The sequence below is a fragment of the Maylandia zebra genome, linkage group LG11, assembly GCF_041146795.1.
Source record: "Maylandia zebra isolate NMK-2024a linkage group LG11, Mzebra_GT3a, whole genome shotgun sequence".
In the NCBI taxonomy this organism is placed as follows: domain Eukaryota; kingdom Metazoa; phylum Chordata; class Actinopteri; order Cichliformes; family Cichlidae; genus Maylandia; species Maylandia zebra.
The window spans coordinates 3,473,930-4,050,645 of NC_135177.1; the positions used below are offsets into that span (position 1 = coordinate 3,473,930).

A 576,716-nucleotide genomic window follows, 5' to 3' on the forward strand; every position below is an offset into this window, starting at 1 on the left:
GTATGTGTATTGGACACTGATATTATTGCACATTAATTATTATTATTGCACCTTGTTTTAAATATAAATACTATTATTGTTATTGTTGTTACCCCCCCTAAAAAAGTCCAGGGAGGAAGCCAGTCAGGTCAACTGTTTGCTAAGGGCTATTGCCCTGTTGTAAAAGCTGTCCTTGAGTCTGTTTGTCCGTACAGTCCATCAGAAGAAAGTTGAAAAGGAGAAGCAAAGGAGCTAAAACAGGTCATTCTCCAATAAATGGAATATGAAATGAAAAAGGAAAAAAAGACACAAGGAAATTATGTCCCACTTTTGTTAAGAAGAAGACTACCAGCAGGACAGCACTGAATCACACTTCACTTTACTCACATACAAGGCTGACAGATGTCAAATGACCAGGTAAAGACAGTAAAATTAATTCCTAAACAAATACAAATAAATTGTTGAGCTGTTTTTATGTTTAAGTTTAACAGTAAAATATATGTTAGCTGGAAGTAATACGCTGGTCCATTTTCATTCTTACATTACATTACAGTCTGAAACAGTATTTGGACAGGCTGTGGCATTCAGACAATAATATTCCCCACACATTCTCACCCACAACCGACACAAAAGCAACACTGAACTATTAATAAGGCAAAAAACAAAGCAAAAAAACCCTGAACCATATGCAAGTTTCAGCAGAAATAGTTGTTCAACACAGCAGGCTGCATTGTTTTCACACTTAAGCGGTCCAGTTTTAGTGAGCCCTAACAAAAGCTGATCTGCTTTATATGATCTTCATGATTTCAATGTTCCAATTAAGTCCAGAGGTTTTTGGACAGTGACATGTTTTGAATTTTGCCTCTGCACACAAACTGTGTAACAGTTTTGAAATTACAGCCAGTTTTATTCAGTTTTATTTTAGTCCCTCATTTTCAGAGACTCAGAAGTCAACATAATTTTATATGTAAGGACTGTTTTGAATACGTTGATGAAAATCCTGTGCAGTCATTTTTAAATCTGTGTATCTGTTTATTATGTAAAGTCGTATTTTATCACATTGTGATTAGATGCAAACTGTATTTCGTTACCCTGTATTTATGCGTAATAATCCTAGTCCTTTTGTCTTTAACACCTCCCTCTTTCTTGGCTGAATGCCTAGGCTTTAGGTAATTTTGTTCATCTCATTGACTATCCCACTTTTCCTTTCTAACATTTTTCATTTAGTACTTTCCTGTGCCTCCTCATCAGACATACTAAGACTTTCCTTTGTCTGGAGGATACACCAGACTTCTTGTTGGCAGTTTTTTTTGCCACTTCAGCTGTCATTTGCCAACACCACCCTACCACCCAGAGCCCATCTCAACTCCTCCCTGAACTCAGCAGAACCTTGTTTCTTTAACTTCCACCAGTTAATCCTTGCCTCATCATTTACTCGTTTCCTCTTCTTGATGTCTATAGACATCCAACAGACTAATATCTGATGCTGCGTAGCGACATTCTCACCTGACACCACTTTGTAGTTTTCTATTTCTTTTCTTCCTGCAGCCTTATATATCACACTGTTCCTCCCTCTTTTTGAAATATGTGTTCTCCACAGCCATCTCCACCCTTTTCCCAAAATCTATTACCATCTGTCCTTTCTTTTCTTAACAGAGTACCTAGCCAGCATGTCCCTTTTCTCTCTATTCCTTTAATCTACATGCCCGTTTAAGTCTGCCCAGTCTATTTGTCTCAATCACCACACTTTCCCCCTGTGGACCGTCTCCACCGCTTTCATGCAACTTGCTCCAGAGTTCTTCTTGCTCTTCTGATAACCAAACTGTTGGACATACGCACTGACAACATTCAACATCACACCTTCAAACTTATGATCCTGTCTGACATTCTCTTCTTCTCCACAACACGATTTACGTAGTCTTTCTTCAAGATTACCCCTACTCTATTTCCCTTTTATCAACACGATGGTAGAACAGCTTAAATTCACCTTGCTTCCTCCTGGTCTCCTACATACACATTATGTCTAGTAAATACGCTCACGTCTACAATCCTCCCCCCAAAATATATTGGTTTAAGATGGAACCATGAGAGTTGCAGCATGTTGCAGCAGCTCTGGTAGTTTTTATGATTTCCTTTTACAGTTGTGGATAAATCTTGTGTCTTTAATGCCCTTTATCTGTCTGTATCGGTCTAGCTAAGATATATAAGACTAGTGCTCTCCAAAACGCCACTGTTGCCCATAGCCACATAATTTGAGACATCACAAATGTCGAGCCTCAGCGAAAGCCAAGGCAAGGAAAATATATACACTCTCCATTCCCTCAGTCATTGTTGGGATTATGAAATCTCTGGTTAATAAGATGGACAGCCTGTGGCTGCCGACAAGACATCAGAAGGGTTACCAGGAGTGCAACATGTTATGCTTCACTGAGAAGTGAGTGCACCAAGGCCAGAATTCCACATTACCCTATCTATGTATGCTGAACTTCCACAACCACAACTTTACTGACATTTGTATGCACATACAGAGATGAGAAGGAAAAAGAATGTGTTGAAGAATCTAACTTGGTAAGCAAATAACTCCACGGCATAAGGTGAACTCGGGTTAAGGCACACAAAAAATTAACTGGCTGAGTAGTTCAATTACTCATTTACTGAAGATGCTGAAATGCTGTTCCACTTCCCAGGTATTACTACTGAAAGAATAACTAAGGAGAATAAATAAAGAAACTAAGAAACTGCACAGCACCTTGAACATTGTCATTTCTCCCACAGCCACAGAGCTAGATAAACATTTTAATCAACCAGAGCTTTAATAGTTTGTGAGTTGTGTCCCATGACACAAAGCCATGTGTTCTATAGAATTTTAAGACTACCACAAACCTTTATTTTATGTGGTGCTCATATTATGCCTGGCTGATTTTTCAAATGAAATTCTTTGAGCCAGGAAGCTCTGAAAACGGCTTGAATAGGCAATAAAAGACAGGGCAGAATAAACCCTATAGGACTGTGTTGTAGTCTAAGCCACAGAATATGCATGCTAGTGCATGACTGCAAGACTGTCCTTAAACATAAGATTTCGAAGCTAGAGATGAGTTTGTCACTTATCAGATTGTAGAGGATTCACAGGAGAAATGTTCTTAAATGAATAAAGAACCTTTTGCAGACAGAAGTGTTGAGCAACATAGGCCTGACAACACGAGTTTCAGATTACTGACTGTAAGTAGTGCTGCAATTAGTAATGAAAATTTAAAATCCAATGTTCAAGAAAATTTTCATACTTGGTGTCTTTGAATCATGTTAGTAGTTTAGCTCTAGGAGTGGCAGTGTAAGCTTCGTGGCCACACTGAAAAAATACTACTTGGTCACTTAAATGCTACATGTTGTTTTCATATTACATAATGTTCAACAAAGTCTAGAGTCTGGTTAACATATGAACTGAATGGATTTACAACGACTTCCACTCTATCCATCCTCCTATCTTTATGCGGGTTGCAGGGGGGTAGAGCCATAACCCAGAAGCGATAGGGTAAGAGCCAGGGCACACCCTGGACAGCTTGCCAGTCTACCACATAGAGACAAACAACCACTAACATTCACACTTATGAGTAATTTAGAATCACCAATTAAATTAACTCTAATAACTGCATAACTTCGAACTGTGGGAGGGAACCAGAATACCCAGAGAGAACCCAGTACAAACTAGCGATTGTGACCTTCTTCCTGTGAGGTAACAGCACTAACCACTACGCCACCAAGCTGTCAATCCAGGCTTAACAAAAGTAGGAAAGCTATGATTACAAGGCTTGATGCAGAACTTTCTGGACGTTTTTTGCTTGACAAATTAATCCACAATAAATAGTGATAGCATACATGTGGTGTGTGTGTAGTTGTCTGCCTCGTGTGATCTTGTGATTTTAATGAGCGCAGGCAACTAACCATTCTTACTAGATTGTATCATGTCTCAACAAAAACAAATTAAGTTGTTGAATTTCATACATATCCTACATGATTTGATTATGTTCACCATAGAAACATGAAATTATTTTGTTCAAATGACAAGTTTTGAGTGGACAATTGGACCACTGTGAGCAACAGCAGACGTGTGCACTGTGGTCACGCCAGCATCGAATCCATCCAAGTTACATGGTTTAACTTCATGTAAAATAATCAAAATAATAATAATCAAATAATAAATAATAAATAATCAAATTACAGCATTTACATTTCTGTTAGACTACTTTTAATTAACTGCTTTAGCCCACTTACAATGAAAATTTAAAAAAAAAATCTTGTTCATGACCTGTGTAGTACGTTAACACTATTGGAAGTAAAAATAACTTGAACTCCAATTTTTATTTTATTTTTTATTTTTTTATAAAGCTCTGACTTGTATTATGAGTCTGTGGTCTGGGAGAGAGTCTGTAACTCTCTGTCTGCTAAATACAGTAAATAATGACAATTGGGCAATTAATTATATAGTTACTTCTCCAAAAAAGTAACTGAGTTATGCAAACAACAAAGTTTTTTGCAGCTGTTTACCTAAAAATGCAGCCAAGGCGTTTTTTTAACAAACATTTCAAACTATTTACATAACAATCAGCTGTTCTGCATCAAATCTGATGCCACACAAATTATTTGTTCCACTCCAAAAAAATAATTTCTGTCCACTATGAGATGAAGGAGAACAACAGCCTGATACCTGCAGGCCTGACAGCAGCAGATGTATCACTGCTGTAACACCTGTAACACTCAGCAGTCGCCTCGTTGTTCTGACACACACAACAAAACTATTGACTACACTACACACTAACTACACAAGCTTTGTGCTAAACATCGCAAATCTCTCACATCTCAAAACACCGCCGTCACTCCTAAAACTTCCCCCTTCCTAAACAACAACAGCCATGTTGCCATATCATTTTTTGATCGGTCCACATGGTACATTTTTCCACCAATAGGAAAGGGAAACACAATTTAAAAACTGGTATAAAGTCCACACTTTTTCTGTCAATTGTTCCGTCTGTCCTGCTCACATCTCCAATGGTTGTACACATTGTCATTAACGTGGCTTCACTCCACATCAGCCGCTTTGCTGGCTAAACACCAGTGTCGGCACATAAGGACGCTGTCATATCCTGTCGACGTTGGTTAGCTGCGTATACGAATGTGAATCGCATCATTGGCTGGACTATGGGATAAGGTGGCATCGTTCTGATCCCATACGGGAGCAGCCAGTCACTCACTGACTAACACTGCAAAACAGAATTGTTAAAGTATTCATTTTAATTTCAATTCAGGTGAGAGGTTTTTTTGTGCACAACGCAGATTGTCCGTGCCAACAGTGCGCAATTGCGTACGCGTGCAGCTAAGAGGGAACATTGGTGTAGGATGATTTGCTCTAACTTACTTACTTAAAATGTTTGAGGCAACACTTTTACACTGAAAAAATTTGAGTAGATTGGAAACCAGTCAAATCTGTTCAATATACTTGATCAATTGAATATCTAAAGCTTAAACATATTAAGTTGAAACGAATAATTGTAGCTGTTACACAAACATGAAAAAAATGAGTAATTAACACTGAAATGCTAGGTCAATGTAACTGAAATATAGATGGTCAGTTAATCCAAAATTTTGTACCATTAACTTAATATTGTAAACTGAATGCAATCAAAATTGTACTTAATGTTAAATATGGTAAATGGCCTGTATTTGTAAAGCGCTTTACTTTGTCCTTACGGACCCCAAAGCGCTTTACACATTCAGTCATCCTGAATGTGTGTGTGAATCATTCAGTCATCCACACATTCACACACATGAAAAAGGCCATGGTCATCAGTGTGCAGAACTTTATTTCCAAAAAAGAGAGGAATATACATAAACTCTAGATATAGTCAATTCAAGGAGACATGGATTGTTAGTAGGATTTCAGCTGGATGTAAAATTGTATCAGCTAAGCCATCAGTTTAATTTTCCTTGTGTAAATGGATGCCATGGTTGATTAATTAAAACAAGGAAAAAGTGAAAAAAAAGAGGACGAGAAAGAAGTCAAGCAGGAGTGGTACTTTGCTATTCTGGTTCTTCAGAACTGAACAGACCCTGCCTTAAGATAAGCCAGAAAAGCACGATGATGAATCAGCTTCAACATCAATAGCATGGGCAAAAAGGTGGAGAGTTACCATCCTTTAAAGGACGGTAATGGTCCAAACTGCTGACTGTTCGGATCCTTTTTAGTGCATGCCAGGTTAACAAGGTTCACTTGTGGATGCTTACCAAAGAATGTGTTTGACGTAGGTTAATGCCTTGACTCATGAAGGCAACCTCTATCAAGGCTGAGGAGGTTTCAATCTGACGGTTTGTGAAGATGGAGCATCCATCATTTCAAAGTGGATGTATTTGATAACAGCCAGTTACTGGCCTCCTGTTTTGGTAATCCAACACATGGCTGTCATCCAAACCAAAATGGTCGGTGCATCATCCTCATCACTGTCTACTTTGTACTCTGTAATGGAGAAGAATGAAGTCCATAAAAAAGAAATATTATAGATTATGCATTTGGAATCATTTTTGCTATGTTGGCTTGTTGTTTGCAGAATCTAAATTGACTTAGCAAAAAAAATCAATGGCCAAGCTTAAAAAAATAGCACATTCCCCCTGAGATCTGAGTTCAGAATCTAATTTGGCAAAGGCAAATTCATTTAGTAACGCTGCACTTCATACTCTGAAGTCCCTGTGAGGGAGTGGAGCCCTCCTTCTCCTAAACTCCAATTCTTCAGGCCTCCAGCGCACGGTGAGCGCTTCACCCGTAGCTATCCACTGATCGAACACAAACTTGTGTGTAATTGTATAGAGCTCCTCTCCCGACCTTCTCTGTCAAGAGAGAAATAGGGGCCATCATTCATCCTCGCCATTACCAGCCTGCCTGCCGTGAATAATGCAATTTGTATCCTCTATGGAGTGCATCCAGAACAACGGGCACTCCAATAAACAAACAGCAGATCGCAGTAGAAATCCACTTACAGGGGCAGCCTGGCAAACGCCACGGCCATTAGAAGCTCGCTCAGCTCCCATCATCTCAGTCCGATAGATCCCTACCTTATCTGTTTTAGAGAGGACCTATGATAATGAGCCTGCCAGCTTCGTTCTGCTGAAGTGCTGGATCACACACAAAGAAAAACCGAGGAACACAGACAGGAACAGAAACGCACAGAGTCATGGAGCTGTTCAGAGAAGATTTGTGGTAGCTGGAAGTGGAGGTAAAGGTCAGCTGCTGACCTTTTGTGGGAACTAACAACAGCTAGTCAGGACTTCAATGAATTGATCCAGTATGCATGCATGTATGTGTGTATGTGTGTGTGTGTGTGTGTGTGTGTGTGTGTGTGTGTAGCAGCTTATAATGGGAGCAGATGAGATGTTACTGCAGACACTAATGTCACACAGTGTGTGATTTAGTTTGTAATTAACTTCTTTAAATGTACACGAACTGACATGCTCTTCAGTTATTGATTTCCCTACCTTTTCATCTCGTGTTTCATTTCATTCAAAAAGGAAAAAACTTACACACACGCTCACACACACTCACAATTGGGAATTGTGGCTAATGTCTTTCTTTAATGCCAGTGATTACAACTTGAATTGCAAAGCGACTCCATGGTGTAGGGGTACAGGGGAAAGGTTCCTGGTGTGAGCCTGAGAAGACACAGATCCCTGCAAATAAGCAAGTAACCAGATAAAGATTAAAGGCAGTTTTCAAATGTTTATTCTCTTTGTGGTATTTTACTTTTGATTGATTGATTGATTGAATCTTTATTTTGAACATGTTGAAAAAGTATAAAAAAAAAAATAGAATTAAAAGAGACAAATGAACAAAGCAAACACTACTTAAATACTTAATTAAAATAATCATGCTTCATAAATATTGAAACTCTGGGCAGAGCTTTGAACACAAAGTATCCATTAAAGCCCTCGAAAACATCAAGACTGAATAATTATTTCATAATAACATCAAGTATTCATGGTGTAACACTGTGAATTAAATATCATTATTTAAGACTTAGTATTTTTACCATTTTCCCATATAATGTTTAATAACATCATACCAGTACCATACTGTTTTTTATATCAGTCCAACTTGGAGAAAGTATCTTACCCAAGGATATTTGGCAGCCCAGGATCAAACCACCAAACCTTCTGAGTAGAAGCTGACCTGTCCAGCCCGTTCTCACTCCCGAGACGCAACATGGCGACGTTTTGTCACGTCCCGCAGCATTCCTGAGGAATGCGAAAGGTGACTGTCCGCGTTCTTATGGTACACCCTGGGTTATGGATGAAATCCAGTGGAATGACGGTCCCCGTGGTAATATTCCAGGCCTGTATTCCAGCCCTACACCTAACCTTATCCCTAACCCTAACCCTAACCATATTCCTAAGGTTAAGCAGCACTTTAATGACATGAAATAGTGTTTTCCCAAGCGATTTTAAGAGAAAGAGCAAACATGTGTAGATTGAGTCCAAACGGTTCTCATATTTCCTCATTTTTCCGATGTCGTCATTTAGGAACGTGTTGGGTGCCCGAAAACGTAATATGTTGACGATTTGTCATCTAGCGTAAAATGTTACGCTTTGGGAGTGAGAACGTGTTGCACTACCTGAGCTACAGCCATAATTAATGCAGTGTGAAAAACGCTTCTTTTCAAGGCTTGATGCCATTACCCGTGAGCAAGACCAATTTAAATATGTGGTGGGAGGTTTGTGTAGTCTAGAGCTGTTGCTCTGCTGGCAACAAAGGTGTTGCTCAATGATACATTAGCCAGTACTGGTATATCCCACTGTGACCAAAATAAACTTTGGTTACCAAACTGAAATTGCTGAAAACTGGTGATTCATTACTGATTTATTTTAAAACATGCAGACAATCTAAATAAACCGTCCTGCCAATTGAAATGATCAGTCAAGGTGTAATCAAAACAATATGGCCATGATCTCCTGTTCAAGATGATCTTCATGGGCATGCCTAGACAGCTTCCAGAATGGCTGCTATTTTTTTGATCGATCCCTGTTCGGTGTCATTTTCTGATCACTTCTGTTTGTGCAGACCTTCCCAACGTGTGGGGCCTGCCCCCTAGGGGAGGTGCAGAGCCATTGCAGGGGGGGAGGGGGGGTGCGGTATGAAAAGGGGGAAAAAAAACAAAGCGCTTGGACACTGCTAGCACGGGGCGCCACAGAAACGCAAAGCAGGAGATGAAGCATCGCTGAATATGTTTCCAAACCAACTTCATTCTAAGCCAAAGACTAGAAAATATGGTGAAGCAAATCTTCCCTTTGGCTTCACCTGCACAGGTGCTGAGGTAGGTCTCCCTGCAGGATTGGTTTCCCCTGCGTCGGGAGCAGCGCTGGGCTCTTCAAATCACGGACAAACAGGATCCCACATTCTTGATTTTTAGTTCACAAACACTTGTTGTAATGACTAACTGCTCCTGACATTTTGGAGATGTTTGCTCTTTATACAGTAAAGTTACAGCAGGATGCAAATAATATCAGGCTGATCCTGCTACGATTTGTTCCCTCGGTTCAAATCACGGACAAACAGGATCCCACAGCTGTTTATGTTTTTAAACCCATTTTGCACAGAGAGGATTTTTTTGCAAAATGTATTGATAGCAATGTTGAATATTATTACACAGAAAAAACAACTACACGTAAAATAATCCCACCGTGACGCCTCTGCCTTTGTAAACAGAGGGACAGTAACTGCGTGTAAACCTGCAGACAGTCAGATTAACAGTATTTTGTCTCTATCTGCCATTCTGCAGTTCATCCCATGTAAACAATAACGTGGCCACAGCGTGACGTGAAAAAAGGCACATACCTCTGACGGTGTGTGATGAACTCTGTATTCCTCGTCCACACGTAAACGCAAAAAAGGAGTTTTAAAAAATCTCAGTTTTCGGTGATTGGAAACGCCGTTTAGGTGGATGAAACAGCTGCGTGTTCAAAAATACCCGTGTAGGTGCGGACGCAGCGTAACAGAGTTAGTAGTTTATTTTATTACTACCTGTAATTTATTGCAGATTATTGTATTTGCTTAATTGTTTACTAAATGTTTGAGGTGTGAAATAAACCGCAGTGGAGCAAAATATGGGCGTGTGTGGTTGGAGGATGTGTTAGTGGAGGTGGGGGGGTGTTTAGGTGGTGGGGGGGCGTGAACATTTTTCTTGTAAAACAAAGGGGGCCCAGCAAAAAAAGTTTGGGAACCACTGTGTTTCTGCGTCTGTAATTTTCTCAGGGGCCTTAAACTTGAACAAAAAGCAAACATCAACCTGACTTTTGTGAGGAGGATGATCGCAGACAACAGCTCAGTTTCTATTTTTGACAAAATAAGAGTGAAGAAGTAAATGCTTCAAGATGATAAAGGAGCAGCGGAAACACACCAAACATTGGTGGATGCTGTCACAGCTTAATAAAATCATTTTGTATTATGCTCGCTTAAACCTTTACACAGATGTTCCTCTAAAACTTGGTCTTATAATCACAGTGTCACTGTCCCATGAGCTCAGATCATCACCTGAGGACCTGTTTATCAGTCTGGCATTTAAACCAGCAGTGGCTTTTATTGCAGCTGTGTGTGTTTTTGAACAGTATATATTGGCTTGGTTGATTGTTGGCACATGCCTGTTTCTTTGTTTGCACGCACAATTTCCAACAGTCTCTCAATGTTCTGCCTGTTTCAACAAGATAATCCTGCCTCCCATAACATGACAGCATCTGTCATTTAGAATAATCAGGAGGGCTGGCATGTTCAACTGGAGGAAATGGGGTATCGGGTTAGGGTGTCGAGCCTCATTCCCAACGTGATAACCAATTAGAGTGGGTATTCTTTCCTCATGTGAAGTGGTTTTTCACCCCCCTGACTGTCCTCCAGACTTGGAAGGGCTGCAAGACTGGGAAAGAGACAGACAGTGCTATGTGACACTTGCCAGGACAGGAAGTGGAAGTAAAGGCATTATTTCTCCTTCATTGGGCACAACATGATAGCCCTTGAAGCGAGCCAAAGCTTAGCCCCGGAGGACAGAAATCCTTGGCATGGCCTCATTGCCTCACAGTACTTTAAATTCACATCAACACTTCATAGTTTAGAGCGCAATGGAATTTCTTCAACCCTTATCTGATTGATTTTGCACATAGTAGACTCAAATAAATCACCATGCAGTGTGTGGGCGCTTCTGTGTGTGTGTATACAGCTCTACCTTGTGCCCCTGGATGTTGTTTGGCTGCTGGCTTATTTCTCTGTGTCCATTCCATCAGTGACTGTGGAGTTGATTGCAGAAAATGCTTTGGAGATCAAAAGTTGCTGAATGTCAATCATAATGAAAAAAAAGAACAACAACAACAACAACACAGGCTTTCTAAGGCCACGAAAGCCTGTTTTTCATGAGTTATTACATAAACACACTACCTGTCAAGATTTTGGACATGGCATTTGTGCTTACCCATCACCAAAGTTAACTGGGTGGGAATCTGATAAAGTTTAAAAACAGTTAATTTTTCAAGGTGGAAATAAAAGTTGTAGAGACTGAACTGCAGCGTACAAGACCAAGTTTCACTCAGAAATACTGTCAATTATGTGTCAGTGCAGGACTGGCAGAAATGTTAGTCAATTTCACAGTTGACAGGAGGCAGCAAATGACTTAACCAAGCAAGCCTTAAGCAAAGACAGGTAGTGGCACAGTGATGTCTGAAATAGCAAGATGGTAGATTAACTCACCTAGTACTGTTCTGAATATCACAGTCTGTCTCTAAGGCCTTCGTCGACATCTGGATAAAGAAATATTCAGTTCTTTCCAGTGTAGCCGGATAGCTACTATCTTGGTTCAGTCAGAAAAATTTTAATGAGTTAAACGCAATTAACACTATATATATAAAGAACTAGTGGTTCTTAGTAACATGTTGATGTTGGAGTCAGCCAAGGATCTCCTGCTCGTCTTCAGCTCGTTCAAAATGCTGCTGCCTGCCTCTTGACTGGTACCCACAGGCATGAACATGTAACACCTATCCTGTCGTCTCTTCACTGGCTTCCTGCTCATGACAGAATTAATTTAAAAGTCCTAACGCTGGTTTATAAATGCCTTAATGGTCTTGTTCCCCCATACCTTTCCGAATTACTTCAGCCTTACTTCGTGGACCCTTAGATCAGCTGCTGTTGATTGTCCCAAAATCTCGGCTAAAACGTAGAGGACAATGAGCCTTTTCAATTATGGCTCCCAAACTTTGGAATATGCAGCCTTTAAATATTAGTCAGGCATCTTCGTTTCCTGTTTTTAAGTCGCTTTTGAAAACTCAACTTCTTTTTTGATAGCGTTCAGACTGGTGTGAGTTGATATGGTTATTATGTGTATTACTATGTTTTTAGGTGAGTGTCAGTGGTTTTATATTGTGTTTTATCCTTTTGTTTCTGTACAGCACTTCAGGCAAACTTTCTGTTTTTAAATGTGCTATATAAATAAGTTGGATTTGGATTTTAGGATGTAAAATTAGACACATGTCTGTGGCCTTCAGAATTTAAGCTATGAAGTTTGGCTGTTATTTCATCCAAAAATGACCAATAAATAAATAAATGAATGAAAAACAGTAAGCCTTTCTCTGTTATGGACTGTTTGGTGGGTGAAAAGGAAAAAAAAACATGCATCAAGGAAAATTATTAATGTTTGAATTGCAAATTTCCATTGACCTCAAACAAGCTGGTCAGGGACAACCAGTGGGCTATAGGTGACCTGTAGGTAGCAGGTCTGTTCAGCATCGATCAAGATCAATATCGTTTAAGATGCTGAAACCTAACATGCTAGCTTTTTTTTTTTTAATAATTCGCTGAGACTAAAAGGCTAGCTGATAATGCCTTATGCCACGGAGCTTTGCAAAAAGATTTTTTGCAGCTTTGCAGCAGAATACAGTGTGGCAAAGAGAAAGAACAGTGTTGCATTTGTATATTAGCAAAGCTATTAATGCAGATTGTGGAAACCTTCTCTGTAATACTAATATTTTTAATATACCAAAGAACTTTTTTAATAATAATTGAGTTCTGCCAAGCATGTCAAACGCAGGTTCTTCAGTCAGTCCGCAAGACACGCTTCGCTACTAAATGACATTTTTCAGCACACAGGACCCTCTTTCTTTGCTATTTCATTTCTCATACAGACCGTCCCATCCCCATATATAACACTTTCACCACTTTGAGTTTCCTTATACTTTGGGCCACTGCTCAGCCTTAGTCCCCTTTGACTTTCTCTATTCTAAAACCTTCACCCCAGACCTTCTTCTGCCCTTACACAGGTCAGCTCAAAAGTACAGCATGGCTCCTCTTATCACACATCACACATGCATCACTCTGCCTCCCTGCTTCTCCCTCACCATTTCTTTCAATTTTCAGTTTTTCTTTTCCTCCATTCTGCCTCCAAGAACCTGTCCTGTGTGTGTGTGTGTGTGTGTGTACAGATAGCAATGAGATGGGTTTCTGGACTTCACTACTATCTCTACAAAACAGGCACAGGCAAACCTTCAAGTTCTGAAAAATCCTCTCCTAACGTCACCTTGTAGTCCATAATGTACAGAGTGAAAGCCACACACGCTTCCATTGGATTTCTAATTAAAAATAGCAGTCAGATGGATGTGTGGGGCATTAGTGGCCGTGTGACTGATTCCATAGGAAGGCTAATTGTGTCAGGACTCTACTCTGCTGATATACTGATCAGTTATGTAATTGTGTTAGCAGAATTAGAAAAGAAAGTTCCTTCCGAAGAAATTCAAAGCACTTCAAAATGAGAGACTTCTGCTCTATATGTATCTGTCTCTGCCACTACATCTCTCACTGTCTTAAAGTTTTTTGTCAAATCTGTTAGAATCAGAAAGTGCAAGGATATACGGGAATTAGGTGTTCCTTTCCCCTTTTAAAAGGTGGTGAAATATCTGCAAGTTTCCCAACATCTTTTTGTCCTCTGAAAAACAATCACTGATTTCGGTGGAACTAATGTTGTTCTATCACTAAGATGAGGAAAGTATTCCCAAATCCATGTTTATGAACCTTTGTCTGGCAAATAGCCCATTCAGTAGTGCAGTAACTGTATCTCTGTAGTGTATCTGTATCACTATGATGATATTGTTCTTGTTTTTTGATCGTACTAATGTTGCTTCAGGACCATCATTGCCATTTAAAAATGTTACCATTATAACGCATCGCAGCAACCCAGAGAAAAATACTCAAGCACTGCTGGATCCTGTAGCGTGGCTCTGTGAGTGCAGATGAGCCCAACACAATCTCCTAATTCAAACTCAGTGTTTTAGACAAAAGCAAAAAGTAGTTATTGGGGAAAAAAGTAAATACTGTTTGGCACACTCTGTTCCCAGTTTGCTGATATAGCCAGTAAGGCCATGCTGTTTGTCTAGTTTCTCCCCCTCTCTGTGTTGTGCTGGAGTGCACCTGTCAGTTAATTACTGGGTGGTTCTCATCTGTTACAATAGTACATCCCATCTGGGGATGTACTATTCAGTGCTAGCTACTGCCAAGTCTAATATCACTTTTATGCACGTTTAAATGGAAATAGACATATATATTTTTGTAAATGTCCTTGTACATAAATACCTGAAGAAGTCTTTAGTTGTTTAAAGGAAGATTCTGATTTAATTTATTTACTAAAACAGCATGTTTTTGTTTGTTGCCTCTGGGTAACATTATACAGTTAGGTCACTTTTCTTTGGGCAATAATTATAAATTAGTGGTTTGAAATTCTGGTCCATGGGAGGACTGCTTCTTTTAGGTTTTTAAACATTTCCCCACTCCAAAACACCTGATTCAAATGATCAGGCAGTTGCAGTCCAGTTGGTCATTTGAATCAGGAGTGTTGGAGCAAGGATTGGGATCACCTTTTGAGAGCATTAGGTGATGGGAAGTGTAAACAATCAAATCATGCATTAATGTACAAAGCTGCAGTAAATGAGCACAAGAGCATTTTATGGGAGGAAAGAATTTGATTGGACAGGTAGGGTCATAAGGTCACTCCCTTCGGGAGGACAGTGAACTGGATGAGAGTGACAGCAAATAAGAGAGGATCCCAGAATCAGGTCTGAGGAACAGTTAGGAGATCAGGGGTCGGTTAAAAGCTAAACATATATGATGTATGTTGGTAAGCAATAGTGTGTGATTGTAAATTATGATGTGTATGAGGGTGGGTGTCGGTAGCTTGGAGTGGACTTTATGAAAGGAGATGTAAGGTACCAGGATGTAATTGTAATCCAAAAGTCAAATAACAGAAATGTGATGTCCATTCATAAAATTCCACACAGAGTAATTAAACACATTCAGATACACAGAGTTACACAATTGCAAATAATGTACAGACCCATACTACATGTATGGTATTGCACATAAACCAGGGGGGCAGCTTGGCGCTAGAAAACCCAGTATCTGAACTGGCTAGCAGAATGTAGAACGATTCTTATGAGAAAGGATGCAAACGTACAACACCATCAAAATGCCAGCCAATTATTGCCTCTCCAAAACATAGAAACTCCTCTCAGCCATCTCAGCAACCAAGTTGAGTAAGCACATAAGTCAAAACTCCAGCACAGCTCAGAAGGGTATTGAACCTAACACCAGGGGATCAAAGTACCAGCTACTGTTTGACAGAGAAGTACACCAGGACCCTAACACCAGACAGACCAACCTGAGCACTGACTGGACTCACTACAAGAAAGTCTACAAGTCAATGTTCCCCTAACCCCTAAGCAGATGGTCGACCCTCCCTAAGTCTGGTTCTGCTGGAGCTTTCTTCCTCTTGAAAGGGAGATTTTCCTTCCCACTTTCACCAAAAGCAGTTGTCCATAGGGGGTCACATGATTGTTGCAGATTTCTCTATTTTCTTTGTATTATCGTCTTTACTTTACAATATAAAATGCCTTGAGGCTACTGTTGTTGAGATTTCCCAGTATATAAATAAAACAGAATTGAATTGAATTGAATGGACTGCTTGGCACAAGGCTAACCACTTAGACCTTCATCAGGATCTTAATGGGACTATGGAAGACAACTCTGCCAAGTCGATCGCACAAGTGACCATCAAGGGCAGACCAGATCAAGGTGATGCACTGTCCCTGGTGGTGCTCTGCAGAGGCCTCAACCTGCTAAGTTGATCACTTGTGTTTATATACTCTCTGCCATACAATAGATTTGTGAAGGCTATTTGTATCTTTTTCTGCCTTTGATAAACTTTATTTATTACAAGCATTCCAGGTTGCTTTTTAGCACCTGGAATCGTAGGCTGTGCTGCCAATATTTCAGCTAACTGTGATTTTGTGATTGTGTTTTTTCTTCCTTGTTGCTGTTTTTTTTTTATTCCTTGTTGCTTGATAGGCCTATCCTCTTCCTGTTGGTAATTGACTTCATCATGCGACGATCAGTTGACCACGCTGGCATCGGTGTGCCCTGGCACGAAGCGCGTAATCTCACTGACTTGGACTTCGCAGATTCAATTCAATTCAATTCAATTTTATTTATATAGCGCCAAATCACAACATAAGTCGCCTCAAGGCGCTTCATAGATACAGAGAAAAAACCCCAACAATCATATGACCCCCTATGAGCAGCACTTTGGCAACAGTGGGAAGGAAAAACTCCCTTTTAACAGGAAGAAACCTCCAACAGAACCAGGCTCAGGGAGGGGCGGGGCCATCTGCTGTGACCGGTTGGGGTGAGAGAAGGAAGACAGGATAAAGACATGCTGTGGAAGAGAGACAGAGGTTAATAACAGATATGATTCAATGCAGAGAGGTCTGTTAACACATAGTGAGTGAGAAAGGTGACTGGAAAGGAAAAACTCAATGCATCATGGGAATCCCCCGGCAGCCTATGTCTATTGCAACATAACTAAGGGAGGATTCAGGGTCACCTGGTCCAGCCCTAACTATATGCTTTAGCAAAAAGGAACGTTTTAAGCCTAATCTTAAAAGTAGAGATAGTGTCTGTCTCCTGAATCCAAACTGGAAGCTGGTTCCACAGAAGAGGGGCCTGAAAACTGAAGGCTCTCCCTCCCATTCTACTTTTAAATACTCTAGGAACAACAAGTAGGCCTGCAGAGCAAGAGCGAAGTGCTCTAATAGGGTGATATGGTACTACAAGGTCATTGAGATAAGATGGGGCCTGATTATTTAAGACCTTGTATGTGAGGAGCAGGATTTTGAATTCAATTCTGGATTTAACAGGAAGCCAATGAAGGGAAGCCAAAACAGGAGAAATATGCTCTCTCTTTCTAGTCCCTGTCAGGACTCTTGCTGCAGCATTTTGGATTAGCTGAAGGCTTTTCAGTGAGTTTTTTGGACATCCTGATAATAATGAATTACAGTAGTCCAGCCTGGAAGTAATAAATGCACGAACTAGTTTTTCAGCGTCACTCTGAGACAGGATATTTCTAATTTTAGAGATGTTGCGCAAATGGAAGAACGCAGTCTTACATATTTGTTTAATATGTGCATTGAAGGACATGTCCTGGTCAAAAATGACTCCAAGGTTCCTCACAGTGTTACTGGAGGCCAAGGTAATGCCATCCAGAGTAAAAATCTGGTTAGATACCATATTTCTAGGCTTTTCAGGGCCGAGTACAATAACCTCAGTTTGATCTGAATTAAGAAGCAGAAAGTTAGCGGCCATCCAGGTCTTTATGTCTTTAAGACATTCCTGCAGTTTAACTAATTGGTGTGTGTTATCTGGCTTCATGGACAGATAGAGCTGGGTGTCATCAGCATAGCAGTGTAAATGTATGCTATGTCTTCTAATGATGCTGCCTAAGGGAAGCATGTATAATGTAAACAGAATTGGTCCTAGCACTGAACCCTGTGGAACTCCATAATTAACCTCAGTGTGTGAAGAGGACTCTCCATTTACATGAACAAACTGGAGTCTATTAGATAGATATGATACAAACCACTGCAGTGCAGTACCTGTAATACCTACAGCATGTTCTAATCGCTCTAATAGGATATTATGGTCGACAGTATCGAATGCTGCACCAAGGTCTAGCAGGACAAGCACAGAGATGAGTCCACTGTCAGAGGCCATAAGAAGATCATTTGTAACCTTCACTAAAGCTGTTTCTGTGCTGTGATGAGCTCTGAAACCTGACTGAAACTCTTCAAATAAACCATTCCTCTGCAGATGATCTGTTAGCTGTTTGACATCTACTCTTTCAAGGATTTTTGATATGAAAGGAAGGTTGGAGATTGGCCTATAATTAGCTAAGACTGCTGGGTCTAGAGATGCTTTTTGAGTAAAGGTTTAACTACAGCTAGCTTGAAGGCCTGTGGTACATAGCCGATCATTAGAGATAGGTTGATCATATTTAAGATCGAAGCATTAATTAATGGCAGGACTTCTTTGAGCAGTTTTGTAGGAATGGGGTCTAAAAGACGCATTGATGTCTTGGAGGAAGTAATTATTGAAGTTAACTCAGAAAGATCAATTGGAGAAAAAGAGTCTAACTTAACATCAATGGTACTAAGAGTAGCTGTAGATAATATTACATCTGTGGGATGATTACTGGTAATTTTTTCTCTAATGATAAAAATTTTATTTGTGAAGAAGTTCATGAAGTCATTACTAGTTAACGTTAAAGGGATTGTTGGCTCAAAAGAGCTCTGACTTTTTGTCAGCCTGGCTACAGTGCTGAAGAGAAACCTGGGGTTGTTCTTATTTTCTTCAATCAGTGATGAATAGTAAGATGTTCTGGCTTTGCGGAGGGCTTTCTTATAAAGCAGCAAACTATTTCTCCAGGCTAAATGATGATCCTCTAAATTTGTGACACGCCATTTCCTCTCCAGATTACGAGTCATCTGCTTTAGGGTACGTGTTTGAGAATTATACCACAGAGTCAGGTACTTCTGATTAGAGACCTTAGTTTTCACTGGAGCTACAGTATCCAGAGTCGTACGTAGTGAGGAGGTGAAATTATTAACAAGATAATCGACTTCTGTTGGGGTAGCGTTCAGATAGCTGCTCTGCTCTATGTTGGTACAGGGCACTGAAGATGATAACAGTGGGTGGATTATATTCTTAAACTTAGTTACAGCGCTTTCAGAAAGACATCTACTGTGATAAAGTCTACTCTCCACCGCTGTGTAATCAATTATTGTAAATGTAAATGTTATCAGAAAATGATCAGACAGGAGAGGGTTTTCAGGAAACACTGTTAAATGTTCAGTTTCTATGCCATATGTTAAAACAAGATCTAGAGTGTGATTAAAGTGGTGGGTGGGTTCTTTTACATTTTGAGAGAAACCAATTGAGTCTAATAACAGATTAAATGCCATGTTGAGGCTGTCATTTTTAGCATCTACATGGATGTTAAAATCACCCACAATAATTATTTTATCTGAGCTCAGAACTAAATCAGATAAAAAGTCTGAGAAATCAGACAGAAACTCTGTGTAAGGCCCAGGTGGACGATAGATGATAACAAGTAAGACTGGTTTCTGAGTTTTACAGCTGGGGTGGACGAGGCTAAGCATCAGGCTTTCAAATGAATTAAAAGTCTGTCGTGGTCTTTCATTAATTAATAGGCTGGTGTGAAAACTTGCTGCCACACCGCCCCCCCGGCCTGTGCTTCGAGATTTCTGGTAGTTAGAATGACTTGGGGGTGTTGATTCATTTAAACTAACATAATCATCCTGCTGCAACCAGGTTTCTGTAAGGCAGAGTAAATCGATTTGTTGATCAATTATTAAGTCATGTACTAACAGAGACTTGGAGGAGAGAGACCTAATATTTAATAATCCACATTTCACTGTTTTACTCTTTGGTTCAGATGTGGATACTGTATTGTTCTTTCTTTGTAATTGTTTATGTTTAAGTTGTTTGTTGTTGGTTTTTAGTTTGTTTTTTGTCTGTTTGGGAGCTGACACAGTCTCTATGGAGATGGGTTTTTGGGGGGGTAGCAGGAGGAGAGAAGCTGCAGAGAGGCGTGTAAGACTGCAACTCTGCTTCCTGGTCCCAACTCTGGATAGTCATATTTTGGGGGGTTTAATAAATTTGTCCATATTTCTAGAAATGAGAGCTGCTCCATCCAAAGTGGGATGGATGCCGTCTCTCCTAACAAGACCAGGTTTCCTCCAGAAGGTTTGCCAATTATCTATGAAGCCCACATCGTTTCTGGGACACCACTCAGACAGCCAGCAATTTAAGGAGAACATGCGGCTAAACATGTCACTCCTGGTCTGATTGGGGTGATGACAGCAGATGACATCACCCTGCTGGGCTCGACTCAGGAAGAACTCCAAAAGTTGACCGCGGCCCTGCAGAGGGAGGCGACGAAAGTTGGATTAAGAATCAGCGCCAAAAAAAACGAGATACTCCGAGTTGGCTATGCACGTGCCCGCATTCCTGTCATGATCAACCAACAATGTGCTGAAGAGGGGGAGAATTTTACATATCTTGGCAGCATCATCTCGAATGATGGGGTCTCTGATCGGGATGTCGACGCCAGATTAGGGAAGGCAGCTGGTGTCCTGTGATGTCTCCAACCTATTTGGAACTCGACCTCCCTGAATGTTAGGGTCAAGATCAGACTATTGAACTCTATCGTCTTCCCTACTGCACTTTACGCTAGTGAAACCTGGCACTCAACAAGTGCAATTATTCAACACCTGAATGTGCTTCAACAACGTGGCCTGCGAAAAACAAATGAGAAGGTCCTACGAAGAGCAGGCACCCGCCCGTTAGCCGGTGTTGTTGCAGAAAGGCCCAGCTAAGATTGCCATGACATGGCGTCCACACACTGGCAAGCGAAAGCAAGGCTGACCAAAGACCACATGGCGTCGAACATTCATGGACGATCTGAGAACTGTTGACATTGCCTGGGACGAAGCTGAAGCAGTCGCTGCTGACCGACATCGATGGAGATCACTAGCTGCCCGATGCGCCGCCCGGCGTAGGAGGAACTAAGTAAGTAAGTGCTTGATAGGAATAAAGGTGGACGACCAGTAACAGTCACCAGAGCAGTAACCCGTGTCATCACAACCCCCACCTTGCAGCACCTTGGATGTTAAGTTTGGTGTGTAGTTTACGTGTGCATTTTGTCTGTCCTTATTCTACGGCCCCTGCCACAGAGTTAAGACTTATACCCTTTTAGGTTCTTAGTGCTATTAGTTCTAAGGGCTGTGTTTAGGCTTATACTTAATAATAATAATAATAATAATGGATACTTTATTGATCCCCATGGGGAAATTACTTGTTTTTCTCTGCATTTGACCCATTCACTCAGTGAAGCAGTGGGCAGCCCACTAAGCAGGCGCCCGGGGAGCAGTGTGTAGGGACGGTACCTTGCTCAGGGGTACCTCAGGGTAGCCGTTAAGTGGATTCGAACCGCCGACCTTCCGATCATGGGGTGACCACTTTACCTACTGAGCTATCCCTGCCCATGTGTGTTAATGTGTGTTGCAGTAACTTACTTTGTTCAAGGTTTTTATTTAAATTGTTTTTCTTTATTTAATATGGAGAATTTGTAATAAAGTTGTATCTTCTTTGAAACCATGTATTGTTAAACCTGCAAAACAAGATAATTATTCTAGTGTTTAAACTCTTGGATTTTATGGAGGTGAAATTATCCCAAGGCAATTTATTTACTCCAGATTGTACTGCCACCCCGAGACATGGGAGAATAATAAAAACAAAAAAACAAACCATACATTTATTAGTCTGCTAGCATAAGGATCATGTAGGGCTCATCACTGGCGACCTGGCAACACCAACGAAGGATGTGGACCAACACCTGACATGAAATCCTGAGGATGTGTTGGATGAGAGGATCAAACACTTGATGTTGCTGGATTTACATCACAGTTTTATTTCAAAACTAACAGTTTCGATCTGCTCAGACATTTTAGCCTGAACTGATCAACAGGCCATTCGTGAACCTGTGATCTTAAGTTATACAAAATGAGGAAATTTACGTTGGCATTGCTGGAGTTGTTATTTGTTTGTACATGTGTATATTCTGACCTTTCCATTGCATGCCTCATCCAACTCTCTACCCCTCTGGGGATTTTGTGAGAAAGAAAGACCTTTTCCCAGTGCTTTTGGCATGCTGGGATCGTTTCCAGCCCACAGCATCACTAAATGTAACAGCTGGGACATGAAGTTGAGTCGGTGGAAGAATAAAATATTCTGGACACAGTAAGTGCACTTTTTGGAAACACTGTGTCTGGTCCATTACTGTGAATGCCATCGAGTTAGACTTACATTCACTTAGGATTCTTTGTTGGTTTGCTGACAGTCATGTCGGTAACAGCTGGCATTGTTTCTTTCCATCTCCTCCATTCAATTGGACTAAATTACCGCTATGTTCAGCGGACTGCTGGAGTTTTACAAAAAAGCCTTGTCAGTTTCCATCAGAACATTGCCACTTACCTGATTGTACAATTATATCACAACACTCACCTGTAATCTGACCCGGTTTCAGGGCAGCTGCTTCTGCTGAAGACCCAACCTACACTGGTAGATTTCTATAGATTCAGTTATAGTTTGATGTTGCACTTCTTTGTTTATTTACGCTGAGTGCCTTGGTCCTGTCGGTCTGTGAACAGTTTAAAAAACTGAGCCTAGAGCAAGAGAGGGTGAAGATGGTTGGATGGAAGGTAAACTCAGCGATGTGGTGCTAAGTGAAAGGGAGGTGAGGTATAAGATCCAGATGATAATGATCATAAGTGCAAAGACATTTTAACAATGAACAAACATCAGATGGTTATTTCACAGTGAGAGCCTGGGCATTCATAGACTTGAATTATGTGCTGCATTTATCACTATTTGAAAAGGAAAGAGGAAATAAATATTGTGAAATAACAGGTATAATGTAGTTGTATAGCTCTCTCTTACATAGATATGCTGATGTGCTGTTTCGTGGATATTTTTGTAGTGGGTTTCTCTTTTAGAATAATGATTATAGATTTGAAAGAGCATTTTACAAGGCATTATTTACACCAACAAAGAAATGCAATGTACACAGTGAAAGGAAGAGAACAGCTAAAATACACCATGTGATTTTTAAGAAGTTTTTTCTTTTAAAAAACATTGCAACTCTCACTCTTTCAAAATTTCAAAAACAGCTAAAAAAAACAAAGGGAGGGTAGAAATGAGAAACACCTGTTAGCCAGTGCTGATCAGTGCATGATCTCCAATTGTAGGAGTAAATTATTGGCACGAGATGAGCTAAGCCTGTGGAAAGAAGTGCTGGTAGGTAAAAGCTGGTCAGGAAGGGCTCTGGGAGCGAGCCAAGTGAAGCTCACTCAGTCCCACACTGACTGAGCTGGCACACAACAGGATGATTTAAGAATTTAGGGATATTCCATAATGTGCCATAAATAAAAAACATGGTCGTTTTTTTGTTGTTTGTTTTTTATCTGTCAATAATCTGCTGCTACAAAACCCATCAATATATGTCTACCAGTTCTTCAAAATCACACCAAACAGGACTAAACAGAGGAAGTGATAGTCTCATATGATCCACTGAAATGAAGTCTGAAGTGGTCGATGGAAAAAATAACTGTTTAGTAAACTTTTCTTCCCTGGAAAGAGTTCCTTTATTTTTTATTGCGTTTTAATTGGATTGGCGACCTCCCCTGTCCATCACAAAGAAAAACAGAGGGAGAAACTGTGAGGAGAAAGTAAGCAGTGTGTCACGTTGTCACTAATGGACCATTAGCTTAAATAATTCTCATTTAATAGTTGATTAATCAAGCTCGGCGCATCCTGTGTTGTGTTTGGGGAAAAGCTGTTTTTAAATTGAGCGAAGGAGAGTGCAAGCAACAAGCTGGGGACTCTTTTTTTTTGTGTTTTCCACAGATAATAGATTTAAGCCATTACAATCCCTCACTTATTGATTTAATGTTGGCTAACATTAGTGCAGACTGCAACGAGAAGAAAGGTACTGAGGACAAACCCTATCTACTATACACGCAGGCATACTTTATGACTGACTCCAGGAGATTCAGATCTCTAAAGCCGATCATCAATAATTATTAACCATAGACCCAGCAAGCAAATTAGTTTGTTTAGTCTAGGGCTCTTCTAACTCTGTTTTTTTGTTTCCACCATCTCCTACGAACCACTAATGTCTATTTGCTGTTTAGTCCTGGGCAAACTGAACAGGTTATTGAGAGTGTTTGAGACCTTAATTAAAGGTATTAGAGCATCGAACTTGTTTCCTCTTTTCGAAGGCATTTAAAACTGCTATTCATCTTGTGAGATCACTACCAGACAGCCCTGTTTTGAAATTAATTTTGCTGATTTGACTCTTGTGTTGTTCTGTTAGAAACTATCAGTCTCGTCATGAATTCTCACTAAGAAAGTGTTTCTTTGTCTAAAATAACAATCTGAGTTTAGAAGCTTCATATCATATCATTGAGCACACACTTTTACTTATGTAGCCCTGGCTGAAAGTATTTAGATCTGAGTAGATTTAAAAAAGAAAATCAAATGTTTAGTTTAACAAGGTTCTTTATTTAAAGGTTCAATAATTGAAAGGATTTCATGATTTTTGTGTTCATTTATTGTTCAGGAGAAGAAAGTTAGGCTGATTGGCAGAGGAGCAATATGTTGGTGTGTGTAACCTAATTTGTTTAGCAATCTAACTTCAGTCATATTGCCTTTGGTTGTCAGACTGATGAGCAAATCCAAATTACTCAAGTGTTAAAGCTTCCTGTTCACAGGCATTGTGTTGTGGATTGCATCTAAGTTTTATTATTGAGGGCGACTACCCGTGGTCCTGATGTTGTATTATTTATTTTACTTATTTAAAAAAGTAAAAGCCATTCCACTTTAAAGGTATAAGGTGTTTTTTGTTTTTTAGATAGAAATACTTTTTAAAATCTTTATTGATATACCATGCAGTAATTGTTAAAGTGGTTTATTTTATTTTGATTAATTTCATGAGAAAGTAACTGTCTTTCATTTTATTTTATGTTTTCTTTCCCAAATAAATATCTGATGAAGGACACTTGTAAGGTACAGCTGTGGTGGTCCTTATTAATTTAATTAAAGGGTATTGGTATACATATAGTAGTACAACAAACCCGGCCACAACCTCATTATACTATACAATCTAACCTTCACCATAGCTACGTGGGACTTGGGTTGCACTTAGTTTTCATATCATCTTTCTCTCTGTTATAATACTACTTAGTCAGCAACGCTCATCTGGAAACTTGAGCCATGTTTCTAGGGGCTGTGGTTTGATTTGCATAAATAGCCTTCTAATGAGTGGATTAAATCCACCTGCATGTACGAGGTGGGTGTATAAAGGTCACATTTCCGTGAGTTGTAGTAATCCTTTGAAGCACTGCTGAGATGACAAAGGAGTTCAAATAATCAATGCCATTAATCAATCTGATTGATTTGTTCCTTTCACATGTCTTGTATTTTTAAATCAGAGGTGGTTGGTGACTCCCAAAGAAAAAGCAGCTGACAGCTTCATCCTTATTTTACATTATTTGGCTATTTTCACTTTCTTATGAATATTACGATCAATAACCACAACCTTCTAAACCATTTAAAAGCGACTGACTGCATAACATTTCCAACACACCAACTACAAAACAGAAAGCATAACATTGCATACAATAGAACAATGGCAATATGTACAAAGAAACATTGCAGTTAGTCCAAACATTGCACACTATTTTTAAAGTGACATGCCTCAGGTATTCAGAGCTATGGCTGTCCGAAAAGCCAACCACTTTTAAACCTCTTAACATCTGCCAGGTCGCAGGAATACTGCTTACTGTAGTGGTTGGGTATATGCAGCAGACTCCCAGGATCACAGCGCCACGCTTCCTACAAGTCACCCAACATTATGAAAATGCAATTTGATATTAGCAATTCCATGTCAGTATAATCTGTCCAGTGTTGAAGCTCTGTGCACTGTAAAAAACAATATTCCGTAGAAAAACGGAAAATGTCCTGGTAATTTTCTGCCAGTACATTTTCTGTTTTTTTACGGAAGTTTGACGGACTTTTCTGTAAATGATAAAATGGAAAATTCTGTAGATTTACAGTATACTCTCTGTACTATTTATGGACATTTCCTTCAGCTATAAAACGGAAAATTCCATTTATTCACAGTATATTTTCTGTATCATTAACTGATATTTTCCCTTAATAGAAAAATTGAAATTTCTGTTTATACTACTATCGTATTTCCAAGCACTTCTTTTCACTGCAACTCATTAAATATAGTTCTTTCTATCCTTAAACGTCTATCTATCTATCTATCTATCTATCTATCTATCTATCTATCTATCTATCTATCTATCTATCTATCTATCTATCTATCTATCTATCGCAGCAAGTTTGTCATCTGAGGCTGACAAGTTGGGCCCTCCTTGTCCTCTACCTGCTATCTTAGTATTCTTTTTTTTTTTTTTTTTTAAACTTGAGCTACAGTGAGTGTATCAGAGCAAACAATTTTCAGAATTTGCCTGGAGGTAAATGTGTTTGGTTATATAGAGAAGTGGGGGAGTAGCAGTATGCAGATAATATGCAGATTGCCCAACCCTTTGGTTCCGAATGATTCTGATTTACTGATGCAAACACAGTGTTAAGACCAAAATAAGCTGGTACACATAAATACACCAGTAATTTTTTCTTTTTTTTTGAACAAAGCAAGAACTTTTCCACACACATATTAGTAACTAAGGGCCATTAAACTTACACACAGAGGTAGACACATTCACTCACTGCACTCTCCATTAAAACCCTCACCTGCCTCCATAATTAAAGAGGCTGGTCAGCACCGTTGTCTGTGAGGTCTGCTGGGAGTGTGGGACAGGATAATGAAAGATTGGAAGTGACAGTAACATTTTCTGCAGAGCATTTAAACACAGCACCTCATTAAAAATACATCTCATTGTGTACCAGCAGTGTTAGCTTTACAAAGCTTTTCATCAGGCCATTTATTGGATACCATGGGACATTACACAGACACATAGCAGGGCGTTGTTCATTTAATTTAACAGTCTCTTAGAAACGCATACTTCTTTCAAGCGCACAACAGAGTTTACATGAAAACACCGCCACTATGTTGTACTAGGACACTGGGTCAAGCTATTCAGTGTATGCTTAAACAAGTGAATAAATGAATTAAATGTTTAATTCATTTAGTCAATTTTCAAGAGGTGCACTGTCAACATATGCTATGTAGTTTATTTCAACTCATATCCACAAAGAACATCTTGCTGTCCCAAATATTCATTGGAGCACCAAATGTGGATTAGTCTGCCCCTGAAAAGAGTTTGCAGTAGAAGAGACTGTGCCCAGTCCTTACTTACATAAATACACATTTGAAATGAAATTACATTTTTTTAAACAATTTTTAAGCATCCTCCAACCCATGACCCACAAGCTACTTATGGGCTGCCATCAATGAGGATGTTCTAGTCATTTGAACACTTCTTATTTCTCAGATGAGATGAAAAGAAACAAGACTTTAAAAAGAAAAAACAAGAGTGCATCGCTGTGGAAATCTCTCTAAGGGAATCAGGGAATTCTGAATATGTTTTGGGACTGTAGAAAGAGCAGGCTGCTGTGGAGATAAGATTGCTGCAATATTAATAGTACTGCATTACTGCAGTAATGCATTGGGCAACTGGGACAAGGATGACAAATCACTAATTGTAGCTGGACCAGTAATTCTGTTTTTCTTTAAACAAGGTATGTGGACTATACACTTTTATCAAATGTCAAATACTTGTCTACAATTTCTATTTTTATTCGTATGATGGATTTTTAGGTTTAATGTTTTTTTTGTTGTTGACCCTTGTACTTTTGTCAGGTTTCTCTATTTAGGGAAAACGTGAATGGGTAGTTGATTGTTCTTTTTTTTGGAATATTTATGAGAAATAATTCAACTTTAGAACTTTTTTTAAAAAACATTTTCTCCTGCAATATTTGCTCTAAATATTTAATAAAAAATGGATGCATGTTTGATACTAATTACCCTTGTCCCACGAAAGATTTTTTTTGTATGGGACATTAATTATCTCCAAGTCTTCCATCCATCCATCCATCCATCCATCCATCCATCCATCCATCCATCCATCCATCCATCCATCTATCTTCTTCTGCTTATCCAGGGCCGGGTTTCGGGGACAGCAGCCTAAGCAGAGAAGCCCAGACCTCCCTCTCCCCGGCCGCCTCCTCCAGCTTGTCAAGGCATTCCCAGGCCAGCTGAGAGATTGGCCTGGGAACTGACGCAGAAGAGTGTAACCTCTCCAGTGTGTTCTGGGTCTGCCCTGGGGCCTCCTCCCGATGGGACATGCCTGGAACACCTCACCCAGGAGGTGTCCAGGAGGCATCCTTATCATATGCCTGAACCATCTCAACTTCCTCAGCGACCGCTTCACTGCAGCCACAGCACCAATCCGTCTGTCGATCTCCCGCTCCCTTCTTCTGTCACTTGTGAACAAGACCCTGAGACATTTGAACTCCTCCACTCAAGTCTTCTACTTATTTATTTCTATTTAGCCGAGTATATTAGCCGAGTCAGGGGAAATAAGAATCCCATTTTATAGTTACACATAGACAAAGTCTATGTGTAACTATATCTATATTATATAGATATAATATCTGACCTAAACAAGATGTATTTTACTATACCTGGTACCCCACAGCATAGTGTGGGTCATGTAATAAGAGCATTTCCAGCTGTTTTTATTACTTCCTCCTCTCTGTGATCTTTCCATCAAAAGCAGGTATTATTGTGAGTAACAGTATATAGCACTGGTAATGTATATAATGATAAACTAATAGATGATGATGTATGATAATAGGGCACAGCTGAACAGATTACCAACGTAACACAGAGCAACACACAAAGCCACAAACATACACTGCGATGTCCAAACCTACAGCCAATTTAGAAACCGTCTGAGATCTGACCAATCATCAGTGACAAGTTTTTTTGGTTTTTTTTTTTTGAAAAAATGTGAATTATTTTTCATGGATATCGGTCAGAATTTTTTTTTTAAATTTCTGTGATAACCAAAACTTGGTACTCGAGGTGGGGACTGAGCACTCTGTTAGGGTTGACTATCTGGAAAAGACTGGATGACCTTACAAATATTTTCTTGTCCTGATAAGATTCCTGTGGAAAACATCGTTTGTAACTGTGTTGAAATGTTAAGCACAGAAACTGTGCATATAAGCAGTATTTTCATTAGCCATTAATTTATATATTTTATATGATGAAGCTCAAAGTGATAAGGTTTCCCCTGTAGTCATTTCACAGGATGCCTGGGGTGTAACTTGACATCTGGTTGTCAAATCTTGTTTGTTTTTTTTTTAAATTTGATTGCTTTGCATGTGCAGTCAAACAGCTGCTTTTCCTTAAGCTGTACAGCTGCTGATTAATCTGCTCCGTGGTTGCAGGTCTAACCCATCCCCTCTTTGACTGTCATGCAGTTTTGTGGTATTTGTGGTATTTGAAACGATCCATCAACACCTTTAACACTGGTAAAAACAAACAAATGAGAAGGTAAGAGGGAAAAAAACTATTAAGAAAATTAGGATTTCAAAATAGTATTCCACCAGATGGTGATGTAGTGGTGCGATTCCTCTTTAAATTCCACAGTAGTTACTTAAGAGTGTCTGGTGTAAGGGAAGGGATGTTTGAATCCTCGCTCACACTGTGCTGTGAGTCATCCTTTAAGCTCTGTAAAACACTTGTTTACAAGGACACTTCTTCACCTTGTAGATGTTTATCCTTTAAATGGACTCACAATGCACGTTTTGTATCAGTGTACTTTAAGCAAGGAATTTGTGATTCATGCTTTCCTGTATTTTTGTTATCAAACAGAGTCATGGTTATGACGGTGCTGACTATTAAATCTATGACTTACAACTCCAGAAGAGGATCAATTACCTATTACACCTAATCCCCAACTTAAAACAAAATGTCACATTAGTCCTCATAAATAAAAATCATATTAAATGATTATTACACAGTCAGAGTGATGGCCCTGGTCTGCTGACCTCCCCCTCCCCCTGAAGAGGAGGTATTGTGTGACCAGATCAGAACCAATCACAGACAGAAAGCATACGTGCACACAAAAACCTCAAAAAAATGAAGTTGCAGTTTCTTGAATAGCCCCTTGAGGCTGGCTCCAAAAGGGACTTAACCCCCATTGTTCTCTGATATTAAAATTCGTTAGACCATTAAAAAGCTTGTTTATAGTACAAAAAATGGTTTTGGTTAAAATGGATATTAACTCCATTGTCATGAGTTATTTTATAACTCACTCATTTGGACTTTTAAAGGCTTAAAGTTTGAGGTGTGTCTATCATGTCACAGATAAATATGTTTTAACTCGCCCAAGTCACTCTCTAGGTAAACTCAATAAGCCTGAAAGTAGCTAAGCAAAACTCTGAGAATTGCCTTCTCCTGCAGCCTCAACCTTTTGAGCAGCATATTGCTTTCTTTGAGGTAGTTCATCATTTTCACTTAATATTCATAACTTGTGACTTTGTGGGGCCTCAACATTTTTCCAGCTGCAAAAGGCAGGAAAAGCAGTGAGATGTTAACCTGCAGTTGACACATGATGACAGTCTTTCCTGCTTCTTAACAGCCCATCTGATAAAAGTCAGGCTTTAGATAATCTTCTGTCCTGCAGTGTAGGCGTTTGAATATTAGAGAGAACTGTAATGTGGGATGATTGATATTTGGAAAAAATATCAATAAATCCACTTAAAATAAGAAAGTTGGTCAAAGTGTTTGGGCCCCACAATGAGAATTATATCTAATGCAGTGACAGCACTACATTTATTGAGTATAATAATAATAATAATAATAATAATAATAATAATAATAATAATAATAATAATAATAATTTTAAAAAAGCATAAAATGCAGAATCTCCAGAGTTTCAGCTGATTTTGTTCTGTTTTGGACAAACTGAAGAAGGTTTTGGCATTCTAAACAACTATATACAACTACACAACTATATAACTATGTAAAATAATATGCATATACACTATAGTGTCAAATTTATTCACACACCCATCCAAATCATTGGATTCAATGCAAATGTATTAAAGGACTAGTTTTATTGCAATGGCTGGATGTGACTGACTGACGCTGTTCTTTGTGGAGCCCAGACGTTGTGAATGATGAGACCAGAGTCATAAAAGTTCTTAAGGAAAACCAAAAATGTATCAAATAAATTGGCAAAAAAGGGAACAAAATAAATACACAAGATAATTAAATCTACCACAATTAATTTCACTGCTTGGATTCTCTGTTCAAAAGTCTCTAAAATCCCTGAGTTGAGAGTTCTGTTTGAAGTTCTTTTAAAGATCAATTTTCAGGAGTTTCTCTTTAGGTTCCAGTTTCATGGGGGGGGGGGGGGGGGGGGGGGGGGGGTATGTCTGTAATCCAAAAACAGGCAGAAGGGGAAAAGAGAAGAAGGAATGGTTAGGGCTGCTCAATTAATCGAATTTTAATCACGATTACGATCTGGGCTTTCAACGATCATTAAAAATGACTGAGCCGATTATTAGCCCCTCCCTCGTGCTTTACTCTCGCGCTGCTCCGTGTGGCAAATCGAGCGCACCTCTCTGCATTTCCAACACGTGTCACAACAATTAAGAAGACCCAAGGGAAGCTCGGAAAGCTAAGCAGAAGTTATTTGGGGAGGAGAGTGACTGCCGTTGGTTGAAAAGAGAGGTAAAAAAAAAAAAAAACTTCAGTGGTGTGGAAACATTATGGGTTCTACTTGACGTGGATCAAGTAGACATAGTGTGTACACTTTGCTACAGTGTCGTAACTGAAACACAGAGCAACACTGCAAAGTTCACTAATCATAGATGTTTACATTTTTCATTTATTTTTTATATTGCAAACATGTGCACTGTTATCAGTATTTGCACACTATTTTATATTATTTTTTAAAGTCATTATTCAATACATTGTTATTGTTAACCCTTTAAATCCCTGTAGAACCAGAACCGCGTAAGCTAGTGCAATAATTTGTTTTGCATATGAAACCAGAGGAGTTGTACTGTGTTGTACATCTTATGCCATCAGCTTGTCCTCGGTCATGGTTTCCTTCCATATATAGCTTTGCAAAAATTGCATAAAAAGCGCTTGCAGGAACAAAAACAAAATATTCCAGAAACACGCTTTGCCAATCCGATCAGCTGTTCGTAACACTTCCCACAATGAAAAAGATGTCAACGCGAACTATCGCATGTCCGCCATTTCCTGTCCAAAACCGACGTCATTTTCACAGAAAATGTCGTTTTTTACTTGTAGGCGTTAAAAGCCTATACTGGTGTTTTTATAAGTCATGTTTGACTTTTCTGAATAGTTTCTGTGATGCTTAGAACTCGAATTGCACTGCTGGAAATAGTTTATTTTGATGCACCTGCTGTTTTCTTTTCAAATTTGCATCATAGGATTTTTTTTGTTTTTCCTGCAGTATATAAAAATTTCTGTATCTCCAAAATAAAACTATGAAGACACTCAAAATAAATTTACTGTGGTGGGAAACTATTTTTTGCAACTTTTTTGTATTTAAAGTTTTGAGGGATAAACCTCTTAAATTTCCCCAAGTAGAAATATATGTAAAAAAACAAACAAAACGATTTTAAATTTTTTTGTAGTTTATTGCACTTTTTTGTAATTAATGTAATTACTATGGACTTAATGCATACATATTCTTAAAATATGGGCTATAACAGTTGTATTGATGTATAGCAACTTGAAATGCTCCCAAAATGGCACTACAACATGTAAAAAAAAATAATATAAGCTCTGGCAGACTTGGTTCTATGGTAGGTCTTAAAGGGTTAAATAAATATCGTCAAATAATCGAGATCTCAATTTCAGTGAAAATAATCGTGATTATCATTTTTGCCATAATCGAGCAGCCCTAGGAATGGTCCTACCAGCTCGCCACCTGTAGGGCCAGAAGAAGTCCAGTAGTATTTCAATTTAAAATCAGTTTATTGGTAAACAGATCAATGATTCCACATTTCCATACAATAGTGTGAATCAGATCATTGCATTATCACATTTCACAAAAGTACAATAGTTCATTAATTGTTTTAGCTACGTAGCTTTATCTGCTACAAAATACAAACAAATACGGAAACGGCATGAAAGAAGGCAGTGTCTAACACACAGCATAGCCAAATTTAAGGCAACATGTAACAATAATCAATAAATTGCACACTGTTTTAAAAAAGAGCACGTTTAAGTATTTAAATAAACTAAAGTGTACAAAAACAGTAATTTCCAAAGTTCCAGAGTTCTGCTTGTGGTAAAATGCCGCTGAATAAAGCAATTTTTGACGAACGACCAGCTGCTAATAGCTAAAGTGTTGCTTTTGCCAAAGGTTAAAGACACTTAGTGCTGAGTTAAGGTTGAATGGAGGGACATTTCCCATGCCGTTTTTGACGCTATTCAAGACTCACAGCCGAGTCTCATCTATGCCGTTCCGTGGATGCAGCGAATCAAGAGAGGGACGTCACATGGGTTACACAATTACTTCCATGACCACAGGTGTGTAAAATCAAGCACCTAGCCATGAAGACTGCTTCTGCTAACGTAAAAGAATGAGTTACTCAGCATTGTACATGCTACCTGTGCAACAAGCCTAGTCGTAAAATTTCCTCACTGCTAATTATTCCACTCTCAAATGTTAGAGTTATTATATTAAAGTGGAAGCGTTTTGGAATGATTGCATCTCAGCCACAAAGAGGTAGGCCGTGTGAAAAATCCCAGAGCAGAGTGAGTGGATGGTGAGACATGTGGAGCACCAAGGTAACCAACTTTCAATTAAATTCCATTTTAATTCAATTTTATTTATATAGCGCCAAATTACATCGACAGTTGCCTCGAGATGCTTAATATCAAGGTCAAGACTCTTCAGTAACAGAGAGAAAACACCAACAATCAAACTAACCTCTTTGTGCAAGCACTTGGTGACAGTGGGAAGGAAAAACTCCCTTTAAACAGAAAGAAACCTCTGGCAAAACCAAGCTCAGGGGTCAGTCAGCTGCATCTGTACCAAAGCCTTACATCAACAAGCGCAATGCAAAGTGTCGGATGTAGTGGAGTGGAGATGCATTCTCTTGAGTGACGAATTACTCTTTTTGGTCTGGCAATCTGATTGATGAGTCTGGTCGTTGCCAAGAGAATGGTACTTGTCTGACTGCACTGTGCAGTGTAACGTTTGGTGCAGGGGGAATTATGGTGTGGGTTTGGTTTTTAGGAGTTGGGCTTGGCCCCTTAGTTCCAATGAACTCTCATGCTCCCAACTTAGAAACAGTTAGAAACAGTTTCCCACAGCATCCTGTTCCAACACAACTGCCCTCCAGTGCACAAAGCAAGGTACATAAAAACATGGATGAGTAAGTTGTGTGTGGAAGAACTTGACTGGCCTGCAGAGTCTTGATCTCATAGAACACCTTTGGGATGAAGTAGAGTGCAGAATGCAAGCTAAGCCATCTCGTCCAACATCAGTGTCAGACCTAACAAATATGCTTCTAGATAAATGGTTGAAAATCCCCACAAACACACTTGTACACCTTGTAGAAAGCTTTCCAGGAGGGTTGACGATGTTACAGCTATAAAAAAGGAGGGCCAACATCATATTAAAAAGTATGGGTTAAGAATAGGGTGTCACTCAAGTTGTGAAAGCAGACATGCGAATACCTTTGGCAACATAGTATGCATACATACACACATACACATACACACATACACAATATGTATGCATGTAGATTAACATATATAGCTCAGTTTGTTGGAAGACACTGGCTTGACATAACACTCGCGTGGGTGTTTGCAGTGCTCTCATCTACCTTTATATATTGCTGGGTCAGTGCAACATTGCCTCTTTTTTCTGAACAGAATGAGCCTCCAGGTTGCCAGCTGAAGCCCTTTTGTATCAGACTTCTCCCTTTGCAATCTCTCAATTTAATTTGCTGCCACAACCAATGGACCAAAACGAATAAAAATAACAAAAAAGTGAATTGTATTGATCCACTTGTCCATGGTTTTGAACTAGAGATATAGGAAAATGCACAAAATGTAAGGTGAAAAGAAATAATGATTTGTACTATCAGAGAATAGAAAAACAGGAATGTCCTGTTCAGAAAATATCACCATTTTATTATCTTTGCCTGGAGTTCAACAACAGTAGTTTAGGTCATAACAGGGAGTTATAGCTTTATGTCACAGTTTGATTTGTGCCGCTGACATTTCTTTTAATAAGTGGGGGTTGAGGAAGCATCATTAAGGAATGAAAGTATAAACAGTCTTCACTAGTTAGCCTGTATGTTCTACCCTTTAAATTACAACATTAGTCAACTTGTGTTAGTAGTTATATAAAAGCCATACCTTTACATTTGCTGTCATCTTTATACTGCACTGCAGAGTGGATTTGTCTCAGCCTGACCTTAACCTGATTATGGCTTTGTTTTTAATGAGTAGAACACAATTTCATGAGACCACAGTTTCAAGTCTTTCCAAAGGTTGAACAAACTTGTTCTGATCTTTTTGCAAATAGACTACAATAAATACAGTTAACTATCTCATAGCTAACTCAAATTATGTAACACTCTAAGCTCATAGAAATACATGAAATTGTAATACTGCATTAGATGTTGACACACAGTAGGTTACAATGACATATACGTCACTTGCCCTTCCTTGGTGACCGGGGTGGCATGTCCCAACCCAGGTGTTGTCTGGGATTTTATATGGAGTTATTACATCAACATTTTAAATTAACCAACAGTGTTATTTTGCTGTGACGTTGGTGCCCTTCATCAGAATGTGATTTTCAGTATGCACTGAGATCAGTTATACCTATGTGTGAAACAGACAGCATGGTGGAAAGTTAGTACCTCCAACTCAAGCTCTGTGGTTCTTTGCCAAAAAAACTGAAGACTGCCCCAGCAAAAGAGATCAAATAGGATCAAATAGGGTCTCTTGCTCAGTAAAATAGATGGATTAGTGTTGTAACTGCAATAATGCTAACATTGTGCCAATTCTGGTGAACAGAGAGCTGAGCTGAAAGCAAATCTTTCAGTTTAACAGTCATGTTTCATTGCAGCACTCATGGAAATGACCTGTTGTTCAAACAATAACCATTTTTTCTAAACAACAGTATTGTTACGGCCGAGAGGGCCAGGCTGTGGGTGTGGACTCAAATGCAGACACAGAGGGAGGCAAAAACGGGCGTGAACACAGTGCTTTATTTACAGTGCCTAGTGAACTTACAAAACAGGAAACTATGAATGCTATGAACTGTGAACTGTGAGGCCAAACTGTAGTGATGGCCTGCTTGAAGCTGACGCTCCGGAGCGTGTGTCGAAAAAAACTGGTTCAGAAAAAAACACTGGTTCAGAAGCATTGTGTCGAGGCTTGCTTCGTTTGGCAAAAGTCACGTGACCAGTGACGTCCGAAGCTTCATTACGCACGTAACTGCTTCGGTACCTGATTCAAACGGATATAAGGAAGTGAATCATCCACGGGATTCGTGGAGTGTGTTGATGGTGACAGATAGCGACGAGGTGATCATTCCACTGACAGATATGGAGCCAGCGAGGAAGAGAGGACGTTCTGGCGTGTGGGAATATTTTGAGTTGATTTTGCTCAATTCATTTTATCTGCCGAAGTGAAAAACTTGAAATGTCCAAAATCATGTTTTCATAATGTAAATATCATTACAGCATATGACTTTAGGAACACTTCCATGTGAATTAAAGCTAATGAAGACTACAAAAATGTATTTGACACTATACGTACATTACATTGCTACAGTTTAGAAAATCATTTTGTTTATTGTTTTTAGGTGATAGTCTGCAGGACCCAGGAATACCTGCATATCTACCAGCTTGCAGTGTGGTTCCTGCACTCCACAGCCTCTTCTGTTCCATGCAAGTGGATTTTCTCCAGGGCAGGAGAAACTATTTCTAAGAAAAGAAACAGACTCAGCCAGCGCACAGTAACACTAATCCTCTTTTTAAATGTAAATAACAAAAGGGCTACCTTACATAGATCATGTTTTTACTTTGCAAGTTCTTTAATCATTAGGGGTGGGTTTTGATTATCGCTTTTCTGATTACAATCCATGCTAAATTGAATAAAGTGATATTGATTCATTAAAATCCCGTGTCGATTTGTAAATTAACGTTATTATGCCAGAAACGCCAGCATCTCAGGTTAAACCTCACAACATGTCGTCAAACACCATGCAGCTAAAACAGTAACTGGGAGCAGGTTTACGGATTCTGCATACAAACGAAAACACAGAGAGCGGACCCGACGCGTCAGAATCAGATTTTGGTGTGTCGTTGGGTCCGCGCTGTGTTTGCCTCTGTTTTTTTTCGCTGGCTTCTGCAGCTGCAGGTTTCATAACTCTCTGTTTACATCTCTAATTAAGTCTCACATGTGTCAGCTTTCTTTTAATAGATACGAAATTATGGATATATACTGTTAAATGATCAGAATTGTAATATTTCTGACTGAGGCAAAACTTTCCAGGTTCCAATCAAATTGAATCGGATCCTGTATCGAATCAAAAGGATTCTACAAATCAGTGACGATGCAGCCGTACTCAGCCCCCTAAGCATTTTCCCTTTCCAGTTCACAATCAATCCCACCCCTAGGTCAAAAATATGTATAGGAATTGGCCTCATCTAATATTTTGTATGAACCTGTCCAGCTGTCCAGTGATTAAACGACAAGTAGATGGAGGCAGGACTTCACAGCAGGGGCATACTCCATAATGTGCTGTGCATTCTCATATGTATATTATATATATTGCTCACTTATTGTATTTACCAACATCAAGGAGCAAAGAAAGGCCACACCATAGTGCATGTTTAAATAGGGAAAGTTTATTGATCAAAATGTATTACGCAGATACGCATTACATTTTTTTCAGCCCCCCAATCGAGAAAACAAAACCAATTACATGTTCAAAGCAACGGAACGGTGGCCCAATATCAGAGAGAACTCCACTCTTGAGTGAGCAGTGATAATTGAGCAGTCCGTTTTATTTTGCAGATTCAAGCTGCTCTTCAAAATTTTCACCACCAGATGTCACCGGAGAGGACTGTGTTGAAAAGCTTCGAGTAATGAACCGTTTTTCAATACAAGCTTCAGTGCTTCGGAAAGCTTCATTTGGCCATCACTACCAAACTGTGAACATGAAACTCTGAGTGCTATGGCTAGGTGCTAGATTTCACGGATGGATCTGGGGAATGGAAAAAAGGGGCAGCGGCTTTGATGGAGGTACGCAGTCACTATAATGAGAGGAGACAAGCAGTCAGTGGCAGTCTAGTGAATCACAGCTGCAGGATTAGGCTATGGAGGTTAGGGCTTACGCGTTGCAGGTTTAAAGTGTCATGCGAGGAGGGGGTGTCCAGGGGGTTCCGGGTGAGGAGTGTCCAGAGAGGATCCAGAATATGCTCGGAGTGAGGGACTTGGCAAGGAGGCAGGCAGGTGTAGTCCGATGATGGAAAGGGAGAAACCAGATGACAGAACCAGCGTCCAGGCGGAGACGGGAGTAGTTTGGGAAACGTGACTGCCAGGTGGGTCCTATGACAAAGAAAACACGGTGGGGAGAAAAGCAGTAGTTGAGCGTTCTCACAAGGGCTTGGCGGCCTTGCACTAACATGAGTTAGCAGAAGATCTGGCAGAGGTCTGTTGTGAATGCTGGTCTTATATGCTGGTGACTTGATTGGAACCAGGTGTGGAAGCTGATTGGAGTCTCTGCCTGAAGGTGGAGCCCAGCGGAGTGGAAAAACCCCGTACTCACCCGGACCATGACAAGTATGTTGCCTAAACCAACTCAAACACCCACTGAAAACAAAAAAAGAAAAACATGAATGAATAATAACTTACTTCTGAAAAAACATTTGCTACACACTGCAAAAAAGTTGATGTCCTTCGTTTTCCCCTTTTGTTTCTATTACTCACCTAAACCCAGGAACCCACTATGAAAAGCCCATTCGACTTGGTTTTGCAGTGCCAACTGTACAGAGGATGATCATTTCATTGGTGTTTGTGAGCTCAAGAAGACTGAAGGGAGAAACCAGTTCCTCACAAGGTGGTCAGTGGTGGGGCCTCCTCTGAAAAAGGTTTTTTATACAAACTTTCATCTTAAACATTACTGTAATGTGAAAACTGAATTGAAGTATGTAAAGATAAAAAGTTAGAAAATGTACCTTAATAGTTATGGTGACAGTTGAAACTAGCTACACTGCCCTTGATGACCATGAAGAAATTTCTAATACTGACAAAATGTAGGTCACATACACAGCAGTTTGAATCATTTTACCACATATCTGGTAGTGCTGTGCGATATTGCAAATTTTAGTATCGATCTGATACCAAGTAGGGGGCCAGTATTGCCGATACCAAAACTCATACCGATACTTTTAACTTAAAAAGACAGGTTGAGAGTAGTGTGTAATGATCTATGGGTTGAATCATCATGAATCTGGAAATTCTGATTTTAATTACCACTAAATCACTGTGTGTTTTAATGTAGACAACAATTAGTTAATGTTGCGCTCTAAAAGTAGTTATAAAACTTACATTTTTCTGAATCGTTGCAAAAATCTTTAAAGACTATTCTTATTTAATTGTGTTTTATTTTTGGACACATTTCTAGTTAGTTTTTGTAATTCACTAGCTCCAGGAGGTCAGAGTTCAGATGAGTGATGTCATCAGTAAGTGCAGAAAAGAGAAAAAAACAGTGTCTGAGACGTGAGAGCAATGTTTGCTGATGATATGCTATGCTGCCTGTAAACTCCAAACCTGAACTGAGGAGAATAAAGTTGTCAAAAGGAGAATGGAGTCATGTCTCTCTGAGCGTGCAACATTAACACAACATAACACACCCTTCAGCTTTTCATGTAATTTGAAACTGGGGGGTTCAAATTACTTATAGATTTCTATAGTAAAAAAGAGGTTGTTGTCATTGTGTTCATTGAGTTTTTTTTCCCTCAATGTGTTTTCTGCTGTGAATATGTGAATATGTCACCAACTGTGTGGATTTCTTTGAGTTTTATTTCACTTAGAGGAAAGTGCTACTAAAATTAAAAGTGGTGAGGTCTCCTGACATGTTGGACATTTATGCTAATCCCTCTACACTGCAGGTGAATTTAATGTCAGTCCAAACCACCACTGAAATCCCTTGTGTTTCTACCATCCATGCACCTGATAAGCTGCACTCCTCTGAATTTACCCACAGACTTGAATGGATGGCATTATACAAAGAAGCTTCCTCAATGCCTGTTAAGGTACGCCGAACAAAGGCTGTTAATTGGATTCAAAGTTTCCTCCAAGATTGAACTGTCTCTCTGAGAACACTGTAGCTTCTACATCTTCTCTTGTCACAGTCTCACCATTTTAAAACATTCATTTGCTGGGTACACCACAAATGCAAGTGTATAAAAATAATTACAACAACCGAGCAGCAGCAGTAAAGAAGTGCAGTCCCTCACAGAGGACTTTTCCAATTAATTGACTTTAATGCAGCATAATGTGGAGTTGTCCTTTTCCCACTTTTCATAATGGCTGCCACCTGACTGCCTTACAGTCAATTAAAACATAATATAAATTGACTTAAGCAGTGAGTGATTAGGTTCCCACAAGACAATTGAATTTTGGGAAGCAGAGAATTGTAATCCATAATCATTTTTTTCTTCATTTCCCACTGTTACATTAATTTTGTTATATTTAATGGCATGCCTCTTATTACAGTGAGTGGCTTATGGATGTTCATAATTATCTAGGTGTCTTGATTGTTTTGCATATATGCACCAGAGTAGCTATTTTGCCTGTAGTGCAAATGCGAACTGTCTGAGGATGTGTAGCACCAAAACTGATGGGTGTAATAGCACCTGCTCATATGCACATTTTCCACACAAACACCTCTGCTGGAGTTTTGTCTGTATTATCTGTTTGGCAGTGATTGAGTGTGGCAGTAAAAAGGCAGTGAGAAAGACACAAGGATGTGGGATGATGGCTGTGCAAAGAGCTGAGGTAATTTCCCTCGCCGCCAACTCAACTCCGTCGTTTGTCAGCCACCGCTTGCGCCGCTGGCAGCTATTGTGCCAACCGCAGTCAATCATGCAGCTTATGAATCTGAACCGCAGTCAATTGCCCTGCTGATGAATCCGAACAGCAGTCAATCGCTCAGTGTAGGAATCCATTGACACATCTGGCAGTTCCAGCCAGTCACATGGATAGCTAGCGGCAGGACATCCTGGAGGCAGGCTGAGATTAACTGTAGCAAATACCTCACAGGAAAAAGATGGCTCAGTTGGTCAAAATATTCACTATAATCAGTTCTTGGAAATATGTGTGCAAACATTGAAACACACTGTTATATTACCACTATATAAATATTGTTTTTTAAATATTTCCAGTTTTTGATAGGGGGTGATGTAGTTTATTATTGTTCCAATACAATACTGATATGCCGCAAGAAAAACAAAATCATTGCTGATGTCCAACACTTGTCCTCAGCTGGGCATTTTCATCAGCAATATTTAAATAAAATTTATCTTTCATCATCATAAAACTACAACATGGTTATTACAATCCTAATACAAAAGGTACAATAAACACACGTTACCTGGGGAGAATTTCAGAAATACAATAAAATAGATATAACATAATACATTAATAAACAGAATACATTAATAGACTTAATAGACTGAGGTAATGGATATGGTTAGCATTAGGGCTGCCACAAACGATTATTTTGATAGTCGACTAGCCACCGATTATTTTTGCGATTAGTCGTCTAATCAGATCATGCATCCATTGGACGTAAAACGTACAGATTATTGCAACAGCATGCTTATATAACTATCATTAGCTTACAGCTTTAAGTGGTATGTGCTAACTAAAAATAAAGAGCAGATGATGAATTTTGCAGATTGTATCGGTGGAAACTCAGCTGTTGAAATTGATTTACTCAGGACCCAGAAAGAGTAATAAGAGTAATGTTAAAACTAAGTAGCTGCTACCATTGTTGGAAACTGGAATTGGCTGAGCCGCGCTATTAATTCTGGGATAGTTTGGGCCACGAAGGATACATCCGACCCATCCTTCAAATCTGATGAAAAGGAGGACGCAAGGTTCCATCTTGGGACCCCTTCTGTTTAACATCTACATGCTCCCACTGGCACAGATTATAAACAACAACAAAATAAACTATCACAGCTATGCAGATGACACACAAATATATATCACAATGTCACCAGGAGACCGAGGCCCTGTGCAGGCTCTTGGTAAATGCATTGAGGAAATCAATGACTGGTTGTGCCACAATTTTCTCCAGCTAAACAAAAACAAAACTGAGGTAATAGTCTTTGGCGCCAAAGAAAAACGATTACAGGTCACCAGAGAACTTCAATCTATACATCTAAAAACCACAAACCAGGCGAGAAATTTGGGTGTAGTGATGGATGCAGACCTAAACTTAGAAAAACACATTAAGACAATAACAAAGTCAGCTTACTATCACCTCAAGAATATTTCAAGGATAAAAGATCTGATGTCTCAACAGGACCTGGAAAAACTAGTCCATGCATTCATCTTTAGTAGGCTTGATTACTGTAACAGCATCTTTACAGGTCTACCTAAAAAATCAGTCAGACATCTACAGCTCATTCAGAACTCTGCTGCTCGAGTCCTCACTAAGACCAAAAAAGTGGACCACATCAGTCCAGCTCTGAGGTCTTTACACTGGCTGCCTGTCCGTCAGAGGATAGACTTTAAAGTTCTGATGCTGGTCTATAAAGCTCTGAATGGTTTAGGACCAAAATACATCAGTGACCTCCTGACCCAGTATGAACCTTCCAGATCCCTCAGGTCATCTGGATCCGGTCTTTTATCAGTTCCCAGAGTCAGAACCAGACACGGAGAAGCTGCATTCAGCTTTTATGCTCCTTATATCTGGAACAAACTCCCAGAAAGCCTCAGATCAGCTGAAACACTCAGTTTATTTAAATCCAGGTTGAAGACTCACCTGTTCTCAGCTGCATTTGAATAAAGCACCAAATCCACACTTTTAAGCTTAAATTTCAAAACTTACATTTAACTACTGATTTTATCTACTGTTCTGATTTTATCTGTTTTGATTTTATATACTGTTTTGTTTGTTTGTTTGTTTGTTAATTAGTTAGTTCGTTTATTTGCTTGTTTTAATCAATTTTAAATCATGCTTTTTATTTGTTCTTGTTTCTAATGTCTCTGTAAAGCACTTTGAATCACCTTGTTGTTGAATTGTGCTATACAAATAAACTTGCCTTGCCTTGCCTTGCATTTGTTGGCGGCATTTGGAGAAGTCTTCGAATTTGGACAGCCATCGTTGCGTCGCTATAACGTAATCGGCCTACAAATGCAGCCTCCGATGGAATTTGGACACAGCTACGATACCAAAGACTGCTTCTTCTTCTTCTGGGTTTAACGGCAGTTGGCATCCTTGCAGATGATTTGCTGCCATCTTCTGTTTCAGTCCATTATTACACTCTTAAATCCTACTACTTACTCCTTGATCTTTCAGGATCTTACAGAAGCTTCAACTGATGCGTTGACTATTAAATTAGTCGTTGACAATTTTGATAGTCGACTTAATTATGACTAGTCGACTAATCGTGGCAGCCTTAGCATTCATATCAAACCCTTCATGGAGAATTGACAGCTATTTTCAGCATACCAGATAGGAAATTAAACAGAACTATAAAGCAACACATGTAGAGGTGATCTGAAAGGTGCCATGACTATGAGGCGTCTGAAGCTATACTTGTTTGGCATATGACCCCACCCGTGATTTAGGAGAACAATTTAATTTTCAAAAAGTGCATAACCTGGCAATAGTGACCTTTGCTTTGTGTAATGGTAGAAGCATTAGTAATGCATTCCATGAGTGTAATGCATTCCAAAGTAACATGCTACTCTAATCACATTATGTTTATAATGTTTTTCGGTAGTGTAGTAATCTAATTCAGTATTACTACGTCTATCACTAAGGCAGTCTTCTTCTGCTTGCCTACCACTACTATGTCCGATTGGTTAGCCATGACCATTTTGTCCATCTTTATCTGGAAGTCCCACAGGATCTTGCCTCAGTCATTCTCAACCACACTAGAGGGCGTCTCCCATTTTGGCCTCTGGACTTCCAGGCCATATGCGATAGATGTTTCTGTATACTATGCCGGCCACTTGGTTATGGTGTTCCATGTATGCCCTGTGCTCCAGACCATAGATTCAACCAATTGTTAAAAGTAATCTGCTTACGGTTGCTCAAATTCAGTACAATGTCATATGAGATGCAGTAAACAAGGAAAATAGCTAAACTAATGAAGTGCATAGAGGCACTTGACCTGTTTGAAAAACTGTCATCCTATTATGAGCCATTGTTATATATAGAGCACACCTATAAAAACAACTAATATGCTGAATCCTGTATAAAACAGCTGAAAACTACATGATGGAGAAGCTGAATTGAATATGAAAGTCTTTGTCATTGTGCAAGTCTTTGCCACTGTGCGCGGCAAAGCACACAACCACTGTGTGAGGTTGCGTTGCGGTCTCTTCTGAGCTAATGAGCAAGCTACACGTTATCAGATCAGGAGCTGGCTGAGAACTCATCAGAGAAGAGGGAAACAGAACTATGATAACTCGAGTATGCAGCTATCCGTGAGTTCAGCTTCTTCCTCACAACTCAGATGCGCAGCAGTTTTCCTGCATCTTGACTCATGTGTGTAGAGTGTTCATAGCATCAGTATCATGTTTTTGCTTATTTGTTTTGTTGGGTTGAAAAATAATTAAATAAACTTGTGATCATACGTATGGATCACCATTGCACATATCATTTGCCATATGATTTATTTATGCAGATGAAAAAAGTGAGTGTGAATGTGCCTGACGTTGCAGTGTGTGTGTGCGCTGTGTAAAAGTGTCTCCAATTGTGAGAGCGGTGATTCTGCAGGTCACCAGCTATTGTAAAGAAAAAAACGAATAAATAATAAACAAAATTTACATTTTAGATGACAAATAATAATAGGAAAAAGGTTTTGTGTTTCTCAGCGAAGAATAACTACAATCTCATTTTCTTCCTTTAAGAAAGGAGAGCGGCTGAGATCAGGCGAAGGAACGGCGCACGTCCGGTCCTCTCCCTCATGAGAACTTTACCTACTTGTGTCTTGCTTTTTACTGTTGTATTAAAATGCTCTCGTTCCAGCGGCGGATTTGTGCTAGACAGACCCATCATCCGCCACTTCCTCTATCTGGTACATACCGTGCAGGAGCCTGTCCTTCCATGATGGTTCCTCCTCTTTCTTGGGCTTGTGCTGCCTGAGGTATTCACTGAGCACGTGGCCGGTTTATACCATCTTCCTGATGTATTCGTGTTCGAGTTTCATTGCCTCAACCACGACTGTAGTGCTGATACTCACTAGCATTTACAAAGCATTTAAAACCCTCCATGCATGGTCAATAGCTTCCTGGTCTTGATGACAGTGGCTTCTATCTCCTCCTTTGGTAAGCTTATTATCTCAGCAGGGTACCTGATCATGGGCAGGGTGTAGGTGCTGATAGCCCGGATCTTGTTCTTACCGTTCAGCTAACTCCTCAGGACTTGCCTGACCCTCTGCAGGTACTGGAAGTTGCAGCTTTCCTAGCAGCCTCTTCGTGGTTCCCATTTCTCTTTGAGATTCCCAGGTACTACTAGGTAGTTGTCCTCAATGTCTGCAATGTTGCCTTCTGGTTGTGCGATCAGTTCTGACTACCTCTCGTCTCTTTGTTATCAGCCGACTACACTTCTCCAGTCCAGAGGCACCGAGTCATAGGCCTTCTTGTAATCAGTCCAAGCAGTGCACAGGTTGGTCAACCTAGTCTTGCAGGACTTAGCCTCTTTAGCAGAAAGCTGCTAAAGAGGCTAAGTCCTCCTACATATCCAACCTGGTCAGCAGTAATGTCCATAAACCTCAGACTCTGTTTCGTGTTTTAAACTCCATTGTTGATCCTCATACGTCCACCTGCCTCACACCTTCTGCCACCCTCTGCAATGACTTTTTATATTTCTTTGTTAATAAGATTTCCTCCCTGCAGTCTGTCATTCCACCTCCACCTTTCAATCCCTGTGTTTCTCCCTCGTGCCAATCTGCCTTTAACCAGTTTGAGCTAATCTCTCTTTCTCAGCTGCATGAAACAGTCTGCAAGGTCAAGTCTACCAACTGTTCCACTGACGCTATCTCCTCTCGTCTTCTGAAGCAGGTCCTGGACTCAGTTGGACCTGTCCTTCTGGTCCTGATCAATGCCTGTCTCAGCTAAGGTGGTTTCCCAACACTTTTTAAGCATGCTGTTGTTCAACCTCTCCTCAAAAAGCCTAACCTGGACCCATCTATACTCTCTAATTATAGGCCCATCTCCAATCTGCCCTTTCTGTCCAAAGTACTGGAACGAGCTGTCCACAGGCAGCTCCAGTCATTTTTAGACAACAACAGTCTCTATGAGAAGTTTCAGTCTGGTTTTAGAGCTCGTCACAGCACTGAAACCGCCTTACTGAGAGTTTTTAATGATTTGCTTTTAACTGTAGACTCTGGTTGTGCTGCTGTCCTAGTAACCTTAGACCTGACAGCAGCCTTCGACACTGTTGATCACAACATACTGTTATCCCGCCTAGAAAACTGTGTTGGTTTGAAAGGTACTGTCTTAAAGTTTTTCCAGTCCTACCTGGATAACAGGAGTTTTTTATTCACCTCGGTGAACTGTCATCTCCCAGAGCTCCTTTAACTTGTGGTGTACCTCAGGGGTCCATTCTAGGCTCCCTGCTGTTTACTCTGTATTTGCTCCCTCTGGGAGATGTGCTGCGCAAACATAATGTGTCCTTCCACACCTTTGCTAATGACATTCAGATCTACCTCCCTGTGAGGTTAGACTGTGAGGACTCTCTGCAGCTGTTATTCTCCTGTCTGTCTGACATTAAGACTTGGATGGCTCTTAACTTCCTACATCTAAATGAAACTAAAACTGAAGTCATTGTGTTTGGGCTTCCTAAAGACCCCAACCTTTCCTTTGATTTTATGGGACCCCTAACTTTCAAATGTACTTCCTCCATTAAGAGCCTCGGTGTTACTTTTGATAGTGCTTTTAAATTCGATAAACAAATCAGCTCCGTAGTCAAGGGATCTTTTTATCATCTACGGATTTTAGCTAAAGTCAAGTCCTACCTGTGCAGGACCGATGTAGAAAGGGTGGTCCATTCTTTTATTACATCACGGCTGGACTACTGTAACTCCCTTTATGCTGGTTTAGATCGTTCCTGTCTGCATCGCCTCCAACTGGTGCAGAACGCTGCTGCTCGCATGCTGACCGGTTCCAAAAAGAGAGACCACATCACTCCGGTCCTCTGCTCTCTCCACTGGCTCCCAGTTGCTTTTAGGATTGATTTTAAAATTTTACTGTTGGTTTTTAAGGTTCTTAACGGTACTGCACCTCCTTACCTGGCAGAGCTTCTTAGCATTTACCGCCCCAGGAGATCTTTGAGGTCAGCAGACCTGATGCTTTTAGATGTTCCCATGGTACAGATTAAAGACTAGGGGAGAGAGGGCTTTTGCTGTGGCTGCACCCAGACTGCGGAACAGTTTACCTCCTCACATCAGATTCTCCACAAGCCTTGGAACTTTTAAAACTGCTCTTAAAACTCACCTCTTCTCATTGGCTTTTAGCAAGGTTTAACTTACTGTTTTAACTTATTGTTTTATCAGTGAGGTGTTTTATGTACTTGCGTTTTATTGTATTTTATATTTGTATTTTATTGTACAGCACTTTGGTCAGCCTCGGTTGTTTTTAAATGTGCTTTATAAATAAACTTGACTTGACTTGACTTGAAAGTCAACAGAGTTCTGACGTTTTGTCAGCCTGGCTATAATGCTAAAAAGAAACCTGAGGATGTTCCTATTTTCCTCAATCAGTTATGAATAGTAAGATATTCTAGCTTTATAAAGTGTTTTTATTTTATAGACCGGGGCAACCCTGGACAAGCGTGCCACATCTGGCATGCCAAGGGTTAACTAATGGCACGACCATAGCTGGACTAGCCATCCCAATGGTGATTTTTTCGTCTTTATGGGCCGATGGGGGGGTTTTCTGTAACGGTATAAACATTGAAAGATGGTGGATTGGCCAGATGCTGCCAGATGTGTAAAAATAACTCAGTTATTTGGTGGTGGCTATGGTGGAGCTTCCACAGAGGCCAGCAGGTGGATGAGGGACGGGGAGGCAGGAGAAGCAGAGACCTGAGGCGGACGCCGGTCCGAGTGTCAGGTGAACTGAACTTCAGGTAAGAAGTTATGACCTGCAGTCTATCTGGTCAGATATAAACCAAGTTTAGGTGGAGTTTATTTTCGCTGTGCTGACTTTTTACAGTCAGTTACAAAAACTCAATCATGAAATTGATCAATGATCAGCTGATCAGTATTTCTCTTGCAAGTCCTGTCTGTCTTGTTTGTTTAACACCCACTTTGCACCAGAAAAAGGAAACCAACGGATGCCGCGCTAAACAACAAGCAGCACATTTAAGCTTGATCAGCTGTTGTTAGAATTTATGTAATAATAATTTCTAGTTTCAACTGATGTTTGCTGGAGCCACAGCTGTAAAAGTTTGGTTATCTGGTGAGAGGGAAACATGAGGATGAAACCAGGAGATGTCCTTACTGAATCATCAGAGCTGAACAGTTGATGGAGAAACAGGTTTACCTTGTAGGTGACATGAATGAGCTGAAGGGAAGTTATGAACTGTTTCTGAGAGACTAATAACACCAGGATCCTTTTCTATGTAGCTGACAGCTGGTAACTGTGCAGGGGCGGGTCTAGCAAAGTGTTGCCAGGGGGCCAGGGAAAGGGGGGCACAAGGAAATACTTTTCTTCCTTATTCTAATTTAAAATCTCTCGCTTTTAATAAATAATTATCTGAATCTTACAACCAAAGTTTTTATCTTTAAAATGTGTAAAATGTATAGAAATCATACATATACCAACAAGACAGTGTACATCACTGTCACCACAGCGTTTTCATTCAAAGGCTTTATGGCTTTAATACCTGGTGGACCGGTCTCTAGTCAAAATGCCCGGGCCCTGGGCACAACACACAGTGAATTAATCTTAGAGGGTGCATTAAAAAATAAATGGCCGGGTCAGCGGTGCACATCACAAATCAGCTCGCATAGACACATTAGTTGTGCCGCTTCTTAATGACGGTAACCTGGGTCTGGGTGCAGTTCCCCCTCCTGGGGCAAGGGTACCTAGACCCGGGGCTTAGTGTACGCTTGGGGAGTGTGATTGTGTGTACAGTGTCTCTTCATGTCTGTCTCCACGTTGGGTGAGTGTTTAGTAATCGCATATGAGAGCATGAGGGTGGGAATGGATGTTTGTGTCTGTATGTCTGTGTCTATATGTCAGGTTGGGTATCAGACGCCACCTCTCTGGGGACATCTCAGGCCCTCCAAGGTTTGGAGGCCTATCTCCCCCACCACTTCCCCTGCCAGTGGCAGACACCCTCAGACATCGGTGAATCTTTGTGTCCGGGGATGGGCTCACTCCTTGGTGGCTGCTTATCGGGCCTGGAGCCTGGGGCTCGCTCGGGCCACTTCGGAGGTGGGGTGCCCCCAGCCTCTCGGCCTGGGGCTCGGTCACTCAGGCACAGCTGGCTGCCGGCGGAGCTCACGGGCGCGTCACTGCAACCCCCCCTGGCTTCTGCTCCGCGGCTGCTGAGTGAGCCCTCATCTGGGACTCTCCTCAGCTCTTTCTGGGACAGTGGCGCGGCTGCCCCTCTGTTGGTCTTCCTTGGTCTGTTGTGTTCTGGGGGCCTCTGGATGTCTGGAGTTTTGATCTGTGCTCCCCCACACCCTCTAGCAGATCATTACATGTAGGAACCTTTTAAAAACAAGCGCGTTCATGCTCACAGGTGTACACACGGGTGCTCACACACACAAACTACACCCTTTTTGGCTCCTACCTAGATCATCATGATGTTGTTTATTCTATTGCTCTAGTCTTCTTCTGCTTGTTTTCTTTTTTCTTTCCCAACAGGTGATCCAGGAAAAGAAAAAGAGAGAAAACAAAACAAAAAACCCCCCCAAAAAACCAGACAAAGACGATGAAACAGATTTCCATTGTCTTTTCTCCTTTTTCTTTCCCTCTCCTTCTGTTAACTTTCTTCTGAACTTTTCTTCTTGTTTTTCTTTCCCGTCCCCGAGTCCAGTCTGGCCTGATTACAATAACTTAGAATAAAAATAACTAATAAAGATCAAATAAATGTTAGGTATAGCTGTGTGCAGGCAGGAATAGGACCCAAGGTGCAGACTCTGGAGACAGACGTGAACTCAAAAAGGCTTTAATTTAAGACTCAAAATATAACATGACTGAAAAAACTCAAAACAAACTTAAACTAGAAAAATGACAAAACACACAGCAAAGTAAACGGTAGATCGCGACACGGACACAGAGAAACACAGGGCTTAAATACACAGAGGGAGCAATCAGGGACTGAGTAACAGGAGGGAAACACAGCTGGGACAAATCAGAACTGACGAGACCAAAGAAGCGTAAACTGAACACACTGAGAAAAGACAGAGACCTTCAAAGTAAAACAGGAAACACATAACACAGACTGAACAAAGACACAGCCTCACATGCAGGCACTACAGAGGGAACAGAGACGTGGGACCAGGGCAGACACAAACACTGACTGAACACGGGGATATAGGAACTAAGGATACATAGAGACGCGAACTAGACAAGGGGATGCAGGTGATAGGGGAGACAGAGCAACTAAAGAAGACAGAGACATAAGCCATAAGACGGAACTCAAAGAAACCAAAAACTAGAAATTATAAATAATAACATAAACTCAAAAACCCTGGGTCGACGACCCAGGCATCCTAACAATAAACTATGACAATCAAGTGGACCAGTATAGCAAAAGGCCCACTTGGGAAAGTAAATCTGTTGGGCATTTGTCTTGGCCTTCAGACAATAATTCTGATTGCTACAGTGCCAGACAGGACACACACACAAAAAAAAAAAAAAAAGACGGTATCTTAGCTAACAACCCCAACTACCAGATTCAACTTGTAATTGGCTAAAAATCACTTAGCCTAGCGGTGAGAGGGACGTTGCTATCTGGCAGTTTTTTCAAGCGATCTTGAAATTTCCACGTTCCAACACTTCAAATGCTTCAGCAGCTGTTGGCTCAGCGCAGCATCAGCACCACGGAAATGAACAGATACATTCGAAGACTCAAGACAGAATTCACAATGTGTTTTCAGGACTTTCAGGTGTATGAACCAATGTTTCTTTTCTGATCAAACCAGAAAAGCTTTAATGAGCAGCTGGATTTGTCTCGCATTAACTGGCTCGACACAGAGGACATCGAAATGCAAGTGATTGAACTGAACAGCTCGACTCTGTGGGGTCAAAGTTTGCAGAACTACGAGCGCAGCTGGAATCCACAGCTGTGCGTGTTCATGGAGCTGCATTTTCACCTGCTGGACATCACTACCTGACAGGTTTAACTGTCTTCAGAACATTGCAGAGGCCTTATTGACAGTGTTTGGCTCTACATGTCTGTGTGAGCAGGTTTTCTCTCACATGAGTCCTCAGGTAGCCTCTGAATGCTTGACACTCGGAGACCTGTGTCTCTGAGTGGGAGACCAGAGATCACATTAACACGTGTGTCTCTGTATTAACAAACATGTCATATTGGCCCAGTTTATTTTTCTTATCATTGTTGTGAGGAGACCATAAATACCATTTGTATTTTCTGTTGTGCAGTTCATTTGCTGTTATGGACAAAAAGTCTTTTTTTGTTTCAGAATAGCTGATAACTATTCGCTGACAGCTGCCAACATCTGTGCACAAATATAATTCTATGAAGTGGTTCTATATAGTGTGTAACTGTTAATATAGAGCGTTATTAAATGTATTGCTAATGCAATCATATGGCACACTAACTTCTGAGGAAATTTTAGACGGCACTCAACATCAGAAAGGTTTCCGACCCCTGTTATAGGCTAACAAACTAATTTTTCAGGCCAAATGAAGATCTTCTAAAGCGCAACACCATTTCCTCTCCAGGATGTGTTATCTGCTTTTAGGTGTGTGTTTGTGACTTAAAGCAGGAAGTCAAGCAACTCTGATGTGTTGCCTTCTTTTTCAGAGAAGCCACAGTATTCAGGGTCACACTCAGTGATGATGTAACAGTATTAACAACCTCTATGGGAGTACAGTTTAGGCAGCCATTCTGCTTTGTTTTGGCACATGGCATTGATGACTATAACAATAAAGGAATCTCTTCCTTAAGCTTAGTTACAGCAAAGGTCAGAAAGACGAAAGCTATGTGCTCCACTTCCTAAAGAAGGTGAACTCCTTTACTGTGTGCAGCACAATGCTCGAGATTTTCTATTAATCTGCTGTGTCGAGTGCAGTTTACTTTGCTTCGGTCTGCTGGAGGAGCGGCATCAGAGCTAATGACATCAACAAACTGAATAAACTATCAGAAAAGCTGACTGTGGACCCATTTAAAGCTATGGTAGAGAGGAGGTCACTGATCAAACATCCATCAGAGCTAATCCTGATGATCCTCTGCATCACTTAATGTACAGACACCTTTACTAATAGGCTGATTCAGCTCTGCTATCACATCATCATTAGTATCATTATTATTAATTCTCTAACAAAAGAATCAAGTATCTGGAACAAATAAAGTTTTTTGTTAGTTGTGGGAGTTCAGTTAGGTATACTGTGCAAGCCGTACTTTAACTATAGCTCTATGTCGGCCATATTGGAGCTGTCACTGACTCTAGTCACACTGAAAAAACTAGATTGTTGTTTATTTTTAGGCTCATTCAGTCAGAAAATGTTCATTCCAAGGGTAAACTTCTTCCTCACTTTACTGTAATAACACAAGCTTGTTCAATGAACCACAAAACATGAAAAAAAGTAGAGAAATGGTGATAAACATGGATGGGAGTGACTCATCCACAGTTCTAAGAGTTAATTTGTCCTTTGGATTTTGTAATTTGGACACTTTGTACATGGACACTGCTGACATGTACAAATATGTCATGGCAGAGTGATTAGAGCTTTCCCAACAAATCAAACCCTTAAAAATGAGCCTGCATAAAAATAAAAAGTAAATAAAAATGGAAGTCCAGTTAACAACCAGTTACAGAGTCATTAAATTTCCACTCATAAGCTGTACAACCTCCCAGTATGCAGAATGCCTCCCTTTGGGCCTCTAGGTGCCTTGCTCTTGTTTAGTGAGGTTAATGATGTAGAAATTGAGGTGATTACTTGGAGTGTGGTATGTTCCCTGGCCTGGGAAAACTCAGCTCCACCACCTGTTACCTTGGTCATGGCCTCCTCTCCCACAGCTGGTCTGTGGAGGATAACACCAGCATAACTGGCTTCCCACTGCAGCAGTTGGAGGTTAAATGGATTCCATCCCGCCGCTCTCTTATCATAACTGTCTGCCATTCTGTCAGAGTAGACCACAAATGCAATTCCCTTACCCTGGGGTAGACCAAGCAAGGCATCTGTTACACTTAATAAAGTGCTGACCTAAATTTAACTCTGCTCTCTGCCATTTTTGTGGTCCACACAGGCTGAAGAACCAGAGACAGGGGCTTCCTTTGTTTAGGTGTGTTGTCTGAAGTGCTGGTAAATTCATTTAAGTAGAGAAAGCAGAAATAAAATTTACTTTTTGAGCACTTTCTGCTGAATTATAAGCAAATAAGCCAATTTACCATCAATCCTACAAAGATGAAAAATTAATCATTGCAAAAGGAAGTTTTAAAATTCCTCCCTTTTCACTTGACACGCCCTCAAAGGAGACCAACCTCCTATTAGAGCATGTCCATCCAAACCCACTGGCCTTTGATGTTAATGACTGAAGAGGACTGATAGACTGTAGAAATCATTCTTCTTCAAGTCATTTAGTCTCATTTTCATCTTTAAACCTAGAAAAGAGAGGGAAAAAAGGCTTGACACTTCAATGCTGTTATTTCACTTGTTGAGTCACTACCATCAAACAAAACAGAATAATTCAGGTTTGCTTTGAAAAAAAAGTTTTAGAATTTAAAGAAGATTTAATGTGTGAACAAATGCGCAGCAGTTGTCTACTTTGATTCAGATGCCATTGCAAAAACTGGATGGATTGCCGTGTTATTTGGTTAGATGTTCCTCATAGGTTGAACTGCAGACTCCTTTGCTTGTCCCTTGAATTCTTCATATGACCTGCACTCAATCTACAGCAGGCGGTGCTGGACCAAGGCCAGGAAGATCGTGAAGGACCTCAGCCATCCCAACAACAGACTGTTCTCTCTGTTGAGGTCAGGAAAGCGATTCCGCTCCCTGAAGACCAACACAGAGAGACTGAGGAGGAGCTTCTTCCCGCAGGTGATACGGTCTCTCAATCACACCACCACACAGTACTGACCCACACATATGGTTCTTACACACACACTGGACTTTCGGGACATTGTTTTCACTTCATTACTTAAATCACGCTGCTGTTATTGTTTATATGCTGCTGTTATTGTGTATATATTTATTTATATTTCTTCATACATTCTTATATAGTTCTATATTGTGTATTTTGTTGTACAGTTATTTTATTTTCAACTTTAATTTATATATTTTATCTTATTCTCCCAGTTAAATTTACCCTTCATTCTAATTTGTGTTCTACAGTTATTTCATTTTTAACCTTAATTTATATTTTATTCCTTCCTAGTTAAATTTACCCTTTTTAATTTTTCATATTTATTTCCTATCTTATTCATAGCCTTTTCCTTTTTTGTTTTCTTTAGGTCACGAGCAGTTGTCCAAGCATTTCACTGCATATCGTACTGTGTATGACTGTGTACGTGACAAATAAAATTTGAATTTGATTTGAATTTGATATTGGAACCAATGGCTTAAATCTTTTAATTGTCCTGTGAAATACTTTGACATTTATGGATTGTACTGGAACAGTGTTGGGAAGGTTACTTTTAAAATGTATTCCACTACAGATTACAGATTACATGCTCCAAAATGTATTTTGTAACGTATTCTGTTACGTTTCTCAACGAGAGTAATGTATTCTGAATACTTTGGATTACTTAACATATTATCATGCTTTTTACAACTACATGAATGTACTATTGCTGTGTGATTTATTACTGAAGGTTACTCTCCATACCAACACCAACTAGATGTTTAAATCTTAATATAAATGAGTAACAGCAGGTGGACATTAGGTAAGGCTGCACTTTTTGCAGCGATCTCGTATAGAAACTATTCTGCGCGTATATAAAACAGGTCCGCGGCTCCGAACCGTAGTAAAGGGACCTCTGGCTGATACGTCGGGTTCATGTCGGGCTCGTAGCTGAAAACTAGCTTTACTTTGTTGTCTAGGTCAACTTTGCTAGCGAGAGACAGAGAGAGGCGTTGAAAGGCTGCTCCAACGGAACTTATTGTTTCAGAGGAAAACATGAACACAGTGTACAGCCGAGTCTTAACAGCTTACTTACAGCTGGGCTCGTCAGGCTCTCTGTTTGGCTGCAGTGGTTATTATTATTTTTACATGCTTCCAGCTCCATGTAATCCATTTATTTCAGCAAAGTAACTGTATTCTGAATACCACCTTTTTAAACGGTAACTGTAATGGAATACAGTTACTCATATATTGTATTTTAAATACGTAATGCCAGAACATGTATTCCATTACTCGCCAATGATGGAACAAAAAATAAGGCATATTATGCCTTTCACTGGTATAATACAATAAAAAAAAACTGTCTAAAAGTACATAAAGCTTGACCCTTTGGCTCAAAGGGATTACTTGTCAATATCCTGACTTGATTGTACATGAGGTACCGTTGCCCCTCTGAAGTCAAACTCCCCATCAATAACAGCCTCTGGCAATCAATGAAGAAAGAAAGTCAAAAAAATTCAATTTGCCCTGCAAAGGGTTAGAGTTATAGGTTATGACCTATGATAATGTAGATGTCAGGGGTCACAACAACAACAGCAACAACATAATGTTAGGGTTAAGGATTGGTTTAATATTACTTTGGCCACTTTTTATGAGATTTTCATCTGTCTGGAGTAGCTGAAATGTTAAATGCTTGTAACAGAAACCGTAAAGCCTAATTGCAGGATTTCATTCAAAGTGTGGCTCAAATATCTATTTGGGACTTCTCTAAGCCTAATGATTGCTCTGGGTATAAGTAGGGTTTTTTATGATCAACATCTATTAAATACCCATTTATTATACACACTATACTGTTTGACAAATCTGTGTGACTGATGTGCAGTATTAGTATTGCTCAGTGGTACTGATACTGAGTGGTACTTTTCTGGGTATGCAACTACTAAGAGCGGCTCCTCATTTTTAACAGTTACCTAAAAGCCTGATCCTGGCATTTACCCTTCATCCCTTCATGTATTCTTGACTGCAAAGAGAGGAGAAAGTGAGAGAAACCTGCAAAGGACAAAGATCAGGGCCAAAGAGCTTCTGCTCTCCTGTGTAGATTTACTGATCTGTCACGACTTTATGTGGTTGAAATGGAAAAGAGAATTGGGCTATGTTTACAGCACCATAAACCTTTCTTTTAAAACCAAGGACTTGGCCACCCTGAAACTGTAGCGTAACATCCATAAAACTGAGGCTAACACTGTCTTTTAAATCTGATGAAACATTTATCGATTCTTTTTAGATCTTGTTTTATTTGCTCTTCTTTTCCCACCTCTGGGTTAATAGAAGCAAATCACAGGACAGCAGAGATACTGAGGCTCGTGAAGGTTTGAACACACGCACGCAGACACACACACACACACACACACACACACACACACACACACACACACACACACACACGAAGGGGAGCTATTATCAGAAAATCAACTTCATTTTGATGGCTTCACTTCATTTAACCAAAGAGCATCCACGAGAACCATTGGGAACTGATTTAGGGTTAGGGGTGGGCTTTTGGTTAAGATGACATCCACCCCCTTTTTTCTACGAGACCCCATACACACCCATGTTAAATGTTCACGTTTACAGCATAAAAACTGTTAGCAGTCTGGAAAAAATAAACCATATTTATTTTTATATGGATATTTTCCTCTTAAAAACAGTTGTACAATTATTAAAGGCTCTTCCCATACATATGTTTCCCACAAGCTTCAGTGTCTCATTTTTGTGACACATCTTTTTCCAGTGGTGGTCTCTCAGAAACTTCCCTCCACCTTTTTTGCATGCATTGCATGCTGCCTTTAATTCTTTCTTGGTCCATTCTGTCTGAATAACCAAGGAGACACAATAGAACTGTCTGGGGAGGTTTGTTATGAGAAAGAGAGATGCAGGATCGGGCTGTTAATTTCAAGAATTTTAGAACGAGCTTTACTGCTTGAGATAATTTACATCCCTGGGTCTTCCTGCCCTCACTCTCATTTTATTGTTGCATCTTCATAGACATATATTTCATGATGCTGACACTAATAGCACAGCTATGGCTGGAGTTCCTGCAGCGAGCTGATGGACCACTGTTGTTTTCTTCTATTAGACGGCCTTTTTTATTTGAAAAAGCTGGCTGGTTTTATGGATGATTGTTCTATGTGGAATTAATATTGGCAATGTGACATAAAGAAGTAAATACAGATAATGGACAAATACAAATTCTTCACTTAAAAGTATACGATTATTTACTTTAGCATGCTCTGCATTACAGGGAATAAAAGGAGGCGCTCTCTTCCCTCCTTCACCTTTTGTTAAGCCTTTCACTCTTCACTTCCATCCAACAATGAATACATTCAGTTCCTCAATAGACCAACGGTTCCTTTCATTAAGTATGAGTCATGTAATTTAGATTAGTACTCAAGCACATCAGTGGGCAGTGCTTGCTTCCTTATTTGCTCAAAAGAAAGGAAATTAGGAAGCCATTGCAGTCCATCTGTCCATTTATCTGTTGCACTATTTCACATGCTCTTTACAGGATTTGGACAAACTTCAGGGAATTATCTGTATCATTGTTTCATTCCAGCAACTGCTAAACAATAAACCATGAGGGGTGTGGTGACATTTGTGTAATTATCTGAGTCATATAGCTGCTCTGATGCCCACTGTACACTAAAATACTTACAAAAGAAGTGTGACACCGTCTCTCACCTAAAGACAAGCTATAAGATTTTGCAAGTCTAATTATTTTCAGACCACAGATTATTTCCATCATGCTCCAGCTGAAAAAAAAAAAATAGATGAAGACAGAACAGAAACAGAAAAGAATGTAGTGATTGAACAACAAAATTTACCTCCATACCTCCACTGATTGCATTACTGGAGAGCTGCAGATACAAAGCTCAGGAACCAAGCTGAGTATTTTTCCCCTGTCTGGGTGATAGACATCATCCATGCTGTCACCTACTGAACAGCGTCGGCTGATATTGCCGTTTGTGGTTTTGCTTCAGGTAGGGGCCAAGGTACTGATAGTGATACAGTGATAGCACCAATGGCACCAGACTTTTCTAGTAAGGCTTTATTATATTCTCTTTGTTTGGTCCCTTATGTGAATGAAACATGAAGTGCTCTCCAAAAGTAAGTTTTCATTCTTCTGTGGGCAGGCCTTTCAACTTGAGATCAAAACACAACAATGAGCCAAAAGTCTATACGGCCTTTTCCTTTGCTTCAGACGATTCATATACACATCTATTTTGTTACCATATTAGTCTTGAGGCCCCTTTTATTGATTTATTAATGTGAGTCAACAGATGGACGTCAAACAGAATTGCAGATAGTGTTGCAATAAGGTCTGAAAAGTGATTACTATTTTAAATGCAAAGTAGATGTGGATGAACAACTATATGTCAGAGTCAGTACATAAAGAAAAGTCTGAAAGCTACTTATTTGTTTAAACAAAATATTTAATTTACTGTCTCTGCCAGCCTTAAAAGTAGTGACTCACTCAACACAGAGAGCCAAAAAATAAAAAATAAAAAATCAGTCTAATGCCACTTTATTTTGTGGAAAAAAAAAACTTGTTAGAGGAAGTTTTCAAGAATATGAGTCTTCCTTATTCAGAAAAAACACTGGAAGCCTGGGGATTGTCTACAGGAACATCAGGATACACAAGAAGACAAGACTCTTGTTTATGACAAGCCTTTTCTGTTTTCTGTCTTTAGAAATTCCTGGATAGGAGACTCTTATTTACCATCATAAACAGATATATCTCTATCAGTCGAGACAACCCTGGACATCTCGATTCTTTAGCAAGGGCAGTGATATTCTCAGAAGCAAATTCTCAGCACAATTCATCCCTAAAGGCCATGCTGGAGTAGATCTGTAATGTAAATCATTTAGTTTTAGTGGTGGGCCTGATATATTAATTTTTTATCCACAGTATCCAAAGTATGAAAAAGAAACCGTTGTTTCATATGTGCCTTAAGTTAAACATGGTACATTTTCACAGTTTATCAAAGAGTTAAAGGTAAGCAGCTCACAAAGGACATAAGTAAACACTGCCATGGAGTATATTGCTGTATACAGACTATGACTAACATATCATAAAATAATAGCCCTGGGTGACAATACAGAGCTTTTGTTTATAATTATCTTCATTAGTACTTTTGTGAGCAGGTATTTTTCACTGTAATCAGTATGCAAATGTGACAGCAGTTCAAAATGAAGTAATATAATTTGTTCCAGAAAGGTTGATTAGGACATTAATTATTGTGTGTTGTACTAAATAAAGGAGTCTAAATTGGGATGTAATTATGAGCAGTCCCATAATAAAGTGTTTTAATGACAGTGGATATATTTTGGCAATAGTTTTTGAATGTACGACATAATTATACTATGCAAATATTAAAGAGACGACTCGTTTGCACCGAACACAAACTCAGGATAACTTTTTTTTTTGCATAAACATGGTCAGTCTGGTTTAACCATCCCAGGCCAAGCCATTTACACAGCTCACAGCAGTTTATGCTGATATGATCCTGAAAGGCAACAGGGCTCAGCAAGATTTTCCTAGAGACGACATAAGAGAGCAACATGAGACTCAAACGAGACTTCCACGAGGGCTGAGATGTTTGGCCGATACTGCCTGTTTGGGCCCATTCACAACTCGTGGACAAAATTAAGTCAAAGTTTAGTCGTGGATATTTTCCTGGTTATCATTTTGAACTATTTGAATATGGTTTATACTTGCCTGCTATGCTACACCCCCCATCCCACACCAGCGTGTTTTCCAGCACGAGGCCAGTCTGCGAGGACCGAAGGACGAGGACGTCCGGGTCGGTACTCTGCTCCACAGCCATGGCGGCGTAGTCCACACCAACATAAACTGGGGAGACCAGTGCGCGGGACAGACAGTCAGCGACCAGGTAGGAATTACCAGCCACGTGCTGAATGTCCATAGTAAACTCCAATATGGCCGCCAACTGAAGCTACTGGTGCGTGCTCCAAGGATCGGGAACCTTGGACATAGCAAAGGTCAGAGGCTTATGATCAGCGTATGCGGTAAAACTGCGACCCTCAAGGAAAACTCTAAAATGTTGCGTCGTGATGGGCACTATTCCAACACGGCGCCCACTGCTACATCTGATGCGTCGGTGGTCAATGCGATCTCCGCTGACGGGAATGGGTGGGCCAGCAGATCAGCGTTGGCCAGCGCTGACTTCGCCGCAGAAAACGCACGGAAGCAGTCTGGGGACCATTCAACAGTCGGCGGCCCGGGTAAAACAGGGCAGCGAAAAGGACGACAGAACGTCAATCAAACGTCTGTGAGCAACATCGACTAACAGCCCGTGAGCACAAAGAAAATCGGTGCCTAAGATAGGTACCGAGCTGGCAGCAACAACAAAGTTTCACTGGAATTCCTGGCCGTGGAAACTAACAGTCAATAACCTTTCCCCATAAGTTGCAATGGGATAACCGTTAGCCGCAGTCAACTGTGGTCCGTGGCCTGCCACTAAACTGTCTGCAGCGGTGGGTGGGATGAGGCTCTTCTGGGAGCCAGAGTTCACCAGAAAACAGCGCCCAGAGCGTGAGTCTTCAATGAAGAGCAGACTTTCCATATCGTCAGTGACCGCAGCCACTACGGCGCGGTGACAGTCCCGTTTCCCTGAGCTGAAAAAAGAGCAGGGTGGCAGGCAGCGACAGGACAACATGTTCTCCATGAGCTCAAGAGCCGTGCCTCCGCCCAGGCGCTTCTTAGCGCGCTCCACACTGGAGAGGGTGTATCGCCACAGGAGTAGGTCCTTAAGGGCAACATATTTCCCGTGCGCAGGCGGATCCCGGAGGAGAGCCATTGCACGGCGGGTGGCTAGCGGGTCGAGCGATGCCACTAAATGATGAAATTTCGTGTCGTCAGCTGAGATGCCGTGGAGAGCAAACTGAGCCTCCACGTGGACAAACCATGACGAGGGGTCGTGGAGCCAGAAGTCTGGCAAGTGGAGCGCCTTGGCAAACGTAGCCACAGCCGGAGGCAAAGGGCCGGCAGTTGCTGGTGTGTCCAGGGCAATCTCCATGGTTCGCCGTGTGTTCAAAGTAGGGTCACCAATATGGAGGCATGGAACACACGACACAAGAGCTCTAGTTTTCCACTCCAACTTTATTCACCTCCATACATGAACTGAGCATATCGCACCCAAACACAACAGAACCCCTCCTCCAAGCTTGCGTGTGAGTGGAGCCCTCTAGTGGGTTGCCACAATACATACATTTTTGCCATAGGAGAAAAATAACAACTGCTAAACTCCTGCAAAGAGCATTCAACATTGAAGAGCTATGCTGTCATTATTTGATTCCAGTGAATATGTCAGTAGGCAAATTTTGAATATTTTAAATTCATAAATTGCACAGATTTATTATTGGAGTTAGTCACTTTCCTCTTAACAGAGTTCTTTACCCTCACATGGGCAGGATGTGGAGCATTGTCATGAATCCATTTTCAGTTGTCTCCAGAGATATTCTATTGGGATGGGGTCTGAAATCTGAGTGTACTTAACATCACTGTAAACATCTAATCCAGATCCTGATCCCTCTCAAAAACATACAACCCCCCTAAAAAAGTCCAAAACTTTACGCTCCTTACTTACTTTTCAACATACATCTATCCCTTACTTATTTCTGTCATTTTAACATTGAAAATAGTTCTGTTTTTGTTTTATCAGATGTTTTTCTGTGAGGTTCTCCAGTGTCCCTAAAGGAACTCTCATTCACAGCGACAGCTGACAAAGGTCCCACCTGCACCAGCCTGGATCTCTTCTCAGTCTTATGCTTTGCTTTTATTTATTTCTGTCTTCTCTCAAACTTGAGGTTTGGTTTTCACTCTAGTATCCAACATCAATTGAGATAGCTCATTACAAAGGGTGTCAATGACCACAGACATTAGGTGCACCAGATATTAATTGAAAGTCTTATAACAAAGGGCCTGAATACTAATATAAAGCTATATAAATGGCTATTCCATCTTTTATCTTCTTTTTTAATGCATCAACAAAATATTCCAAAACTGCTTTTGCTTGGTCACTGTTTAAAGTTGGTGAAAAAGAATGAACTAAATACATTTTACGATCAATCATAAACAAAACATAATGTAAATTTTTGGTGCATTACTAAGATTACTTGTTTTTTCTTCTTGTGCAGGTGCCAAAAAAGGGGGCCCACTTCTGCCTGTTCTCTCTGGATTTTCATCACATTCAGGCAGAATTTGGAAATGGCGAATGGACTAGTAGTTATATCGTGCTTTTCAACTATTATTGTATACTGGTTAACAAACAACAACACATGCGTCAGGGCAGTTTGTTCTTCTCTGTCTTGTCCTAGAATGCCTCAGCATTGCTACTGAATGAGTCAGGGTTCAACCACCCGTGTTAGAATGAGCTGACACTCTAATCTACCTCCTAAGCCTTAGCTACTCATAGAGATAAGTTGGATTTTTATATCCAGTTTAACTTGTTCTGTTTTCTGTATTGCTGACATGCTTTCTGAAATGTGTTTCTGATTCGCCTCATTTCAATAAGGAGAGGTCATTAAAGGGAACTGAGCATTAATATAGAGAATTCATTTATGCTATTTAGCGATTAGACTCTGATAGCCCATCATGGCACAATAAAATCCCAGCGGTGATAGCTGGGATATATGGTAAAGTGATATATGAATAGACTAGCAGTCAACTACAGATCTTCCTTATGGAACTTTAGCAATGTTATTGTTATGTTTATCCATCTTTGCAAGGTGTTGATTTGTATGATGATGTTTTGCTCTTTTTTTGTATTTTTAAAGTAAGATTATATTAGGTTAAGATGACATTAACCCCCTTTTTTCTCCAAGCTGAGTCAATATGAGACCCCATACACACCCATATTAAATGTTCGAGTTTACATCAACTGGTCCCTAAATGCAATTGACACCCTTTCTCAACGAGAAGTTTGGGCTTGGTGAGCCTGAGTGCTGAAGATATCTACCTATTCGGAACCATGGTAACAGGGTTCTGGCTGATTGGAGCTGGCTTGGTCCTGACTTATCGAAGAATGAAGAAAGCGGAACCGGCTGTTCAAACCCCCACAAGGCTGCCCGCTGGGATCGGAACGATGGGAGAGGCGTGAGTTTCTCAAAAGGGGCTGATTGAGTGCAGCACGGATAAGATCTTGGAGAGGCTACGGCTGCTGTGAATACTCAGAATAAGAACTCTGACTGCAGACTGGATACATCTTGGAAGGGCTAGCCCGGAATAACATCTCTGGGAGCAAAATTCGATGACATCTCGGGGAGGCACACTACCGTGAGCTCTCAGAATCGGCTCCTTGAGCACAAGAAATGACGACATCACAGAACGCAAGTATGGCGAAGCTCGCAGTTCTCCAAAGGGAGATTGAGAGACCAGTGTTGGACTGTAGAACTGCTTTGAAATTCATATGAGTTGTTCACACTAAAGTAAAAAATACCATCACTTATATGGATACCCCTTTGGCACCAGCTGCGGTCTCAAGGCTGGAGCTGAACAACAACACCCTGATAACGACTGTGTTTAGCCTGTTCCTTCCCATTCCATGCAAGGCCACCTGGGTTGGCTGGAAGACTGTTTACTTAGCCTGGCAGGGCGAAGGACACTGTCTCAGCTGAACTATGGACACGCACACACAGACATATACTGATACTGATAAGCACTCACCGACGCATCACCCTCCCTACCCCGGATCCAACGCCACCTCCAACGCTCAACTCTAACCAGCCAACAAAAACATGTGTTCATAATACAAAACAAGTTTACTTTGTGAAATGTTAAAAGGTACAAAAAATAAAACAATAAAATAAAACAATATGTTTTCAAGACTTTTTCACAAGTTCCTATAACTCACTGAAATGTTGCTCTGTAGCTGATTTCTCGTATTTTAAGTGTGATTAGAAATTTTGACTAGAAACAAGATAAATATACTTGATAAGATTTTGAGTTTTTGCAGTGTACCTCCCCACTGAGATCCTGCACTGCATAAACAGTTATACTTAAAACAAGCCAAATATTCTTAAATCTGACAAGTTTCTTGTTTTGAGAAGAAAAACAATCTGACATTGGGGTGAGCAAAAGTTGCTTGACTAGAACTGTTAAAACTAGAAATTAATCGATGCCTTTTAACTAGACAAAACTGTCTAAAATTTATGCTTAAATGAAGAAAATTTGACTTATTACAAGGAAAGAGACTGAATTGTTTCTTTCTTGATTGAGTTAAATATAAGAACAATAATTAGAAAAAATTGCTGAGAATAAGACACCATCTGTTCAAAAAGCTACAAAAAATATGGGACTTTATCTTAAAGGAAGACACCAGAAGCACTCCTATTTTTTGCACATTTATTGAAAGAGCAACGGGTCAGTAACTCAACTTTAACAGTACTGAGGTCTAATTCCAGGAGACTCATGTCTAACATTACTTACCTTTGAGCAGGGTACTGTGTAACATGGCCACTGTAAGAAGTGCATATTCCAGATACTCTTAACAGGAATAATAACAGTATAAAATACTCATGACTGTCTGTATCAAACATACTTTTGGCTCTTACGTCACATTTTAATATTTTTAATGATAACATTATTAGGTTTTTAATGTCCCTTACTGCAGAATAAAGATTTCTTATGAAAGGTTTTGTTTTGGTTTTATCTTTGGCTCCATTCTAAGAAAATGACCAGCTTCAAGTGTCCTCATTGTAGGACACATACAGGATGTCATGCTGAAATGTAAAGCACTTACAATAGAAGCCACTAGAAACACATTATTCCAGCCTAATAGATGACATTTATGGCATTTGTTTTCTGTGCTGACTGATGTGCTGCTCAGTGCTTTGCTGCCTGCTTTTAAATCAGATGTCACTCTGAACATAAACACAAGCTACATGTGATGTCTCTGATGTGTATCTGTTTCTACCCGTGCTGATGCTACCGTGACTAAAGCTAGCCAAGCAGCAGTAAATATGTGAAGCAAGGCAGAAGGATATACTCCTCAAATAAACAGGATCATAAGAATATAAGACCACGAGCACTACAAATGTAACAGAAATATGTTGACATAAAATGGCATGTTACCGGTATTTGAAATCTACATGAAACAATGACACAACTACTTTTTTTCAATTTTTCTAATTTATTTATTTATTTTTACCAATTGTCCAAATTAGTCTGTGATTGGCCTTAGTGTGACAGAAATCATATTTATTTACAACTAAATATGACTCAGCAAACATGTTTTAAATGGATGATTCCTCACTTGATGACGAATGATCCATTTCCATATTTGCTGAGTCTTAAATTTGATGTCAGTGAACTTTTCAGTGGTTGGTGTTAAAAAAAAAGCCCCCAAATCCCCTATGAGCAAGCACTTGGCGACCGTGGAGAGGAAAAACTCCCTCTTAATGGGGAGAAACCTCTGACAGAACCGGGCTCAGGAAGGGGTGGCCTTCTGTCTCGACCGAGAGGGGTTCAAATGTTCACTGACAATTTAGTTGTATATAAATATGATTTTTAGGACTTGATGTTGAGACCAATTAGGTGAAATTGGGGACGCGCACAGTTCCGCTTCTTCTTGTTCTTCTTCTTACTTGGCGGAATCTCTGGCAGGCTCTTAACTTCAGCCTCGAGTTCAGCCACCTTGACATTGAGCATTTTCTGTTTGTCTTGTAGACTTTGCAAAGATTCCTGTACAGAGAATGCAGCTGACTCTTTTTTTTTTCTGTCTTCTGTTGTTCTGTGGTGTCTTTTTCTTTCTGAGGCTCCTGCAGAGACATTGCAGTGGATGGCAGTGAGTCCTCTTTTTCCATCTTCTCCTGTTCTCCAGTCTAGTTTTCTTTCAGAGGCTCACGTTTGTGCATTTCATTTGCAGCAGTGGAATTTTGTTCTTTGTGCTGCTGTGGGATTTTAAGTGAGGAAGCTTTGGCCTCTTTCAGCTCTCGCTCAAGAGACTCTACCTTCAAATCATGAAGGGCCTTGTTGGGGCAGAGCTGGGATTTCAGGTCACTGATTTCCAGTGTTGGGACTAACGCGTTATTAAGTAACGCGTTACAGTAACTACGTTATTATTGTGGTAACGAGCACGGTAACTAGTTATTATGCCAAAATCAAAATCAAATCAAATCAAATCAAATCAAATCACTTTTATTGTCACATCACATGTGCAGGCACACTGGCACAGCACATGCGAGTGAAATTCTTGTGTGCAAGCCCCACAAGCAAAAGAGATGTGCAAACACAACAACACAAACGAGCAAAATACAAGAATGGCCAACCTGAAACTAATAAATATATGTACAATATATAATAGTGTATGCATTTCTGGATGTGTATACTAAATATTTTCCTACGTGTGTGTGTGTGTGTGTGTGTGTGTGTGTGTGTGTATACACATTTTTACAAATTAAATAGTTAAAAAAAAAAATAAAAAATAATAATAATAATAATAAAATATATAAAATATACAGAGTTGAATATGTGCAAAACAAGTGGCATTTATATACAGTGTGGAGTGCATAATGTTGAAGTTCCAGTAGTGAAGCTGAGGTGTCTATGACGTGTTCAGCAGTCTGATGGCCTGATGGAAAAAGCTGTCTCTCAGTCTGCTGGTACGGGACCGGATGCTGCAGAACCTCCTTCCTGATGGAAGCAGTCTGAACAGTTTATGGCTGGGGTGACTGGAGTCCTTGATGATCCTCCCCGCTTTCCTCAGGCAGCGCTTCCTGTAGATGTCTTGGAGGGAGGGAAGCTCACCTCCAATTATCCGTTCAGAGCACCGCACTACTCGCTGGAGAGCTTTGCAGTTGTAGGCGGTGCTGTTGCCATACCAGGTGGTGATGCATCCAGTGAGGATGCTCTCAATGGCACAGTGATAGAAGGTCCTGAGGATGCGGGGGCTCATGCCGAATCTTTTCAGTCTCCTGAGAAAGAAGAGGCGCTGCTGCGCCTTCTTCACTGTTTTGTTTGTGTGTACTGACCACGTAAGATCCTCAGCCAGATGTACTCCAAGGAACCGGAAGCTGCTCACTCTCTCCACAGCAGCGCCGTTGATGGTGATGGAGAGAGTGAGCAGGAACGCGTTAGTCGTTACTGGGATTTAGATAGGCTCGTTACTCGTTACTTCGTGTGGTGGCTATCGTGGAGCTTCCACAGATTCAGTAACATTAGCAAGTGGTGGAGGCCAGCAGGTGGATGAAGGAAAAGGGACGCAGAAGGAAAAGAGACCCGAGGCGGCCGCCGGTCCAAGTGTGAACTGAACTTCAGGTAAGAAGTTATGACCTGCAGTCTATCTGGGTCAGATATAAACCAAGTTTAGGTGGAGTTTATTTTCGTTATTCTGACTTTATGAAGTTAATGATGTTGAACTTTATTTTGTTCATAAGTTATTAGAGTTGCCAACCGTCCCGTCTGGTATTCAGAGAAAATATTACGCGTTTCTTATTGAGGTGAAAAGGAACAGTTTGTCCCGTAATTCAGCTACAATGAAAAAGGCACAAAGCTGGAGTTATTCTGTCTTTATGCTGCACAGCTGCCTCTTCTTCTCTCATTCTTCCCCCTCCCTCTCCCGTTTCTACTTCAATCATGAAAACTGATCAATGATCAGCTGATCGGCTCTCTTGTTTGTTTATCGCCCACTTTGCGCCGAAAGAGGAAACCAGCCGATGTCGCGCTAAACAACAGCAGCACGTTTAAGCTTGATCAGCTGTTGTTAGAATTTATTTAATATTAATTTCTAGTATCAGCTGATGTTTGCTGGAGCCACAGCTGTAAACCTGCTGGTCATGATATGGTTTGGTTATCTGGTGAGAGGGAAACATGAAGATGAAACCAGGAGATGTCCTTACTGGATCATCAGAGTTGAACAAGTGATGGAGAAACAGGTTTACCCTTTAGGTGACATGAATGAGTTGAAGGGAAGTTATGAACTGTTTCTGAGAGACAAATAACACCAGGATCCTTTTTTAGGTAGCAGACAGCTGGTAACTGTGCAGGTGTGGATCTAGCAAAGTGTTGCCAGGGGTCCATGTAGGGCATTAACAGGGAATGGGGGGCACAAAGAAATACTTTTCTTTCTTATTCTCATTTAAAATGCCTAGCTTTTAAAAATAATTATCTGAATCTTTCAACAAACGATTGATAGATTGATGCATATATACCATCAAAACAGTGTACATCACTGTCACAACAGTGTTTATTTTCATTCAAAGGCTTTATGATTTTTCCTATAATGGTGGGCCAGTCTCTAGTCAAAATGCCCGGGCCAATTTTCTGTCCCAGTCCAGCCCTGTATGCAGCTTATCTGCAGTCTGGTGTTACCTACATCTTCCTATTCAGAAGGCAGAATTTCTGAGTTCTGAGTACAATCGAAAGCATCACGACTGCAGTTTTTGTGTTGGATGTAAAAGGTGCACATGACTCTGTGACGTAGGCTAGAATCATGGCAGCAGTCAATGACGGTCCAGGCGTGGGATTTCTCTCGTGGAAATATGCACATTATCTTTTCCTTTCTATTGGTAGGTGGCACAGTGTACTTGTGGCAAGTAAGCAAGCTAGAAGACTGGCAAAGTTATGGAAGAAACACATTAACAAGAGAATTCTGAGTAAAACCGAAGTTACTTTCCCTAGTAACTAGTTACTTTGAAAGTAACGAGTAACTTGAAGTAACTGAGTTACTTTTGAGAGAAGTAACTAGTAATGTAACTAAGTTACTATTTTAAAGTAACTTACCCAACACTGCTGATTTCCAGGTTGAGTGTCTCCTGCTCCTGCCTATGTTTAACGGCCTGCTCTTCAAGCTGATTTTGAGCTGCTAGGAGCTGTTTCTGGAGCATCTCAATCTGCTCTTGCTGAATCCTACATTTGAGCTCAAATTCAGCCTCCTTAGAGGACATCAGTCCTACAGAGTAAGTGTGTGAAGCCTCTGTGGTTGGAGTGGCAGACTCCACACACTGCTCTGTGGTAGGGTGGCTGATTTGGTCCTGCAGGGTAACCATCACCTCATCCAATATGACCATAGCTTCAATGTCATTTGCAAGAGTGTCAGTCTCACTGATGTCATTTGGCTTATTACTAGAAGCCTCTTCCAGCTGCTCTAAGAGGTCTTTAATCATTTCCTCATGATTTCGCTTGTTCTCGTGAATTTGTTCATGAAGTTTGTTCACCTGAAACTGGTGATAAGAGGCCCTCTTGTTTGCACCTACCATTTTCCAGTAAAGGTTGTTCTGATGGTACTGGGAGGCTTCCAGTTGGTGTCTGAGAGCAGCAATCTCATGCCAGGGATTAAACGGGGGTCTAAATGTGGGAATGGGTTGATATTGCCACGTCCCTCCATTAGGCCCAGGGTTTGGTCTGCTGGGGTTCTTCCCATTTCCCTCTCTCTCCATGTCCTCCTTTGCATTTGAAATGGGGAGGGATTCAGCCTTTTCTCTTTCAGAAGTGGCTTCAGTGTTTTTTTGCATTTCTTCATTTTTCGGGTTTGCTCCATCACCCGTGCTGTTTTGAGCTTCAAGAAGAGCCCGGGCATATGCCCGAGTAATTGGTCTTCTTGGTTCTTCAGCCACTCTTTTCTGTTTTTGCTTTTTTTGTTTCTTTGGTTTCACAACCATTTCCTTTGGTGGTTGTGCCACAGGAGACTTTTCAGTATTTGGTTGTGTGGCTTTATCAACCTCAGGCTTTGGTGTGATGACCATTTCTATTTTTGCTTCTGCCATTGTAGATGCGTCAGCGTTTGCGTCTGCATTTCTCTGCGTCTGCCTTGTGTTTGTTTTAACAACCAGGTTGCTTCGTGTTTCTGCCATCCGAGATCCACTAAAGTTGGTTGAATGTCTCCCCTATTTAAGGGTTTTTCTAGTAGAATGTGCACCGTGACGTCACAGGCTGTTCCTTTGATGTGCTGTTCCTTTGAAGTGCCATGATTGGAACAATTCAAAATAAAATGCCCACAAACCTACTGTAAAGGAAAGGCTTTTATTTTGTAGCACATACTGAATTAACACTATAAAAGCTACTCTACAGGAATTGCAGTAAAAAATAAAACAAAAGCAAAATATGTTTTTTAAATGGTTGTTAAAAAAACTAACCAAAGTAGAAGACAACTGTTTAGTGGAAAGTATTCGACACTCTAGAGATTCTCAGGCATAATAACTTCTTTCATAATTTAAACAAGGACAGGTAGAAAACGTTCATATTTAGTGAAAGATATTTATTAACATTATCCAATGAGAGTTACTGAATGTCTGTAGGCAGTAAGATCTTGGTGGTTGCCGAGGCGACAGAATGTCATCTATGTTTTGTTTTAAATTCAATTTCATTGCTGAATCTAAGAAACAACAGACTGCAGAGGGAGACTTTATTAATAGAGCTTTACTAACTCTTACTATCATATCCATTGTGGAAAAATCTGTCTTTATTTAGCATAATATATTTGTTATAAGCACTAAATATGTTTTATGATTAACTGATGAACACTAACGTACCAAGCTGAAAATTCTGCTCACCAGCAGTGTTGGTCAAGTTACTTGAAAAAAGTAATCAGTAACTAACTACTGATTACTTCCCCCAAAAGTAATCCTGTTTCTTTACTGATTACTTATTTTAAAGTAATTAATTGCTTAGTTACTTAGTTCCTTAGTTACTTTTTAAAAACACGATTTACAACCTGAAGAGGTGATAAAGCGATAGATCTTTCAGCCCAATTCTACTTTTTCTACATAATCCATCATACAAAATGTAATCAAATGAAAAAGTCTCTTTTTTAACTTGTTTTATTAGTTTTAATCTTTTAACTTTATGCATCAAGCAAAAATTTAATTATATGCAACATTCTCTGACTGGAGGAAATTTGTTTAACATTTAAACCTATTTTCTGCACATTCCAGCACATAAAATAAAATATTTTTTGTGTTTACACTCAGTCTTTCAAATAGATGCAAGTAAAACACAGCAGAACATAAATAAAGTCAAAGACTCAGCGGTCCTGTTGCTCTATTTTCACCTGTAAAGCAGGAGTGGGGTAGGCGGAGGTTTACCCTGGTGCAAGTGTGCCGCAGCGGTCAGTTGAAGAATCCGCGAATTTCTCAGTGAATTTCCAATTTCCAATTTCCAATCCACTTGGTGCTTGCTTGGAAGTTTAGGGGTTTTTTTCGCTGTAAAAAGAAGTTTTCTTCCCACGCACAGCGGACACTAATGTTTTTGTCAGTTTTTATGGAATCAAACTCAAAGTAAGGTCAGTACTTCCACGCTTTAAACGCTGCACGCTCATACTCTCTCCCACAATCGATATGTGATCCATTGTTGATCTGCACACAGCTGTTGTCACGAACATCGCACTCGCTTACGTCACTGTCGTGAGACATTCTCGCAAAAAAATCACGGTTTTAGTAACGCAGTAACGCAGCGTTCCTACGGGAAAGTAACGGTAATCTAATTACCGTTTTTGCAATAGCAAGTCAGCAGCTTATATTCACAAAAAACTGATAAATCTGCGATCCATGCAACTCTAACCAGCCAACAAAAACATGTGTTCATAATACAAAACAAGTTTACTTTGTGAAATGTTAAAAGGTACAATAAAATAAAACAATATGTTTTCAAAACTTTTTCACAAGTTCCTATATCTCACTGAAATGTTGCTCTGTAGCTGATTTCTCGTATTTTAAGTGTGATTAGAAATTTTGACTAGAAACAAGACAAATAGACTTGATAAGATTTTGAGTTTTTGCAGTGTACCTCCCCTCTGATGTGGACATCGGGTTGGCTGGAGGCGCAGTCGAAGATTGCAGCAGTCCCAGATCAGATGTACACACTGGGACTCTTTCCCATGTTGCTGTCTGTGTTTATTGTGCTATGGTGTGTTGATATCTGTGCATTCCTGTATTATCCTTTTGTGTTACACATTTCAATGTTTTTTTCCTCGCTACCTAACCTGACCTGTCTCCCCAATGTGATGTTTGTATTGTATGTACGGTCGGCAAGGTCTGTCATCTCGGTTGTGGGCAAAAGACCTGCAACTGACAAATAAAGGTTATCTCATCTCATCTCTCATCTCATAAAAGCTGTTAGCAGTCTGGAAAAAAATAAACTATATTTATTTTTATATGGATATTTTCCTCTTAAAAACAGTTGTACAATTATTAAAGACTCTTCCCATACATATGTTTCCCACAAGCTTCAGTGTCTCATTTTTGTGACACATCTTTGTGACACAAAGCCAAGATTTCCGCTTTCTTTTGCTCTAATATTTGTCAGCAAAAATGAAAACCATAGTTTCATTTTTTCTAACCAATCAAACACGTGAGGGAAGAAACAGATCTAATGTTTTACCTTTACATTTATGTCACTTTCTTACACCTTAAAGTAACAATTTATGACTAGAATCAACATTTGAATAATATATTGTTGCATATAATTGAACTGAATTCCATAAGGAAATGAATGTGGATAGCATTTTTCCGCGACAGAAGCAGTTGTACAAAAAAACCTGGGAATGAGAGGAAAGTGTTGAAATCCCAGCATTTCTGCTGTAGGTCTGCGCCATAATGGAATATGGCAAATGATTTATCTCTGGCATTTATTATGCTGCAGGAGGTAATTTACTAGACTGCAAATGCACATACGTCCCTCTTTGTAATTGAATCATGCTAAAATAATGAATATTCTACTTTGTTTAGTCTAGCTGTTTGTCTTTGTTCACCATTATTTTGTTTGTTCCTAGAAATTAATTATGCCATAAATTATGCAACTGTCTTTGATTAAACCTGAGAGATAATTCTGTAAGATATTTCACAAAGCATTACAGGTTTTGTTGAACTTCCCAGCTCAGATCTGAGTTCATTTCTCGATGCTTTCTATTTTCAGTTTGTCCATTTTTTATGAGTTTTGGAAGGTGTTCCCATCAGCATCAGGCTGTGGGGCACAAACCCCATCAATACCCTTTATGAGGCATATCCCAAACCCATCAATAACAATTACAAAGAATAGTAAAAGGATGAATAAATCAGAATAAAGCTTCCGCCTTGACCTTGCAAACATGTTTATGATGAAAAAATTCTAAATTTCAGTGTTCAATAACACATTTTTCTCAAAGTTTTATATCATACAGTATAGCCTCGATCAGCAAACCTGAGCAATATCCACTTTTCTGTCATTAAAAATAATCAAAAAGGAGAAAATGGCAATAAACAAAGAGTGAGTTCAGAATAACATGTTGTATAGGCCATTTTAGCTGTTTCAAATCTGAAATGAGACTACATTAAAAAAATACTGTCAGATCAGTCAACATAAAACAAGCAGAACTGTTGTTATGTGCACTGTTACAAAAAACATCTTAAAAAAAACGGTAACATTCCGGCAGCTGGGGCGCCAAAATACTACCGTAAAATAACAGAAAATAACTTTCTCATGAAAATACAGTCATTTTCAGTAATGAAAATAGAGTTTGTTGCGCTAATTTCACATGGGATTCTGCCTTTTCCAAGTGCGTTTAGACATTAAATTAGGAACATTTTAACGTGATCAAACAATAAAATTACCTATAAACAAGGTCAATGAATGTGGCAATATGAATCATAATACGTAAATGTACAGAAATATACAGTTAATAGTTGGTTTAAATAATAACGGATTGCATGCCTGGTACAGACTGACAGAGGTAAGGCTGCCATATCGCACCATCGGCCCCTCTGGCCATCACCAGTAGGCGAAGAGTCTTGACCACGGACACAATACCGAGAGCGTTCGAGCCGGGGCTCGAACCGGCAACCTTCTGATCATAAGGTGAACTGCCAACTCTTGAGCCACGATCACCCTAAATAGCAATGATAATAATACTTATGTGATATAACACAAGCTTATAGGAATCATGTTATATACTTTTCCATAGCATTACATTTGAATTCATCAGTTCGATCTTTCAAATAACGGACAGATATTTGTGAAACCATGATACATTTGTGAATGTATTTTAACAATCTAAATATGCATATGTACAGACAGATACATTTAATATACATGAAAATTATGTTTTATTACATTACAGTGATTTAACGTTAATTTACATTTGAAATGTGAAATCACAGTCTATTTACGTAACTTTAATGATATTCTAGAAGAACAGAACAAAACTGTAAAATGCAGTAAAATACTTTTATATTAGGATGTTTTCCTACAGTGCTGCCATACCCGCGACCTTGTAGTTGTTAGTTCACATTCATTGGCCGATGCTTAGCGTCACGTTATTATGTGTCCCAACATCCAATGGCATGTCACATTGTTTTCATGGCCACACCCTCACCCCAGGTGCAGAGGCCTATTTCTGTTCAGGAATGTTGTGAATACTTTGAGATTTATATTAATTGCAATTCCTACCTCTACATTTATTTTTTAAAATATATAATTAGCACAGCGTGGTCGTGCAATGTTTTATATGTTTTTTTTTTAGTTTTTATTCCTATTAATTATATTTTCCCTTGTTACCTCTGAATTATTGAATCAGACCTAGATGACATGAAATTTTCAGCACAATTATAATTCAAATACTGTTTAATTATTGATTATTCTCATTAATTTTTGATCATTTTATATATTTTTCCATAGTACTACATTTGGATTTAACAGATCATTCTCTCACATAACAGACAAACATTTGTGAAATTATGATACATTTCTGAATGTATTTTTACAATCTAAATATGCATATGTACAAAAAAATATATTTAGAAAACAAGTAAATTGTGTTTTACTATATGTACAGTGATGTTATGTTATTTTACCTTTGACATGTAAAATCACAGTCTACTTATGTAAATGTCATGATATTCTAGAAAGACAGTACAAAACTGTAAAATATACAGTAAGATACTTTGACATTACTATTTTTTGGAACAGTGTGTTAAACAATCTGTGGTATATAATTATAGCCCAAGTTAATAGAAAATCCAGTGTTACCTTTTTCAGTCCCATGCCTCCAAAATTAATCTGGATTATAGACTAGCTTGATTTAACATAGCTCAGGTTGCCATGTCTGCCACATTTGCATTTGCAGTCAGAATGATCCTAGAGGGATTCTGAAGCTCTTTATTACGCAGAATCAGTGACCACAGTCCTCAAGATGGCACAAACACACTAGTAAATATGAATTTAATGCCGCTAGTACAAAAAGATGACCTCAGTAACGAATCAAGATTCCAGATTTTTATTTGCCAGTCGTGCACAGGACTAACAGTCCACGCACATTGGAATTCTTGTGCAGAACTCTCCAGGTCAAGTCACACTTTCTACAAGATAAAGAAGAAGCAACTAAAAAAGGAAAATAGAAATAAAGTAAGGAATGGAGCAATCATATTATTTACTATATACAAAAACACTGTACAGAGAGGGTTGCAATACACCTCCTTGTATTGCACGCATAATATTGCTCATTTTCACAGATCTATTACACAACGCTATTGTGAGTATTGTGATTTTAACCGATCGCACATTAAAAATGAGATAAAGTAGTGTTGTGTTAGTTTAAGTGTTCAAGTTACAAGTTACAAGTTAGTGCATTTTGGAAAAGGTTTATCTATGTTCACAATAAAATTTAAACAGCCTATCATCCAATCAGTGACAGCAGTACAATAAAATTCCATTTCTGTTCCTACATATTCAATCTACAGAAATGCAGAAAATTGAACCTCAAGGTAACTATACCTATCTTTATCAGGGCGAAAAATGTACAGAGATGTTCTCAAGATACAAATGTTACATATATTGTTGCAACCGTTTTAAAAATGTAACTTTTTTTACATTTTGCGTTTAGCTACATAATTGCAAGCAGGAGTTTGAGACTTGTCTGAGGGCTGAGAAATGGTATAAACCAGTGCAGATTAGAGTTTGCTTCTATGTTATCGAATAGTATGGGTTTCACAAAGCTTCCCATTGTTAGTTCTACAGAAGGCTTATTTAAAAGACCCTTCACAGCTGCAAATGTAACTAATGGGAATTGCACTTTTGAATCGATAAATGTGAGACTTAGCTTAAAGTCAGAATAATAAAATGTTGACAGCAGTTCTGCTGCATGGCTAGGGATCTTTGTGGGGAAATTAAAACATGATTACTCAGTGAAATTCTCTTGCTAACCTTGTGAAGAAAACCAGGATTTTGTGTTTGTAGGCTGCTAGGTTTATTAGACCCAAAGAACAAAATCTGTCACATGGGATGAAGAAGAAGTAATGTTATCACTATCTTGACAGTAATCACAACATAAAAGGACAAGTATTGATTAAATCCACTAGGATACCTGGATATGCCCTGAAAACATGTGGCAATATCACTATTAATAGATAAATTGCAAATCTGACATTTTCCTCATCTGCTCAGTCCTTAGAGATTTTATGACAATCACCTATATTGATTTACATAAATATTATGTTGCACTTTTTTGGTGTGATGTGCATTAAAGGTAAAGTAAAGGTAACATTTTTAAAGGTTAAACTGAGGGCTTTTGAGGGCCCTATGCAGTATCTTTGGTTCTTAGGACTGCACTCTTCTCGACAGAAATCTTGGACGTTGTTCCTGGGATCTGTTGGATCCCAGCTTGCCTTGAGTGCTCCTATGGTCACAGGGACCATTGATACCTTCACCCTCCACATTTTCTTGAGCTCCTGCCTTAGCCCTTGCCCCCTCCCCCCGCGCTCTGGGGATTTTAAATACGTATAATTAAATTTACATAACACTTTTCTAGTCTTACTGACCACTTAAGAAATTTTACACAAGGATTGAATATGTTGTCACGGACAATTCAAAATAGAAATCAGTGGAGCTTTTAAGCAGATCCCACTCTAACTCCTGAGAAACAACCACCCTTTGTTGTACTCTCTGCTTGAGATCCCTTGCTTTACTCATTCAGTTTATCTGTGGCCAATTATCGGTGTATCTTTTCTCCACAAAACATCTAATTCCCATTCTGTTTTAACTTTTAAAAATCCATTAAAACACTATCTCATCGTAAATATGTGGATATGTATAACATATTACATCAGCACACTGAGCACCAGCAAAAAAAGCCGCTCTGTAACCAATTTACTAGAATTGGATTAGACAGAGTAAACTCCTTTGTGGATAGCTTAGAGATGCTATCAGCATTCAGCTGCTGTACAACATCACTCTGTGAGCTCTTCTGTGATTACTTTAATGCTATCAAAGCCCGGCTCCATTTTAAACACAGTCTTAATTAGTACAACTTTAATTAAAGCCTGATTCATCCAGCACTGAGTGACTGTTCAGTACAGGGTTGTCCGCTACATTTCTAACAAAGGATGGCCGTAGTTAAAGGCACACGCAAAGGATGTACTGACTCCCTGTTGGGAATGATTATATCGACTGTTGATTGACAACGTATCTAACAGGTTTAACTTTATTTTGGTCAGGTGACTTATGACTGCAGGATTGGTTGTCATGATTCCAAAAGGCTTGTGGTGAAGATGATGTCTCTGCTAGATACTGCAAGGAGGAAAAACAAAATCTCATTAAAATTTACATATTGGTTATTCAAGCAGTTTCAGTATATAGTCTGATAACAAATCTGTAACCCATCGTTTGCCCAGCAGGATGAAGAAGCTCTGTGTTCTGTGCATGTATTGCTGCTTTTCTGTGGTGTTGCCAGTGTTCATTTTGGCACGTCATTCAGAATTTGTAACTTAATCGCAGAGATGTAGTCAGTAATGTGGTTGCCAATAAAATGTTTGTTTAAATTTGGTCATGCATTAAAAAATTGTGTGCGGTTACCATGCTTACATTTGGCAGAGACAGAGGGTCCCTGAGACTGAGTTAAAAGTTAATCCAGTTATCATTTCTAAATGCTTGTAAAAAGCTTCCACATTTTCTCTCTGTGTACTGCTCCTCACCTGGCTGCTGTTATATGCAATGCAGAGCAGTGACTTTTTCAGTGATGTACTATGGAAATATTTTATTATTCAGTTGAATCAAACAAAGCAGCATCATAAGAGTCATTTCAAGTAATCTCTCCAATATTATAAAAAACCTTATAGGCAAGCACTTTTTGATGGTGGGGAAGAAGAATGTCCTTTTAACACAAAGAGACAGACAAAACAAAGAATTAGTTTAATTCAGCACTGGAGGCTTTTCAAGCATGCATTAAACAACCTGTTTAAGGTCATATCAAAGCATTTCAATTGGGTCTAAGTTCTCAATGGTTTGCTTTTGATCACTGTCCTGCAGCATAACCTTGAGTTGCCTCACTAAATACATATGTATGCATGTACAGAACTCACAACCCACTCTGGGAACAGACTCTGTTGCAATGATCTGGATAGCAAGTTACACAATTTGTAACATGATGCCAGTTTGAGTGTGAATCCAGGGATTCTAGTCATACATATAATGATGACTTTAAGACAAATGAACACCAAAGCACAGTGATCTTGGCTGTAGCAAAGTTAAAGTGTCACCAAGTTAAAGTTGCTACATATTTGAAAAGTATCAAGGTTAATACACTGCTAAAAAAATTGTAACTTTGTTTTTCGGAGTGAATTCTTTTCCAGCCTAAAAAGGAATGATTAGGTTTCCACTGACTGTCATTTTGTTCTCAAGAAATTACACATTTTTTTTTTATCAATTTTAAGATCTGATATGTGATTTCAGTGCTCAGCATTGCATTTCTTTTAGCTGTATAGACAATGGCGTGTCCAGCGGGGTGGCCTGGGGGGGCACAGGCCATCCCCCCAACCAGACTGGCCACCCCAGGTGCCACCCCAAAGGCAAAACAATAAAATTCAATCAAATATCAAATGTCCGATTATGTTTTCACGGTGACGCTCAGATATCCGAGTGTAAGTGAATGCAGCATCGGCTTCTGCGCTATGTGCATCACGTTAGCAAAGGTAGGAGAGCCAAGCACGAAAGACGTCACTGCAGGAAACAATTTTTCGGTGAAAGAAAATGAGGACAGAATAAATGTCCCGGTAAGTAATATTAAGTTTGTTGAGTTTAGTAAACTTCGGCGAAATTAGAATACCAAGGAAAAAATAACACTTAAAGAATTATTGCAGCCGTGGAATATTTCAGACAGTATGCTACTGAGGGCAGCTAACATAAGAGTTATGAGTTATAAGATGTAATCTAAGTCGTAACATTGCTGTATGGAGCTGCAGATTTGGTTGCAGGTTAACATAGCTGGACTGGCCATCGGGCTTATTTGACTTATTTTTTATTTTTTTTGTAACGGCATGAACAATGACAGGTGGTGGATTGGCCAGATGCAGGTCGATGTGTAGAAATAACTCCGTTGTTTGGTGGTGGCTATGGCGGGGCTTCCACAGAGGCAGCAGGTGGATGAGGGAAGGGGAGGCAGGAGGAGAGCCCCGAGGCAGCCGCCAGTCCGAGTGTCAGGTGAACTGAACTTCAGGTAAGAAGTTATGACCTGCAGTCTATCTGGGTCAGATATAAACCAAGTTTAGGTGGAGTTTATTTTCGTTGTGCTGACTTTTTACTGTCAGTTGCAATAACTCATACTGCGTTCTAGCCAGCTTGGAGTTTTTATACAGCTGTTCGGTTGCTATGATGTTACTGATAGTGAACTTTATTTTATTCATAAGGTTAGTTAGTAGAGTTGCCAACGGCTCCTTAAAAAAATGCAATGGTCCCTCAATCAGAGAAAATATTACACGTTTCGTATTGAGCTGAGAAGAGACGTTTGTCCCGAACTTCAGCTAGAATGGAAAAAGACACAAAGCTGGATTTATTCTGTCTTTACGCTGCACAGCTGCCTCTTCTCTCATCCTGCCTCTCCTGTTGCTACTTCAATCATGAAACTGATCGATGATCAGCTGATCGACTTTTCTCTCTTGTTTGTTTATCGTCCACTTTGCGCCAGAAAGACGAAACCAGCAGATGTCGCGCTAAACAACAGCAGCACGTTTAAGCTTGATCGGCTGTTGTTAGAATTTATTTAATATTAATTTCTAGTATCAGCTGATGTTTGCTGGAGCCACAGCTGTAAAGCTGCTGGTCATGATGTCGGTTTGGATATCTGGTGAGAGGGAAACGTGAAGACCACCCACCAGGATCCTTTTTTATGTAGCTGACAGCTGGTAACTGTGCAGGGGCGGGTCTAGCAAAGTTTTGCCAGGGGGCCAGGTAGGGCATTAACAGGGAAAGGGGGCACAAAGAAATACTTTTCTTTCTTATTCTCATTTAAAATATCTAGCTTTTATTAAATAATTATCTAAATCTTACAACCAAAGTTTTTATCTGACGTAAAATGTATAGAAATCATACATATACCAAAAAGACTGTACATCACTGTCACAACAGGGTTTGTTTTCATTCAAAGGCTTTATGGCTTTAATACCTGGTGGGTCGGTCTGTAGTCAAAATGCCCGATTTTCTGTCCCAGTCCAGCCCTGCAGGTTATACTGGCAGTGTCACCATGCCAGCTGAATGTATTTCATCATCAGCCAGTGTTGTTCTTTATCAATATTACCAAAGTTTACCATAAGGCAGCATAGAAAGTATTTACTTGCTTTCAGGTTTTATTCAAATATTAGTCTTTTCAGTTGTTTCTCCACTTTTTTCCTGTTTCAAAATCAAACACCAGTTTGTGAGAAGATTATCTTCTTTTTTTAACAGGCAGAGAAAGTTTTACATTGGAACTGGCTAATTTGTCAATTGTTTGCTACAAATGTTCGTATTTTAATATTCAAAAATGTTTTTGCCCAAAACATATGTGCAGTATATGTCAGTAAAAATACTATGCAAATATTGCTGTCCTTGAATGCTGAGTAAACACTGACAAAGCACTGATTGTATCTCTTGTACTTTATCAACGCAGTATCTAAAAACTTTGCACCGTAGTGGTTAAAATCTCATTCTAATAAGAGTTAAAAGTGCATTTGGTTATTAGGTTTATAGGATTATTGAATTATGGTTAAGGGTTGGTAGAATTTTTTTTTAAAACATTATCTGCCAATTAAATCTGCCACCCTTCTCCAAATCTGTGCCCCTACCTGGCCCCCCCAACAAAAATTTTCTAGACACGCCACTGTGTATAGATTCAATTCATTATAATAGAAAATTTAGCAAATGTTATGGAATGAAATTCTTGCTGTTTCAAGGATCATCTGATGTTTACCTGTCTGCAGGTGTTCTCGTGGACAGGTTTAAAGAATTTTACATTAATGCTTATTTTGTTTTCAAGGTATCCAAGGTTGAGTTTGCTCAGTGCCCCCTTTAGCCTTTATTGTTTTTAAATTATTTAAAGAGAATATAAAAAGAAAAAAGAAATTACTTTGCTTTTTAGTTGTTTCAGTGACAACTATGATATTTAAATATACATTTAAGGAGTTTAGATTAGGTATTACAAGACAAGCAGTGGACAAAAAGTCATGTAAACATTGAATATGCTTTTATGCTATTTTGTTTTAGTTTTGTAAGTACACATTAAAATTTTAGTTGTTCTTTTTTCTAAAACGTTGTTTTATTTTTTGCTGATTCAGACTTGCGTTTAGGGCGGCACAGTGGCATGGTAGTTAATATTGTTGCCTTACAGCGAGAAAGTCCTGAGTTCAATGTACGAATGGTTGTCAGTCTCCATGTGTTGGGGACAGGAAGGTGATGTGGAAAACCAACCTGGTGAACAAGGGGATGCAAGATTTCCATATTCATGCACATATGTGAACCTGCTAAAAGAAACTGAGCTGAACACATGAATGAAGATGTTGTTTCTTTTATGCAGTTGTGCATTTTCACTGTGTGACTGTATTTAAACTAAAGACGTTATGTCTGCTGGCATTGGGTATTTCTTGACCCAAAGGACATTTTAGTTTAATATGTTGTCCTTTGAATTAGAACAGAATATTTTCAACATTGATTTTTGATCTTCCCTGGATTGAAGTGTAACATGTTTCCTGTAATAACATCCTACTGGTACCACCAAACATTTTTTATCAGCAAGAATAACAGCTAGTTACCAGCGATGCCAATGTTATTTAGTTAGCTTTTTTAGGCACTGACAATTCATGTGTTGCATTTGTTGCTTTATTAAAGTCACCTGTGGTTTAAATTCACTACAGAAGAACTCAGTATGCGATGTTGCTAAAATGTTCATAAATTCCAGTGGATAGTGCAACAAATATAGCCAAACCCTGAAAATGTTGTTTGTAGCAAGTGCATAACTTGCAGTCTTCAATGTGAGACATTAAGTATGTACAGTATGCAGAGTACATATTGTACTATGTGGGAAGTATACTAATGGAAATATCAAAACTCAGACACACTGAAAATTTAACCTGCAGGAGAATCTGAGGGCTCCTGTAATGAGTTTTTCTGCCACAGAGGAAATAATGAAATCATGTCATCTTACATCTAATGAATTCATGTCAAGATTATTTCATCAGTTGACAGACATCAGCCCAGTGATTTTTTTTCTTTTCATTTGCGAAGCTGAACTATAGTAATAACACAGGGCAGGCTTTAAACTGGGTAGACATATTTAGTGTGCAACACAGTGCTGCAGTGGTAAGGGCTGATGCCTAGTAACAAAGGAGTTCTGGATCTAAACGTGCTTGTCAGATGGGATGTGACTAGTCACGTGTTCTTCTTCCACAGACAAAAAACATGCACATTAGATGAAATGTTGATTAAAAATTTGTCATCAATCAGGCGTGTTAGCGCTGTGATGGACCATTACAGGGAAAGGCAGGAGGGACAGGCAATCAGTCCCCTGAAATCCTAGTTGGATAAGCAGCTATGAAAATAGATGGATAGTTTTCTATATTTATTTATCGTATGGGAAATGCAAAACAAAGGATAAGTCTAATTTACTCCCTTCACACTGGCCTCATGAAATGCCTTTCAAAAAACAGAACCACATAAACTTCTTACCACTAGGTGATAGAGCTATATGCCAGCTCTAAGCCTAGAAGTATTAAACATTTTCAATTCCCCGCTGTCAGAATGTGCTTGATATGCACCTGACTTTTCTGCTTCATTTCATGATGTACTCCTCTCCTTAGCAGGCCCTTTCCCTATCATCTACCCCAGCCTGCCAGTGGGGACATCTTTATTAAAATGGATTGAAGTGTTTGCTGAGGTCTGGGGTGGGACTGTCTATTTTGGACCTGAATTGTTATTCCCAGCTGCTGTTGACTTATAGCTGGCTGCCTGGTAATTAGCCAGGTAATAGCCTACTGTGAGCAACCAGGGTGCAATAACAGCCATAAGCTGTGGTATGTCACAACATACAGGTGTCGAATGCAATGGCTCTTAGAGAACAGGGACACAGCAGGTTATGACAGGCAATCCTTCAGGAAAACACTACAGGGGGTACAGGGTCTCTGTTTATGGGAGCTTATGATTGAAAGATGAACAGGTAGAATGACTTCATTTGTCACTTGGCCATTTTGTTTTAACCGTGTGAATCTGGTGAGCCCAGCCATGTTGTAAATTACCTTCAGAAAAGCAGAGAAAATGATGTGAGATATAAACAGTCATTTTTGTCTGTCGTGAAATATAAAATCTCTGTGATGTAGCGAGCTTGACTTAATTAGTTGGGCTGATTGAGAGACGAGAGAGGTACCAAATTATCCAAAATGTAGACACAAGTGCTATGATTCCTTTAGGGGGAATCATGTGCATTATAATTTTGATTAACTATTTTCTGTTGAGTACCAAAATCCATTAACAACTTGGCAAGTCTGCCAAGTCCAACAAAGCTTGTTTGGTGCTTCTTTCCATAAATCAAAAACACTCTTGGCAACCAAAATGGTCTTAGCCTGCTATTATTTGTGAATGGTTCCATAATTGTGAGGCATTTGTCTCCATCAAGCTTACAACAAGACCAGCTGCATGGTTTATTTTTTAATCTTGCTGAAAACCTTTTTTTTCCCTTTTTTTCTACTAATCAATAGCTTTAAATATGACTTGTTCTATGCCTCAAAATTCCATTATTCAACATTCCCCACAAAACACTTTTTCTTGCACTTGTATGTTTTTTTTTAAGTTAATGCCTGGAAATGCTCAAAGAATAGGAACATGATTAACTGCCTGAACCCAAGCAGTTTCTTTGCAGTTTTTCAATAAAATATAGTCCAGAATAATTAAGCCTAGAAGCAGAAGGAACTCAAAGAATGTCTTGTGAAGTACCTGTGTGCAGATACCTTCTTGAAGCCTCCGTTGCGGCTGGTAGGTGTTTATTTGGTGCACGTGTACATTATTCCGCTCGTTGGTAAACTAATGCTATAGGTTGTAGCTGTCGGAGCCTCCTACGAGCCCCCTCGTTAGTAAGTTGAGTGCCGCCATTGATCGGTATGTAACTTTGATTTGTCACAATCCCTGCCTTTTGTTGTTTTTCTTTTAGTAAATATTCATGTTATGACACCTTGCAGGGCCGTTGGCCTGATAGGGTGGCTGCTACTGCTTTTCCCCAGCTACGCTGACAGAGGTGCTGCTGCTTTGCCTTTCCCCTTTTGTTTCCGTTTGCGAGGTTTCTCTTTCTCTGCTGCTGCCAGCCTCTTAGGAGTGGACGTCTTTGTGGAAAGCGGCCACGGGAGCCGGCTGGCGTGCATGTTAACGGACTTAATTATTCAATTCAATTCTAGAGTAGTCGGCGGACGACAATTTTGGGGTAACACAGTGACTCCATCTGCTCCAGACTTAAGGTTTAATTTAGTTTGTTGTATGCCTGGCTCTCTGTTGTCTTGATTTGTAATTTCGTTTTTGTTACACCGCTGGTAGGAGGCCCTTTTCTAGCTGCGGATCACCAGTATGTTCCTGCAGTTGGGCTAACCCCAGCGTGTGCATATTATTTATAACTTTCTTTGTTTCTTTTACTCAGATGCAGAGGACCTGACTTGGCAACCCGTTCTCACTCCCAAAGCGTAACATTTTACGCTAGGTGACAAATCGTCACCATATTACGTTTTTGGCTACCCACCACGTTCCTAAATGACGACCTCGGAAAACAGAGGAAATATGAGAACCCTCTGGACTGAATCTACACATGTTCGCTCTTTTTCTTCAAATCGCTTAGAAACACGCTATTTAACATCATTAAAGTCCTGGTTAAGGTCAGGAATAAGGTTATGGTCAGGGCTAGGGATAAGGTTAGGTTTAGGGCTGGAATACAGGGCTGGAACGTCTATTACCGTGGGAGCGTCATTGCACTGGATTCCAGCCATAACCCGCCGCGTACCCTAAGAACGCCGAAGGTCTCCTTTCGCGTTCCTCAGGAACGCCGCGGGACGAGACAAAACGTCGACATGTTACGCCTCGGGAGTGAGAACGCTCTGGACTTGGAGGAGACTGGGGTGCCTTGGTGGTAGGATCCTTTGAGTATTACACACCTGCGTTTTCAGTCGTATTAGTGTGAGTGTGTAACAGTGTGCTGCACTTGTGTATTGGTGTCACGGTTCTGGGTCCGTTGGACCCAGTATTTTGAGTTTATTATGTTTTGGTTTATTTTTGCATTATGGATTGTTTTCTGATGTTCTGGTGCTTTGTTTATTATCATTATAGATCTGTTTCTGTTATTCTTGGTGAGGGATCAGTTCTTAGGTTTTGGGTTCTCATGTGTGTTGCAGTTTCTGTTCAGTGTCTAGTCTGTCTCTCAGTGTCATGTCTGCATCTGGTTTAGTAATTCTTGTTTCCTGTCTTATTGTGAAAGTCTTTGTCTTATGTTAGTGTGTGCAGCTTAGCTCCCCCGTCTCGTTAGCCCTGATCTCCCCCAGCTGTGTCTCCCTTCTGTTGCCCATTCACTCATTACTACCCTGTGTATTTAAGCCCTGTGTTTTCCCATGCTTGATGTTGTGTCGTACCCTCAGATTATGCCTGTGTGTTCCTGTTCTCTGGTTTCAGTGGTCACTTCATGTTTTGTTTTCGTACCAGCAATAAAGCTGAGGTTTTTGAGTTTCAAGTTAGTGTCTGAGTCCTGCGTTTGGATCCTCCTCTCTGCCTGCCCGCACACAGAGCCCTGACAATTGGTGAGTTTTCCTGTTTTTGAATTGTTTCTGTGTGTGACTTCCATGCCTCCCCCCACTGGTGAGCATCCGCTCTGAACTTTTTAGAATACTTGTCTGTTGTGCTTTTATATGCTGTTTGACAATTTATTATCAACTATTTAAATCTGCTTTATCATTGAACCACATCTCTGTATTGAGTATAACGGATCTGAGTTTCTTCCTGGTAATTACCATTACTTTGATACAGTATTCTCTGTGTAGCTTATCTGTGTAGCCCATTTAATTAAACACGTTAAGAGCAACATCTTACTTTATAGTGTAATGTTAACGCACTTTACCCAAATCACACTCACCTGCTAGTCATCTTCACAATATTCCTTTATTGTGTCTTACGGATTTGCTACCTTAGCTTAGCTCGTACCTGACTTGCTAGCAGCATGGCTACTTCATATGTCCCTCCTGTGCAATTTGTTTAGCTACTCCTCAGACTCCTTCAGTAATAACAATATTGTAATAAATGTAGCCGGTTTACAGCTCTAGAGACTAGAATCCCTGAATTGGAGACCGGCCCATGAGGTCACCAAAATGAATATTAAAACACTGTTTAACTTTGCCAAAACAATGTCAGATATTGTAGTTTTGTCTGGTCACCTCTCCAATTTGACCAGCAGTGATATGTTTAGCCATATGTGCTCTTTAAATTGCTAGCTGTTTGAGTGGTGTTCAAAAAATGATGTGGGCTTTATAGGTACTTTTGAATCTTTTCTGAGGAAAACCTGGTCTTGTTAGGATAGACGGTATCCATCTCACCTTGGATGGAGCAGATCTCATTTCTGGCCAAACTTATTAAGCCCCCCAAAACTTGACTATCCAGAGTTGGGACCAGGAAGCAGAGTTGCAGTCGGGGCTACTGAAGTAAACAGGGGACTGACGGTCTACACAACAGGGGACAACTCCAAGCTGGATCCTGTCCAGAATCACTGTACTACAGTGGGGCAAAAAAGTATTTAGTCAGCCACCGATTGTGCAAGTTCCCCCACTTAAAATGATGACAGAGGTCAGTAATTTGCACCAGTAATTTGCACCAATCCTACCATGAATTCACATGGTAGGATTTGTAAAGAATTTATTCGTAAATTAGGGTGGAAAATAAGTATTTGGTCACCTCAAACATGGAAAATCTCTGGCTCTCACAGACCTGTAACGTCTTCTGTAAGAAGCTTTTCTGTCCCCCACTCGTTACCTGTATGAATGGCACCTGTTTGAACTCATCATCTGTATAAAACACACCTGTCCACAGCCTCAAACAGTCAGACTCCAAACTCCGCCATGGCCAAGACCAAAGAGCTTTTGAAGGACACCAGGAAAAGTATTGTAGACCTGCACCAGACTGGGAAGAGTGAATCTACAATAGGCAAGCAGCTTGGTGTGAAAAAATCAACTGTGGGAGCAATCATCAGAAAATGGAAGACATACAAGACCACTGATAATCTCCCACGATCTGGGGCTCCACGCAAGATCTCATCCCGTGGGGTCAAAATGATCATGAGAACGGTGAGCAAAGATCCCAGAACCACACGGGGGGACCTGGTGAATGACCTGCAGAGAGCTGGGACCAAAGTAACAAAGGTCACCATCAGTAACACACTACAACGGCAGGGAATCAAATCCCGCAGTGCCAGACGTGTTCCGCTGCTGAAGCCAGTGCATGTCCAGGCCCGTCTGAAGTTTGCCAGAGAGCACATGGATGATACAGCAGAGGATTGGGAGAATGTCATGTGGTCAGATGAAACCAAAGTAGAACTTTTTGGTATAAACTCAACTCGTCGTGTTTGGAGGACGAAGAATACTGAGTTGCATCCCAAGACCACCATACCTACTGTGAAGCATGGGGGTGGAAACATCATGCTATGGGGCTGTTTTTCTGCCAAGGGGACAGGACGACTGATCCGTGTTAAGGACAGAATGAATGGGGCCATGTATCGTGAGATTTTGAGCCAAAACCTCCTTCCATCAGTGAGAACTTTGAAGATGAAACGAGGCTGGGTCTTCCAACATGACAATGATCCAAAACACACCGCCCGGGCAACAAAGGAGTGGCTCCGTAAGAAGCATTTGAAAGTCCTGGAGTGGCCTAGCCAGTCTCCAGACCTCAACCCCATAGAAAATCTGTGGCGGGAGTTGAAAGTCCGTGTTGCTCGGCGACAGCCCCAAAACATCACTGCTCTCGAGAAGATCTGCATGGAGGAATGGGCCAAAATACCAGCTACTGTGTGTGCAAACCTGGTAAAGACCTATAGTAAACGTTTGACATCTGTTATTGCCAACAAACGTTATGTTACAAAGTATTGAGTTGTATTTTTGTTATTGGCCTAATACTTATTTTCCACCCTAATTTACGAATAAATTCTTTACAAATCCTACCATGTGAATTCATGGATTTTTTTTTTTCACATTTTGTCTCTCACAGTTGAAGTGTACCTCTGGTGCAAATTACTGACCTCTGTCATCATTTTAGGTGGGGGAACTTGCACAATCGGTGGCTGACTAAATACTTTTTTGCCCCACTGTATCTGAGTAGACTCACTACAGATGAACAGTGGCGAGAGTTTTTGAGGTAACTCTGGGGTAAAATACTGCAAAATATGTAACTGACTGTATCGTTTGTGATTTATTAGTTACTGTCGATATTATTCAAATGTTAAAATATACTGTGTACAAAATGTGTTTTTTACACAAAAAGTAGTAGAGATATGTCAGCCAGCCAGAGCTGTTATACGTTACAGTCTAAATTGTATGTTTTGTTTTTTTTTTCCTTGTCTGCCAAAAACGTGTTTGCCCTATAAAAGCCACTATAGCTCGGATTATGCTCCTGAGGATAATGAAACAGAACTCAGTTGACTGCAATCTGAAATCTACTGACATCTAGAAAATTTTACATTTACTGCAGCATTCATCTTTTGACCTGTTTACAACAGTGTTGCATTTACTGTTGTGTAGGTGGCATGGGGATCCTTTTGTTTCAAAGAAAAGTCAAATGATCTACCCCGGATCCAACGCCACCTCCAACGCTTACCTCCCCTCTGATGTGGACATCGGGTCAGTTGGAGGCGCAGTCGAAAGATTGCAGCGGTCCAAGATCAGGTGTACACACTGGAACACTTTCCCATGTTGCTTGTCTGTGTTTATTGTGCTATGGTGTGTTGATATCTGTGCATTCCTGTATTATCCTTCTGTGTTACACATTTCGATTTTTTTTCCTCGCTACCTAACCTGACCTGTCTCCCCAATGTGATGTTTGTATTGTATGTACGGTCGGCAAGGTCTGTCATCTCGGTTGTGGGCAAAAGACCTGCAACTAGCAAATAAAGGCTCTCATCTCATCATCATCTCATCAAACATCCCAGCAACACTCCTTTCATTTGAACTCACAGGGAAAACCGTGGGTTAATTTATTGAGTTGATGATCACTTTTGTGTGTGAATGCTTATCCAGAATGTGTTTGGGTAACTGAATCCAGACAATGGAAAGATGGGTATATTGAACGAGCTTTGTAGTATTGCTCCTGAGCCTGATATTGCTAAAAACCCAGGTCTTAAGACTTTTGTTCCCTGATAAGCTAGTTGTGGTGTCTGTGATTTTGACTTTTACAGGATGTGTTCAATGGAAACCTTAATTTTGGCAGTTTTTTTTTTTTTTTGTTCTTTAAAAATGAGATGTTGAACATCCATCCATCCATCCATCCATTCGCTTCCGCTTATCCTTTTCAGGGTCGCGGGGGGCGCTGGAGCCTATCCCAGCTGTCATAGGGCGAGAGCAATTTGATTTAAATGAACTATTATATTTTAAGCTTAAATTTGCCAGATTTCTTGGAACCATACATTAAGCATAGTTACATCAAAGCAAGTTGAAAACTTAAGGATTTTGTCTGTTTGTACAGCTTCTAGCTATAATAAACTGCTTAACTTTGCCTGTTACTTTGGAATTTGTCATTCTTTTTTACAATTTGCTTATTTACCATGTCTTTGTGAATACTGACACCATCAGTTTTAAGAAAGAAAATGAGGAAAAAAAAAAAAAACATACTTTTACACTTTTTATTCCACTTTTTATTGTTGATGTTATAAAGGGTTGAGTGCCCACTCTGGGTCGGGGATGAGTTCCTGCCCCAAGTTGAGGAGTTCAAGTATCTCAGGGTCGTGTTCACTATAGGGATGGGAGAAGGTAGCTGGAGATCGACAGACGAATTGGTGCTGCGGACGCTGCACCGGTCCGTCGTGGTGAAGCGAGTCAATTTACCAGTCGATCTACGTCCCTACCCTCACCTATGCCCACGAGCTGTGGGTAGTGACCAAAAGAACGAGATCGCGGATACAAGCGGCGGAAATGAGCTTCCTCTGAAGGGTGGCTGGCCTCTCCCTTAGAGATGGGGTGAGAGGTTCAGCCATCCGGGAGGGGCTCAGAGTAGAGCCGCTGCTCCTCCATGTCGAAAGGAGCCAGCTGAGGTGGTTCGGGCATCTGACAAGGATGCCTCCTGGGCGCCTCCAGGGTGAGGTGCTCCGGGCATGTCCCACCGAGAGGAGGCCCCGGGGCAGACCCAGAACACGCTGGAGAGATTATATCTCTCGGCTGGTCTGGGAACGCCTTGGTGTTCCCCCGGGTAAGCTAGAGGAGGTGGCTGGGGAGAGGGAGGTCTGGGCTTCTCTGTTTAGGCTGCTGCCCCCGCGACCCGGCCCCGGATAAAGTGGAAGAAGATGGATGGATGTTATAATTACTGTTTGTGCAAAGCAGTGCTCACGCTGAGTAATTATGCCATATAAAATGTTGACAACTTCACTTTACCTCCATCCATCCATCCATTCGCTTCCGCTTATCCTTTTCAGGGTTGCGGGGGGTGCTGGAGCCTATCCCAGCTGTCATAGGGCGAGAGGCGGGGTACACCCTGGCCAGGTCGCCAGTCTGTCACAGGGCTAACACACAGGGACAGACAACCATTCACACTCACATTCACTCCTAGTGGCAATTTGGATTATCCAATTAACCTATCCCCACAAGCTGCATGTCTTTGGTCTTTGCACTTTACCTCTTTTGGTGAAAATGTTTTTGGTGTTTTTGCTTTTTTTTTTTTTTTTTTCTAAAGTGGTGTCCTGTGTTGGTGGTACTTGTAAGGCACTTAGGAAAATGGAAAATGGTCCAGCCTTTTGAGCCAATTGTAATATCCTGGACAATAAATAGACAAATACCACAGAAATTGTTGGATAGACTGTCATGTCCATTGTTCCTGATGTGTTCATGAGAAGTGACCATATTTAGCAGAAAACCCCCCAAAATAAAACTAAAGAACCGATCCCTCAGACAGGCCATGCCACAAAGCAGACTGTATAGTTCCATTAAAACTGACCAAAAGGCAACAACAGCACGAACATGGCTGAAGTTCCAGTTTATTTACAGCAATTATTAGAGTGCTTGCCTTGCAGACTCCTTCCTATTGTGTATCTGTCAGTCAAAGCAGTCCTAAGTTTAAACCTCATCGGTAACTATCACATTCAGTAACAAATACATTATTTACAAAAACGTCTTGATGCATGCTCAATCATCCAGGTAAGTAAATCTCCAAAAGTTGATTCTGTTCATCTGGACGTAGCGTTTTGTGGGAGAAACCGTTTTGTCACTCATCCAAGTGACTTCTTCAGTCTCAGCTGACTGCAGGTTTCCCCAATCTTATAAACAGTACATTTGCATGAGAAAATTTTGTCACTGCTCAGTGATGAAAATACTTATGAGTCCCTGAAACGAGACCCAGGAAGTAGTTACAGGAAGAGGGTGATAGGCTGTCTGAAGCAGTTAGAACAAGACAATGCTATAGACTGGACCTCATACCACAGGCTATACCCAGGGAAATCTACACAAAGTCTGTATGGTTTACCGAAGACACATAAACAGGGTGCACCTTTAAGAATGATTGTCTATATGATCAGCTCGGTCACCTATAACATCTTCAAGTTTCTGGCTTCAATCCTCAACCCGCTGGTAGGCAGCTCTGAACACCACATCCAGAACACCTTGGATTTTGTTGAGAAAGTGAGAGATGTCATTATGGAGGCAGATGAAACCATGGTCTCGTATGATGTTACATCTCTCTTCACTTGCATCCCAGTCGCGGAAGCGTTGGAGATTACAGGATGACCCCAACCTTAGCAACAGGACCACTCTCAGCATCGACCAAGTGTGTTTGCTTTTGGAACTGTGTCTTCATTCCACTAATTTCACATACAAGGGTCAGTTCACAATGTGCTTACACATGGCCCACATATCGCAAAGAATGACGGCCCTTTGGAGGCCCAGATCTGGTTTGCCAGATGTGGCCCACACATGGGCCAGCACAAGGCCAGTTGCAGACACACTGGTGGTCCTGTTTGTGTAGATTTGCATAATCATGATGAAGGAACTGACCTCCCAGCCCATTGTTCATTCAGTGGTGCTAGTTTCAGTCATTATGCAAATGTACTGTTTATAAGATTGGTGAAACCTGCAGCCAGCTGAGACTGAAGAAGTCACTTGGATTGCTTTTGGAACTGTGTCTTCATTCCACCTACTTCACATAAAAGGGTGAGTTCTACAGGCAGAAACATGGGTGTGCCATGGGCTCTCGGTTTCACCCATCATGGTCAATTTGTACATGGAAGAAGTGGAAAAGAGGGCTTTGCTATCCTACCCTGGAACACCACCAAGCCATTGGTTCAGATATGTGGATGACACCTGGGTGAAAATCAAATCCCAGGACGTACCACAATTCACGTATCACATTAACTCGGTGGACCAACACATCAAATTCACCAGGGAGGATATGAAAAGTGGCAAGTTAGCCTTCTTAGACTGTGAGATTTCCATCAGTAATGGGGGACATCTAAAAGCTGACGTGTACCGTAAACCTACACATAGGGATCAGTATTTAAGGTTAGACTCTCATCATCCACTGGAGCACAAACTGGGTGTTATTAGGACGCTACAACACAGAGCGAACACCATCCCCACAGACACAGCGGCCAGGGAGGCAGAAGAACATCAAGAAGGTCCTGAGTAAATGTGGTTATCCCAACTGGACTTTTGTCAAAGATGGCAAGGCGCCAAAAGAAAGTTCGAGCCAATTGAGGAGAGAAGGACAACCACTGCCTAAGTGAAAACCTGTAGTAATCCCATACGTGTCAGGAGTATCGGAGCAGTTGAGACACATTTTTTCTAAACACTGTGTCTCTGTGGCTTTTAAACCCCAAAACACGCTGCACCAAAAATTGGTTCACCCCAAGGATCGGGTCCCCCGACACAAACAGAGTAACATAGTGTACGCTGTTAAGTGCCAGGCAGGATTTATACATCGGGAAAACCAAACAACCTCTGGCGAAGCGGATGGCACAACACAGAAGAGCCACCTCGTCAGATCAGGACTCTGCAGTCTGTTTACACCTACAGGCCAGTGGACACTCTTTCAATGATGAGGATGTTCACATCCTGGACAGGGAGGAATGCTGGTTTGAGCGCGGAGTCAGGGAGGACATTTACGTGAAAAGGGAAAGACCATCTCTGAATCAAGGAGGGGGCCTAAGGGTCCATCTGTCACCATCTTACAATGCTGTGATTGCAGCCATTCCCCAACTCTCTGTGAATGGTACTCATGGCTGTTGATCAGTGGTTATTGATCAATGGTCATGAGAATTTGCATAACTATGATTAAGGAGCTGACCTCCCAGCCCATTGTTCCTCAGTGGGCTGGTTTCAGTCATTATGCAAATGTACTGTTTATAAGATTGAAACCTGCAGTCAGCTGAGACTGAAGAAGTCACTTGGATGATGATGAAACGTTTCTCCCACTGAATCAACTTTTGGATATTTACAAAAACAAATCGATACAGTTGTTTTGAAAGAGGGAATGTTCCAAAGCGCACTATACCTGTAAACACGCTTATTTATAATGCTTTTTATCTGAGCGACAAGGGAGTCTATAGTGAAAGAGTCTCAAGTGGACTCTCCAGTATTTTTGCACTTCAATGTCACTTTTGTTACTTTGTGACAACATAGGTGGTCTCAATGATCTTTATGTCTTTTTTTAGAATACATCGTTGCTTCAAAATTTTGTTTTTTTCAACATAACCAGACTTAAGGGATGAAGAGGGATAGGAAAAAGGAAAAATGAAGAAAAGACCATGAATAACAAAAAGGACAAAACAGAAGAGAAGACAAAAGTTAATGATGTCCATTAGTGGCATGTAAATGCAACATTTGTGAAAACAGGGAAGGTGAGAAGAAACTCATTGCATTCTGGGAAATAATGATATTATTATACTATAGTATACCATACAGCACAATGAAGGGATGGTTCAGGGTTATCTAATCTTACAACTAGATATCTTTCTGTCTCCTAAACCCAAGTTTCTCCTAAGGAGTTGAGGACGGAACTCAATCCATCTAACAATGTATATCCCTGTTAACATCAACCAACTTGTAGCACAAATTTAATCAGTAATAGTCATTCTCTGGGAAGTTAGTGTTCACGTAAAATTGGTCAGTCATTAGCTACATCCCAACAGAGAAACATTAACATGGATTACAAGGTTGAAAGTAGAAGACCACAGGTGCCTAATCACCTGTTTAAGGTGGGTAAAGACAGCAAAACCTAGAACTTTTTCCATTAAATATGTTATTAGTTCTAACAATCCAATATTAAATCAGCACTGTATAACTGGTTCTATGGCACTACTCAGCTTCTGAATGTATGTACACAACCTCTCTTTTGTGGTTAAATGCAGCCCTCACAAGCAGCCTGGTACTAATATGTAATTGGTTTACTGTGCATTTTAGGTCACAATAATTGACCCCACACCAAGTCTCTCACACAAAGCTGGGACTTCTGGCTTCATTAGCTTCCCCTTTGAAGCACAGAGAGGACAACTTTCCTGACCCCGAGAGAATTGGCTGTTTGATTCATACAAATTGATGTTTGGCTCGCTGTCTGTTTCATGGCCCTCCCTAGCTCACGGCACTTTGATCATTTTTCAAAGGAATAGGCTGCACACAGACATGAGTCGAAGCTTTTACACAGCCTCTGGGATTCAGTAAAGCATGGAACTCTCAGAAGAGGCAGCAGTCATTTAAAGCCGATGACTCCACCTGTTCAATGCTGTTGCATTGTACTTATGAGAGAGCAGATGCTTGTTCTACACTGAGACAGAGTTTCACTAACATCTTCTGACTGAGCCTGAACCCACACATAGAGACACACAGATTGCAGCATTGTCATTGATACTGTGTTTTTTGGTTGATTAACAAAACCCAGAGGGTTATGATCTGTGTATATCATGATCCGATGGTGGGAGGAGACAAAGTAAACTTCAAAGTGCTTCATTGCCAAAATCAATGTAATAGCCTGTTTTTATATGGTGGAGTGGAGGAAGACAAAGCAATGTTTCGACTCAGTTTTCCTGCTGACGCCCTGTGTCACATATCCTTCTTTCTTTATGATTTCTTCCACCTTGACAAGATTCCCAGACACACTGAAGCATCCCCACAGCATAAAACTCCACCATGTTTCACTGTGGGAAAGGTATGTCTCTCCCTTCTTTCTCCAAACATAAGCACTGTCTCTATGACCAAATAGCTCTATCTTAGTCTCATTTGACCAAAATCCAGTATGCATAAAAGAAGTTTTTTTCGGTTTGCAACTGGCTGCAATCAGCCAGGAGATGAAGAGAAAGAGAAGACAGAAAAGATGAACACAGAGAGACCAAAAACAATAAATAGGACAAAGCACAAATTACAGGAGAGAGAAAGTTAATTCAATTAAATTTTATTTATACAGCTCCAAATCACAACAACAGTCACCTCAAGGCACTTTATATGGTTCAGTTCAATAATGACAGTATAATAATAGAAAGTAAATACATCAAGAGTGGTGGAAATGTGCTCAGTGCCTCATGGAAATTCTACCAGCAGCCTGAGAATATAGCAGCTCAACTAAGAGTGGTTCAGGATCACCTGACTGAGTCTGAATTATAAGCTTTACTAAAGAGCACTAAACCTAATTTGAAAAAATTTCCGTGGTCTCCTAAAATCTTACATGGCAGTAAAATCTAAATCTACCTCTCCTTGTACTTTTAGAAAGTCTAGGAACACCAAGTAACCCTGCACTCTGAGAGTGAAGTTATTTCAGTAACTTGGTACTATATGGTCCTCAAGATATGATATGGCCTGATTATTCAGGATTGAAGAAGGCAACACTAGATATTTATATGATCTCTGCATTAAAAGAAACATTCTGGTCAAAAATAACTTCAAGGTTCCTCGCAGTATTGCTGGAAGTCAACTGTCATCCAGAGGAAGAACCTGGTTATACACTATTCTTCTGAGATTTTACAGGCCAAACACAATAGCCCAATTTTTGTTTTATTTTAGAAGAAGAAAATAACAGACCATCCAGGTCTTTGTATATTTGGGGCTTGTGTAGAGTTTAGCTAATGTTAAATGTTAAAAAGACGATTCCTTTATTTTTTCCCCTTCTCCACTAATCAAAGGGAGCACTTAGAGCCCTATGGTATGTTATAAAGGCACCCCATCCACAGGGACTTCAACTCCATGTACGATAGCTAAAGTTTATTCAATGCGATTGCAGTCTGTTATAACAAAAACCATCTGGTACCACCATCTTGTCTTTTGCCAGCTGATTTTCTGTAATTATAAGCAGATGTCTGTTTAGATGCCATTTGCAATGAAGCCACGGCTAAAATCTGACATAAAGTCAGTGTTTAAAAAAAACACTCCACAAACAAAAATGTCATGGTCTAGCAGTCCTCACCGGTCGACCTGTCCATGTGCCTGTTTATTATGTTTTGTTGTCATGTGTATTGTCCTGGCTCCTCTCCTGGTCCCCCGTTTCCCCGTTTATGTATATATGTGTTTGGGTGTATGTGTGCGTGTGTGTCTGGAGTACCGGTTTATAAGTGTCAGAAGGTTTCCTGTGCTGAAGCCAGCCACAACTGCCGTGCATCAAGCCTCACTAGCTGCCACTGATCGTCATTGTTAGTGGCTGACCTTCAGTCTACCTGGACCATTGAGCTGCCTAGTCAGTACAGCCCCGGCTCTAAGGTGAAGACTTTGCTTGTGTTTTGTTGCTTGCCAGAATAATCGCTACATCTTGTGTTATCAAGATCTGGCAAAGGCGAGATTTTGTGTTGGAGTTTTCACGATTCACACCACAGATACAAGCATTGTGTGGGATTTGGGAGGATCACCACAGTGCAAAGATTATCACTTTGTTGTTCACCATTTTTGCACTGTAAATAAACTCACTGTCTCTTTTTGGAAAGTCCAGCATTTGGGTCCAGTGACAAAAAAAGTTTAAGCTGAAAACTTACTTCCTGCTATCCAGTGCCAACATTATTGGTTCGGTTTTCAGCAAATATCACTGTCAACGGTTTGTTGATGCACCTCAGAGGTTCATGGATGTAGTAAAGCAGGACATGCACAAGTTTAGTGTGACAGTAGTGGATGCTAGGAACAGGGTGAGGTAAATGTTCTGCTGCAGTGAATGCAGCAGCCAAAGGATAAAGTAGAAGAAATAGAGATGACTGATGGCTTCATATTATATTTATATTCTACAGGTTTTACCTGAACAAAGAGAGTCACCGGCCTCCTGTAGTATTGCTACAATGTGGCTCCAGCACAAAAACCTTAAAATGATTTACGGTGTACATTTTTTGTTAGTTGAAATGATTTCAACAAATAGAAGTGAATTTGTTCATAAGCTCCTGATCAAAAGTTTAAGAACACTTGAAAAATGGCAAAGAAAATAATATTTTACATGATTGGACAAGGTTAACAAGGTTCCAAGTAGAGCTTCAACAGGCAACAAGAAGAAATGGGAGTGAGACAGAACATTTTTTGAGCATATAATTTACTGAAAACAACGCTAAAACTGAAACAGCCATACCTCAAAAAAAAAAAAACCCGTAAAGCCCCCCAAAACAGAAGCCAAAGTTCCAGACATGAACTCAGTAATGAGTAGCTTCACTGTTATTATTGATCACTTCAAACATTCATTGTGGCATGCTTTTGATGCATGGTTTCCATAAGTTGAATGGGAACATTTCTCCAAGTGGTGAAGACGGCCGCACAAAGGGCATCTACTGTCTGGAACTGTTGTCCATTTTTCTAAACTTCTAAAATATAATTCTTCAATAAAACAAAATGATATGGAATAGTGATTTCAAACCAAATAAATAAAATCTTGTCAAAAAAGACAAATCTTTATCTTCTTTGGAAATAGCAAGGGATTGTGCTGCTGTAAGGTCTTCCATGAAGAATTGAATTTTAAAAGTCAAATTTTACTTTTTAAGACTGAAAAATGTTGAAACTATGCATTAGGTTTCTGACACTGAGAAAGACGCTCAAAGTATTAGCTGGATATTTTATTACAGTATTTTTTGCTTTTCTTACATTAGAAGTCATTCTCTGGGAAGTTACACATTAAAAGAAGGAATTTGAAGTCCTCACTTTGATATACAGCAAATAATTTACTTTTTACTGATTTGGTGTTAAAATCTTGGATGAGAACCTCCTGTCCTCCTGGCCAAGGACACTGAAGATGGGTTTATTTCTACTATATGTGCTAAGTGTTATGACATATTATATCAGACCTGCCACTGTATGGCCAACCAATGGGCCGTCAGCTCTTGTAAGGTCAATGGGAAACTAGGATTCAAAGTAGAAATCATACAGCTTGTCCCCAATTTGAGATTTTGTGGGAGATTATAATGCAATTTCTCTAAATGCGTTGGAATCAATGTTTATGAGAGATGTGTTTGCTTACCCCAAAAGATGTTAGCTCACATAAAAAAAACAAAGCAAAGAAAGATTGATGAACAATGCAGAGTTTTAAACAAGACTTGGACTTGTATTTACTATTTAAAATAGCCAAAGCTGCTCCTTTTGTGTTGGTATAAAAATGGACATAGTTAGCTTGATGTCACTTATTGATTAGCAAAGTCCCATTCTGAAGCCTCAAGCTGAGTGCTTTTCTTTAAAAAGATTTGACAAGCAATGCTTGATCTCAGTGTGAAACAGATGCGTGTGTTTAGCTATTTCCTGCATAGTCCTACTTTTGGATACTTAGACTGACCAAAATTTACCAAATGGCATTAATATTTTATTTAATATGACCCAGAAAGGACCGGAAGTCTCTTTGCAACCCCCGGTACCCAATAAAACAAATGCATCTTTAAGGCAGACCTTTTCAGACCTAGAAGCTGGTTTTCTTTGCAAAGATCTGCTGTAATTTCACTGATATTCAAGCTCACTGAACCCATTTTTCAGTAGAATTTTGCTAGACATCATTTTGACTTTTGATTCGCAATGGAAATTAGAGTGGGGAGGAACTTTAAGTGACCTAGCATAACTACAAAAAACCCCCCAGTCTATTCAGAGAGAAAATAGGAGCTATCATAAAATCAGTGTTTGCTTTATCTCCTCAGGGTTTTTAAAAGTGTGAAAATGTTGATGACAAATCCTGTTTCTTTGTGCAGAGGTAAGAAAGGCTTGCTCTCTGCAACTGCAGTTCTGCAGTTAGTGGGGGCAAAGAGGTGGGGAGGGGCAGCCAGGGAAGAGGTGCTAGCCAAAGGATTTACATTTCAGAAAAGGCAGGCTGCTTCAAAAGCAAAGCATTGCCATTGTCAGAGAGTAATTTCATTTCATGAATAAGCGCTTGACTGCTTACAGTGACAGCCTCGCCCTCATCCTGTCTGCCCTGGCATCGCTCTCCTTCACCAGCCAATAACAGAACACCATTTGTGCTTCCCAAATGCACAGACCAGGAGGACGAGGCTTATGTGCAACAACCAAAATCTGTGCCACCCTCACGGATGTGAAAAATAAATCTGAAAAGGAGAGTACTGTTTGGAGTCAACTTAGCATTCTCTCAGCGGGAGCCATTGTGACACTTGTTCAGGATGGGAGCAAATTTATTGAAGTTTCTCGGTTAAATATAATCACTGTCAGGTAGCAAAAAACAGCAGGCAGAGAAAAAAGCACATCAACCAGATCCTGCAACAGCTCCGTTCACATCATGCCAGCTTACTACTGCATTTTTATCATTTATGTACTGTTTGCCAACAATTTTTTTTATAACAGGAGTTACTTTATACCCAAAAATTACATGCACAATGTGCTATCACATCCACTAATGATGATAAAGATGAATCAGTAAATAGTAAATCTGATAAAAAACAAACAATACCCTGTTTCTTTTTGCTTCTGTCACAGGCTGGGTCTCTGACCCAGCATTTTGTGTTTTATTTTGTAATTTTTGAAGTTTTCATGTTAGTTTGGTTATAAGTTTGTGCTGTTCTTATTTAGGGGTTAGTGGAGGTTTAGGTTAGTGATTATTTATCATCTGTCTCGTTGGTTTCTGTGTTTGGCTCCTTGTCTAGTCTGTCATGTGTGTTAGGCCTGTTAAGCTTGTGTTGTCATGTCTAAGTCTGCATGTTTCCTGTTTTATTTTGAAAAGGGTCTTGTGTTCTGTGTTCATGTGGTTAGTTTTATTCTTTCCTGTACATCGCTATGTTTATCCTAATCAGCTGTTTCCTCATGTGTCTCCACTTCCCCTGATCGCCTCATGTGTGTATTTAAGTCCTCTGTTTGCTGAATGTCTTTGTCAGGTCATCTGTTATCCCCACCATTGTCATAGTCTCAGTCATAGAGCTTCATAGTGTTTGTTTCTTAGTGTTTTTTAGTTTGCTTAGGGTTACATGTTCAACTCCTGCCATCATCCAAATAAAGGATCGCTTTTGTTTAAACCTGCAACTCTTCGTACACATCTGCTTTTGGGTCCTGTTTCAAAAAAACACACTGGCGCACCCCGCCGTGACAGAACGACCTGACCATTATGGACCCAGCGGATATTTGTGAGGACTTTTGAGAGTTCAGCACTCGGGTGACCATTCTCCAAGGACAGTGGATCATCTACTCCGTATGCGGGCCGGAGAGGGAGAAGGAGTCAGTTAGAGTTCAGCTGAATCGCACAGCTTCTGCTTCTGTGTCAGCCTTGCCTGGTCCTGCCAAGCCACGTCCACACAGTCACTGGCCATTTTCTGGGCCATTAGCTGGACTTCTTTGCCGTCCGCACGGTCGGCCGCCTGAGCTGCCTCCACGTCGCCGCCGTTGCCGTCCACATGGTCGGCCACCAGACCTGATCTGTTATGTGCTTTGGTGCCATCACCCCCCAGGTCGATCCCCTGAACTACTGAATTGTGGGCTTTTGTGCCGTCACCCTCCGGGTCGACCTCCTGAGTAGTGCTTTTGGACTTTTGCTCACCTGGGCTCAGGAATGGCTCCTGAAATGTTTATGAACTGTTCTTGGGGCTTTTGTTTCAGACTGTTTGAGCTTCAGGTTTGTTGTGAATCTTGTTTGCTTGGTCAGTTTCTTCTAGGTTAGACTGGTTCGAAATCTTTATTTGCTGCCAGGTCAAGTCTCATAATGGAAGACCTTTAAATTAATATAGCTACAGGAAATGTTAATTAATATATTAGAAACGATCTTATATGCTATTGTGGATTTGCAGATACAACTTCAAGTTCAACCAAACAGGGAAGTTTTACTTGCCTTTCTTATGGTCAGACTTAATAAGGATCTGTAAACTGACATAGACACATCAAAAAATGTCTTAACCTTTTGTCTTAACTGCTTTGTGACAATAGGTCTCAAAAAGCTAGATAATCCAGGTCTCACATTTTAACTAGTTAATACTCAGACCTTTTTTGATGTATCATTCTCAAATTACTGATGCTGTTTCTCATTTCTGATAAGAAAATTCAGTGAAAATGTCAGGCTTTTATCTTTAATAGATTTTAAGATATTTTGTTCAAAATTGATGGCAGATTTCAAAGTGGTGAGTTTTGCCTGGATCTATAATGGTTTATAATGACCGAGACAAAATCCTGTGGGACTTGCTGATACAGATGAACAAATCATCACCAGGGCCAACCAACCAGACATAGTACTAGTGGACAAGCAGAGGAAGAAGGCCATAGTGTTAGATGTAGCTATACCAGGAATGTGGATGGGGCTTGTGATACCTACAAGAAAATAGGGCCATAATCTTCCACTCCTTTCCACTTTTCTAACTCTATAGGCCAGACCAGAGGTAGGAGGTGGTTACCATGGTGATGGGAGTGTTGCCTGCAAAAGTGTCATCTCTACATAAAGAGATGTCCAGACAGGTGCAGAAGAAGAAACGTGAGCCAATATCAGATCTAAGGCCGACCTCAACTGTTTCGACCAATCATGTTAATATTCCGTTTCTCTGACCCACAATAAAAGTGTTTAGTGCCTGGGGGTGGTGGTCTTTTGTTCGTTTGGGTCTCCTGAGTGAGGAAAGAGACACTGCAGCCATTTTTAACTTGAACCTTTAACTGCTTAAAAAAGTAAATGCACTTTGACATACCGGTACTTGTCTTCTTTCCCAAAAACTGAACCAACAGGTCCTGTGCAGGTCCCTGCAGCCAGCCGAGTCTGTGTGACCTACACAGCCTCAGGCTCCAGAGTCTCCAGTTTGCCCTGTGCAGCCCAAGCCTCCAGAATGTCCTGTATGCCCTGCAGAACCGCAACCTCCAGAGTCTGCAGTGAGTCTTGTGCAGCCTGAACATGAGCTGACAGATCCAGTGGGTCCCAAGTCATTTAAGCCTTCGGGGGGGACTCCTCTGTCAACACTGGCCATTGGCCAAACCTCTTAGTTTTAGATAGTTGGGACTTATTGTATTCATATTAACTTCTCTCTTTAATTATGTTTTTCTATTTTTTATAATTTGTTGCACATACCCTTCTAGAAATGTTTGTAGCAGTCTGTACACACAATGTTATGGCCCGTTTAGGCGTGGCCAGACTATAACATAACGGTGATCCAGACCCGTCCGACCTCAAGCAGCACATCACAACTAATCCAGTTTTATAGTAGTTTATTTACAAAGAACGAATGTAAAATAAAGGAAGGGAGCAAATTATAACTTCGGTGTGGACGAAAGGCCAAAATAACAAACAAAGGGAGCCTATCTCAAAGATAAATCGAACTTTCCTATTCAAAAGAATTAAACCAATTGACAACGACTTACCTCCCTAACTAACAAAAACAGGAGAAAACTGTAATCAAACAAAAAGGCAGCGCACCCCTACATGCTCCAGTAGCAATAAACATTAGGGAACACACACAGTCTGCCGGTTGGGATGGGCCGAGGATGAATGACTGGCCTTCCATGGTGGTGTCTTCTTATATGCTGCCTCCTGGTCATTAGCCAATCGGTACGATCCATCCCCCTGGATGCACCAATCATAGAGAGGCACCTGCACAGTCAGATTTACATATTAAATAAAATTACGACAACAGTTGTGACACACAAAGTGTGTGATTTTATACACCTGTTAGACTGAAGTACTTGGAACACCAATGATTTGGATGTATGAGTGAATACTTTTGGCAATATAGTGTATTTCTCAGCATTTAGGTGCATTTGTGGACCTTTTTTATATTCTCTCACCCAAATCTTTGCTTTGTCTCTGCTCAACCATTTTGCCTGACAACTTGTTTGGTGACAGCTACATGAGCACACATGATGTGTGGATTCTGTGTGATCTGTCTACTCATTCCTGCATGCTACAATATTGCCTGTTAAGTTGACTGTTCACATAAGACCCTCATAGCCTTGAGTCTACAGGGAATATCGTGGTGTTCCCCACATACTATTACTTTAGCCATTCTACACTTAACTCTTAACTGTCACCATCATAGCTGTACTGGCCATCGGGCCGATGGTAATTTTTCGTTTTAAATGGGCCGATGTTTTGATGTTGTTGTCTTTTTTTCCGTAACCGTGTAAACAGTGAAAGGTGGCGGTTTGGACAGATGCTGGTAGACGTGTAAAAATAACTCAATTGTTTGGTAGTGGTTATGGTGGAGCTTTCACAGATTCAGGAAAAATAAGCAAGTGGTGGAGGCCAGCAGGTGGATGGGGGAGCTTCAGGTAAGAAGTTATGACCTGCAGTCTATCTGGGTCAGATATAAACCAAGTTTAAGTGGAGTTTATTTTCGTTGTGCTAACTTTTTACAGTCAGTTACAATAACTCATACTGTGTACTAGCTAGCATGACGGAGTTTCTATACAGTTGGGTGGGTGCTATGAGGTTACTGGTGAACTTTATTTTATTCTTAATGGTTAGTTAGTAGAGTTGCCTACCGTCCCGTAAAAAACGGAATCCTCTGGTATTCAGAGTTACGCGTTTCGTATTGAGCTGAAAATAAACGCGATTTGTCCCGTACTTCAGCTACAATAAAAAAAAAAAGACAAAAAGCTGGAGTTATTCTGTCTTTACGCTGTCAGCTGCCTCTTCTTCTCTCATTCTCCCCCTCCTTCTCCTGCTGCTACTTCAATCATGAAACTGATCAATGATCAGCTGATCGGCTTTTCTGCCATGCTGGTTATTGATGTGGTAAATAAATAGTTTATGAAAATATCACTAAATCTGTCATTTATTATTTTTAATATTCAGTAATGGTCATGTCTCACCTCTAGTCTTCTCTGTCTTAATTTCAGGTTTCCACCATATGTTGTAGAAAGTTCAGGAAGTTAACTCAACCAAGCAGTCTTTGGGTTTCGGCTAAGTACTGTTTAGAATACCAGAATAGGGAGGATGGTGTAGGTTTAAGTTTATTAGATTGATACATATGTACCAACAAGACAGTGTACATCACTGTCACAACGACGTTTGTTTTCATTCAAAGGCTTTATGGTTTTTCCTATAATACCTGGTGGGCCGGTCTCTAGTCAAAATGCCCGGGCTGATTTTTTGTCCCAGTCCAGCCCTGGTCACCATCATCACACTGGTGTGCATATATCATAAGCAGATTGAGTTCTACGGTTAGCCCTTCCATTGTGTGCTGTTACCCTAACCTAATAACACAGTTTTCCTCCCAAACTGTCCTGAGCAGAAGCCAAGTAGTATGGTCCCTTGATGAAAAATGATGTGTTAATGTGAGGTATGCAGTGGACAGGTTTGAGGAGGACACAGTGTTTCTATCAAGGCCATGTCTAACTGCAAGTGACAGCTCCCCATTTCAAAGAGGTGGGAGGATTGATGTATTATGCATGAGTGACCTGTGCTCCAAGAGTCATGCTGCTTCACTTTGCACTGTATAGCGTTATTCCTTCTCTAGCTCACACTGCTACTGACACACATATCCCCTTAGTCCCTCTTCTGTGCTGCAGGGATGCTAATATGTGGTGTTACACTGATATATACAACTTTACTTTTAAATAACAAACTTGGTATATATATATATATCTCACAGGTCACAAGTGTACATATGCTCATCATGGTAATGTGAAATTTAACTATTTCTGTTCTTTTTCCAGGCTGATTGGACAGAATATAGTACATCTTTAATGACATTAGAAAACAAGGATTGGAGGACAAATTAAATTTGAATTTTTCTGTTTTTTTTTCTAATCGACATGGGATCAAAAGTATACGTATACTTAAATCTTTTAATAAGTTGTGCTAAAGTTTCTACAGTGTTTTTTAAATCAACAAGGCCAAGGCCTATTTACTTGTTGTTAGTGACCACGGTTTCCTGCAACTGGTAGTTTCTCTCTGCCACCAAAAATGGATTTCTTTAACATCACTCACTGGACTGACCAATACTCAGAAGAACAGAAAGTCTAAGGAACTCTGTGAAGATCTAAGAAGGAGAATTGTAAGTTTGGAAGGTGTCTTGGAGACATTTTTACACTACTGATGATTACACGATCATCAGTACATTGTGTGTAACTACAGGTTATGTAAATGCATCATCACTTTGCTAAGGTTCTGAAGAAGAACCAAATTCTCACCCTAATATGGGAAGAAATTGGTTAGATTGTTCAGAATTAACCAAGCCTGTCGTGAACTGGGAAATGCTTAAAAACCAGGATCGTTGACCACAGTGAAGCAAGTTTTACATTACTTTGGACTGAAGGGGTACAAGAAAGAAGCGCCTGCTCCAAACTCAGCTGCAAATTTCAGTCAAGCTTAAATGTGCTGTTCAGAAGGACAAGCAAAATGCCTCCTGGCAGCTGGACTTTGGGTGAAACCCTCCATGCATGGTAAGGAGCTTCCTTGTCTAGATGTCAGTGGCTTCTATCTCCTCCTTTGGCCAGCTTATTATTAGGGATGGACGATCCGATATACAGTATCGGTATCGGTCCGGTCCTCACCTACAGTGGGGCAAAAAAGTATTTAGTCAGCCACCGATTGTGCAAGTTCCCCCACTTAAAATGATGACAGAGGTCAGTAATTTGCACCAGAGGTACACTTCAACTGTGAGAGACAGAATGTGAAAAAAAAATCCATGAATCCACATGGTAGGATTTGTAAAGAATTTATTCGTAAATTAGGGTGGAAAATAAGTATTTGGTCACCTCAAACAAGGAAAATCTCTGGCTCTCACAGACCTGTAACGTCTTCTGTAAGAAGCTTTTCTGTCCCCCACTCGTTACCTGTATGAATGGCACCTGTTTGAACTCATCATCTGTATAAAAGACACCTGTCCACAGCCTCAAACAGTCAGACTCCAAACGCCGCCATGGCCAAGACCAAAGAGCTTTCGAAGGACACCAGGAAAAGTATTGTAGACCTGCACCAGACTGGGAAGAGTGAATCTACAATAGGCAAGCAGCTTGGTGTGAAAAAATCAACTGTGGGAGCAATCATCAGAAAATGGAAGACATACAAGACCACTGATAATCTCCCTCGATCTGGGGCTCCACGCAAGATCTCATCCCGTGGGGTCAAAATGATCATGAGAACGGTGAGCAAAGATCCCAGAACCACACGGGGGGACCTGGTGAATGACCTGCAGAGAGCTGGGACCAAAGTAACAAAGGTCACCATCAGTAACACACTTCAACGGCAGGGAATCAAATCCCGCAGTGCCAGACGTGTTCCGCTGCTGAAGCCAGTGCATGTCCAGGCCCGTCTGAAGTTTGCCAGAGAGCACATGGATGATACAGCAGAGGATTGGGAGAATGTCATGTGGTCAGATGAAACCAAAGTAGAACTTTTTGGTATAAACTCAACTCGTCGTGTTTGGAGGAAGAAGAATACTGAGTTGCATCCCAAGAACACCATACCTACTGTGAAGCATGGGGGTGGAAACATCATGCTATGGGGCTGTTTTTCTGCCAAGGGGACAGGACGACTGATCCGTGTTAAGGACAGAATGAATGTGGCCATGTATCGTGAGATTTTGAGCCAAAACCTCCTTCCATCAGTGAGAACTTTGAAGATGAAACGAGGCTGGGTCTTCCAACATGACAATGATCCAAAACACACCGCCCGGGCAACAAAGGAGTGGCTCCGTAAGAAGCATTTGAAAGTCCTGGAGTGGCCTAGCCAGTCTCCAGACCTCAACCCCATAGAAAATCTGTGGCGGGAGTTGAAAGTCCGTGTTGCTCGGCGACAGCCCCAAAACATCACTGCTCTCGAGAAGATCTGCATGGAGGAATGGGCCAAAATACCAGCTACTGTGTGTGCAAACCTGGTAAAGACCTATAGTAAACGTTTGACCTCTGTTATTGCCAACAAAGGTTATGTTACAAAGTATTGAGTTGTATTTTTGTTATTGACCAAATACTTATTTTCCACCCTGATTTACAAATAAATTCTTTACAAATCCTACCATGTGGATTCATGGATTTTTTTTTTCACATTCTGTCTCTCACAGTTGAAGTGTACCTCTGGTGCAAATTACTGACCTCTGTCATCATTTTAGGTGGGGGAACTTGCACAATCGGTGGCTGACTAAATACTTTTTTGCCCCACTGTAAATTAATGGATCAGATATCGGGGAGAAAAAAAAGTAATTCAATCCATTAAATATCGAAACATTTTCATGGTTCGAAAAAAAACTATGAAAAACACTTTTTTTCATACTTGTGTAAAATTTTGTATAGAAATTACACAAAATTCCGTCTCAGGTTAAATGTAATAGAAACAGCTTACACTGACATCCATCCTGATAAAAGGTGAGTGTCGTGAAGCCATGTTTGCATTTTTTTGCACTGCTTTTCTCTCTGGATGTCTATTTATGTTAAGCTTTAAGTATAAAAGGGTCCATTCTACAACTTGTTTTATTTTTTAAGTTGTTGAATGTAAAGATTATTTTGTGCTGATATTGCATAGGCCTTCTTGTAATCAATCCAGGCAGTGCACAGGTTGGTCATCCCAGTCTTGCAGTCTTGGCTGACTGCTCGATCTACCACCTGCTGGTGTTTTGTGCCTCTGGAATTCTTGCCAGTCCCTTTCTGTGCCCTGCTCATGTATTGACCCATGTGCCTGTTCATCTTAGCCGCTATGATGCCTGACAGGAGCTTCCATGTGGCACTGAGGCAGACTATTGGCCAGTAGTTGGATGGGACCTGTCCCTGGGACCAGTCAGTGGGGGTCCTTAAGATTCAGGACTGTCCAGCCATTCTGGGTGTCTCTCGTCAACTAGCAGCTGGTTCATTTGTGCTGCCAGATGCTCATGGAGTGCAGTCAGCTTCTTCAGCCAGCAGGCGTGAACCATGTCAGGGCCTGGTGCTGTCCAACTCTTCATACTGGAGACCCTTTCTTGGATGTCTGTCGCTGTGATGGTTACTGTCCTCTGTTCAGGGAGGTTGCTGTGGTCTGCTCTTAGATCCACTAGCCACTGAGCATTGCCGTTGTGGGTTGCATACTTCTCCCATATGCTCTACCAATATTGCTCCCTAGGTGGTGCTGTTCTCATATTGTTCCCCTGCCACTGAGAGTACACCTTGGCTGGTTCTGTGGAGAACAGCTGATTTATTCTCCTGCCTTCTATTTCTCTGGCATACCTCTTCAAGCAGCTGGCCAAGGCTGTGAGTCTTTGCTTGGCAGTTTCCAAGGCCTCAGGTATGGACAGCTTGCTGTACTTCTTAGGCACCTTCTTTGTCACAACTTTATGTAGCTCAGATAGTTGGCTAACCTCCCTCCGTGCTACCTTGATCTTGGCCTCTAGTCTCCTTCTCCATGGAGGGTACTGCTCCTTGTAGCTGTTCAACTTGTAACCAAGCATCTCACTGAACACTGCTGCCACGGTGTAGATCAGCTTGTTAGTCTCAGTAATGGTGGCTATAGGTATCGTCCATAGTCCTGCATTCACATCATCTAGTAGCTCTTCTTAGGGTACTTTTGCGGCGCACACTGTTGCAGCGGCTTACGGCTCTCCGTCTCAGTACTCCTTTCTTTTGTTTAGTTTGTTTAGTTTGTATGTCCTTCTTATTTTCTTCTGCACTGTCGGCTCTGCTTTCAAAGTTTGCTACACCCGCCAGAGCCTCATAGACATCGGTGACCAGCATCAAACATCTGTTTCACTGGACTTTCTTTGCATGCACAACATCCCAGATCACATAGCGAGACCACCGGGCTGCCCGTGGATTGTTATTGGGACTAGGCGGCGGCGCAGATGGAGAGAGAGGAAGCAAAAGCGGGGCCGTAGTATTTACGTGCATGAAAGCTGGTGCAACAACGGGACAATTATAAACAGTCACTGCTCCCTGAACCTCGAGTACATGTCAGTAAGATGTCGGCCTTTTTTTCTACCAAGAGAGCTAACAGTAGTGATCATCACGGCTGTGTACATGCCAACGTAAACACGGCACTCTCTATCCTGCTGAACACCATTAACGAACAGCAGCGCGCCCATCCGGACGGTGTTCACATAATTGCAGGTGACTTTAATAAGGCCAACATAAAGACTGTACTCCCAAAGTTCTATTAGCATGTCAAATGTCCCACCAGAGGAGAAAACACTCTAGATCATGTTTACTCCAACATCAAGCATGCATATAGAGCCATACCCCTCCCCCACCTCGGTCAGTCCGACCACCTTGCCCTCCTACTCTCCCCAGCCTACACCCCCCTCAGGCGCAGTGTCAGGCCCACCACAAAGACTGTTAACACCTGGCCGGAAAATGCTCTCTCCAAACTACAGGACTGCTTCACAGAGACAGACTGGGACATATTTGAACACCAGGAACTAGAAACTTTCACAGGATCAGTTCTGGACTACATCAAGTTCTGTACTGTGACTGTGGACAAAAGCATTCGGGCTTTCCCAAACCAAAAACCTTGGATGACCAGCGAGGTCCACTCACTCCTCAAAGCCCGCGATGCCGCCTTCAGGTCAGGTGACAGAGCTCTGTACAGGGCTGCTCGAGCTGACCTGAAAAGGGGGATTAAAAAAGCCGAGCCAGACCTCAAAAGAAACATTGAGTCCCACCTGTCCAGCAACAACACACGGGAGGTGTGGCAGGGAATGCAAGACATCATCAACCACAGAGGCAGCACTGCGAAAACAGAAAACCTGAGTGTGCAGCTGGCAGAGGAAATAAACAGCTTCTTCGCCCGCTTTGAAACACCACAACAGCAGCACTCATCTGCCTCAGCCCTGCTCCCATCCTCATCCTCACCCTCACCTGGTTCCTGCACCGCTCCACTCACTGTAACGGAGCACAATGTCAGACTTGTGCTCCTAGCAGTGAACCCCAGGAAGGCGGCCGGTCCAGACGGAGTACCTGGCAAGGTACTAAGAGCATGCGCACACCAGCTCACCCTCATCTTCACCAGACTCTTCAACCTCTCACTGGATCAGGCAGCCACCCCTAAAATCAGCCACAATCATCCCAGTGCCGAAGAAGTCTCCCATCTCCAGCCCTGTGGCCCTCACACCGGTAATCATGAAATGCTTTGAGAGACTAGTTCTTCAGCACATCAAGGATTACCTCCCCCCAGAATTCGACCCCCACCAGTTTGCATACCGTGCAAACAGATCCACAGAAGACGCCATCGCAACAGCCCTCCACGCTGTGCTGAGTCACCTAGAGCAGCGGCAGAGCTACATCCGAATGCTCTTCGTGGACTACAGCTCAGCCTTTAATACAATCATCTCGGACATCCTCATCACCAAACTGGTCACTCTTGGCCTCCGTCCCCCCACATGTGCCTGGATAAAGGACTTTCTCACAAACCGGCCCCAGACTGTAAGACTCGGCCCTCATCTCTCCTCCACTCGCACACTGAGCACCGGCTCCCCACAGGGCTGTGTGCTGAGCCCCCTCCTGTATTCTCTCTACACCCACGACTGCAGTCTCAACAACAATCTCATCAAGTTTGCTGATGACACCACGGTAGTCGGACTCATCTCAAAGGGAGACGAGGCAGACTACAGAGAGGAAGTCCTGAAGTTGGCAGCATGGTGTTCAGAAAACAACCTGGCACTGAACACTAAGAAAACCAAAGAGCTCATTGTTGACTTCAGGAGACACAGCACTGACTTGGCCCCCCTTTACATCAACGGGGAGTGTGTGGAGAGGGTCCACACCTTCCGGTTCCTTGGTGTCCTCATCTCTGCTGACATCTCCTGGACAGACAACATCTCAGCGGTCGTCAAGAGGGCCCAACAGCGGCTGCACTTCCTGAGAGTCCTCAGGAAGTACAAGCTGGGGTGCCCTGGTTCCTCAACACCTGACGCAGACCTTGTTGATGCGGGTGATGTCCAAGCCGGCATGACTTCATATTTATCTCTCTCGCTCATGTCTGCGTTAGGCTCGCTTAGCATGGGGGTAAAATGCATGTTACTCTTTAAGCGTTGCTCAACATGACATTTTCCTTCTAACCTTCACCAAGTGGTTGCTCATAGGGCATCTGATTATTGTTCTTTCTTTCTTTCTTTCTTTCTTTCTTTCTTTCTTTCTTTCTTTCTTTCTTTCTTTCTTTCTTTCTTTTTCTTTCTTTCTTTCTTTCTTTCTGTTTAGTATTGTATCAGCTGTAGCTTATAACATTAAATACCTTGCGGTGACAGTATTTATGAATTGGCAGTATATAAATTACACTGATTCTAACTGAAGTGAGTGAGACATTATGTAGCATTAAAAAAGTACCAGAATGTGGCCACTTTAGAGAGAAAAATGCATCCAACTTAGAACTTAGAATGAAATGAGCAAAACAACAACAAAAAAATGCTGATGACCTCAAGTGGACAAATCCCAGGATAAATATTTCTCAACTTTGAGACAAGCAATTTAAGTGATTGCTAATGAGAGTGCTGGCTACTGTCATATGACTAATTAGTAAATTCATTAGACGTTATCTAGAACAGCGGTCCTCAACCCCCGGGCCTCGGACCGGTAACGGTCCGTGAGTCGTTTGGTACCGGGCTGCGAGAGTTGAGGCTCAGGTGTGAAATGTATAGTTTTCAGGGTTTTTATCGGTTTTCAGCGTTATTTTGTTATCGTTTTTATCGTTATCTCAGTTTTCCTGGGTCTTTTCACGTGTGTTATAAATAAATCTTCTGTTTTTTTGGTACCGGTACTAGTTTTATTTTATTGTATTTATCCGCGACACCTTAAAGGCCGGTCCATGAAAATATTGTCGGGCGTAAACCGGTCCGTGGCGCAAAAAAGGTTGGGGACTGCTGATCTAGGCAATCAACGTTTGGAAAGTCTTCTAATGTCTGTCAATTTCAACGAGAATGGAAAAACAGCATATCCTCTACAGTATTTCTTTCTGACACAAAATGTATTTAATATTTAATATTCAATATTATTATATCCAAAATGAGGGGCTAAGCAAATGAAGTCATCAGGAAAGCATTTAGTGAAGTCCAAATGTGTTTAAACCACAGAAATTGCCCCCTGGTTGCCATTAAAAAGAATGAAGAAGAAAGGTTGCAATTCAAAAGTTATTATTATAAATGTTGTTTTTTGTCAGATACGAGCCCAAATACAGACTAGAAGCAAGCTGAATGAATAGAAACCTCACCTTTATTTAGACTGAAATAAAGTCCAAAAATACAGCAGTCCACAGAAAGAAGGAAACAGAATTCAAACAGGCAGGGAGCAATAAATGGATGCTCAGACTGAGCCTAGAGGAAAAATCACATCATGTATACACAGACACAGAGGCAATCAAGGGATATCACAGGCAGAGGGTAACAAGAGACAGCTGAAAATAATCAAAACAATAACTGGGGTAGCAAAATTTAAAATAGGACACAAGAGACAAAAGATTCACAAAATAAAATAGGAATACCAAATGAGGAACGAAACACACAACCGCTAAACAACAGATACAAACACTTAACAAGATGCATTGAGTTACTGGGGAAGGGACTTTCCACACGGAAATACCCCAGCTTGAATGCAGGGCCTTTTTTGCTGTCAGGTGACAATGCTAATCACCACCATAGGACCATGTGAGTATAGAAATTGACAGACCACGTGACTTTCGTGCATTGCATGCCGGGAACTCGTGGCAAAACAATCCAAGTACCGCATCAAATGCAAGCATTTGCAGCACCGCAAAACGTTCATTCTCTGGTTCCAATACCTTCTTGGTTTTTCTTTGCCCCCCAAAAAGGTATGTACAAAACGAAGGAGAACAATGCCGGTCCGTACAAAGACAGACTTGATGAAAAGGCAAAGAAAAGATACGAGGAAAAAATCAAAGGAGTAAAAGGGTCAGACCCTTACGAGCACACAGAGTGGACAAAAGACGTTAGCGTGCTGCCCAACTTCGCCACGCTCATATTTATAATTATACGGTTCTTGGAGTGAGTGCATACACTCATGAAGTTTTTAGTAACTTCAGGTCACTGCAACAAGCCCAGGTACAGTTTACCGACGGATGGGTGCAGGACCTTGAAATGCACCGTGTAGAACGAAAGACCATCGTACATATCATAAGTTTACCAGTCTCACAAATCGTCGTCATAAATACACATTCGTTAACCGTTTATTAATAGGACCTTTGAGCTCAACGGTAATTAATTAGTAGTGGAAATAATTTCTGGTAGCATCACAGAAATGTAGCAGTGACAATAATACTGTATGCTGTAATCCTACTGTGCAATTAGTGATACAAAACAACTGTTTTATCCTGTGAATAAAAGTATATGTCTTTGTCAATGTACCATGGTAATAACAGAAGTGAAACGCAATATTGTGTCAGGACAATTCACTATTTATGCACAATAAACAAAGGAGCATAGCGCGAGCAGTTGAATTTTATGGGTTCCAGTGCTCAGCAGAGGATGTGACTGAATCAGACCTGGGTGGATGATGGATGAGAGATATAGAGAAGTGGAGCTATAGATGGTGTAATAAGCTGTTCAATCAGACTATTGTACTTTACAATAATAAATGTTCTATAATCTAGGATGTATCAACTGTGAGGTCAATTTTAAAATATAATCAACAACACATTTTTTTGTCTGCAAGCAAATAATTGCAACCATCTGTAGAACTAATAAAATCTTAACACTTAATCTTAATAACCTATTTTGCCAAATCTTCAAGGTTAAAATAGATTCACATTGAAACGGCTGAAAACGCTTATGTTCCAGTATTGCGCATGCGTGAACCGCAAGACAATTCAACCTGCCTCATTTCTGTCTGCCGTTTATTTACTTTCCGGCTCTTTGAAACGTCGCGGCAAAATGTTGAGGAACAGCACCGAGTTTTTTAAATGGACTAACAAGGGAGGTGGAGTTGTAGCTGCGAGTAACACAAAAGGACAAAGTTGCAAAAAGCGAGTGAGAATTAAAGCTATCTATAGCTTTTCTATGTGCAAACTGATATTAATCTTTAACAGGGCTGTCAAAATTGAGAGCAAACAAAACAACTGCTGTATAATACCCTCCGCTATCTTAATTTAATTGGTCACATGACTGCATAACATGACTAAAATGTGTCATTGTTTTCGAAAAGGGTCTGGGTTTGATGTCCACACTGCGACACGAAAACGGTGTCTTCAAATGTGTCTGCTTTGGAGAGCGTTTTCAAAACGCTGCGTTTTCCTTGACCGAAAACGCCGTCGCAGTGTGGACGGAAGGTCAAAACGGAGAGAAAAAATGTGGACATGGCCTCAGTATCAGTGGCTGGTCACAACACCAGCTTCTGCCTGCTTCAGTAGAGACCAGCTGAATTTTGATTTGTATGACTCAAGACTTGACTCTTCAGTGACTTAAAACTTTTAAGAATACATTGTCTTTACAAGACTTATATGACTTGGAACAGCCACCCAGGCAGCACCCCTAACTGTAAAAAAGTCATTGACTCGGGTCCTAGATTGACTGTCTAAATAATTTAGTTTACTAAGGAAAACTGTGTATTCTAAACAACCAACAGAAGTGACACATTCCAGTGTTTTCCTATCAGGGGAGGAGCTTGACAGTTACTGTCTCCTGCTGGCCCTCCTTTCCTTTTTCTGTCTCTGTAGTTGTTTTTCTCCCTGGGTGTGTGAGAGTGTGTGTGTAGGTATGGTTGTGCATCCCACCCTCAGTGTGGCTTCTTTTGTCTCTCCACCATCCTCTTTGCACGCAGCTGCTGGCAATCAGCTGTGATTACTCACCTGCGGCTCACTGGTTATCAGGCTCACTACTTAAGGCTGAAGCAAACACTCAGTCATCGCCAGATGATTGCGTCAGCTAAGGTACGGTGTCGGCCTCCCTCTTGTTTGGAATCGCCATGATTTTATGCTTTAGATCAGCGGTCCCCAACCTTTTTTATCGCCACGGACCGGTTTATGCCCGACAATATTTTCACGGACCGGCCTTTAAGGTGTCGCGGATAAATACAACAAAATAAAACTAGTACCGGTACCGAAAAAAGAAGATTTATTCATAACACACGTGAAAAGACCCATGAAAACCGAGATAACGATAAAAACGATAACAAAATAACGCTGAAAACCATACATTTCACACCTGAGCCTCAACTCTCGCAGCCCGGTACCAAACGACTCACGGACTGGTAGCAGGCCAACCCCCGAGGCCTGGGGGTTGGGGACCGCTGCTTTAGATAACCAACCTTTCTGTGCAGACCTTGCCATGAAGCCTGACTCCTGTGCCCTCTTTTCGTGTGTGGGCCTTGGGAAGCCTGCCAAAACTGCCCCTGCTGCTAGAACTCAAACACCCACCACCAACCTTGATCACTGCCTTTTATTGCAATATCTTGTCAATAAACGTGTTGAACTTTTACAGTGTCTTGCGCCTGGGTGATCATTCTGTTAGTTTATTACAGTTAAAGTATATTTGGGTCACATTTGAATCTACTTTAAAATTGATAAGTTATCTAACATGGAAAAATTTTGTTTCCAAGTTGTCAAACATATCAGGCCAAGTCTTGGTTCACTGACACATAAGTTAATGAGACAATCTTAAAGTTGGAGAAAAAAATAATCTGGACCTGAATGAAAGTGTCATTATTAAAGATGATTAAAGGTTTAGATTCAAATCAAACCAGTTAAATTTTGTAATTCAGTGTCTTGCATTATTATTATTATTACACACTCACAAACGTGCTTGTTTTATAGGGTTTGGATGTTTTTGCCCCACCTCCTTTATGCAAATTTATTGAAAAAGGGAGTGGCAGTGGCTTCGGCACTAGGGCCACCACCAGAGGAGACTACATAAGCAAGAGAAATAAATACTGGAATATCTAACCCTTTTACAGACTGGCGACCTGTCCAGGGTGTACCCCGCCTCTCGCGCTATGGTAGCTGGGATAGGCTCCTCCAGCCCCCCGTGTCCCTAACAAGGATAAACAGAAGAGAATGGATGGATGGATGGATATCTTACCAGTTTTAATGTTAAAACTCTAGATAACCCACTGTCAAAAACATCTCAAACAATAGCAAACCTGATTGCTGATCATTTTAATTTGGTACGATGTATTATTTGTATTTACCTTTGTCTCCAATTTGTAAAGTTTTATGTGATCTACATTTTCTTCATGTTGTAAATTGTGGTCGATAACACAAAAGCTGATAACACAAGATTTGTTCCTAAGATCAAAGTCAGAGCTTCCTTTCATACAAATAAGAGATCCAAGGATTTTATCCTGATACCTAGTGGCAGCCAGGGTACTGTTGCCCAACCTCTAGAGGTCTGTACATCCCTCCATGGTCATGCCTCTCCAGGCCACCACTTACTACCAAACCAGTGATGCTCAAGGTTGTTACAGGCAGCATAATGGTCTCTATGGCTGCTCCAGACCCTTTCATTGCTGTCACATGTGCTCAGGGTACACCTGCTCTCATCTGTGAAAAGCACAGGGTGCCAGTGGTGGACCGTACTCCATCATGCCGGGCAATGGTTGCAGGGGTCACTATAGGTTGTCAAATCCTCAGAAACTCTATTTCTGAACTTTTGGTCAGACATTCACATCCTGCTAGGGGTAATTTTTTTAAGCTCCAGCAGTGCTCATCCTGTTACTCCATGCACAAAAGAGCAGATACTGGGTCCATCTATGGCCCTGTTCAGCTTTCCTAGAGTAACTGGCTGTCTCCTGGGATCTTGAAAACGTCTATCGTTTCATTTTACGCTATCGTTTGTTTCGTAGTGTTGCAAAATAAAACGTTTATGGTAATAATTTTTCATCGTTTTGATGGTCACTGTAGTGGCTATATTAATTTCTAGAAGTTTTCTCTTTCTCTTATATTTAATAAAACCACACTACGGACGGACAAGCGCCTGTTTGTATGCGTTGTCGTTAGCAACAACGACGGTAAAACCATTGCATATCTGCTCGTTTATTTTCAAATTCAAATTTTATTTGTCACATACACAGTCATACACAGTATGATATGCAGTGAAAATGCTAACCTAAAGAAAAAAAAAGGCTATGAATAAGATAGGAAATAAATATGAAAATTAAAAATGGTCAATTTAACTAGGAAGGAATAAAATAAAATATATAAATTAAAGTTAAAAAATAAAATAACTGTACAACAAAATACACAAATACACAGTATAGAAATATATAAGAATGTATGAAGAAATATAAATATATATATATATATACTAATACTAATATATTTCCACATAAACCTTTCACAATAAAGCTCAAGATCCTGTTGAGACTTTTCAAAATAAACTGAATCACGTGAAAGAGGATGGAGTATTTACGGATGAGAAGCAAAAAAGAGCCGTCAGGTGCTAAAAAATAAACCTTAGACTCAAACGTTAGAACAGCCTTTTCCCTGCAGCACGCCGTGTAATAAATACTCACAAAGAAAACGGCGGCCGTTACAACTTAAGTCTAAAAATGTATCGTTTCATGCATCGGTTAAAACACTCGACTCTAGCTACACGACGCGCAGCTGGAAACACTTCACGTAAGTCGAGCTGCCCGAGATTCACAGAATTTACAGATAATGTTAAATGTTTGTGACTTATATCGTTATCGGGACGATAGATGTCTTATATCGGGATATGATAGATTTTGGTCATATCGCACAGCCCTACTGTACAGCCTCTGTAGGTCGAAATCTAGTGGAAAAACTGTCCAAAAAAATAAGGAGGAAAATAAATGTCAGTGCCCTCCATCTGTAAAACCATTCCTGTTTTGGGGGTTGCCTCATTGTTTGCACCTGTTGTTAACTTCATTAACACCAAAGCAGATTAACCTGATTAACACGCCCCTCTGGTACTGGACTGACCACATAAATATTCCAGAAGTCTAAATGACCCGATGATGTACTCTGATTAAAAAGTGCTCCTTTAATTATTATGAGCACGGTAGGAAGCAAAATGGAATAGAGGTAAACCTGAAGGGAGGTTTGTGAATACTGTTATGGAAGAAAAGAGTGTGTCAGAAATTTGAAGGTGGAAATCAAAGGGGTGTTGCTGAATATTGTCAGTGTGTATGCCCCACAGGTTGGATGTCAGAAGAGAAACAGAAATTACACAGTAAGCTGGATGGTGGCAGATGGAGTCCCTGGGGGGAGAGAGTGGTGATTGGCGCAGACTACAATGGACATGTAGGGGAGGGGAACAGAGTCTTTGAGGAGGTGTTGGTTCGAGTCACCAGATAGTCAAAAAGCACAGCTGTAGTGCTGAGGCAAACTGCCAAGAAAGTGAGCACTATTCCTATTTATTTTATTATGGCTATTATTGAGTGGAATGTGTTCCTTGTGCACAATCCTGTGCACTTCGCAGTAACCTACAGTTTTGTTTTGTTTTTTTAACCATGATTTATATTAACATCTGACTCATTTCTATGGTAGAGACTGCTCATTGAGCTCTTTACAGACGTCACAAATTTAAATTTACATCAAGAGAAAAAACAAAATATTTCTGGTAACTAATGATCCTTTCCACTAATTAATTGAGGCACAGCTTTTTTTTCCTAGCTTTTCTCTTCAGGACAGCAATTTAAAGCTATTCAAGTGTGAAGCCCTTTCGTTCTTCACATTGTCCTCCTGCTGTTTCTTAACAACATCTCATTTGCACCAGTATTCTTATTTAGTAACCAAGGAGACACAACCCAGAAGCACTCTGCAGACGTCATACAATCAATGGACGAAGAGACAACATGACATAGTGCTGGAGCTCCAAAATTGTCTATACCAAGCTAGATAATGTGTGATTTTGTGCATGAACATCAATCTTGTGCATCATTAAATTGCTAGATCATGATGTCTGCAGTTGGTAACTGAGGAAAGGTGGTGAAGTTGAGATAAAGAATTTGACAAGAGGCCAAAATGGGACATTTCAGTATCAAATAAGAGTGAGTACTGATAAAGCACTTCTTACAACGCAAGCACTATATATAGTTTAATGGAAGTAGACAGAAAAAAACAGAAAAAAATTGCATAAAAGTTTTAAATTGATTTACATGTCATTGTGTGAAATAAGTATTTGAAATGTCCATTACTGAATTCTGGGGGTGTGGGTGCGTTGGGGCTTATTAAGAGCTGGAGGAAGCAGTTCGGGGAGAGAAATGGTCTGTAATTGAAAACTGTTCAGGAAGTTGATCAAGAGGTAAAGCAGAGTAGGACTGGGCAAAGTAGGCTCATGCTTCTTACAGAGTTCCTAGGGCAAGCTAGTTCATCCACAGGAAGCATTGTCCTGACATAAGGCTTGAAAGATCCTTTCTTTAGTATATCTTCAGTTCATCCATCTACTGTTTGCTGAAGTCTGCTCAGATGTGCTCTCAACGTAAGAATGGCTGTTGGTGATCCTGTTAAAGTCAATGGAATTATAAATGCAGAATAGAGGTACCATCGGATTTGGATCCACCATGCAGTACCATCTGGAAAGGATCTGGATTTGAAGATGACAATGATCCCAGGCACATTGTGAAAACAGAAGTGTCCCTGGATTGAAAAACTAACAGTGGAACAGTCATGGACTGAACTTCCCAGAGCCCAGACCTCAACACTGAGGCTGTGTAGGATTATGTTAACAGGGGAAAACAAGAAAAAAGAACTTTGGAATTAAGAGAGTTCAGATTGTGTCAAAGAATAAAGGAAATCATACCAAATGTTCAATTTAAAACTTTGAATTTTATACTTCTTAGCCTTTATATAGTATCTATGTTTGCACATTCTTCTAGTAAAAATGATTTATACAGAGCTGTATGTATGTATTTCTGCCCCAAAAGATCCTATTTATGTGCCAGTTTTTCATAAGATCCCTTAAAGAAAGGCAAGAAAGACTTATTTTGAAAAAGAAACTATGCATTTAGATTAGATTAGATTAGATAGAACTTTATTAATCCCTCGGGTGGGTTCCTCTGGGAAATTCGATTTCCAAAAAAGCACAGCACCGACAGAAGTTACAGAGTTATACACACACACATATATATAAATACAGAGACAAATATAAATAAAGTATACAAAGGGGATAAATAGAATAAATAGGAATAAAAATAAAAATACAAGTGAATTGCACATTTCAAGTATTGAGTCTATTGCACTGTTGACTATTTACAAAAAGTATTGCACAAGGTATTGTACAGTGAGGTGAAGAGGCACTACAGCTTAGTTGTTCCCCCCTCCTTTGTCCTCCTGTTTCCCCTCCCTCTCCCCTCCAGAGAGGAGTTAAACAGTCTGATGGCGTGTGGGACAAAGGAGTTTTTAAGTCTGTTAGTTCTTGTCTTTGGGAGAAGCAACCTGTCACTGAACAGACTCTTCTGGTTGTTAATGGCCGTGTGCAGAGGATGCCTGGCATTGTCCATAATGTCCATCAGTTTCTTTAATGTCCTTTTCTCTGCCACTGTCACCAGAGTGTCCAGCTTCATGCCGACCACAGAGCTAGCCCTCCTGATCAGTTTCTCCAGCCTGGATGAGTCCTTCCTTTGTTGTTGAGTACAGAATCATTTTGTCTGTGCTCCCCGACTGCCAAGACTTGGTAGAGTAATTAAATACAAACAAAACATACAGCATTAGAGTTAGTGTTAAGGCTAGATTATGGTTTCATCAGCAATGATAAATCAGACCTCAGAGAATTAATCTACTAAGAACTGAATTTCCAGTAACATTCCAAGAGTTAAAAATGGTACATACTCAGTATCAGACTCAGGAATATTAATGTTCATGCACTTAGGATGCAATAAATAACCATTACCTGAAACATTCTTGTTAACAACCAACTTCCTTGATAGGAGAGGGCTTCATTGGCTATAGCCAGTGACAGTTCATAAATCAGCATTTGTCTCTGTGGATGTGTGACATTTCAATGCTCTTTAGGAGGCAATGGGCTGGTTAAGAAGCTCAGAGGAATACAGCCTGGTCTAGGAGCTTTAATAGGCATTTATCTGAATATTGCCTATAAAAGCCATATTGTCAGTGCAACTTAGACATCCTGCACCAGTTCATGTGCACACTAATATTCCTTTCCACAGTGTAGGAACACTTAAAATAGATGATCAATGCATTCAGCACTTAGAGTTTGATCAATAATAGGTTGGCCCCTCTGTGTTCAGATGAGAGTTGCCGTGTCAGGTGTTTGATTAGCCTGAATACACCACTAAGTTGTGCAAGATGCAGCACTCCTGGAGCAAAAACGTTCTGTAAATAACAGCTGCTTTAATATTTGTTACAAAATGACCTCCACTGTCTAAAAATCTCCACTTACCCAACTTACCAGGCTGGTGGCCTGTCAGTGTCTACAGCTGCTTTCTTTCTGTGCTTTACTAACTTATAATGACAAACAAATTCAATGACTGGTCAAAAAGAGTGTATACAAAAGTAGAGTGTATTTATTTATTTATTTATTTGCCAATGAGTACGTTTGCTAATGTTGTTGGCTGAAGCTAAGAGATGCAGTCAGCGCTGTTTTAACAGCACCCTCTTTCAGCTGCGCCCAAATGCAGCAATTTGTTTACTGAAACTCATAACAGAAAGAAAGGCAGCAGCCTATGCTCAGAAAAAAAAACATTTTATCTAAATTAAAAAAAAAAAAACCCACAAGTTAAAAATCAAAATGTGTCTTCCAGTGAACATTAAAAAAAATCTCTGACGTAATGTTGTCTTTTGTGCGATTTAGCGCATCTGAATAAATGAATAAATAAATGAAAAATCTAAAAAGTAGCTATATTAATACTGAAACAAACAAGAAAAGAAGGTAAAATATTCCCTCCAAACACAACTTATAAATTCTAAACACGCAAATCAGTCCATGCATGATTACATTACGTCCATCAAAAAGTCACCTGCGTGAATATATCGCCTATCGTCTGTTATTGGACTGATGCATGTTGGTTGGAAAATCTTTACATATTGCCCAACTTTACTGTCTGAGGACTCTTCAGTATTCCCGTGGGCATCACTGACATATGTGGAAAGGGGTGAATGGAAAAAACTTACTGGACCTTCACAAGAAAGATAGAAAAATCCGAAAAAGTAGAAAAAAAGTAGAAAGAAAGAAAGAAAGAAAGAAAGAAAGAAAGAAAGAAAGAAAGAAAGAAAGAAAGAAAGAAAGAAAAGAATTGGTAAAGTAATGAAACATTATAAAGAATATTTGTGATCACTGGAAACAAAGAAGGAAACAAAGAAAACAGACTTGTATTTTCTGTTTTTAAGAAAAAAGGTTCCCATACATTAAATACTACCATTGTTATTATAAAACCCACATTTTGGTCAAATTCATTTCATCGTGACATTTCTGCTGGTTTTGTTTGTAACATTATGTACACATAGTTGTATTACCCAATATATTTATAAATAATCTGCAATGTATAGATATAATCCAATAGTAGTGTAAAATTATTTTATGTTTTAGAATATCACCTTTTACTTTTACTATAATTTCAGGCTTAGTGAAAAAAGAAAACCCCACAGAAGCCACACTAAGATGACAGTCATGCCTTACAAGTATGTCAACCAGAGCTGTCCAATCGGGGCAAGTGTATGTGCCTGACAGCCACACTATCATCAGCTTCACTGGGAGATGACAGTAGCATTACAGAGTTCACTGGAGCCAGGTTTTCATGAGGCTACAATCTACCACATCCTGCTGCTTAACATGTAAAGCATCACATCCTGGTTTCAGAAACCAGTGGTGGAAGAAATGTTCATATCCGTTCTGACAGATGGGCTCTCTAAGACAGGTTTAACGGCAGAATTTTAAATAGATTAGGCATTTTGTAAACATAACCTAAGCTAAACTGGGCCTTAAAACGAAAAACAATAAGAATGCTTTTATATTAGAACCCTGTTAGTCATTACAATGGCCCATATTAGACAGTTCTGTGGTTTAATTTGAGGGGGAGATGTGTACTTAATGTCATTTAAAGTGGCTTTCTTTGCCATTAATTGCTGGCAGTAAGCAAATGTTAGAACACAGGTGTTCTGCATTTTTAATATCAGGTGTTTACTTGACTATATTTTGGATGGTGCTTGTAATGTCTCTGCTCTTGGGTTTCAGAGCACAATTTTTTATCTAAACATATATACATATACACATACATATCCAGTAAGGGTCCTAAGGCTAGACCCCCTATGCTAAGCAAGCCTACCGCATACATGAGCGAGACAGATAAATATGGAGGCATGCCGGCTCGGACGTCGCCCGGATCAACAAGGTCCGCGTCAGGTGTTGAGGAACCAAGGCACCCTGACGAGAAGTGGGCTACTGGAACAAGAAGGCATCGGTGGGCAAGAGTCCAGCACCCTGAGGCTGTACGCTAAGCGGAAGGAAGGGGGCCGGGGACTGGTGAGTGTCAGCACCACAGTCCAGGATGAGACAACGAACATCCAAGAATACATTGGGAAGATGGCCCCAACTGACCGAGTGCTCAGTGAATTCCTCAGGCAGCAGAAACCCAAGAAAGAGGAGGGAGACGAGGAACCATCATGGAAGGACAGGCCCCTGCACGGTATGTACCACCGGCAGATAGAGGAGGTGGCTGATATCCAGAAATCCTACCAGTGGCTGGACAAAGCTGGACTGAAAGACAGCACAGAGGCACTAATCATGGCAGCACAAGAACAAGCTCTGAGCACAAGATCCATAGAGGCTGGGGTCTATCACACCAGGCAAGACCCCAGGTGCAGGCTGTGTAAAGATGCCCCAGAGACAATCCAGCACATAAAAGCAGGGTGCAAGATGCTAGCAGGCAAGGCATACATGGAACGCCATAACCAAGTGGCCGGCATAGTGTACAGGAACATCTGTGCCGAGTATAACCTGGAAGTTCTGAGGTCAAAATGGGAGACGCCAGCAAGGGTGGTGGAGAATGACCGAGCTAAGATCCTGTGGGAATTCCAGATACAGACGGACAAAATGGTGGTGGCTAACCAACCGGACATAGTGGTGGTAGACAAACAGAAGAAGACGGCCGTAGTGATCGATGTAGCGCAGTCCTGGGAACAGCTAAGATACTGCGCAGGACCCTCAAGCTCCCAGGTCCGAGCTTGAAGGATAAACTGCCCGCAGGGGCGAGCTGAGTGTTAAGTTTATATATATATATATATATATATATATATATATATATGGCACAAACCACAGAAGGGAACACAGAGTACTCTAACTAACGAGACGAGGAAACGCAATAGAACATGCTGCACATAAGACAAGTGACTTTCAAAGTAAAACAGGAATTATGCAAAACACACACTGAGAAGCAGACTGCAGGGATTAATACAGGCAACAGATGGAGCAAGGTAAACACAGAGACACGACTGGGGAATAGGGGAATAAATATAGAGACAAGACTATATGTGGGCATGGAACAGCAGGGAGGCAAAACAACAGAAACCTAAAGATGACTTAGTCCTGAATACCAGGAAAAAAAATGTTGTCCAATCAAAAAAATTTTTAAATCCCCCAATGTTTGTAAGGTAATTAGAAGACTGAAAAAATTTTTGGGGAAAAAAAAGTTTACATTTTTTAGATATCACATGTCCACTGCAGAGGACATTGGAAGGCCATGTAAAACATGTAAAAATGAACTTTGATGGCAAATATTTGCTTCAACTGTTCACCAAGGAGAAGTTTGAACTCAAGGAACTGTAGTGGGTTCTTCCACCCAAAACTGCAAGTCATTGCTATACTGAAGCCACGAGTTGGTGATTGCCAGATCAAAAAGTAGAGAACTGCACATACTGTCAATTTCTGAGTGCGAGAGACCATCCTGTAGAAACTCAACATTCTGCAACAAGGTCCACGTCACCTATATTGGTAGTGTACTCAGCAATTGCCAGTGGCCTTGGCACATGGATAAACCTTTTGTTTTTCTTAGACCATCTTGTGCGTCTGTCCTGAGGTTGATTGCCATAGGCAGAGGATGCCATGACAACTGGCTTGTTGTCCAACCACTTAATGACAGCAAGTTCAGGTCTGAGTACCATCCCTGATGCTCCTCCTTCTTTCTTCTTCAAGAGCTTATTCCCTATGATCTTCTTCATCAGACAACTCAAGATCTGGGTTTCCCTCATCAAACTGCAATAAGTTTCTTTCTGCGTCTAAAAAGGACTCCTTTTCTGGTCATTTAAAAAAACAGAACAAAATGGAGGAAATGACTACAAATGTCCACTACGGAGGACATTTTTTAAACACTTCAATACTATACTAAAGTGAAGTTAGAATTAAGCATATTATGTTTTAATGTGTTATTAAGAGACTTATTTAAAATATGTTAACAACATTTATTTAAAAATTGCTTAATAAGAAGTTTTATGCACTTACTTTTCTTCTTCCCATAAAATGTGCTTGCAGCGATGGCTGCCATGTTCCTTAATGAAAAAACTAAAGTTCCCAAAGCTCCACCCTTTCACATTTGGTATTATTGGAAAGCCCTAAATGTCCTCTGTAGATACCAAAAGGAAGCACTTCTGTAGTATGCAGTGCATGGGAGATATTCAGGTTTAGAAAGGTCCTCTACAGAGGACAAATTTGCATTGCTGGTAGTCAGGAGGTTAGGAACATCAACAGAGGGATAAAAACTATTATGACCAACACAAAGGACAAAATCAGAAACTCTGAATATTACAGAATCCCCAAAGTCCAAGTACAAAATGCTGAGTGTAAACCCAGGATCATGACAGTGATGGCAAATATATTTAGCACAGTGCTTCATAATGGGACTTTATAAGCCAATGTGTGACAACCCAGAAACCAGTGGGGGCTACATCCATTTTTTTTTATTTGAAGCATGCCATACTCAATACAGGCATTCATCTCAAGCTGTACTGCTTCATATGTCCTCATATCATTCACACACAATCCCCAATTTATTTATCTCAGAGAATATCTCACAGTCCCTCTGACATGTCAGTCCTACTGCTGACCCGTAACATATTTGTGGGGAGTGAGCCTGGACACCAAACCCTTAACACGTTACAGTATATGATATTCAAACAACCTTCTACTGCTGTAATAAATAATTTCAAACATGAGTTGTCTGACTATAATAATGTTTAACATTGCTTTAGGGATCATCCTGGAAGGCAGAATTAATGCCTGTACCAAATTACTTTTCTGTTCATCCAATAACTGGAAAAGGGTTGTATTCAAAACGATTTATGCCAGCTTGAACTTCGATGCTCACTGCAAAAGTAAAAGGATCATAAAAAACATTGTGTTCATAAATGTTTATACATATTTTTTGCCAGTCCTGCCACCCTCTGAAATATTTCACAGTGTTTGAGAAGATTTTGAATTGCTGGTGGCACCAGAAAAAGGAAACAATCTAAATGTGCTTTAAGGGATCTTTTATAAACTACCTGCTCCGCTATTGCTGAGAGGGGGGGGGGATTAAATAGAGACTTCAAAGGTCAAGCTAAGAGCCAATGCAGTGCTTCCACAATAGACAAACACGACAATATATACAGGCCACAATGTATCATTATGATAGTTTGCCACATACATTTTCAAGGGCAGGTAGCATTTGTGTACAAAGTGCTTTACGAGTTTGATGACTACAACTACTGTAGTTTGTAAAACTATAAGACACTGTGTATAATTGTAAATTGTCCTGGAACCAAGTGACTGGCATGGTACACAAAAAAAGCAGCAACTCTGACGTGAAACAGTTCATCATGTGATTTTAAACAACAACGTGAATGGACCCATACATACAAAATATCATACATTTGATATTTTTATTTTCCAGAAGTCTCAATGTCACCATTGCAAATGTTGTAGATTGTATCTCTGATCACTATTGCATAGTTTTCTCATTTGTTAGAACAAATAGCAACTAGGTTTGTCATGAGCCAAGTGAATGTCTGGGGATTTTCCATCTGGAGCATTGGATTAGGCGGGGGGGAGGGTCATAGTGGGGGTCATAGTCTCAGTCTCCTCTGACTGCAGGTTTCCCAACCTTTTAAACAGTACATTTGCACAATTACTGAAACTAGTCTGAAACTTTTAGTGCTGAACCAGGTGCGGACATGGCAGAGTTAAATTGACACAAAACTTCATTTGATACAAGAAAACACAGAGCTATACTTCACAAGGGATTCATGGTAAGGTAACCTAGCATGGTGGCCTAAGAATGTGGAGCTCAGGGTGTCGCTGGTGGCGTGGTAATCTAGAGGTCACACTGAGGAGAGAGGAAAAGGGGATTAGTGGGTTCATGGATTTGTCCAGGGAAAATAGCTGTAATGAGGTTTCTGCGTGGCTTGCTTTGCAGGTGGAGAATTAGGCTTGGAGGGGGAGGCAAAGGTCCGAGTGGCGAGTGGGGTGCAGAGTAGATGAGCGGACCTAAATATTAGGGCTCCCTGTGAACTATGGTGGCAGGAGGGGATGTTGGTGAGCGTGGTGAGGATTTCCTTCCTGGAGATTGGAGCGTGAATCCAGTGAGAGCTGTGACCAGTATCCGAAAGGCGAGTTCAGTTATAGTGTGGAACAGTGGTGTGATGAGGAAGCTGCGGCACATAGAAATCAAGGTGAGTACACACAAGACTGGGATACAGAGCGAGAAGAGTGAGCTTGTAACCAACATGGGTGAGTGGACGAACTGGTCAGAAATGCCTTCTGATGATTTCCACCGATTAGTTTCAGGTGAGTTGCACAGGGGCAATGTGTGATGCACACTGTAAGTTCACTTGTATATTCACAGTTCCTGCACATAAAATGAAGTATAATAAAAATCAACTTTTAAACTTTCAAATTTTATAAGACAGTAGATGTTTTGATTTTTGTCACACTAGATTTTCTTTGTTTGTTTGTTTGTTTGTTTGTTTGTTTGTTTGTTTGTTTTTGGGGGTTTTTTTTGCCTGTCCCGTTTGGATCTTTAGCCGTCAGAATTGTTTTCTGAAAGCCAAGAAAGATGCCAATATGCTTTACTTTACCAATGGGATCATCATGGCCTTGCCATATTGGTCCATTTGATTGACCTTTATTATAATTATGTATTTATTTGATTTGATTTTTGGTTGTTACACATGGGACAGACATGACTGGGGGATAGGACAGGGAGAAAGAATGAAGGAAAGAGAGGGAGAGAAAGAAAAATAAAGGGGAGCAGAGATGGTGAGAAAGGGGGGAAGAAAAAAAAAGGAAAAACAAACAAAACACCTGGATCACCTGTATGGAGATAAGAAAAAACAGAAGAGAAAACAAACAAAAATTGTGCAGTACGCAAGATCAACAGCGCACAATGTGCTTTGAGGCAGCAGCCAGGAAAGGTGTAGTTTGTGTCTGTGAACACCCATGTGTACACCTGTGTGCACACCTGTGTGGATCAGCACGCTTGTATTCAAAAGGTTTCTCCATGTAACGATCTGCTAGGGAGTGTGGGGAGCCATATCCCCGTCCCCCAGGGCATGAAGCAGGTATGAAGGAGATCCAGGCCCCAGACATCCAGAAGCCCCCAAGGAGGACCACCAAAGGGGCAACCGTACCACCCTCCTGGGAAGAGCTGAGGAGAGCCCCAAAGCAGCCATTGAGCAGGGGCCAGAGGGGGTTGCAGTGACGTGCCCACGGGCTCTGCTGGCAGCCAGCTGTGCCAGAGAGGACCGGCACAGCCAGAGAGGCCCGCCAATTGGCCACCAGGAGTGAGCCGGTACATGCATGAGCGCCTAGCCCCAGACACCAAGAACCACCAACACACCAATGTCTGAGGGCATCAGCCACTGGCAGGGAGTGTGGTGAGGGGAGATAGGCCTCCATACCTCGGAGAGGTAGAGTCTAAGATCCAAGCTGACATGTAGACACAGACGTACAGGCACACACAGACACAAAAGTACATTCCCCCTTAATGCACATATATACAAATACTCAGCACTCACCCAATGTGAAGACAGACACAAATAGACAATATACACACAATCACACTCCCCAAATATACTTTACAACCCAGGTCCAGGTACCCTCGCCCCAGAGGGGGAAACTGCACCTAGACCCAGGAGATGTTACCCTTTCCCCCGGCAGCAGCAGGGAGGCTCCGCATCCCAAACACCAATTGGACGGCTAAGACCTCCGCCCAGCCCCTCCACCCTGATGGCTAACAGAGAACGGGGGGTGATGACTCTCGCTCATATGTAGTGTTGCTGCGTGTTGTTCTAAAGTGCTTTTACAGTTTTTTCTGATTGCTTAAGCACATTTGTTGTAACTATTGGCTAATTTTGCAAAACTCTACACACAAATAAGAAAACCTGTCACCCAATAATCAAAACATTGTAGTTCTCTTGCAAAAGCAAACACAGCTAGATTAACTCTTCACACCTTCGTAAAAATGGTGTTTCCGTATCAAACAGTACACACAAGCCATCATCTACTAAGCACACAATGCGCCAACTGCACACTGATGGTATGAATACAAAACACATCTGGCTTTTGCTTTCTCTGTGCACAAGGTAGGCTATGTCTGTTTGAGCTCATACTTCTGTCATAGATCCATAAGCATAGAGGGATCCAAACTTCAAGTACTGGTGTTTATTCACACACATCAAAACAAACACAAGTGTTTATTTCCAAGTATAGGATTATTTGCAATCGCCATAATGACTATATGGGTTACTTGGTCTGCAGTGAACATGCTTCCTCTGCCCCAGCATCTGGTCATCTAGCAATTCTGTAAAGTAACAATTTCAGTATTTTTACATCAATGGTATTGGTGTGTTTCTCATTGGCATATGGCAGTGCTACAAATCTTTGTGCGAGGTGACTGTACTAACCGATTCTCATTTCAAGATGTCCTTATGGTGCTTGCTACAGTGTAGCGGCTCGAGTTAGGCTGGACCCGTTGGCCAGCTACCCTCAGGGTCATTCCACGGTTGATTACATGGTCCACTATTGTAGCTCTGATGTCATCAGCAATTCTATTTCTTACTCTTCCTACCCTTCCTCTCCCAACTCCTCGTCTTCCTCTTGCTCCTCCTTGTCCTTGTCGTCCTCTTCATCCTACTTCTTCACCTCCACGTCCTCTTCCTCGGCCTCCTCTACTTCTCACTCTTCCTGCTCCCTCCATTGTACTCCGCACACACAGCTTACCTGTATTATAGTGCTTAGGCTGATTGCAAAGTGAACTAATTATCTAAAAAAGTTTTCACATGTGAAAGTGTGCCAGACAGTTGGAAAATTAGTGTTAATGATAGCCATACATGTGTATACTTTTGCTAGGAGTGTGTTGGAAATTTGGTAATTGAGTGTTGTGCAGTGAATTGTGCCTACAGTTTTGCAAAGTGTGTGTTACAAAATTGCAAACTGAGTGCAAAGCAGTTTTTGTGCTTTTAGTTTTGCAAACTCAGTGAGTGGTTTTGCTAGAAGTCTGAATAGTTTTAGAGATTGTGCTACAGGAATCACAGTTAGGGTTTAAGCATTCAGAAAAAACTGTAAAACACAGGAGGGCATGGTGCTGCTGCCAGAGAGCAGCAGGTGTTAGCACGGCCCCTCCCGAGAAGCTTCTTACAGTTTTTTCTGATGGCTTTAACCCTAACTGTGATTCTTATAGCACAATTCCTAAAACTATTAATACTTATAGCAAAACCACTCATTGAGTTTGCAAAACTAAAAGCACAAACACTGCTTTGCACTCAGTTTGCAATTTTGTATCACACACTTTGCAAAACTGTAGGCACAATTCACTGCACAACACTTTTTTTGCAGAACTTTAAACACAACTCACTGCACAACACTCAATTACCAAATTTCCAACACACTCCTAGCAAAATTATACACATGTATGGCTATCATTAACACTATTTTGCCAACTGTCTGGCACACTTTCACATGTGAAAACTGTTTTAGATAATTAGTCCACTTTGCAATCAGCCTAAGCACTATAAACAGGCCACAGGTAAGCTGTCTATGTGGAGTACAATGGAAGGAGCAGTAAGAGTGAGAAGAGTGAGAATCAGAGGAGGCCGAGGGAGAGGACGTGGAGGTGAAGAAGTTGGAGGAAGAGGACATGGAGGTGAAGAAGCAAGAGGGTTAGAGGAAGTTAGAGGAAGAGGACAAGGAGGAGCAAGAAGAGGATGAGGAGGGGAAAGAGGAAGGGTAAGAAGAGTAAGAAACAGAATAACTGATGACATCAGAGCTACAATAGTGGACCATGTCATCAACCATGGGATGACCCTGAGGGAAGCTGGCCAACGGGTTCAGCCTAAACTGAGCCGCTACACTGTGGCAAGTATCATTAGGACATTTCGAAATGAGAATCGGTAAGTACTTTGTAGCACTGCCATACTCTAATGAGAAACACAACAGTACCATACATGCAAAAATACTGAAATTGTTACTTTACAGAATTGCTAGATGACCAGATGTTGGGGGCAGAGGCAGAATGTTCACTCCAGAGCAAGAGACCCATATAGTGAACATGGTGATTGCCAATAATGCAATAAGACTGCGCGAAATACAGCAGCGCATAATTGATAATGACACCATCTTTCAAAATGTACACAGTGCAAGCATTTCTGCACTAAGTCATGTACTTGCGCGCCACAGAATAAGAATGAAGCAAATTTACAGAGTTCCTTTCGAGAGAAACACAGAACGTGTAAAGCAACTGCGATATGACTATGTGCAGGTAAGCTAGTGTCATTGGTTCTGAATTTGGAAGTGCATACTGTAGTACTGTGCATGGGCCTGATGTGTTGCATTTGTTTTGTCTTCTCCAGAGAGTGATGGAACTAGAAGCAGATGCAATGGGACATGAGCTACTTTTTGTAGATGAGGCCGGTTTTAACCTCAGTAAAACCAGGAGACGTGGCAGGAACATTATTGGACACCGTGCCATCATCAATGTCCCAGGACAATGTGGTGGTAACATAACCATGTGTACAGCTATAAGCCAAAATGGTGTTGTTCATCATCATGCAACCATAGGCCCATACAACACTCCACACATTATTGCATTCCTGGACACCTTGCATGACATGCTTACTGTTCAGAGACCAGAGCAGACCCGATATGTCATCATATGGGACAATGTTAGTTTCCATAGGGCTGCTTTGGTCCGCAACTGGTTTACAGACCACCCATCCTTCATGGCACTCAACCTCCCTCCATACTCTCCATTCTTACAATTTTTCTGATTGCTTAAGCACATTTTTTGTAACTATTGGCTAATTTTGCAAAACTCTTCACACAAATAAGAAAACCTGTCACCCAATAATCAAAACATTGTAGTTCTCTTGCAAAAGCAAACACAGCTAGATTAACTCTTCACACCTTCGTAAAAATGGTGTTTCCGTATCAAACAGTACACACAAGCCATCATCTACTAAGCACACAATGCGCCAACTGCACACTGATGGTATGAATACAAAACACATCTGGCTTTTGCTTTCTCTGTGCACAAGGTAGGCTATGTCTGTTTGAGCTCATACTTCTGTCATAGATCCATAAGCATAGAGGGATCCAAACTTCAAGTACTGGTGTTTATTCACACACATCAAAACAAACACAAGTGTTTATTTCCAAGTATAGGATTATTTGCAATCGCCATAATGACTATATGGGTTACTTGGTCTGCAGTGAACATGCTTCCTCTGCCCCAGCATCTGGTCATCTAGCAATTCTGTAAAGTAACAATTTCAGTATTTTTACATCAATGGTATTGGTGTGTTTCTCATTGGCATATGGCAGTGCTACAAATCTTTGTGCGAAGTGACTGTACTAACCAATTCTCATTTCAAGATGTCCCTATGGTACTTGCTACAGTGTAGCGGCTCGAGTTAGGCTGGACCCGTTGGCCAGCTACCCTCAGGGTCATTCCACGGTTGATTACATGGTCCACTATTGTAGCTCTGATGTCATCAGCAATTCTATTTCTTACTCTTCCTACCCTTCCTCTCCCCCCTCCTCATCTTCCTCTCCCCCCTCCTCGTCTTCCTCTTGCTCCTCCTTGTCCTTGTTGTCCTCTTCATCCTACTTCTTCACCTCCACGTCCTCTTCGTCGGCCTCCTCTACTTCTCACTCTTTCTGCTCCCTCCATTGTACTCCGCACACACAGCTTACCTGTATTATAGTGCTTAGGCTGATTGCAAAGTGAACTAATTATCTAAAAAAGTTTTCACATGTGACAGTGTGCCAGACAGTTGGCAGATTAGTGTTAATGATAGCCATACATGTGTATACTTTTGCTAGGAGTGTGTTGGAAATTTGGTAATTGAGTGTTGTGCAGTGAATTGTGCCTACAGTTTTGCAAAGTGTGTGTTACAAAATTGCAAACTGAGTGCAAAGCAGTTTTTGTGCTTTTAGTTTTGCAAACTCAGTGAGTGGTTTTGCTATAAGTCTGAATAGTTTTAGAGATTGTGCTACAGGAATCACAGTTAGGGTTTAAGCATTCAGAAAAAACTGTAAATCCCATCGAGGAGTTCTTCTCTGCCTGGCGCTGGAAAGTGTACGACCGTCATCCTCATCAACAGGTAGCCCTTTTACAGGCAATGGAGGAGGCATGTGGAGATATTGACCAGGCATCATGTCAGGCCTGGATACGGCATTCAAGGAGATATTTTCCCCGGTGCCTTGGACTGGAGGATATCGCATGCGATGTGGACGAAATTTTGTGGCCGGACCCAGAAAGACGACATGATGTAGGCTGATTGTCTTTGTTTTTCCTTTTTTTTGTGAAATTCCCATTTTGTGTTCTGACTTTGTCTTGGTTTTGATGAGTGTGAATAAACACCAATACTTGAAGTTTGGATCCTTGTATGACACTATGACGAAAGTGTGACCTCAAATTAACATCTGTACACAGAGAAAGCAAAAGCCAGATGTGTTTTGTATTCATACCATCAGTGTGCAGTTGGCGCATTGTGTGCTTAGTACACAGCAAATCCAGCATGTCCAAATTAACACTGTCGGATTTGATTTCAACACTATTAAATGTGTATATGGGTCCACACCAGAGAGTGTTAATTTAACTCTTTTTGGAGAGTTGGTACGTTAACTCTGATTTAGTGTTAAACACCAAATCTGTCTGGAGTTGATAATTTAACACTTGGTGTTAAGAGTTCATATATTAACTCTCAAAGAGTATTTTAGTTTAACTACGTAAGAGTTATCTTCTAATTCATTCTAAAAAGCGGGAATTTTACTGTTCTGAACTTTTACTAAAAAGATGCAATGGTTTTTGAAAAACATTTATTCTGAACTGTGCACCACAATTTCAAAACATTTTCTGAAAGATGTAACAGTGTACATGTTCTCACTTTCATTAGAATTGTGTTTATCAAAAGGTCTGACATAGGTGAGCTGGTAAATGCAAATAACAGCATTCTCATCACTTATTTCTTCAATACAATATGCATGTCCTTCATTCATCCCTTTGTGGAACTTCAACGCACTTCTGCTCTCCCCCATATTCCATCTTCACAAGCATATCCTGTGCGGAGATTGAATAAAAATTAGTTGACACTAATTAACGGCACAAATAATCCAGTAAACAATTGCAGCACAGTAAAAAAAAAAGGAATCCTTTTTGAGCCATTACTTGTGTAAAGTATTTTCCCAAAAGACAAGGACACAGGCAACAGGTAATACTGAACTAAATGTAAAACCTCAACCTTTTTCATTTTTACCTAAACCGTGTGCACAAAACTCTGGAGGGATCTATGCTAACGTAGAACCCAGTCAGGTGTATTTGACCAAAAGTTTGACTGAAAATTCACATGCAAGCTTTTTTTCCCCAAGGCTGTGGTATTTGCCCGCAAACAATACCTTTCAGCTAGCTAAAACAGAATATTATGCTATCACCGAGCAACATGGCTAATGCCTTTCACACAGCTTTGTCTCAACTCCAAAGAGCCACAGAAGTAAAAGCTAATAATAATAATTGAAACTATCTTTGAAAAAATGACTTACCAAGCATGGCAAACAACTCAAATATGTAGAGCAAAATGTTCTGAAACGGCTTCACTTCAGCTTCGATTGGAGCCGTGCTGGGGGCGGAGTCTGTGAATTTACTCTATTGGTGTCATAGCCCCTGTAGGAGTTTAGAGTTAAGAGGTCAAGAGTTAATGTTTCCATTGTAACACCTCCAGATTTGACATAGAAACACTCATTTTTAACACTCGATTTTAACTACTATCATTTTACACCTCAGAGTTACATTAAAAGAATGTGACTCTACTTAGAGTAAAATTAACTCTACTTTTGCAAGAAGACTATTAACACCAAAACATTTAACACTTTTGAATTTGCTGTGTAGATGATGGCTTGTGTGTACTGTTTGATACAAAAACACCATTTTTACGAAGGTGTGAAGAGTTAATCTAGCTGTGTTCGCTTTTGCAAGAGAACTACAATGTTTTGATTATTGGGTGACAGGTTTTCTTATTTGTGTGTAGAGTTTTGCAAAAATAGCCAATAGTTACAAAAAATGTGCTTAAGCAATCAGAAAAAAATGTAATTTAAGAGTTGACAATCTGGTGAAGACTGTGTGTTGAAGCTGGCCCTAATACTGCAACTGATGATGCTGACGTGGAACTGATCTGCAGGCTGAAGAGTGAGCACAAGGAACCCATTCCACTAGGTGGAGCCAAGAAGACCAAGCCCCTCCTTTTTGGAAAGTAAAATCCCCAGTTACAGTAACAAATAGAGCTGACCAGTGTAGGAATATCAAACAAATTTGACAAATAATATATGGTGTGCCTCAGTGCAATCACTGACTGGCTCAGACAGTGATGAATAGGATCAAACTTTTACATTAAAAAGTTTACAACAGCTGCGCTGTGATGAGGCTCAGACTCAAGTTGAAGACGTTTGCTGGGAAATGATTAAGCTATAAAAAAAAACTGATTGTGTGTGATAGTGTAGCTGTCTGGGATGCTCCTGAGTGATTCTTTTGTGAGTAAGCAATACTTATGTAGGTTGCTATTAAGGTTGCTGCTTTGTGCCATAGGCATACATAACTCTCTAAATTGACGTTGCAACCCTCAGCATCTTACAAATTCAAACTATACTTGAAGCTTTATACCTGTAGGAGAGTTATACTGTTTTACTGTCTGGAGATTATACCAGGTCTAGTCAAGACCATGATGAAGGCAAGACCAAGGTAAAGACTCACTTCTGGTACTCACTTTTGTTGCCAGCGGTTTAGACATTAATGGCTGTATGTTGACTTATTTTTAGGTTACAGCAAATTTACACTGACTACTTTATGTTGTATCAAAGTGTCATATCTTCAGTGTTGTCCCATGAAAAGATATAACAAAATATTTACAAAAATGTCCTCACTTTTGTGAGATAGCGTATTTAGCTAGTTATGCTGCAATAGGTGTAGGCTGCTGGGGGATTCCCATGATGCATTAAGTACTCCTTCTTCAGTCACCTTTCTTCCTCACAATCTGTTAATGGCTCTCTTCCACAGCATGTCTTTTGTCCTGTCTTCCTCCTCTTACCCCAACCAGTCGTAGTAGCTAGTTGCTCCTCCCCGAGCCTGGTTCTCCTGGAGGTTTCTTCCTGTTAAAAGGGAGTTTTTCCTTCCCTTTGTCAGGGCTGCGCTGGCAGACTGTGGGGATGCGAGGAAATAGGAACAAAATGTTGGACTTTGTGCGATGAAAGCAATGCGTTTATTTAAAGTGAAGCAAATTATACACTACAATAATAAATCCCCAGTGTGTTCCCGACTCCCGTGCCGTGCCTTCTTCCCACTGTTAGGCTACGTCTGCACTAGCCCGGATAAATTTGAAAATGGCGTTTTCATCTGAAAACGCTCCGCGTCCATGCTATCATTTTCAGTCGTTTTCACAGAGTTGTGCATCCACATTGAAACGGCTGAAAACGCTTACGTTCCAGTACTGCGCATGCGTGAAACGCAAGACAATTCGACCTGCCTCATTTCTGTCTGCCGTTTATTTACTTTCCGGCTCGTTGAAATGTTGCGGCAAAATGTTGAGGAAAAGCTTTTTTAAAGTTTTTTAAATGGACTAGCAATGAGGTGGAATTGTTGCTGCGAGTAACACAAAAGGACAAAATTGCAAAAGTGAAAATTAAAGAATTTGAAGAAAAGCTATGTGGAGCATGTCCAAACTGATATTAATCTTTAACAGGGCTGTCAAAATTGAAAGCAAACAAAACAACTGCTGTATAATGCCCTCCGCTATCTTAATTTAATTGGTCACATGACTGCATCACATGACTAAAATGTGTCCTCGTTTTTGAAAGGCCTCCGGGTTCTCTGTCCACACTGCGATGCGAAAACAGCGTTTTCAAATGTATCTGCTTTGGAGAGCATTTTCAAAACGCTGCACTTCCCTTGACCAAAAACGGCGTCTCAGTGTGGACGGAAGGCATTTTCAAATGAAAACGTATTAGTGTGGATGTGGCCTTAGTGTCCCGTGTCTCTGCTCCTCAGTGTCACAGCATGCCGTGCTTTCTGCCTTCTTGTTCCTGCAATCCTTCTAGGAAAACACAGAGGCAACCGTCAGAAACACCACAATTGCGGCAGACTAACCTTCACTAACTTGTAAGGAGACTAACCTGAAGTCACACAACAGTCCAGCATGGAGGAACGCTCAGCCACACTGCTCTGTAGCTCCCCCCATGATCCTGATCAGCTGCAGGATCCTTGGGTGTGGCCAGCCTCCCAACGGGAACAACCCTCCAGGCCTAGTGTGCCAGGAAAATCAGGACAACACCACACACACACACACACACACACACACACACACACACACACACACACACACACACACACACACACACACAGGGAAACAAGGAACAGCAGCACCATACTCACACACCCCATCAGACATAAACAAGTCCATAGACTGCTCATGAACCCTGGGTCCCTCAGACCCAGGTCCTTGACACCCTTGTTTGCTACCTTAGCGTCTACCTTACAATATAAAATGCACATATCAACTAATGATAACTCTTAAAAGGTGACACACAAATTGTGTCTTAGTACTATTAACCAGAGAGTAAATCAAATTCTTCATTAAATGAAGTACCTTAAAAATATTAGACCAAATTCAACATTTAAATAAGCTAAAAGGACATAACATTACCACATCTCTAGTAATACATATATTATGCTTTAATTGTTGATCCAGTTTAAAGGAGTAATTTATTTTTTAAAAAAAATACAATTACAATTACAGTTTTTTGGGGAATTATGTATGGAGACCAAAATATTTCTGCTGTAAATCGACCAACCCTTATATGGTTACTGGAGGAAGTGCAGTTGTTTCAAAAACCCAAAGGTTGTTTCTTTAGTGTAAAGAACTATTGTTTATTTATTTTTTGGTGTGGAATGTGGGGCCTCCCTGCTGCTGCGGAGTCGGGGCGGTCTGCCTCTCCCCACCGCAGGGAAAAGGGTAACACCACCTGGGTCTGGGTGCAGTTCCCCCCTCCAGGGGGGAGGGGGGAACTGGGGGGTTCGTAGAGTACGCTTGGGGAGTGTGATCGTGTGTACAGCGTCTCTTTATGTCTGTCTCCACGTTGGTTGAGTGTGGAGTAAGTGCATATGAGAGCATGAGGGTGGGAATGGATGTTTGTGTCTGTGTGTGCCTGTATGTCTGTGTCTATATGTCAGGTTGGGTATCAGACGCCACCTCTCTGGGGACATCTCAGGCCCTCCAAGGTTTGGAGGCCTATCTCCCCCCACCACCACTTCCCCTGCCAGTGGCGGACTCCCTCAGACATCGGTGCGTTGGTGGTTCTTTGTGTCTGGGGATGGGCGTCCAGGTACACACCGGCTCACTCCTTGGCGGCCACTTATCGGGGCCTGGAGCCTGGGGCTCGCTCGGGCCACTTCGGAGGTTGGGTGCCCCCGGCCTCTCGGCCTGGGGCTCGGTCACTCAGGCACGGCTGGCTGCCGGCGGAGCTCACGGGCGCGTCACTGCAACTCCCCCTGGCTTCTGCTCCGCGGCTGCTGAGTGAGCCCTCATCTGGGACTCTCCTCAGCTCTTACTGGAACAGTGGCGCGGCTGCCCCTCTGTTGGTCTTCCTTGGTCTGTTGTGTTCTGGGGGCCTCTGGATGTCTGGAGTTTTGATCTCCTCCATACCTGCTTCATGCCCTGGAGGACGGGGCTGTGCCCCCCCCCCCCACCCTCTAGCAGATCATTACATGAAGGAACCTTTTAAAAAACAAAAAACAAGCGCGTCCATGCTCACAGGTGTACACACGGGTGATCACACCCACAAACTACACCCTTTTTGGCTCCTACCTCAAAGCACACTATGTTCTGTTGTGCTGCACAATAATGTTTAATATTTAGTATTTACTGTCATATTCCCATATATCATTGTGATGTTGTTTATTCTATTACTCTTGTTCTCTTCTTCTTGTTTTCTTTTTTCTTTCTCAGCAGGTGATCCAGGTGATCGATATATGCATTTTCTTTTTCTTTTCTTTTTTTCTGCCCATTCTGTTGGTCTTTGTCTTTTGCCCTTCTCCCCCGTCCCTCTTCTCAGCTGTTTCTCTTTCCCTCTTTCTTTCTCCCCTTCTTTCCCCCAGTCAAGTCTGTCCCGTATTCAACAAGTGAAAATAAAATAAACAATAAAAGGTGAATCAAACAGACCAATACAGCGAGGCTGGGATGGTCAATTTGGTAAAGTAAATCCGTTGGGCATCTTTCTTTGCCTTTAGACAATAATTCTGATGGCAAAAGAGCCAAACGGGACAGGCAAAAAAAAAAAAAAATTATTATTTTTTGGTGTTTAAGATAATAAAATAAAGTTTCTGTCTACTGTCAATGATACAACCACACTTGATCACTGTGACATAAAGCCATTTTTGCTTTACCCAGCACTGCACAACAATGAATATAAACAGTGAATGTGTGTGTGCTGTTTGAACATTTATGGATTATTTATTTGTGTTCTTAGGTTTGGTTCAAGACACGCACATCCAGTCAGTATCAGACACAGCAGTGGGGGAGCACCTTGTTACCATCAGTCACACTGATGATCAGTGATAGAAACCCTGCGAAACAAGAAGGTAGATGAAAAGAATTCCAAATGAATAACAGACGTAGGGTAATTTCTGACCCTTACAGAAAGTGGAGACCTGTAAGTAGGACATGAAACTGCTACGCTCTGTCTTTGATGTTGTGAGTAACAGTGATATCTTTGTTTGGAGCCAATTCTATTTCCTTTAAAAGTCTGACCCTGGTGCTTGGTAGCTGGGCGCCCCATCGTAATGATGTAGCTTTGTGCAGAGAAAACTGGTGGAAGAAAAGACCTGAAAAGCCCATTAATGCTGACTGCTGAACCACAGAGACCTTTAATGTGCTGTCACCAATCGTCTGCACAGCTTTGTCCTGCCAGCAGTTTCTCTAGTCAGATGTAACTGTCATTTAGAAAGCAGATCGATGTGCAATGATGTGACCGATTTAAGTGGCGATCCATCATTTATTTTCGCTTGTAGACAGGTCTCTAACAGCTGTCATTTCTGTGAGGTGTATTTTGCCTCCATAATCACTTCTGTAATGCTGTGTTAGTGTCAATGAAGTTTTTGTTAGCAGTACCTCATTTGCTCACATTTCACACATGATGGATTATTAGAATTTTTTAAATAATTGTTTAAAGTGGGGTTTTCCTTAGTTTCTGACGTATACACATTGTTACAAAGATAGATGCTAAAGTTTCAAATTTTAAAGTCTGCATATGAAAAAGTGTGACCTAAAAGGCCTTTCTTTTTTTCTAAACTTGTCTGTGTATCATAGATACATACTGCACTTGTAAATGTCATAGTTAGAGACACAGGTCTGTGAATTCCAGTCTCTTCTCCTTAGTGCTGTGCTCCATGATTAAGCGACTGATCTGCAGCTCACATTTCAGTCTTTATATCCTGTAAAATCATCTGACAGTGGAGTAGTCCTCTCAGTTTGTACATTTCAGTCAGTTTTTACAGCAGTGCATCAAACAAAGCAGTTGCAGAGTTGTAATATTTCTTTTGTATATATTATTATTATTTGGAGTAAACTAAAATCCTGCATCATAAATACGGTTCGAGCATTTCTGTCAAACCAAACTGCTCACAAACACTTTCATTATATACAGACTTCTTTGTGACGCCGCTGGATCCCCCTTAAGAATATGGTAGTAAACAGTATCGACCACTATGACATCCTTATGGCTCTGTAACAAGTCAAGTGAGAGAGTGTGGGGAGCCAATCACAAAAAGTTAGTTTGAAGTTTGTTTTTTATTTGTTCTGTTTTTTAAATTAGGAATCATACAGAGTTAACCTACCAGAGTCCAAGAATGAAAAATATGGAGCTAGAAATAGACAGAATAGGTCCACTATAAATTGTGTTTCAATTCTTTCTGTTTGGTGTGTCTTTTAGCGATTCTTTATTGCTGCAGGTGTTGAGCCATGGTGACTGGTGTTTGGAGTAATGTAGAGGTAATGGAAAGTATATCTCTGTGCTGTTTACAGCCTTGCAAACTGGAACAAATATATATTGTTCAGCTACGGAAATGTTGCCAAACAGTGCCTCGATTTTTGCGGTAGAATTGGGAAAATGAAGACACTATGAGTTGGAATGGCTTTTAATCCTTGATTTTTTTTTTTTTAAAGTACTCTGAGCCACAATTACAGTCAAACAACAGTTAAATGCACTCAGTTGCATTCATATGCAGTTCATCTGAAAAAGTAGATCATAGAACGAGACCAAGAGATGAAAATGAAACCAACAGGACTGCAAGGACACTAAGGAGATAAAATAGGGAAACTCATCACCAACACTAATCATAACCAAAATCCAAAGTCATCCTGTGAAAGTGGTTGTAACTGAGTTACTGCTACACACTAGACATTGTATGTAGAGGGAAAATTCATGTTTGACCACATTTATTAGGAAACAAAAGAACAAATCCTGGTGAATTCAAATACTTCATTTTGTCCTACAACTGACAGAAATAATAGAAAGACTCTCTTCATAAAGAATGACCAAGTATCAGTCTATTGTTCGTCAATATTCATTCAAATAGCACACAAAAAAGATAGAGGTTTTAACTGTCAGCTCCTTGAAAATAGTCATGTTTTCTAACAGTCTTGAAGAACTTGTTGGCTGTTGCTCAGGGCGCGCAGGGTGAGTGCTCTACTCACTTGAGGAAGAGCATGAACTCCAAATTGCCCCGGTGTTTTATTCGGAATCTAATTTATTTTGTGATAAATATATGGGGAAAATGCTGTGTGAATAGGTGATTGTGGCTTGTAGTAAAATTTCTTTGAGTGTTCAGTAAGAGTAAGTGCAGACTCCTTGAGAAGTTGGGTTTAGGTTGGTGCACTCCATCACTTTGCCAAAAGCATACATCTCCAGGCCTGGAGCCCACCAAATTTCGAGCAACAAGAACAAGATGAAGGCAATGGATCAATGGATCATGTGATTTGATTGGGTTTGCAGCTTACGTTACAGTTTTATTCTAACGAGCAACAGATGACGAGGTTATAGATTAAAGCAGTTTTAAAAAAAGGGGGCATAAAATGGGGTTTAATCTGAGCCCAATAAGTCTTTCATTGTTTTATACACAGTGGTCCCTCGTTTATTGCACAATTTAACCCACGATAGGTGAAATCAGCGAAGTAGCCAACTTAATTTTTTTACATTTATTATAGATGCCGACCATCATAAGATGGCGCCGGTGAGGTCGGCTGCCGTCACGACTGCTCCGACCACTTTTTCTTTGTCTTTGTTTTTTAAGTTAGTTTTCAGCGTTTCTAAATCGGCAAAATCATCACCATTGGGTACATTAGGTATGACAGTGACACTCTTGTTTCTATTGGTATACAATGTACTCACAATTCGAAGTTTTTAACTCCGGATCCGAGCTGGCCGAGTGAGATCTCGAGGGAGAACAAAGGGAAGCGGCGGCGGCCTAGAGGGAAGCGAGCCGGCGTCAGGAACAGGCTGAGAGCTCGTGCACACCGCACACCTCTGCCTAGCATCCTGCTCGCCAACGTCCAGTCACTGGAGAACAAGCTTGATGACCTCAGGGCCAGGATAAAGTTCCAGAGAGACATTCGGGACTGCAATCTCCTCTGCTTCACCGAGACATGGCTGAACCCAGCGGTGCCGGACCACGCCATCCAGCCGGCCGAGTTCTTCTCGGTTCACCGCATGGACAGGACACGGGACTCGGGGAAGTCAAGGGGAGGCGGCGTGTGTTTAATGGTGAACAACAACTGGTGCAACAGTGCGAACGTTGTTCCTCTCACACGCTCCTGCACACCAAATCTGGAACTACTGTCCATCATGTGTTGTCCTTTTTATCTACCTCGGGAATTTACATCGGTCATTGTAAGTGCCGTTTATATTCCACCACAAGCGGACACGGTCACCGCCTTATGCGAGCTGCATGAGGCACTCACACAGCACCAGACACAACACCGAGACGCTGCGCTTATTGTGACGGGGGACTTTAATAGCGCCAACCTCAAACGCGCAGCGCCGAACTTTTATCAACACATCACCTGCCCCACCAGGGGTGAAAGGACACTGGACCACTGCTACACTACGGTCAAGGACGGCTACAAGGCACAATCCCGCCCCCCGTTTGGCAAATCTGATCACGCCGCCATCTTCCTCATGCCAAAATACAAACAAAGGCTAAAACAGGAAGTTCCGGTTCAGAGGAAGGTCGCGCGCTGGACGGATCAATCGGTGGCCGCGTTACAGGACGCACTCGATGACGCAGACTGGGGCATGTTCAGAAACAGCTCCGACGATGACGTCAACGTGTTTACGGAAGCGGTTGTGGGATTCATCGGGAAACTAGCGGATGATACCGTGGAGACAAAGACTATCACAACGTTTCCCAACCAGAAGCCGTGGGTGGATAAAACCATCCGCAACGCTCTGAGATCCCGCACCGCTGCCTACAACACGGGACTCATGACGGGGGACATGGACCCGTACAAAGCCGCGTCATATAACGTGCGGAGGGCGGTGAAAGAGGCGAAGCAGCGCTACGGGAGGAAACTAGAGTCACAACTCCAACAGAGTGACTCTAGGAGCCTGTGGCGGGGACTAAGGACAATAACGGACTATAAAGCACCAACAACCGGTATGACGAACGCGGCCGTGACTCTGGCAGACGAGCTGAACACTTTCTATGCTCGCTTCGAGGCTGCAGCTAAGGTCTCCAACAATGCTAGTGTTAGCGGCGCTAACGGCTGCAGACAGGAAGATACTGCCAGCACCGGAAACGTGCTCGTCATCTCCGAGCATGAAGTAAGGAGAGCCTTCAAGAGAGTGAACACCAGGAAAGCAGCAGGACCAGACGGCATCCCAGGTCGTATCCTAAGAGACTGCACATACCAGCTAGCTCCTGTGTTCACTGAGATATTCAACATCTCTTTATCTCAGTCGGTGATCCCCACATGCTTCAAAGAGTCCATCATTGTTCCTGTCCCGAAGAAACCCCACCCTGCTTCTCTCAATGACTATCGCCCTGTAGCCCTCACCTCAGTAGTGATGAAGTGCTTTGAACGCCTGGTCAGAGACTTCATCATTTCTTCACTACCAGACACACTGGACCCACTACAGTTTGCTTACCGTCCAAATCGTTCCACAGACGATGCCATCTCTCATCTCCTCCACACATCACTCACTCACTTGGACACTAGAAGGGGGAATTATGTTAAAATGCTCTTCATAGACTACAGCTCTGCATTTAACACCATAATTCCCTCCACACTCACCACCAAGCTGGAGCATCTGGGACTCAGCTCATCTATGTGTCTGTGGATCTCCAACTTCCTAACTGGCAGACCACAGGCAGTAAGGATGGGCGGACATGTCTCAGCCTCCACCACTCTCAGCACTGGAGCCCCCCAGGGGTGTGTTCTGAGCCCCCTGCTGTACTCTTTGTACACATATGACTGTGTGGCCACTACCAGCTCCACCACCATCATCAAGTTTGCTGACGACACCGTCGTGGTGGGCCTGATCTCTGATAACAACGAGACGGCCTACCTGAAGGAGATTAGGAATCTGGAGAACTGGTGCCAGAGGAACAACCTCCTTCTAAACGTCAGTAAGACAAAGGAGCTGATAGTGGACTTCAGCACTAAGCAGGAGAGGAACTACCAGACCCCCGTCATCAACGAGTGCCCAGTGGAGAGAGTGGACAGCTTCAAATACCTCGGAGTTCACATCACGCAGGACCTGTCATGGTCCTGTCACATCAACACCGTGGTGAAAAAGGCCCGACAGCGTCTACCACCTCAGACGCTTGAGAGACTTCCAACTGCCCTCCAAGGTGCTCAGGAACTTTTACTCGTGCACCATAGAGAGCATCCTGGCGGGAAACATCTTAACCTGGTTCGGGAACAGCACCATGCAGGACAGACGAGCTCTACAGAGGGTTGTGCGGTCAGCTGAGCGCACCATCCGCTCCGAGCTCCCTGACCTGCACTCAATCTACAGCAGGCGGTGCTGGACCAAGGCCAGGAAGATCGTGAAGGACCTCAGCCATCCCAACAACAGACTGTTCTCTCTGTTGAGGTCAGGAAAGCGATTCCGCTCCCTGAAGACCAACACAGAGAGACTGAGGAGGAGCTTCTTCCCGCAGGCGATACGGTCTCTCAATCACACCACCACACAGTACTGACCCACACATATGGTTCTTACACACACACTGGACTTTCTGGACTTTGGTTTTGCACAACACTGGTCACTATATTCTTCATTTCCGGTTAATACTTGTACAGCTGCTGTTATTGTGTATATATTTATTTATATTTAGATTTCTTCATACATTCTTATATAGTTCTATATTGTGTATTGTGTATTTTGTTGTACAGTTATTTTATTTTCAACTTTAATTTATATATTTATCTTTATCTTATTCTTCCCAGTTAAATTTACCCTTCATTCTAATTTGTGTTGTACAATTATTTCATTTTTAACCTTAATTTATATTTTATTCCTTCCTAGTTAAATTTACCCTTTTTAATTTTTCATATTTATTTCCTTTCTTATTCATAGCCTTTTCCTTTTTTGTTTTCTTTAGGTCACGAGCAGTTGTCCAAGCATTTCACTACATATCGTACTGTGTATGACTGTGTACGTGACAAATAAAAAAATTTGAATTTGAATTTGAATTTGAATTGAGATGCTTTAAGACTGTAAAACCCCTCACTACACACTTTATACACTTTTCTCAGACAGGTATGAACATTTTCACACTTTTCTCTCTTGTTTAAACACTCCCAAAGTTGAAACCTTTCTAGAAAAATAAGTCCAGTATTACAGAATGAAACCAAAGATCAAACCCTGTTTTCAGGTCCAGAACATGGGAATAGAGCAGCTGCCAGAGAATTCAACATTAATGAATCAATGGTACGGAAGTGGAGGAAGCAAGAAGAATAAGTTGAGTAAAGTTTGACTTATCTGACTGTTTTGTTTCGCTTAATGCGCCCCATAATCCGGTGCGCCTTATGGTCCAAAAGATACGGTAACTTCTACCTTCCTTTAGCATGTCCAGATGTCCAACTTTTTGTGCTATGGTTAGCATCTTCCTCTGCTTTTTGGGTGCTACCGCAGGTGCCTTTGATGGTGCAAAACGTTTTGTTGACATCGTTGTGTTTGTCTGGGAGAAAACTTACAAATACAGTACAGCACTTCAGAGTCACACTGCTAGCGATCGAAGATTTATCAAAATTTGACAAGCTGGACGCATCCTGCTGTACTGTACAGGAGACACAGCACAAGATCGACTGACAATGGTCTACAGCCATTTAGGCTGCAGAACACAATGCGCTGTAAAAACAAAAAGCAAAAAAAGCATGCAAAATTGCACACTAAAATCCGCGAAACAGCGAGGCAACGAAAGTTGAACCGCGTTATAGCGAGGGAACACTGTGATGTGCCACTGAAGTTAAAAACAGCCTCCAAACTGACCAGATAGTGGATTTAATACTGAGTAAAACCCCAAAAGATTAAAATGTTGAAACGCCCAACCTGAGCACTGAAATGAAAATGATTACAACCTGTCTCAAAAATGGTTTTGTTCTATGTAGCTGTTTCCACCCTTCATTACAACCTTATGGGGATAATATTTTGTAGACTTCATCACTTTGAATTCTATTAAAGTTCCAGTTGGGGGCATGACTGCTTTGACAGGCAGGTTAATTTATTTTTTATATCCTAAAACTATCATATGAATGCAAAAGTCTTCACTCAGTAACTGAGTGATTTAATACAGACATTTGTTTTTCCAGCATTTGGAGGCATTTGTATTTTTTAATCGTGTTTGAAACATCATTTTTGTAACGTCCTGTAAATTTTCACAAGGAGGTGCTTATTTTATTCATCTTACTACCCCCTAAATTTAGTGCTTCTTGGCAAAGCCTCGACAATGCTTTTCATTTGATATTTAATATCCGGTTGTTCAGTCTGACGTCACTAGCCGTATCTGGACCTAAACTCCGCTGCAGGTCCATATATCAAACGATCACTGTGGCATTACTGAGAGTTGAAAAACTGTCTAAAGTCTTTCATCTTTAATAAAATGATCAGCGTTCTGCTCTACCAGGTGTAACAATTGAGTTTAACATCCAGGCATCCACGAAAACGGAATTTATGACATTTAGAGTTAGAAGTTAGCAGGAAGTTAGCTCGCTAGCTTCTATCTAAATACAATATAGCATGTCCTGACTGCAGGGTTTTGGAAACAAATTAAAACGTACAGCTCTGTTATCACTTCCAACATAAATGAAGACAGAAAACTAAACAGCAGTGACGTTTGTAGGGTTACTGAAGTTTGGCTAGCTGGTATATAATGATGTGCTACGTGACCGCTAGCGACACAGCTATGTTAGCATAGTATAAACAAGCTAACTTTTTTTCCACTCGATAAAAGTTAACGTGAGTGTTCTCGGTGGTCAGGAACAAATGTAATTGCGGTTAGTCATTCATATACTGCTGCATGGGCTGGGCTGTAGTTACATCCTAAGGTTTTAAAAACTGAGCTTAAATAAATGACTAGCGGTAATAAAAGCCGAGGGAGGTCAACAGTGATCACTGACTGTTTTAGGAGCTTTTTGAGATTAAATAGAAGAAAATACATAACATTAAACATGTTAACAACACAGAAGCCATATTAAACGCAGACTACTTTAGGTCCGGAAGTAGGATTCATCGTGTCATCACTGAACAACCGGATTGATTCTGCTGTTTGTATGAGCAGATGGAAAGTTCACTCTGGGTTTAGTTGACAAACCCTTTGCACACATTCACGTGTGTCTGGTGGAATTAAACTTTGTCTTGAGTTCTTATGGTTGGCCCTGGCACCCAGTGTATTCCCAGGCTTATAAACTTGTTCTCATGTAAACTCATTCACTCTTCACTTGACCACGGTGTGGGTTGATATGACTCATCAATCTCAGTACAAAACCATACTTCAAGTGGTCATGGTGTTTGACACAATAACTACAAATGTTTTCTAATTTTATAGAGAATAACAAGATATTGAGTCAAAGAGAGGAGTCCTCTGACTCCCCACACCATCTTAATGTGAGAAAGAAAAGAGCTGGTGATGCAGCAGAGAATTTCAGCAAGATAGCAAGGTACAGGAACCTCGTCGAGCTGACAGTAAAGGATTCAGTCAGAATGATAGAGAAAGGCCTGGTGATAAGCTGATGGTTTGAAACTAAATGTGTAATACTGCTTCTGTGCAAGGTGAGTAACCATGCACAGAAGCAGTATTACACATATTGAACACTGAGCGTGTTAAAACCAAGGACTAGATAGGATTGCAAAGAGAAATGTAAAGTTACACACAAGTTGTGTATGTATTTTTAGACAACTTCGAGGACGCGTCTCCTCATCTTGATCCCATCGGTGTAGGAGGTTTGTTGCACGTTAGCTTCTTTGAGAGGAAGTTTTGGCCAGTAGGTCTTATAAGCACATACTCACACCAGGATCCAGGAGATTTTTTTTCTCCCCCCCCTTTCTCACTGTCCCTCTCCCCTTCTGTTTTTCTTTTCCTTCCTCTTTCTTTCTCCCTTTCCTATCCCTCACTCATGTCTGTCCCGTCTATAACAACTGAAAATAAAATAAAATAAATAATAAAAACAAAGGTCGATCAAATGGACCAATACGGCAATGCCACGATGATCCATTTGGCAAAATAAATCCATTGGGTCTCCTTGTTGGTCTTCAGACAACAATTCTGATGGCTAAAGAACCAAATGGGACAGGCAAAAAAAAAAGAAAAAGAAAAAAAAAGGCACATGCTCACACACATTACAGATCTCTCTGAAAGTAGCAGCTAAACCACCTGTGTTTGTTTTCTTGCAGTTGGCCATTAAGCACATCTCCTCGGAGGATACAAGGTTTAAAAACTGGTGAGTATTTTTCTATTTTGCTAAGGCAGTCTTTGAAATTTAAAAGTGCTCACATCTGAACCCTCATGAAAAGTCACTTGCGAAGCAGCTCGTATATCCCCTGGTTTCTATGTTTTACCATCAGAAGGTGCACCTTGTAATCTATGAACCTCAATGCTGAAGTTTGGAGATCTACAAGGAGAAGTTGGACTGTCTACTCAGGGTACTTTCTGGACAGTGAGTTGCGAGTCGTGGAAAGACCAGTTTTTAGTATGGATCTCCAGAAGTACTGTCACACTATAGGAGGGTTCTGAGAAGAAAGTGAAGCCAATGTAGGAAACTCCCTTGTTCCATAGACTCCTGTATCTCTTTCTCAGATCATCCTGAGGGTAGGTCTTGGCTGTAGCCAAGTTATGCACAGGGACTTCAGCTGCCTCACATGTCCTCATGAAATTTCAATTAAGTGGCCCAAGAGTCCAACTTATTGGCTTTGGCTGTGGCAGTTTTCGCCAGAAAGGAAACATTCAGCACTTTCTCTGCAAAAATATCTGTTCTTCATTCATCATCCAGTCTCTAAATAAATAGTGTAACTAAATAAAACTACAAAAAGCTTTTTGTCATTTTTTCTCTGATACCTTGGACTTCCTTCATAACAACTTTCAGTTTAACCCTGCTTTGTCCACAGGTAGGAAACACATAGATTTGAACATAAAGTGGTAGAGGGTAGATCTTTTACTTCCACTTTCACTTTTCAAAATACATATAATTGCTAAATGTGTCTGATCAGAGACCCAATGGAGCATGACACTGCAGGATCTTCAGCTCTGCCCCATGCCATGCTTCCACCTAGCTTCTAGAGCAGCCCAGTTTTTCCCAGTAAGGAAAGCAGCACAGATCTCCCACATAATGCTGGAAAGTGTGTAAAGTAACTCTGTATGTAGTATAGTATAGTTGTGCATTATAGTTCACCTGGTCTGTTTCAGAAGGAGACAGGGTAAAGTCATCTGAAACCCACACACACAACAAATGAGAGGAAGAGAGGGAGGAATGGTGCCTTAAGTAACAAAAAGATTTCAACTGTCCAGAGAGAGTCAGTACTGCTGATTTCAGTTGTACTGAGAAATACGGCAAATGTTGTCTTAATGTGCTGAATCACACTGTGAAGCACATTACCATGAAAATATTTCAAAGATTGAATTCTGCCTCTTTAAAAAGTGGATGGAGCACTTTATCTTTTTGTGATGAACTTTTAAAATTACTAACAGGATTAGAAGCCTTTCACAGCAGCTGAGGGGTCATTAATTGACAGTTGGTTCACCTGCTGCTGCAGCTGTCTGGAGCCTCTCTTTGAAGAATTAAGTCTACATTAGTCTGTGGTGGGATAGCTGTAGAGAAGGTCATCTGCTAACTGGAGGGTTGGTGGTTCGAACTTTGGCTCCTGTAGTCTGCATGCCAAATATCCTTGGTCAAGATACTGACCCCAAGTTGTGGTGGTGTGAATGCAACATCTAGATAGAAAGTACTTAAAGTGCTTGTGTGAACAGATGGAGGCATATTGTATAAAGACCTTTGAGTGCTCAGGTAGTGTAGAAAAGCTCTATATTATTTGTGCTATGTTTACGTTTTCATTTGAGTGTACAGTACATGCAACCTTTTAAGTTTCTCATTTGTTTCACTTTGTCAAAAAGCAGGATTGCTTCAAACAAAATAAGACCTCTAGCTATTCTTTATAACCTAACACATTTCAGCATCTGCCTCTTAAAAATAGACTGTTGTCCACTATACTATAGCTTATTGAGACCAAATGGTGAGTCTGAGGGTGTTACAGTGGTCACACAGGGCTTTTATTTGTCCATATGAGAATATACAAGGAAGTCATCATGCTCCCAGATACAGTAATACATTTCAGCTGTGCGGCCCATTAAGAAGCCTTTAATTTCTCGCTGCAGAGCTCAGTCTGATCCTCAGTGCCCCTAGGAGCTATAAAATGTTGATTTATCTCCCTCTCCTACAGCTCTGCACGCTGAGCCTAGAAAGGAACTAATGATGTACTACTGCAGCTATTTAAACCGCTGTTTGAACACTAGTTTAAATATGGAAAGGGAAGTAAGAAATTAGCAGCAGTTTTGCCACTGTGATTCCAGCCTGCCAACCTCGCACCAGATAGCCCAACTTCTACTTTTCTTCTGCTTTCTTTAAAAAGAGCAGCGGAAAGTGGAAGTTAACAAAGAGAAAAGTTTGGCTCAGAAGGAACATTTAATTAATTAGAAATACCAACTTCATCAACAGAACATGTGTAAATTATATCTTATGCTTTTAATGTTTATCAGTTTGAGTAAAACTGTTTTAGCTTCACTCAAAAGAGCACTCATTTGAAAGCAAATAGTAAGTTGCTGTTCTTATGAATTAATATTATTTTTTCAAGACAGTTAATGAAATTTCTCTCTTATAAGCTACGCAGTTTTAACACACCTCTTCCAGGATATTTTGTTTCTCTCCTACATTGGAAGATTACTCTTCCAGTGTTTATTAGTGCAGTGCTATCACAATATAATGACGTGGGAATGGAAATTATTTTCATCCAAGGTGTCAACCTCAACTCCCTCAGTCTAACATATTAGCTCTCAGTCAAAATGAGGTGATTTGAAAAAGGGAGCAGGGAAATGTCTCAGAAGTATTAACCTGAAGATGAACCTCTTGGTCTATGCCGTTCAGGAAACCCAGAGATGTTTTTTTTTTTGGTCACATTTACAGTGTTGAGTGCCCAATGCTAACTACATCCAAAAACTGAGATTACCAAAACTGAGCGTACAGAAGCTCCACTCACCTGTTGTTGAAACCTTCTATTTGGAGAGGCAGCTAGTCAGAACAATCATGGATTAAAAGGCAGGTGAAGGAAGCCAAAAGAGATTATGCAGAAGTTTTAAAGAAAAAACAAACAAACAAAAACAAGTATGTTGTAGTAAAACCCAGTATGTACTGTTTTGCTGTTTTTATTATTTAATAACAGAATCTAGTGTTACTTCTCTCTTTTCCCCCAAATGGCCACGGCAGATGGCCACCGCTGCCTGAGCCTGGTTCTGATGGAGGATTGTTCCTGTTAAAAGGGAGTTTTTCCTTCCCACTCTCACCAAAGTGCTTGCTCATAGGGGGTCATATGATTGTTGGGTTTTTCTCTGTATTTATTATTGTAGGATCTACTGTACAATATAAAGCACCTTGAGGCAACTGTTGTTGTGATTTGGCGCTGTATAAATAAATTGATTTGAATTTAATCAATCACATCCAGACACAACTGAATCTTCTCATCACTTAACAATGGGAATTATTAAGAAAAACACACACACAAAAACAAGTATATGTAGTGGCAAAACCTAGTTATGTACAGCTTTGCTGTTTTTATTAAATAAGGGAATCTAGTTTTAGTTTGCTCTTTTTAATATGAGCCTACATCACAGAAACACTGCAGTTATTTCAGACAGACACAGACAGGATAAAAGACCAGAGTGTCGCCTTCAGCCAGGAAGACCCAGAAGTCATTCAGGCAGGTTTTGGATGATTAAGATTCATGAAGTATAAAACAGGAAGAGTAAATTAGTACAGCCATTCTTCCTTGGCTTAAAACGAGTACTTCAGTTAGAGTTGTGAGTATAAAAGATGTTTCACTCAGGATGACCTCTACACAAAAACAGTACAGTATGAAAGGATCACTATCTATTTTAGAACACTTTTGTTGGGCTTTTCATGGGACTTTTTTTAACAATAAGAAAACCACAGACCAATAGTCCTCTAAATGTCCTTTGGTTTAAACAGCACAGTGCACAATGGTGAGCATGCTTGAAAAACACATTTTTATTCCAAGTTCATCACATACTGGTATTCTGTTGTATTCCGTGGTGTTGCAGTTATGGTAAATGGTAAATGGCCTGCATTTGTATAGCGCTTTTCTAGTCCCTAAGGACCCCAAAGCGCTTCACACTACATTCAGTCATTCACCCATTCACACACACATTCACACACTGGCGATGGCAAGCTACATTGTAGCCACAGCTGCCCTGGGGCGCACTGACAGAGGCGAGGCTGCCAGACACTGGCGCCACCGGGCCCTCTGACCACCACCAGTAGGCAAACACGGGGTTAGTATCTTGCCCAAGGATATTTGGCATGCAGCCAGGAGGCAGCCTGGGATCGAACCACCAACCTTCTGATTAGTGGCTGACCTGCTCTGCCACCTAAGCTACAGCCACCCCACCCAGTTAATCTCGAGTCATGTGGAGGGGAGTGCTATAGGTATAAAACCAAGTGGCTAACTGTGGAATTGAAAAAAATGAAGTAATTCCTGTAATGGCTGGCTCCAATTGCAAATCCATCCCTGCTGTTTCATTGTTAAAATGCTCAGCCCACTGGGCCAGGGACTGAAAAACAAAAAAAGAGAAGTTTTAACAGCAAGAGTTATAGATCTGAGATGTCTATATTAGAGGAGAAAAAGGGGACTGCTTGCACATATGCTGAACTCCTTATTTGAAATTTTTTGCCATGTTCATCGCTTGCCAAAATTTCCCTATTTCTATACTAAATTTACATTAACTGAAGAAATCAACAACAATCCCAGGTTTTTCTTCATCATTGTAGCCAGACTGCCTAGTATTCCTTATACTTTAACTAGTAGTGTACCTTTTTTCACAAATAATTATTCCGGAAAAAATATTTTACTACAGAGATTAGAGTATGCTACACGTATTAAAGGAAACATATCTATCTAACAGACTCCAGTTTGTTCATGTGGAGTCTTCTTCATGCAAGGCTAATTATGGAGCTCCACATGGTTCCATACTAGGACCAATTCTGTTCATAATTTAGATGCTTCGCTCAGGCTCTCTCTTTCAGAGACTAGAAAGAGAGAGGATATGTCTTCCATGGTCTTCTTCTCTTTTCTGTTTGTCTTCATTGGCTAACTGTTAAAACTAGAATCAAATTCAAAATCCTTCACCTCACATACAAGATCATGAATAATCAGGACCCATCTTACCTTCAGAGGACTTCAATATTAGACTTCTGTGTTGCGTGTGATTACTAGAATTTTCAAAAGTAGAATGCGTGGTAGCACCTTCAGCTTTCAGGTGATCAGGTCATCTGAGTCTTAGGTTTTCTTTGTATTATTTTGGGGTCTTCAGCTTACAATATAAAGCACCTTTGGATATTTCACAGCCTATAGATAAAACTGACTTGAGCATCCACCATTGGAACAGAAAATAGGCCATTAAGGGGTACAGTAAGTTCATCGACTATCAGTGATATCCTGTAGGGTTGCATGAGTGTTAATTCATGTTGTACTCACAAATAGTTATTACAAAACCACTTGTATGGGCTTTTAATATTGTTTTGCCAAACACAGAAAAATGTTTATCACAATTAGCGTCCACTGTCTCCTAACACTGGAAATACATAAAAAGGATTGAAAAATAACTTGAATTAATTGAAGATCTTTCTAGCATACGGCTTTACTTGCATTAAACCTCTTTTGATAACAACATAGTCTAGTAATTGGAAGAACCTGGCCTCTTCTGTACGAACACATTCTTGCTTCGGGTTTTAACCTCAAATAAACCTTCGTTAACATTCCAGACATTGGCCAGGAGTGATAACTGCTCCACCTTGGATTGAAATTCCCCTCAGCCTGCATTACCTGGGAGATTTATCCCCCTTGTTCATGCTGTATTTACAGAGGCAGCAGGCTATCAGACAGTAAACCGCTGTGAGCGAAACCGGGTTAAGTTTGTCCAACAGCCTGCACAGAATTAAATCTAGATAGAGAGCCTCCAGGTAAGGAAAAACCTGACTTTTGTTGCTTTTTCAAATGTTTGAAAAGGTTCTGGAAATGCTCTTTCCTTGTTATTATTGCTACATATTCAGTAAGTAGAAAAATGCTGCAGAATGTAACCTTTTAAAGAAACTTTCCTCTGGCCTTTCTCAACAACAACAGACAAAAAGAAAATGAATTTCATGTTACATTATGCCTGAGACAAAACAACAATGACAAGCTTCCCCCCTGCATGTTTCTTCTCTTTGTTTCTTCTCTTTGTTGAAAACTCTATTAAAAATGAAAAGCTTCCTTATTGGTGAGTCAGTGTAGTTTGACGAAATTATTACTGATTGAAGTGTGTTGGGAAATTCAAAGCCAGATAATCCAAAGAGAGAGAGAGAGAGAGAGAGAGATCAATGATGACGGACAAATCCAAAAGAAAAGCTTTTTACAGCAAAGGGGTTAAGTAAAAGATGACAAACTGTGGAAGACCTGACCCTGCAGGGCAACCTGACATCTTGCTTATCTCTAGAAAACCTTAGGAGACAACACGGGGCTGGGAGAAACTAACACACAGCATAATCACTTCTCTTACAGATCAAATTAAGCCTATTACTGTCTTAAATCTTAAACATCTTGCTAGGAATGTAGGCCCATGAAGACAAGAGGGAAACTGCCTGACTGCTGATGATTACCTCTTGCTGGAAACCAAACACTTGTGAGTTACTCTACTCCTGTTCCTGCCACTGTTTGGATGATAATTTGGTTTAAGGTTGAATTTCACGATGAATTTGTTTATCAAATAATTTACCACAGAAACAGGTGTGTATGATATAAGCAAAAATAATTATAGTATATTGTCATAAAGTTCATTAAAGTTAAAAATGCTCTTTACAATAGTAATCTAAGTAATTACAAAATGACAAGTTGGGAGTGACAGATCCAGCTCACTTATGCCTCAACACTGGGCACCAAAGGACACCTTGTTTTTAAACCAGCTGCATCAGTGACTCTGTCAAAAATGCATCAATAGATGCCCTGTTAATGAAAAACACATGAAAGTACTATTTTGTAACAGCAGCTCCTAGGAGATAATTTAATCACATTTTATTTTTAAAGCACCCAATCACAACAAAAGTCACCTCGAGGTGACTTTTTCTATGAGTCTGTTGTGGCCAGTGCGATCCTCTATGCTGTTGCATGCTGGGGGAGCAGGCTGAGGGTCGCAGATGCCAACAGACTTAATAAACTGATCCGTAAGGCCAGCAATGTTGTGGAGATGGAGCTGAACTCCCTCAAGGTGGTGTCGGAGAGGCGGATGCTGTCCAAGATAAAGACAATGTTGGATAACACCTCCCACCCACTCCATGACATGTTGGTCAGTCACAGGAGCTCGTTCAGTGAGAGACTGAGATTACCGAAAAGCACCACTGAACGACACAGGAAATCATTCCTGCCTGTGGCCATCTCCCTGTACAACGCATCCACTTAACACACTGTTTGCTGCTACAGCTACACATGTTTCTTTTCCAACTATTTATTTATAAGTGACTTATGTATGTATGTATGTATATATATGTATATATTGTACTATTCTTAGTTAGCGTATTGTCTGTCTTGTCTTAATGTTGGTTTAAAATGGAGCACTGTAACAAAAATAATTTCCCCCAGGGATCAATAAAGTATTCTGATTCTGATTCTGATTTATATTGTAAGTTAAAGACCCTAGAAGAAAGTATAGACACATTTCAAAGAAATAGAGAGTGTTTTTAAATCAATTACAGTAACTGATACAGGCTGTACAGGGACCTCCTCACCCCTCTATGTGGATAAATGAAAAATCGGAGCAGCAAAACAGCACAGGGCAGCATCACAGTATGACAATGGATATGCCAATGATGGGGTCAGATGCTGGAGGAGAGGTGGGTTGCAAAGCAGCTAAAGAAGTTTAAAATGCGAACTCTGTATTTTCTGTAGGTGTGGGGGCAAAATTTATTTCTAGGTGGGCAGCGTCCATCCCTGCCAACTTTAGACCATCTTAAAGTCATGATAAAAATGACATGGGAATTAAAACAAACATTTCACTGACTAAAACATAAATATAACGATGCATAAATAAGCAAGATTCATCTCATAACATGTCGCTTGCTGCTGAACTTAGACTTTTATTTTGGAAGGTATATATATTCAAACAGTATTTACCAATATCAACAAACACTGTAATATAATAGTGATTATTAATGATAATAATTACACTGCAAGCTAATAAATACGAAGTTCATTTCAGTAAAAATGCGAGGAAGGAAGCATACAATATACAGCAGCTGAAGACAGTGTCACTCTGAAGCTTCTCCTTCATCTGATTTAGTGTTTGTGGCTGAAGGTTTGCAAAACAGAGCATTACCCGTTACATTTAATACAGGAAACGCCCAGCTTGTGCCTCTGATGCGATCACTAAATTTGCATTTGGGACTTAACTTTCAGATTACAGCAAACAGCTGCTGCATTTAAAAAAAAGAAGAAAAAAAAGGAAACACTAGTGAGAACAGTGATGATTTCATAAGAGGCGCAGACTGGAGGTATGCTGAGAAAGGCCTCCATCCTCAGACTGACACACATGTAAACAGAGCCAGAGATGATGGAGTAGAGATATTGTTGCAGGGCTGCTCCCTCCTACTGGGAATCAGCTGCTCAGGTCAAGGATCAGACTGGGCAGGAGCAGTGCAGTGACACTGTGATGACAACAGCTACCTGCAGAACACAAACAGAGCAGATAACGGTCATCAATCACCCAGCAGTCACCACCAGCTCAAGTAATCCTTCTTGTTCAGCAACAGTGCTGTCAGCCTTTTTCAAAACTCAGGATACAAACTCTTACAGTACCCCTGCCTCAGGTTTTCATTCCATTTCATTTGTGAATTATTAATTGGCAAGAAACCAATGAGTCCTTTTTATTTTGAAAGTGTCACAGGTTGTGGAAAGTAATTTATGATTGTGGTCAATGGCTGAGTTTTAATTAAGTCCCGGCCAGAGTTCATAGTGCTGGAGATGGAAGTGGTTCGTTAATCACCAACTAGCAGACTAGCCGTGTACACCAAAGGCCAGAGTACGTCACTTTTATCTGAATTAAAGTTAATAGTTGTCCAGAAGGACACATGTAAGTGAATTAATGCTTGAAGGCACAGGGGAATCTGAAGATCGTTTTGGCATTTGGTCATTGCACCCTCGTTGAATCCGATCACAATAAGCATTCAGAAACAATCTGTGAATTCATGTTATTAATAAACATCTGAGCTCTCATTGACTCATGTGTGCTTGGAAATTACAGGCTCTCTTTGAAACTTTAAGCAGGAAGACTTGTGTTACTTGTTGATGGCAATGCTGGCCAGATTTCAACCAGGAAGGCTGCGGCCCCAGCACCACCACCATACAAAAACACATACACAAACACACAACGCACATACACACAGGCATTCTTTATCCATAATTTATGGCACAGACCAACAGTCTCCTTTAGAGTCCTTCAGAAGCTATAAAGTGTCTGTCAGTCTATCGTCATCCTCGTTGCAGAAAGTCTGAGTGATTGAAACCCACCCACTGATATCTACTGGGCACGTCCCCGTTTGGACAGACAGAGATCAATAGCTAAAAACATTATTTTGTGTGGCTCTTCATTATTTCTGTAAGCAATTCATCTGGTCATACTGGTGGAATACATTTAAGCTAACTTATAAGCGATGCACTCTGTTGGCGCTGTATGTGAACAACGAGGTAGGCAAGTAGTAGGTAGGTAATAGTCATGAGCAAAGATATTACGTCTGAGAGCTTTTCATATCAACACAAAAGAAATAACATTTTTGTCAACTTTATTTTAGCCAGATTTACATTTAAGCACAAATCTATTTACACAAACAGAGTCAAAACTTTACATTTATTTCACAGAAAGCTACATTTACCCTACATTTATATGAGGACAAAAACTGTGATGAAATCTGCTGAAACTTTTGTCAGTGAATAAAAACAAAAAGAAAATATCCTGGAGTGACAAGAGCCAATAAGAACTAATTACATTGTGTAGAAAGGCCAGGCGAGTTTTGAAGCAGTCCAATCAGAAGTAATCTGCATGCAGTAATGTTAGAGGTGCACAACTGAGGTGCTTTTTGGAAATGGTACCACTATCTCCCATCCTCCCGGTTTCTCATGAAAATGAGACAAAATGTCAGCACATAGGAAGACAAGAGTGAACATATGGACACATTTTCCATTTGATGTCAAGGAAAATGAGACACTTTGTAAACCATGTAGAGCAACTCTCACTGGTAAAAACGCAGCAAATTTTTTACACTCTATATTTTCGTCAGCTGGATAAACTGCTGCTTAAAATCTTATGATGACTAAAGCTAAAAGAATTTAGAAGTCTAAATTTTAAGTAAAACGACTAAATAAAAATTTGCTGCAAAATTAACAGCAGTCACTCTTTAACTGTATTTTTAGGTTTGATGGTTAGAGAGCCCAGTTTTGACAACATTCCATATTTTCTCTTTATGATCTTATTAATGATTCTGTGTTTACTCCTTTGTTGTTGTTGCTTTTGTATTGCTGTTTCTGTTAGTTGTTAGACTTATATTTTGGTATTCTTGTTTTGGTTATTCTGAATCTCTCCAAGCTCCCTCTTGCTGCCGAGTTTCCTTTGTCACATGATTCCCCACATCGCTACTTCCTGTTTTATTTTGGTACTTCTATGTCTTGTCTTGTTATCCTAACTTTTTCTTTAGGTGTGTTTAGTTCCCCAGCCTTCAATGTGTCTGCGTGTAAGGCAAGGCAAGGCAAGGCAAGTTTATTTGTATAGTACAATTCAACAACAAGGTGATTCAAAGTGCTTTACAGAGGCATTAGAAACTAAAACAAATAAAAAGCATGATTTAAAATTGATTAAAACAAACAAACAAACAAACTAATTAACAAACAAACAAACAAAACAGTATATAAAATCAAAACAGATCAAATCAGAACAGTAGATAAAATCAGAACAGTAGATAAAATCAGTAGTTAAAATGTAAGTTTTGAAATTTAAGCTTAAAAGTGTAGATTTGGTGCTTTATTCAAATGCAGCTGAGAACAGGTGAGTCTTCAACCTGGATTTAAATAAACTGAGTGTTTCAGCTGATTTGAGGCTTTCTGGGAGTTTGTTCCAGATATAAGGAGCATAAAAGCTGAATGCAGCTTCTCCGTGTCTGGTTCTGACTCTGGGAACTGATAAAAGACCGGATCCAGATGACCTGAGGGATCTGGAAGGTTCATACTGGGTCAGGAGGTCACTGATGTATTTTGGTCCTAAACCATTCAGAGCTTTATAGACCAGCATCAGAACTTTAAAGTCTATCCTCTGACGGACAGGCAGCCAGTGTAAAGACCTCAGAGCTGGACTGATGTGGTCCACTTTTTTGGTCTTAGTGAGGACTCGAGCAGCAGAGTTCTGAATGAGCTGTAGTTGTCTGACTGATTTTTTAGGTAGACCTGTAAAGATGCTGTTACAGTAATCAAGCCTGCTAAAGATGAATGCATGGACTAGTTTTTCCAGGTCCTGTTGAGACATCAGATCTTTTATCCTTGAAATATTCTTGAGGTGATAGTAAGCTGAGTTTGTTATTGTCTTAATGTGTTTTTCTAAGTTTAGGTCTGCATCCATCACTACACCCAAATTTCTCGCCTGGTTTGTGGTTTTTAGATGTATAGATTGAAGTTCTCTGGTGACCTGTAATCGTTTTTCTTTGGCACCAAAGACTATTACCTCAGTTTTGTTTTTGTTTAGCTGGAGAAAATTGTGGCACAACCAGTCATTAATTTCCTAAATGCATTTACCAAGAGCCTGTACAGGGCCTCGGTCTCCTGGTGACATTGTGATATATATTTGTGTGTCATCTGCATAGCTGTGGTAGTTTATTTTGTTGTTCTTTATAATCTGTGCCAGTGGGAGCATGTAAATGTTAAACAGAGTGGACATACTGGAGTTGCAAAGTTTTCAGCCCAGAGACTTGTATAACAAAGCAGGATTTTGGCTTCGCCAACTAAGGTAAACCTAGGCTTCCTGGACTACAAGGGTTATTCGCACCACACGCCTGATTATCCTTTGTCAACATACCTATAGCTTTAGCCCAGCGCCTCAGAGTTCAGCCCATGACAGTCACAACACATAAACAACTGCTCCTCATATGAAAGTAAAACCTTTATCACAGATATTTATAAATTATAGGGTTCATATGGATTTCATGCTGCATATGCACACATTTTATTTCTTCTTATTCAGCCACTAGCTTCTTTAAATGTATGTGTTATTTGTTCACTGGCAAAAAGAATAACAACTCTGGATACTGTTCCAATATAAAAGGCAAAGATACTCCTCTTATGGGATAGAGCCTCTGAAAGAACACATCTTTTAGGCTTATTTAGATCTTTTCAGCTTGTTACATGAAACGGAGGCTCTATCTTGGTTCATAAAAGGCTATTGTTTACTCTGAACACTACACTAATAGATTCAAAATGTCGATATGCTGTAATTCCGGCTGACACTTTAGATAATCTTTTTACAATCGTCAATCTATACGTTTCTAGTAATGATTATCCTTTTTTTTCTCCTTTAATATTGTCTTACACCCTTTAATAGAACGCCCCAATAAATCAGTAAATGTAAGGCATTTGCCAATATCCCAAAATAATAAAGCAGTATATGCATGATTTCACTGTTGGAATTGAATGATACTTTTAAAAATTCAACAATTTCCCTGTAAATAAATGAAATAAGTTGAAGTTAAAGATACAGATCTCTTAAACACACCTAAACTAATGAGTTATACCGCATTAAACCAGATGCCTAATGGCAAGGCACCATTTCTTCAGAACGCAGCTGCAACAAAATTATCACTAACCAGTTAAAGACCCTGTTTTGCCATCTAGTTACGCGCCTCTGTCATCAATTAACAACAACATTAAAGTTGCGGCATTTGCATCTAGGTTAGAAGAAGTATTTCTCTCAACAATTCATAATGAGCAAACTGGATTTCTCTGCCTAAATACTAGGCTACTCAATCTCATTATCCTGTCACAGTGCTGCAAAACAAAAGGAGTAGTAATGTCAACTAGATGCAGAAAAAGTTTTTGACAAAGGTAACTGGTTCTTCCTTTTCATGATTTTTCTCAGATTTGGTTGTGGAAGGTTATATATTCATTGGACAAGGCCACAGTCACTACTAACTCCTCTCTGGAGGGGAGAGGGAGGGGAAACAGGAGGACAAAGGAGGGGGGAACAACTAAGCTGTAGTGCCTCTTCACCTCACTGTACAATACCTTGTGCAATACTTTTTGTAAATAGTCAACAGTGCAATAGACTCAATACTTGAAATGTGCAATTCACTTGTATTTTTATTTTTTATTCCTATTTATTCTATTTATCCCCTTTGTATATTTTATTTATATTTGTCTCTGTATTTATATATGTGTGTGTGTGTGTGTGTGTGTGTGTGTGTGTATATATATATATATATATAACAATTCTGTAACTGTAACTTCGGTCGTTGCTGTGCTTTTTGGAAGTCGAATTTCCCAGAGGAACCCACCCGAGGGATTAATAAAGTTCTATCTTATCTTATCTTATCTTATCTCTTATCTTAATGGGTTGATATTGCAATATTTTACCCTTCAGAGTGAGACCATACAAGAATGTCCACTTTCACACTTATAATTTGCAATTTTCATCAAACCACGAGCCACCGGAGTATGCCAAAATTTCAAAATCTAAAGGTGTCAATCCTCTGTATTAGAACACAAAAGTAATTTCTACACTGATGATATCCATCCATCCATTCATCCATTAATCCATTCGCTTCCACTTATCCTTTTCAGGGTCGCGGGGGGCGCTGGAGCCTATCCCAGCGGCATAGGGCGAAAGGCGAGGTACATACAAATACATGTAAATATATGTATATACAAATACATATATATATATATATATATATGTATGTACATATGTAAATATATATACAGACAGACACTTACCTTTATGTATATCAGACATACACATATTATACACATGTATATCTCTCATAGAGTTTGGACAGGTTTTAATCAGGTTGGCACAGTTGTTGTTGGGTTATTTCTGTGTTGCACTGTGGCATGTGACAATAATTAAAAGCTACACTTTAGTTATTAGCAGTGGCTTGACAATAAAAGTAGCCATTCATTCATTCATGTCCCTATATCTATTTTTTAACCATTTAAATTTCCCCTTCCTTTTCTCTTCATCACCATTGCACAGGAGGCCTGCTTACTATTTGTTGCTGGTACTACTGTTCACAGTGCAGCAGCCCCAACAGCTAACATGTCAGTTGAATGGACACATTTTGCTGCATCCATTTGTAGTTTATTTTCATTCTTTTCTCTCATCTTTTCAGCTCGTCTTTAACTTCTTCCACACTAAGCTTTCTCTACAAGTCATGTTACCTAAGCATAATATAGCATGTTATATGTATATATATATATATATATATATATATATATATATATATATATATATATATTGCATAGAGTTAGGTTTGCATCAAGATTATTTTCTACAATCTTTACTTTGTTTGCATATTCAATAGGCTAACAGGACAAGTGTAAGAATATTTAGAATGCAAAACAGCTGATTTCAGGGCTATATTCTTCCAGTGTCTGAAACTATGATTGTTTAGCATTTGGTTAAACTGCTAGCTAACCTTGCTTCTGTATGTAAACTCGAGGTTAAGCATTATCTGAGTTTTTGGAAGCTAAAGCTTGTTGTTTCATATTCCGATTTCTTTTTAATATACTCCAGCCACATTATACAGACTTATTCTGGAAGCCTTGTTTCTGACAACTCCAACAGGAAGCTTCATGCTACAGGCCACGGAGTATAATTTTTTTTTCTATTGATAAAAGACACACCAAACAGCTATAAAAATGTACCATAGATTTAACCTTAAACTGCAGCCTGTTACTTCCAATCAGACACTCCCACATAATCACTGAATGACCCGCCTGCAGCAGCGACTCATCTTTTATTACTTTCAATCACTGCAGCTGAGGGCTGCAAGTGAGAGTTTCCCCCCTGTATCACACACACACACACACACACACACACACACACAGTTCATTTAGAGAGAATTAAATAGACAGCGAGAGAAAGAGAGGCGTGCCAGACACACACAGTTACTTTCATATCTTTTTGTATATTATATTTTTATGTAGCCGTTATTTTCATTTTTATTGAATTTTGTTTAGATACTCTGGCAAGACTTGCAAAGAAGATTAAATTAAATAGAACCAAGCAAGAAGGAAAATGAATTTGTGTTTCCTAAAGATTTTTGATGGACTCGAGGGCTTCCAAACCCTGACTGATAAATAAAAGATCAAACTTTATTAGGTGAGCAGAACCAGAGTTCCCATTTAACATATTTAGGCCACCCTAAAAGCAAACAAAAATTAAAATATCAAGCAAAACAGGCATTGGTAAAGATCCTGGAGACATATGCTAATAATGCTTCAAAGGACAGCCAGATCAGATCAAAAATCCTTTCAAATGTCATATATCTGCTTTGTATTCATTTCATCAACAGGGATCACCAATAGGAGCATTTGAAGAATTTTTAAAAATCAAAAGCTATCATCGAAGTGAAAGAGGATCACGAAAATTGACACAGTAAAGGTGAGCATGAGGAGGGGCACAATGAACAGGAAGGAGAGAATAGAGAGTGCTGTAGGGAGAGGAAGAGTGATGAGAGGACTATGAAGTTTGACAGGAGAATGAACATCACTACACTGCAGAGCCCGTCCACGAAAAGACCTGAGGCGTCCGTCAGATTGGTGATTTTGTGCCCATCTGCACAATGTTCCCATCCTGACCAGCTGGAAGGACGCCAGTTTAGGAGGAGAGGGATAGGGCAGATTTCTGTCAAGGTATGTGTGTGTGTGTGTCTGTGAGCGCACATGGTTGAGGACTGTAGATACATATATATAGATAGATAGATAGATAGATGTAAGGACAGTTCTTTGTAGAGATCAGAGGCCATGGGGTGACTGCGTCTGTTTGGCTCAAACAGTCAGAGAGTGTTGCCAGTCACGGCCACATCAAAGCTCTGACCTCCTGCCACGACAGAGAGCACCCTTCTCTGCTTCCGGAAGATGCACACACAAACACACAAACACACTTAGGACTATATTCAGTCTTCAATCTGAATTACTGCCATCAGCATTCACCAGTTTCTTTTTCTTTTCTTAACCTTCAGCTTTGGATAGTAAGTCTTGGTCATTACAGTAAAATAAAATTATTGTTTATAACAAAAATAAAATCACCAACTGCAATAAAGTCAGGTAATTAGATAAAATATAACAAAATATTACATGAGCCAGGTGATATAATGCTTTATATAATATTTGTGTCATGATCCTGGGTCCTTTTGACCCAGCGTTTTGTGTTTTCTCTTCGTGATTGTGGTTCTGTTCTTTCTCTGGTTAGTGTTTACTCTGTTCTGCCCGTGTGTTCCTGTATCTAGTCCGCGTTTCTTAGTTGTGTCCTTTCATGTGCAAGTTCCTGTTTTATTGTGTAGGTCTGCGTCTTATGTGAGTATTTTCAGTTTGCCTCCCTAGTCTCGTCATGTTAATCACTCCCGGCTGTGTTTCCCACCTGTGTGTAATCTCCCTGTGTTTTCTGAGTGTATTTAAGTTGTGTTTTCTGTCTTAGTAGTCGCTGGTTCGCCTGTGTTGTTTCCCCTCGGTCTCCCTGCGTCTCTCCGTATGTATTTCCCCGGACCTCTCTGCATCCTCGTTTCTGGTTTGTGTTATTAGCTTACCCAGTTTAGGTTTCCGGTTTCTTGTTTTTCCACCAGTGCTGTTTTGTACCCACAGTGGTAAATAAATATTCACCTGCACCAGAGCTGCCGCCTTTTGGGTCCTTTTCTACAACTCCACACGGCTTGCCCCCGGCAGACCGTGACAATTTGATTTGGAAACGAGACTCTTCATTGACCCAAACAATCTGGCGCTATTTTCATAGCTTGTACTTTCTTTAACCTCTTGGCATATTCACCAAAGTTCAGCAGACTCTGCCACTTACGTTGGTATAGATTAACAACACTTCACACATTGAAATTCATAATATCAATGAACTATAATGGAGTTTTGGGTTGCTCTTGATGTAAAAGTAAAACCATATGTAGCACTGTCTTCTGCTTGCTGCTGGGATTTCTTATATTTTTTTAGACACCACTGTGAAATTGTGCAGAAGGTACAGTGGGGCTGAAATTTGTTGTTCTTTAACTTCAGCCAAGCAGATTATTGAAGTTTAACTAGTTGCACTAAAGTTTAATTGGTTGTTCTAAAAAAGACAGTTAAAAAAGTGGTCACTGTTGGAAGTGGAGTGGAAACTCCTGATTGGCTACATTTTAAAACTGACCTCACAAATGGCTATAAAAACATAATAAACACATTTTAATATTGTAAAAATAGGAAAGTCAGAGTTTATCATTTCATCACTAGATCTACAGCCTTCCCACTCTGCTCCGCCTCAGATTAAAGCTTCACCTCAGCTTTACTGCTCAGGCTTAAAACTGTCTAGTTTGGCTATTCTGCTCTGAATTTCACTCTGATTTGTTCTCCACACTCCGGACTCTCTGGCCTGCCCTGCCTCAGAATCCCATTCATGGCCCTGTAGTAATTACTCATCTTTTATCTAAGTAAGATACACTACCTGTCAAAAGTTTGGACATACCCTGCAAACCCTCGGTCTCCTGTCAATGAGCTTCATGATGCAGTCACCTGAAATGGTTTTCACTTCACAGGTGTGCCTGTCAGGGTTCATTTGTGCAATGTCTTGCCTTCTTGATGAGTTTGGGACTATCAGTTGTGATGTGCAGAACTCAGGCTGGTACACAGCTGACAGCCCTATTTGACAACTGTTAGAATTCATATTATGGCAAGAACCAATCAGCTAAGAGAAGCAACAGTCCAGCATTACTTTAAGAACTGAAGGTCAGTCAGTCCGGAAAATTGCTAAAACTTTGAATATGTCCCCAAGTGCAGTCACAAAAACTGTCAAGTGCTACGATGAAACGGTCTCAAATGAGGACCAGGAAACGAAGACCAAGAGTCGCCTCTGCTGCTGAGGATAAATTCATCCGAGTCACCAGCCTCAGAAACTGCAAGTTAACAGCAGCTCAGATTAGAGCCCAGATAGATGCCACACAGAGCTCCACTAGCAGACACATCTCTACATCAGCTGTTCAGAGGAGACTGTGTGAATCAGGCCTTCATGGTCAATCAGATGCTAAGAAACCACAACTAAGGAAAAGCAACAAGCAGAAGAGATTTGTTTGGGCCAAGAAACAGAAGGATGGACATTAGACCTGTGGAAATCTGTGCTTTGGTCTGAGTCCAAATTTGAGATCTTTGGTTCCTCTCACTGTGTCTTTGTGCGACACAGACAAGGTGAACGATGGTCTCTACATGCATGGCTCCCACTGTGAAGCATGGAGGAGGAGGTGTGATGGTGTGGGGGTGCTCTGCTGGTGACACTGATGGGGATTTATTGAAAATTGGAGGCACACTGAAGCAGCTACCACAGCATCCCATCCAGTTTGCGTTTAGTTGGACCCTCATTTATTTTACAACAGGTAAAAGGACCCCAAATACACCTCCAGGCTGTGTAAGGGCTATTTGATCAAGAAGGAGAGTGATGGAGTGCTGCACCATGGCCTGGCCTCCAGAGTCACGTGACCTAAACAGAATGGAGATGGTTCGGGATGAGATGGAGCGCAGAGTAATCAAAATAGCAGTAATCAAAGCAAAGGGCGGCTATTTGGAAGAATCTAAATTGTTAAACATGATTTTTGTTTGCTACATAATTTACATAATTCCATATTCATTCATAGGTTTGATAACTTCAGTGAAAATCTACAATGTAAATAGTCATGAAAATAAAGAAAAGCCATTAAATGAGAAGGTGTGTCCAAAATACCCTCTTTGGCAGTTCTCGTTTTAAGGTCGAATAATTATAGGGGGGGGTTGTTTGTTTGTTTTTAACCATCTAATGGGGAAAAAAATATTAAGAAATATTCAAACTTGGATACTAAAGGACATTGTGGTCTATAATTCAGTGAGACAGTTTTTCTGGTTTGTCCAGTGTGTTGGAAGATTTAGAAGTTTCAGTCTAATCTAGATCAGGGCAGGCTCACTGGGTAGGATTGCCCATCTTCAGCTCCATTTCCAGAGCAGAGCATCCAGGTACAGGAAGATAATAGTTCATATAAATCACAGCCAAAACTGGTTCTATGGCACCACCATTGATAGTCAGTCAACAGCAAGATGAATGGCATCTCTTGGATATGTGGAGACCAAGCCAATAGTGTCTCTATAGTAGAGAAAGGAAACGTTCAAGGTCCTCTTAAAACTCAAAGCTTATTGATAGTTGTGTTGGCTAAGTTGTATATTACTCAAAAATGAATACAGGAGGAATGAACCACAAAAGAAAAATACCACGTGCCTATTTGATTTTCCCAGTTAACTTTATTTATATGTTCAACTGATATTAAACTTAGTTTATACAACTTTTTCATGTATTGAACATTTTTTATTGTTCATTTTTATTTAACAAGCATTAGCGACAGACCACTCTCACGTTGCCACTGTCAGTCTGTTGGATGAGTGAGAAAATTCCATGCTTTAGCTTGCCTCAAAACAGCTCCCAAGAAAATCCATTCAACATTAGCTTAGTAACAGAGACCACAAATAACAAATGCCAACAAATGACTGACTGACAGCACAACAGTTTCCAAAACAAAATCAACAAAAAAGAAAAGAAGTCAGAAACAGATGAACAAGTTAAAATAATCAATACGAGTTAGCTAACTATTAGTTGTAACTTAACTAAACAAAACATGTGCATATATTTGTACAAATACTCAGTTATATACACTGGTTTGTACACACAAAGATAAACTTGAGAATTTGTATATTTTATTTATTTTGTCTCAAGATGTTTCCACATGGACTTCAAGCACTAGCTGTGTGCAAATACATCTAAAACATCTATTGCACTTCACTCAGCTGCCACAATTTTACTGGTGACTGCTTTCTGGAAACCAGGGATGCAGAGGTCATACGTTAAAAATATGACCTTTTCAAGCTTGTCCTATGTCTAGTTTTTCAGTCAATCTCTTTTCTCCTCCAGTTTTCAGTCTATTACCAAGACAAATCTTTAAAGACAGAAATGTTACGAGTGATTTCACCAGCTCTTAATAGATTATCTTTCTACTCTTCCTTAAAGATTTGAGAAGACATTTGTTGTCATATTACAGCCAGTACCTCTTTTTGTCACTTCAAAAACACATACCCGCACTTACAGATTGAAGGACTAAAATGTAATCACTGACTGTCATAATTTTCACCACCCACTACCCACATGGCCCATCACAGCTATTTTACTGTGATGTTTACTGTTTCTTTCCTGCTTCCTTGTTTAAAACGCCTCGACTCATTTTGTATTCTTTTGTCTTTGTCACTCGTCTTGTTATCCATCTGTGAACTGCTTTGATGTTTGAATAAAAGGAGTGTCAGTTAAAGGAAAAAAGGAGCCAGGCTTATAGCATGATTAATTCTTAGTTATTCTGTTTAACATAAACATTTGAAATTGATATGAAAGAAATTATACTGTGAAAACAGAGTAGTGTAGTAAGTATAAAAACATTTCTAGTGCAAGGTCAGAAGAAAACAAAAACCATCTTTCAGCTACAGTTCATTTTGGTGAGCGAGAGCCCAAAGTAGAAACAGGTTAATTGTATGTAGAATTTATGGCTTTAAGCTTTAGTTATTTATTATTTTGCAGGATTTGCAATTGAAATCTGTCATGTATTATATGAGGGCAAATTCTATTATTAAAATAGATCATTGATTCCTTGCAGTTAGGAAAAATTGATGGATTAACAGGGATTGCACCATCTAACTCTGGGTGACCACTTTAGATTTCAATCACAGGTGATTCCACATGCAGCCCACAGTCTGACTACAATCCCAGGCATATTGGCAAAGATTTACAAATAATTGCAGCCTAATTTAGAACATATTGCAAAAGCACTGCAATTACTGTGAGTCTTACGTGTCTGCCTCGGATAAATTCTTTTTTTTTAAATCTCTCCCTCAGTGACAATAATAAAATCATTCAGTACTTGTGATCCTGACAGAGTTAACACTGCAAGAGGAGAGGGGGGCATGATCTAGAATTCTGCTCCAATTGATTATGGCACCATTTCAGAGTGAAAACCACTATTAGCTAAAAAAAGCACTAAAAGCATCAGTGAAAAAAAATCCTACAAACGTTCCTACTCAATGTTAAATGCATGCATATAACAGAAGAGCTCAGATAGGAAGGTTCTTACTTCAAGTCGTTGAATTGCATTTATGAACCAGCACTAATGTCTGTGATGTCCCACAGTTAAAAAGCTCTGGTGGCCTGACCAATATTGACCCCACTCTTTATCAATAATGATAAACATCCTGATCCATTCCTGATTCAGAGTGACCTTTTATTGTGGGCAGTCTAAGGCACACCTATGCAATATTTATGCTGTCTATTCAGCATCTTGACATGCCACACCTGTGAGGTGGGATGGATTATCTCGGCAAAAAAGTTCTCACTAACAAAGATTTAGACAGATTTGTGAACAATATTTGGTCGTAATGGGTCCTTTGTGTATGTAGAAAATATTTCAGATCTTTAAGTTCAACTAATGAAAAATGGGAGCAAAAACAAAAGTGTTGCATTTATATTTTTGTTCAGTGTAAGAATTCAACAAAAAATGACATAACAAGAATACACTAATGGTCAAAATTTTTAGAACACCCCAATTTTTCCAGTTTTTTATTGCAGTTCAAGTCATTCAAGTCCAATGAATAGCCTGAAATGGAACAAAGGTAAGTGGTGAACTGCCAGAGGTTAAAAAAAAGGTAAAGTTACCCAAAACTAAAAAAAAGAAAGTACTTAATCAGAATTGAAAAGTTCAAAATGGGTTAACAATTTAAAGCTGTTCTGCAGCAATGAAGGTTGATCAAGCCTTGAAAGCTATTCTTTTCTAGATCAATTACAACCCCCTCTGTCTGCGTAAAAGCAGTGTTGAAACACACAGGTACCATACCCTCGTGAGCATCAGTTGAACAGTATTGTACTGCAGAAAGTAGTGTGTTACTACAAAAATGGTGAGAAAAAGGCAATTAACAATGGAAGAGAGACAGACCATCATAACACTTTAAAATGTAGATCTTTCCTACAAAAAACTGCAAAGAAAGTCAAGGTGTACAGTTTGCTTCACCATCACGAGGCCCTCAGAAACTGGGGCAAACTCTGACAGGAAGAGGTCTGGAAGACCCAAAGCCAAAACTGAGGCTACGTCCACACTAATGCGCTTTTGTTTGAAAACGCATCGTTTTCTCTCCGTTTTGGCCTCCCGTCCACACTGAGATGGCGTTTTCGCTCATGGACAATGCAACGTTTTCAAAACGCTCTCGAAAACATACATTTGAAAATGGTGCTTTCGCGTTGCAGTGTGGACAGCGAAAACGGAGAGACTTTCTAAAACACATGTTATTCATATGATGCAGTCATGTGACCAATTAAACTAAGATTTAATTGCATTATACAGCAGTTGTTTTGTTTCCTTGCTCTGAATTTTGACAACCCTATTAAAGATTAATATCAATTTGTACATGCTCCAGATAGCTTTTCTTCAAATTCTTTAATACTCACTCGCTTTTGCAAGTTTGTACTTTTGTGTTACTCGCAGCAACAATTCCACCTCATTGTTAGTTAGTGGTGTGCGGATCGATATTGAAATATCGATTCTTCCAATACCAGTAATTTATGTTCTAGAATCGATTCTCATATTAAAATATCAATATTTTAGTACTTTGGGGTAAATTTGTAGTTTTTCATTAACAGGAACACAGTGGAAAGAAACTATATCATTCAGATCTACTAAATTGGAAGGAACTACTTCTTCTTACGCCTTTCATAGTCATATGCAAAATACGGCTGTATAAATGTGTCGCAGCCCTTGGCGTGCACACTCACAATAATTGCTGAGCGTAACTGGAGTCATGTGTGGACGTATTTTACCTCCACAAACAGCCAAGATGCGGTTTGTGATACATGTGGCAAGACCACTAACCTCGTCAAACACCTCAGAGTAAATCAGATCACAGAATATGATGAGCTTATGTTGACGCAACCAGAAGAGAAGGAGACGAGAGGGACAGGCGCTGCTAGGGCGAGACAGACATCTCTCGCAGAGTCCTTAGTGCTGCAGACAGGCAACATGCTCAAATAGCGCTCAACTTCAGGTTTTTTATTTCCATATGATAATTCTGCATTATTAAGCAATAAGAACAAGTAGTCTGATGTCCTGTAATCATTGTGAAGCTAATTATTATTATATTATTATTTCAGTTACATAATACAATTATATATTGTATTATGAAATACAATGAAACATTAAGTTTTTGTACAGAATATCTGTATCGGATCAGTATTGTCGATATCACCCTGAATTTTACTTGGTATCGGATCGGAAAGGAAATCAGTGGTACTGCACATCACTATTGTTAGTCCATTAAAAAACCTCGGTGCTTTTCCTCAACATTTTGCCGCAACGTTTCAAAGAGCCGGAAAGTAAATAAGCGGCAGACAGAAATGAGGAAGGTCAAATCGTCTTGTGTTTCACGCATGCGCAGTACTGGAACGTAAGCCATTTGGGCACGCAACTCTGTGAAAACAACTGAAAACGATAGTGTGGACGCAGAGCATTTTCAGACGAAAACCCCGTTTTCAAATCTATCCGGGCTAGTGTGGACGTAGCCTGAATGAGAGTTAACAGCTTGCGTTAGCTGTTGTCCTGTTCAGTGTCTCACAGGACAACAGCTACAAGCTGTGAGGTCAGTTCCTTGATCATTATTATGCAAATTCTCATGACCATTGATCAACGACCACTGATCAAAGCCAACTGATCATGAGTACCATTTACAGAGAGTTCGGGAATGGCTGCAATCACAGCACTGTAAGATGACAAAAGATGTACCCTTAGGCCCCCTCCTTGATTTCGAGATGGTCAGTGACTTGAAGAAAGTATTATGGACTGACCATGGACCTCCCAATTGTCCTTCAGTGGTGCTAGTTTCCGTAATTTATAAGATTGGGGAAACCTGCAGTCAGCTGAGACTGAAGAAGTCACTTGGATGAGTGACGAAACGTTTCTCCCACTGAAAACGTCCAGATGAACAGAATCAACTTTTGGGGACTACCACACTTTATTTGTATATTGGCCTGTAAGTCTGCGGTAGTTTTTTTTCATGTGCTGCATACTGTTGACTGCTGCTGTGATTTATAACTCAGTATATTATAAGTAAAAATCCTCTTCAAACTCTTTCAAAGACCTGAATATCTCCAGTGTGTCACTCTGAGCAGTCCCATTCCCATGGTTGCTCTCGCATGATCCAGCATTAATCTCCTAACTGGAAGACGGCACTCATTTCACCTGTTAAGGTAATTGGCCAGCTTTAGGTAATCTCAGATTCCGTGGAAAGCTGTTATTGGTCCATGCTTGGAGCTCAGCAGTGGAATATTTGGTTGTGTTTTGCAGCTGAGGGAAGGGTGGCATTTTCATTTGATTGGGGGATTAAAGGTCATGAAAAAGTATTTAAAGGCTCCTGCTCAACTTTTGGCTAATCATTCCTTCACAGCTGTGAGTTGGAGGAGTCGGCAGGGCCCTCAGATCACTGTTGTCACAGTGTGTTGTCTCCCACTCTGCGGTGACAGAGCCTTACCCACCCAGGCAGTAATCCCCTCCAGCAAAGTTTGGAGTAAGCTGACGGCATGGAAAAGAGATAAATAAGGATTTTCATTTTTTACCCTGTAATGAAAAATTCCATGCTACTTTCCCTCCTTGTTGCATTCACTTTCTGATATCTCTTTGCTGTGCACAAAAACTTTCCACCTTAGTGTCCAAACAATTGAAGCTTACTCCAAATAATTATTCCTAAAGTAGTAACATCTGAAAAGCCTCCCAACTACTCCACCGGAGTAAGTAACACATCTGCACACACAAGAAAGTTCTCCCACTTAGAGTAGAGAGATTGAGGACGTCAGTGACAAATGTCTTGCATTAACTTTGTTGTTTATTTTTCCCCCGGAAGATGTGAAATAACCCTATTAAATCAAGTAGTCACTTGGCCATTAATCTCAATGCAGCTGACTAGTCCCTCAAAGCTAATGGGGTTTAGAATTTGCATGAGGCGAGTTTACCCACAAAGCTTTGCCTAAGAGGATTGCTGTTCAGACAGAGAGCTTATTGTCACACTTGTTCATAGACATGGATTAACGATACTAGGCCCACAGAACTCCACTAACTGTGGCAGTGACTCACAAGTTCCCCTTCACTGGCTCAAATCTGCTTCAGAGGGACTGAGATTCAGACGTTCCACAGAACATACCTCATGTTTGTTTAATATATACAAACACGTGTCCAGCGGCACTTAGTGAGGCATTCATCAAAATCACGTCCACAAGCAATAAGCTTGTTTCAGCTTAAGAGGAAGCTAAATAAAATAATTGTTTTTGCACCCTTGTGTGAAATAATTGCTGGAAACCTGGTTCCTGAATATATATCTTTTTCAATATTTATTTTTTGTCATATCATCACAGCACTCTTCAGTTCCAGCTCTGTGTTGTCAACTTAGCTTTTCACATAATTTAAATAAGCCTCTTTGAGTGTGAGCGTGTCTGCTGTGTTTCATAGTGACTAAAGCAGCTTTGGAGGCTAAATATAACATGCATCCACTACATTAATTCTTTAATATTTATCAGTGGGGAAAAGGTGCTCAAAATGTGGCTTATGTTAATGTTTAAAATTCAGCAGGAAAATAGCAAAAACAGAAAAAAAGTTCTGCTAAAGTTCTAACATGGTTTGATTAGCACAACACACAGAGGCTGCCTTTATAGAACAGCATGATATATAAATTGCTTTGAGTGCTTAAGTAGAGTAGAAAAGCACCATGTAAGAACCCAGGTATTTACCATTACTTGTTTTGGCTTTACTGGCTTTAATATTACCACAAACAGTGATGACATGTTCCCAAATGCATTTTAGATGCTTTATTTCTGTGTCAGCCTTTCATTAAACGGTTGATTGTTGGCTAAATAGTTTCTCTTAGTATACTACAGAGAGAGCTGACTTGCATACTATCAATTAGTACATTGCTTTACCACACTATGTGATAATGATACGGAAGGTAATGTTAGTTGGACAGAATAGGTACCTCACTAATTAGCTGTTGAGTAATATTATATATTACCAAGGATTTCCTTTCCTTCTTCACAAGTGCTGTAAATTAGTCAGAGAACAAAAAAGTCCTTCATTTCCAACTATTCCTCTTGGAAAAATGTTTAATTCCTGTTTGAATAGTTACACAGGGTCCGCTGATAAACAGAATTACAGTAATTGCAAACGCTTCATGTAATTACTACTTCTAGTAGCAGCAGCAAAAGTTATAGTTTTGTTTTGAAGCTTCTGCTAAAATGCCTCAGTGGTTAATTTTATTTTGATTAATGACAGCAATTTTCAGACCTCTGAATCACTGGCCAGTTGGTTTAGCCCAAACATACACTATGTAATAACAGGCTTTTACAATTCCCCTTTGCCCCCGTCATATCTGTAATAGCTGAGGTTAGGACTGTGATGACTCAGGATGGGCAAAACAACACAAAATTTCTAGTTTGCAAGTAACCATTACTGTGTTAATGAATGTAGCTTAGTTTAAATGTGCTTATCATAAACTATATCCCCTCCATATAGAGAGAATCACACTGCTCCAATGTCTCTGGAAACAGGCTGTGAGAGCAATAGAGGAATAAGGTGTAGTCTTTGCATTATTTAGAGTGCCATAAACAGCCTGTCTATTGATTTGAAAGCAGAAGCAGCTCCCCACTTACTTCTGTCATCGTCACCTTCATTAAACTGATGTATGGTACTTGTTACGCTTCTTTGTCCCCCATCTTGTACTGATAATCACTCTTTCACTCATGTTCTTTTAAACAGACAACAAGCTTGGATTGTTGGTGTCCCCATGTTTTCACAAAGCATGGAGCACAAGCTAACAGCTAGGTCATGGAATTTCAGCTGTGTCCAAATTCTGGGATATGGTGGGTCACGAAGGATACAGCCGACCCATCCTTCAAATCTGAGAAAAAGGAGGACGCATTTGTTGGCCACATTTGTAGGAGTCTACGAATTTGGACAGCCTTCGTAGCGTTGCTGTGACGTAATCAGCCTTCAAATGCGGCCTCAGGAGGATGCAGCCAATGAATTTGAACACCTCCTTCATTACTTCCAAGAATGGACGCTCCCCCGGAAGGCTCTGGATCCTCTGCTCATTTCAGCCATGGTTCCCCCACTGCTCTGCACGGCAAACAGCACTGTTCTGTCATCTGCTCTGTCTCAGTAAGTGCAGCCTGGCAGCCAACACTGCCATAATTAGTCATCATCATCTTGCCATAATAGTAGCATATCTGTAGTATATCTGTTCCCTAAATCCTCCTGCATACTGTATTTTTTGGACTGTAAGGCGCACTTAAAATCCTTTAATTTTCTCAAAAATCGATAGTGCACCTTATAATCTGGTGCGCCATAAGTTTGAATTCTTGTTGTGTTTACTGTCCTCGAATTGAATTTTATGTGGTACATGGCACTTAAAAATCCGACTTTGGTAAGCTACGAAGCCTTGATGGATTGTCAGAGTATTACGGCTACCGTAGTGAGGAGCCTTGCAGAGTAATCTGGGTCCAAAACTCTGTCTACTTCAGGTCCCAAAGTCAAACGAACACTGCACCATCACCGAGAGTTAAAAACTGTCTAAATTCTTTCATCTTTAATAAAATGATCAGCGTTGCTGCTTTACTAGGTGTAACAATTAAATTGAACATCCAGGCATCCATGAAAACAGAATCTATTGAATTTAACGGAGTTAGAAGTTAGCAAGAAGTTAGCTCGCTAGTTTCCACCTAAACATGATATAGCATGTTCTGACTGAGAGATTTCTGAAAAAATTAAAACGTACAGCTCAGCTATCACTTCCAACATAAATGAAGACAGGAAGCAAAACAGCAGTGACCTTTGTTGGGTTACTGAAGTTTCGTCTTGATGCATTCTCAATCATCCAGGTAAGTGAATCTCCAAAAGTTGATTCTGTTCACTGTTCACTGTACACTATGTTACTCTGTTTGTGTCGGGGGACCCGATCCTTGGGGTGGACCAGTTTTTGGCGCAGTGTGTTTTGGGGTTTAAAAGCCACAGAGACCCGGTGTTTAGAAAAAATGCATCTCAATTGCTCCGATACTCCTGACACGTACGGGATCACTACAGGTTCCTTCAGTGGGCTGGTTTCAGTCATTATGCAAATGTCCTGTTTATAAGATTGGGGAAACCTACAGTCAGCTGAGACTGAAGCAGTCACTTGGATTAGTGACGAAACGTTTCTCCCACAAAACGCTACGTCCAGATGAACAGAATCAACTTTTGGAGGGTTACTGAAGTTGGACTAGCACATCATTACTACTATAATGATGTGCTATGTGATCGCTAGCGACACAGCTATGTTAGCATAACATAAACACAGTGAAGCTGGAGGATGAATGCTAACTTTTTTCCACTTGACAAAAGTTAATGTGAGGGTTCCCGATTGTTAGGGACAAATGCAATCACATGGCAGGAAACTGTAAACAATTCGACATTAATGAATCAATGGTACAGAAGTGGAGGAAGCAAGAAGAATGAGTTGGGTAAAGCCTTATAATCCGGTGCGTCTTATGGTCCGAAAAATATGGTAAATTAATTTGGATGAAACTTACCATTTGAATTTTTAGGGTACCAGGATTATCAACATCTAAATGGCTTTTGGGAATTCTTTTTATAGCACTGAAATCAATAATGTTGCTAGGCAACCTGTATGGGCTCAAATTGTGGTCATAAATATTTTGTACTTGTAAATCGGGATTTGTATGTGTATAAAGAATTTGTGTGTGCGTAAAAAAGATTTGTGTGTGGACTCAGCCAAAAAATACGCGTGAAACTCTGCACTCAAGTTTCAAGTCAAAAGCACGAATTTTGACCCCGTTTTTCTTCCTTTCATCTGATTGGCCAATGTCATGTCAATCACAAATTTAACTATCCAATTAGAGAACAGGTGGGTTTGGCTAATGGAGGGGTGTTTTATGGAATAATGGTGGCTGTAGCTCAGGAGGTAGAGCAGGTCACCTACTGATCGGAAGGTTGGAGGTTCGATCCCTGGCTCCTCCAGTTTGCATGCCAAGTGTCCTTGGGCAAGATACTAACCCCAAGTTGCTCTCCGATGCATCCATCGGAGTATGAATGTGTATGAGTGTAGTTAGAAAGCACTTAGTATAGAGGTAGTTCTTGTGAGAATCGGTGTGACTGGGTGAATGTGGCGTGTTGTATAGAGCGCTTTGAGTACTCCGGGAGAGCAGAAAAGCGCTATATAAGAATCAGTCCATTTACCAATAAATGCCCTTTCACATGCCAGCCCAGCATTTTCCTTCATCACCACGAAGGAAAACAGTCTGTGGTGGTCTCAGTTTGGTGATTTTTGTGTCACAGGTTTACGTGCTTAATACAGGGACCTCTTTTCAACAGCGCTGCGGACCTAGGGGGGGCAGTATTGTGGAAATGACAGTCTTCACTAGTGGGGATAGTTACAAAGCTTTCTCCGTTATGAATTAACAAATGTTTTTATTGAATATTTGAAGAACCAGCAAAAAAACCCAGAAACTCTTGTAGAGGACATAAAGTTAGAGATAGAAAAGACAAGGAGCAGGTGCATCTAGTACAGGTAGAGCTGCTGCAAAAACCCACAGAGCTCAGCAGCCAGCGCAACAAATTCTGGATCCTTGGCTTTTAGTTAGCAGTAGCATTAGCATTAGCAGCACATGCTGCATCAGATGTGAAAGGACCTTTATGCTGCGCACTGTGACTCACAGCCATGGTCCCGGGTCAGCCCTGACTTTGTGTTAAACTAATTCTAAAGTAATAATGGTATTTCTAACCACTGATATAGCACAACTTTATCCTTTCAACAGCTACTGAAAGTTAGGGGACCTAACTGCTATCGGATATTTACATAGAGATCCTCCAGCTTCAAACTGTATTACCCTTCAAGGACCTGCAGTTCAAAAAAGCACCCCTCCAACAGCCAAACCCATCTGTTCTCTGATTGGATAGTTAAATTTGTGATTGACATGACATAGGCCAATCAGATGAAAGGAAGAAAAACAGGGTCAAAATTCATACTTGTAACTTGAAACTTGAGTGCAGAGTTTCACACGTATTTTTTGGCTGAGTCCACACACAAATCTTTTTTACACACACACAAATTCTTTTTACACATACAAATCTGGTTTACACACACACACAAATTCTTTTTACACTTACAAATGCTGATTTACAAGTGACAAAATATTTATGACCACAATTTGAGCCCATAAACTTGCCCTGGCTGTACATTCATTTCTATTCAGTCTAACCCAGTATTGCAGCAAAGCGTGTAATAGCCACACCAATCCACTGGGTTCATTTGCAAGCACAAGTTGCAGTAAGTTCCAGTACCAGCAGATATTTTATTTCAAGCCAACATAATAATAAGCCAACAACAAAAATATATATATATTCCTGGGAAAGTGTTTAAGAGACATTACTAACACATTTACATGTAAATACATATTAACTTAATCTTTTCTGGCACAGAAGGACTCTGAAATGTACTTCACACCTTCCTTGAAAGGAACTTGGCTTTAAATATATTATCTCCCCCTGCTGGTATTGCAACATCTGCATGTGTGTCCCGCACACCCCAAAATTCACTATGAGATGATGGTTTATTTTTACCAGTTACATGATTTGCTAAGGGGTAAAAATGATCTGTTGATAAAGCATACCGTGTTTTATAGAAAACAACAGAATTCTTTTAAAGGGCACTTTACTATTTCTTTCTCCAGCTGGTAGTTACAATACGCTACAAACATTTGTGTTGCCAACAAATGATTTGTGAGCTACTTAGAAAACGAAACAAAGGCTACAACAGCAGACTAATTTTTAAAACTCTATACCATATGGACATAGCCTGTTTCTAAAACGTGTCAGCATACAGTGAAATTGCAGAAGAAAAGAATTTCCTCAGAACCTCAGCAGTCTAATATAATAATCTTTTACTTTGCACTAAGTAAGAGTAAAACAAAGGTTCTGTCTCCTGGTGGCCTGACTGATCAATGATGCACTATATCCACCTTAGCAACTAATATTAGCCAAAAAGCATTTTATTAAATAAAACGAATCTACTCATCACTAATGCCGATTGTTCTTTACCATAGCAAGGTCAGCTAATGCACCAAATCTGCTTGAGCTGATCTTGGTAAAGACACACCATCTAGACACAACTCTGCGGTCATTACACAACTTCTTAGGTATGCAATATATATGATGTAGAAAACACATGAAAACAATGAATGTGACATGACATACTATTTAGTATATTATTGATAGGTGAATATATTCAGCTTTGGTATCAAGATCTCCATAGTATAGTCATTTTACATGTTTAAATAAAAGAGGAGGCACAAATCCCCTATGTTGTTGTGTCAAGAAAAGCTTCTGACGTAGAAGTCTGCCAAATCAAACACACAGAGCTACCTGCTATGATGACCCCTTTTGCATGTGACCACAATACAGCAGCATAATGAGTTTAGCCTCTCAGCGCTTTAAAATATTATTTGTTGAATGTTGAAACCTTATATCTTAGTCAGCTCCTTTGAATTTTGATAATAATCTTTACAAATAAATGAACTTGGCTCATATGTGTTATTTTGATACAAATTGTTTAAAAAGCCTATTACATTTTTTTGCATAACTTGATGGAATAGATTTCACAAGATTACCAAAATATTTTTAAATTCTTTCTTATCTGCTTGTTACTCTTAAACTGATAATGAGTTTCATGTCTTTCATTTGAATCCCAGTCAAGGTCTGATCCCTTATCCTTCAGATGTGTATAAAGGCTCTGCTTGTCCTCACTGTAAAAACCCCTCGGTCTCAGTCCTCATCAGTCATGACCCTAACCAAGTGGCTTCATAATATGGCTTTTTTTTGTCTTGGCTGTTAGGGCACCAATAGAAAATTCTGGCTGGTATCCATCAAAAACTATTTACATTGTTTCTTCCAAAAATTGTTTTTGCTTGTGTCTAAAAAACAGAATTAAGATGTGGGCCACGGGTCGTCACTGATGACACTGATGTTAAAGTTCCTGCTTTCACTTGTTTTTATTAACAACATTTTTATACTGATGTCCTTTTCATAACTGTTCACGTTTGCCTTCCCTGATCTACTTTATCTTTTCATTGATTCATTGCAATTTTCCTTAACTTTGTTTTTGTTCTTCTTGGTCAGAATTGCTGCTCAAACTACAAACTTCTTTTTTGGGATTTTGAGCCTAATTGCTGCAATCTACCATTGACATGGACACACAGGCTCATACGAGCACGAGACAGGACACGAGAGAGCTCACTGAGCAATGAAGTGGTCAATCACTCATTTTAACAGAGTTTCTATCTGGATTATAGTTATAATGAAGATATCAGTCACCTTCACAATAAATGGAGGAGAGAATCTGAAGAAATGTTCGTCAAAAAAAGGAACTCAAATGCAGGAGTTTCAGAGTACTGCATATTCCAAAATAATTAATTTGTGGTGAGTTTATTTTATAAAATCAGCATTTTTTTTTAATCTGTTACATCATTCATTTTAAATGGTTGAAAGAAACTACTTAGTTTAAAAGGTCAAAAATATTGTCGTTAACATCAAAGAATTAAAGCCAATGGGCTTACACTTACTTACCAATAATGTTGTTAAGCTTGGTGTTTAGACTCATTCCATCCATTTTTAAGTCAAATATTAAAGAAAATCATCTCCAACAAACAAACCTTGGCCAATAAAAACTAAACAAATTAATAAAGCTTGTGTTGATTTAAACCTTAAATTAAGTTGCAGAACAGCCTGGCTTCTCAGATTGCTGTATATAAATAAAGTTGGGGCTCACAGCATATCGTGATAACACAAATATTATGTCTTAATTAATTTTTTTGTTAAGGACAATAAGTGCTTCTTTATTATCAAGAATAATTATTAATAAGATACAGAAATTAATAGCAAACAGAAAAGCCTCGTGGCAGTCTGTCTTGTTGGTTGACACATGGGAAGCAACACCTGCTAGTATTCATTTAGTTTTTAATGAGACATGAGTGGGAGAGGGGTTAGGCAGATGGGTTAGATGACCAGTTAGTGGGTGTAATAGAGGCTTGTCACATGTCTGCATGAACAGCACAGTCTCGTGGCAGTGTGTGATGTAACTGCTAAATTTTATCTGCTGATTTCTCTCCATAGAAATTAATTTTAAATTTTTTGGTGTGTATAATAAAGAACATCTGGGCCAAAACTTGGTGACAGTATAATTACATGTCAGTGCAACATAAAATTAAAAACACATGATTTGTTTTAAATCTGGTTATGAAGATGCCGAGAGAATCAATGTTGTGAATGTGGGAGAGAGTTCTAAAGACAAGAGGACACTCAGTAAAAGCTCTAAAGTCAGCTGTTTTACTACTAATATTTTTAATTTTACTAATAATTTCTTTAAGGTGCATGCCACTAAAGGTTCAGAATAAGTTTTGTTTAAACTTACTTTATATGAACTTTTTTTTTTTTTTGTGTCCCGTTTGAATCTTTAGCCGTCAGAATTGTTGTCTGAAGGCCAAGAAAGATGCCAAGTGGATTTACTTTACCAAGTGGATCATCATGGCCTTGCCATATTGGTCCATTTGATTGACCTTTATTATAATTATGTATTTATTTTATTTTCGTTTTTTAAAGATGGGACAGACATGACTGGGGGATAGGACAGGGAGAAAGAATGAAAGAAAGAGAGGGAGAGAAAGAAAAATAGAGGGGAGAAGAGATGATGAGAAAGGGGGGAAGAAAGAAGAAAAAAAAAGAAAAACAAACAAAACACCTGGATCACCACGATCACCAAAGAGCAACATAATAAAAACAACACCACTAGCTAATAGTAGATAACAGTAGATACTTTTTTAATTTCACCTGTTGAGAATGAAAAAAAGAAAACAAGCAGAAGAAAACGAGAGCAACATAATAAACAACATCACGATGATATATGGGAATATAACCGTAAATACTAAATATTAAACATTATTGTGCAGCACGTAAGATCGACAGAACACAGTGTGCTTTGAGGTAGGAGCCAAAAAGGGTGTAGTTTGTGTGTGTGAGCACCCGTGTGTACACCTGTGAGCATGGACGCGCTTGTTTTTAAAGGTTCCTACATGTAATGATCTGCTAGAGGGTGTGTGTGTGTGTGTGGGGGCACAGCCCCGTCCTCCAGGGCATGAAGCAGGTATGGAGGAAATAAAAACTCCAGACATCCAGAGGCCCCCAGAACACAAGAGACCAAAGAAGACCAACAGAGGGGCAGCCGCGCCACTGTCCCAGTAAGAGCTGAGGAGAGTCCCAGATGAGGGCTCACTCAGCAGCCGCGGAGCAGAAGCCAGGGGGAGTTGCAGTGACGTGCCCGTGACTTTATATGAACTTCTGCCACAAAGCAAACTTTCAACTGAAATACATTCGTTTCATAATTTCACTGACTGTCACAACAGGACAAGGACAGTTACTGTCCATTTGCAAGAACAAATGCTATTTTTTGATTTTGATTTTACCAACTAACATGATTCCCACCACCCCAGTGATGGCCACCTTCACTTGTATCAGTATCTCTATAGACCTAATCTTGAAAGTTATAACAACACTTGGAATCAACTACCGATCATTTATATGCCTAATTTTTTATAACCACGGATTATATGGACATTACATTGATTATCTCTGACTCTGATTACTAAGGAACTAAAGCTTTAGCAAATTCTTAGAAAGAAAAAAAAAAGAATCTACCCGACACAGAACTCCCTGCAAAACCACAATTTGTACGTTTGTAAGTTTCAGACTTTGGAGACAGACATTCTCGCTACGTTCCTGTATAGGCTAAAGACCTGCTACCTCTGGTTTCATATCATCAGTACCTGTTTGAGCTTAGTATCAATCCTCTCATCTAACCCTCTCCATGTGTACTGTATGTCACTAACTATCCCTTTTACTTCCCAAGTTCGAATTTATCATTAGTGATGATGTCAACCCCAACTCTAACACTTGGCAATCAGAATATGTCACTGACGTTTCCATGAAATCTGTCTCTCATGACTTGGTCTTTTCAGTCTTCTAAACCTCCATTATTTTACCACTTTGATAGATCCTGTTTTATTTTAAAACTAATTAACTGATAATTCACTTAATTCTTCTGGTGCTAAAATCACTTGTACTGTGATGTTATTGAAGTGTTCTGCAGATACCACTGCGTTTGACGGAGCTGGAGCCAGGTGACCATTTCAAACTTTAGAAAAGGAACTTCTTGACTTTGCTGGTATTGTGACTGCCATGCTATTTCAATAAACCCAGTCACTTGGGCTAAACTCAGAGTTCAGAGAATTCAGAGTTATTATGTTATTATTTCCCTCCAGTGGAAACAAGGATACTTATTCTTCTCCCTTGCTCACACGCTGACACACACACACACACAAAGTAAGTAATCCTGCCTCATCTGCTAAAACAAAGATTTTTGGTGTATTTCCATAAACATGAAGAGCCACTAATCTGAGAGCTGAATAAATAAAGCAGAAGGAGATTTCAGCTGGAAATGCATTTGATTGTCAGAAAGCAATAGCAGAAATACGAGTATTGTAAACCTTTAAATTTGATTGTTTTGTTTTTACTGGAGTGAAAATAAAATATGGGGATCAAAACAACATTTGAACAGGTTATAACACAAAGAAAAAACAGTGGTTTGAAAAACAGATTAGAAAATTAAGGTAGCAAAAAGAATAGACATCTATAGCCATGCTGAGGCCTGTGGGGTTGACCTGCTGTTGACATTAGATTAAAAGCAATCTTCAAAGTTGATTTGAAGGAAAATGTTTTGCTGAAATTCTATCCAGTGTAACACCAGGAGAAAAATCAATAACCCTTTTATTTTATTAACCTTTTTAAAGCTATGCAAAGGCTGTGGTTTGGTTTAGGCACCTAGGACTGTTTTCAGTGTGATTATATAATCGTTTGCATTTTGCTTCTGTATTGGGTGATGGATCTCCTCCTGTGCATGAAAACGATGATCCATTGAATTATTTTGATTTTCAGGAAGTGGACAAAGTCACCGAGAGGTAAATAACAAGGATGAGGCATTTTCTTTGGGTGACAACTGAAAACTCTGAAACCTGACTCACAAAATCCTTTTGTGAATTCACTCAGTAGTTGATTTTTGTCCTCTTACAACTTTTCTATGGCAAAGTTTTGATTTTCATCAACCTCTTTGTAGAACTTTTTGATCATTTCTCATTCACGGTTACAGTAATGAACATGGTTAAAGTTATGGAACAGTCATGTGTAGAAGAAACAAAGCTAACAGAATACTGCAATGATCTTTCCACCCCTCCATCCACCCTGACCTGCTCCCTATGCTAAATTTGTGGCTCTATAACAAATTAACAAGCTCCCCCTTTAGTTATAATTAACTCCTGAATGTTGTAGGTTTACTTTGTTAGCTGCTCTTAGCTCACTTAACTCACTGAAGTACAAACTTTATTTAAAAGCAAGTACTACTAAGCTGCTGAGCTATAGATAAAGCCAGTACGGCATACTGTTGGCAATATAAACAAAACACTAATGTCAGCAGCTGTGCTGTGAGATCAACTTATTTCAAACACAGAGAAGGTTAGAAGCAACAAAGGTTACCGTATACTACAAAGCACCTGTTAGCGCATCTAAATGAGTTGCAAAGGTGTGTTTATTCTCAGAAAAGTCAGCAAAATACCTGAAGAACAGGCACTGAAACTATGAGACAGAATGACAGGGCTGTGATCTCTGCCCGTCGCCACAGGTGTTAGAATTCATCTTACACTAGAGTGTTTGTACATTGCACTTCATCACAAAATGGCACATTGAAAGATTCAGGATTTCATTTTAAAAATTTCTAAGAGTAAAATTCAGTTTGCAAAATATCAGCATGATTCCATCTGTATTTTTAAGTCAAGTTTTTATCTATTCTAGCTGTAATAAAACTGAAATTCAGATTATTTTGGACAACACAATCACATGTCTGGAGTTAGTTGGCCATCTGGACAATGGCTTTATTAATATTCACCTGTTTCCCAAGTCAGTGCCACAGTTCAGATGGCCTAAAAACTCCAGACATGTGATTGTGTGATTGTTTTGTCCAAAATAATCTGAATCAGCACAGGCTAGTCAACACCACAGCATCGATGCAGCCTGCTGTTTTATGAATAGAACACTTTGCTCTACTCGATTTCCACCACCACCCATCCCTGGAAGAAAATAAATAAATAAAACAAAGTTTGTCAAGAAGCTATTCCAGCCATGAGGCTGTATTAGGTTTATGCATATTATATTAGGTTTTGCATTAATGACATGTGGCAGCATTATTAATCATGCAGGAATACAAACCCTTCTGATATGAACAAAGTTAAACTTTCTACAGTTTTTCTATTAAAACTATTTAACTCATTCACTGCCATTGACGTCTATAGCCGTCAATTGCAGTGTATGAGTCAATGGGTTTAACTCATTCACTGCCAATGGCTGGCAGTGAATGAGTTAATAATGGTAGGATAAACACAAAACATCTTCAGCAACTCCAAAGTTAATCTTCTCTTATCTCGTCTTATCTCTAATTCTAATTGAATATTGAATATCTAATTGGTGATTTGGAGTGGCTGTGTCTGACTAACAGAATCTATATACTTTATGTTTTACCACCTGCCTATTATATATAGCCAACCTATATATACAGTGGGGCAAAAAAGTATTTAGTCAGCCACCGATTGTGCAAGTTCCCCCACTTAAAATGATGACAGAGGTCAGTAATTTGCACCAGAGGTACACTTCAACTGTGAGAGACAGAATGTGAAAGAAAAATCCATGAATTCACATGGTAGGATTTGTAAAGAATTTATTCGTAAATCAGGGTGGAAAATAAGTATTTGGTCACCTCAAACAAGGAAAATCTCTGGCTCTCACAGACCTGTAACGTCTTCTGTAAGAAGCTTTTCTGTCCCCCACTCGTTACCTGTATGAATGGCACCTGTTTGAACTCATCATCTGTATAAAACACACCTGTCCACAGCCTCAAACAGTCAGACTCCAAACTCCGCCATGGCCAAGACCAAAGAGCTTTCGAAGGACACCAGGAAAAGTATTGTAGACCTGCACCAGACTGGGAAGAGTGAATCTACAATAGGCAAGCAGCTTGGTGTGAAAAAATCAACTGTGGGAGCAATCATCAGAAAATGGAAGACATACAAGACCACTGATAATCTCCCTCGATCTGGGGCTCCACGCAAGATCTCATCCCGTGGGGTCAAAATGATGATGAGAACGGTGAGCAAAGATCCCAGAACCACACGGGGGGACCTGGTGAATGACCTGCAGAGAGCTGGGACCAAAGTAACAAAGGTCACCATCAGTAACACACTACAACGGCAGGGAATCAAATCCCGCAGTGCCAGACGTGTTCCGCTGCTGAAGCCAGTGCATGTCCAGGCCCGTCTGAAGTTTGCCAGAGAGCACATGGATGATACAGCAGAGGATTGGGAGAATGTCATGTGGTCAGATGAAACCAAAGTAGAACTTTTTGGTATAAACTCAACTCGTCGTGTTTGGAAGAAGAAGAATACTGAGTTGCATCCCAAGAACACCATACCTACTGTGAAGCATGGGGGTGGAAACATCATGCTATGGGGCTGTTTTTCTGCCAAGGGGACAGGACGACTGATCCGTGTTAAGGACAGAATGAATGGGGCCATGTATCGTGAGATTTTGAGCCAAAACCTCCTTCCATCAGTGAGAAGTTTGAAGATGAAACGAGGCTGGGTCTTCCAACATGACAATGATCCAAAACACACCGCCCGGGCAACAAAGGAGTGGCTCCGTAAGAAGCATTTGAAAGTCCTGGAGTGGCCTAGCCAGTCTCCAGACCTCAACCCCATAGAAAATCTGTGGCGGGAGTTGAAAGTCCATGTTGCTCGGCGAAAGCCCCAAAACATCACTGCTCTCGAGAAGATCTGCATGGAGGAATGGGCCAAAATACCAGCTACTGTGTGTGCAAACCTGGTAAAGACCTATAGTAAACGTTTGACCTCTGTTATTGCCAACAAAGGTTATGTTACAAAGTATTCAGTTGTATTTTTGTTATTGACCAAATACTTATTTTCCACCCTAATTTACGAATAAATTCTTTACAAATCCTACCATGTGAATTCATGGATTTTTTTTCACATTCTGTCTCTCACAGTTGAAGTGTACCTCTGGTGCAAATTACTGACCTCTGTCATCATTTTAGGTGGGGGAACTTGCACAATCGGTGGCTGACTAAATACTTTTTTGCCCCACTGTATATAAAAATTCGAAAGGATGAATATTAAAATATAGGATATATTAAAGGTTGGCCTAATAGCTAAATGTTGTTTTCTGCCAGCCAAACTTGGCAAATAACATCAAAAGATTGTTTCCCCATCTGTATTAAATTATATTTGGTGGTGGCATGGCTCTGTTCTAGGAGACAGAACAGAGCAGGTACAGTGACAGCAGAAGTGACAACAGATAAGGCATTGATTACATCAGAAATAGCATCAATAGTATGAAATGGAGAAGCTGTGGTTGAAGTGTGTTACAAAGTGGCTTGCAGAGAGTCTCTGTAAGCAGGCAGATGCAGCGTACAGGAGAATGGTATCAGCTGCACTGTCATGGTCTGGTTGGGCACCTGCAGGTCTCAGACAGCGGCTCCTCCTCCTTTAGGCGGAGTCCGGTTGCTCCTCCCTGGCTGACCACCTGTGAGCAATCGTGCCAGCGGTATATCAGACCTGCGCTCTCAACCATTCATCGCCTGAGTATCTGCTATCCCCATAGATAGCACCCGGAGTGGAGATCTCGTTCCCCTCGCTCCCGTCCTCCTGGACCTGGGCCACCTGCTGCTTACACAACGTGGCCTGCCGGCCCACCGCTCACCTGCCTGCCTCCCCACGCCTCGACCGCTTCCGGGCCTTCCGCTCCACCTGTCCCCTCCATCTGAAACCAATGCCCCCGGTCCCTACCTAGTCCTGTTTCTACCTCCCCGCTGCCCCCGCTGTTCAGCCGTCCCCTAGAGGTGTCTAGGTCGCCCTCATTATTCACCGACGAATCCTACGCGCCACTAGTGTGGTGGCGTCGCTTTGTTTTTTACCTTTGTTTACCTGTGGGCGGAAATAAATCATTTGTTCTCTGTCACCTCGCTTCCGGGTTGGTTTCTGCACCTGTGTCCATCCCTGTTCCCTCGTGCCGCTGGGCCGTGACATGCACCACCAAATGGAATTAGCTGATCCCCTCAAACTGCTGGCTGAACTTACCCTGGGGTCAGTCTCCCTACCTGAAGCACAATGTTGATGATTCTTTATCATCCAGCCAAAGGAATCAACACATATTGGGAGAAATCTTTAACAAAGTCTGTCTGGTCTAAACTTGCTGGTCTCTGTGGCATATGATAGTGTTCTTAATCGTAACTTTCTTTTATACCTTTGTCTTTTCATTTAATTATAAACCATGTGAGACTCATGTACAAAAACGATGATTGTGGACAGAACGAGGTCAAACAGATCTAATTTCTTTTTTTAAGATTTCAAAAATGCAATCTGTAGTAAAAGTGTTCACAAAAAATGAAAAGTAAGTCTTCTTAGGATATCTGCAGGGAGGCAAACTGCGCTCAAGCAAGTTTCTGCAAAACACTGTGTTTGGCTGAAAAAGCATGCCATCCTGGAGTCTTTAAAACTATGTATTCATGTTGGATCTGCTATGTAGTGTTTATTTAGAGTCCTATTTTGGAGAGCTGACTCATGAGCCAGCTGACTTCTTGTTTGCTGGCAGACTTTGCATTTAATATGATAATCCTGACAAGAATCTCTTTTTTGAGTCAAATAGTTTCTAGAGAACAGTTGTTACATTTTTATTATTTTAAATAAGCAAGTGATGAGCATAACTTGATGAGCCACCATTAAACATAACATATATATTCCCCACTTGCACGTGCAGGCGATTAATCCTTCATGTTCGGGTCTGTCTGAATCTGTTCGCACAGGGTCTTAGCTAACCATTTTCAACCACCCTTGGGGGCGGGTTCCATTTTGACCTCAGGACTTCCAGGCCATACTGAGGTAAGCAACTGATCAGTTGTGGCGATCTTCCTGAGTTACTCATGGATCTTTGTTGTTTTATTCTGACAATCACTAGCCCTCAGCCACCTTCCTAGAGGAAGGAGCCATCCCCAAACTGTTCCCACCAAGTCGGGGGCATAAAATTGTCCTAAATTGATTTATTCTCATTCTTTTCAATTCTTATTCTATTTCTATTCAAGTACAATATTGTTGTGTTTTTTCTTAGTTTATCATATTTCTGTAAAGTTGTATACATGTACATGTATATTTCATTTTTTTCATTTTTATTTTTACAAGTTTGCACCTTTGATCCAGGAGGACAATATTTCGTCCCACTGTATACTTGAGTGTATTTTGTTGGGTTGACAATAAAACTCGACTTAACAGTTATTTATAAATCTCAGATTTGTGTAAGTAGTTTTATGACCTGAACATTTTTATAAAATAGAAAGTAAACTTGAATCTGAAATAACAAAAATCATGAAAGTATTACTTTAATTACTTTTATTAACCAGGAACATGATACCAGCGAACTCCAAAATTTATATACATATGTCCTTGGTGAAGAAGCCAGTCCATTTTAAAAACTTACCCCCATATATCTCCTCCTATATCTCAAACCAGTTTCTGCTGGCAATGAGGCAGAAGGACACTTCAGGGGGAAACACTTGCCTGTTCTGCCTCTTAGTGTACATTGGGTTTCTGCAGGTATCAGCATGGTTAGAGAATGCCATGGGCAAGTGGTCACTCTGCATTTTGGGTGGAGGCACAGAAACTGTGACACACCACAACTGCGCCTCCAGCTCCTACACAAAGGTGTGGTGTGTTCAGGTTCCTACTTTGTAATTTTCACATGCAAATAACTGAGAGAAAGTAAATTTAACAGCAGTTACTCATTAGTCGGGTCAGATAGCACATATTACTTATAAGAAAGCCTTGTTTTCAGCATTTATCTTGGTAAAGCAGCCCGGATGTTTTGGCTTATTAAAATCACTGTCCCATTTTCCCATTTTCTGTACATTGATTAAAAGATCCAGGATGAACTGATTCATCCCTTATTGACTAATCCTGGTAAGTCTGGGGTTTTTTTTCGTTGTGTGTGTGTGTGTGTGTGTGTGTGTGTGTGTGTGTGTGTGTGTGTGTGTGTGTGTGTGTGTGTGTGTGTGTGTGTGTGTGTGTGTTTTCAGTTCTTAAGACACACAAAACAGTAAGACTAGCCAACCCTCATTCAATCATCAGAAATTGTCATGTCCTCATAAACATATCAATATAGGAAACCACGATCAGGAGGTCCATGCTTTGGAGGAAGGACGAATGGGAGGTGTAAAGTTTGAAACTGTCAGCTATCATTGGAGGGTAATGTAATGTAATATACTAATATTGGAGAGTAACCCCTACATGCAGCTCACTGGCAAAATGAAGCAGTGGTGCTTTTATTTTAGGTTATTCCTTTATTTCATCCATAAGTAAGTGCTGGCTGTAAAAAGAAATCCCAGATTTTTCTCCTGATATGACTCCTAAAAAATATTTTTTATTCCAACATCTCTCTGAAAAACCAAAAAGTGTAAAAGCAAATATTCACAAAAAAAGCCATCCATCCATCCATCCATTCGCTACCGCTTATCTTTTTCAGGGTCGCGGGGGGTGCTGGAGCCTATCCCAGCTGTCATAGGGCAAGAGGCGGGGTACACCCTGGACAGGCCGCCAGTCTGTCGCAGGGCCAAAAAAAGCCAACAAATAGAAAATGAAAAAAGAAAGAAAAAACCCCAAACATATTTTGCCATAAGGAGAATGGAAAGAAAACAGATTACACTTCCTCTTAAATCCACTTACATCAGTGGAACAAATGATTCTTCACTCCTAAGAAGCAATATTTGAGTAAATGCATCTGAAATATATAAATGAAAGGTTTATTTAAGGAAACCATGCTGAATGCATTCAAATCAAGTACATTTAATTTCACCAGACTCCGTTAAATATAAAATTTTGTGTTATTCTTTTGGAAGACAATCAATGGAAAACGTATAGGTAATGAAATTAGTTAAAGTCAACATTTAAACTGCAGCTGACTTGGTGTTTCCCTGTTTGACCGTTATTAAGTAGATACATTTATTTTTGAGGGCATAGCCAAGGCATTGGTATTAAATGAATATTGTCATAGTTATTATTCATATTCAGAATTCTTTACATAGTTTTTCTGTCCCTAACCCAACCATAACATCTGTGTACATCGTGGCTATTCAACATGTATTTAAACAGATGCTGTTTATCTCCTATATATTAAAGACATTATTTATTCATTCACAGTTGTTTAATTAGGCTGTACCTACTGTGATTTTGCGCCTGTGGGTATGACTTTCTGTCTTTGCAGCTGATATCACTCTGTAATTAGGGCTAAGAGTTTCTGAGGTCAGGGAGAGGAGAGGTTCAGTGTACCTTTGCTCTGTGAGCTCTGTGTGTGCTTGTGGCAAATTACACCTGAGGACAGGAGTGTGCTTTGCCTAACCTTTTGGCTTATGGTTTTTGTGTCCTACATGTAGGTTTTGTTATCTTTACTTTTCTGTTTTAGATTAATTATTAACCATTATTTTATTCCCAGTTTTGCCACCTTGTATCCATTTTCAACCCAGACATTTTTTCTGTTACATCCCCACGTCCACTGGGCTTTCTGGAGAACATAACAGAAATCATTTGACACAATTTATGAGAATGATTTTATCTTCTATTTATTTTTATTATAACTTTTTTCCACGAACTTTACAAAGTTAATGTTCTAATAATGATCATTTCAAATGATTAAATGACATTTTGTTTTAAATTGAAATTTTTTTTTCCATGAACCATTTTATTTAAATCTAAATGATACACCACAGTACACCACACAAAGGCACAGTTTGAAGTTTGAGCTCTATTCACTGTTACGACCCGGCTCAAAAGCCGCAACATAAAAAAAAGGGAGATGAATAACAGAGTGTGGGTGAGAAGAGGTTTCATCCTAAAATGGAAAACCAGGTTGGCTAAAATGGCTGGTGCCACCAAGGCAAAGACTAGTGCACTGCCGGAAAGCTTGCCTCAGGTATGCTTTTATCCACACCTGACTAGGTGTGGCCAATTAGCACCAGCTGAAAACACTGAGACGATTAAAAGCTGCAGAGGGACGTAACATTCACATCAATTTACACAAACTGGAATGACTTAGTTTACCCTGGCCAGTATTCACGGATAAATCATATTATCCCTTGACATTTAATCAGCAAACAGCTTATTTTAAACTTAATGCGTCAAACCAATGACTAGTGCTTGTTGTTCATAATGCAGCTTTAATGTTAAGCACACATTGGGAAAAGGTCGCCACCCACACATAAGTGCAGATATCACAAGTGAAAGGAATCTATCACTTCAAAAAAAGAAAGATATCAGTTCTATACATCGCCTAACTACAATAGAAGCCATTATTGAAAATACCCACCCAGCACTTCAATCACACTCTAGATCTTGTTTTAACATATGGCATAGAAACAGAACATTTAAGGGTGTTTCCTGAAAACCCTCTCCTGTCTGATCATTTCCTAATTACTTTTAAATTTACAATAATTGATTACATAGCAGTGGGGAGTAGACTTCATCACAGTAGATGTCTTTCTGAAAGACATCTGCTATAACTAAGTTTAAAAATATAATTAGCATCTTCAATGCCCTGTAACAACACAGAGCAGAGCAGCTACCTGAACGCTACTCCAACAGAGGTCGATTATCTTGTTAATAATTTTACCTCCTCACTACGTACGACTCTGGATACTGTAGCTCCGGTGAAAACTAAGGTCTCAAATCAGAAGTACCTGACTCCGTGGTATAATTCTCAAACACGTAGCCTAAAGCAGATAACTCGTAATCTGGAGAGGAAATGGCGTGTCACAAATTTAAAGGATCATCATTTAGCCTGGAGAAATAGTTTGCTGCTTTATAAGAAAGCCCTCCGCAAAGCCAGAACATCTTACTATCTCCAACCTTCCTTTCATATCAAACATCCTTGAAAGAGTAGTTGTCAAACAGCTAACAGATCATCTGCAGAGGAATGGCTTATTGAAGAGTTTCAGTCAGGTTTCAGAGCTCATCACAGCACAGAAACAGCTTTAGTGAAGGTTACAAATGATCTTCTTATGGCCTCTGACAGTGGACTCATCTCTGTACTCTTCAATACTGTCGACCATAATATCCTATTAGAGCGATTAGAACATGCTGTAGGTATTACAGGTACTGCACTGCATATCTATCTAACAGACTCCAATTTGTACATGCAAATGGAGAGTCCTCTTCTCCCAAGGTTAATTATGGAGTTCGATATCGTTAGGGCTAGATCAGGTGACCCTGAATCCTCCCTTAGTTTTGCTGCAATAGGTTTACGCTGCTGGGGGATTCCCATGATGCAGTGAGTGTGTCTTCTTCAGTCACCTTTCTCACTCACTATGTGTTAAAAGACCTCTAGAATAGAATAGAATACTTTTTATTTGTCAATTTCTTCAAATGTACTTGCCATACAAAGGAATTGAAATTACGTTTCACACTGTCCCATGCGTAGACCTCTCTGCATTGAGTCATTAATTGTTATTAATCTCTGGCTCTCTTCTACAGCAGGTCTTTTATCCTGTCTTCCCTCTGTCGCCTCAAACAGTCGCAGCACATGGACGCCCCTCCCTGAGCCTGGTCCTGCCGGAGATCTTCCTGTTAAAAGGGAGTTTTTCCTTCCCACTGTCACCAAAGTGCTTGCTCAAAGGGGATCATGTGATCTGTATGTATTATTGTAGGGTCTACCTTACAATATAAAATGCCTTGAGGCGACTGTTGTTGTGATTTCTGACATCTGGCAATGCCATGTACCTGACTGCAGTGTAATGTTGTGGATGATGGCTCTTACCACAGTGGTCAACCTCATTTTCTTGCTGAAACAGCTATGATAATGATGAGGATGGTGAGGATGATGGCACCAACCAATAGGAGGTAACACTTCCTCTTCCTCAGCTGTCTCTGTGGGGAGAAAGGGTAATTTAGTGGGCGGAGTTATGTTACTGTTACATTTATAATAAAAAAAAAGTTATTTAGTTAGATTATCTTTTGCTGGATAAATATGTTGAGACATGTTTTGGCAGTAAAGTATGGTGGCGGTTAGCACTGTTGCCTCACAGCAAGAAGTTCCTGAGTTCAAGTCCACCATCAAGTCTTTATGTGTGGAGTTTGCATGTTCTCCTGTGTTTGCTTTGGTTCTCTATGGGTACTCCGTAAAATGCAATTAGTGGGGTTTGGTTAATTGGTCATTCTAAGTTGCTAAATTGCAAAGGGTTGTCTGTTCCTACGTGTTAGCCCTGCAACAGACTGGCGACCAAGTCTGCCAGGGTGTACCCTGCCTGTCGCCCTAAGACAGCTGGGATAGGCTCCGAACTGACCACGTAGAACATCTGAGAATGTAAACACTATAAAATACAATGACTTTGGAAATTTACAGTATTTTATCAAGTGACACATTGTAGTCCACTGGTGTTGACAATAACAAACCTGTGGTTTCTCCCATCTCCACTCAATAACTGTACTGTTAGCTGTAGTGGCATTTCCATTGTCTTTGCAAAGTTAAACAAGAAAGCACGAAATCACAGTTGACATTCGTGTCCAACCATGAAACTTTTGTCAGTTACTGAACTCAGTATATTAACTAAAGATAACTAAAGATAATAACTAAACAGGCAAAACAGTAAGAAATCATAAGATCTAGCTCACGCTCCAATTATTTTCTTTTTACTTTTTTAAAATCAAGACTCCACTGACATCTTGATCAGTAGAGTCAGTCAGAAGAGACTTCTAAAAATCTGCAAACTTTTTGAATTACAAGCTTTTGACTGTAACTGAATAAATGTCTGAACAGTCTGTTTGTGTAGAAGTTCATCACCAAATCATACAAACATTAAACTAATCATTGTGACTTTTTATAAATAAACAATGCCAAGTTGACAGACCAAATCTTGAAATGTCACATGTCACTGTCACACTGGCCTTCGACTGATGCCTCCACTGTTGTAAATTACATTTTTAGTCAGATGTTTTAGAATGGAGAAAAAGAAAATATGCATACTCCTGTACTTTGAACTGTGTTTTTATTTTTATTTTTATTATATGTATTGTGTATATGTGACTGTTTTAGGAGAATGTGCCAGTTTTTATTGATCTCTATGGATTTCTGAGGCATTTGTATAACATGAGTAGCATTTGATTTTCATAAATACAACTAATAGTTAATAAGTTGCAGGAAGTTCCACATTAGTACGGAGTACCTCTGTCTTAAAATATTAAGTATTCAATAAATTTTTTTTGTTAAACTTGTGTAAACTACAATAAAAATACTTTGTTAGTACAACACATTTTTTTGTATTCCATTTTACTTCTTTCTTGTGGGTAGCAGTGGGCATGATTTTTCTTAGTAAGGTTAACTAATTAGAAATTACAGTGTACATGAAGACTGTGCTATTCTCATTAAATATTCATATTTGTTATTGTGCCAGCTTTTGTTTTTCTAAGACAGCTTTGATTCAACCGAACATTTGTTATTTCATAAGAGTGACAACATTCATATCTACATGATTTTAATAATTTTTCCACACAAACAGCGTTCGCCAATGTCCATGTGGTGCACTGACTGATGTAAAGGCCAAGCTCCATTTTAATAACTACATAGCCACAACGCGTGCTTTTCCGTCCCCAGCTAATTTAAAGCAACCCCATAGCACACAGCTGATGCACTTAGAATATGAATGAATAAAAACAACAGCTGACATTTTGAAAATACACATGGCGAAACAAAGGAAGTGGCATTTCAGCCAAATGAGATCAACACAGCTTCAGAGGAAGAAGATGATTCTGGGTCACACAAACAAATACTGATAAAATGCATTAATAGAAATGGTCCTGTTGCATTGCTCTTCCCCTGAACGTATTCAGCGTCTCAGGCTGATCTATTAATTATCTCGTTTACCACTCATATCATTTCTTAACTTTAAAATCAAGAGAACAACACAAAGAAAAAAATATGCTAGAATGATTTCTGCAGGTTTATCTCTTTACTCCAAAGCAGCTAAAAAGGTAATCATTAAATTAGCACCTGTTAAAAAAAAGGAACTTGATTTGCACAAAGATGTTACAGTGCTTAATAGCTTCAGTCATAAGAGGCTTTTAGCACACAACGCTAAAAACAGAGAATGTTTGACTTGTTGAAGAATGCACTTTTCTTTCTTTTTTACTTATTTGCAAGATTTTATAATTATATTTCCAGTGTCAGGGTTTATACATAGCATTAAAGCTGAACACTGTTTAAGGCAATATGATATAATTACATGATTCTGTAATTACCGGTGATGTATAACGAGGTGTAGCTTGATTGCTTCTCCTTAATGGGACGTGACCCACTATGTTCAATTTTACTATCTCTAAAATTTTATTATGTTGTCTGTTGTTTAACAGTTTTTACTTTGTGTTACACATTCAGAATTTGATTGACTGTCATATTATTAAAAACAATGGTTCTTTTTTTTTCATATAAACCAGAAACTAGTAACTCTGCAATGGCAATGAAATTAATACCCATTATGTCAGTTGTACATACAAGTATAAATAGTACCTGTAAAGTTAGTCAGGATTAGAATTTTTCTGTAAATTATACGTTTGTTTTAATGTACGGTTAGTATGCTGTCTGTTTTGGTTTGTGTTTGTTTTATTTACTGACTGTAGAGTCTGATGGTTCAGAGGGAACATTTTTTCTCTTCTGTTATTCTTCAAAATAAATATGGGCACTCTTCTTCTTTTAAAAGTCTTATTAAATGTTTTTATTTAGTAGTCATTAGATAGCAAAGTACTGTAGCAGTCTGTGTAGAGTGGAAATAAATATTTAAAGTTGCACAAGAAAAGGCGTGACATATATTATAGTGAATCCCTTTTAAGTGTTTAGCTAACAGTTTAACTAATTGTGCATTAATACTGTTTTCAATTTATTTTTTCTGTTACTTGTGGTACAATTTACATTTCAAACAGAGCAAGGATTCATTCCAAAGAGTACATAAACTTTAAACGCCCGTGTCAACAACTATTTGCCATATCTGGTTGGCGGGTGTGTGTGTGTGTGTGTGGGGGGGGGGGGGGTGCTGAGGCAGTATTGCTTGTGTTAAGCAAAAATATTCAGCAAAATGGAGGGAAGAGCAGTGGTTAGGGAATATGTATATATATATATATATATATATATATATATATATATATATATATATATATATATATGTTTGCTTCTTGTCTCCTCAGGCGGGGACGATGTGTTGGAGCAGAGAATCTATGTTGTCTCGAAATGCTTTTTCTCCCATTTTTTTCCAGCCTGTTTTCTGCTACAAAGGCAGCGGGAGCAGTGGCGTTAGACCAGAGCCGAGGCTGGAGTCTTTAAATCCTGACGCGCTTCAAAGCACGGAGAGAGCAATTCATCTTCTTATCTGAGACTCAAAACAGGCTTTCTGTGTGGAAGAGAGAGGGAGAGGGAAGAGGAAGAGAAAAAATGCTGTCGAGTAATTTTCCGTTTAAACGTTCCACTCCACAACAATTTGCATAAGCAGCCCTGCGTCTGTGATAAGAAGATTGGTAATTTTCAAAGGCTCTGTGGGGATTGAGAATTAAAAGCCTTTCTCCGCTATCTCCCCTCTTGCAGCTGGCCACCACAGATTCCCCGGCTTCTCTCACGCATTTCCTCCTAAACTACGCCTTGTAAACTTTCTCTGCCATCCTCTCCTTCTCCCTGCTCGCTCTGACGGTGCAGCAGCTTCCTCTCACCCTAAACTATATACTCTGCCTCTCTCTTCCATACACTCCTTTCCTTTTTTCCTCCAGCTCGCGTAGACCAGTCCTGCTGTTATTTGAGGAGAACAACAACATAAATAAGGTAGAGGGGGAACAAAAACGGGCTTAGTATAACAAAGGAAGCCTTGCAGTATTTTTAAAACCAGAATTTTCCAGATTGCAAAGCAAGCAGAGAGGCAGGACAGGGAGACTCACAGGGGCAGAGACAATTGAGGAGAGAGGGGGGATGCTCTTATCACAAGTAAGTTAATCTGCCAAAGAAAGTGTCCTTGGTGCCAGGACTTCAGGGCTTATGGGTGGTGCATACCCTCAGTAAAAAGATAGTGTGTAAGTCACACCTTTTTTTTTTAAATTCACTTTTACTGTCTAATATAAGGGAGTTCATATTGAATCTGTTTTTACACTCAATATGGCTTTACAAGAACTGATATCCATACTTAGCAGCAAAGTCAGTATCTTCAGTCGTGCTGTTGATGGTGAAAAAGTCATTTGGTAACATTTTTGCTAACGGTGGAACTACTTAGTAAATGCATTTTAAAATTTAAACATAAAAACACAGTTCTGAACTAGAAACTTGAAAAGAATTAATGCTAAAAGATGTCCTTCATATTACAATAGAAGTCAATTAGGAAAAAAAATCATAATGAACATAACACATTTTTAAGTTCAGACATCTCACATTTGAAATGATCTTGGAGTTCATTTCAAATGTGCACCAGAATAATTAATTTGTCCAACAAGGAAACCATTTTTGTTGTTCTGACTCAGTACACCACCGCAGTGAATTTCAAATTATACAATCATTATATAACTGAAGGCCACACTGAAGGCCTGCACTTCAATCCCATCTGAAATAAGTGTTTCATTTTTGAAACAAATGCAGGAATCACGATCCACAAACTTGTTCTTTGCAGGAGGAACACGAGGCCCAACTGTTATATTCATAGTCACATGGACCTCTCTCAAGATAAAAACTGTCCACTTTTTGCTGGTTATGGTTATGTGTGTCTAAGTTATTATTATAAATAAAAATGTGCAAACAAAGAATCAGTGTTCTCACAGGAGCAAAAGACATATAAAATAAATGTAATTAGTTGTTTATATTCACTGAAACAAAATGTAATGCCTTAAGTAAATGTCTAACCCTCTATTTATTTCTTCAAAAGAAATAAATTGGTGCTTTTTTTATGTTGTTAGGCTGTTCGTTCAGTGCAGGCCTTACATAAAAGTACACAAGAATAATAAAAATTCAACACAGGACTAAGGCCAAAACTAATACATGTACACTCTCAGTGCCCTAGAGCCAATCAGGAAAAATTCAAAACAGCAAAAAAAAAAAAAAACCCAGACTGATTTAACAGAAGATTATTTTTTCCAAACGAAAACCAGAGAAAAACATGTCAGGTTAGATCTGCCAAGGGAGAGAGAGGGACTGCATAATGACACATCCTACAACATAAAAGCTACAACAACAGGTAAAGTGGAACTACATGGAATTTAGCCTGTAGCAGAGAATAAAGAACAACCACATAACCTGCTCTAACTCTTGTAGGTGAGTCATTATGTTGCTCATGTTGAGTGTTTGACTTTTCTAAATTTATATATTTTACAGGCCACGTGTAAGTGTGCGTGACTTGGTGTAGCATTCAGAAATGTGCACATTTTTGAATGCTACAACAAACATGCTTCCTACTTCTGTGTTAAAGGTACAGTGAGTTGTTTATTGTTATTTAATTGAAAAAAAGAATCTTTTACTCATCAATACACATTAATTAATTTGTAATTATATCTTTGAAAAATCAAAATACATAAGAGCAAGTGCTAGTTTGTGGAAGCCGTCATGTTGGACCCGGAATCTTGAACACAGTGCCTGTAATGGACATTGCTGTCCTACCTAATCACGTTTTATATGTATTCAGCTAGAGACTTGCCACATACATAGTATGCCAAAGGCAGAGGACGGAGAGCTTCTAGGTGTTGGAATGCCACAGACGCAAAATCATGTGAGAAGGAGTTCCCTTCACCAAAGAGACAACGTGACCGGTATCTGGGTAAAATGTCATTCTCTTCTTCTTCACATCAAGCCTCATCTCCTAAACTGAAGTCAGGGCTCTAACGCACAAAAACATGATTAATTGCAATTACTCATTGTCAAGAATTGGACATGCGACCCTCCCGTCACCTTCTAGACAGTTGAGAGCAAGCTGGCTAAATAACAACACTATCTGGTTAAACGCTAACATTATCCCAGATAATTTTAATGCTGTGCTCATTACAAGCTAATACTCAATGTCCAGTAATGTTAGCTCAACTTTAAAGAAAGCACACAGTGGCAAAAACAGCCGTGCTTACTGAAAGAAAAGTTCAGGATATCCTCAACAACTCACCTCGTAGTGGGACAGATAGTGTCAGACCAGTTTGGTATCGCTGTCATCGGACAGACGTGAGAGTCACTGAATTACTAACTGTTACTGGACACCATTTTACAGCCTTCTCAAGATTACATAGGTGTGGACATTTATTGACAGCTAACTCTATAAAATTTACTATTTTGTTTGTTTTATTTCCCACCGTCTATTTACAAGAGGTTCCAAATCTTGGAAAACTTTCTAATTTACGTCTCCCCTTTACTGTTCAGACTGTGGTGTAATTTTGTCTCCTTCAGCTTAGGATGAGCTCTGATATAATACCCTTTCTTTCATTCACAGATTTAAAAATGACCATTCACTCATTCATCATCATGTTCAGACTTAATTACTGTAAAGAACTTTACTTAGCGTAAAGGAGAGATTTCAGTTAGTTTAAAATTCTACTGCTTGGTTCTAACTCTCTAGCAGACCACTAGCAATTTGATTATTTTATTGGTTGTTTTTAAAACATTTCACAGGTAACTGCTAATGTTTATCAGTAATTTTTTAATCTTTCTTTTTTTTATAGAACCTTGATCGCTATTTGCGCTTGCCAGGATCTGACGGCGCCCTGACCGGTGGACCTGCCAGTGTGTATATCTGTGTGCGTGTGTATGTGTCTCTCCTATCGCCCTGTCTTCCCCTCCGGCTCCGCTGTCATGTGTTAGGAGGTAACCTAGCAACAGGCTACCTCCGACCCGGAAGTGCTGTCGCCCAGGAGCTGCCGCACCTGCAATCAATCCACCGGCTGCTGCCAATCTACTACCACCTTCGGCAGGGCTACTTAATGGTGTGGCTGAGCGACAGACAGCACTGGAGTATTGCACTAAGCCTGGTAGTGTTTTCGAGCCGCTAGCGTGATTGAAGTATTGTCTGAGCTACGTACTCATTTTGCTGTCGTGTGTGTGTTCACCCAGGGATTGACGGAGGATTCACGGACACAAAGGAAGCACTTGGAGGAGAGACGGGCACTCACTACCATGCATGGGCTTACACGGAAGGAAGGACACACTATCACCATTGTTGCACATTTGAACTGTTGTCATGTTGCTGCACTCTAAATAAACGCACTGTCTTTATTTCTGAGCTCCGCGCCTGAGTCTACTCTTTAACAACCGTGACAGCGCTCCTCTAGGAACAAAATTCAGACTCTGCTTAAATCTTGCTTCGAGATTAGAGCTGTCCCAAATAGCCCGTAGCAGCCTCAGCAGATTAAATGGTGCTGTTTTTTGGTTTTTATTATCACCTTTTATCGTGACTTCTGAGCCACATGGACACCAGAACAAGTGGTGTTTGTGTCAACCAATGTCAAAGATTCCGAAATTACAAGCATTATACAAAAACTGAGCTTCATCATCAGGAAATTCTGGAGGCACTGGGCTTCCTCGGGTTGCTACGGAACCAGGCCTCCAGACCTTGGTGTCGCCTGATGCCGGTGGCAGAGGAATGGGTAGCTGAAAGCAGTGTGCGAGGAAGCGGAAGCACGGCTAACATGATGGGGTCCGTGTAAGGCTAAGAGCAAATCCAAGCCAGCTGCCCCGCCCATCAATCCTGCTCTCAAACGTTTGCTCCCTGGGCAATAAGCTGGACTGCATCCGATTCCAGTGGACCACACAGTGTGAATTTAGGGGCTGCTGCATCTTTGTTTTCACAGAAACACGGGTCAGTGACAGAGTTCCAAACGCTGTCATTCAGCTACACAGGCTCACCTCATTTTTGTGATGACAGAACTGCAGCTCTGTGCAGTAAGACTTGCGGTGGTGGCTTGTGTGTCTACAGCAACATGGAATGGTCCAAGAACTCTGTGCTAGTTTCTAATTACTGCTTATCGCTGGTTTGTATTGGTTTGTAACTTTTTATTACCTCAGGAATTCACTACTGTGCTCATTACAGGAGTGTACTTTCCACCCAGGGCTAGTGCTAAAGAGGCGCTCTGCGAGCTGCAGAACTCACACCCCGATGGACTGTTTATTCTCGTCAAGTCAGTGCTCCTGAAATTACATCAACATGTGGACTTTGCGACCAGGGGGAAATGTGCTGGATCTTGTATACACAAACACTCCCAGAGTGTATTGAGCGAAGCCCCGCCCCCACCTCAGATATTCAGATCACATGTCTGTTATGCTAATTCTGGCATACAGGCCACTCGTCGGACGCTGCAAACCAGTTCCGAGACAGGTGAGAACCTGGTGTGCAGGAGCCATCTCTGACTGTATTGAGCACACTGACTGGGACATGTTCAGGGAGGCTGCAACAAATGGCGACTGTACCAACTTAGAGGAGTACACATCATCTGTGACCAGCTACATCAGCAAGTGCATCAATGATGTCACTGTCTCCAAGATTATCATAACACGCTCCAACCAGAAACTGCGGATGACTGCAGAGGTGCATGAACTTATAAAGACTTGAGACTCTGCCTTCGGAGCAGGTGACAAGGCGGCCCTGAGAACATCGAGGATCAAACCATCTCGAGCCATCAGAGCAGAAAAGTGCTCGTACGGCCAGAGAATCCACTCATCATGAGGCACATTAAGACCCTGCTGGCACCTGCACTGGACCCACTACAGTTTGTCTATCTCCCCAACCAGTCAACAGATGATGCCATCGCCACCACTCTACATCTGGCTCTCATCCACCTGGACGCCAAGGACATGTATATACAAATGCTGTTCATAGATTTCAGTTCAGCATTCATCACAATAATTCCTCAGCACCTTAATTGAAAACTGAGCCAGCTGGGCTTGAAAACCTTCCTCTGCACCTGGATCCTGGACTTTATGACGGACAGACCTCAGTCAGTCCAGCTTGGTAACTATATCTCCAACACTATACACTGAGCACTGTGCTCAGCCCACTGCTGTTCACTCTGCTCACTCACAACTGTGCAGCAATACACAGTTTGAACCACATCATCAAGTTTGCTGATGACACGACTGTGGTGGGTCTCATTAGCAAGAACGACAAGTCAGCATACAGAAAGGAGGTGCAACAGCTAACGGACTGGTGTAGAGTCAAGAACCTGTCTCTGAACAAAACAAAAGAGATGATTGTCGACTTCAGGAGAGCATCAATGTGGAGGTCATCAAGGGCCCCGAATTCCTTTGTGTTCACCTGGCGAAGAACCTCTCCTGGTCCCTCAAAACTAGCCCCATATCTAAGAAAGCCCAACAGCATCTGTACTTCCTACAAAAGCTGAGAAAAGATCACCTTCACGACCCATTCTCACGACCTTCCACAGAGGGACTATTAAGAGCATCCTGAGCAGCATCACTGTCTGGTATAAAAAATGCAGCATGTTGGACTGCAAGACCCTACAGCAGATAATAAGAACAGCAAGAAGATCATTGGAGCCTCTTTTCCCTCCATTACAGACACTTATCGCAGCCACAAAGCCACCAGCATTGCAGAGGACCCCACACACCCCTCACACACACTCTTTCTTCCCCTAAGCCGTCAGACTCCTGAACACTCAGCAACTGGACTGACACACACTCACACACCATTATACATTCCATACCTCAAGTACTTTTTGCACAATGCTCAGTCTCCACTGTCATTGTCGCACTTTTCTATTGCACTGTCTTGTGTCAGTATTGTTCTGTTCTGTCTGGTGTTGCACTGTTTTTTGCAATTTTTGCACACTTGCACCGTATGTGTTGATTTTTTGTTATATGTAGTACCATGGTCTTGGAGGAACGCTGTCTCGGTTCACTGTGTACTGTACCACTGTATATGGTGGACAATAAAGCCACTTGATTGGGCCTTTACTGATTCTTTGAGGAAGACGTCAGTTAAAATCAATTGAATTCAGTCAGTATTAATATAGCGCCAAATCACACTAGCAGTCGCCTTAAGGCATTTTATACTGTAAGGTAAAGACCCTACAATGATACAGAGAAAACAAAACTGAAGCAGACCACCTTCCTACTGATCGGAAGGTTGGTGGTTTGATCCCTGGCTCCTCCAGTCTGCATGTCAAGTATCCTTGAGCAAGATACTAACCTCAACTCTCCGATGCATGCAGTAATAATGTGTGCAGATAAAGTGCTTGTGAGAATGGGTGTGATTGGGTGAATGTGGCATGTTGTATAGAGCGCTCTGAGTACTCTGGGAGAGTAGAAAAGCACTAAGAATCAGTCCATTTACCAACAATCAGAAGACTTTCTATGAGCAAGCGCTTGGGAAGTGAAAACTCCTTGTAACTGAAAGAATCCTCTAGCAGAACCAGGCTCATGGAGGGGCAGCCATCTGCCACGACTGGTTGTGGATGAGGGGAGGAAGACAGGACAACAAACACACCATGAAAGAGAGCCAGAGATTAATAATAACTAATGATTAAATGCAGAGTGGTGTATAAACATAGAGCAAGTGAAAAAAAACACTTAATCATGGGAAGACCCCAACAGCCTAGGCCTATTGTAGCATAACAAGTTCACCTGATCCAGCCCTAACTAAGGTCTAAGTACTAATGTCTGCCTCCTGAATCCAAACAGGGGGCTGGTTCTTCAGAAGAGGGAACCAGCTCCCTGCCTCGCATACTACTTTTAAATATCCTAAGACCTACAAGTAAACCAGAGTCAGAGATTGAAGTGTTCTGTTGGGGTGATGCAATACTATGAGGGCTTCAACGCCTTTAAGAGACCCATCTATATAAGTTTTGCTACTGCTCTTTTACATCCAGGTTGCAGTGGGAGCAAATGAAACAGGCGCACACCACAGCTCATCATTGGAAATACTGAGGCGTTCTCAGACCAAAAATGGTTATTCATGAGTAGCTTTGGAAACCTTTAAGAACTTATCTCTGTATATATATATAATTGAAATGATTTAGCTGTGACCTTGTCAGGGCAGGGCAGGGTCACTTTTGATTAGGCTCAGTTGCATCTGACAAGCAAACAAAACAGTTGATGCATCAGCTTTCCTTTTTCCACACTACGCAACAGTTCCCTTACATCTCATAGGGAACAATTAATCTTTTTCTGACAGAGAACACTGGTCTAAGGCTTGGAGGTGCTAACTCTCATCCTGACCATTTCACACTTGGCTGGAAACTGACGTAAACCACAATAGAGGTCACATGCTGACAAAGCCAGCAGAACCACATTATTGGCATAAAAGCAGAGATGCAAGTCTGAAGTTATCAAAGCAGGTCCTCACATCTTGTGCTTGTACCTCAAATTTCTGTACATTAAAATCACAAATACAAGAGGTGACAAAGATCAAACTTAGCGGAATTCAACATCCACTAAGAAAGAGCTACAAAGAATACCATGTTTACAACTGCAGCACCATATAATCAAAGCACCCTCCAGATAAGACCTTTGAAGATATGGTCATAGGATTTCTTCAAAAACACCTGCAGTACGTGTGTAAAAGTAAAGTGCAAATCCAGGGTTTACTCTTGCACCTTGGGCAAGGTGCTTCCACTGAGCTTTTTAACTACATCAGTGACCTGTGTCAGGAAGACGAGAAATGATTCCCCTGAGTCCTCTATCACTGTCTTGTACAGCCTGTCACGTACAACACATTTCATGAGTGCTTTCTTGCTCCGTTTGAACTCTAACTTGCACTTTTTCTCTTAGGCATTTTCATCTCTGAGCATCAATATTTTAAAATGACACTGAACAACTAGTTCTGGCATTGTTGACTGGACTGAAAGTAGGTGCCGTTTTGAATATTGAGGAAATCAATGTGATGAAATCTTTAAAGGTCATAGTAAAACTTACTAAAGCCTATTTAGTCTCATAAATTGATGCTGTGTAGTAATAATATATATATATACATATATATATATATATATATATATATATATATAAAAAACACCCAGCACGCCCCTGCGGGCGGTTTATCCTTCAAGCTCGGGTCCTCTACCAGAGGCCTGGGAGCTTGAGGGTCCTGCGCAGTATCTTAGCTGTTCCCAGGACTGCGCTCTTCTGGACAGAGATCTCCGATGTTGTTCCCGGGATCTGCTGGAGCCACTCGCCTAGCTTGGGAGTCACCGCACCTAGTGCTCCGATTACCACGGGGACCACCGTTACCTTCACCCTCCACATCCTCTCGAGCTCTTCTCTGAGGAGTATATATATATATATATATATATATATATATATATATATATATATATATATATATATATAAACATATAATAAAAAAAATCCTCCTTGTTATTTAAAACCACAAGTTTTAAGTTATTTCGTCAGATATTACTTCTCATCCTTGAGGAAACAGTATGAAAACACACTCTATTTACCCTAATAGGGAATATTGTTACATTCTCTAGTTCAACAGCCTTCAAGACTTGTCGTTATTTTGCATGTGTTGCAGCCCAGTCATTTGCTATCCCCGTATGAGAAATCCCACTTGTCTGTATGAAGGTCAGCAGTGCTGGTCAAGGTGAAGGAGGAGATATTAGTTTTAGAGGAGAGAAATAAGAATGGCTTATTCACCTTTCCAATATTTCTGTAGCCCCATGACACTTTCTACAACCATAAAACATTTCTAGAACGGCCCTTTGTTCCAGGGAGAATATAGAAAAAACACATCAGAACTATTAAAGCTGATAGCACTGCCATACAAATCAACAATCTGTCTTATCTCTGCCTCTCTCACATGGAAGACAAATTTCCAGTGTCTCTGGGAGAAAAACTACTTACCTTGTGTGACATGAGAAATATCCTCATAATACAACAATAATGCAATGCAGTGATAATGGCCATAATAGTATTCTCACTTTATCGCATCTGGTCGGGAAAATTGGAAGTCCATAAAATAAATAATGTTTACAGCGGAACTGCCTCACTTGTAATCGGCTTATATGTCATTTACATAAAACTCAGAGTCCCATGCAGTCACCCTGATTATGATGTTTAAGAGGAGCAGCAAATAAAAACAGATTTCATGGCCAATCCTGGCACCCTGGGAGGAGGCAGCCATTGTCAATAGTGAAACAAAAAGCCTGAAAAACATCAGCATATTTGGCCTTTTATTGATTGGCCATGTGTTTTTGTTTTTTAAAAAGACTGTTATTTTGTCTACCTATGGTAGACAAATGGTTGAGGCTTCTCTCTAACCTCAGCAACGCAAGAAAATGGGAAAGTTCAAACAGAACAGTTTGCTGGATACTGCAGATTTTACCACAGTATTAAAGTAGACAGCATTTATAATTCAATGAAACAATATATTATTGTTAAAAGTAACATTAAAGGTGCAACATATGGACCATCTAGATATTATATCTAGATTACATCTACTTGCTATTTGGCCATGCAAACCCCTGCATACATTGTTTTTGCTGATGTTAATGTAAGCAAAGATAAGTCTGACCAGTTACTCCTGAGGACTATCTCATCACTGGTTATGACTCACCTGTTTCTGTGTCACTTTTATTATTCACAGTGGCAAGCAGTGGCCATTGCTTCTGCTACACTTTCCTGGGACAATATGTAATGGGAAGCCTTCTATGTATATTCAACCACTGATTTAACTGATATTGGTACAGGACTTAAACTAGCTTAATGGGGTTGAAGCTTTAGTTTTAGTTTCTCAAATTAGACATCCCTATGCAAACACTGCTCCTCTCACATTTTGCATGCACACTTTGTTTCCCTGTGTTTTGTTTTCTTGCCATCACGTGACTCAATGGTGCTAAGCACACATATGTTCACAGCAGAGCATGATGGTAGAGTCCAAGAGGAGTGTCCCGCAGAGAGATTTTACAGTTGTAAATGAAAACATTGCAAGCTTTGTGTGTGTGAAGGCTATTTGAAATACCACTAGTTTATTCAAACACATGAAAAATCATGAAAAAGATCTAAGCAGCGGAAGAAGCAAATAGGAGAGGAAGCCCTCAGACACACCCAAACCTCAGAAAGATGTCACCGGCAGAGTGCTTTCAAAGAGTCAAAGAATATCCATTTGGCTTCCACAGTGGTCAAAAAAAGTGTTTTTGGACATGATAGGTGTTAATTTAGCAGACTGATTACCAATAGGGGCAGCACGGTGGCACGGTGGTTAGCACTGTTGCCGCACAGCAAGAAGGTCCTGAGTTCAATTCCAACATCAGGCCTATTCTCCCTGTGTTTGTGTGGGTTCCCTCCGGGTACTCTGGCTTCCTCCCACCGTCCAAAGACATGCAGCTTGTGGGGATAGGTTAACTAGATAATCCAAATTGCCACTAGGTGTGAATGTGCGAATGAATGTGAGTGCGAATGGTTGTCTGTCCCTGTGTGTTAGCCCTGCGACAGACTGGCGACCTGTCCAGGGTGTACCCCGCCTCTCGCCCTATGACAGCTGGGATAGGCTCCAGCGCCCCCCGCGACCCTGAAAAGGATAAGCGGGAGCAAATGGATGGATGATTACCAATAGGACTGTCACTGTGGGAGCATTTCTGTGGAATTTACATGTCCTCTCCACGTTTGCATGCGTTCTTTCCAGGTACCCCAGTTCATCCCACAGTCCAAAGACTTGCATTTGATTAGGATAATCTGTGATTCTAAATTGGTGTGAATAGTTGTCTGTGTCAGGTTGTGTTATGGAAACCTGATCTGCAGTGACCATCTGCTCTGACAGCAGCTGGGAGCGACTGGTGCGTGAGGACTGTGAACGCTTTGGCACTGGCAAGGTGCCCATGGCAGAACCCGCTGCTTGTTGAGAGCGATATATGCTTTCACATCAAAAAGTCTGTCATTAAGTCTCCAATAACACCAGCAAAAGTCGCCAGATTTGTTGCTAGTTGCTTTTCAGAAAAAAAAGTTGCTCTGAAAACTCGCTAAATATAGCGATAAAGTCGGCAAGTTGGCAACACTGTGTATGACATGACAGCAAGCAGTGAATGACAAAGGACTAAAATACACAGCAGAGTAATTGGGGAACGCGAGACAGGAGGCAAACAGCTGAGAAAAATTAAGCAGTACAAGACAAGGGAGGTAAAACTAGACACAATAACAAAGCACACATGATGATCAAAGTAAAACAGGAAATATGACAAGTGCACACGGACACAGACTAAGAGACACAACATTACAGACATGGCAACAGAGGGAACATAGAGACGTGGGACCAGGACAGAGACAGAGGCACAGACACTGAGAAGCACAGAATCAAAACCTAAGAACTAAACTCTTAACAACAATTAAACCGAAACACCAGTTAATAACAACAACAATAACAAATAGAGAATCAGAACATAAACCATAATACAGAATTATAACAAAACACAAGAAACTGACCAAGAACCATCCAGGAGGAATGGCTTGTTACTGGATGGCCAAGTCATATCCATACTTTGAATCCGGTGAAAGGTTGAGGTGGGATTTGAGAGGGAAAAAATATTGCATTGAAGAGCAAGCCAAACTCAGACTAGTCTCATCTAGAAGAACATATTTCTTTTATTTCTTATATTTTTGTTGAATAATGCATGAAAAAGCTCATTTTCCTCCTGGAGTTTTTAAACATGTCAACATTAACTTTAGACACTGTTTAAAAGGGGACCAAATGTATGCTTACTTAGATTTATATCTTTATCTCCTCTATGGACTCATGCATACTGATCACAACTATTTACAGCAACGTAGCATATTGCTGCTCATTTTTCATAAATATTGTCATGTACTTGTACACTCTTTATTCTTTGCAACAACACACCAGAAGCATTATTCAAAATATTAACAGTTTTTGAATAAAAGGACTCCAAATTTCCTTGACAGGACCAATACTGGTTTCACAACCGTAGATCTGTTAAGAAAGAAATGTCAAGACAATCTCTATATGTTGATAAGTTGGGCAGTATGTGTGACAAAGATTTCAGGTATAGATGCTGATCACACCTTTGTCTACTCTTAGCAATCAGTACCAAACAAAATATCATGTGAGATAGCACATGACCATGGAGGTGGGAAGCTGCTGGTAGATGCCGTGTTTTTCTCAATTATAAAAATAAAATTGGATCAAGCTATGTCTACATGTTAATAGACAGATTGCACACACCTGGGGTGTGTGCAATCTGGGGTTCAGTATTTCCTGATCTAGTTGATTTGTGGGCCTAGACATGGTCATGTACTGGTCAGTGTTGGGGAGTGATGGGATACATGTACTGGCATTACGCATTTAAAACACAAAATATGAGTAACTGTATTCCGTAAAAGTTACCATTTAAATAGGTGATAATTACAATACAGCTACTTTGTTGATATAAATGGATTACACTGCAATCTTTTTCTGTTTTATATGTTAGGCTATCCCCTATTTAATTTTGGTAATTCCACGCATTCCAAGAAACCCAAACAAACACGCAATAAGAGGCTCTAATGTAAGCGTCCTGTTAATGTTGGTGGTGTCAGTTACGCAATGGACCTGGAGCCAGCACAACAGAGCCAGGAGTGCACAAGCAGGAATGCATTTCTTACTTGGAAATTCCAACACCACTTTACATTTAAAGAAGAAAGGGATGGGCGAAATCTGTCAGTGTTGTGCCAAAAACTGATCGTTTGTATTTAAACTGCTATAAATAACTTGTTGGTCTATAATATGTGAAACATATGTCAAATGTATCCCTCATGAGTCATCTTGAGCAACAAACAACATTCCTGTAACAAGGTAGAAGCTGCAATCAATTTGTGGCAGTGAATTTTATGTATTCTTTATTTATGCAGTTAAAAAAAATTCTTGTTGACTTTAAAAATGTCTCTTTTAATAGTAATCTGGCCAAGAGGACAGCTAAAATTGCAACAAATGCAAAAATAGTTCTGTAAACATATTTTAAGTGGACAAAAAGGAGCTGATTGTAACACAGTTACAAAGATACTTGAGAAACAGGTAATTTTTTAATTTTATATATAACCCCTTTGTAATACCTGTTCACCAAAGTCTATTTAGCAACATACGTAACGATATTACACACACACACACACACACACACACACAAAAACAACAACACACAGCTACACTGGAAATCAGTTTTTGGCAGACAATCACTTTTTGGCACAACACCAGCAACCAACCTGCTCTCAGCATCAAAAGACTCCAACCTAAAGAAACATCTGGAAGTAAGTTCTTTAAAAAAAAAAACTAACCTTAGCCTACTGCAACTAGCTTGTTTTAGTTGTGGTAGCTACCAGGGTTATGTGCCACATCACTATCTTCGATGTACTATTGCTGTGTGATTTATGACTATTACTGAAGGCTACTCACAACCGAGCTAACATTGTTAGCTGGTGTTAGCTGAGGTTAGTGCATAGAGAGCTAGACTTGATGGATAGAATTAACAACCTGCTAGCTGCAAATAATCATGTTCGGTTCAGCAATAGTAATAAATCACACAGCAATTGTACATTCATGTAGTTGTGAAAAGCATGACCAATATATTAAGTAATCCAACGTATTCAGAGTATGTTACTCATGTAACTTAACAGAATACGTTACAAACTACATTTTGGGGCATGTATTCTGTAATCTGTAGTGGAATACATCTTAAAAGCAACCTTCCCAACACTGGTACTGGTTACTGGTAATTTCCTGCCTGTTGCCTTAGAGAAACCAGTCTGAGTAGCTGCTTCAGCTGTCTTTGTTTAAACAGATAACAGATACGATTTATAGTGACACAGCTCATTCGACTAAGCTGTTAGAGAATATAATAAAGCTAGTCTAAAGCTTTTCTTGACTTACAATGAAGCCTTCATCACTGCTATTGAGGGTTAACCTTAAGCAAGCAAGGTGAACTAATCTCACAGTGATGTGCAGTGTGTACAGTTATGCTGGATTCAATAGGGGGAAACCTTGCTTTATAAGGCTTTTCACATCATGAGTGTGTAGGAGTCAAACAGAGTCAAGCACCAGCAGTCTCTGTGCTGCTGCTGTCATTGAGAGTCACTGTACTGTGGCTTTCAACCCAGCTGACATTTGCTTCCTAGAGCTGTAGAAACCAAAGTCACAGTCGAGGTAGAAATGAGTTTCTGGAAGCAAGACAGAATTTCAATGTCATACTACATCTTGACGAGTAGACACACATGCAAAAGAAACAGTGTACAAACCTACAGTAACATACAAATAGTGATGTAAGGCATGTTTACGTCTCACAGGACAGCAATGCAACCTTTTCACACAAATTGGTAATCTATAACTCTTCTCTGTCTTCTAGTCTGTTGTCTGAAATGTTACTGCTAAGCAATCAATCGCTGCTGTCTGTGTTCTTTTCAGTTTGTCCTCATACTTTGTGGCTCAGACCTGATTTCTGCTCTAGTGCAGTGTTTTCCAAAGATCACATGTCAGTCAAACAGCATGACTGCCTCTGAGAGAGTCTTATTTTTTTCTTAGGTTCTTTGACTGGGGATTTTCTATTAATCAAAGTTCTGTAGGCAGCAGTTTGTTGCCAGAGTATCTGTAAATATGAATTGTTCCTTTACTTTCAATTCTAAACTTGAAAAGAAAAGAAAGAAAATCCACCCCATGCCTGCATAGCATTTTGTCTGCCATAGAACAAGAGTGCAGAAGCTGCTTTCACTGAGTCAGAGGACGATGAGTCACAACAACCTCTATACATTTAATATAATCCATAATGTAGTGGTTAACACATTCAGCTACCATGTAAAAGGTCTCTGGTTTGTGACAGAGAGAGGCACCATTTCTGGGAGGATGGGTGTCAGAAATAAAAATCAATTCAAATGCATGAATCTGCCTGATCTAGTGACCGGAGGAAAGCATTTTTGAGCAAACTTCTCCCTTAGTTCTTACATGCTCACAAGTTACTAATTTAGCTTCCAAGATTCAAAATTCAGTTGACACATTGCCACACCCAACACACTGCACTCACACACCAAGAGCCAAGAGCAATGAGAAGGGAAACGTCCGTATCAAATTTCAACAAAAGATACATCATAACATTTAATTTTGACAGACAAATCCGACCAGTCAATCATCTTTGTGTACGCAGTCTCATTGCTGGGGTTTGCAGCCTCAGTGTTGATTGAATTGCCTCTCTTTGTGTAGAACCATAACCTTACATCAAGACTGCCATTAGACATTTTTTGTGTCTGTAAAAGGCGATGATGAACTTTGCTTATGCCAAAACCTTTAACCCGACCAAGTTGCGAGCAGTCTGGTGGATGATAAGTCATTTAAGCTATACTGTACTCCACATTCACTGGTTACGTTCCATATATTTTTAGATCCAATAAAAAATTTGTATTCACAAACATTTCCGAAATGCATCCATGTTTTATTTGCAGTTAGGCTTTCGCTCTCTTTTTTAAATGCTCAGCCCAGCTGTGGCTGATTGGGGCAGAGCCAGAGGAGTGTCACTGGCATCAACCTGGTTAACTTCAAACACTGTTATTTCCACTCCATATCCTTCAAAGTGACATAAAGAGTCCAGAGGGACTGAAAGGAAGAGTGAGCAAAAAGCCAGTTTTCCTGGCAGCATTGGCACATCCTTTCAGTCCAAGTGCAGTGATCGCTGAGATTTGGAATGCTGTGATTCGTTTTTCTTTACTTTACTTGTGAAAACCACTTTAGATGTGTATACATATAGATAGGTCCATTCATTTACCAAGCATCATCCCTTTGTATGTCTTCTTCTTCCCTCTTCTATTGGTCCTCCTATGATCACGATAGCCAGCATTGTATACTGTTCTCAGTTTAGCCAGAGGAAAACTGTGCATTGATTTTCTGAGAGTCAGAGAAAGTAGGTGCTCACTGGGAGATCAATTTTCAAATCTGAAGACAGATGGAGTTATAAGTCTTAACAATGACATCATCATTGGCGTGAACATCCCCTTTCCAGTCAATAATGGTTCAGTCATTGTGTGAGTCTTTCCACTTTTTAAACGGCTTTAGCTTTTTCTCACTGAATTGCAATAACACATGTTTTATTAGTAATTATAAACCTTCTTGTACAACCGTCAACAATCAGAGTTCATCGTGCTCCGCTGAACACAGATGAGGTGATAAAACATCACAGCAACTAGAGACACTTGCAGAGGGGAGAGTAATCTGCCTCTACATAATGGATATAGATTCAATTTATTTTCAATGTAAAGCGAGTTGACAAGGCGGGACACCAGAAGAAAATGACAACCGCTCTTAATTGACCATTGCTGGTGTTGTGCACTGGTGCATCAAGGAGTTCAGCAACAATCAGGCTTGGCTTTAAGTGCCCACTTGCATCTCCCACTTCTTCCTCTGTGTCCTGCTCAATCTTTTTATGATAACAATATTGGTGTTGGCATGCATCTTCTAAGTTTCTAACTTTTACTTAAAAAATTCAACATACTACCTTTTGAAATAGTGAGTGATGGTGAAGATCTAACACCCACTAACGGATAACTAGCTGCTGTACCTGACTCAGATCATGGTGCTATATATTAGTTTCATGCAGTTCCTGGTATTCTGATGTATGTACTTTTACAGGATCAGAAAAAAAGTCTGTCTCTATTTTTGTTGTGTTTAGCTGGTGACACAGTGGGGACCTATCTGAACCTATCATGGGAAAGGATGTGGTGTAGTAAAATGTCTGTGATTTCAACAGTGGGCAGACCCCCTAACTCCTCAAATATGAATTGTTTAACTGAAGCACAGAATCCAACAACAAAATGCACTCTGTTCACAACCATAAATGTATTTTCTTCTGTTGAAGTAGACATAGAGAACAATGGCCTTCATTTACTAATATGTACATGGACTCTTGCCCTGGGCAAAAAAGAAGAAAGTTTATGCACTATTAGAGCTGTGCACTCGTGTGCATGTTAGTAAATCAGAATCATTTGGATGCAACAGACTTGTCCAGTTTGCATATAATCTGCGTAGCATCTGCATGCTACCACAGTCTCATTTCTACTGCAGGGAAGTACTGCACTGTGATGACTGCTAGGTTGAGCAAACGGCCTAAAATTTGAGTTCAGCAGGGTGCTGCTCTCTGCTTGTACGTGATTTCTGTGATCACTCAATGACTTTATGTGAACAATATGTGCCCACTCCCTCTTATTCTTGTATTCTAAATGTTTTAATTAACTGCGCTCTCGCACTGCAGGCTTACTTGTTGTTCCTAGAGTATTTAAAAGTAGAATGGGAGGCAGAGCCTTCAGTTTTCAGGCCCCTCTTCTGTGGAACCAGCTTCTAAACACTATCTCTACTTGAGATTAGGCTTCAAACTTTCCTTTTTGCTAAAGCATATAGTTAGGGCTGGACCAGGTGACCCTGAATCCTCTCTTAGTTTTGCTGCAATAGGTGTAGGCTGCTGGGGGATTCCCATGATGCATTGAGTGTTTCTTCTACAGTTACCTTTCCTACTCACTATGTGTTAACAGACCACTCTGCACTTAATCATCACTTGTTATTAATCTGTGTCTCTATTCCACAGCATATCTTTATCCTGTCTTCCTTCTGTCACCCCAATCAGTCACGGCACTTGCCCGCCCCTCCCTGAGCCTGGTCCTGCCAGAGATTTCTTCCTGTTAAAAGGGAGTTTTTCCTTCCCACTGTCACCACAGTGCTTGCTTTCATATGATTGTTGGGTTTTCTCTGTATATATGGTCTACCTTACAGTATAAAAATGTGTAAAATGCCCCCAGCCGACTGGTGTTGTGATTTGGCGCTATCTAAATAAAATTGAATTAAATTGAAATTGAATTACAAAAAGTTAAAGTCTACACCTTTACATTTAGTATATTTAGTTTTCTTTAATTTACATTTTTTATTCCCTCTATTGATCGTCAAGTCTCAATTCCTACTGCGAAATCTTGATAGTAAGGTCAAAATTTGAAATTAAACCACAGCATGGAATCATTTGACTAGAGCTATTCAACAATGTCAACACTTCAGACTGGTGTGAAATGGTGTGGACAGTATTTTCTTTCATGATTTCTTTCATAACCCTTATTACCAAATGAGCATGATCTAAATAAATTAAATAGGAGATTAACATCTTTATTCACTCCCATTCCCCATGGGATGGATGTAGAGACCTAAAATTCATTCCAGATACACAATATAACCATCCCTCCCAAACAGTGGTCACAAATCAGTCCAAATGTGTGGTAGTGGGCACATCTGCTATATTGAGATAATCCATCCCACCTCACAGGTGTGCCACATCAGGATGCTGATCTGACATCATGAGTAGTGCACAGGTGTACCTCAGACTGCCCACAACAAAAGGCCACCCTGGAATGTGCAGTTTTTTGCGCTATTGGGGGTCTGGGGACCCAGAACCGGTCAGTATCTGGTGTGACCACCATTTGCCTCATGCAGTGCAACACATCGTCGCATGGAGTCTATCAGATTGTCAATTGTGGCCTGTGGAATGTTGGTCCACTTCAATGGCTGTGCGAGGTTGTTGGATATTCGTGGGAACTGGTACACGCTGTCGTATACGCCGGTCAAGCACATCCCGAACATGCTCAATGGGTGACATGTCCGGTGAGTATGCTGGCCATGCAAGAACTGGGACATTCTCAGCTGCCATCTGCCCTGAACAATGTGAACCATGATTCATCCGTGAAGCGCACACCTCTCCAACGTGCCAGACGCCATCGAATGTGAGCATTTGCCCACACAAGTCTGTTACGGCGACGAGCTGGAGTCAGGTCAAGACCCCGATGAGGACGACGGGCATGCAGTTGAGTGTCCCTGAGACGGTTTCTGACAGTTTGTGCAGAAATTGTTTGGTTGTGCAAACCAATTGTTCCAGCAGCTGTCTGGGTGGCTGGTCTCAGACGATCTTGGAGGTGAACCTGCTGGATGTGGAGGTCCTGGGCTGGTGTGGTTACACGAGGTCTGCGGTTGTGAGGCCGGTTGGATGTGCTGCCATATTCTCTGAAACGCCTGTGGAGACGGCTTATGGTTGAGAAATGAACATTCAATGCACGGGCGACAGATCTGGTTGACATTCCTGCTGTCAGCATGCCAATTGCACGCTCCCTCATTGCTTGTGGCATCTGTGGCATTTTGCTGTGAGACAAAACTGCACATTCCAGGGTGGCCTTTTGTTGTGGGCAGTCTGAGGTACACCTGTGCACTACTCATGATGTCAGATCAGCATCCTGATGTGGCACACCTGTGAGGTGGGATGGATTATCTCAATATAGCAGATGTGCCCACTACCACACATTTGGACTGATTTGTGACCACTGTTTGGGAGGGATGGTTATATTGTGTATCTGGAATGAATTTTAGGTCTCTACGTCCATCCCATGGGGAATGGGAGCAAAAACAAAAGTGTTGCGTTTATATTTTTGTTCAGTATAGTTACCAGTCTGACATTGTCAGTTCCCTGTTTGTTTTTTCCTCACTGGTTTAGGTCTACAGGCTGAGCGGCGCAATCAGCTGACAGAGCAGTACTATTTTAAGCAATAGAATATGTCTCGTGTGCATTACTTTTCCCTCGAACAGTCTCTCACTGTCGTTCTCTAAAACCTAAAAGAGAATTATGGATTTGATCAACTGGTCTCTGAATGCTATTGACACCCTTTTCTCAACGAGAAGTCTGGGCTCAGGAGAGCCCGAGTGCCCTGGAGGGACTTTCCCTGCCGGATACACGATGGATGGGTGGCAGGAATGGAGGATCTTGTGCCTGGCGGGACTGTCGATCAAGGACGCTGAAGATATCTACCTATTCGGAACCATGATAACAGGGTTCTTGCTGATCGGAGCTGGCTTGGCCCTGACTTATCGGAGAAATAAGAGAGCGGAACCAGCTGTTCAAACCCCCCCCCCCAAGGCTGACTGCTGGAATTGAAGCGATGGAACGAGGCGCGACCTCTCACACCGAACGCAGCATGGTTAACACCTTGGAGACGCTTACAGCTGCCGTGAAGACTCAAACTAACACCATTGAGCGTATGATGGGATACATCAGAGAGGGGCCCGCTCAAAATGACACCCTTGAGCGAAAGTTGGATCACATCGCAGAACGGATCACTGCAGTTGTGGGGTCTCAGAATCAAAAGAATGACAACACCACGGAACAGAAGTTTGATACCATCATGGGGAGGCTCGCGGCTCTCCAACGGGAGATCGAGAGACCAGTGTCAGAGTGCTAAATTCGAGCTGCTCGCATAAAGGAGAAATCAACAATATTCAACATATAGACACCACGGCGTCAGCTGCTCAGGCCCAAGGCTAGAGCCGACCAAAACAACTCCCTGATAACGACTGTGTGATGACTATTCTTCCCATCCCATGCAAGGCCACCTGGGTTGGCTGGCAGACTGTTTACTTAGCCTGATAGGGCGAAGGACACTGTCTCAGCTGGACTCTGGACACGCACACACATACACTTACATTGATAAGCCCGCACTCATCCCCCTCCCTTTCCAAACGCCTTCGATGCTTGTTTCCTGTGGGGGAAGACGGCGGGTCTGCGTGCCGCGCTGAAATGGTAGCGCTGTGTAGGACGACTGTTGTGTTCCTTCGGATTACCCCCCCCCCCCCCCCCATCCAACCCCTGTGGCTTGTCACGTGCTCTAATGTTGTGATGTGGACATTAATGTGCTCTCTTTGCAGAGGAGTTTTTTTTTTGTTTCCTGTTCTCATGCTGTCCTCCCATAGGTGCCCAGCGTGAGAAGAGGTCTCTTTTTTTCCTGTTGTACTTTTCCCATTGTTGTGTACTTTTTCAGTGTTTTCTCTGTAATGCTGCCGATCTCCGACTGTATTCCCATGTGATGTCTTTGTTGCGTGTGTAAGTCTTTGTTGCGTGTGTAAATCTATTCCTCTGCGGGGCAACCTGCATATGGCCAATAAAGCATTCATTCAATTCTCTTTTCCCATGCACAAACCATGGAAACCTCATGTCCTTGTTTTTCATTGAGTAGAACTTCATACTTGAGGAAATACCAAAATGTAAGTGCGGGGTTGGTGTAGCTCAGGAGGTAGAGCAGGTCAGTTGCTGGTTGGGACGGTTGGTGGTTCAATTCCTGGCTTCCACAATCTGCATGCCAAATATCCTTGGGCATAATACTAACCCTAAGTTGCTTTCTGGTGCATCCATTGGAGTGTGAAAGTTAGAAAGCACTTGTGATTGTCAGGATACATGTAGTATTTCATGTCCATTTTAAGGTGGATTGATCCACTTTTGCAGCAAGCCTCAAGTGGCCATTCAAGGAACTGGTGTTTAGTTTGAATTTTCACCTTCAGAGATTAGTGCTTGGTTGAAGCATAAGAATACAGAAGTAAATTTTGTGAGATGACATTTGGAAAGGGTCTGTCAAAGACAAATGCACTGAAAGCTGGTGAAAACTAAAAGCAGACAAACCATCAGATGAAGTGGAAGCACAGACAGACTGTGTGTGCGCACTGTTAGTGTGTCACTTGGTAGGTTAACAGCGACAGCAGTAAATAAAAGTGAAATCAGTGAAGTCAGTAAAATCTTGCAATGAGCAGATAATGCATACAGTACAAACTGTTACACATATACAGACACTGGATGTGTTTCAACCACATACAGAGATTGCACCATTGACAGTGCACGAATGATGCAAGACTATAGATATTTATGCATTTGATGAAAATGCTGCTGTCATTAACAGTACTTTGATATATGACTTCTCGGTGATAGCTCTGTTTGCCAGTGTTCTCCACAGATGAGAGTTGCCATGGGACAGCGATGAGAGCGTCTGCTTGTCTGTCTCTCTCTCCGTCGTCTTCCTTTATTGTTTTGCTTCCTTTTAGCTGCTCTGCCTCTGCTAAGACAGAGGCTGTCAGGATTGGCTGAGAGCTAAATTGCTCAGCGCGAGCTCGGTCACAGCTCAGCTCTCCTTGAGATAATGAAATGACAATTAATGAGAAAGCTGTTGCCATTCGCTCATTTGTTCACTTGCAAGTCGAACGGCAGTATGTAGAGACAGACAGAAAGCACTGCAGTCGTGGCAGGCATTGGAAAGTGCCCAGCGGTTGTTTTCATATTAAAGCTGCTGTTAAAAATTCATGTGACTATCACAAAACGAAAGTTTAGCCCAGTGGTCAAACCATGATTCAAAGGAAATATCATTTCAATACCAGACTGAAAACAATTTCCAGATAGATTTCTACCTAAATCTAAATGTCAACAATCAGAATACATGTGCTTGTCTGTCGAATTATGTGGGTAGAGACTTTGGATGCACCTCTAGAGAGATATGTCGCACGTGTGGAAAAGGTATATCCTTTATTAACCCAGAGACACTTCAGTCGATACATTATTTACCATAGCCTGGGCCCTACACAGCAAAGAGCCAAACAGAGCTCTGGCCTACTGAGATAGTCCCTGACAAAATGGCAGAATACACACATATTTCCTCAAAAAGAAAGAGTGAAAGCAGGCCCTTGGGCATCTCATAAAACCTCTCTCCAATATGTGCTGTGAAGTCAAAATTGTAGCCCAAAAACCACAGAGAGTAAAAAAATAAATTCTATTTAATTTCTGTCTGCTGTTGTTGTCCGTTAATGCATTTTCCTCCCAAAGTCAATACACTTGTAGAATAAAACATAAAATTATCTTAGTAGAAGTAACATGCTCACAGAATAGGAATTGCATACTGTATATGGATTTGTGCTTTTAAAAGACTCCGGGCAGGCATTTTATGTTTCTGCCTGTAAATACAATTATTTTAACTGAAGGCAAAAGCTAGTAAAGTATGACATGAAATTGCATCATTTCTGTTATTATGCTAGTGGGGGATGTGATAAAGCTGTGTAATCTAGTTAGCAAAGTCCCTGTTTGCATGGCTGATCAAGCTAAGCTTCGTGTGAGTGCATTACAATAAAAAGGCTCAGTCAAGTACACAAAATGAAAATGGAACAAAATGACTCCAAGGTGTGGAGCACACTGCAGCATGGGACGATTCAGTGCTTACCTGGTATTGGTTGGCCTTGGCGAGTTCTTGATTGGCTGACTCCACATTAGAAGAAGCTGTCTGGATGTAATCTTCAATACTATCTGAGGAAACAAAGAACAGATTGGATTCCTTTTAATATAACAACATACAACAATACTCATTCATTCACTGACTTGCTCACTACTGGTTTGTAGAGCCTCACAAGTACTACAGTTGCAGGAATTTCACCTCATCAGAAATCACTGCACATCTATAACATTGTACATATTGAACAAAAATGATACACAATATCTGTAATAGTAGTATAGAAGTAAAAACACCCCTGTCAAAACAATGCACTACATATTTGCCATACATCATGCCTCAGAAACCAGTGTTGCAAATATATACTTTAAAGGCCTTCAAAATATGAAACAATCTTTCTGCCATCATCATGCTGAAGATTTGATTGCCAGCAATCTTAGTTGCCCATCTCAGCGTTGTGGACGTGTACAGGTCTTGTAGGGAATTGCAGCCAATCATCTTCTCATTGAAATGGACGACACACTGCAGTCTGGCTTTGTCCTTGGCAGTGGCAGCAGCGAACTAGATGGTGATGGAGGAGGTGAGGAAAGACTCAATGATGGAGGAGCTAAAATTGTACCATCACGGACTTAGACAGGTTATATTTCTTCAGCTGGTGCAGGAAGTGGCTTCTTGTTGAAGTAGCTGATCTTTAGGTCCCACTTTAGGTGCTGGGAGATTGTTCCCAGGAAGTGGAAGGACTTGATTGTCTCCACTGGACAGGCATGCTGGAATATGGGAACTGGTGGAGCTGGAAGTCCAGTATCATCTCTACTGTTTTGATAGCATTGAGCTCCATGTTGCTCCAGACTCAACCCCACCTGAGGTGAGCCCTGAGAGCATAAACATGCTTGGTGGATTGTTATGTAAACTCTCTGTGGACTAGTTCACATGGCCATAAGAAACAGGAAGACACACTGATGCACTCTCACACTTACTGTCTGATGATGAAATTTATCTCATTGGGACCCAAGCAGACCGTAGTGAACATAGTCACTTTGGCTTCAAAAGGCCAACATGGCAGCAGCCAAAGCTCCAAGTTTCAGAGATGGGTGACATCTCTATTGTTCATCGTTTGTATAGTTTAGAGGTAAAGCCTACTCTTTGTTTTTTTTTTTAGCAAACTGTGTGAGATTCTTTTCGATTTAAACATTTCATGTGAATATCACGATGGCTGAAGCCTGTTAATATGCAGCTGCTATCAACCTGCATGTGCTAAGCAGGACTTGAAACAATTACTCGTGCTGAAGTTAGCAGGTAGTCAGTATACCCTGCAGGAGCTGCTTTCTTAGACTACAGCATCAATTAATGTTCAATGGGAAGACATGTTACAGTAATCTGTCAAAATAAAGTTCACAAAGTCAGCAGTTCGTAAGCTTTTGACGTTGGCCTCGAGGTGTGGCCTCATTTAACCTCCTATAATCTCATATAACTTGCCTTAGTAGCCTAATGGGTACTACTGTTGTACCTTTCTGTGTGTGGAGACAGAAATATTGAGAAAGTCAAGATGGTGCAAAGGACAGAAGCAGGAAAAAAGACAGAAACAAGACCAGGACACAGTTCATAGGTAGCTGAGGCCTTATGTACTGTTTTTAACCACTGCAACCCTACACTGCTTATCTAACTGAAAAATTATCAAAAGAAATGTTTCAAATCTTGTGGTGATTCAGATATATTCATAAGTAACACATTAATGATGCTCTTCTTGGCCTTTCATTGCAAGATTTTTAAGTAAATTTGTGCCCGTCCGCATCCGACCCCCCTTCTGATTTACAGTATTAAATCTTTCTATTAAGAATCCGACTTTAAAAGAAAGTTCATTTTCTGTTATTTTAACTATGATTAATTCTCGTACAGTACATTAACAGAGGCTTCAAGGTATTACCACTGAAAGGAATTGTGATCATAGCACTTGAAATATGTGCCCTGAAATTAACAAAAAAAGAATATGAGCAAATATATAATATTAACAAAGATTTAGTAGTTACTTCCCTTTGTCATCACTGGCATACGCAGATGATGTTACATTTAAAAAAAATCATCCAAATAAATGACAGAAAGAACACTAAATACAACCTTGCTGATTCATCTGTAATAACACTTTGCACCGGAGAAATAGTCTATATTTGATCCATGAATATACATTTACATTTATAAACATAAAAAAAGAAAGTTAGAATTTTAATGCTTCTGCGTAATATGAAAAGACCAATGGCTGGAATACTTTGCCACCTGTGGGAGCAGTGTTAAAGAAGTGACTCTTCATTGTTACTCTTGACACATAATCAAGCGGTACCAGGAGCTACTGGTCTAACAGTTAACACTGCGACAGCAGCAAGACCTCCTCTTTTAAACTTGTCAATACACGGACATTAATGGGATGAGACCGATGCGTTTAATGAAGTGGGTGGTTCAAAATCTTTGGTATCACCACACATAGTTACCCACATATATTTACAGCTGGCCAATAACAGTGAGAGTACTATTGATTGTTTTGGTGTAGTGAGAGTAAAAAGGTTGCAGCCAGCTCAAAGATGTGTCTTATGTTTAAGGCTTCAGTGGCCCCTGATAATTACTGCACCAGTTGAGCTTGTAGAGAATTAACTTTTGAACTTAACAAGAGGAGGTGGTTGGGTGAACGAATTGTGCTGATTGACTAAAAGCATTTACTCTGTAATGGTGAGTTAAAGAAGATGGGGAATACATGCTTAGATTCACCAGCTCAAGAAGTAAGCCTGATTAATGGACTCATTAATTAATTCTGTTTTTTTTCTGCCCTTCTGCTCAGAGGATGTTCTTTGCCATGATTAGGAAATATTTGGCTTTAAAGAGGTAACTTAAACTAAACCCAGTAGTTAAAGATAATAAGTAAGATTCTGTGGGTACCAGAGTTTAAATGTGTTTAAATAGGTTTTCAGGTGATCCACCATTTCACCAAAAGGGTATAGAAGGCAACTGCCTTGAAGACAAGGGACCACTGATGATCACTGTATGTCTATAGGCAATTTTAATCATTAAAAAAAAATTATTATTCCAGGACATAATGCAATGGCACAAAGCAGTTTGTGATATCCTCCTGAGAACCGAAGAAAAAAATATTCTGATTGAACATTTTTTGTGATTTCCTTTCTTTGGAGCTAAAAGAGGCCACCCAAACACATGAGATATCAATGGAAAGCCCAGGATGTCCTCTATTCAGTACATCAGGACTTAGTAGGGTATCTCAAATAACAAATAGTGTCTATTACAGAGGATATAGGCTGGTTCTCAGGAAGAGGATATAGTCATTCATGTTGGTTTGTTTTTATCCAGTTTGGTTCTTTTTGAGTAATTAGTATATTATTGTACTGTATCTAATGTTATCATTACAGTTTGAGTTTAGTTCTGTTTATCTGACCTCCTTTTAGAGCCTAAAACTATCATTTGACTTTTTATTCGTATATTTCTTTGCATTTTTCAGGGTAAAATGAACCTCACTTTTCCAAAAACTACTATGTCCTTATTCCTGCTCAGCTCAGCTTGTCACATATGCTCACAAAGGGAAGACTCTTTTAGTATATTTGAGAGAGTTCCAGAACCTTCCCACTGGACAAACTGCAGGAATAGCTGGGGCTCTGGATGGTTGTGTTATCTTCACTCTAATGGACCATTTTGTTCTTTTTCTTTTATTTATAGCAATGGCGGTTCATGGAGCGTCTCAACAGTTCCTGGATGTTAGCAACATACACTAGCTGAGTCACAGAGATATAGCACAATAAAAGTTTGAGACACACTTGTAAAGGCTAAAATGTTGTTTCTTAAAAACAAGACTGTATATTATCCAAATCACACGAATCAAATTACCTTGTGTATTAAAACATGTTAGCAGGTTATCCAGCAATTGGGCAGATTAGGCAAGCAAACACAATGTGTATTATGATCAAACAAAAAAAGTTCTTCAGAACAGAACTTCTTGCTGGCTAAATATAACTTTATGACATGTAGTTGTCTAATCTGTTTAATTATGAGTATGAGCTATTATGATAAAAAAGATACTTGCATAACAATCAGGGGAACAACTATCTATTTTGTAATATGGCTATAGATAAAGAGTTGGAGCATATTTGAGAAGACTCATAAATACAGCTTCTACCCATATAGCCAGGGGGTCTGGCCCGGATCTGGTATCAAGCCGGCACTGCTGGCTGACTTCTGGCATGATAAGACGTATGTCATCCAGATATGGGCCAGGCCTGGCATAGATGGCACGGTCTATGTGATGGCATACCATATCTGGCTCGATTGTGGTTTGGGTTATGTGGCCCAGGCCCATAGAAAACAGGTCTTCCCTGGATCAGGCATCAACCTGGCACCTCTGACTGACTGGTGTCATGGCAGGGTGTATGTCAACTAGATGTGGGCCAGGTCTGGCAATGATGGCACTATTTATCTTTCTATTTTCCTATTTTAGTTAGAAGACCCAAATGCCATGTTGCAATACTATACTGCTATGGTAGCCAACATTTCAAATGCAGGTTTGACAGGTTTGTGAGTGTACACTTTATCCAAACCTAGTGACGGTTTACTCATCTTTGCCAGTGGGTGGCTGTAGCTCAGGAGGTAGAGCGGGTCACCTACTGATCGGAAGGTTAGTGTGTGATTGGGTGAATGTGGCATGTTGTATAGAGCACTTCGAGTAATCCTGGAAACTAACAAAGCGCTATATAAGAGTCAGTCCATTCATTGCCTGAACAGTGTTTCTGTCACGGTCTGCAGAGACAGGCCGTGCGGTGGTGTGTGTAATGGACCCAGGTGCGTACACACGAGAGTAGACTGGAGTAAACTTAACTGAAAGCGAGCCTTTATTATGGCTGAAGACAAAGTGTACAAACAAAGCAGGGATAGCGTGACTAGACTATAACTAAACTGGGAAAACTAATACTGTGACAAACTAAGAAAACTCAGAGACTATGATGATCACTGCAAAGACTGACCGTGAAAACATGGAGGTGAGAACACAGACGACGCAACACAGACTACATGAAACACAGAGACTAAATACACATGAGGGATGATCAGGGGAAGTGGCCACACATGGGAGCACAGCTGACACACATGAACCTAGCGACAGGACAGGAGAAGTGAAACTGAATACGCTGACAATGAATACAGACTTTCAAAGTAAAACGGGAAACATGGAGATTAGACATGACAAGAACTAAATATAACCATGCAGACATGACGCATGAACCAGGGAGACTTAGTACAGGGGGAGATGACATAAACAACTAAGGAACAAAACTAAACTGCAATCTAGAAATTAACTAGGTGAACTAAGCTAGGTGCAAATGAATACAAAAGATACATGAAATTCAAATACTGGGTCGCTTGACCCGGGACCATGACAGTTTCACCACATTACTTTTGCACTGTTTTTCATGTTCCGACACATGTTGTCATTATATGGCTTGATTAAGGTACACATTAGGCTGACATCTGGGGCAAGAGCTGAAACTGTTCTGGGCCAGCACAGGGCCAGCAGTGTGTCTACAACTGGCCCGTGGCTGCACACAACTTACTTCCACACATGGGCCAGCACAGGACCACCACTGGCAAACCAGATCTGGGCCACCAAAGGGCCGTCATTCTTTGCGGTATGTGGGCCATGTCTAAGCACATTGTGCGGACCAGATCCGGGCCATACCAATTTTGCTATGTGGGTAGGCTCTGCGTTCCTGTTGAACATTACTGTTTGTATTCTTTTGCAGCTCAACTGCTGGGAAAAGCAGAGAAGATGGAAGACTCAAATGAGACTGAATACATAGGATAAGTTTAAAATATGCCACCAGTGCTGAAATTATATAAATATATAAAGAAATTATATATAATATCTAATTATACATAACACCAACATATCTAAGAAGACAGATAAGGCTTACTAAGACTTTCAGACTAATATATATATATATATATATATATATATATATATATATATATATATATATATATATATATATATATCCATCCATCCATCCATCCATCCATCCATCCATCCATCCATCTTCTTGTCTGTGAAGGTTCTCAGTCATCCAAGTCATCGTTGTCTAAGGAGCTTGGAAAGAAAAGCGTCTGGACTTCTTTGAGTTCTTTAAGTTTTGAGATCCCTTCCCAGACGCATTAATGCACACTCACACCCTGGGCCATCTGACCTCAGGAAATCACATGATAGGGTGGGGCCAGGTTTCACAATGAGCTCACCCAAAACCCTGGCTGATTGTGACCCACACCCATTTTCACACCTTGGCTCATGTGATTAGGTAGAGGATCATCAGGGGGTCCTTTTGTCCTCTATTTGGGGGATACTCCCACTGGGTTTAAATCTGGGACTCTCCACCGTTTGACCCTTAGAACTAAAGAAGCTTCTCTTATGAGAGGTGAAATGTCTTTAAGCAGCTTAAAGAAGTCCAGACTCTTTTCTTTCCAAGCTCCTTAGACCATCCATCTTCTTCTGCTTTATCTTTATTCTTTATTCTTCCGCCGGGTCGCAGGGGCAGCAGCCTAAGCAGAGAAGCCCAGACCTCCCACCTCCTCTAGCTTATCCGGAGGAACACCAATGCATTCCCAGGCAAGCCGAGAGATATCATCTCTCCAGCGTGTCCTGGGTCTGCCCCCGAAACCTTACCCAGGAGGCGCCCAGGAGACATCCTTGTCAGATGCCTGAACCACCTGACCTGGCTCTTTTCGATGTGGAGGAGCGGCGGCTCTACTCTGAGCCCCTCCCGGATGGCTGCACTTCTCACCCTATCTCTAAGGACTCTAAGGAAGAGGCCAGCCACCCTTCTGAAGAAGCTCATTTCTGCCGCTTGTATCCGCGATCTCGTTCTTTCAGTCACTGCCCACAGCTCGTGGCCATAGGTGAGGGTAGGGACGTAGATTGACCGGTAAATTGAGAGCTTCAGTTTTTGCACTCAGCTCTCTCTTCACCACGACGGACCGGTGCAGTGTCCGCATCACTGCAGTCGCAGCACCAATCCGTCTGTCGATCTCCGGCTCCCTTCTCCCTTCAATCGCGAACAAGACCCCGAGATACTTGAACTCCTCCACTTGGGGCAGGAACTCATCCCCGACCCGGAGTGGGCACTCCACCCTTTTCCTACTGAGAACCATAGCCTCAGATTTGGAGGTGCTGATCCTCATTCCCGCTGCTCACACTTGGCCATCACCCGATGAAGCCAAAAGAACCACATCATCCGCGAAAGGCAGAGATGAGATTCTGAGGCCACGGAAGTGAAAGCCCTCCGCCACTTGGCTGCGCCTAGAAATCCTGTCCATAAAAATTATGAACAGAATCGGTGACAAAGGACTGGCCTGGCGGAGCCCATCATCCACCGTGAACGAGTCCGACTTATCGCCGGCAATGCGTACCAAGCTCTTGCAACGGTTGTATAGGGATCGGATGGCCCGTAGCAATGGGCCAGACACCCCATACTCCCGTAGCACCTCCCACAGGACACCCCGAGGGACACGGTTGAATGCCTTTTCCAAGTCCACAAAACACATGTAGACTGGTTGGGTAAACTCCCGTGTGCCCTCAAGTCGAAGTCAGCAGTGCTCCGCCAGCACTATACACAGTGCAGGTAGAGCACCGCTTTCCCCTCCTGAGATGAGATATGGTTTGCCAGAATCTCTTCATGGCTGTCCGAAAGTCTTTTTCCATAGCCTCTCCGAACTCCTCCCACACCCGAGTTTTTGCTTCAGCCACTGCCCGAGCCACATTCCGCTTGGCCTGTCGGTACCTTTCAGCTGCCTCCAAAGCCCACAGGCTAACCAAGCCCGATAGAACTCCTCCTCAACCTGGTGGCCCCCTTCACCTCTGGTGTCCACCATTTGGTTCAGGGGTTACCACCACGACAGGCACCAACCACCTTGCGGCCGCAGCTCAATGCAGCAGCTTCAGCAATGGAGATGCTGAACATGGTCCATTCGGACTCAATGTCCCCAGCCTCCCTCAGAATGCTGTTGAAGCTCTGCCGGAGGTGTGTGTTGAAGATCTCACGGACTAAGGCCTCTGCTAGGCATTCCCAGCACACCCTCACTATGCGTTTAGGTGCACCAGGTCTGTCCAGCGTCCTCCCCCGCCAGCTGATCCAACTCACCACCAGGTGGTGATCAGTTGACAGCTCAGCCCCTCTCTTTACGCGAGTGTCCAGAACATATGGTCGCAGGTCTGGTGATACGATTACAAAATCGATCATCGACCTGCAGCCTAGAGCGTCCTGGTGCCACATGCACTTATGGACACTCTTATGTTTGAGGTGGTCGTTATGGCCAAACTGTGAGTTACACAGAAGTCCAATAACAAAACACTGCTCGGGTTCAGATCAGGGAGGCCGTTCCTCCCAATCACGCCCCTCCAGGTCTCGCTGTCGTTACCCAAGTTAGCATTGAAGTCTCCCAGTAGGACAACATAGTCTCCAGGTGGAGCACCCTCCAGCACTCCACCCAGGGACTCTAAGAAGGCTGGGTACTCTGAACTGCTACTCGGCACATAAGCGCAGATGACAGTCAGGACCCATTCCCCGACCCTAAGGTGCAGGGAACAAACCCTCTCATCCACCGGGAAGAACCCCAACGTACAGGCACCAAGCCGAGGGGATATTAGAATACCCACCCCATACCGCCCCGCCGCCTCTCCAGTAGAGTCCAGCCCCTCTCCAGGAGACTGGTTCCAGAGCCCGAGCCATGCGTAGAGGTGAGCCCGACTATATCTAGCCGGTACCTCTCAACCTCACACACTAACTCAGGCTCCTTCCCCACCAGAGAGGTGACATTCCATGTCCCAATTCCCAGTCTTGGTAGCTGGGGATCAGTCCGCCAGGGCCTCCGCTCCTGGCCGCTGCCTGGTACACAATGCACCCAACCCCTACCGCGCCTCCTGCAGGTGGTGGGCCTGCGGGAGGTCTATATATGTGTGTGTATAAATATATATATATATATATATACACACACATTAGGGGTGCAACGATACAGAAAATTCACGGTTCGGTTCGATACTTTGGTGTCACGGTTCGATATTTTTTTGATACAAAAAAAATGTTCATGCCTTTTTAATTTGTCATTTATTAAATTTTCACGGCACACTCCGCACCACATCTCTGTGCATTCATCATTTGTTTGAAGCCAGCTCACCTCCTGCAACTACTTTTCCGAGAATACGTGCTTCTTTTGTGGTTCGGACTCCTTCTGACATTTCTTTGGAGGTGGAGGAACATCACAGTAATTGCTTAAAGGAGCTTGCTTCTTCGACATCTTTAAGAGTTCTAAACAAATGTCTGTCCTCCTCCTGAAAATCTTATGTACGCAAGCACGCCTTGCAACTTCTTATCTTGTGCGCGTTTTTTATTTTGACAGCGGATGCGCACCTGCGGACCACTTATGTGCACCCCTGGTTATTTAGTTCGTCATATTGCAGCCACAGAAATTATTTTGTCCATGATAAAGCTGCACTTTCTTTTTGCCTTATAGTCTGATTCGTCATAACTTTTCCGTTTTGTGGTAAGCTTTTCTTTGGCTGTCACTTCTTCACCCTGACCTATCTTATTTGGCCCAGCAGAACTAAAATATATATTCTGCTACTTTTACACACGCACCCACATAACGCTCAGCGATTCTCTGCGAGATCAGCCTCTCACATGTTTAAGCTTGCTGCAGGAGATTTCACTTGTCATGCTTGCATAGTAAGCTAACGATTGATAAGACGATGTCAGAGGAATTGGTGTGCAAATTATCATCACTCACAGATCAGTGCTGTCGCTCTCTATACACAGTTAGCACGATTGCAAAGTGAAAGCAAAAAACAAGCGCAAATTCAAACGCGATTTCAATATGTCACATATTGACAGTGGCTCACCGATGCCAATGACATAATTACCCAGCTACATTTCCGAAAGAATGCAAAAGCATTGACATATATTTTTCCTTCCTACGGTAGGCCGACGGGCAGGGCAGAGATAGATTTTGGTAGCCCGACTGGAAAAATCGTTAGACCCGGGGCGTCGGGCTAGCAATTTTGCGAGCCCTGTATCTGATTGAGGAATCACTCATCTTTGGAAAAGAGAGTTTATTACAGTGAAAAGGCTCTTTCCAAAATAAAAGCTATACTATACGCTTCTTCTGGGCTATATTCTCAGCAGCATATTAAACATATCAGGTCCCCATAAGGAGAATCACGTGCTAATGGCTGTCTAAATGACTCGGGTAAAGTTTGTAGCATGCGTGCTTGTTGTTTTTGTCTGCTTCCACTTGTCTTTGCACTAGGATGATGTCGGCGTAAATGTTCAGTCATATTCGTTGTGTTCCCACTAGTGCTGTCAGCGTTAATCTGAAATGACGTTAATGCCACAACACGGCAAATCTCCGTTAACGAGCTACAGTGGATCGCCCCGTGCATGGGGCTGGACAGCCAACACGTTAACGAGCTAACTGCGCTAACACACTAGCTCCCACCCATGTAATTGAGCATTGCATGGCACATCCAACATACTGTTTTACTTTAGTCCATGACGCGCTTACCTTCAGAGTCATACGTCACATGAAAACCAAAATAGTTCCAAACGCCAGATCTGAACGAGGGTGGGGGAGGTTCAATTTGCCATGTTGCAAGGAGAGCTTAACTTCTGTCTCGCTAGCTTGCCCTGCGTTCAGTGAATCTGCGTTCGACTACTCCGCCTAGGCTGCACTGTCGAGTGCAAATCCACTGAGCGCTCAACACAGACAGCATCGTCAGAAGGAAAGTTGATAAAATAAATTAAAAATTTTGTATTGTTCGATACATATGCGTACCGAACCGAAAGCACCGTATCGAACGGTTCAATATCGATACGAGTATCGTTTCACCCCTAATATATATATATATATATATATATACATACAAAGATGTAAATTCATACACTTTGCTGTGCTATAAAAATCCAAATCAATGCACTTATTGACTTCTAATTATTGAAAAACTTAATTCTTTCTGTCTATAGTCACATCTTCTAATTGCTCATTAAGCAGTTCTGGGAACTGTGAATGTGAATCCATATGATAACTACACGTTCTGAATCCCCGCTGATGCCACTCTTACCATACAAAGGCTCTGGAAATACCAAACAAACACAGATCTTGTATATAAAAAGAAAGTACTGTTTTCATGTGTATAAACTGAAGCTCTTTTGAGTAGTGTGCCAGAGTAGCCCGCATGAATAGGCCGTGAAAGTGCTAATCCTTCCTTTTTTTAGCCAATTCTTTTCTTTGTGCTACCTGCTTTTTCCACAAATGCCTTTACAACACAATCAAATATTATTTCTATTTGCCACTACACCAAGAAAAAAAACAGGTCAGGGCAATTTCAGTGCATCTCTTTTAATGGGGACAGGTCCATTATTGCCTGGCTCTGTGGTGATCAGATAGGATGTCTGCTTTGGTATAATGCCTGTGAACTCTGCAGTCTTCCACAGTATTCTCTTCTATTTCTTCCTTCACTCATTTAGGTAGAATCACACTGTGTTCCTCTACCATGTCCAAAATACTACATCCACAGTCTTTCACATGCAAATGCGGTACCTCATTCATAAGCAGAGCAAGCATGAGATGTGGCAGAATTTGCAAACAGATAAAAGTATTAGACGTGACAGAAGGAAGTGTTCAGTTTATTCTTTATCTGAGTGAGGGCTGACGTACAGTTAACATTTGAAAGAGGAGAATGTGACTGATGGTACTTTTACAGCTGTCCTCTATACACTAGTTATGTTGGACTTCTTCTAGGACAACAAAGTGACGCCAATGTACAGCGTGAAAAGATGCAGTACTTCCACATTAAAACGGCAAATTTTACAGCATAATTAAACATGTTTACAGGGTTATGTATGTATCTACTGGTATGTATCTAGCTTATTTACCTGTTTGAGGATGTTGTTTGCCTAGGGCAGGGGTGTCAAACTCCAGGCCTCCAGTGCCGGTGTCCTGCAGGTTTTAGATCTCACCCTGGGTGAACACACCTGAATCAAATGATTAGTTCATTACCAGGCCTCTGGCAAACTTCGGGTCCAAATTCATGGGCTGCATCCTCCTGAGGCCACATTTGTAGACCGATTACGTCCCAGCGACGCGCCGAAGGTTGTCCAAATTCGTAGACTCCTCCGAATGCAGCCAACAAATGCGTCCTCCTTTTCCCCGAATTTGAAGGATGGGTCGGGTGTGTCCTTCGTGGCCCACCATATCCCAGAATTCATAGCCCAGCCAAACTCCAGTTTCCAACAATGGCGGCCGCTAATAAGTTTTAAAATTACTCATACTAATCTTTCTGGGTCACAAAATAAACTTTTAACATATTTCCAGGCGAGAAAGTAGCTGTGTAAACATCAAATATCTGCTCGGTTTATCAAGATATCGCATATTTGCAAAAGTGCTTCGACGTTTTCGGAGGCGTCTGCTACCCACCAGCTTGATAGCTCGTCGGGAGCTCGAGGGTTACTGATGCGGCCGAGAACGGCACAACTCCTGGCACATCATTTTCAGATCACCGTGGACTTTCGCTGCTCGGGTTAAACGTAATATATAAGTCACTTAGACAACCTAAAAATGTTATTGTTGGGCTTTTTTCAGTGTTTTGTTTGTTCGTGAGTAAATCGATTTGGCTGAGATTAAAGTTATTAGATTAGATAAATAAAATAAAACTTTATTAATCCCCCGGGTGGGTTCCTCCTTGGTTTTTACACAGCTGACTAAACGTCAAACAGAAAACTGATTAAACAGAAGTATGAGACAGTCGAGAATTTACGCCAGTGTCCCGTTATATTTTAGATAGCAAGGAGCAGACGGCTGAGTTTATTAAACTCTACCGAGACAGCGGTGACGCTAATCAGAAGGCTAGACCGTCCAATTTCACGGCCGTTTACTTCCGGCCTACCAGACGTTCTGAGGACCCGGCCCACGTAGACCGCGAAGGCCGGGTCCTCAGGAGGATGCAGCCCATGAATTTGGACACGACCATGTTGAGGAGGTAACTTAGCCATTTAAATCAGCTGTGTTCAATCAAGGACACATCTAAAACCTGCAGGACACCGGCCCTCGAGGCCTGGAGTTCGACATACCTGGTCTAGGGTCTCTGTCAGCCGGGTTATGGTCGTCTTAACAGCTTGAAAAAAAGGCAACTGGACTTCTGCACATTTTGCACCTCATTCATTCAGTCGCAGACCAACTGTTGGAGGGTCCTATGTATTAAAATGCCTAGTGGAGGTTGTTCTCTTGTTTCCTGGAGGTGAGCCTATGAACTGGTTCACTCTAAGGACAAAACACCCAAACACAAGCAAAACAACACAGTGTATGCGGTGCAGTGCAGCGAGAAGTGATTAGATCTCTACATAAGACAAACAGCTCTCCTCTCTACAAACAGGAAACAACACAGCTTTACACCTGCATTTTAAGATTATGACACTCCTTCCAGGATGCCAGTGTTTATATTTTGGGCAGAGAAGACACATGATTTAAGATACAAGTGAAGGGCGCCATCGACGTCTACTGTAGCTGCTATCACCCACCAACAGTGCAGTCCTGCGATCCATTTCAGGCGTTTCAACTCCCATTCACATTTGGCCTCAGGTGACCATAATAACTCACATCATGGTGGGGTGGGCCATTGTCTCACAGAGGTTTCACCTGTGGGCCCAGTGATGGGAATGACCCACGTTTTCTCTCCTCGTCATGTCTCATGTGACAACGTGATCAACACTGTGCTGACGACCCTTAGGGCCAGCTCCAAGATGACACCCGCCACTAGCGGTTTATTACCTCCAACTGTTTTGGACTCCACCAGTTGAACCAAAGAAGCTTCTTGGATGAGAAAACCCATACAATCACACCCAGATAAATAAAGTCCTAAAGTACCTTCATTAGTCTGGTCTTACAAAAAGATACTCCAAGGTGTTTTTCCCTGCTTTTTTTAGCTAGACAAAAATTATCACCCTGTGCCTCTGTTAGTACCATGCTAACATAGTTAGTTGAACAGTGCTAATATTAGCATTTTTTTCTTTTTGTGTATACAGTTTGTAATTGTGGCTATTACAATACTTATACTCACTGTTTTGAGTGCATAATTGCATGACAAATAGCCACAGGAACAGCTGGACAAGTACCAGGATGCTTTACAATGAAATATCAAAAAATTGAGTGTGTAACACTAAACCTCTCACAGGTGTTTTCACATCTGTGGTGTTTAGTCCATTTAAATCAAATTATGGTTCATTTTCCTGATGGTGGGGTTCATTTGTATAATAATGTAACATACTAAATCATGAATTGATAAATATTTTCTACTCAGGACCTTGCATTTTGGCTCAGCATTTTTTAATAAGTTGCTTGAAGCTTTACCACTATGTACCCACATCAATAATTTTCATCTACCCTGGTCTCCCTGTCAAATGGAGCGCCAGTGAATACTCCAGAGAAGCTGGTTGAGTCATTTGTTTACTTTGGGTTACACATCACTAGCTGCTAGTATATCCACCTTACATTCCTGCTGTATGAAATGGCAGTTTAATCCTCAAGTGGTGAAGTTTGTTGTTTCCACCTTTAGTGGGATCAGCTTTCTTGCTTATTTTGCAAAGTTCACAGATAATAAAATAATGACAGAACAGAGAAAAATTACCCTTAAAAAACAGTTTTGAATTTGGCGCATCATTTATATCTCTACATTTTAGCAAGCCTACTTAAGACTAGTACATTGGAGAATAGGGCAAACAACGAAGAAAACAAAAACAAAAACATTTTATTATCCATTCTTGCAGTTAGGATAAGCCAGTTTTAGTCATCCTGACTCTAAAGGGTATTTAAAGGGTATCTACATTAGCCTGATTGAAGGTAGCAAACAAAAGGGCACTCTGTAACAAAAAGGTAGCAATTAGCACAAGTTATTGCTTCCCATTCTTCCTAGGAAACTTCATCACACACCCACAACCCCATTACGTACCCACACCTTTTACTCCATAAAGCAATGCAACTAATCCTGAGTATTTTGAGACACTGAAGTATCATCCTGTGTTTGTGTGTGTGTGTGTTTAAATAAAGCTAGCAATAGTTATGGTCAGCACTGTTGTGTTTTTCCTGAGATCAGGAATGTTTATCTTTTTGACAAAATCTTCAGTGGGTTTGTGGTGACGTTTAACAAGTCCATAATAAACAGGTCTTGGGTTGAAATGGTTCTTCATATCTTTGAGTTATGAATATGAATCCTTCTCCACCTCATCCTCATCCACCTTGAGATGTCTTCACAGTGTTTTACTGTGGGTTTGATACATTGTTGTGTGGTTTCTCTCTTCAGTCAGTCTCCTTGCAAACAACCTTCCATTACTACCACGAACCACAAAATAGGATTCATCAGTAAATAAAACTTTTTCCATTACAAAGTATGTCTTTATAGACGCTATGCATCCTCTGACACTATGACCTTGTTTAGACAGAGAAATTTTAGAAATTCTTTAGACAAAATTGCTTGTCCATCACTAGTGCAAGACTTGATGGTGTGCTAATTTTTGTCTGTCAAATCCTGCTTTGATTCAACTGATCCAGTTGTCACCAAGTGTTTTTGAGGTCTGTCCTCTTAGAAGCCTTCAGTCTAGCCATTAAACAGTGTTGGGAAGGTTACTTTTAAAAATGTATTCCACTACAGATTACAGATTACATGCCCCAAAATGTATTTTGTAACGTATTCCGTTACGTTACTCAATGAGAGTAACGTATTCTGAATACTCAGGATTACTTAATATATTATCAAACTTTTTACAACTACATGAATCTACTATTGCTGTGTGATTTATTACTTTTACTGAAGGTTACTGGCCATACAACTAGATTTTTAAATCTTAATATAAAACGAGTAACAGTAGAGTGGACATAGAAAACGCGTATATAAAACAGGTCCGCGGCTCTGAACCGTAGTAAAGGGACCTCTGGCTAATACGTCGGGTTCATGTCGGGCTCGTAGCTGAAAACTAGCTTTACTTTGTTGTCTGGCTCAACTTTTCTAGGGAGAGACAGAGAGAGGAGTTGAAAGGCTGCTGCAACAGAACTTATTGTTTCGGAGGAAAACACGAACACGGTGTACAGTCGAGTCTTAATAGCTTACTTACATCTGGACTACACTGCCCATGAGGCTACATTCTTTAGGGCTATTCCTGTACTGGCAATTTTTTGAACAATAATTTTAAACAATAGTTCTTCCCGTCATTATGCGGGTTGAAATTAGAGGTTAATGCTGTCGGGCCTTCACTGAACCACCAGCAAAAGAAGATGAAACTACACGTCATGGTTGAAAAACACAGAAATAAATTCCCTCTTACTTTGGCTGTTTGGCTTCCACCACGATTAAAATCGCACTTTCTGCACAGCTCCCTCTCTCTGTCTCAGTGAAACCGGTTAACCATCAAAAATCTCTGTTTTCTACATTATTTGCTTGCTTATTACTCAGCAGTCAGCTGCTGCGTTTTTGTTTTTACAAAATGACCTCTGACAAGAAAGCCTAACTTCTTCTGTTTAATACAGAAGAAATTAACATTTTTGTAAATGATGCCAAATTTCAAAACTCTTAGCTGTGTCTCTAATAAAACTTCTTTAAGTTTACTCTGTAACTTTTTGCTTTTCTTTCAGCAGCATCAGGTAATGTTCATGAGTTGATTCATGGTTTTCTTCAGTTTTTGATCTGCTGCAGAATATTTTTAAGCCTATCCACTATAAAAAGCCAGACCAGAAAAATCTCCTTCATGTTTTTTTGTGTTTTATCCTCAGTTACTTTGACACAAAGGCATCTGCTGTGATGCTTAAACCTCTGATGAAGTCTCACAAGCTTTGTTTTTATACACAAATATAAAAATATGGATATGTACTGATAAATTGTCAATTAATATTTATTTAAAATAATATTTCTGACTGAGTCCAAATTCAATCAAATCAAATCAAATCCAGACCTAGTGAATCAGAATTAAACCAGCTATAGAAATCAGTGACGATACCCAGCCCTATGCTACACCGACCACGGCTCAACACAGTAACCTTAACTTGGAAAGTCATCTGCCTTTCACTTCAAGTTAGATTTGATCTAAAGCCAAAATCACACCTACATTTTTCAGGTATGCCCCTTTTTCCCATATGGCTGACACCAAGTAAAAGCTAATTCCCCAGTGAATGCTCATGACGGAGCCAGACATAGCTGATGGCACATTTGTGACCCAGCAGAAAAGCCTTTATATCTGTCCTATATCTGTGTGCTAAGTTTCATTCTTTTTGCCAAGTCTACATCACTGCAGGGAGTGGAGAGCCGTTTATAGATATCAGGGTGTCTAAATGGATTTTCTCAAACACTCTGCACTGTTGTGGTTTTTAAACCCACATCTTTTTGCTTCTCATCAGAAAATTTGTCAGTGTGGCAGGGAGGTGGAGGTTAAAAAGTTTGTTTTGCCCAGCAGAACGTTCAAGCTTAGGGCATTAGTCAAGCACATCATATTAAAATGAGCCCACAAAAGGTTATCTGTAATAAATTAGAGTCGGCAGTGTAAAAATTCAAGGCATACACAACAAGATGGGGCAGCATCTTACCTATTGCATCTCCTTGTTCATGAACCATGCTGGCCAGATCCTTCATGATTTGACTGACATCCAGCATGTCTCTCTATGGAGAAATCACAGTGAATGCTCATGTTAGTCCTCCGTACATATCAGTCCATGAGAGACAATGTGCACATAGGACAAAGATTATAGCTTGAAAAGTAAGGTTATTAGTATTCATTTATTAATAATATTATTGTCCATATTTACACTGTTTGGTCTTATTAGATGTTATCATCTTTATTACTTAAACTAAATGCAAAGTATTATCAATATTGAATAATGCACAAAGTCATCTTGCATATGTGAGCAGGCAGTCAGGCTTAATTACAGAAACAGAATATGTAACAGAATAACATAACATTATTTCATTTCACTACATTTTTTTTATTTTTTATTTTTATCTAATAAAAAAGACTCTAAAGTGCAAAGGTGGGATTTGCATATTCTTTATCACCCTGATCAATCCTGATCGATCAAAGAAGTAGTAGAAAGGATGGTTCATGGTTTCAGATGGACAGAGATCAATTGAAGCCAGTTTTGACTGATATTATGTCAACAAAAAAATTGTAGGAAACTGTAGTGGCTTTTTGTCATCCTTAAATGTTTTGCTCATAGTTGTGCAGCTATGAAGGATTTCTATAGAAAATGCAATTCTAATTCAATTTCCCTGTCCCTTTAATTGACAGTGGATTTGTGTCTAATCCTAAATGTTTTGTGCTTGGCTTGTCCAAAAGTAAAAAAAAAAAAAATGCAGTTCAAAGTTTTTGTTCAATTATTCCACTGTCAAGGCACAGAGCGAACTGGTGCAGCTATGGCTGACCGCAGCTAATTCTCCACAGTCTCAGAGCTTTGAATCTGCTCTCAATGTTTCAGCTCAAAGCAATATGAAAGCTTATAAAACCTCTGTCTATCTCATGCTCGCAGGTCCCCCCCTTTTCCTCCATTATAGCACCGTGCAATCACAGCTGCGTTTGTGTAGCCTAACCCACTGGGCCATCCATCACAGGTGGCGGAGTTTGCTGTGGAAACTGGCAGCCATCCTGCCACTTGGCAAAAACCATTTGAATGGAGCAAAAATGGCCCCTGGCAAAGCTTGTGATGCTAAAGACTTTTTGCATTTATCTTGAGGCAACCCTGTCCATCACCCTGTAATAGAATAATAAATTTATTTTACCTGGCAAAGCATTGGGCAATCAGGGCTCATTTTATCATAATGACAGAACAGTGTGTAACCAATTTAGCAAACACTGTGTTGCGAATAGACATAGACAGACGGGGGGGACACACACACATGTACACACCCAGGTGGGTTGGGGCGACCGTGGGTGGGTGGGTGCAGTGGACCCCTGCCTGAGGGCTGAGTGGGTGGCCAGGCTTGGAGCCAGCACTGTGCCCTTTTCCATATTTCATGTGCTTCAAATTCTTCTCATGAGCAATCCAGAAGCCACTGGATACTGGCATCAGGCTAGGAACCAGCCAACATGGATGTTCATTAGGATGATTTGTTTGTTGCCTTTTTTCCAAGACTTGCAACAACAAAAAGGACATTCTGATAGCCAGCTCTGATACTCCCCCACATTGAAAGGAGCCAGCTGAGGTGGTTCAGGCTTCCAAGTTTAGATGGTTAAAATGAAGTTACTTAAGCATCCAAACGTCCACCTCATTCAGTTATAACAAAGCTCTTCATTTAAATGCACATCATCGTGCTTTCTTGCTTTTCAGTGGTTATGGAGATATTTTTTTCCACTAAGTGCAACTACGAGGACACTGCATTCCATCATATATAAGGGCTTTCTACAGAGCCCTCCATTTCTGACTGACCAAGACCTAAGACAACCATATAGACTACTGTATGTTTTCTCCTTTGTGTGGGCACCTTAAAGGGCATTTTATCCTGTTTGCTCTTCTATAATGACATCCTAGAGAGCCCTAGTGCATTAGCATTTGTGCCAGTTCAGCTGAATTTTCTTTCTATGACACATTTTCCGTCTGTACACAATGTTATTCATCAAAGTCAAGGAAAACTGAAAGGACACCAGTTTTTGAGTAATTCACTCTAAATTTGCACCAGCTCCATGGGGCAGTGCTCTACAGCTCACCCTGACCTTACCTCCCACTGTGGCGCACATGCAAAAACCGAGCTTGCTGTATAGGGATCAATAAAATGTCAGTGAACTTTTGCTACATGCCACAATTCTTTATGATGATAGCCAAAGAATCAGACTAATCCTCACTTCCAGAGCTCACCTCTGCTGGTCCTCTGACACTGTCTGTCAATCCTGCTGCTCTTGTTATTGTGTATGACTGATAAAAAGAACATACTTGAATAAACGAAAGGCTCTGAGGGTCTGTATATTTTCATGCAACTAAAATGTCAGACCACAATTCAGACATCAGTTTCATCTGACACTGGGGCCTCTGCCGAGGCAGCAAAAACACAATTAAACTTGAGGCCAAGATAAAATAGTCACAACAACCCTGCCGGCAGCATCTGATTGACACCTCAGTCATTAGAACTGCATGCCTTGCATTTCTCCAGTCATAAAGATGTTTCTGATAGCAGCTGATATGAACACTTGTGAGAGAGATTGCAGCTCAATCCACAGCTTTGCAACTTGCAGATCATCTGATAGAGGATGGAAAAAGGGACTCTTCTTTTTCGATACTTTCATGCTTGTGTTACCAAGGTATTGTTCTATTTATCCACACAGAAATCAGCATCAGAGTTGGTCTCTTGTGTGATTATTCTAGTCTGTTTCTGTTTTGTATTTAATTGCTCTTCACAGTTTGATTCTTTCAAGGTATTATCAAGATGAAGGTAATTTATAGTCCAATATATGACAGCAAAGTAGCTAGATAAGGTTTGATTCTCCCAGGATGACTGCAGTTTGCAGCGGCTAGCAGTGTACACACAAACATGTCTTTCCATCTTTCACTGCAGGGCAGTTATGAGAGGTTTCCTCTAGTGCCTGCAGAGGGAAGTATGGCACAGCAGAGTTCTCATGTCAGCCTTTTAAAGGCGAACCAGCATCAGTAATAAGAACCGATTAGGCATGCAAGTCAGCTATGAGGAGGGGGTGTGCCGATAGATGACACGACCCCTGAAGAGGCGTCTGGGAGATTTAAGGCGTTTTCACACCTTTTTTGCTCAGGGAAGTTACTTGGAACTCTGAAGTGCTCTCTCCCACTTAGTTTGCTTCTTTTGGCCAAATGTGAGTGTAGCAATCAGAGCGAGACCTCGCTGAGAAAGGAGTCTCTCAGTACATTCCCAAGCTAAAGTGGCGCCTCCACTAGAATCTGAACGTGATCTGAATGCAATCGAACTACTGTGAGGACACGTTGTCATATGTTGTCTACTTATGTGACTACATTCAAGTTATAACATGGTTATTGAAAGGTCTCAGGTTGGCCCAACTATTAGGAATTATTTGTGACATTTTCTGTCAGTGTAAATTACAACACCTAACACTGTGTTAAGGATCAGTACTCTTTGTGACAGATAAGTTCATTTGTAATGTTTTTGGAGAGGTTAAGAGCAGTTGATTATAGTTCTGTACGTGATTATAAGTGTTCTATACTATACTTAGTATTTTACAACAAATTAATATTCTTCAAGGAAGAACAAAATTTGACTTTTAGTGGGAGAACTGACTGACCAATTTTACACCTCTGTCCAGTCTGTGAAAATAACCCTAAAGCCTTTGCTTGCATTATGCAAAATGCATTGTTCTGGATCCTGGATAAAATGTGATGCAAGGCTTTAAAATCCAACACTTTCAAATGCAGCGCTGTCAAAGTGGTGCTAAATATGAAGAGAACAAATGAACACCTATAACTTGAGTATAGAACTTGGTTGTATATTCAAATAAACCAGCTTGGATTTCACTGAGAAGCTATACCTGCCCCCTAAATAATGTTTAATTCCAACCTCACAGCCAACCAGGCAAATGTGTTTTGAAGAAATGTTTACATTGCATATATTCCTTTTTTCTGTCAGGGTAACAAGGAAAAAGAGATCAACATTCTGTGACTTTAACTTTGCTGAATATTTACGGGACATAATCTCACTCTTATGAATGTTAATGAGCCATTATGGACCTTTTCTCAATTACTGTTTAACCAGAGGACCACTGGATGTTTCATACATTATCAACAGGCAAAACATTTTATCAACACCAACAATGTCAGTCTGACTGTACTGGGATTCTTGTTTCTTTCTGTTGTTGAAAAAGAAATGAATGGACAGAAAAGAAGGTGTTGCTTTTTCATTTCTATCATTTTCTTTTTTTAACTATTATGTCACCCCTCTGATTTTACCCTGTTACTAGTATTTGATTGTAGTATTTCATGAGTTTTTACTTAACACCAACCCAAAATTATGAATAAAGAAGTCTACTATGTCGTGCCATAAACTGCCGTTCCTCTCATGGCCACCCCCCAAAAAAAGAGTCATTCTCCAAAGACTCCTGTGTTAAAATGCCCACTGTCCCATTACAATTTAAGAGTCTGGCACAGAAGCAGCAGGTGCCTGTGTAACCCAACTTACGAAAGAATGACCGAACTCCTACTAGCCAGTATCAGAAAATCTAGGATCGACAGGAGCCCAAGGTATAAACACCAATAAGGAGAGACCACACCACAATAGACTGTTCACAAATTTGTTATATTAGACACACGGCAGCTGCAACAAATGTAATGAAAGCAATAAATTAAAATACAAAATATTTCACCCCAAAATAACAAACTAAATAAAAGTGCGTGCATACAGCTTTCTCTGAGTCAAATGTATGAGTGAATAATGTCTGGTAACTGATGGATCATTGGGGCCCGTTCAGTTTGTTTAACGTTACCACACTCCGATGAAGGAAGAAAGTTCGTAGTCCTGCAGGTATCTGAAGCTTCAATGGGAACTAAACTTTGGCTTCAATAAAACCTCAGCAAATCCTGTTAACTTTTGGGTTGGCTCGCCATCCAGTTAACTGGAACTGTGGAATCGCTGCTCCTCAATGAGGGCTTGCTTCAGACTGGGTCGGTCTGTCGAGTCATCCTTTTATCAGATAACAAAAAAAACCTGATCGATGACAGGGTGAAACTCTGACCGACCAAAAAAAACTGCAGCAGATTCGCTTGCAACTCCTAGCAATTCGACTTCGGGAACATTAGTTTCTCTGGCACATGGCATTGTATGAACAGGAACGAAATGGCAACTACAGAAAGTCATGCGATCAAGGCCAATCAGCAAGGGTCACTGGGAGCTCATTGCTGATTGGCCAAGTTAAACGACAACAGATAATCTTATTTGTCCACATCTTCCTTTAAATAAAAAAAAGAAAGAAATGACTAAATTGTTTACATCATACACCACAAAAACTACTTTCCACTGCTCTTTTTTCCTAGCTGGGCTACACCTGCGTTTGCGCATTGCAGCTATACAATTCTTGGACATAGACTGTGACTTAAACTTGATAACACCATTTTGTTACGGTCAAGTCTTACGTCTAAAAAAAACATCATGGCAGTAACCAAAATGCTAATGTTGAGGCCTTAAAATGTCCTGTCCAAAGACAATGATCGGCTACATCTAGCTTTTATATGTTGTCTAACGCGGTCAAAAGCACCATTTTAATTTATTCTTCCAAAACATGTAACCATGAGAATTTATTCTTATTAAAAGCTTCAATAACTTCTGTTATTTCTTATTCAAACTAATGTTGTAAGATGGCCACATTTTCATGGCTGCACTACGAGCCAACCAGACCAGTGTTACATTATTATGTTTTAGAGTGTCAGTTGCATTTTGTCAGGTGTAGTCTGGTTTACGGAGCACATCAGCAGACTCTGTCATGTCAGTTGTGATTTGGCAGCATTTGATGACGTATCTACTCTCCGCAGGCACATTAGTCATTGTTCTCTGTCAACGCTTGTCATTTCTGATTCCTTTTGTTCTCGCTGACCAACTCACAATTCACAAGCTGAGCAGTTTGGTGTGACTTCACGCTCCCAATCAGCCCTGTAGATAGATAAGTCTGAGACCTTAAATGAACTCAGATAAAGCAACAAAGCATTTTAATGTAAAAATCCAGACATCTTATCAGATTAAGTCTCAAAGAGAACAACAACAGAGGTAAGTGTTCCAACAACATTAATTTAGATGCTGTAGATACATACAGTGAGAGGGAGGAGTACTTGCATTCAGATGGTTACTGACGAGTTATCCTATCAACACAGAGAGAAGATGGTTCAAAACAAGTCTTGTTTTCGTAACATCAGCAAATGAGCGTTCCATGCTGAGAAAGATGGACCTCTTTACCTCCACCCTCACTACATCAGGAGAGGTCGTGTGGCCCTGAGAAGTGCCCTGATTCCAAATGTAGCTTTTATGATTTTTGGGTTTTACATATCTAATGTGAAACCTGTAGACTTCTCCAGTATATTACCTCAATTCACCTGAATTGTGTCTTTATCGTCTTCTACACAGTGATTGTGTGCTTCGGTGTGGCGGCTTAGAAGAAGCATCACTTCTTATTATTTGAAACTTTAGCTATGTTAGATGTGAGGGTTCACAACAGTAACAATAACAGTTTGTTTACTATACAAATTCAGAGACACTTTATTAGGTACATCTTGCTTTTTTTCTGGCCTCATATACATGAGGCAAATCATCACCACTTCACGAAGTTGCTCCCCTGGAGTGTTTGATTACAATGAACTCATTGTCATATTCGAGAAATCAGTTTAGATGAGCCTTGTGACATATTTTAGGTTTTGTGTGCTATGCTTGGCACAATCCTGTCACCAGTACTCAAGAACCCCAAAACATAGATTTAAAAAGATATATTTTTAATAAATTCTTGAAAAATAAGTCCTCATATTGAATACTCATTCAATTTCAGTTAAGAGTTAACATGTTAATTTACGCAACTTTAAATATCTACAATACCTTAACGCTTCAATAGTCAGATGCTATTTAGTCATTTCGGTATATATTTTCAAGTCTTTGCTCAAATACACTGTTCTTAAACCATTCACAAAGGCAACAGATTAGACGCTTGTGAGCAATTATTTAGATTTATGATTATCCATCCATCCATCCATTCGCTTCCGCTTATCCTTTTCAGGGTCGCGGGGGGCGCTGGAGCCTATCCCAGCTGTCATAAGGCAAGAGGCGGGGTACACCCTGGACAGGTCGCCAGTCTGTCGCAGGGCCAACACACAGGGACAGACAACCATTCGCACTCACATTCACTCGCACATTCACACCTAATGGCAATTTGGATTTTCCAATTAACCTATCCCCACTAACTGCATGTTTTTGGACGGTGGGAGGAAGCCGGAGTACCCGGAGGGAACCCACGCAAACACGGGGAGAACATGCAAACTCCACACAGAAAGACCCCGGCCTGATGGTGGAATTGAACTCAGGATCTTCTTGCTGTGCGGCAACAGTGCTAACCACCGTGCCACCGTGCTGCCTAGATTTATGATTATTTAATCAAAAATGGTATGGTAACATGGTTAAAATTAGAGTAGTGGTATTTGATTATGTCACATCCTTGTCATGTAACTCACTTTTGTCTGTTCCTATTCCAGACTAAATGTGTTTCAGTGTTGCAAATATGTCGTCCCATATGGAAAAGATATATAAATCTTATAAAGTTTGTATCTGTCTTGTGTGGAACTTGTATGAAAAGCATACAAGAGTGAAAACAGATATAAGATCCCTTGAAAAATTATATAAATGAAACTTGTATGTTTTGGATACTTACTAAAACAATATATGAAAGTGGCCACTTTCATGAGTCAATCATATAAGCCTTCTATGATTCACTATATGAAGTAGGCCACATCTTATGCAAGTCTTTTATAAGTTTTTACTATTTCTTTTCCATATGGGGTGGGACATAATTAACTGTCGATAATTACTGTTCTTTGTGTTTATGTTGAATAAATATTTTTAACAATTATGATAGGCATGTAGCAACCAAAGCAAAACAAAAAATCTTATGTTACAAATTTTTATATTTGAGATGTTATATCTGACATGTAATGTGGGAGGTTCACAGGAGCTATTCTGTATTTTGGAGTATTTATATCAATTAGCAGTTTAACATGTGCATCTAAAAAAAAAATCTGCTAAATGTAGGACAGTAAAGACTTCATCAGTGCTGTGTGTAATGTTGGTCCTCTGCTTAGAATCCTGAAAGAACAAATACAGATATATAAGAGGAAATATTCCTGGAATGACTGGGGGACAATGCAGGCACTTTTAAAGCATACTAGATTAGCATTACTACAACACGGATAATATGATTCCACAATCTAAATTACCTCAGTTTAGTAATAATTTCAGATATTTGTATTAAATATCAACAATCCACATGTGCACTGTTCCATTGCATGTAAAATTTTAAAGAAATTGCAACACTTTGGTGCCAGATTGGATGAATTTAAAAGAGAAAGCTGCCTGTGTTTACTCTGGGGTTATAGTCCCCCCCAGATTTTTATAGCTAGTTTTATCAAGTGTGTTTGCATTTATTTGAGGAATTATACATTTGTACAACTGCATCTGCAAGGCATGCGTAACAAACACAAGCTTGGTAGCATTAGCTTGCTAATACATGTGTTAGCTAATGATTAAAGTCGATTTTTCAGAGGAATACCAGTCAGTCTAAATGTGTGTGGTGCAGATACTAACCCAGTTACATTTTGGATCCTATCATTTCTGGATCTGTTTTGGATCTGTTCATTACCCAGTTCATCCAGTGCAGATGCATTTTTGCTGATAATGGCTTGTTTTGACTGTATAAGATCTGTATTGATCAAAATGGCTGGCTCGCTGTAAACCAGCCTGTTTCAGTTTAGGCATTGTTTTCAATAAATTGCACGCTCAAAAAATGTTTTGTCTCACTCCCATTTCTTCTTGTTGCATGTTGAAGCTGAACTTGGAACCTTGTTAAGGTCCAACCATGCAAAATATGATTTTTTTTTTTTTTTGCCTTTTTTCAAGTGGTTTTAAACTGTTGATCAGGCTAAAATTTTGTAGCTGACCAGTATATATGGAGCTGGAGAAAAATGTCCATTTCGATGAGAGAAAATTTCAGTATTTTTATGGGATGTTAATTTTAGTAGGAGTTAAAGTTTTTATGAATTCATTTAAAACACTGTCAAAACTAATACGTTTATGTGTCTCTGCTAAAAGACCAACATTATTTGGATGACTTTATTTGGTTATGGATCTTGAGGAAAAACTATATGTTGTTTACTTGTCAAAAAATAAACTAAAGGGATCCACTCGTCTTTAAATGGAGTCTCAAATTTCACTCCAATTCTTATGTTTTGAACAAGACTAAAGGAATTTTGGCCCAATGAGTTTGTTTCTCCAGTCAGCTAAAGCTGACTTCTGAGTAAAAAGAGTTACGCCAATAAGACATAATCATCAGGTGGATTGTAAGAAGCACTGTTATGTAAAGATATTGAAGATACAAGTAGCTTAGATGAAGGACAAATAGTGGATCTGGTATTTTCTGTGACACTAAAACATCCTTGCCTATCCCACTCTCACTGTCTTTGATACGTGTGCTTAATGCTGATATGAAACTCTCTCCACATCTACCACCCGAGTCTAAAGGCATTGGGCAACAGGACACAGTGTCATTGCCGCAGCAGAAAAACTGTTAAGCAGATTTACGTGCACGCCTGCTGGTGAGAAAAGGGGGGAGGAAGAGGGGAAAAAAATGACCTTTTTACAACATTTAGTCCATGAGAGACATCTCTATTTTTTTCGCTGTGACTAAATAAACTGTTTATAAATGTAAAATCATGTCTTGCCTTTGGCAGTAGCCCAAGGACTAGACATCCCTGAACAATGTGAATGCCAGCAGCAGGACCTGAAGGTCAACAAGGAGACCAAGCTGAAATATTAAAGACAGACGTTGGAGTCTGCTTAGGCTCAATCTGCTTCCCCTTGTGTGATTTTTTTTTTTCAGAACAAAAGGATGAAGGCAACAAATGATTTTCACTCCTGTCACTGTTCAAGAGCTTCTCTACACAAGCAATGGGCCTAGAATCAGCAGATCTGTCCATCTGTTCACCCAGCATTTTGGCTCACACCAACACTTAACATTATGGTAACTGCTGGCCAGATTGCTGTGGAAATAACTGTGGGTATGCTCAGCACCCAGAACAGTTAAAGTTACCCATCCCAAAAAGTTTCTAATGCATGACCAGCACTTATCAGTACCCCGTGTCTACACTTGATCAAATCAGCTTAAACAGAGAACAGATGATGGTAGAACTTAATACTTGTGGGCACAGAGGTTAACTTCATCATTCAGCATTCATTCATCTGACTGACTTTGGTGGAAGTGTGAGATTCCTTGAAGGTATGTAGAGTAGAATTTTGTACTTAACTGAAAGATAAGCAAATTCAATTTCTAGTATATATATATACAAAAAAATCTTTAAAGAAATCCTCTTTTTGTGTATGGTGGGCCCATTGAAAGACACCACAAAGATTGATGTGGAATTTTCTGTCGCCTTCTGACTTTGCGGACATACATCATGAATCTGATTTCTAATGTATTTTCTTTTTTAGTGCCATGTCATTTCAACTATTTCAAGGTTTTTTGAGTTGCCAATCCTTACAACAGTCTTAACTGTATAGTCTTATTTTAAATATGTAATTGTTCAGTTGTGGTGAATGTAGTTATGACAGTTAATTAAAAAAAAGAGAAAATAATTGGAATTGTTAGATTTTTTTAATGTAATGACCTACTTATTATAATTTAATTAAAATTTAATGAAATATCATATCATATTTTCTATATTATCTATCTGTATATTATTTAAAGGGCTTTTCTCATCAGTAGTTGAATCAATTTCAGCAACATGTCAGAACCAGTTGAAATATTTTAATGTGTTTTGTTGTTGTATGGCATTTTCACTGTATATCAGGAATAATACCACGGTTTATCTGCTGCGACAGTTATCGTGTTATTCTGATTCCCAATTTTACAGTAATGGAAAAATGTTAAAAGGAATTAAATGTGTGCAGTGAGACGCAAACAGATTTCATAGAGAGCAATCTTCTTTTTATCTGTTGACCCACACTAGATGATCTGCCATCATGCTAGAAACATCAGTGTATAAAGACAGGAAAATCAATGCACTTTTGATGGTGGAGGTTAATAACAGCTGTTTTTGCTAATAAACCAAATTCTCTCAGACACTTTCTGCGCCAACCATTAAAGTCTTGTTTGCCCGCTGAACTGATTTATCTGATTTATCTGAGGGTCTTTCCACTGTATCTGAAGTGTAACTATGTGGATGGATTGTCCTGAGGATGCATCAATAAGACAGAAACACTTTGCTGTGGACCTTTTTTTCCACTGCTTCTTCAGGTGTGGTATTCAGATTGCACTTAATTAATCAGCAGAGACAGATTCTAACCTGCAATTAAGCATAGGCTCCAGAAACTCGTAATAAAACAACTAGCACAGTACATGTGTTTTTTGCTTGACAGGTGAGGTTGTAAATCAGTAACCAATTCCAAATAAGTCCAGTTCCAAACTTTCAATAAGTTAAACTACATCTCAAAATTAAGAAATAGTCCAAGAAGAAGGAGATGTGGTATATCTGCCTGCCCAATTTATATGACTTTGATGGACGCACACACGTGCATAAGATGTATAGTTGTTTATCGATCATATTACATTGAGCTGAAATGAATTAAATTGACCTGATTGATATATGTAATGAGCCTGACTTGGATAAGTGGAAGAAAATGAATGGATGAATGGATATTTGTGTGTGGTCTTTATGTATTGTTCCATGATTCTGTTATTAACTACATTTATATTTTTTATATTATTATACAATTATATTGTGATGCTTTGTTTGAACTGGACTCACCTGTGCCTTTTGCATCTCATCCCTGCCTTCGGTGTTGTCTGGTGTTCGCAGCATTTTTCTAAACACAAGGTCTTCGTTGTCAGATAAAGTAAAGATGATTTTTTGAAATCCTTGTTTTCTTTATTTTTATGTGTCATATGTTATGTGAATGAACATCATCTCCTGCTTGTCCTGGTTATTAATGATCCAGCTAACTAAGATTTTACTGTTATAGTTTTCGACACACTTTTTAAGGCTGCCATCCAGTTAAGGCTGATTTTCTATGAACATTTTAGGAAACCTGATGATGTTATCTTTCAGACCTTTTCAAATGACAGTTTTGCAGATTTGGATATTCCAAATCCTAGCTCTAACTTTATCTGCCATTGACCTGGTTGATATTAAGGAATTAAAAGTACGGGAGCCATTAATGGACTTGGAGAGCAAAGCTGACAGGAAGACTTCTGTAGCTTCTAGTCAGTGCATCAGGATCACAGCTGCAGCCAGGAGGCCTCAGCAGAGCGCGCATATATGGCACATTGAGTCTCTGAGGAGTACAAAATTAACCTCAGAACCACAAACCTTTCCCAGAGAGAGAGAGAAAGAGAGAGGCTGATAACGATGACAGACATGGCTCCTCTGGGAGTAAAGCCATTTAAAAAAAAGTGGCATGTTGGGACTCACAGCAAACACTACTGATTTAGTGGTATGGAAGGATGTTCGGGTAGAATGTTTGGACTGAAAGGATAGAGGCGAGAAGGGTGGTGTGGAGGTGAAAAAACACATTGTCAGATGCTATCGCTTCTCCCAAAGAAACAGCGTCAAGCCCCTCAGCACCTGCCTAAGTGCTGACGATGACATTTATCCATGCTGCTATAACTAAAGCGAGGACCAGACGACCCTGTCTGAACACCAATCATCTGCCTGGCCCATCTCTGCTGCAGTGCTGAAATGAAGCTGTCATTCGTGCGGCAGCTCTTTCGCTGTGTGTCACTCTGCAGAGAGAGATTGATGCGCTTGCTTTTTTTTGTTCCTATTCAGGCTTCAGCTCCTGCGGTTGGATTAGCTGATTTGAAACATTGATGAAGTTCAAACAGCTCTGACTGGGCACAGAGATACATCTTCATTATACCGCAAAGTGCTCCTAAAACATTATCATTATTCTTCAAACTGCTGGACGGCAAGCTGCCATCTGATGCTGGACTGTCACATAAAGGCTTGTGAATTTAAAAGCTGACTGCTGCGACATGTGCCGGGCTTCTATCTTCTATCATTCAGCCATATGCTTCTGAGATGGCTCGTGAAGTTTTACAATATGTCTTCAAAAGTTTCAACAGCAGATTGTGTACAACCAGAGAGGACTGTTCAGTAAGCCCCTCACATCAGGATTCTTGTCGAAAAATACAAATCACGACTGGTGTAGTCAGTGTTTAGTATTACTTAGTGCATTGTTTTCTTCTGCAATAATTCTCTAGTGTGGGAAGCGTATGTAATGTGATTCATGGAAATCATGCAGAGGTGGCTGGGTGGATGGCGGTAGCACAACATTCAGGATGGAAATTGACAAGAATTTAGCGATTCCGATTCTGTTATTGATATTACGTATTAATTCTCATTGGGTTCTCACTGGCTCTGCTTCAAGAATCACCACCATTGCTTAAGCATGCTGTAGGTATCCCCTCCCCCCCCCTTTTAATAATAATAACAACAACAATGGATTGCATTTATATAGCGCTTTTCGGGCCCTCAAAGCGCTGTACAATTCCACTATTCATTCACTCTCACATTCACACACTGGTGGAGGCAGCTACAGTTGTAGCCACAGCTGCCCTGGGGCAGACTGACTGAAGAGAGGCTGCCATATCGCGCCATCGGCCCCTCACCAGTAGGCACTAGGTGACGTGTCTTGCCCAAGGACACAACGACCGAGACTGTCCGAGCCGGGGCTCGAGCCGGCAACCTTCCGGTTACAAGACGAACTGCCAACTCTTTGAGCCACGATCGCCCCATCCATTCAAGCTATGATCAGTGTTGTACTCATTACACAAAGAAATAGAGTATTACACATATTACAAAGAAAAGGTTACTTAAAAGTAATGCCATACGTTACTTACTTACTTGCCAGGGAAAGCAATTCTTTACGCTACTCGTTACGTTACATACGAAACATATTGTCTCATAACTACCACTCCCAGACACCAACAGAAAACCCTATCCTAATGACAACACACATGTGATCTTTCTCTTAGTATTTCAGTACGAACACAAAGCTGACAGCACAAGGCAAAGATGAAAACCAAAACAGAGACTTCAAAGCGATCATCACAGTGGTTCTACTTTAGAAATGAAGGCTGCAGCATGACTGCTGAGAGCCTGACTGTTCATCGCTGCCTTTTTTACCTGTTGATGATCAGACTGGGTCAGCATTGACTCAGCTTTACCATCTCACTCTTGTAAAAATCCAAAAAGTTAAAGTACTGTCCATATCCCTAGTGCAGACCATATCACTGTTTTACTCTTCTGACACATGACCTGAAACCAGCTGATGGTAATGCAAGTTCAAGTGGAGCCAATAAGGCATGGCGACTAACAATTCCAGGGCATCAAACTGCTGGGAACCGGTTCTCAACAAGAACCAGTCCTTGATTCCCATTCCTATTCAGGACCAGAAAGCAACATCATAAGTCTTAGTGTGGTTAAGTTAAGACGAACATTGAACTGTGGTTGCTAAATATCACCACCTATCAAATTTAGGATTAGGATTTAGGTTTGGTTGCTATCCATCCCTTTTTTTAGGCTCTCACCTGTTTGGAATATCTAAATAGAAAAGCTTTTAAGAAAAGAACAAAGAAAAAAATTCTGAATTCACAAGAGTTTATTTGAAATGTATAATCTAGTTCAGGGGTGCCCAATCCCGGTCCTCGACAGCTACCGTCCTGCAGCTTTTAGATGCATCCTTGTTCCCACACACCCGAATCAAATGAATGGCTTGTTATCAGGCCTTTGCCAAACACGATGGCATGCTGAAGAGGTAATCAAACCATTTGATTCAGCTGTGTTGGAGTAGGGATGCATCTAAAAGCTGCAGGATAGTAGCTCTCGAGGACTGGGATTGGGCAGCCCTGATCTAGTTTCTGAGAATCTGAATATTTAACTAAAATAATACCCAACACTTGTCTCAGCTGTATATTGATTAGGCCAGTGGTTCCCAAACTTTTTTCTGTGTAATAATATTTGTTATGCCTCCAGAAATGTGTTCTTATATGTTCTTTTTATCTCGTTATCGCAGCTTAGAGCGACTTGTGTATTTTCGTAACCATGACAACATGAGAGCAGTGCACGCTGGGAGTCAGGAAGTAAATTTACCGTGTGGCTCTGGATATTGGTGTGTGGGCTCACGCAGTCGCCAGCTCCACCGTTACAGGTTTAATCCTTTTCCCTCCGCTAAGGCATAGTCTGTGAGTATAATTCATTTTGTACAATTAAGCGGTGAAGCGTTTTGAACTGTTGTCTGTTATTCGGTTGGCTTTATTGTGTCTCATATAAGCTGTGCGGCTAGGCTGTCAAGCTGTAATAACTAGCCAGATGCTTTGAGCTTATTGCATCTATAATACATTTCATATATTTCATTGTATTGTGTTTACAGTTTCACAAAAGTGCCCAGTAAAAACTCCTGGAGTTCAACCGTCTGCGTCCTGGAGATTTTTGTGGGAGTGTTTAAGCTGAATGGAAACTTAGCCCATTACAGTGAAAAGACTGCAACACAGCTAACAGGGCATACGAGGATCGCCACCATACGGAGCTACTCATTACCAAGAGATAAGCGGCTTCCACTACAGCTTTTGGAGAACTTCGCCGCAGCCTTCCTCTCCCGATACTGGAGACCCAACGACACGCAATGTCACAACGTAGCAATGCTGACAAAGGAAATGGAGACAACCAGTCAGAGTGTGTGCGCTCAAGGAGCAGTCGCTCATCTGGTACATTGTCTGGCTCAAAAATCAGCATAGCCATCGCCATGGCAAAAGCAAAGGCTGAAGCCACGCAAGCTAGAGCGGCACATTCAAAAAGAGAAATCGAGCTTAAAGTGGAGCAAGCACGTATTCAAGCCAGCCTCGACGCATTAATCGACGAAAAGGAAACGGATGCCGCCGTTGCAGAGGCGAACTCCCTAGTAGCTGGTCTACAAGATATGGGTCTCGAAGTACGCAGCAAAGTTAACAGCCCGGTCTCCCAGTCTATCAAAGACCAGCGCGTGGCTGTCTTTATCTCTGAGCAGGCCAGCCTATGCAACAAGGGTCTATCGGCTACAGAAGATAACCTTCCACCTTCTCGACCAGCCACCCACCCGCATAACGCGGGTCAGACCCAAGCTGCTGCTTCTGCTGCTATTACGCCACACCAAGCTCTCCAGGGCCCTTGGAAAAGCGATGCACCGTTACGACAGAGCTCTAAGCCGCCCTTCTACCCCCCTCCAACTCCCCAATTTAGCAGAACACTTCCGCAGCAGAACCCCAAACAGGATTTTACATCTCCCACGCACCAGCCCGTTCATGGGACGCCTTACAGAGGTGACCACGACCATTCTACAACCAACGGCCTCATCAAAAATCTTGCTCGCAACCACTTGGTGACTTCAGGTCTCACCACATATGACGACCAGCCAATAAATTACTGGGCCTGGAAAACATCGTTCCAGAACGCCATTGCCAATCTAGACCTGTCTGCCGCAGAAGAACTCGACCTCCTAACCAAACACCTGGGAAAAGAGTCAGCAGAACAGGTAAGAAGAATAAAAGCGGTCAACATCAGGAATCCAACTACTGGACTGTGCTCGGCATGGGGGCGCCTCGACGAAGTATATGGCTCGCCAGAAGCCGTCGAACAAGCTCTGTTCAGCAAACTAGAAAGCTTTCCAAAGCTCACAACAAAGGGTCCACGGAGGCTCCGGGATCTAGCCGACCTGTTGTCAGAGCTACAAGCCGCCAAGGAAGATGGCTACCTCGCAGGCATGTCGTACTTGGATACCTCCAGAGGAATTAAGCCCATCATCGAGAAACTTCCATACAGCATACAAGAAAAGTGGCTATACCACGGGACGAGATACAAACAAGAACATTTTGTCAGCTTCCCACCTCCGTGTTGGTGAACTTCATCCGCACCGAGGCGAAAGCACGTACGGACCCAAGTTTCAACCTCTTCATGCCAAGCCCTCCAGCCGAGAGAAGGAATAAATGGGAGAGGCCCACGAAGACGTCTGTTCACGCCCACAAGACACAGGTCTCAGGCACTGCCAAGTCTGAGTTTAAAGAAAGCAGGGAACGCATCGACCCGAATAAACATTGCCCCCTGCACAAAAAGCCCCATCCTCTGAGGAAATGCAGAGGTTTCCGTGAGAAGAGCTTAGACGATCGCAAACAGCTTCTGAAAGAACACTACGTCTGCTTTCGCTGTTGCTCGTCAACAGAACATCTTGCAAAGAACTGCACAGCCGAGATAACATGTACTGAGTGTGGGAGCGCTGCTCACGTAACAGCTCTCCACCCCCAACCACCTACCTGGAAACCCAAGTCGTTCCCCTCCACCTCAGAGGATAGCGGGGAGGAGGACAAAGCGGATAACCAGGAGGTCAAGTCAACGTGCACACAGGTATGTGGGGAAGGTCTGAGTGCCAGAGCGTGTGCTAAGATCTGTCTCGTCAGGGTGTTCCCAAACGGACGCAGAGGGGAAGCCAAGAGAATGTACGCTATATTGGATGAGCAGAGTAATCGCTCTCTCGCGCGGTCAGAGTTCTTCGAAGCCTTCAAGATCTCTGGGCGCTCGTACTCATACACACTAAAGACCTGCGCGGGACGTACGGAGACATCGGGGAGGAGAGATTGAGTATTTCTCTGCCTACACTCCTCGAGTGCAACCAAATCCCTAATGTCCGTGCGGAGATTCCCACCCCCGGTGCAGCCTACCATCATGCCCACCTAAAATGCATCGCTGACAAGATACCACCTCTGGACCCAGACGCCAGCATTCTTCTCTTACTGGGCAGAGATATCTTACGGGTCCACAAGGTCCGAGAGCAGATAAGTGGCCCAGGAGATGCTCCCTTCACCCAAAGGCTTGACCTGGGGTGGGTCATTGTCGGGGATGTGTGCCTCGGAGGTGCTCACAGACCACTGGAGGTGAGAAGTTACAAAACAGCCGTTCTAGGAAATGGTCGTACAAGTCATCTCCAGCCATGTAACAACCAGATCAAAGTGACAGAGGTGTTTGGACAAGCACGTGACTATCAACATCATCCAGCGCTAACCTCGACGATGCTAATTGGAGACAATTTGGGGCAAACTGTCTTCGCTCGCACTCCCAACGACCACAAACTTGCTCCATCCATGGAAGATCTAGAGTTTCTGAGAATAATGGAAGCCGAGTGTTGCCAGGACAGCTCCAACAGTTGGGTCGCACCTCTGCCGTTTAGGTCACCGAGACGGCGACTCCCCAACAACAGGAAACAGGCTCTCGAACGCCTCGTCTCACTTCGGCGCTCACTGGAAAAACGACCACGGATGAAAGCTGACTTCCTAGAGTTTATGGAGAAGATGCTCAAGAAGGCGCACGGAGAAGCCGCCCCTCCCATGCAACCTGGTCAGGAGCGTTGGTACTTGCCCCTGTTCGGTGTGTATCACCCTCGGAAGCCGGACAAGATCCGCGTGGTCTTCGACAGCAGTGCATCCTATGAGGGAGTATCGCTCAATGACGTTTTACTCACTGGTCCCGATCTTAATAACAGCCTACTAGGTGTTCTTATGAGGTTTAGGAAGGAGCAGGTTGAAATCACTGCTGACATCGAGCACATGTTCCACTGCTTCATCGTGAAAGAGGACCACCGGGATTTTCTCCATTTCCTGTGGTATAGAGACAACGACCCTACCTCTGACATCGTGGATTACAGGATGCGGGTCCATCTTTTTGGTAACAGCCCCTCGCCAGCCGTCGCAGTGTATTGCTTGCGGCGGGCGGCTAAGGCAGCAGAGGCCGACTAAGGCAGCAGAGGCTGACTACGGCAGCGATGCCTTGAGATTCATCGACCGCGATTTCTATGTCGACGATGCCTTAAAGTCCTTCAGCACAGAGGAAGAAGGCATCGCAGTTCTCCAACAAGCGCAGAAGATGCTTGCGGCTTCCAACCTCAGGCTGCACAAAGTTGCATCAAATCGCTCTGCGGTCATCAGAGCATTCCCCCCCAAGGATCACTCTCAGGATTTCAATGGCCTAGATCTCTTCATTGATGATCTGCCTATCCAGCGTAGCCTGGGACTGTTCTGGAACATGCGCATGGACACCTTCACGTTCCAGATCGAGATCGATCAGAAGCCGTTCACCCGCAGAGGGGTACTCTCGACCGTGAACAGCCTATACAACCCCCTAGGGTTTCTCGCACCCATCACAGTTGACGGAAGACGGATACTCAGAGAACTCACCTTGCAAGCGGAGGATTGGGACGCACCCCTTCCCAAAGACATGGAGATCGAGTGGACTAGATGGAAACAGTCTCTCCAAGACCTGGAGGGGCTCCAAATACCACGCCCTTATACGTCCCTCTCCACCACAGGTGCCCTAAGGAGAGAACTCTGTGTCTTCGCCGACGCATCGGTCAAAGCAATAGCAGCCGTAGCCTACATCAGGGTAACTAGCAAGCAGGGACAGACCGAGATTGGCTTTGTCTTTGGGAAGGCAAAGTTGGCTCCCCAACCTGGCTTAACTATCCCTAGACTTGAACTTTGCGCTGCCGTGCTTGCTGTCGAGATCGCTGAGATGATAGTTGCAGAGATGGACACAACGTTTGACAACATCACCTACTACACAGATAGCAAAGTCGTACTGGGATACATCTACAACCAGTCAAGGAGATTTTATGTCTACGTACACAACAGGGTCCAACGAATCCTTCAGTCACCTTGTCAGTAGAAGTACGTCCCAACGCATCTCAACCCAGCTGACGTAGAACTGTAGCATCAGCCCTGCTCAGCAGCACACCATGGCTCAAAGGACCAGCCTTTCTCTGCGACGCATCAGGGCATCCATCCGAGCTTCAAGAGACGTACAATCTTGTCGACCCCGACATCGATGCCGAAGTGCGTCCACAGGTGACGACGAAACTCACCCACGTTGCCAAAGGTGTGGTACGCCCTCATCGCTTTGAACGCTTTTCCAAGTTCAGCACACTCCGTGCAGCCATTGCACATTTGATCCGCGTAGCTAGCTCTTTCGCTTGCTCAACGCAGAGCGAATGTCGAGGCTGGCACATTTGTCGTCCTACAGAAGAGGAGCTGCTGAGAGCCGAAGTGTGCCTTGTAAAGAGTGTCCAGGGTGAGTGCTACGCAGAAGAGCTCAAGTGCATCAACTCGGGAATCAACATACCATCTTCTAGCAGCTTGTGGAGATTGCACACCATTATGGACCAGGATCGACTACTTAGGGTAGGAGGTCGGATCGAGCAGTCAGGCTTAGGCATGAACGAGACTCATCCCATCATCATTCCTGGCCGGCATCACCTCGCCACTCTGCTTGTGTCCCACTATCACGAAGCAGTAAAACACCAAGGGAGACATCTTACTGAGGGTGCCATTCGGGCTGCAGGGTTTTGGCTCGTGGGAGCCAAACGCTGTATCAGCAGTCTGCTTTACAGATGCATCACTTGTAGGAAACTGAGAGGGAAGGCCGAACATCAACAGATGGCAGCCCTGCCGGCAGAACGGCTACAAGTAGCACCTCCCTTCACCTACGTAGGTGTCGATGTCTTTGGACCATGGGACGTCGTTTCACGCCGCACAAGAGGAGGAGTCTCGAACTCCAAGCGATGGGCGGTGATGTTCTCGTGTATGTGTTCCAGGGCGGTGCACATTGAGGTGATCGAAGCCATGAGTGCTAGCAGCTTTATTAACGCCTTGAGGAGATTATTTGCGGTCAGGGGCCCCGCGAAGCAGATACGCTCGGACTGCGGAACTAACTTCGTCGGCGCTTCCTGTGAGCTGGGGATGGACAAGGAAAACCCAGGGTTTGACAGGGTGGAGAAGTACCTCAGCAAACAGAGCTGCACCTGGGTGTTTAACCCACCCCATGCATCTCATATGGGTGGCGCATGGGAGAAGATGATCGGCATCGCCCGCCGTATCTTGGACTGCATGCTGCTTGAACAGAGAAAGTCTCGCCCGACACACGAGGTTCTGACCACGCTTAAAGCGCTATATAAATACAGGCCATTTACAGGCCATTTATGGCCGAGGTAGCTGTAATTATGAACGCAAGGCCGATCATCCCTGTGTCATCCGACCCGGAGTCGCCCTGCATCCTCACACCGGCAATGCTCCTGACTCTCAAAACAGGTTCCACGCCTCCTTTGCCGTCAAGCAAGTTCGAGGAAGCAGATCTTTTCAGAGAGGAGTGGAAACAAGTTCAGAGCTTAGCAGACATGTTTTGGAACAGATGGAGGCGTGAATACCTCAAAACACTGCAACTTCGGCACAAGTGGCAAGGGAAACAGCCGAATCTTCAAGAAGGGGACGTAGTTCTCTTAAAGGATAATCAGGCAGAGAGAAATGAGTGGCCCATGGGCATCATCACGAAAACCTTTCCAGGGAAGGACGGATTGGTCCGGAGAGTCGAAGTGGAGGTCGTCAAGGATGGAAATAGAAAAGGATTCTCTCGTCCTTTTACAGAAGTAGTTCTGCTTCTTTCTCCAAAGTCCGATTCCGCCAATTGATGTGGGCTCTTTAAAGATCCCAAGCGGGGAGTGTTATGCCTCCAGAAATGTGTTCTTATGTGTTCTTTTTATCTCGTTATCGCAGCTTAGAGCGACTTGTGTATTTTCGTAACCATGACAACATGAGAGCAGTGCACGCTGGGAGTCAGGAAGTAAATTTACCGTGTGGCTCTGGATATTGGTGTGTGGGCTCACGCAGTCGCCAGCTCCACCGTTACAGGTTTAATCCTTTTCCCTCCGCTAAGGCATAGTCTGTGAGTATAATTCATTTTGTACAATTAAGCGGTGAAGCGTTTTGAACTGTTGTCTGTTATTCGGTTGGCTTTATTGTGTCTCATATAAGCTGTGCGGCTAGGCTGTCAAGCTGTAATAACTAGCCAGATGCTTTGAGCTTATTGCATCTATAATACATTTCATATATTTCATTGTATTGTGTTTACAGTTTCACAAAAGTGCCCAGTAAAAACTCCTGGAGTTCAACCGTCTGCGTCCTGGAGATTTTTTTGGGAGTGTTTAAGCTGAATGGAAACTTAGCCCATTACAATATTCAACATTGCTATCAATACATTTTTCAAAAAATGCCTCTCTGTGCAAAATGGGTTTAAAAACATAAACAGCTGTAGGATCCTGTTTGTCTGTGATTTGAACCGGGGGAACAAATCGTGGCAGGATCAGCCTGATATTATTTGTATCCTGCTGTAACTTTACTGTATAAAGAGCAAACATCTCCAAAATGTCAGGAGCAGTTAGTCATTACAATAAGTGTTTGTGAACTAAAAATCAAGAATGTGGGATCCTGTTTGTCCGTGATTTGAAGAGCCCAGCGCTGCTCCTGACGCAGAGAAAACCAATCCTGCAGGGAGACCTACCTCGGCACTTGTGCAGGTGAAGCCAAAGGGAAGATTTGCTTCACCAGATTTTCTCGTCTTTAGCTTAGAATGAAGTTGGTTTGGAAACATATTCAGCGACGCTTCATCTCCTGCTTTGGGTTTCTGTGGGCGCCCCGTGCTAGCAGTGTCCAAGCGTTTTGTTTTCTTCTTTTTCATACCGCGCCCCCCCTGCCATGGCTCTGTGCCCACTCTTTGTGTGTGTGTGTGGGGGGGGCACACATTGGGAAGGTCTGGATTAGGCATGGATTTGTCTCCCAAAACATCTGGTCGATGTTAAGTGGTTACAGTGATGGTAATGGTAAATGGCCTGCATTTGTATAGCGCTTTTCTAGTCCCTAAGGACCCCAAAGCGCTTCACACTACATTCAGTCATTCACCCATTCACACACAGGCGATGGCAAGCTACATTGTAGCCACAGCTGCCCTGGGGCGCACTGACAGAGGCGAGGCTGCCGGACACTGGCGCCACCGGGCCCTCTGACCACCACCAGTAGGCAAACATGGGGTTAGTATCTTGCCCAAGGATATTTGGCATGCAGCCAGGAGGCAGCCTGGGATCGAACCACCGACCTTCTGATTAGTGGCTGACCTGCTCTGCCACCTGAGCTACAGCCACCCCCTGGTCGATGTTAAGTGGTTACAGTGGTCAATCATCCAAATAGTGAGGCTTTGTATATATTAACACAGTGTAGCAGTTGAACAGATGGCGGCGCACACAGTTGCAGCAGCTTGATGTACCACTGGTCGGTGCGGTGTTTTGTTACCTTTGTACGTTTGATGTTCTGTTTTGTGCGCGATCAGTCAAGCGAATAACATCTTCAGCAGACATGATCTTCTTAAGATCGGAGTGAGTTACCGTGTGAGCGTGACCATGGCATTTATCCACTCACACAAAATACCAGAGGAAGTAGCGAGGAGACCGGGCGCTCCTTGGATTACTATTCCGGCGGGAGGGAGACGCAGACGGCGACGAGAGAGAAGGAGGAAGCGAGGCTGCCGGGCTGGCGTGCTAACCAGGCTAAGGAGGAAGCCTTTTAGACCACCGCTCCCGAGTTTATATCTCTCGAATGTCAGATCCTTGGCGAACAAGATGGACGAACTAAGGTTACAAATAACAACGGACAATCACATCAAAAACTCATGTATTCTTCTGATCACTGAGTCCTGGCTGCATCAGTCCATCCCGGACTCTGCCATTGAGCTATTAGGCTACACTGCACAGCGCCAGGATAGAACAAACAATTCCGGTAAGAGAAAAGGAGGGGGAATCTGCATATACGTGAATAACAGCTGGTGTACTAATACAGTGATCATAGACCGTCACTGTTCTCCGGACATAGAATATCTGACTGTCAAATGCAGGCCCATCTATCTTCCACGGGAGTTCACTGTTGTGGTAATAACAACTGTTTACATACCGCCAGATGCAAATACTAACATGGCACTAGCGCTTTTGCACACGAACATCAACAATAAACTCAATAAATACCCTGACGCAGTGCACATTATAGCGGGTGATTTTAATCAGGTGGATTTAAAAACAGCTATCCCAAATTTCCACCAGCATGTGAAGTGTACCACGAGAGGGGCTAACACCTTAGATAAAGTCTAATCCAACATCAAGAAGGGCTACAGGGCAAGACCCTTACCACATCTGGGCCAATCTGACCATTTATCCTTGCTCCTAATTTCTGCATATGCCCCAATCAGGAAAACTGCGTCGACCATCACTAAAACTGTAACAACATGGCCAGAGGGCGCTTCTCAACAGCTACAGGACTGCTTTGACAGAACCAACTGGAATATTTTCCAACATCAAGACCTGGAAATGTTCACAAACAGTGTCCTCTGTTACATCAAACACTGTATAGACACTGTCACAGTAGACAAGCAGATCCGGGTTTACACCAACCAAAAGCCATGGATGACCCGGGAAGTCCAGCAGCTGTTAAAAGAGAAGAACAGCGCCTTCAGGTCCGGAAGCAGGGAGAGCTACAGCAGGGCTAGAGCCAACCTGAAAAAAGGCATTAAGAAGGCCAAGGCGGACTATAGGAAGAAGATCGAGAACCACCTGGAGAGTAAGAACAGCCGGCTGGTGTGGCAGGGTGTCCAGCAGCTGACAAACTACAAGTCCAAATCAGGTATGGCTGAAGGTGATCCAGCACTGGCGGAGGAGCTGAACATCTTCTTCACACGCTTTGAGGTCACTGCACCCTATGCCTCAGAGGAACAGCTACACCATACAGCCCCCAGCAGCAGTACCATCATCACTCTGGAGGAGCATGAAGTGAGGCGCACCCTGCGGGCTGTTAACCCGAGGAAGGCAGCCGGCCCAGATGGTGTACCAGGACGTGTGCTGAGAGACTGCGCAGACCAGCTTGCCTATATTTTCACCAGGATTTTTAACCAATCCCTTGAACAGTCAAGCTTCCCACCCTGCCTCAAGACCTCCACCATAATACCCTTGCCCAAGAAACCTCACATCTCTAGCCTAAATGACTATAGACCAGTGGCACTAACCCCGGTGGTGATGAAGTGCTTTGAGAAACTTGTGCATTACCACATCACAGCAGCGCTACCCAGCAGCCTTGACCCACACCAGTTTGCCTATAGAGCAAACCGATCGACAGAGGACGCCATAGCAACAGCACTCAATGTAGCACTAACACATCTGGAGAGGCAAGGAAGCTATGTGCGTATGCTCTTTGTGGATTATAGCTCGGCATTTAACACCATTCTTCCATACAAACTGGACGCCAAGCTAAAAGACCTAGGGCTTCCTCACAGCACCTGTAAGTGGATCAACAGTTTCCTCACCGACCGCAGACAGAGAGTGAGAGTGGGATGTTACACATCTCCAGCCCTAAATCTAAGCACTGGGTCGCCACAGGGCTGCGTGCTTAGTCCACTGCTTTACTCGCTTTATACACCCGACTGCGCCCCCGCCCACCAGAGCAACACCATAGTAAAGTTCCCAGATGACACTACTGTGGTGGGGCTCATATCTGGGGGAGATGAGTCTGCCTACAGAGATGAGGTGGAGCGGCTGTCTTCATGGTGCAAGGATAACAACCTTCTCCTAAACACGAAAAAGACCAAAGAACTCATAATTGACTACAGAAGACACAAGACAGAAATCCAACCACTAATCATCAGCGACAACTATGTGGAGAGGGTGGCAGACTTCCGCTTCCTGGGAGTCAGCATAGAGGGAAACCTATCCTGGAGTGTGAATACCTCTGAGCTACTGAAAAAGACACAACAGAGACTGTACTTTCTGAGAGTGCTTAGGAAGAACAACATCACACAGAGACTGCTGGTGTCTTTTTACAGAGCCTCCATCGAAAGCATACTAACGTACTGCATAGGCATATGGTACGCTAGCTGCACAGTGGCTCAGAGGAAAGCACTCCAGGGAGTAATCAATGCTGCCCAAAGGACAATCGGCTGCCCTCTCCTCAAACTGAAAGACCTACACAGTTCCCGCTGCCTCAAAAGAGCCCATAACATCATAAAGGACACCTCACACCCTGGTCACTCCATGTTCGAACTGCTGCCTTCAGGTAAACGGTACAGAACAACATACACAAGGACTAACAGACTCAAACACAGTTTCTACCCAATTGCAATATCATGTCTTAATGCTACTAAAAGTAGATGACTCTCATTGCCCCTGTTGTCATTTGTGCCCCTGATGTTGGAATGCTTTTAGACATGTTTTGTTGGATGCGCTAACAAATTGACTGAGTGATTGATTGTTTGAGTGATATATCAACTAGGTCGTATGTTGAGTGTCTGTATGGGGCCTTAGGCCTGGATTGCGTGGGTGTATTTACCGTATGAGAATACTGTATTTTATATGTATTTCTATCTTTTATATCCTATCTATTATAGTTTTTAAGTATTTATCTTTCGTGATGTTGCACTGACCGGAGACATCTTTCAATTTCATTGTACTTGTGACAATGACAATAAAGAATATTCATATTCATATTCAACATACTATTAGGCTAGCGACTAGAATACAGTAAAAATACCAAGAATACCTGTTCAATCAAAATTAACTTCACTTTGATGTGCTGAAAAACTGCAGTGATTTCCCTGTCTCCTGTATTAGGCTTTGGGATGGTAACCCTTTAATGTTTAAAGAATCTGCTTCCTCTACAGACGACATGTCAGTGGGATTGAAGAGGTCCTCAAAGAATTCCTTGTAACGCTTGACTATATCCTCAGTTGAAATCAGCAGCATTCCTCCTGCACTATATATGTTGTACGTGGCCTGCAGGTACCCCTCAGCTGCCTCCCACAGTCTATCGAGTGGCACTCAGCTGTTTCACGGGCAGCATTAGGGGAGGAGTCAGAGAGAAACTCAGAGTTTGTTGAAGAAAACCTGCCAGTGAGCAGGTTTAGTTCACAGTCTGTTACCATGGTAACTGACTCAGAGTGGAAGTTCACTTGCGTTTTTGAACAGAAAACCAGATTTGTGAGGTGCTTCCTGGATTAGGGCCATTATCTGTTGCTATCATTTTCAATCTCTTTGTTAATTTTCAAGTCTTTTTTAACGATAGTCTTAGCCTGATTGCTTTAACCTGGGTTCCACCAAGAAGGCGCCTAAAACCACAGTGGGCACCACCCTGTATAACCTGCTTATCGACATAGTTTGAGATGCCAAACATAGCAGTGGCATTTGGCAGCTAACAAGGATGATATTTGCCCTAATTTTGAAGAGCATGTTCTGAGTCCCTATACCTTTTTGAAAATGCACTGAACACTCAACCTGAGGCTTTTACCATGACGTGAGTTCAACATAGCCAGTGTGTCATTTCTGTTATCTAGTTTCACTTAACCTAATACTGGCAATCAGGATAAGCACCCAAATGAAAGGGCATCTTCCCAATTATTGATAAGGGTGTTGGCAACAGAGTGGCTGACTTTTTTTAGCTGAGAAGCATTATGATTCCATACACATTTTACCTAGGTAAGGGAACAAACAAGGCTATAAGCACCTTAGTAATTGGGCAGCATTCAATATCCTGCAGCAGCATGGGGGTACTGTGACAAAATACTAATAAGCTTTTGGAGGTGGGAGACGAAGACGAAGCCTGTTTGAGTTTCTAGTTACTAACTTGGCATGTGTTGGCCTCCTGGGAGGCAGTATTTGAAGAAAACAAATGCCTAATTTGTTTTTCTTCATCGTTTTTTTTTAGAGTGTTTTCTTCAGCTGTGGTATTTCAGGTATGTGGTTGTTTTAAAAGTAAATGGCCAGCATATTTTATTTTTACTGCATATAACTTCAGCACACGGAAATGAGTTGTCATTGCGGTGCAAGAAGTTTAGTAATCCTAGGAGTATAAGTAAAGAGGCTTACTATTAGTTTCATACGTTCCTGGACACTTTTTACCTCTGATTTAAAATCCACTCTGGTAGTGTGCAAACAGCTAAGATATGATTGATGTGATTGCAGACTTTCAGCTTTAATTCAGTGGGTTTAACAAAACTTTTCAATTACAGTCATTTCAATACACTGTACCCCATTTTCAGAGGCTCAAACTGTATGTATAAACAATTTTATATACATGGATTATTTTTAATAGCAGCGTGAAAATTATTTGAAGATAAAAAAACATGGAATACTTAAATTCTGTGTTTACTCCCTTCAGTTGCTGCGTGTTTGTGGTTCTCTCTGCCTTCAGTTTGTTCTTCAATTGAGAAGGTAAAATTAATGTTTTGGAATTGGATCAAGTTTTGTTCAGATACCTGTTTCCATTTCATCACGGACGTGGGTAGTCTGGCATTTGGTGGATAATCTTGACCACGGAAAGTGAAAGGACTATTACTGGACACTACAGTGACTCATTATTGCTTCTATTATATTGGCAATTACTTTCATTTTTTTAAATAAGGCCGAGGCACTTCCTAAAACAAGGGGAGCTCATACAACACAGGAGAATGGATTTATAAGGGACTATTTGCAGTGAGGGCATATGTGAGAATAAATCCAAATACACAGCAGTGTGTGCTGGTTGTAATGAAAGAGCATCAGTGAATCAGTGCAACAGACTGTCTCACTGATGCTCACTTCTGGACAACAGTAAAGTTCACTAGCACAGATTAATCAGATAATATCTATCAGGAAATGATACACACACTGCACACAATGCTCATTAGTAAAACTAATTTATTTTTGGTTTGGATTATTTATTTTTACAATGTATGTACACAATACCGAGAAATATGACCACACTATTTTCTTTTGACTCGAGCCAAAGCATTAGTAAGCTTATATTACACCAGTTAATTTAAAACACTCTAAATGAGCTCTGCTTTAAGAACAAATAACCTCTCCTACTACATATATTGGTTTCCTGTATTTTTCTCCACTGCTGTATAATATTTTAGAAACCTGGGGAGCTGAGTGTCAGTGCAGATCTGCTGAGCTGGGTTTCATAAGCTCAACAAAATGCAGAGTTTCGGTGCAACAAACAGCTCTTTACAATCAGGCAGCCTGCAAAAAGTTGCTGAAAGGTGCAATAGACGATGGCTACAGTAGTGTCCATATGTGTACACAGGACCACATCTGTGGTGATTACAAGCACAACCTATACTGACTGTGGAAACTGCGCACACCATTTTTCTTTTCTTTTTTGATGGCGTGTGGTGCAGTCATAGTTAAGTAAGGCTTCTAATCTCCAGCAGCTTCTGTGGAGCTGTTCATTGACCATCAGCTGATTTTAATTGTTCTAGTAGGTGTTTGAGTAGGAGAAATATATGAGCTCTGTGTCTGATGAATTCAGCTGAGCTGATTATATGTCACTGTTCTTACCTCAATCTGAAGCAAGGCCTCCTCTCTCTGACGGAGCACCTCCATGTCCTCCTCACTGATCTCAGACAGGAAAGCCTGACTTCCTCCCTCTGAGCCTGCTCCAAACAGTGGACCCTCCTCTATCTGCTCACTGGATGGAGTCTGAGGACTCTGTGAGAGCAAAGACATTTTCTTTTATTAGATTTAAAAGGTATAGCAGTAACAGCAAAAATTCAGACAGTGAGCAGTTACTTTGTCTGTTGCCTGGGAATACAAGTGCTCGGGTTGTTGATTAAGTAGCAGCAACTTATTATCACAGCAACTACCAGTTACTGCTGTCTTTTATCTCTCATCTTAAAATTCATGGACAATCCAACTCTGAACTTGATGGGTTTTTTTAGTGATATGTGTCCGAATAAAATATAACAACAGCAGTGAAAATATATTTTTGACTAAGCATTTTACACATTTCAAATGTGTAATTAGCACCATTAACAATTTTTTTGCATTTCTATTATTATAATGTAATTTCAATTTATCTTGTCTTGGCTTCATTCACTTTTCGCTAAATGATCTTATTGCTTCAAAATTATTATTTCATTTGATATTTTGTAAGCAAAAATTAATTATATTTAGCTAAACATTATTACCCACTATCGGCCCCAACCACTTTCAGCAGAAAGCTGCTCTTCTTGAACCTGGTTCGGCTGGAGGTTTCTTCCTGTTAAAAGGGAGATTTTCTTCCCACTTTCAGCAAGTGCTTGCTCATAGAGGGAAAGGAGATTGCTATGGTTTTCTCTCTATTATGGCAGTACAGTATAACAATATAAAACACATTAAAGTGATTGTTATTGTGATTTAGTGCTATATAAATATAAATGCACTGACAAATAAAATTGATTAATTAATGTTACGTTTATGTACCTATTTATTATATAACCTACTTTAAGCTAACCATTAAATCAATTTCTTTTAGCAAACCTCCAGCTGTACATTTGGCTCCCTAGTTTTCCTGTTCTTAAATCAGCAGCTACAAGTGCATCAGTGCAGATTTTTTCTGTATTTTGCTCTTTGTGTACATCACAGAAACTGTATAAGCAGTTTTTTGTGTCAAAGGTTTATTTAATTCAATTTTATTTTATTTATATAACGCCAAATCACAACATCAGTCGCTTCAGGGCGCTTTATATTGTAAGGCAGACCCTACACTAATACATACAGAGAAAATCCCAACAATCATACAACCCCCTATGAGCAAGCACTTTGGCGACAGTGGGAAGGAAAAACTCCCTTTTAACAGGAAGAAACCTCCCACAGAACCAGGCTCAGGGAGGGGCGGGGCCATCTGCTGCGACTGGTTGGGGTGAGAGAAGGGAGACAGGATAAAGACATGCTGTGGAAGAGAGACAGAGATTAATAACAATGCAGAGAGGTCTATTGACTAAGGACTTTAATACTACTACAAATACTACAAATACAAATACTATGACATATATATATATGTATATGAATCACAAAAGTCTCCAATCTTCTACTATAACTTCTGTTATAGTTGATAGTTGTCAGACTTGATCAGAGTAACAGTTGTAGCCATTTTAATGTTTTTTTTTTCCCGATAGACCTTCTGGTTAAAAACATGAATTTGCTTTGGTACAAATTTGTTAACATTTCTGTTACGAGCATGTGGTGTAGCCATTATCAGTATATACTGTGTGTTAGTGGAGATCGTGAATGTTGAGGCTACATGTGGTACATGCACACATTTTGTTTCATGTGCAAGCAAAAGCATAAGGGAAGAGGAGAGACACGGAGCGAGGTCTGCTTACTCTTTTGCATTGCTAATGTGTTTCACCTTTGTGTGGTTGAGTGCACAGCTAATTCATGGTAGAGGGACCAGTGTGGGTCAGAGCACAGGAACTAACTCAGGCTTAGTCACAGCACTCTGTCTACTGGCCATGTTGTGACTCACCATTCCTTAGCACACTCTGGGTGTTCACTCCTCCACATACATACATACATAACACCCCAGAATATATTAGTACATTACATGGATGGAAAGGGACTCTCAAGACAATCATTCTGACACATTATTGCACAAGTTCACACACTGGTAGAAACGTTCACACAGCTCCCTGCTGTTGTGGGAAACAGTCTGCATTGGTTTGAAAAGTGATTTTCTGCATGTATAAGGATGACGTTCCAAACGTCAGGGTACCTCTCATCACTTCCTGTCTACTAACGTCTTCTACTTCATGTACAGCAGAGAAGTCAGAATATTGTTGTTGTGGTTACATAAAATGATATTTGACCAGTTGATTCTTCCATAATATATGGACTGATTAGAGAGCTTCCTGCTATGCATTGAATGTAGTTTAAGTTGTGTAATGTATTATACAGTTTGCCGCCTCCATAGCCCTTTATCTCTAAAGCTTGCAGAATAATAGACCTTAGTTATAGGCCTTCAGGGAGGCATAAAACATTAATACACATGAGTCATCTCTCTGTTTGGGCAAAAAAATAAGATGGCTTTTTAGAGGGTGTGTGTAGTAACAATGGTTCTTTGCAGAATACTGTTCAACCAGTTCAAACTGCAAGTCATTCTCCTTTCAGCTTAACAGAAAAGCATGTTTGAGACCTTCAAACACCCTGGTGGATATTGAGTGAGAAAGAGAGCTGCTTCCTCTTAACTATACGTGATACACCTACATGTCATTGTAGTTTCTCCCCAATTACCCAAACAATTTACAGCAGTAGAAACATATTCACAACAAAATATTTTTTTTAACTTACTTTACAAGATAATGTTCACACTAATATTACAAAATTGTACAAGTTTGTAAAATTTGAAGCTTGTACTTTTATAAAATGGAATTACAAGAAGCTAAATGCTAATGCTAGGCTATATCAGAAATGAATGTCCCAAGAACTAAGCTCCCAAAACGTTGATTCTGTTCATCTAGATGTACCGTTTTCAGTAGGAGAAATGTTTAGTTACTCATTCAAGTGTCTTACCTGGATGATTGAGCATGCAATCAATTGTACACTATACTTTATCCACTTAGTGTAAAAGATTATTTTTGCAGCTGTCTTTTTCATTCTATATTATGAGGGGTGAGGTACACCCTGAATAGGTCGCCAGCCTATCTCAGGGTCAACACTAGAATACCAGTAAAACCTAAAAAGAAACTCAAATATGTCTAGAACCCAAACAATAACATCAGCCAGCTAACTTAGCAAAGTACACAAAAAATATAGAAATTTTATTCTCTCTAAAAACTGTTGGATATATTGTCCAGAGAAAGAATGGATCTGATTTGATGATATTTTTAGATCAAAGATAGATTTCAAAAAGAAACGTTGCTTTCCTTATTTTGAATGTTGATCCAACCATCTCCCTTGCAGTATTGAGGGTTGTACAATGAAGAAAGATTAATGGGTTAAGTGTGCTACGTCAAGTACAAAGTCAGAGTGTTTTGGGCCACAAACATTTCTCTCTTATTACCTCGCTAAATCACCATGGTAACGTATGCTGAAAACTTGACTTTTGGTTTGAAATTGGCTAAAAGATTTTCGACTGATTCTTTATTTACATGTTTTAGGTGCAGTAGAGATTTTCTCTTGTATTAATGTGTTGTTACCTTACTAATGTCACGTCCAGCTGTAAAGTGACAGCAGTGCAAACCGCATCACATTGTCACTTGAATCCACATGAACTCCACTGATGATGCAGAAAAGGTAAAAATGTTTTTAAACTTGGTTCAAAGTCTGTTTTATACTGCTGCAGTTGACAGAATACAGAACACATACCAAGAATACCTCTTCAACCAATAAAATGAATTTCACTTTGATCGGTGACAAAATAAACTGATTTCCACATCTCCTTTATCAGCGTATGGCATGGTATGCATTACTGTTTAAATGCATCCAGTTTAAGGTGTCACAGCTCTAATGTGTGGCTGTCACCTTAGAAATAACTCAGTGTTTAAATAATTAACTGGAATTTAAATATTTATTTTCTGTTCTTCGCACTAAATCCCCAAATTAATGATTTTCTGCAGCATTAAATACTTGTGTGTTTTTTTTTCAGCAATGTTGAATTTTATTTTCTTTGCTTTTCCAAGTCATGGTCACAGAGGGGCTGGAAACAAGTCCAGCTGCTGGGCCGAGAAGTAGTGTACACCCTGGTAAGTCCTTTAAGCCTGTGATGCCAGTGTGTTACATTTACTGTTATTTTTCTAATGTTCTTCATAGCTTTTTATCACTGTTGTGCATTATGTCAGGAGTACTTATAGGCATCTTTGTATGCAGAAGAAGAGTCATATGGCACGTGATCCGCACCTTTGGGTGTGAACAGAGTCTGAAGCACAAAGCCTGACTTAACCATGAAAATTGATCAACGCTGTCATGATACCTGTTACCTCTGACTGGGGTTTTAGGTTTTGTCAATCCAGTTAATGCAAATAAAGCTTGGCTGTGTTGAGCTTCCAATGTAGTATTCCCCTCATGTCAGTTAACAAGCTGAGAGCTAATAACACACATAACGCACAATAAACTACCATAAGAAACGAGAGGACATCTGACAAATATTTTATTAATAACTTCTCACATGACAAGTAGGTTTTTAACCTGAATAAACAGGTTTCGGCATTAGTACATAATGTTTAACATGTTAGTAGTTTTACTTGTATGAATATTTTAATGGGCTGTTTTGATTCACCAGCCTTCACATGTGAGAAAACATTAGGAAGGATTTCTAAAACTGGCATAACTGGAAGGGGGGGGACGATCACATATTTGAAGGTTAAAACTGGTACAAATCACAGTTGAGCTCTTCGCTTTGCCCTCGTTTGTGATACGAAGTCTGAAGGGCGAACAAAGAGTTTCTGTCTGGGGAGGTTTCTTAGATAAATCTGAGCATCCAGCATCTAAAATGATTATAACAGGTCCCCTTTAAAACACCACCGTTTGGGTTGAATATTTATATTTTATGCTTGGTAATAGTGTTTCTACAGCAAGTGCTGAACCAAACCTTAAGCACATGCGTAAATTCACCTTGATAAATTTGCTGTTTTATTACTTGTGCACATCTCATGTACAAAGAATATTCAATACATTTAACTTCATATGGTCTGGTTTCAGTAATCAGGGATAAGGAACTGTGCACGGGAAGGCTATGAGGAGTTACTTTAATATCTTCAACACAAGCTCCCATCTCTTGGCTCTCGCTGGGCCACATGGTGAAAATAAACTGTCACCGGTGACAAAATTAGAATCAGATGAAAGAAATTTCACAGCACACAAGAGCGGGATGTGATGAATGGAGTCCACTGTATTATAACAGAGTGGAAGAGACCAGACTGAGCTTCAAAGGAGCCCTTGTGAGAATGCAGCTGAGCGGAGAAATGCCATCTCATCATCCTACTTTGTTACGAATGACAGTGAAACAAAAGGAGGATTTTGCTCTCCATATCAGCTCACCTTCTTCTTGTCTTTCTGTGCTGGGGGGAGCAGGGCCCTTGAGCGTTCCGCAATTTTCTGAAAGAGGAGCATATGAGGAGACAGGGTCAAGGACTCTCACAAGTAGCACAAATGTGACTTTGCATCTGTGGAACAGCATCTCTTTAGTTCTCTTTTCAGTAAAACTAAATGACCATAGCATCAATTTCAGGTGTCAAAGGAGTGCATTCATCATGCAAATACCTTCTGGAGATCCCCATATCGCTGCACAGACTCAGAGAGCTCAGTCTTTAGTCTGGTCAGTCGCAGACGGTCTTGCTGTGCAACAAAACAGAATTAGATTCAATTAGCTCAAATGTTGTTTAATCTACTGTTTATTCTTCAAACTAATATTCAGTGAGGGAGGAAAGGGAGCATAAAATACCCGTGAAGAGCCACTGATTATATCAGAGAGCTGTTTGATGAGTTGGCTTGTGCTGGTGATGACTTTGTTGGTTTGCTGCTGAGTGGAGTGCCTGGGAAAAAAAACATGGTGTGAAAGCAAAAAGAGAGTACATTTACTAAAGACTGAGAAGATATTAGATATGCCAATACTGTATTACTATAATAATATATAACCAGAAAATGTGTGTGTGTCTATAAATCTATATTTGATTTTGAAAGTGCTACTACACCAATTTGATGGTTGTTAAGAAGGATTTTATTTTAAATACCTTTGCCAAATACGAATCACAACACACGTTTATCAGATAAGATTATGGTTCACCATATTTAGTCTCTTATAAATCAAACAGTAAATACTGAATAATATATCTTATTGCAGATACATCCTCGTCTTGGAGTAGCCCAAGCTATGGATGGATGGATGCTCCTGCTGCCAGCTTTGAAAATTGTGACTTTAAATACCTAAACAAAGTATTTAAAGGAAGATATTCTTGAGGCAGAAGAAAACTTGTTTTCCCCAAAAAATAAATTACAACATTATATAAAAAATAAAAGCTAACCCTTTTGACTAACTCTTCTGGGACTTTGAGCAACCTTACCCTCAGGTATGTGTGGGTTGAGATTACATTTGACCAGTGGGGAGACTGACTATTACCAGCACTATGATAGAGGTGAAGAGTGTAAAAGCCAAATCCTCTCTGTTCTTTCATGTTTTTTCCTTTCAAGCTCCGCTGGGGTGTAAGGTTGAAAGTGCAGCCATATTCATAACTCTGCAGCACAGCCACTGGAAGGCCAGGTTAAGACAGTTATTAAATATCTAAGCTGTCAGGTCATCCTGGGCTTACACACACCCTGAACTCCCATCCTCCAAACCTGACACTATAACAGGCTGCCCCACAGAGATAGGGAGCTCCACAAACACACCTCTGTTGCAGCTACTCAAATATTGATCTACATAAAGCTGGTGGAAGGACGGGTGGACAAGCAGGTTCCAGTGGACTAGCCCGGAAGGAGCATGTCACTGTCTGTTGTGAGAAAAACCAAAGTGTCGCGGGGGGACGTCTGAAAAACACAAGCTATTATCTGTGTGGAACAGGGTTAAAGACGGTTATAAAGCCATGGAAGTTAGAAGAGGTTGAAGTTAATTTTGCTGCTTAAAATAAAAGTTTTACTGTAAAGAAATAATTAAATTGGACTGCAGCCAACTTCCCCTGACAAAAGTCGTAATACAGAAGAATTGTTTCTGTGCAGAAGTTTCATATTTATTTTTTAATCAAGATTTAAGACTTTAACCTCTTAACACCTGTCCAATCACCAGTTAACCACTTAAGGGCAAGGTGCATTTTAGTCACATGGTAAAAAAGCACAGTTTAAAGGAATTTTACATCCAGTAAAACTGGCCTTCTCTTTTCTCCTTACTTCCATGTATGCCAGACGACGAGTTTAATACTAATACAAATACTACAAATACAAATACTACGACATATACATGTATATGAATCACAAAAGTCTCCAATCTATAACTTCTGTTATAGTTGATAGTTGTCAGACTTGATCAGAGTAACAGTTGTAGCCATTTTAATGTTTTTTCAGATTGACCTTCGGGTTAAAACCATGAATTTGTTTTAACCCAGCCAGAATGCTGGCTCCCGCTGATTGGGATTACAATTGATCAATCAAGGAATCAATTACAAATACTTCTGATTTCTCCTGATGTGTTTAAAGTATACCATAGTCAATAAGAACACCATTGGTAACACACATACGTTGTAATGAAATCTTGCAACTGCCTCAAGGTCCCCCTACTCAAGATGGCACATGTACAGGCTCATTTTAAGTTTGCCAGTGAACATCTAAACAATTCATAGAATGCCTGGGAGAAAGTGCGTTCGTCAGATGAAACCAAAATCAACTCTTTGGTATCAACTGATCAAGTGTCAAATCAGTCACCTCAAGGCTCATTATATTGTAAGCTACAATAATCCAGTAAAAAACCCAACAGTCAGATAATGACCTGTGAGCAAGCACTTGGTAAATTGGGAATGAAAAACTAATTTTAACAGGAAGAAACCTTCAGCAGAACCAGACTCCGAGTCTGACCAGTTGGGGGTGAGGGGAGAAAGATGGGACAAAAATCAATTCACAACTTTTATGTAATGTGTTTCTTTCAGATTTTTGGTTGATATTCTTTCTCCCTCCATTTAAATGAAACGACCATAAAAAAATTACAGACTGTTCAGTTTTAAGTAACCAAACATACAAATTCACCATGGAATCAAATGATTTCCCCTCCTGTATAAAATCACAGATTTCTAAGTTTTGGTATTGATTTTTCTATATGATCAGCCATAACAGTAGGCTGCATGATTAGAATGCTTACACACACCAGACTCAGACAGAGTGCACATACACACACACACTCACAGATACACGCACATATAAAAAAAAGATTAAGAAATGCTAAACTTCACCCTGATGCATCATCATTTAGCCATAAGGATGCAAAAGACATGAAGGATTAGTTTAAAATCACATCCAGCTAATGCTCTGTCATGTTAGCCACTAAGGTGACACAGCAGAGTTGTATGGCTGGTAAATAAGGGATCTTAAGGAATGAGAAAAAATCTTTGCAGTTGTGTACTTTGCACTGTACATTCCCCATTGATTTTATACTGCACTTACATACAATACGAAACGCATTTAAAAATGAGCAGCAACAGCAACATGACATGGAACCCGTATTCTTTCTTTAATTCTATTCTTAATTTCCTCTGCTATAAATGTATAGTCCAAATCCAGTCATAAGAATTTGATCAGTTTTCAACTGCTAAACAGTACTGTTCATGAAACTGGACATTACCCACTCTCACGCTAACCCCACTCACCATAGATATCAGTATATTGCCATTAAGAATCATGCCCTCAGTTGTTGCCTTTGCACATTGTACTAATATGCAAATGATGCTCAGTGCTTAGCTTAGAAGTGCTTAGCTTCAATTGGAAAAAATATGTCCTTGAACATAAAGACATTCTCTAGATTTCAAATCATCTCCAAATCAAACCAGTGGATAATAATGTGCTCACTTTCTGGGTACATCTTGTACGAATTTGAGATGTCCTCCATCTCGAATGTAATGATGGCGTTTGGAAAAGTGCCTTCTGAGCCACATGATATTTATTAATTTCAGTATTGAATGCAGGTGCAAATTACCACCAAGACAGTGGGTGGCAATGCCATAGCTTTCCTAATCGGCTTTTAGAGTACATACACATCCCACTTCCAATCAGGTAATGGTAAAGTCTGGTTCTAATCGCTGCAAATAGTATTATAATCAGTAAAATACAAAATATTACAATCAATTTAATCAATTTAACGTCAGAAGGCACAACTAATATATACACATGGTGTATATATTAGAGAGCTCTTTGTGCCAATAAGAAAAAATATAAATAAATGAAAATCTCTGACAGAGGTAACAAATCTATCGCACAAGGTGTCAGAGTGTCAAGACAATCTCACTAGCAGAAAATATGTCACACAAAGTAAAAAGTAATTTTGTGTGTGTATCGCACTTGCTGAAGACTTTTATGTGGTGAAAGACAGTGGTCTATGTCTTCCTATATCCTTGTGTTTATACATCTCATCACATTAGAACATATACAGAAAAAAGACAAAAAAGTTGTTTTTTTTAAGGTTAAATTGGGCAAGATGCTAAATTAGCATATTTAGCATGAGGCTAAACCAAATCTATAGCATAGATAGGTCAATGCTCACCTTTTTATAAGTTACAATGTGTGAAATTTCACCACTACAGTAGATTGCAGATTCCAACCAAATTACTTCTATTTTCTGACTCCTCCCAATTCAAGTAAATAATCCCAGCGACAGTGGCTGCCTTAAGACAATCATGGTTTAGTCAGGCAGGAATGATCAGAAACATTGAATTTAGACTGCACCCCACAACAGCAGTAGCTGACATGTTTCTACTACTACTGAAATAGATCCAGATCTTCCCCAGAGTTTTTACCATCTGTAGAAGGCCACTTTTTACCTCAGTTCTCAATGACAGGTGAGAAATGTCCATGTCTATTTACTCTGGAAGAGTAAAACTTTGAGAAAGGAGTCTGATATAGTTTGATAAATCAATAAAGATCTACAAGTCCTGAAATTCCCATGCTTCTAAATATTCCGCAGTCGACTGTTACCATATTTTTCAGACCATAAGGCGCACTGTCGATAAACGGGTCTGTTGTCATACATAAGGCGCACCAGATTATAAGCTCATTAAGCAAAACAAAGTCAGATAAGTCAAACTTTACTCAACTCATTTACTTGCTTCCTCTTCCATACCACTGATTCATTAATGCTGAATTCTCTCCAGCGGCTCTACCCCCATGTTGTTGCAGTATATTAATGACTAATGATTAATGATTAATAACTAACCTCGTATTGTGGATGGATTATCTCAGTTGTTCTCCTGACTGAAGTCTGGTCCGTTTACAGCATCCTCCATGCGATTGCATTTGTCCCTAGCCATCAGGAACCTTCGCGTAAACTTTTATCAAGTGGAAAAAAGTTAGCGTTCATCCTCCAGCTTCACTGTGTTTATGTTATTCTAACATAGCTGTGTCGCTAGTGATCAGGTAGCACATCATTATAAACCAGCTAGCCCAACTTCAGTAACCCTACAAACATCACTGCTGTTTAGTTTTCTGTCTTCATTTATGTTGGAAGTGATAGCAGAGCTGTACGTTATGATTTTTTCAGAAATCTCTCAGTCAGAACATGCTATATCATGTTTAGATGGAAACTAGCGAGCTAACTTCCTGCTAACTTCTAACTCTGTTAAATTTAATAAATTCTGTTTCCATGGATGCCTGGATGTTAAACTTAATTGTTACACCTGGTAAAGCAGCAACGCTGATCATTTTATTAAAGATGAAAGAATTTAGACAGTTTTTAACTCTCGGTGATGGTGCAGTGTTCGTTTGACTTTGGGACCTGAAGTGGACGGAGTTTTGGACCCAGATTACTCTGCAAGGCTGCTGACTACGGCAGCCGTAATGCTCCGGCAATCCATCAAGCAGTGCGGCTTCGTAGCTTACCAAAGTCAGACTGAAACATTTTTTGACAGATTTTGGGGCACCGTGTACCACATAAAATCGGTTCACGGTCAGTAAGCACAACCAGAATTCATACATAAGGCGCACTGTCAAGTTTTTGAGAAAATTAGATTTTAAATGCGCCTTATAGTGCGAAAAATATGGTATATTATAAAACATGGAAGTCATTGGGAACAACAGCCACTCAGACACAAAGTGGTAGGCGTGTAAAATCATGGAGCAGAGTCAGCTCATGGAGCAGAGTCAGCAGACAATTTCTCGCTCCCAACTTTGTGCACTGGTGCACAAAGCATGGTCCATAAAAATCTGGATGAGTAGTGTGGGAAAACTTGTCTGGCCTGCTCAGAGTCCTGACATCAGCCTGAAAGGACACCTTTTGGATGAACTGGAGCAGAGATTGTGAACCAAGCCGTCTCATCCAACATCAGTGTCTGATGTCACAAATACGCTGCGAGAAGAATGGTCAAAGATTCCCTAAAACATACTACTAAACCTTGTGGAAATCCTTCCCAAAACAGTTGAAGCTATTATAGCTGCAAATAGTGCTGACATCATATTAAACACTGTGGATTAAGAATGAGATACCACTTGAGTTCATATACGCGATGGCACATGAGCAAGTACTTTTGGCAATATCTAAGTTTTAGTAATTAATTAATAACTAACTATTACCTTTAAGAGAATTATAAAGAGATAGGGTAAATGCAAAGCCATCTGAAAGGAAGCCTTTAGATGGCTTTGCCTTTTTCAGGTATCTTTGGCTATTTATTTTCTGCATCTATTACATTTTTGTTCCATTCAGGCCTCAACAGTTTCAAAATATCCCTCTTGGCTTAATTCTTTTCTTTCAACAAAACTTCTATGAAAGCCATTTTATTTTACTTCCTACTGAGACAGTCCTCAAATAATCACTGGTAAGTCATATGTCTGGAGTTTCCTCCATACTGAGTGCAGACATAAACTCTGTTCACTGACTGGTAACTCAGTCAGGGGCAACGTTTTAATAGGAATTCATTTACAAGGCTGCCTTAAAAAGCCAATAAAGGGAATCCTTTAAAACTTGCAACCATCATCTAAAATATAGTCTAAGCTCTTCTGATGATCTCTAATGGATCATCCATGAGTCAATAAAACCCTGCCCACCATCGACACGCTGTTACCAAACAATCAGAGCTCGCCCACTTCTGAGGACCCCAAGAGGACCTTTGCAGTATCGATGCACAGTGATACATCTGCTAGTCACAGTCTTCCCTCACAACAAGCTTGAGAACTAAGCAGCCAAAAACAGCATGCAAAAGACTGGAGCCACTCACACTGTGAATTTCAATCAGTCACCTCAGTTGTGTGTTTCTCCTGCCTGGTTGGTGTTTCATATTCCTTTGAGGTCTGACTGACTAGTGAAGGAGAACTGAGGAGCCTGAGAGCAGCTGGCTGCAGGGGGAGGTGTGAGGAATGGAGGAGGATGAGTGTGGAGGACGCACGTGGTGGAGGAGTGGTGCTGTTCTCCGAGTGAAATCATAGTTACGATGCTTTACAACAGAGCTTGACTAGGCTGTAACAAGGATTAAACCACTAACTGTATTTGTTTTTTACATTGACCTCCCACTGGCACAGATAACAATGCAGAATATTTGTAACAAGTCAGCATTCACGAAGTGGAGAGCTATGATATTGATTATGCTGCTGCGTTGTTTTCATTAAAAATCAGTGTATACAACCTCAGTGCTGTTTTTTAATAACCCCATAGGATGCTTTAAAGGTTTAGCTTTTTTGTGCTTCCTTTTCTCTATTTTTAAAATGTTATGTACATCACTCAGGCCTATAATTCTGCATGCCATGGGAATGTAAAATAAAATCTCCTTAACTTGGTGATGATTTTGAATGTATATAAGAAGAATAAATGTAACTTCCAGGTAGTAACACAGTTACCATGAGAGGTAAAATGCAAGGAGTACAGAGGGTGAAAGTAGATGAGTTTAAATACCTGGGGTCAACCATCTAAAACAATGGACAGTGCAAGAGGTTAAGAAGAGAATGTAGGCAGGATGGAGTGGGTGCAGATGATTGTCAGAGGTAATTTGTGACAGGATAGCAGCAAGAGTGAAAGGCAAGATTTACAAGATGGTATGGTTTGAAGAGAGTAGCACTAACAATGTAAACTTTTGACAGCAGCTGCAAGCTTCTGTTTCAGGATTGATTGGCACTCTTATTTACATTTCATCTCACTGAGGCCTCTTCTGCAATAGCACACAACTAAAAGGTTAGGACCTCTTGTAATGTAATCATACATTAGTTAACTTTTTCAACATATTTCAATATATGAATGAATTTGAATACACCTAAAGAAATGACAACTTTCCCATCCCTTTAGTAAAATTCTAAATGACTGCTTTGCCATAATAGCTCTCCTGCTCTCAGTGCCACAGTGAATACTCCAGCTTATAGTAGCTTAAAAATAAAGTCTGTCTATAATCTTTTACATCCATCGATTCATTTTCTGGATAAATGGCTAGATGGATAGATGGATGGATGGATGGATGGATGGATGGCTATCAAGAGCTACTACACTAGCATGGCACCCTTCATAGCAACCACTAGTGTGTGGAGAGGTGAATGAGAATTGTATTGTACAATGCTTTGTAGAGCTGCTAATGTTAAAAAAGTATTTAATTCACTGAAGACTGCGAGGCAAAGATTTTGAAAGCTCCTCAGCATGCTGTTCTTCAGAGAGGTCAAGACTGAACATTTATGGTAGCACAGATTCAAAGAATGAGGTTTGCATATAGAATTAATTTAACTATTCTTCTTAAGCCTTTTGAATTCACAGTGCAATCTCGTAAGGAACAAAATAAATATAACTGTGGTTGTTTACAAGAAAACTCTGCAGGGTTCCGTTAACAGCGTTCCTCCTTTAGAAAATGTTCCATGCCTTACATGCTGATTTCACATGCAGTGTCTATTCCAAATCCCACTTGACATTTTATATTTACATTTGCAGAGATGTATTTCAAGTGCTTATTGAAACAGACTTTTAGTGAGTGTACCATAAAAGTACAGTTCAATTTACATATCATCACATACACACAAACACACACACAGAACTGCAGTTTTTGAAATCCATCTGACATTTAGATGTGCAGAAAGTACACCTACTGTTAGCAACACATGGCTGTATGGTATGAGAGATGAACATTAACGTGGGTTTGAGAGGCAGAGTGGATGCTGGCTTGTTGTGTAAGAGTGGAGGAGTAATATGAGGTGCATCCACACACTGTTAATCTCAGCCTGAAAAGATGACCGTCATGTTTTCCTTTCATTTTGCCCTGGCAGAGTATGATGAGTGGTGATTCCAGCTATTTGGTTATCTATCTGTAGTTAAGCAGTTCCAGGTCTAAATAATTTTTCATTTCCTGCCTAAAAACAAATGAGGATCAGGACAGAATGGAGAAAAAAAAGATATATGTATTGATATATATAGATATATATCGAGTCATAGGCCTTGACAGTATATTTCCTTGCTGAGCTCAGGTGGCTGTCGCTCATGTCAAAGAAACTTTGACATACGTTTCTGCTCAGGCTCACATTTGCCAAAATCTGCATTTTGTCTGGACACAAGACGTCGCACACCTTCATCATGCAGCTCTTCAGAGTGGTACCGGGCTGATTTGACTGTCTCCTCTGCAACAATAAAACTTGCTTTCACAACAGCTTCACTTTGTGATTTTGCTCTGGTGAAAAACAGCTGCTGAAATGTCAGATTCTTCTTTAGCTCTTCTACTTTCTGCAGTTTCTGCTCTGCATTTCGGTTTTTCATCTTATCCTGATGTTTTGTCTCATAGTGCCGTCTTAAATTAAATTCCTTAATTACAGCCACATTAGCTCCACAAATAAGACACATGGGTTTACCGGCAATGTTTGTAAACATATTTTCAGTCTCACACAGGTGCTGAAAGGCTCTGTTTTCAGAATCAACTTTTCTCTCCACCAGTGTGAGCGGCTAGCTTCGCAATAACAGAAGTTTGACTTGATTGACGCGGGAATGTTCCCAGCTAGCCTAGGGTTTGGCAAGGAGGCTGCAGCGTTGCATTATGGGATCTGTAGTTTGTGGGTTATTAGCGCCTCATATTGCTGGGCCATGCATAACAATAATAATAAATCTATATAAAACTAAACTATATTAAAACTTTGAGTGTAAGATTCAGATAATTATTTATTAAAAACTAGACATTTTAAATGAGAATAAGAAAGAAAAGTATTTCTTTGTACCCCCTTTTCCCTTTTAATGCCCAACTGCCTCCCTGGCTAAACTTTGGTAGACCCGCCCCTGCACAGTTACAGCCGTCAGCTGCGTAGAAAAGGATCCTGGTGTAGAAAGTAATATTAAGTAAATTCTAACAACAGCTTATCAAGGTTAAACGTGCTGCTGTTGTTTATCCGCTTGTTTCCTCTTTCTGGTGCAAAGTTGGCCAAAAACAAACAAGAGAGACGGACTCGCGACAGAAAAGACGATCAGCTGATCATTGATCAGTTTCATGACTGAAGTAGCAACAGGAGAGAGAGAGAGAGAGGCAGTCGCTCCATATATCGGTTGTTAAGCTTAACGTGGGAATGCATTACAAACATTCAGAGATGAACTTACACACTTGCTTTACTTCTCTCTGGGATAACCTCCTCGGAGATGAAATGCCGGTTGGGTAGCGAGGCTCCAGTCTAAATGCTCAACCAGACCGCCGACAGGTCTCGCACGCCACAGCCGCTCTATCAAGTGACGCATACTGCTCCGACGTGCCAAGGTTATGAGCTGAGTTACGCCATGTCGAAAGTTTTGTGAGGTGCTTTCGTGATATTTAATGGATCGGATTACATTTTTTATTTCTCTCCAAAATCCGATCCAGTAATTTAGGTCAGTATCGGACCGATAACGATACATAATATCGGATCAGTCCATCCCTAATCAGGACCTGATTGATGATAACTGGCTGAAGACCACTGAGTGAAACTAGCCCCACTGGCAAACAATGGGCTGTAAGGTCATTTTCTTGATCATTAATATACGAACTGTCGCGAACATTGATTAACAACCACAGATCAAAGCCCACTGATCAATGTCCATGAGTCCCATTCACAGAGAGTTGGGGAATGGCTGCAATCACAGCATTGTATGATGGTGACAGATGTACCCTTAGGACCCCTCCTCGATTCAGAGATGGTCTTTCCCTTTTCACATAAATGGCCTCCTTGACTCTCCGCTCAAACCAGCGTTCCTCCCTGTCCAGGATGTGTACATCCTCATCATTGAAAGAGTGTTGTGTCTGTGTTGTGCCATCCACTTCGCCAGAGGTTGTTTGGTTTTCCCGATGTATAAATCCTCCTGGCACTTAACAGCGTACACTATGTTACTCTGTTTGTGTGGGGAGACCCGATCCTTGGGATGGACCAATTTTTGGCGCAGCGTGTTTTGAGGTTTAAAAGCCACAGAGACACAGTGTTTACAAAAAATGACACATACGACATACATTATGGCGCTGGCACGGCAGGCAGCCTTAACCCACTTTCCCTCGGGATGAATAAACTATGATCAATCAATCAATCAATACGGGATCACTACAGGTTTTCGTTTAGGCAGCGGTTGTCCTTCTCTCCTCGATCGGCTGGAGCTTTCTTTTGGCGCCTTCCCAGCTTTGACAAAAGAAAGCTGGGATAACCACATTAACTCAGGGCCTTCTTGATGTGATGTTCTTCTGCCTCCCTGGCTGCTGTGTCTGTGGGGATGGTGTTCGCTCTGTGTTGTAGCGTCCTGATGACACCCAGTTTATACTCCAGTGGATGATGAGAGTCAAACCTTAAATACTGATCCGTATGTGTAGGTTTACGGTACACGTCAGCATTTAGATGTCCCCCATTACTGATGGAAATCTCACAAAATAAGAAAGCTAACCTGCCACTTTTCATATCCTCCCTGGTGAATTTGATGTGTTGGTCCACTGAGTTAATGTGATCCGTGAATTGTGGTACGTCCTGAGATTTGATTTTCACCCAGGTGTCATCCAGATATCTGAACCAATGGCTTGGTGGTGTTTCAGGGTAGGATAGCAAAGCCCTCTTTTCCACTTCTTCCATGTACAAGTTGGCCATGATGGGTGAAACTGGGGAACCCATGGCACACCCATGTTTCTGCCTGTAGTACTGACCCTTGTATGTGAAATAGGTGCTTCATCAGAAGTTGTTTGGTTTCCCTGATGTATAAATCCTAGCAATCTTCCTGACACAGCGTACACTATGTTACTCTGTTTGTGTCGGGGGACCCGATCCTTAGGTTGGACCAATTTTCGGCGCAACGTGTTTTGGGGTTTAAACCACAGAGCCTTGGTGTTTCCAAAAATGTGTCTCAACTGTTCTGATACTCCTGACACATAAGGATTACTGAGGGTTTTCGTTTAGGCAGGAGTTGTCCATCTTCTCCCCTGGATCGCCTGGGACCGGTTTTTAGGTGCCTTCCCAGCTTTGACAAATGTCCAGCTGGGATGGTGTTAGCTGAGACTAAATAAGTCACTAGGATGAGTGACAAAACATTTCTCCCATTGAAAACACTACATCCAGATGAACAGAATCAACTTTTCAGGACTTCCTTCCTGGATGATTGAGTATGCATCAAGACAACCTGGATACTTCTGTGGTGAACTAGGTTGGCCACTGGCAAATCCATCATTTTTAAGTAGAATTTCTGAAAAACTTGTTTCTAATCAGTTACATATTTTTTTTATTTCTTACAACATAAACAAGAAATATCAGTTGTAGTCTAACCACAGTAGAGAAACTACATTAGCCAAGATCTTAAATGCCCTTCAATGTGAGTCAGAACAGGCTCTCAGTTTTAGTTCGACTTTATTAAACTGCTGTCTTTGATAATGTAGACCAGGGGTGCCCAATCCCGGTCCTCGAGAGCTACCGTCCTGCAGCTTTTAGATGCATCCCTACTCCAACACAGCTGAATCAAATGGTTTGGTTACCTCTTCAGCATGCCATCGTGTTTGGCAAAGGCCTGATAACAAGCCATTCATTTGATTCAGCTGTGTTGGAGTAGGGATGCATCTAAAAGCTGCAGGATGGTAGCTCTCGAGGACCGGGATTGGGCACCCCTGATGTAGACCACTCCATTCTAAACAGACTTCACGATTTGATTTGTCTCTCTAATGGTAAACTGGTGTCAATCACATATCCATTGTAAGTATGGAGGATCACTCAGATAAAATTTACAAAAATTTAATTTTGGTGTCCCTTAAGGTTAATCTTTAGGTCCAACACTTTTTCCATTAACTTCTGTGATTATGCTGATGACACCCAGCTTTACTTGGTTGTGTCTCCTGATGACCCTGGGCCTATAGGCTTTTTAAATTGTATTTCTGGTAAAGAAATTAAAACTTTTTATAGCTCAACCACGATAAAACTTCTGTTTTATCCTGGTTGAGCTGGTGACTGTGGCTCAGGGGGTTGGGAAGGTTGACAAGCGCATCTGTAACTGGAAGGTTGCCAGTTCAATCCCCGGGCTCTCTGTCCTGGTCGTTGTGTCCTTGTGTAAATCCAATCCATTATTATTAGTAGTAGTACTGAAGCCCAGAGAGCCCAAAGCCCATCTTTGTTCTTTGTTGCCCAAAAGTTGCCCAGATCTTACTTTTGGGCAACAAAGAAGGGTAACTAAGACTACTTTTATCACCTCAAGATGATTGAGAGAGAAAATGCCCATTTTTTGGCAGGTTTTTCCTCTCAAGTTACTGTAGAGAAGAGCTGAGGATAACAGACAATGTTAATGCTTTTTAAGCCAAACTAAAGACTTAACCTTTATGACCTGGCTTTTATTTGCTCACACCTTTTGCCTTGTTTTAATTATCTATTGTTTTATTATTATTTATTTATGTATTGTGCTTTCTAATCTTTTGCATTTATTTATCTATTTAATGTTGTTACCTAGTCCCTGTTTTTTCCTCACTGACAGCACACACCGCTATCTGTGTGTGTGTGTGAGACAGAGAGAGAGCGAGAGAGAGAGAGAGAGAGAGAGACTATGCTGGGGCTGTTTTTATTTTGCACATGTTGTTGTTGTTCTGTAGTCCTATATGAATAACATTTTCACTTATTGATTTGATCTAAAGTTCTAGATTTTCTCAGTTAAGGTCAATGTTCACGGTTCAGCAATAAGAAGAGAAAGGGGAAAGTTCCAAGGCAAAAACCGTTGATCAAAAACAGCAAGATAATCCCCAAGACTTTTGGAAAAATACACTGTGGAATGACAAAACAAAAGTTGAACATTTTGAAAGGTTGGTGTTTACGTTATATCTAAAATAAAAGTAATACAGCATTTCATAAAAACAACCTCACACCAACTGTCAAACATGGTGGTTGTAGTGTGATGGTCTGGTGCTGCTTTGCTGCTTCAGAAACTGACTTGAATTCTGGTCTCTACCAGAAAATCCTGTTTTGAAGGTTTTGAAGTGGCCTAGTCAAAGTCTGGACTAAAGTTAGATTTAGATGCTTTGGTATAGTGTACTCGTAAGAACTGATTGTTATTCCTAATCTCTGATTTAATTTCAGTGTAGCCGGAACTTTCTGACCAAACAGAGAAAGGGAATAATTATCTCATAGCAACAGGGAATCTTTATTGCATTTTATACAATATGCAACTGTAATGTATAATATTTGTAAAGCAAAATGGCATCTTTTGTGAAATGTACACTATTGTTGAGAATCGGTGTACAGCTCTGAAGTCAGGATATTTTTACCCTAGCTTAGCATAGAGAACTAAGAAAAGTCTGTCTGTTTTCTTTGTTTCCAAAGTTTAACATGAGCCAAACAGTTAACTTGCTACTTAAGAGAAAGTATCTCATTTAGTTTAATCCAGTCAACATCCTCGTACGTGACAAAAACTCTAACAGCCACAAGAAACTGAATCCAAAAAAAGCATGTCCAAAATGTTTCTGTCTCTACAGATCATTCAAAACAACTGTAGAGTAGCCAATCACTTTATAAATCATCCATCTGGATACTGTTTGGATGCTGATTTAAGTTACAGTGTGGCTGCTTTGATTGGCAAGTGTGCAGACACCGGGACCTCTTTGCAAGGCTTCAAGTCACTAATTCAAGCACTGCAGCTATCTGCCATGCTGGTGTTACTTATCCATATTTTAAATGGAATTGTAGTAATAATAATAATAACAATAATAACATTGCATGTTGTGTGATACAGACAATTTAAGAACTCTGTAGTTAAGTTATTGGTTGGTGACATCCTAACAGTGTTGGGGAGTAACGGAATACATGCACCGCCGTTACGTATTTAAAATACAAAATATGAGTAACTGTATTCTGTTACAGTTTCCGTTTAAAAAGGTGGTATTCAGAATACAGTTACTTTTTTGAAATTAATTTTCCTGTTTCATATGTTAGGCTATGCCCTCTCTACTTTTGGTTTCCACACCGGTGGAAACTGATGTGTCTGACGATGCTCAGCTGTTGTTGACGATGCTCAGCTGTTGGTTTATGTAAGGTTCTTCAACAATGATAAGAAAGAGTTCTGTGAAGACCTGCTAGGTGTAACTTCCCTTCAGAGCACTACAAGAGGAGAGGATGTCTACCTGGCCATTAAGGAAATGTTAAAAAAGCGAGGCATAGAGCCAAACCAAGTGGTTTCAATAACCACAGATGGAGCCCCTGCTATGATGGGGAGAGAGAGGAGAGATGTAGCAAGAATGAAACAGGACAATCTTGTGCTAATCTCTTACCATTGTATTATTCATCAGTCTGTTTTATACTCCACCCAGTCAGATGAGCAAGGTTATTATCGTTAATGAAAACTAACAAAATAACGAAAACTAGAAGTGAAAAAACATTTTCGTTAACGGAAATAAAAATATAAACAAAAAAAGGAAAACTAACTAAAACTGTAATGAGTGTTCACAAAACTAACTAAAATTAACTGGATTTATAGCAAAAATGTGTTTAGTTTTCATTGATGTGTGCGTGTCATACAATAGCCAAGGGTGAAAATGAAGTTTAGTTTCCAGATTTTTTCTTGCTGTCTAATTATGCCAGCAGGTGGCAGTACGTTAGTCAAGTCGTCTGTGTTGCTGCTCCGTCCACGCGCAGAATCATGTCAGGAAAAGTCGGGAGAAAGCGCCAGAGTCCAATTTGGGATTACTTTGAATATGACTGTGTTTTGGATAAAGCAAGTGTCTTGTAGTGGAAAGAGACAAATTATGAGGGACATTTCTAAAGGGAAAAAAATCCCACAAACCTTAAAGTGCACTTGAAAAGTTCGCACAAGAAGGCTAACCTAGCTTACCTTGAGAAGGGAGCACACTCAACCCTCATCCCAGAAACAGAAGCTAACCCCAGGCAAGGCAGCGTGATGCATCCCGAGACAACAGGACGGGGACATCTACATAACTGTGTGAGTCAATTGCCTTCAAAAAGTTTATCAATTCACTTGAACCAAAATTATGAACACCCGGTGCTGCAAGAGTTAATAGTCTCATTGGGGCCAAGACATACATTTTATAGTTGCCTGGTATCAATGGTTGTTCATCTGCCTTTATTTATTTATTTATTTAAAGAACCCATAGGTGGGAATGTGAGTTGTCTGTCTCTGCGTGTTAGCCCTGCGACAGACAGGCGACCTGTCCAGGGTGCAGGGTATGGTAGCTGGAATAGCAACATACCCAAGGATAAGCAGAAGAGCATGACTGATATGATGAAACTGGGATTTTGTTACACTTAATTATTGCAAACACAACTAAAACTATAACTGAAACTAATCAAAACTAAACTGAAACTAAGGATTTTTAAAAAAATAAAAACTAAACTAAACTAGCAAACAATTGGTAAAAACTAATTAAAACTGATATAAAATTGAAAATCTGAAGTCAAAACTAAATAAAAATAAAAACTAATGAAAATTGCAAAACTATTAAAACCCTGCAGATGACTATGCTAATGTGATGAAAACAATGATAAATTTTCTCAGGGCATCTTCTTCTTGTCAACATTACATGCTCAGGGAATTCCTCAGAGGTTGGTGCACACGCTGATGATCTTCTGCTTCACAACAATGTGACATGGCTCAGAAAAAGGCGGGGCATTGGAGCGATTTTGGTCCATCAGATGTGAAATAGCAGCTTTCTTGGAAGAGCTGGAACGTCAGAGAGCAACAAACTTTTCTCTTTTTTTAAATGATGGGAAAAACATGGATATTGTGGTCTTTTTGGTTGCTATCAATTCACACCTGAATGAACTGAATTTGAAGCTGCAGTGCAAGGACAAGTCAATTTGTGAACTGATGACAGCTGCCCGCTCCTTTCAGAGGAAACTTGAAGTTTTCCAAGAAGACCTGCAAGGAGACTATGCACACTTCCCAACAGTGACGGAACAGGTTCAGGGACAGAGAGATGTGTCCTCTTTTGTTGACTTTGTTGATAAGATGATTGAAAACGTCAGCAAACGTTTTGATAGCTTCAGCTTTGGACAGCAGCTCACCATGTAAAGAACCCATTTCTCATCACTGATGTCAGAGGGTTCTCAAAGGAAGTCACACAGCACTTCAAGTGGCCAAATGCTGGGCCTCTTCAAATGCAACTGGTTGATCTCCAAGCAAATGTGGCCCTGAAAGAGCAGTTTGGAAGAACTGAACCTGCCACTTTCTGGCCCCAAATGGTCTCTGAGACAGCTTTCCCAAATCTGAGGAAAGTAGCCCTGCACATCTTGACCATGTTTGGCTCCACATACAGCTGTGAGGCAGCTTTCTCCACAATGAACATAATAAAAACTAAATACCATTCCAGGCTCACCAGTGAGCACCTACACATGTGTATGAGAATGGCCCTGACACCATTCCAGCCCAGATTTAAAATCCTAGTAGAGCAAACTAAAGCTCAATTCTCTCACTGAACAACAGAAAGTGGGACAGTGGAATATAAGGGACAAAGAAAGAGAAACTGTAAAATTGTTAAGATGTTTTGATGTTATCTGTTGAAAATGTATTAGGACTGTTATGTCGAGATGTAAAAGGGAAAGAAAAAGGGAAACTCAAGCTGCTGCTGCTGCTATTCTTTTTCTGAAATTAAGCACTTTGTGTTAAGATGAGCAATTTAGCCATTTTATTTATTTTCTCTAATTCATTTTAAACTGCAGCCCTACATCTAATGTAGGCCTACTGTGTGTTTCAGTGTCAACAATAAATTTTGCTGAAATGTTTTTAACTTGTATTTTCATTGATTTGACAGTCTATTGTTCATACGTTCAGATATTGATTTAAAAAAAAAAGGCTGCTTCTCTATCACAATCATAACGCAAGTTAGACATTATGATGTCCTGGAACTCTGCTTGAGAAGATTTTCTCCAACTGGACCTCCTCAAATTTTAGTTTAATTCCCCTGGTCTATGTGCTTTGTTCTTGTATGATCAACTGGATTTTTTGCGATTGCAATTGCTCCTTGATTGTCCTCCAGGATCACTGTTGCCGTGGTCTTTATTCCAAGCTCAGTTGGTAATCGTCTTAACCAAACTCCTTCTTGTGCAGCTTGGCTCAAAGCAATATACTCAGCCTCTGCAGTTGAAAGTGCAACTGTTGCTTGTTTCTTGCTAAGCCAACTGACCGCACCTCCTGCAAGTAGAAAGATGTTTCCAGTTGTAGAACGTCGATCGTCCTGATCACCTGCCCAATCAGCATCTGAATACCCAACCAAGGTTCCTGTTTCTGTCCTTTGATATTTGAGTCCCAGGTTTAGAGTTCCTTTCAACTATCTCACAATTCTTTTCACAGCTGTAAGGTGTGTAGTGTTTGGGTTTGCATTAAATCTTGACACCACACTCACTGCTTGTGCTATATCTGGTCGTGTTGCCATGGCAGCATACAATAAACTTCCAACCATTGACTGATACATGCTTGGGTTTACAGGTTGACTGACATCATCACTCTTTCTTAATTTGACATTTGTGTCAGCTGGAGTTGCTACGGGATTGGCACTGTCCATTCCATACTTTTGTAGTATGTTTTCAATATACTGTCTCTGTTGAAGCACAACATGGTTTTTGGCCTTGTCTTGGACCAGTGAGATGCCCAGAATGTAGGATAGCTCACCCATGTCCTTCATTTTGTAGTGTTTCTTCAGAGTGTCCTTTAAGTTCTTCGTGCTCTCTGCTGATTTTGTAATCAGATCATCAACATACACAGCCAATATTTCCAACTCCTGACCTGTTCTAACAAACACACACTGATCTGAAGTACTCAGTGTAAAACCAATGCTTTTCATGAACTCTGTAAAAGCTTTGCTCCAGCAACGTGGAGACTGCTTCAGTCCATATATTGACTTGATATTCCTGCCCTGGTTTGATGTAACCCTCTGGCTGCTCCATGTAGATTTCCTCTTCCAGGTGTCCATTCAAGAATGCAGTCACAACATCCATTTGATGCACATTTAGATTGTTTTGTACAGCAAATGATAACAATGTACGAATTGAACCAAATCGTAGAACTGGAGAGAATGTTTCATCATAGTCTGCACCATAAATCTGTGAATTGAGACCACAAACGTCACTATGCACTAATGGCAACTTGCGTTTTGATCATATTTCTCCCACTGATTTGCAAGGTTTTCTTGATAATTTGCCCCCAACACAAGCTTCACAAAAAATGTCCTCCTCTTCTTTTGTAAAGCTAACTCCTTTTACCAAGTTTTTGAGTTTTTTCAGATTTGTAGTGTGACCTAGGCGCTGATGCCACATACTTGCTGGAACTGAAGCAGTTAACGCTCCATGACAAGTTGTGCAGTTTCCCTCGATATCCAGCTGATACAAGCTGTCAGATCTTTGTGTTCCAATTCCGTGGAGAGCTCCATTCTTTCCTCTTATGTAGCAATGAGTCCTTTTGAACTTCACTGTGTTTCCCTTCTTGGCAGCAGCTCCCACTGAGAAAAGGTTCATTGATAATTTGGGAACATACAGCACATCATACATTGTGACATCTTTTCCATCACTAACTCTGAATGACATATTCATTGTTATGTTGCCCAGACCTAAAGCCTCAACTACTCTGCCATCACCGAGTTTCACTGTTTGTGGTTCTGAAAACTCTTGGTAGTTTTGTAGAGCTTCTTTATTCCATGTCATATGTTTTGATGCTCCTGAATCAATTAACCATTCTTGTTGTTGTGCATCACTTTTACATGACTCATTTACAACAAAAGCTCCCTCATATGAGTCCTCTTTGGCCTTATATACCACGCTTTTAGCCTTGTGGGCTTTATATTTCTTTTTAATGCTTGGACAATCACGCTTGATATGTCCTTCCTTCCCACATTTGTAACATCTCCATGAGTCGGAGCTGTTTTCTCCCAGTGTTTTTGATCCACTCTGTTCACTTCTATGCATCTGAGATGACATAGCTGATACACTACTGGACACAGTGGTGTTGTCAGTAAGCACTCACTTTTGTTCCTCATTTATCAAGGCTTGTTGAACAAACTGTAGTGTCAGATTGTCCATCTTTGTCTCCAAAGCAGTAACAACAGTTGCATAGCTGGGTGGCAAACTACCTAGAAGGGTGACAATTTGATCTTCCTCTTCAATTACAGAACCTATTGCCCCTAGCTGATCAGTAAGTTCCTTCATCCTTTTTAAATAATCATTGAGATGTTCTCCTTCCTTCATTTCACACCGGAAGTACTTATTCTTCAGAAATAGCTTGTTAGCAACAGTATCTCTTTCAAACTGTGCTTTTAGCATCTCCCATGCTTCTATAAGACCATGGGGGTCTTACAGTTTGTAATCAAGTACAATTGGGGTGTACTTACATTCAGTACCAGCACTGAAAATGCCTTTTCCTTCTTCTGTTCAAGTTCAGCTCGTGCTTGAGCATTAGCACCCGCAGCTAACTTCTCCGTCTCCTGTACCATACCCCACAGTCCTTTTGCCTTCAACAGGTGCTCCAGTTGAAATTTCCACGTTACCCAATTCTCCGATCCGCTCAGCTTGTCAATAAACAGTCTATCTTCCCACAACTCTGTTTATGACTCCCAAAAAACATGTTAGCAGCGTCCCTTTGCGACCTCTGGGCCCATAACCTGATGTTTTTAACAAACCCCTTTTATTGCATGTAATGCACAAACACACCAACAGAGAGCAGTAATATCCCTTCAACATACATTTGTAAAATTACTATTACAACATTAGCCAGAGGTCCCTTTACTATGGTTCGGAGCCACGGCCCTGTTTTATATACGCGTGGAATAGTTTTCTATATGAGATCGCTGCAAAAAGTGCAGCCTTACCTAATGTCCACCCCACTGTTACTCAGTAATAGTAATACTGTAAATCACACAGCAATAGTACATTCATGTAGTTGTAAAAAGCATGATAATATATTAAGTAATCAGAAGTATTCTATTACGTTACTCTCATTGAGTAACGTAACAGAATACATTACAAAATAGATTTTGGGGCATGTATTCTGTAATCTGTAGTGGAATACATTTTAAAAGTAACCTTCCCAACACTGCTGACTAATTGTTTATTATTCTCCTATACGTGTGTCAAATCAAACCAAAACAACACAAAAACAGACATCAGCAGCCAAACCATTAACATTAATGCTCCATCTATCTTCTACCCAAATCTATGATTTATTCTTTAAATATAGACGACATACATTTCTGTCTGCTGCAGCAGGGTCAGAATATTCAAGTTCGTTATTAAGTTGCATCAGCATGTGACACTTTCCCTCTGTTCTGTTGATAGTTTCACTCCATGGTACATTTTACAGAAATAAACACTGGCTTGTTTAGCATGTTCGTTTTATGAATAATAAACTTCACACCTCATCAACTCTGTGTGTGTGTGTGTGTGTGTGTGTGTGTGTGTGTGTGTGTGTGTGTGTGTGTGTGTGTGTGTGTGTCTTTTAAACGAGGAGGTGAAATTAGCTAATATTTCTGGCAGCACACGCAACAAAGTAATCATATTCTGAGTTTGTTTACTGACACTTTCATCTGCCTGGTGACACAACACTGTGTTCCTCATCAAGGGAGATACACAGTGAAACAAATAATAGTTGATGGGCTACTCTTGGAAGATTAAGACTAGAAAAGACATAATAAAACAGTCCAGACTTCATGGATGAATAGCATTCCTGGAATGAAAGAAATCTAACTCTTAGGGAGTTTGAGGTAGTCTTTCAGTCTGGCTTTATGAGTCTCTCTCACATAATTTTATACCCAACCTGGCCTCACGGTAAAATGTGAAATACACACAAGAATGTCATCTATAGATATTTTAATGTTCGTAAATGGCTTAGCATGTTTTGTAGGTACAGCTGTATCTATACAATGAGCTGTATATGAATAATAAACTTTACACTGTATTGTATAGATGCAACTATATACAGCGCATATATATAAAACAAAAAAACCCAAAAAACAAAAAATGTCTCGTGATAGATACAATTTTGGACTTCGCAGCAATATTCAGAATATTTCACTCTGAGGTGCACTGATTCGTTTTTGTGTAACATACCATTGGACATCAATTAGAAAAGACACAAGAAGCTTTTTGATCAAAAATATGGTCTCAGTCTGATGAGCGTAAATGTGTAGTTTTGGTTGTAGACACTGAACCTATGGAATCTGCCTGTGTGGTTCCCACCATGAAATGGAGAAGCTGTGATGGTGTTTGGTTGGCTTTGCTGGTTTCTTTTGTCCAATCTTCTTCGCAGAATGCAAGGCAACATGTAATCAGCATGGCTACTACAATATCCCGCAGTGACACATGCTCTCATATGGTTTAAGCTTAGTGGGACAAATTTTCAGCAGGACAATGTATAGCTGCTTGACAAAGCAGTGCTATATAAGATTTCCTGACCTTCAACATCATTCCATGTTAGTTTAGCAAGAGGTGGAGCACAGCTTGAATTAAAGCAACCCGATAATGAGCTCAGCATATCTGGGAACTTCTTCAAGACTCAGGTTGATGACCTCATGACACTGCCAGAGAGAATGAAGTTTGAACAGTTGTTGTCAAAGTGAGATGAGAAAACTTAGCCGTAAAAAAACAGAACAGAAGAATTCAGTTTGGTTATATAAAAAATGATCCATCCATCCGCTTATCCTTTTCAGGGTCGCGGGGGGCGCTGGAGCCTATCCCAGCTGTCATAAGGCGAGAGGCGGGGTACACCCTGGACAGGTCGCCAGTCTGTCGCAGGGCCAACACACAGGGACAGACAACCATTTGCACTCACATTCACTCGCACATTCACACAATGGCAATTTGGATTTTCCAATTAACCTATCCCCTCAAGCTGCATGTCTTTGGACGGTGGGAGGAAGCCGGAGTACCCGGAGGGAACCCACGCAAACACGGGGAGAACATGCAAACTCCACACAGAAAGACCCCGGCCTGATGTTGGAATTGAACTCAGGACCTTCTTGCTGTGCGGCAACAGTGCTAACCACCGTGCCACCGTGCTGCCCTATATATATATTATATTCAAATCCTTATATTCAAATCATTTTCTGAAGTATCCAGCCATCCAGCAATCGATCCCCAAGTCCTAGCCTTGAAGGCAGCTAAACAGGGATCTACCTCACCAGCCACCACTTCCAGGAGGAACCTGAGGCATCTCTAGCCACACAATATCTCCATGTTCTGGGTCTGTCCTGGGATCTGCTACAAGTAAAACAGTCTGAAAAAATATTCATTACCTTAACAGAATTTTACGTCAGAGTAGCACATGATATAATTTTAAAAATCAATCTTACAACATGACTATACATTGGCTATTCTCCTAAAATTGTGGCATAAAAATATTTCAATTAATTGTAGTCTTGAGCATGTCATATGTTTATTTCCAAAATAGCGTCAGCAGACAGTTAAATGCAGAGGGGAGAAATTTGAATATGTATCTGAAACATCATGGGAAAATGTATGCCTAATAACCTATTTAACGGTACAGTAGACCTATTTTACTTTCTACGAATGCTAATCTGAAAACTTAAAAAAAACCTAATTTTTTTACATTTAAATTTTCCAAATATTCATATTTCAGTCGCTATTGTTCCATATTTGCCAGTAACATAATGTGGAGTTTTGCATCTGCAGAGAGGTTCTCATTCATTTAGGGGCGCTCCCCTCAAACACTGGCCCATTGTACTTTGGCACATTACTGCCAGAACATCTGTGAATGCTTAATATGCTAACAAAGACAATGACACTCAGAGGGTGCTGGCCATTAATCCACTTTTCGCCATGTGCATTTCCACGATTACGGGGCGGGTCGAATTCTATTAAGCAAGAGATTTGGTGGTAGGGGTGAGGGTACCATTCTTACCATAAGCACAAAGAAGACTTGCATTCATTTCAAAGGACAACTGCAGCATATGAGTCTATAGGGCCTTTTTCAGAATTAAGTGGCTTGCGATCAGAGTGCTGTAGTTCTCCACTTGATACTACCGTCCATGATGAAGCAACAGATATTAAAGGTTCTGATGGAAGAAATAATCCCCACCTTTTGATTGGGTTAGCCAGCAGGTTGTCCTGAAAGAATATGCTTTGTGCAATTAGCAAAATAGTTACTACAGGCAGTAAAACTAAAAATGAAACCTTAGAACATTTTCATGTAAAAATGCTTTTTATAGCTGTAGGGAGTTTGAACTTTTTACCCAATTAACCCTTTAAGACCTACCATAGAACCAAGTCCGCCAGAGCTTATATTATATTTTTACATGGTGTGGTGCCATTTTTGGGAGCATTTCAAGTTGCTATACATCAATACAACAATTATAGCCCAGATTTTAATAATATGTATTCATTAAGTGCATAGTAATTACATAAATTGCAAAAAAGTGCAATAAACTACAAAAAAATTGAAAATCTTTTTTGCTTTTCTAACATATATTTCTAGTTAGAGAAATTTAAGAGGTTTATCCCTCAAAACTGTAAATACAAAAAAGTTGCACAAAATAGTTTCCAACAACAGGAAATTTATTTTGAGTGTCTTCATAGTTTTATTTTTGAAATACACCAATTTTTATACACTGCAGGAAAAATGAAAATATATATTATACTGCAAATTTGCAAAAAAGCAGCATCTGCATCAAAATAAACTATTTCCAGCACTGCAATATGAGTCCTAAGCATCCCAGAAACGACACAGAAAGTCATAAAGTCAAACATAACTTTTAAAAACACCAGTATAGGCCCTGATGCCCTGATGGTAAAAAAAAAAAACTACATTTCCGCGAAAATGACGTCACTTCCGGTTTCGGGCAGGTAATGGCGGACATGCAAAAGTTCGCGCTGACGTCTATTCCAACGTAGGAAGTGTTATGAACAGCTGATCGGATCGGCAAAGCGTGTTTCTGGAATATTGTGTTTTTGTTGCTGCAAGTGCTTTTTATGCAGTTTTTGCAAAGCTATATGTAGAAGGAAACCGTGACCGAGGACAAGCTGATGGCATAAGATGTAAGTACAACTCCTCCGGTTTCATATGCAAAAAAATTTATTGCGCCACCTTACGTGGTTGCAGAGCTAATGGGATTTAAAAATAGTTACGTAAAACAGAGCGTGCCCGCTCCGACCGGCTCTAAAGGGTTAAACACTATGTGACTTTCACTTTCCTAAATCTCTGTAATAGAATTGGGGAGGGCAAAGTTAACATGAATAGATAGCTATTCATGATACCTTTACTGTTACTGCTTGAAATATTTCTTAATTACAAATCTGTCTATCTGACCTTTATCACACAAAATAAAGAATTATTTAAATCTCATGTAAGTATAAATGCTGAATTCGCAAATAGTACAGAATTATAGCCAACTAAATGTTCTTGTGTTTACAAAATAAATTATATTACTAATACTGGCACATTCACTGCTTCTGCACATCAATGTGCTACTTTTAACTACTTTGTAGTTCAGGCAAGTTTCAATCATCTCTCTGGCTCTCTGTCTTCCTTATTTCACCCCAACCGGTTGCCGCAGATGGCCCGCCCCTCCCTGAGCCTGGTTCAGCCGGAGGTTTCTTCCTGTTAAAAGGGAGTTTTTCCTTCCCACTGTCGCCAAAGAGCTTGCTCATAGGGGGTCATATGATTGTTGGGTTTTTCTCAGTATGTATTATTGTAGGGTCTACCTTACAATATAAAGCGTCTTGAGGCGATTGTTGTTGTGATTTGGCGCTGTGTAAATAAAATTGATTTGAATTGAACCGAACCAGATGTTCAGATCATCTAAAAGGCTAAACTTGGAGGGGTCACGAGACAATTAATGTGAAAGTAAATCACTATAATTTTGAAATATTGAAAGATTTCGAAAGTATTAAACCAAAAATGTTTTTACTTATTATTACTACTAGTATTATCGTTATTATTATTACTTATATTGCTTTGTTTTTAAATGATTAAAGGAGCTACCTGTTTTCTGGTTGTTTTCAAATATACTAGCTTTACTATCGACACTGTTTCAAGGAGAATCAAGTCATTTGACACTGGCATGCCTCATCTACTTCTCAAGCTAAACTTAAGACTTGAGGTTCCCATTCCTACTGTCTGTATAGGCAGTTAATCTCGTTATTTGTGTTTGTGCGACATCTCAAGAGTTGCTCCAGCTTGTCCTCTAGACCCCCTTATAATTTACAAGACAAAGAATACAATTTGTGTCTGTGTTTATCAAGGGTGTTCTGAAGGACAAAGTGAGTGCACAAGGGTTTTCCCCAGTTAGTTTTCCGTTCATTGTCAGGTGAATACACCTTTTACAAAGATGGGAGAAACAACGTTTAACATATGAAGCCCATGTCCTGCTGTGATATTTCCACAGCAGGACAGCTAAGGTGAGGAAGAAAATATCTTCACGGCAGCTACTGACAACAGCTTATGACGGTGTACATGCAAATGAATACTCTATATGCTATAGTAGCTACTGTATGTATTTTTTCATATGTGTACATCTTTATATCACCACATTAAGCTTCTGATTACCCGTGTTTACAATGTGATTAGTTGGTTCTGGCAACAAAACCTGCATGAAACTAGTAGGTATTCCTCCACCACAGCATGATAAGGAATGAAAGAGGAAATTAGACTGTGACTTTGAAAGATGCTGACTCAAGCAAACTTAATCAGAGAGAATAGTGGGGGATGTATTTCATTTCCCTTTTCTTACAGTGGAGTTAAGTTCTGGAAATGGCTTCACAGGCAGTATAAAGAATAAGAATAGTAATTCTCTATGTAGACATGGGTACATCACTATTGTTTTAATCTTTTCTATAGTAGAGGCTCCTATATGGGGACCTGACCTTATCTGGTCTTAAACCACAATTTTAAAATATGCTGAGTGTGGAAAATTCAAAAAAGGACCACCTTGTTCTGCTACGATAATGTGGTTTGGTCTAATTTCCCGCAGAAGCAGATAATTGTCCAGTTTTAGATACCAACAAATCTGCACTTCAAGCTTGGCGTGTTACAGTGTGCAGATTAGGCAGACTTTCATTATATACAGGACAAAAGGAGCTAAATGAAAGGACTGAAAAACAGGCAAAGTAAGTTAAAATTCACTGTTCACTGGGATGGATAAGTGGTCCAAAAATTAAAAAAAAAAAACCCTCATCATCATAAATGATCAATCAGGAGTGACAGTACCTTAAACCTGTGCATCGGGGGTCAGATGCAGAGCGTGAATTTGTGTGTAAGTGAGCCATGTCTGTGGCTTTGACAAAACTGCATTAACTGATGTTTGAAAGTAGGCTGAAATGGCAGGTAAGAACTTTCTGACAGGTTTAATAACATCATTGTCACTGACTCACGATTGTAAGGATGGTATTTACTCTCTATTTACTCTTTATGGTTTTGATGAGTCAGCAAAAAGCATGTTCATATAAAACATTGGGGTTTGGTTTTAGGCAACAAAGCTGCATGAGGTAACCTGTGGACATCAGCTTTTGATATTTTTCCAGAGTGAGAAAGATTTCTAGTAAATTTCCAGAGATTCCAGAGTGCATTTTCTGTGGTTGATGTAAGGCCAGTTTCACCTGAAAATCACTCTCACAACAGGATAAAGACTACATACCACAACGTCAGCAAACTTAATTTGTGCTGTTTTTTGAGTTTATATGTTGCTAGGCTAAGTTTTGAGCAAATTGTGTAGCTTTAAAGATGTTTGATTGGCTTTCCATTGTCCTTATCCTCCTGTAACTATAAAGTTGGACCCACATCCTTTTTCCTTTTACTTCCTCGATACAAGCAGCTTCCTAAATTGTTTTTCTGTTAGTGCTGATCTTGTGTGAGATTTTTATGTGCTGCACTACTCTCCCCTATAGAGATTGACAGACCACGTGACTTTCGCGCATTGCATGCCGGGAACTCGTGGCAAAACAATCCAAGTACCTGCATCAAATGCAAACGTTCATTCTTCGGTTCCAATAAATTCTTTCTTTTTCTTTGCCCCCCAAAAAGGTATGTACAAAACGAAGGAGAACAATGCCGGTCCGTACAAAGACAGACTTGATGAAAAGTCAAAGAAAAGATACGAGGAAAAAAAATCAAAGGAGTGAAAGGGTCAGACCCTTACGAGCACACAGAGGGACAAAAGACGTTAGCGTGCTGCCCAACTTTCACCACGCTCATATTTATAATCATACGGTTCTTGGAGTGAGTGCATACACTCATGAAGTTTAGTAACTTCAGGTCACTGCAACAAGCCCAGGTACAGTTTACCGACGTATGGGTACAGGACCTTGAAATGCACCGTGTAGAAAGTAAAGACCATCGTACGTATCATAAGTTTACCAGTCTCACAAATCGTCGTCATAAATACACATTCCTTAACCGTTTATTAATAGGACCTTTGAGCTCAACGGTAATTAATTAGTAGTGGAAATAATTTCTGGTAGCATTACAGAAATGTAGCAGTGACAATAATACTGTATGCTGTAATCGTACTGGACAATTAGTGATACAAAACAACTGTTTTATCCTGTGAATAAAAGTATATGTTTTTGTCAATGTACCATAATAACAGAAGTGAAACGCAATATTGTGTCAGGACAATTCACTATTTATGCACAATAAACACAATAAACAAAGGAGCATAGCACGACAATTTCTGTTCAGCGCCAGACTTGCTTGTAACCTATATCACCAATTATGTTAAGAAAAATGACGCATTAACTACAACAGCAGACTGACCTTTGTGGAAATGCTTGGAGCAGACTAACCTGTGAGCTGGAGGGTTCTGGGACGTTATATTTGGTCTTTGAATGGCTGCAATCCAGGCCACCCGTCGCCTCATTGTTACTTCGGAAACATGGCTCGAACAATTGCTCTTCAACGACGTAATCCGATAACAACCGATCTCTTTACCCGTCGGCTTCCCGTGGCTGTCATGCGACCGGCTATTGCAGTTAATAATACAACAGCTTCTTGCCATTTTTTGTGTTTCTTTTTATCGCTGTATAACTGATTTCAATTGAAAGCCTGCGTGCGCTAGTACCTCTTGCCACGAGTTCCCAGAATTCTTTGCGGTTTTACCCCTGAGTGATGTCACATTTTCAATCTCTATAGACACTTTCCAATATAAATCCTACACTGTACTTTTTTCATCCTGAAGAAGTCACTGAATCCGTAAATAGCCCAGTTTTCTTTGGTTAATGTGTGGTCATTACTAGAATTTGTTAGGAGTTGGGTTCTGGTTATGTGGTGTTTTTGTCTGTATGTGTTTTTTGGTGCCTCCCTTTTTGTATAGGTAGGCGGGGCAGTGAGTCACTGAACCTGGCACACCTGTTACTCATCAGATGCTTTCCTCAGAAGTGTTCTTTAGGAGCTACCTGACAGAAGACTAGTGTCGGAGTATTGGCGTTTTTTTGGAGCGTCTGAAATTCTGCCCCTGCCTGCTGGAGCTCTTGGATTATTTTGGTGACTGTAAGTTTTGTTTCCTCCCTAGGATTTTGCCTCGACTGGTTTGTTTTCCGTCTGGAGGTTTTGGCATCAAACAGTACCAAATCGAGTGCACTACCTGTGTGTGTTTTCGTCACCTGCACGTCCTGGCTCTGCGTCCCCATTCATACACTGTATATATTTTGTCCTTGTAAATACCTCCCCCTCACTGTAAATAAACTGTCTTCACCGCAACTCTGCCTCCGTGCGTTCTGCTTCCTGGGTCCATCTGCATTTACCATAACAGAATTAGGTGAAAGTAAAATTATAATTTTACTTTCTTCCAGCATTTTTAACTTCCCTTTAACTATATTTTATAGCTGCAGTACCTAATGCCTTTCACAAAAAAACTTGATGTTCAAATAAGGCTTGTTGTTTAAAAGGCTCCTGACCACATACTACAGTATAACATACTCAATTCTTCAACATTGTGTGTTATTAAAAATGGAGAAATGGCTGACATTTGAGCCATGTTCTTGGTTTTTGCTTTTTTCAGATCAACACTTTCATGCTAACCTTACAAGTACTGCCTTTATTTAAAATGCATCTAAGTCAATAGAATCCCAGGAGGAAAACAACAGTTCAATAGGCATTTACAACAAAAATAACAGGTCAGTCAATAGCCCCTTGTCAAGAATGCTCCACATGGTGCCTGCTTTGTGTAATAAATGTACAAAAGATGTTCTTATTGTTAAATGTCAAAGTAAAGCGCTTTTTTTGTTTATTAGTTATGTAGAATATAAGAGTTGCAAAAAAATAAAGCAACAGTGTGGTCACAAAGAGGTCAAGAGGTATGTTGTTCGTTTTCACCGGATAATTGCTAATTAAAGCCTTTACCCCTTGCAGTGGCAGAAAACTTTAGAATCAGCAGACTGGCAAGGTGAAAGCATTGGCCAAAACCATAATGTCATTAAGCATGCTCTTTGTGAATGTGCCCATAATATGCAAAATGAATCACTTTGTGCCTAACTTTATCACTGGTGACAGCAGATAACTGTTGCATCCACAAAATATGCCAATCAAAACAGAAGCATCTAGATAATGAGCTCTAAAAGTTACATTTCTGACAAACTACAAAGCCTCTTGAACAAACAGTGAGAACAACTGAATAACACAAACCACCATACTGGATGCAATTTGCATCAGTCGGAGGCGCCGCATCAATACCGTGCAAGGAAAATGGGAAGTTGAAAATAAAAGCAGCCAAGCATTGTCAGTAAGTCTCCAAGGCGATCATAAAAAAGTGTTCAATAGAATTGATGACATGCCAGCAATCACAGTGGGATGTAATGCATTTTAAACAGATGCAATCATCTTAGATTGGACACTTTGTCATCAGTGTTGAATCTGGTAATTGCTGGCAGCTCAACTAAAAAAGAACAATCAATACATAAGAGGGTGGTGAAACAAAAAGAAAATAAGCACTTTTCTGGACAGCGGAGATAAATGTAACTCTTACACTGAAGTGGACCAGCAAGTATGTAGAATCAAAGTATGTGGTTTTATATGGCGTGAGTGCTACTCACAGACTCTGTCGGAGCTCTGCGGTATCTCTAGACGTTCCCAGTGACTGAAGATTTTTCTCTAGTGTGACCACTGGAGGAACAAATGGATGATACAAATGTTAAGAGGTGTATTCAGGCCTCACAAATACTCTTTCACACTTGATTTGAAAGAAAAACTTCGCTGAAATTTGAATCATTTCAACATCTATTCTGTCCCTGTTAAGTCTCTGTTAAGGTAGATAAAATGTCTTATCAAGATGATCCCAATCCTAAGCAAAAGTAGTTCACTTCAACTCTCACACTGTTTCCACACTTAGCTGTATTTTTTAGATACCCTTAACTCAACTTTAAATCTGACCAAACCAAATTAACATTTTATCTTCAAATTAACAGAATTTAAACTGATTAAACTACTTAACCATTATTGAATTTTTCAGGATATTATTACTACTTGATCTGACCTCAATTCTAAATTAAACCCATAAAATTTTTTAACTTGATGTGTAAATTAGGTTGAAATAAAACCCAGCTACTAATCTTTCATCCTTAGTTTTAAAAGTACCACTTTTAAAACTCAAACCTAAAACCAAAATATAAATTTGCCTTAACTCAAATATAAATCTGTTGTTAGTTATAATCTTTAAATAACCTCAGACTAAACTTAGCATTAAATTAACCCAAAAAATATTATCAAAGCTAAAACACAGAGGATACAGTATGGCATTATCTCTCACTAAATGGAAACCAAGCTATAACTTTTATACCATATGCAGCATTTTCATATTTCAGTTCACATCTAATAAATAGTGAAATGGTAAATGGCCTGTATTTGTGTAGCGCTTTACTTAGTTCCTAAGGACCCCAAAGCTGTAGCCACAGCTGCCCTGGGGTGCACTGACAGAGGCGAGGCTGCCAGACACTGGCGCCACTGGGGCGCCTCTGACCAGTAGGCAACGGGTGAAGTGCCTTACCCAAGGACACAACGACCGAGACTGTCAGAGCCGGGGCTCGAACCGGCAACCTTCCGATTACAAGATGAAGTGCCAACTCTTGAGCCACGATCGCCCCAGTGATGGCCTTGATCTTAAATCCAGAATTAATGCCAAAGTAAACATGAAACTTATTTCAACCATGAATTCAAACATAGCTCTGAAATGAAAAGTTTCAGAAGAAATTGAAGTTAATTTCAATTTCCAAAACTACTCTGTAAAGTTTTGATCCTATCAGTATTCCAAGACACATTGACTAATCTTAAATTGGATTTTTATCCACAAACCTACTCTAATTTTAAAAACCAATGACCCCAATTCCAAATTTAAGCCATGCCAGTTTTAAATGTTACAATTTAACCCTAATATAGTCCTCATTGTAATTCTAACCTCTAATCTAATTTTATCTAATCTTAATATCGAAGCAATACATTTAACCCTAATCTCACAAAACTAGTGTGGCCTGATCTGTGTTCAGACATAGACATAGACTAATGGTAGAATTCATAACTGAGCACTACTAAAAATATACTTAGTCAGTAGTTTTTAAAATAAAGCACAGACACTCATTTTACCATTGGCGTTGATCTGGAAGATATTGGAGGAGGTCTCCTGAAACACATCTTGCAGTTCTGAGGGGCTGACCTGTGTGGCTTTAGAAAAAAAAAAAAACATAATATGAGCACACACTTCTTAGCTCAGTGAAGCATGGAGCAGACAACATTGTAACAGCAGGAATGACAGCAATGAACCAAAAACCAAAACAATATCTAGGTTTGAACATTTCCACAAGAGTCTGTCTGTCCAGTGGGTTGGATTTTCTCATTGCCTCACTGTAGAACTGTGGCATCTGAGGTACTGGAACGGGTTTGTTTTTATCCCGCTTCTATGTTGTAATATATGCCAACACAACAGATGCACTTTTTTTTTGCCTCAACCAGAGCCACGGGACAAATGACAAGCAACAATGGCCTGAAGATGCCCCCCACGACTGGCTGGTAGAATGCCACATTCTTCAGATTTCATGAAAAAGAGCAACCAGTGCCTGATCTGAATTGGTTTGGTTGACAAGACTATTGTTGGTGACAACCAGAATATACCGTTAATAGGAATACAAAGGATTCATCAGTTGGACTTTGGCAAATGGCTGGTTATGTACTTAGCATTGAGAAACTGTTTAAAAATTCTTCATTATCAGTAGGACTTTTTTGAGACCAAGCTGACCTGTCAAAATGAGATCAACAAACAAATATAAAGAATTTAAAGAACTGTCACATTGAAGTTGAATTAATTAAGTAATGATATATCATTAAAGTGTGTTATAGTAGAGGAACTGACATTTGCATGAATTATAATAATAGACTGTACATTGTTATGATAGTGAATAGAATTGGAAAATGAATGGACATCAAAGACTGCAGGAGCCTCTTAGGTACAATCTAACTGCAGTGATGATGATAGTCTGGACAGGGAAAATGACATGGCACTAAGCCACAGGCTGGCTGTGGGAGTTGAGAGTCTGCTGTATAAGTTATATGGGCAGAGCTATTTTCCTTGTTCAAAAGCACATGTCATTGCAAATGACAGGGAGGGTTAATGGCCCGGTGCCATTACAGCAGGCTGAGATCAACATCACAACCTGCATAAGCTTCTCACGCCAGCCATTTCACCCATCCTTTTGTCAGATACTGCAGCCAGAAATGACTGCAATTGGCTTTTTTCCCTAGTGATATGGTCAAAATTATAGAGGTATAGAGAAAAGGTAGAGGTGTTAGAAAGCTCTAAAGTCAAAGGATAAGAGGAGTGTGGGATCAAATATTGGCATGAAATAAGGAGAGACATGCAGATAGAGGTGAAGTCAGAGACAAACCAAGGAAACAGATATTCATGGTGCGAACCAGAGCAAGAACTAGGAGACCTCCCTTTAGATCACAAGTCATTAACTGTACCCACTGAGCTACACTGACAAATCGTGCAGGCAATAACATGCTGGCATGTAGTCAATTGAGCAGTGTTACAAGATTCTGATACATTTGGAAATGGGTCATTTTTCAACTGAAAGACCCTTAATGCATTTTAATGTTAGCTCAGCAGACACACACATACACATCTTAACACAAGCATTGTCCACCTTGGCCCACAGTGCACTGCCCATAGAGTGGGTGACCAGTGCTGGCATGAAGTTTAGGGGCCCTATAGAAAGTATGCCTGCCCTCTGTACACAGGAAGACTAGGGGAAGGGATACTGGGGGCACACTGCAAATGTACTGAGGGCAAATCATATAATACTGAGTAAACTGTGGAGCTAAGCACTGTACTCAGTTTTCAACAATGAGTGCAGTTTTAATTTATATCTGCAGTGCAGCAGATATATAAACTTGTCTGGTCACGCAAATCCAAAATAATTGTGCTTGTTCAAAGTAGAATTGGTAGTTTGCAATGGTTTAAACACTAAAATGTATTCAGTCAGTGAGTGAAAACTGTAACAGTACAGTTACAAACAAATACTATCTGGCTTACCAAATAACACACCAAAAGTTATGCTAGTTATGTGTTTTTAATGAAAAGCAGTAGCAACTTAATAGAGTGGTCTGGAAAAAGTAAAGAGCACACTGAACCCCCTTTAGTGTCAATAACAGTTTTGTATAGTTTCGAAGACTTTTTAGAAATTCTGACAAATCCAAAAAGTTTGCAATTATTTTTCTTGTAACTGTTCATCAAAAGACAAACTCTGCAATGGCATCAGTGCTATTCATTGTCTAGTCCTTCTGCTGCTTCACCCATACCAGCTTCTAGTATTGCAGATCTTTGAATTTATCGAAGCTTCATACTCAGGTTGCCCTAGATGCCCTATTTTACAGCGTCAAAGAGAATAAGAGAATATACAATACAGGAGAGGTATCTAAGTACAGAGAACCTCAGTAACTAAACCTTCGTTCTGTCTCAAATAGCATGTTATTAATTTAAATTTATTAGAGTTACTTTATTAGTTTTATAGGCCTGTAGTACAGGTGTGTGAGGTAAATTCAAGCCTTGATAGTGGTTCAATTTAGGGTCGTCATCAGTGTTTTTGTAATCATTTCATGCTTTTATTTTATAGCATATTTAAAAAATGCCTAAAGTTTCCAATATTTTGACTGTTTGGGTATAGTTTTTCTTTATTTTTACTCCTTTCTACATTGTAGATACATACTGAAGATATTAAATATATGAAGCAAAATATATGGAATTATGTAGCAAAGAAAAAAATTATTAAATAACTCTAAATATGTCCTATATTTTAGATTCCTCAAAGTAGCCACCCTTTGCTTTGTTCACAAACCCTTGGCCTTCTCTCAATGAGCTTCATAATGTAGTCACCTGAAATGGTTTTCACTTCACAGGTGTGCTTTGTCAGGGTTCATTTGTGGAATTTCTTACCTTCTTTATGGGGTTGGGACCATCAGTTGTGTGGCCAGAAGCCTATTTGACAACTGTTAGAATTCATACTATGGCAAGAACCAATCAGCTAAGTACAGAGAAATGACAGCCTATCATTACCCTAAGAACTGAAGGTCAGTCATCCTGGAAAATTGCTAAAACTTTGAATGTGTCCCCAATGTGTCCCTCGCAAAAACAATCAGGCGCTGTGATGAAACTTGCTCACATGAGGAACGCCCCAGGAAAGGAAGACCAAGAGTCACCTCTGCTGCTGAGTATAAATTAATCCGAGTCACCAGATTTAGAAATGGCAAATTAACAGCAGCTCAGATTACAGCCCAGATAAATGGCACACAGAGTTCCAGTAGCAGCCTTGCTAGGAAACCACTACAAAGGAAAAGCAACAAGCAGAAGAGATTTGTTTGAGCCAAGAGTGGAATGGTCATAAGACCAGTTTCATTTCAATTTAAATTTTTTTATTTATACAGCACCAAATCACAACAACAGTCGCTCAAGGTGCTTTATATTGTAAGGTAGACCCTACAGTAACACATACAGAGAAAAACCCAACAATGACCCCTTATGAGCAAGCACTTAGGTGACAGTGGGAAGGAAAAACTCCCTTTTAACAGGAAGAAACCTCAGGCAGAACGACGCCCTACTGGGGTGAGAGAAGCAAGACAGGACAAAAGACATGCTGTGGAAGAGAGATTAATAACAAGTATGATTCAGTGCAGAGAGGTCTATTAACGCAAAGAAATACTCAATGCATCATGGGAATCCCCCAGCAGCCTGCACCTGTTGGAGCATAACTAAGGGAGGATTCAGGGTCACCTGGTCCAGCCCTAACTATATGCTTTAGCAAAAAGTAAAGTTTGAAGCCTAATCTTAAAAGTAGTGATAGTGTTTGCCTCCTGAATCCAAACTGGAAGCTGGTTTCACAGAAGAGGGGCCTGAAAACCGAAGGCTCTGGAATAATATTCTTGTCAGTTTTTATTCATATTTATGTTTAAAAAACATTGTTTTAGTGTGTTGAATAAATGTTTATCTTGTTTGGCTCGTGGCCTAAAGTGTGCCTTGAGTTTTGGCCCCCTGTGCAATTGAGTTTGACACCCCTGGCCTAAGGGAAGCATGTATAATGTAAACAGAATTGGTCCTAGCACTGAACCCTGTGGAACACCATAATTGACCTTAGTGTGTGAAGAGGTCTCTCCATTTAAATTAACAAATTGGAGTCTATTAAATAGATACAATAAAAACCACTACAGCGCATTACTTGTAATAACTACAGCATGCTCTAATTGCTGTAATAAGATATTAACCCTAACCCTATACACATATACATACATATATATATATATATATATATATACATATATATATATATATATATATATATATATACATACATATATATATATATGTGTGTGTGTGTGTGTGTGTGTGTGTGTGTGTGTGTGTGTGTGTGTGTGTGTGTATATGAATAGGATGAGGGACCTATGGATTCTTCGATACCCAACATCCACAATGACGGCGAAACAACTAGTAGCTCAGTGTTCCAACATTCGAAAGAAGGGACTGCTCTCACAGCTAGAGATTGACGAGGTACAACACAAATGCTACAGCAAGGAGGAGTCAGGACGCCAGGTCAGCCCCAAGTGCGATAGGAGAAGGATCGTTGAGTGCGAGAGGAACTGACCTGAAAAATAGGATCATGGCCAAGCTTGAAACCTGGAGCCCCCGTAGCCGGTTACCAAGATTACGTGAAGTACCCTAAGAAGGTCTGCTAGATGATGTTAATGCAGCACTACGGACAATACCTACAACCACGATTACCGACACTAACAAGCTGATCTACAATATAGCAGCAGTGATCAGTGAGATGCTTGGCTACAAGTTGAACAGCCACAAGGGGCAGTACCCTCCATGGAGAAGGAGACTAGAGGGCAAGATCAAAGTAGCACGGAGAGAGGTTAGCCAACTAACGGAGTTGCAGAAAGGTGCGACAAAGAAGGTGCATAAGAAATACAGCAAGCTGTCCATACCTGAGGCCTTGGAAACTGCCAAGCAAAGACTCATAGCCTTGGCCAGCCGCTTGAGGAGGTACACCAGAGAGATAGAAGGCAGGAGAATAAACCAGCTGTTCCCCACAGAACCGGCAAAGGTGTACTCTCAGTGGCAAGGGAACAATAAGAGAACAGCACCACCAAGGCTGGAGACGGAGCAATACTGGAAGAGCATATGGGAGAAGGACGCAACCCATAACGGCAATGCTCAGTGGCTAGTGGATCTGAGGGCAGACCACAGCGACCTCCCTGAACAGGGTCCAGTAACCATCACAGTGGCAGATATCCAAGAAAGGGTCTCCAGTATGAAGAGTTGGACAGCACCAGGGCCCGACATGGTTCACGCCTACTGGCTAAAGAAGCTGACTGCACTCCATGAGCGTCTGGCAGCACAAATGAACCAGCTGCTAGTTAACGAGAGACACCCGGAATGGCTAACCAAAGGTCGGACGGTCCTGATCCCCAAGGACCCCAAGAAGGGACCGGTCCCCTCCAACTACCGACCAATAACCTGTCTCAGTACTACATGGAAGCTTCTGTCGGGCATCATATCGGCTAAGATGAACAGGCACATGGGTCAATACATGAGCGGGACACAGAAAGGAATTGGCAAGAATACCAGAGGCGCAAAACACCAGCTACTGGTAGACAGAACAGTCAGCCGAGACTGCAAGACCAGACTGACCAACCTGTGCACTGCCTGGATTGATTACAAGAAGGCCTATGACTCAATGCCCCACAGCTGGATACTGGAATGCCTAGAATTGTACAAGATCAATGGGACCCTAAGAGCCTTCATCAGGAACTCAATGGGGATGTGGCGTACAACACTAGAGGCCAACTCCAAGCCCATAGCACAAGTCACCATCAAGTGCGGGATCTACCAAGGAGATGCTCTGTCCCCACTGCTGTTCTGCATAGGCCTGAACCCCCTCAGTGAGATCATTAACAAGACTGGCTACGGATACCGACTACGGAACGGAGCAGTTGTCAGCCACCTCCTGTACATGGATGACATCAAGCTGTATGCCAAGAGTGAACGAGACATCGATTCACTGATCCACACTACCAGGCTATACAGCAATGACATTGGAATGTCGTTCGGACTGGAGAAGTGTAGTCGGATGGTAACAAAGAGAGGGAAGGTAGTCAGAACTGAAGGGATTGAACTAGCAGAAGGCAACATTGCAGAGATAGAGGACAGTTACAAGTACCTGGGGATCCCGCAAGCGAATGGGAACCATGAAGAGGCCGCTCGAAAAGCTGCAACCACCAAGTACCTGCAGAGGGTCAGGCAAGTCCTGAGGAGTCAGCTGAATGGTAAGAACAAGATCCGGGCCATCAACACGTACGCCCTGCCCGTGATCAGGTACCCTGCTGGGGTAATAGGCTGGCCAAAGGAAGAGATAGAAGCCACTGACATAAAGACAAGAAAGCTCCTTACCATGCATGGAGGGTTTCACCCCAAGTCCAGCACCCTGAGGCTGTGCGCTAAGCGGAAGGAAGGGGGCCGGGGACTGGTGAGTGTCAGCACCACAGTCCAGGATGAGACAACGAACATCCGAGAATACATTGGAAAGATGGCCCCAACTGACCGAGTGCTCAGTGAATACCTCAGGCAGCAGAAACCCAAGAAAGAGGAGGGAGACGAGGAACCATCATGGAAGGACAGGCCCCTGCACGGTATGTACCACCGGCAGATAGAGGAGGTGGCTGATATCCAGAAATCCTACCAGTGGCTGGACAAAGCTGGACTGAAAGACAGCACAGAGGCACTAATCATGGCAGCACAAGAACAAGCTCTGAGTACAAGATCCATAGAGGCTATCACACCAGGCAAGACCCCAGGTGCAGGCTGTGTAAAGATGCCCCAGAGACAATCCAGCACATAACAGCAGGGTGCAAGATGCTAGCAGGCAAGGCATACATGGAACGCCACAACCAAGTGGCTGGCATAGTGTACAGGAACATCTGTGCCGAGTATAACCTGGAAGTCCCGAGGTCAAAATGGGAGATGCCCCCAAGGGTGGTGGAGAATGACCGAGCTAAGATCCTGTGGGACTTCCAGATACAGACGGACAAAATGGTGGTTGCTAACCAACCGGACATAGTGGTGGTAGACACACAGAAGAAGACGGCCATAGTGATCGATGTAGCGGTTCCGAATGACAGCAATATGAGGAAGAAGGAACACGAGAAGCTGGAGAAATACCAAGGGCTCAGAGAAGAGCTCGAGAGGATGTGGAGGGTGAAGGTAACGGCGGTCCCCGTGGTAATCTGAGCACTAGGTGCGGTGACTCCCAAGCTAGGCGAGTGGCTCCAGCAGATCCCGGGAATAACATCGGAGATCTCTGTCCAGAAGAGCGCGGTCCTGGGAACAGCTAAGATACTGCGCAGGACCCTCAAGCTCCCAGGCCTCTGGTAGAGGACCTGAGTTTGAAGGATAAACCGCCCGCAGGGGCGTGCTGGGTGGTTTTTTTTTTTATTTTGTTTTTTAAATATATATATATACACACACAAAATTAGCAGAAAGAAAAAGTAGAAAGAGTCAGAAACAGACAGGGAAAGAACACAGAGGGAGACAGATATATGAACAGCCAGAAAGAACACAGTGTTCTTTCATCAGTGGTAATTCATTACTTGTAATTAATTTTGTGTTATTTATACAATATGGAGTTAATCTGGTATTTTGTGAAGCAGTACTCTGCTGTGAATATGAAAAAGGTAGAGTTAAAAAAAAGCCCACCTATCTTATCCATATGAATAGATAAAAGTACATAAGGAGAACTTGGGTCCTTCCACTTTTCCATTTTCCTACTTTCCCCCCCAAAAATGAGCTTTTACTTTTTATGACTTGCTCACAGATTTGTTTTAACAAAAACTTATATTTTTTACATTTATTTCTCTTTTCTATATGGATTTGCATATTAACAGATGCCCTTATCTGTTACCGAACTCTTCCTCATTCCCTGCTTTGAAAGAAACATAATATAATATATTAGTATATTATATTAGCATAATATATTAATATTAGAACACACACTTAAGATTCAAGAGGCCATCCTTCCAAAACATGATAGCACAAAAAAGAACAAAACTAACCTGTGTAAACTAAATTCAAGTAAGCAAAAAACATTAGCTTAATGTTAGTGTTAGATTAATGGGAGCAAGTCAATATGGAGATTCTCATAATTACTTTGAACATGTTCTCATGTTTTTGCAGTGTTTATTTCCTCACCTTTAAGCTGCTTATTTTTTAATGAGTAACCCCAGTCTGTGGAAAAAAATGAAGTTACACCATAGCTCAATGTATTTTATTTAAATAAAAGTGATAAAACCCAGAGCAAGAATGACAGGCCTTGGTCATTTAAATAACACACAAAATTGATTAAAATAATTTAACAGTATTTTGTGAGTCCTACCCTTTTGGTAGGACTCCTGATTTCCCCCTCTGCATTGGGGTGTGCCCCAAGGATCTATCCTTGGGCCATCACTCTTCTGGCTGTGTTCACTCCCTCTTGGCACGATATTTTGAAAACATAAAGTATCTTTTCACTTGTATGCTGATGATTGTCAGCTTTATTTATCTTTTAGCCACCATACTTCTCCCTGTCAATCTTTACTTGACTGTCTCAGTGACGTTAAACTGTGGATGGCAAATAACTTTTTAAATTTTAATGATCATAAAATGGAAGCAATTTTATTTGGCCCGCATCGCTCTATTGTTTCTCCAGATGCAGATTTCAGTGTTTTGACCTACCATCTGAAAAGTTCAATTGTAAATCTTGGTGTGAATTTTGATTCCGCACTTACCTTTGTTGGTCATGTAAATGGGGTGGTAAAATCAGCTTTTTTATCAACTCAGACACCTATCGAAGGTCAAGCCTTTTCTTTCCAAATGTAATTTGGAAACTGTTATTCATGCCTTTATTACCTCACGTTTGGACTATTGCAATTCCCTTTTAATTGGGGTTGGGTACCCTGACGCTTGCAATTAGTGCAAAATGCGGCAACACGTTTTTTAACTGGTAGAAGGAAATTTGACCGCATCACTCCGGTTCTGGCTTCACTACATTGGCTTTCTATTGTTTTTAGGATCCGTTTTAAAGTCCTTTTATTAGTTTTTAAATCTTTAAACCGTCTGGCCCGTGTTTATTTATCCAATTTGTTGAAGCCTCATGTTCTTACCAAGGTTATTATCGTTAACAAAAACTAACGACATAACGAAAACTAGAAGTGAAAAAATTTTTTCGTTAACGGAAATAAAAATATAAACAAAAAAAGGAAAACTAACTAAAACTGTAATGAGTGTTCACAAAACTAACTAAAATTAACTGAATTTATAGCAAAAATGTGTTTAGTTTTCATTGATGTGTGCGTGTCATACAATAGCCAAGGGTAAAAATGAAGTTTAGTTTCCAGATTTTTTTCTTGCCGTCTAATTATGCCAGCAGGTGGCAGTACGTTAGTCAAGTCGTCTGTGTTGCTGCTCCGTCCTCGCGCAGAATCTTGTCAGGAAAAGTCGGAAGAAAGCGCCAGAGTCCAATTTGGGATTACTTTGAATATGACTGTGTTTTGGATAAAGCAAGTGTCTTGTAGTGGAAAGAGACAAATTATGAGGGACATTTCTAAAGGGAAAAAAATCCCACAAACCTTAAAGTGCACTTGAAAAGCTCGCACAAGAAGGCTAACCTAGCTTACCTTGAGAAGGTAAGGGAGCACACTCAACCCTCATCCCAGAAAACAGAAGCTAACCCCAGGCAAGGCAGAGTGATGCATCCCGAGACAACAGGATGGGGACATCTACATAACTGTGTGAGTCAATTGCGTTTAAAAAGTTTATCAATTCACTTGAACCAAAATTACGAACACCCGGTGCTGCAAGAGTTAATAGTCTCATTGGGGCCAAGATATACATTTTATAGTTGCCTGGTATCAATGGTTGTTCATCTGCCTTTATTTATTTATTCATTTATTTATTTAAAGAACCCATAGGTGGGAATGTGAGTTGTCTGTCTCTGCGTGTTAGCCCTGCAACAGACAGGCGACCTGTCCAGGGTGCAGGGTATGGTAGCTGGAATAGCAACATACCCAAGGATAAGCAGAAGAGAATGACTGATAAGATGAAACTGGGATTTTGTTACACTTAATTATTGCAAACACGACTAAAGCTATAACTGAAACTAATCAAAACTAAACTGAAACTAAGGATTTAAAAAAAAAAAAAAACTAAACTAAACTAGCAAACAATTGGTAAAAACTAATTAAAACTGATATAAAATTGAAAATCTGAAGTTAAAACTAAATAAAAATAAAAACTAATGAAAATTGCAAAACTATTAAAACCCTGGTTCTCACTCGCTCGCTCCGTTCAGCCGATCAATTGCTGCTGTCAGTCCTTAAGTCGCGGCTGAAACTCAGAGGAGATCGAGCTTTCTCAATTGCGGCTCCGATGCTTTGGAACAACCTTCCCCTTCATATTAGACAAACGTTTTCAGTGCAGTTCTTTAAGTCCAGATTGAAAATCTGTTTTTATTCACTGGCTTTTAACTCGGCGGGAAACTTACATGCCTCCTGTTATTTTATACTATATTTTGCTTTTCTTTGTTTTTGCGTTGTTCAGCACTTTGGTTTTAAAGTGCTAAGATGATGATGATGATGATAGTATTTCTGCTCAGGAGGAATACTACTTTTTGCATTCTTCTTGATGTTTATTAGTAGTTGGAAGACACTGACATAATGACACTAACAATTGCTATAAAATACAGACAAGAATGTCACTCAAAAGAAAAAAACTCAAATCAACTCAAATCCTATCAGAAAGTTCATCTCTTTTAAAAATATGAACTTGTAACTTTCACTCTTAGTTATTTTACCAATAAAATCATATGAGCTCCTAAGGAATCCATCAGCATTGACTTTTTTCAGCCCCCCTCAAAATGATTGAAAAATAGGGGTCAATACCAAAAGCTCCATTAAAGTAACAAAATCACCAATACTTAAACCAGTGCAGGACTCCTGCGGTTGTTGCCTCCCTATATATATGTGTGTGTGTGTGTGTGTATGTATGTAGCTCATACTACCCATTCACTAAATGAGCCACAGTTAGTTTCATTTGAATGAAGTTCAGCTAAATAAGATCTGATGCCTACTCTGGGTTATTGCTTCCATACAAGCAGCAAATGAAATGCAAAAATTATGCATTTTGGCAAGATTTCTCTTTGGATTAATTTGGTTAAACATATAGCAAGTTGTGGAAGTGCTGGGATTTATTTTTTATCACAGTGTATTGTGGAGAGGTTTTGGAGGTAGACTGTTACTCTCATAATATTAGGCATTACAGAGAGAGGCCCCTTCTCTAAGGAATATGAAGGGGAGGGTTGCTAGTGGAGGCCTCAGGTACATACATTTGTGAGCCTGACTCTGTTAGAAAAAAAAAGTTGTAAATTTCTGGGTTAGAGGAGCTCTTCCCCCTTTTCTTATCCTCTTTATGCAGGTCTGATGGAGGGTAAGAGGTGGTTGCCATGGTGATGGGCGAAGTGGCGTCTCCAAATAAGGAGATGCCCAGAAAGCTGCAGAAGAAACTGAAGTCTGAGCCAACATCAGGCATACCCATATGGAAAAGAAATAGTAAAAACCTATATGTGATTTACTCATGAAAGTGGCCACTTTCTCATTACTTTCATACATTGTTTTAGTAAGTATCTAAAACATACAAGTTTCATTATATAATTTTTCAAGGGATCTTATATCTGTTTTTACTCTTGTATGCTTTTCATACAAGTTTCACACAAGACAGATACAAATTTTATAAGATTTATATATATCTTTTCCATATGGGTAAGGCCACCCTAAACTGTTTTGACCAATCACCTTAGTGTCCTGTTTATCACACATAATATATTCTTCGGATGACTGACCGTAACGATATCCCTGCGATGTGGACGATGCAACCACGAGTAGTAACATCCCAAGCAGTATTTAGGAATAGGAAGTGGTAATATCTTATCCACCAGGGGGAGGCGCATTCATTTACAGGCTTTCTACGCAATTGCACTCCAATTGTGCACCAGTATGTATGTGTGTGCAATTCTGCCAGAAATATGTGGCGCTTTGGTCTAAACGTTTCAAGTGATTATTTAAAGTAAGTGAAAGCTACTGTAGGAGAGAACCATGAAACTCTGGGATTGTGCTTAAAACTACTGGTAAGTGCCCATTTATGAGTTCCAAATAAATTAACACTCATAGGGGCAAATATCACAGTCCTGCCTGCTTACTCAAGCAGTCTGCTGTTTAGTATGTCACTTTTGTGGTCCATTTTAATACTCTGGTTCAAAGATTTTGCGTTGTGAAAGAGGCACTCCAAATCCCACTAAACACTGAACATTGGATAGACATGTGGATCATGTCTATATAGGGTCTGTTGGTCCATGACCAATTCTGGACAACTACATGACGTCTAAACTAGTTCCACAATTTAGACGTCCAACCGTGACCCAACTTGGAAGTGAATATGATGTTCAATGCTTTAACTTTGAACAAAATTTTTTGGATGTCGTTTATACATGATTAATAAATGTAACATTTTTTAATTTACAGATATTAACATGGTTTTTATCAATATGATACATATGAATATGGATTATGTATAAACAACTATTATGTGTTAGACTGATTTATTCAGTACATGTTGATAATTTTTGGTTATTTTACATTTTCCTGTTTTTCTTTAACTAATTTTTTTTAGTTGATCAACTTATTTGTTTTAAACCAGGTTAAAAAATGTCATTTATTAAAATGTGTTGAAATATTATTGAAATCCCTGTTAAAATGTAAAACAAAAATGTTTTAAGTATTTAGAAAACTTACTTAAAATTACTTAAAAGAGAATTTGCGTTACATATGGTTCATTTTTAAAAGTATCCTGTTTTAGTGTGAAAAGCTTTGCAAGAGAAATGAGTGTGAGTGTGATTGTGATCGGTAACCTACTCTGAGAGAAGTTGCAATGGAAAGTACTAGAAGTTGTGCAAGTGTGTATGAACTATGGACTATCTGCTCAACAGTCTTCGTCGATGCATGCATTCTGCAAACTGTCTGTGACAAGCTGGGGTCATTTCTGCTCCAAATCGACTGAGCAGCTGTTCACTTTTGTTTTAGCTCAAGAGCCCACGCCATCTTGTAGATGTCCATGATCACTCTGCATTCCTTCACACGTAACTGTTTCTGCACAGAAAACGTGCCCTCCACCCCCTGAAAACATTGAATTACAGAGCTTATACATGTGGAAGCATTACAAAAAAGATGTCTAAAATGAGCCCAAGTTTGACTTTGAAAGACATCCACAACAGCCATATTTCGACCATAAATAGCCCGTACACAGAGGTCCTACCAACGACAACACTCTATGTTTAGCAGATGCTGAATTAAAGAAATTGCCTAGCGTTACAAAACAACCAGTCGACCAAAATTGAAAGTCCAAAAATGACTTATAAAAGACTTCACACCAACGTCACTTTGCGCCATGGGACGCAACAATGGGTGTATGTCCCACCAGTAAGCGTCCAGCCTACAGTTTTTATTTATTTAGTTATAGGTGGATAAACTCCTTGAGCAACTACACTGAAAAATGGGAATTGGCAGAATTTTGAATTTGCACAAATGAATTTAGTTAATGCCACACAAGTCTTTCATGTTTTGCTTATTTACATTATTGAATAAAGTACCATTTACTTAATTATAAACAATACTGAAACTACTAATTTTTCTTGCATTGATATAAAATGACTAAATTAGTATACTAAAACCATTGTAATCATATTTGACCACCAACGGAAATGATGTAATATATTCAAAGAGAGCAACTAAATATGATTGGATAATCACATAGGCGCGGCCTTTTGACAACATTATTTAAGGAGAGCGCAATTGATTGCCAGATTCTGGAAGACTGTTAAGCCACATGCAACCTTTGGCTCTGAGTGTCATGGTCCTGTCATGGTCATGTGACCCAGTATTCTGAGTTTCTTGATGTTTTTGTTATTCCTTTCAGTCTAGTGTCATTTCAGTTTATCTAGTTACATTCTGTCATGCCTAGGTTACAGTTTTAATTCATGATTTATCAAGCTCCCCATTTGTCTCATCCCTGTGTGAAGTTTTTCTGTGTTAAGTCTTTGTGTGTTTATCTGTCATGTTTCATGTCCAAGTTTTCTTTGTTGGTCTAGTTCGAGTCATGTCTGGGTCTCGTTATGTATCCCGTTTTATTTTGAAGGATCCTTGTGTTTTTTGTTTATTGTATTTAACTTCACGTCCCCTGTCCTGTCATTATGTTAATTGTTGTCGGCTGTTTTCCCCATGTGATTCCGCTTCCCCTGATCATTCCTTAAGTGTACTTAATCCGTGTGTTTCTGCTCAGTCGGTGTCAGATCGTCTGCATTGGTGCATCACATCTTTATTCTCTTTCCCCCCCCTGCCCCCCCCTCTTTCTTAAATAGATAACTATCATATCTGACATCATATCTCACAGTACAATAATATTGAACGCGTTGCATTGTTGTACTTTGTCATGTTTCTCAGGTCTTTGTCTGAATTTCTTATGAACATTACTTGTCATGTTCTCATGTTGTTGCTAAGGATTGTCTTATTGCACTGGAGTCACACTGGGTTAAATATTTACACTTGGGTTTTAAGGGGTATTTATTATTTTCTTCTTTATTTTATTTACGGGTTGTACGGAAGCCCCAAACGCAATTTCATTGTTCTCTGACAATGACAATAAATAAATGAAATGAAATGTTATCCTCATCTCATCTTTTCATAGGTTCTGTTATTGTGTCACGGTTTCATAGCCTGCCTAGTTACTCTGTGTTCATAGTTTTTTCATAGTTCTTTCACAGAGTGTCATAGTCTTTTGTTTACACAGTGTTCTTAGTCTTTCTAGTTTTTCCAGTTTCAGTGTTCTCTAGTGTTTTTGTCATGCCATCAGCCACAATAAAGGCTCGCTTTATTTTTGGAAACCTAGTTCTGTCTCCACCGTGTCTGCGTCTGGGTCTACCTCCTCTTCACACCGGCGTACCCCGCCGTGACACTGAGTTAGTAGGCATAGTGAGAAGGTAAGTGAATTAAATACATTTGTTTTACTTGGGGAGGTTTTCACAGAATTATTTTGTTGCGTGCTGTATAAAAAGTAATCTGTAATGCATTTCATACAGCATGCACCAAAGTGCACATGTTGTTTTTTCCTTTTTTTTTTTTCTTTTTTTTTTCTTTTACACTGCTAGCTAAATGAAATCAAATCACTTTTATTGAAATCAATAAAAGTGATTGGTGTTGGTATTAGCTACATGGCTATAGCTGAAAAATAGTCTAACAAAGTGCACATAGTCGGGAGAAATCAGCTGTTATCGGTCGGATTTGGAATGTGGTAGAGAACACTGGGGTTTTTAGTGGCTTAACAAGCTCCTAGAACGTCACAGAGATGCACACACACATGCATCAACACTACAATGAGCGGGTGGAGGGAGGTTTGGAGTCCCCCATTCTCTGCGACCTGCTGGAGCGGGGGGGCTAGGAGGAGGAGTTGGCCGTCCGACTGCGGTCTGGAGTGTGGGGCCTCCCTGCTGCTGCGGAGTCGGGGCGGTCTGCCTCCCCCCACCGCAGGGAAAAGGGTAACACCACCTGGGTCTGGGGGCAGTTCCCCCCCTCCAGGGGCAAGGGTACCTAGACCCGGGGCTTAGAGTACGCTTGGGGAGTGTGATCGTGTGTACAGCGTCTCTTTATGTCTGTCTCCACGTTGGTTGAGTGTGGAGTAAGTGTATATGAGAGCATGAGGGTGGGAATGGATGTTTGTATATGTGTGTGCCTGTATTTCTGTGTCTATATGTCAGGTTGGGTGTCAGGCGCCACCTCTCTGGGGACATCTTAGGCCCTCCAAGGTATGGAGGCCTATCTCCCCCTACCACCACTTCCCCTGCCAGTGGCGGACTCCCTCAGACATCGGTGCATTGGAGGTTCTTTGTGTCCGGGGATGGGCGTCCAGGTACACACCGGCTCACTCCTTGGCGGCCGCTTATCGGGGCCTGGAGCCTGGGGCTTGCTCGGGCCACTTCGGAGGTGGGGTGCCCCCGGCCTCTCGGCCTGGGGCTCGGTCACTCAGGCACGGCTGGCTGCCGGCGGAGCTCACGGGCGCGTCACTGCAACTCCCCCTGGCTTCTGCTCCGCGGCTGCTGAGTGAGCCCTCATCTGGGACTCTCCTCAGCTCTTTCTGGGACAGTGGCGCGGCTGCCCCTCTGTTGGTCTTCCTTGGTCTCTTGTGTTCTGGGGGCCTCTGGATGTCTGGAGTTTTGATCTCCTCCATACCTGCTTCATGCCCTGGAGGACGGGGCTGTGGCCCCCCCACACCCTCTAGCAGATCATTAAAAATAAAATGGTAAATGGCCTGTATTTATATAGCGCTTTACTAGTCCCTAAGGACCCCAAAGCGCTTTACATATCCAGTCATCCACCCATTCACGCACACATTCACACACTGGTGATGGCAAGCTACATTGTAGCCACAGCCACCCACCATTACATGAAGGAACCTTTTAAAAAACAAAAAACAAACGCGTCCATGCTCACAGGTGTACACACGGGTGATCACACCCACAAACTACACCCTTTTTGGCTCCTACCTCAAAGCACACTGTGTTCTGTTGATCTTATGTGCTGCACAATAATGTTTAATATTTAGTATTTACTGTCATATTCCCATATATCATTGTGATGTTGTTTATTCTATTACTCTTGTTCTCTTCTGCTTGTTTTCTTTTTTCTTTCTCAGCAGGTGACCCAGGTGATTGATATATGCTTTTTTTTTCTTTTTTTCTTCTTTTTTTTTCTTTTTCTGCTCATTCTGTTGGTTTTTGCCCTTCTCCCCCGTCCCTCTTCTCTGCTGTTTCTCTTTCCCTCTTTCTTTCTCCCCTTCTTTCCCCCAGTCAAGTCTGTCCCATATTCAGTAAGTGGAAATAAAATAAACAAAAAAAAAAAATAGAACGTCACAGAGAGAGCGACATAGTGTTTGTGTTACACTGCTAGTCATCGCTACAGCGGCTAATTGCTGTAACCGTCAGAGTTTAGCAAGCTGGGATCGCCACTGTGCGATATGTTAATTCTGGTGGCTAACACACACACAAGTCATAACAAGAATCCGTCCACACGTACACAGGTATTTTTGAAAACAGAGATTTCCCATTTTAATTAAAAAAAATTAAAATCCCATCCACGCCGCAGTTTCAAAAAAAATATCTCCGTCCACATGTAAACTCCAATGCTGTCAAGAACAGTGTAGAATGTTGGTTAATCAGAAGTCTAGAAGCCTGGGAGTGGAAGGAGTAAACAGTTTTGTATACTCACAAAACTTTGAATTAATTTTGAAAAGTTTTTGTGTTTTTCTAGAAAGGCAGCTAATTTTGTGTTACCTTTGAAATGATGAAGGCATTTGAAATGTTAATAACTAAAGACCAGGGCTCGCAAAATCGCTAGCCCGACGTCCCGGAGCTGGGCTATATGATAACCCAACGGGCGGGGCTGAGATAGATTTTGGTCGCCCGACTGGAGATATCGCTAGCTACGGGGCGCCGGGCTAGTGATTTTGCGAGCCCTGAAGACAGTATTTTGGATTTTGTGTCTCTGGCTCTCATGGCCAGGTTCACAACGCTGTGAAATACGACTGGTGTAGACTCACAACTGGGGAATACACAAAATGCATACAGAAATTTAATAAAAAACAAAATGTTTTCGCAACACGGACTACGAAGTTGTCGTAGGTATTTAATAATGGATTGGATTTATATAGCGCTTTTCAAGGCACCTAAAGCGCTTTACAATGCCATTATTCATTCACTCTCACACACTGGTGGAGGCAAGCTACGGTTGTAGCTACCCTGGGGCAGACTGACAGAAGCGAGGCTGCCATATCGCGCCATTGGCCCCTCTGGCCAACACCAGTAGGCGGTAGGGTAAAGTGTCTTGCCCAAGGACACAACAACCAGGACAGAGAGCCCGGGGATCGAACCGGCAACCTTCCGGTTACAGATACGCTTCCCAACCCCTTGAGCCACAGTCGCCCCGTTTAGGTTGTGAGAGCATCTGTGTTGAATGTATAAGTTCACTCTGACACCTCTGTCTTTCTAAATGGAGGCACAGTGACTGTGTATGTATATGTAAGTGTGTAAAAACTGCAAACAGTAAGATTAACAGCAACAGTATTTTGTCAATATCCGCTACTGTAGAAATTCATCTCATGTAGACGTAAGCGTGACGTCTAAAAAGGCGTTGTGTGAAAATCGCAGTTTTCAGTGATTCAAAATCCCGTTTATGTGTGGACGAAAGACCCAAATGCACAGAAAAAGCTGCGTTTTCAAGTGTGTGTGTGTGTGTGTGTGTGTGTGTGTGTGTGTGTGTGTGTGTGTGTGGCCTTAGACTTGGGTTTAAGAACCTTTGCCCATGAATGCCAAAGCATCTGTCGTAGTCATTGTCGTAGGTGAAGTGCCACTTACTTAACTATTATCTTATTCAAGCCCAACTAATACAGATATCTACAAACAGATACATTTGTTCAATGGTCAATTGCTCCCAGCATCCCAAGAAAAGCATGGTCAATAAACAGTGGTCCTAATTGTCTAATTAAGTTTTGGATTGTGAATTTTCCAATACTGTCCAAACAAAAGTTACAACCTTTTTTGTCTTTTTTTTTTTTTTTTTAACTTTGTGTGGATCATATGGGAGCTGCTTCTCCAAACATTATGTATAAGTAAGCAAAAGATTGGCACTTTAATGTTCTGCTTGTCCGAAATAACTTTTTTCAGTAAAACTTAATGTTGTTTGTGATGGTGGCATTTTTTACTTTTATGATTACACATATGTCTGGAAAATGAGGTTATATTCTTGTTATGTGCAATAACATCAATGTTATTGTAAACCTAGATTAATAAAGAAACAAACAATTCTTTAATGTTGGCTTCCAATTTTAAGCACCTATGAATGTAAGAGTGATGACAGATTTGTGTCAGGGGTTAAGTTTATATGTGTGTGTGTGTGTGTGTGTGTGTGTGTGTGTGTGTGTGTGTGTGTGTGTGTGTCAGATAGATGGAGATAGATCGATCTCTGAATCTGACGTAATCCTCTGGATATTCAATGATGTGCTATGTGCAGAGGTGTTTTTTTTTTCTGTTCTCAAACTGATCTCCCTGTTGGAGCTCAGTCTGGGGGGAATTATTTTTTTCTCCTTATCTTTCCTCATGTGGTGCATTTTTCCATTGTTATACCCCCCTGACCTGTCTTCCCCATGTGATGTTTTTGTGTAATGTATGTATGGTCGGAGGGTAAGATGGCGCTGCCATTGCGTGCAATAGATCGGCAGCCTTAACATGAAATTTCCCCTTGTGGGACTAATAAAGGTATATCATATCAAATAAAGTCCATACAAAAGGGTGGTCCCCTAAACACAGCATATTTGCCTAAGCAGTATTACAAGGAAAATTTCTGTGTTTTAGAACCAGTTGAATATATACTTGATGCTGAAAAGAAACACAGTTTCCAATATGTCCCATTACTGAAATTGTTACAGCAGCTGTTGAGTCGAACAGGTGTTGTTGATGAAGTTGTGAAATGCCATAAAAAACAGGCGGGCACAGACTCTACTGGGTCATATCATTGCAGGTCTTCAAGTGATGGTTCCCTATTTAAGGAAAACTTTTTCTTTTCTGGAGAAAAGCTAAGGATTTTCCTACGTTTTTATGTGGATGACTTTGAAGTCTGTAACCCCCTTGGTACCTCATGAAAGAAACACAAGCTTTGTGCCATTTATTGGGTTTTGACTAACTTGCCTTCAGGATCTCATTCCTCCTTATGTTCCATCTACTTGTCAGTGTTGTTCAAAACCACTGACGTTGAAACCTATGGTTATGACAAAATATTGGAACCTCTTCTACAGGATCTGAAAACTCTTGAAGGACATGGCGTTTACGTTCCACTATTAGGAGAGTCAGTCAAAGGTACAGTCGTAAGTGTAATTGCAGATAACCTTGGAGCACACAGTGTTGCAGGATTTATGCAAAGTTTTTCTGTAGAATACTATTGCAGATTTTGAACAGGGAAGAGCAGTGATATTCAGCTGTATTCTGTAGCGTCTGGTGCTTTCACGCTAAGAAGCAAAGAGCTTCACCAGGTCCATGTCAAACAAGCCCAAGATACAGGTACAGGCTGTTGTGGAGTGAAAAGAGAATGTGTCTTCACCAAAAATCTGTCCCACTTTCATGTCATATTTGGTTATCCGCCTGATCTTGCTCATGTTTTTGAGGGTATAATCCCAGTAGAGTTGGGTCATTGCTTGACAGTTCTTATATCAAATTAGTTTTTCCCTTTAGCCGAATTGAACAATTCGATTCTGAAGTTCCCCTACAAATGGGAAGATAAGACAAACAGACCTCATGTAGTGTCACAAACTTTCTCTAGCACCAAAACAGTTGTAGGAAATGCGCATGAGAACTGGGGCTTGCTCCGGTTCTTGCCTTTTTTAGTTGGATCACTTGTGCCTGAAGATGGGCCTGCATGGCTTGTTCTCATGACTCTGATGGATATCACAGAACTTGTCGTGTCTCCTGTGCATAGTGATGACTCTCTGGCTTTCTTGGAAAGCACAATTATAGAGCACAGACAGAGATGCCAGGCACTGTTTCCTGATGTTAAGCTACTACCAAAACACCATTATTTGGAGCATTATCCACAGATGATTAGGTTTTTTTTGGTCCAGTTGTTTGGCTGTGGACAATGCGTTTCGAGGCCAAACACAGCTTTTCCAAGCAGGTCATCAGACACACAAGCTGCTTTAAGAATGTGCCTCTCTCCTTAGCCTCAAAGCATCAGATGATAGCTTACCATCTAAGCTCCCCATCTCTTGGCAAGACTGAACTTGAGGTCTCAGTTGTATCAACTTTTCCAGTGGATTTGCTTAAAGAGGAAATGGCTAGAGTCATTAGGCAAACGTTTCCTGACATTCTAGAGGTCAACCTTGCACAGTGTGTGACAATAAAGGGCATAACTTCAGGGGCGATCGTGGCTCAAGAGTTGTGTGTTCGTCTTGTAATCGGAAGGTTGCCAGTCTCGGTCGTTGTGTCCTTGGGCAAGACACTTCACCTACCGCCTACTGGTGTTGGCCAGAGGGGCTGATGGTGCGATATGGCAGCCTCGCTTCTGTCAGTCTGGCCTACAACTGTAGCTTGCCTCCACCAGTGTGTGAATGTGAGAGTAAATGAATAGTGGAATTGTAAAGCTCCTGAAAGGTGTCCTGAAAAGCGCTATATAAATCCAATCTATTATTATTATTCATTATTATAACTTATAGGAAGGGAATGGTACTGGCCCACAGGGCAGCTGGTGGGTTGCCAGAATTCTGTGAAATAAACCAGCTGCATTGTAAACCAGAGCATATTCTACATTGTCAGAGAGCTTGGTGGCTGGTACAGGGAGCACTTTCACTTCGTGAACTCCTTGACACTTATCCACTGGTTGACTACAAGATCGGATCGGTCCGCATGGTGACTTTAAAAAGGCATATAGAAATAAAAGGTGTGCAAATAAGTGTAATAAGTTCAGTCACATGTATTTCATTAGATACATTCTTTCTTTTCTTTTTTTTACATCTGACCTTTTATAACTGACTGCTATGTATGAGTAACTGTATGAAGACTAAACTGAAATTATTGTTTCTGGGTGTCTGATGTAATGTTTTTTTTTTTTTTTTTTGTCTACAGAGTAACTGCTTAAAATGGGGGCCCCTTATGATCCCAAAGATCATCTTGACTGATGGAACCTGTCAAAGGCTCACTCTCTCCAATGGACCACCTGAATCAATTGAGGATCTCATCGTTGAAGTCAAGAGACAGTGTGGCCTTCAGGGCAATTTCAGACTTCAGTTTATGGATTCCTTGTTTGGGAATGAGTTCTTTGTGGCACTGAGACAGAGGGACTCTTAAAGTTATTGACATGTCAAGACCCACCACTATGCAGCATGAGGATTATATCATTCCTGATCCTGTCCAGGACTCCGAGGCCCTAAGCTGTTCCTCTGTTAACAATTCTTCGTACCTGTCTGGTGGATCTGTGGACACGGGATGTGTTGTCATCAAGTGAGTCAACAAGCTCACGGTCTTCTTGGCCTGCTGTCTTTTATGTGCCCAAGTGTTCAAATTACAACTTCAGCAGGAAAAAATTGCATACAATCAGAATGGAACTGCACTTATTCCAGATCCCAAGTTGAAGTCAGCCATCCTTGACGGTTTGGTGCAGGAAATTGTGAAGTATAAAGTGTATGTCATTTTTTTTCCCCATTTTCAGGAAGGAACCATGAGATTGTTTTTGTTTGCTCAGTTGTTGGGATTTATTTTTATCTGTAAGGCTAATATCTTGTAATTGGGATCACACGTGTGTTTTATTGTTTACCGCACAGTGGAAGTAGACTGTTACTCTGATACCAACAGACACAAGACTAAGGCTACGTTCACACTGCAGGCGAAAGCACATCAAATCCGATTTTTATTTATTTATTTTTTGACCCTATGCGACCCATATCCGATCATGCTATGACAGTGTGAACGGCACAAATCCGATATTTTCAAATCCGATCTGGGTCACTTTCGTATGTGGTACTGAATCCGATACATATCCGATGTTTTAGAAAGCGACTGCTGTTTGAACGGTCATGTCGCATTAAATCCGTCTTTTACGTCACTGGCACAAGACAGACGCTAATTATCAGCGCCGGAGAAGACGACGTGAACGCTTCCTGGCCATCCAGTGTAGATGTCAGTGAAACTGTTGGGAAGACAACGTGAACATTTTATTTGTACTGTATAATCTGCAGATTCTGACAGAAATCTGCAACTATCCTTTGAAGCACCGCTCCTCTCTAAAACAGCAATAAGGATCATTATTAGGTTATTTACATTATTATGTAAATAACAAGATAACAAGCAAAAAATTGGGAAACGTAAAGTCCGAAGTCTTTTTATTAAGGGCCATCAGTCAAACAATACTGTTTGTTCTGGGTCTAAACAGAGCGCGTTGTGTGTGACGTCTTCTTTTGCACATGCGGGCCGCTTTGAGCGTACACAATAGAGCGCTTTTGCTGTCGCATTTTATTTGTAGTGTGAACGAACAGACAAAAAAAAATCGGATTTGATCAAAAAATCGGAATTGAACATTAAGACCTGCAGTTTGAACGTAGCCTAAGACCTCAGCCACAAATCAGGTGCTGTTATGGTATGCACCCTAGCTCCGTCTTCAACCATGCAGGACTGGAGGGTAAGAGGTGGTTGCCATGGTGAAGTGGCGTCTCCAAATAAGGAGATGCCCAGAAAGCTGCAGAAGAAGAAACGTGAGCCAAAGTGATGGATCTCAGCCAAAATGTTAAACTGTGGCTTTCCTCCAACTTTTGACCAATCAGCTTAGTATCCTGTTTATCAGACATAATAAAAATCATTTACTGTCTGGGTGTGGTGCTTTTTGTTTGTTTGGGTCTCCTGAGCAAGCAGACAGACAGGGCAGCTGGGTTTTTTTTTTTTTAACTTGAACCTTCAACCACTTAAGAAATTTAAGGAAATGCACTTTCTCTCTCAAAAACCAAACCAACAAATTGGCGCACAAATGTGGGGCTCGATTGGATAGACAAAAAGGAGACCAATGGAATTTGGACTGGTGAGAGTTGAGCCTCGGCCTGGTCAAGGCAGCGAACTGGTTGTTCACTCATGAGGAAAAGAAAAAAGAGGGGGGGGGGCCAAAAAATGAAGACATGCACATTGTTATTAAAATTTAATTCTGTGATTTGGTTAAAGTAATTCTGTCATGAGAGATCAATTGGTAAGGAACTAAGAAATTATTAATCAGTCTCTTTATAAAATTTCTTCAATGAAAAAGTTGAAGTTTCGATAGCGCTATGGTCGGTGTATATGTATGTGTCTATGTATGGGTTAGGGTTATATACACGTATATAGCTTATTTTAGGTTTTGTTTTTGATTTCTTTTAATCGTCTGCATGTGGTATTAGAGTCCGACCCAGGTTTTATGGTTATACAACTAATTTCTTTTTTAACAATTGTATTTTTGTTGGGGCAAATATTTGAAAATTCAAGGTATTTTTTTAGAGAAAATGGTTAAAATGCTGGGTTAAAGGCCCTTGTGAGTATTTAAAAGGAACAGGATAATTAAAATATTTTAATCAAAGGAGATTGTGCAGAGGCCACACCTATGGTTTCGCTCCTGTATCCCTGCCGATTAACGAGCTCAACTCAGCCAAAGAGGAAAGCTGAAGAAACTACACTGAAGCAATTCCAGGAGCTTATAGTCATTCAACAACCAACTGACCAACTGAAACAACAGTTGGAAGAAGAAGCAACCCAAAGACTGCAGATGTGTCAAAGACATGGATTAACATTGCAAAAAATGGAAAAAATTGACAGAAGAAATGCTTAAACATCAGGTGGCAGAGAAGAAGGCCTGGACAAATATTGCTAACATCTACGGATTTGAAGGCTTTGCACTTTGAGCAGATTTGTCTTCTCTCTCTCAAAAACCAACCCAACACAGTCCTGTCCCAAAATTAAAGAGACAACATCTTAGCCCCCGTAAAAATCAACTGAATATTAAGCTACACACCCACGCACCTCCATCAAGTTGACACTGGTCTAACACTTTAATTGTTTCTATTTATTAGATTAGATTGAAATAAAGACGTGTTTACTGGAAATAGTTTTGGTGACTTGCAGTGTGAAATGTGTGTATGGCCAAACTGACTGTAAAGTTTTATCCATTTATTTTACATTCTCAAAACAAAACTTTCTATGTGTTAGGGGTATACCCTGCCTCTCACCCTAAGACAGTTGGGATGGGCTCCAGCAACTGGATGAGCGGAAAAGAATGGATGCATGGTTAGACATTCTTATATACCATCCTCTAGCTGCCATTAGAAGAACAGCAGGTTTGAATATTTGTACGTTTTGGGGGGTTTTTGTGTTTGTTTGTTTTTACAGAATTTACAGTGGAAAATGTAAACAAACAATAGTGCACATTGAGTCCTGGTTCCTGGGTTGATGACAGTTTTCTTTTAAATATCTGAGTTTGTTAACTATGTTACTATTTGTATTCTTTGATTGTTAAGTTCAAGTTCTGCTTCTTGTCTTCAGATCATGTCTGTCTGTCTGGTCTCTCTGTGTTCCGTGCCCATGTCAAGCTCACTTGTCTTTGTCTGACTCTGTGTTAGTGTGCTACTTCCTGTTTTATTTTGACAGTCTCTCGTTTTGTGTGCGTCAGTTTCGCTTCCCCCACCTCATCAGTTAGATTATATCTGTTCCTCAGATATGTCCTCTCTGCCCTGAGTCCCTCATATGTATATATTATCTATTTCTCGTACTGTTCTTTGTCACGTCACGTATCTTCCCTCCTGCTGCGTGTCCTTTTTGTGTATAGTTTCCCAGTGTAGCAAATTCTTCATATCAACCTAGTTTAAATTCTTTTCTTTTCTAAGTCTATCAATAAAGCTGTATCGGGGGTTTGGTCTAGCTTCCGAGTCCTGAATTTTAGTCTAACCCTGCCTGCCACACACATTGTCTCTCAGTATGTGGAATCTCCTGCAAACGAGCTATTGATTCTAATAAGGTTACCTCTGTGAGCTATTAGGCTGAAACTATATCAGTTTACCAGTCATATCTTCCAAATGTCCTTTATTACACTTTGAACCAAAAGCATTTACTTTGTATCTAATGATGTTTGATCAAACTTTTAGTAAAGATCTCTTTTGCCTATTTTTTTAACTTTTTGTCAGATGGGTGAAAGCTCTATGGGAAAGTATTACACAATCCTTTTTAACATAATTTTCACATTGGAGCCCACAACACATAATCTGCACTTATGATTTCATGCTCATTTCACAAACTCCTCTGCCGCTGTGTTCCCTGGAAGGTGGAGGGACTGAGAGAGGGTTATTTCATAATCAGTGTTTGGTAAATGGTTTGGATCATTTCGGCAGCTTTTTTATCTTCTTCCACTTGAAACTTTTCTCTCACATTAGCATGTCGACACTTTAGCATGCTCATATCAGCATGCCACTTCAAAGCTTTACTGATATGCAGTGCCCTTACAAAATCGCTCTCGACAAATTAAGTCTCTCTGTGGTATGAGCGGTGACTGATACAGTCAGAACTTTGATTCTGTCCTATATTATCCCCACTGAAACATTTTTGAAAATGCTTATGAAGGGTGTAAGAAATAGAATTTACATGATAAAATGTTACCAAGACTACAGAAACTTTTTCTGCCTTTGTAGCCACTGTCAAACTTGAATTTCAGTATGTACCAACGACAATTCTAAAATACTGATGTTTATCTTTAATTTTTCCTTACTATTTAAATACAATCAACCCAAAGAACCCAAATACAAACCCAAAGAACTAACTAACAAAGAAAGACTAAGTAAAATATTTACATATAGTACCATTGTGGAATGTCATTAAATTTGTCCTGTCCCTCCCTTAGTTTTATGTTTTGTCTCCTTATACTAATTTTTTTCCTCGTTACTTTTTCTTCCCCCTGCCCCACCCTGAGCCTGTTTCTGAGGTTTCTTCCTGTTAAAAGGGAGTGTCTCCTTCCCACTGTTCCAAAGTGCTTGGTCATAAGGAGTCATTTGTTGGGATCCTGAAAACTTTACGGTTTGTATCTTATCATGCAAATTACCACAAGATGACTGTAGTTGTGTTTTGGTGCTAGAGTATATAAATAAGCCCAATTTGAACCAACTTGATTTGAATCAAAAGGCTGTGGGACCCTTTGATTCAGGGTGATCCCAGGGTGTGGGATCACCCTGCAAAAAAAAAAACTGGAAAACAACCGCTTTGCAACTAGTGAAAAATCTGTGGTTGCCCAGTGATTGTGTTGACTTTTTTCACATTTGGGGACTGACAGGAAGACGTTGTGGGGACACACTGGTCACCCAGAGATTGAGTGTGAACACCCTCAATCTCTGGGTGACTACTTTCAATCACAAGATGAATGCAAAGCTTACCTGGTGAGAGCCAACCTCTCTCTAAACAATATAGTTGGCTCAGACAGACTGTAATCACTCACAGACAGATTGGTAAAGGTTGCAAATAATTGCCATCAAACATAAAAATGCAGACAGAGTGCCAACACTTTACAATCAGCCTGAGGCTCCTGCACATGTCCTATTTGAGGTCTTACAGCACACACTGAAAATTCCATTGGTTCCATCTCAGGGTTCCCCCAGAAGAACATCTGTGGTCTGAATATCCCTGTTTACACTGCTGTCTGAGATAAGAAGTAGAAACTGATTGAAAATTAATAATTATGATATTGTTTATTGAGGAAAAGGTTAACAGCGTTCTGCTTTTTTTTTCACAATCGTAATTGTTCGCTTTGCTCAATATGTCCTTGATAAGCTATTGGGCTTTTTATATTATTCTGTACAGAATATCACATAGACATTCTAATTTTGCATAGTTCCAGTTACTAATGATGAACCCTAGTGAACTGATTAGACATGGTGATCAGTTAGACAATGTGGTTGATTTTCCTTTTTTCCCTTTTTTTGAAAGGGCTGTATAATCAATACATAATCATAATCAATCTCCTACTGTAATGAGTCCTGAGCATGGCGGGGAAGAGCTACCACGATGCCCTCACAGAGTGGCTTGTCGATAGCACAAGTGTGATATCTGTAATATGTTCAATTATACTCTCAAATCAGAGAGGAACTTAATCAAGAGCTCCCATCTCATTAAGCCTGAGGTCAGTGGTTTTCACCCTCCTCACTAAAGAAAGACAGATTTTCACTCTTCCCCAAAATCTGGAGTTTAGCTACTGAGTGGCTGAGAAAACAAGAACTTGGCATGCTCCCAACGGCTGGCACTGCAAGTGATGCTTACAAGTTCCGATTTTTGTTCTCCGTAGGATATGACCATGACTGTTTTACCGACCCAGTCTCACATTCCAATCCCAGCAGCTGCCACGGTAAATTCAAGTCCTGGAGTGGCGACTGGAGAATTTTTAAACCTCTTCCATTGAATTTAATTCAACGTTTTGCATTTATTTATTTGGCATGCTGTGCACAACATCTGAAATAGATGCCATGAGACCGTAGGCAAATGTTCTCTGCTGGCGCTAGTAACTCAGAATATTGAAGAGAGGCTCATTCTAGATCAGAAAATATGTCCTTGGAGATGAGGTTAAAGTTGTAACAGGGTTTATTGAACTCAAACATCTTTGTAATTTGAGCTTTGCTGTCTAGCACTGTCTTTTGGGTGATTTACCTGTGATCGTTGTATGTCACTGTCTCCGCCACCTTCATCCTAACATTGGGTATTCCATCAAGGCCAGATGCTGGCACATTCTTTTGATGTTTTTAAGATGCAAAAAGTTTTTAAAAGTCACTACAGTGACATTGAGGAAATTAATGTACCCCACTTCTTAGTATGTTATTTTTCACAAGCAGTGGGACTGTGTGTGCAGCATGAGCATCAGAGCTCATTGTGTGCAGTGGAGGGGTCCACCTGCTTGTTTTCACTGTGAAAGTGCTACTTAGGAATGCATTGCTGAAAATCTTAGGTACACCAAGCTTTTCATTTAAATCAACCATGAAGGCTGACGATGAGTTGATCAAATCCACTTGAGTGAGATCTTGTGCTACAGTGGAATAACACAGCTCACAACCTTGCACATCGTTAATCCTTTATTATCATAGTATCCAAGTATCATATAGTCTGTCTGTAATTTTGGCCGTAGGATTAAAAAAAAGAACTCAAATTTTTAAGGAACCATTTGAATTCTCTGCAAACCCAAATGAGGAGTTACACTTACAGCGATGTGAAGCATGCATGGTTAAATCGAGGTAGAGCTGATTTTTCTTTGTGAATGCTTTGTGCCACCATGATACACCAAATATCCTTGTAAAGATTGTTTTCCATTCTTTTCTAAATCATTTGAATTTAACAGAATTTCTTTGAGGGGTATGCTTCATTTCCAGTAAGCAGCCAAAATTTTTCTAGCTATAGTCTGGCTCCTGCAGGTCTTTCTAGGTAAATCCAAAAACAAAACGGATACTAGGAGCATTTTGAACAGCAATGACATAATTAGGGCAATCAGCAGTCTCCTAAAGGCTGGTCATCTATCAATCACCAATTTATTACAGAAATTGAATCATTTGCAGTAATGGTCAAAAGTTGGTTAAAATTCAATCAGCGCTACCCTCATTTTAATTAATTATACTATAATTTCAAAATGTTAGATTTTTAAAATTAATTTAAATTCATGTATCCGTCTTACTTATTTTAATTTTGGATTTTTACTGTATTGCGGTTTTATGTTATTTGAATGCTGTAAAAAATTTGGGCATTGAGGATGTAAAAACTTAACTAGGAATGAGAGATGGAATAGCTTGATAGCTAAATTTAATTTAATTTAAAAAATCAAATCAGGGTTATTTTAGGTACATTGACTGAGTCGAGGCTGGAGAAGCTGGGTCAGCTACCTACAACAATTCATAAAAGATTTACCTTGACAGGAGGAGGCTCTCAAAACACATACACAAATTGCAATGCAGCATCAACCCCACATGCAGTCATCTGGAGGTGTTCTGCTCTGTTTAGTAAGCTGCCATGTCCCTCGCAGGCACAATGTGCAGAAAATGCAGACCAACATTAAAACATTACCAGAAAAAGCTTTTCACTGGACTAAACACCATGCTGTTCAGACTCTGCAATTTCTCCAGATATTTCTGTTTCTTTGATGAAACCTCCCTTGTAATTTTCCCCTCTCTCCGCTGCTCAGTGGGAGACAGACCATTTGCACACAGTATGAGGAAAGGTTTGCAAAGATCACAAATGCTGAGTTTCCAAAGTGACAATAGTGGCGATGTGAGATTAGACATTCACAAATGGGTTCAATTACAAACCCAAACTGAAATAAAGTTTAGGTTAATGTCAAGATGAGACATATTTTCTTGACCCCATCGAAATCCACCAGGGTACCAGTGAAATTTCAATGGTTAGATTTACATATGGGATTTTTACCTGTATAACATACCCAAATGGCCTTACATGTCTTCATAACAGGAGAACTGTGTGGCTAAAACAATCAATGGTTTGATGTAAATGTTATTAAAAGGGAAATTTACGGTGGCCCCTAGAGACAAAGCACGTACAAACTCCAAAACACTTGCAAACTCCAAAACACATGCAAACTAAAAAACACATGCAAACTCCAAAACACGTACAAACTCCAAAACGCTTGCAAAATCCAAAACACGTACAAACTCAAAAACACATGCAAACTCCAAAACACGTACAAACTCCAAAACACTTGCAAAATCCAAAACACTTGCAAACTCAAAAACACATGCAAACTCCAAAACACTTGCAAAATCCAAAACACTTGCAAACTCAAAAACACATGCAAACTCCAAAACATGTACAAACTCCAAAACACTTGCAAAATCCAAAACACTTGCAAATTCAAAAACACAACGGAAGTGCTCCAGGACGCTAGGGGCAGTGTTGAGCTCTATTTGCAAAATAAACGGCAAGTTTGTCTGTATGGGACGGTCTAGTCTCTGTCGCGCTTCCCAGGTTGCCTAGCAACCATGATACTAACCGCTGGAAACATGTCATACAACTTGGTTTGACAGAAATGAAGGAGAATATATTTTGTTCATTTGTTTGTTTGTTTCTACAAGAGCTTTGTGTGATTTGATAAGTATCTGAGGCTGAGACCACAGGACTGTAAAACATGATTTTTGGGCTTCATTTCTGTACTGAACAGTTATTTAAGATTAGTTAGTAAATAAGAATTAGCTAATGTTGTTCATGAGACTAAAGTCATATCACTTTGGTAATGTAAATATAATATGGCCAATATTATAGTTATTATATTAATCATTATTAGCTATTACAGCAGTGAACATGAACTCTGTGTCAAATACTGAGCAGTACAGATTCAAGTTGCAGTTATGTCTTATCACCTTAAATCTTCACTCAAAGACAAGTATCTTTGACAGTGCATATATAGGTGTATCATATATAAGAGACAAATGTTGTTCCTTCAGTATGTTGCCATTACTAAATTTGGCTCATTGCTTACATATATTTATAAAAAGAAAACGTACAAGCTGTGATAACTGTTTCTGATAGAATGAAGAGTAGACTGATATATGAAATATTCCTTTATTGGGTGAGAAAATCAGACCATGTCATAACTGCTTTAAGTCGCACAGAATAGATATCAGTAAGTAACGTATTCTGAATACTTTGGATTACTTAATATATTATCATGCTTTTTACAACAACGTCATACAGAATAGACATCAGAGCCTTAAACAGGCTGACTTCTGCTAAATGGGTCAAACTGGGCAGAAAGTCTACAAACACATAACATCCTTATAGAATATGATGTAACACTATAGATCAACTTAGCTCAGAATATATAAAGCATATAAACAGTTACAGCAATATGATGCAACAAACACAGCAGTGCTACTGATCCAAAATACTCAAAGCTTCATAGAAGTGGAACAAACATTTATTTTTAGCTCCATTCTGCTGCTGATACAGACTTTAGGTTTCTGAACATTACACTTGTTGCTGCCTTTCATAGTGTGTAACTTGAAGGCCCTGAGTACTTTCTCCCACACTGAAAACACTGGGAGGATAAAATTATTTGAACATTACCTAATAAGACTGATTCAGCACAGACAGTTATGTTAAACTTTCCTAGCAGTCCTTCACAAACAGGGAACAGTCTGTCTATTCTCTCCATCTGTCAGCTGCTGCTGGCTCTTCCTCCTCCTCTTCCTCACACACTGTTGAGTTCGGTGGATCATCAGGGATGCAAAGCCTCACAGACGATGTGCAGCAGTGGGTCCCTCAGTCTGTCCTCACTCTGGACACTTGCAGTTGTCACACATCAAATGTGTGATAAGCTGCAGGATTCAAACACAAGTGTAACTTATAAACACATGTTCATACTTTTATTCCACAATCAGAGAGAAAGAAACAGAGAGCGAGTGCAGGACAGACAGACAGGTGACAGTCTCAGGTGTATACACTGCTACACAACAGCACAAAAGAAGGAGGATTTAGTTTGTGTTATTACAAAACAAGAAGAGTTCCCAGATGGTACAGTGGACACACATGTGTGACTCCTGTGATTAAAGCATCTTTCTTTCAGCTTAACGAGTGAACCGTCAGCTCGTTCAAACACACGTTAAAGTCCGTTTGGCTCGACACCACCGAACAGAGGCAGCAATATAACATAGCTAACGTTAACAGTGCAGTGAATCCTGCTTGTGCCGTGATATTCATGACTGCGAACCGAGCAGCATCACTGACTTTCAGCTTGTTGTGTTTGTGGATATATGACTGACTTTAATTATCCACAAAATCATCACAATCTCTGTAAGATTAAGGTCGACTATATATATATTTATTAAAGTAAAGGCTTTAAAACCAAGTTAATTCTGAAAGTACAAACATCGCTAATGTCAACTTTCCCGACATGTGGCCAACAATAATGGTTTCATGTTCTTCATTAAAAAAATATTTGCGCATTAATAAGTGACATAATATTCAGTACTTACTTCTGAAAGTTTACTCTTCCTCCGCTCCGCTTCCACTGTTTTTTTTTTCGGCAAAATTATCCACACCACCACCGCACTATGAAGTCTGGGATATGTTGGGCCATGAAGGCTACACCGACCCATCCTTAAAATTCAGGGAAATTAAGGACGCATTTCAGGGCCGCATTTCGGGCAGCCTTTGAATTCGGAAAGCCTTCTCTTGTCGCTGTGAGGTAATCGGCCTTAAAATGCGGCCTTTAAGGCTGCAAACCCCAAATCCGGTCATTGGTACTTCCTGGCTTGTGTAGTTACTAGGTAACAAAAGCTCAACACTGCCCCTAGCGTCCTGGAGCACTTCCGTTGTGTTTTGGAATTTGCATGTGTTTTTGAGTTTGCAAGTGTTTTTGAGTTTGCAAGTGTTTTGGAGTTTGTACGTGTTTTGGAGTTTGCATGTGTTTTTTAGTTTGCAAGTGTTTTTGAGTTTGCAAGTGTTTTGGATTTTGCAAGTGTTTTGGAGTTTGTACGTGTTTTGGAGTTTGCATGTGTTTTTTAGTTTGCAAGTGTTTTTGAGTTTGCAAGTGTTTTGGATTTTGCAAGTGTTTTGGAGTTTGTACGTGTTTTGGAATTTGCATGTGCTTTTTAGTTTGCAAGTGTTTTTTAGTTTGCAAGTGTTTTGGATTTTGCAAGCGTTTTGGAGTTTGTATGTGTTTTGGAGTTTGCATGTGTTTTTTAGTTTGCAAGTGTTTTTTAGTTTGCATGTGTTTTGGAATTTGCATGTGTTTTGGAATTTGCAAGTGTTTTGGAGTTTGTACGTGCTTTGTCTCTAGGGGCCACCGTAGAAATTGAATAATTTAACAACTTTATAAAAAATAAGAGGTATTTTTCAATTACAAAACAATTTTCAGTTAAAAAACAAATATTGACTGTATCAGGAAGCTGCCAGTGTAATTACTCCTAAAGGAATATACTAATCCTCCATTCCTACCATAGGCATCTAAAAATAACAAACACAGCAGATACAAAGCATGACCTTTCCACAAAACAATTATAGCTGCATGTAAGACAAATGAAGTTATTATGAGTGCTTTAATGAGAGGAAAACTCCCGCACAGAATTTCAAACTAAATTAGATGTACTATATTTTTTTATGTCACTAGCCCATTCAGGCAAAAGCAGGAGCGTGACTCATCCCTACATTTCAAATGATGGCACATTTGGATTTTCTGGTCTTTACTCATTGTAATTAAAGGATAGCAACTACACATCCATCTCTGAGATGGCAAACGCAGCTCTGACACAAGCTGACAATAAGTAACAAGAGATAATAAGATTATTTTTCTGCCTGTGATCAAGCTGTAGATTAGCAAATTATTACTGCATAATGAAGGGTTATTGATTTGTTTGATCTTATTTATTTGATTTGTAGAAACTAGTACATACATGCTACAGCATTGTTTGATCTGTTCATGCGGTTTGCAAATTGACACAGTGACCCTCATAACAGAGCAAAAATCTGTGATTTATAAATATCTTTTAATCTTTTTTACCTACCTCATACTGTTCATACTTTATGATTAAATGTAGAGGTGCCTCCAGACAATACAACATAGGTATTATCCTTTATATGCAGGCACAAATTAAAATATGCCTCCATGGCACGCAAATGCCTACAAGTTCTCTTCTCCTCCACCTTTGGCATACTACATATGTGTCCGAACTCTAGGTACACACATAAAACATGAATAGTCACAATTGCAAAACTCATCTAGCAGAAAAGATGGCGCCAGTGTGTCCGGCCTGCCGTCTGACTCTGTTTGTACTAGTGTTTTATTTTTACTTTGTTTTAAAAAATGCTAACTCTCTGCTTGTATATGATCACCAAATGCTGCTGGCTATAAGATCCTCTCAGTTAAAAACTCTTTATTGTAATCGTGGATATCAGGGAACCTTCTCCCCACTGCTCCTGTCAGGAGTTCCAGCTTGTCTCTGCTGTGTTCCGGCGCTACCTCAACCGAGAGGGCGCCGTAGATGCCGTGGGAAACGCAGTGGCTTATTGGTGAGAATGAAGGCTACCTGGACACAATTTTGAAAAATATTTCACCCTATCCTGACTGGATTTGACCGCGTCAACTACTGGCACTCTCTGGACATGGCTTACACTTGCCTGGCACCTGTTGTTGGGCTTATGACAGTAACCCCGCGCCAGCGTCCCCCCCGTCTTCGCTCAAGTTCAAGTGGAGTAAGCCCTCAGAACCTATGGCCAATGGGTCGGGCACCCACATCGGCCGCTGAGCCACCGGTACCACTAAGATTAAGTCTTGTTAATGCTCGATCGCTAGCAAACAAAACTTTTATCCTTAAGGACTTCTTTACTGATCGGGAACTGGATCTAATGCTTTTAACGGAAACTTGGCAGAGAGTCGGTGAGTCCAGCTGTTTTACCGAACTTTTACCACCGGACTGTGAATATCTTAATGCGCCGAGGATGACTGGGCGTGGTGGTGGAGTGGCGGCTGTTTTCAGGAAGAAGCTCTCTTGCAAACAACTCTTAACTGACTCGTATTCTAGTTTTGAACTTCTGACGTTTGAATTGGGGCATCCCCGCCCGACACTCGTTGCAGCTGTATACAGACCTCCAAAATATCACAAGGATTTTATTTAAGACTTTTCAAAACTTTTTAGCTCGAACTGTGCCAAGCTACGATTGAATCTTAATCGTTGGAGATTTTAATATTCGTGTGTTGTCCCTCCATTTCGCTGGCCAGAGACTTTTTAAGCTTGATAGACTCCTTCAGTCTTGCTCAACTTGTGTCGGGGCCAACCCAGAAACAGGGTCATACATTGGATCTTGTGCTGTCTCTAGGGTTACCGGTCCTAAACATGAAAATATGTGATGCTGTTTTTTCTGATCACTGTCCTGTTGTGTTTGATATACTTTCATCTCCCCGCCATTTTACACCTCTTATTTCAACACGTTGTTGTCGTGTTTTTAACCCATGTGCAACAGAACAATTTTCTATTGCTTTTAAAAAAGTTTTAAGATCTCCCCTTGGCTTTGGTACCGAGGAAATGACAGTTAATTTTTATGATAAATGCAAAACAGTCCTTGATGAGGTCACTCCTTTTAAAACTATAAGCTCAAAACCACGACCAGACCCATGGATAAATAAGGCCACTCGTTCAGCCAGACGAGAGTGCAGGAAGGCTGAATGTAAGTGGAAAAAAGATGGGCTGCAGGTGTCCTTTCTCATGTTGAGAGACAGTCTGTACAGGTATCAGGACATTGTAAAAGCAGAAAAGTCAAGGTTTCTTTCTAATGTTATTGAGAATAGCTCCAATAATCCTCGGGTTCTTTTTTCAATTATTGACTCTGCCCTGAATATTTCCCCAGCTTCTTGTATTAATAGTTCCTCAGACACTTGTGAAAGGTTCCTGCAGTTTTTTATCAATAAGATAAAACTGCTTCGATCTATGATCGCCCTGTCTTCACATGACGTGTCTAAAATATTCACCTGCTCTGCTGTTTTTGATCAGTTTGAGCCTGTGTGTCTTGATCAGGTGGAGGAAGTATGTAGTGGCACAAAGACATCATCGTGTCCAAATGACATTATTCCAACACATCTTTTAAAAAAGATTTTTAAGGTTGTCAGCTCTGACATCTTAGCTATTTTTAATAGCAGCCTTAGTTCAGGTGTTGTGCCAGCCTGTTTTAAACATGCTGTTGTACAGCTTGTACTTAAAAACCCCAATCTTGACTCCTCTGTCGTCACTAACTTCAGGCCTATTTCAAAGCTCCCCTTCCTGTCGAAAATTTTGGAAAAGATTGTATTTGTTCAGCTTCAGTCTGGTTTTAAAACTCTTCACAGTACAGAAACTGCACTTTTAAGAGTTCTTAATGATCTTTTATTAGCCACTGACTCAGGTGACTCAGCTGTGCTTCTGCTTCTGGATCTGACCGCTGCCTTCAATACTGTTGACCACAGCATCTTAATCTCACGGTTGGAGCATTGTGGCATTAAGGGCACCCCATTAGAGTGGTTCAGGTCATACCTGTCTGACAGGACTTTCTCTGTGAGCTTTGGAGATTTTATCTCTTCCTCAGCTCCCCTTAATTGTGGTGTTCTCCAGGGTTCTATACTGGGGCCAGTTTTATTCTCCATTTATATGCTGCCTTTAGGTCTAATTTTTAGAAAATATAATGTTTGTTTTCATTCATATGCTGATGATACTCAGATCTATCTTCAACTGAAGGGAAATAGTTCTGCCTCACTAGATCCCTTACTTCAGTGTCTCGGTGAAATTAAATCTTGGGTGGCCTCTAACTTCCTTAACTTCAATGAGAACAAAACTGAATTGAGAATTTTTGGACCAAGTGGCAATCCCAGCACCTCTAATTTTAACCTGCACAGTCTTGAGCCTTTTGTCAAATCGCATGCCAAAAATTTAGGGGTTATATTTGACAGCAATTTCACCTTTGAAAAACAGATTAGCTCAGTTGTACAGCGGTCTTTCTTCAAACTGAGGCTTCTATCTAAGGTGAGATAATTTTTATCTTTTAAAAGCGATTCATGCTTTTATTATATCCCAGCTGGACTATTGTAACTCCCTATACGCTGGAGTTAGCCAGACCTGCCTGACAAGGCTGCAGTTAGTCCAGAATGCTGCAGCTCGTCTTCTGACACGTACTAAAAGATGTGAACACATTTCCCTGGTGCTTGCCTCTCTTCATTGGCTGCCTGTCCACTTCAGAGTTAATTTAAAAATTTTATTGTTTTTTTTTTTAAATAAATAAATAAAACTTTTATTGTTGACTTACAAAGCCCTGAATGGACAGGCTCACGGGTACTTGTCTGAACTCCTGCAGACTTATACCCCCCTTAGATCTCTTAGATCAAGTGATCTTTTGCTTTTGGCCGTACCAAGGTCGAGGCTGGTTCATAGAGGTGATCAAGCATTTGCAGTCGTAGCGCCTAAGCTGTGGAATAATTTACCCCTACACATCAGACAGGCTCCTACTGTCAATCTTTTTAAATCTTATCTTAAAATGCATTTTTATTTACTGGCTTTTAATACAGCATGAGAGTTATTTGTTAATCCATATTTGGTGTTTTGCTATCTCAATACTCCAAGTTATTTATTAGGTATGTTGTATTTTTGTACAGCATTTTGGTCAACGCTCCTGTTGTAATTAAATGTGCTATATAAATAAATAAACTATAACTATAACTATCTAGGCTACGATATTCATAATTCTACCCTCACCACAACTGGTCATTTCAGACACCGCACCTTCTTGAGCCTGGTTCTGCCAGAGGTTTTATCCTGTTTAAAGGGAGTTTTTAATTCCGACTGTCGCCAGAGTGTTTGTTTATTTGGGGTGGCTGTAGCTCAGGCGGTAGAGCAGGTCATCTACTGATCGGAAGGTTAGTGGTTCAATTCCTGGCTTCCCCTAGTCTGCATGCCAAATATCCTTGGGCAAAATACTAACCCCCAAATTGCTCTCCCATGAATCCATCGGAGTGTGAATGTTAGTTAGAAAGCACTTAGAAAATGTGCTTGTGAATGCACAAGTTATGTAAAGCGCTTTGAGTGCTCAGTAGAAAAGCACTATATAAGAACCAGTCCACTTACATTTTATAGGGCTCATATGATTGTTTGTGTTTTCTCTGGTTTATCTAAAATTGTTGTTGTGATTTGGCACTATATAAGCAAAACAGCGGCTTTCATAAACAGGTGCCAGTTCCTAGGTATTTTTAATGCATTAATTTTAAGTTTATGAAACTGTATCAAATTGTTGCAAGACATATTTACACAGTAATCAATGCATGAGTACAACATTCTGTTTTCTATAAAACATTTTACATTTGTATATTTTATTCTGGTGAGTCATGATGAGCTTGGCCTTCTAGAAATAAATATATGTGTATTCCTTGATATTGTACTTGTACAGTCTACTCCCTAATGAATGACAAATGCATCATTCAGGTACCTCATCTGACTAAACCTAAAAAGTAACCAGTGACGAAAGGAAAGATATAAAAAAAAAAGGTGTAATATTTTTCTCTGAAATGCTAGAGAGTTCAAGGAAACATTCATGTTCAGGATGTTGAGTAAATCTGAACATTTTTCAAGAAGAATTTTCACTAAAAAAGAAATTGCACATTGCAAATTTTTGTAATCTGCATCTGTGAACTAACTTAACACTCCAAAATGCTTCATGAGCAAGTTCAAAAAGTGCTACCATCTTGTAGCATCTTTAGAATCAAGGGAAAGTGAAGAGACAACAAAGTCCTCATATGCCAACATAAGGCCATCACAACTCAGACTTGGGATCAGTACCTCTCAGTTGGTCCATTAATCTGTGCGTGGCTGTCTAACAAATGCTCCACTTTGGTCACTTATGCCTATCAGCAGTACATGGAGTTGGAGGTTGAAGCGCTCATCACAGTCTTGTCACACCCAATCCAACCTCCTGCTTCCTTCAATCTTAAACACACCGAGCTATGTTTCCAGGAGGCTGATCAAAGGCAACTAACAATGTGAACACATCCACGGGTCAGGTCCAAAACTGCATAATCTGCTGTTGCAGCTGGGATAAAACCAAGGTGATAACTGTGAGAGGGATGGGATACTGCTGTCAAGAACATCAAGGATTTCAAAATCATGCCCATAAATATTAAGACAGACTATTTTTTTTTACATTTTGCCTCTGTACACCAAAACCTTTGAAGAAGTAATCTACATGTGATTAAAGTCTAGCCTTTCAGCTTACCGTGTTTTTTCGGTCTGAGTTCAACAGTTGGGCGATTTTGGCCCGTAAGCATGTCTCTTAACAGGTGCCATTTTGGGGCCCTTATACACACATCATAATATTATGTTGAAGCACATATTACTCCATATAACATATTACTCCATGAGGCTCCTGACTACGGTAGCTGTAATGCTCTGACCATCAAGCTTCATAGCTTACCAAAGTCGTGTACCACATAAAATCGGTTGGAGGTCAGTAAGCACAACCAGAAACTAATACACAGGGCACACTCTTGGCAAATTAAAGGATTAAAGAAGGATAAAGAAAGTGTGCCTTATAGTCGGAAAAATACGGTAGTTGAAAGGGTCCAATAACAAACATTGCAATAAATGGATTAAGTAAACTCTAATGAGTTTACTTAGGTGTGCGCTGACATGGCGGCGCGTGCAGACGCAGCAGCTGGGAGCTCCCAGACATACAGCAGCGTTTTTGTTTTTTTAAGTTATTAAATCCAGTTCTTCAACGACCAAGAAAGACACGGCTCAAAGTGGTCAAAGCTCAAAAAATGATCTTTAATTTTACATATTCCGGAATATGGAGACTGAGCAGGCACACAAACGCGCCAGCCAAAGTCTGAAGCAAAACAGGAAGCTAAGTCATTTATATACTTCCTCTAGACATCTGCTTAGTTTCACTTTCTGGCTGCAGCTCCTGTGCTCTCCAAAAGCATGCAGTTTCCTGTCAGTACTTTTGGCACAGACTGTACTCAGAGTTGGGCCTCTCTTATCCATAAAACAATCTAATCAGCAAATAAGCATTCAGATTATATATTTAAATCCCAACAAAGTGTATTTAAACTCCCAAATCTCGACACGGTCTATGCTAGCCGTTTGCAGAAGTAAGCTAGCTGCATCATCAAGGACTCAACCCATCCAGCTCACAGACTTTTCCCCTCCCATCAGGGAAGAGATATAGAGCAATCAGAACCCGCACAAACAGACTAAAGCTAACAGCTTTTTCCACAGAGCTGTAGCCTGTGTTACCCCTCCCCCAACACATAATAGCTAACTCTCCCTCTCTCTCCTTTACCCCATATTATGTCTGCTGCTAATGTACAAAGTCATTTACTGGGCATTAATGTTTGCACTAAATTACCACACTGTAAATACTGTTATACTTATTATCTTAGACACTTTATGGGACATTCATGTTTGCACTCAACTACCATATTGTAAATACTAGTACAAAAAACACCCAGCACGCCCCTGCGGGCGGTTTATCCTTCAAGCTCGGGTCCTCTACCAGAGGCCTGGGAGCTTGAGGGTCCTGCGCAGTATCTTAGCTGTTCCCAGGACTGCGCTCTTCTGGACAGAGATCGCCGATGTTATTCCCGGGATCTGCTGGAGCCACTCGCCTAGCTTGGGAGTCACCGCGCCTAGTGCTCCGATTACCACGGGGACCACCTTTACCTTCACCCTCCACATCCTCTCGAGCTCTTCTCTGAGCCCTTGGTATTTCTCCAGCTTCTCGTGTTCCTTCTTCCTGATATTGCTGTCATTCGGAACCGCTACATCGATCACTACGGCCGTCTTCTTCTGTTTGTCTACCACCACTATGTCCGGTTGGTTAGCCACCACCATTTTGTCCGTCTGTATCTGGAAGTCCCACAGGATCTTAGCTCGGTCATTCTCCACCACCCTTGGGGGCATCTCCCATTTTGACCTCGGGACTTCCAGGTTATACTCGGCACAGATGTTCCTGTACACTATGCTGGCCACTTGGTTATGGCGTTCCATGTATGCCTTGCCTGCTAGCATCTTGCACCCTGCTGTTATGTGCTGGATTGTCTCTGGGGCATCTTTACACAGCCTGCACCTGGGGTCTTGCCTGGTGTGATAGACCCCAGCCTCTATGGATCTTGTACTCAGAGCTTGTTCTTGTGCTGCCATGATTAGTGCCTCTGTGCTGTCTTTCAGTCCAGCTTTGTCCAGCCACTGGTAGGATTTCTGGATATCAGCCACCTCCTCTATCTGCCGGTGGTACATACCGTGCAGGGGCCTGTCCTTCCATGATGGTTCCTCGTCTCCCTCCTCTTTCTTGGGTTTCTGCTGCCTGAGGTATTCACTGAGCACTCGGTCAGTTGGGGCCATCTTCCCAATGTATTCTTGGATGTTCCTTGTCTCATCCTGGACTGTGGTGCTGACACTCACCAGTCCCCGGCCCCCTTCCTTCCGCTTAGCGTACAGCCTCAGGGTGCTGGACTTGGGGTGAAACCCTCCATGCATGGTAAGGAGCTTTCTTGTCTTTATGTCAGTGGCTTCTATCTCCTCCTTTGGCCAGCCTATTACCCCAGCAGGGTACCTGATCACGGGCAGGGCGTACGTGTTGATGGCCCGGATCTTGTTCTTACCATTCAGCTGACTCCTCAGGACTTGCCTGACCCTCTGCAGGTACTTGGTGGTTGCAGCCTTTCTAGCGGCCTCTTCATGGTTCCCATTTGCCTGCGGGATCCCCAGGTACTTGTAACTGTCCTCTATGTCTGCAATGTTGCCTTCTGGTAGTTCAATCCCCTCAGTTCTGACTACCTTCCCTCTCTTTGATACCATCCGACTACACTTCTCCAGTCCGAACGACATTCCAATGTCATTGCTGTATAGCCTGGTAGTGTGGATCAGTGAATCGATGTCTCGTTCACTCTTGGCATACAGCTTGATGTCATCCATGTACAGGAGGTGGCTGACAACTGCTCCGTTCCGTAGTCGGTATCCGTAGCCAGTCTTGTTAATGATCTCACTGAGGGGGTTCAGGCCTATGCAGAACAGCAGTGGGGACAGAGCATCTCCTTGGTAGATCCCGCACTTGATGGTGACTTGTGCTATGGGCTTGGAGTTGGCCTCTAGTGTTGTACGCCACATCCCCATTGAGTTCCTGATGAAGGCTCTTAGGGTCCCATTGATCTTGTACAATTCTAGGCATTCCAGTATCCAGCTGTGGGGCATTGAGTCATAGGCCTTCTTGTAATCAATCCAGGCAGTGCACAGGTTGGTCAGTCTGGTCTTGCAGTCTCATATATATATATATATATATATATGTATATATATATATATATATATATATATATATATATATATATATATATATACACATTTTTTTTAACTGTGCTCAGTGCCTTCTTTTTAATTTATATTTTATACTTTTATTATGTTACTATGCTGCTTCTTGTTTTATTGCTGCTGGCCTCTGAGCTACCAAACAAATTTTGTTGTATAACTACAATGACAATAAAGTTCTAAACCTAAGTTCTGTGTTTTTTTTTCTTTGAAATGCTTTTTTTAAGCTTTTAACTGGTGCCTTCAGTTGCTGTAGTTTGTTGGTCTTTCTTATTTTAGTTGAGATTTATGAACTCAGTGTCTTTGGTTTGGAATTATTCTTAGACAGAACAATACATTTGAATATATTATCTGGGGCTCTGCAAAAGTTGTTATTGGTATTTTTCCAAAAGCCATTGCCAGTATTTCAACCAGTAAGATGAAAACGTATTTATCCAAATAATAAAATTGCTTCAGTGTAAATGTAACATTCATGATAAATAGCTTTTGCTGAAACTGAATTTAAATGAAAAAGTGTAGCAATATCAGAGAGGAGTAAGTTAACAATCATCTATAACTCCACTGTGGTAGCTGGATGTGTTTTGATTCATTTGGCAGTGCCAGGAGAGGCTTGGTTGGCATAATTGTTAGCTGTTGCATAAATATGACTCTTATATTTACGCAGCAGTGTGCTGGGACAAAATGGTACGTGGAATTGATTGGATTGGCAACCAGGAACGCTGCGACAGCTGATGGACTTTTTTAGACAATGCCCAGTCCACTCAATTTTACCAACATTGTGTAATGTAAGAATAAAGAAAGCAAGTGTAACAAGAGAGTTGTGCCTGACTGTGTGTGTTGGGGCCCAGCTCCACCCAGCATGTGAAAAGACAAGCAGATGGTAGCAGAGCCAGTTGCTATGCTTAACTCAAGATAGGCTTTACCAAACCTTGATGTAAAGGAGCTCAAATGATTTGGACCAAATGGTTCGGCTACACACAGAAGTGAAATGAATGAGACTCAGACAAAGGTTTCAAAGTTTGAAATGCTGGCTTGTATGTTTTTTCCTTTTTTAGGAAAAAGAAAATTTGTAATAAACAAAAATAAAAATATTTTAAATCAAAGCTTCTCTTTGGTACCAACAGTTTCTCAGTTACAACCTTGTTTCACAATCACAGTTGTTACCTTAAGATCCTACCTGGGTGTACCCTTCTAAATATACAAATCAGGTTTCATTTCAAAATAAAAAACAGTTTCAATGGCAAAATTCCAAATGGCAAAATTAATTCTCATGTGGTAGCTGCAAGAAATAGTGATGTGTCGGTCATGAACGAAATGGCTCTTAGAGCCGACTCTTTGAAGTGAACGACGCGAGCCGGCTCCTTATTGGGAGCCCTGGGGTTTTTTTTCTCCTTTCTCTCACCCTCTCTCTCTCTCGCACTTTTTTTCCCGCTTTTTCCCGTAAAGCCTTGTGCTTTACGCTGGGCAGAGGGGGGAGGGGCGGTAGTTACACTCGCAGTAGCACAGGAACAAAGCGGGAGGGAGAGAAAGAGAGCCAGGGACAACAACATCACATTAGAAAGGTATAGTAATCATCCACAACTATTTTCAATTGCGGATGATAAAGGATTCAGAAAGTTTATACATGCAGGCCCATATGACAGAGAATGTGCATCTTCTTTTTGTTTTCATATTTTAATTTATATTTTATTGTGCTGTGGTTTGCAGTGTTTTTTGTTGTTTCACTTTAAAAAATTTTAAAAGGAAAAAGCTGAAAATTTAAATAGTTAAAAGTTGAAATGTAAATAGTTGGTTTTCGTATTATATGATTTATTTATTACATTTTATGTGGAGTGAATAAATAAAAGTATATTTACGGTGGCCCCTAGAGACAAAGCACGTAAAAACACGTACGAACTCCAAAACACATAAAAGCTCCAAACACGTAAAAACTCCATAGCATGTACAAAACACAACAGAAGTGCTCCAGGATGCTAGGTGCAGTGTTGAGCTTTTGTTACATAGTGGCTACACAAGCCAGGAAGTACCAATGACTGGATTTGGAGTGTGGTAGTAACAGGTAAATGAACATTTTTTAAACTTATTTGAATATATATGAGTGCTTGTGTATAAATACACAAACAATATACATATGCTTTCAATTGTGTAATTTAAGTGATCTAGATAGCTCTGTTTTGGAAGTTCAGTTAATGCTAGAAATGTGTTTTGGAATTTGTACGTGCTTTTGGAATTTGTACATATGCATTTATTTTATCTATTTCTGTTTTATATTACTATGAAGCACTTTGTGGTTTTTATCCTGTGAAAAGTGCTATATAAATAAATTGATTTGATTTGATTTACATGCTTTTTGGAGTTTGTACATGCTTCATCTCTAGGGGCCACTGTATATACTTATATATAAACATATAAATAAAAGCACTTTTTTTTACATTAGTAATTCCTTTCATGCATAATTTTATATTATTGTCAATAATAAATTAATTAAAGCAACAAAACAACCTGAAGAGCCGGTTGGGAGCCGAAAGAGCCGGCTCTTTTTAGTGAGCTGAGTGGGCTCTTTTTGGTGAGCTGAGCCAAAAGAGCGGTTTTCTAAACAGAGCCGGAAATCCCATCACTAGTGAGAAAAGAGAAAGGCCTGTGCTTTCTGAGACGGAGATAGCGGGCAGGACAATTCGCCATTTTGCAGCAGCTCATTGGCTAAGCTGCTAGAGAGAATAGTTAACCCCTTAATTGCTGAACCCATATGGAAAAGATATATATAAATCATATAAAGTTTTTATCTGTCTTGTATGAAACTTGGATGAAAAGCATACAAGAGTGAAAACACATATAAGATCCCTTAAAAAATTATATAATGAAACTTGTATGTTTTGTATACTTACTAAAAAAATATATGCAAGTAATGAGAAAGTGGCCACTTTCATGAGTAAATCATATGTTTTTACTATTTCTTTTCCATATGGGGAATATATGGTTTATTCACCATAACTCAAGTGTAACTGTTAAAATGAACAACTCTTTTCACGTTTTGAGGATTTGATCAAAGCCATCTTTAAATGTGGGTTAACGGAAGGTAGACGGAAGCACTGCAGGCCCTGGTTGAGCAGCACACTCAGCTTCTGGAAAATCCTGTGGCCCAGTCTAGGGTCACAGCTGAACCACCTCCACTTCCACAACAGACTGGGTGTGTGGCCACTGGCCACCAAGTCGGGAGCTACCTTCTGTGAAGATCTTTCTCATTCTACACGATACAATTAGGTCCAGAAGTGTTTGGAAAAAATTATTTATTTTTTGTAGTTTTGCCTTTGTACACCACCAGAGAGGATTTTAAATCAAACAATTTATGTGATTTGTGATTCAAGTGCAGATTAACAGTTTTAATTCCAGAAGCTTACATATAATGTTGCTTTAACGATTCAGCAAGAGCAGCATTTTAAAACACAGTCACCCTTTTCAAAGGCTCCAAGCTAATTGAGCAAACTAACTACAAACTGAGTGAAATTCTTTGCAGTCAGTAACTTCCTGGGTCTAGAACCCTTGAACATCACCAAATGCTGTATCCTGCCTTTACTCCTTTCATGCTAAATAGGAACATTTTCAGAAACTGGATGTTTCAAATGAAGTATCAGTCATTTTAGGATGGACAATTTTTGTTGAAAGCTTTTACATTTGTGTGTTCAAAGAGGTGGAAATTCTATAAAAAAAATGGGTAGACGTTTACCAAAACCCTAAAGCTAACCCTAGATGCGTTGCCAGTGGCCTGGTGCATGATAAGAGAATAAATGTTCCAGAGATTTTAGCAAGACATCTCATTTGTACTGCTTTCAAGGGATTAGCCTGGGTGCTCGAGGATTGTGCATTGGATCTTAACTGTTCCTCTGATGGTGTCCCTGGAATCTGCTGGAGCCATTCCTGTTATTACTGGGGCCACTTTGGACCTTACCTTCAACATCTGCTCCAGTTGTTCCTACAGGATGTTAACAAGACATTTGCACAAGTGTGATGCTGGTGCAGGCTGTGAAAAGGAGTCTATAGTGTGTCATCTCAGGCTTTTTCCAAGGCAGCAATTATTAAAATGTACATATGGAATGTCAATATGTGTTAATATTAATGTCCTGTCATTCTGAATGAGACACTTGGCTGCGTTGCCTTGCAGAGATCATGGTGGAGGGTTGAAAGCTTTTGCCAGGGGAGGGAGAGGAGAGATTAGCCTAAATGACAGCTCTATTAGAGACTTAACCTGCGCTTTGATCATTTCCTGAGCTCCCCTTCAGATCAGCCTGAGCAACAGACGGCAAATCTGACAGGCTCCTGCTCTGCTGCTCACAATCCCCACCCCCCTCACTTTACCACCTCTACACCACCACTGCCGCCACTACACATATCCCTCATAATGTACCCAGGCTTCAGTGTGATCAAAGACCCCCTTTCTGGTGACTGAGGCTCCCATCTGTCTGTCCACAATAGAGAAGACTGGAAGAGAGTGGCTGACTGTCAGAGTGAATGAAAGGCATGCACACGAGTACAGTATTCTGCAGTAAACAGACAAAAAGCATATGCGATGTTTGTTTTTTCTCTGACACATCTTCCCTTGCTGCTTCACTGAGTAGCTGAACTGCAGCATTATGACTTGTGTCATCTACTCTGCTAGAGTGTCAAACATCATAGGTGTGAACACACATTTGTACAGACTGCTATTAATGCACAGTACAAAGTGCATATATAAGTACATATTCATTCTCTTGCTGACTGGCTAAATTGGGAACATTCTACAGAAGAACAGACCGGAGGCTTTATTCATAAAGCTCTGCACTAACAGCAGTGTCTTGCACTACATTTTCTGCTCAGTAATTGGAGGGTTTACTTTTCATAAATTACTGTGGTCACCTGAAACACACTGCTGCACACATGCTTTTAGCAACTTTTTTCAGACGGAAACAATTAAAGTCAACACAATAGTCAAGCTTTACATGGTTAACAGCCACAATATTTATGTGCATTATGAGCAAACTATATAGCTTCAAACTAACATGGAAATATAATTTTACCTTGAAAAATAATCATTTTAGAAGTTAATCATTACATAAACCCTGCAGTGAAGCACCTTGCAGAGCAGTAGCATATTTTAATAGCCTTTAATGGCATAATTATTTTTCTGACAAAATTGAATGCTAGTAGCCACCAAACTCTGTAATCTTTAAAATCAACTTTAGCAATATTCAAGAAGAAAACCTCAGATTAGTCAAGACTTTCCTCTCTGCAATATTTAAAGCATAAACCTTTCACATATGCATAACAATGCAGATAATTTCTAGGCAATATCCAACAGAGGTGATTGTGCCAAAGTGCAAACAGAGCAGCTGATATTAGATTCACTAATTCACTAATAGTGGCCATGTTCATTGAATTTTTTACACATCATCTAGACAGCCCTCTAAAGTAAAACAGAGTATGTCAAAAAGTGAAAACACAACTAAAGTAGAGTGTCTCCTACACACAGAGGACCCGATTCTCACAAACTGGAGTGGCACTTCACAAACTGGAAAGATTTATTTGAAAGTGGCAGGACTGAGATCACTACTTTTGGGTTTTATCCAAACCTGGAAGCAGGGCCTCACAGCTTTATAGAACTACAAGAAGACCAAAGAAGAACAAGTAGTGCTGGCTGTTATGGCCCTTCTTCCACGCCCAGTCCTTAATTATTATTACGCTTGTGAACTAGTGATCTTACACTGTGGCTCTACATTGTGGTCCAACAGGAAACATGAAGGGATCACAAAAGTTGGCTGACTGAATTATCAAAGGATGGTCAACCCTTAAGAATATAACTGCAATCCTGCCAAAGGTAATGAGAAATTTTCATGAGTAATGGACTGGTCTACTGACTGTCATTAAGGCTACACAGCCTGCATAGCTAAAAATGCAACAGAGAACAAAGATAAGTGGGTGGGTATCATGGCTGTATGGAAAAGTGGTTTCCATTCCTTTGATTTGCATATCTGCCTCTAAAAGGGATACATTTTTCCATCATAATATCAACAAACATACATAAATGCATATAAAAGGATGAACTGGAGAGTTCTTACAGATTTATTTATCGTCAAACCAAAAAATTGCCAATCATACTTCATACAGCCATTTACTTGTGTTTTTTTTCTCATGCAGTCGTTGTATTTGTGTGTGTTTTTACTCATGTACATGTAGAGTTGATTGCTTGAATTATTCATTTCTTTATGAATAACAAATGGGTTGTGATGACTGCAACACCTGACTCTGATTACCTGTTTTTATGAGTAGGAACGTGGGTGACTTCTAAAATTCATGCAAACTTTCATAAAGCCACAGTGTTGACATGCAAGTGATTTTAATAGCATGCCTTACAGTGAGCACTTCTGCTTTTTACTGTCAGTTTAACATAAAAGATTCTTATCCTTGTGGTCTGATTTTCATTTTTCAGCAGACCTTCTAATATGTCTTCTGTGTTTCCTACAGCCAGATGCCATTTATTAATCCTAATTTAACTGTCTGAGGCCTGAGAACCCATACGTGTATGTATGTATATATAAAACACACCCAGCACGCCCCTGCGGGCGGTTTATCCTTCAAGCTCGGGTCCTCTACCAGAGGCCTGGGAGCTTGAGGGTCCTGCGCAGTATCTTAGCTGTTCCCAGGACTGCGTTCTTCTGGACAGAGATCTCCGATGTTGTTCCCGGGATCTGCTGGAGCCACTCGCCTAGCTTGGGAGTCACCGCACCTAGTGCTCCGATTACCACGGGGACCACCGTTACCTTCACCCTCCACATCCTCTCGAGCTCTTCTCTGAGCCCTTGGTATTTCTCCAGCTTCTCGTGTTCCTTCTTCCTGATATTGCTGTCATTCGGAACCACTACATCGATCACTACGGCCGTCTTCTTCTGTTTGTCTACCACCACTATGTCCGGTTGGTTAGCCACCACCATTTTGTCCGTCTGTATCTGGAAGTCCCACAGGATCTTAGCTCGGTCATTCTCCACCACCCTTGGGGGCATCTTCCATTTTGACCTCGGGACTTCCAGGTTATACTCGGCACAGATGTTCCTGTACACTATGCCGGCCACTTGGTTATGGCGTTCCATGTATGCCTTGCCTGCTAGCATCTTGCACCCTGCTGTTATGTGCTGGATTGTCTCTGGGGCATCTTTACACAGCCTGCACCTGGGGTCTTGCCTGGTGTGATAGACCCCAGCCTCTATGGATCTTGTGCTCAGAGCTTGTTCTTGTGCTGCCATGATTAGTGCCTCTGTGCTGTCTTTCAGTCCAGCTTTGTCCAGCCACTGGTAGGATTTCTGGATATCAGCCACCTCCTCTATCTGCCGGTGGTACATACCGTGCAGGGGCCTGTCCTTCCATGATGGTTCCTCGTCTCCCTCCTCTTTCTTGGGTTTCTGCTGCCTGAGGTATTCACTGAGCACTCGGTCAGTTGGGGCCATCTTCCCAATGTATTCTTGGATGTTCCTTGTCTCATCCTGGACTGTGGTGCTGACACTCACCAGTCCCCGGCCCCCTTCCTTTCGCTTAGCGTACAGCCTCAGGGTGCTGGACTTGGGGTGAAACCCTCCATGCATGGTAAGGAGCTTTCTTGTCTTTATGTCAGTGGCTTCTATCTCCTCCTTTGGCCAGCCTATTACCCCAGCAGGGTACCTGATCACGGGCAGGGCGTACGTGTTGATGGCCCGGATCTTGTTCTTACCATTCAGCTGACTCCTCAGGACTTGCCTGACCCTCTGCAGGTACTTGGTGGTTGCAGCTTTTCTAGCGGCCTCTTCATGGTTCCCATTCGCCTGCGGGATCCCCAGGTACTTGTAACTGTCCTCTATGTCTGCAATGTTGCCTTCTGGTAGTTCAATCCCCTCAGTTCTGACTACCTTCCCTCTCTTTGTTACCATCCGACTACACTTCTCCAGTCCGAACGACATTCCAATGTCATTGCTGTATAGCCTGGTAGTGTGGATCAGTGAATCGATGTCTCGTTCACTCTTGGCATACAGCTTGATGTCATCCATGTACAGGAGGTGGCTGACAACTGCTCCGTTCCGTAGTCGGTATCCGTAGCCAGCCTTGTTAATGATCTCACTGAGGGGGTTCAGGCCTATGCAGAACAGCAGTGGGGAGAGAGCATCTCCTTGGTAGATCCCGCACTTGATGGTGACTTGTGCTATGGGCTTGGAGTTGGCCTCTAGTGTTGTACGCCACATCCCCATTGAGTTCCTGATGAAGGCTCTTTTATATATATATATATATATATATATATATATATATATATATATATATATATATATATATGTATATATATATATATATATATATATGTGTGTGTGTGTGTGTGTGTGTACGATAGCAGTTGCTTTAAGGTGATTTATACTGTAATGGTATAGATGTAATGTGAAATTACATGATTTTCACGTAAAAATAGTAATGGGTTATTTTGTCAGCTTAAATTATTGGGTTTATTATACCCTAAAACTTAGTTATTATACTTTTTTCACAATTTTTACACTGCTCTAAAAGCTATCAGACCCAAAGGCTACAGTAAGCAGGATAAGACACAGTAGGTTTGGGCAACACACTGACTTTTCCTCTCAGGTGTTTCAACCTGACCTGCAATGTCATAAAAGGAAAACAAAGCAAACTGCCCAAAAAACAAATAACGACAGCTTTATATATTCATCGTGAGTCAAATTCTTTTAAAGCGTCTGTGGTGCTGCTGCAAGACACAGCCCATCAGATTTTTATAGGTGAATAAAGCTTCTCTGTGATAAACTACAACACCTTAGAGATCCCAACTGATGGATGAACATCTGAACTCCACTGTGGATATTTCAAAATCAGACATAATGACATTTAAATAGACTGCTTCAAGTAAGCAATTTCAAGTTCACCAAACAGAAGTTCCACAAATGTAATAAAGTTAAATAAAAGAAAGAAAACAAATTCTCTTAGTGTGACACAGATGTTGCCCACACCTAGTTTAGAACGACCTGACGGTGGCATCGCAATATAAAGCCATCACGGTTTGTAACAAAATGTCATGTGTTATAAGGCCTTACTCACAGAAAGCTATTCTACCTGGAAATTTGAAAATGGAAATGTTTGCCATTCTGAAATTTCATCTTTCCATATGGTGAGCCATGTAGAGCTGTTGATTAAGCATGCTAGTCTGATGAAAACTGAAAGATGGAAAAAGGTTTTTCAGGTAAAGAACGAAATGGAAATATAATACAACAGCGGTCCCCAACCCCCGGGCCTCGGACTGGTACTGGACCGTGAGTCGTTTGGTACCGGGCCGCGAGAGTTGAGGCTCAGGTGTGAAATGTATAGTTTTCAGGGTTTTTATCGGTTTTCAGCGTTATTTTGTTATCGTTTTTATCATTTACTCGGTTTTCCTGGGCCTTTCCACGTGTGTTATGAATAAATTTTCTTTTTTTCGGTACCTGTCATGGTCCTGCGGCCATGACTGAGTGACTTTGTGTTTGTGTCCCTTATTGTTATTACTTTCATTATTATTCATGGCTGTTTTGGGATGGTTTGTGTTTGGGATTTTAGACACTGGGTTCTGGGTTTGTGCTCCCTCTGTTGGTCCCTGGTGTTAGTGTTCCCCTGTCTCGTCAGGTTAATCAGGTCCAGCTGTTTCCCCCACCTGTGTGTGATTTCCCAGTGTCTCTTCGTGTACTTATAGTGTGTGATTTCCTCTGCTCCTGGTCGCGTTGTCTGTGTTCATACCTGGTGTAATCCCCTGCGTGCTCTCCCTGCTGTTCTCCCTGCTGTTCTCCCTTCATGCTCTGGTTTGCTATTTCTTTGTGTAGTTTCTCCCAGTTAGTTCATCCTTAGTTCTGTTTTACCATCCCCACTTTATATTTGATATTATCAATAAATCACCCTCACACCTGAATAAGTGCTGCGTTTTGAGTCCTCCTTCCACTCTCCACACGGCCGCTGCCCCGGACCGTGACAGTACGACGTGACCACAACATGGACCCAGCAGCGCTTAACCCGTCCAGGGAGCTACGGGAAAATCTCATCGATGCCACACAGGAGCTCATCGACCGGTGGCTGGAAAACCCGGGTGGCACGTCCCAGCGCGCTATAGAGAGGCGGCTACAGCGTCTGGTGACCGGTCTCCCATGGCTTCTGGGCTCGCTTTGTTCGTGGGAGCGGGAGTTCCTCCTTTTGGACCTCGGACTTCACCCCCCGTCTGCTTTTACTTTCGAGCAGCCTGAGGCGGTGAGTGAGCGACATGTTCTGGCTTCCCCAGATTCCGGGACTCTGTTTTCTGGGGCTATTCAGAGCGGGATGAGAGACAGTGTAGATAGCTTACCTACCTTCGTGGTAACGGATCCTTCGCAAGTGGGCGTCTACAAACCCTCTGTAAAACCGAGAGCCTGTTTCTCTGCCGCTCCTTCTGAGCCAGGACTTTATCACCATTCTCCGGCTCAGTTCTGTGTCTGGCCACAAGCTCTCAGGTCTGTGGCTCAACCGTTAGCCTCCCTAAGGGCTCAATTACCCGTTCTGCCGCCGCTCCGGTTAGCCACTCAGCCACCACCACCGCTAGCATCGCTACAGCCCACAGTTCCGGTAATGGCTGAGCCACAATTTTCGCACTGTTTTTCCACCGCTGTTTCTGAGCAGGGAGACAAACTGTTTCACTACGGACCTGTTCCTCAAAAGCTGGCTACATTAGAGACTATTGCTCACTCCGGGGCTTCCCCAGAGGCTGGGTTACTGCCCTCAGCTTACTCTGGACCCCTGGAGGCCAAGATGCCAGCTGTGAACTGCACCGGGCTGTCACTGCCTGAGCAGGGTCAGTGCTCTGCGCAGCTGCAGCCCTCCTTATGTGTGCCGGAGGCCCACGTGCCTACTGGTTTTGTTTCATACGTGCCAGAGGCCCACGTGCCTACTGGTTTTATTTCATATGTGCCAGAGGCCCACGTGCCTACTGGTTTTGTTTCATGTGTGCCAGAGGCCCACGTGCCTACTGGTTTTGTTTCATGTGTGCCGGGGGCCCCGGTGCCCACTGGTTCTGCGGCTGTTTTCGCTGGGGGGCCCGAGGAGCCCGTCCAGCCTCCTGCTTCGCTAGCTGGGGGGCCCGAGGAGCCCGTCCAGCCTCATGCCACACTGACTGCCACGTCGGCTGGGGGGCCCGAGGAGCCCGTCCGGCCTCCTGTGGCCGGCTTCTCCACCTGTGGCTGCTTCTCCACCTGTGGCTGCTTCTCCACCCGTGGCTGCAGCGCCGCCTCCTGCAGTACCACCACCTGCAGCGCTACCACCTGCTACTACCATGCCTCAGCCTGAGGACGCAGCCTCGCCTGGCCCGGCTTCATCCACGCCTGGCCCGGCTTCATCCTCACCTGGCCCGGCTTCATCCACGCCTGGTCCGGCTTCATCCACGCCTGGTCCGGCTTCATCCACGCCTGGCCCGGTTTCATCCACATCCTCGCCTGGCCCGGCTTCATCCACATCCTCGCCTGGTCCGGTTTCATCCACACCTGGCCCGGTTTCATCCACGCCTGGCCCGGCTTCATCCTCGGCTTCATCCTCGCCTGATTCTGGTCCAGCTTCATCCTCACCTGGCCCAGCTTCAGCTACAGCGTCAGCTTCGCCTGGCCCAGCTTCAGCTACAGCTTCGTCCTCGCCCGGCCCGGCTTCAGCTACAGCTTCTTCATCGCCTGGTCCGGCTTCATCCTCGCCTGGCCCGGCTTCATCCTCGCCTGGCCCGGCTTCATCCACGCCTGGCCCGGCTTCATCCACGCCTGGCCCGGTTTCATCTCCAGCTTCATCCATGCCTGGTCCGGCTTCGGCTACTGCTTCAGCATCGCCTGGTCCGGCTCCGGCTTCTGCTTCAGCATCGCCTGGTCCAGCCTTCGTGTCTGCATCCTCATCAGCCTCGCCTGGTCCAGCCTTCGTGTCTGCATCCTCGCCTGGTCCAGCCTTCGTGTCTGCATCATCGTCTGGTCCGGCCTTCGTGTCTGCATCATCGTCTGGTCCGGCCTTCGTGTCTGCATCATCATCTCCGCCTGCTGCGGTCCCGGCTTCCGTGCCCTCAGCCTCGCCTGGCCCAGCCTCGTTTGGGTCTGGAGCTAAACGGCCGTTTTCTGGACCGCTGGCCGGGCTACTGGCCGGGCGCCGTTGCCTGACTGGCCGCCGTTGCCTTCCGCACGGCCGGCCCCCGGACCCTCTTCGCCCGAGCGGCCGCCGTTGCCTTCCGCACGGCCGGCCCCCGGACCCTCTTCGCCCGAGCGCCCGCCGTTGCCTTCCGCACGGCCGGCCCCCGGACCCTCTTCGCCCGAGCGCCCGCCGTTGCCTTCCGCACGGCCGGCCCCCGGACCCTCTTCGCCTGAGTGGCCGCCGTTGCCTTCCGCACGGCCGGCCTCCTGAACCTTTTGTGCGCCTCTACGGCCTTCTTCGTGGCCGGCCGCCTGAACTGTGCTTCGGACTCTGCTCCCCTGTGAGTTTTGTGAACGTTTGTTTGGGACTCTGGGGCCTTCGTTTTGGTCATGGCCCGGTCCCTCCGTCCTGGGCCCCCTGCCACCCGCCCGGGTCTGGTGGTGTGTTTTTGTGGCTGTCAGGGGCCGGCCCTTGAGGTGGGGGGTACTGTCATGGTCCTGCGGCCATGACTGAGTGACTTTGTGTTTGTGTCCCTTATTGTTATTACTTTCATTATTATTCATGGCTGTTTTGGAATGGTTTGTGTTTGGGATTTTAGACACTGGGTTCTGGGTTTGTGCTCCCTCTGTTGGTCCCTGGTGTTAGTGTTCCCCTGTCTCGTCAGGTTAATCAGGTCCAGCTGTTTCCCCCACCTGTGTGTGATTTCCCAGTGTCTCTTCGTGTACTTATAGTGTGTGATTTCCTCTGCTCCTGGTCGCGTCGTCTGTGTTCATACCTGGTGTAATCCCCTGCGTGCTCTCCCTGCTGTTCTCCCTGCTGTTCTCCCTTCATGCTCAGGTTTGCTATTTCTTTGTGTAGTTTCTCCCAGTTAGTTCATCCTTAGTTCTGTTTTACCATCCCCACTTTATATTTGATATTATCAATAAATCACCCTCACACCTGAATAAGTGCTGCGTTTTGAGTCCTCCTTCCACTCTCCACACGGCCGCTGCCCCGGACCGTGACAGTACCGGTACTAGTTTTATTTTGTTGTATTTATCCGCGACACGTTAAAGGCCGGTCCATGAAAATATTGTCGGGCATAAACCGGTCCGTGGCGCAAAAAAGGTTGGGGACTGCTGTAATACAATAATGGAACAATATAATGGGTGGTTTATTTTTTGCTTATCATTAAACAGATGATGAGCCTTGTAATAAAATATTAACAAGTGCATTTTTTCCCCCCATTCAGCATTCAAATTTTAAATCAACTCAATGATTCTTGAGATAAGGGACAAAACATGTCCGGGAGATAAAACCCAATTTTGTGGTTAAAAATATGCATACGTGTTAACCCATTTTTTATACATATAGATTTATTTTAAATGGTACAATACATTACCAGTACCTTAAAAATCCATTGTCCAGAAGCAGGTGTGATAATATTAAAATACAGAAAAAAAAATTATAAGGTATTGACTTAAATACTTAGTGACGAGAGCCATGATGTTTAATTTTACATTACTTTTATAATATCAAAATATGCAATTGAAATTTTATTTTTAAATATTTTTAAGTGATTAAAATCGTGTCCAGAGTTTTTGTCAACACCATCAGATTGTTTTAAAAGTACAAAAAATCAGGAATTATTGTGGGTAGCTTACACTCTGAGGACCCCTTTACCACTTCCTGTTTGATACACATGCCATGAGGTCACTGCTGTGATAATTTGTTTGTTTTTATTTCATTTATTGCACACCTTTCTGATAAAACTATTTAATTTTTCTTTTTTGTAAAAAGAGCTTAATTTAGGTACATTGTAGAGGCCATAAGCAAATGATGAAAAACAAGATGGCTTCTGTCAGAAAAACATGTGTTATGAGAGAAAGTAGGGTATTTTGTCAACACCATCAGGATTTTTGTCTGACGGTGTTGACCCTTTTTCTAATGGTGTTGACAAATGTCACAAAAGTGTCCTATTCACGTTATTTTTACTAATATTTCGGTCATATTACTTCTTGTGTATTTTACTGATATTTCTGCTTCACAGATGTGTCAAATATTATCTTGAATCTCATTGTTTATGTATACTTTATTAATCCTGTAGGAAAATGCTTAGTCCTCTGCATTTAACCCATTCACTTAGTGATGCAGTGGGCAGCTACCAATCCAGGATAGCCGCTGTTCGTTGGATTTGAACGCCCAACCTTTCGATCATGTGGCATCTACTGAGCTAGCTGTGCCCCGAGAGCTGTTCTTTAAGTGATGATGTATGAATCCTGCTTCCGGGCCCAAACTACTCTGTGTTTATTAAGCCTGTTGTGCTGTTAAAATGTTTTAATGCTTTTTATCTTGTTCTATTACATCTGAACAAGCCCCTAAAAACAGCCAGTGATCACTGTTGGCCTAACCATCGGGAACCCTCATGTTAACCTTTATCAAGTGGAAAACAGTTAGCATTCATCCTCCAGCTTCACTGTGTTTATCAAATTCAAATTCAAATTCAAATTTTATTTGTCACGTACACAGTCATACACAGTACGATATGTAGTGAAATGCTTGGACAACTGCTCGTGACCTAAAGAAAACAAAAAAGGAAAAGGCTATGAATAAGATAGGAAATAAATATGAAAAATTAAAAAGGGTAAATTTAACTAGGAAGGAATAAAATATAAATTAAGGTTAAAAATGAAATAACTGTAGAACACAAATTAGAATGAAGGGTAAATTTAACTGGGAGAATAAGATAAAATATATAAATTAAAGTTGAAAATAAAATAACTGTACAACAAAATACACAATATAGAACTATATAAGAATGTACGAAGAAATATAAATAAATATATACACAATAACAGCAGCATATACACAATAACAGCAGCGTGATTTAAGTAATGAAGTGAAACAATGTCCAGAATGTCCAGTGTGTGTAAGAACTGTATGTGTGGGTCAGTACTGTGTGGTGGTGTGATTGAGAGACCGTATCGCCTGCGGGAAGAAGCTCCTCCTCAGTCTCTCTGTGTTGGTCTTCAGGGAGCGGAATCGCTTTCCTGACCTCAACAGAGAGAACAGTCTGTTGTTGGGATGGCTGAGGTCCTTCACGATCTTCCTGGCCTTGGTCCAGCACCGCCTGCTGTAGATTGAGTGCAGGTCAGGGAGCTCGGAGCGGATGGTGCGCTCAGCTGACCGCACAACCCTCTGTAGAGCTCGTCTGTCCTGCATGGTGCTGTTCCCGAACCAGGTTAAGATGTTTCCCGTCAGGATGCTCTCTATGGTGCAGGAATAAAAGTTCCTGAGCACCTTGGAGGGCAGTTGGAAGTCTCTCAAGCGTCTGAGGTGGTAGAGACGCTGACGGGCCTTTTTCACCACGGTGTTGATGTGACAGGACCATGACAGGTCCTGCGTGATGTGAACTCCGAGGTATTTGAAGCTGTCCACTCTCTCCACTGGGCACTCGTTGATGACGGGGGTCTGGTAGTTCCTCTCCTGCTTAGTGCTGAAGTCCACTATCAGCTCCTTTGTCTTACTGACGTTTAGAAGGAGGTTGTTCCTCTGGCACCAGTTCTCCAGATTCCTAATCTCCTTCAGGTAGGCCGTCTCGTTGTTATCAGAGATCAGGCCCACCACGACGGTGTCGTCAGCAAACTTGATGATGGTGGTGGAGCTGGTAGTGGCCACGCAGTCATATGTGTACAAAGAGTACAGCAGGGGGCTCAGAACACACCCCTGGGGGGCTCCAGTGCTGAGAGTGGTGGAGGCTGAGACATGTCCGCCCATCCTTACTGCCTGTGGTCTGCCAGTTAGGAAGTTGGAGATCCACAGACACATAGATGAGCTGAGTCCCAGATGCTCCAGCTTGGTGGTGAGTGTGGAGGGAATTATGGTGTTAAATGCAGAGCTGTAGTCTATGAAGAGCATTTTAACATAATTTCCCCTTCTAGTGTCCAAGTGAGTGAGTGATGTGTGGAGGAGATGAGAGATGGCATCGTCTGTGGAACGATTTGGACGGTAAGCAAACTGTAGTGGGTCCAGTGTGTCTGGTAGTGAAGAAATGATGAAGTCTCTGACCAGGCGTTCAAAGCACTTCATCACTACTGAGGTGAGGGCTACAGGGCGATAGTCATTGAGAGAAGCAGGGTGGGGTTTCTTCGGGACAGGAACAATGATGGACTCTTTGAAGCATGTGGGGATCACCGACTGAGATAGAGAGATGTTGAATATCTCAGTGAACACAGGAGCTAGCTGGTATGCGCAGTCTCTTAGGATACGACCTGGGATGCCGTCTGGTCCTGCTGCTTTCCTGGTGTTCACTCTCTTGAAGGCTCTCCTTACTTCATGCTCGGAGATGACGAGCACGTTTCCGGTGCTGGCAGTATCTTCCTGTCTGCAGCCGTTAGCGCCGCTAACACTAGCATTGTTGGAGTCCTTAGCTGCAGCCTCGAAGCGAGCATAGAAAGTGTTCAGCTCGTCTGCCAGAGTCACGGCCGCGTTCGTCATACCGGTTGTTGGTGCTTTATAGTCCGTTATTGTCCTTAGTCCCCGCCACAGGCTCCTAGAGTCACTCTGTTGGAGTTGTGACTCTAGTTTCCTCCCGTAGCACTGCTTCGCCTCTTTCACCGCCCTCCGCACGTTATATGACGCGGCTTTGTACGGGTCCATGTCCCCCGTCATGAGTCCCGTGTTGTAGGCAGCGGTGCGGGATCTCAGAGCGTCGCGGATGGTTTTATCCACCCACGGCTTCTGGTTGGGAAACGTTGTGATAGTCATCATGTTTAGGTGGAAACAAGCAATCTAACTTTAACTCTGTTAAATGTCATATATTCTGTTTTCATGGATGCCTGGATGTTACACCTGGTAAAGCAGCCGCACTGATCATTTTATTAAAGATGAAAGAATTTAGACAGTTTGTAACTCTCAGTGATGCTGCAGAGTTCCTTTGACTTTGGGATCCTGCAGCAGAGTTTGGACCTGGAAATGGCTAATGACATCAAACTTAATGGCCGGATAGCATTTCTATTGCTTAATGCATAATTGTGTTGTGAATATTCATCCTTAATCTGTGAAAAAGCATAAGGTTCAGAAAAATTATAGTAATTACAAAATGGTACATTTCAGGCTAGAATAGCAAAGGGGAACCTGTCAGTAGAGCAACGAAGGAGAAGGAACAGGGATGATCAAAAAAGAAGGAGAGAAAAAATTAACAGCCAGCCTGAGTTGAAGAAAGAGTTTCTCATAAAGGAAAGGGAAAGATATAGAGTGAAAGAGGGAAAAATAAAGAACACCAGTAATCTGAAAGGAAGAGAAAAAAGTCAGAAGAGAAGGTTTTGGAAACAAGCACAGAGAGACAAAAGGAGAGAAAGTCCAGCAGGGTCTAAACACACAACCACAGAGAACTTTAGGAATCAAGGAGTAGTACACAGCAAATTCAAAAGTGTTAAATTTTTTGGTGTTAATAGTCTCCTTGCAAAAGTAGAGTTAATTTTACTCTAAGCAGAGTCACATTCTTTTAATGTAACTCTGAGGTGTAAAATGATAGTAGTTAAAATCGAGTGTTAAAAATGAGTGTTTCTCTGTCAAATCTGGAGGTGTTACAATGGAAACATTAACTCTTGACCTCTTAACTCTGAACTCCTAGAGGGGCTATGACACCAACAGAGTAAATTCACAGACTCCGCCCCCAGCACGGCTCCAATCGAAGCTGAAGTGAAGCAGTTTCAGAACATTTTGCTCTACATATTTGAGTTGTTTGCCATGCTTGGTAAGTCATTTTTTCAAAGATTGTTTCAATTGTTATTAGCTTTTACTTCTGTGGCTCTTTGGAGTTGAGACAAAGCTGTGTGAAAGGCATTAGCCATGTTGCTCGCTGATAGCGTAATATTCTGTTTTAGCTAGCTGAAAGGTATTGTTTGCGGGCAAATACCACAGCCTTGAAAAAAAGCTTGCATGTGAATTTTCAGTCAAATCTTTGGTCAAATACACCTAAAACAATGTCTAGAGTGTGAAATGTTGGTATAATGGTGCTACTTGAAGCCTGAAAATGATCGCCCATAAAAAAAAACAAAAAAAAACGAGCAAACAGCAGTAGCAGGCGTCCTGACTGGATTCTACGTTAGCATAGATCCCTCCAGAGTTTTGTGCACACGGTTTAGGTAAAAATTAAAAAGGTTGAGGTTTTACATTTAGTTCAGTATTACCTGTTGCCTGTGTCTTTGTCTTTTGGGAAAATACTTTACACAAGTAATGGCTCAAAGAGGATTCCTTTTTTTTTTTACTGTGCTGCAATTGTTTACTGGATTATTTGTGCCATTAATTAGTGTCAACTAATTTTTATTCGATCTCCACACAGGATATGCTTGTGAAGATGGAATATGGGGGAGAGCAGAAGTGCGTTGAAGTTCCACAAAGTGATGAATGAAGGACATGCATATTGTATTGAAGAAATAAGTGATGAGAATGCTGTTATTTGCATTTACCATGTCAGACCTTTTGATAAACAAAATTCTAATGAAAGTGAGAACATGTATACTGTTACGTCTTTCAGAAAATGTTTTGAAATTGTGGTGCACAGTTCAGAATAAATGTTTTTCAAAAACCATTGCATCTTTTTAGTAAATGTTTATTTCCAAAAGAAATTTCTAGAAGTTCAGAACAGTAAAATTCCCGCTTTTTAGAATGAATTAGAAGATAACTCTTACGTAGTTAAACTAAAATACTCTTTGAGAGTTAATATATAAACTCTTAACACCAAGTGTTAAATTATCAACTCCAGACAGATTTAGTGTTTAACACTAAATCAGAGTTAACGTACCAACTCTCCAAAAAGAGTTAAATTAACACTCTCTGGTGTGGACCCATATAGACACTTTAATAGTGTTGAAATCAAATCCGACAGTGTTAATTTGGACATGCTGGATTTGCTGTGTAGGCAGCTACTTGCTGGTGAACTATTAAGATGTAGAACTTGACATGTGCAAAAACAGAATCGTTATGATGTGTCTTGTGATATTACAAAGGTTGTTAAGGTTTAATTGTCATTTTGAAAGAAATAATATCTTGTTTTCTACTAGAGCAGGGGTGTCAAACTCAAATACACAGTGGGCCAAAATTCAAAACTGGAACAAACTCGCAGGCTAACCTTAATATTTATTGAAATATATTTATTCCTCCAGATATAAGAATGAATCTTTTCTTATGGACTCAAACACGTTTTGGTGAAAAACTGAATATGGAACAAGCAAAGCTTAATACTAAACAATATATATATTAGCTGTATAATACCAGTAGACCAGCTCTGATAGTCATTTGGTGTGGCTTCGCGGGCCAAATGTAATTAGGCTTCGGGCCAAATTTGGCCTGCGGGCCAGAGTTTGACACCTATGTACTAGAGTGTCACCACCGTCAGACCTTGTCAACTCCATAATATAGAGTTTTTGTTTATTTTTCTCTTTTGGAGAACCATATAGTTTCCTCTCTCATGATCTTCCAATAAAAATACGTAATTTTCTCAATAAATGTGTAATTTGCTGCTTAATATGACTGTTTCTTATACAGATTAAATACAAGCTTCTGAAAATATGTATGACTGTAACTCTAATAATAAAAAGCCAAAACAATCTTAATTTTAAATGTGGTATAATTACTTTGAAAACATATGTGCATAAACAATAGAATAGAGAAGCTGCTAATAGTCAAAAGAGCTGAAACAACTTAATTTAAAATATATATTTTTGCATTTCTTTGTGTCTGACGGTGTTGACAAAAACCTTGCACTTCTCCAGGAAAAACACAAATTATTAAAAAATGTTACACCTGGGAGATTGTACCAAAACATGGTGAGACAGCCAAAACTTTGTGTAACAATTATATGTAAATATGTTTTTGAAAAATCAAAAAATATATTTTAGAAAATTAAAACCTTTTTTGTCCCTAATCTCAGGAATCACTGATCTGTAAACTGAAACTTTGGCCCAAGAACAAGGTATTGAACTCAACTATAGATTTGAAGAATTGTTACACTCAGTAACAATTCTTCAAAAAGCCCTGCTGTTCAAGCAGGGCTTTTTGGTAAATGCCACCTACATGCTAAAATACCTGCAGCGGTATCCTGGACATGTATTCAAATTAATTAAAATGATAAAAATTGTAACCTGATGATTTACAAAAAAGCAATGGCACCACTGAGTATTTATTTATTTATTTATTACTTCTTTCAATAATTGTCAAGACCCTTCCTGTCTAATAACATAAAGCATTAAACTTTAGGTTTACGACAAATTAAACCATCGCCATATTGTTATGAACATGTACATGTAGAATATCTTAAATGGCATCGTAAAATAGCATTTTTCTGTTCTTACCTACTGGCTGGTAGCCCTGCCTCATAGGACCTCCAAATGGGTTACGACTGCCAAAGGAGCCGCTGTCAATGGAACCATATGACATCCTGCCTGATGGTTGCTGAAGTGTCAGCTGCACACAACTGGGGAGGAAACAATAACCTGAATCAAACGAAAGAACGTAATTTATTTCCACTTTGGTCTTCTTCTAGTGTAAAATGAAATGCACTCCAAGAACTGACAGTAGGTGACAAAGTACACATGGGTTGTATGATGTATTTGTAGATGTAAACCATGTACAGATGGAATCATAAGAGAAAAATTCCTACTAGAGTTATTTTCTGATCTCTGTCGAGAACCAGCGATGTGACTGTTGCTGAATATGGGATAGTTCTTACTATAAAGAATGCAAAAAAACATAAGGGCACATACAACATACTTGCAGCATCCGCAGTTAGCAGTAGCATCCATAATTGTACAATACCAATGTAGTCGATGGATTAAAAATAAGGTTTTGCGTGTCAAAGTAATGCTCATATCTATCCTAGTATGAAAACATTCTACAACTGATTGAAATTTGAAGAAACAACAGCTCAGTATATCCAACGTGCCTATGTCTGTGTTGTAGAGATAGCTGAAGTAGGGCTGCTTAAACTGTTACCAGCCAAACTCTCATAGAATAGTACTTTGCGACTCAAGGCAGGTCTAGACTGCACTGATTCAAGCAACAGAACTGCAAGGAAAGACTCCTGCTTATGTTAAAGGTAGAAATTTATAGTGAGTACAACTGTAAATAGAGCAATGACTCACTTTCTGTAAAGAAACCATTTGAAGGCAAAGAAAACACAAGAACACAAGGACTTTATTTATTCAGGTCAAATGGAAATCACATCACCAAATGATAGTATCTTAACATTGCTTCATGTTATTCATGTTCCTAATTAATATTTAGTCTTTAACATGAATTTTGGGTAACTATAGCATGTCAGGACGTTGTATCACATTGCTACTTCATGTTTGCTTATTCCACAGTTGTGGCCCCCTCTCCCTTCCATATGGCTCGCAGCAATTTGGAGTGGCTAACTCTAGACCTTTAGTGGAAATGTCTTTCTCATTGCCTGTGTACAACTCAACTCTGTGATGTTATAGACTTATACACTTCATCCATTGCTTAGATTCCTATAAAATGCTCTATTCTGCCGTATATCTGCCTTTACATTGTTCCTACAGCTTGAAATAAGGTCATAAGATGGCAAGCCTATCAATCTTTACAGCAGAGACATGGCAACATGCTCCATTGATGTACAGATTTTTTTTAATAGCCAATGTGGATTGATTTATAATAGCAAAAAATCATTGGATGATGTATTTGAGCCGTTTATAAAATTGTGTACCTGCTACCAGTGGCTTTATACTCAAATGTGTGTGTTGCCACTGGAATGAACATTTTATTTCATGAATTGTCTTGTTTCATACTATGGCAGAAATGCTGGACTCTTGTAGTGACAATTACAGCTAATTTGTGAATATTATCTTTCTTACCTTATCATCAAATTCCTTTACTTGAAAGAGCACTGTTGGTTATATGTAGGTAGTACATTTTAAAGGAACTGGAGCAGCTTAATCCTTCTAACATGCAAGGACTAAAAACATAAGTATTTCAGTGTCGTTAGGATGTTAACCCATAGCCCACTTAGAAAAGTAAAAGAGTAGTGGGCAGAGAATACTTCTCTGAATGCTACAGAAAAGGTCAAAGAATCATGCGAACATGTGTTTCACCAGCGGCCAGAGTCACACAGATGACGCTGAAATCAACAAATCTCTCTGACTGCTTCAGCATGCCTACCAAAGGTCAGAATGTGATACTGGTCAAAGGGCCAAAACTCCTTCTCTGACCGTGAAAGACAAGCATTCAGACAAGCAGGAGAATATGATTACACACTGGAGTCACTGAGCTGCCCATTGTTGTGATGAAGCCAGTGAATCGGACCTATAGGACTGGCATAATGAGAGCAAAGTGGGACAGATACAGATTCACTGGGCCACGAGAAGGTTTAATCCGATTAATTTTCATTGAGAAGGGAGATTAATTACTTTTGGCAGTCCATAAACAATCTTCACTCTGCTTGATTTCAAGCCCAGTGACTGTGACACACATCCCTTATGAAGTGTGGACATGCACCATTTCTGTCTGCATGTAATGTGGATGGATGCACATTCGCATTCACACAAATCTGAATAAACCTCACCCTTCCACCAATGAGTGGAAATATAAATCCCCCACTTGGTTCAGTTGGCTTCTCAGACAAGTAGAAATTGAGGTCAGAGTGGTGGTGAAACTTAAAAATCATTGCTGTGCTATTACTCATGCACATGATGGCATCATCCCTGGTGATGTCACCAGAGCCTGCCCTGTCCTCAGAATCCCAGCAGTCTGTCACATCATCATCACTGTGGTTAAAAGTGAGGCCAAGAGCTGCTTCTGTTCTCTTATTGATAAATAATCATTTATACAGACACATTTGCACAAGGAATGAAGTTGTCATAAAGCCAGACTGAGACAGTGCAAATATCATTTTGCCTCTTTGACAAGCCTGTGTATAAACGGCTTTAACATTGTGGTTCAACCATTGTTAAACTATTGTTAAGTTAAACATACAGTATGAAACCACTGAGTTTAGATAAGGTGCTAAACACTCCTTTACCCTCTAGCAGGTTTTTGCCTTTAAGTTTCTTGTTTTGTTGTTTAGCTGAAACTATGTGCACAGAGCTGCAATTAAGTCTACATCAGTCTGTCAAGATAGGAGAGAATGTACTGACAGCTGCTGATTCTCAGCACAGACTGGATGGACATGATGCCGCATTAACAGCATGCTGAGCGAAACACCTCAGGAATTGGTGATTTATTTTTTTTTAGCATGTGGCAATCTTCGGGAGCAAAAGCTTTTTAATAAATTTGTCGGATAGTGTAAAATCACAACAGCAGTTGCTTTCAGGTGATTTATCCTGTAAAGTAAAGACCCTATAGCAGGGGTATCAAACTCATTTTACATCGCGGGCTGCATACAGCCCACTTTGACATAAGTGGGCCGAACCAGTGAAACTCCCCTTTCTGTCAGTGTAAAGAAGTTACATATTTAACTGTTTTTCTACATGATAAAGAAAAAGCTGTGACAAAGAAAGAAATCTGTCAGCAAATTGTAAGAAAGAAAACTGTAAACTTACAGAAAAAAGTTTAAGTAGCTCATTGCTTAGACTGACCATATTTTTTGTTAACTAAATGTGGAAGAGCAGCGGCTCTACTCTGAGCCCCTCCCAGATGGCTGAACTTCTCACCCTATCTCTAAGGGAGAGGCCAGCCACCCTTAGGAGGAAGCTCATTTCGGCTGCTTGTATCCGCGATCTCGTTCTTTCGGTCACTACCCACAGCTCGTGGCCATAGGTGAGGGTAGGGACGTAGATCGACCGGTAAATTGAGAGTTTCACTTTTACACTCAGCTCTCTCTTCACCACGACGGACTGGTGCAGCGTCTGCATCACTGCGGCACACTCAGCTGCGAACCGTTCCAGTGCAAACTGGAGGCCCTCACCCGATGAAGCCAACAGAACCACATCATCCGTGAAAAGCAGAGACAAGATTCTGAGGCCACCAAAGTGAAAGCCCTCCGCCACTTGGCTGCGCCTAGAAATCCTGTCCATAAAAATTATGAACAGAATCGGTGACAAAGGGCAGCCCTAGCGGAGCCCATCACCCACCAGGAACGAGTCCGACTTATTACCGGCAATGCGAACCAAGCTCTTGCAACAGTTGTATAGGGATCGAATGGCCCGTAGCAATTGGCCAGACACCCCATACTCCCGCAGCACCTCCCACAGGACACCCCGATTGACACGGTCGAATGCCTTCTCCAAGTCCACAAAACACATGTAGACTGGTTGGGCAAACTCCCATGCACCCTCAAGTATCCTCGAGAGGATAAAGAGCTGGTCCAGTGTTCCGCGACCAGGACGGGGCGGACCTCATCCACACCAGGGGGCTCTGCCACCAAGGAGCTGTTTAACTGCCTCAGTGACCTCGCCCCCGGAAATTGGTGGGTCATCCCCCTCATCCCCACACTCTGCTTCCTCCTCGGAAGACGTGTCAGTGGGAATAAGGAGGTATTCCTTCCACCGCCCAACAATTTTCTCAGTCGAAGTCAGCAGCGCTGGGCCAGCACTATACACAGTGCAGGTACAGCACCGCTTTCCCCTCCTGAGACGCCTGACGGTTGGCCTCTCCGAACTCCTCCCACACCCGAGTTTTTGCTTCAGCCACTGGCCGAGCCGCATTCTGTTTGGCCTGTCGGTACCTGTCAGCTGTCTCCGAAGTCCCACAGGCTAACCAAGCCCGATAGGACTCCGGAGGCAGCCTGGTGGCTCCCTTCACCTCTGGTGTCGGAGATTACCACCACGACAGGCACCAACCACCTTGAAGCCGCAGCTCAATGCAGCAGCTTCAGCAATGGAGATGCTGAACATGGTCCATTCGGACTCAATGTCCCCAGTCTCCCTCGGAATGCTTTTGAAGCTCTGCCGGAGGTGTGCGTTAAAGATCTTGCGGACTGGGGCCTCTGCTAGGCGTTCCCAGCACATCCTCACTACGCATTTAGGTGCACCGGGTCTGTCCAGCGTCCTCACCCGCCACCTGATCCAACTCACCACCAGGTGGTGATCAGTTGACAGCTCAGCCCCTCTCTTTACCCGAGTGTCCAGAAGATATGGTCGCAGGTCTGGTGATACGATTACAAAATCGATCATCGACCTGCAGCCTAGAGCGTCCTGGTGCCACGTGCACTTATGGACACTCTTATGTTCAAGATTCAATCAAATTTAGGTTTTCTTTGCTCAAAATAAATTTCTCCTCAAAATGCAACACTTGCACCACCAATTCTTTTTTACGTGCGCTCAAAATTGTTTTATGTGCGCTCAGAATAGTGGCACAAAAATAACGCCATACTTGTTGACAGTGAAAATCCTGACCTTGAGATGCATTATTACAAGAAACATAAATTATAAAGGCTAATGTAACAAAAATAGCACATATCATAATCTTGAATTGCAAGAATTTACAATTTCCATCAATGCTTGGAAAAAAAAAAAGATTTTCTTGTAGTAAACATGTGGCTTTGATGCAATTTCACAACACACAAAAATTCCAAAGATTTTTCTAGCACATCAAATGCCTCCTTTGAATGAAGACAGCCTTTCCTTTTAGAGGAAAATAAGCCCTTACACTGGTAAACAGAGTAGATGTGAGGTAGAGTGGTGTGCACCCCTGTGTGACACTGCAGGACACAGAAGGATGGTAAATGCAGGCCTGGCAGGGCAGAATGACTGGATCCGCAGCTACTCGACACCCCCACTGGTTTCATTCAGTTCCCTACTCCTTTCACAGCTGTCATTATCTGCAACACAAGGCTTAGCTTAGCCCGAGCAGGCAACTGAGCAGAAATAAGCCTACGCCCTGGACACAAATGCTACATTTATCACAAACAAGCAAGGGCCAACCTGAGATGGAACTGTGAGTGACCATGTATAAATATGTGTGTGTGCGTCTGTGTGTATATGAAGGCTGATGTGATCAAATTGTTAAAAAAAAAGTGCTGATATTATCAACCATAATAGTTAACTTTTTATACATATAAATACACACATAATCTTATATATATATATATATATATATATATATATATATATATATATATATATATATATATATATATATATATATATGTATGTATATGTATATATATATATATATTATAACAGTGCTGCACAATTATTTTGATCTGCATTAACATCAGAACTTTTATAGAGAGAGTACTGCCTTCACATTTGTACAAATATTTGCATAAATATAAAATATAATGCAAAATTAAAGCGACAGTGCACTGCTCTCACTTTTATATAGTTCTACAGTAATATAAAAAATATCTAAAACTTCCTTCATTGTAGCTACGTAATGGATGTGACTGGGCAAAGAGATAACGCATCGTTTGTCCAGTAAGTTGTCCATTTTCCTTTAGACTTTGTTAGACATTGTGGTTAGTGGACATTTATATTTGGCCAAATGGAATTGGTGATTTCAGTGCATCCTGATGCTTTGTACAGGTGCACTTTTATGGACAGCTGACTTTATGTTGGATCATTCACGTTAGCAGCCATTGCATTGTTTTTCTTGACCTTCACACATCAATTGAACTACAGTTTGTGCATATGATTTGTTCCTGCCACTCGCCCTAAATCCATGTATTTCCACACAACAGATGATGATCCACTTCAAGGGACAAGCTCTTCACCTTCTGCTGTGGTAGACACTTGATTTTCGCTGTGTGTCTTTTTAAGGCAGAGTTATTGAACCAGACTAGTCCAGGAAATTTCAAGCTGTACAGTGCACTAATTTAGAGCGTGATTTGCTCTTGCTTTGTGTTTACTGATGGAGCACACATTTTCAGGATCACTCATTCATGCTCATGTAATTGTGGGAGGCAACAATCATGATTGTTGTTTAAATGTAATTAATTGCACATCCCTAATATATAATATTTAGAGTTTCTCAATCACTGCCATTAAGCATCAGAAACATATTAACTCTTTCTGTGTAAGGCATTTGGTCATCAACAGGTTGCTGCTATTTGAGCATTTAGGATTTGGCAGGTTGGGAAACTGTAATTTCCAGTGAGTGCCAAGCCTCTTCCTTTAATGACTGCGATTATTCAGAAACGAATGTGGCGGTGACCATGACCAGTGTGCCCTCCACCAGTGTACTTTAAACTGTACAATAGCAATTAACCCAGTTTGGCAAAAAATATTTCTTTAACTATCTGTGCACATGGTATTGACTGAAAGGACCCAACTGACCACCATAAAAAGTTGCCTTGAAAGGAGTTTATACTAAAATGCCTGTCAGTTTGAAATACTCAACAAAAGACACAGGTAATGAGTAACAACATTCCAGATTTTTCCAGCCCACTGTCTAGTCAGAAAGTGGAGCCTACACGACTGCCAACACGAGCAATTATTTCACCACTAAGTCATGCCATTTCAGCATCTGCTGCATCAGCTCCTAATAATACATTTCCTTCATTATACAGTAGGAAAACATCTCTCTTTCATGAGCCCACATCTGGACAGAAGCTAAAGAAGCAGAAGCTGGTGGTATCAGTGAACTGCATCTTCTCAGTAGCAAACAACAGACTACACAGAAAAAATAGGTTAGTGAACTAAGTGCAGAACAAAATATTTGTGTCAGGTGGTGGAGAAGAGTGAAAACAGCAAAATACAGTGATGTGATGGATGTCAACTGTTTGTTAACAAGCTCATCACATCAAGTAAAACAGAGAAGATGCTGAGCCCATTCCCCAGAGGTGTCAATTAGTGCAATTTGTCAAAACTGTTCTGTTCATTTGCTCAACATGTTCCAAATGGCCACAACAGAAGCTTTCAGTGCCGAAACCTAACCAGCAAGTGAAAATGAAAGTAAGAAGTGAGAGGAAAACTTCAGAGTACAAAAAACAATGGTCCCAGCATGACATGGAACTACAGCTTCCTGGCCCATAAACCTGCAAAATGTCACCACCTCTCTTCTTCCAATCTGATGTAGACATTGTTGGTCTCTAACATGGAATTGTTATTTGTCATTGTCAAATACTGCCATGGCCAGTGTGCATGCATGTTGACATTGCATGCAACAATCATCTGACAAAGCTGTTATATTACGTGATGAGTTCAAATGTATTGATGAATCCCAAAAATTGTTTTTCACAGCACACACTCACCTAAGGAACCATATACCAACAGTAAACAGAAGGCAAATACGATGTTTCACATCGGTTGCATGAGCTAAAAAAATTATTAACAGCAAATCATTAGCAACAATATCAGTGCATTAAAACTGGAGTTATTGGACTTGACCCGACAAAGACCTGTGAATGAACACAAATAGTCAAAAAAATAGTCTCAGTCCGAGGGGAACCTGCACATATCCAAACCAACCTGATAGAGCAATGAATTTTTAACCAGGGATGGCGGTAAAGAGACTCAAACATTAATTCAAAAAATCTAAAGTTATCATAGTTAATATTAGGTATGTCATTGGGTATGGTATACCTGTGCTGCAACACATGCTTTATCCATTTTCTTGCAGAATTTGATATTACATTGTTAATATGAAGCATTAATATGAAGTGTAGCATCCATATAAGCTTGTTGTCATCTGTGTCTGTACCAGAAATTTCTGTAACTTTTGATATATCCACTACTCTATCCATGTCTATAATTACTAAACCCCCACACACAAGCAACACTGACATACAGTGATTACTTCTTCTTTTTTTTTTATGTTTATTTATAAGATTTTAAGTTCAAAGTTACATAACGTCACACCAGACAAAGGACATAAGATTCAAAAACAATAACTTAAGCACAGAAAAAAAAAAGAAAAAACAGAAACCAAACACAAAAAAAACCCCAAACAGGAAAACAGGAAAGAAAAGGAAAAAAATAAATAAATAAATAAATAAATAAAAATACACCAGTTAGCCAGTACAAATCAAAAGTTCAAAAAAAACACCATTGTCCAAAGAAGATGATCTTCTGTGTGAGTTTAGACAGGGCAACAGAGAGTTCACCAAGACCAGAAGATGTGGGAAAGATGTGTCCAGGAAGCACTCAGGGTGCAGTTTCACAAAAACACAAAGTGCAGTCAAATGGGTTAAAGTTTATGTTATATTCCCATTAATATGATTGAGAAAAGGGCCCCAGATTTCAACAAACTTAAAATGGGTGTCAGCCAAATGATAACGAACCTCTTCAATATACAAACAAGCAATCATCTCCAAATCCAGCCAAACCCTGAACAATGGAGGAGATGGTGATTTCCAGGCTCTAAGAATAAGTCTTTTAGCTACAATCATGCCAAACATTAAGGCTTTCTGAAGAGGACGTCTGAGTGCCAATGAGGTTAGGGAGCAGCCTAGCACTGCAAGTACACCATCCGGCTCTAATTTAAAGTCATAAATCCGGTTATGTACAGGGAGTGCAGAATTATTAGGCAAGTTGTATTTTTGAGGAATAATTTTATTATTGAGCAACAACCATGTTCTCAATGAACCCAAAAAACTCATTAATATCAAAGCTGAATGTTTTTGGAAGTAGTTTTTAGTTTGTTTTTAGTTTTAGCTATTTTAGGGGGATATCTGTGTGTGCAGGTGACTATTACTGTGCATAATTATTAGGCAACTTAACAAAAAACAAATATATACCCATTTCAATTATTTATTTTTACCAGTGAAACCAATATAACATCTCACATTCACAAATATACATTTCTGACATTCAAAAACAAAACAAAAACATATCAGCGACCAATATAGCCACCTTTCTTTGCAAGGACACTCAAAAGCCTGCCATCCATGGATTCTGTCAGTGTTTTGATCTGTTCACCATCAACATTGCGTGCAGCAGCAACCACAGCCTCCCAGACACTGTTCAGAGAGGTGTACTGTTTTCCCTCCTTGTAAATCTCACATTTGATGATGGACCACAGGTTCTCAATGGGGTTCAGATCAGGTGAACAAGGAGGCCATGTCATTAGTTTTTCTTCTTTTATACACGCCACGCTGTGGAGTACTTGGACGCGTGTGATGGAGCATTGTCCTGCATGAAAATCATGTTTTTCTTGAAGGATGCAGACTTCTTCCTGTACCACTGCTTGAAGAGGGTGTCTTCCAGAAACTGGCAGTAGGACTGGGAGTTGAGCTTGACTCCATCCTCAACCCGAAAAGGCCCCACAAGCTCATCTTTGATGATACCAGCCCAAACCAGTACTCCACCTCCACCTTGCTGGCGTCTGAGTCGGACTGGAGCTCTCTGCCCTTTACCAATCCAGCCACGGGCCCATCCATCTGGCCCATCAAGACTCACTCTCATTTCATCAGTCCATAAAACCTTAGAAAAACCAGTCTTGAGATATTTCTTGGCCCAGTCTTGACGTTTCAGCTTGTGTGTCTTGTTCAGTGGTGGTCGTCTTTCAGCCTTTCTTACCTTGGCCATGTCTCTGAGTATTGCACACCTTGTGCTTTTGGGCACTCCAGTGATGTTGCAGCTCTGAAATATGGCCAAACTGGTGGCAAGTGGCATCTTGGCAGCTGCACGCTTGACTTTTCTCAGTTCATGGGCAGTTATTTGGCGCCTTGGTTTTTCCACACGCTTCTTGCGACCCTGTTGACTATTTTGAATGAAACGCTTGATTGTTCGATAATCACGCTTCAGAAGCTTTGCAATTTTGAGACTGCTGCATCCCTCTGCAAGATATCTCACTATTTTTGACTTTTCTGAGCCTGTCAAGTCCTTCTTTTGACCCATTTTGCCAAAGGAAAGGATGTTGCCTAATAATTATGCACACCTGATATAGGGTATTGATGTCATTAGACCACACCCCTTCTCATTACAGAGATGCACATCACCTAATATGCTTAATCGGTAGTAGGCTTTCGAGCCTATACAGCTTGGAGTAAGACAACATGCATGAAGAGGATGATGTGGACAAAATACTCATTTGCCTAATAATTCTGCACTCCCTGTATATTAAATATCTCTGCCCAGAAACTCCTGAGTGTGAGGCAAGACCAGAAAAGGTGACCAAGGGTTCCATCCATTGCTTTGCATCTGTCACACAAAGACGAAATACACGGAAAAATGCTGCATAGCTTTGTTTTAGAAAAATGCAAACGATGAAGGACCTTGAATACAGTGATTACTTCTAACACTGGGACACTGCTTTCTTCTTTTATACCATAAGAGATAGACAGCACATGACAGCTTGTCCATAATTTATCAGACATACCAAGCAGGCAGGTAAAAGCATCATCATTTTTGTTTTGTTAAATTACTAATTTAATACTGATGTGAATGAACTGATTGCAACTGCTTCTGGAGGAAATCAATCTGATTTCTGACTATACAGACCACCAGCTGGCTCCTACAATTAAGGCAGGGTGAAGCACAATGCCTGTTCCTTAGTTAGGGTAGGGGCTGTTCTGAGAGTGTGGACACTGACTGTTCAATATATTTAATAAAAGGCCATGGCAGGCCCATATATCAGCTTATCTCCTCTAACCCTTAGAGTGTGTGTAATATGTGCCAGAATATTTCTGTGCATACCAAGAACTCCAAAGCATCATACCAATTGTGCACTTATTCAAGAAGACTGAACAATGAATAGACCTATTTAAAACAGCAGTGTGACCAGGGTCAGTGTTAGTATAATCATATTCCTATCAGTAGTCTGGAATCATTTCAGTGAAACATGATGGCCATTAAGACTGTAGGGCTGGATCTTCAAGACAAGACTGACCCTAATCAGCTTGCTAATTTTGAGATCTAAAACATCACGATTTCCAACTCAGATTGAAGTTCCCTGTCTAATTATCACTCTCGCACAGCACAATTAAGTGACTTGGGTCAATGAATATACAAATGTTACATATGATTCATTTACCAACCCAGAAATGTCTAATGGAATCATATTCTACAGTGTTCAGTAATGGCTCTCATTTAAACCCAATGGTTTATATGTGGCTGTGGGCAGGTCAAACAGCTCTTTGATAGTGGGTAATACGCAATGTACTAATGCTTCATAGATAATTAAATTATGCACTGCGGTGCTTTGAGATATGTGTTAGCATAGCTAACATTCATGCTAACATGATAACAAACAACAATTCTAATATGTTGAATTTCGGAAGGAATAACAATAAACATTTTAGACAACTTAAAATTCATCCTCCAGAATATCCACATGTTCCAGATGAGGTGTTAAAATATTTTATTCTGGGCTGACCAACTGAAATCTTCCAGTATTTTGCAGACATCCCAGTGTATTCTGTTCATCTGGACATTGTGTTTTCAGTAGAGAAAATGTTTCATCCTTCCTTCCTTACCCAGATGACTGAGAATGCATCAAACTGTTTTGCTGACACATTCACCGTTCCCAGATGATGAACGGGAATTCATGGGTCAGAATGGGGGATTTTTCTTAGACATTGATGACGTAAAACCCCATTTGGCTGGTGATGCTAACATCTTCACTCCTCCAGAAATGTAGCTTTTTTACTCCCTCTACACAAACTTTTTTTTTAGGTCCTCCCATTGTGCAGATAAATGATTGTAATTGATGACTGTAGAGTAATGCAATGAATTGCTAGAGATATTATGTTTACAGTAACATACTGCTTTGCAACACATTATACCCAACAGTGCTTCTGATTAACATTAAATAAATAAACATTAGTAACCATATTGTCTCAAAAGGGAAATAAAAAATATCAACATCATCATTGTATGGCTGCTCACATTACAGTAACTATTAACATTTACCAGGATCCTGGCAACAGGATTAATGTTAGAGGTGGAGGGATAGGATAGGTTTAGTCTTTTTTATTTATTTTCTACCAATTTAGCGCACCAAAATATAAACCGTATAGCAGAAGAACTATAATGTTAAAATGCACGTGTAAGACCTGACATTTAAAATTAGGCATTTTCCAAAATATTCTGATTTAACATATTGCTAAGTTTCAATAAGGAGGTTTGACTATGTACATGTAAACCCTCTGAGTCAAAAATTCAGGCTCCAGACTGCTCAAAACACTATGTGTCAGACAGTTTTCTGCCCCTGGCTCTGTATGATGTCAGACATAGTTCAAGGGGCACAGTCAGAAGAAAGTTACCTTTAAGGTAGGAGACAATGAACTGAGGGGCTGGACCAAGGCACACTATAAGAGCAATAACAATGACATTAAAAAGTGAATAATGTAAACCTCCTTTAGTGTTAAAGAACACAAATACTGATAATACCTGATAATTGGCAGAAGAAGTCCACTTTAACTGACTAAATTTAGTTCTTTCGAATATACACTCAACAAAAATATAAACGCAACACCTTTGTTACTGCTCCCATTCCCCATGGGATGGACGTAGAGACCTAAAATTCATTCCAGATACACAATATAACCATCCCTCCCAAACAGTGGTCACAAATCAGTCCAAATGTGTGGTAGTGGGCACATCTGCCATATTGAGATAATCCATCCCACCTCACAGGTGTGCCACATCAGGATGCTGATCTGACATCATGAGTAGTGCACAGGTGTACCTCAGACTGCCCACAACAAAAGGCCACCCTGGAATGTGCAGTTTTTTGCGCTATTGGGGGTCTGGGGACCCAGAACCGGTCAGTATCTGGTGTGACCACCATTTGCCTCATGCAGTGCAACACATCGTCGCATGGAGTCTATCAGATTGTCAATTGTGGCCTGTGGAATGTTGGTCCACTCCACTTCAATGGCTGTGCGAGGTTGTTGGATATTCGTGGGAACTGGTACACGCTGTCGTATACGCCGGTCAAGCACATCCCGAACATGCTCAATGGGTGACATGTCCGGTGAGTATGCTGGCCATGCAAGAACTGGGACATTCTCAGCTGCCATCTGCCCTGAACAATGTGAACCATGATTCATCCGTGAAGCGCACACCTCTCCAACGTGCCAGACGCCATCGGATGTGAGCATTTGCCCACACAAGTCTGTTACGGCGACGAGCTGGAGTCAGGTCAAGACCCCGATGAGGACGACGGGCATGCAGTTGAGCGTCCCTGAGACGGTTTCTGACAGTTTGTGCAGAAATTGTTTGGTTGTGCAAACCAATTGTTCCAGCAGCTGTCTGGGTGGCTGGTCTCAGACGATCTTGGAGGTGAACCTGCTGGATGTGGAGGTCCTGGGCTGGTGTGGTTACACGAGGTCTGCGGTTGTGAGGCTGGTTGGATGTGCTGCCATATTCTCTGAAATGCCTGTGGAGACGGCTTATGGTTGAGAAATGAACATTCAATGCACGGGCGACAGATCTGGTTGACATTCCTGCTGTCAGCATGCCAGTTGCACGCTCCCTCATTGCATGTGGCATCTGTGGCATTTTGCTGTGAGACAAAACTGCACATTCCAGGGTGGCCTTTTGTTGTGGGCAGTCTGGGGTACACCTGTGCACTACTCATGATGTCAGATCAGCATCCTGATGTGGCACACCTGTGAGGTGGGATGGATTATCTCAATATGGCAGATGTGCCCACTACCACACATTTGGACTGATTTGTGAACACTGTTTGGGAGGGATGGTTATATTGTGTATCTGGAATGAATTTTAGGTCTCTACGTCCATCCCATGGGGAATGGGAGCAGTAACAAAGGTGTTGCGTTTATATTTTTGTTGAGTGTATTTTAGGTATTTAACTTCATTTAATCAAGGAGAGCACAATGTTACATGATAAAACAGTGCAACCATTATTTTGTACAAAGGTTATGCAAAGGAGATGCATGTGTCATGGTCCGCCAGTCCTCGCTGGTCGACCTGCCATGTCTGCGTTGTTTTTTGGTGTTGGAATGAAACCATCTGTTAATACTGCTTTCTGAACCCTTGCCTGTTTTAGCATTAAATGGTGCCAAGCTCACAGAAATCACCCATCACACTCAGGCAATTCAACTTTTCTTATCAGGTAACCATGTTGTGAAATTAGTTTCTTTCTGTTTGACACAAACAACACACACAGTCCCCAGATAGACTGGTCAAAGGGATGTATTGCTGGATGGAGCCTGTGGTGCCATGAGAACTGTCTGCTCCCTGGTGCTTCGCTTCCCACTATTCACCTGAACTTTTTCAGGGGACCATTATGTTCACTAAGCTGGATCTAAGGAATGCTTACCATTTGGTCAAGATAAGGGTGGGAGACGAATGGGAGCCTTCAATACTCACCTCTGACATTTCAAGTACTTGTATTGTAGAAGTATTGAAGAATATCATTAACCACAGAACATGAGAATCATATCCGCTAAGTCCTGCAGCGCCTGTTGTAGAACCAGCTGTTCGTCAAAGGAGAGGAATGTGAGTTTAAAGTTCAGTCTGTCTCTTTTTTGGGGTATATTGTGGAGCAAGGTCAGCTTTGGGCTGATCTGGCCAAGATTACGGCCGTTGTGGAATGGCTTCGCCAATTTCTACAGACATTATATTTGAGACTTAAGTCTAATTGTTCTGCCTTTGACATACTTGGCCTCTCCCAGCGGCGCAACAAGCCTTTGACCAACTCAAACAGAGATTCGCCTCCGCACCTATTTTGGTTCAGCCTGACCTCTCTCAACCATTTGTTGGAGGTGAACTTACAGACCCAGTTCATGGAATGTGAAGTCAGATGCGCTTTCCCGGCAATTCTCCTCTCCAGTTGAGGCCTCTGAGAAGGATGACGCTATCCTACCCTCTGTCTGCATCACTGGATCCCTCACGTAGGAAATTGAGTCACTGATTAGGGATGCAAAGCGGGAGGAACCAGACCCTGGGACTGATCCACTGAATTGGCTACATGTACCCTCTGCAGTTCGCAGCAAGGTAATTCAGTGGGCCCATTCAGCTAAGTTTTCATGCAGTCCTGGTAAGAACCACACAGTGTCATTTATGCAACGCTTGTTTTGGTGGCCGTCATTGGCACAGACGTCCAGGACTTTGTCTCTGCTTGTTCCACCTGTGTGCAGTACAAGGTGTCCAACTCCGCTCCTGCTGGATTCCTATTCTAAGGTTGCCCTGGTCTCACATTGTACTGGACTTCATCACTGGATTGCCTCTGTCCTCAGGTAATACTTGTAGATCAATTCTCTAAAGCTGCACACCTCATTGCACTGCCCAAGTTACCCACAGCCTTAGAGACGGCAAAGCTGTTAACCAATCATGTTTTTCGCCTGCACGGCATTCCCCAAGATATTATGTCTGATTGGGGTCCTCACTTTACTTCTCGGGTTTAGAGGGAGTTTTGTTCCGAACTGGGTTCCCAAATGACACTTTCCTAGGGGTTTCATCCCCAAACCAAGAGTCAGGCAGAGAGGGCCAACCAGGAGTTGGAGGCCACGTGGCTTCGTCTAACCAGTCTCACCGAAGTTCACCACTTGCATGGGTAGAATATTCCCACAACTTGATGACCTACTCTGCCACTGGCCTGTCACCATCTGAAGCATTGTTGGGGTATCACCCTCCACTCCTGTCCGTCACAGAAGGGGAGCACGAAGTTCCCTTGGTCCAGCATCACCTTCGTCGCTGCCAACACCTGTGGAGGTCTACCCAGGCAGCTTTCCTCAGGATCAGTGAGCAAAACAAAAAACTGGCTGACTGTCACAGGACTGTTCCTCCTCCATATACACAAGGTCAGAAAGTGTGGTTGTCTACTAAAAATGTCCCTTTACGTAGCGAGTCCAAAAAGCTTGCTCCTCACTTTATTGGACCTTTTGACATTATGACTATGATTAATCCTGTGACTGCTCGGTTGACCTTAATACGAAATATGAAGATCCATAACATCTTTCATGTCTCTCAACTGAAGCGTGTCCGGTTCAGTTCGTTGGATCGTTGAGGAATGCAGTCAGTTCTCCAGGTCGTTAGGTGAAAGTGTTTCTGTCGGCCAGTTGTTTTGGAGTGTACTTACTGCAGCATCCTTTGTTTATAGGAGGACTGCAGAAATGTGTGGAGGAAGCTGGACACTGTACGCAGACACAGAAGGGAGCAGAATATTCACCAGGGAAGTCATGGCATGGGCGCTGGGAACGGGCACACGATGAGAGCATGCACTGTGGATTATTTGCGCCATTGTTGTTGTTTCACTGTAAATAAACACACGGTGTTCAACTCAGGAAGTCCTGTGTTTGGGTCCTGCTTTTGCCAACGTGACAAATAGCGTGTTATCCAGCCGCAGCAAAGAGGGCTGGTTTACATCAGTGTCCACAGATTTGTTTTTGTTTCAGCCATTGTTTCACTTGGGAATTAAAAACTAGGATCTATTAACATTTTTATTGCAGATGGTGAACTGTTCAAAATCTGAGGACCTTTGAATGAGAATGAGGACTGACCAAATAATGTTTTGTATTTTGGTAGTTTGCAGTCCTCGTGTGCTGCTGGCTTTTAGAATCGTTTTGCTCACACAGTGCTTTCATAGAAGGCAATTCAGATACAGTTTTATTTAGTTGTAACTTGTAAATTTTATCTTTATAACCTCAAAGATTGAGCTTTTTTTATAAACATACTTCCTGATTAGTTCTGATTAGACCTTTCAGAATAGCATTTACAAATTACATGTACAATTCAGGGTTTATTTCTACTTGTATTTAACATTTAGTGTTCTCACTAGAAAAAACAACAACAACAAAGAAATACATCTTTAAACAATGTGGAGAATCTAATAACTTTAAGTGTCCTCTAGTGTATTCTGCATAATCCATCAAACTCTACACTTTTAAACATTTATCTTACCATTTCATCTGTCAGGTTTACTGATAGCTATGAACAATAAAAGTCATTTGTTTGCCTGATCTGTCAGTTTGTTTAAACCCCTCTATTTTTTCTGAGTGTACAGTCCAGAATTTGAAATACATGAACTGTACGGCAAAAAAAAAATCAAAAAAAAAAAATCCATGTATATCAATATACAGAAACACACACACACTAGTATCCTACAGCTATGCCAGATTAAGCCCTAAAATAGCTTAAATGCAGCACTTTGTAGAGTTCCAAAGCCCCATGGCTACAAATGATATCTGGCTTTTAATATGAGATTAAAGTAAAAGGAAGTTTTGCAGATACCATGAAGAGAACAAAGTGGCTGCTGGTTTTCTTGCAAGCTTTTTGATGTGAATACTTGGAGATACAGACATGCTGCCATGTGGATTTGTATAACAGGATCAAAGGGAAGAATGAAAATCAAAAGGCAGTGTGTTTTGAGGTTCAGCATTTGACAGTAACCTCTTCAGAGAAGAAAAGGAGGAAGAATTCAAAATCAGTTTCTCTCTGGTGAGAAAGTGACTCTGCTTCATCCCCTCTCTTTATTGTCACCTCTCTAGCTGACACAGGGAAACTTAAAGATTGCTCATGTGCGTTTACTAAAGCCTCCTCCCTCGTCCCTAGTCTGATCTCAGACCATTCCATCAGCACCGCCTGAGAAAGGTAGAGGAGGAAAAACACCTCTGGGCAGTGAAATTGCCTTGTCACCCAAAAAGGAGTCATTATTGAGATAAATCACCCCATTCTATTCCATAACTAAACTCTGCCCCAGCTTACCTCGCAATGGCACCTGCCATCCAAGCTGAACCGTCACATGTACTCTGCAGAATCTAGGAGGCAGGATTTTATACTGCCTCTGGTTTGTTTGCTTTGACAGTGTAATCTCCAGAAAAAAAGTCACTGAACCCATAATTCTCAAAGCACTGCGTTTAAGACTGAGTGCAAAATATGTTGCAGGAAACACTGTGTAAATGCTGTTATACTTGACACAGAGAAGACACTGACAAATACCGGTAACTATGTGCAAATGCAGAAATGTCCCTTGTGTCAGATTTATGAAACATATAAATGCACAATCCTGATTTCAGCACTCACATTCTTAAAGTCATGCCATGACTGCAATGGCTTTATTTGCATGCAAATGAAGAAAACACCTTCATCAATCTGACAACACATGCACAGCATCTTAAAAAAAAAACAACCCTGCAGAGTGATAAACGACAACCAAACACAGAAAGTGCTGCAAGTTCAGACAACACAGCTAAACAGCAAAATGCAAATACAAAAGTACAACCAAATATAGGCTGTCTAAAAGTGGTGTAAAAGACCAAATAATATATTTATAAAACACTTTTCAGGAAAATTAAACGATTATGAAAACACAGACGGGTAATGAACTCAAATTGAATGTTCTTCAGGAGCGGAACAGTTCAATTCAATTTCGTTTCATTTATCTGGCATCAAATCACAACAACAGCTGCCTCAAGGATAGGGATGGGTACCGGTATCCGGTGCCATGATGGCACCGGTTCTGACATAAACGGTAGTAACCAGACCGAAAAGCAGCGCACATTTCGGTGCTTTATTTCCTGAGATTGTTAGGTGTGGCTGTGTGCAGGCAGGAATAGGACCCAAGGTGCAGACTCCGGAGACAGAACTTAAACCAAAACAGCTTTAATGCTGAACACAAACATAACATAACTGGAAAAACTCAAAAAAATAAACTAACACCAGCAGCTTGACAAAACACACAGCAACGTAAACGGTAGATCGCGACACAGAGAAACACTGGGCTTAAATACACAGAGGGAGCAATCAGGGAATGGGTAACAGGAGGGAAACACAGCTGGGGCAAATCAGGCCTAACGAGACAAGAGGAAGCAAAACCAGACACATTAACATCAGACATGGACTTTCAAAGTAAAACAGGAAACATAACACAGACTCACAGGCAGGCACTATAACAAAGGGAACAGAGATGTGGGACCAGGGCAGACAAACACTGACTGAACACGGGGAATTAGGAACTAAGGATACACAGAGACGCGAACTAGACAAGGGGATACAGGTGATAGGGGAGACAGAGCAACTAAAGAAGACAGAGACATAAACCATAAGACAGAACTCAAAGAAGCCAAAGACTAGAAAGTATAAATAATATAATAAACTCAAAAACCCTGGGTCATCCTAACAGAGATGTCATACACTTTGGATTCTAGCCAATCATTTTACGTTTCCCAGGATAGTAGGCGGGCCCAGGTACGTACGTTTTTTAGAGCAGAGCTACAGATTAAAAATGCCCAAGGCGAAGCGGTCAAAAGTCTGGCTGTACTTCACAGCAAAAGATGCAAACTCAGCAGCCTGCAACAAGTGCTTTAAGGTGATACTGTGATACTGTGCAAAGGAGGTAACTCCTCGAATCTGATGAAACACCTGGCGATGCGTAGCGTTTTTGTTAAAAGCCGAGAAATGCACCGTATTTGATAGCTTGCTGCGAGACCTCACACCGAGCACATCTACTGCGGGTGTGGTGCCTGTTATCAGACCCGGAGTTAGCAAAATCCCCCAAAACACGAAGAGAAGAGTCCTTGCCCCTAGCCCTGCCAGTGTAGCAGAAATGATGAGGATGATGATGCAGCAGCAGCCGTTCTTCTCTGCGTGAGTAGCTTAATGTTGTCCGTGTGTAATTAACGTTGAGTAGGCGAACCGCGTTATTACATTAATGCACGTAAGGTGAACTAGCAAACACCGTCGTAGTTACATGCGGCTGTCTTCTTGTTTGATGGCAGATACTCCCTTCACCCTGGCCAAAAAGGCTAAAATGACCAAAGAAAAAGTGGAAAACAGCTAAACATGAAAGGTTTTTGGACAAAGTTTGTGTTTTTTCAATTGTTTAAGCACGGCTTCCAGCCAAGAGTGATACCATATATGCCCTATAGCTGCAGAAAAGGCTAACATTGTTATCTTTTTACACAAAAACAGCTGAACACGAGAGGTTTTTGGACAAAGTGTGTGTTCTCCATTCTTTAAGCACCGGTTCCAGCACCGGTTCCAGCACCGTTTAAGCACCGGCACCGTTTCAAAAGTACCGGTTTGGTACTGGTATCGGATAAAACCTAAACGATACCCATCCCTACTCAAGGAGCTATATTGTAAGGTAAAGATGCTAATAGAGAGAAACCCAAACCCAAACAATCAAGCAACCCTTGCTGGTTCCACAGAAGACGGGCCATAAAGTTTAAGGCTTTGCCTCCCAGGCTTGGATTACACAAGGAGGATGTAGAAGAAAATGCGGTAATTTGCAAAATATGCCATAAAACTATTGACGCAAAAGGTAGCAGTAGCTCAATTTGTAGTTTTTTTTTTTGTCTTGTGAATTCTTGTGTGATGTCTTTTTAGTCATTATATTTCATTGTTTGTTAAAGGTCTAGTGTTGACCACAGAAAGTCACGAACGGTCACATTGTCATTTGTGAAAAAACTGTGCAATTGATGGTTAAAAAAATTGTTAAAAGAAAGCATTTCAATTCATTCAGATGTTTTATATTCAAAGTAGAAAAAAATATTGAATAGTTGATTTGAATGAGTATGCCAGTGCAATTTTAGGCACTATATGGTTGAAAATAACCCTTGTTTGTGGAGGTTATTTAAACATATCGCGATATATATTGTGTATCGTGACATAGCCAAAAAACATCGTAATATTAGATATTGCCCAGCCCTGGGTAGAAATGGAGACTACAGTGCGGCAAACCTGATTTCTCATCATTGCCTTTCTTACATGTTGAAGCTCTGGACTGCTGGGCTTAGACACATACTCACTCTTGGTTCTTTGCTAGCTTTGTGTTAACATGCTGTCTGTACAGATGCTTCCAAATAGGCTGATGATTAGCAGTATAATCGAGTTGTTTCTGTCCTTTACCATCAAACTCTTGTTCTTTCATGCAGTAAAAAAAAAAGTAACATCCATATGCCCACTTCTTGAAAGGAGAGCGCTCAACCACGTTCCTCCTAGCTGCATGCAAACTGAAATTTTCATTTCTCTTTCTTTTTTCTTAAAGAACCTTTGTAGCACAAGTAATGATGTACATGTAAGCGTAATGTGATTATCGAATTCTGTACAGCAATATACTTTACCTCACCAAAAAATGTAATGTGACGGCAGTGACACATCACTTTGTTGCATGTTACACCCAACATTATTAACTTTAAGATTTAATATTCTTTTAGTTGTTGGAAAATGAGACCGAAACAGTTTTACACAAAGCTGTAAACAAGCTTTGGTGCAAGACTTGAGTGGCCATTAGTTGAACTGCAGTTTTTTTTCATAGATCTTTTTTTTTTTGGGCAGAGATAGCTCAGTAGGTAGACTGCTCACCATGTGATCGGAAGGTCGGGGGTTCGAATCCACCGAACGGCTACCCTGAGGTACCCCTGAGTAAGGTACCCTCCCTACACACTGCTCCCAGGTGCACCTGCTTAGTGGCACCTGCTTAACTGAGTGAATGGGTCAAATGCAGAGAGAGTAATTTCCCCACGGGGATCAATAAAGTATACATTATTATTATTATTTTCTTTTCCCCCTACTAATGTTCATGCTTCACATAACTTGTAGCTCTCAAATGAAATGAGTGTGATTCAGATATTTTGTCTTCACTTTTGGGAAAATGTGATGCCTTCTGCTTGAGAAAGAAGGTTTAATTTATTATCTTATGGGACGGGCTACGAACAATCACAGATTATAAACCCAGCACTGTGAGATGTACGAAACCGGAGTTAGCTGACGAACTCAATGCTTTTTTTGCGCGTTTTGAGGCGCCTCAGTTTCAATCTCAGAGCCCTGCACCCGCCCCCGCTGCTGAACCAGCACCACTGATACTCTCTGAGCATGACGTGAGGAGAGCTCTGAGGGCAACCAACTGCAGGAAGGCAGCGGGACCAGATAGCATACCGGGACGTGTGCTAAGAGTATGTGCAGATCAGCTAACTACAGTTTTCACTAACATCTTCAATGCCTCCCTGGCCCAGCAGGTAGTTCCCACCTGCTTTAAAACATCAGTGATTGTTCCGATCCCTAAGAACACCCGCCCAGCCAGCCTAAATGATTATCGCCCAGTGGCCCTAACATCTGTAGTGATGAAATGTTTTGAGAGGCTCATGAAACCCTTTATTAGTTCTTTCCTCCCTCCCGACTTGGACTCATTGCAGTTTGCATACCGGACAAATAGATCCACTGGAGATGCTGTAGCACAGGTCCTGCACACCACACTGAGCCATCTAGATGAGGGACGTGGGAACTATGTGAGAATGCTGTTTATAGACTACAGCTCAGCATTCAACACCATAGTGCCCCACATCCTTACGGATAAGCTCCGGGATCTGGGATTCAGCACATCCTTGTGCAGGTGGATTCACAGCTTTTTGACTGCGAGACCACAGTCGGTGAGAATAGGGGATGTGTACTCTCATACCCTTTCACTGAACATAGGGGCCCCCCAGGGATGTGTGCTTAGCCCTCTTCTTTATTCCCTCTACACCGCGGACTGCACGGCCAGATACCCCACTAACTCCATTGTGAAGTTCGCTGACGACACAGTGGTGGTAGGACTCATCTCCGGGAATGACGAGAGGGCCTACCGAAGCGAGGTGGACGGATTAGCAAAGTGGTGTGTGGCAAACCACCTCTCCATGAATATCAGCAAAACAAAGGAGATGGTGATTGATTTTAGGAGACAGAGAGGCGAGAAAACTCACACCCCAATTCAGATCAATGGAAACCCTGTGGAGAAAGTCTCTAATTTTAAATACCTCGGTGTTTATATCAACGAGGACCTTAATTGGAACACACATACGGACTTCCTCATCAGCAAAGGCAGACAGCGCCTCTATCATCTGAGGCGTTTAAAGAGGTTTAAGATCTCCAAGAACATCCAGAGGAGATTCTACACCGGGGTCATTGAGAGCATCCTGTGTAATAACATCACGGTGTGGTACGGGAACTGCACAGTACAGCAACAGAAAGCCCTGCAGAGGGTCGTGCGCACAGCTGAACGCACTATGGGAACATCTTTACCAACACTGCAGGACATCTACGCTGAAAGGTGCAGATCCCGGGCCATCAGGATCACTAACGACTCCAGCCATCCCGCTTACAAACTGTTCAGGCCACTGAGGTCAGGGAAACGCCTCTGTAGCCTGAAAACAAGAACTGAAAGGTTCAGGAGGAGTTTTTACCCACAAACAGTGAGACTCCTCAATCAAAACACAAATCGGACAACATGATGGACAATTCCATACACAGTATATAATTTTCTTTTGAGTTTTATCCTTATTTTTATTTGTATTTTATCATTTACATCTGTATTTACGTAAATACGTACACTATAGCTCTTAACTATTACAGCGTAATATTTTGCACGATATTATACATTTTTATACTTTTATATAGATATTTTTTTATTATAAGTTTAGTAAGATGCACAGTCGGGGGGGGAGTACTTTTTAGCCGGAAAAAACATTTCACTGTGTGTTGTACTAGTTATAACTACATGTGACAAATAAATAAAGAATTGAATTGAATTATCATCCCGTTTTCTAACTGGCCAAATGCTGCAAACACTGCGACTTTTATGTAAACATAAAGGATTCGTAAAGCCTTGGTTAACTTATAATTGATAAGTATGTAAATCCAGCCATATATAGAAAAGATGTTCTTGGTATGTGGAACTTTTTGTAGTACAAGCAAAAGTTATCCTTATAGTAAACAAAAAATGATAAAGCATATTGTTACTAATATTTGAAATAGCTCCACGATGCCTTAGAAAGTCCATGGAAGGATATTATACCACAAGCAATGGCTCAATGTAATGACAAAAAAATGTGTTGCAGTACACATAGTAGTGCACTAAGGTTTTCATATAAACCTTCATCCAGCAACCAAGTAAACCCAAACTAAGTATGTGCAATACAGCTCAATAAATGTGCATAGACTGTCAAGAAATGTGTCTCTTTTACAAGTAGTTTTACTCTTTCACAAGTAAAAACAACAAAAAGTAAAGTAGCTAAGACAATTAGCCTGAAATAAGTGTGTTTGCCTATATTTCCCAACCTTATTCCGGGTATAGTCAATTTTGCACTTCTGAATTTAAGACAGGGAGAGTTAATGTCATAATCAAAATCTGTATCTATATCAAAATCTTTATGTTATATTTAAAGTTACCATGAGGATGAATTTTGCAGAATTGTCCAATATAGCAGATGTCCATGTCTGCCAGTAGTGTTTATTCCTCCTGTTGACGAGCCATTGCCAGCTTATATACTAAGCACTGTCTATTTCCTAAGGATGGACTAATGCATTTTGGTGTGTTGCTCTCTGGGCCCCTTTATGAAAACAACATAAAATAAGAAGAGAAAATGTACCCTATTGCATTGGTATGGTCAGTCAGCAGGGTCAGAGCAGCATTCTGCACGCAGCCATTACATACTGCAGTGACCATTTATAGCAACCATTATGAACCTACAAACTGCAGCGTCTTCAGTAATTGGCAGCTTAATCACGTGCATGATCGCATATCGCTACACCCTCAGTTTTCAGTGCAGTCTTTTAAAAATCGAAGTATGGAAAGAAGATAAAGACAAGGCACAGTAAACAAGGGAATGGAGAAGAACTGTGAACCAACAGATCTATTGTTTCTTAATGCACTAGTAACTGGTGCAACAGAGTATTGTATGTGATTCCTGACTGGCTTCCCATCAGCAAACAGTAACTATTACCTGACACAAATGATGTAGAAGCTCTGGTTTTAGATATACAGTAAGTGACAAGAAACAAGAAACAAATCAAGAAACAAAATTCTTCACTCTGAGATACTCAACAGTATACTGAGAACTTGATCATTTGTAAAACAACATACAACTGGTTTCAAATGGCTTTGCTCTTTGAGGGAATAGACTAATAGACATAGGCATGTAGAAGGATGTCCAGCTTGCCTGAGAACCTTTCCTTCAGATATAAAAAAGAAAAACAAGTGTGCATCCATTCAGAGATACACAAAATATCATTAGCAAAATAAATAACTTTTTATTGGCACCAATGCTATAAATTTATAGGGAGGTTGAGTTCCATCATACCACAAGGCATCCAGCCTGACACAATGCCTTTCATTTTAAATTTAGCCTTAAAAACATCAACCACTGCTCAACACTGACTAGGAAGTTATTGAAAATGCTTGACTAGTGAAAACGTAAATTCCTAAATATCCTAAGCTACTTTGCCATCGTTAGGGATGGGTATCGTTTAGGTTTTATCCGATACCAGTACCAAACCGGTACTTTTGAAACGGTGCCGGTGCTTAAACGGTGCTCAAACCGGTGCTTAAAGAATGGAGAACACAAAATTGGTCCAAAAACCTCTCATGTTCAGCTGTTTTTTTGTAAAAAGATAACAATGTTAGCCTTTTCTGCAGCTATAGGGGATTTATGGCATCACTCTTGGCTGGAAGCAGTGCTTAAACAATGGAAAAAACACAAACTTTGTCCAAAAACCTCTCATGTTTACCTGTTTTCCACTTTTTCTTTGGTCATTTTAGCCTTTTTGGCCAGGGTGAAGGGAGCATCTGCCATCAAACAAGAAGACAGCCGCATGTAACTACGACGGTGTTTGCTAGTTCACCTTACATGCATTAATTTAATAACGTGGTTAGCCTACTCAACGTTAATTACACACGAACAACATTAAGCTACAGAGAAGAACGGCTGCTGCTGCATCATCATCCTCATCATTTCTGCTACACTGGCAGGGCTAGGGGCCAGGACTCTCCTCTTCGTGTTTTTGGGGGATGTTGCTAACTCCGGGTCCGATAACAGGCAACCCACCTGCAGTAGATGTGCTCGGTGTGAGGTCTCACAGCAAGCTATCAAATACGGCGCATTTCTCGGCTTTTAAAAAAAACGCTATGCGTCGCCAGGTGTTTCATCGGATTTGAGGTGTTACCTCCTTTGACAGTATCACAGTATCAGCTTAGAGCACTTGTTGCAGGCTGCTGAGTTTGCATCTTTTGCTGTGAAGTACAGCCAGAATTTTGACCGCTTCGCCTTGGACATTTTTAATCTGTAGCTCTGCTCTAAAAAACGTACGTACCTGGGCCCGCCTACTATCCTCGGAAACGTAAAATGATTGGCTAGAATCTAAAGTGTATCACAGCTCAGGAAAAAAAAGCACCGAAATAAAGCACCGAAATGTGCGCTGCTTTTCGGTCTGGTTACTACCGTTTATGTCAGAACGATACCGGTACCCATCCCTAGCCATCGTAATAGCATGTAAGTAGGAGTTGATATGAATTTAATGATTCCATTATCGATTTTGTGACTTTATTTGCTTTTTTAATTTTTTCAGTGTTTAGGTCCCTCAGTTTATCCCTTATATGTTCCTTCCTCTGGCTCCTCTTTCAGTCTCAGTGTTCTTCTGTGCTCCCTTTTATCTGACATCTTGTTCAGTGTTAGTCTGTATATCCTTGGAGTAGACTGAATATTCATGTAGTATCTGTCTTAAGGCTTTTACACAGACAAAATTTGTTCATTCTCATCTATTCTTAAAGTGATTGTTCGTGCTATCCGCGTAATTTCACTGGAAAAATCTATGGATTTTTATTTTTTATTTTTTCAGATGCAAATAAATGGATCTGACTAATCAGATCACTATATTTTCAATAAGTGTGCTCAAAGTTCAAAACATATACCAGTGAGGAATATACAAATGGTAATATAATCCTATTCTACCTCAGACATACTGCTACACACTGCTCTAGGTCAATCAACTCTCTGAAATGTTTTTTCTGCCTCCTCAGATGTGGTCCTAATTCTGCCAACAAGAGTTCAAACTGGCCCACTGACGTCATGAAATATGTACGAAAGCAGTTGTGACACAGCTTCAACTCCTGGATAAAACCGTGAAATTCCCACTGCTGCTGCCTGCTCATGAGAACTAGATGAACCCAGAATCTCTGTTCCTTCTTTTTCTCATTTAGTGACATCAGGACCAGCTCGTCATCACTTGATGTCAAGTTGATGTCAGTGTGTGTATACGTCTTGATGGACGCTCAATCATCCAGGTAAGTAAATCTCCAAAAGCTGATTATGTTCATCTGGACGTAGCATTTTCAGTGGGGCTAACGTTTCGTCACTCATCCAAGTGTCTTCTTCAGTCTCAGTCACTACAGGTTTTCGATTAGGCAGCGGTTGTCCTTCTCTCCTGGATCGGCTGGAGCTTTCTTTTGGCGCCTTCCCAGTTTTGACAAAAGTCGAGCTGGGATAACCACATTTACTCAGGGACTTCTTGATGTGATGTTCTTCTGCTTCCCTGGCCGCTGTGTCTGTGGGGATGGTGTTCGCGCTGTGTTGTAGCGTCCTGATGACACCCAGTTTATGCTCCAGTGGATGATGATTAAGGAACTGACCTCATGTCCAGATGAACAGAATCAACTTTTGGAATGTGTGTATACATAACATGATAAGTTTGCACCTAAAAAAATTGAAAATTTTTGTGTAATTGTCTTTACCCTGACTCACTGATTGCGTTCAGCCGTGTTCCGCTCCCTCCTGCGTGTCACAAATAATCCCACACTTGTGTATATATAGTCCTGTGCTCCTTTAACCCTCTGGGGTCCAGGGTATACTTGGCGTTTTTGACTACTTTTGATTTTACCTCTATAGTTCACCTTTAAACATCTCAAAACTCGCCATCTCTCTTTCTGTCGCTCTCTCGCTCTCTCGCCAGCATCACTCCTAAAACTTCTTCCTCTTCCTAAATAAAACCAAATGCCACATGTTGCCATATCATTTTTGATTGATCGACATGGTACACTTTAACACCAATTGGGAAGGGGTGTTTTTTCTTTTTTCTTTTGCTCACAAGCAGAGAGTCTTTGCTAGCGCTGTCCTTAGAAAACAGAGTTTTTACTGTTTCTTCCCGCTGTACCAGTAGTTTTACCAAAGTTTTATTGCAAAAATAACATTGTGTGATTTTTTTAATCATAACTCTGGTTTTACTTTGCCTATCTACACAATTTAAACACTGGTATATAGTTTGAAGTCCCCACTTTTGACCCAAGTTCAAATGGAGACTCTGGGTTGCTGCATCTTGTTGCTTTGCTGTGTCGTCTTAAATTGGTCATGCTATTTTGATGCACCGGTGCGTCCGTCGAACCCAGAGGGTTAAGTAGTCTGGTATCGTCTACTGATTTCCTGTGTTGCAGCCCTGTTTTTCTTGTTCCTTTGTTTTTTATGTTTTTCCATAGATGACGCTAGTGCCTAGCTTTTTGTTTGTTTTTATTCTTTCTTGTGAACTTTTTGTATTCTGTTGTATTCTGTTGTATTTGTATTCCTCCGATGTCTTCTATACAGGTCCACTCATATAATGTCACGACCTGCGGGGTCGGCAAGGCACTGATCAGCAATCTCTCTCCCCCTCCCCTGTTTTGCCGGGGCGGAACTCATGGCGGGTTCACGCCCTCGGCCCACGCCCTCCCGGATCATGCACACCTGGGCCTCATCAGACCAGCTGGTATATCAGAAGGAGGAGATCAGCTGTTCAACGCTGGATTGTTGTGAAGACTCCTGTCAGTACACGTCGAGCGTATCTGTAACCGGAAGGTCGCCGGTTCAATCCCTGGTCGTTGTGTCCTTGGGCAAGACACTTTACCCTACTTGCCTACTGGTGTTGGCCAGAGGGGCCGATGGCGCGATATGGCAGCCTCGCTTCTGTCAGTCTGCCCCAAGGCAGCTGTGGCTACAACCGTAGCTTGCCTCCACCAGTGTGTGAATGTGAGAGTGAATGAATAGTGGCATTGTAAAGCGCTTTGGGTGCCTTGAAAAGCGCTATATAAATCCAATCCATTATTATTATTATTATTATCAGACTCCACCTCTCTGGGAACATCTCCCCCCACCACACTCCCTGCCACTGGCTGATGCCCTCAACCATCGGTTCATTGGTAGTTCTCGGTGTCCGGGGCTGGACGCTCAGGTGTGTACTGGCTCACTCCTGGCGGCCTCCTGAGGCACCAGGAGTGAGCTAACTTCGGTTTTTCTTTCCCTTTCCTATTCTTGACCTTCTCTTGTCTACATCTTTCCCTTTCCAAGTTATATCCGTTCCATTTGTAATAACTTAAAAGTTAAAAATAAATAAATAAATAAATAATAATAAAGAACAATATGGCAAAGCTGTAATAATCCACTCGAATAAATCCGCATTTCTCTTGGCTTTCGTACAATAATTCTGATTGCTACAGTGACGAACAGGACAGGTAAAAAAAACCAAAAAGAAAGAGAACACAAAGTTGCGTGTCTGACGTTGGCATAACTTTTATTTTTAAATAATAATAATAATAATAATAATAATAATAATAATAATAATAATAAACTAGGTGTATAGCTGTATATAACCTGTGTGTTCTTGTTTTAAAGTTTACAGATTACAAAAGTGAGAATGCAGGAATGCAGTAATACAGCAATGCTAACAGTTACACAAGATGGGATTTTTGATGTAACTGTATTAGTAATAGTAGTTAAAAAAATTACAAACATTAAACATGCCTCTATATAACAGTGTCTTTCTTTCATGAGGAATTTTGCAATATGATGAAGCTTCATTCCCAAGTCTAGTCTAAAGTGGTTTGGATGAGAAAACACTTGACCAAAACCTCTGGATGGACATGAAACAACAAGGCTTCCTTATCAAAAGCCCAGATTTTTACAACTTCATGACTGCTGTCAGTAACAGTTGTCATTAAACAAACATACTGCTAGTTAAAATACACCACCAATGTTCCGTCAGCACTTATGCCGGAGCACATCAGTATGTTTTCTACTGATTACAAATTATGACACCACTGCTGCACTGAAGCAGACTGGCTAATGGCATCCTACAGTAATAAAGTGGAGCAGTTAGCAGGCTGACACTATCTTCCTCACCCCCCAGAACACATCATGTCATCACAGAAACAAGATCTGGTGATCTATGATGGTGTTTTCTTTTCCACTTCAATAGCATGTGTGGATTTGTAGGGATCAAGTAAACCATTAGAGGGGAAGTTTCAAAAGATGTGTTATCTGTGTTTGTTCTCTATCACAGCTTTGGCCTCAGGAAGGCAAACAATAGAAGAAGCAGTCTGGTGTAATAGGTAACACTGTGTAAGAAAAGGGATTTCAGTCCACACGTTAAGAAGTGTTAATACTAAACACCGTTATCATATACCCATAAACTACTTCAGTGGTTTTAATTTACACATGCTGTATCCCTAGAAAGTTAATTTGGCAGAAATTCCAGCATGTGGGCTTAATGAAACACTGTTTAGATGACTGGTGTCTATACACATTGAATTAAGGTACAAAAGTACAGTACTCTGGCAGCTCAGGCACAAGAGGGAGTTGCTTGCCTGCTGGGTAAGGCCACGGCCTTCGTCATTCGTATCCATCACACCCGAGCTCTCTCTGCTTTCTAATTGAAACAACCTCTTTAATTGGGTTTGGGAACCATGGAGACGGCCACTCTGTCTGGAAGCTAATAAGCTGACAGAGACACCTTCAACAGAGATCATGCCAAGCAAGGTGGCTTCAGCTTTACAGTGACTGAGATGTCTCAGCTGCAAGCTTTAAAGAAGTGTTGCATCACTGCCAAAAAGTAGTCCCCACATGTTTTGTACTATAGCTAGTCAATAAGAAAATAAGAAATGGTTTGGCTTCTTTTTTGTATTTTTTGTTTGTTTTGTTTAAGAGAGCATAACATATCAATACTGCAGTTTACTTTGGCTCAAGGTAAAGTTAATATCCTGAAGCCTCGAAGCACAACAAACAGGAGACAGATTGTTCTGTTGTGTGTGACAGAATCAATTCCATTCAGTTTCAGTTTAAAGCAATAATTCAGCCTTAAAAGTATAAAGAATATTGACCGATCTGATGGCCCAGTGACCCTGGATGGATTGGAGACATTAAAAAATAGTACTCAGTTCCAGCTTTATGGGAAGTTGTTTACATTTGTGTTACATTTTGGAGAGGTGAAAGTAAGTAAAGCACAATTCCAATTCAGTTTTAATCAAGCATGTGGCAATAGTATAATTCACAACAACAGTTGTCTGAAGGCACTTTATATTGTAAGGTAGAAAGGAAATGCAAATTATCTGATGAGCTCAACTTGGTGAAAAAAACAAGGAAGAACTCCAATTTAACAAGAAGAGGTCTATGGTCAGGAAGTGGCGCCATCCTCCATCACCAAAATATAACAGGAATAAAGAAAGTCATGGCATTGCTGCTTCAAACAAGTCAAATGTTCTACAACGTTTCTCATGATCTACTGCACGATCAAACATTTACGTCAGTTTAAAGATAAAAGTTATAAAAATAATTGTATAGAAACACCTGAACCTGTCATTTTAGCCTTATAGTTAAGTCTATTTGAAATCTAAAAAAAGCCTTAAAGAACAAAAATGAAGATCAAATAATAATAATGGATTGCATTTATATAGCGCTTTTCTAGGCACCCAAAGCGCTTTACAATTCCACTATTCATTCACTCTCACATTCACACACTGATGGAGGCAGCTACAGTTGTAGCTACAGCTGCCCTGGGACAGACTGACAGAAGCCAGGCTGCCATATCGCGCCATCGGCCCCTCTGGCCAACACCAGTAGGCGGTAGGTGAAGTGTCTTGCCCAAGGACACAACGACCAAGACAGACAGAGCTGGGGATCGAACCGGCAACCTTCCAAAAATTAAAGCACGGTCATTAAGAAAGAAGCTCTCTGCCATCATAAATTCAACACCTGTAGAGTATAATTGATCTACTGGTCTCTAAGAGCAATTGACACGCTCTTCTTGATGAGAAGCCTAGGCTAAGGGGAGCCTGATTGTCCTGCGGGAACGTTTGTTACTGGAAACACGATGGACGGCTGGGAGAAGCGGTGTATCGTGTGCCTGGCAACACTCTCAATGGAGGACATTGAAGACATCTACCTATTCGGAACCATGATAACAGGGTTCCTGCTGATCTGAGCTGGCACTGCCCTGGCTTAACGACAACTAATGAAAGCAGTTAAAGCTGCTCAAAATACCACAAGGCTGGCCGGACTGATTGAAGCAGTGGGTAGAGCCACAAGTACTTAGACTGTACTTAATGAACACAATATGGATAAAATCATGGAGAAGCTCGCAACTCTGCAATGGGAAATCAATAGACCTGGGGACCAGTGATGGACATTAGATTAACTGCAAAATTGAAAAGCAGTTCATCGCCCTAAACCTGTTAGGTGTGGCTGTGTGCAGACAGGAATAGGACCCAAGGTGCAGACTCCGGAGACAGTCGTGAACTCAAAAAGGCTTTAATTTGGTACTCAAAATATAACATAACTGAAAAAACTCAAAACAAACTTAAACTGGAGGAATGACAGAACACACAGCTAGGAAAACGGTAGATCGCGACACGGACACAGAGAAACACAGGGCTTAAATACACAGAAGGAGCAATCAGGGAATGAGTAACAAGAGGAAAACACAGCTGGGACAAATCAGAACTGACGAGACCAAAGAAGCGTAAACTGAACACACTGAGATAAGACAGAGACCTTCAAAGTAAAACAGGAAACACATAACACAGACTCACATGCAGACACTACAGAGGGAACAGAGACGTGGGACCAAGGCAGACACAAACACTGACTGAAACGGGGATATAGGAACTAAGGATACACAGAGACGCGAACTAGACAAGGGGATACAGGTGATAGGGGAGACAGAGCAACTAAAGAAGACAGAGACATAAACCATAAGACAGAACTCAAAGAAACCAAAGACTAAAAAGTATAAATAATATAATAAACTCAAATACCCTGGGTCAACGACCCAGGCATCCTAACAGTACGCCCCCCCCCCCCCCTTAAGGGCTGGCTTCCAGACAGCCCAAACCAAAACACCAAAACAAAAAAACCCAACCAGGGCAGGCGGCGGGGGAAACAGGATGGAGGGCTCGAAACAAAACCAAACAAGGAGCCAGAAACAAAAAAACCCCGCAAACAATGGAGCCCAGAAAGCAACATAACAAAACACAGGAACAAAGTCCAAAACAACAGCACTAAGGCCCAGGCATAGTCCAAAAGCAAACAAACAAAAGAGCCCATGAAAGACGCAGAGGCCCAGGCAACAGTCTCGAAAAAGTTCAGGGAGCCGGCCCGGAGGCTGACGGCACAACAGTCCAAACCCGGGCAGGTCAGGGGGGCGGCCCGGAGGCTGATGGTCCAAGAGCCCAGAAAACAGGTCAGGAGGCCGGCCAGGCGGAAGGCACCAGCGGCGACGGAGCAGGTCAGGAGGCCGGCCGGGCGGGAGGCACCGGCGGCGGAGCAGGTCAGGGGGCCGTCCATGACGGCGGCGTAGTTCAGAGAGCTGTCCATGACGGCAACGACGTCCAGTCATCGGCCGGACAGGACGTGCAGGACGAGCATGTCGGACAGGATGTGCAGGCCGGACAGGACGTGCAGGACGAGCATGCCGGACAGGATGAGCAGGAACAGACAGCATGGAGACCTCAGGAGCAGACGAAGCTGAACACTCGGAGGCCGGACCAGGCGGAGCTGCAGAGGCTGAGGCCGGACCAGGCGGTGGAGCCGGTGGTGGCTGAATGGCCTCACCAGAACCATCAGCAGACACTGGGACGTGCTGGCTGGGTCCTCCCGGACCCCCAGCTGACGAGGCAAGAGGCTGAACGGGCCCCTCAGACCCTCCAGCGGAGACAGGTGGCTGAACGGGCCCCTCGGACCCTCCAGCGGAGACAGGTGGCTGAACGGGCCCCTCGGATCCTCCAGCAGGAACAGGCGGTGGAGTAAATGACTGAGGTGAGAACTGAGCAGGTGACTGAGCTGATAGGTGAGCTAAAGTCTGAGCTATGGAGAGAAGTTTAATATGTATCGACTGTTGTAAAGATGGTAGTAATGGTGGGTAAGGCGGTGGATTAGCAGTAAGCTGAGCTAGTTCCCCTGAGCCTCCAGAACCTGAAGAAAACTGCTGGACGGGCTCACCTGAGCCTCCAGCGAGGTCAGAAACAGGTGCAGGTACCTGCCAAACACCAGCCACTCCCACCCGAGGAGAAGGAACGGGTGCCGGAGCGAACTGGTTCCCGGTCATCCTCACCCTGGGAGCCGGGACAGGCACCGTCAATGGCTGGGCAGCTGCTGTCCCCACCCGAGGAGCTGGTACGGGTGCAGCGACAGGCAGAGGCTCAGCCGGCCTGGACACCAGAGCAGGGACCAGCTGGACCTCAGCCTCCCTCACCTGAATCACTGAAACAGGTGCAGGGGAATGCTGGGCCCGAGCTGCCCTGGGAGCAGGAACACAATGGTGCGAAGGAGCAGGCTCAGCAAACACAGACTTCTCTAAAATGTTTTTTAGCTTCCTCCCACCACCACGTCTAACAGTCTTAATAGTCTCAGTCTTAGCAGTGTTCATGTGATTGTTCTTTTCCAGCTCAGAGGAACGAAAGCGATCATAACTCACCACCGGGAGTTGCTCCGCAGAAAAAGAGTGGTGACGGTGTGAGCGTCGCCTCCTCCGGGAAGTGGGGGGTGGCAAACTGGGCTGTAAATCCTCCAACGGACCGGGCTGCGATGAGGAATCAGAGAGTTTATGAAGCTCAGAACGCTGCAGTCCCAAAAACAGAGCAAAGGACTGTAGTGGAGTGAGTCTAACGTCTGGCGTCACGTAATCTGTCTTCCTCCGCCGCTTAACCCTCTTGTCGGACTGGTAATCCAGGGGTGAAGGCGGAGGTGTAGCGACTGGAGAAAATGAGCACGTGCTCAACCTGATCGCCCGAGGAGCTGGCAGTTTGGAGGCTGCGGGGCCCTCCCAAAGCCAAACGTGACCCATAGAAGGGTGACTGGAGCTCCTGGGCATGCCTAGACTCCTGCCTCACGCTCTCCTTGAGGAAGGCAGAAACTGCGGGTCGCCGATACCACACGGAGTCTGCTGGGTCCATGTTCTGGTCGCGATCTTCTGTTAGGTGTGGCTGTGTGCAGACAGGAATAGGACCCAAGGTGCAGACTCCGGAGACAGTCGTGAACTCAAAAAGGCTTTAATTTGGTACTCAAAATATAACATAACTGAAAAAACTCAAAACAAACTTAAACTGGAGGAATGACAGAACACACAGCTAGGAAAACGGTAGATCGCGACACAGACACAGAGAAACACAGGGCTTAAATACACAGAAGGAGCAATCAGGGAATGAGTAACAAGAGGAAAACACAGCTGGGACAAATCAGAACTGACGAGACCAAAGAAGCGTAAACTGAACACACTGAGATAAGACAGAGACCTTCAAAGTAAAACAGGAAACACATAACACAGACTCACATGCAGACACTACAGAGGGAACAGAGACGTGGGACCAAGGCAGACACAAACACTGACTGAACACGGGGATATAGGAACTAAGGATACACAGAGACGCGAACTAGACAAGGGGATACAGGTGATAGGGGAGACAGAGCAACTAAAGAAGACAGAGACATAAACCATAAGACAGAACTCAAAGAAACCAAAGACTAAAAAGTATAAATAATATAATAAACTCAAATACCCTGGGTCAACGACCCAGGCATCCTAACAAAACCAAACCCAAACAACCACTATCTTCATGCAGCCTCCCTAACCTTAATCTAATCTGTTAAAGCATGAAGACAGTTTTTCAATCAAATTATTTATGAAATATTGATAAAAGGAACTTCTAGTGGTTCTTTTGTTCCAGTGTCATAGGCAACAACAGGACATGACTAAGAGATTATTGCTACTAAATGAACTTCTACAACTTACAGTACTTAACACAGATTCATTCACAATGACTAAGTTTCCCAGAGAGTTGGTTTGGTCAGACTGCATATCTATCAGTGTGACTCAGATGGAGATCAGACTATATTTTTCTTTCTTTCTAGTTTCTGGCGGGATTTTTTTGTTCAAATGGGTTTTTTTTTTTGTGTGTGTGTTTTTCATGCTGATTCAGCCCTAATCCTAGGACGGTTAAGGATCCTTTCAGTTAAACCTAAACACGTGTATATATACATCATGCTAAAAGTGGCTTCGGTGTTGACCTACTACACAGTTTTCAACCCACTTTAGGTTTTGTGTGAAGTCTAACTGCATAATTGCTTCTACCTTATATTACGATACAAACTCTTGTGTGTACATTTGTAAATGTTATAAATTGAATTCAATTAACTTTAAAGAAAAACAGTATTAATAGTAATTATTTTTTTAACAGCACTGTAAATCACTGTCAGTCCCTTAATAGTGTTCCACATTGGTTTGAGCACGGTTTAGCTCTGCAGGAGCAGGCTTCATCATGGTTTGCATTGATTAGAAGAGCATCTGACTCCTGTGACACAAGATGTGCAAAACATCATGTATTTTTTCTCATATGATAAAGGAAAGAATTTCTGGGAAATGTTCTCACTTAATACAATATACACTGGCATATAAACAATGATGTTTTGAAATAATTTAATGAGTTCACTAAAATTCAATTTAGTCAGCTAAACTTAATTCAAAGTTAACATTGTAATTAAAGTTTTAAATATATTATCTAATTACATGTAATACACGCACACACACACACACGCACACACACACACACACACACACACACACACTCAAATGCCAAACTTTTAGCTTATTTTAGATTTTCCATTGAAAGATTATATAAACTAAACGACAGCGAATACGTTTCCACATTTGACACACTGTACAACATTTTACTATTAAAGATTTTTTCATAAACCTCTGCTTTCGCAGCATGCACTAAGAACCCCTCTGACAATATGCTGGATGGATTGACCCACAGATGTACACAAGTTCACATGTGGGCAACACACAGGCTATACTGTGTGTCATTGATGCCATGTGCTATGTCCATACACTACATCTCATACAGCGTCAAATAGCATGTTAAATGTTAGTTAAAGCTAATGACAGTACCATCAGAAAAAGACTGAACAAGTCTTATTAGGAAATTCTTTGGTGCTTAAAAAGACAAAACTTGGACTTTCCTAGTTTTATGAAAACATTTCACCTCTCATCCAAAAGACTCCTTCGCTGTTCTAAAACAACGGGAGAGTCCCAGGTATTTAACTTCTAATACGGGGCCTGTCCGGCTTGAGGTGGTTGTAAGGGTCATCGATAATTTTTTTGATTTGTCACATGAGCCAAGGTGTGAAAAAAAAAAGGCTTAGGGCATTACTAGTGTGAAACTTTTGTAAAACCCTGTGTAATGGTGCCACTTGGCAAAAGCAGAACTCAGGCGAACTCTTATTTTTAAATGTGAGAGTGAACTTATTTACGATGAAGCAGCGCAACAGCAGTTCAACACAAAGTCAATTAAGTGATCATCCCATTTCCCAATTTTCGTAATTCTCCTTAATTGTTTTGTCCTAGAAATCCTCTTTTCAGACACAGTTTGCTCGCCACTCTCATAGAATGATTCTCCCCACACTAACTGTTAGTCGGTTAACAATCCAGCAAAGTCTGAAGCTTAGCAACACCCTGAAATAGTGGCTTAGATAATAAAGTAGTAATAGTAAGGTGTGAATATGGGTTAAAACACCTGGTAAAGGATCTCAAGACTGAACTGTAAAGAGCTGATAGACAGTGGTGTAAGCCAACGCCTCTGTTCAACAATGGCCATTCACAGAGGGCGTTCTCCTCTTTGTCAAACCATCTGTCTTCTCTGGCTGAAATGTGAACATTGGCATTCTTGGAAAAAAGTCATTTCTTCCTTGCCGTATGTTGTGCCATGTGATTGTGGAGTGGTTCTTTATGTCTTCTGTCTAAAAGTCTGGGCATGCCCTACTTCACTGTACAACATAAACTATGTTGTTTAGCTTGTGTTTGGCAACCCCCACTGTGGATCAAATACCCGAGACTCTCTACCAGTTGTTTTAGAACTGAAGAAGGTTCTTGGATGAGAAGCAAAACATCTTCATGATTAACCAAGTCCAGTTGCCTTCTTTCTAAATAGTCAAGACTGCAATGATTGGATGCCTGAGACAGGAATCTTGTTTGGAAAGGTTGCCAGGAGGCTGTTGAAACAATGCTCTTTAGACAGGTGAGGCCACAGTTGTTGTGCTTACTTGACACCCTGTAAAAGCTCCTGGCTTTCCATATGTTATGGCACCACTCTTGATGTCAGAGTTCTTTTTCACCAAATCCATGCTGAACAAATTCAAGTGTTATGTTCTATGGAAGTGACTGTTTCAAATTTATGTTTAACCCAAGTTGTTCTGGAGTAAGAGGCATCCTGCCTGGTTTGGTACAGAAAATCAGAGGGGAATTGTCCTACACTGTTGTTCTACACTGTTGTCCTACACTGTTGTCCAGGCAGCCACCGTATCCCTCAACCCGCCATATCTTCTGGCTGTTAAAGGTATGGAGCCCATCTTCCATACCTTTAGCAGCCAGACAGGTGAAAACATTTTTACAGTTTTAGGTACCAGGGTCATTTGCACTAGGGGGGTCACAGTCTTGGATCCTATGACCTCACAGTCGTTCAAGGGAACTTGTGCCTTCCCACACCCCTACATAGCAGGGCTGATCGCCCCTACACATACATGATAAATCAGCTTACAAAGCTCAGGCTGAAAACCTGGCAGCATTTAAACCACCCACTAGGAAATGATTGATTAAGTTTTTATTTTATTTTATACTGTGACTCCCCCCCCGCCCCAAAACAAAACAGGTTTTTATTCAGAGCAGATTTCCTCCCTTTTTCCAACAGATAAAAAAAATACAATATTCAATTTGTCTGAGAGTGTTATGATGACAGGCATAGAGGTTGTTGAAAGAGTAAATTATAAAAATGTGACTTTCTGGGTTCTTTAAAATGTATATTTTTATTATCTTATATAACAGTCTTTTTCCTGTGTGTGAAGGGGAAATGTCTGAATCTTTCACTCATGGTAAGTGAAAAGGTAATGAAAAATAAATAACCTCAGGAAAAGATGGGGAAAGAGCAAATGCCATCTGCATAGCATGACAGTGCACCTTTCTGACACTGGTAATGTCATACCTGATCAACTCATAAATGAATAAGCTAATAAAATTAACTAGTTTAAAAAGAGAGGGAATGTCATATTAGTAAATACGTAACCAAAAGCAAAAAAAACATTGACTCAAGAAAAATGAACAATAATATGGTAATGACCAATCATGGGTATATAAGCATTAGTGTAACCATCAGTCTCACACAAACGATTCACAATCACTGTGTGGTCATGACAGCTTGATCTCGATACCCTCCTACTTTCTAGACTTTGATGCCGTTTCACAAGAAGTTTCTTTCTTTCTTCTGCTGAATATAATGTACTTCTTCAGTTCCAACAGTAATAGTTTTTGTTTAATAATTGTAGCTGAACGCACAGCAAGAGCTAGGTATTTGACTTTTCCTATTTACTACCTGTCCTATACTCATTTTCAGCCTGTCCCTCCGCTGTAGCTAAGCAAAGAACTGTTAGTTTTCTGCATTTGGATGCATTGTTCCTAAAGATTTCTTTATTAATTTTCTTCTACTTTATGTCCAAAGTTTATTTACATACCATACACAAATCAATATTAAAACCAGTAATAGATGAATTGGAAAGCACAGGAATGACATGAATGATTTTATAGGCTAAGACTCCAGTGCCACTCCCCACAGAAGAAGCCTTTCTAAGCATACCACAAAATTGGTCAAAAATGCCACATAGTTGCATTGGCCTCCAAATTCCACATGTCATAATCCAATCAAGCACATAGTGGATGTTTTGGAACAATCCCAATCCATACATGCCCTGCAATCCACAGTACCCAGAGAATCTGCTGTCCCAGTGCCAAAAACTGTAGGATATCTCCCAGTGGTCCCACATGCACATTGTGGTGAGATTGTACAAGCCATTGTTAGTTTTGTATGCTTTTCCACTGTCAGCAAATAAAGCTGAGTTTTTTGAGTTCATCCCTCGAGTCTGAGTACCTGCATCTTGGGTCCTACTCCTGCCTGCCACACAGCATTCCCCGACAGAACGACGCGACCAGTACATGGACCCAACAGCACTTGCCCCGTCTGATGAGCTCAGGGAGGATATAATTTATTCAGTGGATAAATTATGTGACCTGTGGCTGAATCATCCAGGGGAGGAAATTCAGCGTGCTGTAGCGAACCGGCTACAGCGACTGGTTTCTGGTCTCCACTGGCTTTGGGACTCACTTCACCCACTCATACAGGAGTTTTTCCTTAATGAGCTTCATCTGCATCCCCCTGTTGCTACCGCTCACCTACCCAACTCGGAGAAAGATGTGCTGCCCAGCCCGCCGGACTTGGAGTTGCCCGGCCCATTGGAGCCATCACCGAGGAGGAAGTCATGTCACCCCGCAGCCGGATCCCGGGATGTCAAAACAGCCGGCTGTGGTGAGCGAATTGGACACTTTTTCTCTTTCTTCGGGCCATCCATCCATCCATTTTCATCCGCTTTGTCCGGGGCCGGGTCGCGGGGGCAGCAGCCTAAGCAAAGAGGCCCAGACCTCCCTCTCCCCAGCCACCTCCTCCAGCTTATCCGGGGGAATACCAAGGCGTTCCCAGGCCAGCCGAGAGATATAATCTCTCCAGCGTGTCCTGGGTCTGCCCCGGGGCCTCCTCCCGGTGGGACATGCCTGGAACACCTCACCCAGGAGGCGCCCAGGGGGCATCCTTGTCAGATGCCCGAACCACCTCAGCTGGCTCCTTTCGATGTGGAGCAGCAGCTGCTCTACTCTGAGCCCCTCCCGGATGGCCGAACTTCTCACCCTATCTCTAAGGGAGAGGCCAGCCACCCTTCGGAGGAAGCTCATTTCTGCCGCTTGTATCCGTGATCTCGTTCTTTCGGTCACTACCCACAGCTACTTGAACTCCTCCACTTGGGGCAGGAACTCATCCCCGACCCGGAGTGGGCACTCCACCCTTTTCCGGCTGAGAACCATGGCCTCAGATTTGGAGGTGCTGATCCTCATTCCCGCTGCTTCACACTCGGCTGCGAACCGCTCCAGTGCGAGCTGGAGGCCCTCACCCGATGAAGCCAACAGAACCACATCATCTGCAAAAATCAGAGATGAGATTCTGAGGCCACCAAAGCGAAAGCCCTCCGCCACTTGGCTACGCCTAGAAATCCTGTCCATAAAAATTATGAACAGAACCGGAGACAAAGGGCAGCCCTGGCGGAGCCCATCACCCACCGGGAACGAGTCCGACTTATTGCCGGCAATGCGAACCAAGCTCTTGCAACGGTTGTATAGGGATCGAATGGCCCGTAGCAATGGGCCAGACACCCCATATTCCCGCAACACCTCCCACAGGACACCCCGAGGGACACTTCTTCGGGCCATGGGACTATTTATTCTGGGGCTATATTTTTTGCATCAGCTGCTCAGCCACAAGCTCACTTAGCTGCTCAGCCGCCTGTTCTCGCTGGAGGGTCCGAGGGGCCCGTCCAGCCTCCTGCCTCCGCTGGAGGGTCCGAGTGGCCCGTCCAGCAATCTGCCTCGCCGTCAGCGCCACCACCTGCGGCTCCCATGCCATCGCCTGCAGCCCCACCACCTGCGGCTCCCACGCCGTCGCCTGCAGCCCCACCACCTGCGGCCACCCTGGTCTGGTCCAGCCTCCGAGTCTTCGCGCTCGTCTGGTCCAGCCTCTGAGTCTTCGCCTCCGAGTCTTCGCCTTCAGCGTCGTCTGGTCCTGCCTCACTCCATCTAGCTTCGTCTGCGCCTGAGGTCTCCGTGCCGTCTGGTCCTGCACGTCCTGTCCGGCCTGCTCGTCCTGCACGTCCTGTCCGGCCACTTTCCAGGCCAATGACTGGACGTCATTGCCGTCATGGACTATGTCGCTGCCAGTGCCTCCGCCCAGCCGGCCTCCTGACCTGCTCTGTCGCTGCCGGTGCCTCCCGCCTGCCCGGCCCCCTGAACTTTTTCAGAACAGTTTCCACGTCGCCGCCACTGCCTTCCGTGTGGTCGGCCAACTGAACTGGACTGTGTTTGGGCTACTTTCTTGGGCTCTGGTGTTTCCTGTGTCCTGCTTTTGTTTTCTGTTTTGTTCAATCTGTGTTATGTGTTTCCTGTTTTACTTTGAAGGTCTCTGTCTTATCTCAGTGTGTTCAGTTTACGCTTCCTTGTCTCGTCAGTTCTGATTTCCCCCAGCTGTGCTCGCCTTCTGTGTCTCATTCCCCTCGTTGCTTCCCAGTGTATTTAAACCCTGTGTTTCGCTGAGTCAGTGTCGCGTCGTCCCGCAAGCTGTGTGTTTCCTCGTGTGCCTCTCCGTCAAGTGTAAGTTTATATTTCCCAGTTTAGTTTTGTATGCTTTTCCCCTGTCAGCAAATAAAGCTGAGTTTTTTGAGTTCATCCCTCGAGTCTGTGCCTGCATCTTGGGTCCTACTCCTGCCTGCCACACAGCATTCCCTGACAGCCATTGTAAAAGCCTGTAAAAATTAAGCTGTTACAATTAAATTATCACATTTTAATTAAAACCAGTATCTTAATCAGTGACCTCAGCTGTAAAGATTTACAGGTTGCATACTCTTAAAACATATCTGAATTAAAGGATCTGAATTTGTACTTACACAAGACATGCATTAGTTAGAAACAACAGGAGATAACTGTTTCATTTGGGTTCACTTCTACTCTACAGTCACACTGAACTGTTCTACAAAGCTCAGGTTGAACTTTATTACGTCCTTATTTAGACTTGAGCAATGCAAAGGTCACGCATTACATCTGCCTCTTAGTCTTTCTGCAAAGCAGTAAGACAGCAGTGCACATCCTGCCTTCATTTGATACTACAGTAAAGGCAAATAATCTGTTTGCTAAAGTTGTTGGACAGCTCCTGAAATTCCAAAGTGTCTAAACATCATTCCCAGAGCTTCGCCATTCATTATCTGACACATCTGGCCCAAACTGCACCTTTTCCCATGACTGTGTTCAAGCAAAGTCAGAATTTGGTCCAGTCAGATTCGGAGGAACCCTTATATGGGCCCTGAGTTGCTTGAAATGGAAATGTTCCATTAAGCTTGATGTTAAATCATCGATACTTTAAGTGGTTATTCGGTGTCTGAAAGGAACCAGCTGAATCTTTATTAGTGGGGAAAAATTGCTCAGTCAGACATGCACCAATAACACTTTAGTCGCAGTGAGACCAAACTGCTTTAGTGAAAGGTGACCTTGAGTCAGAAGGCTAAAGTGTCACACTACTTTCATTTGTCTGAAAGGACCAGAAAGGTTGTCCTCTCTGCACTTATTTGATTGGATTGTCAATGGCAGGATGAGAGTTTTCGACCGCACTTTGCTGGCTCTCATGCATGCGAATGTAACGTGGAGCAGGTGATGGTCCTAAGGGGAAACTGTTCATTATTCCACAAACTTCTCTTACTAATCTGTGCTTAAGAACTGTTCTCTTTTCCTTAAGCTTCTCTCACTCTCACTCCCAATCTGGCCGTGGCCTTTCTTTAAAGGACAGCCAAGCGTGCGGTAGACTTTATCTAGCCTCCTTTTCATCTGACCTTTGAAAAAAAGCAGCCATTATGTTTCCTCAGGGTTGTGTAACATACACCCACATACCTACAGTAATATTTCAAGTCAGGCTCTTCAAAAGCCATCTCAGCTGATTGTATTTTTAGAATGATGGTCCTTGGAAAAAAAGAAGAAGAAAGAAAACAAGGAAATAACCACAGGGCATTGGATTAAAGTTGAGGCTGAAGCATAATAACACAACTCATATGTCAGAGGGACACTTTTTTGGTTCAACAGAAGCACAAGGACATCAGACACAGGATGTGAAGTCATGAACATGTTTTTCTTCCACTGCATGCACGTGAGCTGTCACGTTACTATCGTCATACCTCACCACCAAAAAAAGGGAAGAGAATCAAAATGAAACAAAGGTCTTTTAGTCTACGCTTGGATGATTTCATCAGCAAAGCCAACAAAGCCCTTTCAACAGACCCGAGCACATTCATGCTGCACTGTGATAAAGTTAAAAATCACATGTTTCCTTTCATGTTATACTGCTTATAGTTATACTTTTGCTGCTTGGTAAACAGCCACATATCAATTTCAAACTCAATATTCAACCAAAAAGTCTGCATTATAAGATAAAGCACAGCTTCTGATAGTTAATGAGGCTTCAGTTGTCTGAGTGAAATCAAATACACAAACCCTTCTCTTACAGTTCCTTGGGGCTAGGCAGCTTTTTCATAATGTGCTGCAGTGAGGGACAACACAACGAAAAAAAACCCCATCAAGTTGATACATTCAGACTGCTGTGGCTTTGACCCGCCAACGTTCAAACTGGAAGTTAAAGAGCAGACACTAAAGCACAGCTGTCTGCCGACACTTGCTGATAGAAATGGATGATGGATAAATATCAATACTATCTATAACAATGCTGATATTGATATTAAATTGATACTATGATAGATAGAATTGAATCTCAGTTCAGTATGTAGCACACTGACAAAATATACCTTGAACATGTCTGAAATGTATTATATTTATTGAAAATGATTTAATTTATAGCCTATAGCAGATTTAAACAACAGAAGCTGATTCAAAGTGCTTTAGACACAGGCACGTTTACACTCCAGGTCTCCAAAAACCCAGTTTCAAAATAAGAAAATTCACGGTGACTTAAATTATGTTCAGAATTTGTAAACTGATGATGATTTGTGTCAAATATCATGTCACATTGCTCCCTCTATATAAACTGGCCTCATAGGATAAATGTATTGCTATCAGTATTGCTATCAGCAATACTTGCTCTGTGTTTACTTGGTTTTTGGATCGATCACAAAGTTTTGCACAGCAGTACTGACTACTCTAAGTGTGAGCTTATTAACACTAGAACTGCCAAATTGGTCATGTTGACTCTTTTGGCATGTTAAAATCATGGAACTCTGTTAAAACAAAACCAAATGATAGTTTTGAGAGTCTATTCATCATGGAATTTTGAATAGAATAATAAAGGCTGTTTATACCTAGAAGAACATCAGGGGTCATTTTGACTCCATGGAAATTCATTTAAAATAACAATCATGACTGACTGCCTAGTGACTTATTGTTGCTTATTGCCTGCTATATCATCAGCCGGAACTTGCTAGATTAGATGAGTTAGATAAGAGAAAAATAATTACTGTAGGCCTGAATACGTCAGTTATGGGATATTGAGCCAGAACAGAACAGCCCAGAGTGGATGACACCTGGAGAACCAGACCTGTTGCTGGCAGTGGAGAGCATTGCGAAAACCGTCGATGAGCACAGCCCAAACGGAGAAGTATTCCAAGCAAGTAAAAACTGAAATCCAGAGCAGAGCAGCTGAATTGAATGAGTGTCAGGCTTGAGTAGGAGAGCTCAGGGGCTGCAGACTCACCCACAATGCTGCAGAGTATTGTGGACAAAACACAGAAGGACAGAGAAGTCTAGCGAAGAGTAGGCAAATGTGGAAAGTGTGATACATTTTCACTGTTCTACTTTTTTTTGCATTTATATTATTGAAGCAATAAATGGTTCAAATTGTTTCACAGTGAGTGTTCTGATGTTATGCCTGCTTTATTTTATGATAGTTAAATATCACAGGTTAGCCAAACATTTTTAATGCTACACAAAGCTAATCAGAGTTAATCCAAAATGCTGTGTTGACTGTGATGATTATTTCGTTTGTTAAGGTGGAAAAGCTTCCTAAATCCAGCTGGCCCTGTGTGAGAAAGTAATTGCCTCCTTCACCTAATAACTGTTTGTACCACTGTTGTCAGCAAGAACTGCACTAAAGCATTTGTAATAACTGGCAAAACTGCTTTATTTCAATCACACTCAAGGGTTTTTGGGGGGCATTAAAATCCTGTTTAAGGTCTGATTTAAGTCTGGGCGAATAATGCCCAGACACTCTACTTGTGGACTTTCTTCTAGAGAGCATCCAGGTCCTGAAGCAGCAAAGCAGCCCTACCACCACAATGATTGACTGTTGTGGTAGTTTTGTGGTAGTGTTTTGTTTTGTTTTTGTTTTTATAACATATTGGGCAGATCAGTCAAGAAAATATTTTCCCTATAGTTTTGGGGATGTTTTTATTAAACATGAGATGAACCTTTGTGCTCTTTTTGGTCTGCAGTTATTTTCACCTTGGAACGACCACAGTTGGCATTTTGTTCAGTTTCTTTCTTATTATTGCTGAATCATGAAAGCTGAGCTTAAATGAGGCAAGTGAAGCCAACAGTCCTTTAGATGCTGTTCTGGGTTTGATATAGTCGCAGATGTAGTCTTGGAGCAATTTTGTTAGGCTGTTTCAGGTTTTCTCCATTTGTGGACAGTCGCTCTCACTGTGGCTTGCTGAAGTCTCAAAAGCCTCAGAAATATCAGTGTGGAAAGGGTTACAAAACCAGATTTCAGTAACTTTGTTTCGCATCTGTTGTTGAGTTTCTTTAGATCGTAGCATGATGTGTTGCTTTTTTGAGATTTCTGGCCTACTTTAAAAGAACCTGTTTGGCAAAGTAAAGTGTTTTCTTTTTTTTAAATTCAGCAAGTGTAGCAGTAATCAGGTCTGAATGTGGTGTGAATTTGAAATCAGCTTTCCAAAAACACGCGATTAATTCCATGTATTTATTCCATTTTTTAAATTATTAGTCATAGTTAATTGATGTTTTAACAAGGTGTGTATATGTGTGCGTGTGTGTGTATTGGTGGAAGGGGGTTAAACAGAAAACAATGACACAAAAGAAAATATGTTTTGGCTTACTATTAAATATACTGTTAAGTTTATCACCTATAATAACTTATGACGCTGTTAAATGATTAGTTTGATATCATAAGAAATTCCACAGTGTTTGTAATTTATTTATAGTATACTAGATCTTATAGAAGTGACACCAACATCCTACCAGCAGTGTAATGCTAGCTTTCTTCCTTTAGGACAGGCCTCCAGTGACTTGGTCTGGTAATGGTTTCCCTGTTTGGAGCAGAGTGGAAAAGCCTAAGGACTTGGCCAGCGATAAGGAAGAGTAATGATCTTTGGCCGATGAGTGAGCCATGCTGTGGCCACTTCCACTCTCATTCTGCACACCAATAAATGCACCACATGGAGTCATCACTCCACTTGAGGATGTTTTCTGGAACTCCCACTGAGAGTGTCTGAAGCTCAGTGTCTGGGATGTGCTGAGGAACTCCCGCGGGGCAGCAAGTGCTGTCCCGGGCCCTGGTATTTGAAAATGTCAATCTTTCTGTGTGTTTTCAGAGGAAGGGAGGGGGTGTGGGGAGAGCTTCCTGGCCCTGTCTGCAGGACCACAACAGATGGCCAACTGGACATCTACGATGCGTCCTTCTGGTGCCATCCTCATGCTACATATGCTTCACCCTGCAGCTATGACTTCCTGGAGATTGCTTTCTCACAGTCCCTCACAGCCGTCACCATGGCTACACAATCCCAATTGTGGGGAACAGACCCTACAAACACTTACAAACACAAACAGACACCAGTATGAAAACCCTTTTCAAGCCCGAAATCACCACATGCACAGCAAGACATTCCAAACCCACTATCAGGCAGTCTTTTATCAGCCTAGCACATTCTGGTAATACTGGCCACTGTATAACGGCCATCACTTCCCTTTTAATATTCTGTAACATCCAGATTTCACATGTCATGTAGTCAAATTGTTGGAACTAGGTGATAACATGCAACTCGGTCAAGTCTCAACAAAAGCTGACTCTCTGGTTATGATGATCTCGTTTCATTGTGTCGGGTGATGAGAGGCATCACCCGACACAATGCCAATCAGTCATGCGGTCATGCTTTTGGAAACAATGGGCCTGCTTTGCCTACTGATAAGCTCAGACTAATCTGTGGAAAATGTTGAAAGCAAACATGATTGATTATTGCAATTATTGCAATGAAATTGGTTCTGGAGAATACAGCAGATGAAATACACAGACAGGTGAGCATAATGGTGGAAATTGCACTTAAAGAAGAGCTTTGAAATGAGAATTACAAAAACAGCTACGGAAACCAGTTTTTAGGCTGATAATCAATTGACAGTAAGCTAACAATGCAAGCTTTAAACGAACGGTCTTCTTCGTTGTTGTGTTTGGTATGTTTTGATAAAAAGGAAAGGACAGAACAGATTTCAAAATTATTTTTCTTGTGTCATTATTAACATTGTAGCGCTACACAAACTAGTTGTTGCTGAAATAGTGGGTGTTAAGAGGTAAAAAAGTACAGATAGCTGATAAATTCAACATGCCAGCAGAAAAATAATCACCATTGTCCAACACAATTCTTCCAAAAGATGTTCCCTATCTGGTTTATTTTAGAGACTAAATAAATATCGGTACTGAAAGTAGCTTTAAAAATGATGACTCTGTGGGAGGGTTATGAATTTTTTTTTCCACTAATAGTAAAATTTTTATTTAGGTAAAAATTTCCCCTTAGGTTTGTGGGTTATTTCCTTTAAGGCGTATGTTTTTGAGTTATACCAGGGAGTTAAGCACTTTTGATTTAAGGCTTTGTTTTTCAGAGAAGCCACAGTATCAGGGTCATATGCAGCGAGGAGACCTCCATCATGCTCAGTCACTCTCTCTTGTGTCTGGGATTACCATAATAACCCTAATATCACTGAAAGCACAGTTCAGTGCTTTCAGAAGTTGGAATTCTTTCCAAGTGAAGAAATGGTTCAGGAGTTACGGGAGTAACAGCTGCCCTGGGGCGCACTGACAGAGGTGAGGCTGCCGGACACTGGCGCCACCGGGCCCTCTGACCACCACCAGTAGGCAACGGGTGAAGTGTCTTGCCCAAGGACACAACAACCGAGACTGTCGGAGCCGGGGCTCGAACCGGCAACCTTCCAATTACAAGACAAACTGCCAACTCTTGAGCCACGATCGCCCCATTGAAAAATGTCTGATGCCAGCGACAGGTCAGGCTTTAGAGGATTAAAGAGGCTTCACTAACACATTTACACATAAATGCATATAAGACACCTAGCTTAATTGTTTCTGGCCCCTGGAATGTACTTCATACATTCCTTGGTCACTAGTGATTTCTTGGCTTTAACTATATAAATACGTACAGACAAATTCCAGGAACTGTTGCATGCTGAAGCAAACATGAAAGCTCACCCTTCAAGCTCCCAGGTCAAAGAGAAGCTTTACACGTAAGGTATAATGTGCAATTCGAGAAAGGGCAAGGGCCACGATTTCAATATTTACAGTTATTGCTTGTTCTAAAGTATTGAAGTTTTAAGACATTGTTTTATCAATGATAGAATTACAAAATGCCAAATCTAGGCAAGTTAGTTGGGTGCATGGATGGATGCTGAATGGCCCATAATGGCCCGTAAAGCTGGTTTTTTGTGCAGTGATCATGTCCATGTCTTCATCCTCTCTGTCGATGGTAGTTAAAAAAGTATAACTTTTAATGTTCTCTATATTTTGGTCAGACACATGAGTAATTACAAAGTGACAACAATGACGCAGCAGCTCATTATCTGCATTCTGTTGTTCTATCACTTCATTCTCTGGGGAGAGTAAACCATGGCATCTCTATGCCCTTGCCAATACTTTGTGGAACAAACAAAGTTGTGAGGCAGAACCAGGAACTAATTTCATTAGCGGCTGCCAGTTGTGACTGATTACAGGCTGTTCTCAGTGGCTGGCAAGTGGGTCCAAAGTTCTGGAAGGTTAATAACCAGTAACAATCAATTACTTAACAAATCTGATATGATCAATGGAGTTTCCAATCTGGCAGACAGCAAGATGAGTAGCCGACTGCAATAAAACCTCAAAAATGCTGAATACTCAACAGCAGCAATGACTTACAGCTTAAATGCTGCTGAAAGATTAACTGTACGACTGAAAGAAAAGGTAAAATGCTGCTCAATCAAAACTCTCCAGCAGCGCTCCGCTACAACGGAGAACAAGAAAAAACATGTAATTCTAATGAATGAATGAATGAATGAATAAAATTTAATAGGCAAATCAGGATGGAACAATGAGCAGGAGCATATTAAAACAAAACTCCCAGGCAGAGGTTGGTACAGAGTATGTCTGCGTTGTGGAAAACGAGAACAGTGCACCAGCAGCATTTTAATTAGTACATCAGCCATCACTAGGCATCCCTTGTATTGGTCCATCTCCATCCACATCAGGACTGATTATTCTAATGATTTCTAAACCTCTGTCCAGCCATTATTCACACATCACAGAGCCCGGCCTTATTATCTCTGAGGGCAGGGCCTCTTGTCTCCCTGAATCCACAAATTAAATCCAGAAAAGGCCTCCTTTCCTTTTCTACCCTGTCCTTAGCAAGGGGTCTCTGTTGCCATTTAGCATTCAAGTCAGCTACTTACATTATTAGGTGAGCTACAATGCTCATTCTCTGAGTCGCAGAAAGAAAATGTTTGCATACCAATATGATGCACCGTGTTACAACAAGGGTAAAGGTGAGATTACATCCTGTTGGCTATAATTAAACTTTACAGTGTTGTACATAAGAAACATGCAAGTCTGAGTGGACTAAAAAAACTAATATTTTATTCCCAACAGAAAACATAAAAATTTAATGTGAGAGAAAGTTGCATTTTAAGAAAAATATTAAATTAATTTGAATTTGATGGCAGCAACACATTGCAAAACAGTTGGAACAGTACCATGTTTAGGACAGTGTCATCCCCTCTTCTTTTAAGAGCAGTCTGTAATTTCTGGGAACTGGAAATAGAATTTTGCTACAGAAATACAGCAGTTCAACACTCGTGACTGTTCTTTGTCACATTTTTCAATACATTATTAACTTTCTATTGTGTGTACTATGAAGCCATTTTGTTGTAATAGACGCAGTGTGTGGTTCAGCATTCCTGCTGAAATAAGCAATGAGCTTCCCCAATTTGAATGTGAGTATATGCTGCTCTAAAACTGGTGTATAACTTTCAGTACAGCTGGTGCCTTTCCGCATGTACAAGCTGCCAGTTCCATGGGCACTGATGTATCCCCAAATCACCAGAGGTGCACGATGATAAAAGTGATGATTAAATATCCTCTTCTCTTTAGTCCAGAATATGTGGCGCCCATGTTTTCCAAATAGAATTTCAAATTTCGATTTAAGTGACCCCGCAACAGTTTTCCACATTGCCTTAGTCTGTTTTAAATGAGCTTTGGCCCAGAGGCAATGGTGGCATTTCCAGGTCATGTTTGCATATGGCTTCTTCATTCCTTAAAGAGCTTAAATGTTAAGCATTTGTGCATAGCATGGTGAACTATGACCAAGATTTCTGCAGGTGTTCCTGACCCTATGCAATTTTTTCGTTGACAGAATCCTTTCTGACATGCCTTTTTTTAAAATGCAGTACTGAAGATCAGGGGCTGTCAATATTGGCCATTTCTCCATATTCTCTGTATTGTTTTGATGCTATCATGTACTTTTTTTAGAACCTCTGCCTTTACTTACTTTTTAAAAATTCTGCCTCTCTAAGATGTAGTTTTTATAACCAACCATGCTATTCACCTGTTGCCAGGTAACCTAATAACTTATACAATATTTGTTGAGCTGTTTTAATTTTCCAGCATTTTGTTTCCCCACCCAACTTTTTTGAGACATGTTGCTGACATCAAATTTAAAATAAATTTGTATTTTTTTTTATCATCTAGTAAAATGTCTCAGTTTAAACAGGTGATACATCTTTTATGTTCTAATGTGAAACAAATGTGGGTGTGTGAAATTTGTGAATCATTTTTTATTTACATTTTATAGAGCATCATTTTGGGGATTGTGGTTATATAACTAACAAAAGTACAGTGTGTCCAAAATAAGCTTATGCTGCAGTAAGCTCGAAAAATGTTCTTTCAGTTTCACAATTCAAAAACCTTTTTGGTAATTTCCTTGTAAAATTGATGTTGAGTAAAAATGCTCCATGTTGCAGTGGAAAATTGACTGCTGTCATGTTGTATCAGTGGAAATACACTATCATGGTATAATCTGTATCACAGAGACACCAGACATTCTTAATGCTGATTTATGAGATACCACCTCTGTATCTATCCACTACACCTATGGTGTCACACTTGGGTGATGCACCAGCCAATACCCTTTTAGAGACCCAGAAAGTCTAGATTAGGTGTTGGTTGCAGTTTAGACAAACTAGTTTGTATCTTGCTGGAACCTTGTTGTTTGGCTTTTCTTCACTTCCTTTTCAATCTTGCCTTTACTTGCTAGATAATTTTAGTCACTAAAAACTACTTTAGTACAAGAAACAAATAAAGACTAATCCTTGTGTGTAAGTGAAATAGTACCAGTAATATTAACTGACCCCCTGGGGATAAAACCTGGATGACTGTTGTGAAAAAAATGCAAGGGACAAATTGTTATGGACACATGACACGGTTAGAATATTGCTGTAACTGAGGACTGGGGACTGAAAGCATACTCCTGTTCCGCAGTGATGAGGTGGTCCAGAAACAGATTGCACTGTGGGTGTTGGGATATGCAGTAACAGTCTGATCTGTAGTACATCCTACCTGGATCTTACAAGTCTTAAAGGCTCTACCACATACACCTCGTTACTTAATTCAGCTCTTAGTTTTGCATCACTTATCCAGACCTGGATTATGATCGTAGCAAGCATAGCCTGCACAATCTCCTCCCACATAACTTCCACCCAACCTGAAGCATTGCCAGCATCAGAGTGCCATGTTTTCCCAGATGGATGTGAGAGAGTGGGATTTTCATCAGATACCTAAAGTACCAGAGCTTGTGATGACAGAATTTTATTTAAGCTTATTGTCACTTCTTGAGTCAAAAAACACACAATATCATGACCATATAGGCAGGTCTTAGGCCACTGAATTCTCTAAGAACATTAAGACATTTAAGAAATGCACTCATCCCTTATCCAACATACAGTACATATATATGTGCACATGTTGTTATATACATTCAAACATACATACTGACATACAAGCAACAATGTGAACCACAGAAAAATGTTTAAGTAAATCTATAAGAACAACTTTCTAGCAGTTAATTAAAGTGAATGAAGTGATGACCTGTTTAGGAGCTACAACCTCAAAAGTGTGATCGCCTCTGGAATTAAAATGTGTCTTACAGTTAAACGGCCGTGGTCAGGTGATTAGAAGGATTAGACTGCTGAAATACCATTCCTGCCTCTCATGAAATGCTTGCTATGGGATTAATAAAACTGCAAAGTAAATTCTGAATTTCACTGAAACCCAGTGAAGGGTACCATAAGCAAGGGGGATAGGTTATTGCTTGCTAGTTTTTGCTAAAACATTATAACTGTTGCATTCTGAACCAGTTCAGGTGCAAGGAGGCTTGAGTGGTAATCATGAAAAGTGAGTTACAATACTGCATGGGAGAAAATGAAAATGTACTAAAAGGTCCAAGGTGTAGAGGTTTGTTTGTTTTTTGTATTTTACAATATTTCTTAGATGAAAGAAATGTGAAAAATGTGCATATATCTGAAAAATATGATGTGGTACAAATGTTCCAAGCAGGGTTTACTTGAGTTTTTGAGTTTTGGTAAGTAAAAATGTTATGTTTGTGGCTAGCAGGTATGGTCGTCTCTGTATTGTACCCATAGACTGGATGCAAACTCTTAATCTAGTTATCTAGCATTAGCTGATAACTAGTACTCCAACTTTTGATTCAAACAGTCTTTTCGGCACATTACAAAACCAAAAGCTGATGTCAGGGTCACTAGATCCTTGTTTTATATACAGTCTATGGTTACAGGCTGTTTCCTAAAACCTATTAAAAATGTATTAAAAAACACAGAATAACCCAATGCTCAGGCTGGTGGGGGAGAGAGAGTGATTTTCTGTTTAGAAATACATCAGATTTTAGTCAGCAAACCATTCTGTCCATTTTTTTGTTTGTTTTTTTTGGCAGAACTTGTCAGTAAATATGGAGGAAAATATAAATAAACAGTTGTTTACTGTTACCTGCATGATAGCCAGTGGACAATAGATCTACCCTTTCACTGTTGGGATAATCTCGCAATGACAAACAACAGCTAATTATTTACGCACTGGGGCTGTAACTGTTATGTCAAGGCATGATCATGTATTTGTGCAGATACCACAGCAGATGGCAGTTCTGAATAGGAGCCATATGTAAACATTACAAATGAAATGGAGATTTAAGCTGTCATGTCATGCTGACACAGCTGAATTTCTGGGTGTGTTTTAGTTCAGATTTCATCCTTTACATCAGATGAGTCAATATACTGTATTCATTTTGACAGGAATTGCGATAGTTACTGCAGTCATTGGGTATTTTTAACCCCCTTGCTTATTTTGCATATAATTCAACTCAAGCTCACATAATTATTGAGTCCAACAGAACATTTGTTCTAGACTAGTAGAGTATTCTTCCAAACTAGTATAGTGACCTTGACCTTTAGTTACTTGTATTATGATATTACACTGCCCGAATTTTACAGTAGATTAATTTGAACAGGAGACAGGCATGAAACTTAAAGTGAGCTTTTGATATTGATAGTTCAGAGATAAATGTTGTCCAGAAATCCAAAATCATCAAAGAACAATGCAAGGCAATCCAAATACCAAAAATCACTAGGAATGCAAATACAAAAAGCACAGGGAACATAGGGCGAGGAGATACACAAGTAAGTCAATGACACAACAAGTCAGTCATGGAACAGGAAAAAGGTGGGGGGTGGGGATCGGAGGTTAAGGGTAAATGGACACAAACAGAACTAACCAGTTATATCCTAAAAGTAATCAGAAAACTAAACTGAGACTTTCGGACTTTATGGGTAAAGAACTACAGAAGGAACACAAACAAAAAGGTAAATTCAACTTCAGAAATATCAGTCTGCTCACTTCAGTAGCAGAGGGGGTGTTACCAGTTTAAGCTGCTTTGATTAAATTAACAACAGATTCAATACAGGGGCAACAATGAGACAACACCCAAAACAAGAATGGTTTTACAGGTGGAGGACACCACAGTCTTTTCTGACTGTTTTTTTTCACACATTTTGCATTTGACTCTAGCTGTGTCAAATTTGTGTTTGGTGCTGGACAGGTGGTGCACAGTAGGTTTTATCAGAGCTGAAAACTGCTACCTACTGCTTTTAGATATGAGGCTGGAAAAGCACTGAGACTGAGACTGGACTAAACTGCAATGTTTCAGACTGAAAATCCAAAACAAGAACCATTACAATGCATAAACCCTAAAGGGAACTGCATAATCTATGTTTATTTTCACTTACTCAAGACAGACAGGATAGGTAACTCATTCAGTTTACTGAAATACTTCCACCTCCACGAGCAACTCAGAGAAAGACTAAATGTAATAATTTGTTTTGATGCATTAACTACCAAAAGTGTTGTCAAGCCATTGGAAGAACAACAGAAATCCACACAGGGGCCTAAATCCCAAAACAAGTTTTCTTCATCTTCATCACTTCATTAAAAAATAGCAGACAGATTAAAATACAGGAAGAAACGGGAGAGTAGATGACAGTAGATGAGACTGAGTCAGCCCAACGATGTGTAGCAGGATGTCAATTGTTCAGTGGTGCATCGTTGTCATATTCTCAAAGGCTTATGTGACATAATTAAAAGTTCCAGAACCTTGAGGGCAGATTGTTTTCTCAGCTACTTTTTTTTTTTAGACCATGCATGCTCTACAGCAGCTTATACAGCAGCAACTCTAAAAAGAAAACTGAAAGTCAGTTTCTCAAAATATAACTCCATGATAAGAGCACTGAACCCATAACACAACTATGATCTAGACCTACCATATAGCCTACCATATAGGAGAGGCTGCTGGTGACATTTTACAGAGCCACCATAGAGAGCATCCTAACGTACGGCATAACATCATGGTATGCAGGGTGCTCAGCTGCAGACAGGAAAGTACTGCAGAGGGGCATCAACACAGCCCAGAAGATCACTGGCTGCTCTCTGCCCAGCCTGGAGGTCACTGCAAACTCCCGGTACCTCAGCAGAGCTGGCAATATCATCAAGGACTACTCTCACCCCAGCAACCAACTGTTTGAACTATTACCGTCAGGCCAACGGTACAGGTCACATAAAACCAGGGCAAACAGATTCAGGGATAGCTTCTTTCCCAGAGCTATCACCGTAGTAAATAAGCACAAAAACAATTGAACCTGCTTAGCTATACCATACCGTCACTGCCATTATATTATGCTGCTATTCATACTGTTATTATATTAATGCTGCTATCCTGTATATATCGTACTTACTATTGTTTGAGTACTTGCGATTGTTTTATTGTACTTTTTATATTTTACATTTATATTTATTATTGAATCTTGCACCGAGGGAGTCCAATTTCATTGTACTCTGTACAATGACAATAAAGGCTATTCTATTCTATTCATATGGTGAAAAGACAAGAAAATGATCTCTAATAGTCTTTATGTTCAATATCTCCTTTTTTTTGGGGATACACATATGAGACTTTTATCATCTACAGTATTTCAAATTACTAGCTGGATTAATGTGTCTTTGCTCTTTTGCTAGGAAAGAGTTAGCAAATGTACTACATGATACTTTAGCTGGCATCATGTGTACTACACACACAGCTGTCAGCATGTAAGTCCCATGGTGCCAGCAGGTTTTGCCATTTTTAATGGATTCTTAGAGAGATTCAAAATTCCTCTTAATAACAGGCTTTTTATTATGCTGTTGTGAAATTCCAGCCAGGAGATGCTCGCCCAGTAAATTTGCTAAAGCTATTAGCCATTTCTGTCATTTAGGTGTAAGTATCTGCTGTTTCTAACTCTTTATGTGTGTCTACATGCTAAGCTAAGCTAGCCAGATATAAAGTGTAGCTTCATATTGGGCATGTCATACCACCCTAAAAGATCAAACACTTAAGAAGAAGATAGATATATCTATTTGCAACATAAACCTAAAGTTAATCTACTCCCATAAACACATGTGACATGCTAAATTGCTATGGAAAACTGAGCAAAGTGACCTATCTCCAGGGTGCCTGCCCTTCAGTGTTTTCATATTTAAGTCTAAAGTATAAACACAATATAAAAACATGTTCCAGCCTGAAAAACAGGCCCATTAAAGGGGCTGTCTGGCTCCTTAACATTGTTAAATGATACGAAATTGAATGCTAAAACACTGTCCAAAAAGCAACCGGTTAATTCCCAAACCTACTTTCGCAAGAATAATAAAAATAAGAGCAGGAAACAGGAACTATCCAGGGATGACATGATCACAGACACAACAGATAGCTTTTATCAGAGAGAGCTCTTAAAAGAGAAAGTGAGTATAACTATCACACATCCATCCTTTCTCTGAACATCTCAAAGAATATGGCATCCATACAACGTTACAAGCACACGCTCCTCACTTAGCCTACAGGCACAATATGTTTACAGCAGAAAGATTTCAACAAACATCTGCTCTCTTGTTGTCTGCAGAAAGCAACGAAAAGGCATCTCTGATGGCCTCCCATCCCCCTCATCTTTGTTTCTACTCTCCTCCCTACTAATCTCCTCCCCTCTTCCTCCTGCCTCGGTGTGAGGCTGGAGCATTAAAACAGTCACTACAGGCTGAAAAACGCAGGGTGAAAAGGAGGGATTCCTCCAGTTTTACCTTTGAATGTAGGGATTGATGTGGGCTGTGATTCAGTGATTCAGAGATCCTGCTCTTCCTCAGCTTCGCCTGACAACATCATATGATCCAACCACCTGCTTCGGCTCCCTGGTCATATGATCTGGTTAAGTCTTGGCAAAGAACTGTGGGATTTGTAGTTGAGACCTACTGTGTCGGTTAATACCCTGTATTATGTACCTATACAATAGCTATATGTTCTGAAATCTTCAGCAATTGAAAATCTAAAAGAGTTGTATATGAATTACAGTTTTCATTACAGTTTTAAACATATACAGCACAGATGAAGTGAATATCATTGATGGGTTCTTGCATTCATTTATATGCAGATAATTGGTAACCGCTACAGAACAGAGAAATTATCTACAGAGACCAAAAGAAATCTGAAGATCAGGTCATACATTTTAAAAGTGAGAGTTTAAAATATTTTTTCTTAAAGCAGCTTAGGAGAAAAACAACAACAATTGAAATTTTCACCTGTTCTATTGACCCATCCTAAGTAAATCCAGCCAGCTCTTGTGACTGCTGTGGAGATATACCAGACCTGTCCTAGTTGTGGTTTCAAATCAGACAGTAGGGGTGGTTTCGTTCCTTCCCATCAAGCAATTGTCTTCTTTGGTTCATCCAGATTAGTTGATTCAAAGCCTGATATGCACACTGCCAGAATCTTTTAGAGTGGTGAACCACTCTTCCACAGTAAAGGCAACAAAAAAGCAGGACCTACATGACATATCTGATCAAGAAAGAGAAGTCTCCCTGAAGGCTTTCCATGACTCCAAATCTACTTTATCAGGTTCCTAACAAGGACAGTTTGATATGTGTGAATGTCGTGGTTCTTTTGTTTAACTTTGCGGATGTCTCAGTATGGATCGTGTCATACAGCAGAAAACGGCAAATGGAAAAATGTGAAGAAGCAATTGCATTTGCCAGATGAGCTAACTCCAGCCCCAGACAGAGATCTGTAGGTGTAGATGATCTAAGTGCCCGCTTCCTATGCCTCTGCACAGGTTCCAATTTGATAGAAAAAAAAGCATTGAGATGGAGTTCACCTAAAGTTCAGTCCAAAACAACACCTGGTGTGATAATGGCCATGACTAGGTAATAAGATGTGATTCATGGCTGCCTCAACCTTTGGGGTATCAGACCTCTGCAGTGATTTTGGAAATGTACTAAGAGAAAATATCATATGTGCAGCATGTGAAATAGTATGTATGTATGCGATTTGGTATCTTATTACTGTTTTAAAGTTACACTCAGTAATTTTCATTTTTTTATTAGAAAAAAATACTGTAACCATAAGCATACAGTGGGGCAAAAAAGTATTTAGTCAGCCACCGATTGTGCAAGTTCCCCCACTTAAAATGATGACAGAGGTCAGTAATTTGCACCAGAGGTACACTTCAACTGTGAGAGACAGAATGTGAAAAAAAAATTTGGTCACCTCAAACAAGGAAAATCTCTGGCTCTCACAGACCTGTAACGTCTTCTGTAAGAAGCTTTTCTGTCCCCCACTCGTTACCTGTATGAATGGCACCTGTTTGAACTCATCATCTGTATAAAACACACCTGTCCACAGCCTCAAACAGTCAGACTCCAAACTCCGCCATGGCCAAGACCAAAGAGCTTTCGAAGGACACCAGGAAAAGTATTGTAGACCTGCACCAGACTGGGAAGAGTGAATCTACAATAGGCAAGCAGCTTGGTGTGAAAAAATCAACTGTGGGAGCAATCATCAGAAAATGGAAGACATACAAGACCACTGATAATCTCCCTCGATCTGGGGCTCTGCGCAAGATCTCATCCTGTGGGGTCAAAATGATCATGAGAACGGTGAGCAAAGATCCCAGAACCACACGGGGGGACCTGGTGAATGACCTGCAGAGAGCTGGGACCAAAGTAACAAAGGTCACCATCAGTAACACACTACAACGGCAGGGAATCAAATCCCGCAGTGCCAGACGTGTTCCGCTGCTGAAGCCAGTGCATGTCCAGGCCCGTCTGAAGTTTGCCAGAGAGCACATGGATGATACAGCAGAGGATTGGGAGAATGTCATGTGGTCAGATGAAACCAAAGTAGAACTTTTTGGTATAAACTCAACTCGTCGTGTTTGGAGGAAGACGAATACTGAGTTGCATCCCAAGAACACCATACCTACTGTGAAGCATGGGGGTGGAAACATCATGCTATGGGGCTGTTTTTCTGCCAAGGGGACAGGACGACTGATCCGTGTTAAGGACAGAATGAATGGGGCCATGTATCGTGAGATTTTGAGCCAAAACCTCCTTCCATCAGTGAGAAGTTTGAAGATGAAACGAGGCTGGGTCTTCCAACACGACAATGATCCAAAACACACCGCCCGGGCAACAAAGGAGTGGCTCCGTAAGAAGCATTTGAAAGTCCTGGAGTGGCCTAGCCAGTCTCCAGACCTCAACCCCATAGAAAATCTGTGGTGGGAGTTGAAAGTCCGTGTTGCTTGGCGACAGCCCCAAAACATCACTGCTCTCGAGAAGATCTGCATGGAGGAATGGGCCAAAATACCAGCTACTGTGTGTGCAAACCTGGTAAAGACCTATAGTAAACGTTTGACCTCTGTTATTGCCAACAAAGGTTATGTTACAAAATATTGAGTTGTATTTTTGTTATTGACCAAATACTTATTTTCCACCCTGATTTACCAATAAATTCTTTACAAATCCTACCATGTGGATTTTTTTTTCACATTCTATCTCTCACAGTTGAAGTGTACCTCTGGTGCAAATTACTGACCTCTGTCATCATTTTAGGTGGGGGAACTTGCACAATCGGTGGCTGACTAAATACTTTTTTGCCCCACTGTACATAGATTATTCTGTCAACAAATGGATGCATTCTCATAAACTAATAATTTATCCATTAAAAATACATATATAAATGCACGAGCAGGTTCGCTGTTTGTGAATACAGTGGGCAGGACAGGCATCTCCCTTCTGACTAATGGCGTTTTATGTATGCATGTGCGCGCTATGCCAGAGGTAGAAGGCAAGAGAAGTCGTAGCTGTTCAAATTCCCTGAAGGGACATTTCGATTCCTGTCTGCACCTACAAGCCATATGGATAAATATGTTTTATCCTCTGAGAGAGGGGTTACACTTCACCAAAGAAATGACAATGGGAAGGAAAGAGACATCACCACTGGCATCTTAATAAAATGTCATCCTCGTCTTCCTCACCTCAACCATCATCTCCTGAACTTGAAGTCAGGGCTCTAACACATGAAAACATGCATACAAATGCTTATTCATTCCCAACATTGTCACAGTTACTTACTGTTAGCAGATTAGACTGCCACATCCCGTTCCCAGACAGATGACAAAAGGACACTAAACAACAACAATAGCTGTTTATAACTTAATATTATACCAATTAATGTTAGGCTCAAGTGTCTAAAAATAACACTTTTTTCTCTGGTAATAAGTTTGATTACATTCTCACATCATATGAGAGTTTATTCACTAAGCCTCAGAGTTTCACTAACCATGGTGAACAGAGACTAAGAGCAGCAAAAACAGCACCCTGATGAAAAGCTCAGCATATCTTCAATAACTCACCTCAGTATGACTGTTATTGATCAGAAGTGACCATTCTCTGACTCACTGACCCAACTTTAACAGCCTCTTCCAGAGTAAAAGGATGCTTCTCATCTGGCATTGATACCTTAGGTAAATAAAGGGAAAAACTTGGGAGTGGATCTGAATGTGGCCCAAACAGTAGTAGAAACCCCACAGCCATTTTCATTTTTTTGATCTCGCTTGACTCATTAAAACATGTTTGTTCTACAGTACTCGTTCAAACTTGGAGGGGCAAGAAAACAAAACCCAGTTGACAGCAGTCTGCAGTCTACTGACATGCGCTGGATTTGTTACCTTTCAAATCAAATCCCTTGCACAACTTTTATTTTCGTATAAAGAATTTAACCCTAACATTTGTTGTTAACAAAGGGTAGGGTTTTGTAATTTGATATTCACTTCCCTGCAACTGTCATAGTAGGTCAACCGTTTTTGCCTACAGAAAGTTCTCAGTTTTCATTGTAAGCATTACAGTAGCCATACACTTAGGTTCAGAAATGTTTTCAGAGTGATAGAATATTCAGAATTTTGGCTTCACATGAGACACCACAATAGATTTCGAAAGAAACAATAGAGACGCAATTAAAATGCAGACTCTTCGCTCTGATTCAAAGCAATGCACAGCAATGCTGCATGACCTTTGAGGATTGACCAACATTTTCAGTGAAAGTGCCCAATTTTCAGGGGCTCAAATGTAATTAGAGAATTTTCTCCAAAGGTGTTTCATGGAGAGGCTGGGGCTGTTTCTTAATTATTTCTCAATCAGTTAAGCAGGTGAAAGGTCTGGAGTTGATTCCAAGTTTGGCACTTGCATTTGGAAGCTGTTGCTGTGAACATGAAACACAATGTAATGTCAAATAAAATCATTGCTGCTGAAACAAGCCCTTTTTATGGCTTGTTCAAAATGAATATGCCACTGTGATTCTACTTTAGAAACATTAGAAATGGGATTTTACAATACTACAAGTTTGACTATGCAACACTGCCATTGTTACCTGTTCTATGGTCAGTTAAATCACTGTTCTTCTTGGCTAGCTTGTTGTTAGCTTTTTGTTTTGAGTATAGCACAAATGTCCATTAACAAAAAAAAAATTTCTTTCTTTTTTCTTACAACAGACGCCTGTTGTAACTTTTTAATGCAGGTAGTATAATAATTCATACCATCAATGTAACCAATGTTACATTACTACATTATAAAAAATTAGCTCAATTACAGTAACATCTCTTTGGAACATGTTACATGCAACACTGAAAATAATGAATGGTCCATAAAAAGAGTAATTTGGGACTACACTGACGGATAGCAACTGTTGCTTTTTGGCAAGTATGAAAAGGTGTGACAACGCCTAGATCATCTTTTGCTTGTACAGTCTTGGAAAAAATTATTTGAACCCCTGCTGATTTTTAATTTAGTCTATAAGTGAACTGATTTTGTAAGTTTGCCCACTAACAAACAAATTATCAGTCTATTAAAAAAAATCCAGAAAAATGCATTTCAAAAAGGTTATAAACTTATTTCATTTAATAATCTGATTTTTTTTTTTGAAAATGCAAATAAGTATTTGATCAATCAGCGAGATTTCTGGCTTCCACCACAAAACATAGAGAGGATCTGCAAAATGGCGTGGGACAACATCCCCCCTGAGATGTGTGCAAAATATTTAGCCAAATACAAGACACAGCTGACCTCTGTGGTTCCCAACAAATGTTTTGCGACCAAGTGCTAAAGCACATTTTGCAAAGGGATCAAATACTTATTTTTGTTTATGAAAATGGGAATTAATTTATAACTTTTTTGAAATACATTTTTCTGGATTTTTTTTATAGACTGATAATTTGTTTGTTAGTGGGCAAACTTACAAAATCAGTAGGGGTTCGAATAATTTTTTCCTGACTGTGTGATCTTTTATCATTGTATCAGAATACACCCTCAGTCTGGGCATCTTCTGCTGCCAATTTTGCCTTGACAGGTCCCTGAATAATAATTGCTGCAGTCCAACAAATAAACTTATTATGAAGAACAGCTATGCCCCCCACCCTTCTCCAAGTTACGTAGAAAATATGCTTATTTTACTCTGTCATGACAACTATAATGAATTTTGTACAGCTCAAGGTTAATCAGATTACACTTTCATATCTTAGTGTGAAGTTGGGAAAAAAATAGTCAATAGTCATTCTGACTAGTGATGGGTCGGTCACGAACGAAATGGCTCTTAGAGCCGGATCTTTGAAGTGAACAATGCGAGCCGGCTCCTTATTGGGAGCTGTGGGGTTTGTTTGTTTTTTTTCTTTCTCCTGCCCTCACTTTCACTTTTTTTCACTTCACGCTGCAAGTCACCCTTGTGTTTGCGCTGAGCAGAGACGGCAAACAGAGCCTTGCGTTTGCGCCCCTCCCCCCTCTGCTCAGCGCTGAGCTGAGGGGGCAGGGCGGTAGTTACACTCGCAACAGCAGTAGCACACAACAAGAGCAGGAGGGAGAGGGAAAGAAAGAGAGCCGGTAGCAAAATTCTACATGCTTTTAAACCATTTAAAATTACAATTCATATTTTTACATTTGAATTATATAACAAATGACTAACGGTGTGTTCACACCGAACGCGATGGGCGCGTGAAAAAAGCCCCAAACGCCCCTAACTTGACGCGTGCACATTCGCACCTCTACGCGTGTCCAATATCATATTTTAACGCACGTGAACCGGAAATGTGGGAGGGATGTGGGAGGAAGTTTTGCAAGACCGGTATCTTTGCAAGATGGCAGGTGTCGAGCTAGCGCTTGAAGAGAGAGTCTCCCTTCTCTATTTACTGTGGAGAGCAGAGTAGCGGCGTAAAGGACATCCTCGCCGTACCTGGGTCCATCAGGTCCTCCAGAGGTGTGAGCAGTTTGGTGAGTTTCACCACTTGCTCCAGGAGCTGCGCCTGGATGACGGCCGATTCCAGCGCTATCACCGTCATTCACTCGGCCAGTTTGAGGACCTGCTGTCCCGCGTCGGTCCCAGAATCGCCCGCCTAGACACCAATTACAGGCGCTCAATCCCACCTGCAGAGCGCCTGTCCGTCTGCCTGAGGTTAGTAAAAGTATTTAATACGGTAGTCCTTTATTGATACCTGTGCTAATATGCTAAACCATCCATTTATACACTGCTAACATGGATGTGCTATGCTAACAGTGAATGCTGTCGGTGTTTACTGAAAGCAAACTGTGGTACAAAGACGACTCTTTATAATATTTCTAGTGATACTCAGAAGCTCTCATCAAGCCCCGATTTAATTCGATTTATGCTGTTATCAGTGTTTGCGATGATAGCATGGCTGTGGTGTCACATCAATGTATGCGCTCGGTGTTTGCTGATATCAAACTGTAGCATTAGCACCACTGAGTTAACCTTTGTAGTGATACTCACTCCTTTTTATTTAGACCTGGTTTAATTCTGGGATAGTTGAATATTTGTATATAATCCCTGCAGCTGTCAGACTCTATAACAGGGGTCACCAGCCTTTATTAAAACAGAGTTAGATAAAACTGAACAGTTTGGTTCATCTCTAGTTACATGGTTCTATCTTGATAAGCTGTCTTATCACAGATTAATTTTTCAAAAATATTAATGATTTAAGCAAGGAAAGGGCTACATGTCAACACACAACTCTTTATTTCTATTAATGTCTCACTTCATTCCTACCTGATTGACATGTTTAGGGATTATGAGTGATTGGCTCACTGTAGTGGCAAAAGTTGCTACCAATCAAATTATGATATGTTAAAGTTAAAATAAAACACAACTGTTTTAGATATCATCTAATATACATTTTGTAATTATCCTTATAATTACAAAAGGTTTTATGTAAGATTCATGTTTTGTGATTAAATCTGACATCACAAAAGTGTTTTGGAATTTGAATAATGTATTTTGTAACTGCAGTACACATAATACTGATTTTGAACAATTTTGTCCAGGTTCCTTGTCACCGCGGACTGCTTCAGCACCAAGCGTTCAGTTACAGAGTCGGTGTGTCAGATCACCCCCCAGGCAGCGACGGCCATCTGGGACTGTCTAGTGGACGACTTCATGGCTGTGCCTTCACCTGGAGACTGGCGGTCCATCACAGAGGGACTCCAGGAGCGCTGGAACTTCCCTCTGTGCTGTGCAGCTCTGGATGGGAAGCACGTCCAGACAAAAGCACCCCATATATCATATAGGAGACACACACATTGATATACACTAAATATTTATTTCATTTCTTTTTTGTGGTGCCCAAATTTATGCACCTGCTTGATTTTGTTTAAATAATTATTGCACACTTTCTGTAAATCCAGTAAACTTCTTTTCACTTCTCAAATATCACTGTGTGTGTCTCCTGTATGATATTTAACTGACATTTTTTTATTGTAACAACCAACGATTTATACAGGAAAATGATGTCTATTAACAAGGTTGCCCAAACTGTTGCATCCCACTGTATCAGTATATTTTGTCATTAGTATAATATGAAATAAATTCTACATGTGTCAAGTTGTGTGCCAACATTTGCTGTGTAGTAGAACTGAGACATTAGTCATTATAAACATTTATTTGAAATAATATTGGAATTCTCAAACAGAAAAACATTAAACATAAATATATAAAATATAAGTATTTACAGAGAGACAGGAATAAAAAGGACCAGCTGCTCTCCAGAGTAGGAACCAGGCTGAGGAGGAAATGCTCCATTGGAGACTGGTGTGGCTCCAGCTCCACCACCGATGGACCGTCCTGGGACCCGTCCCTCATCTGCCTCGGAGCCGTCCTCCCCTGTGGGCCTGTAAAACAGCACAAAACACAAAGAAATGAGAAGGCTGCTACTAGATTTTAATTTCAACATTGAAAAAAACAAAACAAAAACAGGATATAATCAGATTGGTTGTAGATATTTAGTAAAGGTGATCACAAGGCAATCCCACCGACTAAAAAGGTATCAGTGCTTGCTGTACATACCTGTGGGTGCAGCAGCAGGAGCTCAGGGACTGGGCAGCCAGGAGAAGCAACAGGGGATGCTCTGCTTCAGAATCAGTTGGCTCTATCAATACAGTATTAAATGTTAACAGGTTGAATATAATAATCGTAGCGTAGACAGTGGTCCCTCATTTATTGCAGCAGGGGTTCTCAGAATAACTAGCCCCTGGTCACGCACTTTATACACTGTTTTCCACACACACACATGAACATTGGTCACAGTTCTCACAATTGATTCTCAAAGTGCAAACCTTTGTAGATTGCTAAACGTAAAAGTATTAATATGCCGCGGTTTGTCTTCATCTGCCTGCCACTTTCGTGCGCCTTTTTCCCTCGCGGTGCAGGTGTCTATTTCCGAATGAGGCTCATAGTTATGGGTGTTTTTGTGCTGTTTTTTCTATTGGACGTGATGGTTATCAAAACCAAACATGATAAAATTGGCAAGCGCAGGAGATTTGTCAATCAGGCTGCAGAATGCAATGCTGTCCGGTGCAAAAAAAAAGAAAACGAAAATCAAAAAAAAAGAGGCGGTGACGGATGAACAGCGGGACCACTGTGAGCTGTTTATTAATAAACAATAAAATATATTCTTAAATGACAACATGCCTAAAAGCAGAACGGTATTTGTACGTCAGTGGGAAAATAGCGGTGGCTTGCTAGCTTTTGTGCAGCTTCCCCGGGTCAGTGAAAACTTTAGAGAAAACTTAAGAAAAATGAATGAACTTACCAGGTTGCCCGATCTCTTCACATATCTTCCTCCAAGCTCGGTCCTTTATATTCCTGTCTCGGTCCAGAAAGCAGCTGGTGTCGTATGGCTCCGGGTTGTTTGCTACAGCATTGATTAGCCTTCCTTCTATTGAAGAATAAAGGGCTTTGGCTGGATCTGCCCCTTTGAACTAGGTAACAGCCACGTCACCAGGCTCCTGATTGGTTGTCGCGGCGCGATTTGACGCTGGAGTTCAGATTTTTCCAACTCGAGCGGGGGACGCGAAACGCGTGTATGCACAAAATGCAACACATAAACTCACGCGCGTGGTTTTTTTCGCGAGTCAAACGCCTGAAACGCGCTACACTCACGCGCGTTTCAGGCGTTTTGGCGTTTTGGCGACGCAAATCTGCTTCCGAATTTTCGCGGGAGCCGCAATCGCGGGTCAGCGCGCCTTTCCATTGACTTTACATGTAAGCCTGACGCTCCGCCTGCTTCTATCGCGTTCGGTGTGAACACACCGTAAGTATTTTAGAGTTTAGTTTACTTCAGCCATATTTCATATAAATCAGGTATCATACAAACATAAAAATAGCTTCAAATACAGTCATGACAATAAAAGAATATGACTTTAAGGACTTAACAACATTACTACTCATTTAAGATTACCACAAAGTAAAAGATCTCTCAGCAAAATTATGCAACATTTTAGGCACTATTGCCCCGATCAAATCAGTGAGCTGGGATTATTTATTCCAAACATGAACCACTGTTACAGCAACAGACATGGACTACTGGTTCCCCACACAACAACTCAATGTCCACTATGTGAAGGAGCCAAACACATGCCTTCTCCTCTCGTTAACTGAGATAAACTGCTGGCATATTGGTTTTACATCTATACTGTCCAGTCTCTCCTGGTGGACATGGCATACAGCAGCATTGTTTAATCTCATTCGAGTCACTGTTAACCTTACCCATCTTTTTAGTCTTCTGAGAGCACTGAAGCATCTTTTAGCCTCAGTACATGCGTTTTATCCTCGGATTACAATTATTATTCTGTGCTTGATATGTGCCTCACATTTGGCCCTGGCTCTTCCCCTCTAACTGCACTAGGACATATTGCCACCTGATAAAATAACATATTGATCCGTGCCATATAAAAAGTGAGACGTGTCAATTCAGATTCTTTGTCAAATATACACTAATGAATCAATTTACATCAGCAGCCTAACAATTGTCATGATAATAAATACTAGTTAATCTATAGCACCAAATCATCAGTCAGTCACCTGTGACCTCGGCTCTTCACCTCTGTCTGAGCTACAACATGGCAGAGCTGCCTCTGTCACCTGATGAATAACAGTGAGACATTCCAAATACATGCAGTCACACATGTGCTTCAAATACAGTCATGAACCATCAAGTCATCCTCCAATTTCACCTGTGATCTTGTATCACCATTGCTCTCTGAGCTTTGTGTTGGTTCTTCTGTCACCTGACAAATAGGACATACATGACAATAGAATAAAATGTGGAGCTGCTTCAGTGTTTCTGTCAATTTGTGCAGATCTTGACTCATCAGTAATGTTTGCAGGGTGAGTGCATTTTTAAAACAATTTGTGCAAACTGCACTACAAGGTGGAATATTTGCAAAATCATGACTACCTCATGATATTTTGTCTCAAAAATTAACCTTATGAATATGTCAGTACCATTAGGATGAAATTATTGTGTCACCAACATTTAACGTTAGACATATAATTCTAACAGCCTCTGTAAACTAATATCCTGGCTTGCTCGAGGCTGCCGTTTTCTCTGAGAGTTTCAATCAAAATTAGAAATGCTGCTCTGAGACTGAGATAACTAATAGTGCTGCATGTTGTGCAGTTAGTTTCCAAAACACGTTATTCATGGTTACATACAATTTTAGACTGATGTGGGCCAAAGCCTAGCATAGCCTGTAACGTTATTATGACGGACACATTTTATGAGTGAACTTGGCTTTAAGTGACTTACAGGGTTTCTTTGAAAAATACTTTCTTATATCCAGAGGTAAGATAAGATAAGATAAGATAACCTTTATTAGTCCCACACGTGGGAAATTTGTTTTGTCACAGCAGGAAGTGGACAGTGCAAAAGTTATGAGGCAAAAATTAGAATACAATAAGAATAAATACAGTACACAACTGTACAGAATAGAATAAAATAAAATACTATATACAGTAGAATAAAATAAAATAAATATACAATAAGATAAAAATAGAATACAAATACAAATACTATATACAACTGAGTAAAAATACAACGATGAGGTGGGTCGAGTATCCAAAAATTGTACTCAAGTAAGAGTAGCATTACTTTAAAATATTATTACTCAAGTAAAAGTGAAAAGTTGTCTTCAAAAAAGTTACTCGAGTAAGAGTAAAAAAGTACTTGGTGAAAAGACTACTCAAGTAGCGAGTAACTGTTTAAAATGTCAGATTTATTTTATAAATAAATGCTATCAGACAAACAAAAACAAATAAATATACAAATTTTAGTATTTTCAAAAGGAATATATGTAAAAAGATCAACAAAATAAGGCAAAACAATTCTAATTTCCAGATTTCAGATTTTCACAACATTTTTAAACAAGCTTTTTTTTTTTTTACCAATACCTGCAGTAAATAATATAAATATATAAACAGTGCAAACTATTTCCAGTGACAAGATATGCTGTAAACTTTATATTCATTTTTTCTCCAAATGGCACAGCAGCCTCAGAGAAAACAGAACGAGGTATCTTCAACGTATGTACATACAAGGCAGCTCAGTTTACCATAAATTTTATGGGTGTGCGTTTATTTCTGCATATTTAGCAAAAATGTGCCATTTCTTAACTCTGTGAGGTGATGGTTAAGCTTCAGCAGCAGTTTGCTCTCAAGGTTCTTTCTGTGAAGCTGTAACTGTTTAGCAGTGAACAGGAGTCCTGCATGACTAAGAAGTCCTTCACAAGCTCCAGATGCAGGAAGAGCTGTATTGATTTTGATCGACAGCTTCTTGATGTGAGGAACGCCATGCAATAGATCCACACCTCCAGTGAATGGACATGAAAGGTACCTCTCCAGCCCTGCTTCTGGCTTTCCTGACCCCATGGATCCATCATTTTAGTCGGTTAGGCTGCTGTTTGCGCTGGCCTCATCCAGCTCTGTGTCTAGGTGATGTCTGATGAAATTGAGACCTGTGGAAAGATGTATGGTTTTCAAAAGAATTAGGTCTGGTCATTATAGTGCTGTATACACTGCAAAGCTGCAGATGTTTGGCAAGAAGATTTGATCACACTGGAGATGTTTTTTACTAACTCTTGTAGAACAAAAATCTTGTAAAAACAAAATCTTGTCATTCATATCCCGCACAAACAGTTTGCAATGAATTCCAGATTAAGTTTAAAATAAGAATGCGTGCAAGGCTAAGCAGTGCTAGCCAATAGATCCTCCTGTTTGGCTGTTACTCTGGGAAAAGACGAGAAAGACGGTGATGGAAGCATGACTGGAGCTGCGATGTAGCCTATATAATATTTATATTGTAAGAACGTGATAATTCTGTATATTGTAATAACGTGATATTATATTGTTCAAACGTGAAAGGACTATTGTTAGAACAATATACTTTTCACTTTTCGATTTTTCTTTTGCCTGGGTGGCAGCTCTACGCTTCCGTATCCAAGTATTTTCAATGTGGCCTCACAAAATTATCACGACTACAACAACCATGAAAAGAGTTGGATGGACATTGCTGCTCAATCACAGCTGCCTGGTCAATGTTTTTCATTAGTAATTTAGCAAAGTTGATGGTGTGTGTGTTTGTGTGAGTGAGTGAAAGACAGAGAGGGAGAGCGAGGGACAGATTTTGTATGATAAGCTTCATGTTATGGTCGCACAGTTTGAGCACTCAGGTCGCATCAGAGCATCAGGCCGTATAGTGTGAGACCTGTATTGTGACCTATGAACTTCTAACCCCTGCGATTTAATTGTACAGTTTGAGCAGGAGCTGAATAACGGGACTGAAAAAAATCGCACAGTGTTTGCCCAGCTTAATGCAGACTGTTTAAACTAAACAAGCTGTTGTTTCACATAATAAACCCTGTCAGCCGCAGTCTTGCCTTCTGTTTTAACAGTTAAAGCAGTAGAGATGTAGTGGAGATGTCAAAGATAGGCACGGCTGTGGCACTGATTCAGTCTTTGAGCACTACGGTCACCCCGGTGTGTCGGCCAGAACACCACTTAAGGCCAAATTGTCCCAGAGTACGAAAGAAGGAGGGAGCTTGAGGTTCCGTTTGAGGCACTTTATTGTCACCACTTAATTCTGGGGCTGTAAACACAGCGGGTGTACATCAGTGTGTGTCTGGGTGTGTGGGTGTGTGTGGTGTGTGTGGTTTCTTGTCATTTACGCACACCTAACATGCCCCAGGAATCAGTGCACCCCCTCCGGACCAACACTGCCCAGCCGCCATTAAACTGCCCACCTTACTAACCGGATGATGTCACTAGAAGGTGGGCTGGCCCAAACTGACAGAAGACGGAACATTACATGAACTTATATAAACTTATAAACACCAGTAAAACTATTATATGAACTTTGGGGCCTTTTATACAGCCGCCCCCAAATGTATGTAAGACATTTGCTCATTAATACGGCAACAAAGTTCTAGGGTTGTGGTGAGTTCGACGCAGAGCTGTCCTCATCTTCTCCAGAGGGCAGCGCAGGGAGGACAACCAGTCTGGCAACTGGCCGAGTGTAGACTCTCTCCTTCACCTTCACGTCAGCTGACCTGATGCGTCCATCAGGGCTAGGATGAGTTTTAATCACCCTCCCCACAGGCCAGAGAGCCCTGGGAAGCTGTGGATCAGCGATCATCACCACAGAGTCCTCAGCCAAATCAGCCGCTGTTGTTTGCCACTTCTGGCGAGTCTGCAGACTGGGAATGTACTGACGAATGAAACGTGACCAGAAATGGTCAGCCAAAACCTGGGAGTGCTTCCAGCGACGGCGACCGAGGAGCTCACTCTCTGGGTATACTAGCTGAGGTAGCGATCCATCCGGCCGCCCCATCAGAAGAACATTGGGAGTCACTGGATCTGCATCTCTGGCATCGGAAGACACATACCCCAGGGGCTTACTATTGAGTATCCCTTCCACTTCGATGAGTACAGTGCGAAGCACTTCTTCTGGAACTGACTGAGCACCAACGGTGGCATAGAGGGCATACTTAACCGACCGGATCTCCCTTTCCCATGCTCCCCCAAAGTGTGGGGCACCTGGAGGATTAAAGCGGAAGCTGATCCTCTGGGGTGCTAGAAGCTGTTGTAGTTCCGGGGCCATCTTCAGAAAGGTCTCACGCAGTTCCCTCTCACCTCCCCTGAAGTTGGTCCCCTGGTCTGAAAACAACTCGGCAGGTGTTCCTCTACGGGCGACAAATCGCCGAAGACCCATCAGGAATGCATCTGCCTCAATGGTGTTAAGAACATCCAAGTGGACTGCCCTGGTGGTGAGGCACTTGAATATGATTCCCCATCTCTTCTCAATACGCCGACCAACCTTGACCTCAAACGGCCCGAAGCAGTCCATTCCCATAGAGTAGAAAGCCGGTTTATATAGACGTAGCCGGGCTGCTGGCAGGTCTGCCATCCTTGGCACTGTAGGTCTAGCTCTCCACCTTTGACAATCAGCACAGAGGTGTTGGTAGCGCCGGACAGCTTCACGCCCTCGCAGAATCCAGTAGGAGCGCCGAAGTTCTGCGAACACCCACTCCGGGCCAGGATGATGGAGGCGGCGGTCAAAGTCTTGGATCAGGAGTTTGGTCACTGGGTGGCTTGGGTCTAGGATAATCGGATGGAGTGTCTCCAGAGCCAAGTCTTCAGATCGACGAAGTCGTCCTCCAACACAAATGAGCTGTCTGGTCTCATCCACCTCGGGTGACAGAGAGAGAAGACGACTGCTCCTGGGAACTGGCTTACCGACTTTCAACAGGTTGTACTCCTCCGGGAAACTATCTATCTGGGCCCTCTGTAGGATCAGCCTCTCCGCCTTGCGATAGTCCTCAACAGTGGGATGACCATCTGGTTGGGCCGCCCCATGTAGCTCCCGCGCTGTAACCTCTAACATCTCACTCCAGGTTTTGTAGCGGCTCAAATCTGAAGTTGGCTGACCTGACGGAGTAGTTGCTGTGGTCCCACAGAACACAGCTTTGCGCAGCTCCGAGGCATCTCCTGCTTGGTCAACCGTGAGATCCTCTGGCCAGGAGTCTGGACTGCGCAGGAGAAAGGATGGTCCTTGGCTCCATCTATTTGGTACAGTGAGCTCCTTCAGCTTCTTCCCACGTGTCACATCGTTGGCTGGATTCCTTCCAGAGTCGACGTATCTCCAGGAGTGCCTGTCTGTCAGCTCTTGTATCTCGGCTACACGAGTGCCCACGAAGACTTTAAATCGGCAGGATTCAGACCTCAGCCAGGTCAGCACTGTTGTAGAATCAGACCATAGGACCGTCTGGTCGATTCTAAGGGTGAGCTCCCTTTCCAGCACTTGTGAGAGCTGTGCCCCAGTGAGTGCAGCACAGAGCTCCAATCGGGGCATGGAGTGGAACCGCTTACGGGCAACCCTGGAACGGGCCACCAAGAATGACAGATGCACTTCACCATTTCTGCCAGTGGTCCGAAGGTAAGCTACTGAGCCATAAGCTTCTTCAGAGGCATCACAAAATATGTGCACCTCTCTCTGACAGCTGAAGGGGTCCACTTCCTTAGGCACATATGGTCGGGGAAGAGTAATTTCAGGTAGAAATTGCAGCTCTTCCTCCCAGGCTGTCCACTGCTGCATAAGCTCCTGAGGTAGGTGTGGGTCATCCCAACCCCTTTGCTTGTCCCAAAGATGGCGGATGATTACCTTCGCTCTGGTTGTGTAGGGTAAGATGAACCCTAGGGGGTCGTACTGGCTGGCCAAGACCTTGTAGATATTGCGCATCGTGGGGACTGCATATGGAACTTGACGATGCTTGTAGCCTAGGACATCTGTGTGGAATAGCCAGCTCAATCCCAGGGTAGATTCTGGGGTATCTACCTTGTTCTGGGCCAGCCACAGCTCCACACTAGCGGAGCAGCTCTCTTCTGGTAAGTGACTGATGACGTCACGTTCATTGCTGGCCCACTGACGTAGGTCAAACCCTGCTGAGGCTAGGATGGCCCGTAACCTGTCGACAAGTTTCCTTGCCTCTTCCACGGTGGGGAAACTCTGAAGGCAGTTGTCCACATAAAAACACCTTTCGACCGAGAGTCTCACGTCATCATCTGGCTGGCTGTTATCCATAACATGACGCTGCAGGGCAAATGTGGCACAGCAGGGGCTACACGTGGTTCCAAACGGGAGCACCCGCCACTCGTAGACTGCTGGAGGGTTCTCGTCGCTGATGTCTCGCCAGACGAATCTGAGCAGGGCACGATCTTCTGGTAAGAGATGAACCTGGTGGAACATGCCTTTAATGTCCCCACTCACTGCAACTGCATGCTCTCTGAAGCGCAATAGGACTCCCAGAAGTAACGCACCTAAGGTGGGCCCAGGCAACAGGCAGTCGTTCAAGTTCTGTCCTCTGTACTGAAATGAGCAGTTGAAAACCAATCGGTTCTTGCCATTATGGCTCACCATGTGATGAGGGATGTACCACGCCTCCTGACCTTCTGTCACAGGTGTCCCAGAGCCACACTTAATGATGGAGCCAGCCTTGATAAGCTTCTCCATCTCCACTTTGTAGGCCTCAGCTCGTTCTGGGTCTTTGGCCAGCCTTCTCTCCACACCCCGTAGACTTGGCATGACGGCATCTTTAGTTGCCTGCAGTAGAGGCATCCCCTTCCGGCGAAGCAGTGGGGTGGCATAGCGACGTATGCCTTCAACCTCTATTCGGACAGTTCTGGTCTCCAGAATGCATATGGCCTCTTGGTCTTGCCTTGAACGAGTAACAAGCTTCTCGTTTCGGAATGGAACGATGTCGACCTGCCACAGTTTCTCCGCATGTTTCATTAACTCACTGACCTGAGGTGCAACAGTCGTCAGCAAGCACTGCTGCGGTTGGGTAAGCTGGCCAACTATACTTGCTGGCCCTTGTAGCGCCCAACCTAGCCTGGTACGAATAGCAGCAGGCCCTCCTGGAGGTCCCAGCCTGACTGGTTCAACGGGGGTAACCAGATGGGGATGGTCACTGCCAATGAGTAGCAAAGGTTTCACATTTAACAAGGTGTGGATCGGAAGGCCAATCAGGTGCTTGTACCTTTCTCTGAGTTGCTCCATGGGATAAGTGTGGCCTGCAAGTCCGATGCGTGCAGCAGTGAAGGCCCCAGCAATCTTGAACCTGGTCCTGGGCCTTGATGGAGAAGAAACAGAGAACGACACTGACTCACCTCTGAGAGTCTGCACGTCCTGCCTAATCGTGCGCAGTGGGACGTCCTCTGCGATCCCTTGCATGCCTAACTTCTCGGCAGCCTCCGGCAGAAGCATTGTCCTCTCTGACCCGTCATCCAGTACAGCATAAATGCTGATTGTTCGCTTGCCATAATGAATGCAGACTTTGACGATCTTTAGAAGGACTTTGCAGTCTTCAGTGGGTCTGTCTAGATACAGGACGTCGGTTGCTGCCTTCGAGTCACCGCTCACCACCGCTGTTGTTAGTGACCCTTTAGGTGTTCTAACATTGACATCATGCAGTACCTGCAGGTGCTTCCCTTGGCAGAGGCTGCAAGTCTTCCTCAGATTGCACTGGGCTGCCTGGTGTGACCGTGCGCAGCGCCAGCACCTCTTGTTACTCTTTATCCACTCTGTTAGCTGGTCCTTTGTCAACTTAGATACCATTGTGCACTGACTGAGATAGTGCTCTTCCGTGTTACAGAATGGACAGTATGGCTTGTTCTTACTGGCCACACCACCTGGCCTCAAAGCCTGTGGATTCGTCGTTACCACTGCTAGCTGCCCTTCAGAGTCTTGGCACCAGGACTCATACTTAAGCCACCCTGCGAGATCTGCCAAGGTATGCATCCTCACACCTTGTTGGAACATGCAGCGGCGGAACTCTGCTCTCTGCTCGGGGGGTAGTTTACTAAGCAGACGAGCAACATGTGAACCACAGTGTAGTTCCACTTCTCCTTCTGGGCCTAGTGTCCTCAACATCCCCACAAGTGACTGTATCTGGAGGGCAAATCTCTCAAATGCCGAGACGTCTCCACGTCTGATGTCAGGTGAGTCCATCATCGCAGCAATACTCCTCAGCACTATCTGATGTGGCTGGCCGAATTTGTCATTGAGGGCCTCCATCGTATCAGTGAAGGGTGTGGCAGAGTTGAGGTAAGCATCGGCTATTAATCTGGCCTCCTCTAGGTGCAGGTGATCAACCAACACTTGATACTTGAACAGCTCAGTCGCGTCCTCAGGTAGAAGATTCCCCAATGCCATCTTAAGCCTAGCAAACTCACTAGGGTCTCGACTGGAGGAGTTGGGGATTGTTGGGCGGGGACCACGGTAAACTGTCTCTGAGGTGATAGGAGTTCTGCCCGGATTTGGTCTGTCCGGCAGTGGCTGTGGAGAGGACAGATTGAACTGCTGCTCAGGGGATGCTGGATTACAGCCATGCTCAGTCTTACTGTCCCCATAGGCGGTGCGCGGATGCTTGGACCCACCCAGTGGGAAACTGCCTGAGCGAGGTGGGAGATGAACCGGCTTGAACCAGGGAGGTGAATTATGGGAGGCTTTATCTGGAAACCTGAGAGCTGGTGGAGGATCTGATGACAGACTCTGTCCTGGGTGGTCCACGACCATATTAGCAGGTGGGATTGCGATTGCCTCTGTCTTAATGGCTGGAAACACACATGCATCTTGGCGATGGGGGTTCAACACTGGTGGGTCACTAGGCAGTGGTGCTTCCTCAGTTGGATCTGGCCACGGTGGTGGGGCAGGCCAATCATCATCCTCCTCAATCTCTGGTGCATCACCCGGTAGCGGTGACTGCATTGACTTACTGGTTTGGAGAGAAGATGGGCCCTGCATGCTCTGGACAGCTTCCACTAACTGTCTCATTTCTGCCCGCAGTGCCTTGAGTTCGACCAGATCTGATGACATACGTTGCTGGGTCTGCTGGATGAGGTGGCGCTCCCGACGGATATCCTCTAACTCTGCACTTATTTCCTTATTTGGATGTGTATAGGGGAGTACGAAGGGTAGAGGAGTAGAGTGATCATAGGCTTGTTCCCCATGCCATCTCTCTGGATACAGCTGGGGGGCTAGCTGATTCTCCTGAATGTGCTGTTGGCTCTGAGCTCCATAGCACGAGACCGTCTCATGGAGAATAGCATCCCGCCTCCACTGAGGGCTGGCTATGTTGCAGCTAAAGGGGGAAGCAAGGGAGGTCATCCTGGCCTTGTCCTCTTGGTGTCTGAGCTCTACATCCTCTCTATATGCCTGGCTAATGTAGCCTGGGTACTCCACCTCATAATCTGCGTAGCGCACCGGTGGGCGAGCATGTCGTTTGGGGCGTGCGCCACGAGCCTCGTACTCTGGGCCTGGTTCCATCTCTGAGGCGAACCTAGTACATCCGGCTCGAAGGACCAATTAATGTAGTGGAGATGTCAAAGATAGGCACGGCTGTGGCACTGATTCAGTCTTTGAGCACTACGGTCGGCCAGAACACCACTTAAGGCCAAATTGTCCCAGAGTACGAAAGAAGGAGGGAGCTTGAGGTTCCGTTTGAGGCACTTTATTGTCACCACTTAATTCTGGGGCTGTAAACACAGCGGGTGTACATCAGTGTGTGTCTGGGTGTGTGGGTGTGTGTGGTGTGTGTGGTTTCTTGTCATTTACGCACACCTAACATGCCCCAGGAATCAGTGCACCCCCTCCGGACCAACACTGCCCAGCCGCCATTAAACTGCCCACCTTACTAACCGGATGATGTCACTAGAAGGTGGGCTGGCCCAAACTGACAGAAGACGGAACATTACATGAACTTATATAAACTTATAAACACCAGTAAAACTATTATATGAACTTTGGGGCCTTTTATACAAGAGACGAGCTGTTTACATGTGCGTGGAACTCTAGCGTCATTAACCAGGCTAGCTGTTAGCTTATAGCTCACGCTAGCTAACCAGCGAGCAGTTAAAAAGACAGCTGAAGCTGCACAAAACACCCACAAACTTATCTCACTACAACGCGCTGAAAATATGACTCGCAGCTCGAGCTCGACACAGCTGCTGTAACATAAGACTGACATCCAGCTAACCACAGCTAAAAAGATATTTAGAGAAAACTTAGCGTTTCCTCAGGTTACACGAGCTGAGTTGTTTCACGCTGAAAAGTTGTTGTTTTGGCTCTCACTGAAGACACCGACGCTGAAGACATAGCTGTTCTTTTGTACTGCTTTTAAGGGAAACATTCTTTGTATATGAGGCCAAGGGTGTTCATCCTCTTCAGCTCTAGTGTAGACAACTGGCTCTGCAATGTTTTCATGGGTTTCTTCTTTCCGTGTGTCCGCTACTTTGAAACGCTTGGGCCGCTCTGCCCGCCACAGTTTCAAACTGGTCATGTGACTGTATGGCCAGATCTGATTGGTAAAAAAGTTACCGGAAACTCCACTGGCGGCATGTTATCTAATGTGTTAAACTAATTATTTATTAAAAAGTAACGAGTCACATTTTGCAAATGTAGCGGAGTAAAAGTACAGTTTCTTCTTCACAAATGTACTCAAGTAAAAGTAAAAAGTATCGTGCAAAAAAGGAACTTTAAAAGTACATTTTTTTCAAAAACTTACTCAAGTAAATGTAACGGAGTAAATGTGACTCGTTACTACCCACCTCTGCTTATATCCAGGTTCTTCCTTTTTGCTGCCGTCCTCTCCTCCTGGCAGCAGGCTTGCCGCTGCTAAAGCTAAACAGAGCTCCCTAAAAGGCACAGCCAATCACATTGGCCATATTTGTCACATGACGTAGGACTCCAGTAGAGAACGTAATTTAACTCTTTCTGCACCGCCGGGTGAATGAGACGTCGACAGGTGTTTTTTTTCTTTCTATCGGGTCAGTTTTTCTTTACTCAAAGAGATCAAATTATTGGTGGGGACAATTCAATAATCGCTGGATATTGGTGGGGACATGTCCCTTTCGTCCATGCCAAATCTACGCCCTTGGTGTAGAGCCGGCTCCACAAACAACATGCACGGGCACCTAAGAACTGTCCACCCATCAGTGCAATGGGAAGATAAAACGCAGTCAGTCGAGTGTGATATTAATATTTCTAAATGACAACCTTTCCCTTAATTAAAGATCTGGGTGTTCTTTTTTTTCCCTTTTTTTTTCATATTTTAATTTATATTTTATTGTGTTGTGGTTTGCAGTGTTTTGTGTTGTTTCACTTTAAATTTGTTTAAAAGGAGAAAGCTGAAAATTTAAGTAGTTAAAAGTTAAAATGTATGAAATGTAAATAGTTGGTTTCTGTATTTTATAATTTATTTATTACATTTTATGTGGAGTGAATAAATAAAAGTATATTTACAGTGGCCCCTAGAGACAAAGCATGTGCAAACTCCAAAACACAACGGAAGTGCTCCAGGATGCTAGGGGCCGTGTTGAGCTTTTGTTACCTAGTGGCTATACAAGCCAGGAAGTACCAAGGACCGGATTGGGTGTGTGGTAGTAACAGGTAAATGAAGTTTTTTTTTTTTAAATTCTTTGAATATATATATATATATATATATATATATATATATATATATATATATATATATATATATATATATATATATATATGAGTTTTTGTGTATTAACACAAAAACAATAGACATATGAATTCGATTGTGTAATTTAAGTGATCTAGGTAGCTCTGTTTTGGAAGTTCAGTTAACTCTAGAAATGTGTTTTGGAGTTTGTACGTGTTTCGTCTCTAGGGCCCCCATAAATATTTATATATAAACATACATAAAGAAAACCACGGGTTTTTTTTTTTTACATTACTAATTCCTTTTGTGCATAATTTTATATTGTTGTTGACAATTAATTAATTAAAGCAACAAAACAACCCGAAGAGCCGGTTGGGAGCCGAAAGAGCCGGCTCTTTTTAGTGAGCCGAGCCGAAAGAGCCGGTTCTCTAAAAAGAGCCGGAAATCCCATCACTAATTCTGACTATAAGTTCAAACCAATACAAGCATAGTGTCAATAAGAATATCAAATATCAGCAGCGGCATTAGTATGAACAAATTCCTAATGATACCCATTCTATTTTCCAGTTACTTATTGCAGTTTAAGTCATCCAAGTCCAATGAATAGCTTGAAATGGTATAAAGGTAAGTGGTGAACTGCCAGAGGTTAAAAAAGTTAAGGTTACCCAAAACTAAAAAAATACTGTACATTTCAGAATTATACAAAAACGCCTTTTTTGTGGAAAAAAATGGCTTAACAATTGAAAGCTGTTCTGCAGCAATGGAGGTTGATCAAGCCTTGAAAACTGGTGCTAATAGTTTCTACAGGTGTTCCAACTTTTTTCTGGATTACTTATTGGAACACACTGTGGTACCATACCCTTGTGAGCATCAGTTGAACTGTATTGTACTGCAGAAAGTAGTCTATTGCTACAAAAATGGTGAGAAAAAGGCAATTAACGATGAAAGAGAGACAGACCATCATAATACTTAAAAATGTAGGTCTTTCCTACAGAGAAACTGCAAAGAAAGTCAAGGTGAGTACAGTTGCTTCACCATCAAAAGGCCCTCTGAAGTTGGGGCAAACTCTCATTCAGTTGTGACTTTGGGTCTGCCAGAGTTCACAGCTAAGTCCTGTGAGCCATAAGTCCTGTAAGTCCTTTGAGCCACCTATCACTGCGTGACAGGCGGCTCACAGGACAACAGCTTCAAGCACAGCTTAATAGTGGTCACAGTAAGCAAGTTTCAGTTTCAACTGTGAAGAGAAGACTTCAAGCTGCAGGTCTGACAGGACAAGTTGCAGCAAGAATGCCATTGCTAAGATATCAAAATAGGACAAAGAGACTTGCCTGGGCCATGAAACACCGCCACTGGACTACTGACAACTGGAAAAAGGTATTATGGACTGAAGAATCAAACTGTGAAATCTTCAGTTCATCACGCAGGATCTATGTATGCCATCGAGTAGGTGAAAGGATGGTTCCAGAGTGTGTGGCATCAACTATCAAACACGGAGGAGGAAGTGTGATGGTCTGGGGCTCCTTTGCCGGATCCAGGGTCGGTGACTTGTACAGAATGAGAGGCACTCTGAACCAAAACAGCTACCACAGCTGTTAGGTTTTGTATTGTTCATTGTCATTTATGCTTAGAAATATTTACTCATATATGCTTAGAAGTATATAATCATTTGTAGATTGAAAGAATGTCTCATCCTAGGAGGTCTGTAACAACTCTGTGTAGCATGAAGAGGGGGGTGCGTTCACTCCTCTACAGAGTGTTCTGGCATAGATCACACACCTCCTAGGAGAGGTCGTATCTTCTTCTGCAACCACTTTTCCGAGAATACATGGTTCTTTTGTGGTTCGGACTCCTGACATTTCCTGACATTGGGGCGATCGTGGCTCAAGAGTTGGGAGTTCGCCTTGTAATCGGAAGGTTGCCGGTTCGAGCCCCGGCTTGGACAGTCTCGGTCGTTGTGTCCTTGGGCAAGACACTTCACCCGTTGCCTACTGGTGGTGGTCAGAGGGCCCGGTGGCGCCAGTGTCCGGCAGCCTCGCCTCTGTCAGTGCGCCCCAGGGTGGCTGTGGCTACAATGTAGCTTGCCGTGAATGTGTGCGTGAATGGGTGGATGACTGGATATGTAAAGCGCTTTGGGGTCCTTAGGGACTAGTAAAGCGCTATATAAATACAGGCCATTTACCATTTCTTTGGAGGTGGAGGAACATCACAGTAATTGCTTAAAGGAGCTTCTTCGACATCTTTAAGAGTTCTAAACAAATGTCTGTCCTCCTCCTGAAAATCTTATGTACGCAAACACGCCTTGCAACTTCTTATCTTGTGCACGTTTTTTATTTTGACAGCGAATTCGCACCTGCGGACCACTTATGTGCAGCCCTGGTTATTTAGCTTGTCATATTGCAGCCACAGAAATTCTTTTGTCCATGATAAAGCTGCACTTTCTTTTTGCCTTATAGTCTGATTTGTCATAACTTTTCCGTTTTGTGGTAAGCTTTTCTTTGGCTGTCACTTCTTCACCCTGACCTGTCTTATTTGCCTCAGCAGAACTAAAATATATATACTGCTGCTTTTACACACGCACTCACATAACGCTCAGCGATTCTCTGCGCGATCAACCTCTCACATGTTTAAGCTTGCTGCGGGAGATTTCACTTGTCATGTTTGCATAGTAAGCTAACGATTGATAAGACGATGTCAGAGGAATTGGTGCGCAAATTATCATCACTCACCAATCAGTGCTGTCGCTCTCTATACACAGTTTGCGCAAACAAGCGCAAATTCAAATGCGATTTCAATATGTCACATATTGACAGTGGCTCACCGATGCCAATGACATAATTACCCAGCTACATTTGCGAAAGAATGCAAAAGCATTGACATATATTTTTCCTTCCTACGATAGGCCGACGGGCAGGGCAGAGATAGATTTTGGTAGCCCGACTGGAAAAATCGTTAGCCCTGGGACGTCGGGCTAGCGATTTTGCAAGCCCTGTATCTGATTGAGGAATCACTCATCTTTGGAAAAGAGAGTTTATTACATATTACAGAGAAAGGGCTCTTTCCTAAACTATACTATACGATTCTTCTGGGCTATATTCTCAGCAGCATATTAAACATATCAGGTCCCCATAAGGAGAATCATGTGCTAACGGCTGTCTAAATGACTCGGGTAAAGTTTGTAGCATGTGTGCTTGTTGTTTTTGTCTGCTTCCACTTGTCTTTGCACTAGGATGATGTCGGCGTAAATGTGTAGTCATATGCGTTGTGTTCCCACTAGTGCTGTCAGGGTAAATCTCGTTGAAATAACGTTAACGCCACAACACGGCAAATCTCCGTTAACGAGCTACCGCGGATCGCCCCATGCATGGGGCTAGATGGCCAACACGTTAACGAGCTAACTGCGCTAACACACTAGTTCCCACCCATGTAATTGAGCATTGCGTGGCACATCCAACATACTGTTTTACTTTAGTCCATGACTCGCTTACCTTCAGGGTCATACGTCACATGAAAACCAAAATAATTCCAAACGCCAGATCTGAATGATGATGGGGGAGGTTCAATTTACCATGTTGCAAGGGGAGCTTGACTTCTGTCTCGCTAGCTTGCCCTGCGCTCAGTGAATCTGCATTCGACTACTCCGCCTAGGCTGCACTGTCGAGCGCAGATCCACTGAGCGCTCAACACAGACAGCATCGTCAGAAGAAAAGTTGATAGAATAAATTTAAAATTTTGTATTGTTCGATATATATGCGTACCGAACCGAAAGCACTGTATCGAACGGTTCAATATCGATACGAGTATCGTTGCACGCCTAATATATATATATATATATATATATATATATATATATATATATATATATATATATATACATACATATATATTTCTATACATATATATATATATATATATATATATATATATATATATATATATATATATATCTACAGGGAGTGCAGAATTATCAGGCAAATGAGTATTTTGTCCACATCATCCTCTTCATGCATGTTGTCTTACTCCAAGCTGTATAGGCTCGAAAGCCTACTACCAATTAAGCATATTAGGTGATGTGCATCTCTGTAATGAGAAGGGGTGTGGTCTAATGACATCAACACCCTATATCAGGTGTGCATAATTATTAGGCAACGTCCTTTCCTTTGGCAAAATGGGTCAAAAGAAGGACTTGACAGGCTCAGAAAAGTCAAAAATAGTGAGATATCTTGCAGAGGGATGCAGCAGTCTCAAAATTGCAAAGCTTCTGAAGCGTGATCATCGAACAATCAAGCGTTTCATTCAAAATAGTCAACAGGGTCGCAAGAAGCGTGTGGAAAAACCAAGGCGCCAAATAACTGCCCATGAACTGAGAAAAGTCAAGCGTGCAGCTGCCAAGATGCCACTTGCCACCAGTTTGGCCATATTTCAGAGCTGCAACATCACTGGAGTGCCCAAAAGCACAAGGTGTGCAATACTCAGAGACATGGCCAAGGTAAGAAAGGCTGAAAGACGACCACCACTGAACAAGACACACAAGCGGAAACGTCAAGACTGGGCCAAGAAATATCTCAAGACTGGTTTTTCTAAGGTTTTATGGACTGATGAAATGAGAGTGAGTCTTGATGGGCCAGATGGATGGGCCCGTGGCTGGATTGGTAAAGGGCAGAGAGCTCCAGTCCGACTCAGACTGGAGCAAGGTGGAGGTGGAGTACTGGTTTGGGCTGGTATCATCAAAGATGAGCTTGTGGGGCCTTTTCGGGTTGAGGATGGAGTCAAGCTCAACTCCCAGTCCTACTGCCAGTTTCTGGAAGACACCTTCTTCAAGCAGTGGTACAGGAAGAAGTCTGCATCCTTCAAGAAAAACATGATTTTCATGCAGGACAATGCTCCATCACATGCGTCCAAGTACTCCACAGCGTGGCTGGCAAGAAAGGGTATAAAAGAAGACAAACTAATGACATGGCCTCCTTGTTCACCTGATCTGAACCCCATTGAGAACCTGTGGTCCATCATCAAATGTGAGATTTACAAGGAGGGAAAACAGTACACCTCTCTGAACAGTGTCTGGGAGGCTGTGGTTGCTGCTGCACGCAATGTTGATTGTGAACAGATCAAAACACTGACAGAATCCATGGATGGCAGGCTTTTGAGTGTCCTTGCAAAGAAAGGTGGCTATATTGGTCGCTGATTTGTTTTTGTTTTGTTTTTGAATGTCAGAAATGTATATTTGTGAATGTGGAGATGTTACATTGGTTTCACTGGTAAAAATAAATAATTGAAATGGGTATATATTTGTTTTTTGTTAAGTTACCTAATAATTATGCACAGTAATAGTCACCTGCACATACAGATATCCCCCTAAAATAGCTAAAACTAAAAACAAACTAAAAACTACTTCCAAAAACATTCAGCTTTGATATTAATGAGTTTTTTGGGTTCATTGAAAACATGGTTGTTGTTCAATAATAAAATTATTCCTCAAAAATACAACTTGCCTAATAATTCTGCACTCCCTGTAGATATATATGTAGTTTTAGCTAAAGCTCCATGTTTTGAGCCTCTGGTATTAAAATTCTTTTCATTTCAATGTCAAGCAGCTGAACGCTGTTCTTCTTTTTGAACCACAAACTGGGCTCTCCCCAGGGGCATTTTGCATCCACAGAGACATCTGCTTCACTGACACCAAAGTGACCTTCACACCCACCAACAGTCTGACCACGATGTGATACATATGGCAAGGCAAAGAGAGGCAGAGAGTGAGTCCAGCTGTCCTGTCCAGAGTGAGACTGATCTATGTGGTAATGGTGCTCTTAATGACAACACTGGATCTCGGCCAGTCCGTGTTGTCCACGTCTCTGTTGATGGAAGATTCTCCTCTCTGCTTAATCTTCATGCTATCAGTGGTTGAAGCAAGCTGCCCCACAACAGCAATTATGGTGATAAAAACTTAATTCATTATATGTATTAACCAAAATATAAACATATAAACAAAAAGGAAAACCACACCAGTTAGCATGGATGCATGTTTTCAATGTACAGTAACCAATTGTAGAGTCACCCACAATTCTCTAGACCTTTTGGTCCACATTGCTATGATAGTGCCACACATTTGCTGCAGATTTGTCAGCTTCACATCCATGATACAAATCTCCCTTTCCTCAAAAATTTGCTCTTATGGACTGGCATTTGATGACTGTGGAGGTCATCTGAATAGATTGATCTTTGTTACATGGTGCTTTATCCTGCTAAAACCAGCAACTGGAAGATGGTTATTTTGAAAACACAAAGCAAATAATAAAAGTACGCTCAGAATAAAAAGAAAATATCGAAATAACGGAAAGTCCATAAGTTCAAATACTGTATCAAAAAACCTAGGACCATGATCATGAAGAGTTAGATCTGGACTAACATATGATCTCAAACTTTCCCCACCAAATTGAAACTGCTTAATGATTTTATGCTATAATCTTTGGTTGGTGATAATACACTATGGCTTGAGGCCCTCAATTATTTATTCTTTCCCACTTCACTGGCCAAAAAAGGTGGTTTTATCATTGGCAGTTAAAAAAAGTAATGTTTCAAGTTACATTCTAGTTAAACAAACATTTTATAATGAAAACGTGAAACCCATATGTGAAAAGAATCCTTTAGCCTTCCTATGAAAATTTCCAAATTCTGTCAAACATAGCAAGGGACTTTTAACACAGCTTTTCCAAACATTCTTGTTTTATTTTGGCTGCTTACAGTATTTTATTTTGCACACAGAAGCAAAATTATTTCAGAAAAACTAAATTATTATCAGCTTTCCTTTGCTAAAGGCGGTGTATCATTTTTGCTGGATAACAGTATGCAGCCATTTGTTGAAGTTTTCGACAAGTCTCACAAATGTCTCCTGAATAATCCAACCCCATTCTTCTTTGGCGATCTCTCAAGCTTCTCCAGATTTGATGATCTTCTGGCACGGATGTTGATCTTCAGTTTAGCAGACCAATCAGTAATATTGACTTTAGACTTCTGATGGTAGTTGTTTACCAGGACTGTTTACCAGGACTGATTTCATTTCCAGTTAATACTTGTACAGCTGCTGTTATTGTGTATATATTTATTTATATTTAGATTTCTTCATACATTCTTATATAGTTCTATATTGTGTATTTTGTTGTACAGTTATTTTATTTTCAACTTTAATTTATATATTTTATCTTATTCTTCCCAGTTAAATTTACCCTTCATTCTAATTTGTGTTGTACAGTTATTTCATTTTTAACCTTAATTTATATTTTATTCCTTCCTAGTTAAATTTACCCTTTTTAATTTTTCATATTTATTTCCTATCTTATTCATAGCCTTTTCCTTTTTTTGTTTTCTTTAGGTCACGAGCAGTTGTCCAAGCATTTCACTACATATCGTACTGTGTATGACTGTGTACGTAACAAATAAAATTTGAATTTGAATTTGAATTTGAAATTTTGATATTTTTTGGGTTGTTGTCATGTTGGAAGACAGAGCGATCACCCAGATCCAGATTTGCTGCTGACTGTTTGAGGTTTTCTTCAAGAATACTCACATATCCTTCTCTCTGCATGATTCCTTCCACTTTTACGAGATATCCAGTTACAGACACTGAAGCACCCCCACAGCAAAGTAATCCCAAAACCATGTTTCATTTGTGGATGTGTTCTTTGAGTTGTACGCCTCTTCATTCTTCCTCCAAACATAAGCAGCACCTCTGTGGCCAGAGAGTTCTAGTTTTGTCTCATCTGACCAAAGTACACACTTCCTAAGTAAGCTTAATCTTTCTTGGCCTGAGACCGTTTTGACGGTTCTGACTCTTCTTTTCACACCTCTGCTCTGTACTCTGTGGCTGTCCTTGAATTTCTTGATGATACTTCTCCCTGCAGTTCTTGACACTTGGAAATAATCTGGTAACTTCGTATCCATCTTCTGCATTGTGAAGATAAGCAATGTTTTTCTCAAGTCTAAACTATTTTCTTTGGTTTTCTTTCGCTGGCTTCTCAAACAACAGCTCAGACCCTTGCTGATGTTTTTATACTACGAGTTAATTGGAAGTTTTAACTTTAACTTTGTAATTCTTGAAGCTTGTAAAGGCTTTAAGCACATCTTTGCACAATAACAGTTTATGTTATGGATCAATTTAAAGGGTCTGTTTTACATGAGCTAATAATATTAATCCTGGGAATTTTTTAATTTTATTATTGTGTGCAAATAGAAATAAGTTATGCTTTCTAAGTAAATTTGTATTTTCAACATAGAAACGCTACATTGGAAACACTACTGTACTCCTGGCAACCGCCAAACCCAGACTGATCTATCGGATTGCCAGACGGCAAAATGTTGTTCGTCACTTCAGATAACACATCTCCACTGTCCCATAACCCAGCACATCCACCGCTTTGCATTGTGCTTGGTGATGTTAGCCTTGGACACAGCTGATCACCCATGGAAACACTTTCCATGAAGCTCTCTACACACTGTTCTTCAGCTAATCTGAAGGCCACATGAAGCTTCGAGGTCTGTAGCGATTTACTTTGCAGAAAATTGGCAACCTCGGCACACTATGCAGCAGGAACAGCATCAACTTATCCTGCTCTGGGATTTTTCATGGCCTACCACTTCATGGCAGAATTGCAGTGATTCTCAATCACTTCAACTTTTATATTACCAATTACAGTTGACTGTGGAATATTTAGTAAGCGAGGAAATTTCACAACTGGACATGTTGGACAAGTAGCGTCCTATTACGGTACCACATTGATAGGAAGTGGATTTGAACAGGTGAGTGAATACATTTTGCAATATTATAAAAATTACTTGCTCTGTTAAAAATAAAAGCGGTTGAAAAATTTTTGAGAAAAACTTCTGTCATCAGCAGTTTTTAAAATTATTTTCCTTTGCTTAGTGACAGAAATGTAGTCTGTTTTGAGCTTGAACGAGTGCATCACAGTCAGATAAAATGTAAGGTACAAATACAGAGTATAGTATATATCACTAAGAGAGGATCTGCATCTGTAATTTACCGACAATGTTTGTTCACATATAATGGTAGAGTCAAAGAGAACCCATATCTGACTGACTTGAAGTGCTCGGCCAGTATTGAATCAAAAATGAAGCAAACTGATTCAGTGATCTTGGTCTAATTAAGTTAACTATTTCAGTTACAGCGTCAACAATATGGCAAATTTTAAGCACGCACTTACACAACACCGCTGGTGTATGATAAAATAAAAAAATACCACATTCAGTTCTGGGTTTATTTCATTCACTTTATCCTCCATCTGCTTCAAAAGTCTGATATTTTTCACTGATGAACAGCCATCGGTTGTAACCAATGTTCCCTCTAATTTTTCGTGTGTCTGAGCGAACACACAAACTCCCTGAGCAATCCCTTGGACCACTGTGAGCAACAGTAGACGTGTGCACTGTGGTCACGCCAGCATCAAATCCATCCAAGTTACATGGTTTATTAAAGTAATCAAATTACAGCATTTACATTTATGTTAAGCTGTGCATACACTGTGCGATTTTTTTCAGTCGCGTTATTCAGCTTCTGCACAAACTGCACGATTGACTCGCAGGGGTTATAAGTTCGTAGGTCACGATGCAGGGTCTCACACTATACGGCCCGATGCTCTGATGCTACCCGAGTGCTCACAGTGTGCGTCCATAAAATGAAGGTTATAACAGAAAATCTGTCGCTCGCTCTCTATGGGCAGAAATCTGTGCCATCAAATCAAATCAAATCAAATCACTTTTATTGTCACATCACATGTGCAGGTACATTGGTACAGCACATGCGAGTGAAATTCTTGTGTGCGAGCTTCACAAGCAACAGTGTTGTGCAAAATACAATAACATAAACAGGCAAAATATACGAATGGCTAAATCTGAAACTAATAAATATATGTACAATATATAATAGTATATGCAAAAATAATAATAATTTCTGGATGTGTATACTAAATGTTTTTCTACGTGTGTGTGTGTGTGTATACACATATTTTACAAATTAAATAGAGTCAACAATGAATAAAATATATAAAAATATACTGAGTTGAGACATGTGCAAAACAGTGGCATTACTGTACAGTATGGAGTGCATAATGTTAAAGTTCCAGTAGTGAAGCTGAGGTGTCTATGACGTGTTCAGCAGTCTGATGGCCTGATGGAAGAAGCTGTCTCTCAGTCTGCTGGTACGGGACCGGATGCTGCAGAACCTCCTTCCTGATGAAAGTAGTCTGAACAGTTTATGGCTGGGGTGACTGGAGTCCTTGATGATCCTCCCCGCTTTCCTCAGGCACCGCTTCCTGTAGATGTCTTGGAGGGAGGGAAGCTCACCTCCAATTATCCGTTCAGAGCACCGCACTACTCGCTGGAGAGCTTTGCGGTAGTAGGCGGTGCTGTTGCCATACCAGGTGGTGATGCATCCAGTGAGGATGCTCTCAATGGCACAGTGATAGAAGGTCCTGAGGATGCGGGGGTTCATGCCGAATCTTTTCAGTCTCCTGAGAAAGAAGAGGCGCTGCTGCGCCTTCTTCACTGTTTTGTTTGTGTGTACTGACCACGTAAGATCCTCAGCCAGATGTATACTAAGGAACCGGAAGCTGCTCACTCTCTCCACAGCAGCTCCGTTGATGGTGATGGGGGTGTGTACTTCTCTGCACCTCCGGAAGTCCACTATCAACTCCTTTGTCCTTGCGACATTGAGGGTGAGATGGTTGTCTTGACACCAGTGGGTCAGGGCGCTGACCTCCTCCCTGTAAGCCGTCTCATCACCGTTGGTGATAAGACCCACCACTGTAGTGTCGTCCGCAAACTTCACAATGATGTTGGAGTTGTTAGTGGCTGTGCAGTCGTAGGTGTAGAGTGAGTACAGGAGAGGGCTCAGTACACACCCCTGTGGAGCACCAGTGTTCAGTGTGACGGGGGATGAGGTGATGCTGCCCAGTCTGACCACTTGGCGTCTGTCAGAAACTGAATTTGAATAAGTTAAATTTGAATTTGAATTGCTCGGATTGAATCTGAATTGTAACTTGAATAAATGCTTTTAAAAACTGAATATGAATTAGCCTAATTTAAAAATTCAATTTATTGGTTTGAAAATGATCATCAATAAATTGAAATTGAATTTTATATTTTGAAAATGAATGTCACTCTTGACAATAATTACATTTCTAAATTCTCTTTGTGCATTTACAGGTAAACAATATCTAATATTTTATCTAAATGACTCCTTTGTCTTTGAAAAGGTGAAGAGCCTGAGGCCGGTGACAGTCCAGTTATACTCTAAGTACATCCTTACAGTGGCTCACAGGACAAGGCCACATTCCTGTCCTGCCAGAAGAGAAGAGAAACTTCAGTCTTCATGCAGTTCAACCACACCTGTCATATTCCATATGACAGGGGTCTCAAACTCCAGTCCTCGAGGGCCGGTGTCATGCAACTTTTCCATTTGTCCCTGGTGCAACACACCTGAATACAATTAGTAGGTCATTAGCAAGAGTATAGAACTTGACTGCATGCTGAGGTGGCAACCCCTAACCCATACCTACTCAAGTAAATTTAAGTAAATGTATGTATTTGGAAACATATACTTCTAAAATACATTTATTGCACCATGTTCATTCACTCATGAGCTGCTGTAACATGTATCAAGTGGCTGAATTGCCAACTCAGCATGCAGTCAAGTTCTATAGTCTTGCTAATGACCTACTAAGTGTGTTGCAACGGGGACACATGGAAAAGTTGCAGGACAGCAGCCCTTGGGGACTGGAGTTTTAGACCCCTGCCATATGGTGTTCATACAGTTTTCTACCCCACAGTTACAGCATGTCTGACTACCTGTTCAGCATATGCAAAAATATATGATTAGTTTAAGCATGTGATGACAAAGGCCTTCCATTATGGTGTTTGTCACAGACATCTGGATGATCATTTGGAATAAACAAGAAACTAAAAACTTGTTACTTCATCTTTTATCTTTATTATTATTATTGTTCTTATTTTACATTTTTCATTGTTAGGCATTAGATTTATTTGTAGTAGTCCTTTCCAACTTCTTTCCCTCTTCCTTGTTACTGTGTCAGCTTGTCAGCATGTATTTGGGGTTGGGAGTGGAACAGAAAGTAAAGAAATCCAAAGTGCCATTAAAACCAGGAGAGGTTCTTATATTTCAGAAGATGGGATTAATTCAAAAGAAATGACCTCAATGCCATATTTTATTTAGGAACCCTAGAGAGCACTTTGCAAAATAACACATTCTTATAATTTCACCCTCAGATGAGCCAAGCTACGACTGTCAGGGAAGATGATGTAGGTACAGAGCATGTGAGAGTGGTTAAGTTAATGTCTCTTGTCTAGATGAAGGCACAAGAGGGATCGATAGCAAGGCGTAGAGATTCAGTATCTTCAGTCTTCAGTGGACACTCCATTTCTGGCACAAAACACCTGTAAAAGATGGTCGATTTAGGAGGTGACCCGACAACTTCAGCCTCTCAAACATAGCAATGGAGCAGTATGCTTTAAAAAGCCCCAACTAATTAAGCATGCACTCAGTACCCTACGAATTATTATGGTATTTAAACAGAGTGATAGTCACATATCATATCACTTCAAAAAGAGGTGATCCAGTAATGCTGCACTAATGAATTAGACCAACTATTCACTTTAGCTAAAGTTATTAAGTTAGCTAAAGAGTTGGGATGCTGTGTAAGACATAAAGGTTTGGACACCGTTTTGCATGTTTCCCTACTGTAGGGGTCACTGCTTGCAGAGTAAATGGCTGTGCTCCCTGGCTAGCTCATGGGAAGCAAGACCAAACGATACCTCCGTCTCCTCCTTGTCTGAGCTCCCCATATGGAAAAGATATATATAAATCTTATAAAGTTTGTATCTGTCTTGTGTGAAACTTGTATGAAAAGCATACAAGAGTGAAAACAGATATAAGATCCCTTGAAAAATTATATAAATGAATCTTGTATGTTTTGGATACTTACTAAAACAATATATGAAAATAATGAGAAAGTGGCCACTTTCATGAGTAAATCATATAGGTTTTTACTATTTCTTTTCCATATGTGTGGGTAAAAGATGACAACTTTGGAATTCTACTAGAAACAGTCGATCATATTTGTTTGTCAAAGCTGAATCCAGGGCAAACTACGCTAAATTGGCGTCTTTAGCTAACAGCTACAAGAAGCATAAAAGTTACTGTACGGCTATCTTTTGTTAACATGACGCTTGTTCTTATACATGTAATACATTTATTACCAACCTGAGAGTTTATCCGCTGGTCATTCGACATGACGAATGACTTCTGAAGTCTTAATTCAGCTCAAGACGCTGTAATATGCGCTCGATTACTCTTGAACCGGAACCGGATGTAAGTCCCAAAAAACTGAATTTTGGAACTGAAACTGAATGGTGAGAAGTGAATCTGAACTTATCCAAGAGCTAAACTTTTAAAGGATAAAATACGGTTTCAAAGCAAATGAATTTATTTTCAAAAAATAAAATTCAATTTCAATTTAGTGATGATCTTTTTCAAACCAATAAATTGAATTTCAAATTAGGCTAATTCATATTCAGTTTTTAAAAGCATTTATTCAAGTTACAATTAAGATTCAATCCGAGCAATTCAAATTTAAAATATTCAAATTCAGTGCGAGCGGCTGCAGTGACACCCTCACGACCAAGCGATTGATAATCAGGAGCTGGCCGTGAGGTGTTAATCACTTCTCCTTACCCCACGTATACTATACGATGCACGACGCACGATGAAGGCCAAAATCGGGCCGATCGACCAAAACGGTCGCATGACTCAAAAAATTGGCTCAAAATGGGCCAAAAATCACACAGTGTAAGCCCTGCAAAAGTACAGGGAGGAATGGGAAAAGGGAAACACCTGGCTGGGAAAATGCACGATAACGCCTTTAAAGCGCACTGCACTGTGTGCCGGCGCACTTTTTCCATAGGCATGCTTCTAGTGGTGGGCACATGAAGAACATGAGGGGCGTGAAAGCTCGGGGAACCCTTATCCAACTTTTTGTCCACCAGGCCACGGCAGAAGCAGATATGGTATGTAAACACTGGTTTGTTTTTTTAAACCCTCTGGTTAAGGTTAATATGGGCATGTGCAGTGAATATCAGCGCTATGTGGCCAGAAGTGTGATAATATAATTTATTTTGTGTAATAAACAACTGCAAGGATAGATGATTACAACAAATAGATGACTAATACATAAAAGTAATACATAGATGAATAATGATGATGAGTTAAGATGCGTAATCATGGGAACAAGCGGGTTTACAAACAGGAGCAGCTGATTAGCATTAGAAAAGCTGAAATAATACCTCAACTGAAGCCAATTGTACTAAATGCACTATATGTGCACAGTTACAAGAATATTTTTCGTTCTATTGCTTTCTATTAATTTATATAATTTTAAGTTAAGCATGACAGGCTTTTGTTTAAGAAAGAGACCTGTTTTACTGTGTTAATGTTGTCATTTTGAGCTAAAAATAAATGGCTAAATGATCATTTGTTTCCCATATGGTCATATCACAAAGAATATGCATCTGCTTAAATCAAATTCAAGTCAAATGCTTAAAAAATAATTTCACACACAAAAAAAAGAGCTACAAAATTCACCACAATGGGAAGGGTGAACTGGGTTGCCCGGCCCTGGCCACGAGGTGTCCCTTATTTATTTTTCAGGGAGTTGGCAACCCTAGTTCTGACGCACACAACAAAACTATTGACTACACTACACACTAACTACACAAGATTTGCGCTAAACGTCGCAAATCTCTCACATCTCAAAACACCGCCGTCACTCCAAAAACTTCCTCCTTCCTAAACAACTAAATGCCATGTTGCCATATCATTTTTTGATTGGTGCACATGGTACATTTTTCAACCAATAGGAAAGGTGGAGTTTTTTTTTATTCTGTTTTTGCTCACAGGCTTCTGAGCGTTTTCCCTATAAAACGCAGTTTTTACCGTTTCTTCCCGCAGTAAATATAAACGACGACAGTATTCAAGAAGAAAACCAAACATTGCTGATATTTTTATCATAACTCTGGTTTTACGTGGCCGATCAACACAATTTAAAAACTGGTATAAAGTCCACACTTTTTCCGTCAATTGTACAATGTGTACAACCGTCTCCAATGGTTGTACACGTTGTCATTAACGTGGCTTCACTCCACATCAGCCACGCCGCTTTGCTAGCTAAAACACATAAGTCAGTCAGTCAGTCAGCACACAAGGACGCTGTCATAGCCTGTCAACGACGTTGATTAGTTGCGTATATACGAAGGTGAATCGCATTATTTGCTGGACTATGGGATAAGGTGGTATCATTCTAATCCCATACTGGAGCAGCCAGTCACTTACTGACTGAGACTTGTTAAAGTATTAATTTTAATTTCAATTCAGGTTAGATTTTTTTTTGTGCGCAAAGCAGATTTTCTGTACGCAGAGACCGTGCCAGCAGTGCGCAATTGCGCACGCGCGCAGCTTAGAGGGAACATTGGTTGTAACACCTGCCAGTTTGTCCCATTTCAGCTCCAGCCTCCCCTGTGAACAAATCACTCCCTGCCATAGTACCTTTCATTGAGCACACTATTCCCTTCTCAAATGAGAAAGTTGGCCGTTTATTGGACACCACCAGAGCCAAGGAGAAAAAGTGTTTCAATTTTATACTTGATTTAAAATTTTAGTTTATTCTTGCATTGCAATGCACAGCAATTAGCACTTCACTGGATGTCGTACTGTGTATGATTGTGTTTGTGACAAATACAATTTGAATTTGAAAAAGTCACCCAAGGCAGCAAGAACTGCAATCAAGCATTTGCAGTATTGCTGTGGAATATTGGACCACTGTTTTTTGCAGAATTCTTTTGTTTCAGCTACAGTGGAGGGTTTTTGAGCATAAACAGTTTTTGAGTTTTTCAGCATAGGTTTTTGAGCATAAGTAACATGTAAGTAACAAACTTGGGTGACAGCTCTGGAAGAATCCTTGAGCTGTATGCTCAGACTGCACACCACACACAAAAACAAAGTAAAAGCAAAACCACAAGCCTAGATGGATCTGTTTCTTTACCTGTAGAGGGGTCGTCCACATGATTGCTATTGGCTCAGACCTACCCAGGTGTCCAGACAAACTGGCTGCAGGGCCAAAACCTCACCAGACTGAGACACAATTTAGCAGTTAAATTAACCAAACAAATAACTCAACAACTTAATTCCAACGGAAGATACATCTGCTAAACACAAGATGCATCAAACACAATTCCTATTGCATGCTTCACACAAAACCTAATGTGCTAGCAACAACTCCAGAGCAAGAATAAAACAAAACAGCCACAAACAAATCAATTTAGATGGACAAGCTCCCATTTGTCACACTTTATGATGACTAAGAAAAAGATCTGGAGAGTCATGATGGCATATTCCACTTGCAAATTACATGAACAGAGAAGAGTAGCGGTAGGGAGCGGGAGCACAGAGAGAGGAACAGACGGACATTTAAGAGGACAGATGCTCCAGACATTACTACAGGACATCCAAGGAGCTCCAAGGTGGACTGAAGGAAAGGCTTTGAAAAAAACAAATTGTGACAAGTGGCACAAAAGTGTGATTTTGGGGTCTATCACAATGACCTTCAAAAAATGTTTTGGCCAGCTCCTTCTCATTTTATTCGTATAATGTTTGCTTTTAGTAGTTTAAAACATAGAGGCTCATTACCTACCATGTGTAATTTTAGGTACAGTCTTCATTTTGACTACCTTCCTCATTATGAATGGGATTTGGTTGCAATGTACCAGACAAATGCTGGGACAGGGAGGGAAGACGACTTGCCGCCCTCCTTCTTCTCTGTAGCCAAATCCTACTTTGTCTGTCTTTGGGAGCAGTGATGAGATGGGAAGAGAAACAGCATGAAACTGCCTCCCGATTGAATTATGCATGCCTCCATCTGCTGACAGAGGACAAGTCTGTCAGGCCTCTTCAGTGTCACCACACACACACAAACACACACACACTCATGCACACACACACATCGATTCATGCAAAGCTCACTTTGCTCATGCAGTTCATTGGACTGTTGGGTCCATACCAAACAATATCCCTCAGCTGCAGTTGAGTCTGATTTTATTCGTATGGCACCCAATCATAAGTGATATAATGGCACTCTCCATGCTGGTAAAATAGATCTGAAGAAGCCGTGTCTGGCAGAAAATGTTTTTCTAGGATGGGTCAGACATGAGGCATTGATCCGGGAGACTCTGGTTTGTGTCCCATATGTAACCAATGTGCTTTATTTTCATTTTTTCCTCAGTTCTCCGTCACAGTTTTAGCCACTGTATTATAACAGAAGTGATACAAAAGACTAGACACTTGCTTCATTTTACAGTACTCTACTGGGAGTACGGTTATGGCTATTTTTTATGTTTTGTAACTACAAACTATAATTTACTATTGTAAGTTACCATCTATCTAATCAATACAAAAAACAAGGGCCAAGTACGAAACCAGAAGAGATGACATGGTGCCTCCTTCATGTTGGCCCACTACCTCCAGGGCAGAGGTGGCTAAAGTACAGACACCCTGTACTTAAGTAGAAGTACAGATAATAGTGTTAACAAATAATCCACTAAAAGCATCATCAGCTTAACTTAAATTGAAAACTAAATTTGAAAAGTAACCTGTTTATCTGGTGCGTTTACATGCAACCTTTAGATAACACAGTTAGTCTACCTTAGTTTGTTTTGCAGCACGATTCACAATATAAAGAAAACATAATGCCACAGGTACAGACCCAATATATGATTTTTAAAAATGAGGACGTTTATGTACGTTTTAAAATTCCAGTTTATCAAACACCACTGAGCAGTCCCTTACCTTAAAAAATAACCTCTCTTCTTGCTCTCCCGTTCGGTCTTTCTTATCTTTCTCCATCGCTGAGAAAAGTTAGCTCTGATTCTTTTCCCTCCCTGTGAAATACAGCACCTGGACCTTTAGCTAGCAACAGAGCATTGTTGCAGGGAGCTGAGGCTACAAGGTTGATGTTACCTGTCATGGTGGTAATCCCCAAAATAGATGGAGGACACCAGAGATAAAGGGAGCCTTCAAGGTACTTTGGGTTTAATTAGCTTTTGGAAGTCCAGAGGGAGACAACTGACAGGTCCTGGGAGGCCAAGTTGAGTATGACTCTGGCAGTAACTGAAGGACTGACATTTAGCAAATTCAAGTCTGAGACCTCAGTTCTTAGCAGGATGATTAAAAGATTCCGAGTGTACGTGAGAACGTAGACTTTTAAATTTTATCGGGACAATGTGGAAACATGAACTCCTCATCTTGTGGGGAGCTTAAATGAGATGGTAATTATTTAAAATTTCATTCTGGTCAGTGAGGAGAAGCTAACATGGCATTTCTAGTCCCTAGACTTGTTACTGTGTTTTGGATTCATTGAAGGATTTTCAGGATGATGAGGAGTTGCAAGAGTTCAGCTCTTAACAATGCGGGGTAGTTTTTCAACATCACATTAAACATCAATCTTATTAACTTGACAATGTCACACAGGTAATTTGTCCTCATGGAAATGGCTTATTTAACCCTTTAAAACCAGTCAGAGTGGGCATGCTCCGTTTTGCGCAACTATTTTTAAATCCCTGTAGAACTACATCCATGTAAGCTTGCGCAATAATTTGTTTTGCATATGAAACCAGAGGAGTTGTACTTCCATCTTATGCCATCAGCTTGTCCTAGGTCACGGTTTCCTTCCGGATATAGCTTTGCAAAGATTGCATAAAAACCACTTGCAGCAACAAAAACATTTGCTGTGTCCAAATTCAGGGGAAGGATGCTCATAAGGACAGTACCTACCTACGTCACGTAGGTAGTGTCCTTTAGACGGACGGGTAGTCAGGAAGAGAGCGCCTGTGGACAGCCCCCTTTTTTTCTCCAAGAAACTTTATTGAACAAACAATGAGTATCCAACATAAACAAGAGCACCTGGCTGCAGCCACTGGGGAGCGCCATATTGCGACCTCCACAGTAACCGGAAACAGGTAACTTCAGGTAAATCGACTTTGACAGCGAAAACTACATGCGTTTTTGTTACTATTGATGCTGCTGAGAAATAAACATGCTTCTAAGTGTTTTTAACACTCTGGGTTTGTTAAAAAAATCACCTCTTCAGCTTGTTCATGGCCAAAAGTTTCCATGTGTTATGTTTTTTGCTTTTGTTTCTTTGCTACTTTTTCTGCATAAAGGTTTTTACATAAAATAGTCATTACTTTTTACATTTTTAATCCTTCAAACACCCTTTTCTGGTACAATGCACTTGTTTGAAGACAAACTCAAAGCTCACCATTTCATATATCAGCAGTGCTACTTTAAACTATTGTACAGTGGTCCCTCGCTATAACGTGGTTCACCTTTTGCGGACTCGCTGTTTTGCTGATTTTTTTTTTTACAGCACATTGTGTTGTGCGTTGTGATTACTGTAGACCATTGTCAATCAGTCTAGTGCCGTGTCTCCTGTACAGCAGCGGTCCCCAACACCCGGGCCCGGTACCAGTCCGTGAGTTGTTTGGTACCAGGCCACGAGAGTTAAGACTCCGGTGTGAAATTTATGGTTTTCAGGGTTTTTATCGTTAACTCGGCTTCCCTGGGTCTTTTCCCTTGTTGTTGTTGTGTGTCTAATTTTGAAAGAACTATTTACACGTTACCATAGCGACTGGAGAGCATTAAGCGGCAGAGAGGAGGATGTTGTTGGCGCATTTTCAGGAGGACGCTGCTAATAAGTTACACAATTATACAGTACATTCACGTTTATTATTATATTTACAAAATACCACAGTTTTTGTCTTGGTCGGATCATTTTATATGGTTGTATTTATCCGCGACACCTTAAAGGCCGGTCCGTTGTTCTGGCAAAACCTCCTACCGTAAGTAGTTTTTGCACATTTCTGCTGTCACAGAGTAATTCTAGCACAAATGTAAGTAGGTATGACGGTTTGCCACTTGACTTTGCCCATCAGAGTATGTTTCTAGCTCTTATTAACAAAGGTAGGACGATTTGCCACTTAATTATAGCTGTTAAAGTATGCTTGTACGTCACATTTACAAAGGTAGGACGGTTTGGCACTTAATTTTACCAATCAGAGCATGTTTGTAGCTTATATTCACAAAGGTAGGATGGTTCGCCACTGAATTTCGTGTTGTGCGCAAACGTAGAAACAACGGGTAGGATGGTTTTTAAGGCTGGAGCAATGACTGTACAAAAGTGAAGCCAAAACGTCTCTATTGCCCCCTGGTGTCTGGCTGCAGTATAGGTCATAAACCCCGCCTCCTCCATGTTAGCGGAGGGGACTGGGGTCAGACTAAAATAAATTAATTCTCCTCAGATAATTTTTTTCCAAAGATTCTTTCTTTTGTTATCAATAGTTCTCATCACGCTCATTTATGTCCATAATGTTTGTCCCATAAGTTTGATTCTAATTCCTACTGCGGTGATGTTAAATTGGGGTGAAACGTCATCATAGCAGCCTTGACTGGCAGTCACGGAGAAACTTGCGTATCTCTGTTCGGGAATAGCAGATAGAGCGTAGGCTGTGAGAGGAGGGCCAGCGTTTACGTTACAAAAACACAACCGTCTTAACCTGACAGCCTGAGGTGTTCTTCAGTAAACTAGTAAACTGGACTACCCGACAGAAGGACCCGAGGCCCCGCTGCACTTTTTCGGTAAGTTAAATTTTGTAAGCGAATCCCTAACTACAGTCCTTAGCTAGGTCCTGAGACCTAGCTAGCTAAGATGAGCACTCGGCTGTCGTGAAACTTGTTTCATAAAGTTCGTTTAGCTAATCCGTGCAGGTGAATGAATTTACCCCGACTAAACCAACACAGAGACTAGACCAACACAGAGAGACTGAGGAGGAGCTTCTTCCCGCAGGCGATACGGTCTCTCAATCACACCACCACACAGTACTGACCCACACATACAGTTCTTACACACACACTGGACTTTCTGGACATTGTTTTTGCACACATTGTTTTTTTGCACAACACTGGTCACTATATTCTTCATTTCCGGTTAATACTTGTACAGCTGCTGTTATTGTGTATATATTTATTTATATTTAGATTTCTTCATACATTCTTATATAGTTCTATATTGTGTATTTTGTTGTACAGTTATTTTATTTTCAACTTTAATTTATATATTTTATCTTATTCCTTCCCAGTTAAATTTACCCTTCATTCTAATTTGTGTTGTACAGTTATTTCATTTTTAACCTTAATTTATATTTTATTCCTTCTTAGTTAAATTTACCCTTTTTAATTTTTCATATTTATTTCCTATCTTATTCATAGCCTTTTCCTTTTTTGTTTTCTTTAGGTCACGAGCAGTTGTCCAAGCATTTCACTACATATCGTACTGTGTATGACTGTGTACGTGACAAATAAAAAAAATTTGAATTTGAATTTGAAGAAATCAAGAGAAATGCCCTGGGCTGCTCAGTCACTAATTATCGTTACTGTACTTTCATTACAAGTGTTATACTGTAAAAGCAACAGGCTGCACTCTGCTTCAGCTCCTGTGCAGATCTGATTATTAAATATGTGCAAAAAAACAGCATGTTTTCAGTCTCCACATGTGTAAAGACAGTAACACCAATTTTTTTTTAAGCTTTTACTTCAGTAACTCCTCATTAATCTGTAACTATGGATTAAACTGTAGAACTGAAAAAATGTAAGAGAAGAGCTTCAGATCCTGAGTGTGTGAGGACAGAGAAGGATCGGCTTTTTTCAGATTTAAGAGATAAACTTTATATTTCAGTTTGTGATGATTCTGTTCTCTTTGTGAATACAGGAGCTGCCCTCAGATTCAGACCTCAGCACCACCCAGTGACAGCAGACAGATCATCCAACATGTTCACATGATAACTGCAAAATGAACTGATGAAAACAGTAGAAAGGATAAAGTACCACATGTGCTGTAGTGAAAGCTGCAGCTGTTTTATTGATAAAGTTAAAGACAAAAAAACAAACTGATTAACTGATTAATCACCCCTGTAACTGTGTCACTGTATATCAGCATTAACAGGACCTTAGTTTGGTGTTTCAGAGAGTTGCTGATCTCAGACCTGCACAGCTTCAGTTTTAAACACTTTATGTACTCAGCTGCGTGAAGAGCACGTTTGAGTTTTTCTGACACAATTAAATAAAACCTGATGAAGGTCAAAGGTCGTCACTTAACTATAATTGTGATCTGGAATTCTTTCACTGTTTTTTGCAGATGGTGTGTTATTTACCATAAAGTGATTCAGAGTTATTCATACCAGAGTAACCAGAGAGGATCACATATTTTTAAATATATAACTTTCTACAGGACTGAATATAATATCGTTATGTAAAAGTCCGGAGCCTCTGGGGAGTATCCGAGTATTTATAACATTACACAAACCAAAGGTCTCCATCACAGTGTTCATGAAATGCTGGGTCCATCTTCTGGGGCGGGCCTGCTGAAGAGTGCTGAAGATTTCCCTGTGAGGGAGCTGCTGGTGAAGATCATGAGTCCTGCTTGATCAATGCAATGAGCTTCAGTCTTCCTGTTGTTTCTTAGATGAAGCCTCTCTCAGTGGGTCAACAGAACTTCTGGCACAGGACAGCTGTGATGAAAGAAAGTGAGGAAGTTCCTCCAAACCTCTGGACCCAGAAACGCAGCTTAGTCCTGATGGTCTCCCTCACTAGTTTCTCACCAGGGTGAATGTAGCTGTTCATATAACATGGACAATTATTAAATGAAAAGAACAAATTTCACTCACAGTCTTAAATGTTAAAATCTCAAAGGACAGCAAGGGCGTAGATTTGGCATGGACGGAAGGGACACCCCACCAATATCCTGCGATTATTGAATTGTCCCCACCAATAATTTGATCTCTTCGAGTAAAGAAAAACAAACCCGATACAAAGAAAAAAACAATCTGTCAACGTCTCATTCACCCAGCGGCGCAGAAAGAGTTAAATTCCGTTCTCTACTGGAGTTTTACGTCATGTGACAAATATGGCCAATGTGATTGGCTGTGCCTTTCAGGGAGCTCTGTTTAGTTTTAGCAGCAGCAACCCTGCCCTGCGAGTAGGAGAGGAGGACGGCAGCAAAAAGGAAGAACCTGGATATAAGAAAGTATTTTAAAGTCAAGTTCACTCATAAAATGTGTCCATCATAATAACGTTACAGGCTATGCTAGGCTTTGGCCCACATCAGTCTAAAACTGTATGTAACCATGAATAACGTGTTTTGGAAACGAACTGCACAACAAGCAGCACTATTAGTTCTCTCAGTCTCAGAGCAGCATTTCTAATTTTGATTGAAACTGTCAGAGAAAACGGCAGCTTCGAGCGAGCCAGGATATTCGTTTACAGAGGCTGTTAGAATTATATGTCTAATGTTAAATGTTGGTGACACAGAAATTTCATCCTAATGGCACTGACATATTCATAGGTCATAGTCATGAATAGTCATGATTTTGCAAATATTCCACCTTGTAGTGCAGTTTGCACAAATTGTTTTAAAAATGCACTCACCCTGCAAACATTACTGATGAGTCAAGATCTGCACAAATTGACAGAAACACTGAAGCAGCTCCACATTTTTATTCTATTGTCATGTATGTCCTATTTGTCAGGTGACAGAAGAACCAATACAAAGCTCAGAGAGTACTGGTGATACAAGATCACAGGTGAAACTGGATGATGACTTGATGGTTCATGACTGTATTTGAAGCACATGTGTGACTGCATGTATTTGGAATGTCTCACTGTTATTCATCAGGTGACAGAGGCAGCTCTGCCATGTTGTAGCTCAGACAGAGGTGAAGAGGCGAGGTCATAGGTGACTGACTGATGATTTGGTGCTATAGATTAACTAGTATTTATTATCATGACAATTGTCAGGCTGCTTTTAGTCATCCCACTATCCTCAGTTGAGGCTGAAAGAAGCTTCAGTGCTCTCAGAAGATTAAAAACATGGCTAAAGTCAACAATGACTCAAATGAGATTAAACAATGCTGCTGTTTGCCATGTCCACCAGGAGAGACTGGACAGTATAGATGTAAAACCAATATGCCAGCATCTCAGTTAACGAGAGGAGAAGGCATGTGTTTGGCTCCTTCACATAGTGGACATTGAGTTGTTGTGTGGGGCACCAGTAGTATTAATGTCTGTTGGTGAACAGTAGTTCATGTTTAGAATAAAAAATCCCAGCTCACTGATTTGATAGGGGCAAAAATGCCTAAAATGTTGCATAATTTTGCTGAGAGATCTTTTACTTTGTGGTAATCTTAGATGGATATAAACCACCAGGTCATTCACTGTTCCCTTAGTGCTAATGTATCAGAGATGTTGGTGTAATGTAACTGAAGTAATGTTGTTAAGTCCTTAAACTCATATTCGTTTATTGTCATGACTGTATTTCAGGGCTGGACTGGCCCAGCGGGCCGCTCGTGATTTTTCATTTTTATGGACCGATGGGGTTTTCTTTCTTTTCTTTTTTTAACAGTATAAATGAACGGTGGTGGATTGACCAGTTGGTCATGATCGACTCTGGGCTGGACCAATTACAGCCGACGAGGACAAACTTTAAAGTTAAAGTGAAAAGGAACGTGATTTGTCCCGTAATACTTCAGCTAGAAAGTTGCTAATTCAATCATGAAACTGATACTCTGGATGGCATTACCTTGGCCTCCAGTAACGCTGTGAGGAACCTTGGAGTCATTTTTGACCAGGACATGTCCTTCAATGCACATATTAAACAAATATGTAAGACTGCGTTCTTCCATTTGCGCAACATCTCTAAAATTAGAAATATCCTGTCTCAGAGTGACGCTGAAAAACTAGTTCATGCATTTATTACTTCCAGGCTGGACGACTGTAATTCATTATTATCAGGATGTCCAAAAACTCACTGAAAAGCCTTCAGCTAATCCAAAATGCTGCAGTACTGACAGGGACTAGAAAGAGAGAGCATATTTCTCCTGTTTTGGCTTCCCTTCATTGGCTTCCTGAATCCAGGAAGAATTGAATTCAAAATCCTGCTCCTCACATACAAGGTCTTAAATAATCAGGCCCCATCTTATCTTAATGACCTTGTAGTACCATATCACCCTATTAGAGCACTTCGCTCTCGCTCTGCAGGCCTACTTGTTGTTCCTAGAGTATTTAAAAGTAGAATGGGAGGGAGAGCCTTCAGTTTTCAGGCCCCTCTTCTGTGGAACCAGCTTCCAGTTTGGATTCAGGAGACAAACACTATCTCTACTTTCAAGATTAGGCTTAAAGCTTTCCTTTTTGCTAAAGCATATAGTTAGGGCTGGACCAGGTGACCCTGAATCCTCCCTTAGTTATGCTGCAATAGACATAGGCTGCCGGGGGATTCCCATGATGCATTGAGTTTTTCCTTTCCAGTCACCTTTCTCGCTCACTATGTATTAACAGACCTCTCTGCATTGAATCATATCTGTTATTAATCTCTGTCTCTCTTCCACAGCATGTCTTTTATCCTGTCTTCCTTCTCTCACCCCAACCAGTCGCAGCAGATGGCCCCGCCCTTCCCTGAGCCTGGTTCTGCCGGAGGGTTCTTCCTGTTAAAAGGGAGTTTTTCCTTCCCACTGTCGCCAAAGTGCTTGCTCATAGGGGGTCATATGATTGTTGGGTTTTTCTCTGTATCTATGAAGTGCCTTGAGGCGACTTATGTTGTGATTTGGCGCTATATAAATAAAATTGAATTGAATTGAATTGAATCAGTGATCAGCTGATCGACTTTTCTCTCTTTGCCAGAAAGAGGAAACCAGCGGAGGTCGCACAAAACAACAGCAGCACGTTTAAGCTTGATCAGCTGTTGTTAGAATTTATTTAATATTAATTTCTAAGCTGATGTTTGCTGAAGCCACAGCTGTAAAAGCTGCTGGTCATGATCATGATATCGGTTTGGTTATCTGGTGAGAGGGAAACATGATGAAACCAGGAGATGTCCTTACTGAATCATCAGAGCTGAACAGGTGATGGAGAAACAGCTTTACCTTTTAGGTGACATGGATGAATTGAAGGGAACTGTTTATGAGAGACAAATAACACCAAGATCTTTTTTTATGGAGCTGACTGCTGGTAACCGTGCAGGGGCGGATCTAGCAAAGTTTTGCCAAGGGGCCAGGTAGGGCATTAACAGGGAGAGGCGGGCACAAAGAAATACTTTTCTTTCTTATTCTCATTTAAAATGATGATGATGAGATAGCTTGTGGGGATAGGTTAATTGGATAACCCAAATTGTCACTAGGTGTGAATGTGCAAATGAATGTGAGTGTGAATGGTTGTTTGTCCCTGTGTGTTAGCCTTGCGACAGACTGGCGACCTGTCCAGGGTGTACCCCGCCTCTCGCCCTATGACAGCTGGGATAGGCTCCAGCGCCCCCCGCGACCCTGAAAAGGATAAGCGGAAGTGAATGGATGGATGGATGGATGAGATAGCCTTTATTTGTCAGTTGCAGGTCTTTTGCCCACAACCGAGATGACAGACCTTGCCGACCGTACATACAATACACAAACATCACATTGGGGAGACAGGTCAGGCTAGGTAGCGAGGAAAAAAAAAAACATCGAAATATGTAACACAGAAGGATAATACAAGAATGCACAGATATCAACACACCATAGCACAATAAACACAGACAGCAACATGGGGAAGTGTTCCAGTGTGTACATCTGATCTGGGACCGCTGCAATCTTTGACTGCGCCTCCAACTGCCCCGATGTCCACATCAGAGGGGAGGTAAGCGTTGGAGGTGGCGTTGGATCCGGGGTAGGGAGGGTGATGCGTCAGTGAGTGCTTATCAGTATCAGTATATGTATGTGTGTGCGTGTCCATAGTTCAGCTGAGACAGTGTGCTTTGCCCTGCCAGGCTAAGTAAACAGTCTTCCAGCCAACCCAGGTGGCCTTGCATGGAATGGGAAGGAACAGACTCAACACAGTCGTTATCAGGGTGTTGCGCAGCTCCGGCCTTGAGCCCACAGCTGGCGCCGAAGGGGTAGCCGCATTATAATGGTGATTTTTCTTTTACAACAACTCATGAGAATTTCAAGCTGTTTTTAACACTCCGAGACCGACACTGGTCTCTCAATCTCCCGTTGGATAGCTGTGAGTTTCTCCATGATGTTATTTACCTTCAATTCCGTGGTCTTTTCACTCTTTTGCTCACAGAGCAGATTCTGAGACCTCACGACCGCAGCCAACTGATCCGCGATGTAAACCAGCTTCCACCCAGAGGTGTTGTTCCCAGTGGATTCTTCCCTGATGTAATCCAATATATGCTCAGAGGTAAAATGTCTTTTAATAAATAATTATCTGAATCTTACAATCAAAGTTTTCATGTGATATAAAATATGTGTAGAAATCCATTATTGTATTCAGTAAATATTAAGTCTAGTTAGTATATACCCTAGTAAGTTATAGTATTCTTTACTTTGTTAAGGTACCAGTCTGCAATTCTGTTGAAGAAAGATGTTGAATCTATTTAATTACTGGAGAAAAATAATAGATTTATGTGCATTTGTTTTATACGTGCATTAAATTAAAATCGGTTTTGTTAGTTAAGCATCTTGAGGTAGAGGGTGGGAGAGTGGTTCCCTACTTTTTTCTTTTCTTTTTTTGCTGGAAGTTGACAACCCTATTAGTTAGGTATATGTAATTATAAATTAGGTGTTACTGTTTAGAATACCAGAATAGGGAAGGCTGTGTAGTTTTAAGCTTATTATAAAGGCTTTAAAGGATTTATGACTTTTCCTATAATACCATGGTGGGCTGGTCACTAGTCAAAATGCCCGGGCTCATATTGTGTCCCAGTCCAACCCTGCTGTATTTGAAGCCATTTTTATTTTTGTATGGTACCTGATTTATATTGAATATGGGTGAAGTAAACTAAAGTCTAAAATACTGTTTAATTGTAATTTAGCATTATATAACACATATAAAACTATCAGTTGTAATTTTAAATGGTTTAAAACCATGTAGAAGAGCATATTTAGGCAAGTACATTTCTCCTTTTGTTATCAAGAAGCACAGACAAAAAGGAAATAAAAAACTGAATCATTGGTCATTGGTCCCCACCAATGCCAAAACGAAATCTACGCCCTTGAAGGACAGCATTACATTTTTGATATTAACAGTAACTCTGGGCCTCTGTGGAGTGAGCAGCTGATCTCATCACTGTCTAAAAATGGAAACAAAACCTAAGGAGTCCTGAATCATTCAATAATACAGACTATTAGAGTAACAGGTGTGTAGCATCGCTAACTGGCTAGCAACAAGCCCCCAACACATTGCGTATGCTAGCGGCTAATCTAGCAAATTAATAACAGAGTGATTTTAGATGTTGAAGAACTATAAGATGATAAGCTGTGTGTCTTTTTCATAACAGTGACGTGGTTGTATTTACCTTAATTTAACGAGTCGTCAGTCGCGGTAAACCCATCAGCAAAAAAATGGAGCAGCCGGGCTACGTAAAAAGTGTAGGGGGACGTGTTTGCGGTCACGTCCAGTGGGTATGTGGGCGGGAGTGTGACGCAGTCGCTCCACCTCAAGTCACTACTGCACAAACTCTGGCTCCAAAAATGCAAGATGGCAGCCTCCACAAGCGGGATATTTTGGCTTCATTTTTGCACAATGGGAGGCGGCGCTGTCACGTTGTCCATGTTTTCTACAGTCATTGGGTTGGATGGATTCCCAGAACACCGTGTCTGACATAAACCGGTCTGTGGTGCAAAAAAAGGGACCGCTGCTGTACAGCATGAGCAGTACATTCACGTTTATTATTATATTTACAAAGTACCACAGTTTTTGTCTTGGTCGGATCATTTTATGTGGTTGTATTTATCCGCGACACCTTAAAGGCCGCTACGTGTCTGATATAAACTGGTCTGTGGCGCAAAAAAGGCTGGGGACCGCTACTGTACAGCATGGGCGTTAATAGAACCGTACTCATATGAATATGATGTGTAAATTGATTTATTCTTGCACATCCACGTCGTAGCGGCCCAATTCTTCACCCCAGTGAAGAGGTGATCGTTTTCTCCTCGTTTTCATAAATTAAGCCATTTGGTCTTTGTTCCCCACAACATATCACCAATTCAAAAAAATCAAAATTAGCTTTATGTAAGCGGCAATACATGAAAAACCGCGGGACCCACCATACAAGCTGGCTTACGGTTATTTAAATAAATAAAACATGTCTATGCAGATGCCCAAAGCTTAACAATACAACCGCTATAACAATTTTACTTTTGTATACTTACATTTGAAAGAGTTTTCCTCTCCCGACCACCATCGTTATCAGAGAAAAATCTTCTGTATGACCCGCAATGAATCCTGGGATATGGTAGGACACGAATGATACATCGGACCTATCCTTAAAATTTGGGGAAAAGTAGGAGGAATTTGTCGCCACATTTTGAGTACTCTTTGAATTCGGACAGCCTTTGTCGAGTCGCTGTGACGTCATTGCATCCAAATATGGCATTTTAAGCATCCTTCCCCTAAATTCGGACAGAGCCATTTTATTCAAGAAACACACTTTGACGATCTGATCAGCTTTTCGCAACACTTCCTACGTTGGAATAGACGACAGCACGAACTATCGCATGTCCGCCATTACCTGCCTGAAACCGGAAGTGACGTCATTTTTGCGGAAATGTAGTTTTTTACCTTCACGGCCTTATAAGCATATACTGGTGTTTTTAAAAGTTATGTTTGACTTTTTGACTTTTTGTATCGTTTCTGGGATGCTTAGAACTCAAATTGCACTGCTGGAAATCGTTTATTTTGATGCATATGCTGGGGGGTTTTTTTTTGCAAATTTGCATTATAATATTTATTTTCGTTTTTCCTGCAGTATATAAAACTTGGTGTATTTCAAAAATAAAACTATGAAGACACTCAAAATAAATTTCCTGTGGTGGGAAACTATTTTGTGCAACTTTTTTGTGTTTACAGTTTAGAGGGATAAACCTCTTAAATTTCTCTAACTAGAAATATATGTTAAAAAAACAAAAATGATTTTCAATTTTTTTGTAGTTTATTGCACTTTTTTTTTGCAATTTATGTAATTACTATGCACTTAAGGCATACATATTATTAAAATTTGGGCTATAATGGTTGTATTGATGTATAGCAACTTGAAATGCTCCCAAAAATGGCACTAGAGCATGTAAAAATATAATATAAGCTCTGGCGGACTTGGTTCTATGGTAGATCTTAAAGGTTTAAGAGCTGAAATGAAGCATGCATCAGTATTTATGAATACCCAAATGCAGTACAGAGGTCCCTCGTTTATTGTGGGAGTTACGTTCTAAAAATAACCCGTGAAATAGGTGAAATCCGTGAAGTAGCCAACTTTATGTTTTTTTATAATTATTATAGATCAGGACGCAGAACACAATGCACTGTAAAATAAATAAATAAGTAAATAAATAAAGCATGCAAAATTGCACACACACAAAAAAACCCTGCGCAAAACAGCAAGGCCGCGAAATGTGATCCCTGTTATAGCGAGGGACCACAGTACATTAAACTTCTGTGTCACTGTAGTACCATTCAGATATTTTAAAGCTAACTGGTCATTTTAATGTTATTTTAACAGTGTAAGAGGCCTCCTTGTTTAGGAAATAGTTCTTATCTAATATGAATAGGTGAATGAGTTCTGTAGATTAGTATTAATTAAGCATATTTGATGACTTAAGTGTCAGATTTCTCTGAAAGCTGTCTTGCATTTCTATGTCACATACCAAACAAAATATACCTGGCAAAACACAGTGTGTATGGTAAATGGACCGTACATTTTCAAATTTACTGGAGCACTCAAAGCACTTTATAAAACATGCTTCATTCACACAAGTACTTTTTCTAGTTCTAAGTAATGTTTTGGAAACACATAAATCCTTGTTTTATTCATAATAGAACATAATACTTTGAAAGGCAGAGTTTCTCGGAAGCAGGTTCAATCCACAAAACATCATCTACAAATTCAGAAACAATTTCAGAGTAATGTTCCTCAACTTAAAACTTACGACAGATGCACGCTATATTTTTGATAATGCTTATAGTTAGGCCTGGATCAGATGACCATGAACTATCGTTTAGTTAGGCTGTTCAGAATGTGCCGCAGTGCACATGATACACTCAGCATCTCTTCTCGATTCACTTCTTTTCACTGACCATGCATTTACATAGCACAATGTATGTGATCAACTTTGTCCTGCTCTTTTCTGTTCTGTCATTCTTCCCCTGCACTTCCCTATTCTCTTACCCCTCACCTCTAAACAATTGAATATATCCTCCTGTCTTCCTGGCAAGCGATTTTATTATTCAGGTTTTGCAGCTTAAGGCAGATGTTGTAGCGAATGGGTGTAATATACACTGAATTGAATTCAACTCATCTGGAAACCAGTGGTGGAGCGGGGGGGGTGGCTTACTGGGCTTAAGCCCGGGTTGTTTTTCAGAAGTTTTTCTTTTGGAGTGTAATTTGTTTCATAGTTAGCTGCCTGGCTGACAACTGTATAAAACAAAAACTAAACACAATATTCGAAGCACATAGTGCACACTGTGGGAATTTCGACTGTGCGTAAATCCCCCCTAATATTGGTACGATCCGAGCTCAGACACTAAGCGACTGAGCGAGGGGGCGGGAGGAGCTGCTGCCTGCGAGTTTGCTGTTGGAGAAACGGAGCCAGGCAGACAGAGGAGAACTGAAGTTTGACCAGGTACCAAAGCAAATCATTCGTACTGTACAAATAATGTAAATATGACTGTGTATCACGAAAGATTGATGTCAAACTGACCACTTGACCCATGTTACGTTACTTGCTCTTCAAGTGAATCAACAAATGGCGAAATGAAAAGCCAAACAACAACAATGCTGTTTCTTTAAGAGGGTCTTAGCTTACATGTGTGTTTATTTCATATTTTCAGTTGTTTCCCTCCACGGCTAAATAAATCGGTTTCAGTAATGTACTGATGTACTGCTATACAAGAATGGACATAAGGGGCTTCTTTCAAAGAAAAAACTCAGGTAGATGTTATTTTATATATTATGCTTTGTATGTTGTTCAGTATACTTCTATGGAAAACAAGAGGAATTTCAACACACAGCAGTATATTCACAGTTTAAACCAGATATTTACATACACTCTATGGAAAACACAAGAACATTTTTTTTACTGTACAACATCAATTTAGAGTAAACTTGTTTTGTTTTGGATAAATAAATATTGAAATATCTTTTGAATTAGTTAAATGTCAGAATAACGAGAGAGAGAGAGAGCGAGCTGTCTATTTTTATCACTTTCATCAAATTTAGGAGTACATATACACTAAGGATGTGAGTGAAGTTGGCCCTCCCACCTTCTTCAAATCCAACAAAAGTGGTATCAAACGTTTGTGCTATGTTTGTGCTGGTTTGTGCTGCAAAAATTTTCGTTTGTGCTACTATCATTTTAAAGATATTAATAAAAGTTTCTAGAGGACATCAGAGGTCAACCAGCCCCCCCACATTAATTAAATCAAACAAAATGGGTGTCAATCAACTGTGCTACGTTTGTGCTGGTTTGTGCTGCAAAAATTTTTTGTTTGTGCTGCTTCTGTTTTAAAGATATTAATAGAAATTTCTATAGGTCATCAAAGGTCAACCAGCCCCCCCCCCCATATTAATGGAATCAAACAAAATTGGTGTCAATCAGTTGTGCTATGTTTGTGCTGGTTTGTGCTGCTAAAATTTTCGTTTGTGCTACTATCATTTTAAAGATATTAATAAAAATTTCTAGAGGTCATCAGAGGTCAACCAGCCCCCCCACATTACCCAAATCAAACAAAATTAGTGTCAATCAACTGTGCTACGTTTGTGCTGGTTTGCGCTGCTAAAATTTTCATTTATGCTGCCTCTGTTTTAAAGATATTAATGAAAAGGTAAAGGTCAAAAGGTCAACCAGCCCCCCCACATTACCCAAATCAAACAAAATTGATGTCAAACGTTTGTGCTACGTTTGTGCTGCAAAATTTTTTGTTTGTGCCGCTATCATTTTAAAGATTTTAACAAAGATTTCTAGAGGTCAACAGAGGTCAACCAGCCCCCCCATATTAATGGAATCAAACAAAATTGATGTCAAACGTTTGTGCTGGTTTGTGCTGCAAACATTTTTGTTTGTGCTGCTAACATTTTAAAATTTTTAATAAAATAACGTCTTGATGCGTGCTTAATCATCCAGGTAAGTAAATCCCAAAGGTTGATTCTGTTCATCTGGACATTTTCAGTTGGAGAAACGTTTCGTCACTCATCCAAGTGACTTCTTCAGTCTCAGCTGACTGCAGGTTTCCCCAACCTTATAAACAGTACATTTTTGCATAGTGAAGGAAACTAGCGCCACTGAATGAACAATGTGCTGGGGGGTTAGTTCCATGATTGTTAGTATGCAAATTCTTATGACCATTGATCAATGACAACTAATCAAAGCCTACTGATCAATGGCCATGAGTACCATTCACAGAAAGTGGGGAATGGCTACAATCACAGCATTGTAAGATGGCAAAAGATGTACCCTTGGGCCCCCCTTCTCGATTCAGAGATGGTCAGCATCCTGACAGCCCAATGGACGAAGCTGTCTCTCAGTCTGCTGGTTCTGGCCCGGAGGCTCTTCAGTATCCTTCCTGATGGCAGCAAACTGAAGACGCTGTTGAAGGGATGAGTGGAGTCACCTGTAATGGAGAGGACCTTCCAGATGAGGCAGGTGCAGTAGATCTCCTGGGGAGGGAGGCAAGATAGGTCCCCACAATGCTCTCGGCTGTTCTCACTACCCGTTGTCATTTTTTCCTGCAGAACCCAATGCAGGAGTCATACCACACAGTGATGCAGCTGGTGAGGATACTCTCAACTGTGCCTCTGTAAAAGGTGCTCATAATGGGGGTTGAATCTCTTGTGCTTCTCAGTTTGCAGAGGAAGTAGAGTCGTGGTCTTCTCCACATTCAGGGACAGGTTGTTGTTGCTGTACCACTCTGCCAGATGGTTAACTTCACCCCTGTAGTAGATCTCGTCGTTGGTCAGCAGAGTGAAGAGAAGGGGGCTCAACACACATCCTTGGGGAGCCCCCGTATTCAGTGTTCTTGAGCTGGAGGTGTTGCTGTCGACCCGTACTGTCTGCTGTCTTCCTGTCAAGAAATCTAGCAGCCCGTTATAAAGCAAGGTGCTGATCCCCAGCAGATCCAGTTTGTGAATGAGTTCCTGGGGAATGATGGTGTTGAATGCTGAACTGAAGTCTATGAAAGGCACTCTGACATATGAGTCTCTAGTGTTCAGATGTGTGAGGGCTGAGTGAGGGGCAGTTGAAATTCCATCATCGGTTGAGCGTTTTGACCGGTATGCGAACTGAAATGGATCCAGGTTGGGGGAAAGCGATAATTTGATTTGATGCACGACTAACCGTTCAAAGCACTTAACTTAATAATGATGGAGGTGAGTTTGACAGGACGGTAGTCCTTAAAGCAGGAGATAGATGACTTCTTGGGTACAGTAATGATGGTGGAGGCTTTGAGGCATGTGGGAACGATGGCCTGACCCTAGTGATGTGTTAAAGATGTCTGTGAAGACATTTGTGAGTTCCACAGCATAGTCCGTCAGTGCTTGTCCAGGACCTGGAGCTTTGCGTGTACAGATTTTGGCAAGGGATCTCCACACACTGTCTGGGGATTGTGTCACCACGGTCTGTAGAGTGGGCTTGTAGTCTGTGATGGTTTGTATTCCTTGCCACTGCCTCCAAGTATTTCTGCTGTCGCTGAAGCTTTACTGTAGCTGATGCCACGTGACAGGTTTGCCCTTGGTGTTCTTAGACTCACCTAATTCCCGGCTCTGAAGGCTTGCATTTTTCAGCCTTAGGAGCATTTAAACCTGACCTGTGAGCCATGGTTTCTGATTGGCCCGGACAGTGATATTCCTGGTCTCTGTGACATCATCGATGCATTTTGGGATGTAGGCAGTGACAGTTTCTGTATATTCCTGAAAGTCTGTGGTGTTGTCGTGTGTGGCAGCCTGTGGTGGAAAAGCAGTACCTCTGAGGACCCTTCTGGCCACACCTGTACCTGCTTATGAACTGGTTTGGTGACTTTGACCAGGGGCCTGTGGGAACCCGTGGCACACCTAGATTTCTGCCTGTAGCATGTAGAATGTTTAGCTTATTTTAGAGTTTAGAAATGTGTTATCATAGAATGTAGAACTATTGTAGAGACATAGACACTGCCCTTAATATAATAAAGGCCTCACTGTGTCGTGAACTTAGGAGTAGATTGTAGGAGACCTCTCCCCCACTGAGTGGAAATTCCCCAGAGGATGTTTTAGGGTGGGGGTCTCAACATTTATAACTGTGGTCTGGAAGGGAGAGGGGTTTTATGACCTCTAGGGAGTTACCTACACCCACAGTGTTTTAACTGTCACGCACACACATCCACATGCACACTCACTCATGTGCACACACATACACACAGGTATGCGCACCCAGTCACACACGAGCACTCACATAGACACGAGGGAACGCACATGTAGGCATTCATGTGCTCGTGCACATAGACACAGACAGAGTTTGCAGCACACCGTAGGGGGTTTTATGATGGGGTCACTTCTATAAAGCTGGCTGTAACTAACAAAGGGGTGAAGATTTTTGCAGAGGGACACCGGCCTCGTCTTCCCTTGTAGAAGTGCATGCTTAAATGAAAATGAGTAAAAGATGAGTAAATGAAGATGAGTAAAGATGAATAAAAGTTTTGTGAAAATGACTACTGAGTCCGGTGCCATCTCTGGATGCTCGAGGAATAAAAGAACCGGGGTAAAACTAATTTCGTAACAAGCACAAACGTAGCACAAACGTTTGACATCAATTTTGTTTGATTTGGGTAATGTGGGGGGGCTGGTTGACCTTTTGACCTTTACCTTTTCATTAATATCTTTAAAACAGAGGCAGCACAAACGAAAATTTTAGCAGCACAAACCAGCACAAACATAGCACAACTGATTGACACCAATTTTGTTTGATTCCATTAATATGGGGGGCTGGTTGACCTTTGATGACCTATAGAAATTTCTATTAATATCTTTAAAATGATAGCAGCACAAACCAGCACAAACGTAGCACAAACGTTTGATACCACTTTTGTTGGATTTGGGTAATGTGGGGGGCTGGTTGACCTCTGATGACCTATAGAAATTTTTATTAATATCTTTAAATTGATAGCAGCACAAACAAAAAATTTTGCAGCACAAACGTAGCACAAACGTTTGACATCAATTTTGTTTGATTTGGGTAATGTGGGGGGGCTGGTTGACCTTTTGACCTTTACATTTTCATTAATATCTTTAAAACAGAAGCAGCATAAACAAAAATTTTAGCAGCACAAACGTAGCACAGATGATTGACACCCATTTTGTTTGATTTGGGTAATGTGGGGGGGCTGGTTGACCTCTGATGACCTCTAGAAATTTTTATTAATATCTTTAAAATGATAGTAGCACAAACGAAAATTTTTGCAGCACAAACCAGCACAAACGTAGCACAAACGTTTGATACCACTTTTGTTGGATTTGAAGAAGGTGGGGGGGGCCAACTTCACTCACATACACTAAGGTCGTGTCCAAATTCATGGGCTGCATCCTCCTGATGCCGCATTTGTAGACCGATTACGTCACAGCGACGTGCCGAAGGCTGTCCAATTTCGTAGACTCCTCCAAATGCAGCCGACAAATGCATCCTCCTTTTCCCCGAATTTGAAGGATGGGTCGGGTGTGTCCTTCGTGGCCTACCATATCCCAGAATTCATAGCGCGGCCCAGCCAAACTCCAGTTTCCAATAATGGCGGCCGCTACTAAGTTTTGAAATTACTCTTACTAATCTTTCTGGGTCACAAAATAAACTTTTAACATATTTTCAGGCGAGAAAGTAGCTGTGTAAACATCAAATATCTGCTCGGTTTATCAAGATATCGCATATTTGCAAAAGTGCTTCGACGTTTTCAGAGCATCTGCTACCCACCAGCTCGATAGCTAGCCGGGAGCTCGAGGGTCACTGAAGCCACCGAGAATGGCACAACTCCTGGCACATCATTTTCAGATCAGTTCAGATGAGTTTCGCTACTCAGGTTAAACGTAATATATAAGTCACTTAGAGAACCTAAAAATGTAATTGTTTGGCTTTTTTCAGTGTTTTATTTGTTCGTGAGTAAATCGGTTTGGCTGAGATTAAAGTTATTAGATTAGATAAAATAAAACTTTATTAATCCATCGGGTGGGATCCTCCGGGATTTTCACACAGCTGAATAAACATCAAACAGAAAACTGATTATCAGAAGTGTGAGACGGTCGAGAATTTACGCCAGTGTCCTGTTATATTTTAGATAGCAAGGAGTAGACGGCCGAGTTTATTAAACTCCACCGAGACAGAAGTCTAGACTGTCCAATTTCCCCAGCCGTTTACTTCCGGCCTACCCGACCTTCTGAGGACCTGGCCCACGTAGACCGCGAAGGCCGGGTCCTCAGGAGGATGCAGCCCATGAATTTGGACACGACCTAAGTCTATTGTTAATTAATAATAAAAATCCAGATGATTCCATTCTGAGCTGAAAAAACTTCTGATAGGTTAATAGAGTCCATGTGAGTAAATTGGTGGCACACCTGTGGATGCATATACAGGGAGTGCAGAATTATTAGGCAAGTTGTATTTTTGAGGAATAATTTTATTATTGAACAACAACCATGTTCTCAATGAACCCAAAACACTCATTAATATCAAAGCTGAATGTTTTTGGAAGTAGTTTTTAGTTTGTTTTTAGTTTTAGCTATTTTAAGGGGATATCTGTGTGTGCAGGTGACTATTACTATGCATAATTATTAGGCAACTTAACAAAAAACAAATATATACCGATTTCAATTATTTATTTTTACCAGTGACACCAATATAACATCTCCACATTCACAAATATACATTTCTGACATTCAAAAACAAAAGAAAACAAATCACTGACCAATATAGCCACCTTTCTTTGCAAGGACACTCAAAAGCCTGCCATCCATGGATTCTTTCAGTGTTTTGATCTGTTCACCATCAACATTGCGTGCAGCAGCAACCACAGCCTCCCAGACACTGTTCAGAGAGGTGTACTGTTTTCCCTCCTTGTAAATCTCACATTTGATGACGGACCACAGGTTCTCAATGGGGTTCAGATCAGGTGAACAAGGAGGCCATGTCATTAGTTTTTCTTCTTTTATACCCTTTCTTGCCAGCTACGCTGTGGAGTACTTGGACACGTGTGATGGAGCATTGTCCTGCATGAAAATCACGTTTTTCTTGAAGGATGCAGACTTCTTCCTGTACCACTGCTTGAAGAAGGTGTCTTCCAGAAACTGGCAGTAGGACTGGGAGTTGAGCTTGACTCCATCCTCAACCCGAAAAGGCCCCACAAGCTCATCTTTGATGATACCAGCCCAAACCAGTACTCCACCTCCACCTTGCTCCAGTCTGAGTCGGACTGGAGCTCTCTGCCCTTTACCAATCCAGCCACGGGCCCATCCATCTGGCCCATCAAGACTCACTCTCATTTCATCAGTCCATAAAACCTTAGAAAAACCAGTCTTGAGATATTTTTTGGCCCAGTCTTGACGTTTCAGCTTGTGTGTCTTGTTCAGTGGTGGTCGTCTTTCAGCCTTTCTTTCCCATGTCAAAGAAACAGGCTCTGTGTTTTGCCTTACAGGGAGTGCAGAATTATTAGGCAAATGAGTATTTTGTCCACCCAAACACCCTATATCAGGTGTGCATAATTGTTAGGCAACGTCCTTTCCTTTGGCAAAATGGGTCAAAAGAAGGACTTGACAGGCTCAGAAAAGTCAAAAATAGTGAGATATCTTGCAGAGGGATGCAGCAGTCTCAAAATTGCAAAGCTTCTGAAGTGTGATCATCGAACAATCAAGCGTTTCATTCAAAATAGTCAACAGGGTCGCAAGAAGCGTGTGGAAAAACCAAGGCGCAAAATAACTGCCCATGAACTGAGAAAAGTCAAGCGTGCAGCTGCCAAGATGCCACTTGCCACCAGTTTGGCCACATTTCAGAGCTGCAACATCACTGGAGTGCCCAAAAGCACAAGGTGTGCAATACTTAGGTTTTTTATTTTTCAAACTCTATATTTATTAAGTTATGCAGGCTTGTTTGCACAACGAGCCTAAATAGTTATATAAACTTTTCTGAATCTAAATAGTGTACTTTGGTACATTTATCATATATCATTTGATATATATTTTTCCCTATATGAAGTCATTCTTTTTTGAACAAAACTCAAAACAGAGCCTATTAATCTTTCAGTCATTTCGAAACCCCCCCCAATCCCACATGCATACTACCCTTTAGGGCTAAGCCCCGGGTGTATCAAATGTCTGCAGCAGCATTTCACGGAGAACTTGTATCAATGAGTTCAAGTAGCAAACCCATAAGTTCAATTCAGTTTTGTTTATACAAAGTTCATTTACAGTAACAGACAACTCATGAGACTATATTGTCATAGAAGCCTTGATCTGTGTGTGAAAGGCAGCTGTCATGTCGACCCTCTAGACTTTCATAGTTGAAATGATGTAGAGACACCAATACATAAAAAATGCTAATAATAATCAGAACAATAAAATCATCTTGGGCCTTGTTATGCCTACATGGCACATTGAGCAACTGCAGTTTTGCTACTTCTCCTTTTGTAATAGCAAAAGAGGCATTTGCACTGTTGGGGACTGTAAATCTGGTCGCAAGTATCTGACAAAAATTCCCTACGGTGACAAGAGCTTTATGATGATTGTGTTGTGTGTTGTTTATTATAGAGGTCTGACCATATTTCAAGACAAATTGATATATAACTGAAGAGGATTTCAAAGGGTTACACTTGGTATCCTTACTTTTTGCCAATGCACGTCCATCCATCCATCCATCCATTCGCTTATCCTTTTCAGGGTCGCGGGGGGCACTGGAGCCTATCCCAGCTGTCATAGGGCGAGAGGCAGGGTACATCCTGGACAGGTCGCCGGTCTGTCGCAGGGCCAACACACAGGGACAGACAACCATTCGCACTCACATTCACACCTAATGGCAATTTGGATTTTCCAATTAACCTATCCCCACAAGCTGCATGTCTTTGGACGGTGGGAGGAAGCCGGAGTACCCGGAGGGAACCCACGCAAACATGGGGAGAACATGCAAACTCCACACAGAAAGACTGATGTTGGAATTGAACTCAGGACCTTCTTGCTGTGCGGCAACAGTGCTAACCACTGTGCCACCCCGGTGGTGCACGTATAATGCAAAAATATATGAAAATAAATAACATACGCTGTTTTAATAAAAATGAATAAACAACTCCGTCAAATAAACTAATTCTATATTTATCATGCTCCTATTCATTTACAGCTTGTGGCTCTCTGCTGCTCTTAATGTCTGTGTTGTAAAAGCTCATGAAAGTCTAGCTGTGTGAGTCTGCATACTGCAGACGGCTGTGGAGGTGGTGGTTGGGGTGAGATGGCTCTATGCTCCAGTCCTCCCACCCAGATGGAAGCAAGTGGAGAAATTACTCATACAATAATCATCCTGCAGGCACCTGGAGATCCAGAGCGAGAGCACAGGCGAGAAATATAAACCAAATGCTAAGTGAACCACTCAGTCAACCTAATTAGGACCCAAATTAAGCATGCACTCACCAACTCTCCCACTCTGTAGAGTGAAGGCTTCAAAGTAAAAAGATTCCATGTGTTTGTTTGATGTGACCTAATGCATCTTTTTTTGTACCTTCTTTAGCAATAGCTGTCTAGACAGTGCATGGAGCACATACTTTTCTGTTAATATAGACATATATGACTTGTATCGATCATTATAAATTGCACACAAGATATGTACAGTTGCTATACATAATACAGCTGGAGTGGAATTCTTAAAGAAATTAAAAGGAGAGAGTTCTCTACCTGCTCACCTCTTCCAGTCGCTGCCTCGATTTTGGCACTACACTACCTGAAGACTCAATTTAGCCCATACGACTGCATGAGGCAAAAGAATATCAGCTGTTCACTGATAACACGGTGGACTGCTGAGAATGCTCTGAGGGGTCTCCAGAGGTCTCCAGCTAAACAGCCTGTAGAGGCTTTACAGTTGGGTCATGGGTTGCCTAATAACCACACTGTGGTCTATGTTCTTTGGAAGGAAAGTGGAAAGAAGCACCTTTTCCCTTTGACAGTGTTTTATATGTGGCACCAATAAAGACTGGATTGGATGTCACTGATTTGAAAAATAGTCCACACAATCTCTTAGGAACTCATTGCAATTACTCAAAAAACATTACTAACATTACTGACATTTGTCTTAATAACATTTTATTCCTTAAATAACATCAGTCATTTGTTGAGGATGTCTGGAACTGTAACGTTTCTGTTTTCTTTGATCTTTGTAGTGATAGAACAATGCTGAAAATTTTGATTCCTTATTTGTTTTTTCATTAGCTTTTATTGGCTGACTTTTGGAAAAAGTAAACATACTGCACATTCAAGGGTGAATTTATATTTCCTAAAACAGCCTCATTTATGTGCACTCATGGTCTCAAGCAGGTTCACAAAGTATAGGCAACAAGTAAAGAAAACATTGAAAAATCTTAGATTTGTGTATAAAACTTTTTTTCTTCTGCATTAACCTCAGATTTATGCATGCACACTGTTTGTGAATAAGGTTCACAAAATGCCCATAGTATTGGGGTGTCTGACCCAGTCAGACAGGTTATCTGCAAGGTGCAGCCAGTCAGAAGAACGTTGGGTTGAAGGGAGTTGGAAGGAAGCTAAAGCAGCTTGTTTCAAATAGTGGGGGTGTGAAGAGCTTCACCGAGGTCCAGAATAAGATAAGTAAGGTGTAGTTTGAACAGTGAATCATCCAAGGTGGGTTTAGTAGAGTCTAAGAATGAAAATATGGAGCTGAAAATGAGCTCCATAATGAACATTACGCAGTATGGCTCATTCACAGGCCAGAACAAAAACAGGACAGCAAATTCCTTGAGACTAGGAAAAACGTCACTGATTGCGTTTGAGTTGATTGAGTTTTTTTCCACATTCTATACTCAACTGCAATTTAACTGCTAACAAATTAAGGAACACCTTGAAAAAACATCACATCTCAATGTAAAAAACCTCACTAGGTATCTGTACTGATATGAACTAGATAATGTATTAGGAATAAAACAACCATGACTGTGTCGCCTCCAATACAGACAACACCATATTGAAGTTTGCGGATGACACTGCAGTGATCGATTGCATCAATGGAGGGGACGAGGCGGCTTATAGGAGAGAGGTGGCCGGTCTGGTGTCATGGTGTGAGGACAACAACCTTACCCTCAACACTGATAAGACAAAGGAGATGATAGTGGACACCAGGAAGAAGAGGAGGCCTCACCTGCCACTGTTTATCCTAGGGCTTGAAGTGGAGAGGGTGAGCAGCTTTAGATAGCTGGGCGTCTACATCACTGAGGACCTCACCTGGTCACTGAACACCACACTGCTGGTCAGGAATTCTCAACAGTGGCTGTACTTCCTGAGGAGGCTGAGGAAATTTGGTATGTCGGCCAAGATCCTCAGCAGGTTCTACAGCTGCATTGTGGAGAGCACACTGACCAGCTGCATCACTGCATGGTACGGCAGCACTACTGCTATGGACCACAAATGCCAGTGGTGAACCTGCCAGTTCTGGTATTCTATGACAAAGGCCAATCAGGCTCCACGTCCGGCAGTGATCACAGGGCCTACTAGGGTATTTTGGACTATCAGGCCACCATCATGAAGTCTGTATTGGATTTCAATGCATGCTCAATCATCCAGGTAAGTAAATCTCCAAAAGTTGATTCTGTTCATCTGGACGTAGCATTTTGTGGGAGAAATGTTTCGTCACTCATCCAAGTGACTTCTTCAGTCTCAGCTGACTGCAGGTTTCCCCAATTTTATAAACAGTACATTTGCATAATGACTGAAACCAGCCCACTGAAGGAACAATGGGCTGGGAGGTCAGTTCCTTAATCTTAATTATGCAAATTCTCAGAATCAGAATCAATGACCATTGATCAACAACCACTGACCAAAACCCACTGATCAATGGCCATGAGTACCATTCACAGAGAGTTGGGGAATGGCTGCAATCACAGCATTGTAAGATGGCGAAAGATGTACCCGTAGGCCCCAGGGGAGCAAACAGCACGTAAGATGGCGGATTACAGAAACCACCTGAGATTCAGCCTCAGATGCCGACAAAACAGGATTACTCCTAAAAGTCTGCAAATGAGCTCTTCAGTTAAAGGCTTCCGAGCAATATACAGAGAGTTTCCTCAGTGGCCAGAAGAGAGAAGGATGCGACACTGAGGATGTGGACAAGTGGGTGAAGAATTTGTCTGACAGACAGCTCACCCAAACAGAGAAAAACATCCTTGCTAAAGGGTTTTTGTCACTGCTCAGTGATGAAAATACTTATGAGCCCCTGAAACGAGACCCAGGAAGTGGCTACAGGAAGAGGGTGATAGACTGTCTGAGGCAGTTAGAACAAGACAATGCTATTGACTGGATCTCATAGCACAGGCTGTACCCAGGGGAGTCTACACCAAGTCTGTATGGTTTACATAAACAGGGTGCACCTTCAAGACCGATTGGCTGTATGATCAGCTCGGTCACCTATAACATCTCCAAGTTTCTGGCTTCAATCCTCAACCCGCTGGTAGGCAGCTCTGAACACCACATCCAGAACACCCTGATTTTGTTGAGAAGGTAAGAGATGTCATTATGGAGGCAGATGAAACCATGGTCTCGTACGACGTTACATCTCTCTTCACTTGCATCCCAGTCGCGGAAGCGTTGGAGGTAGTCCGTAAGAGATTACAGGATGACCCCAACCTCAGCAACAGGACCACTCTCAGCATCGACCCAGTGTGTTTGCTTTTGGAACTGTGTCTTCATTCCACCTATTTCACATACAAGGGTGAGTTCTACAGGCAGAAACATGGGTGTGCCATGGGTTCCCGGTTTCACCCATCGTGGCCAATTTGTATATATATATGGAAGAAGTGGAAAAGAGGGCTATGCTATCCTACCCTGGAACACCACCAAGCCATTGGTTCAGATATGTCGATGACACCTGGGTGAAAATCAAATCCCAGGACGTACCACATTTCACGGATCACAGTAACTCGGTGGACCAACACATCAAATTCACCAGGGAGGATATGAAAAGTGGCAGGTTAGCCTTCTTAGACTGTGAGATTTCCATCAGTAATGGGGGACATCTAAATGCTGACGTGTACCGTAAACCTACACATACGGATCAGTATTTAAGGTTTGACTCTCATCATCCACTGGAGCACAAACTGGGTGTCATCAGGACGCTACAACACAGAGCTGTTATGGTCGCTGACCTCTAGTGGCTCTCCCTCTGTGAGAGAGGGTTTTTTTTCTCCTTTTCTTGTGTTGCAGGTCTGCCTCATGAGCCACAGCTGAGGTGTGTTGCAGCTCGTCAGCTACGGCATATAATCTGCCATCCTAAACTGCCACACCCCTGCCACTTCCCCCATTTTGCCAGAGTTGTGAATTTACACTCTGTGAAACTTTAGTTTTCTCTCTTTTATTGTAAGCAAAGGTGTGCCCTTACTGTGTTAATTAGTTCATCGTTGTGGAAGCAGGTAGGGGTTCTCTGCCTTTTTTGTTTTTGGCTAGACAGGGAGCTCAGCCATTGTATTTTGTTTTTGGTTAGAGAGTTCTTGGTTTGATTTGTTAGCTAAAGGGGGAGTTTTGTTTGTTGTTTTGGCCTTGGAGACCCTGAAGAAAAGAGCTTCCCGGTGTTCATTTATACTTTAGTATAAATCGTGTTTAATGACATCTATTTTCCAGTAGTTTGTTTTCTTTTTTCACTTTGTGTTACCCCCCACCCCAGTCAACACTTCATTTTTAAGTGGGGCGTAACAAGAGCGAACACCATCCCCACTGACACAGGGAGGCAGAAGAACAGCACATCAAGAAGGCCCTAAGTAAATGTGGTTATCCCAGCTGGACTTTTGTCAAAGCTGGGAAGACGCCAAAAGAAAGCTCCAGCCGATCGAGGAGAGAAGGACAACCGCTGCCTAAGTGAAAACCTGCAGTGATCCCATATGTGTCAGGCGTATCGGAGCAGTTGAGACGCATTTTTTCTAAACACTGTCTCTGTGGCTTTTAAACCCCAAAACACGCTGCGTCAAAAATTGGTCCACCCCAAGGATCGGGTCTTCCAACACAGAGTAACATAGTGTACGCTGTCAAGTAGTGACACTGTTTCACATGCAAAACTTGTGAAAAACAGTCAGAAGTTGGGGAGGGGGGTCTCATTGTTGCCCCTGTAGCTGAAACTGATTAATAACACCCCCTCTGCTGCTGAACTGACAAGATAAATATAAAATGTTCCTTTAATTTTGCAGTGCAGTTTCAGAGGCCCACTAGTGGCTCTGAGGTTGACTGTGCAACACCCTGGACTGGCTGATTTCTTATTTTAAGTAATTAAAATGATTTTGTTTGTTTAATGAGCAATTCTGTGTACACAGATGATAACAGATCTGCAATTTGCAGTGATTTATCATATACTTCTAAGATAGTCCATCTTCGCGCCTGGTTCTGCTGGAGGTTTCTTCCTGTTAAAAGTGAGTTTTTCCTTTATGCTGTCATTAAAGTGCTTGCTCATAAACTCAATTATATGATTGATGGAGTTTTCATAGGGTCTTTACCTTACAATATAAAGTGCAACTGTTATTGTGATTTGGCACTATATAAATAACGTTGAATTTCCAACATGATCTCATGCAATCACAAACTGATAGCGGTATTTATTTATTTATTTATTTTCTTTTTACACATTCCTTCTTGAATTGTGCTTTATATGTACCTTAAGGTAACTCACGTTGAGTTTTGCAGCCTTCAAGCAATAAATGACATCCCTGGACCATGTCAGCTTACAAATGAACAGCAGCTTGTTGCTAAACACCAATTACTGATAAGCTTCTAACTACAAAGTGACTCATTACTTTCTCAAATGATCTCTTCATATCCATCAGCTGCTAAATGGCACCAAGCCACAACTAATGATCTCTTACTTTACTGAGATTCTATTGTGTAATCCCTCAATTTAAATGGAGCACTACACTGTGTTGTTAATAAACAGCCATCACTGAGCATGTGTTATCTAAACACCTTTTTATTAAACTTAAGAGACCTAAAGTTATTCTCAAATTTTCATGTTTTAACACTAGTTTTCGTACTGCTTAGGTAAGGGTTTAGTGTCTGACTTGGGCTAAAATATACAAGTACAATATGAATTTTTTTTTTTTTTTTTTTTTTTTTTTGCCTGTCCCGTTTGATTCTTTAGCCATCAGAATTGTTGTCTGAAGACCAACAAGGATACCCAATGGATTTACTTTGCCAAATGGATCATCGTGGCATTGCCGTATTGGTCCATTTGGTCGATCTTTGTTTTTATTATTTATTATATTTTATTTTCAGATGTTACAGACGGGACAGACATGAGTGAGGGATAGGAAAGGGAGAAAGAAAGAGGAAGGAAAGGAAAAACAGAAGGGGAGAGGGACAGTGAGAAAGGGGGGGAGAAAAAAAATAAAAATCTCCTGGATCACCTGTTGAGAGAAGAATAGAAAACAAGCAGAAAAAAAAAACAAAGCAACATACTAAACACAACACCATCACATTAATCTAGCTAAGTGTAAACAGCAGTAAATACTAAATATTCAATGTTGTTGTGCAGCACGCAGGACAGATGTGCTTCGAAGTAGCAGCCAAGAAAGGTGTAATTTGGGTCTACGAGCAGTGAACACCCGTGTGCATACCTGTGTGGATCCGCGCGCTTGTATTCCAAAGGTTTCTCCATGTAATGATCTGCTAGGGAGTGTGTGGGGGGGCCACAGCCCCGTCCTCCGGGGTGTGAAGCGGGTATGGAGGAGATCAAAACTCCAGACATCCAGAGGCCCCCAGAACACAAGAGACCATGGAAGACCAACAGAGGGGCAGCCGCGCCACTGTTCCAGTAAGAGCTGAGGAGAGTCCCAGATGAGGGCTCACTCAGCAGCCGCGGAGCAGAAGCCAGGGGGAGTTGCAGTGACGCGCCCATGAGCTCCGCCGGCCCCCAGCTGTGCCTGAGTGACCGAGCCCCAGGCCGAGAGGCCGGGGGCACCCAACCTCCGAAGGGGCCCAAGCGAGCCCTAGGCTCCAGGCCCCGATAAGCGGCCGCCAAGGAGTGAGCCGGTGTGTACCTGGACGCCCACCCCCAGACACAAAGAACCACCAACGCACCGACACCTGAGGGAGTCCGCCACTGGCAGGGGAAGTGGTGGTGGGCGGAGATAGGCCTCCAAACCTTGGAGGGCCTGAGGTGTCCCCAGAGAGGTGGCGTCTGATACCCAACCTGACATATAGACACAGACATACAGGCACACACAGACACAAACATCCATTTCTCTCCCCCCCCCCCCCCCCCCCCCCCCCCATGCTCTCATAAGCACTCACTCCACACTCAACCAACGTGGAGACAGACATAAAGAGACGCTGTACACACGATCACACTCCCCAAGCGTACTCTACAAACCGGGTCTAGGTACCCTTGCCCCTGGAGGGGGGAACTGCACCCAGACCCAGGTGGTGTTACCCTTTTCCCTGCGGTGGGGAGAGGCAGACCACCCCGACTCCGTAGCAGCAGGGAGGCCCCACACCCCAGACCGCAGTCGGACGGCCAACTCCTCCTAGCCCTCCCGCTCCAGCAGGCCGCAGAGAACGGGGGTGGGAGAAGACTCCAAACCTCACTCCACCCGCTCATTGTAGTGTTGATGCATGTGTGTTCTAAGGTGCAATTAAAACCCAGGAGGGCATGGAGCTACAATATGAATTCTGCATACAGAAAATTTTTAAGGGTCACACCAGCAGATCCATATGTGACAATTTACAGGAGAGACCATGTTTGGTCTTACAGCAACTATCCAACACAATGCATCACAGCCTTTACAGCTACTGCTGATTTTAATTGGCTGTCACTAGAAGGTGCATTATAAGAAGATATAAATATGTTTACAGACAGAGTTAATCTATGCAGTAGATTTTGGTGCACTGTTATGCAGTACATAAAGTTTATGGCTTTTTAATACCATTTACTACCCTCTTCTTGTTCTGCTGACGCATTAAAGTTTCTGTCTAGGGATGAATAAAATCCCATCTTCCCTTAAATTACATGAAGACATGACCTCATGTGGACAGTGGACGATTCCATTATGGCTTCTCTCCTGTCCCTTGATGCTTTTTATCTGAAGCATGATGTCCTCCCACATCTGTTCTTTCTATAAGAAATTATGCCTTAGACAGTTGTCAGTTGAGACTTGCAGGTGGATGAACAAGAAAAACAAAGCACATGTCTGTCACTGATCCATGGCATGTAATGAGCCAACAGGGCACCCTGTCATCTCTTATTTTAAAAGAGAAGGTGAAGGTCAGGCAGGAGTCATTCGGACACTGGGGATAACGAGGAGGAGATGACTCCATTACTGGCTGTCCCTCCTCAAGGTCTCCTCTGGTCCCTGGCATGACAGCAGGCAGCAGAAAATCGATACACAAAACATGGGAAACCTGGCAAGACAAATGGACTGCAAACAAGGACATCACCCTGTAAAGCATTTACAAGTGGCATTTAAAACAGGACTGAGTAGGAGAGGAGATGTTCAGTCTCAGATTGCAAAGCCTGGGGCATCTACTGGCAGGCCAACTTAAAAAAGAGAGTACTGTGTTGACTCCTCATTTCTTTATATTTTACTAGGAATGAGAAATGGATGCAGTAATTTATCGAAACGCGCAAACATCAATGAAAAAAAATTGTGCAAGTCTAATCAGCTTAAAGTCATTATGTGGCATGATCACCTTTATTCTTTAAGACAGCCTGAGCTCATTTAAGAAAGCTTTCTACTAAGTTCTTCAAGTAGTCTTCACAAATAGTTCTTTGGGCTTTTCTCGAAGGACATTGTAAACCTCTTCTATGGATAGTGGCTGCCTTTTGTCATGTCCTCTGTCAAGGTGATGCCACACAGTACTTGGGGAGGCCAGTCTATGGAAGAAAGTGTTCCACTGAGTGTTTTTTTTTTCTATCCAGGTATGCTTTTACATAATTGGCAGTATGTTTGGGGTCATCAGATGCTTTCCAAATAGCATTGAATGGTGGATCAGTACTTTCTTCTGATCATAATAACATCAATTTTGCCGAGATTTGCCCAAATAACTGTCTTGCAATACTGTTTATGCTTGAATGATTTCTATGTCAGAGTAAATGGCTTCCTCTGAAAACAGCAAGGTACAAGGACTGGGCAATGTCCACAGAAAAGAAGCTCAAAAGACCTACAGAAAGAACAGTCCACTTTAAAAATTGAAACAAAGAGTGACTCAGACGCAAAATATAAAGAACAGGGCTAGCTGGATATTTTATATAGCAGTGTAGACTGAACTGATGGACTTAGCAAAACTATCTGAGCAGTACCAAACTCTGTATTTTCAAAGGGATTTATGAAAGCTAATTGTTGGAAAGCATGATAATTTTCTTTGTTCAAATAACTCCCAGTGTATGAAGGGAGACATTCCATCCTCTTGCACTAATTAATTGAGTACTTATTGATATGTTCTCTTCATTTTTCACTTGTCATTGTGTTCAGAATCTCCTCCACAAATTGGTCTCAGAGGTTTCTTAATTGCATTACAGCCACAAGGAATGCTGAGTTCCATAAGAGAGTGGGAGGAAATGTGTTAGTAAAGATCAAAACACAGCCTGCCATGGACCTCAGAAACGACGCAGAAATAGAGAAAAAAAAAGAGTGAGGTGTATTAATTATCAATACAGCGGGATGTGATAAAGATTTAGACTGTTAAGGAAGACTGAATAGATAATGTGTATGTCTTATATGCATATATCATACATCTAAAAACTGCAAATAAAAAATAAAGAAAAATGGTATAAAAGGTCAAAGGCTGCCTCCTGTGTAAGCTGTCTCAATACTAAAATTTGAAACTTAATACGGATACCAAGCAAAACACTTGATATATTCAAAACCATTTTCAGTACCACAAGGGAAAAAAAAGACAAAATTAAGAGACATGGTTTTTTTCCTCAAATAAAGATTTCCTGTGCTTCTGGTGACTTGGTACCAAATTTTTATTCCTGATCAAATCGAGTTGGTAAAGTAGGCAATCTTTATGTCTAGCTGCAAAACGATCTGTTTGGAATGCCAGGGAGAGAAGTTATTCGATCAAGTGTGTCAGTGTCACTGGCACAGATGAATTACTCAAAGCTGTGAGTACAGTAAAACTGTCTCTGTACTGTTACACATTCTAGGCCCCAAATGTCATGCCCTGTAAATGTCTGCTCCTCAAAACTACTGGTATTTTTGATTAAACAGAGCCGAACCTAACTGAACTTATTAAGAGAGCAATTGCACAAAGATAAAAGGCCGCGGAGAGTCCCCAGAAGATTCTCGTTAGACATTCTCTTGTTAATCAAATTTGCCATGCTGTCTTCACAGAGAAGTGCTTGCATGTACATGCCTAAAACTAAAGCCTTGTACACCACTCAGGTCTGTTCTAACCTGCTAATTTGTGCTGCTCCGAGTAGAAACGTGGTCATTATCAAAAGTTAATGACCACGTTAATTTTGTTTATAAATTTTGTTTTTTGTTTATAAATTAGTGCAGAGGTTAGTAGATAATCCACAGAACTTTCCACTCCTCCAGAACAACTTGGTACCTGTTACGTTCCCCTGGGGAGGGGGGTGTTAGAAAAACACAACCTAATTAACACAATTAACAGACCACTACACAACTTACTTTAGCTGACCAACTTACCTCCCGCCACACACACACACACACACACACACACACACACACACACACACACACACACACGTTAACAAAACAACTTACCCAGTTCCAAAACCTTGCCCTGTCTATCTTCCGGAGCGTGCTGGGCTCGAGGCAACTTTAAAGGCAGAACTTCAGCGACCGGAGCCCTGAATTGCCTACCCCCAACAGAGAATTAATCCCCACCCAGGATTACTCCAAAAATAATAAAGGCAAAATAACAAAAGAGTGCCCGAAGGAGGAACTTGAAAAGCTCAGCTGGACACTCACCTACCTTAACTGGGAAGTTAGGAAACTCTAAAAGGTGCCAAAGCGAGATAATCAAAAAAAAAAAACAAAAAAAACAAATCCAACACAGAACTCCCTTTTCAATTATCCCGGACGAGCCCCCACTTGTTACGTTCCCCTGGGGGGGGGGGGGGGGGGGGGGGGGGTCTAGGCGGTGAGGGGGAAGTAACAAAAGTGACCGGGTCAGAAAAAGGAGTCAAGGAGGCGAAACAGTTAAATAAAACAGTTTTATTGAAGTAATTCAACTAAAAGAGACGGACAAGCCGTTATCACCATAAAACACAAACAAAACACAAACAAAACTCAGGCGTTGGTCAAATAAAGCAAAAAGTCAAAAGGAAAGCGCAGCTCACTAGCTGGAAACCACAATACACAGCTCACTAGCTGGAAACCACAATACACAGCTCACTAGTGATGGTCCGTTTGAAGCTGAAGCTCCGGTGCGTGTGTCAAAAAAATCAACACACTGCTTCAGAAGCACTGTGTCGAAGCTTGATTCGTTTGACCAGAGTCACGTGATCAGTGACGTCTGAAGCTTCATTTAGAGCGTGACTGCTTCGGTGTCTGATTCAATGGTTTATAAGGAAGCGAATCATTCGCGGGATTTGTGGAGTGTTTTGATGGTGACAGATAGCGAACCACTGATATTTCTACTGAGAGATTTGGAGCCAGCGAGGAATAGAGGAGGTTCTGTTGTGTGGGAGTATTTTGAGTAGATTTTGGTCAGTCGGGTGGGTTTTCCAGCTTTGTGTTCTTGTTGTTTGCTTTTGTTTTGTACGTGTTTATTTTATCTGACAACGGGAAAAAATCTAAATGTCAAAAATCTGTTTTTCATAATATAAATATCATCAAATAACTTTAGAAAAATTTCCACTTGATTCTTTACATGTAATGGTGTAAAAATATATATTTTATTGTTTAATTAATCTGAAAATGTTAGTCTGCCAATTGTGCAGCAATTTAATTTATTTATTCTCTTTAGCTGATAGTTTGTGGGGCCCAGGTAGACTGTAAAACTGCATCTCTACCAGTTTTTCTGCACTGCAGCCTCCTCTGTGCCATGTGAGGGGATTTTCCTTAATGCAGAAGAAATTATCTCCACGAAAAGGAACAGTTTCGGCCATCGCACAGTGGAACGAATTTTCTTCTTAAATAAAAATGAAAAAGGGCTACCTTACATGCATCATGTTTTTAATTTGCAAGTTCATAAGCATTTTCCCTTTCACAATCAATTCTACCCCCAGGTCAGAAATATGTATAGGAAAGTTTCCCTAATATAATATTATTGATAAATACACCCATCTTGCGATTCATTTCATAAGTGCATGGAGGCAGGACCTCACAGCAGAAGCATACTCCATAATGTGTTGTACATAATTATATATATATATTATATGTAACGTGGTATTTTTCAATTATTGCATTTACCAACATCAAGAAGTGAAAAGCAAAGAAAGACCACGCCATGGTGGATGTTTAAACAAGGAAAATTTGCTGGTCATAATTATTTATTAAACAAATAAACCACATTTTTTTAACCCCCCAAAATACACGTTCAAAGCAACACAACGGCGGCCCAATATCATACAGAACTCCACTCTGTAGAGTGAGCAGTCATAATGAAGCAGTTGGTTTTATTTTGTGGATTCAAGCTGCTCTTCATATTTCTGGCCACCAGATGTCACCAGAGAGGACTGTGTTAAAAAGCTTCGAGTAATGAACCGTTTTTCAATACAAGCTTCAGTGCTTCAGAAAGCTTCATTTGGCCATCACTACAGCTCACTAGCTGGAAACCACAAAACACAGCTCACTAGCTGGAAACAACGCAAACACCCAGCTCACTAGCTGTACCCACACAAAATGGCACTCTCGCCCAGAGCTCACCTTTCCCTGGGCTTAAATCTCCTTAATTACTGACGTGAGTCAGCTGTGTAAAAGGGAAAGGTGGCACCTCAGGCAGGAGGTAGTGGGACACGCCCACACAGGCACCCTCAGGAGAGAGAGAGGCCCTGCTAGGGCCGTAACAGTACCACTCAGTCAATCTGGGCTTGTGTTTCAGTATCCCCCCCCCCCCCCCCCCCCCCCACAAAGGCTGTAGGTACTGTCTGTCTCTGCACCTCTACTCAGTCAGCAGTGCTCTGCAACCCGGTCTCCAATAAGTAGTGCAAAATGAAAAGATTCATTATATTTAAAATAAAAATAACAATTAAAAAGTACCAAAACTTTGTACCATACAGTACATCAAAGGAAATTGGTGTGTTGGTCATATGTATATGTATATATATAAAACACCCAGCACGCCCCTGCGGGCAGTTTATCCTTCAAGCTCGGGTCCTCTACCAGAGGCCTGGGAGCTTGAGGGTCCTGCGCAGTATCTTAGCTGTTCCCAGGACTGCGCTCTTCTGGACAGAGATCTCCGATGTTGTTCCCGGGATCTGCTGGAGCCACTCGCCTAGCTTGGGAGTCACCGCATCTAGTGCTCCGATTACCACGGGGACCACCGTTACCTTCACCCTCCACATCCTCTCGAGCTCTTCGCTGAGCCCTTGGTATTTCTCCAGCTTCTCGTGTTCCTTCTTCCTGATGTTGTTGTCATTCGGAACCACTACATCGATCACTACGGCCGTCTTCTTCTGTTTGTCTACCAACACTATGTCCGGTTGGTTAGCCACCACCATTTTGTCCGTCTGTATCTGGAAGTCCCACAGGATCTTAGCTCGGTCATTCTCCACCACCCTTGGGGGCATCTCCCATTTTGACCTCGGGACTTCCAGGTTATACTCGGCACAGATGTTCCTGTACACTATGTGGCCACTTGGTTATGGCGTTCCATGTATGCCTTGCCTGCTAGCATCTTACACCCTGCTGTTATGTGCTGGATTGTCTCTGGGGCATCTTTACACAGCCTGCACCTGGGGTCTTGCCTGGTGTGATAGACCCCAGCCTCTATGGATCTTGTGCTCAGAGCTTGTTCTTGTGCTGCCATGATTAGTGCCTCTGTGCTGTCTTTCAGTCCAGCTTTGTCCAGCCACTGGTAGGATTTCTGGATATCAGCCACCTCCTCTATCTGCCGGTGGTACATACCGTGCAGGGGCCTGTCCTTCCATGATGGTTCCTTGTCTCCCTCCTCTTTCTTGGGTTTCTGCTGCCTGAGGTATTCACTGAGCACTCGGTGAGTTGGGGCCATCTTCGTGATGTATTCTTGGAGGTTTCTTGTCTCATCCTGGACTGTGACACTCACCAGTCCCCGGCCCCCTTCCTTCCGCTTAGTGTACAGCCTCAGGGTGCTGGACTTGGGGTGAAACCCTCCATGCATGGTAAGGAGCTTTCTTGTCTTTATGTCAGTGGCTTCTATCTCCTCCTTTGGCCAGCCTATTATCTCAGCAGGGTACCTGATCACGGGCAGGGCGTACGTGTTGATGGCCCGGAGCCTATTATCCCAGCAGGGTACCTGATCACGGGCAGGGCGTACGTGTTGATGGCCCGGATCTTGTTCTTACCGTTGTATGTATATATATGTATATTATATATATATATATAGGGGGGTGGTCCCACTGCCAGGCTGCCCGAATAACTTAACTATAACAAATTGATGCAATAAAATGGATTAGACAACTTGTATATATTTAAGCAGGTGAATTTCATTTGAATGACAATTACTACATGATGCTCTTAGTCTTGTAGATCTAAAGTGGCAGAAAATTTTAAAGCCTCAGTCACACAGGCTGAGCCCAGTCAGTAACCCACTGCGTCACACCAAAAAGGTCAGGTACACAGTATGTGTGTATATACAGGGAGTGCAGAATTATTAGGCAAATGAGTATTTTGTCCACATCATCCTCTCCATGCATGTTGTCTTACTCCAAGCTGTATAGGCTCGAAAGCCTACTACCAATTAAGCATATTAGGTGATGTGCATCTCTGTAATGAGAAGGGGTGTGGTCTAATGACATCAACACCCTATATCAGGTGTGCATAATTATTAGGTAACGTCCTTTCCTTTGGCAAAATGGGTCAAAAGAAGGACTTGACAGGCTCAGAAAAGTCAAAAATAGTGAGATATCTTGCAGAGGGATGCAGCAGTCTCAAAATTGCAAAGCTTCTGAAGCGTGATCATCGAACAATCAAGCGTTTCATTCAAAATAGTCAACAGGGTCACAAGAAACGTGTGGAAAAACCAAGGCGCAAAATAACTGCCCATGAACTGAGAAAAGTCAAGCGTGCAGCTGCCAAGATGCCACTTGCCACCAGTTTGGCCATATTTCAGAGCTGCAACATCACTGGAGTGCCCAAAAGCACAAGGTGTGCAATACTCAGAGACATGGCCAAGGTAAGAAAGGCTGAAAGACGACCACCACTGAACAAGACGCACAAGCTGAAACGTCAAGACTGGGCCAAGAAATATCTCAAGACTGGTTTTTCTAAGGTTTTATGGACTGATGAAATGAGAGTGAGTCTTGATGGGCCAGATGGATGGGCCCGTGGCTGGATTGGTAAAGGGCAGAGAGCTCCAGTCCGACTCAGACTGGAGCAAGGTGGAGGTGGAGTACTGGTTTGGGCTGGTATCATCAAAGATGAGCTTGTGGGGCCTTTTCGGGTTGAGGATGGAGTCAAGCTCAACTCCCAGTCCTACTGCCAGTTTCTGGAAGACACCTTCTTCAAGCAGTGGTACAGGAAGAAGTCTGCATCCTTCAAGAAAAACATGATTTTCATGCAGGACAATGCTCCATCACACGCGTCCAAGCACTCCACAGCGTGGCTGGCAAGAAAGGGTATAAAAGAAGGAAAACTAATGACATGGCCTCCTTGTTCACCTGATCTGAACCCCATTGAGAACCTGTGGTCCATCATCAAATGTGAGATTTACAAGGAGGGAAAACAGTACACCTCTCTGAACAGTGTCTGGGAGGCTGTGGTTGCTGCTGCACGCAATGTTGATTGTGAACAGATCAAAACACTGACAGAATCCATGGATGGCAGGCTTTTGAGTGTCCTTGCAAAGAAAGGTGGCTATATTGGTCGCTGATTTGTTTTTGTTTTGTTTTTGAATGTCAGAAATGTATATTTGTGAATGTGGAGATGTTATATTGGTTTCACTGGTAAAAATAAAATAAAATAAATAATTGAAATGGGTATATATTTGTTTTTTGTTAAGGTGCCTAATAATCATGTACAGTAATAGTCACCTGCACACACAGATATCCCCCTAAAATAGCTAAAACTAAAAACAAACTAAAAACTACTTCCAAAAACATTCAGCTTTGATATTAATGAGTTTTTGGGTTGATTGAGAACATGGTTGTTGTTCAATAATAAAATTATTCCTCAAAAATACAACTTGCCTAATAATTCTGCACTCCCTGTATATGAATCTAGTGGGGGCTGAGTAGGTATTGTAAATCTAAATAACTTTATCTTTGTATTTCCAATACAACAGCAGAACTACCGCCAGATCAACACTAGTAAAACCAAGGAGCTGGTGGTAGACTTCCGCAGGCACAAACATCCTCCACTGCAACCACTGAACATCCAAGGTATGGACATTGAGACTGTGGACAGCTACAGGTACCTTAGTGTTCATCTGAACAATAAACTGGACTGGACTCATAAGACGCCCTCTACAGGAAAGGGCAGAGCAGGCTGTACCTGCTGCAGAGGCTCAGGTCTCTTGGAGTGAAGGGCCCACTGCTGAAGACCTTCAATGACTCTGTGGTGGCCTCAGCCTTCCTTTACGGTGTGGTCTGCTGGGGCGGCAGCATCTCTGCTGGGGACAGGAAGAGACTGAACAGGGTGATCCGAAGGGCCAGCTCTGTTCTAGGATGCCCTCTGGACCCAGTGGAGGTGGTGAGTGACAGGAGAATGGTGGCTAAGCTGTCATCCCTGTTGGACAACATCTCCCACCCCATGCAGGAGACTCTGACAGCACTGAGCAGCTCCTTCAGTGGCTGCAGCACCCACAGTGTGGGACGGAGAGATTCCGCAGGTCTTTCCTCCCCACTGCTGTCAGACTCCACAAGAAAGACTCCAACTGATCAAACACACACATCCACACATGTGCAATAGCAATAACAATAACACTAAGTGCAATACTCTTTTCTGGCATCGTTGTATTATACTCATATTGTATATAGCATTTGTATTCTATTTTATTCGGTTGTATACAGTATTTTATTTTATTTTATTATATTCTATTGTGTACAGTATCTTATTGATAACATATTCCAGAGTTTTTCTCTAATTTTTCTATGCAACTGTCCACTGCTGTAACAAAACAAATTTCCCACGTGTGGGACTAATAAAGGTTATATTATCTTATCTTATCTTATCTTACAACGAATGGTCCTCCAAGTTTGCCACCAAAGATTAATATTTGCAGACTTTCCATCGCTGTGAGATACTGAAGGTGAACAAGAAAAAAATTGTCTAGTTCTTTTTTTTGTTTTACATTATTTTCTAATTTGTATCAAAAATATTTCAAATATAAAAATGCTAACACAAAAAAAATTCTAAAATTAAAAACAGCTCAAAATGTGCGTACAACAACCAAGTTTCCACCCTGACATGCCCCTTCCCCAGTTCACTGAAAAAAGAAAAGACAAAAACCCTCCTGCAACCATTAGAGTGAAACACATTAGAAGAAAAGAGAGATGAGAGTGAACCATACTTTAGTCTTAATGCGAAAATTCCAATGATTCACTCAGAAGTGCAACAGCAGGCAACATGATTCAACTTATTTATTATTAGCAAGCTTCTCATGCGTGAAATGCTCATAAAGTTTTCATTTTTGTACATTTAACAAAAGTTGGAAAAGACAGAGCTTGTTAATTATTAAAGTAGGCAGAGTTTCCATTTAATACCACTGACAGCACCACTGCTTCTCCATTAAAACACAAAGACAAGTGAATTTACACAGACATGCATGCACATATTCAGCTTTGTTTGAGGCAATTTTTATTGCAAAAAATACAAATCTCCATGCACAAAGCCACAGTGGGCTTTTTGGGGAGTTCTTTTTTGGAATTTCATCCTGTGCTGTAGCCAAATATTCCAGCGCTTCCTTTCCCTCTACCAGAGGGGTGTATTATGAAGAAAGATTAATGGCTTAGCAAGCTTAAGTTTAAAGTCAAAGTTTCCTTTGTGAAAATCGGTGGTTGTGTTTTTATGTGGCTTAATCACCGTGGTAAAACATAACCTAACCAGGAGCAGGTTATGTTTTCATTTAAAATGGACTGGAAAGCATCACATTAACACTCATTCTTTTATTTACAGTGCATTATAGATCCTCAATATTGTCATTATGCAAAAGTACAGGAGTGCAAAAAAAGCAATCTGACTATCTTATTAAACTTTTCTTCTTTTGTGTGCAAGTTTTTTGAATGAAATGCAAACTACGTGTTGCATCGTCACAGAAGTGTCTGTGTATTATTCAGGAAGTATATAAATGTTTTAAAATGGAGAGCACACTCAGGAATACAATAATTAACCTGAATTAAAAGGTTTAATTTATCACTCTCTTGGCCTTACTGCAACAGTGCTGATTTTCCTGTTGATGTTTTCCTGATGCTGCTTTTTTATTTTCAGAGATTTTTAATTATCATTTTATCATCATATGACAATGTCTCTGATAGTAGTAGGTGGCGCTCATAGGGATGATTTTATGTGAAAGAAGTGTCACTTGACATTCCTCTTATGTGAGCAAGTACAAAACCTGAAGCAGACAGCCTAGCTTAACAGAAAAGGTTGATAACCACTGTCATGACACCTGTTATCACCCACTGGAGTTTATGGTTTTTTGCAGAGCCAGGTAAAGCACAAAAAGCCTGGCTGTGTTGAACTTCCTTCATAGTATACCCCTCAGATCCATGGTCACACTAACATGAACATATTCTCACTTACTAATGCTGTTACCCCGGCTCTCCCTGCAAAGAGCTCTCACTACAGGATGGAAAAATCCTTGAGTGTTACTAGTGTCTCTCTCTCTCTCTCTCTCTCTCTCTCTCTCTCTCTCTCTCTCTCTCTCTCTCTCTCTCTCTCTGTCTCTCTCTCTCTCTCTCTCACACACACACACACACACACACACACACACACACACACAGGTACTTCACACTGTGCAAGCAGTTAAATCACACCGTCACTGCTTGCACTTGCAAACTGCACTCTGATTTTTTAAAGCTATTTATAATCCATTCAGTCACTGGCAATAAAAAAATGATTTGTCACATGAAAATAGTGTCATACAGCAAATTTAAGCAGTACAATGGAGAGTAAACGAAGCCACACAGCGGGGTTTGCTGATGTTGCACCATGATGGTTAGATCTTTTGAACTGGTCTGCTCCGATCTTAATAGCATTATCAAAACCATTAAACAAGCATGGTAGACCAGTAGCCCCCACAAAATAAAATACCTATCCCAGCTTATGCCTTCTGTCAAAGGACATTAAAAAAATAAAAAAATCTATTCAGGAATATAATTAATCATAATTAGTTCTCTATATTCCTTCTTCAAGAGATAGTGGGATTTGCTTCTAAAATTGCAGGCTTGCTAATACTGAGATTAACGAAGGGTGATGAATCATGCACAAGACAGATCTTTACAGTGTCTTTGAGACGATACATAGACCCCAAACAACACAAACAACAGTCACAGCAGACTTTAATGGCTCATGCAGGCATAGAAAGTCATTTCTAGTTTAAATAAATAGGATTCAGGAAGTTGTGGAATATGTCTCAAACCATACTGTGGCAATATGACAATATTTTCACAGGTTAGACAGGTGTTAGAGGGTGCTGAAAGAATGCCTTAGGGAGTGCTTAGAGGAGATTTCAACACTTAAAACATTCATCAGCAGTGGCTGCAGGCAAGCATTACCCTGTGGTATCAATGAGTCTTTATCATTAAAACTCTAACTGAAGACATAGTATATTCCCACAAGCTATTTATGCATTTCTAAACATACACAAGCTTCATTAAAGTTTAATGGAGTGATGTACACTAAAATGTTTTCATGCGTAATGATGCACAAACAACGGCATGTGGCATGTATATTTAAAGATGATATGGGTGAGATTATTACCACATCCTCATTACACAATGTGGAATTATACACAATGGGCCGTGCTATTAACACTATACACAAAACTCAGTTATTCAGATAAATAAACGTACAACATAGACAGACCACGTGGAAACGACAAAAAGCCAAATCAATATCACTAGTGGAACTGACATTAAATGTGTGGCATGCACTGAATGTTAAGTGGTTGTAGATCATTTAAAAATTCAGTAATCAATATGTTTTAATGCACTGTTATGACCTTGTAAGTTACTGTAATATGCTTCTACTTCACACATTTTGATTAATACCCGAGTGAGTCATAAAACACTGTGCGAGGCAAGGCAGGATAAGACCCAAATGCAGGACTTATACTCAAAAACAGCTTGCCAGAATCACAAAATACTGGGAAGGCACTAGAAACTAAACTTAAATCAGGCAGCATGGCAGAGAAGCAGAGAGGAAACACCTGGGGAAGACAGCTGGACATATTCTAACTCAGCGGTCCCCAACCTTTTTTGTGCCACGGACCGGTTTATGCCCGACAATATTTTCATGGACCGGCCTTTAAGGTGTCGCGGATAAATACAACAAAATAAAACTAGTACCGGTACCAAAAAAAAGAAGATTTATTCATAACACACGTGAAAAGACCCAGGAAAATGGAGTTAACGATAAAAACGATAACAAAATAACGCTGAAAACCAATAAAAACCCTGAAAACCATACATTTCACACCTGAGCCTCAACTCTCGCGGCCCGGCACCAAACGACTCACGGACCGGTACCGGTCCGAGGCCCGGGGGTTGGGGACCGCTGATCTAACTGACAAGACAGGGAAAGCAAAACTGAACAAGTTGGACAAGAGACTGTCAAAGTAAAGCAGGAAGTATCACAATGAGAAACAAACCAAGACTCACGGGCGGGACACTGGCACCGGGGAGAAACAGGCATGAGGACAGAACACAGAGAACAGACAGACGTGGAACAAAGAGAGGGAACACAACTGGGAGACTGGATATAGGAAGGAAGCACAAAAGATGATCACACTGAGAAACCAGGAATAACGAACAAATACAAAACTCATCATAACATATTCAGGAACCAGAAATCATTATCTTAAACTTTTATCAAATAAATCCAGAATTCAAATGCAAAACCCTGGGAACATGACAGGATGGATATAGTGATGCAAATTAGCACTACTTATGGTCTCCACCAGCTTCTGACCATACTTCTGATTCTAAATGCTTCACTGTGTTCATCAGTCACTACTGAGCATGTAGTCTAAAGTATGATTCTGTTAGTGTAAATCAAAATAGTAAAGCTCAGCTAACATTTGCTGTGAAGCTTATTGAAGCTGATGAAAACTTGAGATTTGCATGAGCAAATTAACATGCAGTTAATTGCATTAACATTCTTACCATTTGTTTTTTTACTGGTACATCACTGACACATAGTACTGTGTAAAAGTGTCGGGCCATAGATGAAGCTATTTATTGACATGTGCACAAAATAAGCAGAAATACACTACATACATCAAAAACATAGTGGGAATAATTCAGAGCTTGAAAGTCAATATTTGGTATGACCAGCTTAATTCTCCAACACAGCCTGAACTCTCTTAGGAAAGCTTTCTTGTAATTTCTTTAAGGAGTCTTCCGGAATAGTATTCCAGACTCCTTGAGAGACATTCTAAAGCTATTCTTGGGATGTTGTAAGTTAAGATGAAGTCCAGGCTCTGAGGAGATCAATTTAAAAGTTCCTTTTACTGCATAGACAGTGTGTTTGGGGTAATTATCATGCTGGGAAAAAAAACTGTTGCCAATTAGGCATTTTCCAGATCACATCGAAAGGTGGATCAAAGTCTAAAGACACCCAAACACCACTGGCACAGTTTTAAACCATGACAGAGCCTTCACTGTGTTCTACAGATGACTATATACAATAACAGTTGTATGTCTCTCCTAACCTTTTTTGTGCATATTGACAAAGACACTGACAATATCATATTTAGACATGAAATTCTTCGCCTCTTAAAACATCTTACCGATGATTTAAAGTCTTGTTCTTGTGTACTTGGCACACCTCTGTCACTTGGATGTGTTACAAAATGTTTCGCCCACTGAAAAAGCAACATCCAGATTCAATTCAATTCAATTTTATTTATATAGCACCAAATCACAAAAAAAGTCGCCTCAAGGCGCTTTATATTGTACAGTAGTTCAGTTGTACAGATGAACAAAGTCAACTTTTTCGGAGGTTAGTAAGGGACTAATAGACTTAAAATACTACAGTTTTACATCTCTGCAGACAGGTTGTAGCATTTAGCAGGCCAAATTGTTTCTCTGTTAATCCCATTAAAACAACCCCCACTACAACACTAAAAAGAGGTCCAGGTCACTTATAGTTAGTTGGAAAAAGACACAATATTTGTAATATTTGTCATTTGGCCTCTGTGCACTACCACAGTGTATTTTAAATCACATTTAATTTACAATTACAGTACATTTAATATCTGAACCACAGACTTTCAGCTTTAATTCGGAGGGGCTACACAAAAAGTTTGAAATAACTGTTAAAAATTATTGTCATTTTTATGGATAGTCCCCTATTGTCTATAAGTACAGCTGACAGACAAGCAGTTTGACTAGTAAAGTAGGCATAATATCTGAAGTTGATTCAAAGTGGTGAACTTGCATTAGATCGTTTTTCACTGCAGTTTTAATTTGAAGCCCAAAGAGATACTAATGCACGTGGCATTGTCATTATCAGACTGAACAAAGAAAGTTAACCTGTCACAGACTTTGAAAAAAAACTTTAGGAAAACGCGAATCAACAATCTGGTAAAAAGAAGGAATTCAACAAGCTGCTCAGCAACACCAAAAGACATGAAAGACCACAGAAGAACACTTCCATTTTAAGAAAGAGTCAAGAAGGACGTAGGTGTATCATTGTCAAGGTCTTCATCCTTCATCAGCCAGCCTCAAGGATCTGGTCGTGGAGGAGGTCTCGCTGTAGCATTTCAGGGCCGTTTCTCCTGCCGCTTAGTGAAAGTTGGACATTTTCTTTTGTTTGAACTACAGCTGGTTAAAATCCACCTGCTGCCACTAACTCTTCTAATGAAGACTGTGAACATTTTCTTTCTTCTTTTCTAGAAAAAATTAGTAATGTAAGGAAAAAATTGTCCCCATCAGCATCTGCATTGTCAGTTCCTACGCCAGCTCGGCCTGTCGTTTTAGAAAGCTTTTTACCCGTCTCACTACCAGAGCTGGTAAAAATAGTTAATGCAACAAAAGCATCCTCCTGTTCACTCGACATTTTATTCAAAAATGTCTTCCATTCTATTGGTCCCTGTGTGCTCACCATAGTTAACACCTCACTGGTATCCCTGCTTATTTTAAAACTGCTGCTATACACCCCCTGTTAAAAAAAACCCACGCTGAACCCATCTCTCACTAGCAATTACATCTCAAAAATACCGTTAATTGCTAAGATATTAGAAAAGGTTGTGGCTAAGCAGCTTACAGCAGTTTTAGACAAACATAATATCTTTGACAGATTTCAGTCTGGGTTTTGTAGAGCTCATTCTACTGAAACAGCCCTTCTTAGAGTTTCCAGTGACTTTCTGATGCAAAACGATGCAGGAAAATGTTCTGTACTCCTAATGTTGGACCTCACGTCAGCCTTTGACACCGCTGACCATTATATTTTTCTTGAAAGGCTGAAATACTGGGTTGGTGTATCTGGGTCTGCCTTAGGCTACGTTCACACTGCAGGCAAAAGCGCATCAAATCCGATTTTTTTGACCCTCTGCGACCCATATCCGATCATGGTGTGACAGTGTGAACAGCACAAATCCAATATTTTCAAACCCGATCCTGGTCACTTTCGTATGTGGTACTGAATCCGATACATAACTGATGTTTTAGAAAGCAACTGCTGTTTGAACGGTCATGTCGCATTAAATCCGTCTTTTACGTCACTGACACAAGACAGACGCCAATTATCAGCACTGGAGAAGACATGGTGAACGCTTCCTGGCCATCCAGTGTAGATGTCAGTGAAACTGTTGGAAAGACAACGTTGGAGAAACGTGAACATTTTCTTTGTACTGCATAATCTGCAGATTCTGACAGAAATCTGCAGCTATCCTTTGAAGCACCACTTCTCTCTAAAACAGCAAGAAGGATAATTATTAGGTTATTTACATTATTATGTAAATAACAAAATAACTTAATGTAAAAAAATGGGAAATGTAAAGTCTTTATATTAAGGCCATCAGTCAAACAATATTGTTTGCTCTGGGTCTAAAAACAGAGCGCGTTGTGTGTGTCGTCTTCTTTTGCGCATGCGGGCCACTTTGAGGGTTCACACTAGAGTTTGCTGTCGCATTTTATTTGTAGTGTGAACAAGCAGACAAAAAAATCGGATTTGATCAAAAAATTGGAATTGAGCATTAAGACCTGCAGTGTGAACGTGGCCTTAGAGTGGTTCTCCTCGTATCTCTATGAACGATACTTTTCTGAGGCGGTCTCTAAGTACAGGTCATCTTCCACGTCCCCGTCCTATGGTGTGCCACAAGGTTCTGTGCTGGGGCCCTTATTGTTTTTAATATATCTGTTTCCTCTCCAGCATATTTTGAGCCCCTTTGAGGACATTTGATACCAATGCTACACAGATGACATCCAGTTATATATTTCTTTTAAACCTGAAGATGTTTCTAAGCTGCAGATTCTAAACGAGTGCTTAGAATCCATCAAAGATTGGATGGCTGACAACTTCCTCCAACTTAATGAAGAAAAGACCGAAGTCCTTGTATGTGCTCCGGACAGACATGTACCTAACATAATAAATGCTCTTGGTCCTCTTTCAACATTTGTGAAATCGTCTATCAGGAACCTAGGGGTAACCTTTGATTCTGCTCTTACCCTGGATGTCCAGGTTAAATCTCTGGTTCGGTCCTGCTTCTATCATTTAAGAAACATTTCTAAATTGAGCCCCATTGTATCTCACACTGAACTGGAGATTGTTATTCATGCATTCATTTCATCACGATTAGACTACTGTAATCCACTGTTTACATGTCTAAACAAAAACTCCCTGGAGCGTTGCAGATTGTCCAAAATGCTGCAGCAAGGCTTCTGACAAAAACATCTAAGTACTCTCATGTAACACCATTGCTTATACAGCTGCACTGGCTCCCCGTTGAATTCAGAGTCCATTTTAAGATATTGGTTCTGACCTTTAAAGCTCCCTAGGAGGTCCCTGAGGTCTGTGGCGATCGTGGCTCAAGAGTTGGGTGTTTGTCTTGTAATCGAAAGGTTGCCGGTTCGAGCCCTGACTCAGACAGTCTCGGTCGTTGTGTCCTTGGGCGAGACACTTCACCTACCGCCTACTGGTGACGGCCAGAGGGGCCGATGGCGCCTCTGTCAGTCTGCCCCAGGGCAGCTGTGGCTACAACTGTCGCTTGCCTTCACCAGTGAATGAATAGTGGTATTGTAAAGCGCTTTGAGGGGTCCCGAAAAGCGCTGTATAAATGCAATCCATTATTATTATTATGTGATCAGGGCCTACTTGTTCTTCAGCATACAAGGCTGAAAACCAAGGGAGATAGAGCTTTTGCCACTGTGGCCGCCAGACTGTGGAACTCTCTTCCTCGGAACTTAAGATCTGCAGACTCAGTGATCACTTTAAAAAAACAACTAAAAACACATCTTTTTAGAATTGCATTTTGTTAACTTTTGTCTGTTTGAAGCACTTTGTGATCTTTTTATCTAGAAATGTCATATTTAAATATAATTTTACTTACTTACTTACTTACTTACTTACTTTAATCAAGAAAAAACATTATAACAATGTTCAAACTACACTCAACAACAGGAAGGCACTTCTTTTTGACTTTGTCAGAAAACATCTAAAAGGGCCTGCACAGCGCTGGGAAGAAATAGACTGATGAATCCGAGATCAACTTGTAGAGAATGATAGGAAGAGAAAAGTATGGAGAAAGAATGGAGCACCTCAGTCTGAAGCATTGCACATGATCTGTCAGATATGTTGGAGGCAATGTTACCTTTGAAGGGGCAAAACATGAAATGGACATGATGAGCCAAAATGTCTACATTAATACAAGCTTTGGCTTAATATTGGGCTGAAGTAGATACTGACCCAAAGCATACTAAAAAAAAGTCTTTGGGCAATCACCTGATCTCAGCACAACAGAGCATGCTTTTTGTTTGCTGAAAACTGAAGACAGAGAAACTCACAAACAAGCAGCAGCTGAAGATGGCTGCAGTAAAGGCCTGTTAGCATGTTTTTAAATGGGGAATCAAGTATTAAAGCATTAAAAGTATTAAAAACAATAATAAACATTACAATTACAATTTAAAATTGTATTAATTTGCCTAATTACATTTAAGACACTAAAAATGGGCGACTATTTATAAAAATGACTGTAGTGATTTTATATTTTTGTTAAACTCCTTGAATGAAAGCGGAAAGTCTGCACTTCAATCTTGACTGTTTGATTACTTTAACTGTACTCTTACACAGTTGTTATGAAAGGGAAAATGATCAATAAGTAACTTTTGCAAACATGTTTTTTAAAGCTGTAAAGTTAACACGGGAATTCATGGGAATTTTGAGCCAGTGTCAATTGGCCATTGAAGAAATTGCAGATTTTGACACTTTGGCATGATGTGAAAGCTAGTTAAATGATTACACATGGATAATAGTATGTCTCTTGTGTTACACAATTGAGAAAGAAAAACATGCTGTCACTGTCACCAAACAGTGAGACTTAATTAAGAACACAGAGACACTTCTTGGAATTGGCAGAGCATGATCAACACAACAGATGAGATGTTAAAGTGAAAGCAGTCCTTATGTAAAGACACACAGGGGACTGTGGGAGTTACCCTAATTAATAATAAATAGCACCCAGGAAAAAGAGAAGCTCAATTTTCTTTATTGAAACCCCGAAGACAAATTACTGTTCTTCTTCTCTTGTCTCCTCCTCATCTGTCATCTTTTCTTTCTCATCATCTGCTCCTCTATTGTCTTTGGTCTGTCCTCTCTCTTCCCTCTCTTCTATCTTCTACTATTCCGATTCTTCCTTTGTTCATTTTTTAAATTTTCACATCTTTTGTCCTCACTTTTGTCCTTGATATTCTTCGCATTTCTTACAAGTGTTGCTCTTTCTCTGTTCTTTTCTCATTTATTCACAACTCCTTTCTTTTCTTTTCTACTTGTCTCTACTGTCATCTCTACATTTTATATTTTCTTCTTCCCATTTTTTAATTCTGCCATCTTACTTTCTCTTTTTCTTCTGCTTTCATTCATTGTTGTTTGTTTCCTTTTTTGTTTCCTTTTGTTTCATTTCTCTTCTTTCCTATGTGGTTACATCACTTCTTTTATTTGTTTTACTTTCACTGTTTATTTTTGTCTTTACTGCTCTTTTCTTCGCTCTCAATTCTTTCATTTTGTTTCACACCGTTTTTTTCTCCCTGCTTTCTAGTTTTCAGCCCCTTTGTTTTTTTTCCAGGTTCTTTTTGCACACATTTTACTTTTCATTTGCTTTTCATTTGCTTGTTGTCTGGTTCCTCATTTTCTACCATTTCTTTTTAATCTGTTTTTCCTCCTTTTCTGTAGTCTTTTCTTTCTCCTCTCCTTGTTTCCCCCTCGCTTTACTTTAGCAGTTCTGTCTTAACTCATTTTTTGTATCCACTTCTTTCTTCCCAGCTTTTTTCTTTTTTCCTTCCTATTCTTTATTGTTTTCTTTTTCAACATTTCTTTTGATCTTTATTTTTCCTATTCTTTATTCCTCTTTGCTTATTTTATTCATTCCTTTTTATTCACTTTTTTCTTTTCTGTTCTCATACTTTAATCTCTGCACCCATTTGTTCTCTCTGTGAGAATCTGGGCAGGTGTGGGTTTACAGTGTTTTCTGTTCCTTCAGGTTGAGATGTGGACATCGCGTACCTTTAACTATAGTGGTTATCTGTATGTATGTGTGTGTGTGTGTGTGTGTGTGTGTGTGTGTGTGTGTATGTGTGTGTGTGTGTGTGTGTGAGAGAGAGAGAGAGAGAGAGAGAGAGAGAGAGAGGGAAAGTGAGAAAGAGAAGTACTCTGGGAGCCAGTATTGAGCGCCACCTCAGCTCTTCGATGGCCTTGATGAAATATAAAGCAGCAGTGTTTTCCCCGAATCAGCATGCTGGTAATTGCATACGACAGAAATGGATTTCCTGTCACTCCTGGGCTTTATGAAGAGGCCTGAGCCACTTTTTTCCTTTACAACATGTGTTTTGATTTCCAGCGTTGTGAAAAATGGTGATAAATTAGCAGACACTTTTATCAGCCATCAACTCAGACATGACAGATTCGACCACAGCTCCAAGAAAAGTCCAGTCCAGTCCACTCATGGATTGTGTCTTTAGTTTAGTTCCTGTTTATTTCTCAGATTTATTTTGCTGTAGTTAGTCCAAAGATCTAAATGAATCAGATGAATCTTACTGTCATAATTTATTTCCATTTAAGAAATTAAAGTGGAACAAATGGCTGATTTTTATGAGTGCTCCACTTGGCATTAGAATCTGATGAGAAAAGCATTTTATGGAAACACATTAAAAGAGTTTCCAGGAAAAAAAGCACTGCCCGGGATCAATATGGTTGCAGCAGAACAATTTGTCATTTTCTCAGTCATAAAACAACATCTCATGTTTAAGCATTAGTTCACGTTTGTGTAAAGACAAAAAAGGGGCAAATTAAGAAGAACGTATGAGGAATAAGAATGTCAGTAATCTCTGTCAGCATGCACAGTGGTTTCTAGCTAAGTAACTTTACACTGCTCTCATTCACACAGTCTCTCATGACTGGTCTTCTGGAGTGCCACTTACCAAACTGTGTCTTATCGGAGTTTGCAGAATAGCAAGCGGAGGAAGCCAAAAGACCCTCAGATCTGGAGCTGTTTGTTAAAATATGTGTAATGATTATGATGATCACACATCGTATCAATTATTATCTCAGTATAGCCTTTAATTATACCCAAACACAATTTAAGCCAAGACCAGAGGAGAGAAATAAAAGACAAAAAGATCAACATGAAACATTAGCTTAATGAGATGAGAACTTAATGCCTTTTCTGTGGCGCGAAAGGTGCAGTTCTGATGGTGAAGTCAAGATGTGGACTTTCTGGACTTCATTAGAGCTGCTCTTTCTTACTGATTCTGTTCATAACTTCTATCAACACATTTTGAAGCCAAAGTCACAGCGAAGAGTGTGTCAAATTTGGTAATCTCAGAATCTCTGCTTTCTGAAGCCAATAGGACCAGAGCAGTGACCTCCAACTAGCGCTGGGGTTATTTGTAGCTGTGCAAAGTCATGAGGTTTGCAGAGTGGAGACAGCATTTTAAAAACTAAAACTAAAAATTCAGGGAATTTAAAATAGAAAGTAGCTCGTCCACAGAAGGACTGGTAGCTCCCCTTACGATAAGGGTTCAGATCGCGCGAACAGGTGTGGGATTAGAGCTCTGGGTAGCTCCCCAACTGGGTCTAGACTGGGTCTAGAGAGTATTTTAAATTCAGGGAATTTAAAATAGAAAGTAGCTCGTCCACAGAAGGACTGGTAGCTCCCCTTACGATAAGGGTTCAGATCGCGCGAACAGGTGTGAAATGTGTGTGTTTAGTTAGTTTGTTTGTTTGCTTGTTTTAATCAATTTTAAATCATGTTTTTTATTTGTTTTTGTTTCTAATGTCTCTGTAAAGCACTTTGAATCACCTTGTTGTTGAATTGTGCTATACAAATAAATTTGCCTTGCCTTGCCTTGCCTAAAAACTAAAAAGAAAGAAAGAAAGAAAGAAAGAAAGAAAGAAAGAAAGAAAGAAAGAAAGAAAGAAAGAAAGAAAGAAAGAAAAAAAATGAAACAATGAATAATGCTCTAACCACTACAAATGGGCAATGTCCAGAAATGTATTACTTTCCGCTTACTGAATGTGCCGGTTCACAAGGTTTCCTTAATCTAAAATTTGGTTAGTTGCTTAACTAGTTATAAGTGAGTGGACATGTAGTTGTTTTTTGTTTGTTTTTTCCTTTCATGACCAATAGAAAGTGTCAGAAATATTTTAAAAATGAAAAAGATATCTACACACAGATTTACACATTTAATTAAAAAAAGCATTGAGTTAACACCTAAAAAATTCAAACCATTGTTAACAAGAGTTAACATGACAGCTCATGTTTTTCTTCCAGTTTTGTGCACTGGTGGTCATGTCAATATCCATCCATCCATCTAACACTTATCAGGGTTATGCTCATGGCACAGCAGTCAGAGCAGAGAAGCCAAGACTTCCCTCACCCCAGCCATGTCTATCAGTGCATTCTGGGGGACATCAATTCAGTCCCAATGCCACCTGAGAGATATAATTTCTCTAGCAAATCCTGGGTCTGCTCCGGAGACTTCTTCCTGTAGGACATATCCAGATTACTTCACCCATAATGCATCCAAGAGGCATCCGAGTCAGATACCCGAACCACCTCAACTGGCATCATCAGTCCTGACATCAACTCCGTTCATTGTGGAGAAGCAGCGGCTGTAGTCCGAGTACCACTCTATGTCCAGCCACCTTTCAAAGCAAACTCATTTCCACCGTATGTGTCTGCAACCTCGTTATTTCAGTCGCTCTGTGTGCAACACACTAGTAACTCATTCGGAAATCGCACTCCATTAGGACAAGCAAGGCCAGCATGCTTGTCCAGTGAAATTTAAAAATAAAAAGATAAAATCAATTAAAACCAAAGTGAAAGTGCATCTCAATCAGCATTTTGTGCCATAAGCTACAATCAATGCCTATTATCTGCTTTTAATTATTACCCTCTTGTGGTTTAAAGAAACAACAAAAAAATAACACCTCTCCTTGGAAAGCTCCATTGTCTTTGACGATACTGTGGGACTTGACTCTTAGTCAGAGTCTTGCTTTGTCTCAAGGAATGGAGCTTGATGTATCATTCTAATGGTGTCTCATCACACGTTCCCCACAAGTTTCCACTCTTTCTAGTTACGTTATGTATGTGCATGTAGCTGTAGTTTATCTTTCTCCAATGTCACAGTGTCTGTTAAGGTACTGTTATGTTTGTCTCTTGAGAAGTATAGATTCTTTAGTTTGATTTATGTTCTGGACTTAAATACATTATTGGACTTCAGTTGTCTACCTAAATAAAAGGTTGGTTTTAGTTCTTTTCCTGTAAATCCTGCATTTGGTTCCTTCCTGCCTACTCTTGACAGTAACTTTGTATATTTTATATCCATTGTTTTTCCTTCACCTCAACTGACTCTTGCAAAAAGATGAGTGTCTTGTGGCCATCTATCTTGTTGTTTATAGTTATTGAGTCATGCATAATTCAGTGCAAGAAAAATAAAATGTAACTTCATCGCTGTGCAAAAAATTCTATGAGACATCTTGAAAGGCAGGTTTTGCATGAGCCGTTTCAACTGAAATACAGTTATAAGAAATAACAAATTAGTAATGTGCTTGACATAATTTTATCTTTTTTATTACAGGTAGTTATCGCACAAATTCTAACCAGTGAATAAACTAAGCTGTGTATAGCAACCTCTAAATTAACGTTTGAGTGTGTGTGTGTGTGTGTGTGTGTGTGTGTGTGTGTGTGTGTGTGTGTGTGTGTGTGTGTGTGTGTGTGTGTGTGTGTGTGTATTTTCTTTTTTTTTTATCCTGCTGAGAGTTGAGCTCAAATGCTTCCCTGACATTCAGCACTTTCTTAAGCTATTGAAACAATTTAAATTGAGCAGAAACGTTTGACCAGGGTGTGACCCTAGATTAATGTAGAAGTGGACATGCTTAAGTGAATGCGATGTCTCTGTAATAACTACTTTTAAGATGGCTGCAACATTACATCAACCTAAAAGGGAAGGGTTTTAAGTGCGGCGGCTTTCTACTGCCAGCCTCATTAAGACAGCAACATCAAACACTCCACTGGGAGATAATCCCAGCCAGTTCTCAGCGCTTTAGCTTTCAGCAATAATCAAAGAATACAGGTAGATGCAGAATAATTTAATCCTCTAGATTAGTGGGAGTGCATAAAAATGAAGGAATTGAAAGGGAACAGAGGGAGGAAGAAAAACACTGCTGAACATAGAGAAACTGAGATAGGAGAGAGTTTCTGGCTGTCTCCTGTCAGGTATAGATCTAGCTCAATACCACAGAAATCCATACCAGCATACAACTCAATGCAAAACTCATTTGGTATCAGTAGCTATTAAAAAGCATTGATCACATAATCTTTTACGCAGTCTCAAGGACCTCACAAAAACACTTTCTGTGCTTAAACAGCTTTATGTTTCTACCAGAGGACAGGCCCTTATGACCCTAAAAGTCCAGGACACAAGACTCGTCCTGCTGACTGCATTTGTCAGCACTGCTGAGAATGAACCCATTTCCAAAGTACAGCCTATAACATAACAAACTGTTATCCTATAACTTGCAGGCTCTAAGGAGGTCGATTTTTATTCCTTTGTGACACTCAAAACAATTTATATAAAAGCAAATGAACTGAAGTCTGATATTTGATTATAGTTCAGCTAGTACAGTGGGGCAAAAAAGTATTTAGTCAGCCACCGATTGTGCAAGTTCCCCCACTTAAAATGATGACAGAGGTCAGTAATTTGCACCAGAGGTACACTTTAACTGTGAGAGACAGAATGTGAAAAAAAAATCCATGAATTCACATGGTAGGATTTGTAAAGAATTTATTCGTAAATCAGGGTGGAAAATAAGTATTTGGTCACCTCAAACAAGGAAAATCTCTGGCTCTCACAGACCTGTAACGTCTTCTGTAAGAAGCTTTTCTGTCCCCCACTCGTTACCTGTATGAATAGCACCTGTTTGAACTCATCATCTGTATAAAAGACACCTGTCCACAGCCTCAAACAGTCAGACTCCAAACTCCGCCATGGCCAAGACCAAAGAGCTTTCGAAGGACACCAGGAAAAGTATTGTAGACCTGCACCAGACTGGGAAGAGTGACTCTACAATAGGCAAGCAGCTTGGTGTGAAAAAATCAACTGTGGGAGCAATCATCAGAAAATGGAAGACATACAAGACCACTGATAATCTCCCTCGATCTGGGGCTCCACGCAAGATCTCATCCCGTGGGGTCAAAATGATCATGAGAACAGTGAGCAAAGATCCCAGAACCACACGGGGGGACCTGGTGAATGACCTGCAGAGAGCTGGGACCAAAGTAACAAAGGTCACCATCAGTAACACACTACAACGGCAGGGAATCAAATCCCGCAGTGCCAGACGTGTTCCGCTGCTGAAGCCAGTGCATGTCCAGGCCCGTCTGAAGTTTGCCAGAGAGCACATGGATGATACAGCAGAGGATTGGGAGAATGTCATGTGGTCAGATGAAACCAAAGTAGGACTTTTTGGTATAAACTCAACTCGTCGTGTTTGGAGGAAGAAGAATACTGAGTTGCATCCCAAGAACACCATACCTACTGTGAAGCATGGGGGTGGAAACATCATGCTATGGGGCTGTTTTTCTGCCAAGGGGACAGGATGACTGATCCGTGTTAAGGACAGAATGAATGGGGCCATGTATCGTGAGATTTTGAGCCAAAACCTCCTTCCATCAGTGAGAACTTTGAAGATGAAACGAGGCTGGGTCTTCCAACATGACAATGATCCAAAACACACCGCCCGGGCAACAAAGGAGTGGCTCCGTAAGAAGCATTTGAAAGTCCTGGAGTGGCCTAGCCAGTCTCCAGACCTCAACCCCATAGAAAATCTGTGGCGGGAGTTGAAAGTCCGTGTTGCTCGGCGACAGCCCAAAACATCACTGCTCTCGAGAAGATCTGCATGGAGGAATGGGCCAAAATACCAGCTACTGTGTGTGCAAACCTGGTAAAGACCTATAGTAAACGTTTGACCTCTGTTATTGCCAACAAAGGTTATGTTACAAAGTATTGAGTTGTATTTTTGTTATTGACCAAATACTTATTTTCCACCCTGATTTACGAATAAATTCTTTACAAATCCTACCATGTGAATTCATGGATTTTTTTTTTCACATTCTGTCTCTCACAGTTGAAGTGTACCTCTGGCGCAAATTACTGACCTCTGTCATCATTTTAGGTGGGGGAACTTGCACAATCGGTGGCTGACTAAATACTTTTTTGCCCCATTGTATAAGTAACTATATTTCATGGGTGTGTTACAGAAACATATGCATTGCTATTGATAGGGATGGGTATCGAAAACCGGTTCTTGTTAAGAACCATGGGAGGTGTGGGGAAGGAGGACCCAGACGTGGTGCTCTATGTACAAACAGTGCGTTTATTTACAGTGTATGGTACAAACAACAATAAATCCCCGTGCTTTCCCTGACTCCCGTGTCTCAGCACTCCTCGTGCTGGCTGCTGTCTGGCGCTTCACACTTCTCCTGGGGACACAATAGACGCAGCCGTCAGGACACATATAACCGCGGGCATACACACACTAACTCAGTTCAACTGGATGACTAACGTGGAGTCTCATGGAATGATCCCGCGTAGGTGGGAGCTCCAAGACTCTCCTAAGTAGCTCCTCCGACGAGGCCTGATCAGCAGCAGGTGTGTGGCTTCGGGTGTGGCCAGACCGTCAGCAGGGCCACACCCACCAGGCCTGAAGGCGCTGCCGAAACACATATACACACGCAAACAGGGAGAAAGACAGCAACACCAAATATACATACAATAATAATAATAATAATACTATAATTCATAACTGCCCAGACCCAGGACCCTGACAGGTTCCCACTGTTTCAGTTCCTTGGAATTGTTTGCAATTTTTGCAAACGATTCCCTTATCGATTCCAGTCACCCTGAATGACGTCACCACGTTGCAGAGCGTCATTTACCTGGCAGGAAACACGGCGGCTAAGCGGCTCAAACGCTCAGAAGTTTGATTATACTTTACGAGAACGGATGACAACAGGGCAACTTGCAATACTTGCAAAGTAGAGATTTCATTTAAGGGAGGAAACACTACGAATATGCAAAAGCATTTGCTCACAAAACACGCAATGACCTTAAATGATTGTCGTGATTTTAATTCCGCTCCGGACTCGTGAATCTCAACCCAGCAGCAGCGGTAACGTTTGCACGTCCTCTCCCGTTAATACGGCAGGTAAATAATCAGCTAACAGTGCATATTATGTTAGCGCGATCTGCCTTATTACAAAACCTGCCATTACTGTGCATTTAGGTGGCCAAGTTTAGGGGGAAGGACAGAGTCTGGATATTCTTGCTACAGAATAATTTATGTTATACTTTGTTATTGCTACAGAAGAATATTTATTTTATTAATTTACATTTATAATTTTTTTCCCCGGGGACCCTGTGGCACCCCATTGAAGAGCCGTAGGCTGTGGATCTCTTAAGATCTCACTGTTGGGTTTGTAAGGCCATGCTACTCCCAGATTTCTATCTTGTTCAAAGAGAAGATATAAAACAACGTTCTAAGCTAATCAACCTTAGTGTTAGTCGATAAAGAATCGAATCATTAAACAGAATCGAAAATAGAATCGGAATCGTGAAAATCTTATCAATACCCATCCCTAGCTATTGACAATAATGGTTAATCTCCTAACATTACACACACATTACTGAAAATCTCTTTAGCATTTGCATTACTTAATCTAGATGTATTTTTGGGGGGCAAATCCAAAGGGAAATATTCTGACCAAAGAATAGTCCAAATTACACGTAAAAGAGATGACTTGATTTGAAAAGTAAAATCTTCTAGTTTCTAAAACTGCTTGTGTGTCTGGCTAAAATGTAACCTAATGCTAATGTAGCTGTTGCTGTTCTGAGAGTCTGTGGTAAATGTGATGTGATACGCCCATGTAGAAAGGGCGTATGGACTTACTCTGGGTTCCCTCTTTATTCTGGTACAAAAATAACAGCACACAGTCGTCATCAACAGTGTGTTATGTAACTGCAATTTCCAAGTCTGTTAACAAGGATTAGAACAGTTACAATCTCATACAAAACATTAGAGGTAGGAGTGAGCCAGAAAGCACCCAACTAGCTAACTAGTATTAACTTAGCATGCTAACCAAAAGTGCTACTTGGGAATAAAGTTACTACTAATGCACTAAAATGCCTGTAACTTTCACGGTACATGCAAGTACTGCTTACAAGTAAAATACATATTAACAATTACCACTGTGAGAATGTTTTTACCAATGAATTAGTAATTACTAATTCTACAACAACTATTTACAAAACAAGGCAATGCTCTTAAACATCAGATAACTACATTAAAACACTGACATTTTACGGAAGAAACCATCGCTCTGGATTTCTCATAGAACTACAAACAACCAGGTGCCTCTTTGTTGGGTGTAGAGAAGGATAAAGGAAGCCGCAGGGGCCTTTCAGGCTGCTGTCCGACAATCATCCAGTCCAGACTTCAGTAGCAGAAAAGGCATTAAACGACGACACGAAATCTGCAACTTCAAAGATTGCATCTTGGGTTTTAGATATATTTTTAAAAGAAAATGATCACTTATTTGACTGATTTTACATCTTGATTCATACTTTTTATGAAAATTGACATGAAGTGAATAACGAGACGAACAACTGGGAGGGTTACAAACAATGTTCCCTCTAAGCTGCGCGCGTGCGCATTTGTGCACTGCTGGCACGGTCTCTGCGCACAGAAAATCTGTGTTGCGTACAAAAAAAAATCTAAACTGAATTGAAATTAAAATTAAAACTTTAACAATTCTGTTTTGCAGTGTTAGTCAGTAAGTGACTGGCTGCTCCCGTATGGGATTAGAACGATGCCACCTTATCATAAAGTCCAGCCAATGATGCGATTCACATTCGTATATACGCAGCTAACCAACGTGGTTGACAGGATATGACAGCGTCCTTATGTGCCGACACCGGTGTTTTAGCTAGCAAAGCAGCGTGGCTGATGTGGAGTGAAGCCACGTTAATGACAACGTGTACAACCATTGGAGATGTGAGCAGGACAGACCGAACAATTGACGGAAAAAGTGTGGACTTTATAGCAGTTTTTAAATTGTGTTGATCGGCCACGTAAAACCAGAGTTATGATAAAAAATATCTGCAATCTTTGGTTTTCTTCCTGAATACTATCGTTGTTTATATTTACTGCGGGAAGAAACGGTAAAACCGGCGTTTTATAAGGAAAACGCTTGAAAGCACTCTCCACCTGTGAGCACCCCCCCCCCCAGCCTTTCCTATTGGTCAAAAAATGTACCATGGACCAATCAAAAAATGATATGGCAACATGGCATTTAGTTATTTAGGAAAGGGGGAAGTTTTAGGAGTGACGGCGGTGTTTTGAGATGTGAGAGATTTGCGATGTTTAGCACAAAGCTTGTGTAGTTAGTGTGTAGTGTAGTCAATAGTTTTGTTGTGTGTGTCAGAACAATGAGGCGACTGCTGAATGTTACAGGTGTTACAGCAGTGATACATCTCCTGTTGTCAGGCCTGCAGGTATCAGGCTGTTGTTCTCCTTTATCTCATAGTGGACAGAAATTATTTTTTGGAGTGGCACAAATAATTTGTGTGGCATCAAATTTGATGCAGAACAGCTGATTATTCTTTAAATAGTTTGAAATGTTTATTTTAAAAAACACCTTGGCTGCATTTTTAGGTAAACAGCTGCAAAAGACTTTGTTTGCATAACTCAGTTACTTTTTTGAAGAAGTAACTATATAATTAAATAGCCCAACATTGGTCATTATATACTGTATTTTGCAGACAGAGAGCTACTGGACTCTCTCCCAGACCACAGACTCATACTCATAATATAAGTCAGAGCTTTGGGGAAAAAAAAAAAAATATATATATATATACTGTATATATATAGCCTTAGGACCCTTACTGGATACAGATGCCCTAGGCAGGAATCGCACTTGCGATCCTCTGCTCCAAAGGCGTGTAGTCTAACCACCACGATATATATATATATATATATATATATATATATATATATATATATATATATATATATATATATATATATATATATATATATATATATATATATGTTGATTGATTGACATAGCGGTGCTAGACAAACATGAGAAGATGGCCGTAGTGATCGATGTAGTGGTTCCGAATGACAGCAAAATCAGGAAGAAGGAACACGAGAAGCTGGAGAAATACCAAGGGCTCAGAGAAGAGCTCGAGAGGATGTGGAGGGTGAAGGTGACGGTGGTCCCAGTGGTAATCGGAGCACTCGGTGCAGTGACTCCCAAGCTAGGCGAGTGGCTCCAGCAGATCCCGGGAACAACATCGGAGATCTCTGTCCAGAAGAGCGCAGTCCTGGGAACAGCTAAGATACTGCGCAGGACCCTCAAGCTGCCAGGCCTCTGGTAGAGGACCCGAGGTTGAAGGATTGACCGCCCACAGGGGCGAGTGGGGAATTTTTTATATTTACTTCCAATAGTGTTAACATACTACACAGGTCATGAACAAGATTTTTTTTTTCTAATTTTCATTGTAAGTGGGCTAAAGCAGTTAATTAAAAGCGTCTAACATAAATGTAAATGCTGTAATTTGATTATTTTAATAAACCATGTAACTTGGATGGATTAGATGCTGGTGTGACCACAGTGCACACGTCTGCTGTTGCTCGCAGTGGTCCAAGGGGCCGCTCAGGGAGTTTGTGTGTTCGCTCAGAGGGAACATTGGTTACAAATTGACACAAGAAAGCTAGATACAAGAAATATAAAGTGCAGGCAGGTCCACCTTATATTGGTGCTTGTGCTAGAAAAAATTAAATGATCTTATTTTCTCTCACAAAGTCAAAAAATGTGCATTTTGCTTTCTGATTTATTCTTTTTTTTGTTTGTTTGCTTTTTTAACCCTGTGGAAGAATTTACATTTACACTACCTTAAGAAAGAGCTTACTTGCCAACCACTTGCTTCGTTTTGGCATTTCTTTGTTAAACATCACTGATCATAAACATCCATGCTGTTTGCACTAATATTGTTTCCTTTCCCTAGTCATTGTCAGTCGGGGAAGCTTCTATTCCCCTGATATGGTCACCACACAGAATGCTGGCTTGTACCTGAGCAGTGAGCCCCATCGATGGAGCCACTGTCAACATGGAAGAGATACTTGCATCACTACATAAATGCTAATATTACTGTCAACCCTTTGAACTTTTTCATTTTGCTGCTTGCTTGACTGGCTTTTGTCATTGTCACCACTGTGATTTATTTTACTGAATACTGATTAGTCTGTATAAACTGATAATTCAAAGCACTATACAAGCCCATCCATCAACTGACAGCCTGTGCACATGCAATTTGATGCCATTCCTAATTTGGTGTATTGTGGTATTTTGTATGGGTATAAATTTCCTGAGTGGTGAATTTATTGCAAATACAAATGACAAGCCCTCTGTATTTGTGGGATGGGCCGCAGCTTTAGTGGCATTTACTGCAATCAGAAATGACCTTATGGATGACCCTGAAGTAGGATATTGAAGACCCAAACTTTTAAAATAAATACATGTCTGATAACGACTGTGTTGAGTCTGTTCCTTCCCATTCCCTACAAGGCCACCTGGGTTGGCTGGAAGACTGTTTACTTAGCCTGGCAGGGCGAAGGACACTGTCTCAGCTGAACTATGGACACGCACACAAATACATATACTGATACTGATAAGCACTCACTGACGCATAACCCTTCCTACCCCGGATCCAACGCCACCTCCAACGCTTACCTCCCCTCTGATGTGGACATCGGATCAGCTGGAGGCGCAGTCGAAGATTGCAGCGGTCCCAGATCAGATGTACACACTGGAACACTTTCCCATCTTGCTTGTCTGTGTTTATTGTGCTATGGTGTGTTGATACCTGTGCATTCCTGTATTATTCTTTTGTGTTACACATTTCAATGTTTTTTTCCTCGCTACCTAGCCTGACCTGTCTCCCCAATGTGATGTTTGTGTATTGTATGTACGGTCGGCAAGGTCTGTCATCTCGGTTGTGGGCAAAAGACCTGCAACTGACAAATAAAGGCTATCTCATCTCATCATCACATGTCATGTAGCACACTTTTTTAAATTTATTTAGAGGAACAGTATTACATATTCTTCATCAGGGCTGCACTTCATTCCTTGATGCTTATTAAGCTAAAGAGCTTCACAAGCTAGGACAGAATTAAAAACGGTACTCTAACGTATTAATTAAATGAACATATTAGTCCAACTTTCACAGTAACTTTCAGAGTTTTTGAGTTTCATTGTATTTTGTTATTCATTTGTGCTCTATTTTCAGTTTAGCTTATCTAGTTATTTTCTCCGATGCCTAGCTTGCTGTTTTAGTCCTTTGTTTTTAGATCCTTTTGTGTCATCTCTCCCTGTACTAAGTCTCCTTGTCATGTTTCATGTCTGTGTGGTTCTTGTTGTCAAGTTTGTGGCATGTCTGCATCTCGTCATGTTTCCTGTTTATTTTGAACGTCTTGTTTTCATGTTCTGTGTGCTTAGTTTATACTTCCCCTGTGGTGTCATTATGGCCAGTTGTGTCAGCTGGTTCCCCATGTGTGTTCACTCCCCTCTATTACCCTCCTGTATTTAAGTCTTGTGTCTCTTACTGTTAGTTGTCAGGTCATCTGCTTATGTTCCCCCCATGAAGTCACAGTCATAGTCAGAGTCAAAGTCACAGTTAAAATCATAGTTTAGTCCACAGTTAAAGTCATAGTCCAGTCTTAGTTGTTGTTTTTGGTTTTGTTATTCATGTACCGTCTTTCTTAGCGTCTGCTTTTGGGTCCTCTTCCTCCCTCCACACGGTCTGCCAGTACAGATCTTGACACCAACCTTGCATTTAGTACTACACATGTGATAATACCTGTGACTTAACTGTTAACAACTTAACAGTGAAAAAGACAATCTTTTACTGAATCATCTGTTTTTGATTGTTGCTGAATACAATGCTGTCTTCTCCAAGTTCAACGAAGACAAACAAAACAACAAAGAAAGAACAAAGAAAATGTCAGTCGTGTAGTAGCTAATCCAATTCAGAACTAAGATGATTAACCCTCAACCAAGAAGGCAGAAGAGCAAATCTTGTAAAAATGGAAAAGTGTCTGTAAAACAGAAAAACATGTAGCACAAATAAATGTTTTGCAAACATGGTTTATTTGACTTCATGTTATCACATTTGATAAATGAACATCTGAATAGATTTTAATCTGTTTTTTGTTTTCCTAATAGTTGATATAAAGAGGTTAATAGTTATTTTGATGATCACCTCCTGCTCTCTCTTTAAGAATATTAGCTAAATTAGCAAATTATTGTGAAATGTATTCACAAAGTTCCAGGACTCTAACTTTAAAATGTATGGTTTTTTGTTGTTGTTGTTGTTTTGATTTTCATTTTTTTAAATTTGTTTATTTTTAAGTGCAATCTCTAGAACATTTTTATCACCATTGAAAATCAACTTAGTGCGATAAACAATAAATGTCTGCTTTCTGGATAAGGGAAGTCAATGACAGAATGGAAGAAGTGTGCAGTTTAGCAAATCTGCAAAAGGGGATCACCTCACGAATTAGGTCAATAAAAGGTCGAATCAGGCATACTGTTTTACTTGGTGTAAACAATCTTTTAAAAAACCACAAATTCCTCACAGTGTAGTGATCAAACTGAGTCTACGGCTGACGCATGTTCCTGATATCCAAAAAGAAATGTATCCCACTTGAATCACTTGTTTATTTAGAAAATAACCAAAGAGGTAATAATGAATTCCTTCTAAAGACAAGTATGTACATTATTAAGACATTATGAAAACTCATAAGACATTAGGACTCATGTACATAAGAAAACTGAGAGACTCCTAACCTCTCAGCCCATGCACCTCAACTCACTAAAGTGCCCATGTTCTTGTCTTGCCATTGCACTTATGTGCTTAAAATGGTAAACACTTGGGATGTGCACAACTAGTTGACCAGTGGACTAATTGTTGTTGTTGTCACTAGTTGGTACCAGAAATACTAGTTGTTTAATCGAATTGTTAGAATTTTAATTGATGCCTTGTGCCAGTAAATGTAAATGTTATGCAGCCATCTGCCATCAGATAGGGCATTAATGCCATTAATGCCCATGCCCATTAATCTGCTAATCTAGGTCTCATCATTTTGTTAACACTATTAGAATCAGGACACGAATGCGAGTGACGGAAATGAAATTTTTCCAAAAGATGGATAGGCCCTCCCTTAGCAGTAGGGTTAAAAGTTCAGTCAGAGCGGAGGGGTTCAGAGTAGAGCCACTATTCCTCCACATCAAAAGGAGATGGCTAAGTCTGCTGCCTCGAGGACTTCTGGTTTAGGTGAGCATGGAGTAGGTTGCATTGAGCGCAGCTCTTGCAAAGTCTAGTTATTATCTAGTATTTCCAGTCACATTTTGACATTTTTTAAAATATATTAACAGTGTTATATTATTCCAAGACAAGATTGTTTTTGCTTTTGGCATTTATATTGTTGCAAAAAGTTATTAAGAATGCAAACACCTCTCAGCCGAACCTGCGGCCTGCTGCTAATACTGCATCCCCACCTCGTAGTAAAACTTCGCCACTGCCTGAGCCGTCCGACACGCCGCTTGGCGATATGGAGAAGTTCACGAAGGCTGAACTCCTTTCTGAACGTCGTGAAGAAAATTCAGCACTTTTTTAAAAGGAGCTGACAGCAGCATTTGCAGGGAATCTGTATGTCGGACCTGATAGATGTGAGACAACTATCAGGTCTGACATGTAGCAGCTAAAAACTGACCTTTCCTCAGACGACATAACAACCATGCAGCAGGAATTCACTGGGCTCAGAAGCACAGTTATGGAGATGGAGCAGTCCCTCTCTACATGAACAGATGATATTGTCCACCTTCAAGCCAAAGTATGTCAAAAGAGCTGGCCAAATTGGAGAATAAATGCGAAGATTTGGAGTCCAGGTCTCGTCGCAATAATATACACATTGTTGGTGTGCCAGAGGAGAACATACTGTCTACTACAGATGTGTCCATGCTTTTGATGGAGGCATTTCAGCTTGGGAAGGAGACGCCTAACATGTTCCCGCGCTATGGTTGTGAAGCTGCACTATTACGTGGACTGTACTAGGATTCTTCAGAAAGCCAGGGAGCTACAGAGGGTACAGATAAATAATATGACCATTGCTGTCTTACCTGATCACACCGCTAAAACAGCGCGTTGTGCATGCAAACATTCAGGGAGTCTGATTTGGGATCCTCTATCTGGCCAGGTTACGGATCACATATGAGGGATCGCAGCATGACTATGTTTTGCCAGAAGAGGCCAAAGAATATATTAAGACAATAACAACGCAATAAAAACATAGTGGGACATATATTTTTTTGTTTGAAATAGCGAATAATCCAAATTCAAACGTCATTTTGCTGAGTTAAGTTTTTCACTCTGCCAAACACTTGTTTTGTTCTGCTTGTCTAATAGTAAAGGATAATTTTTATTTATTTTTTTTATTTCTGCCTTCTAATTTATTCGGAAATTACTCTGTTGGAGCTTTAGTTTGACATGGTTCGTTTTGTAAGCGTTTTTGTTCGGATTGCTCCACATGGGAGTGTGCACTGCTGTCGCTATCGTTTGGATGGAGGCTTTTGCTGTGCAGGTGGGAGGCGGGAGGGTTTGACGTGTTATTATTATTTTTATTCTGAGGCTGTACTTCTGTTGTTGTGGTTTTGGTTTGTTTGGTTTATGTGTGAGTGTGCTTTTTCTCCCCTTTTTTCCTTCCTTGGGGTGAAGGAAAAAGTATTTTCTTTTTAATCTGTCTGCAATGATCAGCACTAGAGGTCAATTCTTAGGCAATAATAGTATTCGATTTTTAACTTGGTATGTAAAAGGTATGAATAACCCAATTAAGTGATCTAAAATAATCTCACATCCATCTAAAAAGTGATGTAATGTTTTTGCAAGAGACCCATTTGCGGAATAGGGATCATCTTAGGATCAGATGTCCATGGGTGGGACATGCATTTCATTCAATGTTTAATTCAAAAGCCAGGGGGGTGGCTTAATAAACAGAAGGGTGCAGTTTACGGCCTTCGAGAATAAAGCAGACAAAAACGGGAGATATTTAATTGTTGTAGGCACCATGCACAATCTATCCGTCCTTTTAGTCAATGTGTATGCGCCAAATTTTGATAATCCAGGTTTTACAGATGCACTTTTGAGTAGTCTCCCTTCTCTTGATACTCATCTTTTGATATTGGGTGGTGACTTAAACTGTGTTATTGATCCCACCTTAGATCGCTCGAATCCTCGGACCCTGATCCAATCCTCTATGTCCAAGTCTATTTCAGAGTTTATGTTTCAGAATGGTTTTGTAGATCCTTGGAGGTTTTCTAACCCTACTAACAGAGCGTATTCTTTCTTTTCTCAGGTACATCAGTCTTTTTCATGTATTGCTTATTTTTTTGTGGACCGTTATCCCTTATCCCAAAAGTACTGTCATCTACATAACATCCAATTGTCATTTCCGATCACGCACTACTTAGTGTTGATATCAAACTCATAGCCCAGTCCTTTTTCTCCCCACCCTGGAGATTTAACTCTTTGCTGCTTTCGGATGAGGGATTAGTTACCTTTATTAAATCCGCAATTGACGAATATATAGTGTTTAATGACAGCGATACTGTCACAAGGTTGTTGCTTTTGGGAACCTCGTAAAGCGTATGTGTGTGGGCAAATAATTTGTTTCTCTGCTCATTGCACTAAAGGCTGCAAAGCCAAACTTCAAACTTTGACTACACAAATTTGTGACATAGAAAGGTTGTAGCCAGTCCCGCCCCTGATTTTTATAAAAGATGACTTTACTTGCAGACCGAATTTGATTTGCTTTCTACGGCAGATGCTGAGTGCCTTTTACTTTGTGCACGCACGACTTATTATGAACATGGTGATAAGTCGAGAAGGCTTTTGGACCATCAGTTAAAATGTAAGGCTTCTTCTCGATTAATTTCTCAAATTAAGGATGCAGCAGGCAACTTGGTCTCTGATTCAAAGGAAGTGAATGAGGTGTTTAAGAAGTATTATTCCTCTCTATATTAATCAGAATCCACTGCTGATGCCTCTGAGGTCCATTCTTTTTTGTATTATCTTACAATGCCAACTGTTGATCCTGTTGTAGCTGAACAATTAGATGCCCTTCTTAGGTTGGATGAAATTGTGCATGCAATCAAAACCACGCGCAATATTAAGGCAACAGGACCTGATGGGTTTTTGGTTAAAACTTTAAAACCATTTATAGACAAGTTAGCCTCAATACTTCTTAAAATTTTAAAAACCATTTATAGACAAGTTAGCCTCAATACTTCTTTCAGTGTATAATGAATCTTTAGAATGTGGTCTATTGCCCCCTACATTGTCTCAAGCACTAATTACTGTTCTCCTAAAGAAGGGTAAGAATCCTACGTCTTGCACCTCGTATAGGCCTATTTCACTGCTGAATGTGGATGTTAAAGTCTTGGATAAAATTTTGCAACTTGCCTTGAAAAAGTTCTTCCTATTATTATTTCGGATGAACAGAATGGTTTTATTAAAGGTTGTTCTTTAATGTTCGCATGCTTTTGAATGTAATTATTTCCCAACACTCAACTATTAATCCAGAAGTAGTTATTTCATTTGATGCTGAGAAAGGTTTCGATCGCGTGGAGTGGAGGTTTCTCTTTGCGGTCTTACAAAAATTTGGTTTCAAGGACTGATTCATTTCATGGATTTGATTGTTGTTCAAGTCACCCCAAGCCAGTGTCTACACAAATGGTGTTTCCTCTGGTTACTTTGCATTGTCCCCTGCCCCCCCTACTTTTTGCTATTGTAATTGAACCCCTATCTATAGCTTTGAAGTCCCTCCCTCATTTTCATGGTATTTTCCCGTCAGGTCTTGACTTAAAATTGTCTTTATATGCAGATGACCTGCTTCTATATGTCTCTGATCCCTTATCTAGTATACCATTGATTGTGTCTCTATTAAACAAGTTCGGCTCTCTATCAGGTTATAAAATAAATATTCTTAAGAATGAATGTTTCCCCATAAATTCCTTAAGTCTTATACTTATACAATCTGATATTCCTTTTAGGCTTAGCCCCACTGGTTTAATATTTGGGAGTTAATGTGACTCATATTTTGTCTTCTTTATACTCTTCCAATTTCTCCCCTTTGATCACTCAAATTCAATCAGATTTCCAGAGATGGAATTCACTACCTTTGTCCCTAATTGATCGGATTAACTCAGTAAAGATGAACATTTTGCCTCAATTGTTATTTCTGTTTCAGAGTATTCCTGTATTTTTGCCTAAAGCTTTTTTCAAAAAGTTAGATCAGCTAGTTCTATCATTTTTGTGAGGAGGGAAACATCCCAGAGTGAGGAAATCACTATTACAGAGACTGACATTTGATGGTGGTCTTGCCTTGCCTAACTTTTTATTTTACTATTGGTCCTCTCATTTTCACAAATTGACCCACTGGCTTGAATCTCAAGAATTGCTGTGGCGTAAACTGGAGCGCCTGTCGTGCACTTCCTCCTCCTTAGAAGCTTTAGTGTTCTCTCCACTACCACTCAACCCTTCTCATATCACAAAAAACCCCGTGGTACAGTCTAGTCTTAAGATTTGGTCACAATTCAGCGGTCATTTTAACCTTCTTATTATGTTAAGGGTCAATTTGACCCATTCCAGTTTTTGTGTTGACCAAAGTACTGGTCATCCTTTCTTTTTCTTCATGAAAGCTTATGACTTTTTCTTATCTGGGGTCATGAACTGGTGTGTAAAATATGGACACTTTGATGTGTCCTGGAATGTCTCTGCAGTGTTTGTATACAAAGATGATGTTGCGGGTCAAAATGACCCGCACACTTTTATGTAAGTAAAAAGTTGTTCAGATCCAAAATAAACATTTCTCTTTGATGTACTTTGTTTTGACTGCTTCTGAATATACATTCAGACCCAGGTGTGCATGCAAGAAAATTTCTCTCCCCTATTCTTGTCACTGTTCTCATGTCATTTCAACACACCAAAAATGAGCTCCAAAAGGTTGACGACTGAAGAAGCTTTATCACTGCTTTTCAACTGGGATAGTGATGAAGAAGAAGATGTTTCAGAGACTGAGGATCTTTCAGAGGCCGAGGACAATGTTTTTGATGATCCACACTGCCAATTTTCAGAAGAGGAGGAGGATTCTGAGGGAGAGTGTGCCGCCATCTCTACATCAAATGAAAACCAAGGAATGCAGCAATCATCATCCACAGAGGAGACATGGACATCTAAAGATGGTAATATAAAATGGTCATTATCACCACACCAAAGTCAAGGCAGGCGGTCATCTTCTAATGTCATCAAAATGACTCCTGGCCCTACAAGATTTGCCATCACACGAGTTGATGATATGATTTGACAACCGTGAAACCAGAGCTGGTCGACGTGAAAGAGACAAACTTGCTGCAATCAGAGATGTATGGGATAAATGGGTGGAAATTCTACCTTTGTTGTACAACCCTGGTCCCCACGTTACTGTTGATGAGCGCCTTGTCCCATTCAGGGGTCGCTGTCCTTTCCGACAGTATATGCCCAACAAGCCGGCCAAGTATGGCATCAAAATATGGGCAGCCTGTGATGCAAAATCTAGCTATGCATGGAATATGCAAGTGTACACTGGAAAGCTACCTGGAGGAGCATCTGAGAAGAATCAGGGGATGCGTGTGGTGCTGCAGATGAGTGAAGGGCTGCAAGGGCATAGCATCACATGTGACAATTTCTTTACATCTTACTGGCTTGGAGAGGAACTTCAGAAGAGAAAGCTGACTATGTTGGGAAAAATCAGAAGAAATAAGCCAGAACTTCCCAGTGAAATTTTGAAGATGCAGGGAAGATCTCTGCATTCCTCAATATTTGTTTTCACTGAGAAAGCAACAGTTGTTTCATATTGCCCAAAGAAAAACAAGAATGTTCTTGTCATGAGCAAAATGCACACAGATGCATCTCTGAGCACAAGAGAAGACAAAAAAACCACAAATGATCTTAGACTACAACTCCATCAAAGGAGGAGTAGACAATCTTGACAAAGTCACATACAGCTGCCAGCGCAAGACAGCTCGTTGGCCCTTGGTAATTTTCTACAACATTTTGGATGTGTCTGCTTACAATGCCTATGTCCTGTGGACTGAAATCAACCAACATTGGAATGTGGGTAAATTGTACCGACATCACCTTTTCCTGGAAGAACTGGGAAAAAGTCTTGTCACTCCCAAGATGCGAGTCAGACCAGCTCGATCCATAATCAATGTGATTTTTTCAGTTCTCACCCTGCCCCGCAGGAAACACTCGCGGCGGCCACGGCAGGTCCCTCATCGGCAGCCACTCCATCCTCTGACGGTCCTCTGCCTTCGCCTGAACCCTTTACGGGTGAGACAGAAAAGTGCTCTGGTTTTCTGGCCCAGTGCTCATTGATTTTCCGCGAACAGCGGCGCTTCCATAACAATGACGGGGCGAAGATTGCTTTCTTTGTACAGATGCTACGAGATCGTGCTTTGAAATCGGCCCAGGTGGTATTAAACTCCGACCCGGAGATTTCTTTTGAGAGGTTTGTGGCTAGCTTTAAGACTGTGTTTAACCGAGGCTCTGGAGCCGAGGATGCGGCGCTCCGCCTCCTTAACTTCAAACAAGGTAAGCGGAGTATGGCAGACTATTCAATCGACTTTTGGATTTTGGCAGAAGAAACCGGCTGGGGACCGGATGCGCTCAGGAGCACACTGTTAAATAACATCCGCGAGGATCTGAAAGATGAATTGATTATGCGGGACCTTCCCACTGCTTTTGATGAACTGATGTCTTTATGCATTAAGGTGGATGAGCGGCTACGGGCTGGTCGACAAGCACGGAACTCCAGTTCCCAGGAGGCCGCGGGGCCACGAGGGGCGGAGGCCTCGGCCGATTACCGGTCCACCAGAGGGCGCCGATGGAGAGGTACAACCCATGCAAATTGGCAGCTCCCACCTAACTGCTGCGGAACGCCAGCGACGTGGTGTATTGTGGTAACAAGGGACACACGATCGCCTCCTGTCCGTCGCGAGCAAAAGGCCGCGCCCGCCAGTGATGGTAGGAGTACTGGTGGGCGGTTTGAATCAGGATAAATCTCCTCCACGTTTAGCCCTGCCGGCTAAGCTTCTGGTCCACTCCGAGTGTCATTCACTTTCTGTGCTTATTGATTCTGGAGCAGAACAAAATTTCATTGACTCTGAACTAGCAAAACAACTCTGTGTGACTGTGGAGTCACTGCCCCACGCCTTACGTGTCACGGCTTTATCAGGGCAGCGCCTCCCCGACATCACACACATCACTGAACCGCTCACCCTCACACTGTCTGGCAATCATTCGGAGGAGATTAGCTTTTTTGTTTTTCACTCCACTCAGACGCCGTTAGTTCTCGGTCATCCCTGGCTCCAGCAACACAACCCCACGATTAATTGGCAGAAAGGAGGCATCACAGGCTGGGGAGAGGAGTGTCATATGACCTGCCTTAAGGCTGCCGTACCTCCTAACAAATCGGTCACCGGCCCAGAGCCACCGCGGTCTTCCGACTTAGCAGATGTGCCGTCTGTTTACCACGATCTCGCTGAGGTGTTTCGGAAGGACCGAGCCCAGTCGCTGCCACCCCATCGGCCCTATGACTGCGCCATAGACCTGCTGCCGGGAGCTCCCCTACCGACCAGCCGCCTCTATAGCCTCTCGCTGCCGGAACGGGAGGCTATGGAGAAATATATAACGGAATCCCTCACTGCAGGCATCATCCGTGCCTCTTCCTCACCCGTCGCAGCGGGTTTCTTCTTTGTGGAAAAGAAGGATAAGACCCTCCGGCCCTGTATTGACTTTCGGGGACTCAATAACATTACGGTCAAGAATAAATATCCACTGCCTCTGCTCACCTCCGCTTTCGAACTTCTCCAGGGCGCCGTCATATTCAGCAAGCTGGACTTGAGAAACGCTTACCACCTGGTTCGGATTCGGGATGGCGATGAATGGAAGACGGCGTTCAATACCCACCTTGGACATTTCGAGTATCTGGTCATGCCGTTCGGCCTCACTAACGCACCTGCAGTATTCCAGGCTCTGGTCAACGATGTTCTAAGGGACTTTATTAACCGATTTGTGTTTGTCTATCTAGACGACATTCTGATCTTCTCTTCCTCCAAGGCTGAACACGAGACCCAGGTCCGGCTGGTACTGCAACGCCTTCTGGAGAACCGGCTGTTCGTCAAAAGCGAGAAATGTGAGTTTCATGTGCCCACGGTTGCCTTCCTAGGGTACATAATCGAGCGTGGAGATCTCCGACCCGACCCTGTGAAAGTCAAGGCTGTTGTGAACTGGCCCGAACCAAACAACCGTCACCAGTTGCAACGCTTTCTTGGCTTCGCTAACTTCTACAGGAGATTCATACGGGACTTCAGCAGGATTGCCTTACCATTAACCCAGTTAACCTCTCCCAAGCTTGCTTTTCAGTGGAGTGACGCTGCCCAATCAGCCTTTCAGGAGCTCAAGAAACGGTTTGCCTCAGCGCCCATCCTGGTCCAACCTGACACCACTCTTCAGTTCGTGGTAGAGGTCGACGCATCCGACTCAGGGGTGGCGTCCTTTCCCAACAGAGGGAGGGTAAGATGCACCCTTGTGCCTATTTTTCCCGTCGTCTCACCCCTGTAGAACGTAACTACGATGTGGGCGATCGGGAGCTGTTGGCGATTAAGCTCGCCCTGGAAGAATGGCGGCATTGGCTGGAGGGCACCACTCAACCCTTCGTGGTCTGGACCGATCACAAAAACCTGGCCTACCTTCAAACGGCGAAACGTCTCAACGCTCGACAGGCCAGATGGGCCCTGTTTTTCACCCGTTTCCACTTCTCAATCACCTACAGACCCGGTTCCCGAAACGTCAAGCCGGACGCTCTCTCCCGTCAGTTCTCCGCTGCTGACGAAAAGGCGGATACGGATTCCATCCTGCCGGCAACCTGTACTATCGGGGCCATCACCTGGGAGATCGAGGCGGCCATCCGGGCGGCTCAGGTAGCCGAACCGGATCCGGGAGGGGGGGCCCGCCCACCGACTCTATGTTCCGCGCTCTGTCAGATCCCAGGTTCTGCAATGGGCTCACACGGCCCGGTTCTCATGCCACCCAGGGATACATCGCACCGTCAAGTTTCTCCAGCGGTACTTCTGGTGGCCCTCACTCACCCAAGATACTCAGGAATACATCACTGCTTGTACGGCCTGTGCCCGAAACAAACCATCGAACCAACCCCCAGCGGGTCAGCTCCATCCGTTATCCACTCCTTCCAGGCCATGGTCTCACATAGCACTGGACTTCATCACCGGGCTACCTCCATCAGCAGGTAACACGGTCATTCTCACCATAATCGATCGTTTCTCTAAAGGCTCATTTCATTGCTTTGCCTAAGCTTCCCACAGCTCTAGAGACCGCACGCCTACTCGCCACTCACGTCTTCCGCCTGCATGGGATCCCGGAAGACATAGTGTCTGACAGAGGGCCTCAATTCACTTCTCGGGTCTGGAAAGAGTTCTGCAACTCCCTGGGCGCAAAGGTCAGTCTATCCTCGGGCTATCATCCTCAGAGCAACGGCCAGTCCGAGCGGGCCAACCAAGAACTGGAGCACTCTGTATCCTCCGTCCAGGCTCATCTGCGCAGGTGCCGCAGAGTTTGGCGGAAAACTCAAGCGGCCCTACTACGCACGAAGGAGAACAACAAACGCATCGCAGACCGGCACCGGACTCCAGCACCCGCATACTCTGTCGGCCAGAAGGTATGGCTCTCTACCCGCTTTGTTCCGGTCAGGACTGAATCCAAGAAACTTACACCCACCTTCATCGGCCCTTTTGAAATCTCCGCCTTGGTCAACCCCGTCTCTGTGAAGTTAAAACTCCCTCGCAATATGAAAATCCATGACGTTTTCCATGTTTCGCAAATCAAACCTGTCCGGTCCAGTCCTCTGTGCCCTCCTTCCAGGCCCCCTCCTCCCGCCCGGCTCGTGGATGGGTTGCCGGCTTACTCCATCACTCGCATAATGGACTCACGGCGCCGGGGGCGTGGCTGTCAGTACCTGGTTGACTGGGAGGGCTATGGCGTGGAGGAGTGCTCCTGGGTCCCGCGAGCGGCCGTTCTGGACGTGCCCATGCTCCGTGAGTTTCACCGCCTGCATCCAGACAAGCCTGGTGGGTCGCCAGGAGGCTCCCGTTGAGGGGGGGGGGGTACTGTCATGGTCCCCGCACCTCACCAGCTGACAGCAGTCAGGCGCTTTGTTTTGTTTTTTCTCCTCTCTCGCCCTCTTCCACTCTCTCTTTCTCCTGCTGGGGCGGAGCTCAGTATGGGCCCCTGCTCCTGGCCCACGCACCTGGAGATGATCAGCACACCTGCCACTGATTATGAGAATTGGAGTCCTACTTAAGATGGCGAGTCTGCTCTACTCGTCGCTGGATCGTTGAGCCATCAGCGTCAGTTGTCCTGCACTCTGCAAAGTTTGTTCGTCAGTACGTCTGAACCAGGAGATTAACTGTTTCTCTTTCTGTGTATAGATTTCCCCTGGACCTGTTTTCCTTGTGCACGGTGACTGAGCGTGAGCAAGAGTGATAGAGGAAAGAAGAGGAGCTGTGTGTGGTTGCGAGGGCTGTGTGGAAATCTCCCCTCCCTGGACTCCTGCCCCTTTCAGTCCCGGACCCTGGAACCCCAGCCCCTTTTCCCCAGACACCGTTGTGTGTGTATATATATTTCACCGTGGAGAACACTGTAAATAAATTCACTTTTGATTTGAAGAAACTTGTGGTCTGCGCTTGAGTCCGCTCCACTAATCGTGACAGTTTGTAAAGAAGGAAAAACTTTTACTAAATTGTTCTTAAAAAGAGTTATGGTAATTCAAACTGTGTTGTATGTCTGTGTTCTAAATGTTTTTCTAATGGAAAATAAAATTGCTATTGTTTTATTGCAGTTTTTTTGACAATTCTGAGTGGATTTACACAGTACGGGTCAAAATGACCCGCAACATAATCAATGTGATTTTTTTTTCAACATGATACAAGTGTTAAGTACATCTCTGCATCAGTACACATGCCCATCACACAGAACCATCTATTTTCTCCTGGTCTCATTGATGGTACTTATGTACAGTGGAAACATCATGGTATTAACACTTTTAAAGATTTTTATATAGCTGGCACTTTCCCAAGTTTTTCAGATCTCTGTTCAGAAACAAATCATCCGGCTACCCATCCATTTCGTTATTTTCAGGCGTGGCATTGCACTTATGCGCACTTCTCTTCCTACCCTCTTCTTCCAAATGTCCAACCGTGGGAGGAATTGTTGTTCAAAAAATAAATCAATTATATCTTTGATATATAAATGACTTATGGATTTAGATGTCCATTAAGTGGTTAAAATTAGGAGGGCTTGGGAGCAGGAGTTAGGAGTAATCTTTTTGGATCAACAATGGGAGAAAGCAGTATCCCAGTCAACACACATATGTGGGGCCCAAATAGGGAGCAGCGGGGCTAATATTTGGGGTCCACTTGGGAAACCCAACTGGGGTCCAGCTAATTTTGTCATCAGTTTTCATGGTGGCCCTAAATGTGTTTTCCTAGATGGGTTTATGCTGGGTCCCAGATAAGCCCCAAATCAGGCCCAGTCAAAAAAAAAATATGTGGGGCCCAGATGGGTAGAAGCAGATCTGATATTTGGGGCCCACTTGGGTTACCCACCTGGGACCCAGATAATTTTGTCCTCAGTTTCCATGATGGCCCCAAATGTGTTTTCCCAGATGGGTTAATGATGGGTCCCAAATCAGCCCCAGACAACAAATGAGTATGGGGCCCAGATGGATAGAAGCGGGTCTGATACTTGGGGCCCACTTGGGTTACCAACCTGGGACCCAGCTATTTTTGTCCTCAGTTTCCATGGTGGCCCCAAGTGTGTTTGCCCAGATGGAATTTTGGATAATGAAAGTAAGCTATAATTTAAACCACCTGTACAACAAAGCCAGTTTATCTTTTTTATTAATACTGATTACTACGAATTTTTAAAACAGTATGCTTTTTTATATAATACATTTTTTTGTTTGGAGAACATGTTGACAAAAATGTCCACAGTATACATAAAGTAATAACAAATAAATGTTATACAGTTTAAAGGAAAAACAAATGCAGCAAACCACAGCTTCTCACTCATTCACCAATCCATTGGTCCTGAAAGAAATAAAAAAAATAAATAATAAATAGTGGCATTTTCACAAACAAAATCAGATTTACGATAGTACTGGAGTTCTTTTGGAGGTTGTGCTGTTCAAGTTGTTTGACCTCCTACATTGAACTCTTTGAAGACCATGAGTATTCATGGAAACAGAAAAGCTATTAAGTGGCAAGTGGTTAACCAGTTTGTTGCATGCTGCAGCACCTCATAATGAACACAAAACAAAATAGTAAAATATAACAATGGCTACATCTACCAAGGAGAAAACATATTCCACTTCTTGAGGTGTGTGCCAGGCGGGCGCCAATGATTTTCATGTAAATCAAAAATAGGGCCATCAGTGTGTCACCAATCACACTGGTAAAAATACAGGCAAATTTTTTTCCATACTTACATTTATACTGTGACACTGCTTAAAATCTCATGGCCATGCCGGTGCATCTCAATTACATGACCACTTTAAGACGGCGCAACCAGAAGATGTAGCGACCCCGAGTCTCCGTTTCAAGTTTTATTTAAAGCGTGGACCTTTATATACCAGATTTTAAATTTTGTAATCAAAACCAGAGTTATGATTAACAAAAATAGATGCAACATTTTATTTCTGAATAAAACTGCTGTATTTACTGCGAGGAGAAACAGTAAAAACAGTGTTTTCTATGGACAGCGCTAGCACGCACTCTGCTTGCGCGTGAAAAAAAGAAAAACACCCCTTCCCTATTAGTGTTAAAGCGTACCATGTCGACCAATCAAAAAATTATATGGTAACATGTGGCATTTGGTTGTTTAGGAAGAGGGGAAAGTTTTAAGAGTGATGCCGGCGAGTGAGTGAAAGAAAGAGAGCGAGCAAGTTTTGAGTTGTTAAGAGATTTTTGACGTTTGGCGTGTGTTCAGTGTGTAGTGTAGTGGGATAAGCCCTGCTATCAGGCCTGCAGGGTTTTTCCCTGTGGTTCTCCTCTGCATTACAGTGAACAGAAACAATTTTTTGGGAGTGGCACAAATAATGTGTGTGGTATCTTATTTGATGCAGAGCACCTGATTGTTCTAGATAGATAGATACTACATTTTTAGATAAATAGTTGCATATAACCTTGTTCGCAAAACTTGTGCAATGGTTTTTATAATTTACAAATTCTATTTCCATTTCAAAATTTGAAAATGAATCATTAGGCATGCAGTGCAAACTTAGGACACACAAGGACAATAATTTTACTGACAGTAGTACCATCAGTCACACCTAAAAGAAAGCAAGCACAGCTACACAGTAATTAGGCTCTATAATATTGATGCTATTTGACTGAGAAAGAGTTAGGTGTCAAAGTCGAACACTGTCTGATGCAAATGCAAAGAGCTAAATGATTCACCAAAAGTAATTTCTTAAGTTTTGGGTTTGGCATGGCACAACTTATAACTAGGTAATATTTGGAGAAGTTATTTTATTAACAAAAATAGCAACTTTTGTTCAGCTCTCCTCCCACTCCATTGCACTGACCATGTTCGAACAAACAGCAACTTTCCTTGATCATAAATGCTAGCTTGAAATACAGACTGACTGAGGCATTAAGCGTTGAATATTGTTATTACATCATTATTATTTACCACTTCTTTTAGGAAGACAGGGTCTGCCAGTTTTTGCTCCAGTGCTGCCACATCTGCTACTGTCCGGATGGGAAATACAGCACCCTCGGGTAATACTGCAGCAACTGGTCCATCACGTTGTGTAAGGAGAGACTGTAGCATTCGACTGTGGACCCTCTGAGTGTCCTTAATGTCTTCCAGGAGGGTTAGAACACATACAAAAATGCTCGTATTGGTGGCTTGCAGAAGTTGTCTTGGAACTGGTTGTGAAACCACAGGTGAAGGAGTTGAGGGTTGTAGCGGCTGAACAAATGAATGAGTGATGTTCAGGAAGGGAGTTTCATTTGAATGTCTATTCTCCATTGCTGATGGTGGTGAGGTCTCTGGCTGTTCCGCAGTGTTGTCCCAATCCTCATCAGAGCTCGGCAGGATCACTGGTCTTAAAAAAACAAACAAACAAACAAAATACAACACACACACACACACACACACACACACACACACACACACACACACACACACACAAATAAATAATAATCCAAACACATAATTTAGGGTACTGGTTAGTTCTACAAACTAAAAACATTAATGTATATAATGGCATCAAAAAAAGTCTAAAACAGATTTTTAAGTCAACAAGTTTTGAAATCATATCTGAACCTGATGAGCAGCAAGGGTCTGCTAAAGAAACTGTCAGTTTGTTTTTGTTTCTTAAAATCTCAATAATACATTTTTGCTTTTAAGGTGTTTTTAACATAATTACCTCCTTTTCCGCTTCCCTTTTCCCAATCTGCTTCCAGAATCCAAGTAAATTCCACCCAGGAAGGTTTCAAATGGGAAGCAGGAAATGCTGTCTAAAGGGCCAAACTTCCGGACATCTTGAGCTAGGTGTATTAAAGAATGTATATTATAACCAACAAAGTCAAGACCATAAATCAAAGCAAAATCTTTCACAAACTGCTTCAAAACATCCTCTGCATAATCACGGTCAGTTATCAATATACAACTCAGGACTTAGAAGAATTCTTATAGGTACAGATAACAGTATAAAGCATCTATACATTTGGCTTGGTATATTATTCAGTAGAACAACTGGGCTTGTGTAAAGCAAAACTTGTCTCAATTCAGTTACTTTCCACGTGCTAATTTTTAAATGAGAGACCTTGGTTTCCTTGCAAAACTTTAAGGCAAATATTGCCTGACAGAAACCATGAATGCTGAAATCAGTTAGAATTTTGCATTTTCGGGGACCTTTTAACCAAAGATAAATAAGCTTGCGCATTACCCCCATATCCCACACACAGCTCGTTCAAAGTGACACCCCAAACTGGTGCTCTTTGTTGGCCATAGCACAAAGTCTCATCAGTCCTTTAATCAACAGAAATTTCATGAAAACATAATCTTTAGCATGTTCATCGCAATCATAGTGCTCTTCCTCAAGTGTTTTATTCTCAAAAGAATCAGAGTACAAAATTAAGTCCTGATGATGCTCTGACTCATTTTATTTTCCTCTGAGCTCTTTGTCCTCTCAGATTGCTCCATTGCTTTCTGAAAGACAGCTCACAGATTCTGAAGCTCGAGGTTTTATCACTCTCCAACCAAAATTAACTGAACCAGCAGCAAAATAAGATCCAAAGTACACTTTACATTTGATAAATACTGTCATTAATTCCCTCTTGCTGTCTTGTTTCCACCACGATTTAAAAAAAATAAATAAAATAAAAAAAGTGTAAAAATCACACTTCCTGCACAGCTCTCTCATAGTGTACTTCAAGAAAACTTTCCCCATCTGAAATCTGTTTTCCACATTATTCCCTTGCTTATTATACATCAGTGTACGGTTGTGCTTAGCACTGTTGTCAGTTGTTTTTTTTGTGCCAAATTATGCCAAATTGCAAAAGACTCAGCTTGTTCTCTAATAAAACCTCTAATAAAACCTCTGTAACTTTGCTCTGCTTTACTTCAGCAGCATCAGGTAATGTTCATATATTGATTCATGGTTTTCTTCAGTTTTTGTTCAACTGCAGAATCTGATTTAAATCTGATTTAAAAAGCCACTCCAGGAAAATCTCCTTCATTTTTTTCTGTGTTTTATCCTCAGTTACTTTGGCATAAAGTAGAGCTGGGCGATAAAACGATAACGATATGTATTGCGAAATAACTTTTTCTCGATAGAAAAATTAAACTTTTGCGATAGGCCTTGTCTCTTTTGCCCTCTTAAAAAAAAAAAGAAGAACAGCCAATCCAAATTAAGTAGCGCAGAGCAGAACCAATCACAGCCGCAGCGTCACGTCACGTGACTTGTTATGTACAGCAGAAGTGCCAAGCCGCACATGTGTATTTGTTTGGGAAGCAGCCAGCCGCCGTGCCGCCCGGGTAATGGAGAAAATGAGTGTGCTGACTAGAGAAAAATCAACCTAGAGCGTGACCGAAGGTTACCGAAGATAAAACAGATGATGGTTCCAATGCCGGAGAGATTGTCGAATGGAAGAGCCACAGAAGTTCCGTAGTGTGAAGGTATTTCTGCTATTTCAAGTCTGACAAAAAACAGAGTAGCGTGCACTGTAAATGTGCAGAAAGCAAGTCTGGAAATACATGCTCAATCTCTGACTGGAAGCGCTAATTCATCATTCGGCTTTTGTCAGACTAAAGTAACTGTTAAAACTGTTTGAAAAGCTCAGCTATACAACAAGGAGAGACTGAGAATTTCCTTTTAGTTCTCAATTTATTTGATATTGACAAAAGTTAGTTAATTTTTTCTGTTCTTTTGTAAAACAAACTAAGATTTATTTTTATTTATTTTTTGTTTCTAAGTGGAATTGACAATTTAGTAGTCTGTTTTGTTTGTTCTATTTTGAAACTTAAACGCTTTAGCGGCTGCCTTTTGTGTAGTTTGCAATATTTGCCTTTATTTATCTGAAAAAGTCTCATGTTCCTTAAGTACATCTACCCTGTTGAACTTATTATGGGAAATAAATATTTAAATCAAAACAAGCTGCTGATTATTTCACATTTTACTTGTGAGCAACGGCACATTTAAATCTTACAAATATAGTTATTTGGCTTATATCGTGATATATATCGTTATCACCTGAAATGAAAAAAACATATCGTGATATGAAAAAATCTTATATCACCCAGCTCTAGCATAAAGACATCTGCTGTTTTATTACAATAAAGGACCCTGACATCGCTTTATAAAGTAACAATTCTAATTGTTACAAACTCAAAAAAAGATTCCTACTAGTATATTTCTGGCATGCATCAAATTTTGAATAGAAATGAATTTTGAAATATACACTGCTTCTTATGTCAAAGTGTGTAAAAATAAAGAAAGAAATAAACCACACATAACCCTTGCTACTATTCACTCCACTGTCCAACAGCAAAATCAAACCAATATACAGATACTAATAACATATTTATTTAATAGTGTGATTATGCAATTTATAAGTAGCCATAGTCAGCCAAGTCATAATCAAAACAACAAACATCTCAAGTTTTGAGATAATTGCAAACCCTCCTGGCCAATAACCACACAAGCTGTCCATGCAGGAAGGCTGATAAAGGAGCATGCACAAAATTCAAACAAATTTAAGCCATAATGAAACAAATTAAAATAACAGTGTGCATGCACAAATCAGGCATCAGAAAAACACTTAAAGGTCACAGATCTTTAGAACCACATCCAAAGAGCAATTGCTTTTCTTTTTTATAAATAAATAAATGTGTAAATTCTAGCTAAATATACATTACAAAAAGGAAAAAAGGAGGGCCACAGCAATCATAGTAAAAGAAGTTGGCACTGTGGCCCTAACAAGACCCATCAGTTCTGCTTAAATAATCAGTTTCCCTCATGTACAGAGCTTGCACAACAGTAAGAGACAGATTCTAGAGTCAGTACACTATTTCTGATGAAGTTCTCACTAAAACAACTACACATATAAAGTTGCATACTAAAGTGTGTATAAAAAAAACCCCCAAACAAATCAAGAACACCTATATTTTATTTGTTTTTTCTGGAAAAATGAGAACAAGAAAACTGAAAAATGATGACGTCTTCTACAGAAATAGAGTGCTCACTGATCTGCCTCTCTGACTGCTGTGCATGGTCCTGACACAGGGGCAAAAGCTGGGGACTAGTTGCTCATGGCCATGGCCTACCCTCCTCACTTAGCTGTGAGGAATGAAGCTAAGAAAGACAACACCAAAGCAATTTTGGTTGCTGTGATAGTGAAAATACCCTCCCATATTCCTCTTAAAAAATTTGAACTTCGTTAAATTGGTCTAATAAAGTCCTTTATTAATACTAATCATAGAGAAAAACCAAGATAATGTTTAAGTACAACTTGATGTTAAGTACACGCAGTCATTAATTTTGGTGCAAGGTAAGCAGTATACAGGACACCAGACAATGCTTTCAAACTGTGAAAATTGGCTAAATCCAACATTACGTAAAAATTTCAACTAGCTTAGCCTTGCTTGAGTGCTAGGAAAAGGTTCGCCAGCACTTGTGCCATACATTACTTTGCAGCATCATAACTTTGTAAACATTTCATTTATACTTAGGGATTCAAATTAAGTCAAAAGGTTCTTACCCTTAGTGCAGAAAATAAGTCCGTAGCTCAAAGATGCACTTAATCCAAAAATTGCCAGCTTAACTGTCAGCTTTGTCCAAGGGCGCGAAATGAAGAATGTTCCAGAATGGGGGGGACCATTGACTGTAGAAAAGATGGACGACGCGACACTGTCACTACCCGATCCTTACCGGAAACCCGATCGGTACCCCGCATGCGTGAAAGGTGTCTACTTCTGTTCAAAGCGTTTTACGATAGTTACAGGTCAGAGTATCTGTTAAGATGTTAAGAATAATAAGTATATCTTAAAATGTTTGCAATAATGAAACATTTCAATATAATGTAGACAAAAACGAAAAATAAAAAGATAGTTACGGATCAGGACTCTCCGATCCTTACTGCGCATGTGTAAAGTCGGACCATACAAACCGGTTCTACCCGATCCGTACCGCATATGTGCAGGGGTTTTCTTCTTCTTCTGTTCGTTTAAATTCAAATTCAAATTTTATTTGAATGGCAGTTTACTCCCCAGTGTACGAGGATACCGCCACCTGCTGACCGAGTGAATCAACCCTATTATAAACTGAAGCAGCGTCATTACAAATGCGTGTTAAATTTGATTTAGTGATAATCGAGTGAGTTTATGCTTGTCTGTGAGGAGAGGATTGTTGGAATAGTGATGATGATGTCTGCTATCACTGTCAATTGTCAGTAAACACTTAATCTGGCTGATGAATCTTTACATGACACATTACTAAGTCAATATTATTAAGTCTGTAATTAGGCGCCATTGTTATTATTTTAGGGCGCTGTTGTTCAATCGGGGGACGCTCTCTGTGGAGGAGAAAAGCATGAATTTGTTTTTATACGGATTATCTATTGTTTAAATGTCCCGGGCAGTCGAAAAGGAGGCAGAGGTGTTGAGAAATGCTAGGAGCTAACTGGGTGCTAATCGTATCATTCAAATATATTGAATGTCGCAATGTTGGCAAAGAGAGGAAGTGACGTAAGATTTGCGCATGCGGGGTACCGATCGGGTTTCTGGTACGGATCGGGTAGTGACATCCACCACCTCCTACCATTGTGCAAAAATGAAGCCAAAATACCCCGCTTGTGGAGGCCGTCATCTTGCATTTTTGGAGCCAGAGTCTGCACAGTAGTGACTTGAGGTGGAGCGACTGTGTAAGGCTCCCATCTACACACCCGCTGGACGTGACTGCTAACACGCCCCTCTACACTTTTTACGTAGCCCGGTGACTCAAGTTTTTTTGCTGGTTTACCGCGACTGACGACTCGTTTAATTAAGGTAAATACAACCATGTCACTGTTATAAAAAAAGACACACAGCTTGTCATCTTATAGTTCTAAAATCGCTCTGTTGTTAATTCGTTAGCTAGATTAGCCCAGCGGTCCCCAACCTTTTATGCCCGACAATATTTTCACGGACCGGCCTTTAAGGTGTTGTGGATAAATACAACAAAATAAAACTAGTACCGGTACCGAAAAAAGAAGATTTATTCATAACACACCTGAAAAGACCCAGGAAAACCGAGTTAACGATAAAAGCGTGTGACGTACGCTATGCACAGATACACCCACACACAGGTCGTTATCATCAGATTCCACATTTATTGAGAGTGTCCACGGAATTATAACAGAACACCGTCTGACAGCGGTCGGTTCCCGCAGAGTCTTCCTCCTCCGCTCCTCTCCACCTCACTATATAAAGGGAAGGAAAACCACCATCAGTCCAAATCGCCATCAGCTGTTCTCACCCGCACCGCCCCGTTGAGCTCACTGCACCATTCCTCCCCTGCAGCCGCGCCCCGGACCACACCTCCGCCACATACCCCCACCGCCCGACTGAGGCCGGGGAGCCTTCCGGCCGAACCTACTCCCCCCCCCGCGAGCGAGAGAGGAAATCGGCCACTGCCATCTGCGCCCCCGGCCTATGGACCACCTTGAACTTAAAGGGCTGTAAAGCCAGATACCATCGGGTGATCCGGGCGTTGGCATCTTTCATGCGGTGGAGCCACTGCAGCGGGGCGTGGTCCGAGCAGAGGGTGAATGAGCGCCCCAGGAGGTAATAGCGAAGGGAGTCGACCGCCCACCGGATAGCCAAGCACTCCTTCTCCACAGTGCTGTACCGTCTTTCACGCTCCGCCAGCTTCCGGCTGATGTAAAGAACGGGACGGTCGGCCCCCCTTACCCGCTGGGACAAAACGGCCCCCAGCCCTCTGTTCGAGGCGTCAGTCTGCAGAACAAAAGGGAGGGAAAAGTTAGGAGTGTGAAGTAGCGGCTCCCCACAGAGAGACTTTTTCACCTGCACAAACGTCGCCTGGCACGGCCCCGTCCACTGAACCAGATCTGGAGCACCCTTTCGGGTGAGATCGGTCAAGGGGCTGGTCAGCTGCGCAAACCCTGGCACAAAACGGCGATAGTAACCTGCCAGCCCCAGAAACCGTCTCACCTCCTTTTTCGTCCTGGGGCGCGGGCAGGATGCGATAGCCGGCGTCTTCCCCACCTGTGGACGCACCTGCCCGCCCCCCAAGTGGTACCCCAGATACTGTACCTCCCTCCGTCCAACCGCACACTTCTTCAGGTTGGCCGTGAGCCCCGCCCTCCTTAGGGACTCCAGGACCGCGGCCACCCGCTGCACATGCTCCGCCCAGGTGTCGCTGTGGATGATCACGTCATCCAGGTAGGCAGCAGCATATGCTGCTGCAGGAGCTCGTCGACCCGGGGCATGGGATAAGCATCAAAACATGACACTTCATTCACCTTGCGATAGTCGACACAGAACCGTATAGACCCATCCTTCTTCACCACAAGAACGATGGGGCTACACCAGGCGCTGTGCGACTCTTCTATCACTCCCATTTTCAGCATTTCCGCCAATTCTCTCTGAACGATTTGCCGTTTAAGCTCAGGAAGCCTGTAGGGCCGTGAACGCACCGTCACGCCAGGCTGCGTTACAAAATGATGCTCAATGAGAGACGTTCGGCCGGGCAGGGGGGAGAACACATCAGCAAAACGCTGTTGTAACGCGACAACGTCCGTTCTCTGGGCCTGTGTGAGATGGTCATCACAAGGGAGGGAGGCGGGGATGATGGAATTTGGCACCTCCGGCCCCAACTCATCTCTCTCCTTAACCAGGCTTACCAGAGAAGCGGTTTCAACCTCTCTCCACTCTTTAAGGAGATTGAGGTGATAAATCTGCGTGGCCCCTCCCCTGTCCGACCGAGCGACCTCATAGTCAACGTCCCCGACTCGCCGTGTGACCACAAAGGGTCCTTGCCACTTGGCGAGCAACTTCGAGCTGGAAGAAGGGAGTAATACAAGCACTTTGTCTCCCGGTGAAAATTGCCTGAGTCTAGCCCCTCTGTCATACAGGCGTTGCTGACGCTGCTGAGCCTGGAGCAAATTCTCCCGTGACAACCTCCCCAAAGTGTGGAGTTTCGCTCTCAGGTCCAACACGTACTGAATCTCATTCTTGGCGGGGCTCGGACCGTCCTCCCAGCTTTCTTTAATCAGGTCGAGCACCCCACGTGGCTTCCTGCCGAACAGCAATTCAAAGGGAGAAAATCCCATGGAGGCCTGGGGCACCTCCCGCACTGCAAATAACAGAGGGTCTAGCCAGCGATCCCAATTGCGTTCATCCTCGTTAATGAACTTACGAATCATGGACTTTAAAGTCTTATTCAGCCGCTCCACCAGCCCATCCGTCTGGGGGTGGTAGACGCTGGTCCGAATAGATTTAATGCCCAGTAATTCGTACAGTTCCCACAGTGTACGAGACATAAACGACGTGCCCTGGTCAGTCAGTATCTCTTTCAGGATTCCGACTCGGGAGATGACCTGAAACAGTGCCTGCGCCACACTCTTTGCAGAGATGGTGCGCAGCGGGACTGCTTCCGGGTACCGCGTTGCATAATCCACCAGGACTAATACAAAGCGGTAGCCGCGTGCACTCCGATGAAACGGCCCGATGAGGTCCATGCCAATGTGCTCAAACGGGACCTCTATGAGTGGGAGCGAGCGCAAAGGCGCTTTTGGTATGGCCGGCTGATTAACGAGTTGGCAGTCCGGGCAGGACGTGCACCAGCGGCGCACATCCGCTCGGATGCCCGGCCAATAAAATCGGGCCGTTATTCGCTCCAGAGTTTTTTCGTATCCCATATGCCCTGCCATGGGGTTACAATGAGCCGCCTGGAAAATCGTTTCCCGGCGGCCCTGCGGCACCAACAGCTGGGTGTGTGTCACCTCCGTGCGAGTGTCACGACTCACTCGATATAACCTATCTTTCGATAAAATGAAGCGTGGGTAGGTCTGCACGGCTTCAGGGCGCACCACGTGACCATCAATCTCAATCACCTGGTCAAAGGCTGAGCGTAGGGTGTCGTCACGAGACTGCTCCAGTGTGAAATCACCCGTGGGGGGAACTTCCGGAGCCGGCGGGGCTTCCCGTGAAGGACCCGCCATCTCCCCCTCCCCAGAGTCAGTGTCGGACGGCCCCGCGTCAACGCTGAGCGCCGCGCAGACACTACATGCTACTAACGGTCGTGACCGCACCTCCGCGTACTGTCCCAACAGATGATGAAACCCCGGCCAATTCGTGCCCAGAATTAGGGGATGCGACAGGCGCGGGCTAACCGCAGCCGTTACTTTATGCGTTTTGCCCTTATACTTTAATAACAGCGGCACTATGGGATACCTGTGAACATCACCATGAACACACCTTACCTCCACCCATTCTGCCTCCAGCAATGCCCCGGGGCGAACCAAACCTTGGTGCACGAGGGTCTGCGTGCAGCCCGTGTCCACCAAAGCATGGCGTATACCCCCTCGAGTCCTTACCGGAATGCTGGATGTCCCTCCCGGACCGGGAGAGGGTGCTGGAGCACCGGCAATGCGGAACACCTGCTCCACCTCCATCAGAGGACAGTCCCTCCTCAGGTGTCCCGGTTGCTCGCACTTCCAGCACTCCTGCCCCGGCGTCTGTGCTGTTCTCCGTGGCCACACCGATCCCTGGGAAGGCACAAACGCAGCAAAAGGATTAGTGGGGCTCAGCGCCGGCACCCGCTCTGCCTGCCCTGGCGCAGGCACCCGGCGCCTCGGTGCCGGCACCGGGGCTTGTCTGTTCGGCCTCCGGCCACTGTCCCCGGGCTCCCCCGCTCTAGCGGCAAGGTGGTCCTCCGCCAACGTAACCGCCACCTCCAGACTCGCGGGACGGTGGCACCTGACCCATCTCGCCGTCTCCACAGGCAGCCCCTCCACGAACTGCTCCAGCACCACCTTGTCCACCAGCAGTGTCTCGCCCTCTGACGATCCCAGCTGCAGCCAGCGTACGGCCGCGTTATGCAGCTTCCGGGCCCAAGCAAACGGCCGATCCGCCGCGGCCAGCCGACAGGCCCGGAACCACCGGCGGTGATCTTCAGCGGTGAGCCCCAACTTGTCCACCACCGCCCGGCTCACGTCCTGGAAGCTGCCCCTCGAGGCCGGCGGCAGACTCAGGGCCGCCGTCCGAGCCTCCTGCGACAGCAGAGGAAGCAAACGCGGAGCCCACTCCACCTGCGGCCACTGGCAGGCCTCCGCCGTGGCACGAAAAGTCTCCAGAAAAACCTGGGGGTCGTCCCCATCCCCCATCCGGGGCACCGCCACCGACAGCGGCGGGGGCTTCGGCGGGGCAGCGGCGCCAACCAGCTGCTCCAGAACCAGAGTCTGCCGGTCCGTCTGCTCCTGCAGCGCAGCCAGGTGAGCTCGCTGGGCTGCCGCATGGTCGTGGCTCATCTTCGCCATCTCCGCCAGCATCTGCGCCAGTAACTGCAAAGGCTGGGCGGGCGGCGCAGCCTGCGGGTCGGACATCCCCACACCGGCAGGCTCCTGGGTTTCGGCACCACTTGTGACGTACGCTATGCACAGATACACCCACACACAGGTCGTTATCATCAGATTCCACATTTATTGAGAGTGTCCACGGAATTATAACAGAACACCGTCTGACAGCGGTCGGTTCCCGCAGAGTCTTCCTCCTCCGCTCCTCTCCACCTCACTATATAAAGGGAAGGAAAACCACCATCAGTCCAAATCGCCATCAGCTGTTCTCACCCGCACCGCCCCATTGAGCTCACTGCAGCACTCCTCCCCTGCAGCCGCGCCCCGGACCACACCTCTGCCACAAAGCGATAACAAAATAACGCTGAAAACCAATAAAAACCCTGAAAACCATACATTTCACACCTGAGCCTCAACTCTCGTGGCCCGGTACCAAACGACTCACAGACCGATACCGGTTCGAGGCCCAGGGGTTGGGGACCGCTGGATTAGCTGCTAGCATATGCACTGTGTTGGAGGCTTGTTGCTAGCTAGTTAGCGAAGCTACACACCTGTTACTCTAATAGTCTGTATTATTGACATTCACCCTGGAGAGAAACTAGTGAGGGAGACCATCAGGACCAAGCTGGGTTTCCTGGGTCCAGAGGTTTGGAGAAACTTCTTCCCTTTCTTTCATGACAGCTGTCCTGTGCCAGAAGTTCCGCTGACCCACTGAAAGAGGCATCATTTAAGAAACAACAGGAAGACTGAATCTCATCGCATTGATCAAGCAGGACTCATGATCTTCACCAGCAACTCCCTGACAGGGAAATCTTCAGCACTCCTCCGTAGGCCCGCCCCAGGAGATGGATAAACCCAGCATTTCATGAACACTGTGATGGAGACCTTTGGTTTGTGCAATATTAGAAATATTCTGATACTCCCCAGAGGCTCCGGACTTTTACATAACGATATTATATTCAGTCCTGTAGAAAGTTATATATTTAAAAATATATGATCCTCTCTGGTTACTCTGGTATGAATAACTCTGCATCACTTTATGGTAAATAACACACTATCTGCAAAAAACAGTGAAAGAATTCCAGATGACAAGTTTGTAGTTCAACATACAAGTGACGACCTTTGACCTTCATCAGGTTTTATTTAATTGTGTTAGAGAAAATCTCATATGCTCTTCGTGCAGCTGAGTACATCAAGTGTTTAAAACGGAAGCTGTGCAGGTCTGAGATCAGCAGCTCTCTGAAACACCAAACTGAGGTCCTGTTAATGCTGATATATAGTGACACAGTTACATGAGTGATTAATCCTTTTGTTTTTTTATCTTTAACTTTATCAATAAAACAGCTGCAGCTTTCACTACAGCACATGTGGTACTTTAACCTTTGTACCGTTTTCATCAGTTCATTTTGCAGTTAACATATGAACATGTTGGATGATCTGTCTGCTGTCACTGGGTGGTGCTGAGGTCTGAATCTGAGGGCAGCTCCTGTAATCACAAAGAGAACAGAACCATCAAACTCAAATATAAATTTTATCCCTCAACATTGAAATAAAGCTGATTCTTCTGTCCTCACACACTCAGGATCTGAAGTTCTTCTCTTGCATTTTTTTCAGTATTACAGTACACTACAGTACTTTAATCCATAGTTCCTGATTAATGAGGAGTTACCGAAGTACAAGCTTTTAAAAAAATGTTATTGTCTTTACAGATGTGGCAAGAGACTGAAAACATGCTGTTGTTGCACATATTTAATATTCAGCTCTGCACAGGAGCTGCAGCAGGGTGCAGCCTGTTGTTTTTAAAGTATAATACTTGTAATCAATGTTGGAGAGTAACGGAATACATGTACCACCGTTACGTATTTAAAATACAAAATATGAGTAACTGTATTCCGTTACAGTTACCATTTAAAAAGGTGGTATTTAGAATACAGTTACTTTGTTGAAATAAATGGATTATACGGCGGTACTTTCCTGTTTCATATTGTCGCAGGTCAGGACATATTGTCGCAGGTCAGGACTATATGATGGTTTTGTTTGACAGCTATGTTCTGTAGTTCCAGGCGGCAGCGTTGCAGTTGCCATGGTTACAGGGGGATGCTCTTGCTCTGACAGAGCGCCTTTTTGTTGTTGTGCTAAGCTAATAGGCAGAATGCTACAGGCATAGCTCTAAAGAGTGTAGCATCATGGGCAGTGTAGTCTGTGCTGCAGGGAGAATGGACTGCCATACCCGTTATGTGTCTGTGAGTGCGAGGTGGAAGAAAAAGGAGAGTCGAAAAGTACGAGTTGTCATCCAGCAAAAACGGGAGCTGGAAGCATGTGAATATAATAATAACCACTGCAGCCAAGAAGAGTGCCTGAGGAGCCCAGTTGTAAGTAAGCTATTAAGACTCAACTGTACACTGTGTTCGTGTTTTCCTCTGAAACAATAAATTCTGTTGGAGCAGCCTTTCAACGCTTCTCTCTGTCTCTCGCAAGCAGAGTTGACCCAGACAACAAAGTAAAGCCATTTTTCGGCTACAAGCCCGACCAGGAACCCGTATTAGTCAGAGGTCCCTTTACTATGGTTCGGCACCGCAGACCTTCAGTAATAGTAATAAATCACACAGCAATAGCACATTCACGTAGTTGTAAAATGCATGATAATATGTTAAGTAATCCAAAGTATTCAGAATACGTTACTCTCATTGAGTAACGTAACGGAATACGTTACAGAATACATTTTAGGGCATGTATTCTGTATTCTGTAATGGAATACATTTCAAAAGTAACCTTCCCAACACTGCTTGTAATAAAAGTACAGTAACAGTAACTAGAAAGTGCATTTTCTGAAGAAACTGCAGTGTGAATGCTTGAATCTGAATGTATGCACTGAAATGAATTAATTGCTGAATATTAAGCTAAAAATGTTGAATTAGCTGGAAAATAAAGAATTTTTAACCTGAAAACAAAAGTGCTGAACTTTTGAAAGCTGATGTTCACACAGAAGAAGTTGGAAAATAACTGAAAATGTTTAAAATTTTAATTAGAAAAAGATGAGTAATGACAAAAAGAAAATGTAGTCAGCAAACCTCTGAATGAATAACAAAAGTTCATATTCTTCTAATCACTTAAAGAGTGGAATTATGTTTTATAAATCTCTAATTCATAAAAAAAATAATAAAAATAAATGTAAAAACAAATTTGTTAAATTGAACTGAAAAGATGAACAAACATTCTGGAGAAAATACAAACTTTCATATACAGCATAATGTTTTTCAGACATATACACATATGTATATCATGTTTAATAGTACCGGTATTATATACATCATAATCAAATAAAAACATTAGTCCTTTTTGTGAACATGGATAAATAAGTATCAATAGTTTACAGCATTGTTCAGCCATGCCGCTAAATGCTTTTTTACACAGTGTTTTAACCTGGGCTCAGACACAAAGTCCCAAATTTAGTTAGTCCCTGACTTTGAGTTGTGCTTATGACTAATTATTATACACAAGTCTTTATCTATCTGAACTCTAAGGACACAAATATGAAAAAACCTATACTTACCAGCTGATACCCCACACTACACACTAGGTGTGCCATGTGACCTGAAACTTTGGTACAAACTCATCATAATCATTCTGTTAACACTGTTTTTTAACACTGTTTGTGTTGCTGTTCAGCAGTTTAAAATGTTTTAGATTGGATTACATGGAATGAATTTGAATTTTCTTGGGGGGTTTTGTGTGTGTTTTGTTCTTAGCAGATTTTTTCTTCCATACTGTTGAATTCCAGTTACCACATTTCTGGTCATATGACATCCCGAGTGCCCACTTAAAAAAATCCCTACAGTTAATTCAACATTAAAACAAAATAAAAATATGTTAAATAAATAAAGGTTTGCTCTGTGATGAAATACTAAATAAGCATACATTGTACAGAGCACTAACAATGAAAACAATCCTTTAGCCTGTTGATCAGAGAGAGGCAGTCATTGTATCCATTTAAAACCTGTAATCACAGAGCACAATGTTACTGTGAAACTATGAAGTCCCATATGATCCTCATAATGTCCAGTGACTTCAGAGTGGATCCTCCCTGTCATCCGGCCAGAGTTTGATGTGTGGCAAGCAGCACAGAAGCAGGATAGCTGAGAACTTTAAAAGAAGAGCAGAAAACAGCAACATATGTAGTTGTAAATGTAAATATCAGTGATACTTGTCTTGTCAAAGGGAATAAAATAATGAAAATGTTAACTTACACACTCATTTAGGGAGGATCTTGACACTGCACAGAGGAGGCACAGTCAGTCTGACAATGATGGTGATCTCCAGGGATGTTTTCCTGCAGCAACATTCCTGCCAACTGGCCGTATGATCCGGAGTAGTTGGTTTGTAGTGAACAGAAAGGTGTATATGTTAGGTAGTGTGCACTCAGAGCTGGTCCTAAGAAACAAACACATCCTGTAATAAACTGAATACCTGTAGTAGTGCTGCTGCAAATATAAAGCCCTTCTATCATGAGTGGTTTCAAAGAAGGTGTTTTGGAGGCTCAGTCACAGAAACTGTGCAGTCTGTTCAGTCCTGAGTGTCTCAGCTCTGAAGGGGATGGATCACAGAGGGAAACACCTGAGTACAGACATTACAATACACTCTAACACTCCTAAGGTCAAGTGAAAACACAATTTAAACAGTTTACAAAGAATGAACACATGTTTTCATGGAAATTATGTCATTAACCCTTTTTGTTGTGAGTAAATCTCACCGACTGCTTGTGGGACAAGCTAGAAGGAGGACTTATCACAGAATGTCTCCTGTGCTCCAGATGTGAAGTCTCACGCTCTGATCGTACGGTGATGAAGATGGTGATGATGAAGCCTCTCTGTTCTGTGGCATTACAGTTTCTGGCTGCTATGTGCCTCACACTGTTGGATCTTACATGTGAAGATTGGAGAAGACACAGGAGGACTGTGTCGCTTGGCGTTTTTCAGCAGCAAGCCAAGAGTGAAAAACAGGTAGAGAGAAAATTTAGCAGAGAGAACAGACAGAGCAGGAGAGACACGGCTTTAAATCAAACCGCAAAAGGATTGTTGGTTTGGCAAAATTTCTCACAAACCACAGAGTGAAATACAGATGGAAAGAAGGCAGAGACAATAGGTGGAGCAGGACAGAGGATAGAGGGGTTGGGGGGTTGGGATGTGAGAGAGAAGACTGGAGATCTGGTCCTTGTTCTTCTTCTTCTACACACTCTGAACAAAAAACAAGAAAAAAAAATAATTTTATTAAAATTATATCACATGGTAATTGTATGAACTAAATGTGACTACTGCAAAAGGACAAAACAAATATTCAAGCTAAACTGTTGTCGGCTGCCATGTGCAAAAAGTTGCATAATTGGGCACTTTTTAAAAGAATAAATATTTAATTAAATTCAGCAATAATATTTTTAAATACAAATATGATTGAGTGAATCATTAATTAATCACATGTAGTGTGACTACAAAAATGTACGAAAAAAATATTTTAGCCCAATTGTTAAGCTGCACTTATGTGTATTTATTATAAAATTGTGTTTAAAAGGTCTAGCACAAAGTTTGAACCCATCACTTTACAGCTTATATTAGTCATATTATTTTTTTATTTTGGTCTACTTCTCTTACAGTATGTGCACACCTACCAGGCAAAGCACAGTGTCAGTCAGGTTCCTGAAAGAAACGAGAAATAATACGTTAGTTGTCTGTACAGTGTTATCAGACTAACAGAAATACAAAGCCCACACGACATGATACACTGAACTTCTAGTCAGCAGGGTAATTATAGAGTAATATAGCACACCAACTGATACAGCAGTCATTTTACAATTCAAACTAGTTAACTGAAGTATTGCCACTTATGTAAGGCTACTGTTAGACTGTTACTAGCCTTAGCACTGCTGCTAGCGCTAGCATTCCGGCTAGCATTAGCACTTCAGTTAGTGTTAGCAATGCAGCTAGCATTAGCATTGCAGCTAGCGTTAGCATTGCAGCTAGCGCTAGCAATGCTGCTAGCGCTAGCGCTAGCACTCTTACTGTTAAAACTGAGCCACAATGGCAATAATAAAGCTAATTTCTTACTTTGGTCTCACTGACCGGCAATAAATATCACAGGAATATTATTTTTGTCAGTTAACAACTGCTAAGGCTAGTGTTAGCACTATAGCTAGCGTTAGCATTGTTGCTAGCATTAGCATTGAAGCTAGCGTTAGCACTGCTGCTAACAGCAAAACGTAATAAACGTATATAAATGATAGCGAAGGTTATTCTTTTTTCTTTCTTTCTTCTTTGAATTGTTTTTAACTCTGTTGGACTTGATATGTGAGTTTAAATGTCAAACATGTATTTTTTCCATCATAAAAATAAAACACTGCAGTACTGAGTGTACTGTACTTACCACAGCAGAGAGCAAAGCGGAATGACGACAGTTGGTCCAGTGATAGGTTAAAAACAGATGAGGCGTTCAGGTGGTGCTTGGAAATTTGACCATCAGTTTGAACAGCAATAATGAGCATATACATGTCTGTGTGTTGGTCTCTGTGTGTGACAGACATAGAGAGATAGAGGGAAAAAATACACTATACTAGTGTACAAATTGGTCCTTTTTGCCCAAGTATAAGCGAATGAGTGACATACAGAAAAACAGGGCAACTGGCATTAAATGAGCAAATAAAAAGTATTAAATCTTGAACTGTTTTGTGGGTTTTATTTTAAGACTACTTTGAGTGTATTCGTGGGGAGATAAACTATACAGACTATAAACAAAGACATTAAATGAGATTAGATTAGTTAAACGTTAGTTAAAAGGTGGGAAAATTAACTACAGACCGATAGATGCTGAGAGCTTTAATTATCCAGTCAGAAAGGATGATTTTGAAGTCATCAACTGACTCCAACTGCCCAGATCTGAAAAACCTTTGTGCCAATCACAATGCTCTACTTAGTTGGCATATACTAACTACTGAAAAACTATTAATCTGTGGCAAAACCCTGTCAAATCTGTCTTATTGTACTATTGAAAAAGTTAATCTTACTACAATCTAACATTTTAACCATGGCAGAGTGAGAGAGAGCTCGTTAAGCAGGCAGGTGTGAGCCTGGTTGCTATAGTGACTGCACCCAATGGCTCCATACACACGACACAGACATGCACCTCACTTTTGCTGCTTAAAATGAACAGAAAAGTCAGGCCGAAACAAATTGTTCCCATATGAAAAGTACAAGTCGTATTCACGAAATTCTTTCACCGTGAGCGACAGCAGCTTCTAGTCTACTGAATTCTCAGTTTTCATGCCTGTGGAGTTTATTATATGGACGTGGTGACAGTGGAAAGACACCATGCTCTTCTGATTTTCAAACGAACCTTCTGAGCCATTTTAACATTAGAGTCTATGGAAGAGTTGGAGGGAGGAGGCTGCGCATTGGTGACATTTATGAAAGAACCATAACACCTAGGACAATAGTAAACACATTGGATGAAAGAGGACAGCGATGGCTACGTTTTGAGGGTAAAATCATACCTGTAGAGCAAACGCTGCGGACACAGCAGCAGTTTTAAAAAAGATTTTAAGATTAATTTTTTTGCTCCTCTCACTCTAGCAGTTGAGCTGTCTCACTCTAGCCCCAACATTCCGTCCCATACACACCCATTATAAACTCTGAAACGGGTGAAAAAACATCATGAAACTTAAACTGGAACTGAAGAAAAAGTATAATAGATATTGAAAAGATAAATACAAGTTGAATAGTTGAATGTCTTGTCTTCGTTTTAAAGTTTGAATGGTGGCTCTATGTCAATGTATGTGGAAGTAGTAAGAGTTTAAAAATGAGTAAGTTGAATGAGAATTTGAAGGGTCTCCCCATTGAAATACATGGGAAATTTTTGTTGAATAAAGTTGAATAAAATTAAAAATATAAATGTTAAAAATGAGAAAAATAGAAGCAGTCATGTCCAAAATAATAGGAATCTAACGATGTTTGAATGGTTTTTCTAAGTTGAACGGTTTTGAAGGAGTAGGCTTTCAAAAAACGTACGGAATAAGAAAATATAACTAGAAAGTGCATTTTCTGAAGAAACTGCAGTGTGAATGCTTGAATCTGAATGTATGCACTGAAATGAATTAATTGCTGAATTTTGAGTTAAAAATATTGAATGAAATAAAAAAAAATCAAAAAATCAAATTTAACCTGAAAACAAAGGTGCTGAACTGCTAAAAGCTGAAGGTTACACAGAAGAAGAAGTTGGAAAAAAGCTGAAAATGCTTTAAATGTAAATTAGAAAACCCTAAGAAATGAGAAAAGAACATTTAGAGTCAGAAAACATCTGAATGAATATTAAAAGGTCATATTCTTTGAATCACTGAATGACTCAAATGTGATCCCTCCACTTTGATCCACACAGTTTAAAAAGTTTAAATGCCTGAGCTTTGAAAGACACGGTGTTGGAAAGAGAACAATAATGGGGACAATTTGAGGGTAAAATGATGGCTGTAACACTGTGGACACAGCAGCAGTTGAAAGAGAAGTGCTTAAGATGAATCTTGGTACAGTGGCAGGCAGAGCTCGTTAAGCAGGCAGGTGTGAGCCTGGTTGCTATAGTGACCGCACCCAATGGCTCCATACACACGTACACAGACATGCGCCTCACTTTTGCTGCTTAAAATGAACAGAAAAGTCAGGCCGAAACAAATCGTTCCCAAATGAAAAGTAAAAGTCGTATTGACAAAATTCTTTCACCGTGAGCGACAGCAGCTTCTAGTCTACTGAATTCTCAGTTTTCATGCCTGTGGAGCTTATTATATGGACGTGGTGACAGTGGAAAGACACCATGCTCTTCTGATTTTCAAACCAACCTTCTGAGCCATTTTAACATTAGAGTCTATGGAAGAGTTGGAGGGAGGAGGCTGTGCATTGGTGACATTTATGAAAGAACCATAACACCTAGTACAATAGTAAACACATTGGATGAAAGAGGACAGCCATGGCTACGTTTTGAGGGTAAAATCATACCTGTAGAGCAAACGCTGTGGACACAGCAGCAGTTTTAAAAAAGATTTTAAGATTAATTTTTTTGCTCCTCTCACTCTAGCAGTTGAGCTGCCTCACTCTAGCCCCAACATTCCGTCCCATACACACCCATTATAAACTCTGAAACGGGTGAAAAAACATCATGAAACTTAAACTGGAACTGAAGAAAAAGTATAATAGATATTGAAAAGATAAATACAAGTTGAATAGTTGAATGTCTTGTCTTCGTTTTAAAGTTTGAATGGTGGCTCTATGTCAATGTATGTGGAAGTAGTAAGAGTTTAAAAATGAGTAAGTTGAATGAGAATTTGAAGGGTCTCCCCATTGAAATACATTATAAATTTTTGTTGAATAAAGTTGAATAAAATTAAAAATATAAATGTTAAAAATAAGAAAAATAGAAGCAATGTTGTCCAAAAGAATAGGAATCTAACGATGTTTGAATGGTTTTTCTAAGTTGAACGGTTTTGAAGGAGTAGGCTTTCAAAAAACGTACGGAAAAATAATAAAATATAATAATAATAAAGATTAGAAGAACAATACTGTGAATGCTTTTCAAGCATTCACACTAACTAGAAAGTGCATTTTCTGAAGAAACTGCAGTGTGAATGCTTGAATCTGAATGTATGCACTGAAATGAATTAATTGCTGAATTTTGAGTTAAAAATATTGAATGAGATTAAAAAAAAAACAAAAAAAAAAACACGAATTTAACCTGAAAACAAAGGTGCTGAACTGCTAAAAGCTGAAGGTTACACAGAAGAAGGAGTTGGAAAAAAACTGAAAATGTTTTAAATGTAAATTAGAAAACCCTAAGAAATGAGAAAAGAACATTTAGAGTCAGAAAACATCTGAATGAATATTAAAAGGTCATATTCTTTGAATCACTGAATGACTCAAATGTGATCCCTCCACTTTGATCCACACAGTTTAAAAAGTTTAAATGCCTGAGCTTTGAAAGATACGGTGTTGGAAAGAGAACAATAATGGCGACAATTTGAGGGTAAAATGATGGCTGTAACACTGTGGACACAGCAGCAGTTGAAAGAGAAGTGCTTAAGATGAATCTTGGTACAGTGGCAGGCAGAGCTCGTTAAGCAGGCAGGTGTGAGCCTGGTTGCTATAGTGACTGCACCCAAGGGCTCCATACACACGTACACAGACATGCGCCTCACTTTTGCTGCTTAAAATGAACAGAAAAGTCAGGCCGAAACAAATCGCTCCCAAATGAAAAGTAAAAGTCGTATTGACAAAATTCTTTCACCGTGAGCGACAGCAATGTCTAGTCTACCAAATTCTCAGTTTTCATGCCTGTGGAGCTTATTATATGGACGTGGTGACAGTGGAAAGACACCATGCTCTTCTGATTTTCAAACGAACCTTCTGAGCCATTTTAACATTAGAGTCTATGGAAGAGTTGGAGGGAGGAGGCTGTGCATTGGTGACATTTATGAAAGAACCATAACACCTAGGACAATAGTAAACACATTGGATGAAAGAGGACAGCGATGGCTACGTTTTGAGGGTAAAATCATACCTGTAGAGCAAACGCTGCGGACACAGCAGCAGTTTTAAAAAAGATTTTAAGATTAATTTTTTTGCTCCTCTCACTCTAGCAGTTGAGCTGTCTCACTCTAGCCCCAACATTCCGTCCCATACACACCCATTATAAACTCTGAAACGGGTGAAAAAACATCATGAAACTTAAACTGGAACTGAAGAAAAAGTATAATAGATATTGAAAAGATAAATACAAGTTGAATAGTTGAATGTCTTGTCTTCGTTTTAAAGTTTGAATGGTGGCTCTATGTCAATGTATGTGGAAGTAGTAAGAGTTTAAAAATGAGTAAGTTGAATGAGAATTTGAAGGGTCTCCCCATTAAAATACATGGGAAATTTTTGTTGAATAAAGTTGAATAAAATTAAAAATATAAATGTTAAAAATGAGAAAAGTAGAAGCAGTCATGTCCAAAATAATAGGAATCTAATGGTGTTTGAATGGTTTTTCTAAGTTGAACGGTTTTGAAGGAGTAGGCTTTCAAAAAACGTACGGAATAAGAAAATATAATAATAAAGATTAGAAGAACAATACTGTGAATGCTTTTCAAGCATTCACACTAATAACTAGAAAGTGCATTTTCTGAAGAAACTGCAGTGTGAATGCTTGAATCTGAATGTATGCACTGAAATGAATTAATTGCTGAATTTTGAGTTAAAAATATTGAATGAGATTAAAAAAAAAACAAAAAAAAAAACACGAATTTAACCTGAAAACAAAGGTGCTGAACTGCTAAAAGCTGAAGGTTACACAGAAGAAGGAGTTGGAAAAAAACTGAAAATGTTTTAAATGTAAATTAGAAAACCCTAAGAAATGAGAAAAGAACATTTAGAGTCAGAAAACATCTGAATGAATATTAAAAGGTCATATTCTTTGAATCACTGAATGACTCAAATGTGATCCCTCCACTTTGATCCACACAGTTTAAAAAGTTTAAATGCCTGAGCTTTGAAAGATACGGTGTTGGAAAGAGAACAATAATGGCGACAATTTGAGGGTAAAATGATGGCTGTAACACTGTGGACACAGCAGCAGTTGAAAGAGAAGTGCTTAAGATGAATCTTGGTACAGTGGCAGGCAGAGCTCGTTAAGCAGGCAGGTGTGAGCCTGGTTGCTATAGTGACTGCACCCAAGGGCTCCATACACACGTACACAGACATGCGCCTCACTTTTGCTGCTTAAAATGAACAGAAAAGTCAGGCCGAAACAAATCGCTCCCAAATGAAAAGTAAAAGTCGTATTGACAAAATTCTTTCACCGTGAGCGACAGCAATGTCTAGTCTACCAAATTCTCAGTTTTCATGCCTGTGGAGCTTATTATATGGACGTGGTGACAGTGGAAAGACACCATGCTCTTCTGATTTTCAAACGAACCTTCTGAGCCATTTTAACATTAGAGTCTATGGAAGAGTTGGAGGGAGGAGGCTGTGCATTGGTGACATTTATGAAAGAACCATAACACCTAGGACAATAGTAAACACATTGGATGAAAGAGGACAGCGATGGCTACGTTTTGAGGGTAAAATCATACCTGTAGAGCAAACGCTGCGGACACAGCAGCAGTTTTAAAAAAGATTTTAAGATTAATTTTTTTGCTCCTCTCACTCTAGCAGTTGAGCTGTCTCACTCTAGCCCCAACATTCCGTCCCATACACACCCATTATAAACTCTGAAACGGGTGAAAAAACATCATGAAACTTAAACTGGAACTGAAGAAAAAGTATAATAGATATTGAAAAGATAAATACAAGTTGAATAGTTGAATGTCTTGTCTTCGTTTTAAAGTTTGAATGGTGGCTCTATGTCAATGTATGTGGAAGTAGTAAGAGTTTAAAAATGAGTAAGTTGAATGAGAATTTGAAGGGTCTCCCCATTAAAATACATGGGAAATTTTTGTTGAATAAAGTTGAATAAAATTAAAAATATAAATGTTAAAAATGAGAAAAGTAGAAGCAGTCATGTCCAAAATAATAGGAATCTAATGGTGTTTGAATGGTTTTTCTAAGTTGAACGGTTTTGAAGGAGTAGGCTTTCAAAAAACGTACGGAATAAGAAAATATAATAATAAAGATTAGAAGAACAATACTGTGAATGCTTTTCAAGCATTCACACTAACTAGAAAGTGCATTTTCTGAAGAAACTGCAGTGTGAATGCTTGAATCTGAATGTATGCACTGAAATGAATTAATTGCTGAATTTTGAGTTAAAAATATTGAATGAGATAAAAAAAAAAAAAAAAAACCAATTTAACCTGAAAACAAAGGTGCTGAACTGCTAAAAGCTGAAGGTTACACAGAAGAAGAAGTTGGAAAAAAACTGAAAATGTTTTAATTGTAAATTAGAAAAACCTAAGAAATGAGAAAAGAACATTTAGAGTCAGAAAACATCTGAAAGAATATTAAAAGGTCATATTCTTTGAATCACTGAATGACTAACATGTGATCCCTCCACTTGGACCCACACAGTTTAAAAAGTTTACATCTCTGAGCTTTGAAAGACAAGATGTTGGAAAAAGAACAACGATTGCGACGTTTTGAGGGTAAAATGATGGCTGTAACACTGTGGACACAGCAGCAGTTGAAAGAGAAGTGCTTAAGATGAATCTTGGTACAGTGGCAGGCAGAGCTCGTTAAGCAGGCAGGTGTGAGCCTGGTTGCTATAGTGACCGCACCCAATGGCTCCATACACACGCACACAGACATGCACCTCACTTTTGCTGCTTAAAATGAACAGAAAAGTCAGGCCGAAACAAATCGTTCCCAAATGAAAAGTAAAAGTCGTATTGACAAAATTCTTTCACCGTGAGCGACAGCAATGTCTAGTCTACCAAATTCTCAGTTTTCATGTCTGTGGAGTTTATTATATGGACGTGGTGACAGTGGAAAGACACCATGCTCTTCTGATTTTCAAACGAACCTTCTGAGCCATTTTAACATTAGAGTCTATGGAACAGTTGGAGGGAGGAGGCTGTGCATTGGTGACATTTATGAAAGAACCATAACACCTAGGACAATAGTAAACACATTGGATGAAAGAGGACAGCCATGGCTACGTTTTGAGGGTAAAATCATACCTGTAGAGCAAACGCTGCGGACACAGCAGCAGTTTTAAAAAAGATTTTAAGATTAATTTTTTTGCTCCTCTCACTCTAGCAGTTGAGCTGTCTCACTCTAGCCCCAACATTCCGTCCCATACACACCCATTATAAACTCTGAAACGGGTGAAAAAACATCATGAAACTTAAACTGGAACTGAAGAAAAAGTATAATAGATATTGAAAAGATAAATACAAGTTGAATAGTTGAATGTCTTGTCTTCGTTTTAAAGTTTGAATGGTGGCTCTATGTCAATGTATGTGGAAGTAGATACAGTTTAAAGAGGAGGAAGTTGAATGAGAATTTGAAGGGTCTCCCCATTGAAATACATTATAAATTTTTGTTGAAAAAAGTTGAATAAAATTAAAAATATAAATGTTAAAAATGAGAAAAATAGAAGCAATGTTGTCCAAAAGAATAGGAATCTAACGGTGTTTGAATGGTTTTTCTAAGTTGAACGGTTTTGAAGGAGTAGGCTTTCAAAAAACGTACGGAATAGATAATAATAAAATAGAACTAGAAAGTGCATTTTCTGAAGAAACTGCAGTGTGAATGCTTGAATCTGAATGTATGCACTGAAATGAATTAGTTACTGAATTTAAGTTAAAAATCTTGAATGAGATAAAAAAAAAAACCCGAATTTAACCTAAAAACAAAAGTGCTGAACTGCTAAAAGCTGAAGGTTACACAGAAGAAGAAGTTGGAAAAAAGCTGAAAATGTTTTAATTGTAAATTAGAAAAACCTAAGAAATGAGAAAAGAACATTTAGAGTCAGAAAACATCTGAAAGAATATTAAAAGGTCATATTCTTTGAATCACTGAATGACTAAAATGTGATCCCTCCACTTGGACCCACACAGTTTAAAAAGTTTACATCTCTGAGCTTTGAAAGACAAGATGTTGGAAAAAGAACAACGATGGCGACGTTTTGAGGGTAAAATGATGGCTTTAACACTGTGGACACAGCAGCAGTTGAAAGAGAAGTGTTTAAGATGAATCTTGGCAGAGTGAGAGAGAGCTCGTTAAGCAGGCAGGTGTGAGCCTGGTTGCTATAGTGACCGCACCCAATGGCTCCATACACACGTACACAGACATGCACCTCACTTTTGCTGCTTAAAATGAACAGAAAAGTCAGGCCGAAACAAATCGCTCCCAAATGAAAAGTAAAAGTCGTATTGACAAAATTCTTTCACTGTGAGCGACAGCAATGTCTAGTCTACCTAATTCTCAGTTTTCATGCCTGTGGAGCTTATTATATGGACGTGGTGACAGTGGAAAGACACCATGCTCTTCTGATTTTCAAACGAACCTTCTGAGCCATTTTAACATTAGAGTCTATGGAAGAGTTGGAGGGAGGAGGCTGTGCATTGGTGACATTTATGAAAGAACCATAACACCTAGTACAATAGTAAACACATTGGATGAAAGAGGACAGCCATGGCTACGTTTTGAGGGTAAAATCATACCTGTAGAGCAAACGCTGCGGACACAGCAGCAGTTTTAAAAAAGATTTTAAGATTAATTTTTTTGCTCCTCTCACTCTAGCAGTTGAGCTGCCTCACTCTAGCCCCAACATTCCGTCCCATACACACCCATTATAAACTCTGAAACGGGTGAAAAAACATCATGAAACTTAAACTGGAACTGAAGAAAAAGTATAATAGATATTGAAAAGATAAATACAAGTTGAATAGTTGAATGTCTTGTCTTCGTTTTAAAGTTTGAATGGTGGCTCTATGTGAACGTATGTTGAAGTAGTAAGAGTTTAAAAATGAGTAAGTTGAATGAGAATTTGAAGGGTCTCCCCATTGAAATACATGGGAAATTTTTGTTGAATAAAGTTGAATAAAATTAAAAATATAAATGTTAAAAATGAGAAAAGTAGAAGCACACCATTCCAAAAGAAGAGGAATCTAATGGTGTTTGAATGGTTTTTCTAAGTTGAACGGTTTTGAAGGAGATAGTCGGCGAAAAACGTACGGAATAGGAAAAAATAATAATAAAGATTAGAAGAACAATACTGTGAATGCTTTTCAAGCATTCACACTAATAAAGACTAGAAAGTGCATTTTCTGAAGAAACTGCAGTGTGAATGCTTGAATCTGAATGTATGCACTGAAATGAATTAATTACTGAATTTAAGTTAAAAATCTTGAATGAGATAAAAAAAAAAAAAACCCGAATTTAACCTGAAAACAAAAGTGCTGAACTGCTAAAAGCTGAAGGTTACACAGAAGAAGAAGTTGGAAAAAAGCTGAAAATGTTTTAATTGTAAATTAGAAAAACCTAAGAAATGAGAAAAGAACATTTAGAGTCAGAAAACATCTGAAAGAATATTAAAAGGTCATATTCTTTGAATCACTGAATGACTAAAATGTGATCCCTCCGCTTGGATCCACACAGTTTAAAAAGTTTAAATGTCTGAGCTTTGAAAGACAAGATGTTGGAAAGAGAACAACGATGGCGACGTTTTGAGGGTAAAATGATGGCTTTAACACTGTGGACACAGCAGCAGTTGAAAGAGAAGTGTTTAAGATGAATCTTGGCAGAGTGGCAGGCAGAGCTCGTTAAGCAGGCAGGTGTGAGCCTGGTTGCTATAGTGACCGCACCCAATGGCTCCATACACACGACACAGACATGCACCTCACTTTTGCTGCTTAAAATGAACAGAAAAGTCAGGCCGAAACAAATCGTTCCCAAATGAAAAGTACATGTCGTACTGACAAAATTCTTTCACCGTGAGCGACAGCCATGTCTAGTCTACCAAATTCTCAGTTTTCATGTCTGTGGAGTTTATTATATGGACGTGGTGACAGTGTAAAGACACCATGCTCTTCTGATTTTCAAACGAACCTTCTGAGCCATTTTAACATTAGAGTCTATGGAAGAGTTGGAGGGAGGAGGCTGTGCATTGGTGACATTTATGAAAGAACCATAACACCTAGTACAATAGTAAACACATTGGATGAAAGAGGACAGCGATGGCTACGTTTTGAGGGTAAAATCATACCTGTAGAGCAAACGCTGCGGACACAGCAGCAGTTTTAAAAAAGATTTTAAGATAAATTTTTTTGCTCCTCTCACTCTAGCAGTTGAGCTGCCTCACTCTAGCCCCAACATTCCGTCCCATACACACCCATTATAAACTCTGAAACGGGTGAAAAAACATCATGAAACTTAAACTGGAACTGAAGAAAAAGTATAATAGATATTGAAAAGATAAATACAAGTTGAATAGTTGAATGTCTTGTCTTCGTTTTAAAGTTTGAATGGTGGCTCTATGTCAATGTATGTGGAAGTAGATACAGTTTAAAGAGGAGGAAGTTGAATGAGAATTTGAAGGGTCTCCCCATTGAAATACATGGGAAATTTTTGTTGAATAAAGTTGAATAAAATTAAAAATATAAATGTTAAAAATGAGAAAAATACAAGCAGTCATGTCCAAAAGAATAGGAATCTAATGGTGTTTGAATGGTTTTTCTAAGTTGAACGGTTTTGAAGGAGATAGATTACAAAAAACGTACGGAATCCATAATAATAAAATATAACTAGAAAGTGCATTTTCTGAAGAAACTGCAGTGTGAATGCTTGAATCTGAATGTATGCACTGAAATGAATTAATTGCTGAATTTAAGTTAAAAATCTTGAATGAGATAAAAAAAAAACCGAATTTAACCTGAAAACAAAAGTGCTGAACTGCTAAAAGCTGAAGGTTACACAGAAGAAGAAGTTGGAAAAAAGCTGAAAATGTTTTAATTGTAAATTAGAAAAACCTAAGAAATGAGAAAAGAACATTTAGAGTCAGAAAACATCTGAATGAATATTAAAAGGTCATATTCTTTGAATCACTGAATGACTCAAATGTGATCCCTCCACTTGGACCCACACAGTTTAAAAAGTTTACATCTCTGAGCTTTGAAAGACAAGATGTTGGAAAAAGAACAACGATGGCGACGTTTTGAGGGTAAAATGATGGCTTTAACACTGTGGACACAGCAGCAGTTGAAAGAGAAGTGTTTAAGATGAATCTTGGTACAGTGGCAGGCAGAGCTCGTTAAGCAGGCAGGTGTGAGCCTGGTTGCTATAGTGACCGCACCCAATGGCTCCATACACACGCACACAGACATGCACCTCACTTTTGCTGCTTAAAATGAACAGAAAAGTCAGGCCGAAACAAATCGTTCCCAAATGAAAAGTAAAAGTCGTATTGACAAAATTCTTTCACCGTGAGCGACAGCAATGTCTAGTCTACCAAATTCTCAGTTTTCATGTCTGTGGAGTTTATTATATGGACGT

General features: G+C 41.1%; 1 protein-coding gene and 4 long non-coding RNA genes across 11 annotated transcripts; 1 reads left to right on the forward strand and 4 right to left on the reverse strand.

Annotated features, from left to right (window-relative positions):
* Positions 1–135,426: 135,426 nt before the first annotated feature.
* On the reverse strand, positions 135,427–136,500 carry LOC143420918 (uncharacterized). Its single transcript, XR_013100672.1, has 2 exons — positions 136,164–136,500; positions 135,427–135,684 (listed from the first exon to the last, which is right to left on the reverse strand). It is a non-coding gene; the product is annotated as an uncharacterized LOC143420918 (long non-coding RNA).
* A 22,020-nt stretch (positions 136,501–158,520) lies between these two features.
* Positions 158,521–430,100, reverse strand: tsnare1 (T-SNARE Domain Containing 1). 6 transcript variants are annotated; one of them, XM_076889687.1, is made up of 12 exons: positions 429,998–430,100; positions 371,938–372,059; positions 309,034–309,111; positions 307,491–307,560; positions 276,862–276,952; positions 276,681–276,755; positions 276,459–276,515; positions 271,002–271,151; positions 241,634–241,706; positions 223,979–224,061; positions 196,790–196,899; positions 158,521–159,137 (listed from the first exon to the last, which is right to left on the reverse strand). In XM_076889687.1, the coding sequence occupies exons 2-11, from the start codon at positions 372,020–372,022 to the stop codon at positions 196,804–196,806; spliced, it is 858 nt and encodes a 285-aa protein (XP_076745802.1). In that variant the 5' UTR covers positions 372,023–372,059; positions 429,998–430,100; the 3' UTR covers positions 158,521–159,137; positions 196,790–196,803. The 6 variants fall into 6 exon arrangements, with proteins under 6 accessions (XP_076745802.1, XP_076745806.1, XP_076745807.1 ...); XM_076889691.1 differs by having other exon boundaries at positions 371,938–372,078; positions 429,998–430,078; XM_076889688.1 differs by lacking the exon at positions 158,521–159,137 and adding an exon at positions 164,999–169,173.
* LOC143420919 (uncharacterized) lies at positions 369,006–370,175 on the forward strand. Its single transcript, XR_013100673.1, has 2 exons — positions 369,006–369,338; positions 369,927–370,175. It is a non-coding gene; the product is annotated as an uncharacterized LOC143420919 (long non-coding RNA).
* Positions 430,101–438,232: 8,132 nt separating the features above from the next.
* LOC143420920 (uncharacterized) lies at positions 438,233–439,734 on the reverse strand. Its single transcript, XR_013100674.1, has 3 exons — positions 439,336–439,734; positions 438,591–438,672; positions 438,233–438,415 (listed from the first exon to the last, which is right to left on the reverse strand). It is a non-coding gene; the product is annotated as an uncharacterized LOC143420920 (long non-coding RNA).
* A 121,993-nt stretch (positions 439,735–561,727) lies between these two features.
* Positions 561,728–564,639, reverse strand: LOC143412449 (uncharacterized). Of its 2 annotated transcripts, none has more exons than XR_013100746.1 (5): positions 564,386–564,639; positions 563,474–563,957; positions 563,191–563,307; positions 562,971–563,074; positions 561,728–562,866 (listed from the first exon to the last, which is right to left on the reverse strand). It is a non-coding gene; the product is annotated as an uncharacterized LOC143412449 (long non-coding RNA). The 2 variants fall into 2 exon arrangements; XR_013100747.1 differs by having other exon boundaries at positions 564,369–564,639.
* Between the last annotated feature and the right edge of the window lie 12,077 nt (positions 564,640–576,716).

Coding starts and splice junctions, on each gene's coding strand:
- tsnare1 (XM_076889687.1), bottom strand. CDS start 372,022: ATGTCATATGGTTCCATTGACAGCGGCTCCTTTGGCAGTCGTAACCCA. Junction 307,561..309,033: donor CTTCCAGATCAACGCCAATG/GTAAAATGAGTG, acceptor TTGTTCCTCCAG/TGGTCACACTAGAGAAAAAT. Junction 276,516..276,680: donor GATATGGGGATCTCCAGAAG/GTATTTGCATGA, acceptor CTCCTCTTTCAG/AAAATTGCGGAACGCTCAAG.